Below are 556,400 nucleotides of genomic sequence, written 5' to 3'. Positions count from 1 at the left end.
TAGATGATGCTTTGATTATTGCTCCTCCGATTTCATGTAGAGCTTCCCATGGACCACTAGCATCACACGCTTCATAGTCATGCTGATCATATACAATGCGTTACTATTAGATGAAAACTTCGTAAACCATGTCAGAAATGGGCTCCTCAGCTAAAAAAAAAAAATAAAGCGTGACGTCAGTTTTCTGGGTTGACTTTGGGCCTACTGCATTAGTGTTGAAGTACACAGGGTCATATCTGTTTACGTACATCATCGAAGTCTGCAATTGGAAATCGCAATCGGTCATCTTTTTGTACTTACAACCTCCTTCTTTTATATATCCCCTGTATGTCCTACATGTCTCAAGACAGAATTTTTATTTGATTTGAGGATTTTGAACGTGCCTGCTCTGTTATCTAAAGCTGTGGCTGAAATTAAAACCTCGCGACTCCTCAACAATGCCGATAACAATATGAAAAGTGGAATATTTTAATGAATTAAAACTCAAAACATTTTCCCCAATCTTCGTCGAATTCCATTCGAGTTCATACCTCTCCTTCGCCCTCAACCATACTTTTAATAGTACCTAAATGAAATTTTAAATCGAAATAACTAAACTTACCGCTTCAATGTGGTCAAATATGTCGACAGAATCTGCCCATCAGCTGTATTCGAAGGTCAGAGAATCGATGTAAGGATGAAAGGTTGTGGGAGATCAGGTCAGTGAATGGATTTTCTTTCCTAATCTTGGCCGTATGGTTAGGAGCTAAATCAGTATATCCTATCCGTGATTTGAATTACAGTGGTGGGAAGTACTAAATCAATGTTCACCCTCTTCCTCATCATCTCTCCCGTTCACATTATGACTAAACGTACGCCCAGCCCCCTCCAACTCGGCTGTTACGCCGCTGGTTGGCTGGCCCCAAAATCCTCCCACGTTATTCAATTTTTTTAGTTCGTTACAGAGTGGCGCTGCGAGCCTGTCGCGCGCCCAGTATCGCGTTGCTGTTACATTCATTTCAATGGTGAACCAGCGAAGCTCATCACTTGGAAGATGTGTTATATTGCTAAAAAGCTATTAAATTTGAAGATGGTTCGTGCATCGCGCTTTTGATATGTGTCTAATAATTCTACAAGGTACAGGAAAACCAGGAAGGAATGCTGAGCTGAAAATAAAAGTTTTTTCAAAGCAGTGGTAAGTACTCAAAATGCGGTGGGTTGCCGATGTTAGTTTTATGGCTCTGTTATCGTTAATTTGGTAATTTCTTTGTTGGTTTAGATCTCAGTGACCTCGTTTTTTAGTTGAAAATATGTGTTATTCGCTAAGAATAAATTAGCGGTGCAAATAGATAGCGGAAATACTGCAGTATCTGCAATGGCGGCTTTGTTTACTCTTCTATGCATGCCCTTTCTCTTGTTTTTAAAGAGGATATGCATCCGATATTTATTTGCGGAAATTTTTATTTTTATCTTCGCGGGAAATCAATGGTTCATGTTTTTCACATAATACCGAAATAATATCATGCCATGTTGCCGTGGAGGCATAGTTCCATCAGTTTTTACTAATTGTGTTATTGTACATAATTACAATTGTATAACCTCGGTGGTTTCGTAGCTCGCTTTGCAATTAATAGATGGCTTTAGATATTTAGTGAAGAATTTTGTGTCAGTACAGAAAGAGGAGGAAAAATATCGCTCCACCACGAATTGAAAACTTGTATTATTTCATTCCTATTAGATACAGTTGTGCAGTGAATTTATGTTTTTATGATCATGGTGAAAGTGTTAATGTGCATCCTACTCTAGTTTTAGGACCTAATGACAGTGAAATTATAATGGTAGCTTCTGTTATTTGGTGGGATAAGATTTATGGCGCCCTAGCGATAGTTATGCTTGCATCCATGCTCATTTTATGCAAGTATTGATGTTGTTTAGCGGACAATAATATACACGGACTAACGGTGATCCGCCTGCGGATGTTGAAATATAATTAATTTCATATTTTTTTTACTTCTGTGGATTTGCTGCCATTGCAGTTTAGAAATTGTTGTAGTTGTAAACAAAGTGCAACAACAGTAATGTGGTCAGGATATTTTTTGCCGAAAAGGGGCAGGGGTAACTATCTGTAATAAAAAAGGAAGTCATGAGAATAGAGTAAATGGTGGTAATATTAAGAATTGAAAGGATGAATTTAGCTCTTGATATTTGCAATCGAAAATTTGACCCCACCCTTTCATTATGATATTTTTCTCGTGCCTCAAAGCCTCACATTTTTGGTGTGACATAACCTCGTGTAACACCATTATTAGCCAACTGTGGAGATTTTTCGTGGTAAAAGTACTGTCATTCCACATTTATAACTGATACGACCTAGGATTGCAACTCATTTTTTAAATATATTTTTTTAAATTTTGCCTAATTTAGAAAAATTTCTATTTCTAGGCGGTCATTCATCTCCAGATCTTTTGGTGGAAGTGATACTGCCACAACCGTGGAAAACCCTCAAATCTTCATGAACTTCGAGATTTATTTACATTTTTCACACTTCCAACCTTTGCCCTTATCCTTTAAGCTCGCCTGTACAGTGTTAATGATAGTGCTTGTGCTTTCATGAATAAATGCATTTTAAATTTAACAACAATCACTTCCTTCAACTACCGTTCCCAGACGTCCCCTTTTCCTTTACATTGGTTGCTGTTTCGGTTGATCTTGTGATGTGTATTTCTGTTACTTTCTTGGGTTAAGAATTTAGCAAGGTGTTTTTGTTGTGCCTAAAGTCTTAATTAGGGTTCCCAAACGTACATTCTCCATTTCAGAATAACCATTAAGTCTTAATCTAATCTTAATATGAGTCGTTATTTGAAGCTTTCAGTAATTAATTTTGGGCCAGTTTTTCTCATTGCGGATCTTGTAATTTCTGAATCGGAGATAACCGTATCCTCGTAGCTACCAGTTTAGGATTGCCTGTTTAAGGTGACCTACTGAGAGTTTAAAGGAGATTTCTGCAGCCAAAACTTATTTCCCCATTCAGCATAATTGCGCTGGAGTTCCTTGGAGGAGGAAACGCCGACTCGACTGTCTGTATTGCCAATTTTTTTTTGGGGACCGATACCTTGATAATTATATGTCAGGCAGTATGCCGTTAGCGATAAATATATGATGATCAGGACGCAAATAACTTCTTTTTTACGAAGTAGAGCTAATAAAATACGACTGCAAGCAGACGACAACATCTCATTTTCAATTTCTTCTAAAGGCAATGTTTTTTGTACATGGACTTTCTAACTGGCTGTCAATGAAATTAAAAGGCTATTAAATTGCTTCTTGGTGTTCAATTCAGTTAAAGGCATTTTAAATTCGTTGTTCCAGCGATCAAGTGTTGTATTTGGTTCAATGCAATTTCGTAATGCTGGACGCGCAAACACCCACTAGTACCATCTATCGGCGATTCCCTCGCACGGAGCTTTTGGGGCCACCTAGCGGCCGGGAGTTGGAGGGGGCTGCGTACGCCCATCTCGCTCATTCGCCTTCCTTTGTTTTTTTTCCTTCTCCCTCATCTCCTCCACCGAGCGATTCTCCACGCCCACGCCCTCTTCTCCCACCATTTGCAAAATATTTCCCTCTCCTCCCCGCCATAATTCCTTAAAGACGTTTTTGCTTCTGCTGCCCCTAACCTTCCTCTCTATCCAGACCGATCCTCCTCCCACCCTTTTACCACTTAAAAAGGCCTTTGCGGCGCGGTGTCATGGAAGGCGCTGCTTTGTCTACAAGGACCCCTCAAGTCGAGGATCCAATTTCCAGAAAGGGATAGGTTGAAGAGAGAGGACGGGGTGCAGACGATGAGTGCGAGGGAGGAGTAAAAATCAAAAATAAAAGAAGTAAGAATGGCGAATGCCCTTTTGGATCATCGTCGCCCCTTTGTGGAGTGGGCGTAGGGGCAGAAAGGGTCCGCTTTAGAGATAAAACCGGGCGTAAACAGGCCTACATTTTTTCCAATTACTTTAAAAATTCTCGGCCATAAGGGAGCCTGAGGAGCGTGGGTTGCGGCTTGCTAGTGGGGTAAAGGGACACGAGATGGTGTGGGAGAGGTAGAAGCAGCAGTTTCACAAACAATCTCATGCCGTCTCCCCATCTTTTATAAGGGTCGTTGATGTTCTATGCTCTTTTTTTCGCATTATGTCGCCTTGCTTTGACATAGCGGTCTGGCGTGATAATTAATTGTCTTCTCATCCTCTTGGTGAACGGTCTTCGGACTCATGTCAGTTGAGCAGGAGAGAAGAGGGTACTTTTAATATCATAATGTGATCCATTTCCCTAGTGACCAAGTAAGGTTTTTCGGTTTATTGTGGGGTCGACATGAAGCAGAGATTGTCTAGAATATTCGCGGACTTTAATTTAATGTTGTAGAAATAAATTACTTTCAATTTAAATTGCTTATACTCGAAAAATAGCGTCTACACGCATCCCGCCGTTTAACTACACCAAAAAACTATAAGAGCGAAAGTAAAGGTATCATAGATCAAACCTTAGCTCAGTATGACCAACAGTCAATTATTATTATATATATATAAAACAAATAGAGTGGTTTTCTATTATTTTTTTAATGTCTAAATTGAAATATTATTACTCCTCGAGTACGTATTTCACGCTTGTAGATTTTTAAATCACGATATCTATATTTCGCGATTAAATGAAAAGTGAAAATTTTCAAACGCGCGAAAACGCGACGGGTAAGTATGAATGCCGGGAAAACTCCCGTGTGACGTCGTTCTGGTTCCCGCTGCTGCAAGTGAGGTGACCTTGGGGCGAGGCTCTGAGCGCTGATACGACGCAGGATGCTAGCAGGTAGCAGAGTGTCATGCTAGCTGGTAGCGCTTGGCTTAAATAAGGATGATTATTACCCTATCAAACGAAGGAAACTTTCCGAACTTAGGTAATTTTAATGGGTGATTATTAAGATATGTTTCCTTGAGCTCTGTGCCTCATGCATGCATTGGTAATCTCAGGCGATGTAAAACTCCTATCTACTCGTATAGAAACTAGGTCCCTGTGACGTCACGTGGGGTGGCATCGCATGGGCGCCAATCTGGCATTTTTCAAATGAGGATAAAATTGACCATTGCCATTCGTCTAAACCGGTATGTATTTCTAAAACCAAATAATTTGTATATTATGAATACACTAATGGTGGGTAACGAATCGCAATCAATGCCTTTCGTTTTCTTTGATGAAGGAATCTACCCTATTATGAAGGGAAACTATTGCAAGCGAAGGTATTGCAGATAGATGAGAATTTATAGATGGCCGTGCTATTTGGTATTCTTTTGATCTTATCGATGATAATAATGGTATTGTTTTATTTATGCTAATTCAAAATACAATACCTTGATAGTATTATAATAAATTAGCTTCGACGATTATTATCAATTGATGCATCAATATCCGTCTTTTACCACTACATTTCGATGCGTAGCCTTTTCATAGCAAGAAAACGAGATCCTTCCTTATGGTAGTGTTGTTTTTTTACTTATAGCAGCCTCCACCGACCTTACCAGTTTCTACGCTTTCCTAAAAAAAAAAGGGTTATGGTTCCATCAAATTTTCGAATGCATTATAATTATCACACCAAAACAGTCCAAAAGACCACTGCGGATTTATGCTGCGTTTTTCTGGGAAGAAAATCCCTTTAAGCTCCCAATTCAACCCTCTAGCTAATTTCATTTTGTTGATCTCTGTAATTTAGCTGCATATCTCTTCTAAATTCATTCCACGAAAAAATTATATCAAAAGGAAATAATAAATGACATTTTGCTGCCAAAATTAATTTCATATTCTCCTTCTAACTATATTTTTCTGCTGTTGGAATGAACTTTTGTGTAGTTCTTAGTTTCAGAAATCAATCGTCGTGTCATATAAGGAGTAAAAATCCAAATGACATGGAGGGGACACGTCAGTATTACTCTATATTCCCGCCTTCTTCAGAATCTTATTTAATTTCTCTTGTTAGTCCGACGCAATATCTCCTCATTTTATCCTTGATATCTATTTTTTAGTGCGAAAAATCCACAGAGGAAAAATCATTCGCCTTGACCGGGATTCGAACCCGGATCCCTCGATTTCCGGCCGAGTGCTTTAGCCAGTTAAGCTACCGAGGCGTCATTCTCCCCTGTGGAAATTTGTGGACTATACCGGACAAGGTGGTATGGACTGCTGAGCATATGATGCGACTAGCAGTCCAGGTCGTGCGCATGGCGCCACAGCCGGAGAGCAAAGCCCGAACTTTGAACACTAGAGGTGTTCGCTCTGGACTTATGAAAGTATATGAACGAGAATGACGCCTCGGTAGCTTAACTCGGCCGGAAATCGAGGGATCCGGGTTCGAATCCCGGTCAAGGCGAATGATTTTTCCTCTGTGGATTTTTCGCACTATTTGTGCATTGCGGGTGACTCCGTAAAAAGTTATCACCGTGGCTAGTCCCGGTATACTTTCATCTATTTTTTACTCCAAATTTTTCTCTTACACTGCACGTTTTCCTCTTTCATGGTTTTCTGCATCCATTTGGCACTCATTACACATTCAATTTACATTCACTTTTTCTTATCCAGCTATTTCCTCTCGTCATCCAAAATTTCGACCACTTCCTCTTTTAATCCACTTTTTATCTCCGCCAACACTATCTTCTCCATTCTCCTCCAAACCCTCATCTCAAACAGCTTGAGTCAATTTCTTCTCCATCCTTTACATCCACATTTCTTCTACATACAAGGCCACGCTCTGTATGTAGCACTGACCTTTTATTTGAATCTCGTTGAAATTCCGTTCATCAATCATTTTTCTATTTGAAAAATTTTCCTTGGCCTGTGTTGTTCGTATCCTAATATCCCAAATGTAGAATTTTTTCTTGCGCTTCACTTGCTTCAAAATCATGCCATCATCTTAAAATTTTTAGGATAAATAGAATACAACCTCGTCGAAATTTATACTCATGTCAAATTTAAAGGAAAACGGATACAGCAGTAAGAACATCAGGAAGACAAATGCTTTAGCAAAGGAGGCGTTCATGAACAGGAAGGAGCTTATGAGAGGATCGTTGTGTAAGAGTTTAAAGAAAAGGTTAGTGTAGAGTTTGATTTGGAGTGTAGCTCTCTACGGTGCGGAAACGTGAACACTTAGGAAAAAGGACGAGAGAAGTCTAGAGGCGTGAGGCGAGATGGGGGTGTGACGAAGAATGGAGAAAGTCAAGTGGACGGAAAGGAGGAGGAAATACTAAGTGCTGGAAATGGTGGGTGAGGAGGGGCAACTTGCTGATGACATACGGAGGGGATAGAAGGTATGGATGGATGTAGCGATTACTTATCGGGGAGGGGATGTTGAAAACGTTGTTAGAGGGTAGAATGTTGAGTAAATGTGGGCGAGGAGGGAAGAGAATAGGTTTCATTTAGATAGAGTGAGAGGAAGTAGGCTTATTGTGAATTGAAGAGGGAAGTGCATGCAGGTAGGGGAGGCAGCCATAATACTTCATCGATACTCTATGAAAACCTACCTTAATCGGTAGAATACTGTAATAATCAAATATAAAAATAATATATTAGAGAATGTACTGAATAATATTTTCGTATACGTGGTAAAGTTACATAGAAATTTTCGAGGTGATGACGTAAGATTCAATCAAGTAATACGCCAGGGAATCAGACCGGTCGAGCGCGAGTGAAGCGACCTCTCTATTGCATGTATTTTTGGGAGAATTTTCACTCGGGTATACCAATCCGGGTAAGTGGTGGGAGGGAACGAGATTGGAAGAGGTTGCGATGTATATATGATAGCAGTATATTCGGGTGCAGGATAAGGATTTTGAGACAAAAGATAAGACCGTTGGGAGGCGGATTGGATGGGGTGGAAGACATGCGAGAGGGTGGGTGGAGGTGCGGGTTGAGGGGAGTGGGCTCGATCAAAGGCGCGGTGGGGGTGGGTGGAGGGGAGGGGAGGGCTCTCAAGGTGAGCAAGCCACGTTGCCAGGTGGCGGTGGAGGTGGGGGACGGGAGGGGAAGGTGTATCGCGATTTTTTGGGGCCCGTGAGAGGATAGGCGTATTTATTTACACACATATGTGTGCACACTCACCAGCCTGGGTCTGTTTGTGAGGACGCTTAGATTCTTCAGTCATTTGAGTCACTCTCACCTGCATGGCCGTTCTACGAAACCCATGGTTGTGATGCTACTAATACTCCGTAAAAAGTATAATCGATGATGAGACAAAAATGGATGGATACCTTTGGAATTCCTAATCATTAAATTCAAAGATATGGTCTAGTATTAGTATTAAATGCCTGCAATCAGAAATAATTTTTCCTTTATACTTTTGGCTTATGGTCTACCTTTCTTCATCCATCCGCCATGTCTGTTGTTTTTACTTCCCCATCACAAATTACTCAACCAACCTTTTTAATTGGAATTAATTTTTATGGTATAAAAATTTTGTGGTAAAAGTTATAAAATAATTTCAGCTTGATTCTAAACGTTTTCATTAAACATTTTATCGCGCGTTAATGAAAGGTGATGGAAATGCAACGCTGTGCTTTCACATCGATGAGAGATTTTGACCACTGATCGAAGGCCGTTGATTATTGATGGGCGTGTATTACTGGTAATACATTTCTGAACGTCATTTATAAACTACGATCCAAGTTAGGGTACGATCATGAACGAACGAGGATTCTCGTTAGTCAAAAGCTCTATGCGACACTTCATATTAATATTGAACCCTTTTGCTGGTATTTGTTATCAAGATCACCTCTTCTTGGGTGGTAATATCTTCGTGATTGTCTAAAATAACCCAAATTTTTCATCTAGTCTCCCTGGGAATTAAGTTAACGCACATTTAAATGGCTGACGCTGGCTCAAACATCGCGGTGATTCACAAAATTAGGCTATGATTATTGCGGGGATCAATATTTTAGAACATACTCTTAGTGAATGAGTTTGGAATTTTTTCCTCGTTTTCGGATTGGCGTCAATAAAATTGTAAAAATACCTAAATTTTTCAACTTTCTGTTCAGACGCAGACCAATATACTTGAATTACACTGATATCATCACTTTTGGGTTTGATTAAAAATATTACTTAATCCATGATAATTTTCCGTCTTCCCTGCCCAAAGTCTTTGAATTGACTCATGAAAATTTTTTTAATTCTTAAATTTGGTGCTCTCATTACTGAACAATAATATAACAATACTCCGCGATGCATGTGACTTTTTTTGGAATCTGGGAACATAAATTCACCAAATTCAGTAAATAAAATTAAATATTTTCATTCAAACGGGAACCTATCTCTGTTACAGTGAGATCAGCCATTTTTTATGTCCATTGGTTTAGTGTTTTGTTTTTCAACATTCAGTATTGACAGAGATCGGATTTTTCAGTAATGGTCGTCGGCGTCCAATTGAAAAAATTTCCCCTCGCAAAATCACAACCAAGATCCAATATCGACAAAGCCATTTTTTCCTCTTTTCCATTAGCAAGGCATTTATTAGGCTTAATATTTTACTACCTTTTTCAAGTATAACTATTTCTAAAGAAAACCGTTCGCTTTAACACTAGGCAGATTCTTTCTCCCCGAATACGCAGGTTAATAACCATTTATTTCTCTCGATATCGCTTGCGTCAATGCTCGAAGTTAAGGGGCATAAACTACCCCGTAGTGTAGTTGCATTTTATCCCTTTTCGACCGAAACAGCTGTGTCATCGGCGAAAGGACTGAAAGATTGTTTTTTCGTGGGAGTGGGGGAAGGCTGAAAAACCTTTTCGGGCGAATCTCTTTTTAGCGTCCGCGAGATGGCGTGGACGGAATGAGGCGAAGGTCGTTCGCTTCCACCGGACGACGGCGGGTCCAGCCGCGAAGAGAAGACGGGAAATGGCGAGGTAGGTGGAGGGGAAGGAAGGGTGGGTATTCGGTGGAGGAGATAAGATCGAGAATGGGGGCGGGGCGGTTGTGATGGGGTGGGAAAAAGGGTGGAATTAAAATCGGTTCCGCCGCCAGGGGTAGTATGGTTAATGAGAAGAGAAGATTGGATATACCGGTGTCGTACATCCCCTCTTTCCCTCGAGGCCATTGCGATTACACCCTCTCAAACTCGGCCGAGGAAAAAAAATGAATTACCTTTCTCAGTGTGTACAGGCAAATTCATGTTGCTAGGTACTCGTCGATCATCTGATTGAAAGACTAGTATGTATTAGTAAGGCTAGTACGTAAAGGCTATATGTATTTACATTTTGTTCATTGCACAGAAAATACATATATTCTGTGCATAAAAAAGTAAATAAAAAATTGCGTACATTCTGTAAATAGTACAGATGTACGTTCTTCCCCTTGATAAAATTTGGTTACAAAGATAATCCTATTCCGATACGTGTAACACCTACTTTTCTATACATTAAAGTTTGCAAGGATTAAATGCAACTCGGTACTATATTCCTTGAGTTTAATATCATAGCTAGGAAATTACAAAAAAATATGATGCACATATCGCAATTCTTTAAATAGATTAAAAACGGGAGGAATCAAAATCAATTTTTCCAATAACGATGAATGACTTTAGAATAAGCTAGTGCTATTATTATGATGACATTTTGCTAGGTTATTTACTCAATTTTTCCAATGATATTTTTTACAATATAGGTTAATATTGTATCCAGTCGTATTACCTGCATCTGCGGTTACGCATCTGCAGTCTAACTGTGAGTGATTGCTCCAGACGGAACATTAATTTTCAATGAATGTCTTTATTCATAATGTGCGAGCTCGACCACTATTAAATCATTTTGGGAAGGGTAAGCTTCAGAAAGGGAGGAGGGTTTGGTTATACTACTCTAACCTTCCCATTTATAGCAGACTATGAATAAATCAAATTTCAAATGTAAAAATTTAGAGTTTTTGAAATTATAAGTAATGTCACCACGACCCAGCCTCAGCAGCAAAAAAAAATATTTTTAGTGCTGGTGGCAGATGTTGTGAAGCGGTTGAATGGATTCCATTCCGACCGTTACATTTCTCTTTTCCCCTCTAGTGAGAAAATACTTCATGAAGTTCCTTGGCCGTTCATGCCTTACAAGTTCATTAACTAACAAAGCAAACATTTATTCCCGTCTTGATTTACCTTAAATACCCAATAGCTGACAATTTAATCTCTCTAAATGCGGGTAGAACAACTAAAAAGGGTAAAGAGTTAGAATAAATAATGTTTATTGTGCCATGTGAATGACACATCTGTTTTCTAAGCCTCCCCGTACCACTGAGCCACATTTTTCTTATCATCTCCTCATCCTCTTCACCGCTCTCCCTCGAACACCACCTTTTCTACGGCGCTTATGATTCCCACGACTTTTATCACTACGACGCGAGCATTAATTCCATAAATCCTATCTAATTCCAAGTAAGTGGTAAGAATGACGCCCCTGAAATTCTTTATTCCACAGTATTCCCTTTCCATTAATATAGTGGTCGTAATTAATTGCATTTTTATGGTAGCTCGCTTTGCCTTAGAAATACCGCCGAAATAAATTCGTATTTATCCTCGCAAAAGTTTGTATTTGTATCAACAGTATCATATTTCACTGAAGTTTATTACATGCGTTTGATATTTTTTCTACGAATCATGGCTTTATTTTTCATCTCATTTTCCTCTTTATTAAAAAATAATAATTCGTCTAAGAAAATAACAGGTGTTACTATCAGTTCGTGATGAAACACTTTGAGTTTGAATTAATTGATTTAATTGATTGAATTAATTACGCTTCATTTACTTCATAACTTATTTATAAGGTATATAGATAAATAAAGGGATAATTTAATGAAGTGAAAAAGTAATAAATGATTGAGTAAATTAGGAGCCAAAACTCTAAAAATGAAGTTACTGAGTGCATTTGATAAATCACTGTTCTGGCATGACATTCCGTTATTTTTCCCTTTTTTAAGGAAAATATGAAACGTCATTTTGTGAAAATAATTTATTTGAATAGAAAGATTTTTTGTTTCCCTTATTATACTACCAAATATTTTGCGTTGATAGTTTGCTCAAGGCCTTAGCTTTGAATACCTAAGAGATAATAAAAATGCTAATTTTTCCTTATTTGATTGATTCTTTTTTTAATGAAGTAATTATTACTGTTTCTGACACCTACATTCTATGATTTTCCCATGAAGCTGGCATTGGTTATTGAGGATGGAACGTAAATACCGTCTACAGACCCCGCGGCATTGTGTTGTAGGTGACGTAATATCATGAAGAACTTGTCGTTTACCAGTGGCACTGCCGAAAAAATCTCGTGGGCGCGACGTTAAAGGAGTGATGAAGTGTGAGTAGATTTACCAGAGGATTCGTTTTAACCCGTTGGGAAAGAATAACCCCCTGGAGTTCGCCCTCAAGAACATTAAAAAAAAAAGCACAACGTTAGCGTCCGTGTATCCGGCTCTCTCCGTTATAAAATTCACTTTGAGGAGCTCTCAAAAAGAGGAGTGAAGTCGGTGGAGATCCTCTCCCGACCATTTAGGAGTCGTAATGGAGTTTAAAGCGTTTCCGTGTGGAAGGTAGAATATACGCCCTGGGACAGGATGGGTGGCGCACCTTTTTTTTACTCCGACTCGGTAAATAAACAGTCATTGGGTCCTCAACGGTTGCCTTGGAGTATCCTGGACGTCACCGTTGAAGGCAGACGGCCAAGGGTCACGACCCTGTGGTCAGGCGAGTTTAAAAAAATAAAGGTAGCTTGATGGAAAGGTGGGCTATACCGTCGCCACGAATAGGGGGGTGAATGAAAAAAATTAATTGAGCCTCGATAGCATTTATTTTTAGGATAATTTGCGTAGCTCTTGTCGCAATAAAAAATAAGCATTACTTGAAGTTTTCTGGCGCATCGATTGCAAAACTAACTCTCTTTTTTTTCGACGGTAGCAACAGTGTAAGAGGGCAGAGTGTTAGGATGATAAGGGAGAGGAAGGATGAAAATAGGACTTAAAAATAGAATGAAAGGGAGTACACAATATAAAGTATTTATCGACACACCCCTCAAAAATAAAAAATGCCAAAAATCGCATTGATTGATTTAACTTTTTAACCAATAAAGATTATTTCACTTTGAAATTATGTTTTTTTTTTTTTTGTTAATGTGGGCGTAAAGTGACGTGGAGCATTATGGCCCTCCGGACGATGTGAATTCGATTTTTGACCTTTGCATTTTTTTAAATTGAAGACCCCTGTCTTAGCTGAATAGGTGACTGACGTATGTAAAGGGCATAAATCATAGATCTTTTATACAAAAATCTATATGAAAGATCTATGGCATAAATGGTGCAGGAGGCGCCGCCATAATGAAATATTTTAATTATGTGGAAACCTTATAAAAAAGAGACCAATAACAGGATCATAAGTGTTTTTAGAAGGATAAGAAGTATGTTTTTTATGGTTGTTAACCTATTAATCCATACGATAGAGCGTCAGATGATGAAGGTGAGGACCACCTCAAACCTATGGTAACATTGATCATATGCCAGTGCGAAGATGCTTCAGATTGAAAAGCGTGAAGAGGACATCGAAGTGGCGTGAGGTGACTGGGGTTTTCTTTCCCGTGGGAAATGTCACCAACGTCCAAGACGATATATTCGGTCATCCCGGGCGTCTTCTGCCGGCGACGAGATGTGGCAACACCGCTTTGCGGTGGTCGAGTGTCACTCTTTTGTATCGGCTGTACGACTGCCCGTATATTTTTACAAAACATTATATCTATCCAACGCCTCCAAGGAGTGACTACTGTCATCATACCATTCCTCTTGTTATTCCGTCCCTTCGTCACTCTTCTCACCTTATTCGAGTCGATGGAAAGCCAATGCTAATAAAAATATAAGTATGTCAGTAGAGTCGTAAAAGTGTGTCAGTCAGGATATCAAGTGGTGTTTGGTGATTATTTTTCCTACGCTCTGCCAAGAGACAAAGCATCCTTGAGAAAAAAAGCCTGAGTTGAGGACAAGCCAATTCATTTCCAGGGACATCGGCCGCAAATTTGAGAACTTTTGTGTGATTTCAGTTGTCGTAGGTCGTATTAGAGGTTTCCTATACGATTTAATACGGTTTTTTTGTGGTCAAGATTTGTCAAAAATATTTTGTATTGAACTTAAAGTTTCATATCATGGTTTTAATTTTATCCTAATTGTCCAATTAGAATGGAAGTTTCATAAATTTTTAACCGCAAAAAAACGCCTCACACAATAATAGACGTTTTAAAGCGTGCTACTCCATATTCCATGCCCTGATTTATGCATCATCGCCAATGAATTCCACAATAAAAATATTTTAAAATGATAAATACGCCTTACTTTCACCTTGATTCTACTCAACACTGCAAATCTTTGTAATAAATGGGAAAAAGTGTGGTTATTCTACGAAATAGCAGAGACGGGATGCGCTGTTATTGGTTCATGCAGAGGCGACAATAGGTGGTGAAAGGAAAACTAGGGGGAGATTTCTTGTATTATGGTATGGGTATACTCAGATTGTATAAGACCAATAAAGGATAATGTGCTTTTGCTTGGAATTAGCTTTAGAGAACGAAAAGGAGGCGTAAGAAGAGGATAGTAGTGATGTGGTTGGCATGGTCGTTTTTTTCTTCACATAATTACCTAGGCATGATTTAGAATTAAACATGCCCAATGAAAATTATTTTCAATCAGCCGAAGACAAAAACTGTTCCCTAAAAGTAATTTTCAAAGTTTTTTGTTGACTCATCGTCATTCTGATTTTGTCATTAAAACTCTCCCCTCATCAATGTTTCGAAGATATAATCCATAGAATGAGGTTGAATGTGGTACAATTTTTCGATCATAATCATAGATAAACGGTCGTACTTGAGAATGACGGCTATCCGTTGAAACCTAGTTCGGTGAAAGTTTGACTCAAGTTGAAAAATTACAGAAGTTACTGTGTTCTTATATGATATGTTTCTTGGAGATTTGAATCCGATAACTAACAATCCTTTTAAAAAAATTCTGAGAACGATAAGAACCTACTCGAATGAACTCGTCGATTTCTTTTTTTTTCTGTAATTACCCAATAATGTCACCACGTCAATGAATGTCCTAAAAATGTATTGGCTCGGAAATCAAGTGCTGTTATGATGTATATGCATCTTATTACACTTTAGTCCTCAATGCCAAAATAATTCTACCATAATCGCTATGATTAGGATTGGAACGTGGCAGTCATAGAAATTCTGCGTTTTATCATTTGGCCATCAACGCGCAGGTTAAAATCAAGATTACCCCTTAAAAGAATCATATTGAAATCAATTACGTAAAATGAGAATATTTACAATTTTATTCGGAGCTCAAATGCAGTTTTATTTTATTTTTATGTTGCTGGGGATGCGATTGACAAGACGAGAAAGTGGTCGATCTCAAAGGCTGTAATTTATCTGCTCCTATTCTTCTGGCCAGCCCGACCCCATTGAGCCTCGTTTAATTGCCTCCGTAATTTATGGAGTTTTTCACTCTCTCAAGCTTTCCTCCATGCTCGTGTTTTATAAATTATTCATGATCTGGTTTTCGCTGCCTCCATCGATGGCCGCTCTCCCTAAAACGCCCTTCCGCAAGGTATTATGGAGATGCAAGGCAAGGTTGCCATCTATCTCAGGCTTTGAACTGGGGTCTCCTGAGTTTTAGAACGAATTTTTCATGAGTTAGTGCTGAAAGTGGTGATGTAAAGTATCCAAATAGTTATAGCTTGGGTAAATATATAGTTTTTTGTACTAGAGAATGCAAGGGCGGATTCAGGATTTTTCTGGGGGGGGGGAGGCAAGAGGCTCTTCTCAATTTAAGGTTAAAAAAACATACAACAATTACAGTACGAAATATTCTATATATTTTAGTATGAAAGTTATTAATATTAAATTAAATGATAGAGGCTCTTCAATGCACAAAACCAAACGAACGTAAAGATAGCCGTATTAAAAAACTTGTCTATTTTTTAAGAGTCAGGGGGGGACGCGCCCCGGTTCCCCTTCCCAAAATCCGCCAATGAAAGTATGTATATCTTACACGATAATCACAGCCCTGAATGCATCAACACTATAAATTTACCGGCGAGAGGTCAGGAAATGGGCGCTCCTTTTGTGGAGAGTTTCAAAGGTGCAGAAGACATGTATTTTTTCCAAAATAGTCGACAAAAATCCCTTATAAAGACATTCTATTCTGACTATTTAAAGTTCTTAGGTTATTAATGTATCTCCAGCTCCTTAAATCACCCAACAATTGTGGTAGTGAGGGAATGCAATGGTAAGAATAAGAGCTTTATCCAAGGAGCCATCCATACATAGTTGTTTCCGTTCAGTATAAACCGATATTTGCAATTGAGGAACATGGTGAATGCACGGGGAAATAGAACATAAGCAAACATAATTCACATGTCGCACGGGGTGTTAGGACACCAGCTTTTTACCTATAAAAAGCATTTGCTCAAAAAATAATTACGACTAGCATTTATTGAAGTGCTTCATGTTTCGGGAAAAAAACGATTTCCCTTATCTATCCGTTCGGCAAAATGTCTCTCTGAATTAATCGCTTCTGTCGGACCTGGAAATAAATTGTTGCCCTAAGATGATGTTGCTCAAACTAAAAAATTCATATTAAATACTAAAAACTCTTCACTAGGCCAACCTTTCACTCTTCACTCTCTCACAAAAAAATTACTCCCGAATCCGCTGCAATTTTATAAGGAATTAGACCCACAATTTATTCAGTTTTTCGATCCGCTATTTAAATTCAGCTTTCAGAGGCGCAGTGTTACTGCTGTTAACCCTTTCATTGAGAGGGTCTAGGAACGTTTGTGACGCAGACTTATATGCATATTTGCATTAGCAACATTCACCGACCTTCCCCCTCTACATCCGTTAGCTTCAATGAATTTTCTTTATCTATTGAATTGATCTGGGATGAATGCACCAAATATTTTTTCCCAAGTCACAAAATTAATCCACGAATTAAAATCACAAAATTAATCCACGAATTAAAATCACAAATTCGTGTCGCGTTAAATGGTCTCATCGGTTGGCTCACGCCTAAATTCGGAGGTGGAAACGTGCGTCATTTGTTTCTTTTTGTGTTCCCTTTCGCTGCGCGAGATGGCTGGCATTGAGGAGAGGGTATTCAAGCCGAGGTGCTGTTGTGTTTTGCTCATGGATTGGCATTGCCACTCCGTACTGTGGCTCTCGTCACCGACGAATACATAGTTTGATTGTGAGACGAGAGAGAATTTTCTTTATCCATTTAAGTGATCAGGGATATATGTACCAAATATATTTTCCCAAGTCTCAAAATTAAAATCACAAATACGTCTCACGGTAAATGGCCTCAATGGATGGTTCACGCCTAAATTTGGCGGCGGAAACGGGCGTCATTTGTTTCTCGTTGTTTCCCTTTCGGTGAGCGAGATGGCTGGTGCTGAGGAGAGGGTATTCGAGTCGAGGTGCTGTTGTGTGTGGCCGATGTAAAGGCATTGCTACTCCGTACTGTGGCCCTTCGCCACCGACGAATAGTTCGGTTGTGAGACGAGAGGATGAGGAGCAAGGGGGAGTAGGGGGGAGGAGGGAGAGGACCGCTGTTGAGGAATCCGGTCTCTCATGTGGGTTTGTTTGTGCGGTCTGCGAGAGGTGACTGGAGGGGTGGCGGAGGATGTGAGTGGGGTGGGAGGCATTGGGAGGAGGAGAGGTTTTTGGAGGGAGGTTAGACAGTGGGAAGTCGGGGGCGTGAGATCCACGGAGTGGACAAAGTTGGAGGTTTCGTTGACTCCTTTCTCTTCGATTACATTTCCCTCCGAGCCGGTCATCATCGGTTGATGGCTCATCGTCGTCACCACGTAGGGCATGTTATACATCTGCATGTAACCCTCCAAGGCGCTTCAATAGGCGTGTGGCGGAAGGTGTTCTTTATATTTTTCGAAAATACGAAAATAGTTTGGTGGGCCTTGTGAGAGATTTGAGTGCCTCAGTTCGGCCTAACACTTATTCAAGTAGGTACTCTATTTTCAGGGAGAAAGCAAATTACTATACCTATACGTTATGCAAAATATGTCTCTTATTTTATTGTTTCTGTCGTATCTGGAGCTCCTACGTTAAGCTGAGGATCGAATCCAGGATCTAGTATTGTTTTTCTTGGAAGAAAAGCTGTACCTGCTATCGAGATCAACACCTGCTTCAAGATCCATGGTGGATGAAAAATTGTCCCGATTACATACATAGTGCTGTATGAAAATCCATTAACATATTGGTCATTTTAGTGATTTTGGTTTCCCATTCGTAATATCAATAGTTTAGTAGTCTAAGTTGCCTTATGGGTGTTTTGTAAATCTGTTTATTTTGGATGCGCTTATGGTATACCAACTTCAAATCTTGAGCTAGTCCTTCAATTTAATTTCTAGAGCGGATCAATTGATCCGTAAACGATTGAATAATAAAGCATTGATAACTGTAATTATATCTCGATTGCAATTATTTAACGACTAGCCTACCACCACCGCCATCACAGTACTAAAGGGGCTTGGGTTCAGTCACGTCAAATGCTCTAGCTCTTCTTAGATAGAATATTTTTATTAGATATAGGTCGGTGTTAGACATCCGAGGGACGGAAATATCGGAATCACCAATTTAAAATTCGTACATTAAGAAAAAATGACTTAATATCACTCGATCTGTTTTATCTAATTACCTCAATGTGTTTAAAATTCTCCTCATATTACGTAGGTGAAGTTAGAGGTTTGAATCCCCTTCTGAGGTCATTCCCATGATATTCAACGAAGCCATCTTAGGGAGAGAGGTAGCTTGAATGCAAAAATAGATTCTACATTAAGTGAGGTACCAGTTATTGCTCCTAAAAATATGCGAGGAAACACGTTAGGGGTCGGTATTATTAACCATGTGTATTTTCTTACTGACCGCCGTCGTTGGTAAACGGACAGCTAGCATTTCACTTAAACAACATAAAAATTGGTATTTAAATGTACAATACAACGGTTAAGATACCGGAACAATACTTTATATTGGCCTTCAAATATAGGTCCATACGTAATACCGAGGATGCCCTAATAACACCCTGGTAACACGACAGATGTCTTCAACTTCGAATCAAAAATCTTTTTGTAACTGCCTTGATATGTCCTGCATCATCGTACCAGCAGCATTAGTCTTTAGTGTGGCGTCGCAAGCGACAGTTTCTTATCATTTCCCGACGGATAGTACCATCTCCTTGCGAACTACTGGGGATAGTGACAATAATTGAGGTGTATTATAGGTAAGGTTCGGGTCCAGCATCAAAAATTCTTTTCTCGGATGAAAAACGTTATCAAATGTTAACGATGATGCATCCAAAATGATAATTTGCCTTAGGCGTCCTACACTTGTTTAAAAACGATCCGAAGCCCGAATAACACGATACTTGATCAAGTAGATCACCAACGAGTACCTGACCTAATATATGCATGATTTAAAGGAATGATTCCTGTATGATTGGAGCTAGGGATCCTGATCGATGATCTACTCTTTATGAAGTGGTTTTTAGACTAGAGGCCTGCCAGCGGAAGGAAAATCGCTCCACGCCTAGGGCTGGATTCAGCTCCAAATTGGGGGAGGAAGTCATGACCTAGGTTTGGGGAGTATGAAACACCCTCCGGGAGAGAGGGGCTTTTTTTACAGTGGGAAGCGCTACGCCTTACCATAATTGCAACTCAAACTTCTCTTACGTTTGGGACTTGTAGCCATACATTTGAATAAGCACTCTCTTTACTCCTTTACAAGGATGCATTAACTATTAAACTAATACAAATATTTAAAATAAGTACTGTAATATTTGTGGGGGATCATGACCTCAGCACCCCCCCTAAATCCGGTCCCTTCAACGCTCACGAAGCCGTCCATGTAAAGAGATCGTTTAATTATGAGCCAAAATTAGAATCTTATGATTTCGGTAGATGGATGGGGATTCAGGCTTTAGCTAAAAGATAGAAAGCAGATAGGTAGTTGTTTTTTGTTTGGCGTCAGCAGCCCCCATTGTCTGGTGACGAGAGGTGATCGCCCCAGCCGAGACATAGGAAATTTCCGCCGAACTCTTTCTCAGGTACTTTTGGGTTTTCCTATCTCCTTATCCCACTGTGTATCTGGTCGATGAGCGACCTGCTATAGGCCTCCAACTGATTCAGCTATCCGGTCCCCGACAAACAATTAAATATTCTAGGTATTCCTGGAGAAATGGGTCGACTGTGGACGTTGGTCTCCTTCGCTCTCAGTCAGCGGATGAGACCAACCAATGAGGTATCAGCGTCCCATCGGAATACATAAAGATGGTTCCAATATCCGATGGAAAACATGGGATTGGAACGGAATAACTATGCTGTTGCCTCTCTGAAATTGGTAAGATAGTTATAAAGGAACTTGAACGAGTTGATGAGGAGAGTCGCATATCTTGTCCCCACTGACAGCAGTCCAAAGATTGCAACTTTCACCCCAGTGATTTTTTCGCATGTCAGGAAAGATTGTTAAACTCAACTATGGTTGGATTTTTCCTACGCTGGTATAGCTAAAAGAGTAACTTGCCAATCATGGATACTTTTTGTGGTGGAAACATTGTTGCAGTCAGATCCTTGTGAGAGAAATTATTTCACCGATGTCGTGGTTTGCGTTGATTTGAGGTCATGCTTGCGAAAAATAAATTATTGTTGCCATTCTTCGATTTTAGGAAAGTAAATTCGTGCATATTTCACAAATTGAATCGTTATCAACGACAGCGACTACAGGGCTAAAAAAAATAACTGCCGTTTAAATCGCAGTTATTTCGTTCCATTTTTATTCTTTTATATCTGCGAACATTTAACAATTAAAAGCAACTGCATGTCTATATCCATCGTATTTTTATTAATAATTTTATGAAGTGTAATTTTTTGATTTTGAACTTAAAATCTGAAAAACTATTACCTAATACACTTCAATTCGTTGGGTAACGCATTTGACAGTTTTTGAGCGACTATCTGGGTTTTCAAATACTTACAATTAGATATATTCAAGCACGTTTGGCACGCCACTATGTCAATGATGGTAGAAGCTTCAGGAGGGAACTTTGATCTGAGTCGGCGCGACCAAGATAGCGGAGTGGGAGGAGAGATACGGCAGGAGAGGGCAAGGTCAAACATGCGCATAACAAAGGATTTTATTTCCATGTCGATTTATTGCGTATTTTCTGAGCAGTGGATATAACGGAAGGTTTTTTTCATAGTAACGTAGCCGAATATTAGTGGTGGCTGGGGAAGGGGTGATAAGTGTTTGGGCAAAGAACACACTCCGACCTTCGCGATTCACCTCAGCGCTTTTTCTCGCCGGTCCCATGCACACTATTCTCCAAGTCTTGTCCCTCTTTGGGTCTTGACCAGCATTCGGGCCACGTTATCGCCCAAACTTTGAGTTTTTAAGACTAAGTGAACCCATGGTACATTTTTAATATCTTTTTTTCTACGTGGTCAGCGTCAGTTTGGCAACTGATTATTAAAAAAATGCTAAATGCGCCAACGAGTGCGAGGTATACGTTAAAGATGTCGTGTTATATCTTAAGTTTAAATGGAAATAGCGAAAATTAATCGGAAAAACACTGACTTTTTTGGTGGCCGATAAATGACTTCTCCCAAAAAAACAGAAACCTCTGAACCCTTTCATTTTGACTTAAGTGGAGTCCTACGGCTGCTGAACAGAAATCAGAAAGCTGTCGATCTTGTTCGGGTAAATGAAAATCTATACTAATCTTAATTGTCTGAGTGCAATATGTTTCGCCTAAAGTAGGCAGCGATAGGTTGTACTGGTTGGAAAAAGAATTTTAAAAATGACAACATTGTGCCTCTCATAAGACTGCCCTGATAATAAGAAAAATGCAAATATTACCCTCCGTATGTCACCTACTTCCACCGTTGTCGTTTTTTGGAGAAGACGATCAGATGCTGGGACCATAGCGCCGAATTTTCAACACACCGCGAAAGCTTGCACAAGGATATAAACAAAAATTTTACGGCATATTCATGGACATCATTTTTCTCTTAAAAAATTATTCCAGGAGTAGATAAATAGTAGAAAAAATCTCTTCATCATCGTGGGCAACGACCTCGAAGATGAAATTAAATGTTCCTCGTCATTTCCTAGCCAGATTTATATCTTGGGATACATTTAAAAGCCAGTCCAAGAGCAACTATTCCCCCGCAAGGGGTATCTCTAGTTAAAATTTAGAAATCCTCGTGAATTTCCGAGGATTTCGTGATTGTGATCAAAGCACGGGGAGGCGGCAACTCCCTTTTCAATAAAGGCGGCGACGTGGAAAGAAAAAGGATGGACCAGGTCGAATATTTCTTTTTTCTCCTCGAGAATCACCCTTCGGGTAGTTTTTATCAAAGGGCGCTTATTAAATTTACAGCTGATTCGCAATCAGGGAGAGGGGATGTGGGAACGATGAGTGAATAAAAAAGTTATTTCCCGATTTTGTCTTCGGGGAATGTAAAAGACGGAACGTCTCGTGAGGAGACGTGACTTTTCGCGGCTGTTTGGGTTAATGGCCGAAGTTTTTCACGCTTGTTAGGCTAAATAGACTTTTTCGAGAGCGCCCGAGGGGGTGGGGGGTGCTCCACCTTTTTGAATGAAGTAGCCCTTCCTCACCCACCCCCCTCTTCCTCCCCTCATCGTCGTTGATTGTGGGAGGGTTGGACCTTGTTTCCGAGAAGACGTCCGGAGCTCGCGGGCAAACACCGGAACGAAAGCGTCGAAAAACGATTGATAATAAAAACAGCACGCGATGTGATGGGGAGTAATAAATAGCGGTGCGGGACAGGTTGAGATCATGCCCTCGACATCCTCCGTAACGCACTCGCCAGGGGTGGTATAATGAGGCGACCATTATGGCCAATTTGACCCATGTTGCGCGCGCTTGTAGAATGGGATGGAATGCGTGGGTATGGCTGTCATTTCTGGAGGTGTCCGACCACTAAGGAGGCTATTTGCGCTATTAAGGGGACCCATCCTCCCCGCTGGCTGGGTCAATTGCATTGGCTTTTTTTGTGGACTGCGACTCTTTGAAAACTTTCGTTGTCGCTATGAAAATTTCAGGGTTTGTAGAATTAACTCTTGCCAACATTTATCTGTATCTTAAATGTCAAAATTTTACTTCCGAGAATTATTAGGGTAACATAGTCTCAACCGCCCTACCTACCGATCGCATTGTCATTTTTAGGGACGTATTACTCCTTGAAAACTTACGCTGTCACCTTGGAAATTTCTGGTGACATAAAGTAAACCGTTTACAGTGTAAGTGTGCGGCCCGCCACCTCGAGGTCGTGGGTCGCATGCTTTGAATTGCGTGTGGGTTCTTGCCCTTGGTGTCGGGAAGCGAATAATCACACACAAGTATTTTAAGTTTTTAACCCAAAGTTTATTTCCCTTTAAAATCCCAGTTATCAAATCAATTCCATTAAAATACATAAAGTAATGATGAATTTGCGCGTCCAGAATTGCCAAAAGTTATGATATTACCAATGTCTCGGGAAGGAGAGGAGCTGCTGGTGATGGCACGGGTGGATAGCGAGGCGCTTCGGTAGCACAGGCTATACGGCCCGCGCTTCGACTCCAACTGACGACTACATAATGACTGACCACTGGCGAATCTACTGCGTCAAGTAAGTGAGTGTCTGTCACTGAGTGAGTGCCAATTGCATCTCCACCGTGCCATTATATAGGGAAGTGGAACCAAGATGTTTTCGTCCAAGAGGAAGGGGAAAGGAAGGGGAAGAGGAAGGTTAGGCGTTCTTGAAAGTGAAAAGGTACAAATCCCGAGGCATAGTTTGTCATAGCTGGCTATTCTGAGACGTACACAACAACATATTTATGCATATTTTGGAAATGTATTTTTCTTGAGCTATCTTTTAATTCTTAATTAATCTTTATATTTGAAGTGATCAGCAACTTTTCATTCTTATGTCGCCATTATATGGCCGTTAAAACGTTGTAATGTATTTTTGTTATTGTTTTAATGAACACATAGTTACTGCTGATAACTACATTTCAGCTAGCATCACAGATAATTTCAATATGTACTTCCGGGTTTTCACTCTGCGAATGCATGTCGATTGTAAATTATTATTTATGTAAAAATAGCGTATTCACCGGTTCTTTTCCTTTGTAATAACTGATAATGCTAACACTTTCGATTGTTCTGATGAAAGTAATGATGATAAATCATTACTTGCATAAAGTGCCTTATTCACCAATTCACTTCGCGGGGATCCAGCGCGATCCAGCATCCAATTGGTCGTGTGTTTTAATGCTCAAGTACCGACTGGGATGATCAGACTCTAACATGCTAAAACGTAGGTTCTCGATTGCTAAAAGTAATAACTATATGGTTTATGAATCGTTCGAAGTAACACTTTCTAAACTTTTCTACATATTTCATCCATTTGCACTGCTATAATTTGATAATTATTGTATTGCATATAAATTCTTCGTCAAGTCTCAAAAATTTAAATAAGTGATTATTATATAAATATTTGCAAATTTGTAGTGACTAGAAGGGTGGCATCTGAAAAATAGCAAATTTACGAAATATTTGTACCTTCGAAGTTTTAAATAGGGTGGAAACTTTGACCGTATACATGGGCGTACCCAGCGAGGGGCAGGAGGAGGCAGCAAAATCTCAAATGTCTCAAAGGAAAATAAAATTTTTTCAAACAAATAATTTTAAAAACTAATATAGAGCAGTTGCATTTTCTTAAATTGTTGATTTCATTCACCTTTTCCATGTTTAAATCTTACCTGCAACGTGAACAACCTATGCCCCCCCCCCCCTAGTTTTGATCCTGGGTACGCCCTTGACCGTATAGATTGTGATCAACCATGAATAAGATTCTCTTGGAGAAAATGAACCTCTTAAAAATGCTGCAATTTTAGTCTGAGAATTAACTTTTTCGGAATACAGTTATAACCTTAACTCTTAACAAATTTTCAACCTTGTGACTCCAATTTTATGTTTCTGCGTCTCTACCTTAAAATATCGTCGCAGTGTTTGGTTTTCGGTTCGAACACATTCTATGAAATAAAATTACATTGCTGAACACTTTGTGTTTTCCCCCTGGATATTTCACCCATATGAGACAAGAATGGAAGACAACATTAACTTCGTTTATGTATCTTCGAGGCATCGTCGCTCACATCAGTCGTTCAGCATTTCCTTGCATTCCACTCGGTCCATTCTAGACACTGCTTGTATTTCGTTCCAACGAAGAAATCCACGAAGATCCTCAAAGATACAAACTCCATCGGCTTACTCAGCAGGAGGTGACCTGAGCTGGGGTGTAAGTTATATTGAAAGGCGTTCCTCGTTCATCATGAGAAGAATAGGATTCTCGTTTCAAATTTTTCATCCCTCAGAAGTTTTTTTTTAGTATTGCTGGCTATATTGACAATCAATGAATAACTCTTTTCAAAATATATGCCCACCTAAACCAAAACTCCTATCTTGGAAACTGAGTAGGCTTTTTAACTGCCCTCCAAATAATAAGTACGTTCAGAGCCGAATTGTGGCTCAAAGATAATTAATAATGAAATATGATGTTATTGATTAGCTATGGAGAAACTAATGATGGAGAAAAATGGTAAACGGCAAGGAAATATGAGTTGTTCAATTACTTTTACTATAATTTCTAATAGACCCTTTTCTCTTTTTCGGGGCAGAAGTCAGGCGGTCACTGTGGAATCGTTCGTCCTTGCGTTAAAAGTGAAAATATTCATCTACATCTGCATAGTACCCCGAAAGCCGCCAATATATGCGTGTAGCGTTGGCTGCTGGGATAGCAGTCGTTAGCCTAAAATGGAATCTGAAATCGTTATGCTCCCGTTGCGAGAGGTTTATTGTCTGAGTTCGACCTGGAATTCATAAAATCCGTCCATTATTCGGATTAAAAACGAATTCCCATGCCTATCCGTTCGGAAAATTATCTTATTTCATCGATTCTGTTGGACCTTGACATACAAACCGGTTCTAATTAGGTGTCCTCCGTGTCGCTGCATCCATAGGCGGATTTAGGGGGCACGGGGGCACGTGCTCCCCAGACGCTTAAAAAATAGGCAAGATTTTCAATACGGTTATCATTACGTTCCTTTTATTTTGTGCATTACGGAGCCTCAATCATTAAAGTTAATATTAATAACTTTCATATTAAACAAAGAAAATATTTTATACAGTAATAGTAGTATTTTGTTTTTAATCTAAAATATAAGAACACCTATCAGACCCTTGTGCCCCCCCAGAAAAAAATCTTGAATCCGCTCCTGGCTGTATCTGTTTTATCTTAGATTAGTGCTTCGCCTCCTTATGTATGGTTGGGCTATAAACTGTAAGGCATTAGTGATATACTGAATCGTTTTTTTCATCTCATATCCAGAACCTAGGATAGGGATTAAAATAGGTGGAGGATCACGTGGGTTTGAAGATTTTATTTTTCAGTCTTTGTCGCATGCACAGGAGGCAAAACTTGTCCTTTCCTACCCTTACTCTGAGAGCTATACCACGGCAGTGCGGATTGAGAGTACAGTGTAGTCCATTTTACTTGAAGACTTGAACGCCTGCAAGACAGCCCACCGACAGAGATTTGTATACCCGACACTTTTCCCTTGACGCTACATCTCCACGAGAAGCTCACGGATTCCTCTGGCCAGACAGATATTCCATGGATAATACCCGATTCCTTTCTGCGCCTCTTCCGACATTCCGAATTCAGGGGGGACGGGGAGAGGGCGGTCGAGGATGGGCGCCCGTGAGAGAGGCTGGGTTCATTCCTTTTTACCTGACTCCAGTCGGGATCCAGGCCTTTTTGACTCCCATTCCGAACTCCTCACCTCATACCACAGCCCCCAAAACCACCCCTCTGCCTTCCCCTCAATCTCTGCAAGGATCCCACACTCCTTCCCTACCCATTCCACGGACGCCATGACCAGGTACGCATGCGCACTCCGATCCCGGGTTTAGGGTGTGAGACAGGTGGGGGAGGTAGGGAGAGAGTTCGGGTTGTAATTTTTTTTCCTCTCGTTTCTTTGTCACGGGAAAATACCCAGGGTGGCCAGTCGAAGGCACACGCGCGCCGCCTGGGTGGTACGGTCAGAAGTCAAGCGGTGGAAGCATGTGACACGGCGTTTATCCCCCCTAATAAGATTCCAATTTGTCAATTAAGGACCACCCGGACACCAGTTGGACCGGGTCCGCACGAAGGGCGAAGCTCTCCGCCGCCGCTGCAGCCATCGCCGCCGTCGGCCTTCTCGTCCCTTCCCGCGCGCTTTTCTACCACTCTACGGCTTGGGAGCAGCCGGAGAGGGTGTTCCTGGAGAGAAAAGTGTTTCCCTTCTCATCTGCGTCGTATTTTGCGGTGTCATTGGTTCGAACCCAGAGCAAGCTGCTGTTAGTGTCTTCAAATTTTCGCAGGCAGCAGCAGGGTGAAATTCTTCAGCTCCGTGGTGGGCCTTCCGTGCGGATTTTCTGTGCGTCTTTACCATGCCACGCATGTGATGTGGACTGTTTTGGCCGATTTGGGCTGGAAACTCGTTGTAGATATTGTGATTGTTTCTGAGATGAAATGAAATTCACCTTCCCCATGCTCCTTAACATATATGTTCAATCGACTAAGACATCGAAAATGACAACTGTTGTAGCGGAACTTAAGTTTAGTTAAAAGTAAATTTTGTGGAGCGAGTCCTTATGAGTTGAATTTTATCATAGCGTATGATTGCGCCGTAAAAAGTCTTAAAATTTTATGCTTACTTGTGATTGTTCATTTCTCTCGGTTATCCTGCATTTAGGGAAGAGGGCTACTGCCTAGCTGCGGGGACGGTTGTTCTGTGCCTTTTGTGCCATACCCAGCACTTGGGAACAAAGGAAATATTATATAAGCTATCCTGCTGAAGAAAAGGACGAAGTGGTTTTATGGTTAACCCATACGAACCGGACTCAAGATGCTAGTCATTTTCGTGATGTTTGATAAAGTTTGAAAATGTTCGTGTTTTCTTCTTAATGTTTTTTTTTATTCTAGTGAAAATATACTCTACGTTTTTTTTTCCTGTTACAAAGTCGGAAATGATATTTCTATGCTGTATCACCTCTGGTGTTTTTCCGTTTTCCTTTCTTTCTCGAGTGTTTTGTTTTTTTGTTATTACCACGTGATTCAGAACTCTTTTTCTTTTATCACTTGCTTCTTGCTTCATCAGATCCATTTTCTTACTTAATTTTCCCTTTGCCCCTGTTTATTTCATGCGTAAACCTGGATTAACTGATTGAGCAGAGAGCTACCAAATCAATATCCAACGAATTATCATAGATGGGGATCAATTATGATGACTACTCCTACTATCAACTCCATGCTTGCTTAATTGGTCTTACAATTAGTTTTATTTCAACTTGACATAATCCGTATTTCCCTTGATCCTTCAGGAGTAAGCAGTGTTTTTATTAGATGTTGCCAGGAACCGTCAGATTAGAATGGCGTTCGATATAATGATTCTGTGTTCAGCTCTAATGATTTTACTAAAACTTGCATAATAATTTATCGTAACATATTTATTGCATTTAAAAATTGATTGCAGAAATCCGAAACTAAGGCATTCCCCATCAAAACAAACTCACTTCGGCACACTTGTGGTAAACTATGCGCAGCAAAAACTTAAGCCAGCGTATGAATAAGAAATAGAAAATCGCGTATACACCATTAATTTATTACCGAATAGTGAATAATTTCATTCTATTGCAAAAATATAAACATTCATGATGTATTTTTCACGTTTTTCTGTGTTATTTAATTAATTAGCTCTCGTCAGTGGATTAAAACATGTGAGTTTCATATTACCATGCTGAATATTTAACATCTCACAAAATTTTAAAATATTTCTTGTTATTCCCTAAAATTACAATTTTCAAGTAATATCATAGAATACTCCTTTAGGAAAGGCGAATTCAGCTGGATTTGCAACTTTTTCTCTTTTGACATTTGGCTACATGATGTAAATGAGCATAGACTGCAAAATAGAAGTAAAGCTTGTTGGGGATGGGAAAATAAGGGACCTTTAACTAATTATTTTTTCGAAGGGATAACTGATGAATTCCTTACTTTTTACACTTTTTATTTTGTAACGTAAGTTGCAGCACCAAAGCACATTCAATGTGAGGTATTGGGCTTAGGATGTGGAAATGGGTAGTATTGGCTACTTACTCTGGATTAATCTTCATATGGCCCTGAACATGCCTCGTCTAAATTTTACATCAGGATATAATAAAAGATAGTGTCCTGTATTCAATTCGTTGAGCAAAATAAATGTAGATAAAATATATAATCAAGTTAAACAAGCATGTAGCCTAGTTGAGAATTTGAGGTAAGATACACATTGTATTTAATGAACCATAAAAGATAGGAAAAGACAAGCTGGAAAGTTTTCAGCTGCTCCTGCACATTCAAATACTTTTCATTGCCTTCGCAATAATTTTGAATGCAATGAAAACACATGTACTTCTTGGAAAAATAGTATCCAAATCCTTATTAATGTCCATAAAACTGAGCACATAGAACCATCGTAGGCCTGAGATACATTATATATAGTTTCAAAGAAGAATTTCTAATATTTTTATAGATGAATTTTACGGAATTCATTAAGAAATTTCTAAATTAATTGAGTGACATAGAGGAAGAAATGGTGCAAGAGGAATGCTGAAGTTTGTGAGTGAATTTCAGGCAATGTTAAATTGGTTTATATTGGTCGAAATTACAACAACACGCAATTGTATATTACCAATTCCCCTAATTTTGTGAGGGAATTCATGTATCTAGAGTGTTAACTTAAGGTATATATTTAAACGTTTCGCTATGATTTCATGTACGATGACATATAAGAGCGAAAGATTCTTTCGTCGCAGCGAGAATTATTTACACAGGCCTTTTTGCAGACGACATTGACAGTAGGTGTTTATCTTTAAGATTTATTTGCTGAGAAATTAAATTTTTGAATCTAACTATACGACAACAAATTGTGAATATAATATATTACAATAATACCTATCACCTTTCATAACGACAGAAAATTCAATCATGAAACTGCAGACACTAGATAATATAGAATCCTCTTTTAATTGAACATGAATTTACTTCTTGAAGAACAAGTTTTTACACGAATGTGTCATGGGCTCAGAGAAAGTGGCGTATAAATTAATTTTATTATATATACGAAGTAGATAACACGAAATTCGCTTATTGTTAGTCTCAGTGGTTTTCCCTGTGCAATTTGGAGGAAATAATGTTAAACTATACTGATCGATCAACCAAACTGTTAAAACTAGACAACTCAATCCTTAACCGGTTCAATTATGATAATTAACGAAAAGGAAAACTTCGCTGGTCCAAAGTTGAAAACCTAATATGGTATGAGAATGCCCTCATGTGCTCATACCTGTGGCCCTCATCGCTGGGTTCGCAATTTTGTCTCACTGGAAGTTCGATATGAAGTATGGGAAAAAAGTTCATCATCAGAATTGTATGATATTAGGGTGGGTAGTTGAATTTTGAGCTCCATAATAAAGGTGCGGGAGATAGGATGACGAAGATAGCGTGGAGCATTAACTATTCTAAATTGATGCAATTTAATTAGACCTTCTGAGGCATTGATATCGCAATCATAACAAATTTATGTTTGGACAGTACCAAAAACTCATTCGAGAAGCATTTGGATGAGTAATAATAAAATGAACAATTGCATAATTTTCTATCTAATACTGGCTTGACAATCTGGCTGGATTTTTTAAATTTTAATTTACGGAATAAATGTCATCGCCAGGTGTATGAATGAAGAAATACTATTTGCAGACAACAGGGGGGCGGATTTTTTTATAATTTGAGTTGATTACATCTGCTATTACACACTACCCCGTAAATTGGCGTATTCCGGGGGTTGAAAACCAGTCGTTCGTTTACGAAAATAGAGAAGAAAGTGCACATTGGAGTGATTTGACTTCTGAGTCCACCTATCATTCATTTAAATTCTCAATTTTTGGTGGGAAAAATGAATTCCTATACCTAGCCGTTCGACAAATAATTTATAATATTTTGTCGTTTCTGTCAGACCCCAAAGCATGGCCCATAGCATATAAAAAATGTTTTTCTGAAAGGTATTTTTTTCCAATTGCTCAAACAATATATGCATAGTCCGTAGTCTCTTCAGAAAGTAGTGTTTAGATTAGAAGTGACCAATTCCCAAACTATATTCCAAAGTATTTTTATAGAGAAAAGATCAAGGGTTGGACGCATAAGGATAATTCTTTGGCTGAAAAAAATATGGAAGCTAGACGTTGAAGTAATTGGGTGCTGAAAAGAGGCGGAATTTACGTAGCAGCGCGCCGCGGCGGCAGCATAAACCATCTTATTATCTGAAGCCAACCATACTCCCCATAGGGTAGAACACCAGGTGCGAATTCGAGAGATCCGGGCTCGAATCTCTGCCAAGGCAAAGGATTTTTCCTCTCCGGGATTTTCGTACGGCAACGGCAAATTTATGAAAATGATACGAGACAAAAATGAAAATTTGTTCTAACACAAACAACTAAGATTAATCGAGGAAATTAATGATGTAATGCTAACATGAATATGCAGTTTCGGAGAGAATATTTTGTTACAACAGAATTTTTTAAACTGTCGCCATCTCTAAGCACAGGAGACGGAATACATTTTCCGTCTTCTATGAAAGATATAACGTATCGGCAGAAATGGTTCCCCAGTTTTATCACCTGTTAAACATTGCAACTATGGAATACATGATTGGTTTGAAATCAATTTTTCAAATTGTGATCTAGGAAAAGTTGATTTTAAATTTTCGCTCAGAAATCCCCCCTTGCCACCTTCCCCTATTCCCCCCTCTCCTCAACCTAGAAGCGCTTTGCTGAGTCGCTCTGTGCGAGCGGCTCTGGAGTGTGCTGTTAGCGGTGAGGCAGCTCCACAAAATGAGTCGTTCATGCCATCACTAGTTCAGAGACCGAATGAGACCCTACAGAAGTTGGAAGCTTACATCCCTCGCCTTGTGAGGAGTGCTTACTCAGCGGTAGATGACAGCACGTATGAAATCCTAGCCTTAGACACGTTCCTCAATGGACTGAGAATACCAGAAAAACTCAGCAGGCCATCAAACTTGCAAAATCGAGGACACTTAGTGATGCCTTAGCCCAAGCCTTGGAGTTTGAAGCAGTTAAACAGTCATTCCAAACATTCCAAAGGACATTCCAAAGTACGAGCCATGGAATCTGACACCATTGGATCTCGTTGTATTCAAGAGATAGTGGAGATACTGTTGAAACATTTAAAATCCAAGAAGAGAAACAGCTCTCACTAGGCAGGAGAAACTACTAGTAGGTAATGTCCGAGTAAACACAATGAGTTGCGGAAACGTTGCAAAAGGCTTGCGCGCGTTTGCAGGAGTTTCTAGGATGCAGCTTGGCGTTTGACAACATTTCTGCAACGTCTTACTTACGTCGCTGATACACTCGTTTGGTCTGAAAAATTTTATAACATAATATTTCAGATAGAGGATATACATATTTAAATCCGTTTCATCCTATTCATGAGACCCTGATTGTATGTGATAGCGGAATCTTGACTAGGTTGCAGAAAGGTTGCGACATGTTGCCGGTCGCTTAGCAGAGTGTTATTTGGACATAGCTTTCCCCAAACATATATTCAAATATGGGGTTTTAAAGCGTATTTTAATCTTCTGAAGCAAATTGGCTTCTCACAAGAGATTTTTTCTGCCTTACGACAGAGTTAGTAAAAAGAGGATGAAATAACCTCACCAATGGAGTGCTTGGCATGATGTTCTACATCTTTACCGACGATAAGGGTAGGCTTTCCATATACGCCGGGACCGGCCTGATGAAACTGAAAATGCCTATGGCCACCCTGAAGATGAGTTTTTACTGGTTCTGGACCATAATTCAAAGACCGGCATGAGAAAAAGGCAGTTTAGCCCCACTCTAACCTGTGCCTGCATTTTTGGTGAGTTAATTGCCATTGAATGGGTACTTATTTGGGGAATAATAATTATCACCATCCTGTAATTGATATCGGAAGCCTTCATTTCAGATGCTTTTCGTTTAAAACTAACATTGGCATCTTACAGCCACAAAGATGTTAAGGAGAAGGTAATACATTGGCTGAGACATGCCAATTCAAGGCACTAAAGAAATGAGAAGAAGGGTGAAAAATCTGTTTTTTCATAAATAAATATTTTTTTCTTTAAAGGATGAATAAGGCTTAAATGAAATGAATATTATTTTTAAGGGTTGCATAAATGTTGCAAGTACGTTGCAGGGGTTGCATGAATGTTGCAAGTGCGTTGATGGAGTTTCATGAGTGTTGCAGAGATAGGCGGATCTAGGGGGAGCACGGGGGCACGTGCTCCCCACCAGACCCTTAAAAAATATGCAAGACTTTTAATACGGTGCCATTATCATTGCGTTTGTTTTGTAGTACGAGCTATCCTAATGCCCCCAAGAACAAAATCCTGGGTACAGCCTTGCTTGTGCCCCCCCCCCCAGAATGAAATCCTGGATCCGCCCCTGGTTGCAGATATGTTTCACCAGAGGTTGCAGTTACGTTACCATTACGCCGCAAAAACGTGGTAGAGAGGACTTCTGGCTGGTTTTGCAACGCTGCCATCACGTTGCAGTAACTCCACGTAGATTACAGCCTCACGGTAAGGATGGGGTTGCAGCGCAATGTTTCTGCATTGTTTTCACAACACTTTTGGTTTACAGGGGTACTGTTAGCAGCATTTTAGTGAAAAAAATGTTCTTTCCATGGCCCGCCATGGTTCTTTCTTTCTTTCTTGCTTTATCTTGGAAGTGAAGCTAGTTTTGTTTGCTAGTTGTTTTAGGGAATATGGGGTCATTTGTAAGGGGTTCTCCAAATTACGTGTGGTGCACTACTAGTGTGCTTGGAAAAGGTGCTACTGGCGCTGTGTATCAAGGAGTTGCTAGAATAACGGGAGAACCAGTGGCAGTGAAAACCTTCAATCCATTATCCCAACTCCGTCCTACAGCGGAGCAAGCTCGAGAATTTGAGGTGCTTCGTGAAGTAGACCATGAAAATGTTGTTTGTTTGCTGGCTATCGAAAAGGAAGAAGCAGAACCTATTTCTAAGGCTATTGTAATGGAGTTGTATACTGGAGGCACTAGATGAAACTGAAAATGCCTATGGCCACCCTGAAGATGAGTTTTTACTTGTTCTGGAGCATGTAACCGCTGAAATGAAATACCAAAGGGATCATAATCTAGTACATAGGGATTTGAAACCTGGAAATATAATGAGATTCATAACAGATGAGGGAAAGGCTGTGCATAATTTGACTGACTTTGGAGCTGCCCGGAAATTGGAAGAAGGGCAGCAGGGTTTACCGAGGCGTACTTGCATCCTGACGTGCATGAATGAGCCTTACTGAGGTGGTAGCAGCAAAGAGGGCCTCAAATTCATGGTGTTGTACTAGTCGAGGCCCTCTGAGCTCTTCATCAGCATCTACATCATCATCCCCAAGAAAAGCTTTTGGGGCCACTGTTGATTTATGTTCAATGGGTGCAACCCTTCACCATGTAGCAACGGGACAGCTACCCTTCAGGCCATGGGGTGGACGTCGAAATAGGGAGACCATGCATTACATTACCACACGCAAAGCAACAGGAGAGCTTTGGGGAGCCCAGGCTACTAAAGGTGGGCCCGTTGAGTGGGGTCGTTCCTTGCCATCTCACTGCCCTTGCTGCCGGGGCTTGAGACGCCTCCTTACCCCATTACTGGCTGGTTTGCTTGAGGCTAGTCCTCAGCGTATGTGGTCCTTCGAGAGATATTTTTCACAGGTGAACGCGCTTCTTTCCCACGTTAGAATTAATGTTTTATATGGTAATTGAGCTCAAGAAATGAGACTGTATTTGCGACCTGAATCCACCTTGGCTGACTTACGTGCAGCCGTCACTGCAGAGAATGGTGTTCTTCTCAGCGCCCAACTATTACTTCATAGGAGTTCCAACCGTGGGATGGTGATTCCACTCCAGTTTCTCGTCTTCCACCAACTTCTCCTGATTCATCTCGGGCCCTCAATTTTGATTTCAAAAGAGGACAATGAAGTTGAGCCCGGACGACGAGGCCTATGTAGTGATGGAGGAGAGCTTCCAGTCGGGTAAGGCCTCGAGGAAAGGTTACGCATTCCAACATTCCCGACTGCTGTGGCTGTCGATACGGATGCCTCCACCGCCAAGGCTTGCTGCGTGACAGCTCATGATTGGAGCCGCCCGCGCCGTGTTGAATCTTAGGCGGCTGTGGCAAGAAGTGCAACTTGTGGTACGGACGCCCTTGCATCGGTGGTTGCACTGGCAGTAAGCATGGCGGAGGAAGAAGGGCAATCGGCCATAGATGATGCTACCACAGCTGTGCAGAGAGCAACGGAGTCTGCAGGGTGGGCAGCAGTTTTTTTGCCGAGAAGATCTCCGTGCTGGAAGGGGGGAGGAGAAGGCGAGGGAGCTAGAGCGCAAGATCCGTAGTTTGTGCGCAGCGGCAGCAAACCTCAAGGATAGAGTGGGTTCTAGGGGCATTGGCAGTGTTTTGTCTCATGATTTTTCTGGTGAGAGTGGGGTGGCATTGGCATCACTGGAGGATGGCACCGTTGTTGCAAGGGCCGCATCTTTGGTTGGACGGCTCAATGGCGGATACAGAAAAAATTCAAGGGGGGGGGGCGCAAAAGATATCTTGAGCTACCTTTACTTTTATCGTAATAAAAAATTAATCAAGCCACGTGCGAAGTTGAAGAAAGTTTTATTTAAACTCATTATACACGTATATAAGTCAATATCTTACGATAAAAAAAGTTACAACTGTGATTCTACAATGTTCAGCAATGTGAGCGACCCCGCAAAGGGGGGGGCGCGCGCCCCCTGCGCCCCCCATCTGTATCCGCCTCTGGGACGGCTCAGGGAAGCATGGGCTCAGGTGTTGAGGGATTGTGGTGCCAGAACACTATCCCAAAATGATGAAACATTCCTTTATTTAAAACAGTTAAACGGGCGATATTTTATAAAAACTCATTCACTTACATGTCACGAATCAATATAAACAAACAGCCTGACACCCTGCGACGCCCACATCACACACAGGTACTGCTACAGTATTTTCTCAATCGCCAATGCTAAAGTATTATCTTCAAAAAGTATGACATATGAGTGGTTTGGAAGCCAAGGGGTACAAGTGATTTATTTTTTCTAACGAGGTGTGTTAGAAAAGTAATGAGACTGATTTTTTACTCACTGAAGTTATTGTTTTTTTTTCAAAAAATAATATTATCCTCCTCAAACTAGTTCCCTTAGGCAGCTATATACCGGCGGAGGAGTTATTCCCACTCTTGGTAGAAGCGGCGGCTGGAAGTCTTGAAATGCATGGCTTTTAACTGGTCGCAGCTAAGAATTAAGGCAAGGGGGGGATTAGGCGCAACTAATACTTAGGGGTGTGAAAATATTGCATACCCGCCAGGGTAAGTGAGAGTTGCGGGGGCCCTCCACCAGAAGAATTTTTAAGATTAATGGTTCAAAATGGCGAGTTATACGGCTTTCTAAGGGATATTTGATTAATCCTAACACTACTCTATAAGTAATACTAATCCCTTAAGTAAAATGGATTAAACTTAAAAATTTCTCTAAGCTCTGGGGGGGGGGGTTTACCCCCGCCTCGCTGCGTCACTGATCCTCCCATCCATACCTTCTGTCTCCTCCGTAGAGATGAAAAAATCGGTCTATCACAGGACGATAGACACAACGCTGACAGTTCGCCCTCAGTATTGCCAGTCTCATTACTTTTCTCACACATCTCGTACACTGTTAGGTACAGAAATTAAGTATATAAAACAAACGAGATGAATTAGATATATTTGATATAGTGCATTTGATTTCCACTCGATATCAGCACAGAACTGAGACTCACTCGAATCCCTTGGCAACCAATTTTTGTGTATTTCTTCTAACAATTAACTTTACCTATCTCTGTTGAGAAAAAAAATCACTTGTACCGGATGGCAACAGAAACTAAACGTAAGTCAAAACCACGGTCTGTCAAAACTAGTAAAATTTCAATAGTTCCGTTCCCCGGAGCGAAATGTAGAAACGAAACGAAATAGATCAAAACCCAGGGAGCTAAACTCAGGGTCGGAACGAAATCGGAGTCAAAACTACTTCGGGTCGAGATTCGAGATTTGAAAGTAAAACTCTTGAACGAAACGAAACGCAGATAATTTTTTGCACCGGAGGGACCACGTGCTTCACCTTCGAACGGTTTAGTTTCCACCCACACACCGAGTATAAAATATCGCTGAATGAAGTAGGGGCTCGTCCTACCGCCATTAGATGCACGGGGCACTCATATTTTAACCACTAATGGGAGAACGGTGAACGCAAACTGGCCATTCGATTTATAAGCTCAATGTTTTAACCTCTCCACACGTATGTCAAACTTAATGGGTCGAAATTATTTTCTCTTATCCCCCTCCACTCAACTTTTGGGATCGAAACATAACTATGAGCAGCGGAATTTCGTTTAATTTAGTTTCCCGGGAGTTGCGTCCCGGGTCGAAACTAAACTCCTTGGTTATTTTAATTTCGTGCGGGAATGAAATAAACCTAGGCCTCGCATTTTCGTTTCTCTCAGGGTCGTAACGAAGCATTTCCATTTCGTTTCACTTAACATCCTTACTTGTATACCTTGGCTTCTCACGCCCTCATACATGTTTTTTTCTGCTGCTTAACGGTGTTTATTATCCGTATATTTTTAAGTTTTAAAAATTTCAATGTAACGAGAGAAGGTATTAGAATGCTCAGCTGTTTCAAAATTATGCATTTTCGTACAAATATCAACTCGATAATAGGGTGGTTTCCTATTATTTTTTTATTGCCTAAATCGAAAGATTATTACTCCTGGAGTACGTATTTCACGCTTTTAGAATTTTAAATGACGATACCTATCTATTTTTCGCGATTAAATGAAAAGTGAAAAATTTCAAGCGCGCGAAAACGCGAAGCGTAAGTAGGAATGATGGGAAAAAGTTGGTGCGACGCATTTCTGGTTCCCCCTCCCGCCTTGTGAGGTGACCTTGATCGAGGCTCTGAGCGCTGATAGGACGCAGGATGCTAGCGGGTAGCTGAGTACCTTGCTGGCTGGTAGCGCTTGGCTTAAAAAAGGTTTATTAATACCTTATCAAACGAAGAAAACTTTCCGACCTTAGCCAGTTTTAATAGGTGATTATTAAGACATGTTTCCCTGAGCTCTGTGCCTCATGCATGCATTGGTAACCTCAGACGATGTATAACTCCTATCCTCTCGTGTAGAAACTAGGTCCCTGTGACGTCACGTGGAGTGGAATCGCATGGGCGCCAATCTGGCCTTTTTCAAATGAGGATAAAATTTCACCCTTGCCATTCGTCTAAACCGGTATTTCAAAAACCAAATAATTTGTGTATTATGAATACACTAATGGTGGGTAACGAATCGCAATCAATGCCTTTCGTTTTCTTTGATGAAGGAAACTACCCTATTTTCCCAAAGCATTAACCTTTTCGCCGGTTCTATAATTTGATTTCACTTCTCGGTGTCACTTAATCACATTTACATCTGGAAACCCCGCAAGGATCTGATGGAGGGAGGTGAAGTGTTAGAATATCGACGCCTTTATACGTGACATTTTATTTTATGGTATTTAGGTCCTCCTCTCCTGCCTCGTATTTACGATTCCGTTTCTATCCCCCTCAGTCATTCGCTTCTCGACGCCAGTGATTTACAATGAAAGATAAAGAATAAAATAAAAATATTGAATGTGAATACTCTGATGCAAAACGGGACTCTATCTTTTGACTTTGATCTCAAAACTTTTTATAAACGTGTGTATTTTGATTTCGTTATATTTTGCCTTGGAAGAGATAAATATGTGCCTAGAACATTTTGGGCATTGAATTTAGGTGATTAGGTCAGGTACTCGTGTCAACCCTTTCAGGGCCATTTTTTGGTTTAATAGGTATATTAATTACGAACATACATGGAGATGCTAGTTTACTTCTGTCAAATATATGTTTATCAATTTCGAGTCGTAATCGGTTTCGCGTCCTTAAACGCTATAGTGCACGTATGGTAAATCCTGCTTCAGCAAAATTTCCGCATTCGGGGTTGAATGCATTGTCGATACTAATATCATTTGCGGACGTGAAACTATGTTTTCAATCACATTTTTGTATAGGCTGATCTTCTACATGTTTAGTTGCATATCATGGTTTTTCGCTTAATTATTCCACGGTTTTCTATCCTTATCATGAACACCCAAAGACCAAATTATACAGTAGAATTGCTTTCCTATTTCACACATTACAATGCCTTTTTATGTCTTTCAGTTTTAAAAGAATTCCCTTTCGTCTGATTTTCAAAATTTAATGAAACTCCTGCAAATCATGATCTAACCTACTTTTTGTCTAAAGAAGTTACATTTAACTGAGTTTGAAGAGCGCGGCAAATTTAGGACCTTGAAATTCGGAACGCACCGGGAAGAGTTTTCTTCAGAAAGAATTTTATGGTAGCAATTTAGAGTAATTCTGATGCACAATCCACTTGCCTATGTAAATAAAAAGAGTGGCCCTTGCATTCAATTAACACATGAGAAAATTCATCATTCCGTTGGCTTTTACGCCATCTATATTTTTTGGCTGGAACTTTCTCTCGGTTTGATCTGCCGGCTTATGCAATTATCATTGGTTGGCAGGGTTAGCAGTGATATCTAACTCTCTGCGTTGGTCATGTTTATGGCGTTTGTAAAGGTGGAGGGCAAGGGAAAAGTTAAAAAAGCTTGCTAAGCTGTTTTTTAAGAAATAATTTGTGATATGAAAAGAATATAATGGATAGTGACGACGTTATATATATCGGACTTCTCTTATTGTGCATAGTATTTGGCCATTTTTACCGAACGTTCTTTGAAGACGTTTATCATAGGAAATGGATATCTACGATTTTCGGTCTTGCATTAATACATGCAGTGTCGGGAAACCACATTATTCATCCAATTTTGTGTGTATTAATTAATGCAGTTATCATTACGCGGGTCCATTACAAGTAAGAATGTTGTGAATTGTATGAACTATGTACTTACTGTTGAATCACAATATTCATTTCATTATTTTAAATCATGTAGGTATTGTCACATAGTAAGCTTCGTCGTGTCGTTCTTGTACTTGATTTTTTTCCGCACCACTGTATATTTCGGAATTGAATATCCCCCAGCACATACCAATGCTGTTCAAATGATGCTGACGCTTAAGGTGAAGAAATACGTGCATTCTTCTTGGAAATTATTTCAATTTTTTCGTCTGCTACTCATTTTAATTATTTTGATTTTACTTCAGGTTGTTGGTCTGGCTTTTGAAGTGCATGATGCCCGTGAAGCCATCGATAAGAACAAAGGAAATGAATTAGTTCATGAAAGTCTGAAAAAACCAATTGGTTTTATGGATTTATTTCATTATTCATTCTGCTACATAGGGTGCCTCACAGGTAAACTGCTGGGGTTTTCGAAAATAATGATGGAATACATCATGAATGAGTTCTAATCTATGCTAACGTTTAACTTTTCTATTCATGTTAAGACCAAGTCCTATACATTCGTTCAAGAAAAAGCTATCTTGGACGTTAGATGCCACCAAGTGCAGAATAGCAACCAAAGAATGAAGTATGATACCGATTGCACCTCAGTGAAAGGTGTTTAAGACCTTAGAAAGGTGTTTAAGATCTGTTCTTAGTAAGCTACCATTTATTTCGACCCTTTTGATTTATGTACTCACCCTTAGTACCCTCGATGTTAGGTATGGGGAACTAGTATAAAATATTCTGTTGGATGATATGCATCTTTGCTGGGCCTTGATGCTAATGTTTAACATTAATTCTGGAGATAAAGTCATGTAGCCCTGTGATCTCTGATTTTCATGGGGATGTTGGCTGTGTTATCTCTAAAATTTATGCAGTGAAGAAACTTTTATTAAACCACGTAAATGACACTTGAACACGACCCGGATTTCAACATCTTAGATTCATCATCAGGTGGTTAACCACCCGTATTTATGTGGTTTAGTAAAAGTTTCCTCACTGAATAAATTATGTGACGGAATACCACAAAGTTTCCCAAGATCATGTTTTATTCTGTGTTATCTCCATCATTACTTTTAAAGCTGGTTAAATCTGTAGGCATTCTCCAAATGCCTCTCTGGAAAACATACTCATTTATAGTTATTTTCTTTGTGTAACACCGAAACTTTTTCATTCCCCTCTACCATCAAGTACCTGAAATAAAATTATCAAAGCAAAATTTTTCTCATGTGACTTTTAGGTGTGGATTTCTGCTGTGCTAGAAAATATGGCCCATTTCTGTCTTTACTTTTGCCAACACCAAAAGCCACCATTGGCAATTGGAGACATTCATGTCTCTTATATCATGAACCATTTTGTGCAGTGTTTAGAGATAAAACTGTTTGCCCATTCTATAATCTTGAACTGTGAAAGCAGAAATTGAAGAATTTGACGTTTTCATTGAATAAATCAATAAGAAAATCTTTGCCTTCAAAAACAAAAACCCTGACTTGTTGAGCTAGGTTTATTGAAATTGTTAGTTTAAGCATATCCAAATATCACATACATATATCCATAAATTAGCTGAGAATGCTTTTGCCCCACGTGTTGGTGGTATTGTTTTAATTGGGGAATCACTATTGAAGGGTGAATTCAATATTTTACCTGGTAAATACACTAAGAAATACATTGAATGAGCATGCCCATTTCAAGAAAAATTCTAAACTTTAATACAATTCTGGGTGAAATAAATATTCTGGGCTTATACCAATCTAAGTACCTAAAATTCATGAATTAATCATTTTCATCCATAAAATTTCGTAAATTTATCTTACCTCATAAAATTTTGGTAAACATGATCAGGGGCGGATCCAGGATTTCTTTCTGGGAGGGGCACAAGCAAGGCCGTATCCAGGATTTTGTTCAGGGGGGGGCACAAGGATACTTAGTCATACAAAACGAACGAAATGATAATGGGACCGTATTAAAAATCTAGCATATTTTTAAGGGTCTGGGGGGGGCACGTGCCCCCCCCCTGGATCCGCCTATGAACATGATTTTTGCAGTTAAAAATACCCAGCATTGAATTAGCCACCATAGCAAGAAGGAAAACAATGGAGTTTATGATTGGAGATACTCAGACGTGCAGTATCACATATAGAATTTTTTGCTCAAAAAAGTTGCGACTTAGTGTTTAAAAGAAATCCTTCGTCTGCCTTTTAGTTAGTTATGCTGGGGGGGGGGGGGGGAGTAAATATTCAAGAAAGGGAAATTTTGTTGCATTCATCCATTCTTTAACTTAAATTCACATTTACTTACATTCATAGTAAATATCTAATTTTCTGATTCTGAATCTTTAATATTGATGCAATGCTATTTACTAGCAGAAATGGCTTCATCATTACATCATAATATACTTGGTATCTTATTTTAAAATCCTCGCTACTTTCACCCCTCTCAGTGCCTGAACTGACCGCTGACCTGCTTTAATATCTGTGGAAATTCAATGCCTATTACTTTCTCAGTGAAAATCTTGTAATGTGAGCATCATCTTTAAACCTTTCCTGCAGTACTACTTCCTCTGTCCAATTGAGGGTTGTATGCATCCCATTCCTTAAAAATCTTATTTCCACGAAACAATTTATGTACCAGCTTCGTGCTTCCATGTCCTCGAAAATTTTTAGCTCGCTCAAAATTGAATTGTTCCTTGCTCTTTAAGGGTTTTCTCGTGGGCATTTAGTATCTTGAGTAAATGCAATAAAGGAAGAAATGTGCACAATACATAGGTAATGTAGAGCCAATGCAGGCTGTGTCATCACCAGTGATCAGCAATCCAAAGAATGCTTTGATGCAGGTCTCCACTGTTTCCCATCAGCTCACTCTTCAGTCATTGTTTAATCTTTTATGTCATTCATCACTTTTTCCAATTATAATTAACTCCAGGGCCCTCATTTGATGTTGATTTATATATGATGTCCATTTGTCCTTCCATCTTCCGTCTTTAAACGAAAATCGTGGGAAGTTTTTCCGTCTTCACTTAAAATTTACCATTTTAATACCCACTTTTGTGTTTTAGTTTTCTTTGACTTTTTTTACTATAAATGAAATAATAGTGAGCAAACATGTATTTAATTAGGCAATAGTATTATGATGATTTAATGAAATTAGAGTAAGAGTGCAGACGTTCACAAATCATTTTGTAGCCGATGTAAATCCATGTGTTTAAGCCATAAGAAATTCTGGTGAGACGTTGCGCTTAGTGTTAAATAAAATAAAATTTAATTTAATTTTACGGTCGGATGAATTTTTAAATACTATGAGTGGGTCGTATTTGGAAGTCGAGTTTTATATGTGGGCTTTCTTTCATCTCTCATCATCTTTCAACTTCATGTATTGTTTCGCTTGCATCTTTTTTCTCCTCATCAAACATGACTGCTATGTGGGTCCCATACATAATCTTCAATTGGTAAGTGAGTAACTATCATGATGGACATCAATCTTGGACATTTGTTCACAGTAGTGGATCCATGACAATAGGGGTTAAGTGAGGGGCCTTGGGGGTAACGTCCTAGCAGTAGTGGGGGTCCAAAAGAAATTGCTATTTTATCTAGTGTGAACTGGATACCCGAGGGGTGGGGGGGCTAGGGCCCACAGGCCCTCTGGATCTGGCACTGGTTGGTCTTTCAAACTTCATACCAGGCAGGGGCACAGCAAGGAATTAAGACTAGGGGGGTTTCAGGCACAACTAATGCTGGAGGACCTGGGGGTATGGAATACCCGCCAGGGTAAGTGAGAAGTGCGGGGGCTCTTCCCCAGAAAAATTTTAAGATAACTGTTTCAAAATGGTGAGGTTTACGGCTTTCTGAGGGATATTTTATCTGTCCTTATACTTTTCTGTTGGTAATATTAATTCAATTGAGTAAAATAGATCAAACTTAAAATTTTCTGAGCTCTGGGGGGTGGTTTATCCCCCAAAACCCCCCCTCGCTGCGCCACTGACACTAGGAACCATTTAATGTTACTTTTCACAAAAACACTCATTAGTCATAGTCTTTCTGAGGGTTAATTAGTAATCATTATGTAATTGTAGTAAAAACCTTTTGAACCAAAGGTGATTTAACTATGCATCAGTCCTGATCGAGATGTGCAAAGTCACTTGTTATGTGCAGTTATCTTTAATAAAATAGTGAATATTTAAAGTTATTGAATCAAAACTACTTATTTAATATCTATTCCAAAATCTGTTAAAGACCTCCTACATCACTGTCAGTTTCACTAATCTGTTTTAGACCTCGTATGTACGTACATAAGGCTTGCTCCCTCCCACTTGCCTTGGTAAGCCAGGCAGGTAGAGGTGCACTCAGCTCGAGACTCATTCTTTGAAAGCTTGCAGTGCACCATAAATCTTTAGGAACCCCCTTGGATCTCCCCTCAGTTGTAGAAGTTGAACCAGAGGGGAAATTAGGCATGGAAAAATTGCTTTTTTTACTGGGGAAGTTTGTGCAAAAAACACACATGCATTAATCCATTTATGAAGGGCTCCTGGCAAGATTAAAATGTTATATTTTACTGCAAAATTTTTGCCTTATAGTGTGCCCTCAACCACCCATATATGAAGGACTCCTCGCACTACAGTTGCATCCTAAAAAGAAAATGTAGCCCTAAGAATTCAGACTCAAGGGTGCAGTGCTCTAATATCTAGCTCAATAGTGGCTGCACCTTTATTTGATAGTAGGTGATTGTATTTCATCCTTTTTGCATGCTTACTATGATTATAGTCAATATCTACAGGTTATGAGAGTTTTTTTTACTATTGATAGTCTTGGCAGTTAAGATTGGCCATTGAGTATGCTTAAGTATTTGGTCAATTGGAGCCAATTATTGTTGTGTCATGAGTCTTATGTTTCAGTCGCTAATGGTGAGAGGTCTTTCAAAATGTCCCTGAAATCCAGGGATTACTTTGGTGGCTAATGTAAATGGCATAAAATGTTGTCTTAAATTTGGATGATTGTTTGTGATATGATTATCATGTCATGTTATTTTTATGTCCAAAAACTTAAGTCCAAATGTCTTTATTATGTCCAAAAACTTAAGTCATGTGAATCTGTGTTTGCTTTTGTGTATATTAATTAATGTTAAGTTCATAGGTTGATGAGAGGAGTACACACTAAATTCCACCTTCATGTTCTTCCATGTACGCATTGTAAAGGAAACCCAATGTTTTTGAAGTGCACCATCAAACCAATATGTCTTTCGAGCAAAATTTTGAGATAAATTCTACATTTGCGATTTCATGTAAAAATGTTGACTTTCTTTGACACCTTATGACATTTATGTGATACATGTGGGCGTCACTGGTTTTTGTGGGCTAAGACTTTTCTTTTTGCAGTTTTTTCTCTTTCCTAGTTATAACTTCCCTATTTTTACTAACACCATTGGAGTGTCGTAGTTAGCTTTTAGTGTATGCTATTGTTTTATTAATGGCCTGCTTTCTTTTGTCGACAGGCCCTTATTACAGGTATCGAACCTATTGGGACATGCTTCATTCTCCATTTTCTAAGTATGCTCCTTGTCTCGATGCTACATTCCAAAGAATAAAGTATGTGCCTCTTTATGCCGCCCTGTACCTCATCACATCTCATTTCTTTCCTCTGAAGGTAGACGGTGACATTTTGTTTGTTAGTTGGTTGGGTGTGTCAATGGTTTTATTTACAGATTTTTAAATCTCGCAATTGATATAGTTAATGTTTTTGTGCCTGTCAATGCATGTGGTGTACTTACTTGGAATTTCTGCTTGCCAAAAGTTTGGTTTAATTATCAATCGTATCCTTACATATATGTATTTTCATTTTGTCAGTAATGTAAGCAGCTCTAACACTTTTGCTTCTGGTCTCATCCTCTGGGTGACAATATTTGTTCATGCTATAAAAATTGCTGAACTTTGATGTAATTTTTTTTAGAAAATTTGATACTGCATCATCATGGCCTGATTTACTTTCTTAAGCAGCAAAATTGTTAGACCTCTTTATTATTCTGCTAAAATATGTATGAGAGATTCTTGGTGAATTATTGACATTAATGGATGTTATTTTTCAGTATGCTGAAACAGAAGAGTTTTATGAAGAAAGATCTGTACTCTATCGTACATTTTTCCTGACTCCTTGTCTTTTTAACTTTCGACTGAGGATATACATAGGGTTTGTCCTAGCAGAATGTGTTTGCACCATGGCTGGCCTTGGTGCTTACCCTGTCGCTTCTGATCCAAGATCTGGAAATGGCCCTCTCAAATATGAAGTTGTGGACAAGATGTAAGCATTGTTATCTTAATTAGAGCCTATGCTTTTAAAAAAATAATTCTTGTTTAGTTATCACCAATTTAAAAATCTTTTTTGTTTGATATTGAAATTTTCCATCTAATGCCAAAGTAATGTATATTTTTTTACTCGCCTGTTGTTGGGCCTAATTTTTAAAGTGAACATGTGTTCCTCTCAAACCCTGTTTCTTTGAGAATTCTCATGTGAAAATTCCATTGAGGAAAAATCATTTGCATTTTCTTTGTATAATTTATTTCTGTCAAGTAGAATAATTTTACCTTTGATGTTGATTTACAGTGCTAGTGATGAGGAGAGAATGAAAACTGAGGAGTACAATTTTGAAGCAATACACAATATTGATCCGTATGGATGTGAATTTGTTCGCACTTTTAGAACTGCTATGAAATGCTGGAATATGACTGTTCAGTATTGGCTGGCTGTGAATGTATACAAGAGAGTTACCATCAAACCTCTAAGGTATAGTGTATGCATGTTCTTTGGAGTTGAGGAATTATGGTAATGCTCGATTTGATGTTAATTTTTGGCCATGATTTGGCCTGAGGATTTTTAAGGGAAATCTGCATTCATGATACATTTTTCTGAGCCTCTGTTAGACATTGTAAATGCTGGGCTGTTACTGAATTAGTTGTTCAATTAACACAATGGTGAACTCTTCAAGCATTTTGTAAGCATTTATTTAAGATTCCTTGGTGTTTCCCAGGCATTTTGTGGGTGCTTATTGGTGGTGAAGTTTCCTTAGGCATTGTGGGATACATATTCTCCAAAATGACTTTAGCGTTGGCTTTAGGTTTGACTTTGGCGTTTTCTTAGTAATGCAAATACTTGGAGGAGCCAGGAGGTAGGGGCTTGTATAGCACTCTTAGGGTGTGTCATGCAGGCTTCACTGAAGGTTCCTCTAGCATTTCTTGTCCTTTCGATAAGAATTTATGTAGCCTCATCATTGGGACCATTCCAAGAAACAGTCCATGTAATGCCAAATATGTTACTGGCCCCAGCTAAATGCTGGGAAATTACTGTAAGGCAAGTGAAATTAATACTATCTACTATGCAATATGATCACGCAGGTCCATTACTCCTTGGTAACACATGTAAACTTCGTTGATATTTATTGCTGTTTCCCCTAATCACTGGGTGCAATTCTCTTTCGTGAGTTAACTTGCTTCATGTTCCTTCATGTTGAAAGCTAACAAATAATGAGTAGTGAATAACACCATGTTTCAATATGCAAACAATTTTTTTCTGAGAAGAGAAATGGGCTTAATCTACTCAGCAGCATATACTTGCGAATGATTATTGATAAGTTTGACTTTGACTTCTTTTTGAAATCTTAAATCAGAAGAAAGTGACTATGATGACCAAATATTATAAAAGTGTTGGTTTTCAATTATTTTTTGTGCTACTTGCCATTTCTTGACCAAAGGGGTATTGTGTTATTTCTGATCAAGATTTTGTAAAAATGTATCTACTTGTTCATTTTTATCTTTTGTGAATCGAATCTGCTTCTGTAGAGAAGTTATATTCACAGAAATTATCTCAATTTCAGAACTGGCGTGACTATGTTTGTGTCATCCCTTTGGCATGGCGTCTACGCTGGGTATTACCTTTGTCTTTGCTCCGTACCTTTCCTGCTACCCACAGAAGACCTGTGGGACAAACTTTACAGGCAAGAAGCAACTGGCTGGGTATGTATACAGTTTCATTTGTGACATCAGGCTGAGAATATTTGGAAAATAAACAATGTTGATTTGGTTTCCTCAAATATTTTCATTAAAATCATGAGTCATGTGCTTAATTAGTGTGCCTTATATCTGCTTCATTATTCATTTGGTTATAATTCTTCAACTCTTACTTTCCAGAAAAGAACTGTGATTGACTGCATTTTCCACTTCTTCCGGGTTCAGGCGTTTTCCTACATGGGAATAGCATTCCTTTTGCTTAGAATTGATGCAACTCTCGCCTATTGGAAGTCAATATACTTCATTGGTAATGTTGTCTGTGCTCTCTTCTACGTGGTTGGAATTATCATCTTGAAAAGACGCAAGCGCTTGCGTCCCAAGCAGGAATAATACTCTTAAGGGACTCTCTTAAGTGCCTGCTGTTCTTAGAAAAGCTTACGTATATATTTCAAATTGTTTTTGGTTGTCAAGAAGGTAGATTTAGAAGGTTGCATTGTACCTGACAAGTTCTTTACATCCCTCATGTGTATGACGCCTGTGAATAAGGTGAACTGATTTTAATGGGTTATTTTCAAGATGTGGTAATTTTTAAATGCATAGCTAAATAGGCCATCTTACTGTGACTCACCTCCACTAGCCTGTTCTCTTCTCTTTCATGTTTAGTGAGAATTTTTAGGCCCTTTTATGAGAATGTACTTTTGTTTGTTAAGTGTCTCCTTAGTGTGTTTATAATTATTCCTTATCAGACTGATTTCTGAATCTTGCATTGATGTATGATTATGTATATGAGACGAGTACTTTCATCAATGCCAAAGTGGTTTTTATAACCATGGATATTATGCTGTTTAATTAGATTTTCTATGAGAGTTTATTGTATTGATGTTTATCTTTTAGATAGACATGGAATAAATACTTGTTTAAGTACTTTTGATTTTGTATTTAGTGTGTGAATACAGGGTATCTTCAGTTTCTAGCCTTTCAATATTACGATGAATTGGATGGATGAGGCAGATACTTTGTGGAAATCCATTATGAGATATGAAGTGAAACACTTTGCACTTTCCACATAAAAAATTTATTACACTAAACGCTGGAGAAAAATAAATTATATTGGTAGTGCTTCCCTAAGTGTAGGTAAATTTCTTAATCACCTTGGCATCAAACCAGCCTTCCACAATAGAAAAAACCTAAAATATTTGCTTCCCAGTGTAAAAGACCGTGTGGATATCAGGGACCAAAGTGGAATTTATAGGCTAAAGTGTGGGGATTGTATGGCGTCATATATTGGACAGACGGAGAGAAGTCTGAAGGTCAGAGCAGAAGAGCATAAGAGGGACTTTGAAAACAGGGAAGGAAAATCCCAGTTCGCGGCTCACCTCCTAGAAGATGGACACCGGGCTGACTTCATCCCAGAAATGCTGCAACGGGTTAATAAAGGGAAAAAAATGGATGTTTGGGAACAGTTGTACATCGTTTCTGCCATTAGTAGGAAAGATGTTATTACTAATGACCATGTTTTTCCCTTCCATTCTCCGATCCTTGACCTCCCTCAGCTAATGGGGGAAAAAACCCTCCGAGCACCTGAAAACAGTCACCTTCCCCCCCTCCCCTACCTCACCCCAGACCAACGGTCAGTTTAAAACTCCCGACCCTCCTTTCTACCCCACCTTCCACCCCCATTTCTCAAATGTTGCGAGTGTGCAATTTGTGTATATATATTGGCATGGTTAATTTCTTGGTTTAGTCTTCATAATGCTGCAGTGCAGGGAAACATGTCGACTCTAGTGTAATAAATTTTTTATGTGGAAAGTGCAAAGTGTTTCACTTCATATTTCAATACTACTGTAACCCATAAAAATTTGTGCCACTTTGGACACCCTTTGCTTTTCTCTCTTTCCATCTAACTTCATCCCCCACATCTAAAATCCCTGCTGTTTACCTACCACTGTACCAGGAGCCTGTCAGCCTTTTGAAGCAAATTTGTAGCTACAAGGCTGTGCACCATATGCAAATGCGTCATCAATTCTCCTCATTTACTATATCGATACCTCCACTGCACAAACCCTCATCGATTGCCCACCAAATCAAATCCGCTCATCTAGGAGCCCAACAATACAAATGCACTCAGCTGGCAGTATCCGGAGCATAAATGCTCACCTCCAATTCTCCAAGCTTCGGAGGTGAGTGTTTGTGCTCCGGCTACTACCAGCTGAGTACATTCGTATTGTTGGGCTACTAGATGAGTGCATTACCTCCACCAGGGGCGCAGCCAGGAATTGAGCCTGGGGGGGGGGGTTTAGATGCAACTAATACCGTGGTGTGTGGGGGTATGGAATACCCACCAGGATAAGCAATAGGTGCGAGATTAATAAATTGCGAAATTTTAAGATAAATGGTGAGTTTTACGGCTTTCTGAGGGATAATTTATTAATCCTTACACTATTTTATTAGTAATATCAATCCAATTAAGTAAAATGGATTAAACTCAAAAATTTCTCTGAGCTCTGGAAGGGGTTTTATCCCCCAAAAAATCTCCCCTCGCTGCGCCATTGACCTCCACTGCACAAATGCTCAACAATCGCCCTGCGGATCAAATGTCTTTCAACCCTTTGCTGACACTTTTAGTGTGGACAATGAAATATGCCTCTATTGGCCCTACACCCTGGACCATGACATCCTGATCTTCCCCTCTTCTGACTTAGGGCTCAGTGGCAAAGCCTGAGGGCATCTGCAAGACTGGATATACAGCCAGTGAAACATGAACATATTAGCTTAATTATCCATTTTATTTTTCAAATAAAGCAGAGGAAAATGAAGTTTCACCTAAATTTCTGTGCAAAATATTGCGTTGATGATGCGTTAGTTTGTTGACTTGGGAGCCTAACTTCGTGGGGACTCCAAAATAATCATGGATTTTGGCTTGTAGTAGACTTCTAAATGACCAGATGGGATATGCATGAATGCCCTTTTAGCTGTGCACTTCTTACACCCAACTCAATGCGATTACTGAGCACCATGAGTCTTGTTGAGTACAGTGGAGGATACATATGGGGGTCGTGCACCCCCTTGTATATGTCTATAATCAGTTTAAATAAAAATTTCTTAAACCTTGCATGTGACCTCATTATGTTTCATTACGATAAAAGAAAGGTAGCTCAAGATATCTTTTGCGCCCCCCCTTGAGCCCCAGGCAAAAAACCTTGAGCTTGTGATTAAGGGCAAGGATATAATAACGGCTCATGGAAAGGTATCCCTGATGATTAAATACAAATTAGAATTACATTGTGATTAGGTACATATGTAGTTACTTTTCCAAGGACGCTTTATCAAGAATAAAGTTTAGTTTGGTGAGGCCAATGAGCTGAAATTCATTATTTTGGCATTGCAACTGTTTAGTCTTGTTGCCTCAGTATATCTGAAACACTCTTTGCTAAGACCTAACCAGCTGGAAAGATTCTACTTAAGTCAGCTCCTTCTTTCATTTTGTGCTGCCTGTTTTAATGTAAGAAGGTATATTCCATGGCCTGCTCATGAGTTGACGAATTTTATTGAAGATAGTAAGACTGATTATGGAGAGAGCATTGAGAGGTATGGTGAGCTGATATCAATAATAAAGGATAGTTGTCAAGAATTTAAGCTTGGAGGATGAAATAAAGAGAGGTAGGCAGCAGTGGTAAGGTATCAATTGGAGGACTGGGTGTACTGCATTTGGGGCTCCATAATTTTCAGATGATAGAACCGAGGAGGGCCATGCCATGGCACCGAGGTGATCAATACAAGGGTCAGACCACTCCGTGACGGTAGGACGTATCTATCGCGATTAAGAATTAACTGATGGGCGGCATTCAACATAGAGACAGCAGTTTTGATGGAGTCATGGCTGGTAGATCTAATTAAGTACATGCAGAGCTGATGCTGACATATTTTTATGCCATCGGTGACTACGGAAATATCAATACTACAGCTAAGTTGAAATGTATCACTTTATTAATGCAAATATAGTGAGATGCGTAAGATAGAGCTACAAGCAAAATTTCGGTCTCAGTCCGGCCAAAAACTAATATTTTCTGTAAAGATGTATATTCAATAGCTTTAAAAAGCCTATGCGCTCCCTGATAACACTATCATTAACATAAAATCCTAGAGAATTGGGCACGTTTATCATTTATGATAGCTTTATATAGATAGTATGACTGATTATCCGCAAGTTGGACTGGATCGCGCAATTAGAATTCCCAAGTTATTGTTGGATCAGCTAGTCAATATACTACACGAAATTTTTAATCAATCACTCGTACTAGGTACGATATATAGAGGAGTATCCCCCACATTTTTACCATTAACTAAAATTGCTCCGTCATGGGGATATAATAATTACATGTAAGGTGGTACCGTGGTATTCACTAATGGAAACCATGGAAACAGCAAAACCTCAGCATTGTGAAATTGGACAACACCGCCTCGCAACTCATAACAACACTGAACAACACCGCCATATTGAACAGCTGTTGTGTTGTGGGTGCAGTGGACAAACGTGTTTGCTGTCGGGGAAGTTTATGTAGATAGCTAATCTTTCCCTGTTTTTTTTTATTTTCTCTGGAAAATATACAGCTAAGTGAATTTCATATAATATGATCGGAGAAGAAACCTCATGCATTAAAGAAAAGCCCAGTCTTTTGAAAAAATATGATGTATCAGTCAATGACTTGTCGTATGAATATGTTAAGGATTGTAAAGATGTGAAATGTTTGGAGAAGATCATCAAAATTCTAAGGTATTTCTTACAAGTATTTTCATTTTGAGAACTATGGAATGATCGTGACCAAGCTTACTGCTTAATACCTTTCCCGGTTAGGAGAGTATAGTTTTATAATTTTATGGTAACCACTCATCAGGTCTGGGGAGGAAGGTAATTATCCTGATTTATTGGCATTTGCTGAGAACAAATTGAGGGAATTATGTCCTGGCAACCGTTTAATCATGAAACCTGAGCCCGTGCCATCATTGTCATCTCTGAATGTCAACGATCGGAATAAAATATCATATGAAATGGCTGTAAGTAGATTTTTATGATAACCTGATATTTTCAACGTTTTTCTTTACATTGGTTCAGCGTTTTCATTACTAATGATAGTTAGCTTTTAATGGCTGTCCTCCTTATATTATGTTTGCTATTTTTCGCTTTTCAGTCGTGGTCGGAGGAGATGAAGAAGCATGAAAGCCTTCTCAAAGAATCTAAGGCTAAAAAACCATCTGAAATTCCTCCAGTTAGAAGCTTAGATGAAAATATAAACTCTAATAAAAATTTTGTAAGTGTTTAGGGGTAGAGTTACTCATTTTAATTGGTTGGGCGTGAATGTTACAACAATGCCGTATGCTTTAGTTTTTTGGGTATGAAGTTATGTGAAGGCTGGCGATGAAAAGCAATTTTTTTGCGGCCACGTCCTGTTGATATTTCCTCGGTTTGTGTCTTGGGGAATCACTATCCGAAATTATGTTCATATAAATGTTCCTAAGTAGTTTTAGGGATTGGTGGTACTAATGAACCCTTTGCCAATCAGCAATCCTATGGGAATAATACACTTTTTGCACCTGGGTTTATGATGGTATGCTTTCACCAAAATTACTCTTGTGTGGCTTAGGTTGATGTGGTTAATCCTGAGGGGTCAGTTTTTCTTGTCTGCTCGCGTAGATAGGCTTTAATGAACATTACTTATGGCTCTCTGTTGCCTTACTACAGTTCATAAAGGAATGAACATGAGAATTGATGGGAAGAAGTAGAGAATTGTTTATAACGGTCATCGATTGGTTTATGTTGTAGTCAACGCCGTAAGCTGAAGTATTTTTAAGGAAATGTACCTTTAGGGGAGCTTCTTGGTAGCAATTCACTTGAAACTGTATCCCTAATTTACGAAATGCTTTTACGACATGCCAAGGGTACTACTAGGTGTCCAGGGCTATGTGTATAGTTGCCATGCCATAACACTAATAGGTTTAAGGATCGATTTTGATGCCTTGCCTTTTACAACGCATGGAATGGTCGCCCTGATCGACCCCCCTGTGTATGCTACTCTGCATGAGCATAACCAGTCTAGGAAATTTCTGGTACTGTGTTTTCCTTTATTGTGAATGTCTAAATATTAAAGGGAGTACAGTCAGAATTTTTTTAATGTCTCATTTATTTTGCAATACTTCAGCCTTAGTGAAAGAGGTTTACAGAGTTGCTGTTTTGGTTTTTAATGCATGTATTTGTTGATTTTATGGGAAAAAGTGAAATAATACTTGCATTATAGCATACAGTGTTGGGAGCCTTTGCTGTTTGTCACTGGTGGAAAAGCAGGTTTAGAAGAGTTTGAAACTACCTTATGTAACTGTATCCTGAATAAATTGTCCTCAATATATTTCACATATAAAATAATTTCCGGGCTTAATGGATATTGATACTGCCCATGGTATTTGTAGCACATGTCTTAACAACAACTGTGGATTAATTGCCTTGATGTTTCTACCATAGAACACGAAGAAAAAGTGCTCCATAAAATCACTGGATTATGATGCCTGGGAGAAATATGATCCTGACAAAGAAATTATGAAAATGGAAGTTGAAGAAGAGAGAGAACAGGAGGAGCACATGCACCTCATGGAAAAAAAGAGAATGGAGAGTGAACCAGATGACTTGCCAGACACAGGTTTGTGCTGTGTTTCTATCTTGAAGATTGTGAATAACAATTGTTGGTACAATTTTTTATTTTGGAAGCAATCGCTGGCTAGCCAGTTGCAAAGGTTTACTGATTTAAGTGCAATTGAAATTTATCATCATCAATATTAAGTAACAATGAAGTTTTGTTTATGAGTAGTTAAAAGCAGAGGTGTTCAATGCTTAGGATTACATAAGCTTACGAACCACCTGGTAATTCCTAATAATTGAAGTAGTGCATGGTATTTTGATATGAAAAAATTATTTCTGTAGGCTGAGAATTTATTAAATTTTGTGTGCCAAATCACTGTGTGTTGCCAACTGAATCTCACACTACTATCCTGTTGTGAAATTCTAATTTGGGCAAATTTATTCGAATTAACTACATCTTAGCCAGTGGCAAATGTTTGAATCATCATAAAACTCAGTCGGCATGAAGCTGGAAGTTGAAAATCATAGTTAAACGTGTGGAGTATGGCTGCATTTGAGAGGTGAGATAAGGTTTGTTGTCCTCCTGGCTGTTGGAGTGTATGAGCCAACTATAATGGCAAATTATGTGGAGAAAAGGAAGGTGGGAAAAATAATTTCAAGACTTGGCGCTTCTTACTTCATTTCTGTTTCTACTACTGTACTTTAATTTGTTACACTAGATATCTTCCTGCGTTTCTCTTAAAAATCCCTTTATACTATACAATAAAGTCATGGAAATTTTAATTGAAGTTAAAATAACGGAAAAGTGAGGGATTTTGAAAATGGGGAGTTGCTACCAATCCTGTTCTTCAACGTGAATGTTCAGCTCTAAGCACAGAATTATTATTTATGAATTAGGAGTGAGAGAGTGTGGTAGTAAGTCATCCTGTTACATCACCATTTATGCTCTTTGCAATCAGACCTTCGTGTACAGCTTTGAGTAATCATGCATTTCCCGTTTTATTGGCAGGTCACTTCTCCGATGCGGAGAAGCTGGTCTATTCAACTAAGGAGAAAGACCGAGGAAATGAGTACTTCAAAGCTGGTCAGTTTGAGGAAGCAACACAGTATTATACCAGAAGCATTTCCATACTTCCTAATGTTGATGCCTACAATAATAGAGCAATTGCAAGTAAGTGTGAATCCAGACTGTGTGTTTTTCTTTGAATATTGGTATTAATTAAATTTTTAGACGTGGATATATGACTAATATTTTTGAAACGTGAAATTTTTCCTTTGTTTGAGAAAAAATTGCATTTATTAGCTAATTTACTTCCTACTTATGTTATAATAATGTGGTCTGTTTATTTAAAGTCAATTACCAATTACAAATTTTACCTTACAACCTGAGCTTTCAGGAGGGGAATTTCTCCACGGTTATTGGGTCCTTCTGAAAATTGGGTTTGGGAAGGAGAAAGAGCCTTAAAAAGTAAATTTTCTCCACATTTCTGGGGATGACCCTGCTTTTTACTACAGAAATATTTATTTTTTGCTATTGATGCTACATGTATGCAAATATAACATACTTGAAAGATTCAAATTATGTGATTTTGATGTTTGTATGATATTATTATTAGAAAACTCGATCAACTAAGCAACTTTGGCCGGTAGAAGACAAGCAGCCTGATTTCAAGAAAAAAAACTAGGGTAATCTTTAGCAGATGCATCTTCAAACAGTCTTTTCATGATACTTAACATCATGCTGTGTGATAGTCCTTAAAGAAGTGCATTATCTGTTTCTTCAAAATTTTTAGCATTTGCTAAATCAGTCATCTACTCTTGAGCACTATTATTTTCTTTTGGACTGTATGATCAGCATTTGTACCAGATTTTCATTTGGCTGCCCAATGGTTGTGAGCGAATGACCTGCTTCAATGGTGTCCTTGGGAGCCAAAATATCATTGACTCTTGCTATCACCTTTATTTTTCAAAATTATCTATTTTGGAGCATAATTATGTTTTTTCTGTAAACACGACATCACTAATGGCATCAAAATATGTAGTAGGTGAATACCAATTTACGCTTTACAATGCAATGTCTTTTCAGTGTAGTGCCTTTCTTTTCAGATTTAAAGCTAAAAAAATATGGGGAAGTAATATTGGATTGTAATGAAGTTCTTAAGCGTGATGCGAAGAATGTAAAAGCACTTTTTAGGAGAGGAAATGCTCACGAAAGTAAGGGGTTTTACAATGAGGTATGTGCCTTTTTTCAAAATTTCCTCATATCAAATCTTTGTCTAAATAAAAATACACCTCAGGTGTGAATATTGATTCCTTGCTGATCTTTATTTAATCTTAATATAACAGTTTGATTTAAATTCTATAGAAGTTATAATATATTTCAAGTAAACAGTCTGAAGTTACTTGGTAACATTCTTCAAATGCTTTAGTTACTCTTTTTTCTGATTTTCGGAAAAGGAGTTATTCTATAGAAATTATAAAATAAATATACCACCCAGTTTTGGCTGTCTCTGAAATTTGTGGTGAGAGATATATATGGCTTCTGATTACTATCTTATGAAGAGTCAATAGCTGGTGTGTGTTTATACTGTGTGTGGTTATATATTCCAGGCTATTAGGGACTTCGAGCGTGTTTTAGAAGTTGATCCTAGTAATAAACAGGCAAGAACTCATGTTTCTCACTTAAAAAAGAAGCTGGAAGAATCAAACGAAGGAAAACCAAAGAAAGCAAGGTATGTGAGAAGGTTTCGATTTTGAACAAATCATTTTGATCTGGGAATGTAAAGTGCCTTGGTCAGTGGCATATTTCCAGTTATAAACTTGACTTGCTTGGGAGGTCAATTTCTGGGGATCCTTCTTTGGGGGACAATATTTTTTTTTATTGTCAATCCTTTTATTGTTAGGCTTATTTGTGGATTACTATTAAGGAATGTTGAAGGCAATTTAAGGGTGTTCTATCCTAATTCAAAAATCCAAATTCAACTGTCGCCGGATTTTAGTTGCGAAGTCGGCCGCAACGGCCAGTGGAATGGGAATCTTCCTTGGGCGGAGGGGAGTAGTAGCTGACCGAAGGAAAAAAAAGGAAAAGACGAGGGGTCGAGCTTCGCTCCGACCGAAAAAAACACCCGGCGCTGTATCAAATTTCACTGCGGAGGTGCGATATTGAGAGTGGTCGGGATTCGGAGGTTGATTTTTGCTCTCTGGTGGCATTAGTCCCATCTCAGCCACTCGGTTGACGTTTCTTGGAAGAATCCAAATACGCACGCTCTCGACGAGGCTGGTAAGTACGGCCGGCTTCTATGAAGAAAGGCTATTACTTGCATTGTTCTCTCCTTATTCGACTCCCCCTCGAACGGGAGAGCTGGTCAACGTTCTCATCTCAAAATTGTTAAGTGTTCATCTAAGCATCGTAAAACTCAATTACGCTAACCGAAATGCGCGTACTTCGTGAAACTTTTTTTTAACGTACAACTTTACATTTTTACGTTATTCCTCAGTATGAATGAAATAGTAACCACCCACGTACATTTGAAAATGTGTATTCAATACAGTTACTTTCCGAAACATGTTTATTCAGTAATCATAGCGCTACAGGGAGAACACTAGTGAGAAATATGACAAATAATGAATGAACAAAAACTGATTTTCAATCATCTTTAATATTTATTGATTTATATGGTAAGAACATCATAAATTGCATATTGCATCAGACATCACATACAGCTTTAATAAAGCCAATAACCCTGAATATATCGCATCGGGTAATATTGACTTTTTCTTGGATGTTTTTTTAACAAAATGATGCCGTTCGAACTAGAGTTTTTCTGGTCTCTAATTTCTTGTAATTCTGACTGAAGTAACGTTTAATATTCAAAGTGTTCCCTAGTTTTGCTGCAACCGACGTTTTGACCCGATGCGACCGAAAGTGCTACAATTTATTCTCGCTACCGATCCATCGTGGAGACGATTAAAATTCATTCGCTCGAATTTGGCTTGATGAAATCGCCGATGACTCATCTTCCTGGAATACACCCATGTGCAAAGTGTGTATAATGAATCATCAGCATTTCGCCTCTTTTTGCGCAGAATTATTAGATATAATTGTGAAAATCACAAATCTGTACTTTAATTCTGTTTCTGGAAGTTATGCAAGAGATCGTGATACAAGCAGTTCAGTGAAGATGAATAACTGGCTCTTATTAGTCTCCTTTTTCTCTCAGATGCGTATAAAATTTCCCATGTTGATATTAGGGAGATTTGGAGCAAAGAAGTCTATCAAATTTTTTCCCGTACACTGAACTATCGGATTTTTTTCTACGGTGCATTAGTTTTTGTGACCTCAGCACTAGACTAGAAAGTAAGAAAAGTGACTAGTAAGCTGCAGTTACTGAGTTCATTAATAAAATATCCAACAAATTTGAATTTGCAAATACACCATCAGAGTGCATCACGATCCTTGAGCAACTTATACCATTTCGAGGCCGATGTCCTTGAACGCAGTATCTATCAAAAAGCCAAAGAAGTATGTTATTGAAGTCATTGCTGTGGTGGATGCTAGGAAATTTTACCTAAAAATTGAAATTTAAATGGGCAGGTAGCCAGATGCCCTTTCAAAGAATCCAATTCACCTCATGAAATTGTCAAACGCTTAGCAGAGCACATTGACTGCAGAGGAAGAAATATTACCAGTGACAGTTGGTGTACCAGCATGCCTTTAACAGTAGAACTTTATCAAAAAAAGATTGAATATGGTAAGGACGATGAGTAAGAACAAAGCAGACGTTCCTCCTGAATCTCCCCCAAGAAAAAATAGAACCTTACATCATAGGCGAGGGGCAGGGGGGGGGGGGGCAATTGCACCCCCTCCAGAAGCAAAAATCGCAGAAGTCCTTAAGCAAAATCGGTACTGAATTGAAACGAAAGTATTCAACAAATTTCCTTTAAACCCACGAAAAATGATATGCATTAGTAGGTATAAGATATGTACTTAACTAAAATAAAAATATTTTTTCTATGAAATGATATCAGAAACTAATAATGCGCTGTTATAATTTTCTTAAAATATTTTTTTCATTCACCTTTTCCATGCTAAAATGTCACAACTTGGCTTGCTCCCCCATCTAGACTATGGCTTGCCCCCCCTAGTTATGACCCTGGGTATGCCCTTGTCTTACATCCTTCCCTTTTTGCTTTACTCCCGACATTTCCGCGTTGTAATACCTACGTTTCAATAAAATCCATGTAGTATTTATTTCTGCCATTATCCATGACGCAAGTATTACTGCCTCAAGTGGTAACAAAATGCTTCCTGGCTTTATATCATTTTACAATACTATCAAGGGGGTGTGGATTCAAATGATCAGCTTTGCTTAAATTATCGCTGGACGGCATGAAAATCGGCCCTGACACCATTCCTGCTATTTCGTTTTTAAAATGACCTCCTAAATCCGAATATTAACTCCGTTTTTCTCCATCACCCACCATTTTCGGAAGAGCCTCCAATTTTTACCACTTTTCGGTCATTTGGAGAAATTAAAAGGATTATTTTAGCATTTAAATTTTTTCTAGGGGTTTTGAGGGGTGCAAAATTCTGAAAAAATAATATTAATGGTAAAGATGTAGATTTGAGGGGAATTAGTCTCCGTCAATTGTGTAAAAATGCATTGAAAATGACCAATTTTGCCATTTTTTCGCAAATTTTCACGTATTTAAAAATATTTACAGCTTCTATTTCACATCATCCTCCCCGAAAGATAATAATACAAAGCAGCTAGAAACAGCAGTATTAATAAAAATATTTTGCTGTTTAGCATAGCAGCAATAATTAAAATATGTAGCAATAGCTCGGAAGATTCACTTTACTACTCTGGCTCTCGCAGTGCCTCTCCCGCTCAGGCTTGGACGGCAATTTACTTGATTTCGCAGCTAAAAAAAGAAAAGTAATACTTTCTAGTTCCACGAAGAATGTAAAACTGAGATTTTACAATTTCATTGGATTAAAAAAGTATTCATTCTCCTTAATCATGGAATTCCGCAAAGTATCAGCCTCTAAAATCAATTAGGTATATTGAAGTTGTCATCATCTTCCCTCGGTATACCTCTAGCGATCGCAGAGTCAACTCTTTCGGTGTTCTGGACAAGGATCCTTTTTTTCCAAGTAATTTAAATAGTGCAAAACAGTAAAAAATGTTTTACTCCGGTTTTTTCCAGGTGAATGTCAGTATGTGGGCTTGAGTTGTGAATATTACCGTGATTTAATATGTAATTAAATTACACGTGTGTAAAATCATCGTCATCGCTTCTGCTATGTTTGCGGTGAATTGACTAAAACATCGCAACAATAATCTCTTTCTTTAATTCTTTCTTTAACTGCTTATAAATTTTTCTCTGGCTGCCAAATTGGCGGTCAGGGCTAGAATTAAGCTCCAAGTGTTTGCTGCACCACTTGTTACAGTAATTTGACCAAATACTTGGAGAAACTAATGTAACATATGGTACGAAGTTGCGCCTATATGGATGCCAATCTCTTACAAAAGGGCATAAAAATCTTTTCCACTAGGACAAGAGCGCCAACACTGAAATTAATTTCTACGTAAGATGAAGGCTTGGTTTTTTTACTGTAATTAAATGCATTGTTGATAGAAATTATGATGCCATGTGACCCAGAAAAATGGAGACTTTATGGATTCGTCAAAGACAAGCTTTGAAGTGGTCCTGTTGGCCAATGGGAATGAGTTACCTTCTATCCTATCTGCATACTCTGCTGATATGAAGGAGACGTACCGATATATCAGTTGAATCCTTGAGAATACTAATTATCGTGATTATAATTGGTAAGTTTGCGCTAATCTGAAAGTTGTCGCTCAACTCACGGGACTGCTATCAGGCTTCATGAAATACTGCTGCTCCCTTGAATACAACAGCTGCGCCCGAGAAAACATTACATATTACGGAAATGGCCTCTGCGAGAAAGCTTCACTCATGGTTATGAAAATGTCGCCCATGTTTCCCTGGTTCCGACAGAAAATATTCACTTGCCACCATTGCACATCAAACTAGGACAGATGAAATACTTTGTGAAAGCAATCGACAAGACAGGAGCTGAATTTCAATTTTTAACTAAAATTCCTTGTCTTAGTGAGGCTAAAACCAAGGAAGAAATTCTTTTAGGTTTTTAGAAGACTTATTTTAATTCCCACTTTCTTAGCACTCCTTCATTACTTACTCATTCGATCAATTTTATCTTCATCATTCTTCGGTGGCACCACATTTCGAATGCTTCTGACTTCTCTGCTGCTATCAACGTCCAAACCTCACTTCCCTAGAGAATCACACTCCATATGTAGCGTATGATGAATTGCTTCCTTACTTCTATGCTTGTATTCTCATATGTGAGAAGATTCATCTTTTTGTAGTAAGCCCTCTTCGCCAGCGCTATTCTACTGACTATTTCTTTCTTGCTTCGTCCATCGTTGGTAATTCGGCTTCCCAGGTAAGAAAATCTCTTCTAGCTTTTGATTTCTTACCTTAATGTTTGTCCTAGCCTCCTCTCTTTTACTATATACTAATATCTTAGTCTTCCTTTTGTTGATTTTCAACTGATATCTGGCCATTTTCCTTTCTATATTTGTCAAAGTCTTCTTAAAATTCTTCTCTGTCTCGGCTATGATTGCTATGTCGTCAGCGAATCATAGAATACTATTTTTCTCAGTCAATATTGACACCCAAACCCTTCTCCTTCCAATCACCTAAAATTATAAGGTTTTTTTCACGTCTTACCTGTTTGATTACTGCGGTGATATCTTCATAGACGCCTTAAACTTCTTCATTCTAGTAGTCCGTCGTAGGTATGTTAACATGTACCACTAAGGTATCTACCGGCTTAGTCTCTAGCTTTACCATAATTATCCTTTTATTTTGGGCAGAACCTTTTTCCCTGAATTTCTATCGTATGCTCCTTATCTATTACATAATTAACGGAAGGAGGAAGATTTCTCACAATTTTTCAAAGTAAATTAGTAAAGGCATTAGAAATAATTTATCCCCTACGAAATTAAAGCGGGCCAAATATTGGCAAAGTAGAATCCATTAGTTCGGAATCAGACATAACTTAGTCCCAAGAAGATACATTGAATGAATAACACGCCATTTGTACGTTGAAGATGTTGTTATATCATTGAAATCTAGGTCACTATAACTTTTCTTATAATCGTGGAAAATTGCAAGTGTTTGTTTCAATATGGAAAAATTCCGCTCCATAACGTTTGAATCTTCGGATTTTATTTGTAAGTTGAATTAAGTATATGTTTTTATGTAGAGCGTTTGAAAATCATTAATCATTCTACCAAATAAAGTTGTTAAGCATGGAACGGCAACTAAATATTATCTATCGTACAGTGGTTACAGTTATTTGTGAAAGAGGATACTCCTGCGTCACATGCAAAAGGTTTTGTGCTCTCATCCATACAAAGTACTGCGTCGAAAAAGCAACTTTGTACGCAGTCACGCGTACGAGTGCATAGTTAAATACACTAGTGCATAGTTAAATAAGTATGATAATCGACATGAAAAAATCATTTGACTAACCTGGGATTCGAACCCGGATATCCCCGATGGCCGATCAAATATGCTACCAATTATACCTCGAAGCAACCTTTTTCCTTGAATATGAAATTCTCCTTTTACTTGTGTCTAAGATTCGCCTAGAAAAAAATTACTTGGTAATGTAGCTGACCGGAAATCGGGAGGATCTGGGTTTGAATCGCGGCTAAGCGAAATGTTTTTTTCGTGGCAAATAACAGTCTTGGTATATATGTATTCTCATTCATGTTAAATAATAGTGGAGTATAAGAACTAAAATTCCCTGCGGAATTAATAAAATGGGAAACATATCAAGTAGAAGACCTAACTTCAATGCAGGGTTCCATCCCGGAAGGGTCATACAGTGTACTGAGGGGTAGAGAAAAATTGATCGGGTAATGCTCCTGAGAAATTTTAGTTTCTTCCCAAAGACTACAACCGCGCTGCGGTGATGTTAGTATCATTCTAAACTGAAGCATTTTTAATGAAATTACATTTATTTGTCATAAATTTCTTGACGCATTATTATGCCGAATAATTTCAACAGTTAAATATAATGAGTCTACCTGATCCTGTGCACTAGTATTTTATATGAAGTCTCGTATATTTATATCGCAATGTGGTCGTTTACTCTGACACGAAATCGTAATTTTAGTTAATAATTTGGTCGATGGATGGGCAAAAAAAACTAACTACCTCGTTCAGTCATTCTCACAAAAATTAGAATTGAAAAATCGCGGAAGTTGCCGCCCACTTCCGAGAAATGTTGCATTCATCATCAGAGTTTCGGTTCATTACGACCTGTAGTGAGAACCATTCATTGAGAGAATCAATCGCTCAGAAAAGTGTAAGCAGCACGTGAAACAGGTTGTTGGTGAGAGATATACCGCGAAGTTAGTTTGCATAACTTCACTCGAGCGAAATAAATATCCCACATTCAAGTTTTATCCGTGTGTATTGTTTATTTTCTCATCATTCCTGCTACACAAGTAAAATTCTTGCCCTATACTTGTAAAACTGGTTCACAGGCAGGATCTCGTGTATCTATTTTTTGCATACATCAAGCATATTTACGTAAATAGGAGATAGTTAACGATTAAATTCGGTTATCTTGACGTCATCGCTGTATTACATCGACCAAACATCAACCCCTGCTTAGTGATACGGTGGTTCAAGTTCAAATTCTTTCTTTTGGGTGACTCACGTAATAATTAATAATAGTAATTTTAATGATAAAATAACTTTTCGAAGTTTTCCCCCTCGGTTGCAAGTTATCGAGAAACATATATGTCGGAAATGCAAGACAAATAAACCAGCGTGATACTTTTCATATCGTGTTTTGATGACATAACGGTTACTTTTGAAAATATTTAGACACGAAATGAAGATATGCACGTTATATTACCTACTCGGTGAAATATTTATTCTTGATTATCGTCTGCGAGAACTTAAAAGGCAATGGTGTAACCTAGAATCTAATTGATAATGTGCAGTATATTCTCTATATTCATCTTATTTTCAATACTTGGTTACAAAAAATTAATATATTATAGTCATAGCCAATACATTATTGAGAGGTTCTTACTTAAAAGCAGTTTCTCCTTCTGCAGTGTAAATAACATCTGTTGTTGCAGGTTTGTAATGACTAAAATGGTTAAAATAATTTGATAGTCTATTTATTAGCTGCATCACGTTATTAGAGATTTTACGTGGATGAAAATACGTGTCTAAAGATATACAAACTATTATTAATGAAGCACACTTCAAAAGGATTTATATATTCACCATTATTCCTAGTACTTCTTTTCCACCTTCCCACATAAGATATGCTTCCTCTTTGATTTCCTTTCACTTTCCATGCATAAGAACAGAAAACTTGAAAACTCGCGCTAGCCCCGTTTCAAACATGCCGCTCGCAACACAAGAACACAGGGCTTCGGATAATAACGAAAAGAAAACTGTTGGCCTGCTGGGTCAGACGGGTAGGTCGAGGAAAGCATAGAGGAAAAAAAAACAGATGGAGGGGACTCAAGAGACGATGGAGGGGAGGTAGTGAGAGAGACTGCTGTGGGGTGAGAAGCTCTTTCACCGAGAGTGGGGGGTCATACAGCAGCGCCATGGAAGAAAAGATCGTAGGCGCTTGACGTTGAGAAAACACGCTCGGGAAATTGGGCTATAGCGTGGTTATTACAAAGATCACATTGATGAAACGTATCTTATTTCGAAGAAGAAGGAAGAATGTTCTCATTTCCCAAAAAAAAATTCAAATCGCGCTTTCTACGTGGTAGAATGACATCGAGAAAACAGGCGTTTTATTGTGTTTTTCAGCGCCAATAACTAATTAACAAATGCTTTTCAAATATTTTTTTTTCGCTTGCCGAGAACAATAATCTTAGCTTAAACCATATCCAAAACAAGTTCTCTCCAGAGTGTATAATAAGCGAGCAAATGGCGAACAACCTGAAGTCTGCAGAGCCGTTTTTTTCGCGGAGGTATAGAACACCCTTAATAAGATATTTCGTCTTTGGAGAAAATATCATGAATTTATTTTTATATATCCATGTGCATATTTGTTTACATGATCGAAGTTGAACTAGTTCATGATGAATAAAGTATAGGGATTGCACGAAAAAGAAATTTAATCATTGCAATGTCAATCAATTTAGCAATGTATTTGAAGGAGCGGATATTTCACCCCTCCACTCTTAATTGTTAAATTTGTGGCTTTTAAAGGCTTTTTAAAGTACAGTGGAACTTGGTTAGTACGTTCCTCCTTAGTACGTTTTCCTCCTTAGTACGGCGATTTCCCTCGGTCCCGGTACCATCCGAACAAAATACAGGTAAAAGAATTTTGTTAGTACGTTTGAAAAAATTGCGCTTTCCTGGTTAGTACGCTCAATTGCTTGCCGTGACGCAACCCGCAATTCGTTCTCTAGTGTCTTCTTAAGGGTCGCAAACGTTGAATGCATGATTTAATTTATTATCATTAGTCATTAACATTCTTCCATTCATTCCACATCTCTTTCTTCTACCGTAATTTATCCAAATGCATTTCTGAATTCTTGTGACGTGATGAAAAATAAAATGCGGCCATTTTTCGGGAATGTCTGACTATGAAAAACTACAACCAATAAGAAGCCCCAATTTTCCCCACCCCGAGCTCCTCACCTTCTGTTGCCTTTGGAGCGCTTGGGAGTGCCCACTGCTGCGCACAAAGTTCGTGAGTGGGCAATTGTTGCTATTGCACGAGTTATCATGATGAAGAAATGAATCAGACAATTTCCACATTATCTAAAGCAGTACTGTTCCATAAACTCGACGTCGTGCGTATTTACTTGACTACTGTTGCGGGAGCAGACGATCCTCAGGATCTCCACGCGAAGCTTAGCTTAAAAATAATTGATCTCGGAACGAAAGCAGACGACATTAGACAAATTTTGAAAGTAAATTTCAACTGTTTAATATAAAAATTTCTTGTAATTACGTCGTAATCTAATAATCTTGCGTGTCATCAGTCGATATATCGATCGATTTTACAATCGAAATGGTATCATTCCAGAAGCGAATGTCTACGGCTGTTGCCGTAATTTGAAAGTCAATATAATTTTGCCCAATTTTTATGATGTTTAAAAAACCAGTTGACTTACTCCGGGTTGTTGTTATATTCTCCGAGTACGCTGTGAGAAAGAAAAATGACTTGTCTGAGCTTCACTCGTCCTCGTTCTGTAAATATATATAGGATAAATCACGGGAGATAGACGCCGTAATCATGAAATCGTCTCCGGGATGTCCATGAAAAATTGCGATTTTTATTCACATGGTATTGTTTTTCATGGTAGCGCTCATTTTCTTGATTTTAAATGTGAAAAGAGTTCAGGAAGGCGATCCTATGAGAACTACCGATAGTAATTGTAATTATGACGACTTTTTCACTGATTGCAATAACCCCGACTGCTATTATTTACTTTCCTCGTTAGTACGTTTTCCTGGTTAGTACGTTCATTTTTCGTGGTCCCTTCAGAAACGTACTAACCAAGTTCCACTGTATATATATTTCTTAAATAATCAAACACTCATTGATTAATTACCATTAATATCTCATGTACAACGTCCTGTAACCTTCTTGTGCATTGTAATTTGTCACCCCCCCCCCCCCCTCCTACCCTTTCTACAGTATTTTCTAACCCTCAGGCACTGATGACTATCCACCCTCTCTCCTTCCCACCATCCAATTCCTTCACTACTGATTTACAACTGTGCAGCACCCACTGGTTTAGCTTCTCCCTTCATCTACCACCTTAACATTTTCGCTAATGACGAAAATATGTGGTAGAACGTTTCTTGACCTGGGAGACGAAAGTCGCAAATTTTCGTCGGAGAATTTTCTATGCAGGCAAATGAATGCCAGAAATATACATTTCCTTGCTCTCCCCATTTTATGACAGTCACTGGTTCACGAAGTCTTAGTTTCAGAACCAAACAAAGCAGAACTTAGGGCGTACCCTTGAAAAGAGCAGGTACCCGGACCCTTTGTCTTATATTGCCCCTCTTTGTGGTAAGGGACCGTGGTCATCTCGATTTCAGTATAAACATTTACATGGAAATTTTTGCTGCATTAAATGCATTAATATTGACGGTAGAGCTTTGTTCAACATTTAAAAATTCTTAGAATTAAACAAGGAATTCAATTCGAAGTCTGCACTTTATGTGCAAGCAACCATATAGCTTATTCTTATAAATATAGCATGATTGACCATGAACAAATGCCGCTTGTAGGGTCATAAACCACCAAAGGAGGGAGTCCAACTACCCTCAGGGAGGGAGGCAGGAAGGGTCGAAAAAGGTTGGTGCTGAGAGTGCGTGATTATTAGCGAGACCCTTCTTAACGAATGTCCTGCAAAAATGCTGCGTATAGAGGGGACGGAAGAGTCTCATGGTTCTCAGTCCAGCAGTCATGCTAAGGAGAAAACTCCACCGTCTTGAAAGGGTTAACTTACCCCATTGCCTCCTTCCCTCCTACCCATAAAAATTTGTGCACACAGGACAGTGTATCTGATGTTGCTGTAAATACGTTGAAATATGTGACTACATATATGTGATGAAAATTTTTTAAAACCTTTGAAAATGTTGGTATGGTGGATATTGGCATGTAATTATGTAATTTCGTTACATTTGTCTTAAGTTTTAAACACTGGTACATTAATTGAGTTCTTTTGCATTTGAGGAAATATTTGATGCTTTAGGGTTTTATTGAATAATACTGACAAAGGAAAGCTCAATTCTCTTGCACAGGATTTCACGGTAGAAATCGATATTCAGTCGAGGTGGGAAGAAAGGCTATGTTTCATACCCCTCTACGTCTTAAAAATTTCCTCCCTTGTAAAGGAGAACTTAAATAAATCCATAGGATAGGAAGAATATTGTGTTGCATAGTCATCTAGCAGGAGGGCGTGGGTACATAGAGATCAGTGGAGAAGTGCTCCAAAGAAAGGTAACAGATATTTTCATCATTTTGGACTATGACTCATCTATATCCTTAAGATAAGACTTAAATTTGGAACATTGCAATCTGTGAAAGGTAGCTTGAAATAGTGAGAACTCTGCGTAGTCAAACAGAATTTTTGAAGGTTTCCAATGGTAAAAAGCCGTGCTCCCAAATGTTAGGACAGCTATCAACTCACTCTCAAAACACAGGGTACTTAGGTGAATTTACTTGAAGTATGGGAGTTCAGTCTGAAATACTGCCATCAATCAAAGAAAAGAACATTTAACAACCTTTTTCCACTGAAGGTCTGCTGACAAGGATAATCCATAGGTATCGATCGAGGGTTGTTTTAAAGTTAAACATTTCCTCATGCTGCCAATTCAGTTGGGATCATTCGTTCTTCTTGTGATACCAGATCAGCTAGTAGATGATATTTAAAGTAATAGCGGTTGAATCCAACAAAACATCTGAGCAAAGGCCAAAGTTGAACACTACTACGTCAAACTTACTCTACCTCCTGTAAATCGTAAATAAAGGTCAAGAAAGCTTTGACTGCAAGTAAGAAAATCAAGCAAATAATTGTTTGAGCATGAACTCAGTTACCCCAGTTTAATCAAAGATGGTTTAGTAAGTGTTCAGAAATAATATTGTGTCTTTGATGTTCATAAATGGTTTATTTTTCACAAATTATGTAAATGTTTAAATTATTTTAAGTTCATCTCATTCCAGAATGGTGGTAGAAGACATGAAATCTTTTGAAGAAGAGCTAAAGTCCATCCAAATTTTCGACAAAAAAATTCAACCTAGTATTTGTTCCAAACCGTCTAATCCTTCATGGAAAGAAAGTTACTCAAGTGATCCAATGTCATCTGGGGATAATAATAAATTAAATGAATGGGGTTATTCCCGAGTTTTGTGCAACTGTACATCAATACCCTTAGCTCTTCAAAGGAAGCCAGCTCCTCGAACAAAGGTAAAAGTTAATTCTTTACTTCTCCATAATATGTTTTTTTTATTATGAAATCATGATGTTAAAAATATTGATGAATGTTTTTTAAGATGTCGCAATTATTATTCTCTTTAGAAGATAGAGAATAGGGTGGTTTCCTATTATTTTTTTATTGCCTAAATCGAAAGATTATTACTCCTGGAGTACGTATTTCACGCTTTTAGATTTTTAAATGACGATATCTATTTTTCGCGATTAAATGAAAAGTGAAAATTTTCAAGCGCGCGAAAACGCGACGCTTAAGTATGAATGTCGGGAAGTCTCTCCGCGTGACGTATTTCTGGTTCCCCCTCCCGCCCTGCGAGGTGACCTTGAGGCGAGGCTTAGCGCTGATACGACGCAGGCTGCTAGCGGCTAGCCTAGTACCCTGCTGGCTGGTAGCGCTTGGCTTAAATAAGGATTATTAATAACTTATCAAACGAGGAAAACTTTCCGACCTTAGCCAGTTTTAATAAGTGATTGTTAAGACATGTTTCCCTGAGCTCTGCGCCTCATGCATGCAATGGTAACCTCAGACGACGTATAACTCCTATCTTCTCGTATAGAAACTAGGTCCCTGTGACGTCACGTGGAGTGGCATCGCATGGGCGCCAATCTGGCCCTTTTCAAATGAGGATAAAAATGGACCATTGCCATTCGTCTAACCCGGTATTTCTAAAACCAAATAATTTGTATATTATGAATACACTAGTGGTGGGTAACGAATCGCAATCAATGCCTTTCGTTTTCTTTGATGAAGGAAACTACCCTATTTCTTTATTAATGATGCCCTACTTATAGGAAAACAAAATACTTATCATCAGAAATTATGTTTTCCTTGTCTCAAAATGACTAAAATAGAGTTTAATACTGCTAGGGCAATAGTTAGTTTATGCTGACATTTCTCTGTGCATTAATGAGATTTGGTCCCCCACAGTTAGATCCTCTCCCTAGAGTACTGCATTAGACTCTCGTTAATACGAACAACCTTATTACGAAGTTCTCATTGTTAGGAAGTAAATCGTTTGTCCCGGCAAAAAGGCCTATCCAATCTACAGTAAAAGAAACGTTATTACAAAATTTTCATAATTACGAACATTAGATCCGGTCCCAGGGATTACAAAGTGAACTATATTACGAAGTTCCACGGATAAGCAATGGCATTTCATAGCACACTAACAGCGATTTTATACACTATGCTACATCAAAATCATTGCGCTACGCTTAAGTTTTTCTCGTGCACTGTCCCCAAGAGCATCTATTATGATTCTTTCTTCAGTAGGAGATACTTCATTATCCATGCAACATCATATAATAAGCTTCATTCCTGTGGAATAATGGTGACCCACTCATTACCGCTCGTAAATTGGACATGCAGTTAGTCCTCTTCCTACGCACATTTGATTTACTCACTTTCAGAGGTACAAACATTCAAAAAATTCTAGCATGCCCAAAATTTCAAGTTTGGCACCTTTGGAGTTTGCTAATGCGACACGATGTGGCGTAGAGGAATTCGCACTTTGGGCATAATCTGAACAAAGTATCATTTAATCCAGACTGTAGTCAGGAACTGTTCAGCGTTTTGCCCATTCTTCCTTCCGCTGACAGCAATTTTTTCGGCCCCGGTTACGTTGCAAGCTCAATCAGTTCGTCGCAATTCTGAGTCAATGCACAATTTTGATGTAGTGTTGCATCCTGCAGGATAACCGCACTCCTTGATGCCTTGCATAGGTTTATCAACTTACGAACAAGGCCTCAAGGAATGCTTGTTCGTCGATCGAGCACTTACTGCATTCGGGAAATTATCAACCCTCAATTATGTCATGCCGCATTCTTGTGCTGCGAAAATGGATCAAATTTGTTTGCCTTTACATATTCGCACGTAATTTAATCGTGTGTATCATACACTTTACTCTGACGTGATTTTGCAGTGCAAGGAGATTGAGGAGACGAGAGATTTTGACAAACTTTTTTTTCGACGATTCCTAAAAGAAACATTCATACAAACTTAGTTGTTACGTAACTCCGGTTTTTGGTCCCATGAACTTGGTAGTAACGAGAGTCCACTGTATTGCTCAACACCTACACCCCCTTCCTAACTTTGCCAGTGTCAATGTTCCTGGTATAAAAGATCTGTGAAAGTTAGTGCCTGCTTAAAATAGGTTTATATTAATGTTACGACAATTTCAATCAGTTACCATCAATTCATTTTCACCAAGCCCAATCATGTAAGAAGAACCAAAATAAAGCACACACTCAGTTAACCCTAATTTTCCCCAAAAATCAGCATTTGTCATTTAAAGTGCCGTATGTATGTTAGGGTTCCAGCTATAATGAAAATTAACCTTTAATAATAAATTTCTAGATTGAAGCTATCGCGGCTCATGGTGATTTAAAGAGAGAGACATACGGGTGTATCCCGTGTGACATAGTGGAGATTGCCCCAACGTTTCGTGACCGACTGCTGGTCACTTCTTCAAGGGAATGATGCTGGGATTTGATTTTTTGCTGCCTGAGGACTGAAGGGGGACTGCGAGGACTCACTCCTCACGCCCTCCGCCCACCGCTCCCACCTGAAATAAAAAGGCAGCAAAAAACCAAATCCCAGCATCATACACTTGAAGAAGTGACCAGCAGTCGGTCACGAAACGTCGAGGCAATCTCCACTACGTCACACGGCATTGACCCGTATGTCTCTCTCTTTTAATCTGAAAAAATAAATTTTGAAAGTTCTTTTCCTTCAGCTTTTAATGAAATCTTTACATAGTTTCATACATCTCTCTGTACAATTACTCATCAATTGAAGGCTGAAATTTGCGAGCTGCAGAGTGGTGTCATGGTGCCGGAATGTGGTTCTGGCATTGGTTGACAAAAGACATATTAGTCAAATAACATTTATATGAATTTTGTTGCCTCAAAATTTCTAATGTATACATTTGTAACCTGAACAAAAAAATGAAATTAAATGTAAATCATAACTTGTGATAAAAAAACACACAGAGTAATATTTCACTTCTAAAAAAAGCTAAGGAAAGTGCGTTCCGGCACTGCTAATTTTGCCATGACGTCACTGGGTAAGAATTTTAGAATTTTCACATTATTATTAGCATTACTCATCAGGACTGATTTCCCAAAGGGTAAACCACCGGTATGGACTCGTCCAAAGAATATTATCATTATCTTCAGTCATTCTCCATATTTATTAATTGACACATTCTCAAGCACTTTTTCAAATAACATAATGGTAGCATGGGGCCACAGTAACTCATTCCCCCAAAGCCATTCCACTATCGGTTGCTCTAGGTGTTAACAACAATATGTAGCCCATACACTGGCCTCCACTGAACAGACATAGTGACAGGTTAACAAAGTAAGTATGAACGTCAGTCAGATGCAAGCATCAGCATTGAAAAAATTGAACAAACTACAAAATTTAAGATTGTATCATTTGCACCAGGAGCATTGACATTACTGGTAGAAGGGATGAGGTGGAATGGAACTATCTAACAGTGAAATGAAAATGTGCCGTACCTCTGCGGTGCAGGGTAGCACTCTTGGGATGGCCAATAAGATTGGCTGGGGGACCATGTCTCATTAAGGCTTGGTGATACCTGTGTCAAAATTAACAAAAGTTTAGTCCATAAAGGATTTATGTTCATGGTTTTCATTAGGATAGGGGTTATTCAGCCCAAAAAAAAAAATTTTGGGGCCTCAGTACTTTGAGCCCGTGGAGCACGGGTTCCCATGATTCTAAAGTCACCTTAATTTAACTCATGAGTACAAAATTCATTCTGGTCATTTTGAGGCAAGGAATATATAGCTTTTGAAAAACTCTCAATAATATGGGCTCGGCCTAATATGCAGCCATTTGCCCTTCTGCTATTGAATTAGTTATGTATCAAATCACATTAGATCTTGAATTGGAAAGTGTTGGAATAATTTATCTTATGAAATGACAAATTGTGTGTTTGAGATGCATGTTTGTTTCATTCTTACTGTACTAAGCTCGAAAATATTTATTTTACAGGATCCTGGAAAAAGCTGTGTTCAAGTAGCTAATAAATACTCCTGTAGTCAAGGGAACAAAGCCTCAAATAGGAATAGTACGGATAGTGGCTCCAATGATGGCAGCAGGTTAGTTCATAATGGCTACAAAAGCTTATATCATATAAATCACATTTCTTACTTTCTCATTCTTAATAATGTTTTTAGGTTCCCATATGTAACTAGAATGGATTTGGTTTGCTTAGGGGTCAAAGTGCTTTAATTGAATTGCACACCACAATCCATGAATATAATAGAGTACATACAGTGAGTCCTCGTTTAACGTCACTTACCGTTCCTGAAAAATGTGACGATAAACGAAATGACGTTAATCGAAGCATAATATCCCATAAGAAACAATGTGAGAAGTGAATATCGGCTCCTAGACCTCACAATTCCTACGCAAAAAAAATGTTAGCGTATCATATCTGGGGCATTTTGCACGGTGGGAATGCCAAACTATGGCATAAATGCGAGTTCCTGTCTTCATCGACTACAATAGCAGCAGTGACGTAAATCCTTCTCCATTTTTGTATCTTCCAGCAATTGCTTTTCGGCTTTGCTATGGTGGTCGCCCGGGCGAGCGTCGCCTGGGCATCATCATCGCTAAAACATCGTCGCAGTTACAGGAACCAAAATTATTGTGAAAATGGCGAAAAAAGTGATGACAAAAACTCCGAGTTCTACCGGAAAAAATGCCTTGAAATCACTTTTTAGGTTCCTGAAAACCATTATGTCAAGTAAAACCTTGCGCACCTACGCAAGAATTCATTTTGCAGAAATTTTTGCTAAAACCGTAATCGCAATTAAGAATAAACACACCGTTTTACACTTTGCTTAGACTGACTGCATTACCGCCCACAAAACGAACAACCTGCAACACCCGCCGCTTCGCGTTTTTTCTCGCGCGAAATTTAAAAGCTTTGACGTTATCGCGAAGCGAAGGTGCGATGAACGAATGACGGTCTCAAAATTTTCGTGACGTTATCGCGAAATGACGTTAAACGGGGTGACGTAGAACGAGGACTCACTGTATGTTACTTTATTCTGTTGGGTGAAATTTCCACCATAATTGGACTTTATAAAATGCCACTATACTTGACTTCTTTGCTTTGCTTCTTATTTTTATGAACAGTTGATAATATTCATTGAAAATTGCGACTCGACATTGAATTTAAAGTTGTAATATTTTTTTCATGTTGACTTTAATCATGTGCTATAATTTTTTGCCTAAAAATTTCTTGCTCTCTCTGAATATAATTGCTGTACTTATTTGTAAAGTTTTTAACGTTTCTCAGATCATCAAACTGATTATGGATTGTTACATTCATTGTGTGTCCTCCTTGCCTTTACTAGAAATAATTTCTTGTCTGAAAACGGTAATCCTTAGGTCTTTATTTGCTGTATTTTTAATGTTAAACATAGTCGTGTATCTTTAATTATGCTTATGGATGTTTAGTGTAATTACATATTTTTGCTTGTGAATATGTGATTTTCCATGCAGTCCATCGGTGCAGCAGCCTCTTAGGGATATGCCATTGTTGACTGGTGGTTATTCATCAGCTGTTGCAACCAGTGGTGCAAATATAGATAATGCTGGGGATAATTCTGTAGATTGTGATGTGGAAATGCAGTGCTCAAAAGACCAACCCATGGTAAGAAAGAATTTCTCATTTAATATAAATTCAAGATTCAGCCATTCTTGTCTTTCAGCTTTTATCTCATCCATTGAAATATTTGCATTGTGTATATTTCATTGTGTATATGACACCCGTTGACCCTTCCCATGTTTGTCAATCTGTGGTGGTTTTCCTTTGCATCTTGTGTTGTGTTACCTAAGGACACAATCATAGAGATAGTCTTGTGATATTGATCACTATGTAGGGTGATTATAGAAGAAGAAAGTGTAAAGTTTAAAAATGTACAGTATTTAATGTTTTCATAGGCATGACGATTGGGTGAATATTTTATTTATTTATTTATTTGCCCAGAGATTGATAACAGCATTGTGCATCAATATAAGGCATGTCAATGAATTACACAAAGTGCATGTACAAGATAATATAAAATACATGGTACATACATGGTAAAATACATATTAAAAAATGGTATATATAACTAAAATTAATCACTCATTCCACTCCTTTAAAAATTTGAATCAAAGAATTCTTTTAAAGAGTAAAACATTTTGGAGCGGAAAAAGTTCAATGCCTTTTTCCTAAATACTGCAGTACCTCTCTTAATTTTGAGGTCCTGGGGTAAATGATTGTAAATATTTAACCCCATGGACATTGGTCCATGCTTTGCATTAGTAGTCCTAACAAAATTTGGGTGAAAATCCTTATGCTTTCTGGTATTATAGTTATGAATCCTATCATTTGTCACATAGCCTACTAGATTTTTTTGGACAGACACAAACAGCATACATATAAACACTAGGAATTGGCAGTAACGGAAGTCTCTTAAACAGCAGGAGACATGGTGTATGCACTGGAACGTTGCACATAAGTCTTATTACACGTATTTGTATCTTGAAGATAATGTCTGCATGGGGAGAGGAACCCCAAAACAGGATGCTAAACATCACTTGCGTATAAAATTCACCATGGTAAATGTCTAGCAGTACTTCAGGACTTACTGTCCTCCTTATGCTTCTTATAAGAAAGCATAATGAGTTTAGCTTACTACGAAGTTTGTTTATGTGTTCATCCCAAGAAATGGTATGGGTCAATGTTAGTCCAAGAAATTGTGTAGTGAGGATTTGCGGGATACAGTTACCATCAATGTCCACGGAGATCGGAGCAGGGGCTTTGTTCTTAGTGGTGAAGTGTATTAGACCAGACTTGTTGGCATTCAGTATTAGTTGATTTTGGAGGCACCGAATAAGACCAATGATGCAAAAATGTATTAGATTTTACTCAGTATTTCATCAAGTAGATTAAAAATAAGGAGAAAATTGAAGGATATAGTGAGTGTGTTACTTACAGAGGTCATAAAAAAATCCACCACTCTAAACTTCCTGATATTGACAATCCTGTGTTTAACCCTTTCACTGCTGCTCAATCTCCGAAAACCTACACCTCACATGCGGCTAAAGTGCTGAGCATATGGTAGGGAGGGAGAAAAGGTATGTTCACAGCAGCCTGCCGTGCGAACCAGGTACGTTCACAGCAGTGAAGGGGTTAAGTGGCCCCTAATAAAAAAACTCTAGAATATCCAAAATATCTCTTCAATTCAGCCCACTTCCATTCCCTTCCTTGTGTTGCAACCCCTCCATTCCATGTTTCACTCCCCTCCAGTGGAACCTCGTGCCTTCTTCTCTTCCTCACTTATTTATTTATTTATTTCCACTACCCCATAAGCAGCGCATTTACGGCCTTTACAATGGGGAATTAACGATTAACAATGAAGGATAATCACAAACATCCATGCCCTTGATAAGGGTAACTTACCCAGGCGGGACTCGAACCCGCGACCTTCGGTTTGGCAGGCGAGGACTTTACCCCGCCGCCACCGAGGCCGGCAAATCTTCTTGAAATAGCCAAAATGCAGCTTACCAAAGTGGCTTATTGGTAGCTAGTTTTTGACGGTGATGATAGAAATGTGATGCATGGTTTATGCATAGTTCCCACTCAGCCGTGAAAACCTTAAAAACTTGAATAAGCCGTGAATTTTGTCTGCCATGAAAAAATCTGGAAAAAGCCGTGAATTTCGTCATAAAACTTTAAAAATCTCTCAAACCTGATTGTAGAACTACGATTGACAGAGCAAAAGAAAAATCGATAGGTCGATCACGTTTCAAGGTCAGTCACGCGCAAACACTGTCCACTCATTTATCTCCACACCTATATTCGAAGCGCAATTATTGGTCCGTGTGCCATGACGACACATTGATCTTGAGCCTGTGATTGGAAGACCGGTAAACAAAGTGTTCATTAACTCTGGCGAAAAATCGGGCACTTCTTCACTTCCCTACTACCCTGCCCCCTCCATTTTCCCACTGACAGCCTTCAGCCGGACCTGAATTTTGATATCGATAGGTGACGTCATGAGAGAGAGCACCTCCATTGCTGCATTTGCATTCACGGCATCTGTCGCTTTTGATAAATTTTTAGTTAGCGTGCGGCCTGTGATTGGTATGTCATCAATATCTCTGTCTAAAATGGCTTATCAACAGACCGTGACTTTGACGACATTTAGAGCCTGAAAACCTGGAAGAAACCGTGAATTTTATAATTTAGTGGGAACCCTGTTATATAATAATTGCGCACAAATACTCTAGCAGAAATCTATCCTGTGCACCTTTATTCCTCGTCTCAGACGAGAAGAACTTGCAAACTCCCACCCCTGTCATGCACTGATTAAAACTTACCCCTAAGCAGTGGGACAACTCTAACCATCTCTAAATCAAAGCAGATGTAAATGTTCAATGATCACTTGGTCCTTGCTGATGAGCTAAAGTAGAGAAATATGAAATATTATATAATCCAAAAGTAATACTAAGTGTCACATTCAAGTTTTCAGGGTGGTAAGTCAACCACGGATAATAATTTTGAGGTCCAGAATGTAACAAGCTGAGCTTATGAATATTAAGCAATGGGTATCTTGATTTCTTTCATGAAAGAATCTACTCCATTGTTATTATGGGTACTCTAGCTGTCTTGAAAATATTTATTATGTATTTTAAGTTGATGGTTATTAAAAGAGTATGTTTTTATTACAGGAAATTTCTAAGGATGATGACTGTGAGAAGGAATTAGACATGGACTCTTCTAATTCACCCTACACTTTCCTTAAAATTTGGAATCAAATTTCTGATGACTCTGACTATAGTAAGCATGCCAGGCTTTTGAAAAGGATTAGTCCATCCAATTTATCCAAAGGTATTTTTCTTTTTTCTTTCAAAGGCATTTTTCAACCATATTATTATAACAACCAGTGACGTAGCCAGGAATTTCATTCCGGGGGGGTCCAAACCAGGGGGGAAATTTTTGAAATACAGTACTAAGTAGAGGATTTCTAACTAATTTAAACCCTTTTCATAATCAAAAAAACTTAATTTGTTAAAGAAATATTTTGTAAATTCATGATATTTCAATATTTTGTTTTCTCTTATAAAGAAAAATAATGGCATTTTTATATTTTGGGGGGCCTGAACCCCCCCAAAATATAAAAAACCCTGGCTATGCCACTGATAATAACAAACTCTACCTCTATTTTTAGACAAAGAATTTGCTATAAATATCATAATTCCATTATTTTCCTCTACCAAAATATCATGGCTGAATTTTGTTCTAAGATAGATTTGAAGTTTTTGCTAGTGCACTTTTATTCATCTAATTGCCAGTGAAGAATTTGGGAATTTATTCAGGAGAGGACTTGCTTTTTGACTCCCTTAATTTATCTCTTAATTCTCTATCTACATTTTGTATTGTTTTACCTGTGCAATGCCCACAAAATTCGAATTGTTCTCAATTAATCCATTAATGGTTACTTTGAACTGAGCGGAGAGCATATTTTCAGGACAGAACAGTCATGTACTGTGGAAAAAGTTTGAAATTTGTAGTAAGTTTCACAGGATTATCGATGAAACAAATTTTCATTTGTCAAGCTATGGTCTTTTATGCTTTAAGTTAACCATCATTATGCATAGTGTCAATAAATTATTTTTGTTATTGTCATTCACAATGTTTTCCTTCTTAAGCAATTGGTTTTCAATTCTGAGAAGTCATCTACGTACAGAATGAAGAATTAAGCTTATTTTCTGGGTTTGGGTTTTGAAAATTCGAGATTTGTTCAGTTGAAATATCAACACGTAACAACACGACACGTAACAATGATTTAATTTTTAATCTAAAAATTAAATCATTGTTATTATCGTTGAAATGGTTTTGGACATATTGATGAAAATTTCTATACTTTTAGAGGGTTTACATTAAGCTAAGAATCCAGTATTTCTTTATAAAGTGACATATTCCAAATATAAACACAAAAATGCAATCAACAAATACACACAAGGTGAATTGAAATTTAATATCGCATTACCTTTATATGCGAGTAATCCTCCATTATATTTAGATACGATTAATTATGAGAAATGCCTATTGGAAAATACACACTTCCGAGTGGCATTAGAATTTCTGGAACAAAGTTACCTCATAGAGACTCCAAAATACTGGAGCGGAGCAGCATTATAGCAATTTGCTCGAAATGTGTCTTTACCATAGTAAGATCACTCCACAGAATTTTGATATCCTCTTCCCTAAGCTTCAGCTCAAAGTAGATGATATTGACCGCCTGACCAGACCAAATCCCAATCAAATGTCTTCATCTATCTCTGATTTAAACTTATAAAGTATGGTCACATAAGAAATTAACCCTTGCTCTCCTTAGTCACTCAAATAGTGAGTATGATACAAGAAATTCGCTGTGGTGCACTGTTGTAATGTTGATTCCCTGCTGCAGGAAAGCAGCTGGTGACCTTTCATGTGGCAGTCAAAAGCATCAAAGCTAGGGATGGCTTTGTCACAATTATGCAGCACATATATATATGCTCAATTTACTACAGCTAAAGGCATTTTTTGACTGAATGTTAATCTTATCTGTGATAGTGTCATTATAATTCCATAGATCAGGGCAGTTAGTAGGTAGGGTAAGGGAACTCTGATCTTCTTAGATGCAAACTATTATTGCCGCTTATGTGATATTGGCTGTGTTGAGTTTTAGCTTCTCTATGCATGCCTTATCCCGCTCTTGTAGGCTGGCATTCTTCTTCTGAACAATTCCGTGTATCGCTTTCTCCTTTTTCAACCCCTCCCATAGAGAGCATCTGCTACCTGGTGCTTCAAGCCGTGGACACTATTTGAAATTATGGACTGCATGGGAAAATCTGATAGAAAAGATAAATAGCGTGTGTAACATGAGTGCCTTCCATTTGCAGCTATCTTCATGCACAAGTGCAATCCATTTTTCAAAGTGGCTGACTGTTGACCTCTGCTAGATAATTTCAAACAATCCCTGTCCTTCTAGCATAAAAGAAACCTTATTTTTCATGGTTACTGTTGGTAATTGATCTTGAATGAAGAAAAAGTTGCTAGTTTTCAGACTTGTCAAAATTGTGATCAGTTAAGAAGTGAAGCTATCTAAAACATAACATAATGTGATTTAACTGCATGCAAAGTGACTAAAATGGCATTTGGCTCATTACTCTAAACTTGATCGTACCGACATTCTTTAATTCTACTTGTAGCATTTCCTCAGCTTCAACTTAATGAAAAAGGTTCAAACTGGTCTCATGCCAATTATTTAGGTACCGATTCTTATTGTTGCTGGTTCCAGCTCTCACCTCAAGAAGCTGTGGAACTGAGAACTCAAGAACCAAACTGGCCTATCCCTAATAATAATAATAAATTTTTTATTTGTCCAAGGATCTTATGAATACAACATAGATATAAGACACGTCAAAGTAATCAACATAACACTTAAAAATGTAAAAATGGTCAGAGTTCATTTGTCATTTAAAAATTCATTTACACTGTAGTAGCACTTATTAATTAAAAATTTCTTTAAAGAAGATTTAAATTCCCTATTAGAATTAATCAAATTAATACTTTTGGGAAGGAAATTAAATATTTTTGATCCCATTGCAATAGGACTTTTTGCTGTTATACGTTTTTTATGGAGGGTAACATGGATGTGGCGATGAGACCTAGTTAGGTGCTCATGTACATCATTATTAATTGGTAAATCATTAATATTCTCTTTTATCAGTAAACATAGTTGGTATATATATATACAAGGCACTGTTAACAAATTCAGTTCTTTGAATAAGGGTTTACAAGAATAAGTATAAGGCTTACTCATTATACATCTTATAATCTTTTTTTTGCATCTTGAAAATTGTATCTAATAGCGTTACAGTTGATCCCCAGAATACAATACCATAAGTCACTCTACTTATAAAGTTGCAATGGTAAAAAAACTTTTAATGTGGGCCAAGTGGAGCAGTTTTGTTGACTTTGCCAGGGTTGCTGTCTGATTAACCCATTATTCCCCAAATTGTACGTAGGGCTTTTGACTTCGGTTGTTTCGCATTTTCCTATTTATTTTGGCCTAAATAAGATGAATTTTTGGAATAACAATATTTACATCATTTTAAATGATTTTCATAATGCTGCATATATGCAACGCTGGGAAAACTCCGGTAAATAAATACAAGAAAAGTAATTTCTAAAACTTGTGTTGCATCTTTAATTTTTTATCTCGATTTGCACACTCGACATCTTTGCCGGGAGTTATCAGTATTCCTTCGGAGGAAATTCCCCATTCTGCCTTTTAACGGACATGCTGGGTCATGTCATTTTTCCTGGGGTGTCTCGTATGTGCGCATCGATGTTTATGCCAAACGCCATCAGTCATAAACATACAAATACATAAATGAAAATGTTGGTGGAAATGACAAAATTAGAACTAGAGATATTTAAAAAAGTCAGTAAATCGAATAAAAATGATTCTGAGGTAGAAACTTGTTCTGAGAATTAGGATTCAATAATGTTGCGTTAACGCAATGCTGGGGATTAATGGGTTAAGTGAACAAATATGTTAACAGGAAGGGAGCTGGGCAGTGTAGGAAAAGAAGAATTGGTGAGGAGATTGGAATTTTGAGGGGCTACTGGACTAATGAGGGGACATCCATTAATTACGTGAGGCATTTAGAGGGGGGGTCAAGCTGCTTCTTGCCCAATCACACGCTGGGGAGAGGGGAGGTGTCCTTGAAATTATCACTTAATTTTTTTTCCTCAAGAAACAGTGTAAAATGTGATTCTAGACTACGATCTTAATAATCAAAAATACTTCTGACCTAATCTTATAAACTATAATAATAAAACAATTTTTTTTAATAAATCCTACACAATGAAGCACAGAGTAACCTATTTACACTTAAAATGAACTCATTTCTTACTCATTTTGAACAATCTCACTTGAGATTAGAGGGCCAAACCTCACAGTATCTCACAAAGGGAAAGGGGGGTACAAAATCACCAAAATTACCTCATGTCATGTAATGGATGCTCCCAATCCAGAATCTACAAAAGAATGATTGACCAAGTGTTGGATAATTGGTGCTCTGCCATGCTCTCTTATTAACCAATATGTATATGCTTTAGTTGAATTTGTTTGTCTTTGTGTGCCTTTGTTTTGTTGGTGTGCTTTCTGCTTTGGATGTCTTTGTTTCTTAGTATCATGTATATCCTGTTTCAGTTATTGGTGGGAAGCTGGATGGGGATATGCTCTCAATCATCTTGGAAAGCCTAAATTTACATTTCGTTGATGATGAGAATCTTCTTTTGGAATTCTTGATTGGTATCAGTCAGCTGCCAAGGTTTCAAGCTATTATCCTTTTTCTAAGTCCTTCAGAAAAGGATGGTAAGTCACATATTTAAATGTGTTTTTAATTTAATTGTATTGCTTTCATTGTCTCTTATTACTAGTTATACCTCAAAATAATTCTATAGCATTCTGACGTATTTATTTGAAGTTTTTAATTCAAGTGTATTTCAAAAAATTGGTGGAAATTGCCTTGTGAAATGTATATAATGCATTATATTTAATCAGAGGCAGATACAGAAAAAACTGTAGGGGAGGGGGTGCAATAGATATTTTAAGCTACCTTTTCTTTCATGATAATAAAAAATTATCTAGTCACATGCCAACTTTAAGAAATTTTTATTTGAACTGAATATACATACATACATGACAATGTCATCTTACAGTATAATGAAGTTATATTTGTGGTTCTGCATTGTTCGGCAATGTGAGTAGTCCCGCAAGGGGGGACGCAACCTCCACATGTATATCCCTCTCTGTATTCAACATTGAAAAGTATTTGAACATTGGTAACTCTGTGAATACTCACTATTACCTATATTTTTTTCTGGCAAGGAATGGTTGGTAATAAATGTTATTGCTAACATGGAATATTTGACATGAATTATGCTATTTCGTGGAGGCACTTACGGAATGGAACATAAAAGCATTTGGATCACTGGGAGTATTACGGTAAATTGTCCCAAATGCATTTTGTATGCCCTTAACAATCTTCTCATTTCTTTTAATTTTCAGTTGTTAGAGGCTTATTTGAAAAGATTGAGCAGAGTGGAAAGCATCAAATTCCAGTGGAGCTAAAGGGATTGTACGAACTGTGATTAGTGCCAGAAGGCTAAATGATTTGAATGAGATTTTTAAAAGTGCTTTCCGTGTTAATGTGCATTATTTTCATCCCTGGAACAGCAGTTAATATACCAAGGGCCGACTGGCCTACAAGTGACTCAGTAAGGGTGCTGCCTTGATTTAAATACTATATTGTTATTGCAGCTACATTTTGTTTATATCCCTTTGAAAAGTTAAAATAGTGGTGAAAGTATGGTTATGTTAAATTATCCGAGTTGAAATTGAACCAGTATGTGTATACCAATAGTGTCTTTATTATATTCTAATAAGGAGATCTGATTGCTTGATCTGAAAATCTTATTCAATTCAATCTTTCTTTGAATATTTAAAATATTTAGCAGGTATTGCTTATTTGGATATGCTTGGTATTTTTGCTTCATCACTGCCAGGTATATTTGTTATTTTAGTTAAGTTATTTTCCAATGGCAGAAAAAAATATTTTAATGCTCATCAATATGAAATTTGTCTGCCATTCATTGGAATAATTGCTGTGTTTAACTTAAATTACACATAGTTACACATAGAGATATGTATCATAACTGCCAGTGATGAAATGTTGAATTTCATTTTTTTTTTTAATGTTGAAAGTAGCCCGATCATCACAATGCAACTAACTTGTTCAGAGTGTGCAGTTCTCAGAGTATAACTTTGATAACATATTGCCACTGTGGCATGTAAAAATAAATTTTACTCAAACCTTAGTCTTTTGAAAAACGTCAACAATCGATGCCTTTGTCAACCAATTGCTATCGCATTAAATTGATGATCATAATAGCATTTGCTTGGTATTAATTGTTAGGAATATCAGTTTTCAAGCTGATTCACACTAACAATAAGCAATAAACTTTATTTATAAACCTTTTAGGCTATTGTTTGATACTATTAGTTATTATTAAAAATTGTATTTGTCTGTTAGAAAGTCATTATAAAAGAAAGATAGGCTTACATGAATTCTGTGTTTCTTATGATATGCTTTCTTTATTTGAAAAGAGTCTCATTTATGCAGCTGTGTTTATTACCACAATTTTGTTGTGCAATATATTTACCATTTCAGTTGTGAGTGAGTGTTGTAATAAAATCAGCTTGTTTGAAAACAGCATTTTGTATCATTTCGTATACAATAAAACTGAATGCATGATGATTATCTTTTGAATTAATACTGATGATTAAATCAATGAAGATGTCATTTCTTTTTCATGTGTAGATCAACTGTTTTGTGTACATGATTACTAAGCAGATTCTTCGAATATATGAGGCTGTTGCAGAACAGTTTGTTGTTAACGTCCAGAGTAAATGCTCAGACTCCATATTACCCTCATTGAGCATTGTTGCCTTAATTAAATGATAATTTCTTAATTTTCATCATCTATGGGCATGAAAATTTGTAGCAATGAATTCAATTGTTTCTGACTAGTTTCTGAAACCAAGTATGGCTAGTGTGAAAGAAGTTTCAGTTGTAGCTGTTATTCAGTCTTTTATTTGGTCTGTGGTTCTATCGGAAATATTGAATTGAACCATCAATTGAAAAGTGGCATATTTCAATTGAATTTTTTTTCATTTGAAAAGTGATAAATTTCAATTGAACTGTTCGATCGAATTTTTTCAGTCGAAAATTTTTACGAATATAAAAATTCATCCAATGTGGTAAATTTATTCGGTAAAGCATGCTTAAAATCTAAATTTCACAGATCCCAAATTCTAAACAACTAAAATATGTAAACAGAAATTACAGTTGAAATCTTTTTTGAAGCAGTGTCATAAAAACTTTAATTGTGCTTTTCCACGTCTTCCATCACTTCTAACAATCTTGAATAGTCATCAAAAAGCAAAATCTTTGCCATGATTAACACAACCACAATTTTCACCAGTTCCAACAATCTTGAATAGTCATCGAAAAGCAAAAGTTCTGCGGTGATTAGTGATGACAACTACTCCAACAAATATCTCACATGTACATCATTAGCTAAGAAAGACTACTTAAAATTGCTAATGAATATAATTCTGGTTGTGCATTAAGCCAACATAAAACGTGTGCTTCACTACAGAAACATGTCACTGATGTATATACAAGAACAAGGGGATTTCACTTCACACAAACAAACCTGCCTGATACTCACTACTCCAACTATGCTTGAAGTTTCATGTCAGCGACGTAACGCACACACAATTTTGTTAAATAAATATGCTTACATGTCAAATACAAATATTAGTGATCACTCAAATAACTGAAGACAAATGATAAATTACTAAATGAACACACTAAAACACAAAATTCACATTGAGGCTTTCACTGTATCACTGAAGAGACACACGAATGACCTAACTCAACACTGTGGGCATTTAGCATAGGTTAAATAATACTGATGTTAATAAATGTTTTCTCCACAAGCAAACACTCAACCACAGTTCAGTCAACCACATGCACGTCAGCATGAACAATGGGATAACAGTATCGGCATTGTTGTCGTTGGCTATCTTCCCTAGGCAGGTGTCGGCATTATGCCCACTATCTTTTTGTAGGGGAAGGAAGGATTTAACGTACATAAAAGTCGTGATAGTAGTTTAAATTTGCGTTACAAGCTGTCATAGGTGGTTTGTGATAATCGTGATAAGTAATTCCAGCGGAGACCTTGTGAGTGAATTCAATTGAATATTGAGATTCCAATTTTATATTTGTTGAACGTGGCTTTGACATTTAATATTATTTTCATGGCTCTTTTCGATAACGATGTATGTCAAAGCGACGTTTCTTTCCCAATAATTGTAAGAGGTTGGTTCGTGACTACGTGATCCAAAATAAGTTCTTTTCTCATGTGGAGATTTGTGAATTCAATTGTATATTTGGGAATTCAATTGAATATTTCAAAATTCAATAGCATATTTAGTTCTAATTCAACTGAATTTCCTAATGTACAATTGAATATTTCAAAATTCAATATATGGATATTCAATTGAATCTGGTGATTTTTTTCCAATAGGGTCTGTGAATATTATTAAAATGAACCAAGATGTTCTTTCGATGATAGGTCTCTCTAACTCAGAGAAGAGTATCTGCAAATTTGTTAGTTCACTTTTTCTGCTGGATACATGCTTGCAAGTCTCAGCTAGTATGTAGATCAAGATGCTCAAAATCATACAGCTGTATCCTTGCTCTTGGACTTTCAGTGCATAAACTTGTGAAATCTCTTCCTCTTCCTTGAGTAGGTACGAATCAGATTTTCTAGGAACAGGAGAGAGAGTGCAGCAATGGCCCCTGCCCACAGAAGGGAGAAAGATGACCACAGTTCCTCTAATCCAATACTCACAAACTGTCGTGATGTTGAGTGATGAGAGTTGGTGCAAGATGGTTTTTGTGGCACCCACTGCTTAAAGGTTCTGTCAAGGACTCCCACTTCTCTTAGATGGAGTAACCTGGAAAGAAAATTTAACACACAAAGACTGGACTTTTTTTTAACTTACCCATGTGGCCGGGCATATTTCCCAGTAATCCTGGTTTTTGCAGTCAGTTTTAATTAATTTACCGTATAAGCGTGTGTAAGAGGCGCACTCCTATTTTGAGCATCGAAGCTATGAAGTAAAATTTTTTTCGGCTTTTTTTAATACTATCGCGCGGTGTTGCAGACGTATGCCTGGAATTTCGACAGTTATCTAAATTTCCTCTTTCAATACTGATTGAAAGACGAAATTTTGGTAACTGCGGCGGTAATAGCGGCATAAGAGGGAGTAGAAAAAGTTCCGATCCTCCCTTCGTATACGTCGTTGCTCTACGATGCTTGTCCTATTCACGAACAATTTTGTTTAAATGCTCTCGCAGGACTATTGCAATAGAATTGCAGATGTGGAAAATTTAAGGCAAAACACGAAAGGCACATAGCATGAACCTTCCCAAGAGCTTGGACAACAATCGGGGCAATCTCAGCGCCGTAGGATAATAACCACGTCGTGGATTTAGCGGAGCCACACTCGGCCCTCCATCAGCCAATGCCTCTGCCGTTATTTTCCTTTCCGAGGAAAATAGGAAAATATCAAGTTACAGGGGAACAATGGAAGCGTGTTTCATCCCTACCCCGTCTCACCAACTGACCTTGATCGATCTCCCAGTTTCTGGAGGCCAAATTCTAGGTGAGTTATCTACTGAGCCCGAAGATATCTCGATAGCTTTAAATAATTGTATGACTCGCACGAGGTTCGAAAAAAGAAAGAGATACAACGCGACGCATATATGACAGAATTTAAGTTTTTTAAGCTCTAATTTTTTGACACAATGATTAATAGTTACAAAAAGGCTACTAATATTCAAAATATTCCAAACAGCACAATTTCGGAAGAAACAAGCGTAGCTTAAGCGAATTCAAACAAGACGAGACGGACTGGAAACTTCAGGCAACGCAAACTGCGTGTATCACATTGCTGCGCCTTCGCCCCTTCGCTTTGAAGGCAACGACGTCACATGCAAGATCGGACAAGTCCTTCCCTTGCTCCTTCGCTCATAGCCTCGTTGCTTGAAATACGGAGGGGAGGGAGCGCGCTCCTTCCCCTCGACCTATCCCTCCGCGCTCTTCACTTATAAGCATTTCTGGTTTCTTTTATCCACAATTTAGTCCAACAATGAACACACTCGTTCGACTTTTTAAAGCGCAGGTTTTGACACCAATATAATTTTCACTTGCAATAATCTTCATACTAGCGTCCGAAGATGATTTTTGAAAAATCAGGTCCTCGGCGTAATGGAAATTACTCGGCAAGGCAGATATTGACTATTAACCAGGTATATCCTTCAAAACTACGCGTTTCTCTACGTTTGATAAGCGAATACTGCATGCAGTATATATGCCGCGGGATGCCCACTCGTGGCAGTAAATTTAGCGCGCCCTCCGGAGCGAAAAACCATGCGCGATCACCGCGATGTTCACCTCTGGGGTACCGACGTGACGGCGCGATGCTTACAAAAAATACGTCACTAAGGGAGAAGCTCCCCTGCCTGCCGCTTGTTTTTGACCTAGGGTTTCAGATGACTGACTCACGCTGAAAACCAAGGCCACTCAGTTCCCCTTAGATTTGCGACCGGCGAAGGGGAGGGGGGGAATATAAAAAGTTTGTGTAAGGGGCGCACCCTCATTTTCGGCTGCAATTTCTGGGAAAAAAGGTGCGCCTCTTACACGCGCTTATACGGTAATTACTTGCTAACTATTAAAAACACAAAAGCAATCAAGTTTAATACATTCTCTACTCACGTAATCAGTGCTTAGACAAAGTAGTTATGATGAATCATTACAGGTGGCATATTAAGGCAGAATGTAGAAAATGAGTTAAGTCATGACCCATCCATAACAGATGGTTAGTGAAACATGAGTAAATTCGTGATCCATTCGCAATGTGTTACGAATCAGACATTTTTTCAATTGATGTAAGTGAAACTTTTGACAATTATTAATAATACTATACTTTGATATAGCTGAAGAAGTATTCTCGCAATATAGGTACAATATGAGTGGGGTAAGTTGATGGGGCTTTTTAGAGGGTGGGAAGGGAATAAATCCCCTCCCCAACCCCTGTCTGTCCAACCAACTGTGAAAAATGCAAACCTTTTTCTTAAGATATACGTCCTTTTCTTAGAAGCCTCTTTATTTCCATCACCTTCCCTGGACGCTCTCGAATAGTTCCGATGCCTCTGGACCTTAGCGATACTCTAAGTGGAGAAGGTCTAGGAAAGTGGAATGATTGATTATTATGGGAGCAATCGTGGACATGTCAATAGTGAACTTAAGCGGAGTCGCCTGATGGCTAGGTGACCTAACTGCACCTTTTTCCTGGGCATGTCCAACCTACATTGAAGTCTCAAGTCTGGGATACGGGAGGAATTAGAGTAAAACCTCTCAATTACGGACTTAATCGGTCCTAGAAAATGTGTCCTTAAATGAGAGGTGTCCCTAAGTTGAAGGTGACCCTTACAAAACTTTATTTCACCACGCAAGAAGGAGGACAAGAGATACTGGAGGTATTCGGAATGTGGGTGGGGAGAAGAATGGAGAAGGTGATGTGGACATAGAGGAGGAGGAACGAAGAAGTGCTGGACATGGTGGGTGAGGAGAGGCAGCTTTTAGATGAGATACGGGGGAGACAGAAGGTGTGGATGGAGCGAGTACTTAGAGGGGAGAATGTTAGGTAAACGAGGGAGAGGAAGGAAAATAATAGAATGAAAGGGAGTAGGCCATATTTCGAATTGAAGAAGGCAGTGCTTGAAGGAAAGGGAGGCTCCCAGAGTACTTCTTTAGTACTCCATGAAACCTACCTTAATCGGTAGAATACTATAATAATTATATTATACTGTTATTATTTAAAGACATCCTTTTATTTCAAATATCAATTCTGAATAGTTAAAAATAAATTTGAATTAACAATATGACATAATGGATTTACTGACTGGTGATTGGCTATTTATGAATCATGCGCAGCCGATTTCTCGTGGGCAAGGTCAACTTAGGCGCGTGTTATCGAAGCCTCCTTCGTGGCCGTGTCTCGCTACCCTCGGGCCTGGGGTAGGGTGGAGGACCCCATGAGGTGCTCTTTCGTTAGGGATTAGATTTCCAAGTATGGACACTTCAGTCCCTTCCCCCATAACCGCATAGTTCACTTTTTTGACCATTACCTCATTACATATTTTCCCCAGCGATCCACAAACGCTATTTTTTGAGGAAAAAACTTTCAACTTTAAGGGAAGGGTGAGAAAACCCATGGCGATGGTGTCCGCATAAGAGAAAAATTAGTAGGTACCAAAAATGTGTCGATGCCCGTATTCTACAGGTTTTATCGCTATACTATAATGTGTACATTCTTCTGCCAGGAAAATTTCATAATGTCCTCGTCAGAGGTGTTCGAGTACAGAGGTTTCACTGTAGTCATAATTCCAAAATGCCTTTTGTTTGTCTCAGAATAATTCACCCTTCGTACATGGACGCATATTTTCAAATGGTGAATAGACTGACAGGGGCGCAGCCAGGAATTAAAGCTAGGGGGAGTTTCAGGCGCAACTAATACTGGGGGGCTTAGGGGTATATTTATCATACCCGCCAGGGTAAACGGGAGGTGCGAAGGCCTTCCGCCGGAAAAAATTAAGAAATGTTTCAAAATGGTGATTTTTACGGCCTTCTGAGGGATATTTTATTAATCCTCACTCTATTCTATAAGCAATATTAATCCAATTAAGTAAAATAGATTTAACTTAAAAATTTCTGTGATATCTGGGGGGAGGGGGGATTTTATCCCCCAAAACCCCCCCTCGCTGCCACTGTAGACAAACATGTTTGAGAACGGATCAATATCTTCACTTTCTTGTCGAAATAATTCACATTCATCAACTCACAAGTAAAATTTGCCCTTGCTTTAGTACCTAGCCGCTTAGAGATTACTTCGGGATAAATTTATGTTTAATCACTGAAAATGATTAAATGTATTCGTTGATAGCGTTAATAAATATGATATCCATAAAACTAAATTATTCACATGCCGATTAACTCAGACTCATTGCTCGCCAGGGCGGAGTGGATCAAACACCGTTGGAATGTGAATATTGGGTCACTTCAAGACTTTGACCCCTCTCATTGTGCATTGGAACGAGATAGAGACTCGATACGCAAACGGATGACTAGGGAAATATTTGAACTATGCATGGACGCAATAGTTTTAGCCCTTGAAAATGTTGCTTCTCTCAACGACTTGATACAGCTATAAGCTATCGGTTGCGGATTAAAATTGTTTTAAGACTCATTGCAGTTTAAGAAAAATTCTATTTTCGAAAAATTGAGAAACATAATAAATAAATGATTAAACAAATTAGCATAAAAATAGGATTAAACTTTATAACCTGTATTTTTTAATTTAAGTATTGAAAATATGTTACTATGCGCAAGAGTATTTTGACACTTGCGGGGCCATCCAGATATATCCATTACATTTTTCTCCCGATTGCTACCCCTCGTTTCATCCAACAAATCTCTCTTCTCTAGGGCGAAATTTTTTTTCTGGTGATTTTCGATTCTCATATTATTTTTTTTCGGTGATAACGGAGCTCCGTTTAATTTCCTTCCCTTGATTGACACCCTAAGGTTTTATAGAAGTGTGACGAGTTTCATCGGCAGTATAATCAAATTACGACTGATGGTCCCCGACTTATGGTGTCTAGATAGAAGGCATAGTAAAACGTAATAATCTTGACGAGGGATGGGGATCGCGTGGTGGCTTGAGTGATGGCTTCCTACCCAGTCGGTCCGGGTTCGAATTACGGAGGTGGCCGTGATATTTCAGAGACTGTCCTATCCCAGCTTGAGAGCTTTGTGGAGGACATTTCAACTACAGCACTCCGTGCTTCAAATTGTGGACCTTAAATAGGGTAGTTTCCTTCATCAAAGAAAGCGAAAGGCATTGATTGCGGCTCGTTACCCACCATTAGTGTATTCATAATATACAAATTATTTGGTTTTAGAAATACCAGTTTAGACGAATGGCAAGGGTCAATTTTATCCTCATTTGAAAAAGGCCAGATTGGCGCCCATGCGATGGCACTCCACGTGACGTCACAGGGACCTAGTTTCTATACGAGTAGATAGGAGTTTTACATCGTCTGAGATTACCAATGCATGCACGAGGCACATAGCTCAGGGAAACGTCTCTTAATAATCACCTATTAAAACTGCCTATGGTCGGAAAGTTTCCTTCGTTTGATAAGGTATTAATAATCCTTATTTAAGCCATGCGCTACCCGCTAGTAGGGTACTCTGCTACCTTCTAGCATCCTGCGTCGTATCAGCGCTCAAAGCCTCACCCCAAGGTCACTTCACTTGCGGCATCGGGAACCATAACGACGTCACACGGAGTTTTCCCGGCATTCATACTTAGCCGTCGCGTTTTCGCGCGCTTGAAAATGTTCACTTTTCATTTAATCGCGAAAAATAGATATCGTCATTTAAAAATCTAAAAGCGTGAAATACGTACTCCAGGAGTAATAATCTTTCGATTTATGCAATAAAAAAATTAGTAGGAAACCACCCTATTGTAGCCCACTTGGCGTCTTTCTTTAAGACTAGGCAAATGCCGACGCTGGGTTTCCTTCCACCCTTTCCTGCCGACCATTCCGTTCATCATCATCATCACTGGTCTGCAATCATAGGATTGGTTTGACGCAGCTCTCCACTCGATTCCCCTATCAGCTAATCTTTTCACACCTACGTGCATCCTTCATTACTCGCTCCATACATTTTGTTCGAGGTCTTCCTTTCCATTCTTGCCATCTACTTGTCCCTCGACGATTGTCTTCATCGGGCCATCATGTCTCAAGATATGACTTATAAGGTTGTTCCGTCTTCTTGTCAAGGTTTTCGTGAGCCTTCTCCCCTCTCTTACTCTTCTTAGGACTTCTTCATTACTTTCCCGGTCTCCGCCTTCACACATGTGAAGGAGAGCGGCTGCCCTCTCCCCCGTGTGATGCGAGGCAATTGTTGGCGGCCTCCAGTCGCTACGTCACGGCATCTTCACAGATTCCGGTATCATTTAAATGGTCTTCCTCACCCAAGGATAGACCACTACTTCCTCAGAACGTCGTCGCTTTTTGTTCGACGAGTATACTCGCTTATCTCGGAGCTTACCTATATATCTAGAGGTCGACCCACCATCCGCAACCCGGTGGACGTACTAGGTGGCTTTAAGCTCATTGTCAGCCGTGAGACAATTTCGCTATGGAGAAAAGAATCTCCGCTGTCGGTGGCCACCTCCAAATACTGTAGCATACCAATAATCTTGCTGTTAGAACGTAGGTTTCCGCGGCGATGCGATGGTTTGATCTCTGCATTTCTTCAGGGTTCCCTTCCGCATCAGCTTGTTTGTGGACTGTCCACAAACAAGCTGACGCTGAAGGGAACCCTGAAGAAATGCAGAGATCAATAATCTTGCTGTTCAACATCCGCTACTAGAATTAGCCCTGTGTCACATTCTTGGAACATTTCATCAGCCTTCTCATTCATTCATTATTTTGGCAAAAACATCGACATACATATACAACATATAATTAACGATGCACAACATATAATTAACGAGATAACCTAATCCTAGACACAGGTTTTTGTGAAGTAGTCGGGTCATTTTTCTTCTGCGGTAGCTGTAGCGACAGTACACGTAAAAATGAAACAAGTATTAATTATAAAACTAATTTATTCAAATTAAATTTAGTGTTATTGGCGCATAGAATAATATTTAAATTTCGATTGAAATATAAATTGCGCCTCAAATATAGGAAACACGGTCGTTTTGCAAATAAGGTGATTAACATGCCCATGGCCTGCATACAGAATTAAAGTTTTTGGGAAATAACGGCGTACTAGCCAGTGGACAATGGTTACTAATAGTAATCCCCAAGTAAAGAAAGTGGAATCATAATGTTTTTTTTATTTCAAAATGCCCATGGCCTGCAAACGGAATTGAAGTTTTTGGGAAATAACGGCGGACTAGCCAGTGGGCAATGATTACTAAGAGTAATCCATCCCCAAGTAAAGAAAGTGGAAACACAAAGTTTTTTTAATTTCAACATACTTACTTCTGGGATAGTATCTCCTTGTATGGAGAGTCTCGGGCGATTGGAATTCCCAGTAGAGGTGTGCGGATAAGTTCTACATTTCCCAACCCACATTTCTCTTCTACTGTAAACGTTTCGCTGATGACTTTGTATCCAATAGTGTGTTCCACCTGAAACACGGAACAATTAAATGATGCGTATGAGGTACGATTTTTTCAGCGGTTATTTATCTGAAAAATGTTTTTTGATGCAAATACACTCTGAGTGGAGTTCATAAATTAGAAAAGGTCACTTTTTTCCATTGCGAATGACGTGTCAGCATATTTCCCACACTGAAAAAACACTTTGGATATGAGAATCGTAGGTTTGGGTGTCACACCCAAAGCTGAGGTGAAGGAAAGGACTTGTCCATACATTTGGTTGTGTCACCCAAAGGGAATGGGTGATGAGGAGTTGGATGTTCCAACTACTCCTTTGGTTGCTACATCCAAAGAAGATGGACGAGTACTTTGGGTGTGAGAACCAAAGCGTTGGGTAGCTCGTCAGAACAATGTTTGGATGCCGAATGAAAAGTTTAGATGACCTGCCCAAAGGATTGCGCCCCTACCCCTTCCTCCCTCCTATTCAGCCCCACTACACTTTAATATTGTTCTTTTTCAACCCATTTCTAACAGTGCAACTAAAAAATGAGAAAACCTAGCTCTGTAGTTGTCATAATACATATCTATTATCACATAATTCAACATATTGTAATGTGCGTGGGTGGAAAAATAAATATCCCCATTTGTAGAACCAGTGTTTGGTGTGACATTCTTTGCCTTTGGTTCTCACATCCAAAGAGTTAGTTCTGACGTCGCATGATTCTTGATGGCGCACCCAAACCTCCCCGCCCAAAAGGGTTTAGGGTGTAGCATCCAAACCTGTTCTCTCAGTGCACAAAAATAATTCTCTACCAAATTCTCTACCAAACCGAGTTACAAATTTCCGTGGATTTTCGATGGATGAATTAAGCACTTCAAACCTGAAGACGCCTCCAGCAACGCCGGCGAGCTGACGTCATTGAGATGAATCCACGTGGAGGACAACCCGGAAATCTTGCGGCCCCTAATTTTCAGTAAAAAATTTTTACGTCTTTAATATTTAGCTTATAATTTTATTCTTTGGTGGGCGTCCATAAGTTATAACCCACACAGAAAATAAACATCTATTAGATATCTAATAGATATCTACACATAGATAAATAGTTATCTAATAGACATCTACCGTGGATATCGATTAGATATATTATTGTAAAAAACAGAGGCATGTCTAATAGATATCATTTTGACGTATCTGCCACCGTTTAGCCACAAAATGCCTAATTTGAGTCCGCGTCCGCGAAGAAAATATTCCAACGCCCACGCAGCGTCGCGGATACAAGAGCAGCAAGCCGATCCCGTCCCCTCCACACTCGCTTCTCCCCCTCCCACGCCTCAAATGCAGCAAAATTCATCCCGCGTGTGCTGCTGGGAGGGCGTTCATCTTTGATAATATAAATCGAAATATGTTAGAAGGTAAAAAAGGATGTGTAGTGATACGACTTGTCCGTTATTTGGCGCCTCGTCGGCGTTAAACAAATCGATGTTACCAACTTTTAGAGAGGTGATGAAATATTTTTAGATCCGCGAACGCAGGAAAGGAGCCTACGGTCTATAAAGACGCCTCTCGAGTGGCTATGAAGGTGTGGGAACTTACGCTTCTATTCCGGTATTGTCCGATAGCTGTGACCAAATGGATTTTGGGTGAAGGCCGCCGGCGTCCCCTCCCCGCTCCTCTCTCGAACGCCTCAGATGCACCAAAATTCACACCAAGTGCGTCTTTCTTCGTTAGTCTTACTAATATTTGATGTTATTATAATAGTAACAAAATATTTACGCAGTGTTCGCAGGTTCTCGTTCAGAAGCAATTAATTAGAGCTAACATTTTTTCAGTACTTACCTACATTAATTTTAAAATGTTTTTTTTTATTTTTATACTTAAGAAAAACAATATCGATAAACATTTGGTGGAGAATTCTTGTTTTACCTCATTCAGTACGAAAAATTGCGACTCCATTTCGATACTTGGACGGGGGCTTGCGTTCTATGACAGAGTGTGACGATGCCGCAAATTATCTTGACGGATTTTATTAAGGAGTTGTTGCCGTAACACACTGTGGCGAATATACGGGGGCATTCATTGAAGAAATATGAAAAATTTCAAATGTGGTTGCTACGATCGTAAGCACAATCCAGCCAATGCTAACCTTTTACCTGCTGCTACCTTTTGTTCAAAGGAAAAGACTTCCTGACCCAAATTTTCTACTGCGTAACGATGTTAAGTTATCCTGATTTGCATTATAATTCGTTGAAAATTTTTAAATATTAATCTAAGTATTGCTTATGATAATATTTAGTATAACATTATAAATACTTCTTAAGTAGGGCCATGATTTCGTTTTCAATTTCTCTAATTTATTCCACATAAAATGCAGGCCCGTGCTGGGCCGCCGGGACACTAGAGCGTATCCCGGTGTGCCCTCCAGCCTGGAAATCTTTGGCGCCCTCATGTTCCGAAACTTGTTAGCACACGCAGGAAAAAAACTTTTATTCACAAGAGGTTATAACGTACACTTAGGCCCCTTGCACACACACCGATTTTGGACGGCCGGTGAAATACCGGCCGATATTTTACCGGCGAAGCGATGCTTGCACACACGCCGGATTTTTACCGGTCAAACGATGAGTTGCTATATAAGATTTTACACTTTCCCGGCGAACAACTTTAGAAAAATCTTCTCGGGATACCGCGCGGGTTAGATTATTTAAGAGCGCCGACGTTTCGGGTACCGACTCGCTACCCATTCTCACGGCTACTGATAGAAAATTCGAAAAGACCGTTGAAGCCCAGCGTTAGGAGGAGCCGGATTGGTCGAGATCCGATTGTTGATTGAGATGAGTTGCTATGTTTTAGAGCCAGCGCCGGCGATCCACAGCGACAATGGCCGGCAGCTAACCGGCATTTTGCCGGTGCCGGCGCGTGGTCGGTGTGTGTCTAAGCTCCCATGCCATCCAATGGTTAACTATTGGAATGTGGACGGACGATATTTTGCCGGCCGTCCAAAATCGGTGTGTGTGCAAGGGGCCTACGACAAGAACAAAAGAAAAACAGTTACATCAAACATAAACGCAACTTTGGCAACGCCTTTCCGAACCCCACCCAGGCGCTGCAACCGCATTATACACAAACAAAAAAAGAACTCATTTTGTTAATAGCGTGTACTCCAACAAAACTGACAAATTTTACAGTCAGAATAATTCAGAGAGTCAGAATTGAGCAGTTTACTTGATTTCAATGATGTCTCATTTAACAGCATAATGAACATCGTCTCGAGTAAAGAAAATAATTATTAAAATTGATATAATTCAATATGGTAAGATTGGATTCAATCTCAAGAGGGCAATTATTAAATTTTCAAAATTTATTTATTATATTCCACACCCCCAGACACACATAGTAGTCCTCCCCCTGCATAGTGCTGGCGCCCTCTGGCTATGGCCATCCATCGCCTTAAGAAGGGATCAAGCATGGGCCTGATCAAATGAATAATATCCAATGACAATCATGGTCTAAACAATTTTATACATATGCAATACAACGAGTATCTAGTTACTATCTTTTCCGTTGAAATACCTGAAATGCAAACAGTCCTTTCTGAACACGCTGCATCCCTTCAACTGCGTTGTAGTAAGCTCTTTCATGATATGGTTCAATTTTTGTATGATATAACTCCTTTGCCAGGGAATCAGTGGTTTCCTTAATAGAAAATAATGCATACCATTGAGTTAGCAGCATTAAAGCAATATTATTTTTGCCCTATATACATTTCGTATTTATGTTATATGAATGGCTAAACTTACTCTAAAGTATACTCGGTTGTAAATAACGTCTTGGATTCCTACTTCCATGGGAACTTTTATCAAGTCAGATAAAGACTGGACCAGATGCGATGGTGTCTGCAATAAGGCCACCACATTAGCCGCATATGATGTAAACAGGAAAAGACTTGCCATCCATAGCACCAAGAAAGTAATTCTAGCTGACAGTGATGAAGGAGGTGAATAGAATCCTGAAATGAAAAGAAGCAATGATAGCTAATGATAATAACATTCATGAAAATTTATGCTCATATCTAAAGTGATAGATTATCTTGTAGGTGGAGTATCTCTCAAGAAACCGAGTGTTAAAAAATCTTTTCCATTTTTAGGTATATACACAATATATACACAAATGAAATCAAAGAAAAAGGCATTGGGAGTGGAAATCCGTAGAGAAATAAATAGCATGCTAAGATTTGCCGATGAAATAGCCGTTGTAGCAGAAACTGAGGATTTGAAAAATATATTCTGGTTAATAAGGGTAAATATCGACTGAAAATAAGCACGAAGAAAACCAAGATATTAGTATGCAGCAGAAGAAAAGAAGTCAAGACTAGCATTAAAATAGGGAAGCAAAAACTGCTCGAGGTAGATGAATTCGGTTGTTTGGGAGGCAAGATAACTAGTGACGGGAGAAGCAAGAAAGAAATCTTCAGCAGAATAGCCCACGCGAAGAGACCATTCCACCAAAAGAGAGACTTGCTTACAGCGGGAAACTTAAATATGGAAGTAAAGAAACAACTTATAAGAACCTACATTTGGAGTATGCTCCTATACGGAAGTGAGGCATGGGCAATGACCGAAGCGGAGAAAGCAAGGATAGAGATATGACGTTCAGAATCGTACTGATGGATATAAATATTCGAATCAAAAGTTAGGTGTATATTTATCGATCGGCGGCCACCCCTTTATTTTTTTCGATCCATCTCTGATTGCGACCAAATCACTTTTGCGGTAATTAATGTTCTCTTTGATTCAAATTGTATTCTTCCACTGCCAACGAGGTGACATAACGGCCCTCGCTGGATGCCTAAATGCTGCCATAAGCCGATTACTTAAAATTTAAAAGTAATATAAAAATCTAAATGCATCGAATGAATTGAAGTCTAAAAATAATCGATACCTTGAAATTTGGCAAACATGTTGAAAACAGCCTCGGTTTAATCGCACATTCTTCTCCAAATGAGCTGGAAGCAAAAGGGCTAATTTACTATATACTTTGCTTTAAAATCATCCATGAATTTCACATTCTGTGGTTATAAACTCAATTCAACGGCAAAAAATTTTAATTTCGGGGATTTAAGAATGTTAGGGCTCTTAAGATATCGTTATTTATGGCCTGCAGGTAAACGTCAAATTTCAGGCACTCAAAATTCCTATTTAAGGAGACAATTTACTTCCGATTCGAGGATAGAATGCTTACCTTGTTGGCAAACGGCTCCGATTACCATCATTACAACCTCACCCCAGTCGTTGGGATCTTTCTTCGGTTTCAAGTGCCTCATCTTGCGGCAATTTCCGTCTTTCTGACATTGCCATTCAAGTTTCATTTCGACTGTGAGTGCTACCACTTTTATGGAAAACATAATCAAAGCACACATCCAAACACCACTGCTAAATGGTTGCAGGAAAATGTTTGTAACACTGGCTAATGATGGCTGTCGAAACAAGATGGTAGCTCTGTAAAAAAAAACATTATTTTAATTGGCGCTAAGGTGAATATTTTCTACGATAACTGAATAGCCATGAAAGTGATTAAATACACTTAGCTGAATTGGTTTTTGATCTTGATATTATTGAATTGATTCTCGTTCGAGCCGAATATGGAGACTCTTATTGAAAATCATAATGGGAAATAATATTAATACCCTGTATTTTTCATATTATCTATTTTTAATTAATAAGCTCCTTTAAGAGCGGAGTCCACGAAGTGAACACTAACTGGACTCTCCATTAATTTATCCGTAATTCATGCAAATTTTTGCATGATTCTTATTTTACTGAGCCGTTGAACAACGAAAGCGAATAATTTACCTGAAATGATAAGTTTCTCCTATATAGTCCATTACCATCATTCTGTCTGCCTTGAATAGCATTCCTGTTGCTCCAAGGTCTACCTCCTGTCGCTGCAATGCACCAACCAACCCATCGAAAGACCCATTGGTTTGATATCCCCAGTTGTTATATTGTTGTATATTGAGCCTGAAACATTTATGCCTAGCTTCAGTAAAAATTGTTTTTCCATGTAAGTAAACTAGAGTTTTTATACATAATATGATTTCAAATACACACTATCCATATATGTTACGCGAATAAATTCATTCCCTGGAAAGATACTTTCATCAGCTAATGGTTTACTTACGTAAAATTTAAATCCAAAGACATATCCTCCACGACGAAGTAATTTATTTTAGTCCATGTATCGATATGCCTCTTCTCCATATCATGCATTCCGGTAAACAGTTGGGGTTCCGTAATCTATAACAGTATAATTTTAATTAAAAGCTACTTTACGATCTTTAAAAGTTGAGGTTATAACTTAGAACTGGTTTTTTCATAGGATTTTAGTGATTTTAGATGTGATTTTTCCACAAAATCACATCTTCATAATACTCTCTATAATTTCCTCTTATTGCCGCAAGATGAAATTTCTCAAAAAGAGGGAAATACTATTGATATATTAATATACTAGCAGGCCACCCGGAAATGCTCGGGAAGGATACTACCCAGAGAAATGGGAAAATTGGAACTTTTATTTCATGATCATATTGGATTTTTGTTTTCTCTTTGAGCGTGTCAAGAGGTTTGTCTACCCGGCAGGATATAAAATCTCAGAAGTCATGACGTGACGTAACGAACGTTGATGAGAAAATGACGCATCGGACTCAACCGAAAGAAGCACTATAGGGTTGGGGAATTGGTATGCACATATGTACTAACTTAGGTTGCAATCCATGTAGGAAATGCATAGTGGACAGACCGGTAGAGGTTGTGCCGAATAAAGCTGTGCGGAATAGACAATGCTACGAGAGGTTAATTTATTCATACTTACAACTGATCCTGCAGTTAGTGTGTCCCCTTGAAAATTACTGCGTCGCACGCTAGTAGGTTGCAGATCTCGTGGTGTATTTAGAATGTAACATTTCGTGTCATTCGTCTGGGTAAGGATTCCCTACAAGGATAAGTTTTTGATAATACTTTTGATGCGATATTTTTGATCATAAACACCTAAAATATAATCAGAAGATAATTTTTTTAGTTGTCCATTCCAATTTACCTGTGGCACAAATATTTTTGAGGGACTTTAATCTAGCTGGATCCTAAATTAAAACAAAACACTCCTTTGAAATACTCCATTATTAATTATTTATAAATATTATTCATTCAAGTTAAACCGTTTCAATTATTTTTGACACTTGCTATTAATTTTGTTAATATAAAGACTTATTTTTCCTTGTTAATCGTCCAAAAATGTTATGTAGCACATATTTTTATTACTCGACTAAATGTGGAATCCGTAAACAAGGCAGGATCCAGAATTTTTTCTGGGGGGGCACAAGGCCTGACAGGCAAACGGTCTTCTTGCATTTGAGATTTTAAAAAACATACAACAATTACTATGCGAAATATTTTCTTTATTTTAATATGAAAGTCATTAAAATGAAATGAAATTATTAAGGCTCCGTAAAAAATAAAAACAAAACGAATGTAATGATAACCGTATTGAAAATCTTGTCTATTTTTTTACGGCGTCTCTGGGGGGCACCTGCCCCCATGCCTCTAAACCCGCCTTTGCCCGTAAATCTCATTCATTGCGTATTCACTGCGCAAACGTTCAGGAACTCACGCATTCATCTATACTATGGATTTATTCTAATGATGGAAATGGCGGAGAAATCTGTGATCGAAAATTGCTTTCAAATTGAGCCCTGAACTCAGATGATTGGAATTAAAGCAATTTTCTGGGAGGGGAATTAAAGCGATTTTCAGGGGAGTGTCTGCACCTTAAAAGTCTTTAATATGATGGCGTAAAATTATCGAAGAAATAAAATGTACGGCATAATACGGTCTTGATGTAGCTATTTTATTCGCACAATTAAAAAAATAACTCTGTTGTAGAATCTGAGTTTTTCCCGGCGTATGCTCTGCAGGAATATTTCTCGGGTTTCCCACCGGGTGTCGTATCGGGTTGTAGTTCCCAACGTTTCCATGACTAAGTCCGTCATCGTCATCAGGGGTTAATCTTAATTAAAGACGAAATCATCGATCGTCATCAGGGGTTAATCTTAATTAACCCCTGATGACGATGACGGACTTAGTCATGGAAACGTTGGGAACTACAACCCGATACGACACCCGGTGGGAAACCCGAGAAATATTCCTGCATAACTCTGTTGCTTTGAAATATAAAACTATTTTCTTCTATATAAAAAAATACACCAAGACCCCTTTTTCGCGTTTAACTTTGCGTTATTGGCGATTCATTGTTGGCGAAATATAACGGCAATATTACCGGATGCCGATCTCCCCCATTTCACGTATTTATTAGCCAATGGTGATTCAGCGAACAGCTCGGCCACTCCTCCAATTTATCAACTGTTTATACAAGACCATTGAAGAGAGATGTTTACTTTTTTGGCTTGCGTTTCTACGGAATTCGAACCAAATATCGTAAAACAGATTTTTCTGAAGATTTCCGTTGCATTCCAGTGCTAAAAATTATCCATGCAGACGTACCGATATGTTTGAAAATAAAATGTTTTCAAGCATTGTAATAATCATTAATTTGTAATACTGATCGATGATTTCGTCTTTAATTTACGTTAGATTTGTTTTTTTTATACGTGGTCAAATTTTGATGATGTTGTACATATTTATGCTATTACGCTGTGGAGGAAGGATATATTCTTCACAATTAATTGTCATACCGGAATTTCAAACGCGGATCCACTAATATTTAATGATAATATAATGATTTTAATCCTTAAATTATCTCTTGGAGTCACCTGACCTTTATCCCATACTATTTTTCCACGTGTAATTGCTTGACTTACCGTATTCTCAGCTTCTGTCAACTGCCCAAGGGTTTTCCTGAATGGGCACATAGATATATCCTTATGGATACTGTTTTCATCAGTAGATATGGGTGTGACTATCAGAGGATCGCCTTTACTCACTCGATAAACATCATAAAAGCATCGTAGGTGACCAGTTGTAGAATTTCTGAAAGCATAAATGAATGAGAAATGTTAGTTACATTTATTAAACAAATCCAACGCAATGGACTAAATTGTATTCTAAATAATCATAAGTTTTTCGTTTGATTTCAATGATGGTTGATGATCGAAATAATGTTAACTTTTACTTTAATGACACTTCTTTCTTGTGAGTAGACCATTTTCCTTTGGGATATATGCCTAATTTCTAAGGGTCCCGGGTTTAAATCTGGTTGGGGCCTTGGAAAACCCTCTATTAAATTCCTCGCGATGCAGTAAGGCTGGGGAAGGGAGCTATCCAACCCAGAATTTAGGAATCTCGCACGCCCGTGGCTTAGTCTGTCTGCGGATCATCTCGACCCCCAACTATCAAACCAGCGTCATGGTTGAAATACAATGCGTGCGCTACTATGCGATTGATTAAAATCTATTTTCCTATATAATTTCGTCGCGATTTAAGCACCTCATCGATATTCTATTAAACTTATCGCTCGTATATAGCTTTATTTCTTACGTGATTCTCCTCTAGCTGCCTTCTTCGTAAAATGTGCCCTCCAAAATTTTTCCCTATCGTCTTACGGGTACACAACCATGTCTGTAAGGGACTAAGCCTGGTCTCCGAGTGGCTTTTTTATTTAGTGATGTGTTGATCACGTGTTCATTTGTTATGTTTACGCAGTTTTCTTCCTAGTAGTACTATTTATTTAACCCTTTTACTGCCAGCCCATTTCAGGTGGGATGTACTACAAAGGCTTCGAAGGCTATTTTCCTGAATTAGCAACATTTCAGATTAAAATTTTTTTAGCAACTTAATTTTATTTAATACGTATAGATTATTTTCCCAATTCTTAAGATATATTTCCACCTTATAACCACACCACTTTGATAGATTATGGGGGCTTACATACACCACAGCCTTTGAAAAGGGCGCAATCAAAAAAGTGAAATAGTTCGGGCCGATAAATCGGCCCCGGGCAGTTTCCGCACAACCAGCAAAGGCTGATATATCGGCCCGGTGGCAGTTAAAGTGTTAAACCTGGCGTCACTCCGTTTACGTTTTCCACCTGAGGAGCCCATTCATGACATGGTTTTCAGATAGTTGTTTAGGGTCGCGCATGCACAGCGCAAAGACGTGTGACGCTATTATTTTAGAGTAAGCTCTTCATGACCAGTATTTTGCCCCAGCAACTCTTTACAGGCATCCCCCGAGTTACGTATGCCTCGACTTACGTAAATCCGTACTTACGTAAGTGATAACCGTATTTCAAATGATTACGTTAATTTTCGTATGCGAGCAAGATGAAGTAGATATTCGCTCGTATACCCAATGGTAGAAAATATATCGAATAGTTATCGAGTTTTTTATGTGATAAACAAAGCAAAGTGACCCATTTTTACCATTCCCCGAAGGAATTTTCATTAATTTCTGTAGAAAAATTGATAGTAAACCCCAAGTCACCAATTAATGTGAAAATTTGTTTGCAGTTCTAGCGATGGAAGTGGTTGCGCTCACTCCCGAACTCCGACTTTCAACTATTTAAAAATTGTATCCTTAAGTTTGGACATTTCCATCTGTGGAATTAAAAGAAAATAAAGTTCGAGCAGACATCTTTATAGCGGAAAGTAATTGGTTAGTACCCACGTAAAGGCACTGAAATTTTGAGTGTTGGCAAAGAACGCCGCGAAAAAGTGAAGAAAAAGTTGACACGCGATATTAATTGAGTACATGTTGGCGACTGGGTTTTCGTGTTGTATTCTGCTTATGCCTTGTTTCCACTACGAAGGGTCTACCATAGATCTTTCATAGATCTTTCTGTATAAAAGATCTATGGGGTCTACAGCGGTTAGGGGATGATGGCTAACCTGACCAGCGTTCCAACGGGAAGTTTGTCCGAATAGCCTGCCGGGAACAGAAGTTTGGGGGAGGTAAATAGTTGAGTAACAAAATAGCTTGTGATGATAATGGAGGTTCAAGTAGCTAGATTGTTGCCTTTGATCAACATTTATTTAATGCTGTGGCGAAATTGGATCCGCCTCCGGAACAAATGGAAGAAGAAATGCGACGCAGGAGGAACCTGAGGGCCTATATTATGAATAGGTTACGAAGAAAACCCCGGCATGACATAAGAAGAAGTTGACGGTTTGATAGCAGTCAGGGGTTTTGGGATAGAGATGTTCCCAATTAACCCGATGCTTTTCAAAAAACATATCGTATCCAGCGGGATACATTTCAAATGCTGTGCGATGGAATAGGGACTAGCATCGTTAAAATAAGTACGCGCGCGCGAGAAGCTATTCTCGTCCCTAAAGGATAGCGATTGCACTGTACTACCTCAAGTTTGGGTCAGATCTTGCAGTGGTGGAGGTATTCTGCGATGTCAACATAGACCGCTTTTATACCCGAGCAGGTAAGTCTGCCCACACCTGTTTGTGGCCTTTAAATGTACCCCGAAACCTCCGTTGGATATTTTCCTCTTCATAAATCGAGAGCAAGATCTCCATCTCGTCGTCTAAAAAATTCTTTCTCTCAGGATTGGCCATCCCCGCTCTTATTTAAAAAAATAACTACTCGAACGTTTTTCCTGCCTTCAATAATTGCCTGATCTCATGGTTGTTAGAGAAAATACGTTCGTTAATTGCTCACTAGATCAGGAAACTAGCGTTCCCACTACGATTTCTAACCCGCGTTATCTGCTAACCTGCGTCAGCCAACCCGGGTTACAATTCTGACCGGGGTTGGCGCTAACTGCCGTTTCCACAACGATATGTAACCCGGGTCAGCACTAACCCGCGTAAGAAGAGCGTAGTGGAAACAAGGCATTAGATTTTATTATGCTGCATTTTCTCGTTCTCTCATATTGTGTGCCAATATAAATGAATACTGCGTTATTGAAAGCTTTTCCCCACTAACTTTTTTGCAAGTTAATGACGGAGTTGGCTGAATAAAAGCTCACTTTTAATTACCTTCGTGCATTGGAAATATTCTTCGATGTTTCCTGCGAAGTAAACATTCAAATGATGATATTTTCACGTAATTTTATTGAGATCTGAGAATATGGAAGTATGTTTGCTTACGTGAAAGATTGAGTTTTTGTGCGTGTGAGTGTATTTAAGAATATAGTGATTTACTGGTATTTTTGTGCGTTATTTGCTCATAATCCTCGACACCCCTCCTACGTCTATTAACTGCGACAATGAAACCTCAAGATTCATCAATGAACGTAATATATAAAAGGCAGAAGATATAATGATTAAAGGTAAGAAGACAATGCAAACTATGGGCCCTTAGATCGCAGTGTAACATAATGAATCAATTTAAGTATTCATTTTAGTAATGTAGCGTTGAGATACCGTACTTTTCCGAATCCACGCGATCGGTCAATCGGAAAATGCTCGAAATGCAACTCTCAGACTATATTAATGTTTATTAATTTTTTTATTTATTAACGTAAGGATACGCGAAGTTCATGATTATCGCAGTGAATTGAATGAAACTTCACCGAGAATTTGCCGCGCATTTCTCCGCTGAGAATTCACCCCACCGATCGAAATCTCTGAAGCACTGACGCAGAATGTTCGACTTACGTAAATTTCGACTTACGCAGAGTCTGCCGGAACGCATCCCTTACGTAACTCGGGGGATGCCTGTATATGATCGAACGATATCCCTATACCCTTTCCGACTCGATCAAATTTGCGTATCTTTGACCGCTTGAATCCTCTGAACTTGCTCCAAAGTCAGGTATACACGTTGAAATAGACTGTTATGGAGACGGCTCAAAAACATCTCGCTACAATTATCTACACATAAATGTCTCAAGAGTGCAAATTTGCTTCGTGATGGCAGACGTATAAAAACAAAAGACATGGCTGTTGCGATGGAGAAATATTTTGTTCTCTTCCTCTTTGTGAAAAAATTAAATCAATGTTCAGCTTACCCTTTATCCATAATGAGTAATACATTGAAAAAAGTAATTTGTGATTATATTCTTTTCCTGAGTAGTTGAATCAAAAATGGCCACTTGCGATATATCCATAGCCATCGACTCCGACCACGTTTAACGTAAAACTGCTTCAACTCCGCTTACAGATCGAATTTATGAGCAAATCCATCTTCACAGCCGCTTCCCAATCGTACGAGTTGAGTCCAACGGTCGACTGCTGAAGCAGTCAACTTCGACCAGTACTCCACCCACTCCACCTAATTGATAATAGCACTTCGATTAGAGGAAGGAAACCGGAGGGTTTATTCTACTGTTCAGCGGAGAGGTATGCAATAACATCTTGTCTCCCACTTTAACTATCATATTCTCTTGTACAATTTCATTGCATTTGAGCTCTTCTTTCTCCCATATCGATTTTTTCACCTCTTATTTTTCTGAATACTTCTGGCTCCTCCTCAGTTCTACGTTCTCCGTGTGTGCAAAGCTGAATTTCCCACATTCTTTTGGATACATACTTACTCCAGTTTTACTACTGTGAGCGTGAATGCGGTCATCGTATTGAATGAATCATTCAATTACGCTCCAACGATAGAAAGCCACTTTAACCACAATACTTGCGCCTGGTTGCAGAAGATTCTTTAAAATAAGAAATTTTTAAAATTAATGAAGTTAATTATAAACGTAATACCTCTTAATGACGAATGTCACCTCACTGTCGAGAAGGATCTGGGCGTTGGAAAATGTCTTGTTGATTTCCCGCAGGGTGTATGCGTCTAAGGGACACCCCATTTTCTTGACATTCTTTTCTTTTTCGGGGGCCAGCTCCAAATGATCGTGTAGGACCAGCCAGAAGTGCATACTATCAAACGCCTTGTACTGAAATGCCTAAAAACAAAATTGGTTGAAACTTTTTACGAGTACTGTCAAAACTATATTTACCCTCAGAATTGATGTATTGCGACCAACCACACCTTTGAGTCCACTTTATTTCTACGGTTTTTCAACCAACTCAATGATTGAATCAATTTGACGGGTAAATAAAAACATATATGTGACAAATACGTAATTGCTCCTTGATAATAATCCTTAGGAACGCTGCTTATATTTTAATTATTTTTCTACAAAGCAAAAAGAGCAAAAATACAATAGATATCCGAAAAGGTGCATAGGAATTAGAGCTTGAACGATTTACCAACGGATAACTCTCATCATTATAAACAATTGGCGCATAATTACATTGCAGGGCTAAAAGTAGTCAACAACCATATATTGCCACGTGAGATTTGATAATGAATGACTTCAAATTGTTACTCTCATAAAAGGTAATCAAAATGGTGAATCATGTAAAGAATATTCATTATCACCTTTTATCTATAAGTATAATAATAAAGCTAATGAATAATACGGTTGAACGTGTTGAAGCACATATAGTCGATCGAAAACTTATATTTAAATTATAACCTTTATATTTATAAAATATCATTATGACTATTCTCCAAATTATATTCCTTGCCCTATTAGAATGTGTAAGAATAAAAATCTCTCATGTAGTAAAAGAAATTCAATAACGAGGTGCATATGAAAAGTTAGGTCTCCAATTTTTTAGTCATAGTTGACGAGATTTTTTGCCAATACATATCACATGGTTAGAAATATTGAACATTCAGCAATTTTTCTCTGTAGCCGCCTGTGCGCTCGATGACTTTCCACATCCTTGAGACGAACTTTTCTACTCCCTCCTCAAATCAGCTTCCCGTAGGTAGGCAAGAACCGCTTCTTAAACGTCGTCGACGTTCGCGGATCGCCGCCCTCCCAAATCTTTTTTTAGGGCCGTAAAGAGATTATATTCACAGAGAGCGATATCTGGACTGTGAGGTGGGTGATCAATCACCTTCCATCTAAATTGCTCGATGAGTGACGTTGTTTTATGGGCCATATCCTTGTCCCTTGTGGGCATCACGCCTTGTCGTGGTGCAATCGAACGCCCTTTGTTATCCTGCTGCATCTTTTGTTCTGAATAGCCCTTCAAAGTTTTCTTAGGATCTCATAGTGCCTCGAGTGGTTGATTTTTGTATCCTTGGGAATGAAATCGATCATCAGAACACATTTTCTGTCCCAGAAGACGTTAGCCCACTGATTTTGAGAAGTCTACTGCTCGTCATGAACGTTCAGGCGCAATCATTACAATTTTCTGCGCCACTTCCGTACAGTTTTCAATTCTATGCTCTTCGGACAACATATTTCTTCCGATCGGGGATGAATTTCAATCGAAGCAACCATATTCGCAGGCAGAAACTTAATGGCAGACCCCAGTTCACACTTGGCGGGAGCAGCAATCGGGACGCCCATCGCGAATGGGTGCTGCGCCGGTAATTATCTTGTTAATGAGAGACTTTTTATGCGATGGCAAGGGTAAAGGACCAATAAACACGACAGGGTAGCTAAATTTTGCTTCGAGTTGCGTGCTGCAACGCCTAGGATTTGGAGACCTTAGTTTCCATATACCCCTCGTACATGAGGCTTTTCTCGTAAATATTCACTTTTGGAAAGTGGATTCTATGATTTCCTGACGTACTTACCATTTCAAAGAGAAGCTGAATATTAGGGCATTTCGAATCAATTATCATCCCGAGTGGCCATTTTTCACGAGCATCGCTAAATCTCAACATTGCCCTAAGAACATTGACACGGTCGTGCTGCGCCTCGATGAAATTACTCTGAATTCCTGCATTGGAGAGTCCTTTCATCATTGCTCTAATCTCTCCTAAATTGGAGAAAATAATATCATCTGTAAATTTCTCCACGTGAAAATTAGTTAATAATTGTTAGTATGCACAAGAAAAATATAATAAATTTGGCTCCGTAAAAAAATTATCAATATTGTTTTGAAAAATGATTTTATTCTAGCTTTCGAATATTATTCGAAAGGCACTGAATTAATTCTCAATTTTTATTATGAGCCAGCTATCACAAAGCTTTACTTTAAATTCCTCCACATTAAGTAGGTACGTTCCTTCTCTTTTTCATTAATTTTAACTTTGAAAAAGAATTAAGTTTCACATAGATTCACTAAAAATTGTGATTGAAAAATTTTAATAAGAATAACTAGTAATAATAGTACTTACTTTTCTCCCAGCAGGCAAATCCAGTAACCCTTGAAATACGCTTTGTTGTGAAATAATCTAATATCATCTTGATATCACTTCCAATAGGTTTTTCATGGAAGAGGTTAGCTAAACATGAAGCGATTAATATAAGCATCGCTATAAAAAAATGTGGAACACTGAACAACATATTATCGTCGGAAATAATAGATGTTGCTTGAAGAAACCAAGGCTCCTGTTCAAATTTTACAATCTCAGCAATTAACAGACTCCAGAAAATCGTGGTATATTTTTTATCGGCTCAGGTATTCCAATGTCTTCAGTATCAAGATTATTCAAAATTGGCGAGCATTTTTGATGGAATCACGATAATTTATATGTATACCACTAATTTAAATTTTATCCAGAATTTGTACCTATTAAAAGCAAATTATATTTTTTTAAATCATCAAAAACACACTATTTCATGCAATTTTATGAAATTAAAAAATCAGTGCCAAATACAATTTTTTGAAGAAGAAAACCGTAACGAGGGAATATGGAATATCGAGTTCTTCCCTTGCACTCCGTTCAGCCTTTAACATATGGTTAATCAAGATTCCTCGAAAGTCTTTTGTTCAGCAGTTTTTGGTAGTATCCTTCCCTCATTAAAAGAAGACTGTCCCTACGAGAAAGAAATAATGACGGTTGGATTTCCCACGGACCGGTGTACCCTGGGAAAAGGGTCACATTGATGGGAAGAAGAGCAAAGATTTGGTCACGAACTGTTCACTGAGAACCAATATTTGTTTTGGTAATGCATTTTATGACCATGTCACGAACAGCAAGGGCTAGTGCATACAGGCAGTCGTTTGAATAATGATATACTGCACGATACAATTGAGGAAAGAGGGCATTTTTAATTTTACGCAGAAGATATCGGGAAGGCTACTCTCCTAAGCCAAAAAACTCAGGAATATTGTGCGATATAACTTTTCCACCCATGCTCGTTTGAATAATTATTTAGGAAGATGACAGAAGACACTGAACTTCGCTATATTCAAGAAAAAAATAGAAAAAGAGAGAGATATTATATATAAAATCCTCATCAAACTACCAATGCGACTAATCTCTAAAAACATGGCTAATAGCCATTAGCTATCCTAATCGCGGTCTTCGAGGCCACATTCTGTCAGTGGAGAAATTTTATTTAGGAAAAAACATTGCAGGCACATGTATCCTGAAAATAACTTTACGCAGACGAATTATAAAAATAAGCGGCACCCATATTTTGATTCTTTTTTATTCGGACCTTGAGCGTGTCTTCGGCCCCCAAATGACTGTCCGTAAGTCAACGCGGTCCTGGCTTTGAAAAGTGTAGAGAAAAATACACTAAAATGACCACTGTGGTGATGAATTGTGGGCTAAATTTAAAAAATCGGTGAGGGAAGCTTAATTAATCAAAAACAATTTTACCTAAAAGCTTTAAATTTGAATTACAAAAATTATAACCAGCAATAGCGAGTGTTCATTTTCCCCATTATTTGTGGGATTTTCAGATTTTTTTCTTTTCTTCACTCATTCCGTCCTACATCATTCTTTAGTTATTTTAAAGTACTGAAGTAAAAGGAAAGTCACATTTTTCTCATAAATATTTCTTTGTTTTTATCCAGGTTATATTATATGCATTCCAACACTGCGGATAACTCACTAAATCGATCATACAGCTTGTCGATAGGTTTAGGAATGCTTAGGATAGCAAGTGCAAATGCAAGAAACCTAAAAAAGTATCATTACCATTATGTACCCAATTTAATTATTTTTAGAATTTACAATTAATTACAGATGTCTAACAGATAAATTTTATAATTTAATTTGGAGTTAAATATGCCGAAGTATTTTTGAAATACTTTAAATGATATTTGGTATTTTTTTTATTAAAATGAAAGACTGATGCGGAGTCAGAAACAGTGGGGTGGAGGTTATGACCTGCCCAACTCTCCTGAGATAGCAAAAAGATATAGTATAGAGTGCGGGCATAGAGTCTCCTTTTTAGAGATATATTATTTCATTAAGATTGGTAAGAGAGGTATTCCTACGCGTATAATAAAGTCCATATAACCGCGCACGTGACATATTTGCCCCATTTGAAAATTCAGTGTTTTGTCTATTTCAAAATTTTTTGTACAACGGAACATGGTAAATTTTATTTAATTTTAGATTTTACATCTTTACAAAACGAAAACGGGACGATTGATCTTGCAGTTTAAAAAAAAATAAATAAAAAGGGTATTAGATACACTTAAAACTGCAGATGGGACACTTTTGTTCAATACGGCGATAGTTCAAAAGATTATTTGATATTTTACGCTATTTTTGTTGATTTTTCATCATAAAAGAGTTTTACTATGACGTTTTGTAAAGTTTTTTTGTCATACTAGCTTATTTACTCAACATTTTTTACATGTTACGCAATCAAACTTTTCCCTTGGGCTACAACTTTGATACGGTGGAAAGGCTTGAGCGTTCCTTTGACCCCTACAGATGCACTGGCGGGATTAATTCTAAATTACTCACAGTAAGGCCATCCACGCCAAATAGGTCGAAGAGTAGGATTCAGACGAAAGGTAGTCTACGTGATGGTGTCACGTAAAAAATCTATTTTGAATGGTTGTAGGAAACTGTACCAACTATGTATGAAGTCTTCTCGGGAAATCAGCCGGGTCAGGATGGACATTGCTGCCAACGTTTCAATGGGCTTCTCTGCCATCGTCTTCAGGGCGAATGATGGACCTATGACGACGACGATCCTCAAAATTGACGGGTTTATATACCCAAAGTCCGTCCAGCCTCCGGTGTGTATATATACCACCTCTTCGGCGGCGATGATTTTACGCGAAGTGCGTAAACAGGGGAAAAATGACGATGCAAGTGTATAGGGACCAGTGTTACCTTTCCAGTGTTAGTGAAGGAGAATTAGAAAGACAGGCTTCTAGTGAGCATGTGCAAAAGCACTCTAAAGTTCAGAAGACTACATACTAACGGCGACGGAAGCCGTGAATCGGCCCTGAGTGGCCCAAAAATGACACTTCAAATTTTTAAACAATTATTTTTTTAGTTTTACACAATTTTAAATGATGGACCTGTTTATTGCCGGGGTTATATACACAGTTGGGGCAGTCAAATTGTCTGTGATTGGTCAGTTTTAGGTGCCCTTCCTCCTCTTAGCTTGCTCATTCAGAAGGAGCAACCTAAAAGGAGGAAGGACACCAGAACAAATGAGCCTCGGAAACACATCGAACGGGACCTATCCGCAAAGGGCGAATGTCCTTCACGGAAGCGAATTCGGCAAGGTCCTCGGGGTCGTCAATGTGCGAAATCCTTTCAGGGACTTATCATCAGCAGCAGCAATGAAAAATGAAGAAAAGAAGAACAAGGAGATGGAGAAGAAGGCAAAAATAAATTCAGGGACGTGGAATGTCAGGAAAACGATGAGGGCCGGGAAGCTAGAATATAATATCAAAAGGAAAATGGAGAAAATAAGGATATATATCTTAGGATTATGCGAAGTGATGTGGCAGGATGGTGGGGACTACTGGAGTGATGGTTATGGGGTTATATATATGGTGGTGGGGAGGAAAGTCAACGAGCAATACCTTTAGTATTAAACGGAAAGATGGGTAAGCGAGTGGTAAGTACAGATCAGGTGAGCGATAGGGTTCTGGTGACAGAAATTGAGGCGCGATCCACCAACCTTGTGGTGGTTCAAGTTTACATGCCCCCTGGAAATCATAGGGAGGAAGAAGTAGATGAGGTGTATGAACAGCTCTAGGAAATAATTAGAGAAACCGCGGGAAATAAAATCTAATAGTGATGGGGGACTGGAACGCTTCAGTGGGGAAAGGGAGGGATAGGAACGAAGTAGATGAATTTGGATTAGCAATGAGGAGCTACAGGAGAGATAAAGCAGCAGAATTTTGTAGGAGAAACAAATTATTTATCACAAACACGTGGTTCAATCATCATAAAGGGCGAAGGTACACATGGAAAAGTCCAGGGGATGTGGGAAGATATCAGATAGACTACATCATGGTAAGACAGAGGTTTAGAAATAGTGTGAAAAACTCGCGGAGCTTCCCTGCAGCGGATGCAGATTCAGACCATAACCTAGTGCTCATGATATGCAACGTAAGATTCAAAAGACTTATGAAAGTCAAAAAGGCGAGGAAATGGAATGTAGAAGCGCTGAAGGGGACTATGAGGAGAGAATATAAGGAACTAGTGGACATTAGTAAACGGGAGATTGGAAGTACACAGACTGTAGAGGAAGGGTGGGATAATACCTAAACAGGAATGGTCAAAGCGGCGGAGAAGTCACTTGGCTACGTTGACAGCAGAAGGATAAAGAAGCCGTGGATTACGGAAACAATGGTAAAACAAATGGAAGAGAGGAGGAAGTGGAAGAACGGGGGCACAGATCAGGAAAATAGATTTTATAGGGAAATAAGTAATCGATTACGGCGTGAAACAAAGTGGACAAGGGAGGCTTGGTGGAAAAGAAAGTGTGAGGAAATGGAAAAGTTTAAGAAGGAAGGAGAGGTAGGCGCGTTGTACGCTAAATTTAAGTCGCCATCGGGCAGAAAAGCAGGGCAAGCCATGTCTAAAATTATTTCTAAAGATGGAAGGATGTCAACTGAGCGAGAAGAGGTACAGAGTAGATGGAAGGAATACGTGGAAGATTTGTATGATGAAAGGAACAGGCAGGAGAGATTGACTTTAGAGGAGGAAAGTTCAGTGGAGGAGGATAATCTTTGGCCGGGTATCTTAGATACGGAAATAGAGAGAGCCTTTCGTGAGATGAAAGCTTGGAAAGCAGTGGGCATGGACAATATCCCGTGCGAGCTTCTGAAGAATCTAGGGAAGGATAGTAAGAAAAGGTTTTTCGAACTAGTGCGCAGGATCTATGAGGAGGGATTTTTTGCCGGAGGATTTCGTGAGGACGGTTTTAATTCCGCTTCCGAAAAAGAAGAAAGCTGTGGAATGCGGATATTATAGGAATATTAGCCTAATATCGTACGTATCGAAAGTGTTACCGAGGATATAAAACAGACGAATGGAGGCGAGGGCAAACGAGCAGTCGGGTGAACGTAACACGGCCCTGTTTTTCCCGTCCAGCTTCGGATTTGGTCGATGACGAGTTGTTCGAATAACTTGAAATCGAACAACCACAGTGCAAATATGGGCGACAGTGCAGGAAAGGGGAGGCTAGGAAAATCCACCTGCAGTTGTATGGGAGGTGAAGGGAAAGAAAGGTTTGTCCTGTTCGGTATTCCCTCAGTGACTTACACTCCTTAAAAGTTTCTCGAGTCACGTGTCATCATTGGGAATTACTTCAACCCTTAACTTCATCAATTTCTAAATACATGCCAAAAACGTTTTTCCCTAATAAAGTACACTCAGTAAGGCTTCTTTTTACTACATTGTGTTAACTTTTTCTGCAATTTTTTTAATTGATAAGGAAAATTTGAATATGTATATCATATATGCATATATGTACATTTTTACGTGTAATTCTAATACGTATGCATCAATAAATACGATGAATTCTCAGGTTTTTTCTCAATTTAAGGCTTAGATTTCAATAAAATATTTTTATTACCTTGTTTTTGGAATCAATTCACTAATATCGCTCGGGAAAATCCTCCTACTCGTTTGTCATGCGGAGTGCTGGCTTCCCTCTACATAATGAGAGGAAGACCGCCTATAACATCTACTGATTGTTTCGAGAACCATATAGTAGGTATAACGACGGGGAGTATCATATCTCATACACCATGCGTTAGAGAGGAAGAATTGTGCCTTACAGACACAACCGGCACTGCGTGAAATATATCATATGTAATACATAATACAGTGAAGGGGTGAGTAGGGGAGAGAGAAGGGGGTAGGAAAAGGAAGGAAAAATAAAAGGCACCACCTCCAGCTTCTGACTCGCTCGCTGCTTCGGCTCCCGCGACCTCCGCGATTATTTCCTTGGTAGCCTTACGAAACGATCTCCCACGAAAAAAGCGAATCCTTGTCACAGGAGCACCGACCGGCTATATACACCGGTCGACGCCACTGCCACTCCGCGGCCCGTACGAAATGCACAGAAACAACAGAAAAAGGGACGCCAAAAATATGGCACGAGCATACAAACGTTACATGAAGATCAGTTTGGTTTTAGAAAAGGAAAGTCAAGTCGTAACGCAAACGCAGTAATAAGGTACCTGATGGAGAGGAACCTAGAATATGACCAGAACCTGCGTGCGTGCGTCGTGGATTTTGAAAAAGTATTTGATAGAGTGGATAAAATTAATGGATAATCTCAAGAAAATAGGCGTAGATGGAAGGGATAGGCGACTTATTCGTAATCTGTATATGGCACAGTCTACACAAGTGAGGGTGGCAGATGGATACTATGGGTGGGCAAGCATTGGCCAAGGAGTGAGGCTAGGCTGCCCTCTTTCGCCGCTGCTTTTTAACGTGTACGCTGAGAAGATGGTAAGGGAGGCGCGGGATAAGTTGGAAGCTGACGTAAAAGTGGGAGGAATGACGTTAAAATTAGTGAGCTTCGCGTAATTAGCCAGTCAGCGAGGCGTCTGCAAACCCTAGTACATGCGTTAGAAAAGCGTTGCAATGAGAATTAGTCACAAGAGAGCCAAGGTTATGCCGCCCTCCATCTCTTATATTCTGGATCACATCTTATCACTTGAAAGTGTGAATTGGTGTTTGAAAATCGGTAGCAACCTTTATTTTCAGAACATTTTAGTTACATTACACAGAATTTTGGAGGCGTTTGCTGGAGGTGAATGAGGTAAGATCTAATTAAAAGACAAAATCACTCTTATCTTATTTGGACAAGAGAATGAATAATACTGGTAATACAGAAAGAACGCAATATAAAATTTGAAAAATATATTTTATAGATGATATAACTATACTAATGTCTAAAATATATAAAAGTTCAAATTGTTTAATATCTCCAAAATGATTCCAAATTATGTATTACGTGTATGAAATCTTTCATCCTTGAAGTTATGTAACACCCGTAAATATAATGTGTTGGTATTTGCCTAACCTGAAGGATAAAAGACTGTTGCTACTTATTTTTATACGCAACTAATTCCAACGGGCTAAGCGTCATCTTCATAGCGCTCTTCCGAGTACAAATAAAAAGTAACTTATTGTTCCCACCCTTTTTCCAAACCACCAATGTCATCATCACTTTCTTTCTAAAATTTTGACCTTCCATGTTGGACCTCTGTTGAAGTTATGACGATTTTTTCACCCAAGATTCACAGGCATAATCTAAAGATTACCTCGATAAGTCGAAAAATGATTTCCCAATTCAATATTGGTCGGAGGAAGCCGCGTTTAGAATTTTTTTTAAAATGTCTATTACATAATTGAGCTTTAACCTATATGCATATTATTTATAATAGCACCTGTAGATTGCGTAGACGTCTAAATTATTTGATCAAAAAATAAAAGTAGAAAATTGACAATTTAAACTTTAGGTTTTTCACTTCTGCAGGGCTATTCTACTAAACGGGGCCATACGTATGGCCTGCCGTAAGTTTCTTATGGCCCGACCCGAAATTACGGCCTATACCGATTCCACTCTCGAAGGGCCATATCGTATGGCCCGGCCAAAAGTCTTAACGCCCTTTCTGCAGGCGAGTATGAGAATTGTAATTGGTGCTATAAGTTGGGTTCACTTTTTTTTTTAACTAGTCATTTTTTGAGAAGGAAGTTTGTTCCAACGTGGATAAAAAATTAATTTTATGTTCCTTAACTGAAATGAACTCTTATTAAAGGATAAATCATGGGATAAATTTAGATTTTCTTTCAACTCTGATCTGGCGGCAGACGCTGGAGATCTTTAGAAAAAGTGAAGAACGCAAATCACGGGCGTGAAGAAGCAGAAGAAATTTGTACACGATTAATACCCTACAGTATTAAAATATTCGTGAATTGTACATGTAATGGATGGAGTTAGAACATGACATCCTATTGTAGTTCTAACCCCCTTTCTCTCCTTCCAATGGTGTAACTATTGTCTCATGGCTGCAATAATTTGCCCTCAAAAGCCGTAGAAATCCAGCCAATGCACGAAATCTAAAGATGAAATTGAAACTTTAAGTTTCATTAATTTTATTATCAGAGGCTTATGTTTAGGTAGCTGTATAAAATTAAAACATCAATATGAGACTATCATTCTTTCCTTGATTTATGGATGACATTTGTCCTTTACGCATCGACTTACTGAAGATTGCCTTACTACCAAAAAAATGTGTTGCCCTAATATGTTTCTTAGATATCCTCCCTCATGAACCGTAACGCTACGAGAATCTTAAAATATAAAACATTTAATAGCGGATATTTCTAGCTACCTACAGCTTTTCGAAACAAGTAAGAAATCTGCCAGCAAATGTAGCACAGCAAGCAAATAAAAGCCCGTTCCTCCGTTCACTTTAACATAGCATCCGTTAAAAAAAGTATTTCTAACTTTTTAACTACAAGCGAACTTTTAGTTCATCCACTATATCTATTTACGAATTAAGTAACAACTTCTTTTGACGCGCGGAAATATTTAATGAAAATATTCATCATCGTATGCGAACGGATTGCACGTATCCCATATACTCCTTCTTTCCAGATGAAATCGGCGTTCTTATTTTATATATCGAGCCAATGCCCATTGAATCCGTATATGTGCTCCCCCGCAATATTCATATATTTCTTGAAACAATCGCTATATAATCGACGACACTCCGTAAATTTCTTCTATAACTCCGTAGGCGAGCAATGTTATTTCGTATGGCCCGAGTTATGACCGCCTCCTAGGCAGGCCATAGTATTACGGCCTTTAGGCCATAGCTACCGCCCGACTTATGGCCTTTCGCTCAGAGTAGAATCGCTCGAAGCCATACGTATGTCTCGAGGCCGTAGTTATGATCGATTTCGACTTATGGCCCGGCCATACATAGGCGGATCCAGGGGGGGGGGCACGGGGGCACGTGCCCCCCCCAGACCCATGAAAATATGCTAGATTTTTAAAACGGTACCATTATCATTTCGTTCGTTTTGTATGGCGAGGTATCCTTGTGCCCCCCCCTGAACAAAATCCTGGATACGGCCTTGCTTGTGCCCCTCCCAGAAAGAAATCCTGGATCCGCCCCTGCGGCCATACGATTAGTGGAATAACCCTGCTGGAACTGTTGGCAATTTTATCGTTTTTGAAGTGCACAACTAATTCTTTGCGAAAAGAAAACTAGTCGCAGTATACTTCAATGCATTTATTGAAACCAATCTTGTTTTCATATCCTTGTAACTCCGATGGCGAAACTGTCATTTATGATGCTGATAAAATATTTCATCACAAACAAGATAAAAGCATGTCCTTAAATAAGCGGTGTCATTTGACTCGAGAGAATTGGTGAATTTTATGGATGCCAATAACCATGAGAGGCCGTCCTTGATTCATGGAAACACGAGGTAGAACGGTTTCACTATCACTGATTGGCTTGTCATTAAATCCACCTGGTATCAATGCTAGCTTATATCACAGCAAAATATGACACCAATGATTTGTCTACAAACATTATCGATTTGAATTATCTCTGTCACATGGCAACATAACCTAATGAAATGAAAGGCCCTTCTGGCACCGGAGCAGATATGCATCTGTAATTCATGTCAACGGTTTCTCTTAGCCGAAGAGGATCCTTGTGAACATTAAATTTACGGAAAACTTTACCCTGCACACGATAAAAATATACCTCAGGTCAGCTCAACGCAACACAAGCACCCGTTGCAAGACCATGAAGACAGTTGGATGATAGTCTGAGTTGAGGTAAATATAATAGCATTACATTTTCTATCGGTTAAATTGCAAAAAATTCCGTAGAATTTACCTGGCTCAATTGAATGAGCAACTATATGCCACCCTATGTTACCATGAGCGTTTTCATGAGATTCATTTTTTTAATCACGGAAGTATACAGAGCACGCAATCCCAACAACGTCTCCTAAGTGTTGATAAATTAACCTTGATTCCATTGAGTTTTAGAATCTTGGGAGAAAACTATATTAGTAAGTTTACATGAGAGTGCAAACTTAAATATTAAAATCATAATATCCGATTTTTTGTAATTCATCAGTTCCTGAATAATTTTAATTAGCATTAATTCTTTAAGCTTATTTTATGTCCTTCCATAACAGTGACCTTCCTCCTACAGTTTACATTTAAGATAAGATTATTTTTTTACTTTGATTGAAATTTGAGAAGGTCAAAAAACCAATCAGCCGTTAACGTCATTAAGATATTAATAAAACTATCAATTTGCCCATTTCGCCAATAGCATACTGATAGCATAAAATGAATTAAAAGCGCATTGATTGAGTTACTAACATTTTTTCTTGATTTATAAACTCAAAAGGCATTTTGAAACACAAATTAGGCCAAATGGTTTTTATTAGAGTTAACGCTTGAATGCTTCTTTCCCTATAAATCTGGAAAAAGTGAATTTAAAAAACTTTATTAATTAATAAACTTAGGATTACAATTTCAGGATTTTACTGCCGTATTTAATATTGAAGATTTATTATTGAAGTTCAAAATTAAATGGTGCATTACAAACTTTTTGCAAAAAACTTTTACGCATACATTCAATGCATATATGGGACTGGAATTAAATATTTAATACGTAGAACAGTATAATGGTAATTATAATTTTCTAGACTGGACAAATAATTTTCCTACTTGAGTTCAAAAGGCTGCAAGCCAAGTACTTGCAGAGGTTAATATGAAAAAAATTTAAAATGCATAATACTTCCTCTTTTAATTTATAATTTTCGCTAATTTTAGCATATTGTAATGCAATTAAACAAGATTAAAAAGCATTTCAGTCATGTTAGATTTTATGAATGGCACAAAAATATCATATTAAATATTTCCCTCTACTTTGAACTTACTAAAATAACATTCATATTTCTTTCAGGATTTGTGAATTGCATTAATTATAATTATCAATAACATGCCCTGGTTTGCTGTTCTCATTTACTTTATTGCTTTTGAATGCAGTCATCTGCAAAAAGTGAACATTTCTGAGGAAGAAATAACTTCAAAGTGCAATCCAGATGAATTCGAATTTGGAAACCATTGCTATTTTTTGGAAAAACATCGTATGAATGGTAAAAAATTTATTTTATAAATTCCCAAAAAATGAATCTATTTACCCTAATAAATGCTTGAAAATTAGCTATAACCTTGCCTCATCCCTGCAACACCTAACTGAATGAAGTTGACGTAGAAATTTTTGTTTTATGACGATGAATGTTTTTCTTTAGCTGCAATAATCAACTAAGGATGGAATAAATTACGCACCATGATTGGCCTCAATATATGTACCGTGTAATATGAAAAATTCTTTCCTCAGCTATTTCAGTTAGAATGGGACTCAAATTATATTCACTCAAATTAGAGCTGGAGAGCAAAATACACTGCCCTCAAAATACACTAGATGAATTTCAGAACATATCCTTTACTGAAGAGGAAAATAGTTTCACAAAATGAGTGATTAAGTAAGGATGAGCTTCTCCTGTACTGTGCATGTAATCACATATAAGGGACTTGGTCATTACCCCTCAGGTTATGCACCACACGATTTTTGTGAGTTTAAACTGCAAGTCCTAGGTTAACCACATACTCAAGATTTTTTAATCCTATTCTGACCGTCCCATATTTGATTCTTCTTGTCTATCCATTGCTTTAATGGTGATATGGTACACATAGTACCTTTTATTCAAAAGCAGATGGCATCCACACTCTCTTTTTCAAGGAAAATTGGACAGTGAACATGTCCTCCTCAAAACTATGCCCTAATCCAAAGAGAGAGACATTAGGAAGCAGGAGGATTTAGGATCTTTCTTCATTATTCTATTATCTTTCTTATTTTACCTTAAAATTTCTAAATTTGAATAAAGCTATTTAATGTTCATCTTAAGCCACCAGATTTAAATTCCCAGCCATTGCCCTTCACTGTAGAATCTAATTCTAATTTATCCTTTAATGTCCTTCTAATTGATTTGTCCGCACGGAGCTGTGTATGGAGCTTTTTCCCCAGGCACGAACAGGCACACACAAAAAGGTTTAATCATCTTACTGGTTTCAAATTGAAACAGCATCTCATTTTTTTAGTTCAGGGTACACACTTTAGGAAAATACTGCAAAATGAATGTTTCCTCATTCATAAATTTAATTTCTTTAATTTATCAAAACAGAGGAAGGAGGTGTAAATTATGATGGCAATGTTTGAGAGCAGAAAATTTTGACACTCCGAATGAAAAATTATTACTGAGAGAATTATTGATAGTCATTTTTTTATATAATATATTTCTTTTTAAATCCAAGCTATTTTTTTAAATATTATTAAGTGTACCAAAAAGTGATGTTACATATTATACCCATGTCTCGTATAGCGCAATTTCGATATAGCGCAAATTCTTTCCTCGGGGAAACATCGCAACCCAGTGTAGCCTAATCAAAAAACTTAAACGCTCTAATGATAAAACGTGAACTTGCGCTAAGTACACACGATTTTACGCATATTAATATTATTGCTTGCCTCAAATCTTCTTTTTTTTATATTAATCGAAATCCATTGCTATGCAATGGCCAAAAGTATTACTCGTCATTGGGTCCAGATAGCCGGTCTACCGAAGTAATTTATCTCGTCTCCTTAACAGAATGATAATAGTTAATTTAGATCATTAATTAAGCGTGGGGCTAGTGGATATTAGTTTTTTTTTTAAGCAATACGGTTTCAGACGTAATTTTTGCCGTCATAGGTTATCGGGCTAATGACTTCCAGAGTCTACGCCAAAGCCTTCAAGGTCATCGGTATTCACGGGGGAGAAATGGAGTGGTGGCCGAGTTGCGTATGAATAGAATCAACACATAAAAGGGTCCGCTATAGAGTCTCAAACACAATGGCTTCGTTCCCTCCCAGCAGTCGTAAGCCCTCTGCGTCTCAGGAATACAGTTCAGCAGTAGAAGCTGATTTCGATAGAGCCATATAAAGTAAAAACCAAGAGAATATGGCAAAAAATAGGAATGCGGGTAGAAAAATCAACAATTTATCAAGAAAAGCCATAAACCTAGAAGGGAAATTGAAAGAGGTATATTGCTTTGAAAATGGAGAGCGTCAAAGCGATATTGCTCGGAAGGTTAAAATCACGATGCCTTATTCTGAATAAACATTTTTAAACATAATTAAATAAATATTCTGAAAGTTAAAACATCAGTGACCTCAGTCGCACCAACTTCAACCAAGCGGTCTACACATACGGAAAGTTCATAGTGAATCTAATAGAGGGTGGTAATCGCTCCGAGATATTTAGTGAAAGCTCCGGTTGGTTCCAGAATTTTAAACGGCAAGCAGGTATTTTCAGTGCGGCGATATCAGGTGAATCTGCAAGTGTTGATAGCGCAGTCACCGCAACATTTGATGAGCTCCAAGCTGTGATTAAAAGTGGCTCCTTTCCCCCTCAACTAGTTTTTAGTGCTGACGAGACGATATTGTTTTGGAAAAGAATGCATTCTCGTTCATCCATTTTCTGGGAAGGAAAACCTGGGTCAGGTTTCAAGGCTTTTAAAGACTGTTTCACGTAGCAGCTTATGCCTCGGAGGACTTCAAATTAAAATGATCTATCATTCATAAACTCCGCTAGCTATGAAATGGCATTCAAAGTAGCATTTGCCTGTCATTTCGATGAGGGACAAAAGGGCCTGGGTGACACAATATTTGTTTTTAGACTGGTTTGAAAAATCGTCAACTGCCGGCAATGCATTACGAACCCCTGAGATAGCCTACCTGCACGACAGGAGGGAATTTCAAAAGCACGTACGAATTTTTTTTAACGTGAATAAAAGTCTTTGAATGCGTGCCCACTATCTTTAAAGATACTTTAAACTATAAAATTTATATAAATAAGGTATTTTAATGTTATTTATGGGAATATATATGGTTTAGAGGGTAGTAGATACCCAACACCTATGCTACCGGGAACACACCCCTATCTTCCCAATGTTAAAACGCTCTCGTATAACGCAAATTCGTGTAGTGCAAAGACCCCAAGGAACGCATCCCTTGCGCTATGCGAGACATGGGTGTATGATGAGGTAGTGCAGCCTGAGGACATAACCTGAATGAGTTGGAATTATTTTTAAAATATACTATACATGATGACTCAGGATTTGTAAGAGTAATCATCCAAAACTATAAATATGTTTTTCATGAAAATTTGCCTTCACAGGGAAATGGAATTTCAATGATGCAATGGCTATTTGTCACAATCATAAAATCGAACCACAAAGAAAAATTAAAACTGAAGAATTATGCGATTATACTCCTTCACCAAGAGGAATGGCAGTGGAAACACATGAGGAGCTTAATTTCATAAAAGATAAACTGAAGTCAATAGGTGGAGGTAAAGCATAAAAAGAAAATTAAGTGATTTTATACCCAACAATTAATATCACATAATACATTGACACATATGAATTAATGTGTGAATTCATGGACATAAAAATGGTATAACCACACAACTGATGCAAATAGAAAATAGAACATTTCTCACTTGGTATGCATTAGTACTTGTTCCTTTCCAGTCAGTCATTCCTTTCCAGTTACATTCATGCATTCACACATAACTCGCATGTGCCTGTGTCATTCTACCTGGCCTTCAGAACTGATTTTATTAAACAGATTCTATATTCACTAACAGAAATGAAAATGCAAATAAATTCCTCAACCACACCCTAACAAAGTCATTCCATCAATTTCAAACTACAAAATGTGATATAGAGATCACAATTAAGTTTCTGAATTTCTTTGGAAAATGATATTTAAAACATAATGTTGACATGTGCATATTTGTGAGAAGGAAGTCATTTTCCTACCTGAAAACTCTTCTACTCTGCTCAGGCCAAAATTATCTCCTGAAATACCATGTTTCAGGATCACTTATGGAATTTTGTTGGCAGGGCTAATTATTTACTTTTCCAAAAAACCTTTCATGGCTTTTTTCATTAGATCAATGGAAAGTGCTAACCAGTGGATATTGGGAATGCTGGCCCGACCCAAATATCAACCTTAATAATACTAATTACTGTGGTACATGGTATGAGTGGGGCTCCCCAATTAATAACACAATTTTAGGATTTACAACCTGCAGTCAGTATGGCCTCAGAAACAATTCTGCATATAAAGAAAATGCCATCATGTACTTTACTCTACGGAAGCAACTGGGTGAGTAGTATATTTTAATTCATGTAATTTTCATTAGCAGAGTTAAAAACTAACTTTTGCGAGAATTCCACCTCATAATTTTTTTACAGAGATTTTAGTTATAGGTACATGAACCAAGATCCATTATTAATGAATGCAAACATGGATCATTAACTTAATAAAATATATTACAGTATTATTATTTTATTACTATTAATAAAACTAATGATTCTCAGTGCAATTATTAGAACATTCATTGATTTAGTAGTAAATTTAAATGCAACTAATAACTTCAGGCTTTACTTTGTGAAACCTCTCCATATTGGAAGTAAGGAAATAAAACTTTGTAAGGTTCTTTCGTACCACAGTATGCCTGTGTAATGGGTTAAATCAGGGGTCAGAAGCCATCATTAAATGCTATGTAGCCAATAAACCTGTAAACCATAGTAACTCTTCAGATAATGATATCTTCTCTCTTATACCAGACACTCTGATCATTCCATTCTCCCAATCTCCATTTCATGTTTAGTATTTCTGGATTTCAAGCCTCCATCATTTCTCTGGCATTCCATGCTCACAGATTCATCACTGCTTTTCTATTCTCCATCTTGAAAACCCAAGTGTCACTCCTTAGTGCCAATTACTTTCCACAATGGATCATAAATAAATAAAAATATGTATACGCATACTATTCCACCTCTTTCTCTTTCTAGGTATGATAAATTGGGATCTATGGATACCAATATATACCAAACAAAACTTCTGGAATGTTTCCACAATTGGACTAGACTTTTTTAATCCACCAACCCACATAGTTTGTGAATATGAAATATATGACAGACGCAGTTGCCCCACAGTGAGTATCCCTTCCTTTTAATCCCTTCCATTCTGATCCAGCAAATGCACACCCTCATAGGCACCCTCACCCTCATAATGTGTGCAAGTTATCAAATTAATCACAGTGTATACATTATCTTTGCCTGAGCATTACTTACCTATTCACTTGTGTATCACTTACTGATGAAGGAAACTCTACACAAATAACTATGTAAATAGCCTTGGTGTCTGTCTACGTGGCAAGGTAGCCACCTACATAACCTGTTCAAGGCTGAATAGCTATGTATTTTTCTAAACTTAAACAGGCACTTCCACTTTAATTAATTAATCTAGCTTTAATTATTTTATATCAAGTTTATAGTTTATGAAGAATGAGTAAAGAATGCACATAAATTTCAATTAATTATCCCATTTTTCAAATAAGAGTACTAGCAATACAAAATAATAATGATATCCATAATCCACACCAAATGAAAGTTACCTCAAGGTCTCTACTTGTAGCTGCATATTTCATTATACATCATCAGGGTGCAACAACATCTTTTTGACCCTTTCTCGCCATATATTGACTGTACCAGACATGCATTTTCATAGGCAAAAGACCTAACAAAGCAAAATATGCCAGATGATTACACCATATTAAAATTTCATATGTATACATATTCGTAAATAATTCATAAATTACATAAATTATTACATATAACTTAACAGGAGCTATTTGATTAATATGTAAGGTGTTAGAGGGAGAGGCTCCAAACACTCCAAAACAATTTTTTACGCAAACCAACCTCAAAACCGCAAAAATATGCACAAAATATTAATGTTTTATGTAAAATGGCTGATCGGGTTGAGTGAAAGCACTCACCAGTATGGTAATATCAAACGCACCCTTGGAATCTTGAGTGTAATCTCCAAAGCTAGAGGTTCTAGAGTCAACGTCTCATCAGTGGTACTTGATGATTTAGATGAAAGGAATGAAGAGTATGCAATCGATGAATAGATATTATTTTAAATTTCTTCCAGAATCAGCCAAAAAACATGATGTGGCCGATGTCAACTTTTTATCCAGGGTGAAGCATATATGTTACCGTTCTTAGATGTTATACCATGACCATGTATCCATTAACTGAATTTAACCATAACTTTTCACTCCATTCTTTCCAGAACACCACGAGCAAAGAATCTACCTACACAACTTCGAGGATGAGTAGAGGCACTCTGCATGAGAACCCGACTGCTGATGAAAACTCAGACACAAAAGAGACAGAAAAAGGTAAAAATCATAATAATCTTCTGCATATCTTATTAAGTATTCAAGCACAAAGGTTTGAAATTTGACATCAAAAAAGATATTTTCTACACCTCAGTACATAGAGAATAAACTCTGATAAAAAGAAATTTTTGCACATGCGAGTAAAGCCCAGAAAGTCCAACGGTAGAATTTAAGAAGGGGCGCAATTTTATAATCTTCATTATTATTAGCGAGAAAAAAGGAGGTTAACAAGTTATGCAAAATGGACTTGATAACCTTTCTATATTTTTACAGCAAAACCTGAGACCACAGAGACGACTATTAAAGGTTAGTATTCATATCTTAAGAAAAATGATACAATGAGGAAAGCAACTTTATTACTGAACCCTCTTCCAAACACACAAGGCATCACTAAAATTTAACTGGAAATTCAAGATAATTAAGCTTCCAAAAAAAATTGAAACAATTCCAAAAACTATACCCGGGGACTTTGAGTTGATATACCTTAATTAAAGTCACTGCTAAGTTTCCAAACCAATCTTTAGGTTGAAGCATTGAATTCCTTAATTTCTCTTGCACTCGATAAACATTTCTGCAAATAAAAAGTACTTCCTGGCCAACTCATAATTGCCACTGTGTTGCCTTATACCTATAATGGATGTGTGTATATTTCCTACAACAGAAATGGGTCAAATTTGTGTTTACTTAAAATGTTATCGATGGTGTAAGGAAACTGATTTAATGCCATAGGGACAGTGGAGAATCCACAAGGGGGAGGAGAGGGAGTGAAAAAGGAGTGAAGGGGTTGGATAAAAGCAGTAATTAACCTCGCTTCATTAAAGTAAGTTTAGTCGGACCACGTTTATTTGACTGCGAGCAATAGAGTCTTGTGAGAGTCTCTATGCACTGCCGCTCGTGTCATGCCCTAGGAAGTCCTCTCACTCTCAACTACTGAATTTCAGTGGTGCCATCCTGGTACTAGTTGGCTAGATTTCCCATACCCTGGCAGCCTAGCTAGGGACCTCGGGACCCTAGGACAATTACCTAAGCCACATGGTAGTCCCTGGCAGTGGCACTTCAAACTAGAAGCATCACCACAAAGAAACACCTCTTCCCCAAGATAAAAAATTGCACAACACCAAAAATACTAAACCCTCCATAGTCGAATGGCACATTAGTGGATACATTTTTTCTTTTTGACCCAAAAGTCTGAGGGAGTGAAATTTTAGTACTTCATAGTATAATTGCATACAAAGGAGGTTAACAGGTATCGTAAATTACACTCAGAAACCTTTCTATATTTTTTTCCACAGAATATGAATTAGGAAACACCACAATTAATTACGAAACTACTACTGCTGCTGCTACTACTACTACTGCTGCTACTACTACTACTGCTGCTACTACTACTACTGCTGCTGCTACTACTACTACTGCTGCTGCTACTACTACGACTGAAGGTAAGTACATATACATGTCTTGAGAAAAAAAGACCCAAGGAGAAGCAAATTTATCTCTCAATCTCTTTCAAACACACAATGGAGTTATTAAAATTTGACTTGAATATTAAAAGTCCTATCATCAATGCAATCATGAATTTAAAAAAAAAACAGAAAAAACATCATGTTCAGCAGTAAGGAAAATGCATTTCAATTTTATGTGACATACAATTACTCTTCATAATTGTATTTATTTGAGGTACAAAAATACAACTTTAATTTTTAAATACCTTTTTTAAAATATAAAATACAGTCCTCATTCAAAATTTTTAATGCATGTAAAAGGATAAAATAATGTCCAACTCCTTAAATGGAAAATATTATTCAGACATTGTTATTCCATATGCATTTAATGAACATAAACTAGGTTTTGACGTGGCACCACAAAATTTGATTTATACATTTTTTTAAATTACCATTTCAATGAAAAGAACCAGGTTGAGAGGAGGCATAGCTTGCTGTGGTGGGCCCTTGAGCTGAGGAATTGATCAATGAGTTTTTGATGAAGGAATAAAGAATGTATAGTGAATTTATAGCCGTAGTTATTGAGGCTTGGTCTCCATAAGCATTTTTCAAAATTTTTCAAAGCAAGATTTTTCAAAACTTTTTAAAATTTAGGACTCTGACAACAGTAGTTAAAATTATAAAATCTTGATCAAATTTCAGCTCTAAGATCATAAAATCAGTCCTCTACTTTCAGAAGTTGAAAAAAAGTCCGAGGTTAAGTGCCTCTGGGTTAGTTGCTTCTGAAGAGTATCACAGGTGGGCAGTCTCTATAAATGAAAAAATTTAAGGGAGGCTGAAGCCCCAAAGCTATCCCTCCAATCTCCTGTGCCTGCAACTACCATAGGTTCTTCATGCAGGGCTGCATAAAAGTAAGAGGGGGTACTATTCCATATAGGGATCAAGTTAGTATGGTGACTAGAGTGCTGGCTTCCCACCCAGATCACCTGGGTTTGAATCCCGGCGGTGGCAGAGATTTTTCAGAGGTTGCCTGATCCATGCTTGAGTGCTTTGTGGAAGGCACTTCAAATGCAGCAATCTGTCCGTCAGATAGGACGTTGAGCTATGGTCCCCTTGGTGCCTTTCTTTAGGAGTAGGCTTGTGCCGACACCGGGTTTCTCTATGCCCTTCCCTACCTGCCTAAGCTAGTGCCATCTGTTCTCAATTATTAACAAGGAAAAAGTCAGCTTCATCCTCATGGTGCAAGTGACCTGAGCTGTCAGTCACCTCCTTCAAATACCATACCTATTTCATGTTTTCCATCATTTCATCCCTTCTTACCCACCTAACTTACTTTAACTAATTGTCTTATTTTTCCTACCAATACCAAGCAAAAACTCCATATCTGCTGCATTCTCATACATCTCTTCTACCTGCCCATCTCCAGGGAGATATTTTCTGCAGCAGGAGAATGGGCTCTGCACTGGGCCACTATAGCATCTCTTCTGTTCCTCCACTGGACATCCTACTTCTAGTTTCTAATGGCATACTCATAATTCACAACCTATACCCTTTTTCCTCTTTTTTTCATAGCAGTCTCTGAAGCTCCAAAAACCTCCTTAGTATTCATCGTGATCGTCGGAATTCAGCCCTTAAAAACATGACATTGTCAATATCTTGATACATCTTACCCTTTTCATCTGTTCTCAATTATTAAAAAGGAAGAAGTCAGTCTGCACACACTATGTAAATAGAGCATATTATGAAGCAGAAGAGAAGAAAACTTCCTCAAATTTTAAGTACCTTAGGTTATCAAGCTCATATAAGACAATTTGTAAAAATAAACAGGATACTATCAGCCATTGTTAACAGCAAAATATTTATTGAAGTCTGTTCATAGGAAATCATAAAATTTGAAAATAGCTACAAATTGGACAGCTTAACCCTTTCATTGCGTAACATTTTCTCAGAGTTGTTTCACATTGGCGGAGAATTTTTTTTCACTGCATTCACTTTGTTTTTCGAAAATATGAAAACAATTTCAATAAAAAAGGGATTTTTATATTAATTTGACAATTTATTAAACAATTTGTTAGTGGCATCACAGTGATGCCATACGCACCCATGTGATAAATGCTCCGGATATTTATGCAACCCGTTACACAAACATTAGAAACGACGGGCAACATATTTTTACATAGCAACTAAGAAGCTTGTAATAATTTCTGAAATGATGGCGGAATTGAATTATAAAATAAGATAAATAATTTTTCAGATGTCATCCACTATCCATGCATCAAATTTTGGGTAAATAAAAGTTTTCGAATTTTAATTTTCACATCTAAATTTTTAAATTTGCTAGTAACTTAGATTTGGATGCAAACATATGAAAGTTATTTTATCTTTTTGCCATTTTCTTTTGCGTTAATGCTGAAAATATTAACTAATAATTGTGAAATTCTTTGAAAAAAAGGTTCAAACACAGCCCTGGAACATCTGCACATCATACACCATCAGAGTTATACTGATTCGCCACTTTAGTCGTTCTAAGGACGTGAGGAGGATTATTTCTTCTGTTTGTCCTTAGAGTTTCAGTGATGTGTCTTTTTGAGCAACTCAATAGATATTTGAACAGATTATTATAATTTTTTTTATGATTATAATTTTCCATGTATAAACTCAGTAGAGTAGCCAGGGGAGGGGGGGTTATGGGTAACAACCCCCGTTGAGGTGCCAAAAACGGGTAAAATGGCCCCCGCACCCTCCAGAAGGGCCCTCAAACCTCCGGCAAAAACCCCCCATTTCAAAATCGTGGCTACGCGACTGAATAAACTGTTCCCACTGAGGAGAAATCTATCGATTAATTTTCGCCCGACTTTGTTTGCATGTCCCCTGCCTCCAACATCAGGATCCTTTGCCCCAGTGTAAATTATAGCATCTTGCACGAGGCCATTAGGCTCAGAAAGCATATATAACGTTATACCGCGTTTGTGACGCCAAAGCAACATGTACTAATGAAGCAGAGTTCTTTAAACATGTAATAAATTTCTTTCATTCTTTGAGTGAATAATTTCAAAAGGGGTCGAATTTTATGCAAGGGGTCTCTTGGTATCCGATCATCTACTCCAGAGTTCCTGCCAAACTGCATGCAACGGAAAATTAGTTGAAATCGGTCTCGGGAAAAAGTGCTGTGAAGGAGGGAAAAATCGAAGATATTTTCCTACCTTTTCCAATAATCTGGAATGGATGGCCATCTTACAATACTTCATACAATCATACATTCGGTATATCGGACTAAAAATGTCTCCCATACCCCACGAGTAAGTTTCCTATGCTCGGTTATCCTTGAAGAACTGCATGTTGAGAGGCTTTGGCAATATGGACCAAAGCCTTTCAGACGACAATATTTCCTACAGCTCCACATACTTGCATCCTCAACGTAAACCTCAGTTAAAACCTATAAAATATACTACAATAAAATACATTACACTTACAAAATGCACAAGACTGATGAGGTTGCTCTTTTGCATGTGCTGTGTAAGCGTTAAAGTTTAGAACCGACTTACAAGAAATATCTAAACGTGAATGCTCCAGATAAAACGGCAGCGTATAATAATCCAAAAATAATTGTTTCTTTACGCATAGAAATTTTGCTGACTTTCTTTTCTGACTATAATAGCTCTATTTGGTCGAAGTAAAATATGTAAATTGCTTCAAAGTTAAAAAAAAAAAAAAACCTTCGCGGAGAAGACCCAATGCAGTGTTCCATGCATACACTTGAGTAAATTGTGCCAGAGGTAGTTTTATTGCGAGGAGATATTCTAAGCCTAGTTGACCAAAGGCTGATACATAAACGGTCTTTGGGGTTTGAAAATAGGAATAAAGTTAAAAATGAAGATGTCTCCCATATTCCACGTAAGTGGCTAAATATATGTAAAATACCAAAATGCCCAATGGAAAAAGGCCATACGGTAATATTAGAAAAAAAATCTCTATAGAGGAGTGAAAATGCACGCAATCGAAAGATGTCCGAAGGAGAGACTGTACTAATAACGAGAGTCGAAAAAACTGAGAAGGAAGAGCTGACCTTTTCTACGACATGCACACAACAGAATAGTTGCATGGATTTCTAATAAGAATGGAAAATACTTCTAAAAATAGAGATAACAGGCGACACAGAGCGACTTGTAGTCTATTCCGCGGTGACGGAAAACGACTTTTTTATTTGAGCCCCGAAATTCGATCATTTTTTCCCCAAGGATTTCCCCAATTCTAATTTCTCCTTCAAAATGGAAAAAAAATATAAAAGTTTCCCTACCCAGTGAGAAATGGGTGGTGGAATCCACGTGGAAGCCACGTGGAGATGTTACGTGGATACCACGTGTTTTTGGTCGTGGAATCAACGTGGAACCCACGTGGAAATTTGGTGGAAAAATTAAAACAGCAGTAGGTGCTGTCCTAAAACCATTAAAACCTCAACCACTCTATATCTAAACCTTCTATATATGTGTCTACGATTTTTCATGTGCTCTCATGGCTGCCTTTCCACGAATTATATAAAAATAGAATGTGCGATACATTTTCACATAACTAGCGTGGTTTCAGGATGATAAATGACGCAATGTCACCAGAGAGTTAAGTTCCACAAATTAGAAATTCTGTTTAACATTTTATGCTAATCACCACAAATCCACTTGAAATCAATGTGGATTCCACGTGGGTCTAACCACTCAATATCCACCACCACCATATATCCACGAGTCAACGTGGATTCCACGTGGATTCCACCACCCATTTCTCACTGGGCTAGAACCTTCATTATTTCCCGTGAATAACGAATTGGTGGTCGTAATTATTCCCACCTAGTAACTTTAACAAACTCATACGAAATAAATGAGAAAAAGTCGAAAACTCTATTTCTTCTTCCGTAGCCAATATAATCAGACCCCTTTGAAAGGATTGAAAGGATCGTTCAGAAAATGAGTGGCAAATATATTATGGAAGAATGTTAGGAATTATAACGGCATTATGTAAATATTAAGTTTAAACATTAATAAAAATAGCAACAGATTATTCAACTGTGTTTAGCGTGTGTAGGTATAGTGACCGTAATTTGAAATACGAAAATATTTTTCGTCAATGAGATGAAAGGAAATATTGTTTGAAAAATTTTAATAGGACTAAAAGAAAATAATAACCTTCAAATGTGGCACTTAGTACAAATATTCAGAAAAGTAAAGAAAATATCACATTTAAGTTTTTTTGTAATGGCGAAAAATCTTACAAATAAAAAAGTACTCCATAAATGTAAAAAAAATTTACTCAAAAAATATAAACTATTTTTCAAAAACAGAAGGCATATGCAGGTAGCCTAATCCATTTGTGTGCGGGAAACCATCATGAGAGTAGATAGAACAGAGCGGAGGAGCGTAGGGAGCGATTGAAGGACATAGGCCGGCAAATACATACAAAGACAAATACATACATATATATCAAGAAACACCTAAATGGGAAGATATTGCCAAAAAATGAATCAAAATAACTAAATTTGTAATTCTGCGAGAGAGATAAAATGCTAGCTTTATTCCAATATTCCTTCATTCCTTTATGAGAAAATTTGCATAAATCAATATCTGGAATTTTGTAACTAAGGCACACAAAAGCAGTGGCGGCATGCCCATAAGGACTATCGGACTCCGCCCTCCCAAAGATTTGAAAAAGGAAAAAAATTAAATACCCATTCAATTATAAATTATACATCTAATTAACCAAAATGTTTTTTTTTCAATTGCATACATCGAAAATGCAGGAAAAACACGTAAAAATAGTGCGAGAAACATTTGCAGGCGCTGGTCAGAACGACCCAATCCATTAACATGCAGTTATATGAAGAGTGGTAGTGATGGGGGCTGCTGGTGTTATGACACGTCTAAGCTTGTGCCTTATGGAAGTCTTGGGATGCCGCCCGAGTATGTGCAGAGTGTGAGTGAGATGACATCGCCGCTATGGCTCGTGGCATTATAATCTGGCGTCTACTTGGTGCTGCAGTCTTGCAGAATACCTTATTTTGGTTTAAATTTTATTATTCTAAATATTTACATTGTATTATTTTAAATTAAAGAAATTTAATACCTAGATAGGCTTAAAAACTCACTAAAATACACAAAATATTCAAAACTTTTGACCCCCCCGGTGAAGTGTGCCCCCCTAGCATTTGACTCACAAGCCGCCACTGCACAAAATGGCACCCAAACTAAGTATAAAATCTCTGAAGTTGAGTAAATATTAATAATAAGTATCATATTAGCAAATAATAGCATTTTTATCTAAAAATTTACTCCAATTGTGTCCGAGTGCAGCTCATGAATCTGCGTGATTTCTTAAGAAGACTGAAAACCCTTGTTCCTCGTGAAGTTAATGTTTGACAGCCTCTATCCAAAGAATGGCATATGAAAATGACAATTGAAACCAATTAATTGAGCATCAACCATTTGTTATTGAAAATGCATCATTTTATAATTTTGCCAACCTTTTTACAATATTAGCCCACAGTGCAATGGAAAAATTACCGTCGGTGCCAGTGGCAGTCAACAGAGTTACTATATATTTAATTCAACTGCAAAATTAATAGAATGTATCCAGCCAAATTAATGTCCATGGAGTCAGAGGGGCAGCCACACCTTCGAAATAGCCACTGGTTTAAACTATGTTTTTCATTTTGAATGTATTGGAGAAGACTTTATAATCACAAAATCTTTTCAAATGTATCTAAGTTACAAAATCCAAAACACTTCTAAAAATTGTATTTCTAATACAAATTACAGTAGTATTAAAACTACATAATTCAGATACATACATGTATTTTTAATACTGCCCACCATCGAATACAGAACAGCATAAGATTGACGTAACATAATTCGAGACAGAGATACAAGACACACCTTTCAGGCCAATCTTCAGAATAAAAGTTAATTTAAAAATTTTATATGGCCAGTAAAAACGATTTATAAAAAAATTATCACCTTGTGTCATGAGGAATTAAAAAAAGTGGTCCCAGAAAATCAATTTTTTGGAAAAATTCCTAGAACAAAACAATAATTATAAACACCAAGGATGAGATTTGCCATGAAAAAATCATTTGACTAAGCCGGGATTCAAACCCATATCTCCCAATTGCCGGTCAGGTATGTTACGAATTACATCACCAAGCCTTGCCTAGCCACAAAAATAGTCCAAAGGCGTCTTTAAAAAGAAGTCCAAAATAAAAATAATGTCAAAAAAACTTTATAAATCTGAGCTATTGTGAATAAAGACAAATGTGTACATATTTCACCACATCAGGAGAGGTTTTCAATTATCACCATGACCCACGACTACACTGCATTTTTTATGGTAAGCATGTTTATTTACAGACTCTGATTCTTGCATACCAGACCCAGAGGAAACAACTTCTACTACTGGGGAACCCAGTACAGGTGAGAGAAGTGATTTTAATAAGCACATACTGTCAAAAAAAATATCCCAGCAGACCTTAATTGACATATGTAATTGAAAAAAATTATTCCACATCCTCTCTTATTCCAAGTCATGCTTTTCCACCAATAAAAATTCTTGGATGAATGGCACAATATATTTATGCATGCTGACAATACCAAAACTCTAACCAACAACTCTAGCTCATTTTCTCTCTTCCCCCTTTAGGCCAGGTAATAATAATAATAAATTGTCCACTTCACTCCTACATCCGCTCTCAACACTCTCCTGCACCAGTACTACTGTTACCTACCATTTCTCTTGTAACTAATAACATCTATCCGTATAAGACAGGAAATATGCTTCAAATGTAGACGTCAGCAATCACCCCAGCCTCTTTTCATTCCCACACTGAATTTCCCTCTTCCATTTGCAACAAAGTCTATAACATATTCCTCATTTATCAATGAACGCTGTTTTTCTTCCTCCCATTCCCACTGAGTAACTATGTATATACTCATTTTACTTTCCTTTCCACAGCAGTTTCCTGAGAGTTACGTCACATTTTAATTATCCAATAATTGTTCTTCTGCCTCATTTGAATAGAAATAAATCCTATAGCTTTCCAGTATCCTTTCCGGTGTAATCTTCTACACCACTCAGAATATACCACAGTGCAAAAATGGAAAGAAAACTGGAATTTGAAAACAGCAACTTAACCAAAATCTTTTCCTCAGTCACAGTTTTCAGCCAATACCAAGTCTGAGAGTCCCACAACTCTTCCCTACTCCAAGAGATGAGTGACAGAATCTTACAACCTCAATGAGGCCAAAGACCCTAGGAATACGAGATCAAAGCTGTATGCCACTGTAGGACACATTACCACTTCATTTCATCATAATTATGCTTTTTCATGAAGGATTCATTCCACATTTCATGGCCACTAGTAATTAAATCTTCAACACTAGATGGCCACTCGAATATTATCCTCGAATTCTGTGACTTGTCCAGAATTTCCAGACTGTTCTAACAATGTCTCTGGCTATCTCATAATATGCAACAATTTATAGAATATTCATCTTTTCAGAAGATGAAATTGAGATTCAGTGAATAAAAATAATAATCTTAAATCAAATTCATATATTCAAAATATAAAAATGAATATTTTTACAGCTGTGGAGCCCTCTGAATGTACTTTAAGGAATGTTAAGCTCAAATATTTAAAATATAGCCATGCTCAAGGTGATGAGGAAAATTCAACATCAAGGTGTGGCAGAAAATATGAATTTTCTAGACCATATATGGCCTAGAAAATTCGTATTTATTGCAATTTTCCCTGACATTCTCATTTTCCAGAATTGTGGCCAGCCTGTAATGGCAATTGTTTTATAACAAGACTATTTTTTTCCATTTCCACAGTGTCCTCAACAACACAAAAAAATTGCAAATCATGTGAACAGCTAGATGCATACAACCACCCGTGGGAGGCATGTGCTGGAGAAACAAAAAAATCAAATTGCCCCGGTGATGCGGAAGGAATGTGTTCATGGGAGTGCAGTAAATCTGGATCATTTATCGGCAAAACTCCAGATTACTCTCAGTGTAATAGTGGCTGGATAAATTCCCTGGTAAGTCTTACATTAGATGAATAAAATATTGAAAGTAAATGATTTCAAGGGAATCTCCTGACAAAAATAATACATAAACATATACATATGTATATAATGTAGGTACTGAAGGAATTATTCCACTCAGGATTCAATAAAACAAATATGCAAGAGTATTTCACTTAATAATTTATGGTATATCCTTGAAGTATGAGGTAGCCAAGGGAAAGGACCCTCCCCCCCCCCATTTTGAATATGTGAAATTCAAATGTTTGAGGCAAATGGGGGTGAGCTCGACCCTCAACTATCTAAACTAACCTTTGGGTTGAATCACTGAGTGAGACTTTATGGTAGTTTCTTACATGATCTACAGCCCAAAAATGCATAAAATTTAGCTTTTAATGTCATGCACTGAAAGCATCACATTAATTTTTTTTTCATTCAATTTTTCCACTAATAATTAACATCACACCCTTTTCAACAAAAGTGATTAGAAAATGATAATTTTTAGTCTTTCTGCCCAAATGTTGAAGCTTTGAGGCAAAACCTCAGACAGAACTACATGTATGATCAAATTTGGCCAAAAAAATCATATACGCAATACTGAAGTGAGATGGCCACTTTTACCGACAATTATAATTGAAAAGTGTAAAATGAGACACTCTCATGCACACCTATAAACTATTCTACTACATAGTTATACATGAACCACTTTCCTCGTCATTCCATTCTGTTGCCCCCCTCCCCTTATTGGACTTCCTTCTCCAATTCACCTTAAACCTATTCACAATCATTTTCCCCATGAATTCTATTCTATTCCTCCCCTTTTGTTGCTTAGCAAAAATTTTTCCCTTTAACACCATTATCAGTTCATACTTACAATTAGAACTCATTAAATTTGAACTCTGTCTCCAATGCATCTCCACTTAAAGTCTCCTCTCCGCCCCCACTATGTCTAACACTTCCATTTTCTTTTCCTTTTCCATTCATTTCATCTTCCTCATTCTCCTCCATAACCACACCTTGAATACTCCAGCCCTTAGCCATCCTCTTTTTTCAGCATCTACATTCCTGCAACGTAAAGCACTAATCTCCAAATCAGACTCTGCACTATGTAGTCTTTTAAACTCTTTTTAACTTCTTTAAACTCACACCAATATTCTATTCAGCTCTTTCCATTTCATAAATGCCTCCTTTTCTAATGTTTTATCGTCCTCATATCCTTGCCAATCTGTTTTCCTCTGATGAATTGCCAAAATGGATAAATTGTTCTGCCAGCTCAACTTTATGACCATATGTTCCAAAGTTTAGCCTCAAATTACTTGCTCATAAAGCTTAATAAAACTGAATTATTATGGGAGTCCATTAGCACCCTTAAAAATATTGGTAAAATTTCAAAATTATATCCATAGGACTGTAAGAATCAAGTGTTTTTGTGAAAATTTCTTTGCAGGTGAAACCCACAAGAAGTTTTTCTCTCAGTAAAAATCCTTCTCATTTCTCAGGTAAATAGCCATGACTCAGCCACAGACAAATCAGAGGAGTTTAAGCATAAAACTGGCGATGGCTCTTTTTTTGGCCATGAAATTATCCCCATACTCAATGCTTTAGAAAATGTGACGAGCCAATTCCAACAGGAGATACTATCCAATGGTACTGAAAATTTGGTCCAAGAATGCAAGGATTTCTTGTCTACAATGGGAAGTAGTACAAACAATCTCATAAAAGATACCTACAAGTGGGATCAACTAGATGACGTAAGTAATAAACACCTAAATTCACTGACTATCATTAGTGATATTTCTGCACAAAAATGCATTGACTAATTTATCACAAATTGAATTGAATAGGTGGATCGAGCTGCTGCAGGGAATAAGGTTCAGGAATTTCTGAATGGATTGGGGAAGACATTAGCAAACCTAATGATCCATCAGAGTGAACAATTTCCCATCTTTGAGTTTCCATACAGCTCTTTATATATTGGATTGGATATATCACAGACAAGCTCCAAAACAAAGCTTTCTTTCCCAATGGATGCACTCACAGATAATGGAAGCATCACTGTTTATGGAGAGAGTAATGATGCGGAAAAAATCATCATAATAGGCATGGGAAATATTATCCCAAATAATTATGGAAAGCAAGTCTTTCCAGAAACATATAAAAGGTTTGGCTATTATAATTATGGAAGGTAGATCTACTATAGGGCATATTTATATTTAGGCATTCTGTACCTACGATTTGGGACTTGAAAATAATAAAATAATTCTGAAATATGTAGTCTTTTACCTTGCAGCATTGCATTTAAAGTTTTGAAATTTTAGTTTTTTTTGGGTGTTTTTCGGACATAACTAAGATTGATGTCACTCTCAGATTATTCTATCACTTTTCTGTTTTTTACAATGACTCGTTGGACAGTTGTAGTGAGTCACCTCAAATATCTTTCATTTCTGCCTTTTGGTTCCCGAGATATCGCACCAAGCAGACAACTCCTAAGCAGAGGCTAGGCGATGAACCTAGGCATGATCCATGGATGGGTCGCAGCATGCAGAATGAAATACACCAATGAATGGAGGGTATCACTGCTGTCTGAATTAGGGAAGAAAACTTCAGCTCCGTAACCAATGTCTTGAAATTTTTCAAAAAATCCACAGATAAAAAATTGCTTGCCTTGCTGGGATTCAAACCCGGATCCTCCAATTTCCTGTCGAGTGCTTTATCCTGTTAAGCTACCAGTGGACCATACCGGACAAGGTGATGGTGCGCATACGATGCAATAAGTAGTTCAAATCGTGCACATAGCGCCACAGCCAGGGAGCAAAGCCCGAACTTTGAACACAAAGAGGTGTTCTCTCTTGACTTGACAATGAGTTGAAAATGATTTCCCCCATGGCAGTCTTGCAACAATTTCAGATGAGCTATCATAAAATGTAATTCGAGATCCCTGGTCTGTTCTAGAAGATGCCTGAATAGATACATAAGCACTGCTTTTAGATCACTAAGAAAAAATTTAGCAATGCGGTGAAATAACTACAAAACTTCAACCCAACGCAACAAAATACTCATGGGTAGGGTTATAAAGTTTAGAAAAAAGGTCATTCCTATTTTGCCTTAAGATACTAATTTGATGAAAGGAATACATAATAAAGAGTGACAAAACATGCCTCCATATTAGAATTTTTACTTCCCTTCAGCAAGAAAAAATGAATTCAAATTTAGGTAGATACATAATGGTCTTTTAAAATCGAAACGGACATATGCACTAATCTATGCTACTTAGAGACTTGCTTATCAAATGATGAGAGAGATGCTTATCAAATTTGAAATAAAAAAATTTTAACCATGAGTACAAAAAATATTTCTCCATTGAACAGCTGGAGTTTTGCCAAGACCATACTCAACACTGCAGTCATCAGCTACACTTACAGCACCGGAAAGGAAACTCGAGGAAAACATCACCATGTTCACCGTAATTTTGGAGAAGATACCATCTCTTTAGCTATAAGATCTGTGGAGATAGTACTACCTCATGCAATACCAGCCAGGGGACCAACAAGTGAAACAATCCGAAGACATTTATTTTATAGAGAGGAAAAAACAGCAGTTCTTGGAAGTTCCAAATGCGTTTTTTGGAATAAAGATAAAGGGTAAGCTAATTTCAAACAACATTCCTTCACACTTTATAACTTGGGTTCAGACAGGTCAGGAATTAAGAAGACAGCACTAAGACAGCTTTCTTCACGATGACTTTGCAGTCAACTCCTTAATCTTGATGTTTAAGCTGGCCATCAAAATGATGCCTCCAAAACTCTTTATTCCACATTTTGTTTTTGATTTTGCAGTTCCTATAACACATTTTGGTTTAGAAGTTTTGTTTACCTTCACAAAGTAGGATACTTGCTGCATTTGATCATTAATTCTATTCTAAGAAATAATTGTTCATGAAATTAGACTACATATTCCTTTACAGAAAGTTGACTCTTGTTGTTTACAGTCCTTTAAACCCTTGAGCTGAGTTCAATATTAATATCATTTCCAGTCCCTCCTTAAGACACACTACCACAAGTCCCTCTCTTCTTATTTTGCATTTATGCAAATATATTCCCTGATTTTTAGTTTACTCTCACCAGCAGAACATACCCAGACGGCACAGAAACCTTCGTATCTAATTCGTATGTGCATAGTACCCATTGACTACGGGGATACTATGCCGCTCCGTCGCTTTTCGTCATGGATAATAATTTCCGTTCACGGCCTGTCGACGAAACGCGTACGGAGCATGTGAATGTCCGCTACGAAGTGCTTTCGAAAGGATATGAAGTGCGCAGGAACACAGCGCTTAGGCTAATCTCAATCGTTCAAGTCAAAAATTAGATATATCTAATTTTTTCCGCTCAATTACAATTTTATTACAACTGGGTTATTGCATTTCAGGTTACAAGGTGAATGGGATGATACTGGCTGTAAGGTTGACTCAACAAATGAAACACACACAAAATGCGTGTGCACACACTTATCAAGTTTTGCTGTATTCATGTCACTTCATGAGTATAAGGTAAGAAATTATTTATCCGATTATTTGCAGGATCATATATTCTCTTTTCTTCATACCATGCCAAGACAGAATACCCAGTAATTCAGGGAAATATCTTTTCTAAAAAAAATAGGACAAAGGTTTTACTATGGACCTCCTAACTTGGATATGCAGTGGATCAAGTATTATTAGTTTGACCATCACACTTATAATTTTCCACCTATTCAGGTAAGTGCATCATAAATCATCATCAAATTATGAGGGCTAATTTTCACATGAAGAGTCATGTAGAAATTTTGTAGCATAAAAATTACTTGATAAAATGTTAATAAACATTACATGAATTTTCTGATTCCTTAATTTCATAAAAATATTTCTTTACAGGCAAAAATTATCTGGTGAAAGAGAAACAATATGCAGAAATATAAGTGCCTGCTTGCTGATTACACATATTCTCACATTATCAGTCCTTGATAAAAGTTACTTCAACATGTCAGATGTAAGTAGATTAAAGATTTCAGTACCCTGTCATACAGTAAGAGCTGTTACAATACCTTTAGTTCAAAACGGTAAATTTATGCCAATGAAGGCCTACATTAAATTTTAGCATTATAATTCAAAATATTATGTCTTTTAATCTAAAACTATAAAGAGGCCACTGTATTAAAATGATGAACCTTTTACTAAGACAAGTGTGGTGGTCTAATAGGTTGAGAGCTCTGTAATGGTCTTAGGTATCCCATGTTCAAATCTTAATGAAGACTTCAGAACCCCCAAATAAATTCCAGTATGTGCAAATTTCTGATGCTCAGAGCATAGTACACAACGCAGGAATAAAAACTGGACCCCCTATCCATTATGCGTGACCATTGTACCCACTCAGACCTGTACTTTCTTCCCTCACCCTATGGTTGTAGCCAGAATACTTTTTGGGGGGATTCACGTGGAGGAGGTATAACTTGGGGCACAAATTGGGAGGGGATACACAAAAAGTCATATCTTCTAAACATTTAGGGGGAGTTTGAATGCGTCCACTTGCTATAGCCTTACCTCACCCATCACATCAATCTTTGTGTACCTAAACAGAAGTATTATGATGATCTTGATAATTGGGTAATCTCCTAACACCCTTGTACATTTCAGCCACTATGCTCCTTTATGGGGGCACTCCTGCATTACACCTTGAGTGCTTCAATCATGTGGATGGCTTCCGAGGGCCATTATCTTTATCGCTCCATTCTGCATGTCATGGATGCCACAGGAAAGGACCGTCGAAATTTGTACCGCATTATATCCTATGGTCTACCAGCAGCTTTAGTAGCGGCAACGGCTCTTATTGGACTTGCCCTTGGTGACAATGCATATGGAAACCCAGAAATGTGAGTCACAAACTCTTGGAAGAAGACTAAAATTGAATAGTCAAGGGGTAAGAGTGGTAAAGTGAAAGAATTATCAAAAAGGAAAAGAGGTTAAAATATGCTAAAATTTAATTGCAAGATGCATTTAACAGGACAAAAAGAAGGTTAGAATTGGTGGGTTGAATAAATGAATAACCTAAAGGGCAAAAAAAGTAGACCAGATTGACATAAGCAAAGAAAGTTAAGTGGATGATGATATAATGCAAGAATCCTCAATATTGAAATAGAAAGAGCCCTTTGGCAAGGCAACAAAAGACATGGGAGTAGGCAATGTCGTACTGGAGAGAAAATTATTTCTGTAAGTCTTCAGGGTGAAGAGTGTCTTCGTCTGAGGATTTTAGGAGAAAAGAGCCCATCCCACTTATGGTAAAGAAGAATGAGCTCTTTCTAAAGGACTCCATATTAGCTTAATTTATTAATGTACATGTCCTTTCCTTACTTTTCAGATGCTGGTTATCTCTCCCCAATTACCAGTGGGTATTCATAATTCAAGCTTTAATAATGACAGGGGTAAGGGAATCATTATCAATTAAAAGTGAATTGTCAAATTTGAAATATTGGGATATCAGTATCTAAAAAAGAGATTCACTTAATTTCAGGCTAATACTGTAGTGCTGATACTGGTTCTCAGGGAAACTTGGTCAGCAACAGCCGTAAGGGACAAATCAAGACGGAGAAAACTCTGGTAATACATTTTCCCTTTTTAGTGAACCCTCACATTAGATAAAGAAAAGGAAGATTTGAAAAAAAATTAATTCAGTCAAATGATCCCACTGGAAGGCTTAAATGTTTATTACTACGTGAAAGGACGTACTTGATATGTTCTCATTTAATTGACGTGATGTCCTCAAGTTCCACAGTAATTAGTATTTGTATGAAAACAAACTCAAAATGGGTACATATTATTATCAGTGAATGAATATAATTGAATACCATCATGCCATATTTCAAGAGCATTGTTCTTATTTTTTCAGGATATGGATACGGGGATGGTTTACACTTTCATCACTTTTAGGAGTATCATGGTTCATATGCTTGCTTTCTTTCGATTCGAGCATTTACCTTGAGTACATGTTTGTAGTTTTCAATGGATCCCAGGTAAGTATCAATTAAAACAATAAACTATGTTCATTTAACCATAAAACTTATGAAGTCCCACATTAACACAAAACCACTGGGCAGTGATGCCGTTTGAAAACAAATTTATCAAATGGACAATATTACATATCATGATCACAGCAAGGCACCTACCCAGATATTTTCTTCGAGGATGCTTACATGGTATGGGGGTTGCCTAAATTTGTAAACTATAAGTATATTAATTTATTTATATTCCCATGCCCTGGAAAACCATAAATTTCGTTAAATAAGCTATGATTTTGTTTGGATAGTGGTGATATTTATACTCATGATTGGTTTTAACCTAAATGGCCGTAGTTATCATTGATTTGTCTCTCTAGGTTTTTGTTGTTTCTAAAATTGAGCTGACTTTTCAAAAAATTCTTAACTTTGGGGGACTGCGGATGAAAGTTAGTACTGTCCCATCTTTAGATTATTTTGAATGTGAGACCCTGTTCTCAATCCAAAACTTTTAATAGTCGAGAGGAAGTCAAGGGATATGAGCCCTTGGGTTAGTTGCCTCCTAAATGGAAGCATGAAGGACAGTCACCTCAAGGAAAGGAGGAGGGTGAAGCCTCCAAAGTCTTCCCCTCGCTATATGCCTGGTCACGACCAAAGAATGGAAGTATACTTGTACCATGGGAAGTCATAGTGGTCCTGACATATGAAAAAGGCAGATGGAATTGGAAAGTGGTACCTCTAGGGAGTTCATGCAGGGTAAATCATTGATGTTGCCATGAAGCCGCAGCAACACCACTGTTTACGTGGCAAATTTGAGGCCATATAAGATTTGCAAATGGATAGGAGGTTCTTCAAATACACGTTTGTACTACCATTTATTCACTCTAGAAAGAAAAATTTTCCATCAAAATTAAATACATGCTGATGAAGTTTGGAAGTTGAATACGCATAATGTAAAATAGCCCATTTACTGCTTGTCAGTGATACCTTGGAATGAAACAACCACCAAGAACCACTCACTGAGTGGCTCTTTGTGAACCTAATCTTAGTTGTATACATGGACAATGAATTTGATTACCAAAAAAAATTTTTGTCTGATTATTATCTACCATAACAAATAATTCTTACCTATACCACCACATTTAAATTCCCAGTGTTCAGCCGTCACTGCCATATTTAATGATACTTTTTCTTTAAATGCCCATGAAATTAGAGTGAAATTTCTAAAGCACTCAGTGAAACTTCTTGAATTTTTTTTGTTAAATAAGTACTTTTTTCCAGGGAGTCTTGATTTTCACCACCAGAGTTCTCCGTAATCGGCAAATTAAGAAAATAATATTAACCATGCTTAAAAATCATGAAATTACAAGAGGATTACGATTTAGAACCAACATGGTAAGCTTTTCAACCATAACATTTATTAAAGCAGCATGTGGACAATGAGAAAGATTTTAGAGAAATAACTCAGTGGCACAGTTATAAAAATGTAGAGCCTGTTACATGAGGAAAATATTTCAAAGCCACCTCGAGAATAGCTATTTAACTATTAATAGCCCTACTAGCTCTGAGAGGGTTTTTTTCCTTCAAGATTACTATCAATAAACATTTCAAGATTGACTATCTTAAGATGAGTGCACAAATTAGCTCTTTGGAGAAAATTCAAAAGGAGTATTTGGCCAATAAATGTTGCTACATATTGCAATGATATAATTAATGATCCTATTTTCATACGTAAAAATGTTTTGCCTTATCTCATGGAGCATAATAATAAAGCATTAGTGAATCCCAGCAAGGATAAGATAATGATGCATGTTAACTTTGACACAGGCCACTGGAAATTCGAATAGTGCAGGATCTACAAGCACTACTAAGGCCAGCCAAAGCTTCAGTGACCGAGCACTAAGCTCTGCCAATGAAAGCATTTCCACAATCATGATTCCTGAAGCACCAGGTAGGTGATCCATATGATATTGTCCGATACAAGATTTCACGTTTCTGAATTTAATTGGGCACAAATTGGAAAAGCATTAGGGTCGGTTAATCTCATTTTCTTTTTTCATCAAAGTACTAAACATCATTCTACTGTAGTACCAGTGCTGTAGTTGGGTCGGTACAGCCGCGGCGTACCCCCTAAAATCCAAACTCGTTATAAGTGTACCGGTTAAACTACCTTTTTAAATCTGTAAAAAATAGCCCTACTGTAAACTTTATCCAACGGTTAGATCGATGGATTTTTCTCTTTAATAGGAAAAGCCACCAAAATAGTTGGCACATTAATTGCTGATGTCAGGATTCGCTATTTAGTGGGCCCTTTCCGCTTCTATATAGCGGTGAGGTGTTCACCCTGTCCCTCCCTCCCAACCCTATCCCAGAGGCGTCTTCAGGCTCCTGTTGCAGCGGCACCTCTTTCCTTGTTCCTTCCCATCCAAAACCCTCCCCGGGAGCGCAGGCATGTAAATCTCGGACTTGGTCCGTGGCCCCGGTGCGTTCTATCCCTCAAGAGAACCCACCTAGGTGTCCTGATATCTGTAAATTGTCCAATGGATTTCAGAAAGAAAATTTAGAAATGATTATTTACCAGTTCAGAGTTATCTTGCGGCACACCTTGGAACTAATTGGGCCCATAAGAGTTGGAGTTTGACATTTCTATCGTGGCCGGACGTATAATACATGTTCAGCAGTTGGCAACATTGTGAACTTGGTTTCATTTGGTGGTAAACACTTGCTTGTGTTTTCAGTGCCATGATGTGCTTGGTTATTCTAATTGTGCTGAAGCTAGCAGGCATGGTTTGGGACCACAGCAACGTGTAGGATTAAAACCAGCTTAAGAGTGGTTTGAAGGGGAAATTACTCATTTTGGAAATACTAAAAATTTGGCCACAAGATACTAACATAACTTGTGGAGATAGGAGCATCTCTAATATATGTGAGGTTTTTCGATTTCAAGACAAGAGATAATACATTCAGGGAAAATGTGGACACGAACATGAAACCTAAAGACCTTGAACAAATACTACAAATAATTGATTCAATTCCAATTGCCACATCAGAATGCAAAAGAGCTTTTGGTGCTATGAATGGCATTCTCACTGACAAAAGAAACAGTTTGTTGGTAGAACGAACCGGAAGATTAATTTTCCTCAGAAGTGTTAGGCCGCCATTGAAAAAAGTTAATCCACAAATTTATGTGCAGTCTTGGTTCAGATCAGGAGGATGATCAGCTGAATAAACAGCTTTTCGAAAATTTGACCCACTCAACGAAGTCCACTACGAGTCCATCTGGATACTCCTTAAGTGATTTTTGGTGAGAACCCAACTACAGCACTGTGTAGCATGACATTTTGAATGATTCCATTTTTGACCTTTATGCTGCAGTCAGTGTTCATGTCTCTCCACCAATTTCTTTTGTATAATGTCCTCTTCAGCTAGGCTAATTACAGTTGAGGACCTCAAATCCGGAAAGCTCGGGACCAAAGGGTTTCTGGATTTCTGGTCTTGAGGGCCTTCCCAAAGATATTTCCCATTTTTAATAACTCCTCTTTGATTTAAAGTAGGACAGGTGAATTCTCCATTCCTCGAAGTCATATAATCATGGAGAGTGAAGCTGATGACTTATTTCATCACTCGTATTTTTCCATAGTGAAGGGTGTACACATGTGGTCACCTATGATACCTCTATGTAGATGATTATGTAGCAAAGTAAGCCGTGAGCCATTCTGGATTTCTGGATTCCGTATTTGAGGTCCTCAACTGTACTACATATTTCAGTCTAGCTTTGTTTTGAGGATTGTCAGCATAATAGGTAACAAAACTCTGATTCCCAAATTTAACGCCAGCATTATCATCCTCTCTCTAGCTACATAGTGATATTTTAGTTATCTTTTCATTGATTTGAAGCTAATACTTGGTCACTGTCCTTTTCTCTCACATGGATCCCCGGCTCCCAAAGCCTTTATTTTAAGCCTTTATTTATTTCAGTTCATTCATGGCGCTCTTGACATAAGCATTAGCAGTTAACGATAAAAAAATGCTATAAAGAGATTTTTTTATGTACATGTAAAAACGTAACGGCTGAACTGAAAATCAAAACATATGATTTCTCTTGATCAACTTTAACTTGAGGGGTATAGAAAGGAAGTACCAATCAAAAAGATAGTTATTTGCAGATTTAATGGATTACAAATAACTTTTACACCTCACTGCATTATTAACTTCAATTGAAAAGTGTAGAGAACAGATTGTGGGAGAGGACTCAAGGGAAGCAAGATTCCTTTTAGAATACAATTTAACCACTTACGACAGTAAAACAATCAGAATCTTATTCAAATTTTTGAGATTGTTCCTTAACAAATGCCTACTGAAATTATCCTTTCAGAATTACGAGAAGATGAGTCTAAAAGGAGATTTCACAACTTAGCTGACATTGACCCAAAGAAGAATCCATGCAAAAGCAGTTTTATACCAGATCCACCAAATTTCATGGGCCAACGAAGTTCCTCGCCTGATGAAACAAGAAAAAAAGAAAATGAAAAAGACAACTCAAATCCGATCATTACAGTTGATTCCATGAATATATCCTGCAGCAAGAAACTGGTTCATAATGGAGGTCAGGAACTGGAATTTTTGACAGAACTAAAGGCACACCTGATGAAATACAGAACAAGACTGAGATCAATAGAAGAAAGTGCATCCGCACTGAGGAAAATGAATTAGCATTGCCCATTTAATTCAAGTATGTTTAATAAAAGTAGATAGATAAAATATGATTGACTAGGGAAACTAAAAATGCTTCCTTCCATAAAACTATAAAATCTAAGAGCTCCACACTTTCAATAAAGAAGAGTAAATTGAAATATGTATAACCATTAATAATTGAAGCCATTCATACGATTTCTCAAATTTTTATGCCTTAGTAGATTCTTTACTCAGAGACCACTCTATTCCCTTAAGTCAGTGAAAAAATTCAATTGGGTTAATTTCATCACTGAATAAAAACCAAAAATTTTCAGTATCAACAAGTGCAACAGCCATCATGTATGGAAAAAAATCTTTTCAGAGTTTTCTTTTAGCAACAGGAACAGTTAAGAGGATTGAAAATGTTACAAACAAATGGAAAATTGCCACTCACGGTTGTATATACATTGAAATGCAGGTCCAATCTATTAGGCACCACATAAAGCACATGGGAGGATGGCAGGCCATGAAAAAAGTACCATAGGCTTACATTCTAGCCATCTGCATCCAAATAGTTGGGGAAGCCTTTAATTTTATATATAATTCTGCATATTTTGAGGCATCCTACAGATATAATATTAAAAAATGGTACACCTCGAATAAGGTTCATTTTCTCAAATCATTATGATTAAAATCTACTGATTAAGGTTGGTCTCCATAGAGTCCATTTAACAAGTATTCTGCCAGTCTCCACTCCCTTCAATTCGCAGTATGCCCTACTTCCTTTCATTCTATCTAAAAATCCTATTCTCTTCCATCCTCACCCTCATTTACCCAACATTCTTCCCTTCAACAGTTTTCAACATCCCCTCCCCACTCAGCATTCACTCCATCCACACCTTGTATCCTCCGTATCTCACCAAGACAGGGGCAGATTCAACATCATATTTGGGGGGAGTGAAGATGACCTAGGTCTGGGGAGCACGCGCTCTCCAGCAAACCCAAGAGATTTACCGCATTAACTGTATTCGAGTCTCTCACTGGGTGAGTAACTCCATCTCCTTCGATGTTTTGACTACCAAATTGGAAATCAAGGCATAAACAGGGTGAGTAAATCGGTGGATTTACTCACCCTGAGAAAGACCCAAGAAAAATTCACTCCCTATTCTGTTTGCTCTAAGTTTTCGTATTGAACAGCTTCCCACTGAAAGCAGTTTTGCCTCCAGACTTAATTATAGATGATATCAAGTTAAGGACATTCAAGCAAATGCAAGCAATAAAAGCCTCCAACTCAAACAACCACCGAATAAAAATTGGTAGATATACAACCCGAAAGAGCCACCCATACCAGTAGAAGTCCTACTCACGCAAAGGATGACAAAATATATCTATGACACAAACATTCCAAAGGCACCAATCAACAATGTCCATTTGTTTCTAATACTCATCTTCCTATTTCCTGTCCTAAAGGTTTCCAATCGTCTCCCAATCTAAGTTTCCCCATTCCACATTATTATCCTAAACTATTTTTAATCAACACATATTGCGTTCCTATCTGAGAACTTGGGGTTTCCATACCAATGCATTATGTATTATTTATTCTTCAATTCCTAAATCATAACTCAAATTACTCCAAGGCAATGGTTTAAAACCTAACTAATTCATTGGAATGAAAAAAATCAATTACATTTTCTAATCCAGTTATTTCCATGCAGCACAAGGTTTCTTCATATTTCAAAAGTTCCAGTAAAATGTTGCTCAAGTAAAATATCCAAATCAACAGAGCAAGTCCTTTCATTCCCACTGCTGAGGTCCGCTGAGAAAAGAATTATTACGATTGACCATTCATTACTTCCTTCCAGGCGAAGGAGGTTAAGTTTGGGAACTTAATACAATGGAACCTCGTTAAAGCGAGTACGGGCTATAGCGACACCCCCGCTATTACGAGAGATTGCCGATGCACCGACAATTGACCTTATAATAAGTGTTAAAAAATTCGTTTTTACGAGACCCTTTCGGCGTTGGCTCTCGCCATAGCGAGGGTTTTACCGCCGGAAGACTTTCATCAAGACTCCTTAACCTCTGTAACTGCTAGCGATCTGTTAGAAATGAAGTTAATGGAGTTCTCAGTCTCAAATTTATGTGGTAAACTGTCGTTCGATAACTATAATGATTGACGAAACAATGCTTTGCATGATTTTTATTCAGTGCGGCGCTTATAAATTGTTTGAATAGTTAGTCGTTATTTGAATAAGGAAATTTAGTGATGCAAAAAAAACATCGCCTTTCGTCTGGATTTATGCTTACGTTTATCGGATAGATGTTTATCTGTCGCCGCACCACTCCTGTTCCTGTAAATCTGTTCGCAACAGGTATATTGGCTATTGTTTGCTCCACCTCCGGTAAAGCGACAATTCGCTATAGCGAGTGTTTATTAGTGCACCGTGGGGTGTCGTTATATCGAGGTTGCACTGTAAATACATATCAAAGGAAAGATATCACATCAATGACAATAGGTGTACATAGGAATGTTCTTTATTATAACTAAAATTCAAAATATTGACCACGCGTCCAACAGAAACAAAACGACATCACAAAAATTTACAAAGAAATTTGTCAAGTCAGAGGTATTTCTGGCAATTTACAATATTTATTTAAATAGCATCGTTGAATAAAGGCACAATTACTTCAGTATTTTCTTATACTGCAATATGATTCCTGGAATGCACATCCTTCTCCACAAATGAAATGGAAATGAAAACTGAAATGCAAAGAGCATAAAATGCCTTTGATTGCAGTCTAATGCTCATTGTACTTAGAAGGATGATTTTTCAATGCATGTAGATAATACTACGGAAAAACCTGATGGAAGCACAATAAAATGCTCCATTTATTATACTGCAAAAATTAAGAATATTATGCATCAGTCAGTAATCAAATCACAGCCAAACTTTCATTCCCAAAATTCTTAGTGCATAATTAATTTATACAAAATCACTTTTTTATGACTATAGAACTATTAGGCACAGTTCTTTGCATATAAGAAACCTCTGATTATGAAACATGATCTATTTTCCAAAAATGGTAACAATAGGCAGTGAACATGACTTATAAAGAAAAGAGCAGAGGCACTTATTACCCCATTCACTTACAAAATATGGCATATATCTCAAACATACTCATGGAAATGACTAAAAGGGTAAAGCAGTCTTAATGATGGAATGTTTTGTCACTCATAGTGAAGGTACTCCAAGACATACCCATTTTAAGTACATTAGATTAAATCATTTATCACTAGCAATTTACCAAAACATCTACACATTTCTCTCAGGAAAACTGCATTAACAATAAGATGTATCTATCACAATAAATTAAGCCATGAAGTATTCAAATCACATTTCAGCATGGTCATTTTTAGAGTACATATGTATAATATGAAATAGCCTAAAACTTGGGTGCTTCAAGCCCAGGTGACTATTATGTGCACTTCAAAATATAACAAATGGTAATTTGGTATTTTAACCTCAAATTTCTTGTGATGCTGGAGCAATGCTACAGTGAGCAATCATAATACCAATGACTTCGGGAACAATTTCATCTCCACATAGTCGTCCAATATCTGAAAAAAAAATTCACACATTTTTAATTCTGATAAATCATGAATACTTACTTCCTACAGGGAATACTGTATAACTTCCCAGAATGTGACATCTTATAATATGGATTCCATTTTAGTTTCCTACACAAAAACAAACATCTCACATGCATTGTAAAACTTAGTCATTTCATGATTTTCTCAGGAGTATTATAAAAATTTATGATTAGACAAATTCACAGAGTACCTCTAATAGATGCATTATTTGAAGTAAATAAATTAAACCATACTCAAACAAATATGGAAGCAAGCAATACATATTATTCCTTCTAAAGTAAGGATGTGCGATTGCTCAAAAATTCAAGTCGAGTAGTTGGAACTCAAATCGATTGTTTCAAGTAGCATCTCGAATGTCAAGTCGAGTCGTTTCGGTTACAGAACTGTAGAGGCCAGTAAGTTGAGAAATTTGCCGACTGGAGGCACTATCACGAAACTCATGTAATGATATTGTTTTAAAGTCAATAAGTTGTTCTGTTCAACAACCACATTATCGCTGCTAAAAAGATCGCGAACTGGCAAAGAAAGCTCTCAATGAGTCCGGGAAGTACTCTAAAATAACAGAATAACTGCATAAATAATAATATGTATATTACAAGACATTAACGTGAAATTTCGTGATAACAGTGTTTTCCGATTATTTGTGTGGTCTCTCCCCATCATTAGCCCGGATAATCGGGAGTGTGCTGTACTACGAAATCCCCATGCCCCCTTGAATATAGCCTGGTCCTTGCATTCATTAAAAAGAAAAAAGGGTAAATCTGAGCTTCAGAATGCTTTAACTCTTATTCAACCTGCTTTCTACACATTCTGGAAATGCACGTACCGTACGTGGTGAGGTTGTCACGGAATATGTATCAGGTTAATGACAGATTTTAACAAAAAATTTTGTATCAAAATGTCATTTAGACCGAAATTGATTTTTCTTGTGGCCTCTCAAAAGCCTCGATTTAAATAATTTCCACCAATTTTGTATTGATTCCAGCAGCTATTATCATTCAGGTTAATAATGCAATATCATAGGCTATTAAATCACAAGCACCATTTACCGTAGCTTATTGTCAAGTCACATTAAGGACCATTGTCATTGTCATTATAATTAGGCAATTCACATCTACTTGAACCAAAACAAATAATGCTACACTTAAGCAAATAATGCAAGAGCAACAAAGCACCGCATTGCAGAAATACCAATGCCCAGGCTTAATCGGCAAATAAATATGTAATAGTCAGCACGTAAAACTCATACTGTATGATTACACATGATACTCCAATCCACGTTACTGGAGCCCCTCAAAGAGCATGCATACCCCACAATTTATTTACTTCACTTAGAATATTCTGTTGCCGCATACTTACGCTGATACATTATTATAAAAACGAAAGAAAATGCAGAATCCGGTTAGGCGATAATGTAGTAATCCTAAGTAACTTTAACATTGTACTATCAACTACATAAAATCAGTTAACTTGCTTTTTCTTTAATTTTTTTTCATCTCTTAAAACAACATTGTGGTGGCTGTAGTACTCAATACATACAGCTAGCCACGCCTTCTTCTTCACCTTGCATTGTACGCTGTCTGTTTTCTTGTTTGCTAGGGTATATTTATACTTTTGTACCAAATCACACAAGATTGTCTTCTCTGCTGCTGAAAATGAACCATTTCGCACGGCCATCTCAAGTTATTAGCATATAAACAAGTAAACAAGTGACTAACTATAAACAAATCATTTGCTGCTGCATCTCACAGTTGCCACGCCTATTGGCTCGGGGTCCCCTAACAAGGGGACTCTTAGGAGACGTCTATTAATACCGATGTTGAAGATTCTCCTAGGAGTCCCCTGGGAAGGGATACCCAAGGGGACTCTTAGGGAAGAGACTACTAATACGGCCCTAATAAGTAATATGTTGTTATGATTGAGCAAGTGCTGGGATTACTGACAATCACCTCCATTCTTCTACTGATAAAATCAAGCAAAGGTGCTTATTTTTTATATTTGTGCGTAATTTAATCGTATATATTACACACATGGTTCTAAAGCTATTGCACAGCGTGACTATAAGTGCAGCAGATTTACTTGGCAAAACTAAGTTTATAATGATAAACACAATATACAGTCGAGGACCTCAAATCCGGACAGTTTGAGACAAAAGGGTTTCTGCATTTCTGGTCTTGAGCACACGGAAACAGTGGTACACTTTTTTTTTGAGAATTTTGATGCAATAAAACCATAAACCATGGTCTATCAAACAACCCCAAGAAGAACAATCATCGCATTAGATGGATTCAATTACACTACATTGAAGGAGGCAAAAAACTTGTCAAATAAGTCGTCATATCACAACCATAGCTTCCACAGCATAAACTGTACGTGCTTAATACTGGATGAGAACGAGCAATAAATACATTTTTTTCTTCATGCTCAACAGCTTTCGTTGATAGTGTTCACTAGTAGATGTTGCGATATCTATCGATACCTTCCATAGTTGGACAGTAAATCTGTGCAAAAACTTCTATATTTTGTAAATTAATTAATTTATAAAAGTGTTCAGGTTCTTGTGCTCTGTATTTGAGATCCCTGCACTTCCCTACCTAGGTTGTTAGCATTTATTCATTACGTATTCATAGCTTGTGTAATTTCCAACTCGTCCTAGAACATGGCTCAGAGTGTGGTGTCACGAGGTGGCAAGTCAAAACACTACGCAAAAATTTTCAAACATCTGGATTTCTGGATTCTGGATTTGAGGTCCTGAACTGTATACCCACGAATAGGCCAAAATCTATATGTTAACTGTAATATGCATCTCCATGTCTATGTCCATTACCTCATCAGTGGAGAATTCACTTTTCATCGATGACTTATTGCACTGTTCTTCCACATCCAATTGACTCCTTAAAGCACTCATCTTCATCTGCATGCTTAGCGCCGTAGTTACAGGGAGAAAATATTCCGAGCATGCTACAATCTCAATTTGGTACCATATCCGTAAAAATTCATTATGATAGTGAGCAGATTTGTTATCATAAAGCTGTTCATGTTTGTAGTAATTTTCAATTAAGACAGTCAATGCTACCAATTTCCATGAGGCTGATGAATCGCGAGACATTTTTAAGCCATTGAAGCTGTCAGCAGTAATGTTATGTTTGCCACTCTATGGTGGTTCAAAACAATTCTTTAAATAACTATTTTCTTAAAGTACAATTGTGATGAATTTTTGGAGTAGTTTTCTTCAGACAAAATTGAACTGGATCATGCAATATCTGACCCTGCCAAATAGAATGTAAAATTTTCAATAGTATTTTGCTTCCTAATTTTTAGGGGGAACCCTAACGCTTGTTTCTGTAACCATTCCTTTTCAATGAACAGCTGCAGTATTACAATTTCTATTTGCGTCATTATGCTCTGATTGGCCAAAAGGTGTTATCAGTGACATCGTCAGCAACAGAAAAAACGTTGTGCAGTGTAAGCAAAAAGCAATACATTATACTCTTGTTATTACGAAGTTCACAGGACCGAAAAACCAGAGGTCCATAATAATGAAGTTCGTATAAACGTTTCTTTTAGGAATCATTGAAAGAAAACAGAGCATAATATATACAATTAATCTATGTGTAAATTTAAAAAAAAAACAAGAAAATTCGTTTCAGTTTCTCAATAGAAGAATGTGGCATTATGCAATCGTGGGTTGATATCTGTAACGTCGTGTCCATGATGTTTGGCGTGATTGATTATGCATTGATGTTTGAATTGTATTTTTATTTGTATACGTATTTGTGTTTATATTGGTGTTTTGGAGCTGAGGGCGCTATGGTGATGGGGAGTAAACAGGGGATTGTTAGAGAGAGAGCCATTTTGGATGGAGGGGATGAAATAAAGCTCTAATGATTATAAGTGATAGTATTATTGTCTGAGAAGAAAAAAAGGTTGCGACATCACATATCTTACCGAGTACAGTAAGTCTTTGATATACCAAGTAGTGTACAGGGACACCATGGATAAATTTAACGTGATTAACGGAAATATGTAATGCAGTGTTGCGTTCTGCAGGATAACAACACTTTTCAATGCCTTGCTTAAGTTTTCAACTTACGAACAAGCTCTCGGAACGCATCTTGCTCATATGTCGAAGATTTACTGTATATGTACATGATTCAGTCGTAAGACCAACTTCAGACAAAAGGATTTTCTGACGGTCAGCGTTCATAGTGGGTACATTGCGTTGCAGAGTCGTCTCATCTGTTAGCCGCCTCAATTTCATGTGAACGGCGTCTGTACTTCATGCCATGGCCGGCACTTTGCTGAGCCAGACTGAAATCAGTGCCATGCTGTCAACTGCGTACTTCGACTCCTTTGAAGACATCCACAGAGACTTGTAGGCCTATGGTAAGTTGAATGAACAGTGCCGTGCTGTGGATGGCAATAGGCAAAAAGTCAGCTCATTTAAAAGCAGCCATGGTAATGGAAATGTCACAATCTTGGCAATAGCGACGAACTGACGAACCCTTATATGCACATGTTAGCGAGCAACTCTCAAAAAAAAAAAAAAATATGGACACCATGCAATTGGAAAATTTTTTTCCCACTTTTTGGCCTTGAATACTCTTCAGACCATTTCGGCTTCGGGTGCCAAATTCAAATCCTCTCCACTGTTCCGAGTCGGTTCCTAAGTAAGCGATCAGTTCTCGATACCAGTTCCACAGGCCAAGAACCAGCAGTACCAAGAACCGGGTACCAGAACCAACCCATCCCTAATATTGAATGATTCCCCCATAATTCTAAGATCACTTAAAATCCAATACAAAAATTAACCAACACACTAATTTTGCTGCACAACGCTAGCAACTCACCTCCTTAACAGAATCTTTGTTGATTTTTGGAATATCATGGATGAAGTTAAGCGTAGATACTAATTTGGTCCCATCCAAGCGAAGGTGATGATTTGTCAGCATTTCTCCATCCAGGTATGGTGTCAATGGAGTGTTCTCGATGCCATCATTAGCACAGGCTTCAGCCCAAGGTGCAACATGCTTATCATTGATCTCATCAACAACTGTAGCCAGATCAGTCTAATTTGAACAGAAGGGGAAACACATTATTAGCTTAAAAGTAACTGGAAATTTTCCACTAATACCTCAATTTTACTTCACAACCAGTTTCAGTATATTTTGTATTATCAAACAACTCTCTACATAGGGAGAAACTTAGTAAAGTATTTTTTCAACCAACACAACATATACAGCATCAATCAACATTTTAGGAGTAATGTTTATAAACACAAAAACACTAATGACCCTGCAGCATAATACAAGCAATTAATAATTTTAAAAAATTCATCATTTAAAATTGGTTGAAAATATTTTAATCATTAACTAAATTATAAGGCTAAAAAGATTCATTGCATTTGATTGTAATGCATTTTGGTTGTTTTAGTTAGCTTTATTTACTTCATTAGAAAATGCTGACCTGGTCTAATTTGAACTTGCAGCTTGCCCAACAGAAAAACATATCAACAGACATCAGTTTTCAGGAATTCTATGAAAATGCCCACACCAAGAAAGCTGAATACAAATGGGGTTTGAAAGAAAACCAAAAATTACTCAACACACCCTTAGATGAGAATACTCAAGCCAGAAAGAAGGTTATGCTAAAGAGGGTAAGATGGGTGTAATATCACATTGACTTGATTAATGACTTTGATGCATTTATAATTAATTAAGGGAACAGAAGCCAATCTCTGATGGTGCAATGGTATGGAAAGTTTCTACAAGCCAGAAATTGGTTCTAATAGTATAGAGAGGTTGAGTATGACCTACATAAAAAATCAATTCAAGAGAAATTTTATGCCTTAATGTGACATCATGCATTAATCACAACAAAGTTGAACATTAGGTATGGTACATCAAGAGTTCCTTATTAACACATTCACCATGGCATGACGCACCAGTGGGTCACACCCTACTCTTACACTATTCGGTAAAATGAGGATTTAGAAAGTTGGTGTGTCCATACTACATATGCTGACCAATGTAGTGGGACAGGAAGGGTGACACACCAGTGGGTCACACTCGCCAGAATGTGTGGCACCACGAAAAATGGCAGACCACATGCGACCTAGCTCACCACTTATGATCATAGAAAACCTGTTGGCATGGAAATTTTAATGCAAAGCATACATTGTGTGTATAACATAATGCAACTCCCTGGCATGTCTTCAGAATGATGTTTGACAACTGAAGTTGAAAAAAAAATGGTGATTGATGCTACCAGGAGAGACTGTCTGACACTGGTCTCAATATAACTCCCATGTTGCAAAAGCCCAGAAATGAACAGCACTTGGCCCCAGCAGGGGGTCTATACCGCATTCTTGTGGCACTATACTAGTAGGACCTTCTCTAGCATAGTCCCTATCCAAGTGGGCCCAAATGGAGCTTACGCTGGAAATGAGGCTAGAAGATAACCCTGTGAGTGACCCACTGGTGAGTCGCACCACGTAGAATGACCTAATACCCCCAGGTGTGTCACCCTGCAGTCTGAGTCCAGAAAAGGAAGTGCAAAATTCCACATAAGAAAAATCGTATGCCTTGACCAACATTCCCACCTGGATCCCTCAATTTCTGGCCGAGTGCTTTAGCCAGTTAAGTTGCCACGGTATCAAACTCCTCTGTAAAAATTTGTGGACTGGGAAAGCCAAGGCAACTTGACTCACCAAGGTTTCTGCCTTGTCCGAGTCTGAGTGGGGATATGCTATCTGTGCTTGCAACAAAGCATGAGACAAAGAGTTAGTTTCATTAAGTTGATTTCAAGTCCACAAATTTCCACAAAGGGGTGCCTCGGTAGCTTAACTGGTTAAGGCACTCAGCAGGAAGTCGAGGGATCCAGATTCAAACCCTGATCAAGGTCAATGATTTTCCCAGTGTAGAATTTTGTACATTTGTGCATTGCGGGTGACTCCGTAAAGTTACCACTGTGGTTAGTCCTGGTATAATAGAATCAATAAGGGGTATTAACTCTTTAGTAAATGTGTCAAATCCCAGAGTCTTCTTCGAATCGATGAAACTAACTTGTGCTTTGTTGCAAGCATAGATGGGTGTATCCTCACTCATACTCTAACAAGGCAGAAACTTTGGTGAGTCAAGATGCCGTGGGTCTCCAAGTGAACTGGTTTGCTTTCCTTTACTTTCCTAAAACCAGTAATGTGATAAGGATTCATATCATAAAGACACGGACATCTTAAGTCATCAAAACAGATCAGAGGTCCAGAAGCACTTTTCTCCAATGGGACCACACCTGGATGGCCAGCTCAATATGTAATCTGATGTTAATTTAGGAACTACAGGCAGAAGTACTATCAAAAGGAAAGGAAATTCAAAGGAAAAGATAAGTGGCCTAGGCAAGAAATGTATGAGCACAAGAAAATACAGTGGACTTATGCAAAGATGAAAATGACCAGCAACTACGGACTAGCCCAATTAATAAGTAAGTGGAGCTACTAACTGGCTTTCGTGAGAAAGTCCATCATCCTATTCAGCCAAGAGATTTCTAAATCCAAGAGAGCTAAGGGAAAAGGGTTTTGTGATAATGCATGAATAATATTAGGTTCATACTGCAAAAAATACTCACTTGAGAAGAACTCATCAAACAATAAATAAAATATAACTTAATAAATGAAAGTGATCCAATTTTTAACTATTAATAATTACTTTCACAGAAAAAACTTAGTAATGATACATAGTAATTTTTTACCAAATTTAAATTCAACTTTAACTAATTAACTTTACCTAATACATACTACTTAATTACTTAGACCCATTTGAAGGCAAAATTGCATGATTCTATACCGCCCCACAGACTCAGGCCAGTGAACTAATATGCCAGGGAACCTATCAATGCATTAAAAAATTGGAAACAAGGAAGTTGGAATTCCTCATTAATACCTTCCATCGAAGCATACAAGTCGCTGATTTTTAAGTGCATGTAGAATAATCAAACAGTATAACGGATCATATTTTCTGCGAGTAAAGCACTTACTTTGTAAACTGATGACAGCATGGACCCAACGAAGTCATGATTTATGTTGAAAATTTCCGACACAATGGCACTTATGCAACCCTGAGTGGTGTCACCCATGTCAACTACATTGTAAACTTGACCCCGTGTGGCCCCTCCATCTGCATGACGCTGACAGAGGAGCCACACCGCTCTACACACATCTCTCACATGAACTGTGTTCATTGCCAAATCTTTACTCCATAATAACCGCATCATTTCCCCCAATTGCCGATATACGGCACCGGTGACTAGCCGAGGAACTGGAACAAAAAAATTATGGTAACACGATCATCAACTTGAAAAACCATACATTCATTCAGCCAGTGTTGTGGACTGAGCAACCCACTTGTGCTCAAATTACAATAAATCCGACAGAGAAATCATAATTACCGATGCCATTCTTATCTCCTTTCCCATAAACAATGGCAGGTCGCACCACAACATAATTCAAGTCAGTTACATTTTTCAATTCTTCTTCAACCATTAGCTTGTATTTAGCGACGAAAGTCCACGGTTCCAACTTCGCAGTTTCTTTGTGAGCAACCTGGATATAAATATAAAACTTAGACTAACCGCCACTTCAACAGAATGCAGAGGAGAAAAAATAAAACTTTACCTTATCATTCTGGTAAACGTGACCTGAGGATATTTCTACATATCGTTTCACTTTCAGCTTGGCAGCTAGGTTAGCACAGTTAAGACTTAATTTCAATATGCCCTCGCGGTAAACTGGGTCCGTCTGCCCATACTTAGTTTCCCCAGCACAATTGATAATGAAGTCAATAGGGTCCCCTTCGTCCAAAAAAGCATTTTCACAGGAAGCTGAAAATAAAAATTATTGATTACCCCATCATTGCAACACCACGAACATGCAACCAAATTTCCAAAAAACTTACCGGGTATTATTAAATTTGCGCTCTTAAAAGTGACTTTCTGACTGTCGAAGATTTCTTGGTGTTTACGGTCAAGCCACGCAGTTTGCGGTGGTACCTTATCAACCACAGTAACGGAAGACACAAGGTCGTTATCGACCAGGAACTCAACCAGATTTCTGCCTATAAAACCACACCCTAGAGAAAAAAATTAAGCAGAATAAACACTTTTACGCTAATGCAACGTCAATCACAACAGAGTTGAGTAATAAGGAATGAATAAGCGAAATACGTGATGAATAATCAGAAGCAAGACATAAACGAACAGCAAGATGCACATTCAGCGATACCCTATAAAAACAATGACCACAGATTTTCTGAACTTCGAAGAAAATATAAAACAATTGCAGCAAGCACAATAACAATTTACCTCCCAAAACCATCACACGAGGTTTGACATCCGTCAGTTTCGTCGACGCCATACCGACAATTGACTAACGTTCTCCGCCTGAACCGGCTGATTGTAGCGTGAGGAGCGCCAAAATGAAATTGACGAGAAGCAACTCCTCTTTTGGATGTGAGAAATATGAGGAGAACAAAGGTGTAAGCCCGGCCTATCCATACGGCCCAAAAAATTGAGAGGAGGTCTAGTATACTAAAAAATAAATTTACAAAGAAATTTTATATTCTAACAAGCGAATATATACCGCCAAGTCAACCATTTTGAGGCCGTTGGAATTTGCTTTCATTTTGTTGTTAGCCGTAGCTTTGATCACTTTCTGCCGCTTCTTCTACATAACATAGTTTGAAGCGATAGTATAAATCAGGGGTGCACAAAAATGTATTCACTGCATTTTAATTTTTAATGCGTACCACGCCCACATATTTTAGCAATGGAAGTCCACGCAGCTTCAATATGATTCTTTGTAAGCCACCCAGCTGAATTAAAATTCACATAGACACAGGAAAAAAATACATTGCTTTGGTCTCCTGGTGCACTGTAAGATAAACTGTTTGCTAATTAAGGGTGGGTGATCATAGTGCAGTATTTCTCAAAATTTTAATTCTGATGCCTACTGCACAGGGGTGGATCCAGGATTTTTTTCTAGGGGAGCACTAGGGTCTGACAGATCAACTCTTATTTGAGATTTAAAACGAAATACAATAATTACAGTAGAAAACATTCTCTTTATTTTTATATGAAAGTTATTTATAATAAATTAAATGATTATGAGGCTCCATGATATAGGTAATACACAAAATAAAACAAATGTAATGATAACCATATTAACAATTTTGTCTATTTTTTAAGAGTTTGGGGGGGGGGTGCCCACCTGCCTTCCCCCTAAAGCTGCCTATGATACTGAATCTCCTGCAGTAAAATAAAGCAATATATTTATTAAGAAAACATAGAGTATAAAAATATATTTTCTCAATCTCTTCCACCATAACATCTAGGAATGCCTGCAAAAAATTGATATGGCCACAGAGTGTGGTGTGCAGGGATTTTCCATATCGTACACATCAAATATTTTACTATTACATACAATCACGCCCAGGTAAATACAAATATTTTTTTGACATACCCTTGCTCTTTTGGGTGTAGATGCTGCCGTTGCTGCCTACTTAGAAAGTTTTGGAGAAATACATCAACATACACACCAGTGTTTATAGACATCTTGCCATCCCCCGTCTTTTTTTACCAGATGATGTGCAAAGTAATCAAACCAATGATAAATTCATTGATGTAGCAAAAGATTTACTGCACACATGTTGTACATTTTTATTTCCCACCAACTGGAACTTAAAGGATGCCGATCCAATGCATTACTCTTGATTGATTAAGTTGTGCTGTAACTTTATGTTAAACATTAAATAAATAAGGATTATTGTAAGTTGGCAATATAACTTAACTCAGTGCCAGTCCTGGAATAACTATAGAGAAGAAGTTGTGGAGGCACTTTGGAAATATATGATAAAAGGAAAAGCTGTAGCTCCTGGCAGAGTAGCATTTGAAGCATATATGGAATGCCCGAAAGGAAAAGGTAGAAGATCTTGTATGGGAGCTCTTAGAGGATGAAAAGAAGATCCCCGACTCCTGGAGAGAAAGTCTGCTGGTGCCTTTGTACAAGGAAAAGGGTGATATCCAGAAATGTAATAACTATAGGGGAATGAAAATAATGTCACACACCAGGGGACTTTGGAAGAAAATAATAGAGAAGAGACTGAGGAAAGCAACATATAAGGAAATTAACAGTTTGGTTTCATTACAGGTAAGAGGACTATGGATACTATACTTGCTTTGAGTTAGCTGTTGGAAAAGCACACAGAGAAGACAAAAGAAATGCACCTCATCTCTGGAGATGTGGAAAAGGCATACAAGTCTCCAGGAGAATATTATTTATTTATTTCATCACCAAAAACGGCACAAAGGCTCTTACATTGGCGGTGTGTGATGAAAAAGTGGGTGCCCGTGAATTTTGTGAGGATAGGAAAGTGATGACATGTATGAGACAGCATACACCCAGGTTAGATCAAAGGTGGGGTAACAGAGTATGCTAAGACTCCACCAGTCTCAGTCCTCATCTGTTCGACCAGTTAATGGATGTCCTCACACAGGAGGTGAGGGAGCAAGCCCCATGGTCAATGTTGTTTCCGGACGACATAGTGTTGGTGGGAAAGACCAGAGAGGAAGTCATTGAAAAATGGAGGGCAGCAATTGAAGGTGGAGGGCTCAAGATTAGCAGGATGAAGACATGAATACCAGTGGTTTGGAGGAGAAGGCAATATTGGAGATGTCGAGATAATTCAGAACAGTTTGAATAGAATTAGAGAATTTAAATATCTTGGATCGTATCTATCCGAGGATGGTGGTCTTGAAAGAGAGGTGAACCAAAGAATCCAAACAGAGAGGAGAAACTGGAAAGAAGTATCATGGATGTTGTGTGATCGCAGGGTTGAGAGCAGGATCAAGGGAAGAGCACAAAATTGTTGAGCACCGACATATATGCAAGCGAAACCTGGCCTGCCAAGGAAGCCCATGAAAAGAAAGTGGATGTGGCAGAGATGAAAATCCTGAGAGAGATAATGGGAAAAATAAGAAGAGTTAAGATTAGGAATAAGACAATGAGGGAGATGGCAGGAGTCATTGTTATCTCAAGAAAGGTGCAACAGGGAAGGATGGAATGTTTGGTCATACTTTAAGAGGGGATGAGGAGTATTTGGAGAACAGAATTCTAAATTAGCTAGTGGAAGGGAAGAGAACGAGGGGAAGACCAAAGAGAAGATGAAGGTAGTGTCAATAATGATTTAAGGGAGAAGGTTTTGACAGGAGGGGATGGCCAGGATTGAGTGGCCTGTAGGCGACCAATTAGGAGCAGCAACCTCTTGTGGGAATAGCTGCAGAGAAGATTGTATATTGGCAATATATCAGTTTTATTTTTGTTAATTATGATAGACTGAAAACTTTAAACACTCATAGTTTTCCATTTTTTTGTCCTTTGCCTACATCTTGAGCAATTTGTAGCACAAAATCAGGGGGCATGACGCTTTCGAAAACTGCAAAAATTCAAGTGCCTGAATTTTTCACACACTGTCACAATCGGCAATAATAAAAAGTGAATTGAGCATTGCCAACTTACCATCATTCCTAGTTATTAAATGTCACATATTTGCGTGAATTAGAGTACAAATAGGTCACTCATGAGTAATGCATTGAATCAAAATTCTCACATGAAAAATAAGAATGTGATCCATCCTTTAGATGAAGGACTCTGCCAGAATGAGTTAATGAACTGCAATTCTCATGACACCTAAAAGTGGAAGGCAACTTTTGCATTTCTTTAATAAGTTATCAGTGAATGGCTGATTTTTCCAGAGGAAGATTTGTTTTTCATAGTCATGGAACTTCGCCTTCCATCATCGAAAGAAAACTCTTGAGATTATTCCTCCAATTTCTTTAGAAAGAGTAAATTCAGTTTTGCTATTGATAGTCCACATCACCTGAATGACATTCTCCATCCTTTGCCTCCACCGACTACTTATTATGAAGGCACCTCATCTGTTTTTCATTTACTTTCATCCTTCCTGCTCCTGGTGGTCCAGGAATAAAAGTCTTAAGACTTACAAGAGGTACCAGGAGTGAATCCCCCATAGACCCACCCTATATTTCCGTTACCATTCTCCCTCCATCTACTGAATTCCTCATCAGAGTAGCTACATAATTCATGTCATGAGAGACCCCATCATTGCTTGGTTGAAAGCTAACGGTCCCCAATTTCATAGAGCTAAGGCGTAAGAGGATATGTCTGATGAATGGAACTTGGGAGCGCGAACCTATTCTTTGCCATTTCCATAACTCCGTCTTCACTTCCTTTATCACCATTGACTATTCACACTAATAGAATAGTGCACGTCAAACTAGTATCTGAGCACAGGATTACTTGCGCTAATTCTAGTATGACATCACCCAAAAGGACTAGGCATAAATGAAAATACAACAATTTGTGTGACTTGCTTTTTATTTGACTTATTATATAGAATTCATTCATCGTAAAAGGGTTTGTTCCTCTTATAACAAAAGCCTAAGGGAACATTCTCATATATTACAAACACGTAGTCAGTCAAATGCACATATTCAGAGCCAAGACATATATGCCCAAGCTGGGAAAAGCATTACCATGGAATATGTTCCAACAGTAAAATGAGGAACTTAGAAATTTTGAATTTATTACCAATAGTGACAAAGAACGATGGCTCATTTAACCATCAGAATTTAAGTGACACCATTTGAGTTGATCAAATTCAATCTTCATGTCCAACAGAGTGGCAAAAATAGTGTCGATTGACAGACTACGCTTGTCCCAGTATTTGCTTTTCCTCTTGTAGGGGCCATCCTGTACAAAAATAAGCTTGATCTGAATAATACTTTCTTTGCTGCGATCATGCGAGCACCAGTCTCCCCAGTGCTAACACTTTCATGCTTATTAAAAACTAAACTGCTTCAATGAGGCAGGCAATATAGAATAAAATGAGGTAAACTAATTACAGAGATTCGATGACAACAGTTTCACACCACAAATTTGAAGTGCATACTTAAAAAAATTTCAGAAAACACATAATAACCTTTTCCTGAGTGAATAACAGATTGTGACTTCAAATCTCCATAAAAAATAATAGTGCACCTGACAAAATATAACATTTATAGAAATGGATGTGTATGAACAGGAATACAAAGTCAATTTGCAAAAACTAAACTTCAAGTCAAGTGACAAGAATGCCCTTGAATTAGTTGTTATGTATTGCCTGTCTTGAGGTAGCATTTACGGCGCTGAGACTAACAAAGCCTCAAAACAAAGGATGTGACACAGTGTTGTTGCACCTTAGTTGTTCTCTTTTGTTGCTTTGTGCAAACAATGAGCAAGAGGGACTGAGCATCTGTGACTGTGAAAAATGTGCCCACTGCAGGGCCACTAGCACCGAGTAGAACTCAAGAACTTCGTTGTCATGGAAATGCACAACTGAACGTGTGCTAGATTTCCACCACAGTAAAATTGTTTAAATACAACACTGATTAATAAATAACTGATGAAAGAGATACAAAACATATAAAAATATAAGCTCTAAGGACACAGTATTGTTACAAGGAAAGAAGCACTGCTTATTTTGTGCCCCAACTTCCTCTTTACCAACTGTTGATAACAGTCACTGCTATTTTTTCCTTCAAGTGTTGTGAGAATAAATGTGTTGTCACATGCCCTTGTTCTGAGTTGGAGGAGTTTCTTGTACAAAAAATTCCGTTGGCAACAAAGCAGCTTCACAGATGATGTACCATTTGAAGCACATATGTCAAACATGAGGTGAAAACTCACCCTTCTGAGTAAGCCAAAATAAAAATCACAAAAAATTTCACAAAATTTACAATGTCTTTTGTTTTCAACTATATCTGATAACTTCTCTAATTATTAAAATTGCTTCCTTATATTTCTTTACAGTTTCTCTATATTTTACAAGTGTCAGCATTTTCTTACAAACAGTTTACTGCCTTCAATTCCAACTACATCACTTTCAAGCACGGAAAACTCTGGAAGTATACCTTCAATTTCCCCCTATTCTCTGTGGAGATGTGTAAACAATAATAGCTAAATGAATTTGCTTAAACTCTGCTACATTGACATTTAATGCCGACAGAATGCAACCTTCTGTACAGACCGGTTATGAAAGCCCAAGAAGGGAAAATCCTATCTCTTAACCTTCAAAACCATGTTGGTAATATTTTAGGTACAACCACACTACACGTTTCCTATACTTCTCATATAATCACATTTTCACTTATTTTTAAAATACTCTATAATTCAATTAAAATGGACTCACTGGTTCATAAGAGAAGCAGATATAGTATACTATATAATTTCATTTACACTATGATTAAAGAAATTGTGTATGGATTTTTAACCCTGTGAATTGGGTATAAATATTACTATTATAATATTTTTTCTAGGTGAAAAAAGACCATTTTTTTCGAATGGTTAACTCTAGTGCAGTGACAATGCTTGGAAACTGTATACCTGATACAACCAGTGCCACAACAACCCTTTAGTTTATAATTGCAGCAAGTACAACATCTTGCTATTTACAAGCACAACTTCAGCACACTCACACAAACATACATACACACACACCAACCACCTTAACGTACCTGTAACACTGAAAAAAGTTACCGGACATCTTTTATACACAATTTTCCATGCACACCAGCTCCCTTCGACAGGTCAGGAGAAGCATTTTAGTCAGTTACTTACAAAAGAATAAAACATGCTTAAAAAGACAAAATTGACAAAATGACGAGCAGCTCAGACTTTCACACAAGCCTGACTTTTTTGCAAAATTGAATGGTATTATAAACACTCAAACAATATTCAGGTACTTGAAAAGGTGCTATGGAGTGAGATACCCCACACACCATGCACCATCTTAAAAGATGTAAGGCATTGGAAGGCTTGTTGCAACTGCACCAGACATACATCTCAAAATAAGGTCACCTAATCTGTGTGAACCACTTACTCTTTTACTTTCCTAGCAACCCCGCTGGTAGGCCAATATCAGTCAAAAAAAAGTATAGCATAAAAAATGAAAAACATAAGCTACAGAAACAACAATGAACAGCCTGTTGTTATCACCAAAGTAAATTTTATGGATGTCCACACAATAATTTTTAAATTTCAACAAATTCTGACAATCAATATTTTTAACAAGTTACAATGTGAAAACATAAGTTAATTCTTAATATTCAATTACCCTCCCTTATATGAGATTACAGCATTAACTGAAATAATAAGTGACTCTGTGCCAAAACAACAAATCACCAGGTAGATATCTGATTTGACATTCATAATTACAATTGATTAACAAAGTAACAGCCCATAAGTAATAAAATGAATGCTGGCGTTTACCTACTTATTCTTCTAACACCATTCATTTTTCTCTGTACATAATCCAAATATTACATATATTTCATCGCTCTTTCCATTCCATTACTTTCTGTACATATGTTATGAAAATTTAAATCCAAAAAACAGTTCATTTTCCCAACAAATGGATGGATGTGTACCATTATTCCTTGTTCTTTCAACTGCCTAGCAGTTAGCAAACCTACAATCAATATTTCTCAGATTTGTATATTTTATAGTCACATATATAGATATATGTATATATATAAATTTATTTTATTTATAAATACTTAATATTACCAGCAAAGCAGGTAGCTTCTATCAATTAAAAATGCAGAAAGCATAATATTATCCAAAACATTGGGCACTGCAATGAGTAGATGCTGTTGGAGTGTTACAATGTGAACAGTTGCTGAATATTATTGTGTCATTATGGTATACAGTTGCCAAGCATTAGCTATTTGGAGTGGATAAGGGTAAGGAAAAGGTAAGGTAGAAAAATGGAGTACATGAAAATCTCCCCTGGTGTGCTACTTAAAGTTTAACTCCCTGAGATAACACCAGAGGGTACAAAAGTAGCTGTGAGGTAGTTCATCATTGGAGGCCCATGCCATGAATATAAAAAAGAAATATGAATAATGTGTTGAGTTATGCTGCCATAAGAGGAATGATAAACTGAGTGCCAAGAAAGAACAACCCATTCGGTTAACTATAAAGAATAACCCTTCCCTCTCCCAATGGATGGCAAAGACAATATCTTTGAAGTTAATTTGTGCAGTGTAGTGTGCCAAGTAAACCAAATATGCACTCAATATAATCATAAGAATTATCAACTGCATCATAAAAGAAATGTCAATGCAGATGAACGGCATTTTTTGTGGCAAGACGTTGACAATATGACCGTCAATCACCACACCATAATCAAGTATCATATTCAGGAATGTGCAAATTTTAAATGCTATCATGGGTTTAAATTTAAAATGTAGCACAAAATCAAGCCATATCTACTCTGACATACCCAGCACGCTAGACTCGAGGGTTGTGCACATTCATTTCAGACATCTAAGTACCCCCCCTCCTTCTTTCTGTGAAAAAGCATCTAAAGACATCCTTGACAATGCCTGAGAAAAAACACACCAGTGACCCACCCTATAATTGCTATGGGACAAAGCAATCGGAATTTTGAAATTATGAGTAGTATGATATTAAATGATTCAAAAATACAATGATTTAAGAAACATGGTGGAAGGTAACATCAAGAATATCAAAGTGGAAGAAAGATTAAGAGGCTGAAGGCTTTGATATTATTGATTCAAACAGCAAAAACCCCACATGAGCACCAGATTAAAACGCACCACTGTCTTTAAAAAATGTGCATGCTAAGATAGCCTAATGGCTGCAGCTGGCTCAGCATAGTGGAGAAAGAAAGAGAGGGTGTATTTGCAAGATAAAGGCAGGGACATTCACTCAAATGCACTCAGCTGTCTACCCTTTACATTTACAGCCTTACCATCACGTGGTGAGACAACATACCTTTATTTCTCAATAGAAAAACATACTCGCACGACAATATCAAGTTAAACCCTAAATAACATTAGTGCTCATTTTACATTCACTTCTATATATTTGAGAAATGGTGTTTGCACCTGACCTTTCTGAACACAATGGAACAGTGAAAGACACAACCTAATGAATGATGCATTACTTATGGCCTGCAATTTGACAAATGGATGGTGTTTGCAACCGCAAACAGGAACAGTTATATTTAGCAATCACTTTTCAGTGCTTTGAGACTTAAAAAAAAAACAAAGTTTTATAAAACGTTGTTTGGATGTACCACAAGGCCTCTCGAGGATCAAAAAGGGTATGAATTCATTTGGAGTCAAGTCCATTGAGGCCAAGGGGTATAGAAAGTTGATATTGGATGAACTTATGAAGCCGGAAAAAATAATAGGAGTAAAGGAGATGAATTGATCACAAAGAAAGATCCTCTGACAGCTAACTTACAACTAAAAGCACAATTCAATATATCAAACATATATTTTATGTATATATGTGTGTATATATATAATATATATATATTTATAAAATGAGGTAATCATTTGTCAAAGAATTTGTAAAGAGAAACTGCATACACACGCAAGTACTCCAGTCATCCAAAATGGCTAAAAATAGATGCCTCAGTTTAGCTATGAGCCAGAAAACAAAATAATTTATGGAGAGCCCAAAGTAAAAGACATTTTAACAGCTAAGCAAGGGGGAGATATTGTACTTCATCATTATCATAGGAAATTATAATAAATGCAAAAGCGTTTTTTATTACCCATTTACTACAGAACTGTGTAAATGCTTCAAACAAAAACGAGGTCTTCAGCACTATCTATGCATCACATTCTTACAAGTTTTATTGCAACTATTTCTATGTCTTTTGCTTTGGTCTGCCATTGCCATGGTAACTTGGCTATTTAGACAGAGGGATACAAGGTTATCCATAGAAGGAGGGAGAAATGAGATTAAAAGGCTCTTCCATTTAAATGGCACGAGAAAAAAAGGAGAGAAAATTGGATACAAAAGAGAGAGATGGTGATCAGAGGGTAAAAATAAAAGAAGAGGGGGTAGCAGAGGGGAGAGGAGGGCGATGAATTTCTTCAAAAATGAAACGATTGGTGAGCTGTGAGAGGTGAGGGGGAGGGGAGAGAGTTGAAGAGCATTTGTACATTTGAAGGCACCAAGGATCCAAATTTTCTATACAAATATTTATACATGCATATGAATGAATCTGTGAGTGAGTGAGATGAGTGAGTTTTTTTCCATCAACAGCGGCTTCTGTGCAGCATCAAACAAAAATTAGACATTACATCAACGCGAAAAGCTAATATGTCTCCAGTTAATAATAATAATAATAATAATATATTTATTTGCCCAGCGATTGAGTTACCTTAGCACATTCTCACATATCAATCATTCCTAGGGGACCTCCTGAATAACACGTCATGGTGGAATTCAGTGGTCCAAAAAATCAACTAAGAGATGGATATTGTACTTTTTTCACAGGCAATTCTTAGAAATATGCAAAGGGCAAGCAAATTATGGAAAACAATAATATTTGCTGAAATATTAGTAATGTAAATATTGAAAGAGATGAATTAGTTTCAAAGAACTGTGTGTGTATAGATATGAGCACCTTCACTGGAGATCATTCATAAATAACAACAGTGCATTTTAGCTTTGAACTTTAACAAAATGTGGACTATGGCATGTAATGTATTGGAACTACAAGATTTCAATGGCTGCAAAAATATTAGAAATGATCAAGGTCAACATAAAAGGATCTAGTATATATATGGCATGCAAGTACAAGCACAAATCCTTGAGAATGATAAAATATGCGAGCTCTGATAGACAAAATAAAACAAAGCTTTTTAACTGAAGAAAGTAATCCTTGAGGTGATGACTGATTGATTAGGATAAATTTGTTTCAAATCAATCTGAAGCACATTGACATATATTTTGGTGTTCTTATCCCATGAAAATAGCAAGGAAAACTTGAGAGAAGAACCTTGCAAGGATTAAGTTGAGATGATAACAAATGTTAATATGATCTACATGTACCCTGGAAATAATGACTGGAGTATCAGATGCAAGAGATTTTTTCTTAATTCATAAGCCAAGTTAGGATGTGTACATCTAAAAATGATGATAATCTTATGGATCAAAGACCATTAATACCAGAGGAAAAAACCATTCCAAAAATGTCTCATCAACTATGACCAGTTAGGTACCGTTAAAACAAGGTTTTGAGAGTCATGAAACAACATCGAATTCCATTACATCAAAACTGACCATAATCAAAGATTCAGAATTGGAATAATTTCTTAACCCCTCTTTATCAAATATTTACTCAATCCTGACAACCATGAAGCAACATTTCCTCTTGAGGATTACAATGTTAGACTTCATGAAAACACTTGAAGGCTTCAGGAAATCAATACACGACTTCCATTCATGCCAATAAAGGCTACAAGTAATTCCTATTTCTCATTCAGTCATGATTCCATTTGCAATTCTCAATACTCACTCACCCACATATTTTTGTAATTTTCTCACGACTAACTCAGCTCTACTACCACAATTAATACAAAATTATAAAGGCAAAACAAGTCCTCAACCCCAACACTACTTTGAGGAAAAAAGAGAAAAATTTAAAGTCACTCATAATGCTCCAAAAATCTATCTACATTCTCTATTAGTCCTTTTACCCCTTCCAGTCTTTGTAACAACTAGTAAAGGAAGTAGTACTGATAAAGATTTTTTGTAACTTGGGACAGCTGTAGCAAATACTTCGCAAAAAAGGTAGTTCAATTATAAATATCAAAGTGTATTGTTTAAACGTAAAAGTTTATACCCGCATCCATCCGAAACATTAAGTGAGAGGACCTTGGAGGAGTCCTTCACCCTTTGGGAACCAGCAAGGGGGTCGAGGTGGATGGGGGTTGGCCCAAACTTAAGCCTAGGGAGTGGGGGATGTGCCTCCTCACTCCAGACCTCGACGATGAGCCCTCTACAATGGGCTCATCTTCCCTCAAACCAGAGCCGTGGTCACCACTGCTGTTGTCCGAGAAGAACAACTGCTGCTTATCTTCGTGCCCCAAAGTGAACTCGGGCTGATGCCAAGACATCGGCGCCGCTCTGACGTTTGAAGGCTCCGATTGCCCTGAAGTAGTAACTGAACGACTCGAGTCCTCCTGGTCGACCCCACAAGATGACGACGGAGCCCCACTGTCCCCCACACGGCCACCACCAACACACCCACTCTCGTCCTCGTTCGCATCGTAGCTAAGGCTCGTCAGCTGCGTTGTGTCTGGATCGCCGACGCTTCCGCCACCGCTCACACTGTTGCCTCCTCCACCTCCACGCATCCCCTCCACCACCCCCTCATCTTCCTCGTCCTCATCCTCCGACTCGCCAAGCAGCAAGTTCGAAGCCTTCTCTGTGGAGTTGCAGCCTGGCCAAAGAACTGTGTCTCCTTCACCATCCGTGTGGACTCCGATAGCTGTATATTGGCTGAGATGCTTTGGGAGGGGGATACGTGACACAGTGCCGAGATCATACTATAAAGAGGGAATAGACAATAATGTGTACTTTTCCATTTCAACTCAATATTTCCTTGATGCAAGAAAAAGAGGTGATTGCGAAACACTTTGTGAATGGCTATAAAGTTGACTCATATTTTGCAAGCCACTAGTGAAAAATCAGTCATAAAGTAGCTTGATTTGAAAATTTACGATTTAAATGAGATGGTTAACAACATAAATAATTTTTATGGAAATGACTCATGGCCTTTCATTAAGTCTCTTTTACTTTAGAGACTTACAAAGAATATAAAAAAATTGACAAACTTTTAATAGAAAATTTACAGCTGTAGAGGAAACTTGGAAAAATAAATTCCTAATCTTGAATGTTTAAAATATGGGACAAAATTCAGCAACTAAATTTGAAAGAAGAAAACAGTAACTTTATAACAAGTAGAGTGAGTAAGAACTTCCATTCTTAAAATTCATGAATAAGGATATGAAAAAATGATAGATTTTGAATCCACTATCTTTGGTTTAAGTTCTTCATGACCGTAAATGATGAAGTGTAGGTGTAAAAATGGTTAACTAAATAAAACCCCAGTGAAGCATGTTAAGGATAATAAATAATCCATTTTTATCTAAAAAAACAGTAAATGCAATGGTTTGGTGAGCAATCAAACATGCATAATATATCTTCACAAAATTACCTTTTCAAAGAATAACATAAGAAGATTGCGACTAAGCCACAACTTGGGATAGGAACATCAGTTAAACATTTCCAAATTAAATTAATGGATATTCATAAAAATAAATAAAATGCATCAATTACTCAAACATACCAACTACATGTTTAGAAGTAGACTACAAACATGGTATTTATTATAATTATGGTCACCACCAAAGGTAGCATTTGTATTAATGATTACATTGTGTCCACACATAACACAATCCTTTCTAATGTCACTTCACTTTATTTAAGGTCAGCTCTTTTCAAGATAATTCTAGTAAATGCTATTAGTACCTGATGATGATTGCAAGGCAATCAAAACACTTGTTAAGAGCTGTTGAATAAAATTAGTGGGCAATATAATATCTTTATTTGTCAATCGATATGCCATTCCACCATATCTCTCTGGCAAAATTTGACTTTACTATCCATATACAATTGCAAAAGATCATGGTATATGTCTACTGCTGCGTTTCAAATTCAATGAGAAGAAACGCAGCACTATCTCCAAAAGTATTACTATGCCTAAAAATATTTGCATACATTGCATAGCAAACTACCATACATTATTTAAAAAAAATAATAGTTCTAATGGTACGATTATTATCATTCATTTTTATTTACCACGTTATTTGCATGAACAGATTTCTCCAAATGGAATTATTAAAACTATATTTAAGAAACATCAGGAGTTCCTTACACTTTCCCTTTTCCATTGGTGGGAGATTTAATAATCACCTCGAAAAATAAGTAAGGTACTCAATTCATTGCAATGAAAAAACTGAAGTAACTGTGAACTCGAAAACTTCAATCAAACATTAACCTATGTGATGCTGAATAGTGCTATGAATCATCGCAAAAATACCATAGCACATACATCATTGATTTAATGTCCATTATAATTAAGACATTTCTAATAAACGATTTGTTTCCAGGGGTAATTTACTCATTGGTTGACTTTTTGACTGTTAACTAAGAAACTACTCCCTGCCATTCAAACTTTTCTTATCCTGGAACTGAACATTTGGTTTGGATCTGAACTAATTCCATTAATATATTTGCTTTCCATACGGTAATTTTCATAGTGGTATTATTTAAATGAAATTTATTTAAGTCAGTGAAAATCATACCCACACACAATTTTACATAAGAAAATAATTTTGATATAAATTGAATTTAAACTCAGAACAAAATTTCAACAACATCATAGATAATCACTGACCTGAGGATTTTCTGTGATGTGAACATGGATTCTTGCCACATGACCATTAGGGATTCGACCATTGCTTAATAAAGAATGCTTCAAACCATTTATTTGGCCATTTGGATATCCACCCTAAAATTGAAGAACAAGATGACTTGAGAGTTGTTACACAGACTAATCTCAAAGGTGTGAATAGTTCCAAACCAGAGACTAGGGTAACATTCATAAAAAATGCAAAATGGATGGACGAACATTGACTATATGAAAGGTTCATGATGAAATGACAAATGATGGGAATGAGACAACAGCATCACATGTGCGAGATCACAGATTTACCGACTCTTCAAGACAATGAACTAAGGGTGCTACGCTAAACAATACACATGCAAGAAAGACACAGCTTTCATAGCTTGAATAAAAAGTGATAAGTAGTAGGCAATCCACTACACATGTGCAAGTCACTCAGAGAGGGGAAATGCTTTTTTACAGACCTCGTTGGAGTGCTTCACTGGAACCTCTCTGACACATCTTAATTGCAAAATTAATACTGAAAATAGTGTTTAAAGTACCATTTCCTTTCATCAGTAATCTTAATCCCTAGTTTCATTGTATTTCCCAGTGTGTGGCACCGAAACAGATGACGTGAGAAATTAATGAAGGTATAGTTTTTGGTTTCCTATGCCTATGTTCCCAAAACTAAAGGCGACGTCCCCCAGAAGCAACATTATTTACGAGAAGAAAAGGCTCAAATTTCAGGCTTAAACTTAAAATTTCACAGTGATTTCTTAGTGGATCTGCTGCTATTTATTTTGATGGTTCACAATCCCTTCTGGGAAGTCAGCTTTTTTGCACCTCCTTATTTGTTAAACAGCAGAATAAATATGGATAGGCATAAACTCTCATAAAAAGTGACGCAAATGTAAAATGAATATATAAAACGTCTTACTGCTAATTGCAAGTCTCTAGCCTCAAGAATACCCCAAGAATATGACGACAGGCACTTTTCTGAAATCTTTCGTTGCAAAGGAAAGTTACGGCATGCCAATTTCTAACTCATGGCGGATTGAAGTTATGGAATTATGGTTTTGAAATCATATTTATGAAATCTATATCTAGTCTTAAGGAAAAACAGAGACACTTAAAAAATGGGTGCTTTCCTAGGCAAAACCCAGAGTAAAGCCTGTGCACACGCGGACATGTTGGAGGAACACTTGACATCTGAGCCGTGTAATCTAGGTATTCGCCTGCGGCCAAAAAAATGTTTTTCAACTGTCGACGGAAAAACAAAAAAATTAAATTATGGTACTGCTACAATTAATGTTGGTTTTTCATTGAAAAGCCATTTGGCAGCATACGCTGGTATCTATAATTTAGGTTATGCGACCCAAGATCGAATCCGAGAATTTCTATCAGATTTTAAGATGGGCTCTCATAAATCTTTACTGAAGGAGTTGGGAGGAATATAAACCTCATCTTACATTCAAGCAAATATGGTAAATATCACCAGTTAATGTCTCATTAGCTCCTTCAAGATATTTAACTTTTACCACACATAATGGCTTACTTCAATTTTGAAATGTAATGCATGATAATGTGCAACAAAATGTCACAGTTGGGCGGTGCCAATAATGTAGATGTACGAATCACAAGAGAATAACATGAAAGTGAGAGACCAATTACAAGACCGAAGTAATCAGGTGAATGGAGAGGAGAATGCTTGCTTGGAACAATGACGAAAAAACATATATCATGCTTACGGTCAGAATGGCATTTCAAAACTATGATTCATACAAACCTTGGTGTCGAGGTGAGCATCTGTCTCGGGAGGAACACTCACGAGCATGGGTGTGATGAACTCCATTTCATGAGCCTCGGCAGCAGCCCTGGCACCACCACCAGACAAGGAGGGAACCAAACCACCAGAGCCACCCACCACAAACCCACGTGCCCTGTCTTTACAGAGGCCGTTCCCATTTGCATGCCCTCCGATGCCAGGCACATGGAGGCCATGTTGACCGACACCGTGACTACCACCGCAGCGCCCTGAACTCCCAGGCGGGAGGTCGGGTGATGCTGTCTTTCGACATTGGCGATGACACATGATGGAAGTCACACAGAGTATCATGCAAAACAAAATGGTGAACATGCCAGCCATCATCCCTGCAAATTGAAAGAATCAAAAATAATTACTTGGGAAATTTCTCACCCTTAAGTAAAAACTTTGTAGGGCAAGGATTCAAAGATTCAAGTTCCAGCAATGCATTGGATTGGCTAGAAGTCATCAGTCAACTTGCTATGTTCAGCAGCAAATTACGAGGCAAAAAGACCAGAGCACAGAGTGCTTCTCTCCTGACTATACTATGGGGGTGTAGTGTACCTACATCTTTCAGTCATTTTAGTATCAATCGTAAGCAGGTATCACAGCTTCAGGATACAACTCCTCCCAGTCATTATCATTTTTTATAGAAACATCCCACTTTGAAATAATTTAGTAGAGCCCCAATATTGTGCTAAATAAAAACTTCACAATGCAATATGAAAAAGGGACAAAAGTTGGTTGGTATACATATTCAGTTGGCAATAAAGGGGGTAAATAAAGTCACTAAATAAAACCTTTTCTGCGTACAGATGAAAATTTTAATGATTCAGATGCACTTCCAATGATGGAGAAGTCATAGGAAGAAGAAGTAATATGTGTTGGCCATATCTCTGCAGAGCAGGGTGGTGTTCTGAGGGGGTGATGGATCGGAATGTGGTGGACCTTATCTCACTAACCTTAAGAAGTAGGTCAATCCATCAAAAAGTCAATCCTTTAGGTTATTTACTTCATGTTTGTCACAGCCATTGTACTTTTTTGAGCCAAAAAAATCAATTCCACACCCTTAGTACTTGGGGTTATTGGGCTTCTGGTTCCCAAAACAAATTTTAGATGCTGTGCTTATTTGGAAATCAGGAAAATATCACTCAACCTCTGATTTAAACTGTAGTTTGGTTTGGATTGGTAAGATTGAAGCTCCCCCAGAAAATTATGGAAAAAGTTGTAATGAAAGCCAAAACCCCCAAATGCCAAGTGAAACACACAAATTATGCATAAAATCGTGAAAACTCATATTCTTGAAAATCAAGAAGGTAACCTTTCAGCCATTAGTATCCCTCCCCAGACATAATATGAAAGTTTTTCAGTCTTTAGCAGAGGGCCACATGCAAAATTTGATTTTCACGCAGGCTAGTACATATTGCACACAGAAATTTTAACACCTGCAAATTCTGCAACCTGAATAATTTACACAATATGATAACTGAAGGATTTGATCCATCGTCACCTTCCTCATCAACCCTAGGGTTGGTTTGGCACAGCTCTCCACTCAATTCTTCTCCTGCCCAATCTTTTAACAAATACACCATTCTTCTCCTCCTTTACACCTTTCATAACCTGCTCATTTATCTCATCAGTGGCCAATCTCTGCTGTTCTTCCCTTCCACCTGATCAATGTGCCTGGTAAAACTGTACGGTCTTCTTCCAGATTTCTCTTCTCTCCTACGAAGTTTCTTCTTAGGAGAGAAGAGAAGTGAGCTATGTTCAATGTTCACATGCTCCATCCATATCACCTTCATCATTCTTCTATTATAACGACACATTTCGAAAGCTATTTCACCCATAAAAATATCTGAAGTCTTCCTTGAATAGGTACACCATCAAACCCTCTTGACAGATTCATAATTGAAACTCAAGGTGTCACATTCAGCCATGGGCGACAGCAAAAGTGGATACTGTTCTTACCTAAATGCTGATCTTTCTGTTCATTCCCAGGACCACTATTGGCAGGTGGTTCAGTGATTCCTGATCCTGAAGAGGTTGGAAATGTTCGTGCTGTCAACTGAACAGCCTCTCCTTCACCTGCACCAGTTTCCGCACGAAGGCTAAGATGGTACTGGATATTAGACGAAAGCCCACTAATCTAAAAAAATACAATCATAAAAAAATTAAGCCACTCCTTTTAAGTTAGGTGAATGAAATGCTTCAAGGTACTACTACAAACACAAACTTCTTAAGAATGACATTTAATTTACAACGAAAATTAAAGCAGATTTATTTCAAGAGAATATTATCTTCCTCTAGCAATAAAGGGATATGACTTTATTACTTCCAGTCACTACAACAGGCTTTTTGAAAAAATTATTTATATTACTGAAATATAAAAAAACCTAGGAAGAAAAGCTTTCCAATGGATGGGACTTGGGAGAAGGTGATATAAGACAGAATAATAGAGCTCACATCTCCCAACTTTTTGCACTAAATTCTTTACACGCTGAAGATTTAATTGGCATAGAAATATCATCAATAACATCATACATAAACAATATCACCATGAGGTCCAAGAGCATATTAGAAACTAGTTTTACTTTTATAAAAAGTTTACAATCCATAGAAAGACTTTCATAAAATGTATGATTCAAAGGCAAATAACTTACTTCAGTGGTATAATGATTTCCTAGTACTTTCAGCACGGTCCATTTATCCAAAGGAAGGGTAGGATCATTAGTATATCGGATAACATAATTTTTAACAACACCATTAACTAAAAGAGGTTCTTTCCAACTTAAACGAATACAGGTAGTATTCTTGGCTTTCAACTGTACATCTTGAGGTGCAGTAGGAACTGAAAATCAAATAAATTTAAATAAATATGCCAATCCAGATGAAAATAAATACAGTAGAACTTGTTTAGTACGTTTCTGGAGGGACCACAGAAAATGAATGTACTAACCAGGAAAACGTGCTAATGAGGAAAGTAAATAATAGCAGTTGGGATAATTGCAATCTGTGGAAAAGTCATCATAATTGCAATTACTATCGGTAGTTCTCATAGGATCGCCTTCCTGAACTCTTTTCAGAAAATGAGCTTTACCTTTAAAAAAATACCATGTGTATAAAAATGACAATGTTTCATAGATCTCCCTAAGACAATTACATGAAAACGGAGTCAATCTCCAGTGATTTATATTTATAGAAAGAGGACAAGTGAAGCTAAGTCATTTCTTCTTTCTCACAACGTACTCGGAGAATATAACCCTGAGTAAGACAATTGACTGTTTTTAAACATCATAAAAATTGGGCAAAATTTTATTGACATTCAATTACGGCAAAGCCCATACACATTAGCTTCTGGAATGAAACCATATCGATAGTTATATTGATCGATACATCGATTAATAACACGCAAGATTATTATATTACAGCATCATTACAAGAAGATTTTTATATCGAAATGATTTTATGTCGAAATTTACTTTAAAATTTGTCTAACGTCATCTGCTTTCTATTTCTCTTGCTGAGATCAAGTATTTTTACCTACGCTAAGCTTTGTGTGGAGATCCAGAGCTTCGTCTGCTCCCGCAACAATAGTCAAGTAATGACGCACGTACTCCACAGCCTCGATAGCTTTAGAAAAAGTGGGAATTGGATAAGACTCATTTCCTTCCTCAGCATCATCTTCATCTTCTAACAACTCCTGTTCAAGAATTTCATCAATTGACATGGTTTGGCAAACAGTGAGATCATCATCACAATCACAATACTCGTTAAAATTCATCTCTCCAGCAATCTGACGCCACTCTTCTAGAGGAAAAGGAGTAATTTCTGCTCCTTCTATTGTGTGATCTGCTATTTCACACTCTTCTGCATTGCCTTTTCTTTAATAATGGAACCATCGAACTGCACATTCGAACTTCACGCTTTTTTACACCATTAAAGAAGAACACCTTCCAATTCTGGAAATTTCCCATCACGAACACGCCTTTGCTTCTTGGCACACCGACTTAGGATTTCTTTGCTGTTTCTGACAATCGTGCTTAATGTGGATGCACTTTTGCATGAATGTTTGATCTTCGCACTAATTCCACTCACTTTAAGAGTGGATTTCGGTCCACTTCCTCGAGAATTTCAATCTTTTCTAAAGTTGTAATCTGCATCACAATTCATTCTCTCTCCATTTCAATTGTAATTTAACTGCCCTCGCAATGATAACTCGTGCAATAGCCACAACTGCCCACTAACAAAATTTGTTCGGAGTGTGGCACTCCAAAGGCAACAGAAGGTGAGGAGATCGGGGTGGGGAAAATTGGAGCTTCTCATTGGCTGGAGTTTTGCATAGTCAGACATTCCCGAAAAATGGCCGCATTTCGCGTCACAGCAAGCAATTGAGCATACTAACCACGAAAGTGCAACATTTTCAAATGTACTAACCAAATACTTTTACCTGTATTTTGTTCGGATGGTACCGGAACCGAGAGAAATCGCCCTACTAAGGAACAAAACATACTAAGGAGGAACGTACTAATCAAGTTCCACTGTATCACCAAATACAGCATTTCACATTAGATTTCTGTGTACAATGACGAATAGCTTGAACATACAAGTCAAGTGAAAAAGGGACAAAAAGACTGAGGCAGAGTCCTGTATAACTCTGATTAGAAACTTGAAAAATGTCTTGAATAAAGTAAAACACAAGCTCAGAGCTAACAATTGAATGGAGTAAAATTAGATTCACATCATAGGAGACTAAAATAAGTTCAACTGAGCTCATGACATGCATTAAATCAACTGGTATAGGATCACAGCATGATAAAGAAGATGAACTTTACTAGTGATTCATAGCATAATCTCAAATGAGATCAACCACCTCTTACCATCTTCCAAAGTCTTGCATTCCACTTTGTGTCCATAATGTCCCTGATGATTTTTCTCATCGTGGCTTCTTACTTTGAACTCATAGAGAGTAAAGGGCTTCAAACCACTAATTTCAACAGAATTACTCGTGCTGTACAAAAAATAAGTACAAGAGAAATAAAATCAGTAATTACCAATAACAATAAATACAGTAAACTCTACATTTAACAAAGCAGGATAAAATGAAGTCTTGAAAATGTGAGGCAGAACTGTCCATCCCATTGAAAATCCTAGGCTGAATGCATGATTAGTTTGAACATTCGAAATTTATTGAAATTCCAAATATGTGGTACAATTTTCGGGTGTTCTAGGGTGAGACAATATAAAGCGCAGGTAGTTGATAGCTATCCACAGGTAAGGTATGCCTGATTTCCTATGCTGTTTCACTAGGGATTGAGGGAACACAAAATGAAGAATACATGCAAACAGTAGAACAGATTTCCTCAGTTTCTACAGCAAGATATCTTCAGGTCATTCATTCTTGGCCGGACGAATTTTTGATCCTCTCATTGCTTTTCAACTAAAAAAACTTGCTGACCCCTTCACTTGAAATAATTCCTTAACTTAACAAACCATAATGCCCCCCATGGATCCTCTCTAGCACAGGGAAGTTGATTAGATAGCAGGTTTATGAGCATTGATGGGGCTCTGCTGTGTGGTCACCTCTGGACTAATGAAATTTTTGTTGTCAGGGTGTTAACTTTTTTGAATAGGAGTGAACATTTTTTATGCCTATATGTTTTAGATACCTGACCATGGGTTCTGAAATTTAATTCACTGTATAAAATAGGACAATGTATGTTTTGTTTACAATTTAAAATTACATGGGAATTACAGCAATGTGGATATTGTAGATGTCTTCATGCAAGAAGGACTTCCTATCTTATGATAATTTATACCTTTACAAATAATTAAAAAGGTTTTCTTGAAGAATACTCTCACAGGCAACATCCACAAACGTTTAAAACAATTCCATAAAGACAAGTGACGGTGGAAAAACCAAAATAAAGGTTTTGAGAGACATTTTAAAAATTTGAAATGAAGTAATTTGACATGATGAAGTGCCGGTTTTTTGGTCTAGATGACTTCCTATTATCAAGAATTAACAATACAATTGAAAGAAAAGCTGTAATACAGCATAAGACAATATACAACTAGCATTACTGAATACTTATGATGTTGCCATCACTTTCTTTACAGAAAGCAATTTAACATCATAAAAGAACAACAATAAATATTTTGAAAACTGAATTACTATCCAGGAGACAATTCCATCTTTAATGATATAAAAAAGAAAACCACTGTTAATTCACTGAAGATAAAATAGAGGAGTGAGGACAAAAATGAAGGCACTGGATAGGCAAACAATCTAGATAGTTGAAGCTCTAAATTAATACATGCCATAACATCTATTAAAACCGATACATAACCTAACTTTTAATCAATCTTAACTCAACGTACCTGCTGATGTATTTCACTGTTGAAGAGTTTACAGAGAGGCTGCTTTGGACTGGATTATAGGACACAGTATAGTGCGTGGCTGCAGGTGAAGGAGGGATCCAAGTAAGGTTGATACTCCTTGGAGAGGTAGGTTGTGCTTCAAGACCATACGGTGGCTCAACGTTACCCATCACCCCTGTCCCCCCAGGGTCATCAGGGGACGTGGGTGGGGCAGGTGGTGCCGGCCCGGTTACCCCATTATCCTCACTACCAATGGGTGAGGAGCTTTCAAGAGGTAAAGTGTATATGGCCTTCACACCCATACTGCCATTCCCTTCTTGATTATAGCCTTGTAACATTACCTTATATTGCACCTGAGGCTCTGCAACATAGAAGAATGGTGTAGTTGGTATGGTTTTAAATACATCACAGTAGGCAACACAAAGAAACACACAATTTGGCCGAGAACATCTTCATTTTTAATGCTGTAAGTTTGGTGATATTTCTTCAAATGTTCACATAAGATTCCATTGCTTATAAGCACATAACTACGAATCCCTCATTTGATGGCTCATTGACACAAAATATAATGGACTTAGTAACGTATTGGAGTTTTCAGATTTTTAGAATGTTGTAATATTATGCCAATGAGTAAGGAAAAAATTGAAAATGTTGAAAAAGTGACCTCTTTGAACCTGACAAAAATTTCAACATGTTTAAATGGGAAAAAGAAAACTTTCCTCAGCAAGGCCACATTCTTTTGTTCATAAAAATTAGAAAAAATGAGCAACAATCTTCATACTAGGACTACAACAAGGAAAAATGAAAGTTTATTATTTTATCAGTCTTTTCTCTCACTCTCCATTCCTCAGATTACTCATTTCAGCACGAATTTACGATGATTTTATCATAATTTTCTGAATAGTTGCTAATATAGCTGCCGGTATTGTTAACCGAAAATTAATGGTTTCCTAATTACATCCTAACTTACTCCCTATCCAAAATAGGCAGTAATTATATCAACTTTTTGCATTTGTTAAACTGTGAGTATATGAACTCCATGCCAAATTACATCTTTGCACTCATTATTACTTCCTTGAATATTTCATGCATTTATTGACTCATTTTATTCTCCAATAATAGTTAATGAAATATGAACACACTTTTTTCTAAACCACATTACAACACGAAGAATTTAAAATGAATATTTTATGTGAAAACCCAAGGAAAACTTAAAAAAAAAAAAAAAAAAAATTATAACTTATACTGGTTTCAATGAGAGGACAAAATGGCCCAACACACACCCAGAGGCAAATTAATGATACTTGGACAATTGAATTTATTAGCTTCATTAAAAATAAAGCGCCCAAAATATTAAAGTTACACTTCCCATATCCAATTCGCTATCAGAATATGGAAATAGCTTGACATCAGTTTTTTGAATGGCTCTCAAGATATTTTTTGTGGCTTTCTTATAATTTGGGGTGGAGAATTGTGGCTAGCCATAGTGTGGCTATCCACACTGAAGCCACACTTTGGCCACAGTATGACCGGGGGTTAAAACCATTACAGTGCCATAATGGCTTGCCACAGTATGCCCTAATTGTGGCCACAATTTTTGTGTTGATAGGGATAGTTCAATGCAGGAATTCCAACCATATGATTTTCGAAACAGGTCAGATTTTTTTAATGGGTATTTTTATGAGTGAAGCACAATAAAAAGAGATGATAAAACCAAGAACATACCTAAACCTGTGAGTAGGTATTGAAAAGTATTCCCAGGTAGGTCAATGGGACCCATTTGCTTGCTGTTGAGCTTCAAGTAGTACAGTCTGAAGCCATCAGGGGTAACTTTTTCATCTTTTGGCATGCTCCAAGTCACCTAAACACAAATTTAGCACTCTTTATAATAATACATACAATGAATGAAACTAATTTAAAGCATGCAATGATTAAAAGCAATAAATAATTTAGGAATCCTACCCTGTCACACATTTAACTATAATTCATTCACATTCCTGTGTGCAAACATTAATTAACTTGACAGGAACATCTTACAGAAACTTTTAATAATACAATAAGCACTGATGAGTCTCCATAGCAACACAGGAGCAATTCATATGAAGGGATCTTTCAATTATGTACACATTGGCAACAAATTGGTTGTTAATAGCAACAAAGAACAAATAACTATAGAAAAAAATTCACACTTTGTTTCCTAATTGTTCAGGCTGCCCCTGGTGAGGACCTTTACTATTAGTCATTTAAAATGATATTTATGAGAAAGACATCATGGCATTGGATTCTATACCATAATATTGAGAGAAAGCTGTGTCTGTTACCCCTCTAAGGTCAGGTTGTTCAAATAATTTTAACTTAATTAATCTATTAAACAACGACCTTTAGATCTGGTGAAATACGGCATTAGCTATGTTAGTATCAGAGAGAGGAGTCTCTTTGCCAGCAATCCATAGCATTAATGGTGAAAAAAAATTACATCAACAATTAAATCCTTTTTCACCTCATTTACAACTTCTTTTATGCAACACTAAAAATTTTCCTACTATTGAAGCTCTTATAACTGACAATTACTGAACGAGGGTCAACCCAATAAAGGCTAAATAAACTGAGATGCAAATAACTGCATAATCCCTGATTATTAGGAGGCCATCATTTTGAAGTTATAATTGGTGCTTCTTAAGCATCACTATAAAATGAATTTTGAGAAGCAGAGTTTAACATGTTTCTTTGCATAGTTGATTATGTAGAAGCAGTTTAGTTTTGCTTAGTGATACTTAGCTGCATGTGGATTTTTATGGAATGGCCAAAACTTTTCATCTAAGACCCTAAGTAATTACAGATAACTTTTAATTAGGCAACACTCCTGCATAAGCAGATAACAAAAACCATTACATTAATTGAAATTATTAAGTGATACCAAGCTCAGGCAAGCAATAATTAAAATCAAGTCAAGCAACAATTTAATATAATTATTAGGCCAAGAAATTCAACCTGGTAGATTTCTTATGAAAATTTCAGGAAATTATGTTGCCTGCCTCTAAATATTATTATTATTGATATTATAATTAACTGTTTACAGAACTATAAATCGATAAGCTTCAATATTCTACATTCACACATGTGATGGAAGGAAACGGAGCAAACCGATCGGTTATGAAACATTTCCAAGCAATGGTATTATTTAAAACCATATACATATCCATTTATAACGTGTTTTTGAGAAAACTCTTCACATTGGTTTCACTTTTTGTAGTTAAAATTTTAATGAGCATTGAGAGAAATGAATTGTTCCATGTAAAGAGCACACATTTAATTGACCATTATCCTCAGCTACTTCAGTGAAAAGCAGTTTTCAACTGTCCTTGACGTAATGGTTGCATTAAGTTATGATTAACTCTAAATAGACATTATAAACCTGGTTTTAAATGAAATAAGAGCTCCAAAAATACATAATTAATCATACCAAGAATTATTCACTGCAGCAAAATACTAAAAAAGAAAATGATGAATACCAAATAAAATACATAGACCAGCATGTAAGAAAAGAATTTGAATTCTGAAAATACCTAAGTCAAATGATTTCACAAAAACAAAAGCAGTCAATACATTAAACATACCTTAATGGAAGAAGAATTTACAGCTGTAAGGTGGACATTGGGAGGAGATGGTACATTTTGCTGTCCAAAGCTTGGCATTTCATATTCCTTCCATGGTAGGCTTATATCTGGTACATCTGGCCATCCTTTACTGGTAGCAGCAAGTACACGTACCTCATAAGCTTGACCAGGAATAAGGCCTAGAATAACAAAATTTAATGATCATAATAGCATGAAATTATTTTTACTGGTAAACAAATCTTTTATAGGGTAGTTTCCCATTTCCTTTATTGCCTCATGATTATGATCACTCCTAGAGTATGTTCATATTTCACGCTGTTCGATTTAAAAGTGACTATCACTATTTTTTATCATTACCAATTCAAAATGTGAAACATTTCAAGAACACACAGACACAATCGATAAGTCTGAGGTCACTACAGGGTTCAGCAAGTGCCTGCATTAATACTCTGCTCATATCATTCCTATCACTTAAGCTCATATCATTTGTATCCTATTTTCTCATCCTAATGTTTGATGCACTCAAGTGAGAATTTAACTGAGGTTCTTAAATACCCTTGAAAATAAAACTAAATCACTCGACACTAAAAGAACACAAGTGCAAAAAAATACGACAGAAACATATCAATGAAAAGATATCCAATTTATTTACAAAATTACCTAAATAATTAGATACTGAATTATTTATTTCAATTCTGTTCTCCCTATTCATTTTAGCATATTCAGACAGATGTTAGGAATGGAAACCAAAAAACCCATAGGGTCTTAAATGTCACAGGAAAATCTGAATTCTGAAAAAAATGAAAAAAAAAATCTCTCATGAAAACTTTAAACTCATTTTGATACCTTAAAGAAAGGCAGACAGTTCTAGGTTCCAGGCAATTAGGGTAGATGACAGTATCTGTGAAAAGTATTTTAACCATGAGAAAAATTACTCACCAGTGATAGTGTACTCGTGGACAAGTCCTTTAACTTCTTCCACATGGATTGTAGCATGATCAAGTCTGCGCCACTGAACTTTATGATGAGTTATTTCCCCACGAGCAGCATTTGGTTCGAGGGGTTTCCAAGTAACTCTTAATGTGGTATGACTACTAGCTTCCAAGGATATTGATGGAGCTGCTTGTGGTACTAGTTGAAAAAATGAAAGAATTCTAAGAGCATTATTCATTACTGGCTTCATGGTTAAATATAGGAACTATTCTACAATAAATGTTTAAACATCAACAGGGGATATCGCATAAAAGGTGGATACATACATAACTAATATAAAGGGAATTTCCAGAAATAATAGGTGCATATCCTAGCTTCACAATACTCAACATCGGAGAAAATAACAATAAATGACTGTTTTTACTTCATTCCTATTTTTTAAAAAATGATTACAGCAATTAATCACCGATGAATCATAAGCCTTAGTAGAGAAAGGATTTATTTTTTGGATTTTGCAGGTGGGAAAGAGTAATTCTCTATGTGAATCCACTAAGTATATAGGAAAAAGAATATGAATGCTAAAGCTTACATAGATAAGAAATTGTTTCTTGTCTAAGTAAAGGCAACTTAAATAATACCACAATAATTTAAAGAATATAAGTTAACATGCATGTATAAAATGAACAACATCACAGAAATGGCAGAATACCATACCTGATTCATCAGTGCGGCAGATAACTTTAACCGACATATCACTGGCAGATTTTTCACTGTATGCTCTCACATAAAATGTATAATTTGTGTATGGAATGAGTTTTTGAACAATCAATGTTTTGTTCAAAGCAACAGTTTCCTGTTCAACACCACCGACTGCAAGAATAAAATAGGATTGCATTACTAAGAGCTAAGATTATGAAGAACCTACAACATCATCTTTAGAAGTAATTAAATTACATCCAGGTTAACACCGAAGCTAGGTAAAATTTTCTTCATATTTCTACTTGTGGAGAGCAAAGTCTCCAATTCACATGAAATAAAAAGCTAATAGAAAGTCTTTGGAAAGGTTATTTTCTCTTACCTACACAAATAAAACAAAACTTGTCACTATTGCCATCAAGTACCTTATGGACCAAAAATGTTAGTACGTACACACATAATGAACATGAACCTTAACACGTTGCGTACTGGGGTAAGCTAATGTTTAGAATATAACTTTACCCAATCAAACCTTATGATGCATCAATTCATTATGAATACCTAACAACAACTGAAAACGTACCAACGAATACATATTGTACGCTTTAAAATTGTTTAGGTTGACGAGCCTAAATGACGAGAATCTTCGTCATCCATCCGGAACGTTCATGAAAAAAATGACGAGAATTCTCGCCATCCGTACGCAACGTGTTAAGAAAAGATTGAGACGATGGGTGGAAAGAGAACATGGGGCTGATAGGATTGATATTATGAAAGGATAAACCTTTGCAATGATTTGAGGAGTATCAACCAGTGGTGTAACTACGGTGGGGGGGGGGGGGAAGAGGGGATAGATCCTCCCCAAAGCCTCAGAGAATTTTACAGTATACTCATGTTTTCCTTGCTGCGATGATTTCCCGTGGAATTCAAGAGTTAAACCCAAATTTTAAGTGCCAAAATGATTTAAAATGTATTTCTAGACATGTAATTTTTCAAAAATTTGTCTTTGCCTGGGGGGGACTCCCACTCCCAAAGCACTCCCCATTCCCTGCCAAAGCATACTCCTGTTTGTGCCATATTTTGAAGGGGGTGATAGAGGCAGGAGGAGAGGACACAAACATACAGAAGAAAGAATGAAAAGAGAGTAAGACAGCGAGCTTATTTAAAAGAGATAACACACAACACAAGGAAAAATTTATTTAGCACACGAAATATATGGTAGGATTACTGATACACCTGATAATATTAAATGAGCATAGCAACAATGAAAGGGCAGTGTATCTTAATAAAAATAAGGTAGCACAGTGAATAGAGCATGTGGTGCTAATGAGGGGTACTGCGTTCAAATACCAGGGAAGCCTTCAGAGTAAAGGTAGATCGAGGTAGCTAAGGGAAGAGCTCAGGAAAAGGAACAGGCTGCCCTACCAGGAATGTGTGAAATTCATACACATATAACTTAGTGCAAGATGAGCTCTACCCTTACGTATCCAAAACTACCATACGGTTGAAACACTGACAGAGTATGAAAAATGAAAAGCTTAATATAAAAATTAAAAGTTATGCAATGAGCAAGCTGACATTCACAACTCACCAGTTGGCAAGTAATGCACTGTGTACGCCTTGATGTCACTACCAGCTCCCAACCCTTCTTCTGAGCGCAGGGGAGGGGGAGCTGACCAGTCCAATTGCACTTCAGTGGGTGAATGGGGACGGCAAGAGAGTCCTTGAGGCGGGTCGGGCTGGAAGCGTGACACATTGACCAGCAGACGCGCTGCACTCCACACTTCAATTTCATGGCCATGGCGTTTCCCTACTCTCGCCACACATTGGTAGAGGCCCGAGTCATCGGTGACAGTGTTTGAGAGCACGAGCACAGGGGGACGCTGTTTGACTCGACCGTTTATGTCGAGGAGAGCACCATCCTTGAGCCAGACGACTGGCGGGAGAGGAGGAAAGAGGCTGGAACCAGGGCCAGGAGGTAGGCCTACTTCACACTCAAAGCGAACAGTCTTGGCGGAAGGGAACACCTGGGAATTGGGTGCACGGATGAATATAGGCGGGGCTAACACACCCACCCAAATGGCCTGGAAAGAAAACAAGAGAAGGAAGGTTTTCAAGTTGAACTAACCACTAATCACCACCAATTTCACACGGAGTGAAAAAGCTTCAACAACTTGTTATTCTAATGAAAATATCAGAAGTTTAAATCCAAAGGTTTAATATGGACACTGATGCTTTCACAAATTTAAAAAAACATAGGTCAAGAAGAAGAAAAAAAACTTGTTTATGTCAATATTTACTCAAGATAGCATACCAACTCCTCTGGAACCCAGTAATATAAAATAATGCTTTTAATAAATTCTTAAGAATTTTATGTGAATTCCGACAAGTGTGAAAACTCCTGTAATTATTCAGAAAATACTCAGCAAAAATTCCTCAAAAATAAGATAAGGACAAAAAGAAAGTTGACTAATTTAAGAGTTGAAGCCAGCCTTAAAATCAAATACTTCAACAGCAATAAATTATAATTGAAGTTAAAAGCTCCATGTTGCAATTTACTTGCAAGCTTTTATAAAAAATAATGCAAAATGATGATGAAATAACTTACCTGAGTGATTGAGGTCACTTGATTTTCCAAATTTTTGTTGGTAGCCATACAAAAGTATGCACCACCATCTTGTACCTGGACAGTCTTCAAAGGTAAATTATTTGTACCGGAGGAGGTTGTATTTATCACTTCTCTTGGGATTTCTGTATCATCTGATCGAATAAAACAAAGAAAACCAATATGAATCAACTATACAAAACTCTACACCATGAAATTTGCTATAGCAAACATCAAAATTGCATTGCTTATTTCAAATTTTGAGTCTGAAGTGTCACCACAAACACCAACAATGAAAAGGTCAAAATTTGAATATATTTAAATAAGAAACAATTAAAAACAATACGCCATTGTCCTTTATGGCATAGTGTGCCTATACAAGCAGTGGAAAAAAGGCCCACTTGGGTGTTTGGCATGCCTATGCAGGCATATGAATACCATAGAGTAGGAATTAAATTGGGCAGTGAACTGGGACCACAAATCCAGCAGATAAAGATTAATACATTCACTGCAACAGCTTATATTGTATATTACCAGGTCACCTTGCATTGCTCGGGAAGGATAATACCCAGAGACAGGGGCGGATCCAAGATTTCTTTCTGGGGAGGGCACAAGCAAGGCTGACCGAATATAGGTTTTAGTTCTGGGGGGCACAAGGATACCCAATAATACAAAGCATATGCAATGATATCAGGACCATATTAAAAATCTTGCCTATTTTTTAAAGATCTATTGGGGGGGGGGGGGTTGCGTGCCTCCTACCCCTAAATCTGCCTATACCCAGAGAAGTGGGAAAATTACTTGGAATTCATGGTCACATGGCAGGATATTTAGGTAAAGGAACAAAGCAGGCATTATGATGCTATAACTAATGTAACACCAAACAATGGAACCGCATACCGTGCACAGGATCAGCGTATGCCCCGCTCCACAAAATTGATCATTATGTGTGTCTGTATGTGGATGGACCAAAAACTTCATGTGAATGCACACCCCAGCAAAAAGGTTTGCACAAAGAGGATCAATAGTTAAGTGTAGAATCCTTTGGTTACCTTTTCCCTTTGAGAGTGTCAAAAGGTGTGCCTACCCTTCAGGATGTACAATCACAGAAGTTGTATGACGTGATGGGTTTTGGGAGCATGAGAAGTACCTACATGCTAAATTTGATCGCAATCCATGCAGCCGTATGGAAATGCATAGCAGCAAGACAAACAGACATCCTGTTTAATGCATATAGATGAAAAATCTGATCTGCAATATTTAGAATACGTTTAATACACTTTTTTTTTAGGGATGTAAGAAATAAGTAAATGAAGTCTAATTTGCCAGGTGCTGGAGCAAGCAAGATTCTTTTGAGCATTTATGACGCCTTAGCAGGGTTCCATCACGTACCTTCAATCCCAGGAATAAGAGAAGGCGATCTGCTCCACGTAAGTTTAGGCACAGGCCAGCCACTGGCGGCACACTCCAAAACCAGATCTTGCCCCTGTTGGACCACCACCTCCACAAACTGCATCTCGCTGAGGGAGGGGTGCGAGGAGAGGAGCAGGGAGGTGGCGTGGGATGTTGCCGCAGCAGACGCTGTCTCATTGGTGGCAGGGGGCCACATAAGGAACTGTGGTGGGCGGTACGTCCCAGAAAACTGGGACACCCTCAGGGCGGCCTCAGGGCTCCGCCTCTGTTTCTTTGCTACCGCATTGTTCGCAATGCATCTGGAAAAAAGTGCAATGAGAGATTCAATGAGGAGCTAAGAGAAATAAATTACAGACAACGACAGATGCTTTCCTTGAGATTCCAAATTAATTAGTCTAGTAACGAATGAAATACATTCAATACGCAAAATAGGCACCAAAGATTTTAAAAAATCTGTCATGAAATTGTAAAATTTTTATTGGCTTCTGAATTATTGAGATTAATTACTAAGCAGAATCCAAAAGAATGCTTTCAACTTAAGAATAGGATTTCATTCTTTACAGTATAAATTTTCCAGAACTTCATTTAAATATTCAAATCAAAGGCATAAAAGTAGGATTTTAAGAAAGTTAGCTAAATGAAATTGGGAAGGAATTCCTTAAAAACTAGTAAAGAATTATGCAAAGCGTATATTGTCTTTGCAATTTTTTTTACGTAAGAAAATTTAAAGTAAATAATTTTATTGAAGAAAATTATAAGGAATGGAAAACAAAACATCAGTCAGCTGGAACATGCTGATCTCAAGCTTTGTATTGTTATTCATGAGATAGCTTATTCACATCAGAGTCGAAACCTATTGCCAAATAAATGGTATTCCTCAGTTACTACTACAACTTGATCAAATATCTTTTCCCAAAATTAAAAAGAAATCCTACCTGTAACTACCCGCATCAGATGGCTGGACGCCAACTATTTGTAAAACTCCTGAGGATAAGACGAAATACCTGAAAATCATAAACAGTACATATTACACAAAGAACTTTGATAATCTAAAATAGGATAACACAATATGATGAACAATGGATTAACTTGTAGTTGCTGTTGAGTATCATGGAGATATATATGATACACACTCACATGGAAATATTTCAAGAAGTAACTGACCTCAATGTTGTCACACCAATAAGCCAACATCAATACTCACCTACTATTTTGAGGTAGAGGGGCTCTATTTCTTTCCCAAGAAATTAGAGCAGTTGGAATAGAGTCAATTTGGCACCTGAAGCGAGCAACATCTTTTTCTTCCACGAATTGATCCGCCGGTACTTCTGAGAAATTGTTTGACAACACTGAAAGTAAGAATAGAAGAGTCAATAAGATTTCTTCATCCAAGTTTCACCTGACATTTTCCAGCAAAATTTCATTTACTATTGTGGTTTAGAAATAAATTTACAATAATGTTAAGCTTTATTCGTATCATAAACTAGAAAACAATTAAAATGAAACTTTCAGAATACAGATTCAAGTCTTTTAATGATTACTTTAATCAAATAGCAGTCAATTTTTTTTAAATAATGGGGAATTGAATAGCAAGGTTACAAATATTTTAAGCATTAGACTTCATGAATTAATAGAGAAAGTTGAAAAATATCTTTTAGGGCTTGAGCAGCTGTAAATTTGGCATCAATCACTTTATACATTCTTATCATTCATATTCTTCTCAATTATTTCTGTCAAATTAACAAGACATCATCATACATTGAAATTATGAAAGCAACTTGAAACACTGTAAATGGAGTGTGCGCTGTAAATTTGTCAAAAAACTACAATAAAACGATTGATGAAGAGTTACGGTAAAATTGCAAAAGTACCCCACTAAAATATATTACTCCGATAATTGGTATCTATTAAATAATGATCATCAGGAATACGCACAATTTAAAAGAGAAAAAATCACATGAAAATAGGCCAAAAAGCGCAAAAAAATAATTTGAATCGAAAGATCTTATTTTTTCTCGTCATGTTTCTCATTGTTCTCTCTATAGCTTTCCGTAATTCAAGAGTAAACAAGCTGAAAATTAGATTCCTTAACATGAATTGACCTCCCCGCTGAGTACATCATTTCATGGCCTTTAAAACCAAGATAGGGCAGAGTACCTGAATTGCTACTTTTAAAAATAAAAAATTCGGCGAATATTATTGGCCCAGCGAAGTGGCGACGCTTGTGGTGAGAACGCGAACTACGTCCCAATTGCCTTTCCGTGTTGGCTCTTTCCCGCGGTTCCCGCCTTATCCGCCAATACCGAGGCGGGAAATAGGTTGCAAAATTAGTTAATAATGATATAAATGTGTAGAAAATATATCATGAATAATTTGTTTACGCTTCAATTAAGGGCGAGTGATGAATAACTAACATTAATTGCAGGACCATTTATTAACAAGGCGTTGATCCAATTCTAGTGAATCTCCATCATGGTCGTGTTTTTAACCAGACGTTTGCAGGTGTTGGTCCTTGAAAATATTTCAGACCTCACTGAATGCCATTAAAATATGCATTATGAGACCGACAAATATTAATCCTTTCTAAAAAGACATGGTCATTAAACATAGTGAACCTAAATGTAAGCATCCCTCAACTATGCAAACGAGGTTGATGAGATACATGCGTGGATTGATTGAATCGTTTCAAGGACAAACACGGAACTATTTTCTCCGCTAAAAGTAGTGCTGTTTTTGTCCGATTCCCGGCCTTTAGCGCGCAGACGGCTGATCCAACAAATGCCACTACCCCCTTACCCCTCCCCCGATGCGTCTTTAAGCTAGATCTCGAACCACTTGAGCCCCTTGGATCATTCGGACGGAAAACAAGCCGTAACCACTTAAGTTTTTCGCATAAGCACTTCTCGCGTATTTCCTCATTCAATGTCCTCGACGCGCGCGTCATAGGTCCACTTTTTTACTCCACCAGCCTTTCCGGTGGCGACTTCTCCATTCCACGGCATAAACAAGAGAATGGCGTGAGGCGTTTAAGAAACGGAAACGCAATCGAAAATGATAGGAAAATAATACATCAACTAAAAATAATTGTATGTACAAAGCGATTTTATTACCTAGCGGCCACTATGTTTATCCAGAAGCTGATGTTATCCTAGGGTTTTGTACTAAAGTCTGACAAAAAGCAAAACAACCACGCCCCGACTCGTTTCGTCCATTCATGCTCGGCCGAATACAAACACTTGCCCTCCGTCTAGCGTAAAAATTAAGGATAGGCAGTTCTCGATCGATACATTCCGAAAAGGGAAAATCAAATCCCAGATCGTTCACCTCGTCATAAAAATGGGTCAAACCTCTCCATCCTATCAACGGAATTAAAACACGACTCTCGCTCCGTCCTGCGAGATGTTTTTCTCCGAAATTCTTTCGCGCTCGTACCTGTCCTCGACGAGTTCTGGTCCACCTCATGTGAAAACGATAATGCCCACTCGTTCTTCCAATTACGTCACGACTTGGACCGGCGCATCTCGGCTGGAATCCACAAAATCCAGCCCTCAAGTTCGCTTTTATACGTTTTTATTTTTTTCTTGTTTGAGAATACTCGTTCGACACAACACGGCAGAGGAAGGGCAAGTTCAAGCACGAACTTCATGACATGAAGAGGCTTTTGATAGGAACAAGAATGATTAACGAAAGTTTCTCTATCTTGATAAATATTTTCACTATATTATAGGTTTACCGTCTAATCTATGAGAACTAGCTTGGGAACGGAGGGCCACAGTAAATCTATCTTACGATGAATAGGTTAAATGACCATTGAAAATGACACGCAAATATTAACTCCGGCTGGGAGTTAAGAAAAACAGGTGAATAAGAAATGATGTCCAATAACATCCCAATTCCACAACATTATGGTCCAAGTTTTGCCATCAATACTAAAGTAATTCATTGGTAAAAAAAAGGTTAACGCCCTGGTATGAAGAATACCTCATATAACTGAAAGATGCCTAACAAGATAAAATGTGAATACTTTCAATCTTATTTAGCGAGGCTGACAAGAATTATTTATTTAAGCCAAAAGAGTCCAATCGTTTATAATATAATAAGTTTATATAGCAGAAATTTTGAAAGAAATAAATTCTCGATGATGATATGAAACGAACCGCCATAAACAACCCGCACAACACTCGCTTCATGCAAGGGGCACGGCATAAAAAATAATACTAGAGAATGAATACCAAATTACACTTATAGATGAGCGATTTTCGTCTATAGCGCATGGGATCAAGATGAAAATGGCACATGGTAATTTTTATTGGCTGATTACTACGATAGTATTCCTTTTCACGAAATTGATTTGATCACGGATTGATTGGATCCATTTTATTAAAAAATGCATTTCCAATACAAATTATACCCTCGAAGAAGGATCATTATCACCATAAAAAATCTAACGATAAATACTTTGGTTACCAACATTTTCCACTTCCAATCATAATAATGCTGACGTTGACGTTACAATTTTAACGTCAAATTTAAGATTAAATTCAGTAGTGCGCAACAGCGTAGAGCGATATGGCATGCATTTACTCTAAGAGACATGCACTATAAAATCAGTCGTAGCACAAGACAAGGCCTCCTCTCTAGGGCTGCTGTTTTGCCAACACTTGCCACCCGCACAAACACCCCGCCTCCACCCACCCCTTCGCCAGTATACACCCCCGAAAAACACCCTACGCACGCATGCCTTCCTTTCTCCCCACCACCCTCCCCCTCCTTTTCCCCTCCGCCCGTCGTCCTACGGCGTAATCAATGAGCGGTGAGTGAGAGAGGTTCCGGAGGGGAGGGCGAGAGAGAGAGAGAGAGAGAGAGAGAGAGAGAGAGAGAGAGAGAGAGAGGAGGGGGGGAAGTGGAGAAGTGAGGCTTTTCTCCACGCAGTGCGAGAGAGTGATATGAAGTGAAAGAGGGAGGGACAACAGAGCTTCGCATACTACGCTAGGCGCACAGAGAAGGGTTGTACGACGCGGTATGCTGAGTGGATAGCAACGGTGCACGGAGGAGAAAGGGGGGGAGAGGTCGATTAATGAAAAAAATCACTCCCCGGCGAAAAAAAAATAAATCGAAAAATCGCATCACCTCGTGGCGGCAGCTGAAGTCTCCGAGCGGGAAAAATATATTTACTGGCCATCGGGTATCATCACACACTAACATGCCGAGTTACTACTTCCCTGTGTTTTTTATGCCATGTTCGACGAAATTCATTAGCGCCCCACGGTTTCAATTTTAGTTTCAATTGAATTTGGGATTCAAATTTCGCCTGCCTCCTCGGAAAGAAGCCCATCCGATTTTTTAAGGCCAATTTGGTTTCAGTTTACACAAGATCATCAACACTTTCAAACAAGGAATTCAGGAGACCTGACTTTTAAAGTTAAACTTAAGTATAATATAGACGTTTCCTCTTTTTCTCAGTTATATTTGCATATCGTAGATAAAATACTTGATAAACTTTGGTCTTTTAATTTCGCAAAGGACCCTTTTGTTGAATTAATTCTAAGAACAAAGATCGAATAAATGTTCTTTTGCGTATGTATTTTGTCCGTTTTCTTTCCAAATAATTTAAGCACTATCGGAGAAATAGAGACTATATCTGACACAATTCAAGCACTGATAGTTACGAATTGGGATTTTACCTAATGAAAATTCTTATAACATACACTTGATTCAAGGACCTTCATTACAACGGAACAATTACATTAAAGTTAATACAACGAAATGACGAGGAAAAATAAATTTAGTACGCCAGGCAGATGCATTGCATATAACTACTAAAGGAGTTATTAGGACTGGAAACAGTGTACAGACGGAGGATCTGAATTACAATACCTGAATCATTGAAAAATAAATTATGAGAATGGCTGTTAGACCACCAAAAGAATGATGTGCAACAAATGAATTCATACTATGCCGTCAAAAATAAATATAACAGTATTTTAAATAACTTTCTTACAGCAACGATTTAATTCGAATGACATTTAATAGAATTTTGCTCTTCAATGGTAAATACTCAAGGATCTAATATTAGGTATTAAACTGATTTTTTAAACTTAACACAGTACATTCTGTAGTTGCACATAACAATATAGTCACATAACTCCATACTGAAACCCATGAATCACGTCAATATCCTAATACCGTTGCCATGGGCTTCGGAAAGTATAACGCCCATAAAAGAATCCACCAACATCGAGTCAGAATTTATCATACGTGACACATTTCGATAAAATAACGTATAAAAGCATCAACACCCAAATGGTTATCATTACTGGCAACTCGAATACTTATATTATAGCTGCGAAGTCAATGCCGAAGGAGAAGTGTTCGAAAAACGCGAGATAAACCCTGAACACGGGGATTGATCTGGGGATGAACGGTAATAGGAGGATATTTTTGCCCCCAGAAACCCATGTGTCCCTCAAGTTGGGGATAAACTCGAAATAAATACGACTCGGCACGACCTCACGAGAATTGCTTCACCCTTTTCCTTTACAGGTCGATCACCCCGGCATAAAATATACAAACACGTAATCTCGAGCGGAGTCGGCGTTCTTCCACCCGACGGAGAATTGACCAGAAAATGGTCACGACACCGCCTGGCATCGCACCAATGGCAACGCGGAAAAAACAGCCGCAGAGCGCCGGCCGCATCGCGGCAATGCACGGGCTACATGCAGCTCCGATGCGCCACTCAGACCGGGGATAAATATAGTGGCCGAAAAAGAAGGAAAGTCGACGAGGCCAAGGTTCACATCCAGGCCACTCCAATTGCTGGCCGGACAGCCTCGCGGAGTCGACGTGAGGCAGGTCAGTGACGAGAGAGAGTAAACCAGCCGGCAAAATGAAGGTCCCGGGTTCCTTCGCCGAGTCAAGAGATTTTATTGCATCCCATCACTCGTACACGATATTGATGAAAAAAAGCGTTAAATTACGCTCTACAGCACGGTGAAAACTGCGGAACTTCTGCATAAAAGAATACTACAATAACTTTGTCGGCTTCAAGATACGGTTTTAATCATAGACCATCGAAAGAGCGAATTTCATATGGTTATCATCACATAAAATAAGAAATCAAATTACCATGACTGAAAGACATTTTTCTGTTACCAATCATAACCTCTGCTTAGCTTCATTCCGGCCCCGCATTTCTCTGGCGAATACAAAACGGATCACACAATCGGTGGAAATACGTAATAGAAACTCGCCTTTACACTGGACTTGAAATGCACTAATTTTTTTCTGATTGGATATGGATCCACTTATTTTTTATCTCTCGTATACGATTTCTATCTACTTTCATGCTTTCTTTTAAATATGAAACGCCAGGTATAAGAAGATTTTTGGTTTCAATTTATTGAAATAGGTACATTTAGAGCCAACACATTAGCTTCCCACACAGTGGCTCCACAGGATATCAATGACATACGAAAAAGAGAGGAAAATCAATCAAAGAAAGTAAACAGGACCGAGGAAAGACAATGAAGGAATCTATAACTCACACGAAATTACGTAAATGGAAGCTAACACGACTTGACAGCGATTCAAGATATAAAAGAAGGGGCCGAGGTTCGCGATCCACACACGGTAGGCAAACGACCGCGGCTAATTAGTTCACGCGGGCCGAGGCACGACCGCATACTTTCATTGCGGGGTCGAAGTTCAAGATAAGGCCAATCGTAAACTAGCCTTCAATTCCGCAGCTCGTCAACGTGTGGTCAGCTCGCATTCCGACGCGACCCTGCGGGACGGTCGACGCGCGAGGAAATTCCACTGCATCCAAGAGGGAGGAGGGAGTGTGAGAGAGGAATGCAGAGCGGAGCGAGGATGTCGGCTAATCAGAGGCGAAGAGCGAAACTCCACCTCCTCCACGACGGGCAAACCCCAAGTGCTCTCACGGCGGCACGGACGTAACGCATTCGCCGGTCGCGATCTTAATATTCAACTGGCGACGACGACCTAATGGGATGGCCATGGAGTTGCTTGCTGCAGCCGAGGATTGGGGGGTCGTTCAAGTCTAGGTGCACGAATATTACAAAATAGGATCCTCAAGTCGGCTTCGGCAATGTGTTTTTACCATCGCGCGTTTAATTGGGCTTACAAAAGTCGCCACACGCGTCGATGGCGGACAAATTGATCCGAGTTTCATGGGGAAATGAGGTATAATTAGCGGTTTTAACCGAAATTTACATATGTTGCTGATGTGATCTATCAAATGAATAAAAGCTTAATGCTATCCCTCGAAATTACAAACATTATAATGCAAAATATGAGAAAAGAGTGGATCGCATTGCACTGATCATCACGCTGCGGACATTTTTGAAAGCCGATTTAATTGCGACCAAAGTGGCAAGAGAAATCAGCCTTCTGTGGGATGATTAGGCCTCTTTTATGGAGTCCCCTTGTCTAGGTGATTACACAGAGGACGCCTCACCATGTTCCGTTGAACCTTGGTTACTTTGGGCGCATTTTAGTGTCAGTTTACAAAAATGTCCGCAACGCGGCGATGGGTGAAGATCGATCCATTTCTTCTCAATATTTAAAATCGTGAGGAGTGGCAAAGAAAGTAACGAACTTGGTGATTCAAATCATTAAGAATATAAATTTCGGTAAAGAATCCTAATTATAGCTTACTCCTCTGAGAAATTCGGATCGTTCTGTCAGTCAGTGACGCGTAAATCTGCGACTTCTGTAAATCTATCTGCATGCGCGGTGGAGGACAAGACAACTAGAGGCCGACTGGAGAATCCTCAATTGCATTATCAGGGTATCCAGCCAATCAAAGCAGAAAAATCCATACGTAATTTCCGGATTTCCAGGGAAATTTGATAAAATTCCACGTTAATCTTACGTGATTACCGAGATGGATAAGAATTTTAAATCACGCAAAATTACTTCAATTCTATTAATTAATATTATACATATTTTATGTTAATAATATATAAAAATGATTCATATTTATTCTATGCAAGCCAAGAAGCTGCTTCTACCTCCTAAGTAGAAGTTCTATTCTAGATCTGGCATTCTATTCTTGGTATTTTTTATTCTTGCGAGTAAAGAGTGCTAGATACTTCCGCTTTTATTGTCTTGCCTGACATTCAACGTTTCGATGCGGCTGTGAAAATTCTACTAAGCTGCTGCTGCTGCTGCACTTAAAGTTACGACAGACACATTGTAGGTCAGGAAATGGGTGTTGAGCTAGCAAAATTTTATGTGAAATGAAATATGAAATAAAAGATTTGGAAATTCTAGGTTGGAGCGAAAATTCATTAAAAATTCAGGCATAATTCCAATTCCCGATTTTCCCGGTCACTGGACACCCTGATTAGTCGTGGTTCAAGAACTCCGCACGCACAGTTATGGTGAATTTTGACCCATCCCTCTACATTAGCAAAAATAAGCATTCGCCGAATTCCAAAAATAAGCGAACTCGTTAACATGAAGCGCTTGCGTATCAATAGAACGTCCCACAAGGGAAACTATAATAAAAGGTATTCCACCGGTAAGGGTAGGTTAAAAGGAACATTTCTACCATTCCCAAAATGAAATTGCATCACCACTTCCCGTTAAGGCCAAATACCTTCCATCCTTCGCAACATCTTTCGCAAATTTCAATAGTTTCTTTTTTATTTGAATACCTTTGCCATTCATTGTCATGTGCTATTTTTGTTTGATAGTATTCGTTCATCTTCTTGTTGTTGTATTGTGGCACTATAAATAGGCAAGTATGCTGAATGAGGAAATTTTTACAAATAAAAAAAAATACAAAAACATTCCGTTCTATGCCTCCCTATTCTCCACCTACCGAACATACAAGCCTCTCCCACAAAGAGCACCCAGAGGCCTGAAATGAATGATGAATCGGAGCAGAAAAGGAAACAAAACAGCGAATAAGAGAACTCATCACCCGTTGGAGAGTGGGGAGATAGCGGCCGAGAGGCAGTAAAATCAAGTGAAAGAGCGAGTACGTTAGGTACTCAGTGTCAGGGGAGATTGCGGGGGAAAATAAGAAGGGCGAAAGCCATGGGTGGCGACAGCGACCAGCATAGGCGTACGGCTCGGAATGAGAGAGGGAAGGGTGAAGACGACGAAATGGTCTCAGGCCAGAAAGCGGGGAGAGGAATGCAGCGAGACTGTTTCATTAAAGATATCTGCCTTTGTATCTCAATCAACCGACAAAAACCATAAAACTTATGAGCAATTGTAACTTAAATTAAAAACTATACTTGTCTAAGGTCAATCATTTCCGATCGTTTAATTTGCCCTTATTATTATTATTTTTTTAAAGGATAGCTATCAATTATGCAACAGTATGGCATCAAAAACGTAAAATAGCGTAACAGACCCTTATCAATCATGTGACTTAAATATTATAATAAATCTTTGACAGAGGTGTGGATTTATCAAAGCATCTGAAAGGCTTACGATATCGAGGACAGGATGGAGACAGACATAAATACTATACATTACAAATTACTATTAGAAATAAGCAGAAGACATCAAAACGAATACTTTAGTGTTATTCTGTTTTTATATCTAATCAAATTCTTCCCTCAAGGACCACGTTGAGCCATTGCCATAGGAAGTCAAAAGATTGGTGGCCGATGCGGTTGGATTTGGAGAAAGGATAGGTGAAGAAAAATAAAAATCTACAAACAAAGATGAATCGCAAGGCTCAATAAGAGAGAAACAGTATAAACGGGAACTTCATTAGAGAATCATTACGTTTATTATCAATTTATATCCAATAATTGAGAACTGGGTTTCGATTCCTAATTGCAAAAAGTCACTTCCTAACAGGAAAACTTCAAAATCTACTTCTTCTGCAATGCAGAAGACGAAGCTGAGCTACGAACGATGAGCAAAAGAAGAAGGTGCGAGAAAAATAAGGGAAATGATCTGGGACCCGTGGAGAGGATCTCAGAGTGAGCAGGCGAGGGCCATGGGAAGCGAGGGATAGAACGAGCGAGCCAGTTAAGCAGTTCGTAGTACGTTGTACGCGATAGTAAAGGGGGGAGAAGGTGGGTGGGTGGGTGAGGGGGGAAGCCATCCTCGCAATGGGCAGGCCAGTGTAGTGATGGTGTGTGTCCTCTACGCAACGAGAGAGGTGTAGAGGCCCCGGGGAGGGAGAGAGGGGAGAAAGGGGGAGGGTGAAATGGTCTCGGGGTCCCACTATGAGGGAGTGGGAGGGAGGGAGGCGACGGGGAGGGATGAGGGGAGGGGGGAGAGGAGTCCTGCTCGATCAATTCCTCCAACAACAATTTTAGGCAAGGTCAGTGAACACCACGGAGAGGTGGGTGGGAGGCCAGTGGGGAGGGGGATGAATGGGCGGGAAGGGTGGAGGGGAAAGGGAAGGGGGTGATCATAGGCCAAATGAGGGAAATGGCAAAATACAACCGGAGGGCAGACATTATGATCCCATTGAAAAAAGCATTGAATGAAATATTGAAAAAAAAGGAACTATTAAAAATATTTCGGACACATTGAATAAGTCATTCATGAAATCGATTCCTTCCAAGCACAAAATGATTTATACATCCGGTGCTGATACGAAAAAAAATATAAAATAAAAGTTTAAAAAAATCATAAAAAACCTAAAACATGGCATTTTACCTGAGAGAACCTGACGAATTTCATGTGAAATCAATGCCACTTAGATCATTTCTCAAGTAAACCGGTTAAAAATTACACAAATTTACCACACTGTGCCAATAAATTTAAAATAGATAAATTGTATAAATTTACCATACTGTGCCAATGGCAGGGAATCAAGATTAAATACCAATCCGTCGACGAGACGAGTTAAGAAATGGATGAGTCTTGCATTCTGGTAGGTTTCATGTCATAAATTATACTTTCACCTTATACAATCCTCAGCGAGTATAAAAAATAAAATAAACATGAACGTTATCAATGATCAATTTTTTTAAACTATGACTAATCGAGCGACACAACAACTGCCACCGCATAAATTTCTGCGAAGGTGAACTAGATTGGTTCATCACAGCCTCTCCATGTGGGCACTTTGCACTGAATTTTCCCATGAGCGATTTTTTTGTTTTGGATTAGCGCTAAAGAATCTCTACGTAGGAGAATGGCTTTAATGGAATATTTTCCTGTCCGACTATAGCTACGAACTTTCGTCGAGGGAAAACTATTATAATCCAGTTTACCAGTGGAATAGAACTTTTCCGGCTCTGAATTAGTTAATAAAAAATCTCAAGCCCTGATGATACAAATATGCAATTGCGAATATTAGTTTTATATGCGATTTTGGTTAATTATTAAAAAATATTTATGAAGCTATATTAAAAATTACTGGAAATTTTCCAGTATCAGATATCACTTTAAGATATTACAAAATCTATTGAAACCGCTCGCGAAGGTAAAATTAAAGTATTTGTAGAAAAATGACATTAATATTTTATACTACTTTGATTCCCCCAGATTAAACCTAAAACAACTCTCTACATTGATATTGACTTGTCTATAATAAAATCAAGAATTATATTAATTAAATAAAAACAAGCGGAAACGTTCATCCATTTGAAATACTTTCGTAGAAAATATTTCCATGTAACGCGGAAAATTGACAGTAAAGTTATATTATTTAGTATGATCCCACCAGATTAAACCTGAAACAACTCTCTACATCGATATTGAATTATCTATCACAACGTCAATACATATGTGAATTAAATAAAAAGAGAATCAAGAAATGTTCATCAATTTTATATACTCTTATAGAAAAAACTGCCATACACGTGGAAAATTGATATTAAATTTATATAAACAAATATGATTCCCCCAAATTAAACCTAAAACAACTCTCCATATTGAAACCTCCAATAAAATCAACACATTAATGAAATTAATAAAAGAGTCGAAAAAATGTTCATTCATTTTAAATACTTTCATAGAATATCTTTCCACGCACGAAAACGGCCAGGCCAGAATGCAAATTCACTGAAGAAAAAACGAAATTCCGTTCCCGCACACCATCTCCGCCCGTGAAACGCGTCCCGCCGCTCGGTTGACAACATCCTCTCCGGAAGAAAAATTAAAGAGATGAGAGGGGTGAAAAAATATCTCTCTTCTCTCTCTCTCTCCCTACCGTCGGCAAAAAAATCTTCCCCTCCTCCAACCCCACGTCGCCTGCCCCCCCTCCTCCTACGCCCCCTTCCCCTTATCCCCCCGCGTAATTGGCCCCCGCGTGCCTGACCCGCGCAAAACAAGGCACGTGCTTCGTGTCGTACGAACGTACAACCTCACTCGCCTACCACGCTCCGAGTCGCCCGCCCGCCCGGGGAGACCCAAAATACTTCGCGTGAATACCGCACCTAATTCGCTCACCGATACATATACACACACACACATTCCCCGGGCGGGGGAAGGCTTAAAGATTAAAGAGGGGAAGAGAAATTGAATCTTGTAAGGAAGAGAATTATTGGGACACCCTGCATAAAATTAAGTGACCCTTCACTTGTCAAAATTGCATTCAACATTTGTACCCGAATTCGAAAGTCATTAAAAGAATTCGACACATGGAAGGGAAAGAAAAGTTACGGCGAATTAAGTTTTCCCAATTCCGCCGTTCTCTTGTAAGTTTAGAATAAAACACACAGAAAGTTACCGCTCAATTTGCATGAGTTGGATACATCATTGGAGTTCTGGTTAACTTACTCGTTCAGGGTGAATATTCATCAACGAGGGAAATTTGAGTCCCATTCACAAGGCAGAGGAGTAGCTTATAAGCGGCGTATAGCCCTGAATGAGGAATTTAAGTCATCAACTTATTTGCGAAAGGGTTGATACTGCTTACTTTACGTCGCGAATAGCTCGAGGAGTAGCCGACGAATTAAGAAACGGAGATATACGGGATTCTATTAATTTAAAACTCTATCACAATCAACAATTGAGGCGGTGAGAATCCAAGGGGTACAAGTGCTTTACTTTTTAATCAGAGTTAGGTGCAGAAATTAGAAACAAGAAACAAAACGAGATAAACTTAACTTTGTTTTGAAAGAAAATCACTTGTACCACTTGGCTTCTCACCCTCTCAATTGAAAGACACATCAAATCCTTCTAAGAGCTCATTATCACCATTTTTTAAACGTTTGTACTCTGACTTTATGGCAAACAATACAAACCCCAAGGGAAGAGTTTTCGTGTAGCTTGTATTGCTTAACTTATCACAACAAATCGATCAAGGAAAGATCGAAGAAAATAATGATCGTGAACGGTTTACATTATCACCTTACAATTGATTTATAAATCAAAAGCATCATAACCAGACAACGAAAATCGAATCCAATTTACACCACGAAAATCGAAATCCAATTTACACCAGACATTCATCATATATGAGCAACAACTTGACGCAAAAAACTTAACGATCAAACCTTTATTAAATACACTGAAAGAGAAGCAGAACCACACATCAACGACTGTATTGAATGCTTCCTCAATAAAAACTGTTTCGGCCGTCGGGGCCATGAATTGCGGTACAATATAAAAAGAGAGGTTTTATTTAATTATTGGAATCAAAAAATCTTCGGACGGAGCGACAGTTTCCTTCGTATACGATGACAGCCTCATTAAAGCGACCGGAGTAATGCGCCAAGCAGCGGGACCCCTGTCGAACGCACAAAAAACGGCGTTTCCCAGCACGCCGGTCCTGGCACGAGAGATATTATCCGCTCAACACATGTCTCACGCCTTATTAACGCGAATTATTCTACACATGAGATTGGAGACAAGAACAAATAGCGCCGTGGCGTATGCGAGTGAAGTCTTACTTATTACGTGAGAAATTACCCACCCTACATTAACAAGTGAAAGTTGTCTTGTAGCTATGAACCTCTCGGTATCTTGTTCGCACACAACCTTCGGCTCGTATTTCCCACGAAACGTCATCCTCAGAATACGTGTATTGCTCATATCAAAATCATGGGTGAGTAACGTCTTAAATAACTAATGAAAACTTTACCTATAGTTTATTTCAGAAAAGTGCACCTTCAACTAAAGTGCCCGAAATCTTTATCGTCTAAAACAATCTTTATCATTCAAAACATAATAAAAAAAATTTCCGAAGATTTAAGATTTCCGAAGCAGGAACTTTTTCACTCGATCCTAATTGAGACAACAAGGCTTAATTAGGATAAAAAATACCCAAGATCATAGAAATTCCACGGCCTTGCCGAACCTAGCTTACCGAAAAACTTTCTTCCTTTAATGAGGGATGTTAGAAAGAAAACAAATACCGCATATTCACGTGCACATGAAAAGGCAGATGGTCTACCGCAACAGAACTAATTATGACCGTTAAATAATCTACCGGTAAATACACGTTTACTTGGCGTATCTTTACAGATCTTATGTCGCTCTGATTTCACAGCGTGTGTTTCTGCACCGTAAAGCGCTACGCAAAAAGAGACTCCTTCAAAAATAAAATCGCTTCTATCAGGAGCATCCGAAATCACGACTTTTTTCTCCTACGATCTCTCGTGGAGAAAATTTCCTCTCACCCTCTGACCACTCCCTCATTCTTTCACCATGATTTCGGCCTGCGCCCGAACGTCCCCTCAATCAGTGCCGAAGAGGTCGGGCACAGCTTGGCGCAGTATTTGGTCGGACGTCGGTGGAAATACTGCTGCACTTCCCCAAGTGAAGAGGGGGACGGACGCTCGACCTTGAAACCCCGATAGAGAAGTGCCCTCCACCCGCGCATCTCACCGAGTCAAGGACCCGGCGGCGGCAAATGAGGCTTTCGCGGCCCGACGCCCAACGGATATGAACGCCTCCTCTCACCAGCGCCTCCTACACATCGGGCCCCGCACGATTTAAAAAAAAAATCACGAGTCGCGGAACATTCCTCGCAATTTATGAACATAGGGTCAACGTACAAGTCACGAATATCATCATCGCAGGTCATGTGCGGGTTAAACGGAAGCATCGCTCCCACTCCGTTGCTCGTAATTTCTTTCCTGCGATGTACCACTCACATGAAACACACGCTATTATCGTCAAATTCGCAGGCTGTATAGAGGGAACTCTAGCAAACATTATCTCAAACAGGAACATTTTTAATCTGAGAAAATAGAGATGTAATGTTCAAAATTTGAGATTATTCAGCTACTGCCTTCAACTCTTCACGAGCCCCATCACATTCCAATCCATGTAAGACACCTGTTCTCTTCCTAACCGTCATTTCCCTACGTACCTCTCATCCTTCCCTCTATCTTAGTTTTCAGTACTTGTAGTATTATGTAGATTCATTTACAACCTCAATAAACGACAATGACGTAGGAAATGCAGTAAACAGTAGGAAAACCGGCACGAAGATAAAACTTGGCAATCGAACTAAAAAAAAAGCCTTCCACGAGATTACCTCTAATAATAATAGTAATGTCACATACGTCACTTTAAATCTCATCGCATCTATTTTTGGAAGTCGTAAATTACTCTTTACTGAAAGTGAAAAAGGAAGAGGGCACTCTTAAGACTGCAGCTTTCATAGACACAAGCAACCGAAAGTGATAGGGCCTACAATTACATTATGTGTAGAGCCTTTACTCTTACTCTTTCCCAAACCTGGACACCCTTCCTCTATTACGAACTACAATTTATCTACAGAGCTTGGGACCTATGCTTACCAACCTTTGCAGACTCCTTTTATTACCAAACGGCTTTTTACTGGTAGCTTCCAGCACAACATTATTCCTAAATAAAAAGCATCGAAATAGAGGTATCGGAAATCACACAGTTATGAAGAATTAACCTAGATGGACATCAAAATATCACCGTTTGATACTTCAAGTACGTCATTTTATCTGTGTCCCATTTCAAGAAAAAGAAAAAAAGAAAACATTCTACGATACGAATATTTTGATTGAACTGACCGATATAAATATAACGATTCACCAATTAAATAATAATCGCTTAAAGATCACCCGCAGTCCAGATGCTGAACAGAGGTTACGGTAAACACGGCCAGCTGACAGGAATTCAAACCAAATTCAAGCGGTGTGACCATCACGATACCACAGCTAAAATAGAAAAATCGTCGGCGGTTATAAGGTTATCTTTACGGTAATTGGAGGCACAGTAGAGTGGAAAGGAAAATGTAACGATAAAAAGGACAGCTAAGAGACGGTAAGGGTAGACGTGTATCCAACTAAATACAAGGGAAAATAGAAATTATACGCAATAAAGCAGTGCTGTATAAATGTTTCATAACTTCGTTGGGCAGGCAATAGCGTAAATTATTTTGATAATAAGCTGATAGAACGTACATTTCTAAGACACTACGTTTCAGCCATCCGTTTCTCACGATTTCGTCCTTCTTTTACCCCAGAAATTCTTGACGGTGACATGCGTTCCTTCGTGAAAACCCATTATATACGAAATGAATGTTACTCGTTGGAATTTTCACACATTTTGTTCAGTTTCACAGAAAATCTGTGACACGCCAACAAGTTGTTAATCCCGTTTCATTCATCATTTTGCCTCCCTTCAGTTCTTCTCAGCAGCTTTATTGATCAGCACCGAGCGATTACGCGAGAAAACAAAGAAAGGCCTGAGTCAAAAGCAAAGAAACAACGATCTTGATCCACCCCTTGACAGATGCCAATAATCGTAACTCTCCAGCTTGACTCGGTACGGTGCGGTGCTTCAAAAAAGGGGGCAAAATAAAAACATCGCACTGCGCCACTCTTTCCGTGAGGTGGACGAGAGGGAGGGGGAGGCGAGGGCCTCACTCAACCTCATCGGCAGTGTGCAGCTGCAGCAGCTGTCTCGGCAAACCGCACGCGAAAACTTTTTCGGAGTGGCAGCGTTTTACGGCTCACGATCGCGGACTACTCTTCTCCTCCCCCGCAGGATAAGCATAACGGCAGGCTTGGCGGGAAAAATAGTACATTTTTTTTTAGAAAATAACACATCCGCACCATTGTTCCCGCACGCTGCATTCACGAAGGGAACACGAAAGACGAAGTCGTCGGACTGTAAACAGAATGAATGACTCCACTAGAAGCACCGTCATTTCCCCCCACACAAAAGCTATCCTCACTCCCGTTCACAACTCTTGTTAGGCGGTAAAATATATTTTTAAAAGCAAAATTTACACAAACTTAACTCCTCTCATTATTTTATTAAAACATCAAAAACACTATGAATGATATAAAAAATATACTAGCTTGCTCAATTGGCATAGTCACTCATAAAACCGCAGCTGAAACACGACAGCAGCAATAAGGCATTTTGTCAACACTTGAAGCAATAAAACTCCTCGTTAAAAGGGTAGTTATTGAATTAAACCTAACACGGTGAGCAATTGGTATTTATTTCCCTGACTAACAATTACACAAAACGATTTTTTAGAGTAAGAGCTAGTTCTATTCCGAAAAACTTTACACATACTAAATTTTATAAAAAAGTTTCTTGGCCATGCCTGCCGCTAAAGGCATGCAAACATCTTTCAGATGAGAGTCCTTCACCCTCTGCACGGTCATTTAGTATCCAAAAAGAGCCGGGAGTAAAAATGTCAGCAACGACATGGGTAAGAAATAAACGCGGAGCGAAAGCAATTTTACGAACACACAATGAGACATTTCGACTGAGTTCTCGGTTTGATTGAGTAGCGCCAAGTTAAGACAGTTTCCACACTGGAGCTACAAATTTGAAAAAAATTGAATTTTTTCACAGGAAAATGGGATTAACGTATGATGAGAGCAATGTTAACCATAGATTCCACACAAGGTAAGATAATGGAATCATTTTTAGACAAATCATTAAAATTTTCTTACTCTCGGCAGAGAACTTTATTGAGCAAGGTGATCATGAGAATAAATATTAGACAGCGTACCTACATTTACGGAAAAAGCTCTGAAGAACTCGCATAAGCATGAAATTTCTTAAGCGCATTTTTAAATTTCCAAAAAATTTTATTCCAATCGTCCCTATTTTTATATTTAAGGAACGCATGCCGTAGGTTTCCCCCTAAATCTTCACTCCGTGGATATCACCGGGGAGGAGGGGTTATTGGCGGGGGTACCCCCGTCTTCCCTTGCTCTCCTTCCACGGCCGGACGACATCTACATGCCGCTGCACCTGCTCCGCTACCAAACAGATGCTCCAGTCGCCTTCAGTCAGGAGACCTATTCGCTCCCCACACCGCGATGCACCGCACAGTTGCAGAAGAGCGAGGGGCTTATCCGAGATGCACGGCACCTGTTTCCCACTCACTGCTTAAACCTGAGAGTTGCGTTGTAGAGATGAGGATAGAGCTCACCCCAGACAAACATGGTTAACACCAACTTTCCATTTTCTATTTCCTTGACTTTTCCCTGATTTTCAGGCCAGATTTCTTTTAAATTCGCTGACTTCATATTAACGGTAAATCCGTTGCAGATACAGATGTTATGGAAAAAGTGAAAAAAGATGTATTGTGGAATAAATTCATGGTGAATTGTGAAAAAAAGTCAAGCAGAAATTGTAGTAGCAGCAGAAATACAAATCGACGTACAAATACTAGGTCAAGTAGCCCTAAGACAGCACGCCCATCCAAGTGGACTAAGGAATTCCCTTCTCGCCGCTCTAACACAACAACACTCCTCGTGTTCAACCACTATTTTCACAATATTGATAACTGCAAGAGTAATGTTGTGAAAATGTTGAAAATTCGCCATGAAATAATCCTCGGTAGAAACTAATTAATAATTTCGAGATGATGGCGCGAGTGACACCCTCCATAACAGACAAAATGGCACCTCTAACACCAAGAGCAAAAGAAGAAGACATAAAAGACCAAGAAACCCATGGTGTACCAGGCAACGTTTCTCGTCGCACATCGTCCCGGAGAATATTTTAAGAAGGAGAGATAAAAATTTTCCACGAGCTGAGGAATTCACCACGAAACGCACAAGACCCAAATTTTCGCACATATAAAATATATCGGTCGAAAAAGAAGTTTAAACGGGCTATGCAGACGGCGAAAAGGGGAGATCTGAAAAGGCAAATCGAAAAAAAGGTAGGAGAACAAGAAAGAGAGGGAGAGAAAATAAATGTACGAATTGGAAAGGAGCCAACAATGAAATGAGGTTCGCGGAGATGAGTTTAAGAGCAAAGGGAGGGAGGGATGCTGTGGGAGAAGGCGTAGATAGTCAAGAGTGGCGGCAGGTGAGTAAGGAAAAATAGGTGGTGCCGCGGTCGAAATCCACCCTCGATGCAGCAAGGTAAGAGGGACGACATATAAACTCTAGGAGATCTCCAGACTGGATGGTAGAATTGTATGAAGCGAGAGATATCTCCTGATACGGGAAAAAACAACGGTTCACTTCGCAAGCATTCACGTTCACATCTGACAGGTTTCATGATCAAGTCTTTATATTCATCCATTTATAAAACTGAAATACAAAAAAACACTAGATTTAAACTAACCTCATTGAACTAAAAAAAGACGTTCGTCAAATACCCAAGTATAAATAAAGTTTCCCATTAATTTATTTTCTCCAGGCAATATTTCCCAACTTGAAGATAGGTACCTTCTCATCATTTTTATTACTACCGTATTCTCCAAAAGTTTTCATCTATATCCCTTTGAGCACAGGGAAATATTCAAAACCATTAGTGAACAATTCTAGGAATAATCGCAACATGAGAACAGCAACACTATGGCGCCCAAATGGGAACCAAAGCCACCGACGACGGCGATAAAAAAAAATGAAGACCCTTCCATCATCCCCATAACGTAGGGACGTCACCAGATTTCCGAGAAGCAATGCTGGAGTCAATCGAGTACATGAGCCCATGTTTTCGAGCCGCCGTCGACCCGTGAACGGTGTAAGCGGCCTGATTAATTAATCCCATCTCAGCGCCACCCCCATTCCCCCCCGACAAACACTCCTACCGTCCCAGCAGCGCGCGGGCAATCTTCCCGCGCTGAAAATTAAAAGCTGCCAATTTCTAATCCACTCACTGGGCGCAGGGTGCTTCGGAGGTATGAGGGGGAGGAGGTAGAAGGCAGCTTCCGGGGAGGAGGGAGGAAGCAATCTGAGGGGGGGACTGATCGAAACGATGAGGGCCCCACTCCAGAGCATAGAAAGAGAGAGAGAGAGAAAGATAGAGATGATCTCGCCCCGGATGAGATGGTCCAGACGAGACGCCATCTCCGAAAGCGTTCTAATCGCGGAACCACTCCAATTCCACAGCAAACTCTAGCCACCAAAATTCCTTCTCCATAGACACACATTTAATGGGCGTTCCCGAATAGAGAATGACCATTTTTTTCATTAATCCTCATAGTACGGCCGGCCGATGTATCAGCTTGAATAAAATACATTGTTACAGTTTGATAGAGACTGAAATAATTTATATATTTTTCAGACAATTGAATTATTTTACCATTGTTAATTAGTTCGAATTGATTAATGTAAAAAAACACATACGGACATTAAAAATATACCTAAACTATGTTTTTTCCTGAGGTCCTACATTTTATTTCGTGTATTTTTCTAGTGCCGTAGGATAGCAGTAATCGTAAGATGGTTAAATGTGCATTACAGACCAAATGTAAGATCCACAAAAAAGCATGATAAATAAGGGGTTTACCGTATCAAAAGAGTACACCAAAATGTTTTCGAGAGTTGCGGAGGTTATTATTAGACAATTAACATAAGTCTCGGACACTATAAGTTTACTTAAGGAACCAGAAACAAAAAGTAAGAGCAAATAATGCATGAGCTTTGCGATGGTATTGAGACTAGAGAGTGAGGGAAAACATACGATGACATCAATAACACTAATAATTAGCTCCGGCGGGAAATACCATTATTCCACTAAACACTGCAATCGTAAATAGATGAATTGAAAGGGAACATAAACGTGCTTCTGTATATTCCGAGACTAGGTTATAATGTTTTTACCTTAATATTATTTAACTCCTTCCATGCCAATTTTCCCGGATATAATACCAGCCCACATTATTATCAACTTCTGTCATAGAAAAGCGGCATACCGGGAAAACGAAGACGAACACTGAAATTCCAAATTGTACTGTGTACATTGATTAGTCCACGCATTAGTTATACAGATCTTTCAGAAAAATAATTCAACCTTGTGAATTCTGAAACCTATGTGAAGTTTAAAAACATATATAAATTAACATTACGAGTAGCTGTCATCTCCGTCAAGTCAATTAGGGACCACAGTCGTGTAATTACACCGAAAGAGTCTTTCCCCAGTTTTTCACAAATTTTGCTAATTATGTGCCTTACCAATCACCCATAGGTGACAGGCTATATACGCTACGACCCCAAGGGTGCTTCCCTCCCAGGACAATATATATTATTTTTCTCTATTATATTCTCAGGGGACAAGTGGCTTGCGTACAAACAGAGAAATCATAACGAAATACCACTGCAGGGCACCCCCACCCCAGGCAGCCTTTGCAATCCTCTCCACTGCTTTCACTCTTCTTACACCAACACAGTTTTCTCATCGCGTATCCACTCCAACAGCCCACCATAATCCTCCTCTCCTCTTCGCTCACTTCTACCCTTTTGTTTTTTCCCTCCTTCGCAGCGATCGACCCGAACGAGGGTGCCGACGTCTGCGAGATAAAAGGACGCGGCGTAATTCGAATAATTCTATTCATTTCCGACGGCAAAATGTTGACCGAGGAGTCACGCAGCTCCCCTCCCCGTTATTGCCCGAGTAAATTCCGAGACTCCCGGCACTTGATCCAGCGTGGCGTGTTGAAGCAGGAATTCGTCCCAAACGACCACGACCAAAGTAAACTGAGTGATGACACAATCTCCCAAAAAGATTTATACGAACAGAAAATCTGACGGAATGCTAGGATTAACCGAGGACTACACTAAGGATCACGATCACTCGACTGAATATACTTATTCTAATTATACAATTAATAGAAATGCATCGATTAATTAGCAATAACGTGCTTTGATTTTCTCCCTCATTATTTTCCTGCCACAAAATCAGGACAAAAGTTAAAATATCACATTGCCGGAAAAAATGAGGTAAAGGATGAGAAAATATTTCTATTCGATGTCAGGTTCTTCTGGGAATATCTCTAATTATAAATCCCTATTATATAGATGCTGAGTGGGTATCTTCTATCATGCAGGCGAATTAGTTAATAAAAATGTTCGCCTTGACCTGGACAAGAATCAGGATCCCCCTGACTTGAGTCGTATGGTTTAAACGACTTAATTGTTGTAACAATTGATAACAATTGTAACAAATGTTATCAAGGTAACATTTGTTAACCACGTTAATTGGCTGGTATACTTTACAGACTAAAGCCCTCGGACTGGGGATCTTGAATCAAATCCTGCTGAGGATAAAGATTTTCTCCTGATGAAATATTAGCGCTAACAGTCCAATAGCGAGGCAAAAAGACAAAGAGTTTAAATATGGAGTGAAATTATATAAGGTATGGAATAGCAAGCGCTGAGATAAGAGGACGATAAAACGCTGGAAGCGTTCGAAATGTGGATATGGAGGAGAATTGAGATGGCAACAAATAAGTCAAGGTGGCTGAGGAGAGGGACTTTCTAAGTAAGGTGCAAAGGAGACAGAGGGAAGAGATTGAGCTCGCACTAGCAGGGAAAGGAGGATGAAGAGAAAAGGATTTATAGAGAGATTGAAAGAGAATAAGCCTTACCGGGAATTGAAGAGGGATTTCAACCACGGGAGAGGGAGCATTATTGGGTGATTCGCAAGTAAACCTATCTTAACCGGTTCAATAACAGAGCACTACAGTTACTCCGTAAAGATTCATCGCTACAAGTTCGCGGTGGTTTCCTAAAATTTGTTTCATGTCGTACCATGTTCGTCAGGAAAAACTTTCGACTAAAAATACAAAAATAATCCAAACCCTCCAAACACAAAAAATAATCAGCCTAACCAAGGGCGGATCATTCGAGAGGGGAAAATCACATCTCTAGATCGCCGTTTACTTATTGAACAAGGTGGTTCATATGACACAGGTTTACACCTAATGCGACAGGGGAAACGACATGGAACAACCATGAAGCGGAGATAAATCCTGTTGTCAGGCACTGAGTCCGCTCCGGCATATGCATATTGGACGGCACGTGGTGCGAAAGAAAGAAGAGCCGCAAAGAAATGCAGACACTTGGGGAGACTGGAGCAAGAAGCAATATATAAGTAATTTTTACAAAAATATGATCTTCAAATGGTAATCCATCGATTGACGCCAACAAAAAAATAGGCCATCCGTGCTGTACATACGCAGGCTCTCATGGCAGTGCTTGTCTAGGCATATAGGAAAATATGTAGATTATAGTAAGAGTATATAATTCGTTTGAGAAAAAAAAGTCATTTAACATCGACGGATGACGAATACGATGGGATAACATATTTTTAGTGACACATTCCAAAAGAATTTAATACAGATCGCGCAGTGGTGAACCAACTTCCTTTCGCGCCTCAAATTCGCCTATTGTTGGCGGACATTTACGACGCTTGCTCGGCGAGAGTTGGGACTGCGCGTTGTTGCCGGGACATCAAAGCGAGCGACTGAGGGGAGAAGAGGGCGTCATAAATTACGAGGAGATTAAAATAAAACCGATATACACGGAGAGACAATAACAACGATGCACGGAAATTACAGAAGCCATAAAGAAAATGAACGCGCCCCCACTCATTCGACGGGAATGCAAGCGGGGGAAATGCAGCCGACTCACTTACCAAAGAGGGAGAAAAAATGAGACCAATAATAAATTCATATGAAACGGAATACAAAAAACATTTTAAAAACCGCAGATAGAGGAAGAGACAGAGGAAGGAAAGAAATAGATATCGTGGAAGTGTTTGGTTATTTATTGGGAGTAAAAAACACATCAGGTAAATTAAAAGGTATTAAAACGAAGACTTGAGAAGAATTATCGCGACTTAATATTTTGTGCAGTAAAAAGTCTCCGCAGCATTCGACGATTTGGCCTCGTGTACGAGGCTTCGAATACTAGCTTTACTCAATCTTATGGTAATCTCTTGAGCGAAATTGCACACATCCAGATAGTAAGGTGGAAAAAATGATGACATTGCTTGGCCTGACATACATCGTCATAATTTATGTTGACTCATTCTGTCGCCAATACCCTTCCTCAGTCATTCAACATCGATTTAATTACGCAGGCAATTATTTTCAAGCGGAGGAAATATTTTGTGCAACAGTCAGAGGGCACTCTAAAAACAAAAAAACTACCTATACTAATGTGTACCCTTCACTGTGGTTAATTGAATCGCTCGATCTATGATTGCATGTAGCCATAGTAGAACGAGCGGGAAACAACAAAAAATAAGAAGACGCGTAAAAACACTGTTAATCATAAATCGTGGACTGGGCCGACAGAGGGTACCACTGAGACTGGCGGGGGGGAGGACAAGACATGAGCGGGAGCACTTTCAGACTTCCTCGGGGAGGGAGGGACGAACTAACTACTGGGATGAGAGAAGGAAGGAAGGAAGAGGTTAAGCAGAGAGGAAAATTAGAGAAGAAGAGGATGGGGATGAAAGAGACACCGAGCGAAAGAGAGATCCTTCCTACCCCACGAGCAGATTGCATCCAATTCTCAGTTCAAAGAAGACACCATAACAATCAACTTCTTCGAGGCATTACCACCACCACCCCACTCTGTCGGCGGCGGCACGTACCACTCGGGGGCAAAACTAGAGACAGAAATGGAGGAGGGGGAGTTTGTGGGGTGGAGAGAGAAAAAGAGACTATGGTAGTGAGGGTGGAGGACTGAGTGGGATTGAGACGGAACGACAAAAGGAACAGTGAGCAGAAGATGCTACTCACAGCCTCCTTTAGAAGGAGGACGTACCGCGGGACCAAAAGATCGGTTACGACGGCCGGGATCAAACGCTCTCTCAGAAACAGCTGGTAAGCCTACACAGGGATGCAAATGATTTCACAATAGTCAACAGGCAAATTCTTGAAGCGATTCTAGTTAGACCGATTCCTCTACTCTTCCCCAAATGTAATGCTGATAGAAATGAAACATATCTTGCAAGTTCCACTTAAAAATTTTATTAAGTACACTACGCGTTGCGACGCATTCACATCATTTTCTAGTCTTAAGAAGTGAATTAAGTTTTTAAGAAGAACTTCTCTCTCTCTCATCACCATTTCTTGCCTTAAACAAACAGCTTAATTATTAAAGCTGATACATCCTGAAGATTCAGGACTGATAGTGCGGAACACAATGATGTTGGCCAAACAATGAGATTTTCACCTTTTTTTGCTTTAGTTGAGTTATAGTAATAATCATCACGCGAGTCATTGCATAACGCATGAGGATTTGCGAAGGTACACATGAGGGTAGTAATGATTCAGTTAAACACAATGGAAAATTGTTTGTTTCGTCAATTTCATAAACTATTGACACTAAAAACACGAAACTATATCGCCGCTATCTTTGCGGAGATCATGAATATTAACGTTAAAATATGAAGACTTTGGCAAAATGTGCCCATGTATTACTAATGAAAGTCGAATATGTATAAAGTTTTCCTAAATATAACATTAACAATAACACAGGAATATGGAGAATCATAATCAGGAAAATCAGTCCGACATACACCAAAGTACAACTCAGGTATCATACGCACAGATCCTTGATCAGACAAATATTTCTTTAATAAACCCCTCGTGTCCCCAACATGAGTGGTTGCTTTACAACCTGCATAAACTTTAACAACAATAGGTTTTGAAACTTTAGAATATACACGAAAATTGTCCACCTTTGGAGAATTTGCATCCAAACTTTCATTGGGATTCCCGTTGCAATCTTCCTACTCATAAAAGACATTAACTTAGGAGAAGAATACGGCCCGTCGTCCTCGAGGCAGAAAGAAACTGTGTATAAAAACCTATATCTCAGTTTAATACCGGAATTCAAAATACGAAGAGTGATATCTGTGCATCTTCCACACATTATTTGATACCTACCATTGATTCAGTGAATGAATGCTGACATCCAATCACTGAAGCCATGATCGGCATGAAATATAACGAGGACGCTATACCGATTTACTGCCATTCCTGAAGCCAAGGTTATAGAAATAGGGTCGTGAATCGCTTTCTTGCATGAATGACATCTTTGAGTAATATTTCATTTTCGGGAATTACGCCCGCTTCTTTATCAAAAAATCATACTTATATACAAGCATAAAATAATGCACACATAAGATGGAGAACAAACCCTTCGAAAGGAAATTCAGAATCTCTCTCCAAACTCACCTACAAAATACGAATTAATGACATATGCTTTTCTTCTTTCGACGTAGACAATTTTCTCAATTATTAAACGATATGCTCGACCTTCAATTCATAAAATATCTCTTTGTACGCATAATTTTGAAAATCATAAATAGAAAACAACATGGGTAGCACAGACTTTATTTTCGGTGCCTAACAAATTAAACAGAGGGAGAGTAGTTCTCACCGAAACTCTTAGACTAAAATCGAAAATAAAATAATACGGATGTACTTCCCTTTCTCTCATCTTGCGCGAATTTCAATATCAAAATTACTCCGCATTTTAGCCATTCGATTCTCAACCTTTGCGGTTCAGCGAAGGAGCGGCAAATTACTCCAAACACTACCCCGCCGTCTAAAACAACAAAGCAAGTAATTCACCGCAGGCGTACCAGATTGACGTCAAGTTTATCTTGCCGAACGCAAATTTCATGGAATATTATTGTAGGGTTATACCTAAAAAAGTGGATCGATATCCGTGCGCTAACCCTTAACAAACGTCAAATACTCCCTCGGGTCGCTTTAACTTGATGCCGTCGGGGACTTGTTTCGTCAAACCAATAAGCAGTATTCGCCACGATTGCAATTCCGCGGCTCGTGCGAAATTTCCTGTCATTGATCAAAGCACTGTCATTACAATTAATTGCATGTCGGAAGATAAACAAGCTCCACGATCCCAATATTGACCCGCCCTTTCGAATCAGGCGTCACTCGACATTTTGCCGTGCAAACTTTGACAGGCACCAAGCGTCTGCGCTTCGGCACACGTTGACAACAATTTTATTTCACTCGATTTACACTAGAGACAAGAGGCTAAATCGTGCAACGAAAGCTGCAATGAAAATTTGCAGCAGCCCACACAGGAAGCCATTGTTGATCGGAAGCTTTCCATCCAAAGAAAAAGAAGAACGTAATATATAGCTACAGAAGATGAAATGTTGTAACTTTTGTAAGGGGGGAAAATATTTGACGAAAAAGGTACTAATTGCCGGTAGGTTGCTTTTGAATTTGAACTTATCACGTAACGACGAGATGAGTGACTAAACAATTACGAAATTTACAATGAACCTTTGTACCAGATTATTACCGAAGGGAAACTATAGGCCGAGACTAGAAGAGGAAAAGTGGTTGAACGAAGTAATGAGAGGTGAGGGAATGATTATATCCCTAATGAATAGAGATACCTTGGACAAAAACCGTATAAATGCTAGGATTGAAGGAAACGATGACCGAAAATACGATGCCACTCAAACTAGAAATTAATAGAATGTAGCAAAAAAAACGTAGTAGCAAATAAAATTAAACAATATAGCCAAAATGACCAATCATACCATGAAATAACATTCAATTTTCTCTATTGGGGAAAAAATTAAAGCAGTGAAAAACTTAGCTAATCTACCCTTAGACTGGGATTAATTCTAGAGAAAAAATATAAATAGACAACGGGTTCAATCATTTACACTAGAAGATAACAAGAAAGATGTTCGTATTTAGGTGGGCGTAAAAAGTTTTTAACGTACAAGTTGGCGGAGGGAAGGATGTTTCTTAAGGGAGGGAGACTGAGGGTCGGTAGAGGCTGGGGTTTATGGATTGAATGAGAGGGAGGGCGGACGAAGGGAGAAATCTCGAAAGAGAGACGAGAAGACATGCTTCTTGAGGCAGAAGGAGCTTCATCCATCATCAAATACTACTTTAATTAGTAGCTCAGCGCTAATAAATGACAAAAGGGGGCCCGGACATGTGGATGCGCGGTGGTGGACGTTCTACTTCATAAAATTATAATGAAAAACTAAGCCTTGAAACTAGGTCTCAGGGTGAGAGTCGATAAAAATGATAAAAATTAACCTACTATCACCGGAGACATTAAAAAAAATTTATCCAGCATCCACAGCCTCAGCGTGGTCAAATGCGTAGCATCCAATTGAAATGTCCACATGCGTCACCTTAGAAGTGACCCATCAAGTAGGTAATCATGAATTTTGCGAATTCATATTGCCAGCAGTTTTAGCACGATTTTTTCCGCGCTTGAGAAAAAGGTATTAAGAACTGACTGCATAATGAATAAACAGAAAAAATGATGAAATTACGTGAATTCGCTTTCGCGAGAGTCATGCCCGCTCTCCCCCAGTCATCGATAACCGCATCAGGAGTCGGAATAAAATCTTCAAACATCACACCGCACTCGACCACCGGCGACAATCCTCCCTCCCCCCCACGAACACCGCCACCGTCTCCCAACGCAGACGGACTCCGAGAGACCGATTCCGAATACATACGCACATTTAAGAAGAGGAGGAAGTCGTTTTTCCCACTTCGTGCGAGCGGCGATTCTTGCCGCCCCCGCTAGACGACGACATCTGGGGGGAAACCCTCATAATAGCTGCAGTTGAACGAAATTATCGGTGTAGACGTCTGGGGCGGAATTTCATATGTTTTCCCTCCGGCTGTGTGAAACCCTCACATTTCTTGCCATCCCCACCGACCAGCCGACGGGGAGGAGGGGGGAGGAGAAGGAGGAGGCGTCTGAGGGGGGATAGGGGGTGGGGAGGTGATGAAGAACGCATAGAAGGGGTTGGATTAGCTGTTGGCAGGGAGGGGATGGCGGTGAGCAAAAGCAATTACTTATACGCACGCTGCTCCGGGCTGCGGAAGATACGAAATGCGTTAATTGGCCTGAAGAGGGAGCGAGTCAGTTAGCGGCGATGAACTCGCGGGGCATGGCATAGCGTCGCAAAGAGACTGCCCTCTCAATTCAATCTACTCCCGAAAGAATCTAGCCGGGCTACAAACTGCGACACCTCCTCATTTCCCCAGTACACTCACAGCGGAAGCGTGAATACAGGAGTATCAGGAAATTTTCGTCCCTAGCTTTCTTTCCTTCCGACCAAACTTCTCAGTCTTTCTTTCGGGATAAGAAAAAAATTACACATCTGGTACTTCCACTGCTTTAGATTCGAGTAAAATTAAGAGGAAAATTTTAAATACAATTTTAATTAAAATTTGAAGATATGAAGAATTAGAAATATTAACCACATTAATCCGATATAATAGTGATTACTTAGGAGAAGTTTATGGGATTCCGGAGTACAGGAAAGTTTGTTGGTGGTAATCTATATAACATGAAGCCCCTTAACGACCACTCATTCATTCATTCACGTATACAAATGTTTGGGGTGAACGAGACGAGATACGGCAAAAAGTCTAATGAAGACCCCCTCTAAAATTGTCTGAAACCCCAGGAAAAATTATGAAAACACTAAATTTACAATTATTTATCCGTCTATTCGTATAAAATTGAGTGTATGAGGATTAGTTCAAAAAATGGCCACCAAATTCCAATGGCGGCGCGGCAGTCATACAAACGAACTATCATAGCAACATATTTGTTTATGCAAACAAGAGGAGCTAAATTGGGAAAGAAGATAAGGGAAATGAAACGAAAAACTGATAAATATAAGGTAGGAAATTAAGAAAGTAATAATTGAAGTGTCTATTTCTTTGCGTCTTCTTTCCGCAAGAACAAACATCTGTTTAAATCAAAGCGCATTCAAATCAAAAGCGGAGAAATGTAAGGTAAGAAATTAGTTGTTGTTTTTGGTATATTACATCGAGAGTGTGGTGGTTATTAATTTCAAAGTTAACAAGTGCTCTAAATGCCATATTAGAAATATGATTCGTGCTGTTGACTATAGTTCGTATCTTGTTGGCGATACACGATTGTAGTAGAAAGACTTTTAAACAAGTCTTACATAATATAGGTTGGTAAAAATGATTTTATTATCGTGTTTTGTGATGGTGATAACTTTTTATTTTTGTTTACGTTCTTTTTTCCGTTAATTTCCTTTTTAATGTACAATGTTATCCGTGAGCTGCAGGAGTGAATAGGCAGTGAATAATACAATATGGAAGATAAGTGCAAATAAAGGTATTTCTTATTCAATTATTTGTCTTGCGTTAATCACGTTTCCTTGAGTGACTAAGTTATTCAACTGTGAAAATTATCGAAATCTTGACATTCACAATGTCTTGTACACCAAAGGCTGTGATCCGTTACTCACTCCGTTCTCATCAGAGTTATTGCGCATTGCGTTTTGGATATTAAAGCTGAGATATTTGTGTATCCCGATTCATTAAAACTTTAAATAGAGGCATTTCTGAAGTGAAATCATTCACGATCACGATAAATAATATTTCGATAAAATTCGTTATACTAGCCCCAATTCATGCTAAGGCGCATTTGTTTCTAGATATTGATATTCAGTCCCAACGTAATTCGCTTACGAAGGGGAACAGCTGTTACATCTTATTCGTATATCAAGAATTTGGTTGTTTTGTGGAAAATAATTAATAAACGTGTTTTTCATTGTAATTCGTAAAGCCGTTATGTTATGATATTACGTATGCATTGGGTGTTACAGTGGAACGTGGTCTCAACGTTTTTTGTATTTGAATTGAATAAGTTAGAGAAACTCGTAGAAATTTATTTTACTTTTTTAGCCCCTCAGAAAAACGTTTCTCTTTATAAATATTTACATTCACATTGTAGCCTACGTACCATGCGCTCGTTTTACGTGAAAGTGGAAATATTGCTTATACCTAAGCTAGCCAGCTTAAAAGTAAACGATCCTTAAGTAACAAGTAGCAAACAAAAAGTGTAAGACCTCCCACAGTGAGCATAACAGGCCGAAGGCCTTTTTCGGGGGGGCAGAGCCCCCTCAGCGAGCTAAGCGAGTAGTAATATAAGAACTCGATTACAACAATTAAAATCACCACAAAGTCATGCTATGCTTTACATACATGTTTAATACACATTAAACGATATGCTATATAATTATATGCTTTTTTGCCCACCGAGGAAATATTAACTACGCAAACATATTTATTGCACCAAATCATGATATCCTAAATTCGACACTATTTAGGAAATTATAATTTTGCAATTGAAAACGTAGATGTAAAATAAACAACGCACCGTCTATGCACAAACTCAGCACAGTATCAGCAAAAAATACATTTAAAATTAAATATTTCTAAAGGAAAGTCACATCTGTACTCATCCAAGCGTACTTTGATTGCGTACCAGGATTGACTTTGAATATTATTTGAATAATTATTTCCAAAACAATTTAGTACGCTTAATCGTACCTCAGAATATAAAAATAAACATTAAGTAAAATCGACCCAAATTGAGTTGTCCCATAAGTATCTCCTGTAAGCGTTGCAATAATGATGAATTGCTCTCTAGAAAATTTCGTATAATTGCACACGTCAAATTCGTATCGAAGTCTTGAGCAGTATTTCCGAGAATTAATATTTGTGCCACAGTGAAATTCCGAATGAACCCAGGAAACTCCTCCAAGGGCCGATAAAAACGGTACCTAGGAACCATAGTATCTTAAGCAACGAGTCAGGGTTTGACCTATTTCTGGGATCCGAATCGAACTTCTAGATTGAGACATCGATTTCGGGAGGAGTCACTGCACTGATGTTCGTTCCACGAAATGGCATACCATTAAGTTGAATTTAATGGTCAATCGTAACTGGCTTGTTTTCTCCGAAGAGTTATCTCTCTGGAGCAAACCTATCACTCACTCGTGCGAAAGATCCACAGAGAAAAAAATCATTCGCCTTGACCTTGATATTTTGGGATATCCACAGGGAAGAATGACGCCTCGGTAGCTTAACTGGCTAAAGCACTCGACCGGAAATCGGGGGATCCGGGTTCGAATCCCGGTCAAGGCGAATGATTTTTTCTCTGTGGATCTTTCGCACGATTGTGCAATGCGGGTGACTCCCGTAAAAGTTATCACCGCGGCTAGTCCCGGTATACTTTAAACTATCACTCACTGCTACAACTAAAAAAAGGTCCATCGGAACTAATTATGGCTACCCCAGTTGTATAATGGTAAATTAAAAACAAAATATCACGGTTAATTGTAAAAAAGAAGGGGAAAAACGAATAATCATTACATCTAACCACAATTCCAAAGAGGTATTTTCTCTCTCACGAAAATTTGCTTCATTTAAATTAAATATAAATCGCAGCAAAATGAATTTCAATTTTAATTATTCGCAACCAAATACATATAAGGGTAATAGCCACTTTGCATGCTTCCATTAAAAATCACACTTCAGCAAATTTAACAACCATTAAATGTTTCATTTCCTATAATTGCACCGACTTTAAACGGAGAATCCAGAACAGAATAAAGAAGATATAATAATTAACCCTAAAAAAGGCGTACGAGCCTTAATTACATCCAGTTTATGGAGTGCGCTTAATTATTTCCTTCCGGCAATCAAGTATATATATCGCATGAAATTTTTTCCCAATAAAATTAATTAATACGATATTCCCTAAAAACGAAATTACACTGAAAATGAAGAGTATTCAGCAAAACTCAATGAATTATGTAGGTTGAAATCATCTACCATTTTGTCTTTCCAATAATTTGGCTAAAAAATTAATATATTCTTATTAGGCTCAAAAATCATACTTTTAAAAGCCATTCTTCACTAATATCGATCAAGCGTACCAAAAACACAAAAAATAACTCTCACACTTGCGAAATTCGCGGAAAAATCCAATATTCTTGACCAAGAATCAAATTAAATTTTACAACCTAAATAGCAATAAAGATATGAAACCACAAGCAAATAAGTGTACGCCGCAGCAGGGGTGGACGTCATAAAACGACGACGAGGCACGAAAGTCAAAATCTTTGATCAAAAAGTCGGTTTTAAGGGAGGAGGGAGCGAAGGAGAAAATCACGAGCGAAAATAACATCATGACGATTGATTGTCGACGGAGACAATATTCAGGAGAGAAAAAAAATGAAGGCATGGGGGGGAAAAATCAGGCCGACGAGGATAACCAACAACCTCTCAGCACCCTTCGGGGGAGTATAAACACCACTTGGATCGCTGCGCATGTGGGCGGATGCGAGGGTTAAAGGGGCCGAGGCCGTACCCTTGAGGCACACGCCCCGCGCGCAGCGCCATGGCGGGAACGCGGGCGGTTTCCGTAATAATGACGCCCACGAGTGACGGAGGAGAACGACGACATCCTCAGCAACAGAGAGCAAGGTGGGAGATGCTCTCATAACAAACACTTGACACTTCCCCTCCCCCTTTCTCCCTCCGCCCCTCCACCCCAAAGCACTCAAACAAAACCTCGTCACCATTATTCTTTTCCACGCCAATTCTTTATGCCACTCCACTTATGCGGCGTTATCAACACACTTCAAGCGATTTCGCTCCCTATCGAAGGAGATTCTCGAAAGCAGCACGGCACTCTTATGGAGCTCTCTCCCTCTTCCTTCTCCTGAGCCCCACGACAGGGGTGAGAAGTGGTGACACTCTTCGCGACACTACTCCTCAACCCACCTCCCTACCTTGTAAAAAAGGGTAAACACTAATGTTTTCGTCTTTAATTCGTTCATTCAGCTCCACCCTTCCCAAATCGATAGTAAGGAAAAAGGTCATAACCAAGGACTTACAAAAGAGATTAACCAAGATTAACATATAATTAAGAAACATGATTTTATACATAGAATAAGAAGATGAGATTGATTATACCCCACTTTCAATCAGAAAAAATTGTTACATAAATAATCAGGTCATTCAGTATTCAAGATGAAATACAATATAAATAGAACAATACAAGATATAAGTACAAAACAAGAGCATAAAAAAGAGTGTAAAAATAAGGGCATACAACGTCACAAAAACAATTATGATTACAACACTATAGGAGACACGAACGTATGCAAAAGATAGACTAAAAATTGATCAAAAATGAGAAGCATAATGAGAAAACTATTAAATAGCGACGTAAGTGACCTTGAAATCTAAAAGGGACCTGTTTAGTCATTCCTGTTCTTGTTTCACTCGATGGTATTATGTGAACACAAATCTACATTAATTCAATATTCTTCCAATAAATCCACAACTTCAAAATACGACCAATTTAAAAGAGGAACACGACACGAAATAACCCTTGGAACAAAACCCATAGAGGGTGACTATGGGAGCAAACCCTCAAAATCTGTAGATTCTTTCTTTATTCCAAAGTGATGCTTTTTTTCAACCATATACTTAGGAAATCTTAAATCGATTAGAGACATTACGGACGAAAGGGGGTTTCAAATCGCAACTTTTTCGTCACGAGATTAGTAGAGCGATATGCGACAGACAATCTCGTCCACTTTCTTGGGTGTCTTTAGAGATAAGGAGGGAAAAACGTCGCTCAACTAATTCCCTCAATGACTACCAGAGATCACATCAACTAACAGAGATTTCAAAGAACTCGTGGTTCTTCTAGACATTATCTCACCTGATATTGCATTTCTATAACTCCCAATGCTAACGCTAATATTTTCCTCAACTATGCCTCTCAAAAAATATATTTATACCTATAAATCAAAAACGACCATAGCGTCGCTGAGGCGCCAAGACCGACAGTTAACCTTTATCCGATTTTGAAGATTTCTTACAAAAATATGATAGAAAATCAGGAGAAACCAAGTGATAAAATCGTAATCATATGGCTACCTTACCAATAAATAAAAGTTATTGGATAAATAAAGTTTCGATACATATAAAGTTTCGTTGACTAAAAATTATAACGGCTAAAATAAACGTGAATTACGCGGTAATATGCAATATATTTCAGAGTTTTCGCTTCCCTTTATTTGTGAAAACTATCTCTAACGGATTGCCGGATGAAATCAAGGCACCTGCAGAATATTGTGAGAAAATTCATAATATTCAAATATTTAATTTTTGTACTTTTATCCCTGAATTCAAAGTCATCAATAAAATTTACTTCGCGCATACGTTTCACTCGATCACGCAGGAGTAGAGGTTAATATACACATCTTATGTCCCTCGGCAATTGGATGCACAAACAGAACATCCACGAGTAAAAATCTATTGCTCATCATTCTCAATCTTAACTTTAATAATCAAACTTCGATTTCAAGTAAAATCTCTTTGATACCTATATACACCAATGACAACTGATCATGTAAATATTGAAAACAATAGAGTGGACAATATTGCAGAATCCGTTAGAGGAAATTTTCAGATTTGTCACAAATGCAATGAAATTGAGTGGTCTCGGAGATTTCGTATTTTAAACTCACATTGTAGAATTCATGCGAGGCATTAAAACACTGGATTTCGCCATCACGAACGAAAAAAGAAAAACTTTCTACATTTGCACTTCATCGGGTTCCGTCTGAGCTCTCCACGAAAGCGAGGAAGATGGCACATGCAAGAGACATCTCATACGACGCCACAAGTGCAAATAAAGTGATTATAAACATCAATAAAAAATACAAGAAATCATTGCCTCAAAGAGGAACGTTAAATGATACAGTTACGGCCAATTTTAAAGAGGAGGAAAAATCCAAAACGAAAAAACGAGTTAGAGAGGTAGCTGTGGCAACGACTTTCCGTACCAATGCGTATTATTGCCAGCAGGGGCGAAAATATTTTCCCTTCTAGACCTGATCCAAATCTGACATGAATGTTTGTAATTAGCCTCGAGATCAAATCTATGCCATTAGGAAAAAACGTTGAACTTCTGATCGTCTTCCTAAAAACAAGGGAAAATTCCGAAGCCTGGTTGTTATCGAGTATACTCCCTTTCTCAGGGCTCAGTTGACTCAAAATTTTTAAATTGGTTTAAGTGTAATAGCTGAAGCTTTTAATTAAAGGTTAATCCAAAAGAATTGGACAATAAAGACCCAAGACGTTCCTCCGCTCAACTTTTATAAAAGAGAGAGAAAGCCATTTTTTTTACAAATTACGAGAACGTTTGAAGAAAGAAGACAGCAGTAAAAATAAAAGAAAAGTTAGCTAATGAAATATTTTCCATTACATTTATTAGAATTCTAATACTCGCCCTTTGTCGAATTTGATTCATTGTAGGTAAAATATACAATACAAATAAGCAATATGAAAACAAGCCATATCGTCGAAGTCATCCAATCATATCCACCTTTCGCGTGATGTCGGATTCTGCCATTTCAATCTTGGTCTTATGCGCAGAAGCCGAAATCGCTCCACGTTTACTCCGAGGATTAAGGCGCACATTCACTTACCCATCTCCTTTCAAGAAAATGTCCTCCCCTTTGACTCCACACCTGACATACTCCCTTCTTCCTCTAAAAACGCTCCCACAGCACTCCCTTCGCTTTCCGTCTCAAAAATTCCCTCGTGCCGCAGCGGGCGCCGACCTGCCGCCGCCACCGCGTCGATTCCGTATCGCTTGCGAAACACGCGCCTCGCCACGCCCCGCCCCCACCGCGATCACGCAACTGCGATGACGAGGGTGCAGGGCAGGGGGTGACCGCTTATTGTGTTCAGGGAAAGCTCCTTCTCATGCCTAAAAGAAGGGAATGGGCTACTTTCGATAACTAATGTGATGGATTAATGAGCGAGCGATTAAGTACCAGGACGACAGTCGATTGACAACTAATTTCGACGTTTTCATGTAATTTTTGAGTCTTGGAGGAGACTTGAAACTGAAATATAAAGTTTTTAATGAGACATGAATGAGCCATGGCCACATAAATGAATGAGTAACTTCATCACTTGCATGGTTAATTATTGAAAACTAGTTCAAAATAAAATTAAATCATGTCATACATACATATCATGTATAAAGTCACAGAGAAAAATTGAAAGAAGATAAAATTTCACGAACATTTGCAAATGACATGTAACTGTCGAATTCTACAACTCAAATGCGACCGAATACCCTTTGTAAGCTAGGATCCAATCGATCAAAGGTTCTAGTGTCCTGGTGCAAACTCAGGTTGGTCAGACTCTAGGGCATGTGAAACAACGCAGACAGCTTTGTAGTTCAAGTTCACCTTCGAGCACAGCGTGATAAATTTCATCTTCTTGGTTGTTAGATTCTAGACGAAATACAAGAAAGCAAAAATTTCACGCGCCGCTGAATACTGACCGGAAACTTTAATCAGGCGCAAATAAAAAGAAATTCACGAAACGTTAATTTGAAAAGTGGCGACATCAAAATGCGGGCCGACGTTAGAAACTTTTAACCGGGCAATCGAAGACATTAAAGTGAAAGGTGGAAAGAGCCCAATTCTGGTATCCACGCGGTTTGTTGAGGTTAATTACCCATCTTAACAGCTGCGTAGAAAGCGTCTGATTATCACTATCCACACATAACAAGAAGAGATTCAGTCAGCCGCGACTATCGGGTGGTGAGAATCGCACAACGACAGCTGATGCCATGCTCCCCTCCACTGAACCCAGGGAGGGGCACCTGGTACTACCAGAGAGAGCATTAAGCCAATGCCGCACGCATTGCCCACGCGGAAAACCGTGATTATCAACGAGGCAAATGCTAGGAAGATATAATCGTTACGTCCTCTGCACTCACAAGAATCCCATATCCCAAACGGGGGCGAATTTAAGGGGGAGAGCGACTGCCCACCCCTAATTAACTATGGAACTCCTCAGTGATAAATATAAAGATTGTAAAATTGTGTTACCTTTAAGAAGATTGTTATTTTTATAGTGTTGTTAAGTTATTGCAGTCCTAATAATATTGCTTATTGTTATTTTGTCAGTTATTTTTACTTCTGTTGCTGTCTCAAGAACACTAACCAAATTACATAAATTATATATTACAGTTTGTATGGGGCTATCGAATAATGTTCGAGAACAACAGATAAATTATCAATCTATCTGGTCACCTTCCCTATCGTCCCTTAGAAAATAGAAAAATATTTAACGTTAGAAGGACGCATCATTCTCCCTCAACCGTTTTTTCTCGTGATGAAAGCTAGCTTAATACTTGCTATCACTTTCAAATGTTAAGGGAATGTTGAGAGAACATTATTTAAAATTCGCCTGCATCAAAAATCTGACCTCAGTATGTTATAAAAAGGTAAAGTTTATAAATTGAGAGGCAAGAAAATGTTGGTAAGTTTTTACTTGTTAAACACTGAAATTTTCAATAAGATAAATTGATTTTTAAACGAGAAACACAGAATACAAAAAACAAAATATGACCGGTCGAACGGGAGAGATGCGTACGATTAACTTGGTTCTCCAAGTACTAGTTTCATAGCGCTCTGATTGGCAGCGAATTTGCCCTGGTGCCGGATGCTTTGGACAACGCATGACTTCGAATGCTTCGTCTGCATTGGCCTTCGCCTTTGTCCAGTGTATCTGGCAACAGGGAAAACTCGCGGCCAATCGGAGCGATTGGCTCAAAGTTTCTGCACTTAAAAAAAAGTGCGTTTTCGACTTTAACATCATTAGTACCTTTGGTCCCAACTGGCATCGAGTATCCTGGGTTAAAATTTCGTGATACAAAATATTTCTCCACCCTGTATGTGCCCTGGCTTTTCATATTTTCCAGAGGAGAGGTTAAGGCGAAGATAACAGCGTAATACCCACAATATAGAGAGTAGCACATTATGACCGCGAGAGAGCACCGATATATAATCGAAGGGGCTAGTACGACGCCGTGGCGTTCACGTCTAAGAAAGCGAGCGCCTAGATTTACAAATTCACTGCCCCCTACTTTCCTAACGCCGTCACTCATGGAGAGGAATACCAACGGTTGTGATATCATCGACGACATAAATATTTGATGCGAGTACGCCGTGCACGACTCCTCTCTATCCTGGATCTGATACATGCAAGGGGAGATGCACTACGCCGCGGATTGAAGAATTGTCTCACTTAATAGGGGGCGCCGTGTACTGATTCTGAATTGCTCTTGACAGTAGTAAGGAAGACAATATTTCTCAATTTATAACTCGGAACCTACGCCGTGGAATTAGGGGTGAACGACTCTATGATAGATTCCAATATCGATTGGGTCACCTGTTATCGTAGGAAGGGAGAGGTTTGAGCAATCTGAACAAGTAGAGAGACCATAAAACAGATCCATGACACTCAATAGTTTACAATGATGATACTTTGACAAGAACAAGAGTTAACAATAATGATGTCCACACCGATTACGATAGCGTGAAAGTTGAAATACGGATAGTGTTTGAAGGAGTAATATAAGTAAGAAACGCAATACCAGTTACGATTTCTTGGTCTAATCCCATCCAAGTTTCCCCAACACCATTCATCTCAATGGTATTCATTTCTTGTCGAAACATTTGATAGAGCAGCCACGCATAGAATTACGACTTTAGAACAAGTTGTACTTGCCACAAACTTTATTTTCAATAGTCGAATAAACTTTTAAATAATAACAACACCAAAATTTAATAACATCACGATTTTAATTTTTCCCGACAGTTGCTTCACTCTTTGATGCTGCTTTGAGTCAAGTGAACCGTTACGCAAGAAACTTCTCCACCTCTCAATATGTTGATGGATGATCCACAAGGAAACGAAATAAATATAGTCTTAGATCAAATTTCAAGCGATAACCACCTAATTGTGCACTACAGACAGTCATTCAAAACATTTGGCTAGCTAAATTTTACTTCTAATTGATTTGAAATCAGTAAATTTCAAAGGCGACGTCGTTGTTATTAAAGCCTACGTACTGGTTAAGGAACTATAACAGAGAAAATTATGGAAATCCAACAGCCTGTACCCTCATACCTACATTGAACTTCTACCTTTATTCAAACTTAGATCTATTCCCTATCATTATAAACTATTCTATTACTCATCTTAACTAACCACGAAAACGTCATTAAAAATCAATCGAAACAAGAAAAATAGAGTGGTTTTGATAAAACATCAGTAAAAGACACGTAATACAGCAATGATTGGTCAAATTCATACGTCACCAAAGTGATTTTGGAGTTCCTCAATATTTTTTCTTCCAAAGTTAAGTTTCCTTCAGAATTGTTCGTATTAGAAAATTAACCTTGAAATTCAATGTGAGTAATGATTGATCTAAGACCTGCGGTCTGGCGAGCCCAACGCTTGAGTTTCGATTTCCAGTGCAGGGGAATTATTTCGCCACGTATATTACTATGAACGACCCTTATGGATTGCAGATTACAGTGGGGGTGAGGGAGCAAGAGAGGGGGAGAATGAAGCGGAACGTAAGGAGTAACCCCCTCAACCTCGTGTGGTCCAGCCCGACCAGACGTCCCCAAATAAAAGTCCATCCATCGAGGATGCGAGTCACTCGTGCCGAGCAGACCTCGGGGCCACCCTCGCCATCTAGCTAATCGCCCCGAATTAAAACGGGCGCGCGTCGTAAATCCCCGCTACCCCTACACACAACCCCTTCTCCTCCCGCGCACCCCTTCTCCACCTTGAAGGGGTTCGGAACATGTCACGCCCCCTCGACGGGACCCCTGCCAGACGTGAGACAGACTGCGTGGAAAGTGTCGAGGGAAGAAGAAGAGGGTGGAAGGGGAAGCACCTCACTAAGTATAAACAGAGCGACTTCGCGCGGATGAGGTTAAATTCCGAACCCTCTGAATGGGGTCGTACTCTCAGACACCAAATCACGATTCGTATTAAAAAGTTGGTGGATGGAAGGGAGAGAGAGAGAAGTTACGGCGAAAAAAATCCCTTTTAAGCCATTCTCACTTCAGTGTAAAATGATAAAACGCGAGCCTTACTACCCTATTTTCTTCGATGTTATTTACCGTCTGTAGAAGCAAAAAGCAATGTAAAGAGCAGAGTAAAAAAACTTTCAGGAATATTTCCAGTTCATCACAGCTGACTTGCAGCAAAGAAGCACCACCACTACAGTCCAAATTTCTCGTGTTTCACACCGCGTAATATTTTCCCTTTCTTCTTCCAAAGTTCCCAATCGCCTCGCCAATCCTCAGGGATCCCATAGGACGATGAGTGGGTCGCTCATCGAAAAGTAGGATGGAGATATGGACATATTACCCAGGGTGAAACCGGAGAAATCTTCACTGCCATTGTTCGTCGATAAAAAAGACGGCCAAGATGGATGGCAAAAGGTTAATTTTTACCGTAACTTGGTCCAAATAAGTATTACACATCTATCCGATTCAATTTGCAAGAAAACCTTCCAGGAGACTAATTAATAAAATATATGAGAATCAGTGAGTTTATATTATATACTTATAAAACTTATAATGGTACCAATACGTTTCAGTGGTTATGATAGATGGAATCTCAGAACCCTTCATTACCCTCCCAATCGCCTTCTCAAATAATTGCTTTTCAGTACTCATGGATGCCGGCACTTCAATTCAGCACCACCTACGCCTATCGCAAGCAGACACTCATCGGAAGGGGTCTTCCGGAAGAGTACGGAGAATGGGACGGTGCATCGTGGCACGCGCTGCACGTAAGCGGAAACCCTCGCGCAAGGATGTATGGGGTGGTTCGTTCACGTTATACACCGTACCACTCACTAAGCGCCCTCAACCCTCTTCACCTGAAAAGCCTCCGAAGAGAGACAAAGAGAGAGTGAGAGCTGTCGCCGTGGCTGGGACATAAAATTAAAAGGGAGAGTGGAAGAAGAGGTGCCGAGGGTGTGAATGTGGAATGCGTTGAAAATATGAACTGAAAGGGAGAGGTGTTGGGAACTCTTCACGACCCTACCCCCCCTCACGGTTTCACTACCACTGCGCTCGCACTTTCCCCGTCGCGCACACAATGGTTAAACTAAATATACGCGTGACACGCTCCGAATACACAGAAACGCTCCCACCGCTTCTCGCCTATTCTACTTAATTCTCGCCTCGAAAAATGCGCGACTAAACGAATGACTGACTATTTTCTCGAGAATTTTACAAAGTGTCTCCCTTCATTTTTCCACGTTGTGTTACAATCTACAGGGCGACGCCTTTGAGTATGGAATTAAAGGAGAGGAATGAGACTGTTCCAACAAATTATTTCGCTGATGGGAGTCGTAATGCTTTGGAACATATGTGGGATGGAGTATTGTACTCGAGCTGAGGTGAAGAGTGAATAACTTTACTCGGAAAATTGCCAGACTTCTAGCCTGAAAGTGTTTAAATTCCACTCAATATCATCAGAATTACATAATGCTATGGGATACTTTTCTCGTCGGGTAGCTCGGTTGGATATATTACTGAGGTATTGCGCTCAAATAGGAAAGATACTCGTACGTCGGAACATTATACTTACACTTTCTTCGGTTAAGTCACCCCTCTTTTTTCTTTAGGAAAGCTAATATTTTTCGTCTCCCTACTGTAATTTTTCCTGGCATCTTCCTCGAGGGGTATGTTCAGAGAGCAGAGATGAATGAAATTTGAGAATAACGCCATTACTTTTATTTTTTTTTATAATTAGGCTTATTTATGAAAAGAAGACAAAATGATATTAAAACATTTTTTCGTACAGATGAAATGCGTCGATCATTGGCTTTTGCCCGCACCCAATTTTTCCCCATGTAGCACAACGACCTTCCTTGACATTTCCTTAATTTCCAGGACAGGGTTTCCGGACAATTTCCCTTCTCTCCCACTGGTAGCATCCCTGAATGATTTCCCACATATTGCAGCCACTCACAAGGAAAAAATTGCCGTTACTCAGAGGGGCTATCTTGAACTATTTTAACGGAACATGACGTCTTGAAAGACAGACGTGCGTTGAAATTGTTTCCTTTCATGAAAATTGGGGCTTAATTTTAGTCGTAAAATAGCAAAACGTCCCTTTAAAAGAGTTTAAAACGACCACAGCGGGTATTAAATTTTTTAGTTGTCTTAATGTTTTTTTGTTCATGATGCAGAGTTTCCGCCAGAAAAAAGAAGTTTATTCTAATCATTTCATAATTATGGAGCAATGTACTCGAGATACGAAAAAGGACATACTACCTATATTACTATTAAGCTAATTTTTTTCCCAAGGCCCAAGGAGGTGAATGTTGATACAAAATGAGAGAAGAATTGGCAATAAAATCCAACTAAAATCAGAAAAGATAGGGTATTAAATGACGCATTTCCCGTCACATAACCATCCGCTTCGGTCAAGTGTCCTATTTGCCGTTTTTTCAGAGAAAGAATGCCTTAGTTCTCAGATCAGGAAGTTTGTGTCCTCTTTAATGGGAGAGATTTCATCTTTACCCATTTTTTATTCAAATACGAGCACTAGAAAAAGTTTATCGCAAACAGCCATCATCCATAAAATTAGTTTTGAACCACTATATCGCAAATTATTTGGTTCAAAACGAGGTTTGTTTCCTTATTTGATGCTTGATTATTGGAAATATCAGTTACGCAAAAAGATATTATTTCAAATAAGTCATACCACACAACGTAAGTCGCAGGCTAAAAGTCACCTAGAAATGAAAATGGAGCGCTTTGTCTATTTGATTGGTCCCGACCCTTTTCAAAGATAATTTTGCTAAGAGACAAGCGGAATGCCTTAATTTCAAGATAGTTGCCCCAGGTCTTTTCGTAATCAGCGATACCGATTAACACGAAAAATATTACAACCCCGTGACCATAGGAGCTCGGAGGAAGGGGACACTTTAGTGGTAAAATAGAAAAGCCGATACATCGGATTAAACAATGGTTCCACCTGCGTCCACTTAGCCCGGCCTCTTCCCTTCCTTGCCATTATAACAGCGTCGAGAAAGTCGCTCTCACGGTTAATGGTAAAAGAAAACAGACGGCACCAATCTAGTATTAGGAGAGTGCTCTTTCCGGGCCTTGACGTCACAGCAGCCCACATAAATAAACACGGAGAAAGAAACAAGGGCGCCTGCAAAATAATTCCACGGTAAAAGGACTTAATTTTCCCCATCCAATAACACTTTTTCTGCCCAATTCGGGGAAAAGGGATTAAGAGGGAACATCAATGCAATGAATCGAATTATTTAGACAAAGCTACTAGAAGTTAATGATGTGGACGAATTGGAAAATGCATCATTGGGGAATGGGCTTTGGGGCGAGGAGTCTTTCACAAAGGCTTTTCCATGAAGTCTTGGTTGACGATGGTTATGTCAAAGAAAAACCAAAGTTATTTTTTAAAATAATTGTATATAGCGTAGCTCTTGATTCAATCAAAAATATTTACTATGTCGGAAAATATTTCCAGGGACAAGCTTCATTTGCGGCGCAGTATTTATGAAGTAATACCACAGGGTTAGTGGGTAAAATGGAATATACAACGAGTCGAAGGGGATCAAGTGCGATATTTAAAATGCCCGATGTAAACTTTTCTCAACCGACATATTACCTACTACTATAATTTTTTGACGCCATTATGATATTTAATACAACGGAAATATCGAGCGCATAAGAATTTTAAGCACTAACTAATTTATTCAAAATGAAAGGATCACTTACGGTATTTTATTAAAACGTCAACACTGCGATGCGTTGAGGAAGCGTTAGATCAACTGACTCTTCTTCCTAACATAATAGCATTAGTAAGAATTGTATTACTTTATTTATTTTCAAATTAAATTATCTCTCACTTTTATAAGTGTTAATGTTTTAGCTCTATGATGCTTCCGATTAAATACAGGAACAATTGGCACTTCTTTCGTGCACAATGGCATTGATAAACATAGCATTACACACTTAACTTATTTTTATTATTACTTATAAGTTTTCATTTCATTAAAACATATAGCTCTTATTCTCTGACAAGGCTCTGGATCAAATGACGATTCTTGTCCATAAAGTAGCATTTCTTTTTTAAATAAAGCGACTCGTGTTTCGATGACTAATCATCATCATCAAGCTTCAATTAATATACAGTATCATATCAGAAAATGATTTACGCCTGAAGATGATGATAATTCATTGAACACAGCAATAGCGTAGCGAGGAATATGCTTTAAGAGAAGAGGCAATGAAGAAAAGATGAAGAGGCAAGGGAGGGTACCCCCAGGCAACGCGAGGTCTGGGAAAATTTTTGAAAAATGACATACCGGGAAATACCTTTTACATCATTTTGGCTCTTAAAATTTAACTATAAGCAGATGCAGTAATTATACGTGAAAACTAGGCAATAGTTATAAATAATTTGAATGAGGCTTTGGGGGGTTCCCCCCCCCCCATAGTTACGCCACTGGAACAATGGGTCACTTTATTAAAAAAAGAAGTGGTATGAGTAATAGTTATCTAACGAAGAAACCTTAAATTTTAATCATCATTTAATTTTTTTATTTCAATACAACATGCCCTCCAAATACCGCTGAATCAGCAGTCGCTTCTTGTACAAACTGCATGATGCTTTCAATGGAGTAACGGATCAAGTGATGCTTCTTCCTCAAACATAATTATGGACCAGCGGTAAGTCATTTCATTTCTCTTAATTTTAATCATCACTTATTTTCTTATTATTTCAATACACCATGCTCTCGATGGTGCGCCGGATCAGCAGTCACCTCCTTGCCCACATAACCAATTGACCCACCTTCCTCCTTAAACCCATACGCATAGGAAACGCGGTGATGTGGGGAGGATGAAAACGGGAATGCGCCCCGCAGAGAGAGAGCGGCGGATGGACGCCAGGCGTCCCGCGCGGGCATAAGCTCCAGATCGGGAGGGTTCAGGAGGAAGAGCAGAAGGGGGTTCAGGGTTTCGCATGATGGTGCGGGATGGAAATAAGGGTTTCGCCGGGCGGGGGAGGAAGAGAGGGACCTGTCGACCCCTATAAGTGGGACCCACGGCGCTGCCTGTCCTCGGGAGATTAATATTGATTTCAGGGCGTAGTCGAGAACGCACCCTCTCCCCCCTTATGTTCTCTCCACACCCCCGCCCGCCCTGTATACACTCTCCGCCCTCCAAATCCTATCTTATTATCCCACGGTGCACCCCCACCCACCAAAGCACCCCTTCGTTTATCTCCGTCTCACTGCATCCCGATCCAACCCTCTCCCACCCCCTTCCCCTTTCCGGCCCGACAAATCATCCCGAAAACACAACCGATGGAGCCCACTACACTGCTATCCTTCAGGTCTAGGTTCGAGTTTATACTGTGAGTTTTCACTTATTTATGTTGCCTTTTCTCGTGACGCACTACTCGTGCAAAACTCACTCTAAAATATCACGGCATAAAAAGTAGTCCACGGCTGATATTTTAAAATTTTACCTCAGCACTTAATCCGATAAAAATTTTTAATACTTGCGTTAAAGGAAAATGTTCATAAAAGTATAAATACACTATTCTAAAAAAAATCAGGATGACAACGTAAGTTACAAAAGATCCGTCAGAAAAAATAGGACGGGGTGCTACAGCCAAATACCGAGTATTCGAAGTTCGCCTATAACATAACGAATACGACGACATACTTAACCAGCATTTTAAATCTCTTAATGAAGGCAACAGCGTTAAGAAACTCGTACGGTAAAAATAACTGCTACAGAGAACATGCGAATGCTACAGAGAACATTGGTAGTTATTGTTATGAAGAAACTAACGAGTACGGAATAAAGCAAAGCTGAAGGCAAATATGTATATATTTTCAATAGGCAAGTACACATTTAAACCACCCGCGTAGTACGTGCGTTAAGGTAGTAAAGTGCGGCCGGCCACTGATGGGGATGCGCTTGAGTTGAGTTGGAGCATAGACTAATCCCACAGTCCGCATATGAAATAAAAGAGGGGCAGAGGATGAGACGTTAAATAAATATTAACACTTTCATTGGTCCTGCTGGTCTCATTCCTACACATTTCGTCATGCACATCAAGCCCTTTCGCATAGGCGGCATCCACTATTCGACCAAGATTGTTTTAAAATATGAAAAAAAATCGTTTGGTAACTCCTTAGGCAGTACAGTAAGGTGTAAAAGGCGTTTCCCTGATAATAATTAACTTTCGACTTCGGTTTTGAAGTGACTTATTCCAAACAATTGCTTTCAGACTGTAGGGCAATTTATCGTAGATCTGTGTGACATGGGACGCAATGGTTGGGAATGGGTAGGAACAGGGACTGGACGTGCGCGCGTATGTAGGCGTGTTGCAGAGTGGAGGAGGAGGGACATTCGACGCTTCTGTTTCGCGCCCGTCGTCGCCGAGAGCAATTAAGTCCGTCCTCGAGGACGATTCAGGGCCACAGGAGTCAATCCGAAATTCGCATCTATCGACCGACCGTCGTGGAGGGTCCCTCAACCCGATGATGAAAAAAAAGAGGGAGATTCTGGAAAAAAATAAAGAACTCAAAAAGGGTTACGTGGGAGTAAGGGATTAGTGTTAATGATTTGGTACCGACACGCTCCAAGCTGGAAATGGGGCGTTTGAAACCCTAATATATCGTAAGCAAAATCGTGTAATTTTTTTTAATATTCACAAGCCTGCGGCTATGTTCGGGGTGAGGTCTATTCTCAACTATGACGAAAAAAGCAAGTCGAGCACTTCATGGTCCCTTTCCTGAAGCCTCATACTCGTGCAAACTCAATGACTAAAAGGTATTTTACGACACCATACGTCCGTAACATCAGTTTTTTATGGAAGAGGACACGCAAATACACATTAAACTTTAACCCCATAAGTTTCTGCCTCTAAATTGTATTTCTGTCTTCAGTTCAAAAGTTCGTTCATTACTCTTTCTTCTACCCCAAATTCTGTTCCTTCTATTCCCTGATAACCCGACATCCTAACTCTATCGTAATTTTAACATTCCGATCCTTCATAAACGCTATATGCGCACTCCATATTCTGTCCTTATTTTAATAATATAATCTCCTCAACAAACATGCCGAGCACTTCACCGCTTGTTTCCTAAAACTTAATGACTGGCAAATTCGATGACCAGAAAATAATATTTTAATTCCCGTGATGATATAGACATCCCGGGGGAATCCCTTTCCATAATTGGGCTAGTAGGGCGATCAGAAACAGTTATTACAGAGAGAAATTTTGCTCTAAGTATAGATATACACGCCTATTGAGGCGACTATCGGGGTAATACGTAGATGTATGTGGACATGGATTAGATAAATTCCTCTTCCTTTCCCAGCGAAGAATAAATGTCAAACGACTGCGTAACATTTAGTAGAGGTGAAAATAATCCGACTCCAGAGGAGCTACACGGTGAAAGTAAAAATATTGCGAGAAAGCATGTTCAGTGAAAATAAATTAGATTTCGACTTGGCTAAAATTACAAAATCTATTATACACGTGTTCCTGCATTCACGTAGCCATTATCATGAATAATAACCCATCCACACCCTTGCGGCCGAAAAAGGGTAGAAATAGTTCGTTATAGTAACATTAACTGAAAATTAAAACAATGGCCACTTTCATTCACAAGCGGAGGAGAAAATTTAAAGCGTTAAAAGTGCTAAAAGAATGACATAAAAAGACTTGTGGCGCAAGCATGGAGTTAATTGGGCTTTCACAATCTCCTAGAGCGTAGAAACACATTATAAGAAAAAATGAATCCAACCAAAAACCCGTTTCGGGGAAAATGAGATAAATAAAATCGTTTCAGGCTAAATTTTGTGGAATAATGCTATATCCGTGATTAAAACACAACTGGTAATTTTCACACTCTTTTATTTAACACTTAACGACCGACCATGGATTCGAAAATGACACAAAGTGTCGAAACCATGGTCGGTCGTTAATTGTTACATAAAATAGTGCGGCAATTACCATTTGTTTTTTAATCATGAAATGAGATAAAACATAGGACATCAACCTTTGTTTTTAGCGCAACCTCACTTCTAAAACATTTACAAGCAAAATTATGCCCATATAAGCTCAACGATCGTTATAAAAAGAAATTTCAACTATAGTAGTCATCGAAACATTCCAGAAAAGGATGCTCTCCAGCATCCCTGATGGAAAAGGAAATACCAGAGGGTGTATACCAATGATCCAACCCGGGCCATCACTATTGGAGAGCAGTACTGCAACAACCGCACCTCCCCGTTTCCCCTCCGGAAGTTCCAAGGATGCCTACGAGGAATTCCAACCTGGGCAATGAACGCTCGCGCTGACAGCGGACCCTCCGGCGCCAGTTTTTTTTTTTTAATTCTAGCATACTCGATTTAGTCCTCTTCGCACTTCCTTTCTATAACCCTAAATAATCGTTTTCTTGGCAATCGATCACCTTTCCTAGAAGATGAATTCTATCAACGCTGCTCGACCCTCAAACCAACCCCTATAACGAGTAGGGCACGCTCATAATGACAGTTTCGGAAAACCGCTTCACAAAAGATTCGCCCGAAATCTACTGCAACGAAGGCGGTCAGGTGTTAAGATTCCTTCCGCCGATTGGGGAAGATAGCGGATGGGTATCATAGAGGAAAGCTTTTTGATTCGGACCCGAGTGGTTTTCACACGTGGAGAATTATGGGGAGGGCAAAAAAAGACGCAGGCAAAAGTAACCGATTGGTTCTAGGAAGAATGATATCGTCGCTCAAAAGAAATGAAATCTCGTCAGATTTTCAGATGAATTGTAGGGGTTACAATACGCGTATAGCTTCAACAACGAGTAAGACAACATTTTCTACTAAAAATATCGCAATATGAAATAATTACACTGGTCTACATCCTTGCTACAGCATTGTGAATTAAATAAAAAAAATAGCAATCCCGCAGGAGGACATCAGTCAAACAACTCTCAATATCCCCACCTCTTGACACCCAAACCCCATCCTCCACCATGCCCCCTACCCTTAAAGCACCAAGACATATATAAGGAAGAACTGTTAAGACTTATGTTACACTAGATAATGTTGCTTGTAACAACGAAACGCGTAGTGTCAAAATAAAACTCAATGAAAATATTCCAACGTCCAATTTTACTTATAATAAAGTAAAAATTTTACTAAAAGTTTTTTCTGGTATGGCTGAGGATTATTTCACACCACCACAATCTTCTCTTCGATATCATCCATTTACAAGCCTTCAGGACTTGTCTTCCTACCTGAATACGACAATAGTCTACTTTCTCACATTCCATCACACAAAATACCACGACTTTTCCTCTCCAATAACATCGCTAGCATTACCTCGTCACCCAACGCTTCTACTCCGGTCTTTGACACATGACATCAGTTGCCACGACAAACTTCCGGGAAGGAATAAGTTTAGGTACCTCAGTGCGGCGCAGATTACAGAGATGGAATTTTGCTGATACTCGAATCCCAATAAAGGAGAAATGCCTACACACTTCGCGTGAGATTAATCCGAGTACATCAAGGCCTTTCGCATAGGCGGTCTTCTTAATCAGACGACAGGTCACGGCATCGCAAGCCTCTGAACATTTTCACCTCAAAGATAGCAGCTTCCTCATTCAACCCAAATGCGTGATTTTGTGGTGGTTTTCCTTTTTCCCCCCTCGCTCTCTCTCTCTCTCTCTCGCTCCACGTGGACTCGTGGATATTTTTCCTCCATTTCACAACATTTAGGAGAAGATCCTCCACGTGGGGGCCTTAGGGTGTTGAAGAGAGCACAGGTGCCCCAGGAGGAGCATTCGTAGAAACCGGTTCGGCCAGGCTGCAAGGGACGGATCAAGGAATTTGTGTGATTTGCTTGCAAATGAATTCACAATTTTCTGAACCTCCCATCACTTCTGTTATCTCCGCTGCGCGTGGAAGGGGAAAACGAGAGATTACGGGGGAGCATAGGGGTGGGGAACTATCAAACGCAGGTGAACGCAGACTCGGAAGCTTTACAAATCAATGGCACGCCATACAAGCAGGAGGGAAAGGGGCGCATTTGAATGACAACTAGGGATCAAATTAAAAACACTCCTCCGACGACCTTCACGGCGGGAGAAAGAAATTGCAACACTCACACACGCTACACAGCCTTGCGTGCGGATTGAATCACAAAACACTTCGTGCACAGGTGCTTTAATGACGAGAACCCACCAAACGTTTCGCGAGGATGAGTAGCAACCCCCTACACAAGAAAATGAAAAAATCACTTGAGAGATAATTGGGGAAAAAAGAATTGAATCTTAATTTTTTGTCGAAGATCTGGATGGTGGGATCGAATTTTTGCGAAGAACCTAAGGTACTGCTGTTCATGAGATTTCCAGGGCAGATTATTCAGAGGGAATAGACTCCTCGCAACTTCGCTATTATTTGTAGCTCCAGGTAGCCTTAACACGAAGGTCCATCAGTCTCAACAGTTTTTCACGGGACGAGGGCAACCTTTTTATTTGATGGATTCGACCCACCATTAGACTTAAGGTGATAATTCAAAATTTGCTGCCACAAAAATGAGGAAATACATTTATTACATGATGGAGAGGTGAAATTTCAAAGTGATAGCATACGTTTAAAACGAGAGGTACGTCATTAGAAGAGATCGGTCGAGCGAAAGTTCTGGGCCCTCGTAACGGGCGGGCTCGTTCACCATTTTCTTTTATTGTCGAATGTGATTGAGTTAAAAAAAATAAAGGGAACCGTATTTTTCAGATTTTCGATTCGTCGTCTGCTTCTCGCGATATTGGCGGAGAAAAATCGACGTCCTTGACCCGTTCGCAGATAAGTTAAAGACATCACGAACTCATTCCTAGCGTATCGCCGCAGCTCTGCCACTCCTGAGCCTCATAAATCGACATCGTGTAGTTGAATGAATGAATGAATGAATGAATGCTTTATTGATGCTCTGGGAAACCCATAAGAGCAAAAAACTAAATACAATTAAACATTCTGCTCAAGAATACAATAAATATGAAATAGCACAACATAAACAAAATTAATCAACTCAAAGATTTGTACAACTAAGAACAATACATTTACGGTTTTAAATATTCATACAGTTTACTCTTGAAAGATTCCGGGGTGGAGGAGCGTTTTATTAAGGGGGGTAATGAATTCCAAAACTTAGAGGCAGTGATCTGGAGGGAATTTAGGTATAGGTTGGTACGGGCTTGGGGTATATGGAGAAGGTTAAGGTCTGACCGGGTTCTTCGGAGGGAGACACTAGTCCTGTAGGTGAATAAGTTATACAGGTATTCAGGCGTTTGAGTACGAAATAGGGAGAACAGAAGAGACCCCAGAAAGTACTTCCTTCGGGAGCCAATAGGCAGCCATTTCAACGCAACAAAGTGCTCAGAAACGTGATCGTCTCTGCGAAGGTCAAATATAAATCTAATGCAGCTGTTAATTAGTCGCTGGACACGTATTTCAAGAACATTTGTTAAATCACAATACACTAGTATACAATAATCCATAATAGGAAAAATCAAAGAGGTTACAAGTGCTATTCTCGTGTGGACAGGTAAATTTTTCTTTTGAAGTTTCAATACATAGAGAATTTTATTTCCCTTATTGCACATTTCCAATACATGCTGATCCCAATTTAAAGTAGTGGAAAGAGTGATGCCAAGGTATCGAACAGTTTTTTTGAATTTAACAATGCTCGTGTGAACACGAATAGTTCAGTGTTGTTTACACTCTTGATAGCGATTCCATCCCTTTGTGAAAGTTTTTCCCTCATCGAGTAAATGAGCCACATCTTTTATGACGTCACAAACTCGTGAAAAGTGGGCGGCAACATAGCTGCTTTCTTATTTGTCACTTACTCACAGGTGGCTGAAAGGGGAAGATTGTTCCAACGTCGTTACCTAATTTCTCTTTCATCTACCGCATTCTAGAAAAAAATTTCCGATTTCGGGTTTCAATGAACGACCCCATTGCAGTGAAATAAGAAAACTGAAAGCGTGAAAATAGGACACATTTACACACGGCGACATGGAGGGATAGGTTATGAGCGTAAAACGCGATAATCATCCCTTCGACGGAAGGATATGAGACGAGGGAGATTGGGGAGGGGAAGGAGAGGGAGTGGGCGTTAGGGGCCCCTCTTTCAACCACCCCACTTATGACGAGCGAGGGGAAGGGGTGGAAAAGAGAAAAAGCATATAGGTAATGATAAACGCCGTTAATCGGGACAGGGAAGCATCGTGGGAATGAGGAAGGAATGCGGCAGACGAGACAGAGGGGAGGAGAGAGACGAATGGAAATAATAATGACATAAGGAGAGAAGGAGAAAGCCTCTCCTATTTGACGGGTGGAGGGGCTGTAGAAGGAAGAGGATGGATGGATGGATACAGGAGCAGCGGGAAGAAAGGTCGGCTAAAAGATAACATTTCGATATTGTTTACTACTGATACTGTTTCATTTCAATATCAAGTACCGAGTAGCGCTTATTTTGTACGTTTACTAGTCGCATCCAATCACAAACATAACGCTGTCAGTAATCGTGTTTACTTTGTACTCGATATATTTGTTTTTAAGTATCTAGTTACCTCTGAAAATACGATTACCGATTCCGCGGTAGCGATTACAAATACTTGGACACACCTTATTATTTTGGCAAGAGATTATGTTTCCTAGGAGTAAAATTAAAAAAACATTTCAAGCCCCAAACGACAAAATGTCACTCGGAGTTTGCGTCCGAGCAAACGTATACCAAGTACTCACCATGTTAATTACGATATTTTATACTTCATCGTTGTAATCCATGCAGAGTTCTTACAACCTTCAAAAATGAAATTTCAGATAAAATGTTTTAAATTATACTCATATAGTCCATCTAATAGAGTTTTTCTACATACAACGTCCCGAAACTTAAGTCGCTATTTAACTTTCTCTCCTTATTTCGGAAGCTATTGCACAATACAGAATAGACACACATTAATAATTCTTGGCCATAAGTATTCTATGAACATTAATAATTAACGTAAGCCATGAAAAATGATTTTTGAAAGAAAAAAATTCAGGTTTATTGCCAGGTTTTTCGCGTTCCTATCCAATGTGACCGGTCACACGGATTCATTGCACCTGCATTACGTTCGGTAAAAGTTCTCATTATTCAAAACGGAAGGGATAGAGGAAATGATTTACGAGATTAAGGACAAAGAATAAGTGGTGTAATTTTTCAGACAGCTTAATTGACTTCCCCGTAGCTATTCCAACATATACTATCTAATTTGATGACCCTGCTTCGAGTATGCTCGATAGGAAAGGGGAAGCAATGCGCAACTCGGTCACAAAACATTCCATTGAGTCCATTTAGTTAGCATCGTAAAATCCTACCACCACTCATTCAGCTCTATGGCCAATAACTTGACCTTTGCCGACCTAGCCTGGCGTGCCTAACTCCCACCTCGACTCACGCAAACCATTACAGGCATTTTTGATGACGTCATAAAGTCTCGGTACTAAAAATTTAGATTATAGATGCTAAACTACTTTTACCACGGACATAAGCATCAAGGATCGTTTCCATTAACTTACAGATAAAATTCATGCGAAATATGAACTTATACAAGAAGAAAATGTGATGCCTCAAAAACGACGAAGTAAGGAGCGACAGAGAAAGCTAAACAAGGAGTTGGTGGATCACCTATACAGCCAAAAGGAAATTAAAATGAAGGAGCATATTAAAAATCATAAAACAGATTGCACATTTTCAATGATTTTGGTGAACTAAGGCAAGGACCCCAATAACATTTTCATCTTTCACTAAATTAGCTGCCCAAAATTACACCATTAGCTTCCGCCAAATAATCTCGCTCCGAAAAAAAATACTCATCTTAGCGTGTGAGGTAGCGGATTGATATGGCATTCATTACCCTCACGAGTTACAACAAAACGAGGAAATGTAAGGCAACGATGTTATATTAATGAGTGGGGCTCTTATGGTTCGACTATGAAATCAAATGAACTCAAATAAGATTAAAGTGAAACGTGATAGAACATGGCCAAAGTAATTAAAAGAGAAGGTGAAAATATGAGTAAGAGATGATTTAAGAGCCAATGACTCGGAGACGTCAGCATGAAATATTTTAAGCACAGCCACAGCCTTCCCCACAGGTGTGAAAAGCATGCTGAATAGGTAGACAGGTAGGCGTGGGACATGGGCACTACATATCCACGTCCATATGAGAGAAGGAATAAAATGACTTCACGAATCAGGTGGAATGCGAATCACACCTTCGAAAGCGGAAAACGTGTTCGCTCGCGTCCGGGGGAAAAATGAATGAAAGACATGGTTGACGAGAAAAGTAGTATACTTGGAAGGAGGCGACGAGGAGAATGCTACGAGGTTTCGGAAAACTAAGGAGGATGGCGCGATAAAACGAAGTAAATTTCGTTCTCACGAACATTTATAAATGTTTCATTTTAATAGTAAATTCGAAGTTACTGGCAATTTTCCACAAATATTTCACTATTACATCACGACCAGTTTCAATACATTTTATATGATCTTCAGGTAAAAATAAAGGTAATACAAAATGATACACACAATCTATCTATATATATAAAAGAAAGTCGAAAATCGTGTTAGTTAGAACACTTATAACTCGAGAACGGCTGCACCAATTTTAGTGACATTAGGCTCTTTGGATTCGTCTCAGCCCCGGATAACATATAGGACATTAAAAAATAGGAAAAGTTCACAAAAAAAGTTCAACTTTATCTTACATGTTTTTAGGAGTTGATTGTTAAGACGATCAAAAAAATAAGATTTATTTTCGTTTTTACTAATGTATTGACTGATCTTTTTAACAATATTAAAAAAAAATTAAGTGTTCAAACATGTTAAAAATATGAAAGTAATATTAAAATATTATTCAAATAATTGAATTAGAGGTAAGCTCAGCTCGAATTGAGTTGTCAACAAACACATAACTACCATGTGTGTAAACAAATCTCCAAGCAATTGCTGATTATCAGTAATGTCCGTGTACTCTGCATGAATTCAAATCTTTTAACTTTGTAATAAACGAAGACGAGGTCACCAACTATCTATCTGAATATTTAAAGTCCATGGACGCACCTGGCTTAGCACGGCACGATTTACAGCTAAAGGTAGGCTCTGTGTTCATGATCTTTCGAAACCTAAACCAACCATAACTATCCAACGGAACGTGTTTGGTTATTAAAAAAACGGATAATGAAAGTGATTCACGCCACTATACTCAAAGGAAAATTCAAAGATGAGGAAGTTCTCAATCCGAAGATTCCATGATCCCAACGTATATGCCCTTTTGAGCTTAAACGTATTCAATTTCCAATTCGTGTTGCATTCGTGATAACGATTAGCAAATCGCATGACCAGTCTTTCAGTTTTTGTGATGTTTGTTCTCATGTGTCAGTGAAAACCCATGATTTTCTCATGATAAATAATATATGGTATGTTTACGGGTCGGTAAACCATCCGCTGTATTTCTTCCATCGCTTCAAGGGCGCAGCTAGGATTTAAGGATAGGCTCAGCTAATACTGGCGGGTCTGTAGGGTATAGAAAACTCGCCAAGGTAAGCGAGAGGTGTGGGGGCCCTCCCCAGACATTTTTTAGGATAAAAAGTTCAAAATGGTAGGTTTTGCGGCTGTGTGAACAGTAAAATATTTTGTGACTCATCCGTCCTCCTAATATTAATAACCAAATGCTTTATAAAAAGATTCTCTGAGCTTTTGGGGGGGTTTTAACCCCCAAAAACCCCCCTCGCTGCGTCCCTGCTTCGCTTCGCTATTTTGATTTAGCTTCATTCGCTTTATCTTGCGCCTGATAACAAAACAAAAACTGTTGTTTATCAGAAGGCGCTTGACGCAAGACATTAAACCCGAACGTGTAGGGCACACCGTGGTGCGTTTACGCATGCAGTACGTTTACGCAGTGCATTTTTTCCAAACAGATATAATATAACTGGCGCGCCTAAAGTCATTTGATACGGATGCTGCTTCATAGGGGCTTTTCTTACACTATTTTGAGCATCAGTCAAGCGTCGGTCTAGCGTTGCGTTAACCTGCCCCGTGAACGAGCCAAGTTTACGCTACGGACTTAGACCTAAAAACATTTTTTTACGGTTAATAACACAAATAGCCAACAACTGAATGCGTATAATTTTTATTTCATCAACATTTTCTCATTTAATTTATGATAAATCAAATATGATTAAAACGATACAGCTGCTCTTTATTTATAAATGGTGCAACTAAACTATAAGTTCATTGAATGTTAGGCGGTACGAAGTTCGCCGGGTCAGCTAGTATACAATAAAATACATACCGGAAGTTATAACATGGTGAAATCGGTCGTGAAGTAAAACTTAAGCACGAGTAGAACATTGCCAGTAACAAATAATTTTCTAAAATGCTAGAATCCCGCGAGTTTAATCCTAAAGCAAATCCCTGATTATTCCCTCCGCTTTAAAGATACGGATTATTATGTGCAAAAAGAAGTCCTAGAGTCTATTCAGGCAACTCGCTTTTCCTTTAAGATTTATAGAAAAAAAAATAGCACACCATTTCGTACTACCCCGTAACTGTAAAGAAACTATAGTTGAATGCGAGGTCAATTGATGCAGGGGAAATACAGATCGAAAAGCAACAAAAAATCTATCAGGACTATCAGACCACCAAAAAATTTACTTCTAGCATTCACGACCAATAATTGTGGTTAACCAGTCTCAACTGCATTGATACCGCGACTACCAGGGATGACTAAACTGATCTGTGATTTGTTTTTTTCTTCAATCCGAACATCAATTACCGACCGAAATCAACTGCGACAGACCAAAAATACTTCGTCAAAAATTTGGGCAGCATACACAATTTTTCTTCAACTCTCAAGTTTATTAAGCATGATATATATGGAACGGTTTCAAATAATGCCGATCTCAGGCAAGTGAACCAATAATTTAAAAAAAGTTTCAGAAACCTTTACAATGATTATAAGTTTGATGAACGTGAAAATAAAAATTAAAAACGGTACAAGGTACAAGAAAGCGAGGACATTTTTCTCCTGTGGTGACTGAATCGCGAATTACGTGCTGCCCCGCAAATCTATGCATTTACTTTATACATATTTGCATTAAAGAGTTTTCAGCGGATCAAGCCGATTCCATTTAAAATGTATGACATATTGACGGACATACCATGCTACCGACAGATGGGAAGCACTAAAGCGTGCATGCATGACCCGCAAGAACTTCTGAGAGAACCGAATGTGAATTACATTACGAGACTTTCTCATGCACCACAGATGGGCGAAGGTGGAAGCACCGAGTACAGCTTTACTGTGCCTTTAAAGCAAGCGCAGCAATAAAAGAGCAATAAACGAGATGCAGGGAACGAAATTTTAGTATAAATTGCCGCGACTAGCATTTATGACCTTCTTTCCTCATGTGTCTTACCCTCTGATTCATAAATAAAAAATACAGCAAAGCTATCTCGTTTCATGGTTACCCTGACCGCAATGTAGCCATGGAATAATTCTCAAGGAATATCAAACGTTTTCCTTAAAGAATGATCCGTCACCACACTGATCGATTTACGATTATGGGCATCAGCAACGATCGTATAATAGCACATGTAATCCCATTCACGGTGACAATGAATAACTTAGTATCCGCGGACTAAAATAAAAACGAAAAATAATAATACACCATTGCAATTTATGTCTATTCTCATGGGGTAAAGCACTATAAAAGACACATAAACGTTTGAAAATCTTTTAATGTTGCAAGTTATGTGCACGGAGGCAGAAGTAGTACCCAACTGATAGCATCGTTAATGACAAAAAAGTTGCCACCCACTTGAAGTATAGTAAATGGTGGCTACAATGTGATACGAAGTTAATATCGAAGATAACCTTCAAGTTCAACGAAGGCTGTATTCGGTCCACAAAATTAATTGATCCTAAAGGAGTACGGCCTCCTAAAGGTCGTTTTACACGGGGCACGTAATTGCACTATCAGACGTGCGTGCGAAGGCGCAGTCAAAATTGCGCCGTGTAAAGCGATGAATTGCTAGAACGCATGCGAGAATTCATGGACTTGAGATGGCAAAAAAATCCCCTGAAATAATTTCGTCCGTGCATTCGCGCAACTGCACGCCACAATTAGAAACTAATGCAGTTCTAACCTGCGCAATTACGTGCCCATAGTAAAGCGGCCTAAAGAAATGACGAGAATAAAGCATGAAGATAAAATTAAAAGATAATCTAAAACTTCACTAAGAGCTGAATTCGACAAAATCGAATTCCCTAAACTTATGCGCTGAAGCTAAATTATCTTAAATATAAACCTCGAAGGTATACAATCAGGGGTGCATAGTTTCCAGACCCGATAGTACAGGCGAAGAATTCTTTCCTCACGAGTCCGCACCACACGGCGAAATGGACGTAAATACGGTCCCCGCAAAATAATACACACTCCACGACATACTAAAATACGACGGGGACGAGATGGAGGGAAATAAGGTGGGAGGAGCCAAGGGGATAGGGAGGGGAGCGAAAGAGGCGACGGGACAATGGACCAATCGGGTGCCGCGGGGGGTTAAAAAAAACCAATGAATGGTAGGGGCTTGACCTCCCCGCCATTAAATAAATAGGAAAAAAAACTCAAAAATGCCTTCCTTACACACGGTGCCCATTCCACGCCACAAAAACACACCCGCTGCTGATGCGGATGGGAACGGAGTTGGGGACGAGGGCGGAGGGTGTGAGAGAAGAGCGGGCGCAAAGAACTTGCGCGCATGGTCACGCACGGACGAGAAACGCATGAGAGGAATGTGAAATGGTATACATACACCACCCCATACAAAATGTACTCCAATAAGTAATATGGCCTACATGTGACGTTAGAGTGGCAACTGAACCTGACGACGATGTGCACACCTTGTTCAATTAATGTGACTATAAATACCAAGTGAGATTTAAAGTGCGTGACTTCATGGAACCGATTCATCATCTGAACGCAAATAATGACTTTATTGTTCATCATAAACAACATTATTTTAAACGACAGGGGTTTCGATGTAACACTTCACAGACCGCCTGAAGAAGTGTTACTTCAACACCCGAGTCGCTTAAATATTTTATTTCATGTGGAACTAAAATCTCAGTATTTTCATTTACATGACCAACGAAAGAAATTCGACAAGACAAAAATCATTTGACTGGTTAATACTATAGTTTTACGTCAAAGCGTCACTAAAGGACAACATCTTTGACCGTCGGAAAAAGCTAAAATTCGAAATATCTGTCATCAACGTAAGAAATTAAAATAGAGGCAACGAGACAGTGACCAATATAAAATAGTACCGCTATGGAAACATTACAGATGACACAGATTTTTCTTACGTGTAAGTAAAATTTGAGAGGAGAACATCTCTTTCGTTATTTCATCTGTTTCAGTCATCACAATATAAATGCTTGTCTCTTTATCATAGGATGCTTACGTTTACTCACAGATTTCACCAAATTCTTAACAGAGGAAATTATTTTCCACTACTGAAGGCTCACGGGTTACACTTACCTGAAAATAGAAAGAAAATACTATTAGTCAATGCCTTCAAGACAACAGAATGAGAAGCAAGTGACAAATTATGAATTATACATAATAGTCAAAATACCAAGTAAAGAGCAAAGATAGCAGTAATCACACTATCATTTTAAAAATTTAGTTGCTGTGAAATTTAGATAAATTGCATTAACTCTGCAGCTATTCAAGACAAACTAGAACCTAGAAAATATAAACCAATGATGGAGAGAGTAAAACAATCAATTCCATCTCAATCCACACGACAATTATTATGGTAACAATTATTTCCAACCTTCACAGCATTGTTGATAAAAATTAATGACATAAATTTGACACATAACAATAGTAATTTGATAGCAATCAGTTTGCTCGCTAACTAACTAAAAATATAAATAATTAAAATTTTAAAATCGTTTCTAAACTGCATAAAAAATCTTCGTCATTTGCCCTTTCAAAATGAAACCCAATTACGTCACGCATGACGTGAAGAGGCCCTCGGCATGCGTGCTCACAAAAATCTAAGTTCGCACCACGTCTAAAGACGAAAATCGGCCGTCAGAGAGGGCAAGACTAGGAAAGAGAGGGTAGAGCAGTTGATAGATGAGGAAGGATGCAGGAATAAAGATGGAGATGAAGGAAGACGGAGAGAGGAAAAGGGGTGAAAAAGAGAAAGGTGGGAAGAGAGGGGAGGGAAGGAGAGAGAGAGAAGAGGTCTGACATTGGCCTTCGCATTCCTGAGCTACCCCTCACCCCATTCCGCCGCATACGGCGAGGGGAAGGGAGGGGGGAAGGATGGTCAGGGGGAGGAGGGTGGGGGGGAGGGGAAGGAAGAGAGAATGGAATGGAGGGGGAGGAATTGGGATTATCCGATGGTAACAGTGATGGCCCGATAACTCAAATATGTTATTACACTAACTTATGCCAAAATGAATTTACTATCCGCAGGAATTTACTAGCAAAAAATATTAGACTTCACATGAAGATTAACGGATTACTTAATGGGTTACAGGCAACTCCAGGTATGGTAAGGTATTTTGAGGAGACGATCGACAGCTGAGTAGTTCTGACTCCGATTTCGTTTCAACACCAAGTTAAGCTTCCCGGGTTTAAATCCATTTAGTTTCGTTTCTACATTTCGCTCCCGGGAACGAAATTATTGAAATTTTACTGGTTTTGACTTTCGTTTAGTTTACGTTGCCATCCCTGGTCTACACTGGTGTTTTGTTTTCATTTCGCATACACCGGAAACTATACAATTCATTAAGTCAGCCTCAATATTTCGTTTGACTAGTGCTGAAAGGTAAATTCATCGTTCATACTAATGTAACTATATCGAAAATTGAATGTTCCGCGGATAAGATGTTCCTAGATGGTGGTTTCCTCACAGGATGTTTCGCGGGTGGACGCCACAAGGGAAATAATTTCGGGGAGGGGGCGGGGCGGGAGGGTGCGAAGCCCTCAGCCTACGTGCCTTAGTACAAGAAATAATTTCATTTCGGCCATATTTTGAAACGTACAGTCACGAATTCCTGCACTAAAAGAAGGATAGTAGGCTATCTAACACCGCGCGAAAATTATCGATGCCAATCGTTGACCATAGAATATCGAAGACCATCCAACAACCAGTTACGATCGATGATAAAACGACATTCTTATATCAATGATCATCCACATTCAATGGCTATAGTTGATACTGGACGATCATCGTTCAATTCCTACCATTGAATTTGAATCTCATCATTTATTTTATCAGGCGAATAGGAGCCGGCAGATCAAAAACCGAAAGAATAAGGAATAGGGTGGTTTCCTATTATTTTTTTATTGCCTATATCGGAAGATTATTACTCCTGGAGTACGTATTTCACGCTTTTAGATTTTTAAATGACCATATCTATTTTTCGCGATTAAATGGAAAGTGAAAAATTTCAAGCGCGCGAAAACGCGACGGGTAAGGAAATCTCTCCGTGTGACGTATTTCTGGTTCCCCCTCCCGTCTTGTGAGGTGACCTTGATCGAGGCTCTGAGCGCTGATAGGACGCAGGATGCTAGCGGATAGCTGAGTACCTTGCTGTCTGGTAGCGCTTGGCTTAAAAAAGGTTTATTAATACCTTATCAAACGAATAAAACTTTCCGACCTTAGCCAGTTTTAATAGGTGATTATTAAGACATGTTTCCCTGAGCTCTGCGCCTAATGGATGCATTGGTAATCTCAGACGATGTATAACTCCTATCTTCTCCTATAGAAACTAGGTCCCTGTGACGTCACGTGGAGTGGCATCGCATGGGCGCCAATCTGGCCCTTTTCAAATGAGGATAAAACTGGACCATTGCCATTCGTCTAAACCGGTATTTCTAAAACGAAATAATTTTTTATATAATGAATGCACTAATGGTGGGTAACAAATCGCAATCAATGCCTTTCGGTTTCTTTGATGAAGGAAACTACCCTATTAAAGGATACGTGAAATAATGAATAGTATTCATTAAAACAATAATAATAATAATAATAATAACACAGAAATTGAAGTGTAACGAGCACGTTCAACGAATAGGAAATGAAAGACACCCAAAACAAATGTTATAGTGCAACTCAGAGGGAAGGCGAAAGTGAGGCTCGTCTAGGAAAAGCAGTTTTCATGTGGTACAGAAAGAAATGGCTGAATGAGGATTGGATGAATTTTGGAAGGATAAGGAGACATGGCGATTGGGAATCGGAAAACGCAGAACGCCATAAACCTATACTTTATTTTCATCTTTTACTCTTTTCTATCAAACCTCGATGAAAAAAAATTCGCCAATCGCACAAGCTTACGTGAAAGACGTTGGAGGAAAGTAGGTGGGAGGGAGAGACGGTTTGGAGAAGGGCGATTCCCTACGTCGTATTCTCGATGGAGGCGAGGGATGGGATAACGTCTGCGGAGCTGGGGGTAACACTAAGAACTTAATTAGGGGCGGTGGAGGGAAGCTTATCCTGCATGATTTAGCTTGATCCGGCACATCATTACGGCACTGGGGGCGAATCCCGTTGGAAATAAAGTCGGAGGGCGGAGATGGGATTGTTCTCTCTCACTCGAACAAACGAAGTGCGCCAAATTCCTTTCGACACGACCCCTCCCCCCATCCCGGCTTCCTCACCTCCGGAATTCAAGAAGGCGATCCATCGAGACCGTCACCGGCCAACGATAAGATATTTCCCCACGCGCAAGGATTTCCAGTCATAGCGAAAGCCGAAAGCTTACGGTTTGACGTGTCGTAGAAGACGATTTCGAGACTTGAAACGTCATGTTATCTGAAAGAAAAAACAGTCGTCGCAGGCGGAAGGCACGAAAATTAAAATAGAGGGCATTCCAGTCGGTCACCAGACCCAATATATCGGTCGCTAGACGCACAGGGCGTTGAAAGTCCCACTCGCGTCCCTGACCGCAGCGAGACCCGAACTTCGCCAAGAAATGAACTGTGTTGAGGGCTGTTAACAGAAGTTTATGGTCGCAATGAAATAAAATATCGCTTCCATAGTTTTCCAAAGAGAAAATACTTTACACATTGATTGAAAACACTTTACTTCAAATATCGAGAAACATCGGACTACTCTGCACTCATTGCCACGCAGTGGGCATGTTTGAATACCGATTAAAATGCACTCTGAGTGGCAACATAAATCAAACTAAAATACGGGACGGATAAGAGCTTTCTCCATGTACTCATCAGGTGGAAGGATAGCACCTGTGGGCCCTAATTTACCATTTTTGCTGCGGCGGCGGGAAATTGTCGGTTACATACTCCAACCTCCAATACGATTCAATTTTTCTTTCAGATTTTAAGACTTGGAATGCTACACTTAGACGCTGATTGATCGATAGTCTAGCCTGCGACATTGATCGATTTCCTATCAATTTACTAAGCCTAAATTAAAGTATGTTCAAGAAATCATGTAAGGCCACCCCTAGACAGAGGGTATGAGTGGGATATTTTCACTGCAGAGAAAAAGTTTATTTAGAGACATAGGTGAAAAAACGAACAAATACGCCCTGAGTAGAGGGGAAGGGAAGGAGGGCCAGCTAACAAGGAAAAGTACCCAAGTGACACCACCGAATCGCGTTCTAACTTCGCTGTGCTGGTAGAAATGAGCTTTTAAAAGATAATTATACTTGTTTTTGCTGAAGGCTCCAGTGGACCTTAGTTTACCAGCGATAAAAAATACCGTAATATTTTATCAAAATAGCCCAATTAACAATTACCATTCTTCTCCTTCCAATGCTATGCCAGAGGAAGAGCGCGGAAGGATCTATATTGCCTCAACATTGAAGAATTGTCTTCACATGAACTAAGTATATCTAGGCGTTTAATCACTACTCTATCAATAATATCTCGAAAACTAAGAACTATTGGAAGGTTGAGCAACAAATCTAATCTCTCAAAATTATATTTTCTAACCAAATGCTAAGCTTAAACGCGATCCGGTGGTGATACTCGGACACCTTCCCTCGAAAGTAAAACCCGATAAGAAGAGGGCTTATGAGGGGGAGAGGCAGTTTAAGGCGGAGAGGTCAAGGGTGAGGAGGGTAAACGGGGTGCGTACGTGAAACTGCCGAGACTTGCAGGTGTTGGGAGGGATTAGAGCGAACACTTGAGAAAGGGGAGGGAATGAAAGCAAGCAAGTGGCTGAGGCGGCAAGAATTAGAAGTGTGGGGGGCGTGAAGCACTCGTCTCGAACGAAACACGTCCAGCCAGAGTGCACTCACTTACCCCCGCTCGCAACGGGAAACAATTGCGGTATCGCTAGAATGGTTGCCTTTTTGTTCTTGTGACTACTCATCATAAAAAAGCGCGCACGCAATTAATTCACCTCTTTTGATCTTAAGACATACGTAAATATGCTTTGGCATAAAATTACCTCAGAAAACACAAATACTTACATACTAAAACATATGAATCGGCATGATTCGTAAGCGGGAGCGGATGAGCGGAAGTAAGAGGGTAATTTTACCCTGTTACATCCGCTTGCCTGCCGTTTCGTATGCTTCTTTGTTCAGTGACGTATTATAATTTGTTTTATCTTCACAATTCATAACAGCCTTATATGATTGAGAACTGTATGACAAGAAAAAAGTTCTTTAACAACAACTGTAACTACCTATTCAAGTACCTCATTTTGAGAGCCAATGAAAACTCCTCCCCGGCTCCATCATACACTCATTATGCCTCGAAAGCTCGAAAATACCTGGCCAAAGATTAATTTTCTTTTTTAACACAATTCCAACCATTAAATAGCGCCATAGTCCACAAAAACAGACGGAACGCATTTATTAGACATATTTTTCCGGATTATTGTTCGACGGACTTCATCCAGTTCGGCAAATTTTGAAAATGTTTCGGCCAGAACAAAAACAAAAATCCTAACTTTTATAGCTTTTTTTCTTGCCAATAAAAGAAAAGTCCCACTTCGACGACGAATCAAGTTCGGCCGGCACACCCCGAATCTGGTTATGGGACACGTTTAGGAAATTTCCACGTGTAGGGCGCAAAAGGGAAGGGGGAGGAGGAAAAAACCTTTGGCGACCTTTTGAATGGAAAGGCAAAGGTGTGGCGAAGAGTTCTAGTCCTCAGAGGTCGGGAGGATGAACGATCATCTCATCGCCTCTTTCTAAATTCCGTAAACACATCCGCTCCCGCAAGCATCCCCCAGGAGAAAGCACATGGCAACAAGCGTTGAACGCAGAAGAGGATACCACGAAACGCATGCATGTACAACCGATGCATTGCCGTAGTACTCGAAGTATTGGCCGTCTTCATCTAGTGAATGTCTCCTGTTCATCTCATAACTCTTCCCTCGACGTAAGGGGTGAGGCCCGAAAAGCAATACCAGCGTTTAATCCGCTCTTTGCGCGAAAAAAAAACGATTATTCAATTTATAATACAAATAAATATATATTATAGAATATTACGCATGCGTCAAATTTTCCACTAAGCTCATGAAAACTCAAGCAGAAAATATCGAAAAAAATGTCCGTAATTACTGCTACATACCATCCAACGGTTTCATATTCATACGCGCTGTAATAATAGTTCCATTTCAATTAAAGAGGTAAGATTTGCGCTTAAGAGTCAAGAACTGCATGAGAGCGCGCTGAAAAAAAAACTGAAGATTTTTTCATATTAACACTAAAATGAAGGTTATCTCAAGGCAGCCCAGATTCACCTCAAATATGAAGGAAACGCATCGACGCTTTCTGCCGAAGTACTGAAATCCCGAAACATGTGGGTGGCCAGGCAACAGTTCAAGGGGTTAATTAAAAGTCTTCCGATCTACGACAACAGGATTAATAACAACATAGGTACTATACAAAAAACTTGATTAGAACTAATTTCACACAAAAATTATCAACTTTTAATTTTACCTCGCATTATTCATTATTTCATATAAATTAGCTTCACTTAACTACAATGTTCGCAAGAGAAAAATGTTTTACTTGGTCCATTTTCTGACCACGCAATCCGCACTGACCGATCACAATACGTGAATACTCTCACAATACGAATGAGTAGATACCAACTCACACAAACTGGATTTTGACGTATATTATTTAACTGAACGCATTGATAGAAAAGAAATTTCAATATCAATTTACCAACAAAATCGTTTTAGCTACTTATTTCTCTCAGTCACTGAACAAAGAAAATTCCATCCCTTGACTAAAGGGAAATTCAAGGTGAGCGTGGTCCGGCTGTAGAGGCGCGGCGGATAGGAGGGGTTTCCGGATTAAAAAGATTGAGGAGTAGGCCATCAGCTAAACTGAGTAGGTAAATACAACCAACCATCGCTGAATGAGAACCTTCAAGTGCGAATATCAGTAAGAGGACTGTATAATTATTTTATGAGGTGGAGGGCTTGGAATACTTGGTATCATTCGCCCATCATCTAACATTTGAATAATAATAATAATAATAATGTAATTGAATTAAGGTTAAATTATTTAACCAAACTTCTTGTACCTACAAATATTAACCTCACGTGTGATAAAAGACTCTAAATCGAGTTGGCTACTAAGAACGAGATGGAAAGCAGTTACATGCGTAAAAGGTAAATTAATAATGGACAGATTTAACCACACTAGACGATGAAAAAGAATTTTTGAGGAAAGCGGTAAAATACCTAAGGAGCGGATAATTACGTCTGAAACAACCGGTGAATATAACGGAGGCGAAAAAGGACTCCAACGATTGGAACGGCTCGGAAACTAACAATAAGTAAATTATTACTGGACTTTCGCCGACCAAACACTTTTTCATTAGCTGTTCACAATCCCCATCACAAGAGAGAAGGACACGACGAAGGGGTAAATGCATCTTTCAAAACAGCATTTTCCTAAAACAATTTTTTTCACCGGAATAACACGCCTCATTTCATTTGCAAAGCCATCCATAAAGCTCGCGCGATTTCTTCCCTTTCTCTCTCTCCGCCCACCCAATATCCTCGCCTCAATCACTGCCTTCAGCCCTAACCGCCCACTCCCAACACCATACAGCCTCCCCTCCGCCTACTAATCTCCAGTTTCCTCTCCTCACCCACGACGTCAATCACTCGCCGCATCTCCTCCTTCCATTATCCACCTCAATCACTACTCTCGATCCATACCCATCCTCATTCCTCGGAGACAACGTCTATCGGAGTGTACACAGTGTCTCCACCATCATCACAGTCGCCTGTCACTCTACCTCCACCACCAATACTTAAAAGAACATAACGGAATTTATAAAATACAGGCGCCAACAAACATTAGAGCCTGAAATTCCATCGGATGACTTCAGTTTTCTTGAGGATATGCTAATATCTCGGTAACCACGGCGGCGAAACCGTTTCCGGCGACTAAAATACCATCGGCTGCCTCAATAAGAAAAACAACAACATTTGGAAATGTTCTTCGACAGAGTCGTTATTAACCTTTTAGTAGTGCTCCCTCGTGCATTATTGAAATTTTCAGTGAAAATTATGTACTTCATTGAAGATTAAACTACAAGTACAGCGTACCTATAGTAATTTTGTAATTCACTGCACTATATAAATACAGAACGGTTCCACCCCATCGAAAGAGAAGAAAAATCCCCTTGCTATTCCAATAAATTTCCAAGAGGATAAAGAACCCTGGAGTTAGAGTTGAGCCATAGAACTACGCTTTAGAATTACGCGAGCAACGAGACAATAAAATCTAAATTTCTCGTGCCGATGGCACGGGAATAAAACTTCCATGGTAATTTAAGAGACAGATAAACCGCATTATCACACTCGCATTTTTCTGTGTTTACAAGCCATCCTAAGTGGTAACTCACTGAAAAAAAATAAAGACGAAAAGTTTGGCATCTCTCTCATGACTATTGAGAACAAGGGTGGTCAAAGGAGGCAACATATACCTACGATGCGGATATCCACGGAGTCTCCCATTAGTTTTTGAATCATAGAGTTTCCTACTTCACGTAGGTTAGTTTCCCTTACAATCGAAAGTGTCTCTCCGCTTCACCCAGCAGTTCACTCCAAATTTCACACATAAAAAGGTCTAAGAAAGAATGGAATGATTTAAAAATGAATAATACTAAATTAAATCCGATATGAGTCGAGACATTTTCTGGTGGAAAGAGTCCGCAAGATTCACACGAAAAATTCCCGTCTCGCATGCTAGCTAAATTGGCACCTGAAAATAGATGAGAAGCATTGAGTGAGGGGTGGCTCCCTACGGTGAGTGGCTTTAAGAAATTCGTTTAGGCACATTCCTTACATCTCAAGGGGGGCAAATTGACCCTGCATACAATAATAGCAAATAACAAAAAGCTTCTGACCGAATCGTAGGGAAAAATTAATAACGTTAACGATGTGATAGAATATTTTTCAAAATAGATCAATTAAAACCGGGTCATTCTTCCCCAACAGCCTTTAAATTAAGAGAAATAGTTATGTCTATTATGCACCAGACTGTGCAAGAGACTATCCCGTCGTTTTTCAATTCATAAACATACTTACACTGACAATGAGATATCACAGAGCATTTTTTTCACCACCGACGCATGGGCGAACATCAACGTGGATTTGAGTACGAGCTCTTGCAATGCACGCATTGTACCGCCACCCCGTGGGAACGAAAAGAAACAAAATCGAAAGCAAGAAGAGAAAGAGCCACAACTCTCACCCCTTTCTGACCAAAAAAACTCGGGCCCCGCCCCCTCTCGTCCCGGCAACGACCGCAGCGGTTAAAGAGGTCAAGTTCAGGACCGTTCTCGCGTTCACGTAACGCGAATGAAGAAGAAGGGGGAGGAAGGTTTCCCGCCACCAAGGTCAGGGTTCGATTACCCGGACGGAGAAGCAGTGCGCGGCACGAGAGTGCACCGAGGGAGGGGAGGGAGAATACCTACCCCCTCTGCACGCCCCCACGGAATTTTTTCCGGCGCTGTTACACCCCGCGTGGACCGCGACCCGGAACACGAGAAATTTTAAAATGGAAGCATCATTACCTCTATACTTGTCTATTTCAGTGACGTATTACTTGTTTCGACTTTCATCTTGAACATTATAGGATGAGCAGAATACATCCTAGTCAACGTTTGTCCATACCTCAAATTTGAGAATTTTACTTCAGTATTTTCTGATATATATATATATAATGTTTATGCTTAAGATGCAGGCAAACGTTGGGAACGGATCTATTCTTCCTATCCTGAAAATTTTAATATTAAAGAATAACGTGTAAACGAATAACACGCAACGAAATATACACACCACATTTAATATGCTCAGCGTCTAAAATAAAATGAAACAGTTTAAAATCACTAATATTAAAGTAAACACTATGTGAACGAGCAATGCTCTGGTAGAAAGTTTAAAACCTCAAGTATCACAAGATCATCGTTGATGAATACCGACGCCCAGTAAGTACGCAAAATTGGCTCCTGAATATGAGCAGCAGTGACTGAGAAGAGACTTCCTAAGGCGCGAGTAATAATGAGAATATCGTGTGGACATATTCCTTCTTACAAGTTACAATTGTAGATTTTATAACAAACTTAAACACTAATTTAAACACAAGTGGAGCCAGAGTGTGTGCAAACCTGTGCCGGGTTAACTTATTGTTATGACTTTTTTGTGGTTTCATCAAAATTGAAAATTGCTTAGAAAGTGACCACAAAGGTCGAAATATAAATGCATAACTTTCATGTTTCGGATTGTACGTCTGCTATTGTTTCAAGTAACGCATTGTTTCAGATATCTCCGTATCGACGCATTATGATTACAACCGATAATAATCCAATAGTAACGTTTCGTTCGTACGGCGTGAACGCCGAAATGTCTTCCAGCATACAAGCCTCCATATTCCAACTATTTTTCCCCATTTCGCCTTAAGGCCTAATCCTCATCGTCCCATCCGTAATAAACCGTGATCCCTCCCTTCCCCTTCTTCGCTAACCAAACGTTCCTGCCTCCATCTCTTTCTTCAGCATTCCCTCGCCCCTCAGTGCACGATTCATCCATAACTTCGGCCAACATGGCAGCCATAGTCCTTCCTACACAGCAGTGTCGATCTATTTGCAATTTTCTCATTCTGATTCCTTTCAATCCACCTCCCGTTCCACATATTCTTCCTTTTAGTGCCCACATTTCAAATACCTTAGGGCCTATTCTTATCTTCCTCTACCAAGTAAAAAAATATACCACTAATCTCCAAATAAGAGCGTATTACCACCGAGCCAGCGCCCGATACCAAATCAACGGACACCAATACATAAACCTTTTACCCTTGGCATTCCCCATTACAAACGGTGTGGGAACTCTTACGATCCTGACAGCTTATCCCGCGCTTTCTTCCACCTCCGTAATGACCCAGGAGAATAAGACAAGATCCGGAGGGCATGCGAAGAAAAGGAGGCGAAAAAAATGAAGATCAGAGGCGCAGTATATGACGCCCTTTATGCTCCTGTTCCCTTCTCAAGACCTCGAGGGGATCTTTTCTTTCCGCTACGTGTGCGGAATGGGTGAAGATATGAGAGCTTAATCAGATCAAAGTGACCGCCGCCGCGGCCCGACATCGCGTTGCAAGTCGCGAGGCTAGAAAGTGGTGGGGGGCGACTAAGTCCAATCCCAGTTAAAGACGCCACTCTTCCATCCAACGACGCCACGGCGCGCGGCGTCTTTATTCGGAGGACAATCGAAGCACACAGCGGAGAAGAGGAGGAGGAATAACAATAAACAAAATGGAAGCGCCCATGATCTTCGGTGACCCGTGTCGCCATTGGGTGATTGGAACCTTCTACGACAGGCGCCCTCGATAATGCCAATGATCTAGCGGACAAAACCCCTCGTCTAGGAGTAGAGTGGGAACAGACTCAGCAACCACGACAAAAACTACAAATGGTAATTTACACACTTTAATTCACACCTAGGTCCACCTTGAAAATGAGATAATGTGGTGAAACCATGGTCGGTAGTTGAGTTGTGAATTTCAGTGTGGAAATCACCATTTGTAGTTTTTATCATGGATATATCGAACTTCCACCAAGTTAAGCTTGAAACGATTTCATAGATTAAGCGAAGCCGAGAGTCTGTCAATAATTATTATTGTCATCACTTACTCACCTCCCTTCCCCGCATATGATATTCTAGACATTATTCCTATCGTAAAAATGTCGTTTGGCTATAAATACTATGCAGTTACCAAAAGCACATATTTCTAGTTCCAGAGAAGTACGCATTGGAATAGCGAGGTGTGATTTTCGTGATCATTAATGCAAGTCAGCGGGTAATTACACGCAGATAATTACAATATGTATACACATATCAGTAAGATGAAAAACTTAAGCAACTCGCTAACTCTTTCTCTCATTACAGTGCGACTGCCTCATTCATTTGACATAAAAGAAACTTTTAACTAATATAGACGCTGTACCTACGATTCCATACCTCTTCAAAGGACCCAAAATGAAACATTATCTTCCATCACCCAACACTCTTGCGTTAATTGCATTATTTTGTTTAAGCTTGGATTCATTCGATATTCGAAACATGAAGGTGAACCGAGTAAAATAAAAATGAGGACCAAAGAGGAACCCAATGTGTAAACATAAACCGTAGCAAAGGAACCGAAATTCTCTTGCCATTATCCGCTAAGTTACGACTGCCAAGCACATTCTGGGTTAGAGTAGAACATATAATTTGGTCATTCGGGGCGAAAGAAAAACCGGTCTTCGAAGGTCTTAAAAAACTTCTTGCATTTTAAGCCTCCCTAAGCTTAATGGCTATCATCATCGATAAAACGGATATTATTCGACAATTAAAACAATAGAATTGTTTCTTCTGCGGGAAAAGGAAGCTAATCGACATCTTCGAACCACGGTGAAGTTCTACTTGAAGAGAATTTGAGAAAAGTATGGTGTATAGGTCGAAGTTAACTGCTACAATAGCAGCTCAAAAACGATATTCCACCACTATTATAAACTAAAAAAGTTTCCTTGGAATGTCAATGCATTTCGTGAGGGCAGAAGGGGTAAAAGTCAAAAGAAATGCCGGCGGCAATGAGTGATATTTCATATTAATAAATTTTGTTTTACGAATGCACACTCTTAAGTAGGAAATTGAAAGTTGAACTGCCCCAGATACGCTAAAGCATCGTCCTCAATCGATAAGGAGTACACTGTTCCCAGTCACTGTCAACACGAGCGTAATAGTCGTTGATAGTCGAATACTTTAGCCGTCAACTTCAACCGGAAAATCGGTAAACAGTCAGGAGAGCGATACATTCAAACCATCTTCAATTCTACCGAGTAGAATCATATAATCATACCGAGCATCATAAACAGAAAGTTCATGAAAACTATCAGAGTTGTGTGAACTGTGGAAAGCCATAAAATACTTGCTAGGGACATTTGACGGGGCATTATTCCGGCTTCCCCATAAGGGACTGACCGATGAACAGAACATTTCGTGCCCCCGAGAATCATTCCAATACAACGACGCGCTTCGCAGAAGACAAGAAAATCTTCGCGAAGACACATGAAAAAGTGTTTTCTACAAATAAGAGTGAATAAAATGCAATGACGTGACTTTAGATATAATGTGCCACCATTAATTTCATATGATAAGTGAAATTCATCGACAATTAACCATGTCAAACTGATAAAATTTACGGAGAAAGGACCAGAAAATGAAAAATACTAATGACCTACTGGAATGGAAAAAACAAATTTTGTAATTAACACCTATTACTCTCAAATATTTTTAAGTTACTTCTTTCAAGAAAAAAATGGAGATAGAACACTATATTAACAATTTCACACAAGATCGTTCATCGTTGAACATAACAACATGTACGCGCCACAGTGAAGGAATTTTATAATTTAGCAGATGATTGAGATGATACATTAATGCTTGGAACAAACAGTGAAATAAAAATTATTGGAAAATAATTGGAATTGCATTAGCGAACCAACTTTTTTCGCGTTTACCTAAGGAGTTGGGTACTGACAAATAGGAAGCATTAAAATTACTTTCCCGCCTTGAAAATGAATTCCCGGCATTCTGGTATTTATCTGGTCAAAAATTTCTCAGAGGAAACTTAGTGGAAGGGAGGTATGGTGCCCGAATGGACTCAACCAAAGCATGATGCTCAGTATTAAGGAATGCAACGATAAAGTGAAGAGGCCGAGAATGTTCCGAACTGGAATCAGGAAAATGAAGATGTCGAAGGCCAAGGGATGTAGATACTGCGAAAGCGAGAAAAAAGAGCAACACATAAGGGGTTGAATAAGTCAATGAAAGGGGGAATAAATGGATAAAAAACCCGTGTAAGGGCTTGGCCGAGATCTTAGCCTTCATTGGGTAGCCAGGGATCGAATGACGACAGCCTACTCTTGGCTGAAAGAAGAGGGAGAATGCAAGGGAGGTTGGTCTACAGTATGATGGGGAACTAAAATGGCGAGGAGAAGAAAAGGAAATTGAGGGGAGAGGGGATGGTTTTAATGCGATGGGGGTTGGTGGTGGGGTGGAGATATGAGGGAAGAACAGAGTACGGGTGGGGGGGGCGTGCCTCGCGTTATAAAAAAGCAATAAAAAAACGAGGAAGGGGGAAACGCGAATAGGAATTTCCGGAGCTAACCCGTTTAACGATCGCCGTGGAGAGGGGATGCCGAATGCACGTACCTACCTCTCGCTTCCCACGACCTATCTAATTCGAGGAATCGTATCGGATCATCACACTGCGAGGGTAATGGAGGGGGCGAATCGAAATGTCCGGGCCCAATCGAGAGAGGTGCGATGGGAACGCCTGAAAGGCTCCCCCGACCACGATCGACGCGCTCCAAATGGCATTTTATGAACGGGTGGCGAGCAAATGGTTTTGCGCACGATCGAGAAGGTAATGGAAGGAAACAAATACACATACTAAGCACCTACTGGTGAGTAAGATGCAATTTTCCACTTTTCGCATAATTATTTAGTGTGAATATTAGTTTCAAATACACTATCGTCTTGGGGTCAGCTATGGTTTGATGCAGGGTGTTCCAAAGCGACAGTCTCAATAAATTATCAAATAAAGAGTGGTTATTATATAAAGATTGGAAATCGATTCTCATTCAGCAGTAGATGACGCAGTTACATCATATTGACTTAAATAACTTAACCAATAATCAGTCCACCACCTTGTATGGAGTTTTATTTCATTTCGCGTTACGGAAAAATTGATTAATTTTACTGAGATTCGATACAGACAAATGAAGTACTATTTATACTTAATAACCTTCACGGCTACTCGATGCAACACCTCCACACTACATAAGAATAAACTACGCAGTCTGAATTCCTCTCCCTTTATAGTGTTCCTAGGGGTTGGATGTATTTCACAACAACTCAAACAATGTAGTAAATCGATGTAAGAAAGTCGAAGTTTTCCACTAAAATTTACGCTCAATTTCAAATCCGAGGTAAGTTCAATTCTTTGGCTTTATATACTTAGATTCGATTAATTCGGTGTTGCGGTCCACGTACTCAGAAATCAATGGACACCCTCTCATTACCTCGAAAGACGACAGCCGATACCAGATTGCTACATTTGTGTCTCGGTTGTTACTTTTTCTCTGTTATGATGATATAATTTTACAGTGCAATCACGTCCAATTAAACATTAGTGAAGATAATTTTCCTAGGTGTTCCCACTATTCGAAATTCGAAAGCATACCAGCTTCGTTTTTTTTGTCGTTTGGGAATTATTTCCTGGATATTTTTAGCCACTTAACACCGTATTCACCGGTCGATTACGTTCTCAATTAAGGGAAAGAGGAGGGGCATGTAAGAATGTGCTTTCCAGTGCGTGGGATGATCAACAAGTGTCGCCGCCTGCCTTGTTCCCCATGACGATGGAAACGTTTTGCCGGGCAGATACGCTGGCTTTTTTTGTTTCTTTTTCGCACTTCGTCCGTGGCCGTCCGTAACGTTATAGCGTGCTGCTCCTCGTCCGCTTGGTCGAGAGGGGGGGTGGGGTGGTACAAGAATTCATTTGGGCGAGGGCCGTGTCCGTCGCGCCTTGAAAAACTCTTTTAACTCAGAGCACAGATCCATCAGTCGTTCGAGGGATTCCCTTCGGCCGTAAATAAAACAAAAAACTCTCTTAGGGCTCTTTGTGGTGAGTAATCAAGAAGATTTAAACGGAGAAATGAAGCAAACACCAAAGCTTAAAACAATTTTAAAAAATCACGCACGTCCACGCGTTTTCATATTTTCCGCGATTCACCTGTTGACGGGAAATCATTAATAGGTCGTGCGAGATGTTGCAATTTTAAAACTTTGAAATATCGTTCGCATTATGGTGATAACTTGCAGAAAATGCATATTTAAAATAATAACTACAGAAACAGTAATATCTACAGTATATATACTCCACATAATGATTGGCATCACCCACTAAGGACAACACCAGGTACAATAAATTTTAATCTCTGACACTAAAAACCACCATACACATAAGATATACATGTCCCACGCTACTTCAGCATAAAATGTTTCTTAATGCGGGCGTTCACAATGTTCTATTTGATCAATTGATGGTTCGTGTTTCAATAGCAAGAATCACGTTAAGTCATGAGCAATAATTTTACCGGCATCAAAAAGATTTTTTATTTAAAAACAACAAGTTATTCATTTTAGCAATGCAGGCGAGTACAAAGAATATCAACAAGCAAGAGATACATTTAGATTCAACTCAGGAAAATACCATCATTTGGTTCAATTTCGGCATCGGATTCAATTATTGACTGTATTCCACCAGCTCTAATATTAACACTACTGATAACGCCATTACGGAAAAAATCCCACGGATATACGATTTCATCAATAAAGCTTCGATATGCAATCGCCCGTTAAAGTTGAACAGAGCCAAGAAATTGACATTAGCTCAATGGTCTTCGAAATGAAATGAAAAATGTTTTTGGCAATGCTAATCCTTTTATCCATTATTTCCCCAACACCCAAGCCAACTAATGCAAACACGACTTAAATCAGAATAAGATATTAAGGTCAACTTCTCAGTTTTTTCGGACTCATCCTATGAAAATCGACACACAAAAAGATAAAGAATATTTAAGTAACAAACTAAACATTGAAAGATCATCACACGATAGTTACGAAGATAGTTTAATGGGACGTTGCACAAGTTTTCCTTCTCAGAACTCGAATACAATAAACACCAGCAATGACAGTAAAAACAGCTGACGCCAGATGTTCACCAACGTTCTATTTTGCACGAATTCGACGAGCGAAACCAAGAAATGCAGCAGTGAAAACAAATCAGATTACGTAACAATCAAGACATGTTAGCTGAAAATGGTTAAACTTTATTTTTCGTGGGAGACCAAAATTTTTCGCAAGTTTATTGTAAAAACAATCTCGCTGAAAACGCGAATAGTTCTCATCGGAATAAATACGGAGAAGATAAAGAGAGTCAATTTCAACTCCATTCTAACTAGCCCTACCCTTAAGAGGCTCTCGATTCCTTCCACAAAAAGGAGAAATAACGCACACGATAATCTACGACCTTAAAGAGCTGAAATATTGGCGTTAAAGTATGACGTAATCCTTTAAATGCGAAGAATGAGGTTTGTAATGTAGAAATGACCCACAAATATGAGGCATAAAAAGAAAGAGACCCGAAAAGAAAAATAAAGCAACTAAATGCTCTCTGATAGAGCATCGCGGAAATTCGCATTCATGTTAGGTGGTCGTCACTAAGGAAATATTCGTCATAAATTATTTAAAACCACAAAATATTTCATCGTGACACTCGCTATCATCACGCATTGAGATCAGATCAAATTTTTATTTTATGCACTCCCTTCTCTCTTAGCCTACAGAACTACGACAGTGGATATTGCGAAAAAAAATACATTCCAATGTGACTTTCGGCATCTGCGCTCACGGCCAAGATTGTAATGGAGAATTCCAGATCACGTGACCATCCATCACCGACTTCACCATGACTCAGAAGAGCGCTGATTAATGGGCACTTCGAAACCATTGTTCGACTCGTAGCTGTGAGTTGCTTGCATTCTGATTAATTTAATTGAAAAATTTAACTTCCGTTAAATTTAGAACTCTGGAGTATCGCGATTTGTATAAAGTAGCGGTGAGTTAATTTCAGTACGATAATTTCCATTAAATTTAGAACTCGGGAAGGAAAAGTATCACCATTTGAAGAAAGATTTCGTGCTTTCCCGGCGAATGGACTTGGTAAAGAGTTCTCGGAATCGCCACCGAGTCAGGAACTCCATATCTGCCAACGTTTCGATGTCCGACTCGGTCATCGTCCTCAGGGCTGTGAATGTCGAGTGAGAATTTTGACTTGCTTATATACAGTCACTCTGGTGGTCAGGTGACTGCTGATTGGCTGTCGTCAGCGGCATGCTCTGATTGGTGGTTTTGCCTAGCCTTCTGTATAGTCTTGAGCACAGGTTTCCAGGTGCTGCTCAGAGCATATCCGGAGTCTCTATTGATGGTATTCTTAGACAGTGTAATTTCAATAGACTCTTTAATGAGTCGATCCCAAAAGCCATTGGATCGGCAGAGCATCTTGGTGTCGTCAAACTTAACAGTATTTTTGCATTCCACCCAATGCTCTGCGATGGCTGACTTTTCGGGCTGTCCTAGGCGGAGGTGGCGCTTATGTTCTTTGAGCCGCGTGTCTATAGTGCGGCCCGTCTCACCGATGTATATTTTCCCGCACCCACATGGCACTTGGTAAACGCCAGGTGTCTTCAATCCTACCGGATCTTTTGCTTTGACGAGCATGTTCCGGATCTTTTTTGGTGGTATGTGGATGGCCTGGATGTTGAATCTCTTCAGATTTCTCGCTACTTTCCCCGACACTGAAGAGATGTATGTTAAACACGCCTTCGCAGTTCGATTATCTCTTTCTCCATCTTCTCTCCTTGAGTTGGTCTTGGATATGGACGTTTTTAGGGCCTTGGAAATTTGTCTCTCATCATATCCATTCTGCTGGAAGGTTTTCCGAAGGCGCTTTAGTTCAGGTGCCAGGACCATCGCAGAGCATTGGATGGAATGCAAAAATACTGTTAAGTTTGACGACACCAAGATGCTCTGCCGATCCAATGGCTTTTGGGATCGACTCATTAAAGAGTCTATTGAAATTACACTGTCTAAGAATACCATCAATAGAGACTCCGGATATGCTCTGAGCAGCACCTGGAAACCTGTGCTCAAGACTATACAGAAGGCTAGGCAAAACCACCAATCAGAGCATGCCGCTGACGACAGCCAATCAGCAGTCACCTGACCACCAGAGTGACTGTATATAAGCAAGTCAAAATTCTCACTCGACATTCACAGCCCTGAGGACGATGACCGAGTCGGACATCGAAACGTTGGCAGATATGGAGTTCCTGACCCGGTGGCGATCCCGAGAACTCTTTACCAAATATCACCATTTGAATTAAACCAAAGTTTTAGACTTCAAATTACTGACACTACCCAGTGCCCATGATGAGATCGGAATTATTGAGAAGTTAAGGGTTTCAATGTTGACCCCAGCATTTTGGTCACTCCGCATCCACCTTGAACGCCTTCTCTACAATCACTCGATAGCGCTCTTGAGCGCTCCCGGAATGTAGGAACGACGAGAAATGAAATCGCACAGAATGAAATGTTTTCATTCCGCACATCCTCTGCCTCGACGGAAGGAGGGAAAGGAGGCTTGCGGGTTTTATAAGCGATGAGCATGCGGAATGCGGGGGAAGGAATAGAGGCGAATAGTGGAAGGGAAGGCACCACACACACAGGCGAACATACTTCTTCGGGCAAAACCGTTATCCGCGGGGCGCAGGCGGCCGGCATCTTGCGGAGCACGGCCACCGGCGCGCGCGATCACGGGGGAGAATCACCCATACCGTCCGGTAGATGTCTCTCTCCTCGCGGGGGCTAGAGTGAGAGGGGATCAGAAGCCACGGATAGAGGAAGAGGAGGAACTCGGATTAAATACGAACGAGGGCGGCGATTAAGCGGTGCGAAAGAATGTGGGGAGGGAATGAGGGGGTTGAAGGGGAGAGGTGCTCTCATACGTGATCTACCGGTCACTGCTTGTTCACCACGATCACATCAATATATTCACACCGGCCTCTTTCCCTCATTCGCTGCCGTAATGGTCACCACTCACAATCTTAATTTGATTAAAATTTACCAGAGGTAGATCGTGAGTCAGTCCAGGTGCGGATCTAGGCTTTTTTCTTGGGTGGTGGGGTGCAAGGGTCTGACAGGCTATCGATTTTTTCATACTTGAGATTAAAGACAAGATACAACGACAACTGTGCGAAATATTCTCTTTGTTTCAACATGAAAGTTATTAATATGAAATTAAATGATTGAGGCACCGTGATACACAAAACAATACGAACAAAATAATAACAGTATTAAAAAATTTGTCTATTTTTTGAGCGTCTGGGGGGTTGCACGTGCCCTCATGCCCCCCCTAAAACCGCCAATGAGTCAGTCCAACTCCCCCGCCCGATCAAAATTTCTGGATCCGTCTTTGCCATACGATTTCACCTTCCCTTCCGTTAAACAGTGAATCAATTACTTGAATTGCATCGCAAAACGTTTGCGCTTATTTCCATTTCAGTCAACAGCATCCAACTTTAAACGTTACACAGCTTAAGTAAGCGACTATATTCACGCAATTACTTGATACTTTCCTTAAAGACGAGTTTGAATTCAATAGGCAGGGATTACCTTGGCTCAACCGCCCATTACTAAATAAAAAAACCAAAACATCTAATCCAACCCGTACTTTGGTTTGGATAGGTGGGGGTGGAACTCACTCCTTATATAGTTACAGATATATGGAATTCCCACATTCAGGTTAAGGGGGTCCTTTCCTCTAGGCCACCTCGCACTTCGTGGATTTTAGCTCGGGAGTTCTTCCCAAGTCATCAACCGAGTTTTCAACCCAGTGCCCTCAGATCGGCAGCTCAACCCTCAACCCTTGATAAAAATACAATTGATAAAAAATAATACACACTACGTACAAGCCAATAATGCATGCCTATTCATAATCACTCGACTTGGCTTTGGGTCCAACAAAATATGAAATTATGTATCCTTCACTAGCTTGGAATAATTTTTAACTAGGCTATACGGACGTAAAAGCCTTTTCCTGAACATGATCTTAACGCGACTACCGCTTGACCTGTAAACGAATAATGATAAGAGAGTAGAATAATTCCACAATGAAATGCACCACCTTCAATAGAGTAGGGTCAAGGAATCGAACGACGAACAAAAATGATGGCGAAGAGTGGGAAGAAACTGGTGCAACCATACTTCAAACACAAGAGCTGCTGGAACCAGGGACGTTCTAAGTCAGCACGCGAGAGTTGAACACATTCCCACCACACTGAACACGACCGTTGATGGCCTCCCAATTATTCTAACGAAAAACTCGCGTGAGCACGGAAAAACCCCATAAAACTGAACTTCCGGTCGGATGATTCGACCTCAAGACCTTGAGAACGGAACTAAAGCGGAAATTTTGGAGAAGTTGCGTAGTAGCGGCAGTCGAGCAAACAGCAGATTACGGCAAAACGTAATGAACTCCACTACCCTTGAGCAATATCCAAAAGCACAAAAACAGTCGCAAACAAATCAGGGTAACTATCGCGTGAGGCAATGGGATGGATTGAATGTAGATTTAAAAATACGAGAACGAAATAATTCTCAATTGCGTTTCATCTATATACAAATTGATACGTACAAAGCTAAAAAAATAGATGAATGACATAATATAACAGTATAAATTTTCCAAAAAGCAAGGTAGGAGATATATTTGATAGGAGAAGAAGGGATAAGGACACATTTTAAATGCATTGTAAGAGGTTGCTGTAAGATGAAACACATTATTTCAAGGAGAAAGCAGGTTAACAGGAAATAAATTGTTGATAAAGGGAGAGGCACAATAATTTAACATTGAGGACTTCATTTCCACTCTTTCCACTATTCCAATTCAAATATCAATTCTTTGAATAGGTTGAGCCCAAAAACTACAGCCGTAAACATAAATTAACCGAAAACTATACTCCTCAGTGCCATTAATTTTTCCTTATGGTGACCTATCCAATGTCTGCTTCCGCATTATCACCAACAACCCTCAAAACATCACAATCATCCTTTCCCAAGACTCAGTAACAGCCCTCGCCCAATTCATGAATGTTTATGTATTAAATAGGATATAAAAAAGAATTGTCCATTTTACCTGAAGATACTACTCCAGGGAAAAACCAACAGAGGACATTAACTTAAAGCATGTGTAATTGTAGAAATATTCCGTCCGGTTTTCCTAATACCAAGGGATGCCACCAACTGACGTCCGACGCATTAGTTAAGCTAACAGTATTATAAAATCACAGTCGGCGCTAGATACCGATTCCTCCACGAACTGTAGCCACGGTCGGGCTAACCAACGTACGGTGACTCAAAAGGTAACAAGTCCAAAGACAGACTGATCTCGCTTTATTGTGAAGGGAAAGAGGGCCGCGCTACTTATATAGGAGCCTGGAGGGTAGGCAACACCCTAAACGAAAAGGAGATTCAGAAAATTTTTACGAGAAATCACATGCCAATAAACGGATTATTATTTAACTATTCTCCCGGTAAGTTTACGTGCAGTATTATTCGCATTAACGCGGCCGACACCCCCTCCCACATTTACTGTCCTAATCTATTCACTATCAGGCCTTGATTCTCTTTAAATCCAACCACAAACATTTTCCTCTTCTTCTCCCTTCCCCTCCTACCTGAACACTGATTTTATAATCCTTTCCCCGCTCCATGTTTGTAACATTAAAATATAATTGCACGTTAAATAGTGAAATAAATAATTGTGCCAGAAATGCACAATTTTCATCGAATTTTTCATTTTTCAGGGATAATGGATGGTCTATGGCGTGACTTCATTGAACCTATTCATTATGTGAATAAAAATACTGACTTTGTCGTTGCACAAAAAATATTAAAGCGACACTAGTTTTGAAGTATAACTGATGATGAAGTGATACTTCGAATTCACGGTCGCTCTAACAAATATTTTTATACATAGGCGAAGCAACAAAGCCAGTATTATCATTTAATTTTCTCAGCGATTTCGAGTGTCCCTCCTCCCTGCCATTTCCCCACGCGATCTCACGATCCTCACCTGAAGAAAACATACGACGGACGACCAACTACGAAGATTTAAAAAAATCCTACTCCCCTATCCCAACTGCCGTAACTTTTATCGATGGCGGAGAAGAAAGCCGAGAGAATGAGGAGAGAAAGACACTATTAAGCAGCGGCGGCGGCGCCGAGGCCTGCCAAGCAGTCACCCACGCCACCCACTTCCGCCGCCGCCGCGAGGGGCTTGCGAGTGCATGCGCGCCGAGGCGGCTATATATTGCACCCAGCAGCATTCGCACCATTATCTGCCGGGCGATAATCGCCGCCACTACGGCAATTCCAACTCTCCTCCTTCCCCTCTCTGCCCCGATACCTGCGCAACCATTCATTCATTCGGAGAACAAATTACCGACTGACTTTCACTGCACACTCTTGCCCGAGGCAAAACGGAGGGAGGGGTGTGAGGTCGGTGGTCGAAGGCAACGGTCTTCACGAGGAGAGTGTTTCTGCAGGCGGTCACGCTGCGCTGCCTCCGCGAGGGAAGCTCAACGATACCGCGAATTCCACGCATCGACAAGAAGAAGGCAGGATGAGTTGTGTTCGAAGTTCAAACTTGGAACCGCAAGAGATCATTCCGATCGAGAAGAACTCGATCTAAGGGGTGTATTTAAGAACGCAGCGATGAATGCACGGAAATGGAATGTTAGGACAATGATAAGGGTGGGTGAGCTTGAAAATAATAAAAAGGGATATGGAGAAAGGAAGTATAGATATTTTGGGAAGAGGATGAATAATGGGGACTATTAGAGAGATTGGTAAATGGTGATATGCAGAGGTGGGGAAGAGAGTCAAAGAGTGTACTGGGGCGTTAGAGATTTTTAAGAGGATGCATCACTTCCGATAGACAGGTTCAACTTCGTCCCGCCTAACTTTTTTGAAACTTACGCTCTAGTCTTGGATTCTTCACAATTTACGAAATTAAGCCCTTGCCATCATTTACCTATATATCAAATTTGAAAATTTTACATCACCATTTTATCACATATTAAGTTTCTACTTTCGAGATATAGGCAAATGGTGAAAACAGCCAATCATATATGCTCTGAAATTTTCTAGTTTTAAACGAGAGACACGTCACAAAAAAGACGAAACAGAACAGTCTTTAGGGGTGGCTTCCATTCATTACGAATTATTAGTGCCGAGCAGCTCACTCCAGTGTACACAAATACAGACGAATGGAATGGTGTGCGCAGAAAAGCTCTTGAAACTCCCGATAGAGCTCACGGAGCAATTGAAATAAACAGGAAAATCGAAAAAATAGTGATTTTCGATAAACAGTAACCATTCAAGTGCAGAGTACGTCTGTTGGTATAGGTGAACTCGTTATTTTAGTTAGAATTCAGCATTACATCCCAATCGATATTATATTGAGTTTTAAGGATCATCAGCCTTTCAGAAATCCTAAAATGCTTACGTGAGTATATATTTTGCACCTATGAAATACCCCAAGGCATTTAATTATGTGGGTATACAACAATCAAACGGATTCTTATTGAATAAGTAGACTACATCCCATTTATAACTGGAGCTAATTTATGATAAACGGAGCTTATTTTAACATATCCTTTTATCATTACATATTTAATTTAATATTTCAAACTGACGCTTTCACAATCTCCAAATCCATTTTCTATTTCAAGGAAAGAAGAGCGTTACATCATTTATAAATTCTAAATGAGTGCGGATGAAGAACTACTTTTTGTAGCGAAGAGTAGCGCACTCTTGCTCACTCTACCCTCCAGTTGTTTTGAAGTGCCTTACCTTATCCGAATGTGCGTGGCGAACAGCGCACTAGAAGGGACGAATGGAACGCATCTAAATCTAAGATGATTTGTCCTCTTAAACCCTGTCCAAAAAAGAAATGGATTGCCTCTACATCGATATTCTCTCGCTCAGAATCATCTCGAGCGTAACTATGAATTTAACTATTTTATCGGTCAACATCTAATTATTTATTCCAAGTTATAAATGCTCGAATATTTTGAATCCTAGTAGCAGGATTCCGTGACGTACCCCAGGAGGTCCAAATTTTCCACTGCTGCAACGAGCATGCGATCTCCTACTGTTTTCCCCGTACTTCCGTCGACGTATTTACCGGCGTTTCTCAATCGGGAGCACGCAAACTAAGGAACGGTCTAGAAGAAAGTTAGCCTCGTTGTTTTAGGAGGAAGAGACTGACGACCTATGTCCTTCGGGGCAAAATAAGATGAATGACTGTCGTCTTCATTGCTTTTACCATTTAAAGTTTACTTCACACATATGAAATTATTCAATAATCGAATTATGATAATTAGAAGCATAATTTGAATAGAACAAGCGGGGAAGACCTTTAAAATCCAAATCAAACATAACTTTTAACCACCTAGCACGAGTCTCACAGACCTTAACTATTAAATAATCGTAAAGATTTCGGCGCCCCAGTTTTGTATTGACTTATTCGTGCCTGTACCTATTCCTCTCGCCCCTTTGGCCGCTATACACGGTGAATGATCATGCTGAATTATCACGCTATTATTCACATGATCATGCGAGCAAAATAGAACATGTTCTAATTTTCACTTAATGATCATGCGCATGAAGCTTAATTCGCGAATTGTTCCGTCATACACGGTGAATGATCATGCTCAATGATCATGCGAATGAAATCATTCGCCGAGTATAGCGGCCTTATGAGTCGCGCAACCGCTCGCCGGGGTCGGATGTGCGCGCATTTGTCATGGGTTAGTAAAAACTACTACAGCGGGTCTGAGAGACCTATGCCAGGTAGTTACGTCATTTTTCTTAAATTAATTCTTTATTATTGTTTTAGTGAAAAATGGGTGTAAATGATGGTGGGAGAGCAATAAAAATGGAAAATTAATAACTAATAATCTTCATAACAGATATGGCACGAGAAAAGTAAATGCTTACTTTGTTTAATTGATTACTTTTTTGATCTAAGTAAAAAAATCACTGCCGTGAATAACCAGGATGATAAATATTTGAGCGCCGGCGGCATTTTGTGACGACTACCTATCCTCAACTGCAGATGAGGACAGCCAGCTGTAAGACACGTTAGGAAACTAAGGGCGTGTGATTGAATTGTAGAAATTTGACGGCAAAAATGAATACTCAAAACGCATTAGAAAATAATTTAGAATAATCTAGCTTCTAATAACATTAGATTCCAAAGCATCAATGCGTGATTTTCTTTCTGAAAACGCTGGAGAGGATGTATGTATTTCAGACACTGACACTTCAAACGCTATATCCTGAAAGCCTGCATTGCAGCAACGCATACATGTCAGGATACTTCCGAGAAGGATCATCACTTGGAGGGGGTGAAAGTGAATGTAGTCGAAATGCCCTAACATATTCTCTGGCGCAGTACTTTTTTTTACATCTTCTCGCAAATTGAGAATCAAACAAAATCTACTTACGCCTTGAGGCAACTTTTAAGCAGATGAACCAGAGTCAATCCTTTCACGCAATAATGACAGTCTTAATTTTACAGTAGCCTTCACAAACCACGCTACCAAGTGCTTATATTAATATTTCGTGGCACAAATGAATTGATCCCTCCTAAAATAAGCCCGTCGTCATCACATCGTCAAACCTTTCAAAAAGCCATATAACGACAATTATTCCGGCTAGCTAGGATTTCCACTCCTATCTCACAACGCTGGAGGCATGGGGAATGGGCCACGCATGGCTGACCGAAGAGCAAGCAACCCTCCCCAACCCAAATGTTCGGAACGAAGGAGAGGAGAGGAGTCACCGCAAAGCGTGGGAGGCGGAGGACGGTCTGGAAAGTCCCACACCGCCTCGGATGCGGGAATACCTCCGATTGGAAATTGAAAGAAAGAGGCAAGGGAGAGGTGGCCATCCAAGTGCCTTGAAGTCGGTCAAGGGGCCTCAAAATCTTGATTCCCCTTTGAAAAATTAAAAGAAAGAGACTTTCTTTAACGATTCAAACTAAGCACTGCGATTTAAAATTTAAATGAATGATATTTTCAGGTCTTCCATTTTTTAAGTGAACATGCCCACGATGAAGCTAACTTTTTGTGGAGAGCTGTCGTCGAACATCATATGGAATGGTGAACAAATATATCGTATTGCCCACTAATTTTACTTTAACAGCTTATACGTGTTTCTATTGCTAAACATACCATCAGGTACTTGCCCACAATAGTGTACTTGTCTATATTAGTCTTTCAATGCGTAAAAATTCCTCAATATTTTCTTGCAACGAAGTCCCATACAATCCGGAAATTAGTATATTGGCTTAAAAGAACGCTCCTTCACAAGAGATTCGGATGTACGGGACGGTCTATATTTAAGGGTAACAGTCTTTCAAAGCGTAAAAAAAATCTCAAATTTTTCTTGAGATAAAGTCCTATGCAATCCGGAAATTAGAATCTTGTCTTAAAAGAACGCTTTATCACAAGATGATCGGATGCACGGGACGGTCGGCACAAACGGTACAGGCCCAGTGCTATCGCAGGATAGGGGACCTCTGCGGGGATAACAGACCCCCCACCCCGGCCAGTCAGCCCCTGAGGAGAGGGAGGGAGAAACGTAAAAATTTGCATCGTCACCTACAGTGACTCTTCCCGTCACCGGATCAAAACGGATCGGAAGGAATGGAAATCCCCACGGAGTGAAAAAGACCCCCGAACTATCTCCTCCTCCCCCGACCGAAGTGGATGTGCGCTTTTTTTTCGCACGATGGAGTCCTCACGAAATCCAACGACCGTGCGATCAGAAGGCGATTGTGGGAGCCGTCTTTCTTTTTCCTCTCCAAATCGAGTTCCCCCACGGAGTCGGAAATCGGCGTTCTCTGTGTTCCATCCGTTTGGTTAAACGACCGCAATAATTATTTTACACGGATTTAAACGATCAAATAAGGTGGCCAGTGTGAAAAGTAAGGGGACTGTATAGATGAGGTCCAATTCAATCCCACAGAAGGCTGATTTCTGTTGCCACTTCGATCGGATATTAATCGGCTTTCAATTAATGGCCGGGGCGCGGGGATGAGTGCAATGCGATCCACTTTTTTCCCAATATTTTGCAGTATAATGTTAGTAATTGCGAGGATTAGCACCTAAGAGTTATGAAATTGATAATTAACATAATCGTGAATGTAAATTTCGGTTGGCACCCCTAATTATACCTTATTTCCCCATGAAACTCGGATCTTTTTGTCCGTCAGCGACGCGAGTGGCGAATTCTGTAAACCCATTTAATTGTGCGGTTGGAGACAACACATTATGATGCCAACTTGAGGATCCTCTATTGTAATATTCGCGGTCAAAAGAGTAAATAAACTTGGTGGCTTCAATTAAAAGTATTTATTCCCTTAATAATTAATCCTATTGTGCCTGGATCGTGAATATAAAGTGTTTCTCTGATATATTATGAAATTTACAATTCCGCCATATGGACGACAAAGAAACGCATTAAGGCATACATATAGAAAATAACCTCGAGGTCAAACCCAGATTATAAATTTTTCAAAGGAAAAAAAAAACTGACCGCAAAATAATACCATTCCGATATATACAATCCAATTTTGCTTATGCATCTGTTTCAATCTTGTTCTACGATGAATTTTTAGGATCATTGAAAAATAATGGCTACTGATTGCTGGTTCGAAGGAGACTGAAGAATCGTTGACAAATACGAACGTGATAAAGACAAATGTCATTAGAACAACAAAGGAGTTGCCAGTTCTTACGGCGGCAACCTAAGAGTCAATATAAAAAAGTGTTTAAGACGGCAGCGCAGTAACTAAAAGGTGAGGCCAAATTTAAAACCCCTAACTTCGGTATAACTAATGTAATGGAAAAAGTTAGCAAATTAAATACTTTAAAATGTATTTCAATAAAATTCTGATACTTCTCTTCTTGCGTGACTTTAAATATCAGGAGAGTAAAATTCAATTTAAATAAAATCCAAAAGAAATAACCATCATGTTAACAAACACTGTCGTAAAAATCACACAATTAGCATCCATAATGCGATCTCACAAGATCTAAGATTTTGCCATTTCATTCTTTGTCGCAAAGGTAGGTGCCGAAAAAATTTTTTGTTCATATTTCATCTTGGGCGTCAACCACCACGAAATCATCATCATCGTCATCTCTTCGGAAAACCCCAGAACTCTTTACATCTTATGCTGAAAAAGACAGGATAATATACTTCCGTAGCACGCTAGGAATGACACGAACAATTGGACAACCGGCTGCGTCTTAAAAACGGAAAGAGGTAGAAATACAATACGGTCTGAGATCATCGTGCACTTGAAAAGGCCGTGAGCGATAAAAGTAAACCTTATTTCACAGAGTGCAGCAAAGTCCCGCGAGCACTCGACACTCGCGCATTTCCCAGAAACGCTCTTCGCTCACTGCTACCAGCAAATGCGAGTAAAACGAAGCTCCAGCACTGATAAAACCCTCGGCGTCGGCGTAAATTAAACCTCATTACGGACGCTGAGCAACCAGAAGCGGGACTACAAAAGGAGTCTGAGCAGAGGAAAGTGGAATAACCGTCAACCGAGCTATCCCAAGTAGTCATCGTTCTCAGAAGTTTAAGACCCTTAGGACAAAGGAAAAAAAATAGCCTTTCAGTCCCTTGCGCCGCGATCAATCCAATGCCCGTGGATCAAGATAAATTATGCGCCGGCACCATTACAGCGCGAGGATTTCGAGGGGAATTCAGTCGCAGCGGTAGTCCACTATTGGCAGCATACTTAACGAAATAGGTGTTAATTTTAGGTTGAAAGCAAATGCGTTGTCGCTATATCTGCAGTTTGCGAAAAGGGAAACACTGTCATGCCCAAATAACATTATGACCTTTCAATATTGGCCGTGAGCTCTTGCTTACTTCTCACCCAAAACTTGTGAATACATTTACTCTCGATTTGTCTAGATTGGTATTATATGATATTTGGAGGAGGCGGCTGACGGCTTAGGTCATTTTCGACATGAGGAGATGGCAGGGAAGGATGGTGAAGAGAGACCAAGCGTCACCATTTGCCGGCTCTCAACGAAAGGGGACCACGGCCTATTGCGACGGACGGAGTGCGGTGCTTGCGCCCACCACATAGCACTCAAGCAGCGATCAAGTGCTGTCTCATAAAATATCAGCCACCGCAGGGATTTAAATCCGAACCCACTGGGCGGAAAGTCAGCTCTCAAGTAAACACGCCAACACGATATCCCATCTTGATTGGATATATTACACCACCAAGTACTACCGGATGAGAGAGTACCGTTGAGAATGACCATCAAGAGGACTCCAAAGACACTCTGAAGCCTCAGCGCCGGTCGCCGGAGGACACGCGGCCCGAATGAAATCAAGAGCCGAACTCGGGAAACGATCAGAAGAAAGAGAATGGTAATCTGGAGTTGGGAAGAGGAAGGGGCGATTAATGGAAGTAAGGGAGAGCCTAATTGCGCGCTCCTCTAGGGGGCGTTAATGAGTGGGAACGAACCACTGTGAGAGGGAAAGGGATAGAAGCTGTTGAGAGACAGCAGATATAGATTGCGAGGAGTGACGTCTGCCCGCGAGGGGCGGCCCACAAGGGCCGACACGTGTCCCCCCCGAGAGAGAGAGGGAGAGATTGGGGAGGAACAGACTGGCAATTCACACTCGGGAAGATAAACCACTTACTGCCACGCACTCACTACGGATGAGATTCTATGGGAAAAAATTATTTGACTAGACCGAGCCCCCACCTCATCATTGGCGGTCAGGTTTCCGAATTGGGTATCACAGAATCAGCGATTCAATCCGATATGGAATACTTTCTGGGTAGGGAGGCCTGTTCCATTCCCTGGGACGCCACGCACTTCCAAAGATTTTTGTGAAGGAGTGTCCGAAGGCTATGTCCAGGATTCGAACCTGGGATCCTTAGATCAGAAGCCAAGAGCTGTACCCACTAGGCTACCATGGTCACTTCACCTATTTGGTGCGGTAAAGACAACTTAGAAAAAAAAATCACGACAATTTCAAAGTATTGCACCAAAAGACGTAGGCATTCGTACAATTACAGAAACCACGTTCAGGTAATATCCTTAGCAATGATTCCCAATTCACTACAGTATATATACTTGAGCACTTTGGTAACTTTCCCAACTTTGACGCAGCAAACGAATTTCACATGGAAGCATAAAAAATGTACACAGGGTGGACATACAAGAGGCCAAAAATTCCTCAGACAGAGGGGAAACGAAGAGTGCCACAAAGAAGGAGGGGAAGGGAATAGGATTCAAAATATTCATCTTTCATATAAGCACAAATTTTCATCGGGGAGGGGCGGGGCGGCGTGGTGAAGGGAGACTTGTGGAATGCACCCACTCGCTAATTGCTCTGTCTCTTTCCGCAAGCTTCTCAACAAAGAGGGGAGGGGGCGCCCGGGGGGACATTGGAGCCAGGAATAAAGCCGGGCGAGTGGGCGAGATAACAGGGAGGGAGGAATGAGTCTCCACCCTGTATCCCCTCCAACCACAAAAAAAACTTCAGGAAATTGTAATGATGAGGGAACTTGCGTAGGGACGAAAATGGTAAAAACAACGCGTGGAGATCATTTGGGGATCCATGGGGGAGTCGAAAGAGACTAAATTGTTAAAAAAAGAAGCTATTACTGACCTTTGTTAAGCTAATATCAAGTAGGATAAGCTCGATAGTCCACAGATTACAAGAAATACTTTGGGCGACGGCAAAAGTGAATTTCACGCCACGAGTAGTCACATGAATGAGGGTAAATCATCAAGCATGCCAATGGTCAATGTAAAAACAAACCTATGATAAATCCCAACAGAAAGTTTTTATACATAAATAAAAGAACGCATCTGATGCATTTTAGTTTAATCCGACTAAAAAACAAAATCGGCAAAAGAAAAGTTTTTTGCAAAAGATATCACGACTGAATTAATGAAATTCATTTTATTTTCAACCACGTAACGCAGGAGTCACCTGGTTGCATACGAATGAAATATTTCACCAGTTATTGAACACTAATCCATAGTCCTTAACATCTTACGACTTCTACCATACGCCACACATGAAAAATCCTTGTACACATCACATGTTAGTGACAGTATCTAAGATTTAAACCACAGATTTTGGACAGTTCTTTAGAGCCTCACGGCGCGCTTCTATTAAGTGGCCCTAATATGCATTATGTATACAGGCTAATTTGTAATCGCTATCGGACAAATTTGAGGCGGCCACCTGACCGGATTCATTATCAATAATTGCTTTACCGGCGCCAGGCAGGCCATAAAACCCGAGTGGGCCGAGGGAGGGATGGTCGCCGACGACGCGTGGAGCGTGGGGACGGATTAGATGGAAAAGCAATGGGAATGAGAAAGAATACGTCGTTTAGTAGCGGAGAAAGTGAAGGCGTCCACTTATTGAGAAGAACCAAACAACAACCAAAAACGTGGAGAAGGGAGACTTGTGGAATATAAGTGTAAAGGTATATTACAACCAAAGAGAGTTACATTAAATGCCGAAAATCCTCTTCTCTGTGAGCACCGGTAAAATTTACATAAGAAAAATCCTAAACATCTTAAAAAATACAAATAAACTCCTGCTTGATTCCAAAACGTCCATCGATAAACTTATTTCCATTACTAACAGTAGGATTTTTTTCTTTCTTAAAGGTTTTTATTACCTCCTTTAGTTGAATTTAGCGATGTTTGCTAGGCAGATATGGCAGCCCATACTATCGGCGCAAATGTGAACGTATGCAAACGGAATGAAAAAGTAAATTCGGCTAGAACGCGAAACGAATCAAGGTATACTCTAAATGTTTCTACCATCGTCTATGCGGTAGGATTCCCCATTCCAATACACACATCGTCTACTTTTGAATGCGTGAGGGATAATTCCGCGGTACAGTAAAGAAATGAGAGAATCAGAAAAATTATTTATGATCTTTAAATACATTATGACGTCCTATGTAAGTTTCGAATTGAATCATGAAAATGACGGTATCGTAGTCGAAAATTTGTAGCCGACCAGATTACATAGATAGCAGCTGATTTTCTTCCAATTTGGTACTATATTTGGCGAATGATTGATTGATTGGGGAAATGAAGTCTTCCGTCGGAAACCGTGCCTATAACAACTACTTAATCCACACAAACGCATCCCGAAACAATCAACGTCTTAACACCACCCTCCGTATCTTGAGCCTCGTGTCATTGATAGAAAAAAGCAATGCGATCATCAATTACAGATTTTCTGAAACTCTCATTGAATCAACAATTCATTCAAATTAACAAAAGGTTCACTCTAATGCATTTCCGGCGGAATCTGCTTCGCGGAAAATTGCTCGCACGCTTGCGGAAGGCGGGGTTATGCATCCTAACGCGAAGAAACAACTTTTCACGCGGAAGGGGCAGGAGGAAGTGGGGGGAGGGGTCCCTTCAAGGGTTGTCACCGGTCATGCGCGGTCCGCTGCAGCCGCGTCGAAACCTGAAAGCAATTATCCTCAGCGGAAAGGAGTAGCAATAGGGTAATGCCGAGACAACACCCGCATGCACAACACGTTCAGAACTTAAATGGAGGGTGGAGCACGACGCTGTTCCTGCAGGTAAAATATAAAAAGCTCTCCACGCTTCTCAAAGACGTTTAACACCTGCACGCGGAAGCAGAAACAAGCCCCAGCGACCAAGAAGAATTTTGAAAAAACACCAGAACATGTTTCCGGAGGGTGGGTACTTCAATTTCAAAGGCAAATCCGACCTACTCTGGTAAAACGTTCCAGGAAAATACAGCATAGGTAGAAATCAAAAGAGCAACTTTGTCATGTCCTAAGTAACATAGTGCTAAAGTCTAAAAGAATATTAGGAAAGTGCGACGACAAAGTGAGAGAAATTAGCTACTTTTCCCTCGTTAGACCACATTTGGAATACGCTGCCAGTGTTTGGGACCCTCATGAAAAAGGCTTAATAACAATTAGAACGCGTGCAAAGAAGAGCTGCCAGGTATGTGAAAGGTCGTTACGATAGTCTTGTTAGTGTAACTGACCTCTTAGATAAACTCGGATGGGAATCTCTGTCGGACCGTAGATTGAAAAATAGACTAAACCTTTTAGATAAATTCAAGAGCAGTGTCTTTCCTGACGAAGTTAACCATATCTTGCGGACGCCAACGTACTACGGAAGATCAGATCATATACATAAAATAAGAGAGATAGATTGCAGAACAGACAGATTCCGAATGTCATTTTTTCCTCGATCAATAAGAGATTATAACGGCAGCAATAGACCTCGTAAATAGATTGCATGACTTGTAGTGTAGCCTACTAACCTATGTAAAACTTAAAGCATGTTTCTGAATTTCTATTCTATATTCTATTTCTAACAGCATATAGTAGTATAGTTTTTTATTATACGGGGCGTTTTTTGGACGGTGTGGTGTGCATGTGGGAGTCCAAATGCATGCTGCATGCTGGTGATTGATCACCCCCTGCCAAACACCCTAGAGGTGGCTCGCAGGGTATTATGTAGATGTAGATGTAACCATATTACATTCTTAATGGCGACAAAACTAAAAAAGTATAAAATTCATAAATCACCGAATTTTAAGGGCACATTTTAAAGGAAGCAGCATTAATATGATATACGTATCTTAACAGGGGTTATTCGTTCAAGAGAGAGAGAGAGATGAATAGCCATAGATTTCCAGAGGTTTGATTGACTGAACTACATTAAAAATCTCAAGATTTAAACATTCATCTTTTACTTCAGATTACACTACCAGGGATATCAATAGGTTACTCCGAAATTGGAAAGAAAAGGCTCACTCAAGACGATTTATTCGTACAATCATTGCTGAATACAATAATTTTATAAATCAACAGCACGATTATCTATGTATAGGTATTATTTCGACGTCACACAGAATAAAACGAGGTGCTGAGGTGGTTTGCAGGATACTTCTGAACGCTGAAGTTGAACGTGGGGCAGCATGTTCAACTTATCAAATACGTTTCACTTTCCACTCAATTAAAGCACCGCAAGCTATACAAAACTTATTTCGGCTGCCTTCACGACAGAAAAATATACCAACTCTCCCCTTTAGGTGACATGCAATATCAGATTTTAATAAATTCCGCACACTGCTAACACTAATATTGTATCCCTCCTTGCGACACTGCAAGGCAACCAGCGGCCGTCTGGTAGGCCATAAGCTTAAAATGGCCCTTTTGGGGTGAAGGTCAGGGGCAAATGCAATACCCCCTCAAAATTCGACACTGCAAGTTCCGCGGCTGATGGTGGGAGATTACGAGGCGGCCGGAAGGGTCAGAGGAAGAATAGCGAAGAAGATAAAGCACGGGGGAGGAAGCGGGGACAGCAGCTTAATCTGCAAGAGGCGGGATGCACCTGCCCCCAAATGCGGAGACGGGCGGTCAGTTCGGGAGCTGCAGCGGAAGGCGAAAATGAAAAAAGGAAGCAACGACGGACAGAGGGTGGACACCTCGAAAGAAACAGACATCGGGGTCGTCGAACTTATTTCCAACCCCTACGGAACGAATTTGCCCATAAGACGCCTGGTGTCAACAAATATGCGGCAAAGAAATTCCATACCTCTCCAAGGTTTCGTGATGAAAAGTTATGCATTCCGGACCAAAAAGGCTACTTACTTTATAGATTTATGAGAGGATCAGGGGCTCGCTTTTAACTCCACAAAAGTTCAAAATAGAGACATTCATAGAGCCTGATAAAACTGAAAAATAACAGTGGCCCTCCATATGCAAAGATGCAAATTATTTACTAGTCGATTCCCGACTTGCTCAATGGCTTTTTGAATTTTCCCTAGCACATGCAACAGCTAAAAAATTTAACAAAAAAGATTGAAAAATCCCTAACACAATACGTGGGAAAGATTGGAAAACTACGTACGTAACGCCAACCTTTAAAGGTGGGGATAGAGAAAAGTCTATAAGTTACTGGCCTATATCACTCACTTCCATTTCTTGCAAAATTTTGGAACATAATTTTTCAGCTCGATAATGGATACTCTTGATAGCTAACATATGTTAGCAAAGGAACAACACGGATTTAGAAAGGAGGTCTTGCGAAACCCAGCTAACTCTCTTTTTCATGTTTCTTCGCCGCGGGTGACTGATATGTTCCAGTGGACGCTTTATTTTCTTAGACTTCAGAAAGGCGTTAGATGTGATTCTGCATTCAAAGATGATTCTAAATTAGGAAGCACATGGTACAGATAAGTACGTAATAGGTTGGATCGAGGATTTCTTAAACGGTCGCGAGTAGAGGGTTGTCTTGGATAGAGTTAGCTCCGGTATTATACAAGTTACCTCAGGTGTACCTCAAGGAAGTGTTAAAGGTCCTCTTCTGTTCCTTTATTACATTAACACCATTACATTCCCTTTTTGACGTTCCAACTATAGTCACGAGCAAAATCCGCTTCTTCGCATTATGCAATTGTGTACAGAGAAATTTATGGCCTCTGCGGTGGATTGACATTAGAAAAGGACCTCGCTCCCATAAATGAATGGTGCAGTACTAGAAGTTACAATTAAATCTTAATAAATCCATGGTGATAAATTTTTGGGGAAAAGAAAACTATCTCTTCCAAAAGAATATCCCACAACTTAATACCGTAAAATACTTAGGAATCACCATTACTCGGAATCTCTCGAGGGGAAAAAACAAACGCGAAGTATGCGGGAAAGTCAACCGTAAACTGGGATTTGTAAAAGGATCTAGGTAACTAGCACAGAAAGGTGAAAGACATAAGCTACCTGACTCTAGTAAGGCCTCACTTGGAGTATGCTGCCAGCGAGCGGAACCCTTACGAAGTCGGCCTGATATCTGAAATCAAAAGAGTACAGCGCAGGGCGGCCACATTCGAGGTGAGTAGTTACGATAAAATTGTATCGTTTCCAATATGGTAGACGAAATAGAATGAGAACCTTTACAGGAGCGTGGTGACAAGTATAGGCTGGATTTAATTATTAAATTCGAATTATCAAACGACATGAAAAATATCCTTCGCTTACCGTCGCAAGAACATTAAGGGAAAGAAAATTCTCCAAAACAGTTTTAATATGCCATTCCTTCCCCGCAATATTAAGGATAGCAATGGTGCAAAAACTAATTAAATTAATGGCAACACTCGCAACCGGGACTCATTGCATGCTTTTATTTTTCAATACTTCAAACCTTTCATCGATTTACTATAGGAATTACTAACCGCTAGCAATTTTTGTCTTTGCAGGAATGTGCCCGTATTTTTGTTATTATACGTAATATTATAATGACAGTGCGGTGTGCACGCGGGGATCCTCTTGCACGCTGCATGCTGGTGATAGGCCACCCCCTCCCAAACACCCTAGAGGTGGTTCTCAGGGTATTATGTAGATGTAGAGAGATATAGCTGACATTTATTTCTGAAAATTAATACAATGAGCTATGCCCTATTTTTTAGGATTAAAATTTATAATCTAGAAGAAATACAGCAACCTTACTATTAAAACTGCTCCAGCCGCCAACATAACTATTAAAAGACGGTTTCAATCCACGGTTTTACGCTCATGAAATCAAATACTGAAAAAAAGGGGCGCTGTCGGTGGGAGGGTCCTATTTCAACACGGAGTGCACTGGGGCATCGCGAAACGTGACTGGCATACTGACACACTTGGGAAAGTTCTATGAGCTATAAATTTCCATCTGCGCACCTAGCGATCTATGAAACGGATGCAGAAAAACGGTAGCGATGCCGTAAGCGATGAGGAAAAGGAACATCGTTGAAATGTGAGATGCTTCAAAGAGGCGATTGAAAGAAAATCACCGACGGGTCACGATTCGCCTTTAAAGTTTCAACCCATCCATTACTTTCAAATGAAATTTAACACTCTATGGTGACTACCGCCGACTCGCTTTATAGGTCGATCGTATGGTATGGTATTTCTTTCCCGATCCCTTGGCGCAAGAAACCAACATACGCGACGGATAGTAAATCCGGCCTACATTCCTCTCCAACTACATTTTCGAAATGGTATGGCTGTAAGCAAAAGATGTGGAGAAAAATGTTTCATGGCTATGCCCATGCGAGTGGACTCTATGGTAACGTGCAACTTGCGACGTGCGAAAAAAAACAACACTTCATACTTTTTGAATGACCGAGTGAAAAAAAGTTTCCTTCGATTGATTATCGCGCAAACAAACTACATTGCTCTTGAACATCTTATCTTGATAAGGTTATCATCCAACTGACGAAGACCAACTTCGCGCTCAAAAAATATTTTTTTTACAGAAGTTCAGCTGATAAACGATCTTATCACTCGATTTAGCATTAGTGTTCAAGTGTATCATAATCTTAAGTGTACAAACAAAATTTCACTCTCTCACTACTTAAACTATCTTGTATCTGAAGTGGAAGACTTGGTTGTCACTTCACACTCCCATCTCACCAAATTATGAACTTTTATCTTCGCAAATCAGGCGTCATCCGGCTGGCACGGCGTGAAGGATTGAATGGGCTGACAAAATCTCTGGCTAAAACAACCACATCAAAGTTATGTTCGGATTACAAATTATGAATATTTGAACGAACTCAACCAGGATATAAGGATGTGAAAGGACTGTAAGTATTCCACCTGAATAGAAACATGCTCCACAAAAAATGATATTTCGGAAATCGGGAATAGAACAACAGTAAGTATAGGGGACATGAATTATTTTTTTTTCGAGGAGGTTTAGTCCTCAATGAAGTCAAATAACATACTTAACATATTTATCACATGATAACATGGAATAATTAACACTGAGACACCATTCATCCACACTACAACAGAAATATGAATGGAACAGCATTATAAATTATGGTTTCAAAATGAAGCCAATCCAGATATATATATGATACAATTAATATTATTTCCTTTGGTGTAGTAATTGCTAATTAAGTGGCACATTAAACTCCAATTAAAATTTCCTGTTGTACTAATACATTATTTCTTTCGCAAAGATAATTTCTTTCCATAAGTTTCATTAACGATACTGTAACCATTAACCTGCTTGTTTACTTAGTTTTATTTTAAAAAGAGCATTACTTCATGGTGTATACATCATGCTCGGGATTTTACTTGCACTCTGTTACATCTGTTGCAATAAGTGTACTAAGTAACGGTATCTCTACTATAGGTTCACCTTAAGGGACTAACAATCAGCTTCGTATGATAATTTGTGATGTTTAGTTACGAGGAGAATTAAGCTATTGCTATCACTGTTAGCATTAATTAGGCTTGGACAGGAGCAGTGGACTTCAAACACCATAATATCTATCCCCCGCACAAGGCTCTACAGGACGAGGGTCAACAATACACGATAGACGACAGATCACCACAAATATGCACAATATGAAAGAAGAAGCGACACACTCAACATGCATCGCGAGAGATGCGCAAGGACGGGAGATTTACGATCCGAAGAGGGGTCTAAACGGAGTTGGAGAGGCGGAAGAGGAGGAGGGAGGCGAGAGTGCATTCTTTTAGTAAGGAAGGGGGCGGAGCAGCGTCATCGGTTGGCAGTGAGTGGTAGCAGCATGCAGTGGGGGATAGCTACCGGAGCGGGGGGGCATGGGCCATGGTGGAGTCGGCCGGACGACGGGACGCGACGCGAATACAATACACACATCCGAGGTGCAGCGAGCGCGGAGAGAGGATGCGGACTGGAGGCGAGGAATATTAATACTCGCCCAATCCAACGGGACGGGGAAAATGCACGGGAAAACGTGGGAAGTTTCGGCGAAAGAGAAAAAGAAAAGTAAGAGAGTCGTGCATGCATATTGGAACGTAAATACAATATTATTATTAAAGTATTCCACCGTACGAGCTATGTTTCTAAGAAGCAATCTGGAAGCCTCTCCTTCCTTTAAGTACTTCCCTCATCAATTCATAATAAGGCCTTACCTTTCATTATATCTAAAAATCCTTTTCTCTTTCCTCCTCTCCCTCATTTACCCAACATTTTACAATCTAAACTCATAAGGCACATCGTAATTTTTTTTTTGTTTTCTCGTACAATGGCTAATGTCCCAACACCTAGGTACCGCCTATTAAGGCGGGTTGCGGGTTATTATGTAGATGATTCATGCTTTTCCACGAAAAGGTGTGGCTTGAGGAAATGTTATAGGCAATTACAAAACACTATTCTACACATGAAAAACCTACAGACAAATACTATGCAAAACCAATTTAAGTACGGATAAATTCTAAAAACAAAACAACAGACGTGGGCAGAAACCACAACTCAATAACAGCTCTTTGACGGCTAACTTGAGAGCTCGTCAATTGAAAGTGAAGGATGCAGATACAAATGGGATAGGATGGGATATCAAACACACCCATTGCTCATACATGCATGCATAAAATGCAATTTCTAAACACAGAACGAGGACTCGATTTCACTTTTAAATGTCGCAGGGTCAAAGAGTAACGAGGTGAAGAAGCGTAGGAGTAACTAACGCGAAAGTAAGACGTAGGGGTAATAAAAAGAGAATGGTTTCAAGCGCACCGTGAATCAAAAAGCAGTAAAGGCTTTCGAAGGTGCCCTAAATAACTGTTTTTCAGCATCATTGACACCAATGTGGAGCACGTATCTAGTAGTTACGCACTGCCTTAGGAACTAAGCCCCTACAAAGTCATGACGGGGAAATCACCGCTGCTGATCAGAAGGATAATATGAAAGGATATCCTACGACCAACATTCTCACGCAGATGGCACAGATCGACCCATGACAAATGCCAGATCATGAGCCAAGCATAACGTTTGCTTATTCCCGCACGTGGAACTCAAAGATCTGAGCAGCGTAAAGAATCGTGATTGTAACATTATCTCGTCGTAAGACTATAAAACACCAAAACGATGGACCATTAGTTAACTTTTCTCGGGTACTAAAGAATTTCCCAAAGTATTCTCGCGGAAAATGGGCTCATATTCCACAGTAGGCACGACGATTCATAGTCAAATAGATCAGAAGATGAGTAAAATTTGACACAAAACTTGGCTACACGTAGGATGACATTAAATGACGATTCCAATTTACAAGTATTTTCAAAATTGCCGCAATAAAGTAACTTCTCCCATTGAAAGAGTATAGATTCAAGTACATACGAAATATTTGCGGTGCGTAGCCAAAGACAACAAAAATGAGTGAGGGAAACTAAATTTCCTCGAGGAGCAGAAGTGGCACCACAAACCATGTCCTAAAACTTTTGTAAATGACTGTGGATCTGGGTCTTAATAAGGTTGTAGCGAATGGGAAGCTGAATGCTTGTTAAGAGCTAACCCCCTACTACAAACGCGCACTTATCATTGAGGAAGTACCTACATGAAGCTTAGTGCGTGTTGGAGAGAAATATTCACCACCTGCTGGACAATCTAAAGGTGGCTCGCAGGATATCGCAGGCTCGCGAATTTCCCATACAACCCGCTGCGTTTTCTCTCATTTATTCTGCAAGGGGTGCATGAGACTCAAGTTGAAATCCACATCGAAATTTCATCGGATGCATCCACGAAGAGGAGAATGGAGAGGGGAAGGGGTGGAGGGCAGGGCACGAATGGGGCGTGCAGGGTGGACAGTTGGGAGGCCTAAAGGGATGGAAAAAATGCAACCGGGGGAAAAAGAGGAGTTCTTCATCCTCTCTTCCGAATGTCCCGTTTACACAACGAGGGCTGCGATACGGATTATCTTCCCATAATATTTCACACAACCTCTGCATTACGTGCTTAACTCAGTGCTATCCTCAAATGCTAAGGAAACGCATCACTCCCACTCGAATAATCTTTTTTTTTCGTGACGTTTCTTCTAGTTTAAAACTAACGCTTTCCTCTTGAAATATTCAGAGCATACTTGGCAGATTTATCACAACTTTTAAGTAGCAATATCCCAAGTATAAAAATTAAACTCCGAGAAAATTCCAAGGAAAAAAATATCATTTTTATGACAATGGCAAATATTGACAAGTGATAATTCTGCATACCCTGAAAATTTCAAGACGTTACGCAAATTTTAAACCAGCCACGATACGTCACGATAAAAGACCGGTCAAGTGGGAAATATGCGCACTTAAAATGCATAACGCTGCTTCCGAGAGTTATCTCAACACGGGACGCAGGCAGTGTTCTGAGTTAAAAATATGACATATTAAGCATGACGGTGCTACTGCCGACGTGTTTTTGACCTAATGCCTTTCCCGCTTACTGAGTGAAATTATCACCGTTTGGCTGGTTCGTGAGTTGTCTGAAAAGACGAAGCGACGAGCAAAAAGTCGAGACACAATTATATTTACAAACGTCTATCCGTACAAAATTTACATTGGGAACGCTTGGTGTTCGTGAGAATAACTATTTATTCTCTCTTTCACTTCATCCTCCTAGTTGCAGCGAGTTTCTCAATTAATTTCTGGATTTGGTTTGGCATTTTACGTCGCATATATTACACAACAACGTCGTTACACAACAACTTCAAACAACTGCGTAGCAGCGCCATCTCTGGATCAAACCAACTAATACAACTTAACTTCGACATTATATTTTTCACTTCAAAACGATGGTCTCTACCACGCGATTTTGTCATTAGCAAAATTAAAGAGTTCCAATAAGGAAACTCAGTTCCAAGTGTCCAACTTAGTTCGAATATTTGGTATCCCCATACTAGAATTAAGAATATTAATTGTTCTTCATAAGAGAGAAAACGGACGAGAGAGGGCGCGGACTAGTTTACGGAGTCAGCGGCGTAAATTTCTAGGTGCAATGCACGGATGAGGGTGGGGTATGACCGCGAGACTAAACCAGTCGCCACCGGTATGGTTCACTTCCCACTCCCTCAGTGCTCAATCACCATCCCCCTCCGAACCCACACCCTCAGGAGGACAAAAGGCAGTATTCTGGTGGGCGCGGCAGGGTTCTGGGTTCGTGGGTATCAGCCGCCGAGCGGTGCATATGGCCTGTCTCTGCACAACGGCCCTGCATTATGCCTCGTATGACCGCCCTCATCATCCTCTCCTTCGCCTTCTTCAAAGGAATGGTCCAATTGCGGGGTCCGTTCAAGTACCTCCCCCACACCAGCCAAGCCATCTCTTTCATGCGCCGATATTTCCACACTTTCCACGACGAGGAGCGGCTTGGGTGGCTATCTCCCGACGATATCTATATGCTTAGCTGACGCTCCACCACAAATTCGATCAGAGACAACTCTTTTACCTTAGTGCCAATACCTATTCTCCCCTAAAAAAATTTCTCGCGTAAGAATCTATTTTTAATGCTTCGACTACTGGAAGACCGAGTCGTTAACGATAAACAAAGATGGCATTATTATTATCGGAGATATTTCACCGGTACAGGGTACTATACGATAAAAAAGACACGTCCATTAGATATTCAAGTCTTATTGACTGCAGGTTCTTGGGCAAGTAACTGATAATTTTATCCTAAATTCTCTTAGCGAAACGGACCAATGTTACATAAATACGTAAAAAAGGAAATAAATACCATTACCACCAAGAAAAAAAATTTCCTACACCATTCGAAGAGTTATTATTTTAAAATTACAGTGAATATTTCTGCACAACAACCGCAATTTTTAGTAGGACTAATTTATATATTTATTTACCGCGAAAGCAAGATTTGGATCTTGCCAATAATCTAAGCTGAGGATGAAGGTGAAGTTTCTTAATGACAGTAGACCCACGAAAACCGATGAAAAACACGAAAAGAATAATTTTTTGCCCGCGGCGGTTTCATGGATTTTCTGCCTACCTAGTGTTAATGGCGGTACACCTATCACATACGGTATAATTCCTGAGATTACTCAAAAAGGCGACCACTGACGCCGGGAATTGGCCATTGGTAATTTATTTTGATTATTTTTTGAACATATTCTGCTCCACAACAGCGGCAACAAAACGTGATTAAACTGCACGAGAAGAAAGATCCAATTGCAGAGAAATTCCAAGGATCGCCCAAAATGCAGACGTGTCGCTCTAAGGTCCAAACATTCGGTAATGCGAGCACATCTTGAATCCTGAGCCGAGTGGCAGCCGCCCCATCGGGAAAAATTTTCACGGCCAGCCGTTCCCGGACGGGCATTTAAAATTTCACATTCATATGAGGGGTGGCCACGCTGAGGCGAGGCGAGAGTGCGAACGCATAATACTGCACTCCCGAACACAAGAAAGAATTTCACGTGACCCACCATTCCTGAACGGCATCCCTCATTCGCCGTGAATGTTAAAGGGTCGAGGACACATACGCGGGATCCAAGCAAAGGTGGGGATGGCAAGACGCGTTCAATGTTCTCGATATTCATTTTGTACAGTTTCATTGCCTTCTGTTTCTCACTGAATCACGACATTCACTTTACCCCGCAGCAAACCTTAGTAAATAACTTCGATCGTTGGATTAAAGAACGGATTCCCAAAAAAAATTAATCCAAATTCAACCAAGCTTTAAGATTTAATTTCAGTTGTTGGATAAATAAATGTTTTCTCGAAAAAATAATCTAAATTCATCTAATCATATATAGAATAAAATAAAAGTTTTCGGGTATTCGAAAAGTTTCTAACGTCATCAGTGGCGGATCCAGGATAGGGCTAAGTGGGGGTCGAAAAAATTACCATTCTATCTAGTGTAAATTGGATATCCAAGGGGGCGGCTATAGCCCCCTTAGCCCACCCCCCATAGATCCGCCACTGAACGTCATCAGAGACCCGTATTTACGATTGGACATAATCGAGGGCAATAGGGATGTCCGTTATGGATCTAAAAATAAATTCATAAGCTTAGTAAAAAATTCGCCAATTTTGAGCAAAACTGTATCCACCAGCATTCAGACACTAAAAAAATGGCAGTGTTGCTAACCACTCCATTTGTTCGTAATGTCAACAGGGCCGCGTAGTTTGTTTCATTCGTAATTACGTGGTCGCAAATTCGTCGGAGAACGCCGTTTACAGCAGTGGTGACGTGAATCAAGGATGTATACGTATTTACGGGGTATCTTTTTTTATTTAAAACCGTTTATAGAAACACTGAACGCACAACCCGATTAATTAATATTTATAAAGGGCTAGAATCCCTAAAAATCTAGTATGCACAACTAAAACTGGAACATTAGTTATACTCAGTTTATTTACGCATGTCTATTAAACATTCAAACAGCTGAAGAGCCTGGTATTAACAGTAGAATCAAATTGGAAGTAGTGGATTATAATGATCTACAGTTGCATTCAAGAGAGGCGGACATCCAGGATTTAAGGGTGGACCATTAATAAAATGTCTTAAAGCCGTAAGTACGATGTGATCATCACCCTATTTCACTGGTGCCATCGAGTTCACCCAAAGATTCCGTGAACAGGAGTCGAATACTATAAAAAAATTAGGAAGATGAGGAGTGTGTACTTACCGGCAATTCGAAGCTGTGCCGGACGGGAGACTAGAACGCCCACTGAGTTTCTGGCGATGCAGCGGTATGTCCCCTGGTCAGAGATTCCACCTCCCCGCTTGTGTACCACCTGCAGACGAGGAAATAGAAATAAGAAACTATTACACTTGATATAAGGTACAGCAAGAAGAGAGGCATCATAGAAAGAGTAAGTGGAATAAAAGAGTGTCATGATTATAACGCTCGCCAATATCCTTAGAAATAGGTAGTAGCATACCAAGTATATGTAATAAAGCACTGCTCTAATGTTTTTTTTATTCTCTTCACCGAAAACAGAAATGTAAATAAATTCATCGTATCGGGGACCAAACAAATATTCATAAATAAAAATATAATTGCTTAAATAATAAACTTCCATTTAAAAACATAGACACAATAAACATGCAATTAAATCGATAATAGAAAATAAATGTGTGAAAGAAAGATCGGATAGGAAAACACACTACGCGATGGTACAATAATGTACATATATTTCCGACTACGAGGGAACATTGGATAAAGGAACCAAAAGAATTGGGGATTTTGGCAATTTTTCAAAACTGTCCACCAACTGACGCGGAATTCGGGTTTTAACGAAGGAAGTTTTCCGACAACCAAAGATTTACGAAGATTTTCAAAATGTTCTCTTTCCGTAGCTCCCTCAACTGTATACATTTGAAAATTCGGGCTTCCCTTCCATTTACCTTGCGGGAAAAAACCGATGATAACAATTAGACTACAAATGTAAGTCGATAAAAAATGTGTCGGGTGGTGCGCCAAGTAAAAAAAGTTATGATAAAACTAAAATACAGGTAAATTACTAAGTCTTGTATTATGAAAAAATTGATTAAGTGAATTAAGTCAAAACACGTTCGCTTATTTTAAATTAAGGAACAGGCATAAAAACTTAAACTTTAACAAGAAATACTTAATGGTTCTGTCTTTTTACATTGTGCTATGCTTTATGCAATTGTACAAAAAATATTTATCTACGTAGATACAAATAATTACATAACATTGTTATGAAACCATTGGTCTGATTTCAAACGGCTCTACTCTCTTAAGGCCATATTAGAAGAGTTTATGTAATGAATGAAAGGGACATCGGACATGCATTGACTGCTTAAACTTCGGCTACAAAAATAACCTTGGCTCAAGACGACAAGGTAAATGCAAAAAACTAGATACAAGAGGCCAACTCATCAAATTCTGCCATAGGCATTGAAATTTTTAGCTAACAAGTAAGGATTTAAGACACACGAGGAAATTGATGCTTACAGAACGGAGCATTCGAAAAGAAACAACGGACAGTATTAGACTGATTCTTCGATGAATCTGAATACCACATGAGTCAAAAACAAACATTAAACCCAGCAACTTTAAAAAAAATAATTTTATTTTATTCCATCAAGCTTCCTTAAATATTCGCAGTTCAAATTTTTAAAGGAAAATTCTAAAGTTCACAATTAATGGCACAACATTAATCACCACATTATACGTAAATCAATCTTCGGAGATCATACTTTGCCGGGCTCGGTGGCGACGGAGTTAAGTCCTCGCCTGCCAACATAGGCTCATAGAAACACATAGGTCCAAGAGTTGTAGAAACACGGGCATAAAAGACTTCTATGATACAAAAGTTGAGCAAGTGGAATTCTGACACCATAAAAAAAACCAAGTGGACCACATAAAGGAAGTCCAATTGCGTCCCTTTACAGCTTGAACTTAGTTATTACTTTGGGTGCACTTTGATTGTTATAAAAAAAACTCCGCAACGCGACGATGAGGTATAAAAGATCTTTTCACTCTCTATTTATTATACAATAATTACAATCGCGAGGAACAGCACAGAAAAGTTATGAATTTGATATATACCATCATCACGAAATCAAATTTCGGTTAACAGCCGTAATTATGGCTCATTTCTCCACAAAATTCGGATCGCTCTGCCTGCCAGCGACGCGATCGGCGAAAACAGTAAACTCATTAAAATCCACGGCGGGTGATAACACATGCGAGTGAGGCCGACTAAAGAAAGAAGAATAGCTGGGCTCGGTGGAAACGGGGTTAAATCCTCGCCTGCCAAACCGATGGTCGCGGGTTCGAGTCCCACCTGGGCATGGGTTTTTTTTAATGTGTTGTCGAATATAATTTTAATGATCCTAATTGGGAGAACCTGAGATCGTAACAGGCATTACCATTCACAATCAAACAGCGTTGACACTAACAGTGTACAAAAATCAATGTCCTAAAGTTATAAACACAAACAAGGAAAGGACGGGACCGGACCGAAACTGTCCAAATAAAGCTTGTTTCATGATCTAAATGGGCTTAAAAATGGAAATATATCGTCTCCATCATAACGCGACCCATTTTCAGCACATTTAACAGCTCCAGCGCACATAAATTCATGGCTCCATAGCCCACCCAATGGACAAGCGACAATAATCGAGTCCGCAGCGGCACCCCGAGGACGGACGACACGGAATGAGTTTTGGGAAGAAGGCAGACAGAGGAGGAGGCAGGCGGAGGAAAGACCACCTCTCCGAGGAAGGCGATCGGCTCGGCCTTGAATATATTCTCTCCCCCTCCGAATCTAACCTCCCCCTCCCCGCCCCCTCCTCCTCCCCCTCGTACACCCTCTGATGATTTCGCAGGTGGGCGTTGAAAGCCACGGATCAAAGCAGCGCCAAACACATTCGCGCGGACCAAGGAGAGGAGCCGATCTCCTCAGGAAAGAAGATGGAGGGACCAGCCGTGAAACCCCAGTTAACAGATGTAGACAGAGAGAGGCAAAGCTGAATCGCGCCACGATTTTCCCAGATTACTCACGTAATACGACAAAAAATGACAGCCTCATGTAGTTTACAAAGGGAATCATTGCCATTCATTAATGCGGGCTACACTTAAATTCTTAATTAAAATGAATGTGGTGATGACTTCAGCATACTTAATAAAGGTAAAACCCCTAGTTAAAAGCAGCTAAGGGGGAAGGCTGTTTCAGCTCGAGAGTTTATAGGTTAACCAATGAAGAACAACAACAAATTAACTAATCGAACGAGGTTCTGAGGCAAATGAATAAAAATGGTATGCTATGGCTACACTTAAGGTCATGAACAAAAGTAACAAACACTTTCATCGCGATCATAGCAAAGTTGGGGATAGAATCACTATGATTTCTACTGACTGTTTTTCTGTTGACCTGTTGTTTAATTTAACCATGAAAACACGTACTTCAAGTGGAGGGCTCTTTGATAACATCTCCTATATATATCAGTAAATGATTGATCCCTTAAATGACTTCTTACGCAAGTGCCACTGCTTGCACAAATATACACGGAGAAGGAGGAGGCCGCGATAATCGCTGGGCATTTTATTCACGCGACGGGCGAAAAATAATCCACACTGGGCAGAGGAGACAGGTTGTTGTTCTCTGACCGTCCGACTCGCCTCGACCGCGATCACCTGCGACGGAATGCGAAAAACCGGGGTGACGTACGGCGACACGTGACGGTGACGTAAAGGAGGCGGCGGGAGGCAGACCCGTCGACGGGAGAAACATGGCGTCCAAGCGTTCTGCGGGAGGTCGAGCTATATAGACGTGACGATTCACTTTTGTCGCACACGATTGACCGTGAATGTTCATTATATCCGCTATTCATGCTTACTGAATGCGACGTGGGCACTGTTCGCGAAACGGTGCATTTGAACCAATCATATTTATATAGACTCGAGAAAAGCTGAAATAAAATATGAACATCACTAAGCAGCCGATCCTCTATCGATGTTATAGTCATTCTCATGATTACCTACAGAGAGGGCTGGAGCAACTGCTCCACTCGAAAAAATGAATGAGTCTACGAAACGAGGGCACAATCATTCACGTTGATAATTAATAAAGGGGACCTCATAGGCGATCGAATAATGATGAAAATAAAATGGATCGACCAAGCAAGTAATAAGAGGTGCCAAGAAGAATGGGATAAAAGAAAGGGAGACATGATGGCCTGATGAAGACAAACGTTGATGGACATGTGATCGGAAAGGAAGGCAAAGGACGGCCCCTAATGAGTTACATATGACAAATTATTAAGTACACACGTGTAAAAGAGAAGAAATACGTGAATATGAAATGTTCGCAGATAGCACAGCGGAGTGGAGAGATGCGTAAAACTAATCTTCGGATTGATGACTAATGATGATGACGATGAAGGTATTGAACATTTTTCAACGTATACATCATCCAAAAGTCATGCTACGCATCATGTACCAACATTTTCAAAGCTTTGTTTAACTAGCAGTAGCTTAGCATGGAATCGGAACGATGCTTGGAATCTAATACCTAATTGACTACCAGGATATAAAATTTCCTTGAAAAAAATATGTTATTGTACGAACCGGAGGTGTACATTCGATTTCTCCGAGCATCATACTTGCATGGAGCAAACAACTTTATATAAACCGACCCTTCTACATAATGCCATACCGTGAAATTACAACGAGAATTCAGGATACTGCGCAGCTTGGGTGACTGTTATAATATATAATAGGCACAGAAAATCTTAGAACAGAGCTCGATTCCTGGTACAGATAAATATTTCTTGAAAAAATTCGAGAAAAATTCATTGTTGCTAAAGCAGCACGGAAACTTCTCTTTCGAAGAATGTTGAGGGAGGAATTTTTAACGAGGAAATATATATATTGGGCAAAAATACAACGGATACTTCGGGTAGAAGATATCAGTGTGGACATGGCAATGGTAGGCAAGAAAAGCGTCGTGTACTCTTTGATTGTAAGCCATAATTTAATTACCTTATTCGACGGACAAATAGGATATTTGACTTCAGGAGGAAATAATTCACCTACATCCAGCCTCTCATGTGTACATAAAGAAAAGAATAATTTGGGAAAGTTTCTGCCCAGTGAAAGGCTCGTAACGTCATCAGAGCGGCAATTCAAAACCCATCCCGTCAATCTAAAGGCGTTTGCTGCTTAGCGCCAAAGGTGAACGGAGGAGACCAGATAGCGACGTCAACAGCTTTTCAGGACATTTTCCGACAAAAGGTTCAGAACTAGGATAGATTCTCGATAACTCGAACACGGTGGGTCAATAAAAGGAAGCATTCGGGTTGATTTCCCGACGACCACAATCGGCAATATAACATATTTGATAAAAGAGTCGAAACGAGATAAACGGAAATAAAAAAAAACAAGAACATGCAAGGTATTCGACAGGTCTTGTATAAGAAAATAAAGACGATGAGGGGATTTTGATCGGAAGAGTATGTTGAGGCAGTCGGCAATAAGTGTCCAAAAGAAGAAGAGTGTTAAGAAAGCAATTATGATTAGTGATAACGCAAGGAAGGGCGGAATGGAAATGCTTTCCAGCTGAGAGAGGTTCCTGCCGAGCTAAGGAAATATATCGCAAGCATGAGAACGAAGGTGACTTTCGTTAAAGATACTACACAGATGTAGCCTCATCTGAAAATGAACAACCTACGCCACAGAATTACCCACAATAAAATGAATAAGCTTAGCATTCGCTGGCATGCCTGAAGTTACTCTACCCTGATAGGCCATAAGACCACTATAAAATACGAGAGAGAATGATGGAGATATAAGCCTCGCCCCTTATGCCGGAAAATAAGATATGCCCTCAGTAATAAAGGGAAGAATTACGTAATACGTAGCTTAGCATAAAATAAGGAAGTTAATAAGAAATGAGAGGATATGGAGTAGAGAACTCGGGGAAAAAAGGTATACTGAAAGACCACATTTACAATAGACCATAGTATGTCGGTATTTTAGCATAAAGAGCACGACTGGAAATTTTAAAATGCATATATTCAATAAATAGCAGAAACTAACGTGTTTTGTCCCTAACGTGGCAAATGACATCCAAGATGTTTTATTTAACTTGACACATCCGCGTATTGAAGCTTTTTTTATTTACTTCCCGAGTCCCTTTCACAAAGAGTTACTCAATTGCGCTCGGTACACCATTCTCTCAGAAAATGGAACATTTTCCTTTCATAAAGGAAGGGTAACAAATATCGGAGGGATAGATAACAGTAGAAAGTGAGTGGGAGGCGTACAGTAATTCTTGCACGAAACAACAAGCATTGTCACACTCACTTAATTATAGGAGAGATAGCGAAACAAAAAAAAAAACAGCGATCAGACACGCCGAGAAATGGAAGTTTCATGAAACCACACACTTGGGGGCCAAACGAATGCATACTTGAGCTCGAAAATATTTCCGGCAGAACTTGGAGATGGGCGATAAAACCAGGGAGGGACTGGGCTAACGCATGCATAACATTCCGGGAGAGTACATAAATGCGCGTTCTGAGTCCGTCAAAAATTTCAAATACGAGGCATTACGTCGGACTTCACATGCCTCCTCCCTTGAAAAAAAATAAATGCCGTATCTCCCCCTCTCGCATAACGCACAACCGGTTTAAGTAAAGACGCCGTAACTCAGGACCACAGACGGAAATGCGACAGGTCGCCCTTGCGGCCTGAAAAGTTGGAAAACATGTCCGCTTTCTCTCGTGGAATACATCGATGGTAAGGAGTCACGTTTTATTGACGGAGAAGAATTGAATTTGGTATTCGCGTAGGAGGGGTATAAATGGATACGCGATGCACAAAACCAATGAAATACTACGATAGTTCAATTTATAAATAAATATACTTGATTCATTGGATAATCACAAATGCAAATGGGAACAGAAGATTTGCGTTAAAGAGCCGATGAACAGGAATTTAAAAGACCTGGTTTTTTCACGTGAACGTCGTTCAAGTCTTAAATGCCCCAATAATTATGACTTACACAGAAATCATAACACATGATGGGCCCGTCCGTCCCTTTCAAAAGTACACGCACCAGAGTTGGAAGAAGAGTAATTGATTGGTAGATTACTTGAGAGGATATGTTCACGGGGACATTTTCATTCCTGATATAAACATTAAGTTTACACAATGAAGAGATTTCTCCACTAGAGTACAGCATTTGGTCTATATCTACATCACATTAGCTGGGACGGAGGCAGATAACGGGCGACTGCTCCCCCGTAATTCCTTCAAAAATTGAAAAGAAGCCGATCTATCAGGTGATTTTGAATGAAATATTTTATTTAACCAGCTAAAAAACAAAAGATATTAGAATAAATGATTAATACAGAAAAGCTACTTCTCTTCCAGCCTCCTAAAATTCAAAGCTTAGCGGTATTGCATACTACCAAGGCGCCGCGGAAAGTAAGACCCGTACGCCCCAAAACAACGAACTTAATTCGCTCCTGCAGGGGTAAGCATCTTTCCACAGCAATTTTCATATTTAACTACTTCATCTTGACGTGAATACCGTTTTTATATTAAAAATGGTGCAAATAATCACATTTAAAGGAATAAAATAACATCATCCAGAGGATAAAGAATAACTACGTTGTATCCTTAGAGAGAGTTGGTCACGAAATAATTTTTCCCTTCAGAACAATTCCGTTTAGGTGGATCAATTCACCTCCATCAGGGCTTACTGTATGTCTTTTCATGATAGATTCATTGAATTAATGTTTTTAAAAATCTCACTGTCGTTTCAAATAAAAAAAACTTAATAGCAAACAGAATGACTGAACATAACTGACTTGACTTAAATGACCAACTCACCAATAAGGACAAAACATGGTAGTAAAATAGTGGATGATAATATATATTTATATGATATACATGGGAGCATACTTAAGGAATTCTAGGGAATATGGAAAATAAGATCATACCTTCTTGAAGTAGAGGGAGCCATTGGCCAGGAGGTCTCGCCTGTGCGAGAGCGAGGGCGGGGAGGAGGCGGTCGAAATGACCACGGACTTCTCGTTGACTAGGGGCTCGCCATCGAGGGTCCAGCTGAGTCGGGCGGGCCCGAACTCAGGGTCCGAGAACACGGAGCAGTTGAGGACGGCCGGCTGACCCTTGGCCACCACAACATCGTCCGGCTCCCGGACGAAGCCCAGAGTTAAATCGATCACGCTTGCTCCTATGGAAAAAAAGAATAAAAACTTTAGTAAGCAAGTAATTAAGATCAAATGATTTTTTTCTATTAAAAGGAAGAATTTCAAGACTTTCAGCCACGACCCAGATGGCAGGGTTGGAGTGGTTACCCTGGGGCACTGGCGGCGACGCGACGTGGTCAAAGGGCCCCAAGCAGGCAAAGCCACTCCGCAAAGATAAGGGAGAGAGCACATCCAATTCGACCACATTTTTCTGTTTGTAACAAAGCAGTTCATCTTTCAATTTCCAGTAACAGACTTTTCAAATCTTCTTCAGTCTGAGAAAACATGTCAACAATTTATTTTCTTCAAACTTAAAATCCGCAGGCTTTCAACATTTGGAAAAACTTGTGGCCCCGCAGGAATAGGATCCCCGCTGCCCGCCCTGGTCAGTCCGCCCCAGCCAGCTGGTGATTTCAAATATATTATATAATATATAAATATAATATGAGGATTTCCTTGCAACCAATGTGCTACTATACAACGTCGGGCGTCGAACATGGGAATGAGCGTAAGAGGCTGTTTTAGTCCCGCTCAATCGGTCCGTATTCTGTCTGCCATCGTCATATATAACTTATTTAACAGTGACGCCATCGTCTTGAAATTTTTAAGGTATACAGAATAGACCCTTATCCCGTAAAGAGAAATTGAACAATATGATAAAATACTGTGATAAATTTTTCAAACTAATGTATAGGTAAACGATGACAAGGCTCTACTCTTTACATCCTGAAAAGTTCAATAATAAACGAAAAGTAACGAAAAAACGGGTCCAGCTAGTGTGACAAAAGCCAAATCTAAGGCAAAAAAATCCTCCTCGCTCGTTCCCCCACATCAAGTTTCCGTCTCCCAACCAAAAATCCTTACATGACACATAACGAGACGAATAGAAGGACCTTGGAAATTTAATAAGCAAATGAATGGCACTTCAATTAAGACGAGAATCAATATTGAAATTTGTAAAGAGGACAAAAGACATACCACGATAACTAGCAATGACAGATGACAAGAGATCAGTCGCTACACAAATGTTATCATATGAGGACTACAATTTTACATTTGCCCATGATTCTGCCATTTTATTAGAGGGCACTGACGTCACACGCTGTAATTCACCTCTCTTCAAGCCACCTATCACACCTAAATGAAGGTAATATGATAAAAATTATTGATGGTGGTAAATCTCCTCTCCTCAAAGCAACTTGTGAATTGAAGCGAGTGAACACGATGCATCTCATAAGCCACCATCCGCCAGTTCAAGGCCCTCAGGAAGGGTGTAAAACGGTTCGTATCAGACAAGAAATTAACAGGTAGCACAAGTCTTCCTCTGGATTGAGGGCTCAGAGGGATGATGGCACAATGACTCCCTTCAGAGGAGCTAGTGCCAACTAGATGGCGCCGAGCAGCAGTGATCACGAAACTTTGATAACACCCTACCAATTTGAACGCATGCGAACAAATAAATTAGGACACCTCAAGTCTGAGAGACGCGCCATAGTGAGACGCTAATTAGTCGCTTCCATAGAGTACTCCAGCCTCTAACAAGTCTGATATATGTCAACAATAGATTCCACGATTTTTGTTTGAAGATTTTCACAGCTTCTTTTATCTATCTAGTAAGTTCCACAGACGCACTCAAGCCGCTATATGAACTAAAAGAGCTTCGGTAAGAAAGGTATGCCCCTTAATACCTTACGTAAAAATATGTAGGGCAAAAATTATTTGGAATAGCACCGAAGAGAATTCATTATAAACACATTCGTCCGCGTGCGTTACACTAGGATGTTGGTGATTGGTCACCCCCTGTCAAACACCCTTGACTTGGTGGCTCGCAGGGTATTATGTAGATAAAGATGATTTTTTCGAGAAATAATAACGGTAATTAGATAAGCGGAATGACGTCTCTAATACTTGAAGCGAAAAGCGGCGACGGGTCGGAAGGCGTATGAAATGGGCGTATAAAATAAATTTTTGAGCCAAGGGGTCAGAGTTGACAAGATTGAATGCTAAGCCATAGACCCAGAATAAAAAGTTCCTGATTACAATTTTTGAAAGGAGTAAATATACAGCTCTCAAATATGCTAAACTAAAGCTACGTGCACTTATTATTTGATCCTTAAAACGAGACAAATCCTACAATGTGGTCATTTACTTGCATAATCAACTACATAATAACAATGAGGAAATAATCTTTTGAGTGTATCAGGCAGTGGTGACGCTAAACACCTCTCGACATGACTCATGCCTGATTGGGGGCTGGATTACCCTAGAGGACAGCCCGCGAGTGCAGCCCTTGTTACTGCAACACTGCACGTCTCACCACTTCCGCGGAACGAACTAATACGGCCGATGAGCTGAGGGTCTTTGCGCGATCAGAGGATTTTGATGATCCGACGTGTCTTTGACAGAGCCGGTGACCCCCTCCCTCTCTGCGGAAGGCAGAGGTCGGCGCGCGAGGAAGGAAGGGACCTCGTGAGATAGGCGGCGGTCGATCTGATTAATTAATTGAACCCATCCGCCGACGATACGAGGACAAGGGCTGCTGGCGAGGAGGGCTAAGGGAGTGGCGGATAGAATAAGAGGGGCCGGGTGCAAAGGTAAATGACCCGCACATAGTCAAACGCCCGCACTGAGTCACCACTCCCCAAGATCATATTCCGCAACACGATTGAAGTGCATGGGAAACGGCATGGACTAACCAGAGATACACCTTTAGGGAGTCACCCGCAAGTGCATTCTAAGTGGGGAATTTCAACAAGGGAAAAATCATTTCCCTTCTCCTGGAATAGGACCGAGATTCCTCTAATTCTGATTCGACTCAAACCACTCGCGGTATATGTTTTCTTTCGATAGAAAATGCATTTTTTATTGATTTCCAGTTAATTTAACGATCAACGCAGATTTACTACCAGTGAAATAATATTTTTTGAAAATAGCCAATTTTACATTCTCTGTAACTCGTAATCTACAACTCCTATAGAAAAAAGTAATAACGAAATTTATTTGAGAAAAGTTCATCTAGTTTAACTTCTCTTGTATTCTGAATGATTTATTCACGAAAATAGCTAAAATGCCACATTAAGTCCATCCCCTGAGGAATCAGGAGTCTGTTTTTAATTAGGCTAACCCTTCATTAGTACCAAAATTTTACATCAACACGATTTTTTCCTTAATATCATTGCCAGTAATTCGAATAAATGTTTTTTCACAGGACGAACTCCCAATCAGACTATATTCTGCAAAACGATTGAAATCCTGGGATTGGGTTAGTGCAATAGCGAAAGTTTTAGCTCCTTCAGGGTTCAAAGTTCTGCTGTTAACGCAGACTTCTAGGAGAAAACCCCGAGCACAACTTGTGTGGGGGCAATTCTAGGTCAGAATTGCGACCGTCGTATAGGAAAGGTAGGTTTGCGACAGCGAGATTCAAAACAAAAAGTAATCGCAGATATATTTAAAAAAAATATTTTTCTACTACAGACGACATTTATTGGCGTTGGGATGATAAGTAAGGGTGTAGTGAATGTGGATAATTCAACCCTTATATTTTTTATTTAACTTTTTTTAATAATTTTGAATGAAAAATTGCAACATTTTCGTACAACTAATGCGATACGACTTTGATTACAAAATTTGATTTGTAATGACTTGTACAGTAGTCCGGCGATGAGCCTCTACTTCATTTGTACAATTATTCTTTCGGTGTAACGATCAATCAATCCGTGTTGTGCCTAAGCGACACATATATTCCAGAAGTAATCATTATCTTTACTATAAATAGATAAGTATTGCCACAGTGACCTGCATTAAAATGAAGATTTTCAATCACAATTTCCAGAAAAAATGCAATGAAAATTAAATTATACCTATATCCTGTGGCCGTCAGTCGATGAGGTACAATTAGACTGGCGTATTTTCATGAAAATGAAATGTACCTATTATCTTGGACCAAAATCCTTAAGCCATGATCCCCTGGTGCCCTTCGCTAAGAGAGGGTTAATGTTGACGAGTTCTACTTGATCCCTATCCTCTAGTAGCATATTTACGTAATTGCCGGTCGTATCCTTCAAATACCTCTCCATATCACAATTGGAATATATTTTACGTAAGCCGATATATTTTAAAACAAACTGTCCTGCATGTTCTAAAACGGAACAAATCACATCGCCTCGAACAAAAAATTTTGATACTCAACTATTAATGTATTAATGTAAACTATTAATGTAACTCGTCGGTTTATGGACACCCGAACTGTAAAACCGGCCATACTGTATAACAAAATGATTCGCAAAAAAATCGAGAAAAAAAGAAAATGCATACAATGTGAAAAACGGTCGATTCTCATGACGAGACATCATTATGAATCTGAATTGAATAGGTCGATAAGTTACTGGATGGAGGTATAATTAAGTAAAAATAATAAAACTAAGTAAAATAAATCACGCTGATATTTAAGTAAACTACTCTTACTCGCAAATTAAGACCATACGAATGAATAAAAAAATGACTACAACCATTCGTAATTTGACATACAGTTAAAGCACTTTTTCAAGTTCAGCCAAAAATTAATTTAGCCATAGCGGCGATTCAATAAACGATCCCTCCAAAAAAAAAAGGGATTTAATAAAAAATAACCCATCGATCGAAACCCTGGGACATCAACGACTCTACGAGAAGAATGCCTCGACAATTAGCAACACCTGTCATCCGCGGAAGGAAAATATGGATATCAGTCCATAGCCGAATAAACAGGACGTTTGAATCCAGGAGGGTCGTAAAAAAATCGGCACGAGGCTCATAAGTCAAATAGAGAATCTGCACGCAATAGCGGAGCCCCTGATATCAAAAGCATGTTAATATCGCATTTCTTTCGCGAATTTTGAGTGGAATGACTCCCTTACGGTCGCTTATTACATACCACGTGAGTAATTTTCGGGGAAAACGCATGCTTCCACAGCATTTCACTAAGCATTCGACGGGGTATTCATTTTCTCGTCGTCGAGGTAAAACGAAGTAATTGGCGAGCGAAATAAAGATACAATCGTCCCAAGGAATACCAGCTCCTTCCTTAACCATTGTACGATTGCAGGTGAAGATATCAGCGCACGACGGGATCTCAAATACGCTATCCAAGCCAATTAATACAAGGTTAAATAAAGTATACCCTAGTACTAACCCACGATATCTCGACGCGATTAATTTCTACAATCACCGAGGAATATTATCCTTCTAATCACAAAGACATCAGGCAAAACATAGAGCACAAGATACCATTCATGTTATTTTGCTGATTCTTAACGGAGTGATTTGAGACAATCTAAAGGTGGAATCACACTTGTTTCATGGAAAAGTTCAATTGGATTCACTCCATATCATGCAATAACAAAAACGCTAAGATCAAGGGAAAAAAGGCAACTGCATTTTTTCCCTAGATTAAACTAGGTACTGGTTTAATCTGGAGAAAAATGGTAATACATGTAGATTTCGCAATAGATATGCATTAATCTCACGGCGGAATCATATCTGTTTCACAGCTAGCACATGATATTACGCTCACGCAAATGATAATAACAAAAATATTTCTATATGCACAATACCCAAAGTTTTAGCCAAAACTTCGGATAGAAAAACCGTCGCACGGCATTTTATTTCCCAGATACTTTGAATGCATAAAAAACAAATTGCCACAAAAGTCTAGATCAACTCATTACTGTAACCTAAATAATACAATACATGAACACAGCAATGAGAACGCCTCAAATAAAAGCGCCCGAAATCGTATGAGTAAACAGGTACTCTCTCCGCTGCACCATTAACCAGTGAGGCATCCATCATCATCAACAACTACTCTTGTTGCAATATTTTCAACATGAGGAGCATATTCATGGCGTAATTTAAGATAGTTGTTTAAGGGGACGTATGAAATGCGTGAAACACAAGTAACTCATGTCTGGCTCCTCATGACTTCTCATGAAATTTTTTTAATGCCGGGATCAATATTTTGCTCTCAAAACGTACCTGCTGTTTACAAAACGAAAAAACCAACAAAGAAAGAGCAAACACAGAACAAATGACAGAGGACCGGGCGAAACTTTTTGGCATTCCGTCTAAATGACATGAAGTTATTTCATTGCATAACAGACAACGGTCATAGCAGGTTAGAACATTCAACGGTTTCTATGTAGGAACAAATGCGATAGTTTTAGAGTAAGGATATTCAACCGTATAGAAAAAAACACGGGAGCTGCTGCCTATGACACAGGGCGAAGCTGGTACCTTCACATTTTAGGATGTTTCCCTCGTTTCGTCTCCGTCGCCTCCAACAAACGGCGAATCAAAATTTCGTTTCGAAGCACGTTCAATTTTTCCGTGCCTTCCACACCTTCCCCCCTTCCCCAATCTTCTTCCAGACCCTTCCCCGCCAGGGGTGGCGGTGTTCTGGAAAGGTGCTTGGCCGCCATGTCCATGAGGAGGAGAAATGAAGTGAAGCTCTTTGAACTCCCACGGAACATACTGACGGCGGAAACAGTCGATCAAAGCACACGGGAACATCCGCGGACTGATCCTCACGAGACAACCGTCTCGGTTCAAGAGAAAGCCGACACACACACACACACACACTCCAGGCAGAGAGAGAGAGATACGACCGCTATCAGTTTTTCAATTCGAGGATGGATCACTGCGGTGGCCCCCCGGTCGATCCTCCTTGCTCACGTGTTCTCCTTAGCGCGCGCTGATAGTGCCCGTCTGTTCCAGATTTGACACAAACTAATATATCCCTCATTTGCAAAGTCTTCATTCTTCTCCTTCTCTAACTATGATTACATAGGGAAAACCACATCGAGTCCATCACGTTTTTCTATTGGCGGAGTCTAGGGTGTCGGTTAGGGGGACACCCGCCCTTGCGGGTGATGCCTCCACTTCGGGAAGGACTGTTTCTCTCCCGGATATTCATTTCATTAACATTCACAGAACCCAAACCTAATTTCTGACAACATTTTTGTTTGACACTGAAATATCTGATTATTTCGATTTACCAAATTTTTCTGGAGTAGGGAGCGGGAGTATATTCCGACCGTATACAAAAGTATATTCAGTTTCTTCCGATGTAGATAGGCAATTTTCTTTTCACATTAACATTCCTTACAATGTAAGCCAACAATACCATCTGGGAATGCAATTGACGATTATTCGACTTCGCATTTATCATTTAGGCATCTGGAACAAATTTTTCCAATGACATTAACACACTGATAAATATTCTTCATTCTTCAAAGTTTTAGCCATACAGTGCCATGGATGGCAGATGAGTTTTGCGGGTGTATAACACCAATCACAAGAAACTTGGAACTTTTCGCACATTAAAACAATAGAAAACAACCCATTTTTAAATATCTTAATTGACTACGGGGTCGAAAGCGAATAACCTTAAAACTTCAAAATTTACCAAATTTACATGTGCTTGCTTGATTTTTCTCACAAGTTACCTCCCCGACCACTTTCTTTTCTTTCTCCCGACACTCAAAACGCCTCCGATCCGTGTATGGTCACGCTTCACGCGATTGCTTTCCAGGTACATGGCAAGTGCTGCAGCTACCTGAGAATGTAATCGAGGCGAACCGAGGAGGAGGATGCAATTAATTAAGCCCCCTTTCCGTGCGAGCGTGATTCGGGTGTGGTTAGGTGATCGGTCGAGTTGACAACTTCAGCCGCCCGAGGAGGAAAGGGGGTGGGGGGCAGAGTGTTAAGAATGTGAACGACCTGGCTCTCTCGGTGGCAAAACGACACTCTTCCACTCTTGGAGACAAAGGGAGAAAACAAACGGGAGTGGAGCGGCGTGCGCGAGGAGGAATGGGGTTGAGCAACCTTCAGACGATTCGAAAACGTGACATCGATAGTTCCCTCTGCCTCGCCCATTCTATTCCCTCCCACACGGCAGCCTCTACACTCTCGGGAGGCACATATGCAGCCGAACACACAATCCATCGAAAGACACCATGGCGGGCACCTCATTTCATCTCTTCACGAGCAACAATGAGTACACGGAGGTCTACGTGGAGATTTGCTAGTTTCCCTCAAGCCTCGGGCGAATGCCGGGCCAAAAGTCAACCAAGAAGAAAAATGTTCAAACCCATGCCTGCTAATTGATCCCAAACAACTGTATGAATCGATTGAAACTAATTGACAAGCCCTTAAGGGGAATATTTCCCAAGAAGAGGTCCTTGCTGCGCGAATGTATCACAATACTACCTTACCACGTAAATATTCACGTAAACTTGCAGTATAAGACATAAACGTTTTAAAACTTCTCTGACCACTATCCACTAGGTAAAATTGAGTCTGTATCCCATGTGATTTCATGACGTACATTATGAAATTAACAGTCGTCGGCAAGAACTGGTTGAAAGAAGTCATAATGCCCATAAACAATTGCAGCTTTCCACAGAGTTTATTTCTGTACTTCGCCTTTCAACATATCATTATCAAGTGCACTGATTTACAATGGCTTCTACCTCCATTTCCGGAAGCTCAATATCACTTGAGAAGAATATCACGCGCAGAAATTCGGATTAGAATGTTAAAAATAAAAAGAGGAAATAAAGAACATTTCACTAGCTTCTAAATACATGATAATCTAATAACACATGCAACTAGGCCGGAATGACTCGGAAACCCATTCATAAAAAAAACAACACTAATCCGTTCCTAATCCGGCAGAAGGAAATTATTCATTTTTGATAAGGTCTACAACAAGGTGATACTCGGCATCTAAAACAGTAGCATAAACATAAATTGTAAATTAAAAGGTGATGCAGCTATTCTAAGGCTAATATTTACGTCTACAAACGTGTTACAAAGATGTTACGACAGCTGCTGTTAGGAAAAAAGGAAATTTTCCTACCGAGTTTCAACTAGCATTTATGACGTGCCTTATTTATTCTGGGGTAAAAAAATTCCTACACTTATCCATTGGACAAAATATATCTTAATTCATCATTTTTGTCGGACCTAGAAATACAGTGAGGTTTTTATGATGATGCACTACGAATCTCTCAGAAATATATCTATTTTTAATTGCTCGAGTAATCTAAGCCTATTTAGTTTAAGTTCCGGAGTGTCCATCGTTCCAAAGTGCCACGAATTCGATCAGAAACTCAAGCCTATTTTGGCTGCGGGGGGGGGAGGAGGATTTACTCTCCAAGACCGCCGATAACGACACTGAGTTAACGTAGGAATAACGTGCATACTTCGTCCACGGACGTCGAGACGAAGGGCCGTCACGCTGCGGTATTTTTCCCCCTGAGGGCTTCGAAAGAGGCGGGGTGGTGAACAAAAATGAGGGTGGCGAGAGAAGAAGGAAGATGGAGGGGCGGGGGGGGGGGGGGAGAGGCGCCTTTGCAGGGGTTAACGGATTCGGCGGGGATCTTCCGGAACCAGCGCGGCGGCAGGGAAGACAGCGGGAGAAAGAAAGACGAGGCGAGGAAACGATTTTTTCCACCCTTTCCCCACCCTCGCACTGGGTCCCGATTAATAAAACGAAAGAAGCTAGGCATTTGGAGGAGGCGACCGAAAACTTTTGCGCAGGTAAGGAAGGGAGGAGAGAAACCTGGCGTCAGAATAACTCGTAGCTATTAAAACGAAAGGCGCCAATAGGACTACGACTTAACGTCCAATCCAACGGAGTAGTGAAGGCTGCTCGGGTTCTCCCCAGGGTAATTTACTCTATGACCGCTGAAGTTTCAAGGTTTGAGCCGTACTCGGGGAGGAGTACTACCCGAAACGTCGGAAGCCGAGGAGATTACCTATGAAGCCTTCACTACCAGTATACGCCGGGAAAACATCAAATCTTTTTTCAACGGACGGAGCGCTGTACTTGACGTGTCCACCACAAATATTCAAACAGAGGTCGGGCTTCACATTCAACATCTCCACCACCTCCTGGATGAGAAACTAGCCCTACGTAGAGGCAAGGGCGTACCCAGGATCAAAACTAGAGGGGGGTAAGCCGAGGTCGTTCAGGCTGTAACACAGAAAAGGTTATGGACACCAAAATTTCAAAAAAAAAAAAAAACATAACAGCGCTTGGTTATATTTTATAATTATTTTCTAAGAAAAATATTTTAATTTTAATTACATGCTTTGTATAAATATCATTTATCTTGGATTTAAAGAATAAATTTCAAAAATTTCTTTGAACTGAATTTAATTTTGCTTCTAGGGGGTGTTGCTCCCCCTCCTGCCACCAGCTGGGTGCGCCCATGCGTCGTGGGCAGCCAACATACTAGTCACCACACCAATCCGATCACCAAAACGAAAGAGGAAGAAAACAAGAAAACTGTGATGAAAAATAAAATCGGAGCAGAAAATCCAGGATGCAGCTGTCTCCGCATTTACGTGATTCCGAACGTCACGCGAGAATTTCTACTTGGGTCGCGAACCCCCACTCGACTCGCTCGCCGTCATTTATTCGCGTCCGACGGGGCTTTAAAATGAAATTGCCCGATCGTGTGAGCGCACGGAGAAAAGCGCAAATAATAAAAAAATAAAGGAGGCGCGATGAATGAAGTCGTCGTCTCCGTTACCGCTGAAAAATGCAAACCATCGCCGTCGGAGTACCGCGCGCGCAAGTTTTCAAGCGCTTCCGATTTCGATCGTAAAATTGAGCGTCAGCACTTCAAAAGGCACTTTAATGCAGGTACTCTAAAACAAAAAGAGTATTTTAGCCTCTTTTCGCTAGTAGGCAAATGAAGGTAGTCCTTAATCATAGCAGAATATATAGTGGCACAGCAATGGCGAGTCGGTCGAAAGGTCGTCGTGACGATTCAATGGCTTAAGCAATGAAATAAAATACCCAATAAAAAAAAAGAATCTCGAATTTGAGATGATATTTTATTCACGACCCACTTAATCTCATTCGACCTGTTTCACTGCAGACATCAAATCAACCCCACTGAATACCAAGTCCACTACATCCCTAATAATATGGTTCTTGTTCCCATAAAATGATAGGATCCAAATTCTCTTTAACGAATAGAGAGTTGTTTCAGGCAGAATCAGGTGGAATTTAAGATATTAGTAAATTTAATGTCACCGAAAATTTTCTACGGATAATTTTACTTAACGACCGGATTTAATACATTTTGTATGGTCAAATTGCAAGTAACTTTTAATTAAATTAAGAAAGAAGAACTTTGTACTAATGTGAAAGTACAAAGTTCTTCTTTCTTAATTTAATTATGAATCGCTTTCACCAAGTTACGCCTCAAACAATTAATTTTATCAAGTAACTTTTACTTTAATAGTTCTCTAAAGCCATTAATTTTTATTTTCAACTACTTCCGGACTGAAAAAAACAACAGGAAGAAAAATATTCCCACGAAATAGAAAAAAAGACTTTATTATAGATAACTGAATACACTGATCAAGAAGTGATGGAAGAATTTATTTTTACAACACCTCTCCCCAAACATTTATGAAAACGAACTTAAACTTAAGCAAATGGCCCCATCCCCTTAAAATCGTCAGTCACACGAAACTGCGCACGTGGAGCATGCAATAAGACGACCTGCACAACTAGCACATCTTTGACCCCGAACCGCATCGCGGAAGAGAATGAGTGGAGTGGGGGGAGAGGGGTCGACACGAAGACATTTCAGGGAACAAATGGCCCTTGGTGGGGAGGCGGAGAAGGAAAGGGAAAGAATAAAATAATAGCAGTGGAACGAACACATTTTACGAGGGGAATCTCACGAGAATCACCTGATCTACCACGGTAGGAGAGATAGGGGAGGGGAGTGGATACCGCGCTGCAGTAAGGATTCCTCCGACGAAGCAGCAGAAAGAGGGAAGCCGGGAGGGAAGGGTAGGAAAGAAAGATATATAGATCGAAAGGGTGTTGGCGGGTGGTGGGAGCGCGGTGTAAAACGGTACCCACCAATGGTCGTAAAACTAGCGTAGCCAGAGAACGACTGTAGAACGAAAGGATGTTCATTAAGATTAATCGAAAGAAGATGTTTCATCATGGCCAGTGCAATTCAAGTGTATGAAGTAAAAACTTAAATATTTATATACCTTATACATAACGCTCGAAAAAATGGTATGGCCATTTTTCTAACACCAAGTTTTGATAAGAACCTTAATGAGATTTTGTCAATTATGCTTCGGAGTATTGATAGTAGCATTGATCGGAGGGTAGGTTTACCACTCAAAAACATGCCAATGATAGTGGGTATGAGTTCTCATTCCGTTTAAAGTAAGTTCATCTTCTTTCTATGGCTTCCACTGACTAGGAGTATCAACTTACGCATGTTACTTATTCGTAACTTACATCACTTTCTTTAAAATATTTGGGCAGGAGTAGAATACAATTGCTTAAATCACTAAGAAAATTAAGCACAAAATTTGGAGGCAATATTCACTTGATTTAACAAAAATTGTTTCTAACGAGGCATTATAGGCTTTTTCCCTTAATCCGTAGCACAGTAGTTATACAGTAAATATTTGCATTTACACGGTATAATTACACTATAAGGCTTTTCTAGTCATTTAATTAGAACAATTGTCTCCAGGAATCTTTTCATTGATGCCGTAAGCATTTGCTCGATTAATACCCTAAGCACATGCGGTATTCTTGCTAGTTTAACTACTTACTAATGATGAGGGAGGGTATCCACCACAGAAAAAAATGAGCCAGAAAAAAATTGGTTTCATCGATATATTTGGTACTAGAGTCGATAATAACTTAAACAGAAATCACTTATTCGAGTCTACACGAACCAGTTTTTGAAGATAAATCAACATCCGTCGAACTTACAATAAATCAGTACATTTACGCACTTGATGGTAATTATTAATGGATTGTTTGCATGGAAAACAGGTAGCCTCTCCGTTAGAGCCGATTTGGTTGAACGTTTAAATACAGAATCAAAAAGAATGGATATGAGGCGATTTTTGCTTGAAACATACCATCGAAAACCGGTATATTATTTGTAAAAAGGGGAAATTATTATTTATATTATTAAGGAAAAATCTTACTCCGATACCTATGGGCGTATGTCTTATCCCGCATGTACCGGTACAGAGACCCAACGCACGGGAGAGTGTGATGAGGGATTTGAATGAGGGTGCGCATTCTCGTAGAGGAAGGAGCGGGGACGTCCATGGAGAGCCAGAGATTTTATGCCTCCATCCCATCGTGCTGTCAAATACCCTAGTAAAAACGAGATACCCTACACGAGCCATGCGGGGGAATCCCTACGAAACGTCAGAGCGCACAGTGTGCAGTTCCAGGCAGCCCATGGATTCTAAATTGAGGCGATTTTTCCTAGGGAACGATAACATTTTTCTTTTCGTCCAACACTGTGTCCTCTACCCTAAGTATTCCCTTTAATTATATCAATTTTTGCGCGGTCAAGCAAACAGAAACCAAAACTAAAGATGTGATTGGCCGACAAAAATGAAACTGAATTGGTTGAGATTCGAACCCGCATCTTCCAAATACTGCTCAGGTGCAAGAGCAGTTTAACAGCTACATATTTGTACCTTGCTGTCCGCGTAGAAAGGGTAAGAAACTGGTAACTCAATAGGTCATTTGAAATGAACACTTGTATCAAGGGAAATTTTTTGGTTTGATGACAGCGCGTTTTTATTTAGCTGCCACCCCTTTAATTATTTCCACATCCATTCAAATCTAATTCAAGAAATCAATCAGAGGTTTGTATTAATGAAAATGTGATTATCCAGGGGAGAAGTAGGCAACAGAAGGAGTAGGTAAGTGAATCGGCAACAGGAGAGAAAATAAATCCATGATACCCTTCAACCAATGGCCACGGATATTCAAGGAGTGAAAAGATGCTTTTATGAAGAAAATATGCTTTCTAGCTTCAGTGGATACAAAATAATAACATACGATGCTGCAACAAAACGGGAAAAAGGTGATGAAATCGATACACGTAAAGATGTCAAATTATTCTTACTAAACATTCAGCTTGATAGCACACTTTCATAACCATACCGAAATTTCACATGGAAAATTTCCTTAAGAGATTTGTAAAAGGATCATAGCGAAATGACATCAAATATGTACCATTTTCATAGCTGTGGAAGGATAATTCCTTTCAAAACCCACGCAGAAATCTTACGTGTAAGTATGATCTTAAGACTACGAGTTTAAGAGGGTACAAACAATCTTCAATTTATGATTCTTCCCATTCATGGTCCCTACATGATGGTGCTAATTGTAAACAACCACGACAATCAAGTATTAAGTGATTTGTATCTCAGACCAACCCATGAATAGCAATGTTGTGGAGTAAAAATGAAAGGAAATATAGTTTCGCATTTTACTAATGTAACCGGCGAGTCCTCAACTCGGTGGCGGCGGGGTAACGTTCTCGCCTGCCAAACAAGAGGTCGCGGGTTCGAGTCCCGCCTGGGTAGGTTTCCCCGGTCCAGGGCATGGTCGTTTGTGTACGTTTACTTGTTACATTTGTCGAACACCCCGGTGTAAAATGGCCAATAAGAGCCAAATATGTACCATTATTAAACCATCCGGTGGTTTGAGAATAAAATAAAAAAAATAAAAATATTTAATGACATATCATTCGAGTTTCGATCGAAGTATGTAACATTTTTGACGATGACAAAACTCCATTTCGAATTATAGCATTAATTCGCCAGAAACAATGAAATTAATAAAAATGAATTTATATAACATCAAGGGAAAATCGAGTTTAAATGCATACTTACATTTAAGATGAACTTCGTAGTACGAACGATAGCATTAAAATTTCGTTATTGAGTGCGACTCCTTTTTTGCGTATAAACAACTAAGGATAGTTTTACGCAATCAAGGCACAACATACCAAACACGGCCGACCTAGGTAGCGGAAAGGTAACAAACAACTGCTTGGGTTGGTTTTCAACAATCTAGGGTATGTAAGTGTTTGTCCCACCAGTAAATTGTAAACATCGACTTCCTATTCCTTAATTAGCTAATGAAAATAGATGAAATAATTATTACTGTAAATTGTAATTAAAAAATATGAAACCGATACATTGTCAATCCATGAACCTGGCGTCCGAAAGAAATGGAAAGCATGTGAGAAGAAGCGAAATGCTTGGTTGCGACCGCTTCATTTAACGATTTTCTCGCACACGCTCATTTCCTGCCTTATTAAAAAAATCCAATACTCATCGGCAATATCCGCGTACAAAGAGGATAAAAGGAATGCCCGTGAGTAAAAACGGACGAAAGGGGAGTAGGGATGGGTACAAGACGATGCAGGGACGACAAGGTTTAACCACCAGCAATCACAGCGGAGGGAGGAGGGCGGCAAATGCGAAAAGAAACTCCATCCCGATGCACTCTTGAGAACGTCATTTGGGGTGGAGAAGCCGAGAGCCTTGATTGCCGCGTCACTTAAATCAAATCCTGCGACAAAAAAAAATCCACGCGGGATGCACGCCGCGATATAGATCAATACGACCTAGACGTTCCGAAACCGACCGCACTCCACTTCGCCGCCATCACGGTTAATTGCACATTTGAGCTCTAGAATTCAAAGAGGATTTGCGAAGGTAAAAAATAAAAAAATAAAATGAAACTGGGGGGGGGGAGGGGGGGTACATAATGTACGGCTGGAAAATGATCCTACCAGACCCTTCCCAGGCTTACTTCACCATTGTGCTCAACAAGTCGTGGGCAACCTTCTTTCGAGGCGATAAAGGGCCGATGCGGGAAAAGAGAAGAAGAAATGGCAAGGTGGAGGATATTCGAGCCGATGACGGCCCTTCCGATGATGACGCCGGCCCGTTCGCGGTTTGCCGTCGTCGCATTGGCCGGGGAGAGAGGGGCCGGCCATCCGATGCCCGACCGCCACCGCAGACTGTCCGCGTTAATTACCGCTTTATTGCGGGACAGGTATTTACGACACTCCGCGCTCGCAGCCAATCCACGGCTCGGATACCTACGCGTTCCCCCGGCGCCACGGAGGGCGACGGGAGGAATACGGCGAGGATAAAAGGGTCTTGGGAGAATAAGGAAAGCGTTGTGCGAGCATAATGGCAGAGAAAAAAAAGAGCACCTTCCCTGAGTCATTCATGTGATCTTCACGGATGCATAAGCAATTTTATAGTAGATTGGTTGAAGCTTAAAGGAGAGGAAAATTTTGTCATATATTTTCTAATTTTTATTATATTATAATTTTAACATTCTTGGTACGTTATTAATTCTCTAGGAAAGAGAAAAATGTTTATGGGTGAACTTTTACTATAAATTAGTTATAATTTCATTTTTGACTGAATTAGCTTATAATCTGTTGCTCACAGGTTAGTCCTGACATGTGAGGATATAAAGTAAATTTCAAAAACCGTTGGCTGAAATAATTCTTTTACTAACAAAATGATGAAGAACCTTCAAAAATGGAAATATGAAAGGGAGAAAAGTGATTAAGAAACAGCGAAGTGGCTCCACTTCATTAAGCTCTTCACGCTTTAAGCTAAGAAATATACAAATAATTGAACAGGGAATTAATGAATTTTTCTCATTACTTTCTACATTTACCAGGGATTTATTGCAACTTAGGTTTGCAACTTGCTTACATTTTAAACTTTATTTTTTATCGTGATTTGCAACTTATTGAGCATACTGTTTTGAATTAAGCTCGGAAATTCCTATAATAGACGATCCATTACTTATAACATTAGAACTAGGATATGGGGAAAGATAGTTTAGTTTTTCCGTTTAAAGATAGACTGGTTTAAGTAATTTTACATAAAAGAAATATGAGCAGAAGCTGGATCCACCAGCTGCCAAGCAGTTATGATAAATATTCAAATAACCAACTAAATATCCTTTAACATTATTGGAATACGTCTCGATTACAGATATTGCGTAAAAAATTACCTCACATTAAACATAAAATAATTCCAAAGACAAGCAAAATATAAATAACAATACAAAACCAGGTTGATGTAATGACGATAGTACACACTTTTGGGTTCCGAGGGCAGTTTTCGCAATGTTTTTCGTCGAAGCTTTCGCCTCCACTGATGACCATAAGACACCTACGATTCACTATGATACTGGGACGACCAAGGTTTAGCAACTACATAGGTTGAGAATAATATTTGAAATTTATTCATATTGAAATTTACTTGGCATTTTAATAATAAAATTTAAAAAAAATGGAAACGGAAAATTAACCAGACTTTATACAGTCGACTTACATAGGTTAAGCGGCCATTAATGAACGCATTTTGACAACAACTTCATACTCAACCGCCACAGAAATCTACAGGTAAATATCAAACGATTACTAATCATTTACGCTACCAGTTGGTGATTATGTATCAATTTACTAGTCGCTCTGTACCCTTATCAACATTGAATCTACTTCTTCAGCAGGGCATAAAGCTTATTACTCTGCATTACAACCATTAACCCTGTTCTTTTCTTCCTCCTTCCAAGCTTACTCAACATCCTTCCCTCACCTTACAGCACACACACTCCACCAATACCCACGGCCTTACCCTACACTTCCTTTGACAAGACGCTTAAAAACAACCCTATACATATCAAAGAATTATAACTGATAATAATCCTATCATGATTACAAAAAAAAGAAACATGAAAAATAATTAGGAAAGAAATTTTACCCGAGCTTCAAAATTTCTCGATTATCCCACCCTGACACGAGCGATGCGGAGTAAAGCGGAAGACGTCATAGCGGAGACGCAGTAGGAGATATAAGAGGAAGGGTGTGTGGGGAAACCACGAAGGGAAAGGGGGCGCAGAGCAGGGGTCGCGAGGAGAAAGGCGAGCGATTCAACCAACGAGAGGAGAGAAGGGGAGGAAGGAGGAGGGGGAGGAAATGGTTGGGGGAAGGGAGAGAACACAAGGGCACCGGGGGGGGGGGGGGGAGGTGAATGGGGGGGTTCTCCGAACAGAACCCCCAGTCCGCAATAATTGAAAATGCTTGTTTAATGAAAAGCACACACGATAAATTCGAAATGCGACTCAAGGGGAGGAGGTACAGGGAAGGGAGGAAAAAGGAGAAGGGGGTGGGCTGATCAGGAGAGCTACCAATAGGGGCCCCGGTCACGGATAGGGGGTGGATTAAATCCAGATAGAGAAAGAGAGAGAGAGGGACGATAGGGCATGTATGTATGAGAAAGCAATCCGCCTGCCGACCCTCTCTCGTCAATGCCCCACGCCTGCTTGCCCAGCGTTAACAATGAACGGTAAACTGAGAGAGTGACCAGACCACAAGTCGTCGCACCAATCCCCAACCCCTCCTCCCACGCGCCCAGAAAAAAATATACATAAAGTCGCCCCGGGCGAAAACTGCACTTCGTTTCGCGTTCTCTCGCAAGGGTGGGAGGCGTTCACGGCGCGTGGGCGGAGGTGAGGGGTCAAGCTCTCTGCCCTGACCTCTCGCGTCATTTCAAGTGGAGCGCTCCAAACGTCGATCGGGAGAGTCATCAAACCGCTGCAATCACGCGCGCAGCCGATCAGGTGAAAAGCGTTTTTTTTTTTAAGATGGGGCTAAGAGCGTGCGTGCACTGGGTACAACTATGATTCTCACCACAACCTGAAGGATATAAAGGCGACGAATTACGTAGCCTTTGAGGGATATTAAGGGTTCACAGCGCACGAAAAAAGGGTTCTTGCCAATAAATCAACAAGTATGTATAATATCGTGAGTAGCGCATTGCGTTAATAACAATTGGCTGCCTAATTTGGGCTTCAGATTATTTCTTTCTTCATAAATATACGCCCATACATAGCGATGAGTTTCGGGTCATCATTAGTGGTTGGGATACTCGATGACTATGTCCTCTAACTACGGTAAATATTCAGTGTGTGGGTGATTTTCCAGGGCGTGGATGATATTCAGCAATACCCAACTTCTTTTACTTTTGCGAGGTTCACTAAAAATTACTTTTATTAAAATACTTGAAAGTAACTTTTTACCCATCCTCTCCTAATGTTATTCCTGAATGGAATTCACCAAAGTGAAAATCCACACTAGTTCACAATACGATGTCTCACTTCCTGCCGACAAATCTAAGGGATTTATTCATTACTAACTACGCGTATCGTGTTTATTATTGTCTGGAAACTTAGCAGCACCACTCATCATGAACGGAGAAACGTTAGAAGAACGACGACTTGAGGAAAAAAGCGAAAATTTTCGGTGATCGGGCTCACGAATCCTTTTACCCAAATGTATCAATGCATTTTCTCTTACGCTGTAATATATTTACTCGTAACGGAACAGTATACCAAAATAACCACAATTGTTACCAGCGCCCCATAAAAACAACCCATCACCAATTTCTTACATATTCGAATCCATAAAAATAATATGTTTATGACTTTACCTTCAAGCACCTCAAACAATTAAACTAAATGAAACAGGAGCCCAAAACATATTTAATTCTTGAGCTCCTTCTTCAACACCTCGCTCTTGAATGCAAAGGGTCATTACCACAGACTTATAAATAAATAAAATGAAATTTAATAGGGGACATTTAAAATATCTCACACAAGGAACCTGAACCCGAAAACAACATATTTTTCTATAATATTATTCCAATTTTTTTATCCAAACCCTTTGCTTCATCGTGGTACCCTAAGAACTCACGTCAATTGACGCGACCAAAACCTAATGCCACTCGGTCAGGACCCTCTTTAACGATCACAGCGGCCAAACTACGCGAAACCGATTGTTAGCAGAGCCGGAGAGAATGTGATACACGCAAACAAACACCACTTCATTCCTCACCCACGCAGGACGGGACTATCACGGGAGAACACCCTCTCGCGACCAACAAGGCAGGGGGTGGCGATAACGGGGGAGAAACGCCACGCTAAACACGAGGCGGAGGGAACCTTGCAACCCAACACGTGTAGATCCGAGAGCAATCTTGCGGGGGGGGGGGGGAGGAGGGAGGGCGGACCACCCTATATTTTCGAACCCAACGACCCCGACGCCGCCAATTTCGCGTCGAACGCAGGCGGAACGCAGTGGGGGAGAACGGAGAGCGCGGTGTGATTTCGACCGAAGAAGGTGGAGAGGGAGACCGCATGCAACTCCGAACGGGTCGAATTCGGCCGAGGATCACGGCTCACCTCCCCCCGCCCCCCTCAACCCTCCTCCCCGCGAAACGAGGGATCTTCACGGGGGCGAACGAGGAAGAGAAAGGAGAAAAAGCTTTCCGTGCGTGAGCTCACGCAACGCGGAGGAGATTTGGGAGGGTGGGAATGGCCGCAGAGGTAAATGGTGCTGCTGGATCCAAAAACGAATATCATTTATTATTTTTTGCCCGCGCGGTATTTTGAGAAGACGCTTCCCTCTAAACGCGATCTGTCGAAAAAATAAACTTAGTCATCCGTGCAGGTAAAAAAAATCATTCTACGCTACAGAAAAATTGGATTTAGGCGTTGCTTGGCGAGAGTTTTGAAGACAATGATTCAGGCAGAATAAAACAATTCTCAGTCTGACGACGACTGACAATTCTGATGACTTCAGACGGGATTTTTAAGGTCAATACATCAACAGAACCATGGCAAGAGTCGTGATTTAAAAAAACCGGCACATTAACTGGTTAATATATAAAAATTAAATTTTGTAAATACCTAATGTAAATAGATTTTAAGTCAAAATATAATACCAATATGAAATTCCATTCAAATGACCACAGCAAAATCGCACGAATGCGTGATTTCGGCGTTTCAAAAATCAACGAAAATCACAAATTCCACCGTAAACACTGGTACATTCGTGCTACCAAAACCAAATCCTAGATAGGTCACAAGTTGCGGCTTCGGTTTCGACTTTCACACAGCTCAGCACAACCCTACCTAAGCGATTTATGCGACATCCATCCGCATCAGTGTCAGGAGGTGGAGGAGAGAGAAAGGAGAAGGATTGAAGGGAAAGGGAGATAGAGGCAGAGAGAGAGAGAGAGAGAATATGGAGGGAAGAAAGGGGAGAGGATAATTAAGGGCAATAAATTTTGCATAAGCGAGCGAATCGATGGATGAAGCGGAGACGGCACGCATTCTGAGAGGGAGGGTGGGAGAGAGACTATTCGATGGATAGCGGGGGTGGAATGGGGAGAGCCCACGTCGTCGGTGGAAGAGGGAGCAAGCAGAGGTTCCGACGCGGGAGAAGAGGAGATGTGGCTGCGGAGAGAGGGCCCTTGAAAACCGATACAAGGAGGCAGAGGTGGCTTTTGATGCAGCAGCACGGCCGGAGGATCCGCATATACGAACAAACACGCCCAAGAGGAAAAACACCCTCGGTTGGGGGGTTAAGCCCAGTCCGCAATGACTTAACGGTGTCTCCACCGAAAATAAGCGAATTTCTTTTCTGTGAAAATTTCACAATGCTACTGTCTTAATAAGTCCTTGTCCACAACTTCTGTCCAAAAGTATTTAAGCTTTTACACATAACATTTTCTCGAAATTACACTTTAAAATATCTTTCTAGTACGATTTTTAAATGTCATGCAGGATATAAAAATGAATTTCGTTCATCTTATACTTATTTACGTTATTCACAAAAAGAACACATTTAAAAAAATGAAAAAATGATTTTTTATTTACACAAAATGTAAAATAAAAATTAAATATGAATATCGTTATAGAAAAAACTAAGTCTTGATGTAACTATTACGATAAAAATGGCAAGGCCAAAAAATCGCCTTTGTCAAACATTGGTTTCTGCATAGGAGCCAGTAACATTCAAACAGCTTTGGAAAATGAGTCCATGCAAAATACAACTCTCGTAGAAGATAATAATTAAAATTTTCCATACACCATGAAATTAAGAATCGAAAGCAAGGCTCCTTATACCCAACTGCCATGTAAAAAAGGGATCCAAATACATTTTCCTGTACTCCAAAAAATAGCAATGAATGTAATATTTGATAAGATAAATCAAAGCTATGAAATTGTAAGATACGCGGACATATAAGTACACGAGCAGAGTAACTGGATGCATTTCGAAAGCTTCAGTCATCGACACACGTCAGTCATCATCCCAATAACGTGACAGACATCTCTGCGACGTTACTTGACTCTCTAGATTCCAAAATAACGTCAAGACAATGTATTTGGCCCATCTATAAGACGAACACTTCCTTATATTTCCCGAACCCCATAGGACGTAAAACGTATAAGGCTTTTAAGAGCTGTCATAGCGAATGACAACTTCACTCAAAATCTGACAACGCGTCACGTTGAACTTGTTTGACGATGAGCAACCGAAAAACTCTATCTCCTCTTAAGGATACCACCATAAGGCCGCGATAAGAAAATTGCCATATGAAAAAAATATGAATTGAAAATCATATCATGACGCATTTCCTTCGACTATTAACATGAGCTTGTTACTTATGTTAGCGCAAGTAAATTGAACTGCTGAGGTATTAAATTTTTTTTGGGCGAGCCCAATTACAGCGGGACCGTAACATGAATCACTCACTAATGGACATGCAGACCTCCTCCATCTCCAGCCGTCCGCATTCTTCGCTTAACAAGCGCAAGTGCGCAAGGAATCCATGAAGCAGCATCTTTATGACCCCAAGGATCTTTATAAAGACGAATAAGGCTCTACGACCGAGAAGTTTTCAGGCAATGTACCGACCAATGTTCGTGAACATATTGTCAATCTACGAACGAATAAAGAAAGTTACGCGGATGATCTTTCTCATGCTCATACAAATATCCTCACATATCCTACGAATGAGAAATAGAGGGAGGGTGGGAGAGACAGAGAGGGGGGGGAGAGAGGGAGGTAGAGAGAGAGAGAGAGTGAGAGAGAGAGAGAGGAGGGAGAAAGGTATGAGGAAGTTATTTCGCAAATAGCTCGCACCACAGTAACGCGGGCAATGAGTTTTTTTCACTGCAAAAGGAATTCGAAGAGGTTCTGGTCAACGAATATAAAACATAACTGGTGTTTAAAACTACAATCACTTCCGAAAGAGATGACTACTCAGGACCAAAATATACATGTGGACATGCACTGATCACGAGCAAATATTCCAGCGATTGTGACTCTTCCCAGATGACAGTAAAGATATGTACTAATAAGATAAGATGACAGAACCGAACCATGGGCCTAACGTTAAGAAATGCCTGCCCCCCATGATAACTAATTTCCACGATAAAACGAAGTATTACTAATAACTGTTCAAGATTAACATCTCTAATGTGTCTACAAGGAACTGCAGAAGGATAAATTGTGTAGTCAATGTGACAGTAAAAGCAAAGTTTATTGAAATGACATTTGGCATTATAGGAAAACAAATTCGCCCACCCAATGATACAAGGGACGCATATTCTATTACTTCTCCTAATTATATTTTCATTGTAATTTTTGAACAATCCATAACTTTTAGTCAAAGTAATTGGTCCCAACGTTCTGGAAATAAGAACCAACAATTACTTCATCGATCACTGTTCAATGACTGCCAGTTTTCCCAACGCTCACGAATCATCCCCAGATACCAACGTCGCTTTAGCGCTTAAAACACGTGTAGTCCTTACGTTCGGGATGAAAATATAAGAAAAATAAGTTTCACTTTTCATTACTGAGTAATCTGTTCCACCATAGCCTGACTATCATGGTTGAATGGCGTTTTCGTAACTTATGAATGCAGCCCGGCAATACCTACGGCCGTGAATCGTAATGAAGCGCGGAGTTGTGCGTAAAACGAGGGTTTAAAGGGGTTAGAGGACACCGTATCGACTCGTCTCTTTACTTAATTTTTCATCGTTCACGGTCCAGTCGCGAATTGAGCACGGTGCGCAAATGACTATACCCCTTCGCTCTTAAAAAGTTCTGAATTTTGCAAGGACACTGCTCCGAGCCTGATTGCGTCCACCTTCAGAGGAAGTCATCTTCGAATTAAACACCCGTTTCCAGATGCTCCACGCTGGGACCTTAACGGTGGACTAAAATAACCGATACATACATTACTCCAAATAAAATACAACAGCCTTAGTCTGACACGCATAGGCTGGAATCGAATACCCCAGAAAAAATAAATAAAATCAATACAATTCAATGATATAGATTAGTGTATGAAACCATTCTGAAAGCATTAAAACAAAATTCCATGATTTCTCATTCGGTTACTTACGATTAAAAAATAATAACACAGAGCATTGCTGTACCGCGAAACCAATCCGTAAACGATTAAATTCCCAAACACGCTAAATTAATTAGTAAATACAATAACCACAAAAGAGTACAAAATAATAGTATCAAGGCACAGACATAGGATAAAGGAAGAAATTTTAAAGATAAATAAATGCAGACGAATTAATTTGAAGTAATCGGTCAAGGGCGAGCAAATGATAAATGCTAATGGAGATGAAAAACCTTTTCATGTAATGAAAAATAAAACCTCCCAAAGCTTAGGTCAAAAACACTTAATACAATCAAATGAAACACTTTACTTTTCCTAGATCGCATAAACCTCTTAAAAGGCTCAAATAACGCAGTTTCTTTGCTATATAATCCATGACTGTTACTCTACTGGCTACTAACTACACTTCATTAAAAACTGATTTCTTCGCAATATCTCCGATATCCTAGCTCTTATCAAAATATGAAAAAAATAGCCTCGATTTCCTGCTCGCACAGGATTAGTATACGATAACTTTTTGAGTCGACGAGGATTTTGCAAATGGAAAATGCGATGAGAGGATACGACGCCGCGCCGTCCGAAACTTAAGGCCCGGGAGGATTGCTGGCATGACCCCAGAGAGACGAGAACGTATACCCAGACCCCATGAGCCCGCGATCCGCATCTCAAAAACTTCCGACTAGCCAGATTTCTTTTTAATTCCTGCGATTACGACCCCCTCCCACCATTTGCCCTCGAACTCGGACATAAGGGGCTGCACGCGATGGAGAATGGATTGCGGGAAAATCCCATTTCCATCCCTTCCACGAGAGCCGAACACTTGGAAACGGTGTGCTCGATCAAATTGAAGGTCGAAATGCTTTTGGACCTTAAATGCTTTTCAAATAACTCGGAGGCGGATGGGTATGGGCATAAAGCCGTGTTTTGCCACGCTAACCGTGACGCCGGACTTAACACGGGCGTTTATGAGGCCTGAATCACACGATAATTTTTTCCGTACCTCAGAATGATAGCTCAAGCAATAGGTTTTCAGGAACCAAAAGAGTGATCCCTCGACCCATCATTTTATAAGTAACACTGTTATTTCCACCGTCTGTCCGCAACAGTGGATTGTTTTTTTTCGTATTTGCAAGTGTCATTCAAAAGAAAGTTAAGCGTAGCGTTACAATCGCTGTTAGCGGCCGAGCGTTCTGATTGGCCGAAGACCGGTGCCAGCGATGGTTTCAGCGACGGAAAAAGGGACGTACCGATGATGAAAAACGGACGAGATTTCTATCCCTATCCTTGGAGCCATCGCGGAAAATGATTGCAAAAACGGTAATTTTTTTCCGTCATAATTGGAGGGATAATGGTGGGTGAGGAGAGGGAGCTTTAAGATGAGATACGGAGGAGACAGAAGGTATGGATGGAGCGAATACTTAGCGGGGAGGGGATGTTGAAAACAGCGTTAGAGGGAAGAATGTTAGGTAAACGAGGGAGAGGAAGGAAAAAGATAGGATTTTTTAGATAGAATGAAAGGGAGTAAGCCTTATAGTGAATTGAAGATGGAAGTGGTTGATGGGGAGGGAGGAGCCCACAACTTTTCTCAAGTACTGCGGGGAAATCTACCTTAATCAGTAGAATAATTTAATAATGATAACTGGAGGGATCGCTGGAGGTATCCCTCGAAAGGGATAGAAAAAATAATCGTGTGATTTACGCTTACGTAATTTTTTTAAGATAACGCCGTTTCGTAACGCACGCCCTAGCCTGAACTGCTACGCATGCTACTGCACTGTAAACAATGGAGTGTTGATAGACCCCCTCCCCCAAAGTGACGCTAAGGCTTTGCGCATCTAGCCATCTCAAGAAGGACCTCCTGAGTTGCACTCCATTAATACACATGAGAAATCGCGTAAATTTTTTTTCAGCCCATACATTTAGGATACTGTAGCGACCTGGAAGATAAATTACTATGATCCCAGTCGTAATTTTTTTCGCCTCCAAATACCGCGCAAATATTTCAATCGAATTTCCGCATCTTATCATTCAATGAATTGATAAAATGATATTTAAAAAAAACACGCTCTCTCCAAAAACTGCTGGTTAGGTTTATTAGAAATTGGTATAGGAGAGTCTGATAGGGGAGTAAAGATTGACACCCACCCTTTATTCTCCGATTGATGAAAAGGTTATTTTTAATTACTATTTAGTACATACCGTTTTTGGAAAAAGCGTGTTTTTTACCTTTTTAGTTTTATTCTCTTCTTTTTAGTAAGGATGTACATAAATGTGAATTTTAAATTTTGTATAAAATATATATCATCGACCAATTTTACGCACATAATTATCTACATGTTGTGATTCCAAACCTAGCCGTTTCACGTGAAGGATGACGCATTTGAAAAATAATACATTTAAGTAGCATTAATGGAAACTAAGAATGGAACCTCCCTTGGTGACGATGCGGTTCATCAAAAGAAACTTAATTCACTATTATAGGAGTCAGAGCTCCTGCTCGATTGGACTTATTTGTGTCGTGTAACTTTTCTTAAACTTACAGAATCATGTCGAAATTTGAATGCTAGAAAGAGGATACTTAAGTACAGCGGTTCCCAACCGGTGGTGCGCGTACCCGTTGGGGGTACACGACGACCCACTCGGGGGTTGGCCGAAAAGAAACGGACGTCAGGAACTCTTAATCTCTTAACCAGGAAATATGTATACATATTATGTGGGGGTTTTAATACAAATTTTCTATTTTCACAATTATTAAAAGTTTCACCTACTCGTAGTGAAATTGTGTGATAAAATGTGCACGTTACATTTTTGGGGGTAGAGTATTAGTTACATATACATATATAGATTGGTGCGGGAGGGAAAAATACCTGAAACACGGGTAATATATATAATAAAAAGGACCCACCCCCTTAACAAAGTAACCCTGAAAATACCAAGATTATATCGCAAGTTTTAGACGAATAATAAGTCACGAAATAAGTGAAAATACGACGGGTTGATCGGATGCGTCTTCTTAATGCAGGTAGAGTAGGAGAGGCGGAGCGAAAAGAAAGGAGAGGATAGGCCCCCTATTCCACGCACAGAACCCCTCCACGCGATCCTTGGGATAGCCTGAACCGCATCGCGGGTGCCGAGGAAACAAAAAAATATATATACGGACAAAAGAATGATTCCGAGAGAGAAAGAGAGATGAGGCGGGGAGGGTATGAGGATGAAGCAAAGCAAAACAAAACAATAGAAACGCGGCAAAACCGGTGCGTCTCACTCCTCGAATCTCCTAGAACACTACCACCCGGGAGGTCGGAGAGGGCAAGGAAGAGCGAAGGAAGTCGGGAGGCGGGGCCCTTCCTCTTTTTCCGCACGGAAGCAGCGAGAGTCGGCCCCTACGGGGAGAGGCCACGTAAATATGGAGGTTGCGCCGCGTTGACGCGATTCAAAACAAATACGCACTCCCAAATTTTCGTAACGTTATGACAAATAGTGCCATCACATTTCACAGTCTTCGGGGTTAGAAAACAGACTTGACTGCACAGTACATACATACATAATAATTCAATACATATATCTTTCACTCGAAACACATGTTCTGGCTCTTTCAGACAGCGGTAGAGCAATTTTAATAAAAGCGCATTTAGGCATGTTTTACAGAATTTATTTTTTGATAACTCAAAGAGCAGCAACTTGACGTGCCCAATTTTATTTCACCATCCATTTCATATAATGAGATAATTTTTCAGTTCAAGGTCAAATCCATATTTATACGCAGGCAGTTATCCACATTTTTGCCGCATAACGATAAGCATCCCGTAAGACCCTGATAAAAATAGCAGATTACTAAATATGAGTTCCCTAAATTGAATACGGAGAGCCAAATATTTTATCGGCCTACAATAAAGCACAAATGATCATATTTAAAAATTCATAAGGAAACGAGGCTTAATTCATTTTTCGCTGGTGCTGATGTTACTTGATTTGATGAAGAAAAGAGCTTGCGCCAAATCATCCACTCGAATCCACATCCATTATCGTAACTCTATACACGGTCCCCAACCTTACAAAAGTATAAAATTCACGGTTTTTTCAGGTTTCCACCGTCTAAATTTCGTCAAATCCACGGTCAGTTGATAAGCCATTTTAGGCAGAAATATTGATCACGCAACAATCAGCGGCCGCACGTGAACTAAAAATGTAATAAACGCGACAGACGCCGTGAATGCGAACGCAGCAATGAAAGTGTTACCTCTTACGACGTCACTTATCGTAAGCAAAATACAGGTCCGGCTAAAGGTAGTGAGTGGGAAAATGGAGGGAGCAGAGAGGCAAGGAAGTGAAGAAGTGTCTGAATTTTCGCCAGGGTTAATGAACACATGTTACCGATCTTCCAATCACAGGCTTAAGGTCAATGTGTCGTCATGAAAAACAAACCAATAATTGCGCTTAGAATACACATGTCTAGATAAATGCGTGGACAGTGTCTGCGCGTGCTGACCTTGAAACACGATCGACATATCGATTTTTCTTTTGATCTGTCAATCGTAGTTCCACAATCAAGTTTGTTAGATTTTTAAGGTTTTATGATGAAATTCACGACTTTTTCAAGTTTTTTTTCACGCTACACGAAATTCACGGTTTCAAGGTTTTCACGGTTTAGTGGTAGCCCTGTTTATAATTACTCTCATTATTCACGAAGTTAAATACACAAATGATTCCAGGGTGTGACGTGTACGTAATATGACACCATACCTATGCCGTAAGAAACAAATGGAAGGTAATTTTTACACAATACTTTTCATGAGGCCCGGTGAAATGGAAAGTGTTAGCCTTTAAAAAAAGTTCGATCACTTTAATAAGCATGTTTTCAGAACAGATCTAGATCTCACTTTGAACTCAACTTCCTCTAAAACCTTACCTTGCTTACACGCTGAATATACGAGCACTTGCATGAAGCGAATGAATACTATTACACAAACAACCTAATTACGTTTGAATGGCTTTCCTCTCGACATAGTCAGGTTTACTCACCTGAAAAGAAAAAGGAAAAAAATATTACTGCAGGATTCAATCAAAAGTTACTAATTGTGCATGATTATAATTATTGACACAACTAATCGCATAACCCAGGTTGGGTACATACAGTATAGAGCACAATGAAAGGCACAAAAGACTCGCATAACAAAATTTTCGGTGGCACCACCACCTTCCTCGGAGTTAGGAATAAGTGTCCATTATAATTATTAAAGTATTCTAACGAGAAAGGTAGGTTTTCATGATGTACTTAAGAAGTATTCTGGCAGCCTCCCTTACCATCAAGCACTTCAATTCACAATAAGACCTACTCCCTTTCATTTTATCCATTCCAGCATTTTCCATTCCATTTCAGCAAATTTACTCTCTAAAACCAAACTGATGAGGGCCCGCACTAGGTTTTTATATGCTGCTACTTCTTTTTAATCTGTTTTCAAAAATGTCCGCAGCGAGGCCATGAACGTAGAGGTATCCAGTTATTCCTGATGTTTGTAAAAGTGTATTTGCGCTCGAAAAAGTATTATCATTGGATAGTTGTGATTCCATGGGATATATCATGGCGGATATATAACAGCCCTAAATGCTGCTTCTTTACCCGTGAAATTATGATCGCCTTGCCGTCAGAGTCGCGAGCGGCGATATTTTTAAGCCCATTTAAATGCGCGATGGGTGACAACAAATTTAGTTGCAGACTGGAAAATCCTCCAGGAATATTCGGGCTTCTAAGTAAGACAAAAATACACGAAATGACGTTAAGCGGCAGTGAGTCTAAATGCCACGAAAATAATCCCATCCCCCCCGGAATAGCAATGGCCCTATATAACCAGCCTCCCGCTGGCTACTTCACTAAATCGATCCCCATTCATGCATCGCTTCCGCAACTTTCGCCACTTTTTACTTTTACGGCTGTTTTTAACGAACCAGCCCGCACGCCCCCTAACAAAGGGTGCTTGGCCCGAAAGCGCAGAGACTTTTAAAAGGAAGCCCGTGTTGCCAAGAGAACCATTATCGCGTGATTATGAGGCGCCCCGCGCAAAAAACAGCCAACTTACTTTTTTTATTTCGCTTGGCCCCTTCCCTAACTGCCGCCATCTGGGAGCGGAGAGGAAAAATGGAACAAAGGGATTACGTGTAACCCAAACAGATCAAAAACTTTCATGCTTTCAAAACGGGGGCCTATCCTCTGAGGCGGCTTCGAAGAGATTAGTATGGCGGGTTTAAGAAATCTGTGGAGGCCAAGGGTTCGACTTCCGAAACAACAAGTTCGAAGTTCGAAAAAGAACTCCCTCTCGTAGATGAAAAGAAAATGAAAATAAATTCTACTCGAGATGAATTCCAAAATAAAAGTACATTTTTGCCGAACATTACCGCAAATATTAGCATTGAGTAAGCCTAATATACGACCTTACCCAAAGATGAATGAAAGTAATCTAATTAAACGACAAACTAGGTACAATCAATACAACTTCATTTACCACTTCCTGATTGTTGATAGAATGTATGAACCAGGACGTAGGAGCCGCGATAATGGACAAGAGTGAATAGTTCTGAAACAAAAATTATAATGAGTTCATAATAATTCAGGTAAATAAATGTGTATACGGTAGCATTAAGTGAAGGAAGGCAAAGTTAATAACCTTCGAACCAGGAAAATCAAGAAAAAAAGGTTATTTCTTTTGTTTAATCCGATTTCTCGAGGAAAGGAAGACATGCGAAGAAAAGCAAATGGTAAGGATTCCTGCTTCATACATTCAGCTGCCGTCACTTTTCTATGTCATGTTTGCCTGTCTAGTACGCGAGGATATGAACAAGGAGAGAGCGAATAATTACAACAAATAAGCTTGGTAATGAGATGAATTCTTTCGAGGAACTATAGGAGAATTGCAGAAAAAAATTAAGGCATAGAACTAGACTTGATGGATATACGAAACGATTTCATGATCATCGCGATAATCCTTGGTTTAAAAATTATCATTACTTAGCGTACAACCATAAGCCTCTTATAAGAACATAAATTTACATTTTACTCGTAAAAGCATGCAGAACAGCAATATTTGTATATTAAAAGAAGCTATAATTAGATATTCACGGCTCGGAAGCTACGACATCAACAATGTAAATCCGAATACTTTATTTATTTTTTGAATATTTGAACTTATAATTTATTTCTAATTATAAAAATCATAAGCAACGAAACGAATCATAAAAAAGAATTAAAAACATGCAATATTAGCGTGTTTAATAACTTATTTTCAATAGTATGAGATTGCTAAAATAAACCTACGACGTGAACAACGTTAATGGAAATAATTTATTAAGTGAATATTTGAAATTATAGATTATTTATCATTATAACTATCATTAACATCAACACCATTCATTATAAATAACATAATTAAAACCACGAATAATAATATTATCGTATTTACGAAAGTATTTTCCATCGTATGAGTATCATAGAAAATATACCAACAGCATAAAAAAAACTACGACTGAAAATTAGGTGTCCATATCATGGGAACGACGATTACAACATGGCCGAGAGCGAAGTCCCTAAACAACCGAAACGGGAGCGAGAATATGGCGGGTGGCACTGGGTCAGCGGAATTCGGATCCCACGGGATGGCGACGAGAGAGCAGCGGTAGCATCGCCGGTTGGCCTAGTCCGCGGACCGATTTCCGCATTTCCGGAATCTCCTCCCTGCGTGCGCGCGGAAGATAGGGAGAGGGAATAGGGATAGAGAGGGAGGATAGAGAGAGACTCTATTGGATGCGAGCGGAGCACGTGGAGTAGCGTCGTCCATCACCAGGCCGCAAACTGCGAGAGAGGCTCCGAAATCCGGCGAGAGGGAGATTTATGCATCGGACGAATGACTCTATCCCCTCCTCACGGCGCCACGGGGTTTACGCGGCTCCTCTCGGTTGGTACGCGGGGCTATTGGGCGGGAGGCGATCGGTAACACGACTCTTTCAGAACGAATACTTTTCCTTCCACAATATTCACCCCTACCATATGCCTTTATAATGACTTAATTCCACAAAAAAGTTAATAACACACGAAAGCTCCGCAACTATTTTCATAAATAATTGGCTGCAGCGAACAGTGAATTTCAATGAAAACAATATATAATAAATGGTGTAAATTAGTACTTTTCGTTATTTTTGCACTAATTTCCTCTCACCAACGATGCGAAGTGTAGACATGGAGAATTACTTGCAGCGTAAAACGTTTTCACCTACGGTAATTGAACATATTAACAAATTATGAATGGTTCAGTGGCATAGAAAAATAGAGGTTCTAATACAAAATCATTAATGAACTTAATTTTCATGAATATTTACTATTTTTTTACTACTAAACGAATAATAAAAGATATATTACAGCAATAAATTTCCCAAAAAATGGAATAAATAACAGGCGTCAGGAGCAGAATATATCTGTAGAAAAAAAATTCACAGACCCGAAAAGGCAACTATATTTTAAAAGAGAAAAGTTTTACCAAATTGCAGAAAATAGTCATCTTGTCGTTTTTACACTTATTTTCTTCTATCAGTGTTAATAGAAGAAGTGTAAGCATAGTAAAGTATTGCTTGATGAAATATGTATTGCCTTGTATTATTATACATATTGCTTTGTGATAATGGCAATAAAAACAAGATTGAAATACGACTGAAATCGTGTGCAAAACTTTTATGAATTATTTAATTTTAAAACATTTTTTCGTGAGATACATGTTAAAACATGATAAAAACATTTACATATGGTCGAACATTACGGTTAATATTAATGCTAATTAATTACATTCACCATTAATTACGATATACCGATTTCCAGACTTAATTATGGTTTCCAGTTCTAAAACACTGTTAATGAAACTACGGCATTGCTTTCTTGCAACTATACCACGAATGACATTCCACAAAAAACTTGAAATGACAAACATGCGAAAGCAGCATAACGTTCTTGCATTAACAACTCCCTACACCGAAGGAATAATGTAATTTCTATGAAAAGAATTTACTAAACAGTTTAAATTAGTAATTTTTGTCACTTTTATACAATTTTTTTTCCACCATTGCTGCGATGTAGACTGGTAAACACGGCAAATTAATTTCCGCGCAAAATGTTTCGACCTGCAATTATTCAAAGGCAGCTACTTCACGAATTGCAATACATACTGCAAATTACAATGCATTTACAGTCATTTACTGCGTACTTGAGATCACGGTAAATTTAGAACATTCTGCTTCAGTGGGACACTAATTACTCTTTCCTGAAAAGCTTGCACAATTAACCTGATAATGAAAAAAATGTAGGCGAAATACTATAATTTCAGCCTTGTCTTAAGTCTCGAACCCGAGCGCACGGAATGAAAAGCCGCTGGATGACGCCGTCGGCACGCGGCGGCGGCAGAACCGACGCCAAACTAGGGAGTGAGAGAGAGAGAAAGAGAGAGAAAACGACGCCACAAGGGCTACTCGATTACCGCGCCGCCGAATCATGACGCGGGGGAAGTAGAGGGAGTTCGCGGCGGCGTCTTTTGTTCCCACGCGGAACCAAAATGGCGGAATCGGGCGGGAAGAGAGGATATCGCAAGGCGGGGTGAGGAAAAGGAAAAGCGAAAAAGGAAGGAGGATAGCAGAGAGAGGGAGGTGTTGCGGGGGGGAAGAAGGCCAGGCGATACCATGAGGGGTGAAACAGCGAGACGAAATACGGGGAGGGAGGCACACACAAAATAAGCCAACCAACCCCTCCATCCTCTCACGTTTTACTTCCCGCACCGTAAACCACTCCACGAATAGTTTCCGGGAAATCAAATCTGGAGGGTTGGGGGCTTTTTGAGTCCCTTATCAGGGGGGGGTCTGTATACGATACGGTCGTACAGGTTCATGGTCAAAGATTCGGTATGTTTACATATTGACCGACCCTGGGCGCCACGGAGGGCAGGGAGGGAGTGGTAAAACGTTGAGAGAGGAAAACAATCGATAATTTGACACCGATTCAACATTTGAGAACAACGGAGATAATACAACAGTGGTAGGGGGACCAATCGATTAATGGACATCAATTTAGCATTTTATAGCTATCGGACCACCCTGAATCAGATTTCAAGAAGGAAACGCAGAATGTAAGAAGTAAAATTTGTCATGAATACATAACTAACAGGACAGCATTTATGGCACAATAACAAACTTAATGCGGGGCTAAGTTTAAATTGTCATCGTAACATTTGGAAAACAATGAGGATAAAGACCATGTATACATTGCAATTATCCGATACGAAATACTGCACGAATAAATTCGCATAAACACAAATAATTTGAACTTCATATATATTTTTCCGGGCTTCTCCCCCACGAAATGCTTCCATTATGGCCCAAGTACTGTTAAAGTAATTCTCGAACGTCCTCCATCATGAATATATAAAACCATCCACCGAGGAAAATCATTATATCCCTCATCAACAAGATCACTGTTTACGAATGAATCCCATCCCGGAACCATAGCGAGCGAAATCATTCCCGACAGAATATCCTCCATATAGCGCCCAGCCGAGAGCAAGGGTCCAAAATACGCCCTACCCCACGTCGTGCAATGCAGCATGAGCCAAGTGACGTAGCATGGAGAGAGAGAGAGAGAGAGATAGAAAGAGAGAGAGCGGGCGATGTATACGGGGAAAGATGCGCAGCTGGCGAGAGGGGCGCGCGAGGAAGGGAGCGGTTTCCCGTAGTATATAGTGAAGCGCCCTCTTCCCCTGAAAACCCTTCCATTCCCCCCCTACGACCCTCAAAAACACCGACGTGCACACAGCGCGTTCCCTGCGCCTCAAACCCCCACATCCCCCCGCGGATTCCCGGGGGTTTGATCGATACGGCGCCAATCAATAAAGGCATGAGAGAAAGAGAGGGAGAGAGAGCGAAGCCAGTGACGAAGCAGGGAAAAAGAGGAGCGAAGGGAAGCGAGGAGGAAGAGAAGAGGAACTGGGAAGAGTTGAAACTGCAGGGGAAGAGGGTTTGGAGGCCACGGGGAAAGGGGTACAGGGGAGATAGGGGCGGCTCGGAGAACAAGGAGAAGAGGTTCAGGGTATGAGGGGAGGAATAGGGATACAGGATACAAGGGAATGGACCCACGGTGCAGGAGGGGAAAGGGACAGGGGGAAAGGGAACAGGGGAGAAGGAGTACAGGGAGAAGGGGTACAAGGGGGAAAGGGTACAAGAGGGAAAGGGTGCAAGGAATGGGGTTCACGGAGCTAGCGAGAAATGGGTACAGGGTACAAGGGCGAGGGGTATAGGAAACTAAGAGATGAAACCTAGCGGGGAAAGGGGTACAACGTACGAGGGGGGAAAGGATCCGGGGTGCCAAGAGGCAAGGGGTACAGGATATAGGGAGAAAGGAGAACAGGATACGAGGCGTAAGAGGGGAAGGGTTAGAGGGGCCGAGGGGGGAGAGGGACAACGGGGATCAGGGTACCAGAGGGAAGGGAAGGGTGAAAAGGGGAATAGCGGCCGTAGTAGTACGGAGCACGGCCGCGCGGGTGCGGGTCGGGGCCGCAAACGTATAATCCAGGGGTGTGGTCCACTGGGCGGGAGAAGGCGGAAGGAAGCGTTCCTCTCGTCTCATATTTTTTCCCTCCATTTTCGTGCCTCTTCTGTTTCTTCTTTTGTGCACAATTTTTTTTCTTCATTTCGCCTCTCACTTTTTTCGCTTCGAGGGGGGGGGGGAGGGAAGGGTCGCTCAGGAGAGCGGGTTCGTGTATGTATGTGTGTGGAGAAAGGGGTAAAGGAGGAAGTAAACCCGTGGCCCCCTTTTCCGTGTCACACTCCCAACATACATACTAACACACACCTCCGACGTCAATTTCCCTACCGACGCGGGCGCACTTGCCTTCCCCTCCCCCCCCTCGCCCTCGAGAGTGTTATACGTCCACGATGGTCCTTCAAACGCGTCGACGTCGCCCCAGCCCTTTTTAATTTTTTTTTCGATTCCCTGAAAAGTGCGAAAAAAAATCTTTCCCGCCGCGCGCCGTTTTCCCCGACGAAAATCTTCGTTGCCGCGGACTCTTCAATTTCTCTCCAACTGCGAGGAGAAAAAAAAACACGCACACCTTTCACTTTTTATCCCAAATCCTCCAGCCATCACCTCGTCACAACTCCTTTACCGAAAAGTCCCCATCTTACGATATCGTTCACGCCTTACATTTTTTTTCGTTTTAATTTCTGTTCCTTTTTTTCTCTCCTTGTAATTTTTCCCTAACTCCCAAAAACGCTTCTCCTCGTAAACTTCAAAAAGATAACTGACGCTACCACTCATGCAGTTTTTCTTCCATTTTTTCAGCACTTCTAATATGCTATTCTGTTTTATTTCTGGTTTATGATAACGTTCATCATATTTGAGGATTCCTAAGATAAGATCAGATTCTTTATTTCAAGACTTAAATTCAGCAATGATGATTTACAGAAAATTCAAAGATATTGCTCCTTTTAGTAAGGAACTACGCAAACATATTTAGGCCTGGGTTTACCCACTCGTGCTTTTTTAAGCAGCCAAACCTACTCAATTGGGTCATTCTTAACAGTCATCAAAATTGGCGAAATGACATAGAAAATCACATAATAGACCTAAAAAACAGATAAATAAATAGAACTGGAGACGAAAAGCGGTCATCATCTTCACATGCTTAGAACTTTTATTCCTACACAGCGAGGGGTGTTTTCCATAGAATCCGTTACTTGTGAATGAACATGGAGGAAAACGCTCAAAAATTACATAATACTGAGCAAAGGCCTAAACATAAATCGACATTTCCTCAGTGTCTATCATTTTGGACAGAATATCAAGCTACATCTTTTTCCGCCTTTTAATATTTCAGTACTCTATTTTCACAACTAAGCTCCATAATATACATTACACCGAGGTTCTCTTGGGAGATATAATTGATCCTAGAACTTTTTAAAGTCAATCCTTGTTATCAAATAAAATTTTGAAAAATCATTGTGTTTGACTGTTTATTCTCTATGTGACTGTCTTCTGTGCATCTGTACCAGACGATGACGTGCCACGTCGAAACCTAGGTCGTACATTAAATATTTAGGTGGAATAACAAGTTTTACTTACTTTTCATCATGCCAAGTAGATCCCATAAAGTTACGCCTGACAGAACTAATTATACCTTGTGATCAACCTCTAAATTGCGAATATAGTATGAATTTAAACTTTAAAGTCACACATATTTTTCGGCTTCACGATGTGCATGATAACGGAATGAATTAGGAAGACAAAAAAGTCTCCATACGTTTGTAAGCCATTTATTGATGATCAGTTAAGCTTCAGTTAAGTGTTATCAGGTAAAGACCGATAATTTCGTGTAGAGTATCCAATCGACATAAAAAAATAGAAGAGCCCTTAAAAGTCTCCTTTTTACTCAACTTTCCTCATTGTATGCTCCATTAAAACTTAAACGATTCGTCGCTACACTCCTTAATCTACCAAAAGAGAACAGTGTTATCACCCCTAATTCGAAGGTACGAAGGCACGGAACGGCTTGGCGACCATTTTCCGGTGCTAATTCAGTCGTGAGACGCCGTAAATGTCCCCCGGCGTCCATCCCCATTATGCATCGCGACGAAAAGAAGTGTCTCCCTCCTTTTCGTTCGCGCCCCTACGCTTAAACTGGGCCATAGCGGCAGCGATGAATGTTTCCCGCCGGCGAAGTTCAAAAGGGGATGATATCAGAGCCGAGGAGAATTTTCGTGCAAGCTTGCTGTGCAAAATAAGCGCAAGTAAGGACGCTGGAGAAAATAAAAGAGTACCCTCCAGTTTTTCAAGACGAGCAGCTATTTCCAATTCAATTTATTTCTTTTAAACCCGGGAGCTTATCACTAAGCACCATTATAGCCAGAAACGATACTAGAGTTTTTCTGAAACATTTCCACTGTCATGATCATTGACCTTCCACTGGCGGTAATTTATAAAAAAAGTAAAATATATAAATAGCTAAAATATAAAAACTACATAAAACCGACGCAGGCGAGATGGAGTGGAATAACATTCTGATTTAATGAAAAAGAGAGATATTATTATTACCACAAATTTGTGTTTTTGGAAATTTGTGGAAAATGTGTCATCTCTCTTTTTCATAAAATATATATGATATATAATTAATATTAAACAGTTATAGTACTATTTTCCTATAGTTTAAAACAGACTTAAGATTCCCGAAAAGTAACCTAAGTTAACCCATAATAACTCGATCGTAAACGAATTTTGGCTCTAACGAGCTTTGTAGCCAAAATAAATTCCCTTGATTACTCCACTAACTTATAGACACACCATTTATGAATACAAGCTAAAAGCAAAAAATACAAAAGAGAATTTAAATTCTAGAAAACGGCTCAAATATAACGAGATCCTAAGAAAATAAATTTTAGGAAGCGATATTTCAAATAAAAAGGATATTAACACAACTGAGGCTATATTCATTGTAGAACATTGAAGATACTGACAATTAATCATAGACCAATAATGGTATTGCAATATACACGACTGATGTAGGTTAAAGTAATTCAACAAAACGCATATCAGTAGCAGTACCTTTCTAATACACTTCCTTATCCTTCGAGTAAAATTGCGATTTTATTCAACATCATACAATAACTTTTAAAACTTAATCCACAGAGTGGGGCAGTATGCAAACATCTACCGAAATAAACTCACTTTAGGACGCTGAAAACCCTATTCAATCTTTGTTTTTAAACGCGGAGAGAACCTCCAGAAATCAATCGAGAGGTGCAAAAACCAAAACATTTCATTCCACAAGGCCCCCAAATCATCTCAATCCTGTCCGCTATATTTTCCGCCGCCAAAAATCAGCCGCGGAACGTTTATCCTCGAACAGGTTCTCTTGATTTGGATCCTCAAACGCACGCACACACACACATTTTCCTCACAATCTCCACTCGAGTATCACAATTTTCCTCCTCCGTTAATGATTCACCCGGGATAGTTAAAAAAAAAAGAAAGAGCCAACCCGAAACTAACAATCATTTTCCACCCCTGCTCGTGTCAAACGCTCTTCGCCCGACGACGCTCATTCCAAGTCTTTTTCTGCTCCCCCCTCGTGACTCCCTTCAAGTCTCTTTCCCGCTTCAAACGCTCTGTGAATGCCTTCACTTCCCCCACTCTCTCTCTCTCTCTCGCCCACCCCTCTCACTTTTTTTCCTCACAAAACGAAGAGGTGTCGACGTTAATTTGGCTCAAGGAGTCCCTCTCCCTCCTCCGTTTTCTTCCACCCAAAATATTTTGTTTCCTCATCAGCGCTAAACGATGTTCTCTCTCTCTCTCCCACTAGGGAATGGCCCCCCGACGCTCCACCAACCCCTCCCACGTTTTATTTATTTTCCTTCGCCACGTTACACGGGGCCAAAAGGGAGAAAAAAAAATAATTTTAATAACAACAAACGACGCGGGGTTTAAATTAAGAAAGCAGTTCTTAATTTACTTCTCTCCCCCTTTTCCGGGACAGTTAACACGATCGAGAAGCAAATTGAATACACGCTCCTTCCGTCAAAACTAATCAACGGGGATCACGCAAAAACAGTGACGTTGATGATTTTACTTCAGTTTGTAGCTTTGTTCACGTAGATTACAGTGTTTGGAAGTAAGATTTACGACTGTAACTATATCTGGATGGTTGAGATAAGATTGAGGTTGCAAAGATTCTGCTTTGAAAATATATGCTTTGCTATTATGTAAACATCGTCACAGGATAAAATTTATGCACCACTTCTTAATGGGATCCGAACTCCGATATAGGCAGTCCTTTTTTTTTCATTTTCACAAGAATTTACTACCTATTTACAGAAACGAAGTTACTAATTGTTAATACTATTGATAACTGATACTGCATGACATATTTGCAATGCATCATTGTTTTTTTTAAACATTTATTCGATAATCGCGATCCAAAATCCACTTATATTTACTATTAATTCATTAAAATATAATTTTTTTCCCAATAAACAAGTTCTCTTATTGCTATTGCTGATTCCTGTACGAATGAGGAAAGTTATTATTTAATAAATGCCACTTCCTGAATCTCTATGTTTGCTACAAATTCTTTTTAAGTGAATAAAGACGAGTTTGCAGCTATATTAGACTTGAATTCTTTAATCAATTGAGCTCTCCACCGTTGGCGAATACGAAACACGGGCAGAAAATATCGTACTCATAATATGCTGAAAGAACCAATTAATTTTTACTCCCTTAGCTTAAGTAATTACGTAACTAGATAAAGTGAAAAGGTATGGGTGTGATTTCTATACATACATTGCCTCATGACACAAAAATCACAAAGCCACACGCTCTAAAATGGACCTTTACGAAACAGCCTGAGAATTGCAATCGGTGAAATTAACAAGAATCTAAATAAGGGACGTGAAAAAGACGAATCTCTGCAGGCCTAAGGAACTAGTCAAGCCACTGGTTACCTACACGGTCCTGTGGAACATTTAGCTTTCAAGAGTTTTAGCACCACCGATATCATCTTAAAAAACTAAATATTATAAAAGTCGATGAAAAAGTTAAAACCAAGCCTCAACAAATGATTCTTATAAACGGCTTGTTTTCACAATCCAACACCCCACCTGACTAGATAGTTTTCCACGGCAGGCGAAACCTTGACGCCAGATTAATTGGTAATCTTTGGGGCAGCAAATAGATACGAGCCCTCAATTCCCACAGCTAATCTCGCGATGGCAATTTCCCGCTCAATTTACGGGCACGTCATCCCCACCGCGCGTAGTTTTGACTAGACTGCCCTACTTTCTAGACGCGGTCCTGAAAGCAAGAGACCTCTTCATTGCCAAATGGATTAAACTAAGCTCCTCAGAGATTCCCTGTGTTTTTCTTACTACTCTAGTGCGCTCATGAAAACTCTACACATGTTGGCAAACGTCGGTTGCAGCTATTTGAATGGTTGGTAACACTGTTACAGTAAAACAAAGCTCATTACTGATTAGCCAGACACTCTTTACCTTTGTGAGCGGTAAGATTTAGACTCGGCTCGACAAATCGGTTAACTTTAAGAGCAACGGTTGTACTATCGATCTGAAACACGTTTGTCATCCAAAGGAAATTACTAGTTTCACATCACAAATGTTTACCTTCTTTGTGGCCTCTTGACACGAACTATGATTCTAAAGAGCGTAAAATTTAGTGATTAAAATTTAGACAGTACTCGAATAAAAATTTATTGAGAAAATACTAACAATTATTTTGTAAATCTGATGTGTTAAACCTCACTTAAATATTCTAATTTGTAAACGTGTAGCGTATCTTCTTGATACAACTCAATAAGTTGCACATTTATACATTCGCATAATGTAAAATATAATGCGCCACTCGCCCGAAAATTGATAATCGCAATAAAATTATTACGAAAATAGAGACCGTGTTACCAACGAGGATGAGCCCTTAGGAGGCGCTAACACCCTTACGAATGCGAGTCGCACGTCTAACTTTCTCTTACGAATTACAAGGGGACGGATGTTAGGGTTATGAGCTGATCAAATCAGAATGGTTATCATGAGCTTCACATATATTTGCACTCCACTTTTAGAATTTTCAAAATAGGTGATTGACTATTAACTGAAACTAACTCTGCCGCAAAATACATACATAACAAATAATTAGTCTTCTCCAGCGACAAACCAAATTTCTTTCCTAATATTTCGGATATTCAGCATTTTTTCTCTTTTTATTTGGCGAAAAGTTTCCGCACTCTATATTTCCCTTGCTTTTTAGTCAAGGATATAAGTCTCCCTCAATTTATTATGATATAGCTAATCACTGCATATAAGAGTCAAATCCGCACAACTTGTGTAAAAAGCGTAAAAGCGAAAATTTAAGGAAAATTATCAATACGTGCACATGTACTTCTGCCGGAAACTGCATACATGCGTACATAAAAAACCTTACTTGCGACCACCTACGTACAATATTAAACAACCGTCACCCTAATTTTCCCTCCCGAATACTTAGGAGTGCTCGTGTGCACTCCACGATTGGCGTGACTAGCGACTACTACCACCACCCGCACAACTACATCTCTCCCCTACGAGATTTGACCCATTTCGTCCTATTTCCGCACCCACCCTGAACGCCATCAATACCCTCCGAAGCCTCCGTCTCCTTTAAGCCCGCACACAACCCTACTCCGCCACTCCTCCTCGCCCCTCCCCTAACGTGGGACACGGAACAGCATCGAATTTTTGCGCAGCAGCGGCAGCATCAAGCGTCAGGACGCTCCCAGGGTTTGTCCCAAAAAAAGGAACAACTCTTAGAGGCGGCAGCTAGAAATTAAACGGCTTCTATGATTGAGGGAGTGACCGTCATTCGCCCTATTCATACATAGCGCAACCGGATGGTGTTTTCGTAAACAGAAAGAGGTTTCCTGTAATGATCACAACAGCAAAAAGGAAGCTTATCGATGAAAAATTATGGCATTACAGCATAAATCAAAATTAATAGAACAAGATAGGAAAGGATATAAACTATAATCGCGATATGGAGGGGGTCAGTGGCACACCAACAGAACGACTCTAAAGGATTCTGACACTGACAGACGAATTCTGGAGTGCATAAGCATGTACGAACTGAAACATAAATGGAGATAATAATAAAAGGAACTTATTCATAGTTTTAAGCATAAACACATTAACAAACACAAAGAAAACAAACATATCTCAGTAAAAATTGGAAACATATTTTTTTAAATAACGATTTTCATTAAGAATCTTTACCCAAAAGTCACCAAGCTGCGCTTGTGTTTAGTGCTACCAGATAGTATTAAATATAAAACTGACGAAACACTAGTAAAATGTTCTTAGAGTGAAATGGAAATGCAGATAAATTAAGAGAATGTCAAAGCATAAGCAATATTCTTTTTAAAAAATCTTAGTGCTTAAATATGTTTTTAATTGCGTGAAACTATACACACTGATAAGTAAGCATCGTTAAGTGCAAATGGCATCAAACGGCTTTAAAAATGTTTAGCTTTCTTAGAAAACCTTAGACACTTGGGATATTACAGGAATCACTCCATGATACATGACTATTGTTTAAACTGTAAAACATGACCGGAATTTTCCGAAACTCTATCAACTCAAATTTGTAAGTGCATCAATTACTTCATAATGCATCATGTAGTCATGATGTAGTATGTATATTGGCAGTTGGTTAGCACGATAACTCCAAAATACAATTACACAATATAATGTATGTTGCGGTCAATATTTATACACATATTTCATTATATTAACTACATAAATTCTGCTGAATACCCTCCCACTAATTAGGCCCAATTAACGATGCGAAATCCACAGCACTATATGAAATGTATACAAAACAAGTTTGATCAACAAATCGGTCTTCCTTTTCTCTTTGGATCCCACCGAATTGAAAGTATGTGTTAATTCTGTAATGAAGTTTGAAGTGACACCGGGACCAAGGTCGTAGTCACGAAACAAAAGGGTATAAAGTCAAATACAAGGCACTGTACGTGAAACTCAAAACGCTGAAATGTTTATCTTAATTATGAAGGTACTCGTTAGGAAAAACATGGTGTAAATTAAAATTGCATGAAACAAAGAAAATTAGACGATGAATTTATTATGTAAAGGCAGTCATAACATAGATTATTGTATTCCCGCTGATGTTGCAACGGGCGAAACCCGGATGGATACAAATATATTAGACGTGGCACATACGAAGTATGTAACTCATTTCATTACGAACTGGTTCCACCGAAACAGGCAAAACAGTATATTTTGATAAAGATAACCTTATCACAGCTAAATTAAGCCTAATTAAAACGTAATCGGAAATCAAGACAACTGTAAATAAAAATTGCCTCAGTTCACATAGAACATGGGTCATGAGTCAAAATAATTACTATTGCATATAATACTCCCTATTGATCGGCGAAAAGATAAACAGAAAACGCGATCAGAGCATTGTAGGCAAGAGAAAAAATAGAATAGGAAGTCTCCAATTTTATTGCCCGAACTTGGCGAACAGCAGGAGAGGAAGTGGAGTGCGCGCGCAGTTACCGGGGCCACTTCCGATAGCTGCAGGGGTTCAAGGGATGGCGAGTACGCAAGGTTAGGGATGGATTTGAGCAGACCGAGGCCCGGGCGAACAGAAACTGACGCGCTCGACACCTCCATAACGAAGTGTCCAACCACTCGATTAGATATGGACGGAGAGGGAAACCTTGGGAAGTAACAGGACTGCCTTATGCACCAGCAAAACCACCCGAATTGATTTAACAACTCTTGATGGAGAAATAAACAAAATGATGGCTTAAAAGCTCATTCGAAGCTAGGAAATTCCGTATTTCGGAAAGAATTATATTCAGCGCACGTCCGGGTGCGTGTACGAGCATTCTCTTTCAGTGTGGTTTCGTCATCGAGGATCATTTCCAATGGATCTGAACAAATGATGGTTCCAAAAGGTTTTGGCTGACCATATTAGTCATACATATTAATCCACCTACTGCGCACAATAGTTTCAACAGAAAAAAAATTTTGAACGGAAAAAAATTTAGCAGAATTAACCGCTGAATCGAATAAATATTTCGGTACGACTGAAAACGTCTCATAATGATGCTAATGGAATGTTCTATAAAAGGAATAAAAGACGTAATGTGTGATGACATTTAATATTCCCTTTTTTATTTATTTTTAGTAGGACCCGATAAATTTATTGGAATAACTTAATCGATAATATTCGAAACATCGGATTTTCGATAAATTTAATTATCAACATACACAACGACACATCGACATAACGCCCAGGCTTATCCAGCCTTGCCCTCAGCTCCATCTTCCCACTCTCTCTCCTCCGATCTACACCCCTCCCTCCCTCCGCCCACGCCTCCCCCTCCCACCCCGCCCCCTTGCTGCGCGGTGCTCGAATTCGAGCGTCGCAGTGCAACGAAGAAGCGGAGGGTGGGATTGAGGGAGCGACGCCAAGACATACAAGATGGACGCGGACGATTCAGACACAGTATCGGCGCATCGCGACGGGAGGCATCGAAATGGTAAAACAGAGGAAAATAAAGCCGCTTCTCCACCGAAGAATAAACACTGACTTCGTTAGCTACTTATGCTGGTCCTGAACATTTTTTGAATGTACGCCACGGGATTAAAAATGGGTCCGTTAGCTTTATCGCATGTGTAAGCCGTATTTAAAGTTAATACGTCCGTGCGAAACGCAAGCATGTGTATTTTGACGACATTTTCTTCAAATAGCTAACAGATTGTTTAACCTTGATTATAAACATTGTATTAACTTTAAGAAAATTTTAAACAAGGGCAATCTCACCACCTCAAACATTACAATAAAGAACAGCCTATAGGTGTGCGGCTGCATTGCAATTTCTTGGGTACTACAATCGGCATGTATTTTCCTGACGGCTGGAATATAAGATCCTTAAAAATTAAAATTTCCAAAATTACTCACTTAAATTTCATGGATGAAAGCTTCTCGGGTTTCTAACCGGGTCAGCGTCTGCATGGTGTAGGCCGACGTTTCGTTGGGAAAGTTGGGAAACGAAACGTCGGCCTACACCAAGTAGACCCTGACCCGGTTGGAAACCCAAGAAGTTTTCATCCATGCTATTCACCGGGAAAAGCTCAGATTCTTCCCTTAAATTCCGATTACTGCCAGATAATGTTTAGTTTTAAGGTAAGGGAACATAAAAGAATGGCTAGCGTTGTTAGTCGACTGTTGTGACGTGATTTTATGCATTGCTTCAGCCGGAACAGATCGCCTATAGCGACAGAAAAAATAAAGGCAATAAAAATATGCTTCAAGCAATGCGGTCGCCGGAAGATGTAACTATGTTACGAAACCCGGGTCGTGCCCATATTAATATAACAGTGAACCTTACAAAGTTTTATTCTTTTATTTCCAGTAGTAACTTCTGCTCGTTAGTGATCACTATTGGATCAATACTATCACAACTTAGGTGTCATGAAAGACAACTTCATTACTATGCACTATTTCCGTAAATATTTAAAACTTGTCTGGAAAAGATCAAACTAGATTTATCCATAATTAAAATCACGTTTTGTCAAAACCAAAATACAATGCAATTAAATTTCCAAATATAAAGAAATTCGAACGGTATTCAGGAAGGACCTGATTCATGAACCCACAACATTTTTACGAGATTGGCATCTTAAACACAAAAAATATTTTCCTAATTAACGCAAAAGATTTTAATTTAATTTAGCTTTAATGAATGAATGACGATAATTTTAACATTTATAATTTAAATTTTTTAAACCTTTAACATGGTCGTTATTTTATTTCACGAATTCAAAGGCTTCGCGTAAACATAGGGCTGTGGCTGATTAGTACCACTAGAAATGGGTTCGTGGGTGGTGATTCAAGGAACGGATTCCCTCTTCCGCACCTTGAATGAAGAGTGAATGCCCGGCGCGAAAGTGAGGCATTTGACCTCGACCCGCACCTATCTGAAGCAACCTTTGGGTCGAAGGCAGGAGGTCATTGCACCGACAACAAGCCCGGGTCACACGGAGTCATTCTGCCCAACGTGGACTCGTCCCCTCCCCTATCCCAACATTTAAAACGCAGTTGCGCTCGCAAACGCTAATACTTCTATCGCGTTAATCTCTGATCACATCAGGAAATTCTGACTTAAATATAGACCTGAAAACAAGATTACGACTTTACCTTTCTCCGTAACTATTTCTTTAATGTCACCTCCAAAAATGAATTCAAATGGATATCAGTTCAGCAATTCATTAAATTTCTGGTATATCACCGAAAAAATCGACTTTAGTTTAAAGCAACCGCCAAGTTAAATATTGCAGCTCTCAATATAAGATGGCTTACGATTGATATCAGGACTAGCAACGATTAATGTAAAATAGTGTCACAGTGAGAAATGAATATCGAAATCTAAGATGGTCTTCGCCAAAAGAATACAAAATAAATGCTAATCTACGTGGATGACGAATAGCATTTTACCACAAGTAAGCGTAGTACCACATTTCCATGAACGTTTCATTAAAAGTACGCACCCATTTAATTGACTTCTTCAACACCTGTACAAAAGCATTACCTACGTTACATGTGACCCGATTGTATCCAAAATAATACGGTCTTTAGGGTCTTCGAAAGCAAAATCGAGTAAGGTTTACAAGTGTTTACGAAATAAGACGGAGAAATAATTTAAGAGCAAATGTCAAAAATACAACTGAATCCGTAAAATACATTTAGCACTGAAGGCTATCGATTAAATAAAGACATCAACCTAATTTAAAAAAGGAATATAAGTCACAATCAAGGATACTTTCACAACATGTACAGCATACACGACCAATCTTTTCCCGAAACCCTGAGGAGCTCACGAGCATGGAAAAAATAATTTATTTTCCTCCCCAGCGTAAAGCTACACCATGCTTACTTCAGCCCACTCGAAAAACCACCTCCGCACCATGAAATCGCTGCGAAAGGCCCGTTATATCAACTGTATATATGTGTGTAACATGGATCGACGGATTCCAAATCCCCCGAGGCGATATTACGCTCGCGGATTGGACATCGAAGTCGATACGCGAGGTCCGACGCGGGCAAAGGAGGGGGGGGCGGGAAACGGAAAAGGGTACGGGAGGGGGCGTGAGATGCGCAAGGGTACAGGGATAGGGAGGTTTATAGATGGCGGGGGTGGAGGATCGGTAGAGTTAGATGGGAGGAGATGAGAAGGGAGGCCTTCTCCTTCCTCCAACACGGGCTTCGAGAGGGCCGCGGACGAGAAATGGATAAAAAAAAGGTGAATGATATCCGCAGCAGCCGTTCGCGAGGAGTGAGGGGCGTGGGTGGGGTGGGCGGCCGAAATCACCAGCAGAGGAGGCGGGGATGGGTGGGTGGCGCCATGTTCCGACGCTAACACAACACCGCTCGGCGTGGCTCACGGAATGGGGGCTATTGATGGTTCCGGCACGCGCGGAATCGAACCGCATGGAAACTCAAGTATTCAAGCAGGCTAGAAGGCACGGTAGTACAGTGAAGCGCGTGGGGACGCATTCACATCATGCTGTTTCCAAAATCATGACGACTGGACGTCGAGGAGCTTCAGCTCATGGCGGCAGGACGTCAAGAGTGTAGTAGCTAAAACCACGTAAAAGGTCTGAGCCCAGGAAAGGTGCTCGTTATCAGGACCCTTTCTTGCAGGACTCTTACAGCAAGGAATATATAATTAAAATGCTCCGAAAGCAGTTGCGTAAGAAACACGTCCGTTTGCACCGACCTAGGTTTACTGTCTTGGTTTGCGGGATTGGAACAAGTGACTTAAGGGACCAAATAGAGCCTTTCAATCGGCAAGCCTTGAAATTCACTCACACGTGCACATACACACAAAATAAAAACTGTCTTATACAGGATATGTTATATTGCCGGGGGAATAAGCTCAAACGGAGCATGTCCAGATATAAATTAATACGAGTGAAGAGCGAATAACGCTATTCCGACCTCTAGGATGCCATCATACGAAGTTAAAGATCTTCACAAAAAATACAATTGAATCCTTGGGTAAAGGAAGACATCGCCAGAATAAAACGAGAAAGAACTTTTGGAGCGGACGTAGAAGGTGAGGATGGCGGCCGAGGCGATGGCAGACCGTTGTTAATGTTGATGGCTTACCGCTAAAACAAGAAAGCACAACTGGACTGGGCAGCAACCGAAAACTCCGGGTTACACTGAAACCACGTGAGTTCGAAAAAATGTCGATAATATAATTGAAAAATCGTTACACACGTAAAAAGCTTCAACTCATATACCCACACATTTCTTTGCTACAAAAGCTCTATATAAAATTATAGTAATATGTTCACGAAGAATCCACAGAAGAAGAACCCATAAGTCAAGGACACGTGGGGTTTTGAGTAGGTCACGTGGTTTCTGTTCTTCAGTGAGGTAATACTCACTACTATCCTTGTACTCAACCGAAGGTTAAACTAAGCTATGAAAAGCTAAATTACGATGAAAGAAGCTGGAAAGTTTGCATTTATCAAGCCATTACACTTATAATAACGGAGCCATTTCCAACTAATCTCCTGTTTTTATCTTCATTTTTAAAGCTAATACAAAACGGACTCCGTCCAATACCGCGTTGAGACGATCGCTGTCGAAGATAGGCTTCCGAGGAAAGAAGGCGTGCACTTCGATAGGGCTGTGATTGATAATTTGGCCAAGAGCAGAGCGGGGGTGGTTTACGGGGGTGGTAGAGAGGGGGCGTGGGAGGAACGACTCGAAAAGGGAGGAAGTGAGAGGAGAAAGTACAAGGGCGATTCCCTCTCTCTCTCGAGGAGAGAGTTGACTGCGACGGAAGAACGGCAAGCCGCGTCGAGGACATGGGGGTGTAATACTGGATCATCTTCCAGTTCCCCCTCCATTATCCCAATAACATGGACTAAACTAAATATAGGTCCATTACGCCCCCGGGTCGCATTTCCGAGGATTTTTCTTCGGTGAAACGAAAATACTTCGTTTTTAACAGGGAGGGTACTTCACGTAGATACCATGTTCCGTCCGTGGAAAGTTGAACTACAAAAGGAATAAATATTTAATGACACGAAAACATATACCTGAATTCCCGATTTGGAATAAAACATGAGGGGCATTCAAACAACGTAAAATAAAATATTACATCAATCAACAGTTCTTGCATAAAATACTCAAATTGTTACAGATTACTAGCGTGAGGCACAATGTATGAGTCAATGTGATTGATGTAAACGTAATTATAAAGAAAACGACTAACGTTCTCATGCGAAAGGTTGAATTACATAACGATGTATAATTTTTTCTCCATTTTTATATGACATCATTGACACTTTTATCATGCATTAAATTAATTACTTTCACACTATTTTCTTATTCATTGATTCATTTCATCTTTAGCTTTTCCAATTCGTTGACCCTATTATCATTCAATAAGCTTCAAACCAGATGTAAAATATATGGGCAACGATGGCATGCGACAGTAAATAAATAAATTTCGGCTATTAATTTCACCATTATGGGAAGAATTTCGGTCGAGAGCTGTCGCGAAATTGCTCCAACACACGAAAGTGCTCCCGAGGAATCAAAACCTAACCTGGCCACAGGGACGTCAAAACAGCAGAGACGATAATCGCCCGAAGGGTAAACGATCACGTCGTGTAAGTGCGGCAAACGCGAGAGGAGATAGCTTAATAGAGGAAGCCTGGAAGGCAGTTAGCCGCGGTTTGGCGGGAAGGAGAAGAGCAAAGATGATGGGGTCGTTGGTTAGGGAACGTAATGACAGCGAGGAGAGGAGATAACGCGCAGAAAAACACGTGGAAAGAGGGGGGGGGCTAAGGGAACGGAGGAGGATAGGTGGAGAGATTGGGGGGGGAGATGAAAAGGGAACGATACGAATTACGAAATGAAGGACTGAGGAGGAAGGGTTGGGGTTTGGGGGGTAGGGGGGAGGATTTGAATGGAGACCCTTCGAGAAATGGGAGAGGGATGAAAAGACAGGCGAACAACGCCGTGGATCGGGACATCCATCTTAAGACGCAGTTTTCAACCTCCCCCCCCCCCCCGGTACCCCTATTCCCCTTACCATATCCTTACAAGAGCGAGATCAAAAGACCCCCACCCCTTTCCCCATCCCCTGAGATCATATATAATGGACTGAGGAGTTGTGAAATGAAAGGCAGGTAGTACTGCGCCGTACAATGCCTCGCCCGTGCGTTACGCTTCCCTTCCAACATCTTGCGGTTTCACTTTGTGGAACATATACCCACTCCGGGTGCAATGAAATAAGCCACTCGCATAATCCCCTGCGTGGACTTTTCACGGTCCACACCGCGATTTGGCCACCGCGTGCTTTTGTCGATGGCTATGTAAATTAGAGAGGGGGAGGGAGAGATAAATAAAGCCTTAATATGGTGTTGGCGCTAGGGAACAGGTAGAAAAAATGTGAAAAAACTATATCTCTACATAAAATAAAGTCAAAGACGATACTTCGTAGGTTAATACATCATATTCACACGGCTTCAAAAATTTTTTTTTTCGAGAAATAAAGTTTATACATTAAAAATCACGGCTCAAACATTCAATAGCAATTGCAAAACAAAAATCTAGCCAGTTAACTCTCACAATAGACTTCTGACATTGGCATCGATTCAAAAACAAACCTTTATCCTAACGATGACCTTAAACCTTTATCCTTTTTTTTACGATGCATGCATCCACGAAAGTAGATACGTGGACATAATACCCTCGAAAAAGCTGCGTCTGAATACCTCAAACTTAAGCGAATAGGAGAACAGGTATTCCTGCTCTAATTGCTAAAGCTTTATCGACATTTCGCTTATTCATCCACTGGTAACGAGTATCTCCTCCTACACGCAAAATTTAATAGCGTTGGTAAAGGCCTATACGATACATAAACACGTACTAGTTAATGCCTAAATATATGAACTCCAAAATGCAATTTATAACCACCCAACTTGCCCTAAAGCATGTACAGAAAATAGAACCTGTTCTAACTTGGTTCATTGCCTTCGTACATGTTCCATTCCGGTCCACCAATATCTTTCAAGCAATCAGACATTAATCCGTACGTGTCAATGTATCGTGCAACCAGGCCTTAAGAACGTGCAGGATTAAGCATCATACCAAAACCGATGTAACATTGGCTAAATAAAATAAATGATACTCAAGTAACATTAACATTTCCAAACAAGGAAAAGCAAATGTTGGAAAATAACAACACCCACTCTTTGGAAATTAAAAGAGTTTTACAAGCAAAATCATGAAGGAGCTCATGTCAGTAGCGAATGATTCTTCACGCTCGACTCCAGCGGCTTGGAAATTTCGCTTCGCACGTAGCATACTCCCCAGGATAAAAAAGGCAATTTCAACTTATTGGAATCGGGTGATTTAATTCCATTGCATTTGGCAACATTATCAACATACTAATGTAAAAATTATAAATTAATTTCTTATTGTAATTTTATTTGAAATAATTGAATTAAACCGTTCCAACATTTTTACCTCAGACGTTTGTCCATTACATACTTTACCAATTTAATTTTCGCTTTCTAAATAAGGAATCTCGATTAGAAATAAAGATAAACCAACCAAAATTTAAAAAAATACCAAATTCCATAATACGGAACACATGAACCAATAACAGATAGTGAAAAAAAGAGCGTTTTATTCTAATATTAATCATCAGAGTTATCATAAATTATGTTTCCATTAGCACGTGATATGCATGTCGCAGTTTTATTATTCGATAAATACACATTTCAAAACTAGAATCGTTACATTTTGATGATATACCACAATTTGACTACATTACAACCGTGTCACAGATATTAAACAGAACAATATGGGATAATTATCACGAACGATAACTATTATGCAGAAAAAATAATTAAACCTCAAATAATTCAAAATATAACATACAAAATAAAACAACAACAAAAATTACTATTCAAACCAAGTAGCTTCTTAATTTAAATAAATAAAAACAAAGCATTACAAACATGATTCAATATGTACCTTTCTAACATTATAATAGACCATTTTCAATTAAACCGAATTCTACCGACTCGATAAGATAGAATTGTATTCCCTGGTCTTCCTTCTCCTCGCTTCTCCACCTTCAAACAGAAATTAAAGCGCTTCACGAAGATATCACGTCGGTTTTTAAAGCCACCACATCCCAATCGACAGTTGGAGAATAAAAAAGGAGGAGCAAAAAAAAACCCTTTAAGACTTTAAAACGTCACACACCGAGTACGCGTGGAAAAAATCAGAAATTAAAGGAGTAAAGAGTGAGAGAGTGAGAGAGAGAAACACTACCACGGCCGTGATGACGACATTCGAGAGAGGGGTTGTGGAGAGGTAAGGGATGGAGGGAGGGAAAAAGCAGCACTCTTTCTCTCTCAACGGAAAGAATTTCCCGAGCAGCAGCGGCAGGGGAGAAGGGGGGAGCACACACCGCGGGGCAAAGGCTCCTTTTGAATGGTGAATGCACGGATCGGATTGGCGAAAGCCCTGAGAGGGAGAGAGGGAGGGCGCACAGCTAAAGGGGGGTTCGGTGTACGTATAGTGACGACGGGGAGAGGGGAAGGGAGGGGAAAACGTGGCTGGGAGAGCGAAGGATGAGATGAGGGGGGGGGAGGGACGGAAGCCATAGACTACGAGGCAATAACTATGCATGATAACATCAACAAATCTACGCTTGGTGTACACATACATAGTGAAGTATATCCGAATTAATAAATCAAAATAATGGTACCGGCTCACAATCACACATTAAGTAAAAGGAGTAGTATGGCAATAAATACTCTGGATTGGTGCTTCCAGTTTTTCAACTTTGTACGATAATTCAATTAAAGTTCATTTATTCCCAAGACATTCGGTAGATTCACCAAAAAACTGAAAATTACTTTTTCATTCAAAAACTATCGTTGCAAAACACGGTGTCAAATCGAATAAATTATTTTTTTAACCCGTGCCTATGCATAGGAAAAATTATGTACTGCGACTTCGATATTTCGAAGAAAAGGCGGAAAAAGTACACACTCCCCCGAAATTTTACTTGTTCCCGTGTTTTTGTTTCAGTTTCCCTTAACTTATAAATATTTATTGGACGTCAAATGCAATAATCCAACGAATAATATGTACATTATATTATATAAAATATGAGAATTTAAATATAAAATATACAACACTAAATTACAATATTGTATTTTTAATTGAGAATTAATATTGTAATTTCAATTGAGTATGCTTTAAAACATTACCGTTCACTAGCTGGCGTAAAATCTTACAGACCCACAGGCCAACAAATAAACTTCAATGGAGGTTCCACACTTTGTAGGGTTCTGAGCGTATTAAGAAAGAATAAACTTAATTCATAATAAATAATAGATGAATGCAAATGCTAAGTCACTTATATGAATGACATTAACCACATATAAATTAAAAACGAAACGAAATTCTTTTCATAGATAGAAAAAATTTGTCGTTTTCTGGAATTAATAATATTTAATATCCTAAAACGGGCACTCATTTGAGTGGGTGTAATAAGATTTGTGTATGGAGCAACTTCTGTTTGCAGTAAAAATAATTTTGCGCTTAAATTCGGACCGGGAAACAAAATCAATTAATGTCCACCACCAGAGGTTTTTCTTAATAAAATGCGAAAAAAATCCAAAAACCATTTTGTGGATAGAAAATAGGCAAATTTAACTTGAATGATATCGACTTCAAAAAACTATGCACGCAAAGAAACTTCACATTTAACGTTTTAGGGAAAACGTGAGGACAAATAAGGCAAAATTCTATTTTTCTAGGAATAAATCAATCAATAGGCTTTCGGCCTTGAGAGATACACAGAAGAAAATATGGGTGACCACTTAGCAGTGATTTTATGAGCGGAGATAGATATATAGAGAGACAGAGAAGAGTGCTGAGCGGGAGTGAGTGACTACACGGCTTTGGAGGGGAGGGAGCGCATTTACGAATACCACACCATTCACTCTCTCATTCATTCATTCATCGCTTCCGCTTTTAATCACCTTTTTCATTACGCCCTTCCCACCTCCCACTCATTCACCCACGACTACTCTCTCCTTCTCTCTTCCCTCCCTTCTCTTTCCCACTTCTTCTGCCTCCCCTTCACGCCGCGACTTCTGATCGACCTGTATTCCGCCTCCTTCCATACCCACCTGGCCTTGCTCAACGCGCCGACGGAGAGGGAGAGAGACGGAAAAGTGAACGCAAAAAAAGTGAAAGAAAGATGCACTTAGCGGAAGAGTAGGCTGAGGGGAATATATATATTTTTATTTCGACGCCCTCGAAAAAAATGAGAAAAAAAATTAAAACCCACCCCGACCTTCACCAAAATATCTTCGAAAAAAAATTAAGAGGTAACACGAGAAATATGGAACGAAAATTAATGAGTGATATATAGCGGCTAAGTTAAATTGGGAGGGAGATTTCTGAGTGCACAAACACCACGGTCTGTCTTTCACCTCACTTCCTCCTCTTCCCCTCATAACCACTCTCCGGACCGAGCAAACGCTGAATGAAGCTGTCTGATAAATGAGAGAAGAGGAGAGGGAGAGAGATAAGTACAAGGGGAAAACGCGTGACGAGGAGTAAAAACCTGCGCAAAGTGTGACTGCGCAAGTATGAACGCAAGAGAGAGGAGAAAAAATACACGAAAGGCACGCTACCGAGTCGATGACGAAACGAGAAATGTTTTTTTTTCCCTCTCTTCGTCTCCTTTTTTTTATTTTCCGCCTGCGTTTCTCAAAGAGCCCGCGTATTCACCGTCTCATTAATGGCCGCGCCGCCGCGACTCCTTTCCATTGTTTCCCGATAGCTCGAACGTCTCAAATCCTCCCTAACAATAAGGGAAAAGAATAACTATTCATACTTAAGTTGACCATCCACAGGAGGACCTGTGGCCACATTCAGTGGGGTCTCGAACTCCCACCGGGGCACGAAAATGAATGCGCTGTGACATCAGGACCTTGAAATTCTCATATAGTACCGTTACATAATTTGCGTTTCTTGAAGTTGATAAAGCTCCTGGCTACTTCAAGTCCTCACTGATACGACCTATGATCATCCTCAAGTGCTATCCAGTCACATTGCCACATATTTTACCAAAAAAGTTCCTAGTCTCTTCCCACGGAGGAATACAGTTACAAATATCATATTCTACAATTAAATTACTATTTTCAAAATAATTGCAATTTCAACCATTCGGTTGAACAGCAGAACAAAACTATGGATGAATGAACATAACCCTATTGGTTACTTAATTTTCAAAGCACTTCAAAATTGCCGAAACATTGAATTCCAATCGATGAAAAAAATGCAGAGTAAATTGCGGAAGAAATGGGGTAAAACTTAGACGAAGCCGGTGAGTTTTATTTTCCACTCAATTACCAGCCAAGCAGAGTACCCATTTATTTCGCTAGCCGCGAAAATTCTATCAAGAACCTTCCGAGTTCAATGGCAGTAATTTTGGATGCAAATTTAGCTTAGAGCAAGGGGTAGAATAAAAAACTTCAGGGATACATAAAACTTCACGGATAAGACAGGAGCGAAGAAATATTATGAAGCACGCGATAACGCACGACAATCACCTTACCTCCAAGCATAACATCCAGATTCTTAAGGTTAACGTCCGCTAACAAAGAGGTAGAGATATTTTTATTTATTTTGGAACCAGTAATGAGAGGGTGGAAAGTATGATTTATAATACTTTCCACAGCGATAAAAAAATCTCCGAAAATTTTTAATGTAAAGCATTGAATTCCTCGTATCACACCAATCACGAACATCATAAACTTCCATTAAAATACAAGAAAAACTGAACCCTAGTACACTAAGGAGCCTTGATAAAAAGGCATATAAATGATGAAAAAGAGGAGACGATTAAAAAATACTTCGAAGTACCTGAAAATTAATACGGAAAGATATTTACATTCAATGCATACACATCGAAAAAAAAAACGAACAGGACGCCTAATTCGTAGTAAAATTACGGCCAATAAAATTATCATCACCCAAGATCACGTACGGCATTCGTGGAAGATATTATCTTCCCGGCTTAAAGAATGGCCTCACCTAGCAGCAGCACGCCAAGAGAGTGGAAATACAAAAGTACCGTTGGAGCGAATAAAAATAAACGAATACCCCAATCTAGTCCAACGACACGGATCCTAGCACTAGCAAATCAATAAACCCACACCCGAGCCTCAAACTACCCACGCGCATTTCCCATTGGCGTGCCGCTGCGATATTCGTAGTAAGAGAGACCTATCTCGCTCCCTCACTCACGGCTGCCATTCACAAAAGATACGTGCCCGACTTCGTGAGTTTCCGACGAAACTTTCCGTTACCATTCGTTAAACCGTTCCGGGCTAGCGCTGCAACATGCACTCGAGTACGAACACACACACACACAAACCACAGAAGCATATGCGACGAGTCGTAAAAATGACGGAAAGAGAGAGAGAAGAAATAAAACAAAACACACGCGAGAAGTCGACGCGGAGTAATGCGCGCACGGCACGAGTGTGCGAACGCTCTTGTTTTTGCCGTGACGGTGTACTTCAATCGTCGCGGAACTCCTAAGGGGATAAAATAAAAATAAAAGGAGGGAGAGAATGCTGTGCGGGGTGCCGGATTTCGAGGGGGAATACACATTACCAGTGTGTTGCGCGGACGAATAAAACACAGCGGGTTGGGGCCGCCGGAGGCCAGTCGAGTCCATAATCGTAACCGCAATCCACCGGTAAGGAGTTCAATGGACCCAACCTCGATGGATATCGCATTCACTCACCTCCCTACGTCTTTAGCGACGCATAAATAGGGAGTTTAGCGGGACCTAGCGATTTCCAGAGGACTAGCGTAGCGATATAAGGACTATATAGTGGTTTTCATTAAGATTCCAAAAATGAGAGAAAAAATTTCTGCGTCATGACCCACACAGTTAAAATTTAGTTCATACAAAATATTACATATCCTTACATACTGTTTCCAGTCAGACCAACTCTTTGAGAGCATTGTTGTGATTTTTTTAAATACCTCCCGTAATCTCAACATTTGACACCCCTTTTGGCTCCGAAGACTCCAAAAATTCGAGTACGCAGACTAGTTTCTCAATAATATTTCCGAGTAGTTTGTAAACGATTACGATCAATTTTGATGGAGCGTTTTAACGATACCTCTCTCCACTGAAACGTTTCATTTATGTTCACGTGAGGCTCTTTGATAGTCAAAAATGCAACGTAAAACCAGCCAATATAATTGGAAATGTACACGCCAAATCGATTATAGTGTGTGATTAACTTACATTCCTTGTATTAAATTACCATTTCGACTTTTACAGGTTAACGGACTTTAATTAATATCTTTCTCAATGCCAAACTCATTAAAATATACAAATGTAGCCTATACAAATGTAGTCACAAAAATGGATTAAATTCAATTGAACCTAGTTGGATATATTATGGCTTATACTTCAAATTCATATTCTTCAGGACTACCAGGCAATGAAACTGAGCCCTCAACGTGGTAAGTGTTATCTTTGCCACGTCGCCCATGCCAACCTCTACATGGGACCACAATAGAGCACCTATTGTTCCTGGCAATTGACTGCCATTTTCTCCCATCATATTAAAACAAATTTCTTCAAAAATGGTAATTTTTCAAGCCTTTCGTGCTGAGTATATGCTTTTGTGCTCAGGAGAATTGACGTTTGTATTTTGCACGCACACATCAAGAACGTAAAACTGAAATGCATTTCCATATTATCACAAATGATTAATTTCCACTGGCAAGATTTCCTCTTTCTGCTATTTCTACAAACAGGGAGACAAAAAAACCACATTCCTTAGCAAAGAAAAAGTTTAAAGATGAATACGGAGAGAAATTAACAAAAATAAACATGTCACAAAGAGTTGAAAACGAAAAATGTATAACTTCCTATTGCTTTTCCGTAAGGTGTGTGTTTGCTGGATGGTGAGGTGAAGACCGCGGCGGGGGCAAGCTACATGTGAGAGCCGGCTTCCGTGCTCACACACTCACTCCCATCGCATATGCTCCCATACTGGGGCACGGAAGCGTTTTCCCTTGAATGGCCTCGAGTAAAACGGGCGAGTGATTCATTCAGCGGGAGCCGCCCACGCGACATACCCACGCCACCGTCGTGAATGAAGAGTAAACAGGAAGCGGAATGAAATCGAAGAGTGTGACGTTTCCGCGACTGTCACTTCTTTCGAAAATCCGATGCGAATCATAAAGGAAGACGAAGAGTATCGAATTCTGCCGCAGGAGTGATACATATAAATGAAGTGGTATGAGCCAGCTCAAACATTCCATCTTTATATCCATAGTACGGAAGATAAATATAATATATAAATACCTTATTCTCCAAAAAGGTTATTCATAATAGGTGTTATAACTGCTGACCACCTTCCGTAAAGTTGAGATTTCTCCCTCACGAGAAAGACATGCACATTCATAATTTCTGGACTGCAGAGGGTTACGGTGCGGACCCAGGGACGCCGACTTGCAAAAAATATTGGGGGGGGCCAAACCGGGGACTTGCCCCGGGAAATTTTCTAAGCAGTGAGTTTTAAGTTTTTTAAGCATTTTAGAAGAGTCATATGATCAACATTAGAACCCTTATAACTCGAATCTCGATATCTGGACACTCCGGGGAAAATTGACAAGCCTGGTACATTTTTTCCTCACACCCATAACGTATTTTTGAGGGGGCTCGGGCCCCCTCAAGCCCCATGGAGTCGGCGCCTATGTGCGGACCTTAGGAAGGAGGATGAGAGAAGACTGGACGCGTTCGAGGTACGGGTTTGGTGAAGAATGAAGAAAATGTAGTGGACGGAGTGGAGGAAGAACGAAGAAGTGCTGAATATGGTTGGTGAAGAGAGATGGCTTGTAGATGAGATACGGAGGAGACATGTAAAAAAGGGAATTGAAGGAAGAGAATAAGATATTTAGATAGAATGGACGGGAGAAGGCCTCATTGTGAACTGAAGTGGGAAGTACATCAAGGAAGAGGACTAAGCTAAAATGCTTTTTAAGCATTCCATGGATACCTACCTTAACCGGTAGAATACTTTAACAATAATAAAAGTTATTCATAATTTACGCAGTAGCGGTAACATCTTAAAAAAGAGAAAATTTGTACTAAAATTTCATTTGAAAACATATACCAGTGCGTCATGTTTTCGGGGTAGAAATGTTATTAGAAAGACATCATGGCAATGATTCTTGCACAAAAATTGTAGGATAAACAAATATACTGTTAGAAAAGTGAGTATTTTTAACGATCAAGCACGGGTCAGTAAAATTGAAAATACACAGGCCGTCCATTAATTCATCTCATCCATTAAAGCAGGAAGAGAAGGAAGTGGTAGTTTGGACGTGGAATTCTTACACTAAGCCAACCTTGAAGAACATCAAATTCGTAGAAACGAATGAAACATGTGAGAATGAGAGGAAATACTAGCGTAGCTAGTAGAACTTTCTGTCTCTAAGCAGCAGAACCATCAATTACTGCAGCGGAATCGAATTAGAATAGTACAATGACGTCCTTTAAATAATTCTGTAAATTCGAATTCTGATTGAGATGCCTTCATAAATAAACATTTCTTGATCATTATCAAAAGAGACTAGGAATTTAAATAATCTATTATAAAGCATCTTTTCATAAATTCGCTAAAATATTAATTCAGGTTCCCCACTCCGGCTATATTATAAAATTCACAGTTTTTTCCAGGTGTTAACGGTGCAAATGCCGTCAAAGTCACGGTCTGTTGATAGGCTAGTTTCAAGAGAAACTAGAAAGTACTTCCTCGAAATGAAATGAACATGTAAACTCAGGGGTTAACTATTACCAGTAATAACCCAAGTATCGACGTATTACAACATCATATTGGAAACCCTGGTCGCAGGGAAAAACGAATAATATGGAACTTCAAAAGCAAACAATTCCCGAGACGCCGAAGACAGGTGCTCTGTAAACTTGGATACCACTGCCGATTTCCCGTTAAAAAAAACACATTATTCAGCCACGGATTGGAGTAATAGGGTAAATACAGAGAATAGAATTAGCGTCGACCCAAAATCCAGTTCCAGCCCCAAGTAGAGGGGGGAATTGAGGAGGAGCCCCCATCTGGCCGCGTGCCGACTCGCAAACACCTTTATAGTGTCATCGGACGCCTTTTGGCAACCGCCACAGGGCCCACACCTCAATTTCTATTCCAGCCATTGAAAGGGGGAATGGGAGACGCGGTGCGTGCGTCCGGATAGATAATGGAGAGAGGGTCCGCGATCCGAGGGTCGCGATTGCCACGCCCCTCTCCTGTCGTTTAGTGCGAGTGTGCGTCTTCGGGAGAGAGGAAGGAGGGGGAGAGCGCGTGTGACGACCGGCACGCACGCATTCGCTCTACAGCGGCACGAGTTCGGCGACAAGCATTCAGTCCACCACTGCTTGCTTCCGGATGGATATCATCACACCGAAGCCTGGTTTTAAAAATAATTTAAGGAGGCTTATCAACTGTGACGCAGCGCAATTTTCCACTAATTTAATCGCGCACGACGCGTTTTGTTGTACAATACAACATTCTCAGGAGCACTCGAGGATTTTGCAGGGGACATAGAAATGCGTCATCCGTAAAAAAAATATTGAAAAATTGAGCAAAATCTAATCTTATAAATATTAAGCACTTCATCCACGTCTTGCCGGTGATGGTAAATAAATTTAGGAAGGGGTAATATTCCTCGATAACGATACAGAAATGCCGAGACTAGGAGGAGTTTGATTCTCCATGATTCTGAAGTTAGTTAAGTATTTTGAATATTCCAGTAAAAAAAGAAAACACAATAAACACTAAGGAAATCATCCACATGATATTAGCTAACAAGTGATGGACTAGCACAAAGCAGTACCGAATAGGCGAGTCGACAACCAATGAGGGTTGCATACGTGTATATTCACTGGGGCGGAGGCTATCGAATACTGATATTATTTTTTTTAACCGAAGGACATAGAATTATAAACGCAACCATTAATACATATACAGTAAGACCCTCTCGTGATCAAGGAGTAAGGTGAACTATAAAATACAAGTATTTACCCTCATAAAACCATAAATGCTATATTTTAGACGCTTGCTTTCGACATGAGCGTTGAGTACCTACACAAGCAATAAAAGAAATAGAGTAGTAAGAAAAAGATATTAAATCAGATGACCTATGACGCATTGGAAACCAACACAACAACAGAGATTTCATGGGAAACACAGTGAATGTCCTCCGTGTGCCCCAAAGCTTCGTGAGTTATTCAAATACAATAGAGATATTTATTTTTTTAAGTCTCATAGGAAATGAACAACGATCGATAATAATACTCCGTTTCCAATTTTTTTACCGTCAAATATTACTGCTTAGGTGAGAAAATTCATTATCTGATCCTCACGTTTGGCTGGGAGGACATCCAACAACTACTACTACTGAAATACTATAATTTACTCATAAATTGGCTGTTTTGTCGATTTGAGGATCTTCGAAACTAAGTGGTCGAAACAATGAGCTCTTCTATGAGGAAGTTGTTATCCTTTCCCTAAAAAGGATTCTCGACAGCCTCTCCTAGATTGTTAATAGTTTTCGCCTTAAAGTGGCGTCTTGAATAATAATTCCAATAAGCAGCAGAGCCATGTGAGGAGGTGAAGGTGCTCAATATTTCCAATCAAGAAGCATTAGAGGATTTAAGTTTTGAGTACACTCCTAAAGGACTCATTTTACTTGAAAAGTAAATTTGAAGACGATATAAATTCTATTTAAAGTCCTTTTATAATCAATGCATCGACTAAGTGTACATTAAGCATGCACACATTATGCAAATTAGTGTATGCACTCTCACATAAGACTACGAGTATATACTTGTACTCTTACGTAGGAGTATTAATTTAGGCTTACACATACATTAAGTAAATACTCAACCACAGAGGGCGAGATATATCGGAACAAAAAATGAAGGTTAAATCAACTCCCAATTTTTACTGTTCTCGAAAGAACTACGTACTCAACAATGAATTCCTGGGTTGTTGAATAAAGTGATAAATCCTCATCGACGTCAACACTAAGTAGTTACAGGTAACAATGTCATAAAAACTGAACATTTTCTTTTTGTAATTATCATTTAATATCATACACCTCCGTGCTTCACCTCATAAAATCCGACAAGAAAATATAATGCTCCTTTTAAAAACGCACACCTTTCCCCCACTCCATAAACACTCGCCGATGAGTCGCAAGGGGGCATCGACCAACTTCCGCGCTGCAAACTCGGGCCACCTCTCGACCGACGACGCCCGCCCGCGCCGTGAGCCAGGGAACCCTCCCTAGGGGCCCCTCCGCGTCATGGGAGGGAGAATCCCACCCACCCACTCATTCCTCCCTCACGATGGCCCCCGCAGGCCGAAAACAACCTTCCTCACCCGCGCTCAATAATAATACTCTTTCCCCCTTAACCCTCCTCAACGTCCCATTACTTACGCGCGCTCACAGAGAGCGCCCCCTCTCACAGCTGCTCCCCCGCTCCTCCATCCTTCTCTCTCCCACGCCAATGTACCCACCACAGAAAACCGCGCGCGCCGCCTATTCCACCCACGCCACCAAAACAATCGTCGCCCCCCGAAAACAGCTCGAAGAGACGACTCCCTCGCCACTAATGATCGCAGCATTGGCTTGACATGGTTCTCTCACTTCTATCGTGATCAAAGATGAGGATATACTTCATCTACATCTATATAATACCCCGCAAGCCGCCTAAAAGGCGTGTGGCAGGGGGTGTTAGGACACCAGCCGTTTACAGCTAAAAAAAAATGAAGTACTCTAACGAGGTTGGTACTAGCGTTTATTAAAGTCCTTTATGGTTCGGGGGAAAAACGATTTCCCATATCTATCCGTTCGGCAAAACATCTCTCTTAATGTATCGCTTCTATCGGACCTGGAAATATAGTGTGGCTCTAATATTATGTTCTCTTTGTCTCTCTTAAAGATATCCATTCTCAATTGTTCAAGCAATCTAAGCCTAGCGCGCAGCCTCCGAGTTCCAATGGCTCCCAGCCTAATTCGCTTAACATCTGGGTAACGCTGTCTGTACGCCCGTAGCAGTTTTTGACGAAACGCGCAGCCTTCCTTAGTATTTTATTCCTACTTGGGTGAGGATATACGGATCTTGCTTTAATTTAGATCCACACAACAATCTAACTCTGCTTATATTATGATAGAAAATTCACACTTGTTTTTTTTTGATAGATGATGAGGTTATTCATTAAACTCTTATTTCAAGAAAGATTTTCGTAAGAATTCTTCTTCCCCTGCGTTCTGGTAAAAAACCAATGCCATTTTCATCAAAGGCTTTCGAAGGCAGGTTGAGGAAGGCTTACATGAAACACTTTACAAATGACTCTACCTCATCGGACTTCACTCTTTCATGTGGACCACTCGTTTTCATACTATCAATTCATCCAATGTTCTCTTCCCACTACCCCCGCTAACCTATCGTTCTTCTATCTTCGCCAAATTTCCGTTTCATCCACACTCTGCCTCTCCCACACATCATGTCAAGATCTTAACTCTTCTCACCGTCCCTGGCACAAACTCATTCCTTTTTCTTTTTGTTCAAAACCAAAACAAAAATGTTGTAAAATAAACATATTGGATCTCAAATAATTTTATCCTGTAATTACATGGTAGCACTTTCCATACGCAATACTTAGTTGCTCATAAAGGCGTAACTTTGAAAAATGTGAATCATGGACTTTTAATACACGCAAACCAAGGTCGTACACACCATTCGCCACTGCCACACCTGTTCTACCTCCTAACTCAGCATGCCTACACTTAGGCTATCAGTAATTACGCGCTCTCTATTCCACAGACATTCTTTTCCGATAAATTATCTCCCGGCTGATACTGATCCGTTGTCTTTGTCAATTAAAATTTACTCACCTAGCATCAACATATTTAACGCATAATTGACTGTATATCTGGATGAATGCTTGTTTTTTCGTTTTTTGTTTGATTTAAAATTGTAAGTGTATAATTAATTTTAGTAATTTTAGTTATTATAAGTGCACTATAAATTGGCAGTCTGGCATATGTGTACCATTTTATTAAAAAAAAAGAAATAAATTTTTAAACATCAAACTTCCCCAGGCTATGAACGGATACTTGTGAGTGGCCCGATTCTTAATCTTATGGATGAAAGCATTATTCAGCCAGCATAGCATACAGGATGATAATCCAAATATAAGCAACGCGAAAAACTTGGATCATTGATGAGTTTCTCTCAAAACAACGCAGGTAACCAGGTGCTTTTGTTGTTAAAATTACCCTGGCCAAGCACACTTAAAACTACCCTTTGTAACGCAAGAATTCCTTTACTTTCTTTACATGGTACGAATTCCATGAAAGGGTCTAAAGAGGCCCCAGCCGAACTTCAACCGTTCCGACCCCATTGATTTATGCATTCCAAGACAAAGTGTGTCACCAGTCTGATAACTCCCCAAGGCTTTTTTGAACCGATGCAGTATCAATTTGAGAATAGAAAACAAGTCCCAAGTCAAGATTTACGAGGCGAATTCCATTATCAGCTCACGACGACCCAAGTGCAGGGTGCATTACTGGGCCACAAAAACATTTTTGACGGTCGATAAGAAAACCATGCTGCAGCTTCGAGCTTGATAACAGATCAGAGGGGCACGTGAACTTAAAACGAAAAACTAGTAAAACAAATCTAATTTCCGTCTGTTTCCAATATCCATGAGTGGGCAGCACAAAAATATTTAACACGAAGGCTTTGCTTAATTAGTTCCAACATAAATACTTGGAAATACGAGAATGTTTTACAGCCCTAATATCACCGCCTTACACCGCATAATATTCACATGACAATCGTTAATAGTTTTTTACGTGCCATAACTCTCCTGTCAAGAGCTTGCCATGGAACCAATAATCGAGGGAGAAGTTTCAATCCTGCAATTTCCAGTGGCAGAATAAGATGAATTGACCTAACTTCAAAGTCACTAATGGGTTTCATTTGGATTGATAGTAATAACAACTGGTACTCGCCTAAATCTGTCTCATGAATGCTGATACTAGAAGCCCGTGAAACGCGTGAGTCGTGAAGCGCTATCCGTTAATCACTATAATAACATGATGAAATATTATATGCCTTAATTTCGCCATAATGAAATACACCGCGCCATAAATTTCCAAAGTCAATTTTCAGCGCGAGAAATTGTGAATTCTTCTAAGATTGAAATTTTAACTTTCATGTTTGTTATTCTATTAATATTTTCAAGAAGTGCATGGCGTACTTGAATATTATTCTTCGCAGCAAAAGCGCCTTTTCAGGAATAAAAAACAAGCTTCCGACTCCACATCTTCAAATTTTGAAATTCCACTAGTAAAAAGTTCAGAGACTTCCCCTTGGAGCCCTTTGCTCTACCAGCCGACACTCATAACGCCACGCTAGTCGTTTCAGTGCTTTCACATGACCCAATATACAAGGCGATAGCGATACGCGACTCGTTTTTGAGCGACGACAACGGGGCTAGATGAACTTCGAGACAGCTTGCGACACATTCTCGAAAGACTAGATTCATATTAGCACTGCTTGACCGGAAATTTTTTACACGACGCCATCGGGTTTCATTTGTTTCGACAGAGTATAAAAACTAAATCTGGTAGTCACGACAACACACTCACGGATCATAAATTCATTCAAATGAGGCTGAGAAAGCTGAGCCAACAGTCCTATTAAGATAATATTTACACCGCAATTCCAACTGACAGTGGAAAACAACTACCCTCTCAATTTTATTAGCGTTACTGGTTGTCCTTCCCACTTGAATGCTACGGAATGGCACTTGCATAAAATAATGAGACGAATGAGGTCAAAAGTATGAGTTTAAAATTCCTGGGTTGCTATTCAGCTCTGACGACCACAGATTAGGTAATCAGCAAACATTTAAAGCTGGAATGGAATTTGATATTGCACAAGAAAAAATAACATTATAACGGACATAAATGAATACATAGAAACAAAACTTCGACTAGGAAATTTCTGCATGTAATCAATTAGCATTTCTTGGGCAAAATGTCTTGACACATTGGTTTCTGACAAAATAAAATAACGGTAAAACACGGTAAAAGACAGAAAATCATAAAAATATCTATCGCCAGCTGAAAAAAAGGGAATAATGTCAAGTGAAGAAAAAGTGATAAATTCAAAAGATCACATCAGAAAATATTTCTCACGTCTCTCAAGTCTCACGATTGTTAATGGATCTGGTATACATTTAAAATAATTACATTAAGAAAAGGATTGAAGAAGTTTTCCGAACTCACATCTGAAAATCTGGAGTTAACTTTTTGTCACAATAGACGCTTAAGAAGACATGGCAAAAGACAACGTTTTCACAATCGGCAATTCATAGCAGCCACTTCCATAACTTGGCATGGGGCAAAATGCCAACATTGGACTGCGAGGGCGCGTTTTTTTTTACGCGGTCGAGCTGATACCGCGTCACGAAATACGTATCGAACGCGAGGGATGGGGCAGCGGCGAAATTCCAGGAAAAACACTTAAAAAGCTACGGCGAAGGGGGAGGGGTGAGCAGGGAACACATCGCGGAAGAGGAATATTAATAATCCAGTGCTTCTAGGATATCCATCTCGTAGCGATTGGGGACCGGAAAGGCACGTCGCACTGCGAAAAGCTCGAGAGGGAAACAAATTCTGAAACTTTTTTCAATTTTTCTTTTAAGGATACATTTTTGATCGACAAGAGAGCGCTCGCTTAGCGCAACTCTTCCAACGCCCGCAGTCGGGAAACCAGTCCGTGGTCACATAAATTGAACTGCTATACTATTAGCACGAATTACCAAGAGAAAACTTATTCATTGTTGCTCATACATCACGAGTACAATTGGTGTACGTCCGAATTCCAGCAAATATAAATGTTTTCCAACGTTATTTATTTCCTACTCAGGACTTAAAAGATACGATAAGGGTGAAATGGTTTTGTAAACCGAAAAATCTATACTGGGGAAGAAATTTAAGATTTCTCTCCATTCTTCCTCAGATTGGAAGGACGGCTCTTATCCAACTGGGTTTAGTCGATAATATCCGCAGGCATACTGAGCAATATGAAGTGCTTTGTGATAAGGAGTAGCTTGGTTTATGCCAGAATTAGAAGTTCATCGGAGAACAGTTTCACCCGCATTAGCTGGTGCACCTGGCTACTGAACAATAAACATCAAATAAAAACGATGAATTGGACATCTATACCTAAATCTCATCATAAACGGCGCTAGAAGAAGCACGAGACCGAAAACACCCACAAATATGTTAGCTTTCCCGTATCACGTGACATTCAATCGTCGTACGCTTTAAAAAATCTTGTGGAAAAGCGCTACGATCTTTTATTTATTTAAATACATCTATTATCATACTGGCTAATATGCTAGATTAAGTACCATGCGATAAGGGCTTGCTTACTCGTTATACGCCACAACATTCATGTTTCCCAACCAATGACAGATGCTTTTTTTACTCACACACTGAATTCGCTAACACTTCTATGCAGGATAGTCCCAACTACTACTGTGGACTGATGGCACTTACCTGCAAACAGAAAGAAAATATTATGATAAATACGAAAAAGCGAAGGTGACATACAAAAAGCATGACTGGTACATGACATTAATTGCATGGAATGGATGGAGAAGAGAGAATTCGTCAAATATTTAATTTGAAATAACTAAATATATGTAAAATAACTATTGTTATACTCAAATAGTAATAACTACCAGTCATTAAATAAATCATTGAATAATCAACCTCTGGAATCTTTCATTTTTATAAGAAGGCTGCAGACGATTCTCATATTGGCATAGCTTTAAGGACTGCGGCACCTATAATTTCACTCAATAATATTTTACATAAATATGTTTAGTTTATCGTCATAATCTCTTTACATCTACACTATATAATTAAGATTCATTAAAATAATAAATCAGTAATAGTTGAGCAGGCCGAATGAAAAAGTCCGGCTTCTTGGGTTGCTTGCCCTGGCAGAATATGATTCTCAATGCTAACAATAACAGTAGGTTAGTATTTTAACTCTTTCTACTTGAAAAAGAAAATCACACAACATTGAAAACACAAAACAGCGAACTACGAGCTACTTTTCAGTTCAATGGCAAATGCGTCGCTCGCTGGAAATGATTTATACGTGATGGTCGTTACAATGAATGGACGATCGGATGAGAAAAAGACAAAAAATTATGCAAGAAGTATTCTTGCGAAACAAATGAGGATGTATTAAAATCACAAGAGGGCCTTAGGGCAACCTTTCGGCGCAATGGTTGTAAGACGAACTGGGTGAATGGAGTGAAGTTGGCCATCGCAACGCACACCGTACGCAAATGAACAGTACAGCGGTGATTTAGGAGTCGGCAGACCGTCCACTTGCGATAGGGGCGCTCATAAGTTATGAGGAGGGACGCGTACGCATCCGCATTACGGCGACATAACCAATGTTAAATCGCAATTGAGCGAGCCATTTGGGAGTCCCGCCATCTCATCACCTTCATCGATATAATCATCGTGAGACGTACGGAGAGGACCTCCTGGTGGTCGCTGCCCTTTGAGGTGAGGCCATCGCCAAGCCTATACGCGCGGTGGGAAGCCAAACAAGACGCCCATGCGGGCCACGTGATATTCATAGGAGATTGACCAATATTTCACCGACTGCGGACGGCAGGGCAGGAGCGAAGAAAGATGTGGGGAGGGACGGGAGGGCCAGCCAGCCACTACGACGGAGAGGAGGAAGTTGAACCAGAACGGCGCTGCTCCCGGAGGCGCGACACGATGACGTGAAATGGTGAAGGAGAGAGAGAGAGAGAGAAGTGGTTTGGGGGACTCGGAACGGCGCAGCTGCTCCTAGCCTGGAAAACCCCTACTCTCTCTCTCTCCCTACACCTCTCTCGCGCCATACGCCAACTTGGACGGGGGAGGAGAGAGAGTGAGAGAGACAGGAGGCGGTTCGAGGTATATAGAGAGGAGCGGTAAGAGGGAAGAAGTGGAAGGAATGGCGGAAGGAACCATTTCTTATACCCCTCCCGGGATGGCGGAAGGAATGATAAAAGGCGGGCAAGAGGGAAATTGGGTCCGTTCAGCGAATTCCGACGATACCGGCCAATAAACGAGAGAGAGAGAACCTTCCCCACACCTCCGTTAATTTGTCATATGAGTCGAGTTTTCCGGCGCGGCAATTTTTACGAGCTCGCGAAACGGGGGGCAGAGGGGAGAGAAATAAAGGCGGGATTGCCCGTCTGCCTGGCGAATAACGTCCTCTCTATTGTTTGATTCGCAAGGGGCCTCACACCCGTCGACCAATGAGAAAACCAAAGTGATATTCGCACGAGAAGAAGCATCGCTCGCGCTCGACCGGTCTTTCTTTCTGACGCATTGCTCCTTAAAAACATCCGCTATCACCTCGAAAGTTCCAAGGAACATAGTGTGCACCCCTGCAATTGCTTTGTAGCATCTGTGAGACGTGCATTTATCCTCAGTGATGACTTTTTCCCATGCGTAAGCTTCCGCGGAATGATGTAGAAGAATGCTGTTTTAGGTATTTACACCGCTTGTCTTCATAGCCTCGGACTGCCAATGAAGACGAGCCACGGCGCTTCATCATATTTGTCAAATTTGGGATACAGTTTAAATGTTGACCAGGGTCTACTCTACATATCGTGAAAATTTCATGTTTTTGAACAAATATTACGTCAGAGAAGAAGAGAAAGTAGAGGGCCCATTGAGGAGGCTCCTTCGTGACTGAACTACCCCAAACGAATACTTTTCGCATTTCATGTTACACTTTTTTCTTTCATGGAAGACCTCTGGCGTAAAAAGAAAAGAATAAAATTATCATAATTAAAAATATAACCAACAACACAGTGCAACATACTTTCGAAAATAATCCGTTTTCTAGCTCTTTAAGCCGATCTAAGAGTAATTTTTACACAGAAACTCTAAATCGACTTCAATAGCAGTAATCCTTTGCAATTGACTCAAAAAATAATATTTCGACACGCTCGCTTACATTGTAACTATAGAGGTCCTTATAGTATGTAGAACTTTCCTTTGGTCATTTTTCACGACGTATTATTTCGGTCGTAATCTATATTTATTGTACAGTCAGTATCAACATAAGAGCCTACGTCAAAATTTCGATTTTCATACGCTACTTCCAGAAAATATAGCCACCAAAATTGTATGTTCTTTTGATAGTCTTAATTGAGAGTGGGTAAAAATATTGTGTTTTCCACAACACATGCTTTAGAAATCGCAATTAAAAATTCGAATATTTCACAGTCTCAACAAACAAAAATGACTGCCATGTATTTCTTAAAACAGCTTTCTAGGCGGTGGATGTCCATAAAATAAAATTACGGTTGTGCCCTGAGAAAAAATAACACGATAAAAACTAGATATGAATAATAGTACCATGGCCATTCATGAGTTTAAACTCTGACTACCATTGATTTCCACAAAGAGGACGTCGTCTGTTTCGTGGGGCAAAGGCATTCAGCAGCTATGAACTAAGGGACTTTCGATACTGGAATGTGGGCACCGTTATGTCTACATCGACCAGAGTTGACATTCTCCAACGGAGAAGCACGAGATTCTACACCACTGGACCGCTTCCGCGAAAGAACTAAAACACAATTTTTGTGCTGCTCCAACCCAACAGAATGGTCTCATCGCCTAAGCACTCACAAAAATCTCACAACTGCCAAAAAATTCAAGTTAGGATATTCGAGGGACTATTAAAATAAATCATTTGACGAAAAGAAGTGAAAATGAGCATTAGACCAGATTTACATAGTAGTTTCAGCATAAAAATCTCTACCACATATATGGGACGTTAAGTGGTATCATGGAACTTGAAATGCTATTGTAACAATATTTTTGGACGCCAAAGACCAGCTAGGCAATTGATAACAGCAATGGCACGACTGTGAACAGAGCTAGGACATAATGGCCCTAAGTTTCTATTAAAAAAGCCAGTAGATAAAATTTAAAGAATACCGCACAAATACAGCAACTGAACGATCTGAAAACTCAATTTTACGAACGCTAATGTGATTGAATACAAATTGATTCCATTTACTTGGTAGGAAATTTTCGATGCGATTGAAGAAAAATCACCACGAACATATCCTAATTTCTTTCGTGATAGCGTACAGTTAACCCAGAGGCAGGATTCGTGATTAGATGGAAGAATGGACTTTCAAGTCTCAATCTCACCTGAATTAATGTAACAGCCATCCTTCCTCCAATAATTATGTGGATGAATAACAACAAAAAACACTATTTCATCAATCCTCATAAATGATAGCATGGACTACAGGTATTATTAGGTGTTTTGATTAACGTATTTCACATAGAAAGTTATAAATAGGTTGCTTATAATTATTGATAGGTGTCTGCAAGGAAGTGCACTAGTGGGGTGGGAGCTGAAACGCGTCTCGCGTGACTTTGTCGTGATCATTGTCGCGTGCACCCGCCCCGACGAGAGGCGATGATGGATGGCTTTAGACAAGGGTTTTCGACGGGTGGAAAAGAAAAGGGTCTCTGGAAGATCGAAAACGTCAGCGACCCTTCTCGTTTTGGCGATTTCTAAGCGGCCATTGTGATGGCGGGCTCTGGTGGACTGTGTGTCAAGCCCACCTTGGGGCCCCGGGTTCACATTCCGGATGCTGTGTGGAGGTCACTACAAGTATATCATTCCGCTTTTCGAATCGAAGAAAAAAGCCGTGCCTCCCTTGTTTCCCTTAATTAAGAGCAAGCTATAACAGTAGCTCTCATTAATTCATTTCGATTTGAACACACCATTCGTTTCGAGAGAAAATCTTATGCTTCTATCATACATATTACTCGGGTAAAATATAATATATAAGTAAAATCAGACTCATAAGACACTTCACTGAAAAAGTTATTAAGATTTTTCCAAGAAAATTACACAATGTAAACACTTCCACTAAGTCACGTGGGCTCAACTCCGGTCTCAGATTTCAGTTTCCGTGACACCAATTCATTTCGCTCTAGCTCTGGCTATTAACTACCATTTTTTTAGGGCGATAGCTCGCGTATTTTTGTTCTCTTTACTTCTTCAGCACAACCTTACGGTTTGGAGAAGTTGTCTGAGTTTAAGATTGATTGCAACCAAAATTCCAAACTCAGGCTTAGTCTTCAAATTGAAGAGTTCTTTTTCACTTAAATCCTACAAAACAAGAATTTCCGTGCAATCAATTCAGTGCGCTCAAGTTCATATTAGCTGCGACTTTTCAGTTCTCTAAAAATAATCGATTCCGCTCGCTGAATAAAAAACTGCCTCCGAAGAAAATTTTGGCACTCCTGCGTAGTTCTTGAAGAGGACCCGTGGCCTGCGCCCGTTCTCCAGCTGACTCAGCCCGTCCGCTGTGAGGGATACAAAGTGATTAAATTCCATGGATACGCCATTCGTAAATGCCTCGCACATAATTTCGTCATTCATTTCCGTATCTTATTGCGGGGGTGCGACCGAATGCTCGATGCGCGGTTTGTGTAACGACATAGGAAAATGTGGAGAGCGATTCATAAGCCTCATCACTGCGATCCCGACTATGCTCTCGTTTTGCAGATGGCACGGCTAATGGAAGTCGTCCAGATCGTCCTTGGATATGACAGCAACGGGGACTTGCATTAATCCACTACGTGCTAGAACCTAGAGATTGAGATTGGTTGATTACATCTGATATTAGTTACCTTTTCACAATAGATTAAATCATTCAAGAACCAGTTTATGCTATTAAAAGGACTTTTGGGCGATAACTCGTGTATTTGGGTTCAATTTGTTTCTTCAGAACAACCTTACGGTTTGGAGAAGTCCGAGTTTAAGATTGATTACAATCGGAAATTCAAAATCTGACTTATTATCCAAACTGAAGAGTTATTTTCCACTTAAAACAAGTTTCACTTGAAACAAGCTTACAAAACAAGTTTTTATAGCAATCGTATAAAGCAAGCAAAGGTCAGGAGAACCATGATAATAACTACACGGGGAGGAAGGAATGAAACAATTGCTCAACGCTCTTTCCGGACGATGATCTAGAATTCAAATTTGTCCTATCGTACTTTGATTTTTTTAACATGTGATGACCATGAAAATAGACTATTACAGTTTCTCAACTTCCACCCTCTCAAACTTAATTTCTATAGTGCAGACGTCTCGACAGCTCTTCTAGCCTTCTTGCCATTGGTAAAGCAACCACTTCTCGGTATGAAAGAGAAAAAAAGAGTTGCCAGTGAGAAAAATTAAAACGTAATTTAAATGGACTTGACGATAACTTGTGCTTAATAAGGGTGCATAGTTACACACGATCAGAATTTTAAAGTACCATGCTGGCAGAGAATATATCTACATCATACGGTAAGGGTGTTTTTGAATGAGTTTAGTTACCCAAGACTAACTTGTTTCGTATCATAAAAGCGACGTAGCTATCACCACAGCACACTTTTGCGTCATACGATGAGGATTTTTTTTGGTGAAGTATAGTTGCCCAGGACTTACTTTTCAGTGCATTAAAAGCGGAGTAGCGACCGCCATATCATAAATTTACGCTATCCGGTGCGGAATGCTTTAGAATCACCGATGGGCCGGTGTCAAAAATCCAGCGTCTCTATTCGTGAGCAAAATAAATGCTTCAAGCTGTCGTTAGGAGTCGTTTGTTCCCCAACTTCCCTCTACCCCTCTCTTCCCCCACGTCTTTCCCGCTGGAAAAATGAGAGGAATACATACTTTCTTCTTCCACGTGTCTGCCCCCATCCTTCCTTTCCCCCCACCTACAAAACTCTCTCGCGGCTCGAGAATCTCCTCAACTCCTTCCCACGCCTGTGGAGACTACACCCTTTACTCCCCCCTTCGACGACTCACTTGATTATGATTTAGCCGTGCTTTTTTTTCAGTGCTTCGTTCCACGACAAATGAGACTCCCCCCTCTCCTTCCGCATACGTTGTTCTCGTTACCATCGGCGGTGGAGAGTGAACCGAAAGCTTTGGAAGGAAGGCAGTTAGGCGGGCGGGCTGGGAGAGAAGAAAGGAGGGTGGGTGGTTTGATTTTGAATATTAATTCCTCCTGCCGAAATTCTTGAAAGAAGGCCCCAGGTAGGTAGAGTATCTACCCACCCTTTCACCCTGTTCCTCTCCTTGCGTCATCGATATTTTAAAACCCAAGGGGATGCAATGTTAATCGAGGCCTTTTCTTTTCGCTCGTCGTCGTCGTCGCCGCTGTGGGGTCTCCCCCAGTGTGGTTTACGAGGCGAGCGTGTCCCTTCCTCCTTTGCCCCCTTTCTCCCATCACCCCCCCCTCCAATCTTCTCCTTAACCCCACTCCAGTCTTGCTAAAGGGATGGCTAAGCAGACAAATGGGGGAAGGGGTGGGGGAGGGAGGTTTTCGAAGGAGACAACTCTCATCCGCTCGCTCTCCCTCCGCGCTACGGTCTGGCTCCTTTCATCTTAGCGCCCCACGCGCTTCTCACCAGAACATCGTGTGATTAGCGTCAGTTCCGCTAGAATCTGCGCAGGAATAACACTCCAAATGATACTTAGGACGTATCACGAGCTGGTTAAACAACTTGAGCGAAACACGTCGAGAATACGAAGTCATGCAAACCCATTCAATGTACTATTTTCCGTGGATTTTAACAAATAGTAGCACCGCCAAATTCTGAATTTTAAAGGAATTTAAAGCCTCATGTAAACAGGGGTGGTTAAAAAACCAAATATGAATATGCATAGGGAACCAGGGAGCATCAGGTAAAAAATGTTTCAGCACCACGAATTCGAGCAGAGGCAATGAAATTGAGAATAAGAGCGAACGGCAGCAATGCATTCCTCTCATTGACCATTGATGTATTCCATCACAACGAAAGAGAATGTGCTTTCTTCGTCATAAGCAAGAATATTAAGAGAGTCTATTCGCCAAATGCGAATCGTGCACTTGTATGAATGATGAAGGCTAACTTTCCCCAAGATTCGCAAAAAATAAGCCAAACCTTCCCAATGTTTTTGCGTGCCCAAGAACACCACTAGGCATACATGACGAACGGTTCATTCATATGCTGTTCATGAAAAAGAACAGTTCTAAACATCTGTTGTTGAAGAAAAGTCAGGGAATACCATATTTTCCCTGACTATATAAATCGCGATATATCGCGATAGTGGTTTCAACCTAAGCAGCTCGTGGAAACCTGTGTTGAAGACCATCCGCTTAACCAGAGGTGGCGAGAACCAATCGGAGCGCACGATGACCCGACGCGGCGACGCCGACCAATCACACGGCACCTGACCACCTGGCCGTCCCTATAAATGAAGTTCGAATTTCTGTCTCGACACTCAGTTGCCCTGAGGATGATGCCCCTGATGGACATCGAAACGTCGGCGGAGAAGGATTTTATTACCCGGTGGAAAGCCCGAGAACTTTTCATCCAACACCTACGCCGGGAAAACACCCGATTATATATTTATTACCTATTATCTTTATAATTTCCTCTCCTGCCTAGCCCCCCTCCGGAAGGAACTATAGAGGTTGAAACTATGTTTCACTATGACACCCGGAAAATTAATCTTCCTCCTTTTGTTTTCGTAGTTCGAAGTTCTTCCGCATTCATTGCTCGCAATTTGAAGTCCACTTCCAATCGCTCTAAATAGCATATGCGATTCAAATCCGTGGTTCTTACACATTCCACGATGTTGTTCTTAACGATTCCACAAAAAATTACGTGCTAAAGGTTGCCTTCTCAGAGAGCGCAATTCTCTTTATTCCACTTTATACAAATATGCCATTACGAAGATCTCACTGTGACAGTGTGCGCAACTTAGGCCTCGGAATATAACCGGCACACAACAGTTGATCCTAAAGCTTTGAATTAAACACTAGGCGAACACAAGCTTTCAAATACAGGTAACATGTCAGCGTTGATTAACATGAATTTGATACAATGCATGAATATGGTATTGTATTTACAAAGCATTTTAGATCCCTGATAAGTAATACTGCTGACAGTTTGAGCGTATGAGTGTAAATTACTTCAAGACTACGCACGCTTATAAGGCAATAATGACTAAGCATGCCACATTCGTTTGTACACCGCTGAGGGCACAATAAAACTGTCGAATAAACCGAAAGATATCTCCAGAGAAATTTTAACGTCATTGGAAAAGCGATCGAATCCCCAAAGGCAATGTGGTTTCCAACTTCACCAAGTTTCGGTAATGGCTACGCAGCCTCTCTTGAGAAGCCCACACTTACGTTCGAAGGGAGATGATGGCTTAATCTTTTGGATGAGTACACCGTTTATCGTTTGCATGGCTACGCTGCCGAGCTGGTTACTTAAAAACATATATTATGCATCATTTGTGGATCTATAAGAATAGCCGAGGGAAAGATTGACTTATTTTACGGTGAGAGTACAAAAGAGGAAGAGTGCCGATGGAGAAATTGAAGGGGGCGCTGTAGCCGCCTCTTCTTTAAGGAAACTTTTGAGGACGAAAAATCGTTAAAGGCATGGCTCACGTCACCAGGTAGCGAGAAGCTATTGAAATCCTTCACCTCATAAAACGAAAATGAATATATGTTTCCCGACTCATTGACAGTATGACAGGACATGAGCCAATCGATTGTCTACCGCACGAATATCACCTAGGGTATGCGTATTGCGTCCGCCTTGGAATCGGAGAGTTAGACGGATGGAGTTTAGTTACAAAAGGATCATTAGAGGACGATATAAAATACTTCTGAATTTTTTTATGAGAAAGGAAAAGACTCAGGAGGCAAAATCTAACAATCACAAATTCCTTAAAGTGAGATGTATCGGAATCGGATTGTAGTCAAATGATTTGTTAGATAAGCTCGTAAGTTCACGAAAAAATGTTACTGGAGCTCTGAATTCTCAAACACCAAGGAGGAAGATAGAAGGCTAACTAATGCTATTATTTTAGCTAAAAAATATTAATTCTAAAACAAAAGTGTAAACAATGAGAAAATAGTTCACAAAACAAATAACGTTAACGGTTGGTATTAAGTTGCAAAACAATATTCCTGACAATATTACATGAAATTAGGCACATAATGCAAGAACAAAAAATTTTACTGCTTCACTTTAGAGATGACCTTAACTAAGTCACAATATAATAACGAATCTAATCAAATACTCCATAGGGGTAAAATCCGTCGCCCGCAGGATAAGACTTCGATCGTCACACATATTTCCGTGAGGATCAATCTTCAGAAAATCGTTAAAATTAGAATAGGGTCCCAAACCTAGGTCTCGAATGACAGTAGTTTTCGAGTGACACGTTTTGATCGCATTTAAATACGTGATTTTGTACTGTCTCGTAAGATTGGGCATCGCCCTGGGAGTAAATTTGGCGTACCATTCATCGATGACGACCACATTCAAAGCGTTCAATTAATTAACAACACAAAGAAAAAAATAGTTTCCCTCACGGATTTGGCGAAATTCTCTTACACTATGGATCAGCAACCAATCAAGGTATAGGCTCGATTTTGAAGAACTCCACAATGGGACGCAAGTGAAGGATTAATTTTTGATCGACAATGACAACAAAGTAAGAACCTTTCTTGGGCACGTGGTTGACTCTAGAGCACTTACATTCCATTTAAAATAAACAGAGGAAGGGAAAACAGCCCCCCCCCCCCCCCCGTCCGATATTATTTCCCCTCAAGTGGAGCCAATACGGAGAGGAAAAACTGGCACCTACTTCTCGCCCAGTCACTCCAAGCGAACCCCAAACGACGCGAATGCTTCATCGCCTAAAATTCTCCGCTGAAGAGAGCGCCCATCAGAAAGGTGGAGTAGTTGGAAGAGAAGTGTGGAGTGGGAGAGGAGGGTATTGGTGGGGGGGGTGAAATATCAAGGGAATGAAGGGGAGGTGATGTGAAAAGGAAGGGGAGGGGGGGAACCCCCACCCAAAAACTCACTCACTCACTCTCCACACCTCGCGCGTCCCCCTTCCCCCACCAACAAAACCTCCGCCACTACTCTCGCCGAAAAGAAATAGCAAGTAGATTGAGAGACTCTTCCCACTTCCTTAACGATGCTCCCCCTCCCGTTCCGAAAGCTCTCATCTACCATTCTTCCTTCTACTCCCCTATTCGAGTCGACACACAGCAACCATCCGCCCTAATGTCTCCCAACCTTCATGCTTATAACCCCTCTCTCACTCCCTTCCCCAACAAAATTCCTCTTTCCTTCCTCATGACAAACCAAAACATTCCACCGGAGGATCCAGGTAAAAAGAGACATGTAAAACTAGCAGTGGAGAATGTTAGTTAGGTACGCAACCGGTTCAAAACACAATGACTTACTACCGACGTCCTGTGGGACAGAATCGTAAAAGCTGACCAAAATTAAAATTCGTTGTCTTCGGCGTAACTTCATGGAATCGAGTTAACATATGGGAATGTAAAAAAAACTTTATCACTAATATTATTTATTATAAATAATGAAAAAGATCTTTATGTTTCTTGCAAATTAATGTTTTAACTGACCAAATTAATAAATATATTTTAATTTTCTCAGGAGCTGAAATATACATATTATATCCACGCATGCGACGCCATAAAGCGAGCCATTTCTCGTCAACGAAAACCCTGTTGAAAAAAAATCTGTTTTATTAATTCAGTGACGAGAGATGGACCCTTATATTGACGTCATTCTGCAGTAAAGTCTTAGATAGTTCTCCAAAAACCTCATGGGACATTTCCTCACATCATAAGAGAGTGATCGTGACGTTCAACTCCAGAAAATCAGCGTAATTCAAAGGAGTATTTTCTTAAATTGGCCGAAATATCGCCACTCATCACTGTAGATGATGATGACGTCATGGATGTCTCTCCGTTACAAATTCGTTTTAAACAACATAAAATTTAATACAGCTTATGGTATAAACTTTCGTGGATGGCATGGCAATTATATGTCAATATCATCACAATAAAAACTTTATGGGCTTGGTCGCCGCGTCAGGGCTAGCGTGATCCCAGAGACAGTGCCGAGGCATCATAGCCCAAAACTGTTCATGTACGAGCCTCGTATAACCATTAATAAAGCTCGAAATGAAACTTAAAGCATAATTTCCCAATAAACTTGGTAACTTGGCTCCAACCAATTACTAAAGTAGCAGGACAAAAGAAAAAGGAACAAAAAGGACAGCAGAACGGAGAATTTGAATACGTCGAATCTCTCCTAAGAAAAAAGGAACAATATGCGATGGATATTCCACGAATCAAGAAACGCTTTATTAATTATACAAGTGGATGTTTTTCACATTTTTGCGCGGCTTACATACGCATAAATAATGACTGTAAGCATAGCATTTTGAAGGCATGAAGTACGTGGCGCAGGTCCATCAAGAGAGAATAACGCCGGCCGAAAAAAAAACTTTGACGCCGCAAGAATTTCATTTGTACTCGCTATACACTGAAAACGCCATACTACGCTATGATTCAACGAAAGGTAAAAATACATTACATTTTCTAAAGCAAAAATCTTATTCATAGAGATAAAAGCTAATTCTGAAATGCATTGACGGACGGCTACGATTTGCATCTAACACGTCAATTCCAATCAAACTGCAGATAGAAAATGAACGTGGAAAAAGTAATCAAAGAGGACGACAAGGAAGGCTACTTGTAACGAGGGGTAAAAATTAATTAGTCTAAGGACTAACGATTCATAAGGAAGAATTGCTAATAAAACGTCGCTATCTTTGACAGCCGTCGACTTAATTAATTAGGAAAAGAGATTCTTATACAACTACAACATGAGATTCAACGTAAGTACATCGCAATCGTCCATCTTAGGCCCCACCTGAAGGTAAACACGACCCTCACCCTATCACTATCCATTAATTCTGCCATGACCATTAACACAGCTAGTAAGCGTAGGGCGACAGGTGCGTAATTGGCAGCATCTTTAATCCTTAATTGCGAAAAAGAGAAACGCCAATGACTTCTATATAATACAAATAAGCGACGGTCGGTCTTAGGAAATACTCCACAGTCTAAGGCGTCTCCTCCCGGAAGTTGAATTGACAGAATGGCTCAATTCACACGGTTGACTGCACAAAAGAAGAATGGAACCGAAGTATGTACTGTATAACAAACCGTGAAAGAAGACCGACGATTTTTTTGCGTAGGAACAACTGCTTTCACCGGTGAATGATGTTGATGGACAATTAATTTCCGGAAGCCGCACTTCAGGGTGAGCTATTGAACAAAACGATTTGTAACCCGTAATCGACGATGGATGTGTCTTCGAAACACCGCGACGTCGACGTATCTTTAACCATTGACACCGTCATCCGTCGGGAAACCAGATGAATCTATATTACAGCCACTGCCGGCAACTTTACGACTGTGTTATATAATTTACCCTCCGTATTGCATGCTGCTACCATTAACAAGCCGTTAACATTCAAAGCCGCCAAAAAATAACATAGTTTAAATAGCGTTAAAGTTATTTCAATTGTGAATTAGAACCACGATGTTTTCCTTCGGTCAACCATCAATTTATTAAGTCCTCGATGGGAAACAAATTCAGATTTTAGGATCCAAGAATCTCATTACACGAATTAATGATTTGGCCAATGCATGATTTATTGCAAAACTAAACTTGAAACGGGCTTAAAGAGTATAGCAGATATTTTTTCGCACGGAGACGTAGATTCAGCACACTATGTCCCCTAATTTCGCCGTAGTGTATCGAGGGAGGGGGTTTTCGAGCGTGTTCGTTGCTAGGAAGGTTTGCGAATGGTGGTTTCGTATGAGGTCCAGGTGTCCGGCAACGATGACCCGACGAATAATAGCAATAACACGTGCGTCTCCACGGCAGCACCTCCAATCTCACGAATTCTCCCCACGAAAAAAATGGCAATCATCTCCGAAGCAGGGTTTCTCGGCCATTTGATCAGGCGAACCCAATTTGCAGTGAGCGAAAAACATGAGCGCCCCTCGTAGAATGACTACGTATCCAAATGCCAAGCTTACACTGTAATTGCTTAGAAGTATCGATTATTATCGTTCAAAAATTCCATTCTATTGTTCCACAGAATGAATAGATTTATTCATCCTGTTATCTACCAGCCACACACACACCTTCCCTCGCGCTCTTCGACTACGCAGCCACATGATGTCACTCATACCTTGACGTTCTATCCCCCAATACTGCCGCAACAGTTCTTGATTGCAATACGGGCACTTACGCCCCCACCAGAGTGTGACACATAACATTGCTTTGACAACATGTATTATTCTTTTCCTCGTACCGATATCAAACCACTGTTTACTGTTTCTCAATCAAATAAACTGTTAGTAAACGTTTTCATTAATATTACTATCTACTGAGCTCTACCGAGGCATTTATGTGAAATATTCACAAAAGATGTAAAATTCCAAGGACATTAATAGGACTATTAGCATTATTTATCACTATTACCCACTAAAGATTGACTCCATTGTCTGAGCGTACGAATTACGAGTACGTAGAATCAGCAGAAAGAACGCCACATAGCCGAATACTTACATAACAGTTCTTGATCAGACTCCGGGCACTTACATACAAGGGAAAAATAGACAAACAAGGCGACAAATAACCAAGCGAGGTTATTGATTCGTTTAATAATTCACTGCATTCAAATTCAGAGTGACTGTGCAAAGCTAGGCCGCAGGCTAGCCCACACAAATTACCTTTAAAAATGAGGTAGCAACTTTCAAAGTTTTCTAAGCCTATTTTTAAGGAAACTAATATTTCTCAAGACAATTTACAATACAATAAGACCTGTTTGATTTAAATCGAAACAGAAGCAATTATACAATTTCTCAAGGCAACATATGCATGGGAAATGCTCCGTAACACACTAACTCTGCCTAACTCGAAACAAATAAACAAATGTCATTTTAAACAGATTTTAACGGCATAAACTGTCATCCTTAAAGAATTTTAAATATCGCGACAAAACATAGTAAGCCCTGCAAATAATTCTTAAAAAAAAACTCCACAAATATGACTTCCAAAACTCGAATTAAAGACGAAGATGAAGTTGACACAACGTAATGAGAGCTTGAACGAAAGAAAGCATACCGACTTTTCAAAGATTTATCTCGCAACTACAGTTTAGATTCTGTCACTATAAACTCAGAACACTGATTGGGGTCTTTTGAAGTCCCATCTTCCACCGACACCATTTAAGCTGGCAAGAAGGCTCCAAAATCCCGGAGCATTCCCACTCGAAAATAAAAAAGCTCACTCACTCACTAACTTCTCCACACCTCCGCCATTCGACGCTTCTACTCGTATCTCTTTTATCTCGACGAAAATTTCCGCCACTCTTATCTCCCACAAGCCCAATAACTTTTCCTCTTTTACCGATGACACTCTCTCCTATCCTTAACTGCCGCGCAAGATACGACTTTCCAGTTCTCCACCACCTACGCGCCTCCCGTGTTTAACCCTTTCCCGTCAACACACCTATCCCCGCATTATGTCTTATCTACCCCATTCCCCTTTCACTTCATACCGTCATACTATTCTCAAAAAACCTTTTTCCAACAGCCGCACAAGTGGATGCCATCATATTACGTCAATGTAAATCCACCGCGTTCACAGCAATGGACTTACGATTATTTCCCACGGAAAAGCATTCACCAGGTATGACACTAAAGGACTCGATTGAGAGAATTTTGGCAAATACGTTTCTAAGGAAAATGTTTTATGAATGAACATAATACATGGATATTGATGAAATTCAAACACGAAAATATTCACACAAATAAGAATAGTAGAGTGCTGGGGTGACAACCCTTCCTCGACAATATGATAGTATCTGCGAAATACGACAAAATAATTCTTTCAAGCCCCTGAAAGGACATTGCGGAAAGAGAAGTCCGAAAATTTCCTTGACGGTAGCGTATTTAACATTTACATGAAAATTTTCTTCAAGATGGAGGAAATGAAAACCCTGAAAGCCAAGTGAGAGAATGAGCACCTAACAATTTGTAGGAGAGGCGATTCCATGGCGTAGCTAATAACTCCAGGCAGATGTTCTCCAATGTGACGACCAGCATATTCGCTCGTGCTAACCGGAAATTCCGCGCGAAGCCATCAGTAATTCCAAGAACCCCCAGAACACCTGGGGCTATGATAGACTTTTTCAAAGAATACCACTAATACATGAACCATTCCCATCATAAGCAACTAATTCGATTAGCAGGAAATGGATGATACAAGTATAATTGACCATTTAAGCTAGTTTGTGGGCCAGACATGATTATAACATATGGTGACTGCAATGCATGACCAAAAACATAAGGGAGACTGCGAATATATACGCAACAACGACGGAACCTATTTTTTAAAAACCATTTCGGCTAATTTTTCGGAGCAAAATGGAGACAAAATGGCGGAGAGAATCTAATTCAAACTGGATACTAACATTTTTATCACCGTCAACAAAACGGATGACCAAAAAATCGAAAATAAAAATGGAATTGGAAATCAGACAAAATAAACTAAACATCCCAAAAGCTAAACGCAAAATTTACCCATGTGCCCATTTTGATCCTCAATGGTCGCCATTTATTCCAGCGTCTACCACCATGTTTCCTCCAGCTAGCAAGGTCACGAAACCAGTTACTCTTTTTTGTCCACTCATTACACTCTATTACGTCTACAGGTACGGATATGGCATCGAATGCAATGGTATATCCGTCACATTCCACAGGCAGAAAAAAAACCATCCCGTTCCATGGACCAGTTCCCGAGAGAAACGCAAGTCATCAAGCTATCCAGTCGCCATTGCCCTTGATGTGCAAAAAGTCGAGAAGAACTGAGCGCACGTTACAAGTATATACGGAAACAGTTTCACGCGGTCGACTGCGACTACGTAGACTTAAACCACAGAGCGGCAAGTATAAACAAGGGCAATGGATTCCCAAAATACCCTCTGCAAGCTGAGGACAACATTTAAACTATAGTACTTAAGAATTATATCGATCTCATTGACATAAAAGCAGAGTGGTTATCACTACCAAACGATAGATGAAAAATCAATGGAAATAAAATGCTTACTTGAAATAAATTAACTATATGTACACAACCACTCAACTAAGGGTGTGAATGGGTCATATATGGCGTCCAATTTTCAATATTGGACGAAATCGCACAAGTCAAATACCGCATTCTCTATTTCATACAAAGTGTTACTGTTACTGAAAGTGAATTTCTCAAGCAGTAGACGAAACCTCTTGCTGGTCAGGGCTAGTTTTTTTTCAGTGAAATAATTATGCAAAGTTATTTTACTCTACAACATCACATATGATTATGACCTCAAATGATCAACCTGCTAAGAAATCTTATTCACTGCGGTCACCGAAGATGTGGTTCTACTGCGTCGCACAACAAATAAAGGCATCTATTGCCTATCGTCTCTCTCACCTTCCCACTCCGCATCAGCCGGCCCCCCAACCAAACACCGCCACCCTCCCCTCGCCTCCATTCCTCCTCCCGCTCATTATAATCCCCTCATTCCCCCCTCTCTCTCTCATTCCCAAAAACGCGGGCACAACGCGGGGCCGGCCTCCATTCGAGCCCAACGCTCTCCCATCCATCACTTCTCTTTTTCATCAAATTCCCATTCCCGCCCCGTGCACCAGAAATCCTTTTCACGCGCCTTCCGCCCTTCGTGCTTCTTCGCTCTCTTCCAACCGGCCTCTCATCCACTTATACTCCTAGCACACCTTTCCTCCTTCCCGAGAAGAGGAGCGCCTCTTCCTAGCATACATATACCACTCTCTCCACGTGAAGCGCTCAAAGAAAACTTAGCCTCATTCCATTTATTGAAACTACCATGTACGATTTTGCCACCGTTGATGCGGTGCTAACAACCTATGCCCAAAGGTACCATAATTTTCATGATTTAATCATTTTATGGCTAATGACTGCACATGGAAGTTGTTAAAGGTTTTATTTCGCCTTTCATTCTCAAGTAACCGTCAAAAAAATTAACAAGAATCGGCAAACATCCGTCAAAACTTCTCATAGCCACACACTTCATTTTGATTTGACGAGTCCATAGCCTATTCAAGCGAACATCATCAGCAATCGGCGATTATCAATACCACTGACGACGATAGACAATCGTCAACCACTACTTCAGCATTCCACTTTTCGAAACCCACCATCGATACATAAATTCTTTGATTAATTTAACCCCAATAACAACGGCGATAACAAGAATCACCCATTGATTAACGCTAGGAGGGCTACGAGCAACTTGCCAGTTTGCCATTCGAATAAAACGGGATCTTTATTGCGGGATTGTTATGGACAGAAGTGTCACTATATATAGTGTTAGTCTTTCATAAAATTAATTCATTCTTGAAATGCGCGTTACGGAGAGTATACCATCTTCTAGCACACGTAATACGACATTAACACATTTTTTGTCGACGTATGACGATAAAAAATACGCCCTAATGGATCTACGAAAACAACAATATCGTCTATCACCACTTTCCACAGTTTAACTATTGGAGGCCTACATAACGCAAAGGTAGCTCGGCGTAAACCCAGGGAAGAATCCATGATAACAATTCCCTGAGAAACCCTAATGATCTTCCAAGTGTTAGCATATTATCTCTCTTTTACGCAAGTCCTTAAAATATGCTTGGATTCCCGGAATCGCGAACTAAAAATACACGCTTATTCCCTGAAAGACTACCGAACACTCTTTTTAAACTCGGGGCTATCAACCCCTCCCAGATACCGGCAGCGATCACGCGAAATAATAACAGTCGAATCACGCCTCCCGAGCCAGGAAGCCGAGGATCATTATTCCACCCCCGGCTGCCTTTTCTTCGCCGTTTCTCGTGATGAGGGGGCGATATTCGCAGCCGTAGAAGGGGGGCTCACATGTGCCTCCATTACAGTCTCACACCCCACCCCCCCCTCTTACACATGTCCGTCACACTTCAAATGGCCAACCCCCCTCACCTTCGCCTCTTCCTCCCCACTATCCATCCCACACTGCCCGCTTGCGAGGGCCCCCACGACGGCCAGCGGTATAATTGTCGGCTCGAGCCGAAGCGTGGGGAGGAAAAAAAAATTCATTCCGTTTCTCCCGAGCCTCATTTTCCCGGCTTTCGCCGACTAGTAGTACGATAACGGGCCATGCCTCCGACCTCGCGATTCCGGCACTCATATCGCCTTCTCCACGTGCGTCGGTCGCCGGCAGGACAAACATAATTCGGAGGACCGTTGAGCTTCGGGACTCTTTTTTTTAACAGTACCAGACAGTGCATTTTATTCAAATTGAAACTGATAACGCCGCTTACGCAATGGAGTGAAAGCAGGTGTTTAAGGGAAATAGGTACCAAAAAAAGATACAAACTGAAGAAACACGTCACATCGATTAAACTTAGAAGATTTCGGAGAGAGTGATTTTGCATTTTTCAGCTGCGCCACGTGCTACATTATCCTGAGGTGGAAATAGATCGCGCGCAAGAGTACGAAAGTCCTCGAAAAAAGTCTCAATGGATAAGAGTTGTGACGCAAATAACCCTAAAACGGCCAAACGGAAATAATTATCGCTCTCGCGGCATCTTTAACGTGGTAACGTTTTTTGGACCGTGTGGTATGTATGTGGGAGCCCAACTGCATGCTTCATGCTGGTGATTGATTACCCCCTGCCAAACACCCTAGAAGTGGCTCGCAGGGTATTATGTATTCAAATCCGGCACAACAATGGGTAGCGAAAAAAACATATATAAGCTCGGGACGAGAATAAATTCCTTCCATTCTCTTGATAACGCTCCCAGTAGGAGGAGTGAAACGTCGAGTTAAAATGTTTTCTACACAGCAATACCCGAAAACCACCAACAACATATATTATGTAGATGTTTAACCATTCCACTACCTAAAACTACGCTCGAAAACAATGATAAGTAAATAAACTAAAACTCTTATCAAATAATCCATAAGAAAATAAATGATAAAAAGTTCGAATAAATACTAGCGTGCTAAAAGAAAATAGTTATAAAAAGGTTGCCTACTACACATAACCATGAACACGAGGTGACAACGCACACAAGCCGCTTTTCAAACGAAGAGAAGAGATTTCTCAAGGATTTATTTTCGTTGAATTTTGAAAAAATAAATATTATTTAATGGACACAAATAGGCAGGCATATAAACCTTAACGTACACTTCTGAGAGAAGTTATGAAACTTCAGTTGGGTATTGCAGGGAAAAAATATTAGTGGATACGCTTAGAGTAAAAGTTTTCTTAGCTCAACTTTTTGACAAATTATAATGTGGAGGGCATGGGAGAGGATAGGTATTTGCAACAAAATTGAAATATAATAGTAGGACAAATTAGTCAGGGAAGAATAGAAGTCAATTAGTCATGGGTTCGGAATAAAAACGTGTCCCCCTCTCATTGCATGGCATGACGGTCTCCTAGACTATAATGACGAAAGAGATACCAATTACCAATTGCTAAAGGGACACATGAAAACAGTTGGCTCCGAATCAGAACCCTCCATTGTGTGCTAACTTCGAACCCGATACCTTAGCCAAGGAAGTTAGCACTTGAACAACGAGGTAAATTGAATCATTTTCTCAACTCTTTCCCTGGATCCCCGAGAATGGAACGTCTGGATTTCAATTTTTTCTCAAGAAACTCAGGATCCGAATTTGTTTCAGAAGTCTTGTACTACGATGTGAACGCTACGAAGATTTTGTAGCAGAACAGGGAACAACTTTAGCCGGGAAACTCAGGGAGGGGAAGAGGGAAAAGAACCCATACAAGTAACTACGCAGTGGGTTTCGCGAGTTCCTAACCTCAACCGAATACACTAGATACGAACGACGAGTGACGGAAAATGTTGGAAAAAGCTCGTGAACCTGGAGCAGGAAACGGATCTATCTATGGCAATGCAAGTGAGAGGAGGGAAGCAGGATTACGAGGAGCTTTCACCGTGCCGAACAAGAAACATCTTAACCGATAACCTTATCCCCATGGCAACACGACGCTTCTTTCCTATATTATGACAAAACCCACTTCCCAAGAGAGCAACCTTCCCCCAATATAACCCAAATACAACCCCACCCCCAAAATCACTCTTCCCAAACCCAAGAGGAGAAGAGAGAGAACCCCTTCGCCGTAAGACGTCCTCCACTCCGCTGCTTCTACGCATCTCCTTCAAACCCTCTTCTATATTCTCCACTTCCTTCCCTCGCCGAACCAAGCAATCCCCCCGCCCGACCGAACCCCTCCGCAACGGCCCCGACTTGATTCTTTTCAATACACACTCCAGATTGCCATCTTATTGGCGTCGCTAACCCAAAACTTTCCCCGACTCGATGGGGCGATTTGTGGAGGGATTACATGTCGATCGCGTCGATTATATCGGTCGGTGGAGAGGGTGGGTGGGTTAAAGGAGGCTAGGGGTGGTGCGTGGGCTACGGGGTAGAGAGAGAGAGCCTACTCTCCATTCTCAGTAGATATCGGATATTATTTTCAGAGATATCACGAATTTTGCGAAGGAGTAACGATCAGTGTACAACGGAGGAGTCTAATAATATCACGTCATTCACTGAGAAAATACTACTTGATAATAATAAGAAAAATATTTAGACGGTGATATGAAAATAACTACTCTTGATGTACTGCATTCTTGATGCCATAACCTTGTAGAATTCCATTCTAAGTTAGGAAAATTAACAAACTTTACTTTATACAACTTAACCTTTAATCGTCGACGAGTTTCGATGCATATTATATGACCAAGAACCAAAATGTTTTGTACCACAAGTCTTAAAAATGAAACAATGTGTCGAAAATGCTAAGGCTAAAGTAAAGGCTAAGTTGTAGAAAGATAAGTTTGTTAATTTTCCTAACTTACAACTATTCTCCACGGAAATGTGGTTTCATGCCAAATGCTTCGTACAGAGTGGCAAAAACAATCGAGTTACCCTAAAATCTATTATAAAATGTAAAGTAATAAAAATTGGGTAACCATTAACATTATTAAAATTCCGATAGTTAACCGATTTGCGGTATTTACAGTATTTTAAATTTTATCGTAGGGACCAATAAAGAAAATATCAGTGCTACAGTTAAAAATAAATACTTTAGATAAAATACAGGTCAGAACAACTTACGGACGAAAAAGGTGTGTAATTTACACCTAAAAACCAATTTTCGTTCTACATTTATGACTTGCCGCAAAAAAGCAGCCAGGAATTAGGGAATGACTACGGAAAGTTTACCTGCCACATCATCCTGAATAAATGGGCTTTTTTTAAAAGGTATACTAAACAAATCCTAAGGTCGGGTAGAGCACTTTATAGTAAGCGTCGCCATAGCTGAAAAATATTAATCTATTAATAAATATAATGGTATTTTTTTTAATGGGTGAGGAAATACGCTATAAATATTACGTATCATTACGGAGGTTTGGTCCAGGCCTTCGTTATTATTGAGAGTGGCAGGTAAGAATGTAATAAGTAATGAAATTTCCATTCATTCGGTACAAACTTAAGTAGTATGTACAACGTTTATTTTTAGAAAATTTTGGGTGGTGCTGTTAAGTCTCCATAGGCCCCAACCTGGCTGAGTGCCCGTGACTCACGACAATCGGAAGATCCAACCATCCGATTACGTACACAAGGCGATGCCTCTGGAGACGACGAACGGACAAACTACCGGCGAATCGGTCATTCGCGCGGCATGAGGTGTGCGGGCAATTAAGGGTGCAAGAGTAGGGGCCCGCTCGCTACATACACAAGAGAGGGAGGACACGACTACTAGCGCGCCGAGACGCGTGATTCCCCGAGGTGCAAACAGGGAGATGAGCGTATGCGGCGCTGATTCTCGGAATGGCGGCCACACCTTTTCCATCTTCGGCTCCCTTTTCCCACACAAAGAAAATAAAAAGATACGAGGAAGCAATAAGAGGACGTAGTAATCAATTCTTTCATCTCCTCGAACAGGATTCATAAGAAAAAATCATTCCCTACTGACATTCATCTTGCATGCTGGCTCGATCAACCCGTTAATACTTCCATCGTCTACGTTCAGCCATAGCCACGACAAACTATTTCCACCATTTACGGCTCTGTTCCAAGATGACAAGGGTGCTTACCAATGAGCTCCCATTACTTCGATAATTTTTATTTTAGACCTTTTCCAGACATTTTTGTGAAATTATAACTTAAATAAAGTAAATACAGTTACGCCCAAAAAAAATAAAAAACAATTTTTGTGCCTACCGTTTGCAGGTTATTTGCGTGACAGTATTAAATTCAATATTGTGTCTCTTTCCTTATTGCAAATTGTACTTTTTTAATTTCACATTGGCGATGAATTGTCAATTTTCTGTACCGGTAATCTTACCGCGTGGTGACTAATTTCTAAGCCACAATTTCTAGCAAAAGCAGAACCATTTCTTGTATTCCATTTCTCTAACAGAGAAATCATGAATGCAATGGTTCTTAATTCGTACACCTTTTCAATTATTCGATTTCAATTATTATTATAATTCGTACTCCTTTTAAGGAATCGTGATGGTTTCACATCAAACAAATCTCGAGAGATTAAAAGACAACTATCGACAGAGTAAAATAAATTCGACCCACTGAATCATGGTAGGACGAATCATTACGATCCATAAATGGCAATCTGCCGTGGGTTACGAGGCCCAAAAATATAAAGTTCGTTTCATTTACATTCGCGCCAGGCCTAACTTGAGGCAGAGGATTCACAGGAGACCACATCAACGAAAACAATGCATCAAAATAAAAAATTAAAAAAACAAACAAGAGACTTTAAAAGTACAAGTAAATACTTCCCTTCTATCGAGGTGCGGGTAGAACTGAGGACAAAACGAAGAAATCAGAGGATACGAAATAAACGTAGTATATACATTGCAACACGATGGAAAAGGTCAAGGTGCTATCACACATATATGAGCGCATCGTGATTGAATTTGAGACTTAAATCCAAGTCAATATATTAATGTTATTCAATTCACTGTAAAAAAAATAGAAAATCTGAAACATACTTCGGTCATGATCTTTTATCGTTAATGAGAAAAAAAGAGTTTTTGAAAATTGGCGATGATTCAGATTAAATACAGAATGGTATATCACTGAGGTAAGAGACAATGCAACGGCTTTTGAACCATATTGGTTTCCCACGAATACGCTGCCATCGCGCTACGGGCACGAATCATTGCACAAATACAACTGTGGCTTCACACCGTCTTTTTGGCCATTTTGTAATTCGCCACTCCTTCCCCTCCGTGCCAAAGTCACGCACAGACGCCCAGGGCGGACCCTTAACGCGCCCCCACCCCACTTCCTCGATGCTAAGTCACGCCCGGCCGGCCACCGCCGACCACTCTTTCAAAAATTCTTACCAAAAACGTCCCAACTCCTGAGCGAATTTTACCTCTTCTCCCCTTGAACGGCTGGCGTGAACTTCGTACGAGTAGAAAGAATGACAGGAAAATAAAAGAAACAAAAATAGTACCATAAATTGGTGGCAATAAAAGTCCCATTCCATAGGGACACGCCACAAGCAAAATTTTCCCAAAAGCGACCGTAATTATTACAAGAATAATTACATTGATCCACTTAAGTCAAATTTACTGCGTAAAAACCACTTCAATTCAGAGATGAATGGTTTCCCTAAGGGATTCTTTGCTCGTTACATTTTGGTATGAACAAGATTCTCTTACAACAACAATCAAACAATTACTACAGTAAAGCAGGACTCGCGGAGAATATAACCTATGTCATCCTCCAAAATAACTGAATATTTCATTAAAGGGTGATTTAATTGAAATCACGCAAAAATAATTATATATGGTTCAAGATAAATAAGTAAAGGAATATCGTCGATGAAAATTACTATGAATTAACTTTAAAACCATACCGATACACCGTGAACCCGGCTAAAAAACTATTTTTTGAACAATAATTGGACAAGGAGACGGAGTTATCTCAAGGAGACAAAAGAATCTCTGGCCGGGCTTGATCTCCTAACAACGAATCGGAATGAATACAGGGATACTGTTGATCTAAATTAATACCCTTTTCTTACGTCGGCGGCTGATGAGGTATTTCAGCAAGTAAAAGTTAACAGTGGGACCAAACATACGCCACACCATATAACGATGGCGATAAGGAAAGACATTTTTAAATCTTAAACCCAAAAATAAAAGATAAATAGAAAAAAATGAGCTCATTTGTTTATTTGAGAATTCGAGTAATATCTGACGCACAAAACGAAGGTGACAAATTTGCTTCCGAAGGTGTCACAACATAATTAAAAAACTGTTGTAGCCGGAAATCACACTCGAACAAAAGAATGCTTTGATCGAATAACCATCACTTTTAGTACTAATATTTTGTACTTCAATGAACTGAAAACTAAACTTCAAGTCCTATCACCTGAATACCCTTACCCTGTATGCAAATTTACTGCGCACCTGCTCATGGACCACTAGCAATGAGATATTTCGAGATTGAGTATTTTCGCGAATCCAAGACGGATTTTCGGAAAAAAATATTCCAGTCCTAGGTTCCTAAGAAAACTACATCGACCATTTTTACTGTGAATCAAAATAGACGTACAATTTAATAAACTGAGTATTTAGATATTTCACGACTCACAACCTTCAACGACTCTCACTCAAAACTGCAATTTCTCTCAAGAATAAAAAAATCGGGAGATGATCACAGATTCCAGTTCGTCTTGTATGCGGGCAAATACGGTTGCTGTTCAGCATATTTTAAGAGTGACAAGGACGTCGCAAGAGTTTTTTATAATGCACGAACACCGGAGTAGGGACAGGGTTCATGGACACAATCTCCAGGATCGAGACGGGCCAAGCGTACTTACTGTCAAGGGGTAAAGGCACCGTAACTCGTGACTACGGTTGGATGCCCACCGAGATGGAAACCGTAAAACGGCGAAGTGCACGTCGCCCGCTAGAGCCGGGAGGGTTTAGCCTTTAAAAGTCAGTCAAACGCAAAATTGTTCGTGCACACTGCATATTCAGAGGCTCCCGAATTTATACATTTTCTATGCGATCCAGTTGGATAAGTGCAATTTCAAGTAAGGCGGACATTTTTCGTAATCCCTACAGTGGAATGCGTCACCTACAAACGCCTTGCCGCATATACTTTAATGTATTACCGTGACGAACGTCTAATCCATTACTCGATGAACAAATATAAATAACGTGCCTTAACGTTCAGACCGTTAAAACCAAAGTGAAAGGATCTAGTAGTACCAAAAATTCAAGTTAAAGTACGGATACATAAAAGGAGAAAAATGCGAAAATAATTAGGGTACAAAATCCATAATGCTCATAGGGCATAAATATCTTAATGATTAAATTATGAGAAATTATTTTGGGCCGCCAATCTGTAAGTCTATAAATACAGAACACATGCAACTACTACTAAAGTTACATAACGATAATTACACAATGAAAATCTCAGCGCCTAATGCCCAAGTGGTGACGGGAACCCGACAGTAGCTATGAACCTAGACGAAGGACGCTCGAATCAGGCTGTCGCAAGCTGATTTTTTTTTGAAGGACACATTACAAGGGCAGCGAGAAGCGAAAAATGAAATAAATAGACCGTAAAGCATGTCTTACATAACCCGATTACTTAAAAACTATTCAGTTATACGGACTGATTTATAAAATAATCGGACAACAAATACAATTGGATCTGGATGACATTCGTCATCTGTCCAATCAAGAAGAGACCGAAGAAATTAAGAGCGACAAATGAATAGGAAAGGAAACGTCAAATTGATGCTTTATTAGTACACAATTGGCATAGTTTAACAACGAGAAATGCCACAGAGCGTCCTAGCTCATGTGGAATTTCACGGCCACGCAATTAGGCACAAATTATGAATGGCCATTTCAGTCTAACAAAGCTGTACACGTCCTAATGGATAACATAGCTAATTCAGACGATGAGTCGTATATAACTGAACAACATTTTAAGGGAAGACTGAATGGAGACTGCTTTCTAAGACAGAGAGAGTCACTAAGAACAAATGCGTCAGGCCAACTCCGCACTTCTTCATGCCTCCTGCAAATTCGTCTAATAAAAAAACTTCACCAAATATGACCATTAAAATATATGCATTAGCATAACCAGAACAAGACTACGGGAAAAGGATGAAGAAATAGATGTTCTATCACAATATACTACCAGCAAGGAATCTGATTTACAAAAATATTCTCGATTGAAATGGCTAAAAATAAATAGTCACACCAATCACTATATTTCATGACAGTTAAAAGAAGTACCTCGACATTTCCCACGATCTAACCTCAAAGTGCAATGATCTCGATCGAATGCCCATTGCAGATCTGGCGACAGCTCGTACACTCAAACCCTCCTTCGTTAGACAAACAGAAAAATTGAATACTATTTCCTTCGAATAACTCACTATCTGCAAGGCACAAAAAGAGGAAGTGTTTCGCAAGAATTAACTCGGTTTCCATGGCTGACTTTGTAAAAAAAAGCACCATAAGGAAGGAACCCCAACGCGAATGATATAAATTTACCAACAAAAACACTAGATCGTTAGCAAGGCTTGAGAATGTGGCGATACAAACTCAGGCCAAATTCATGAGCAACGTAAACGGGCACAAATCAAGAATGACCGTAACCTCTTGGTTACGTAGGTCCACACGGATTATCGTACGAGGTGGGGAGATGTCGACTGCTGAATAGCAGGTTATGGTGGGAAGACTTGATACTCTCTCTCTCTCTCTCAAGAATAAAAGAGAGAACGAAATCCTCCACTTACATCAACAAGGTCCCCAAAAACTTCCCCTCCCACCAATTTTTAACCAGTCCAACTCTCCTCCTTACCCCTCAATCATCATCTTCCTCCCCCTCTACCCCAACCCCTGACACTGCCGCCGCCGTGACATTAATCTCAAAAGGGACCCCGCCCCATCTGACCTACCAACTAACTCCCTTTAGAGCCACCCGAAAACGAAGGACTGAAAATTTTCGACCATCTTCCTGTCAACGAGATGCTCCCGTTCCTCACCCCCAGCCTCTCTCAGAGGAGCGCCCTCCGGTGTTCGTGTGTGTTGTCCTCCCGCCGGCGCCACCGTCACCAGACGATCAAATCTTTGCTCCCGCTCCCACCCCTTCCTTCTTCATTTCTTTCCTCTCCGGGCCCCTCCCCTGGACAAGTCCACCACACTGCTTGCTGCCTACGAGGAGGAGTCACGGAGGAGGTGCGGTGGCCTCTCGGAGGACGGGTCCGAAGAGAGAGAGACACGTGCAGGCGGGAGGGAAGGGAGAAGAAGGAAAAGCAGAGATGGATTGCCGGGGTGGAGTAGGTATGTGTACATGCACACGAGAGGAAGCGGGTGGGAGGCGCCCAAGGGATCGATCAAAAATTGGACGAAAAAAAAATATACGAGTGGCCGCTCATTAAGGCGGCCCTACACACATCGGGGGCCGTGGACGCCGCCGCACGAGGAGGCCATCGGCACTCAGTTCACCGCGGTTCCGACAAAAAAATGACGGTCTTCTCCCGAAATGCCCTTTAACGGGTTAATGCAGCATTGGCTCTTTTAGTGACGTAAACAGGCTGGGAACTGAGTTGAAATTGTATGATTAAAAGTATTTCACATCGCCCAAGTCATGCCGGACTTATAAAAAAACCTCAAGTACCAGTGATACGACCCAAAAGATGACTTGGGTGGGTGAGTGAAGACCACAGGCGTGTGAATATTACACATTCGGGGTAGGGAGTTGAGTTCCTGTCCCTGAGCCACCTCGCACTTCAAGGAATTTAACTGAGGCTGCCAGAATGCTTCACCTCGGAAATGAACCCAGGACCCTTCTATCAGCGGCCAAGCGATCTACCCACATAGCTACCAAGATCCCCCACAGTAGACTAGGGGAATTTCATTTAAAAGAGACAACGCCCATAACTTCTATGGATATAATAATGCACAAGCAAAGAACGCATACAAGAAGGTAATTTAAAATTGCGGGGTCCGCATAATGAAGGACTAGAAATACCGTCCGGAAAATATAGACGAGTGCTAAAACGCCTTAAATTAACAAAAAGTCGAACGAAATCTTAAAATAAAATGAGGAGTTCATTTAAAATTTGCACAAGGAATCACTGCTTCCCTCTGAAGAATAGTGACGAGTCACTGAAGATAAAAACAACCAGCTTTGAATATGAAACGACACATAATTTTATGCAATTGGGAATATATAATGCATAAAATAACTTATTGGCCGGAGATGAAAGAAATTAGTTATTAAGAAACATAATAAACCGATTAAAGTATGAAGGGCGGGGTGAAAAGGTTTATACCTAAATAAGAATCAGGCATCCTGCTGAATTGGAAATTTTGGTTCGAGTCCTGGGGTTACGTCTAGATTTGCTTGAGGAACAAAGAAAATACGATGCGTCTTAGCTGTAGATTTTTTAGAGAAGTTGCTGGGAGACGAAAAAAACAAATAGGTCTGGCTAACAGGGTGGTTTCCTATTTTTTTAATGCCTAAATCGAAAGATTATATCTCCTGGAGTAGGTATTTCACGCTTTTAGATTTTTAAATGACGATATCCATTTCTCTAGATTAAATGAAAAGTAAAAAATTTCAAGCGCGCAAAAACGCGACGGCTAAGTATGAATGCTGGGAAAAGAAAAGTGTGACGTCGTTCTGGTTCCCGCTGCCGCCGTGTGCGGCCACCTTGGTCCGAGGCTATGAGCGCCGCTACGATTCAGGCTGCTAGCAGGTAGTGCTTGGCTTAAATAAGGATTATTAATACCCTAACAAAATAAGGAAACTTTCCGACCATAGGCAATTTTAATAGGTGATTATTAAGAAATGTTTCCCTGAGCTCTGTGCCTCATACATGCATTGGTAATCTCAGACGATGTAAAACCCCTTACTACTCGCATAGCATCTGGGCCCCTGTGACGTCACGTGGAGTGGCATCGCATGGGCGACAATCTGTCCTTTTTCAAATGAGGTTAAAATTGACCATTAACATTCGTCTAAACTGGGATTTCGTAAACCAAATAATTTGTACATTATGAATACACTATTGATGGGTAACGATTCGCAATGAATGCCTCTCGTTTTCTTCGATGAAGGAAACAACCCTATTGGCAAACAGTACGAGTTCAGGTTTCAGAATTTCAATCAGATCTAACGGCCCATCGTTTATTAGAAAATGCAGGATGCAATCAATTGGTGGACTCACTGTCACATAATTATCAAATGTTCAGAAGAAACGGATGATGAGTTGATCGTATATTGCCCACATAAACATATCTCCGCTTCCGCTGACTTCGATGCTTGAAAATGTTTTTTTTTATAGAACAATGACATGTGTAACTCGTGGAAATGTGTCGTATGAAATAGATGCATTTATAACCACTGATATGGTAGGAATAATGAAGAACTTACGCGACTGTGACTCAGCCGTTATTAGTATCACGAATCGAGCGAGTGAATGAATCAACGCATAAAAGACATCTCACTCGAAAAAGGGCGACACGAGCTCCACGGAGGAGTTAACTGAGGGATCTGACAGGGCCAGGACAGTGGCGGAGATCGCGGTAGAAGTTAAAAAGAGACGCAGTAAAAGGCCCGATATGCACCATTCCACTCCACCGTTTCCTTCACGCTACAAAATGGTGCAACGCCTCCTTCCAAGACCTTCGCGTGGTGGCGTGAGCCGATGATAGCAGCCATAAAATCGCTCTCTCTCTCTCTCTCCAGGGAGTTCGGCATGATTCATAGATAAAAACTTAATGGAGGCGGGAAGCATGGAAGCGCTTGAATTAAATTCACACGGCCGTATTCTTTTATAGCACCCCCACGAGGCGCTTCGTGACCACCATATTTACGTAGAGCAGTCACCGTTAAATGCACTATAAGTGCACCGACCGGGAGGTAATCTAGAACAAAAAAAAGTAAAACATCCGTGACCTAAGATAACTCTGGTCCGCCTACGACTCGTCACGGAGTAAAGGTAAAGAAATCCCGTAGGCAAGAATGAACTCCGCCAGATAAAATATTTCCACAGAGAAAATACCTCTCGGAAGTCACTCTCTTGTCAGCCATAATCCTCATGGTTCCCTTCCTACACTCGCCACGACGCACAGTGGTCTGAAATCGAAAAAAGCTGGACAAAAGTCCAAAATGACGTTTTTTGAGATAGAGACTTCAAACTTGGCTTAAATGCGTATAAATGATTACCAACTATAGATGTATGTGCCATTTTACATCAATACGATCCGTTACTGAGATACAGTGGCCCAAACATGACCAACTTTTTAAAAACACGCGCGGTCTCGTTTTTCTTCAGAAACCTTTAAATTTAAGCAGGTGGTGTTGCATTGGCATGATTTTTATGGAATAAAAAACGCAATATTCCAATGAATTGATGTTTTTCCTATACTTTCCATGAACTTTGAAGATTTTGGTTCTCATGTGACTGGTTTTACAACGCAAAATGGCGGACCCGTTTTTCACGTGAAATTTGACATAAAGTAGACATTATCTTTCGTTTACGAAATATATAACTCAGGAAATTCACATCACGGTGTAAAGTAGAGATTTCTTAAGAATACTAAGCAGAAATCTTGGAAAAAAATCTGCGACGAAGGTAATGAGAGCGATTTTTCGATCGCGAGTCAAGGCTGAGCTACACGCCGCGGGACCCTGAGGCTCGGTAACCGAGGTCGATGTTTCAAGTTTTTTGAAACTTTATTCTTGAAAATCGTCATTTTAAGCACAGAACCTAGTCATTAATGACCTAAAACACTATATTGATGACATTAGCAAGGATTTTGGATCGACCGAATTGACCATTTAACGCGTTACTCGAGTGGAAATGCTTGGGATTGGATATTTGTCGGAACCATTCCACGTATAAGAAACATGCTTCGGGTATTGAATTTGGGTTAAAAGATTGAGTTTGCATGCTAAAGAGAGAGAAAAACAAAATGTTTTCCCGAAATGCAACTACCGTTACCCTTTTCCATTTCCAACCTCGCCGTGGTGGGTCGCGCGTTTTATGACGACGCAGGTATTTAACAGATTCTTCCTCAAGGGTTTTTCCCTTTTCTCTACAAAAATACGTTTCAATTTGCAGTATCAGTGCGAAGAAGTGCCGTGTTAGTTCTCCTAATGTCGTGTCGTTCAGTAGTACGATAGTCAAGTTCGTTTTGCCTATTGATATGTTTCGGGATTTGCTGATTATCTATCTTTTCACGGAGTTTGACGGCGCAGTGATTTTCCAGCCTGAATTTTGTAAGATGAGTTTTTTATTCCTTCCATTTCAAAGATGAGTTTGTTTTAGTACATTTTCAATGAATCTTTTAATTACTTATGAATTCTTACTATGTTTGCCTCTCAGTAACCATGACAATTATGATGCGTGTTCTCAAACATATATTTCTAATTTTCAATTCACCTCGCAGGGTTTCGAGTGCTTTTTGACGTACTAATGGATTCTAACTATGTTACTCGTTTTGAGTTTCATAAAGAATTATTAGAAACGAAGGGAATGACATCAGGATAAAAAATACACTTGTTGGATTTTTTGTAGCGGAGATTAAATGTTGAGAGCTACGAGTCTGCTCTTGAAGGTGTCCGTGAATTACTTAAGTTGAGATTCTGGTCTTATTACGAAAAAATGTGGAGACAATATTGCTGGAACAGTAAAAGATTTTATTGCTACATATTCGGATCAACAGCTATGGAGATGAATGATTTGAAGGCAATATAGAACCGACTTGTAGGTGTGACAAAATATTCTTTTGGATTATCAACCTCAAATTGCTACATCCGATTTTTGTAATGTGTGCTACACATATAGTACAGGATAATTAAAAAAATTGTTGGTAAGAAAGAATACAACAAAGCTGGAATCCAGTTCAATGATGAAAATGCCTTCTAATTACGGCCAACATTCTTTACATGCCCGAGGATATCTGAAAACACTCCTTATAGAGAGAAAAGTTAGATTTCAGAATGCTTTTAGAGGAAGGATGAGGGTTTATTGTTGATATTCCACTGTCTGTATCAGAGAACACGAATGACGGCAACACCGCAAGGCGTTTCTTCGATTCCCCAGATTTGGCCGCTGATTTGAAGGGATATTGAGTAAATGTAGACTGCAATAGGATATGTACACCATGCACTGTAAAGCAAATGTAACATTCACGCATGTTTGCATATGAAATGGTTAAATACTTCATCTAACTTATATGTTATCATAGGAAAGTGTAATGTACCATCAGAAGAAAATTAATTCTTCATAATTACAGGTATCAATGTTGACCTAATCAAACATTTTTCCATCATTCTGAGGGCAATAGCAAGTGGCATAACTCTAAATTATACAGCTTTCTCGGACTACTGCCAGAGAACTGCGGAGTTATTCAATAAGATGTATCCCTGGTATTATATATACTTACGAGTAAGTACCTATATATACTTACTCTATGGTATTACATAACAACCACGGTACATAAGGTGCTTCCGCATATAAGTAATTTTACATAAGAGTTGACTCTTCCTACGGGACAATTATCTGAAGAGGCATTAGAAGCCCAGAATAAGGACATGCGTAAATTCTGCCCGAGATTCAACAGAAAGCACTCCAGAGAGGCCACGAATGAAGACCTTTTCAAACGACTGTTATTAACGTCTGATTCACTTCTTTACACCATCCGTTGAAACGTATTTTTGTAGAGAAAAGGGAAAACCCTTGAGGAAGAATCTGTTAAATACCTGCGTCGTCATAAAACGCGCGACCCACCACGGCGAGGTTGGAAATGGAAAAGGGTAACGGTAGTTGCATTTCGGGAAAACATTTTGTTTTTCTCTCTCTTTAGCATGCAAACTCAATCTTTTAACCCAAATTCAATACCCGAAGCATGTTTCTTATACGTGGAATGGTTCCGACAAATATCCAATCCCAAGCATTTCCACTCGAGTAACGCGTTAAATGGTCAATTCGGTCGATCCAAAATCCTTGCTAATGTCATCAATATAGTGTTTTAGGTCATTAATGACTAGGTTCTGTGCTTAAAATGACGATTTTCAAGAATAAAGTTTCAAAAAACTTGAAACATCGACCTCGGTTACCGAGCCTCAGGGTCCCGCGGCGTGTAGCTCAGCCTTGACTCGCGATCGAAAAATCGCTCTCATTACCTTCGTCGCAGATTTTTTTCCAAGATTTCTGCTTAGTATTCTTAAGAAATCTCTACTTTACACCGTGATGTGAATTTCCTGAGTTATATATTTCGTAAAAGAAAGATAATGTCTACTTTATGTCAAATTTCACGTGAAAAACGGGTCCGCCATTTTGCGTTGTAAAACCAGTCACATGAGAACCAAAATCTTCAAAGTTCATGGAAAGTATAGGAAAAACATCAATTCATTGGAATATTGCGTTTTTTATTCCATAAAAATCATGCCAATGCAACACCACCTGCTTAAATTTAAAGGTTTCTGAAGAAAAACGAGACCGCGCGTGTTTTTAAAAAGTTGGTCATGTTTGGGCCACTGTATCTCAGTAACGGATCGTATTGATGTAAAATGGCACATACATCTATAGTTGGTAATCATTTATACGTATTTAAGCCAAGTTTGAAGTCTCTATCTCAAAAAACGTCATTTTGGACTTTTGTCCAGCTTTTTTCGATTTCAGACCACTGTGCGACGGTGATAATATCAAAGAGACTATCAAGCCTCCTTAGGTAACTAACTCTTAAAAGGGAGAATAAACTAGTCTAAATGAGTCCATAATATCATCGCAGACCATAAAATCATCCATAAAACACGACGAACCTGGGAATAATTTACCTACGTAAGAGGCTGAACTGTCAACATTCTCTTTCATCACCAGACCTTCGCCGAAATAAATCCAGCTATTATTTCAACACCAATCAACTGTATGAATTAATTCATTCAAAGATTAAAGAATGAGAAATATTTTAGAATACTAATGGGAATGAAGAAAAAAAAGAACGAGACGACACTATCGATGCAGAAGAAAATTACGTGATTTCCACCAAACTCCGATTCCAGATTCGCCGCCTCCGTCTGGTTACTAGGAGAATACGAGGAGAATTTTCATGGTCAGTCTTTTTAAACCAACTTTAGGTAAACTTTGGGTAACGACGGGGGTTTTCCTACACCTCGACATGATGTCATTATGTTTTACCATACATTGATTGGAACTTCATTTGTGTGCGGTTTATCAAACATATATTACTTAACGACCCAGGGAGGTGAATGCAAACGCAGAAAAGATTTGAAAGCGACCGCGCCACCAAGAGAGCGTCAGAGCGAAACACCAACAAGAATATAATCACCCAGAAATATAATTGGAAGGAAAGAAAATCATAAAGGAGCATTAAAGGATGTCCTTTTTATATCATGCAAATAAAAGGCATGTGTTATACTGCCTGAAGTCGGAGGAACGACGCCGAAAGGCAAACACGTGTAACAAGAGGCGAATCGTGATCACCATCAGCGATGTAGGAAACCGAAGAATGCATTAAATAATAATTTCATTCGTTATCCCACAAAGGGAGCAATTTTTTACGGACCGGATAGACACCTCAAGTCTGTTTTCATTTTACTTCGACTTCCAACAGCGTTCAAATTCACCCCCCGTTCCGAGCAACGCTCTATGTTTTAATCTTAGCTAGTTTGAAAAAAATACCAGGAAATATATATTTTTACATAGTTTTATTATGTGCTACTTACTTACGGAATTATACGAGGCGAAACATGACATTTATTTACCGTTTCACGAAAAGAGTTAAGGAGACCTCTAGAGGTTACTCCTTGTGTGATGTCGCAGCCCTTTTTTAATCTCTAACAATAATAGACCTCTATACTCTCTGGAGCTTTATTCTCTCTCCAGCCTCCAATATGGCTCTCTCAATAACAATCAATTATTTACACTCCGATCACCACAGCGCCCTCAACTCCCAAAACAGCAATATAAACATAACCATGCATAAAAACAAAAATACAATTAAAAAATAAATGCATAAAACTCAAAAACAGTAGGATCGTCATCCAACATCAAGGACGCGACGTTACACTTGCTACCGTGAATTCCCCATGGTGCTATAGAGAATTTACTTCTTCTCACCAATTCCCTCACATTAAGTCACACAAGTCTAGCTTTTTAATCTTGCTTGCTTTTTAAGGGGGAGTGGTTGAAAGTTAAAAAAAAATATTTCCGCAGGAAAAATCCTTATTTTTATCTTCGCATTCATGAGTTGTATTGCAAATTCAGGTCAATGGAATAACCGAGCCCACTGAGCTAGATGAGGGGCGAGCCCTACTAAGCAAATGAAGCAAGGAGGAATTGAATCCCACGCAACAAAGAACATCTATGGGGTTGAGCGAGAACTAGAACCCTATAGGCAAAGAGGCAGTAAAAAGCGCGAGACGAAAAGCCCACTCATATCACCCACGCCTTTGCACGATTACACTTCTGAACCTGCAACATATAAAGGTAAATATACCCCGCAAGCGACCACAAGCGTATTTGGTAGGGAGTGAGTACTTAAACCAATGAAATGGAAAACGATATTATATCTGAGGCTCCTAATTGGCACACAAAAATCCTAACTTTATTCTACGGATAATCGCGGGCTCTGATGGGACTTGCCCGAACCGTAAAACAGAAATACGTTAACTATTCTGCAAAGCGTCTTCAATAACCTAAAAATGTAGCTATTAAAAAGGGCTTTCGCTAGCTAAACATTACCACCACATTATTAGCAGCAACACCTACCAAGAGGCGATGAAACAACTATGTCACTAACTCGCTCGTCGCTAGAGGATTTTACAAAAACGAGGACCGCAAAAAAAATACCGCAATATGTGAACAGTGCACATAGACAAATTGGCGACGCAAATACCGCCTTCGACAGGGTTGAATTGTAAATATGGTCATAATATACAGGGAAAGTAATTACACTTGTAAGTAATCTCAATTAATCCACCACTTACCATTAGACTTGCTAATGATACAACTCAGAAATCTAACTAAGTAATATGGTCCATAGTAACAATATTACTCTGAAAACCTACAAAAGTAAGACCTTGAGAAAAATGATGAAAAATTAAGAACTAATGCACGCTTGAGATTAATACTGGGACTCTATCAGATTACAGAATATATATAGTCGTAGGGTATCAAATGACTGCTTATTTAACGCAAAATACACAGGAACTCCCCCATATCACTCATTTTCATAGTGGGTTTGGCAATGACATGACAGCCGTTGACTATCCATGACGTGGGCAAACAATCGAAAATAGCATAGCGTAACCTAGGGACGCCCTGCCTTTATCAAAGAGGAGCCGAAACTCCTCGTTCCATCCTAGACTTGCTCACTTCCTACCGAGATAGCGTACCCCACTTTAAACTCCTCTCCAACTCAAAATCCGTTAGAAATGGGATCCTTGCCTCCCAGTTTGTTTACTCGCGACCGCAAGGCCAATTGGTTCGGGAAACGCTACCGCAGGAAGGGCAAATTCCAGTTTGAACATTAAGGGTGCAGCACTAGCGTCCTCAGGAGAGAAATTGCGCGGCACCGCGTCGACTTCGTTGAACTATCTCACTAACTTAAAGCGACTAGATGCAAGATTAGTAAAGAAAAGACACATCTGGCCAGTCACCCCGGATGTCACAGGAAGTGTAAGAACCTCGCTTCGATTAGTATGGACAGTAAACGTACAATTTCAAGGTTAATAATGTTGAATATTCCACACTGAAGAAGTATGCGAAATTCACTAAAAAAATTTTCACCTAACAATGACAAAATGTTGCCGAAAATCGGGTTAGTTTCTTTCCGCTTCGCTCTGTATGAATTCGACCAGTGAATTCGTAGAAACCTTAATGGGAGATGATATTAATTGCAAATATTCAGGTCTCTTATATCATTAGCTTGAAATTTCAACCTGATGGACTCTTTTACAAGGAAATAAAATTTAAAAAAAACTTCGCCATTTGACCACTAATAACTATAATAAATATTTTTTCAATATCAATCAACTTTGATATTTTTCAAAGAAAAAATAATTGATAGAAATTTCAACAGCGAGGACAAGTGTTCTTACCCTCGTGGGAACTGGGTTCGTACTTCGGTGTAAGCAAATGATTTTTCTCCGAGGAACAATTTTTATTCGGCTGATTCGGATATTAATATTCCGCGATTATTTCACAAAAATGTTGAAGTGCTCGTTACTCCACGAGTTTATTTAAAACACTGTCATGAATACCATGGAAGTATAGCAAAGAGTAAAGTAAGAGAACAAGTAAAATTTCGAGCTAAAACTAATAAATGTGGTAATAATTATTCGATAATCCAAAGAAAACTGCGAGTATTTTCGATGTGTAGACGTAAAGCTCACGAAAATTTAGAGGCTCCACTATGTGAAGTCCTTCGACTCAACACAATGAATCTTTCATCATAGACGTAAACAGATATGCCCGTTTAGAGACTAGTACCATGAGGCAGATGAGCCCAAAATCAACGAGGACCACTGTATTATAACCCGAGGGCCCATTCAAGACAAGTTTTTTGAAATTGTTCCCTCGCAGTGAGATTCATAAGACGTGTTAAGCAAGTGGTCCCGAGCAAACTCCTTCTGACCCTTCATAAAAAAAAGTTTGATGCTCGGTCCAATATTCTACCATAGCAACAAAAGTACTATTTAAATGATCTAAGGAACAAATAGAGGATAAAATACAAGCTCTTCCAGCAATTTCACGCTTCGACACGACGCATGCACCACAATTCGTGAGTGACAGCACGTGATCCTGTCACATCAAAGAGTTCGACTCCATGAACATGAATTCGACGAACACAACGATGCAACCCAACACCTCTCGAGGGGCTAAGTGGGTGGAAAGACCTCTTAATGCGAGGGAACACGCAGCATCCGATCACGAAATCCCTCTCCCGCTCGGATGCAACGCCCACCCTCCGATGCACCACTCCCTCTCGCGTGTGGCACGATGCACCTTGCACACGATATGCCATGCCTCCCACCTCCCTCTAGAGCCGTTTTCATGGGCCTCATTTCGCAAGGTCAAGCACCTCTGGACTACCTACATCCGACGCAAGTCACGCAAATGATAGTCCGTCAACAGTTCGGAGGTCTATACATACATATCAGCGGCATTGATTACTAGAAGAACAGGGCCTTCCCACGTTTTTTTTAGTGACGTCCATATCAAAAATAAATTATGCCCATTGCGCCCCTCAATATTTTTTTCCCAACATCCTTAATATCGGTTTAGCACGAATTAAATACCTAAAAAGCAATCTCACAACCCGTTTTTGGTAAATCTTGGACAACACCGTCATATCATTGATGACATACACAAAGAATAAGGACAGAAAAATAAGCATTTATTTTATAATTTCACACTTAATAATTCAATTACATTTCTTCTATAGTCACCAGTGTAATGAAGAAAAATTATAGCAGCTATGACTTAAGTCCCATTAAATGTTATTCTATACTTCGAAGTTCCATTTTATGTATTTCTATTTCGTCGTATAAAATTATCTCAAAACCAGCCATTGCATGTTGTATGGTAGGTTAATAACATCAAAATATCACCTCGGAAAAATAAATCTCCAAGATAAAAAGACCTTAAACTGACAAAACGACGGAGAAGGGAGAAAACATAAGAACGCATTATAAAGAGCAAGTAATTACGTTTCAAAGAATGAAGCAGAAACTTATCAATAGAATTCGCACGCATCCGCACATATTTGCACCCAACGCTCTCGCTTACACGCCCATCTTTCATATCCCGATTCTCCGTACAGCGGTAACGCCTCATTGCTCGTGGGAAGATGGAAAGGAAAGTCGCTGGAGGTTGGGGAAGTCAGATAGAGAGAGAGATGAAGAGAATGAATAAAAAAGGAGGCGGGAGCTGCTTGCATATACGGTGGCTTTCGAGGAACGCACGGGTGCAAACGCTCCAAGACGTGCGGGAGCCGCACGCACGGGTCGGCGTAACTCTAGACCACGCCGTGAATACGACCGACACATTCGCGAAGACGGATGCACTTTCGTCGGACGCTCACGAAACGAGTTGGGTGCCGGTCGGATGGGTGAGAAGGGGCAGAAAGGAAGGAAAGAGGGGGTTAAGGAGAATATATGGAGGGGATGATGGGGAGATGAAAAGATGCAAGGATGAGGGTCCCATGGGAGAACGGATGCGCACCCTGCAATGGGAGGCTGATACGACGCGCGCAAATTTCACTCGCTCAGGTAAAATTTCCCTCAGAAAAGAAAAGAGCGTGCAAGGAATCTGCGCAGTAACATTTGAGGTAAACATAGAAAACACGTGAGTGAGGACCAAAGTCTGTGAGGACTGCTGTGTTACATCAGGCATTACCGTATTAATTGGTATCTTGTAATATGACTTACATTTTTAAAAACTTATTTATAACTGATAATTAACATGAGATTTTCGCGCGAAATAAAATTACGGATACAATTTAAACACTATAATCGATGGAGTATGTACGTCAGCGGCTTGACTACTCTCGGAAAAATAACTTGAAAAAATAATTTGGCATTAAATTTTTCGAGGGGATGCGCATACAATTTCGATGCCTGTTTCATGCAGCTTAAAATGCCTCATTTAGAAAAATTTGTACTAGAATCGTGGTGAAAATACTGGAAATCAAATTATATTTTCCTCGGGTACGAGCATCTTATTATTTGAGCATTTTGTTTCCATTATATTATTACATTATTCCATTATACATTACATTATATTATATTATTACATTATTCCATTATATTATTTCCAATAATTAAATATGAATTCAAATTCGAAGTTAATCAAGTGAATATTATGAAAACAAAAAATCGAATTTGTCTCATATAGAACGATTCACCTATTACAAGGCTAATTTTCCCCCCAGAGAAATTGGTGGAAATATTAGCCATACAATAAATTCTGAATAGTTCGTTCGCGGAATACCCATCTCTACTGCGCACCAGCCACACTTGGGCAGCCTGGCTGTATCCTGACCGGTCAACTAGATGAGGATCTGCATTTGGAAACAACCTTAACTGCGCAACTAACCGCTCGTAGACGTCATCCCTGAGATAAGAAAAAAGCTGCGCAGTTTCGGGTAGGAAAGGCAAGAGTGCATATGAATGCAGGGGGCAAGGTCCAACTCGCTCCCTTCTCCTCAGTGCTCCCTCCCCTCCCCCTGGCTCCCGTGACTGCACATGCGATCCTTTGCAGCGAGAGAGTGGCCCCGTTCCCCGTGTCAGCAAAACGAGCGTCCCGGGAGGAGAGGACCAGTCCCAGAGCAGCCATGCATCTTTAACACGCCTCTGCGTCCGTGCTAAGTCCTCAGTCAAGTGGTTCAGCCCTATGCCCTCATAAGCTCTTCACACCTAGCATCTATGCTACCAAATCTTCAGAGCCTTCCAATAACTGTAACCAAAACCAATAATATTACATCTATAACCGAAGCTAATCTCAACTCCGCCATCGAACACTGCAATTTCATTAAATATTTTCAGGTCACAACCTCCACTTAATGGCATACCCTTCATAATTTATATTTAAAATTTTGAAAAACAACAAGTACTTCGGGGCTAATATAAAATGAATCGCAATGCCATGCATATAAAATTTTACTATAAGAAGATAACTGTCTCAAAATGTATATTGAAAATAATTTCCCATGCTCTTAGTGTGAGCGTCCTCAGAGATGCCCTCAGAGATACTGTGTGGAGAACAAGGGGTAACTAGCATGAAAATGAGAAAAAGATCCTCAAAATAACTTGTCCTTTCAACTCTCAGGAAAATGGTGAAAATTCGGATACGGTATATTTTAAAAACTTGGCATTTTACCTATGGATAAACTATTTCAATGGTTTTATTACATACAATTACGAGTATTTAAATTATATTTTTAAAAAGGAAAGGAATGATAATCCATATATTCAATTGAGATGTAATTACGTATGAAATCCCTTGAAGTCACACGATTAACGGCAGCAGGCAGTTATAAGTGGTAGTTCCTATACCATTCAACAATCTAAAAAATGAGTTTTAATTTTTGAAAAAAAATAGTTCAGGAAATTTTATTTACGGTTGTTAAATAATAGTTAATAAATAAAGAGTAAAAAAAACTTTAAAATGCTAAAACTGTCACATGACAATAACGACTTAAAGGAACCAAAATGACTGCGACTTTTAATTTAATGGAATAAATCATTAATTATTTTAAAAATAATAAGCTAAATAATTGATAATGGCTTTTCTTACAAATTGTGCGACCTGGGAATTAGAGTAACTGAAATGAGCTTCGAATTATTGCATTTATAATGATATTATAAACTCCCTGATTAAAAAAAATGTGATTTCGTATCCACGTCAAGGCATAACTATTATTTATTGCAGCCACGCAGAATAAATCTCAATTTTACCGATTCATACTGACAAATCTTTCTTTCTTAAAGCCATGTAACCTAACAATGACCTATCCCAACGCAGGCTCGATCGAAGAGAACTCGATTGGAAACGAAAATTTAAAAAAAATGACGAGAAAATTTTCATTCGATTAACAGATTAACCTCGTACTACTTCGGACTAAAAAAGACTTCCGGGTGTGTTCTGGGCGGAGACGATGACTGTGGAAGAGACGAGGACGCGGGGGTGTTGGCGGAAAAGAATCCGACTGGCGAGGGGTGGGGGAGGGGTCGTCAATAACTTCGGGAGGGGGTTAACATGATGTGCACCGTCAGTCAAGTCGAGGGGGGTAAAGGGTGATGGTGTAGGAGGCGCGCAGATCCGGGAGGGGTCGTTGTTCGGGGGAGATGGAAGGTGAGGCACGTGTTGGGCCGCGCGGAGCAAGTGGGAGGCAATGGGCAGGGAGGAGAATCTAACTAACGGGGAGAAGGGGGGAATGCAACAAAAGAAATGAAAGAAGGGGGAGGGGGAGAGTTTCGCTCGTTCGTGGGAAAGGGGGCGACCCCGGAGCGAGGAAAACGTAACGAGCTTCGCGCTGTTGATGAGCCACCCACGCTTAAAACAGAATGTACCAGAGAACGTACAGTAACGACGGCATATGTATTCTAGCCTTTCTAGTAAGTATTATTTTCATAATGAATTTGATTGTACTTTGTACATGTGAAAATGTCCATGAGTTTGTGAACCATGATAATGCCGCTCATTCGCTGTAACCGCGGTTAAAATCTGTGGAATATACAAGGTATTATAAAATTCAACATGAAACTTTTCCACCAAGTGACGCCTGAAGGATTTCATTTCATCATTTCCATAGCATATTTTTCAAGTATACCAAAATTAAAAACACGATACCAAGAAAATAAATTCTTGGATACGAAAAATTATATTAAAATGGCAAACTATGTATATGACTGTTCATATGGATAATAAGGACTAATACTAATAAGAAACTTAATAAATGCTAGGCGTAATTTCGTAAGACCATTGACTTTTTATGAGTAAACGGCTGGTGTCCTTATACCCCCGCCATACGCCTATTTAGGCGACTTGCGGGGTAGTATGGATCAAATACCTCAAATCAAAAGTAAAATGATTCTGCAATGGACTGGAAGCAACTTGCATAATTTGCGACAGTGAAGAAGGAAAATTTCAATTACTCAGATTTTTAAAAGATATTTAGCATCCGCAGAAAAATGGCTCCTTCATACAACCCTACTCTTAGTAATGCTATGACAACTCAAGCCATTGAAACTAAGTTATTATTTATTCCCAACGAGCTCTACGTCAGGTAGTTAAATTAGAAAGCGGGAACCCACTATGCTTCATACGAGGAAGAGAACGAGAACATTCTGCTGGCGGTATTAAATCGTATGAGGTAAACGACACAGCAGAAGAGACAAAAGCTTGTACATCAATATAATAACGAATACATAATCACATCGACAGTGAAAGGAGGAGGAGAGGGAAAGAGATAGAGGAATCTGCGGCCATTAGCAATCATTCTCAGTCATTTACGATGTGTAGTTTATGACTCTAGTTCCCATTAGGGTAGCCATTCTCGTCATTCGAATAATTTCACTAGGCTGTTTAAAGCAACAAAACAAGATTTCGCTCCAATTAATTTCCAAAACAACAACTGTTCTATTCGTCGATTATCATCGTCAAATTTTCCATTCTTTCCCAACGAACTCGCAACATCACGAAACTAAATGAGGATAGATTTTTCAAACCTTTTGGCCACATCGGAGACATCCACGCCACTTCAAAAACGCTTTGCGAAACAAACTTGACTAAACCCAGTGTAAGGTACGCTCATTCATTCAGGTTCGTTCGCCATCTGTCGTTAATAGCCGAAATCCTCGACATGGTTTCGGAGCACCCTTAATGATGATGACAATTATCACCTCAAGCGCAACAACAGAGGGGCCGGTACGCTATGATATTATGTAAATATTTGAGGCATAATTGCTACACATCTGCACGCCGTTTCCTTTCCTAACAACAGAACGACCGCTAATTGAGCTACTTTTCGAAATGAAACGATCCCCACAATCACAAATCTTGATTCACTGTTTTTAATTGTAATCCCGGTTTCACTAATTATACGAACAGACCTAAGAATGGAATTGGCGCTAATTAACAAAGTAAATACGTCTGGGGTAATAATATTGGGTACGTAAATTACCTAACGGAATTGCTAGGCGTTCGCGAGTATGGAGGCGGAAAACTTAGAACAAACTTATGGGAACGCTTGAGTGGAAATTTTAAATTTAGCCTCGATTCCTAGGGAAAGAGGACTTGATGGCAAAAGTAAGAGAAAGTAAATTTATACTCAAGCTAGTCACTAAATTACAATTTTCGTGATCACTCTTCTAATTGCGTACTCAACGATTTTTTATTGCCATTAATTATTACAGAAGATGCTTAAAAGACGTAAAACGGAAAATCAGAAGGAAATATGGGTAAACCTAATGTGCCTCAACACGGTACATGAAAAAGCACCGGAATAACGTACGCAAACAAAATTCTAGTTGGCTTTATGACATTTTGTGATGCTTGGCCATGACTTTCAATCTATACGAAAACTTAGGTCACAATGTTCTGTACCATGAGGCGCAATCCCAATTATTTGGGCAAGAATGGTAAGTAAACCAATAGTCAACGACGAACCGATCCACAGATGAAGTAATGGCTACGGAACCAATTGGATTTTATTCATAAGTGAGGCACAATGAAATTGTAGCCTATGTCATATGTAGCCAATCATATGTCACTGTTACGGACGCGATTAGTAGAATGTTATGATATTCTACGAGAGACGACAGTTACCAATACCGGAGCAAGGCACTTTTTATGTCAATGTATCGAGGGCATACAATTGAAGCTAATAGACAACACTAAAATAAGCCTTCGTGAAAGGAGAAATTTCAATCCATAACGATGTCAAGGAAAATTTCAATGACCAGGGAGACGATAATTCCATCCACGCGGCTGTCGAACCCAATGTATTGGGGAATTCCAGAAGACCTCAAGTCGAAGACACGAAAACCATCGCTATATCCATGGTGTACAATAACAAAACATGTAGCATTAAAAATTAAAAAAAAAACTATTTCGCATACAAAACTTAAATCATTAATAAACTAATACCTATCACAACACCATAAGTTATTATCTCATTAAAGATTGTGTACTCTAAGATCCGTCAAAATATAATAAATTTCAGGTAAATTAACAATTGTAAGGGTAATACTAAAACTGAATATCTATGCTGTGGTTCTCTTAGAATTCAATGAAGGCTTTAAAGCCCAAAAACACCATACGCCATTTCAAAATTATTCTGATCGATACGGTAGTTCGTTTAATGGCTGTTTTTCCATACAGGTTTCATTTTCCATACAGCCAGTATTCTCCTTAACCACATTAAATCGTGCGTTAGACCAGGAGCAACGTAAATGACAAATACGGGCGCGATGATGATCACATGCGGTCCGATTCTAATTGGTCACGGGCACGTAGCGAAGTAACGGAAACCAAAAGGGCGGACGACCTAGCGACGGAGAGAACCTTTGCCCGAGCAGCAGCAGTCAGTCAGACTTCCATCCGAACATCTGTTCCCTATCACCTTCAATCGCCTTCCTTCACGTATCGACGCATCTCGGCGGATGCAGGGCCTTAGAGAGAGAGGGGGGAGGACGACGCGACGGTTAGAAAAGGAAAATTTGTATCATCATTCACTCCTATTCTTCGGTAAAACCAACTGCTTTCTCCACTCTTTTTCTCTGAAACTTGTGAAGAAGACGCATCACTACGGCTCCAAGGGTCGTATTTTGTCTTTTTTCGTGACGTATTAGTAGTTTGAAGCTCATGCTAACATTATGAAATTTTCAGGGTAAATAGTGTGGTCCCTTGTCAAAATTTACGTCTATTTCAAACATTAAAATTTTAAGCAACATAAAATATTGATGCAGGCAAATGTTGAAAGGCGTCTCCTCCATACACCCAGAAATTTTGGAAATGCCGTAAGTTTTCAGCAAGTTATGCGTCCCGAAAAATACATGCGTCCCCGTAAGATGCAAGTGCAAGGTGAGTCTTAATGGAAAGAATTCTCAACAAAAGAACTTTTTTATCGCAGTACTATCCGAGGGAAATAAGCCGTAATGTCGCAAAAATATTCATTCGACCCTTCATCCGTACATCTTAATCTTCTTCCTCCCCTTTAAGAGTCCCCAAATAATACTGACGGATCGCTGCCTATATTAATCTTATCAACACGCTATAAAATGTTTGGCCAAAAATAACCAGCTTCGAGGAAAGATAACAGTAAACAAGTAAGAATATTGGAAATAAATAATGTGACCTCTATTTATACTACTGTCTATTGCTCAATTGGTCTCCAATTATTTTACTTAATTGCCATGATATGTCGCTCGTTTCTCAAATCAGTTGTCAACGGAGAACCACATCCACTTTGGTCATTTTTTACAGCAACAGTGCTAAGCTATTGAAAGCCACATATTAAAGACTAGACGGATTACACTTGAAGAAAAAGATAAACCCGACCAACGTAATTATAGCAACTGAAATGAGTCATTCAGTCTGTAAAAACATTCAATAAAACCATATGGAGATATAATTATTAATTGATTAGGTGACCACAGGCTCGATATTTACCCTGATTTCAGCAGCCAAACAACGGATAACACAACTTATCGACTTAGAGGAAAGCTATTTGTTAAGAGCTCTACTCCGCCAAGGAAAGCTATTTTTTAACATTACGACAGCTAGATAATTAATTACGCATTGAAATGACTCATAAACCGATCACACTCAGCGTGAATGAGGCTCCCAGTACATCCCGTGAGGCATTTCTGCGTAAAATCCCTGATTCCCACAAATAACTGATCACTGTACTTATAAATTGCCTTCACTCAACCTGAAATATTTTTAATTCAAAAAGCAATGATACTTTTTTTAATTCATGCCGAGTATTTAGCCACTCATATCTAATTTATAAACAAAAATTCGCCATGTTACTGCACACCGAAAAAGTTTGTAACGTCATCAGAAAATCGGTCCACAGCCAGGTCGCCCAGCAAAGGGGAATACTGCGTGTGGCCCATATTAACAGGATGAAAGAAACGAGAGAGGCTGATAATTTATATATCACTCCTCTCAAAGGTCAAAAAAAAGTTTCGACGTTTCGCTGCCGATAACTCGAAAAATAGCTATTTACTTATGTAAGGAGTCTTTTTTTATACTTTGGTCTACGTAAGTCCTCAGATATATATATTTGAAAAAAATGAGGATAAATGAACCGTTGAATATTATGATATTTTAGCCAAAAGTAAGAATATCTAGATCGAAACTGCCCCACGATATAGGCAAGTACGACGGGTATTGCAGACATTTCTCAGTAAGTCAGGAAAAAAACGGAAATTAGGAAGGAAATTACTTGAATGTACACGTACAACAACAACTCCACGCGTCACTTGTAATTTTGAAAGTAAAGAAGTCCGAATCAACTTCAATGACATCTCATGAGAATCGGTATACACACCAGGAACTTGAAACCTACAGGCTAACATAATGCGACAAATGGAGCCGCGAGGCGCCCAGATTTCGCTCACGAGTTGAGAAAAGAATTCGCCCAATTTAAAAGCAATCACACACCCACCCCGCGACCATCCCCTCTTTCCAAACGACATCAATAATTCTTAACCCTTTCAAGGGAGGGTCACGACCCAAAAAATCGGACAGTCGACGAAGTCGCCATCTCGAAAGACGTGCGCGGAAAGGACCTCTGGATAGGAGATGCCTTCGAAGTGACCGGGTGGAAAAGGAAAGAGGAGGAAGTCCCAAGAGGAGGCTGGCGACCGCATTATAGAGCACTTCCAGATGTTAAAAGGTTAAGAATCAATGACCCATTTTCTTAAATTGATAGGATTTCGCTATCATCGGCTGACGTGTTCTCGAGTAACGTCACGATGACGTGAGGGTAATTAAGGCGGAGGGAGGAAGGGTCCACAATCGGGCCTTGGACGACAGAGGCATCACAGGAGAATGACGACGACAGCTATTCACACCGCACATCCGCGAATTGTGTCCCAAGCCTCTTACAAACCCTTACAATGACTTCCATTACTGCATGACATTTACCTCGCAGTATTAAGTCCGATAACACATTAAACAAGGGATAATTACGGACAGGTGGAAAGAATGAAGTAGAAGTTGGAGAAAAAATAGCCAACAACGTTCAGTTCTGCGCACAACGAAAATCTTATCGATATCTTCATTGTTATTTCCAAATACTACGACATCTGAGTAACATATCTCTTACCGCAGCTTTGCCAGCATTCCCTGGTCACTTTTTCGCTATCCATTCACATCCACGGTATCATGTTTTCTCCCCTGACACCCATCAATACATCTTAAGTTTGAACCTCCTCGTACCTTTTCTCTCCTTCCACCAAACCTCCTACGAAACTATTATTGAACGCCTCGAGTTAATTCTCATTCTTCTTCACCAAAGCCTTCATTTTCGCAACGCATACATGCAAATTCCAAAACAGACTCAAAAAGTACATTTTTTACAATTCTAAACTAAGCTATGGTGAATTATAAACATTTATATGAATTTTCCTCCCACAAGATAACTAAATAAGGAACAAAAACATAAGAGGAGAGGAGATTAAATAACTCAGTCACAGCAATTAAACCTAGACGACTTCCCTTTTAAAACCCTTTTCGGGAAAAAACCCCAAGCCGAGAACGAATTCTCAAATACATTGCGAAAAATACCACTCTTTTCCAACACAATTGATACGAAGTCAGGAAAAAATCAAAATCCAAATTTAACGACAAAAAAATATTTAAAGCCTAGTTAAGCAGCGGCCACTGAATGCACTATGTTTATGACCTAATGATGGAGGGAGGTTAAAACGACTCTCAAGGTTACTAAACGGGAAAACCTTTTCTTGAAAAGGAAATCCCTCGGTCGACTCCAACCCTTAGTTTTCATAGACTAGCTGCGTCATTTAGAGCTGATACCAAGCCTTTCGTGACTTTTGAATAACGAACGAGCATTACAATTAATCAAACGGGGCATGACGACACAAAAACATTATAAAAACGGAATACGAGATACAATTTATTCAACGAAAGATTGAATTACATTCATGAGTTTACGCATGTAGTTAAACCAATACTAGAAAATTTTCCGCAAATGAGCGTATGAAATAGAACTGTACCATAAAAAAAGCAAATATCGTGCGCCTACAACCTATGCACATGAAGCACGCACATGAATTGCATCTACAGACATATTAAAATTTGGTAAAAGAAAAAGCATGCCTGAAAAAACTAGCAATGAAGAAAAAAGGAATCTGCGTTATGAACAACGCCAATTCGACATACTCCTCAAACGAAGCAACTAAAGAACTGTTTTCCGCCCCCACTAATTCACCAACATTTGCTCTGTACATTTCGCCCTTAATGTTGACTATAGAAATGGGAAACTCGTCACGTAACTAATAAACCTTCACTATCAGAGTACGACACAAAATCTAAGTAAGCTGCATGTAGATGGTTATCATAAGCATGTGAAATTATAATATATGAACATGTTCTTCGAAAGATGAGTAGACGTATTGCGCAACGTTAAAAAAGAGTACATTGCTTGGCTGCGCAGTAACAGAAAGCTCAAGAAACAATTAAACCACGTGACCTAAAAATTTACAGAATTATTGGTGGAAAGCGTTTTAAGTTCTTAACTCTTTCAAGCCGTTTTCAAATCAAAGTTATATGCCTAACTCGTCATCTTTCCAAGTTCCGAAATTCAATGTGAGCGGGTATTGCTCATAGTATTTAAAAAAATCTTTTTCATTTCATTATATATAATATGAAAATAACAAGCTAAACAATTCTACAGTTTTTCCAAATAATACTTTAAGCCAAAGAATTCAATCGGCTGGCTTCCTTGTCACGGAAAGGTCAGGGAGCGGGTATACTATGATAATTTTTCAGTGTGGGATTCATATAAAAATTAATACATTTTTCTAAACTCATTGGGATTAAAGATGAGCGTAGGGAAACGCGTTAGTTACTCCATTGAATCTCCCATAATTTTCGAAGCACCTGAAATTGAGCAAGCCGGACGGCAAGTAAAGCACTAGGCCAGTAAAACGGGCAGATTCAGACAAGGATGCCAGAGGAAGGTCATCAAAAACTTGAAGTTAATAAGGTAATCTCAACGAGTGATATAAAGAAGACTTAAAAAATTTCCCTGGCAAAAACCTTTCTACCGCATCACTCCCACGCATTCACATCTAACTCTTCGCCAAGTCAGGTGACGCCAACCGCATCGCAAAAAAATCTTACATTAGAGATGAAATCGTTAAAAATTTAAATCTGCCATTAATTACTATTTGAAATTTTATCTGCGTTATGCGATGGTGCGGTATGCAAGCAGAAAGAATTTTAAAAGAGAGTCAAGTCATACGAGTTTGAACTCCATCATCTGTAAAAGGAAGAAGGTATCCCGAGAAACAAGAATTTTGATAACTAAAATGCTATTTTTTTTGCCACAAAAGGGAACGTAAAAGGAAGGCTTTGCTGATAGTCCTTGGGTCACTTGACACCTAACTAACTGCCTCCCCTCAACCAACGAGTCACGGTAGGAAGACTGTCAGTAACGATTGCCGGCGAAAACCGGAAAATTCCCGACGGAAGCTAAACGGTACAGAGAAAACGCTGAATAAAAAGAGAGCTTTAGAATGCCATCGATAGTAAGCGTCGAGAGAGAATTCCGAACTAATCATTCAACTCGCAGACAACTTGATGAGCACTGACTAAAAGAGAAGTTGCACGGCTAAAATTCCTCATACATTCAGTGATTCAATTCGAAGGTGGGTTTCCACTGGAGAGGGTAGAGCTCACCCCAGGATAAGCAACGAGCTTTCCATTTCCAATTTCCCTGACTTTTCGCTAATTTCCAGTCCGAATTTCTAAAATTCACTGACTTTATATCATTGGCAAAGAAGCTGAAAATGGGAATTGCATATAAATATTCAGGAAGGTGAAACTGAAGAATTAGAAGAAATAAAGTGAAGTAGTCCCAAGTCAGCACAGAAACGTGCCGCCCAGTGAGGACGACAACAAAAGGCAGCGATATTCCCCGCGTTCATTCGCAATACTCATCTTTTTGCTGCACCTATGGGTTCTCCCTAAATATAACCTAATTTACCTGATTTTTCAAAGACTTTCCGAGTTCCGATTATTAAATCTCTGACATATCTTAGGCTTCACAGAACTGTAATAAATGTTGAGAATCTTTTTTTATATAGTCGATTTCATTTACTAGAAAGGAAACCTCTCCATCCGCATCAATACGTGAATCGGCTGCGTTCCGTGTGCGACCACGCGCCTCAGTGACGGCCCACTGCCTTCGGCACTCACTCATTGCAAGAAAGGAGCCGAGGCACGAGAGAAAGGCAAGTGATTGCGTGGTGCGAGGGGGCGTGCGCACGATAACCCGTGTCGTGTTATTCCCTTCCTCACATTCCCAAGGAATCCATCGATGAAGATCCATCGGGTCCCATTTTCGCTTCTTCCTACACCTACCTCCAACCAAGCGATCACCTAGTGACACCCGGCAGCAGCCAGTAGACTTGGACGATTCAAGCCATTGTGGGTCGCAAAAAAAAAAAAAATTGACACCAAGACAGGATACGGCTTCTTGGCCTGTGGTGGACCGAACGGCAGTCAATGATGGCCATCGAATGAAGCTTTTGAACGACTCTAAATGGTCTTCGATTACGACCCATTATTTTCCATTGCTAGATTTTCGATTTTCGACGGTCAATGGTCGACGAGTGTCGATGGAGAACGATTTTACAAGCTAAAATTTTCAACTACTTTCGACGCGAGCTTTCGATTATTATCGATGGTCGAAATCAAAGATCGATAACCAGGAGACCACGAAGAGCGGTGGACCATTGATAATCTGTTGACCAACTTCCACTTGTTGCCTAGCGACAACGATGATCTCGTTAAATCGAACAAGCCTACCTATAAGCTATCATCTTATGATTCCCGGCAGCCAGCTCGACAAGAAAGAGGAACGTGGAGGAAGAAGAGAAGAGGCCCCTTTCTTTATCCCACTCCCCACAACCCCTCCTTCGTAACCTCACACGCTAGAGGCCCCCCTCACATCCTAAGAAGACCTCCTCTCCCCACTCCTACTCTAGTCCCCTCTCCCCCCTTCTCCGCAGACCGACAAAAGCCCACACGTCCATAAAAGCACGGGGCGAAGAGAGGGGGAGGAGGAGAGGGTGTTCGACAAGAGGAGGAGGGGGAAAAGTGGCAGAGAGAGAGGGAGGAAGGAGGAATAGAGGGAAAGAGACGCCCACACCTGCTAGTGGCAACCCACTAGGGGCACCGCAGATGCCACGGGTGGAAAGGAAGGAGGAGAGAGAGAGATGATGATGGGGCGGAAAGGAGGAATGAAGATAAAGATGGGAGATGAGAGAGGGAGAGATTAAAATAGGAAAGCAGGGAAAGTACACGGAGGGGGAGGAATGAAAATACATGACGAAGAGGAGAGTAAGAAAGTGAAAGGGTGATAATGTGAAATATGAAGGTTGAACCAAGGCCAAGGGTGGGTTAAGTCATAATTCGACCGAGGATAGAAAGAGTAAGCCACATTGGGGGCCAAACATATACTAAAAAAATAAAGAAGCAGAGAGATGATTATACTAATCTTAACGGGCTGATTCACGGAGGGGGAAAATGATTGGAAGATTAAATAAGGAGTTAAAACTTGTAGAAACGTGGTAGTAGTTGTAAGGTGCGGTGAAACAGTAAGCGCTAGGGTATATCATAAGAAACAAAATAGACAGGCTGAAGAGGGTGAGCAAAATTTAATGGATGTTAAAATACGTCATAATTTTAACGGGAGATTCCAGTGGAGATTCCAAGTAGAATACATACATTCGAAATAAGGATTGAAAAACAATGGAGCAAATTTTGAAACTCAAATTAAACCGAAATAAAAACAATACATATAGAAGAGCATTAAGAGAGAAAATTTCATAACATATAAAAGAATATTGTGCCTAAGGAATAATAATCTCAATTTAAAATGGGCAACTTCCATGTGCGATCTAAAAATAAACTGACTAAAAATAAATATCACCCTGAATGAAGGTCTCATGTACACTGGTATGAATGTAATGATTAAATTAAAATGAAAACTTAGGTGTTTTCACAAACATTTCGCAATTATAATTCGGTAGCATTTTCAATTAAACGTAAAAATAATTATATAACTGTCAATTATCAACAGGAAAAAAATGCTTTCGCCGGAAAATAGGAAAGAGAAACTAAATATTATTCGCGTCTGAGTGAAATATAATATTAAAAAACAACAAGTATAAAAGGAAAATATGTGCATTGAAAGATATTTCTATGAATTAGCCGAAAGGAAAGGTCTTTGCGAGAAGGAAAATTAAGACGGGAAGGGTCGTGTAGTGAGAAAGAGAGCGGGGAGAGGGTAGATATAATTATGCAGAAAATATTTACGAGAAATATTTACAGATTGAGAAATATTTACGTTGAATGAGGAGAAAAGGTGCTTAATGGACTGAAAATGGAACAAAAATGGGGTAGATGAAAGAAATGAAACATGCCAATTACATTTATATACTTCAAATTGGCAGTAACAGGGACTGGCAACCCCACTAAGTGTATATACTTCAAAAGTTTAAACCCATGTTCCTTAAACTAAGAACTGTTTAATTTTAGAGAGGCACAACTCCATTGTTTTGATCCAAAATCAGATTGATCGAAATGTAAGAGAGATCACTGGAATCAGTGTGTGTACGAATGCGGAGAACTTCTAAGACGAGGAAATAAAAATACTTAAGAGATCCCCAAAAGAGGATTTTAAAAGATATCCGTTGAGCCATCTTCATGCACTGTCTTCGGAGAAAAAATAAACCACTTAGCAAATTGTTACTAACTTTCCTTCCCCGTAACCCGAATGGGAATTGACATCAGTCCTTTAGTGTAGTCCTCAAGAACGCGACCTCACAAATGAACGCTGATGGATGGAACTGGATGGATGGAAATTTTAAGTTCGCTTGCATACATATATATGCCACACAAAAACGTAATTGCTTCCTCGTCAATCGGATGTAAATATCAACCGTCCACGCTTTCGGTACTGCGAGCCAACTCTACAGACATAGCTGCTGCGTTCGCGGTTAGTGATTTCTTAAGGCCGTTTAACACGGGGCACATCACTGCGCAATCTGACGCATTTACGAAGTCGCAGTAAAAACTGCTTCGAGTCAAGCGGTGAATTGCTAGAGCGAATGCGAGAATAAATCGATTCGAGACGGTAAAATAGCCCCAGTTCTAATTCCGAGCTCGCGTTCTCGCAATTTCAAAACATTTTCCAGTGCTACCCAGCGCAAAGACGTGCCCCGTGTAAAACAGCCTTTGGAAACAGTTAAGCACGACTTTAAACAGAACTCGAAGAATGCCTGAAACCGAAGGAGCGGTAGTAAACGGGCAGAACGACACAAGTTCGGGAGCAGAACGATAGGAATAACAGAGTGGATTGAGATAGACGCGACAGAGGAGTAGGAGGAGGAGGCAGCGACAAGAAAACTAGGAGGAGGCGGAAATGGGAGGCCAGAGGGGAGAAAAGGACGATGATGATGATGATGAAACGGGTGGGAAGAGGACGAAAGAAGGACCGAGAGAGGGAGGAGGGCTGATTCGCGAAAAAGGGCGGGAGGGGAAGTGCGATATAAGGAGGAGGAGTGGGGGAAAGGCAGAGGGGGTCGGAAGTGCCCGAGGTGGCGAGTGGAAACAGCCCAGGGGTGGGGATAGGAGAGAGGGAAGGGGCCCTATCCACGAAGGAACGTGCTGATTCACTCCCAAAGGGGAGGCAAAGGAGAGAGAGAGAGAGAGCTGATCGGGAGAGGAGGATGGGTGCAGAATCAGAAAGAGCAGCAAGGGAGGGAGGATGGCAGATTCAGAAGATTAGAAGAGAAGAGATTTCGGCAACGGGACTGTAGCTAGCTGGATAACAAAATCCCAACAACAATGTCTTCATTCGATTACCAACCAAGGGGAATAAATTTCACTTTAAAAAATAAAATGTCGCTACTTCAAACTTTTTTTTTTCGATTTTTATTCACAGTTTCCGGGTTAATTAATACAGTAAGTCAAAAACCCTAGGGTAGGCTAACTTCAAGCAAACATTTACCAACTGAAACTTACTAATTTACACCTTCTGAAATGAACGAAAGAACCAAAATTTATGCTTGATTTGGTGAACGTTGAAAACGTATTTCGTGCAAAATATTAACTAAATTCCTTCGTAATTTTCAACTCATCTTAAGTGCTAACTCAGTTACAGCACAATCGAGTTCATTGTAATTTAAGAGGTGATTTAATGTAGTATTTTAGCGTAGTAGGCAAGCACGAAACTCGCAAGTCAACAGGGAGAGGCGGGATATCGGAACCGCGTCGGGTGAGCAGGACAAAAATATTCCAAGATGGCAGTCTCAAATTCGAGCGGACATGCATAATGGTGTTAATTTAAACATTCACATTTTACAGGCATTTTTAGTCCAAGGAAGTGAAGGAAAGTTTATTATATAGGTTTTCCTCGAGGAGTGGTCAACTAGGACAAGTGACGGCCTCCAAATATTGTGTACCAATGGATTGGGAATATCAGTAGACTTTTCGTCGGCTTCCAAAAATTTCTTTTTTAAGTCGCTTCCCTCGAAAACCTTACCTCACTCACACAATGAATTCAATCAATTGCATGAAGAGAATGAATATATACTCACACCATTCCCAATGTTCCCTCCAATTATTCACAAATTTTACTCACCTGAAATGAAAAGGAAAAAAAGAATTAACTCATTTAATAATGAGCATGGTACAAACTAACTAATATCCTCAATAAATACTATAAATAAAAGTAGTCATTTTGAGGAACTTTCTGTTACATATTAAATAACGAATGGTTGGGAATAAATTGAAACAATATTTTCTTCAACTTTGTATCCCCTGAAGGGACTAACTTTCCCTAATTATCATCTAAGATTAAATATTGAATAGTTTCACCTATTACCTTACCAATCAACATAGTGCATTAAAGATCCACGTGAAATGTACAAACTCATATATAAAAAATAACCGAAATTCCAAACAATTAAGTGTAGACTGGTACCATAGAGATTAAAAAACAGCAAACTATACAAAAATGGATAAATATTTATTTTCGCAGCATGTTATAAACTTTAGCACCTAAACAAAATTTTAATATATCACAACCAGACTAATAGACTTCCCGACTATAAACATTTCATTCGTGAGGAAAAAGGGTTAACAAGGAGTTCTGAATTTCATGGAAAGGTAAAATCGTTGTATTTTCAATGACAAGCGGCGCGAAATGGAAAAGGATTTTCAGACCACCGAGCAACACACAATAAACCATGGTTCGTAAAAATACGTTTAACGTAGAATAACAATAGGTTTTCAAAAAAGAAGAAACTAAGAAAGAAAAAAATCACCTTTGTATACGTACTCAATATGTCAATTAAGACCTTAGAGTAACGAAGACAGGGAATCATGTAAATACGTTGTAAGTTAATTACAACACTAGCTGAAGCAAAAAGAACGCAAAACTTTGCATGAAATAACTTGTAGTAAAAATATGCTCACACCGAAAATGTCGATAAATTATGCAGCATAATAAAGGTTCTTCGATCGGAATTTTTTTTATTGACAAGGACACCTGATAATGATACCTCTGAAATAGTTTAGAAACCGGAACGGGGTATACTAACGAACTATTTAGAGACTCCTAAGTTAGTGTAATTTCACCGTCTAATATAAACTTTAAAACGCACAATTTAAGGTGGCTAACTAGACAAAAATATTTTCATTATGAACGCGTCTGCGAAGATGAATACCGAGGAAGCCTCAAATTAAATCATGCAATCATTTCGTAAAAAAATAAGCCGCAAATGTGATTTTATACGAAGAGCGATCATAAACTTTAAGAGGAAAACATCTTCAGATCGGACAGGGCCAAGTCTGTTTCTCTGTACAGAGGCGCTTTTTAACGAGACGATGGTGAACTTTTCACACCACGGGCGGTAATGAAAGAGAGAGAAAAAATTTTAGAGGATCAAAGGCACGAATATACCAAAAGAGGATCCTCAACTCAGCCTCTAAATGTGCTGTCACCCACCGCGCATTTAAATGGGTTTACAGAAGTCGCCATACGTGTCGCTGACGGACAAATTGATCTGAGTTTCATTGGAAAATAACGTATAATTAAGTGTGTTAACCTAAATTTATTGGAATGATGATGTGATCTATCAATTTAATTACTTTTCAATGCTATTCCTCGCAATGACCAACATTATTCTGCTAAATATTAGAAAAAAATTGGATCGCATTGCACTCAACACCGCGCCATGGACATTTTTGAAAACCGATTAAAATGCGACCGAAGTTGCAACGGAAATCAGCCTTCTATGGATGGAATTGGCCTCCCTCTATACAGTCCCCCCTTGTTCAAGGGTAAGAAATTAGTGCGCGTGATCTATCTCGGGAATGGAAGGGAGGGGAAAGTGGACGGAGGGGATTGATTCTGGAAGCAGCGCGCTTTTCGGGAGGGAAACACAAGCACAACACGATGCGATAAAAAGTAAGCGGTAGTAGAGGGAGAGACGGACGGTTGCTTCCCCTTACACAGGAAGGTCTGTCACAACGGGTGCCTCTCACGAGGAGAGCAGAGATGAGATAAGGAAACTTACGCGGGGTGGCGGCATGCTGGTGCGATTCCATTACGGCACGCTACCGCCTGGCGATTAAGACCGAAAAATAAGCTTCCTCGCGCCGATTTCAAAGTGATGACGATGAAGCACTTTTTGCCCTTCTATTTTGTAATGATACAATGATAAAATGTCACTATCGAATCAAAATGTTTAGAATAAAATGTCAACGTCTGGATGTGTGTGCATCTTCGTCAGATTCACATAAAGGCTCCAGAAAGAGTCTCACCAATGTCTCCTGCTAACCATACATTCTTAAGTGAATTTCAAAAGACAAAAGGAATAACATTTCTATGCCAAAAAGTGCAAGACTCCATAGTTTAAGAATCTTCCTTGTTGGTCAATAGTCGACCGATGTTACCCACGCGGTGCCAACAAGAAGAGGTAGTACATAATTATTGTTGATAATGCTGTCACGAGCTAAGGTTGTTTCATTGTAAGCTTCATGGCCAAAGGCCTGTAAGTATTTCCTCAGCATAAAACCAGTAGAATCTCAGAAAAAAGCGGCCTCTCAACACGATTCCATCCCGATCGACGATCGACGCACGTCCCAACCATCACATCCATAACTTTATTTTTTTCCCCTTCCCAGCCCACCGAACAACAACCTTCCCTCAATCACGAAATTGAGCATCCCTGGGCCCCACATTACCTTCCCCAATCACCTGCCCTGCCCTAATCTGCCTTATGATCTCCCTCTATTCATCCTCCGACTCGAAAACTTCCATACTCCCAACCAGCTCACTTCTTTTCACTGTTGGCAAGGGCTTGGTAGTGATTGATGAAAAAGTAGCATAAATATATTGATAAACGATTTTAATTTCTCCTGGTAAATAATATTGAGGAATTCTTCTCGGGTTCTCAACCAGGTTAATTCAGACGTATAAGCCGACGTTTCGGAAGACAACTTGTCTTCAATTTTCACGGCGTGTTATTCAATGAAAGTCCAATTTCACACTTTCACAAATTGAAAATTGGTCTTTCATTGAATAACACGCCTTGAAAACGGAAGAAAAGTCATCTTCCGAAACGTCGCCATATACGCCTGAATTTACCTCGTTAAGAACCCGACAAGAATTCCTCAATAAATATATTGCGTTAAAGAAAGTTACATAGTGACCACGCATTTACTACTACTCTATTATTAAACTTTCTTCTGGCAGAGACACAAAAATAGGATCAAAATTCCAAAAACACCGAAGGAACATGAGAAAACTGTACGTACTCCAGGCTACAATAGAAAAGGCCAGACTAACCGCCTATTAGCTTCTTGCACAGCGAAATAGTGCATTTAAATTTCCCAACTAAAAGTTATCCTAATCATGGAGCGTCAAAACACTCACAAATAGTGGGCGATTTTGCTATTATCCCACTTGAGATAACTTTCAAATTAAGTTTTCGGGAAGTTCGAACAAACAATACATAAACCATTCCACAGTTCACATACATGACAAAAAATAGCCAATTGGTGCCAGAACAATAAACACAATATGGATGCATTTTCCTTGAAGCAGATATAGAGTTAAACATTTTCAAATAATTATTACGGAGGCTTCAAATAATGTCAAAATCCACTCCCTACGAACGAGTGTCAGAGTAGAAAATAGACCAAACTGTTATAAATAAGTCACTTCTGCCTATGTTAATAGATGGCATTATATCGCATCGGCAATTACTCGAATGGTGTGGTGATCCTCACCAACAAGATCTCTCGTTAGCCGATTTTTTTTTCGTTTTCAACCAAATGAAAAAAAAAACAGGTTTTCATTCCACTCCTCATCACAATATTTTCTTTACTGATGCTCACATGCACATCTTAACCAGTACATGATAATATTTGGAATTATACTGAAAGTACAACAGAACCCCTCATTTGGTTTAGCACAAAAAAAACTGGAGTAAAAAGTGTTTTTGTCCGAAGGTGAATATTAGAGATGTAATTAACAGGAGAATAATGACTACAACTAATAAAGGACTACCCTGCTCCTTCCAAAAAATGCCTAAGCCATCCAACTAACTCGCCTCAATATATTAAATCAGTCTAGAAGTAACGATCGGAATAGATGTATTGGAACCAGCCCATGGGGGCCCCACGACTCAAAAGAGGCAGCCATGAGCAACGGAAAAACTGACGCATGCCATAACCCGAGAGGAGGAGGAAGGGGTGAGGGGTACCGATATGAGAAGAAGGGAGGAGGGGCTTGAGAAACGAAAGCGAGAGTGGAGGAGGAGGAGAGGGGGTGAGGGGGTAAGATGAAAGAGCTTCACGGGAGGGGAGGGCACGGAACGGGAAGAGGGGAAAAGAAAGGGAGAGATGGGGGGGTATATCTACAGAAACACGAAATCCCACTTCCTGTACTGACCGTGGCGGCATGATTTAAATTTCCCTGACCTTTCTTCATGAATTTACGAGTCGGGTTGCGTCGACAAGTAGGTACGTACGAGCCGCCTACTCCCGAAGACGGAATTAATACCCCTCCTTATGCTTTGTTCGAGCAACACCATTGCTCTCCGCGCGAATGGCATCTTGAAATCGGGAGGGAACCAACAGGCGCGATCGCAGTTACGAGGAGGATGATAAAGCTGCCTGTATAAAAAAAAAATGCTTTATGTGCGTTGACGCTAGTTGGGGTTAGATATTGTCTCTCCCAATCAACGACTACCATGCTTACGTCCAAGTGGATAGAAAGTGGACAGGGTCGGGAAGACAGGAGGGGCATTCAGATAGCAATAAAAACAGGTAATTGACACGAAAGTCCGCGATGTTCACAAGGTATGATCTAGAGGTGACATTGCCACAAGACATAGTCCATTTCAAGTGAGTCGAGATTTCTGTCGGAAGAAAAAGGGAAAAATAAAAGGGAAAAAAGAAAAAAAAAATTAAGTGAGGAGAAGTCCCTACGGCGAAACAAGATGGAGCCTTCTACCCTTTCATTACCGATTTTTAAAACGATTAAACTGGGCAACCACGGGTAAGTTTTGGTCTAAATCCTATACAATCAATGTTACAGGAGCATATAATCGAATCGATCTTATATATTCAAAACTATCGCATTGATATTATTTCCGCAAAATGACACACAAAGGCAATCCAACCACAGAAAAGCTACAACAATTTACGACAAGGACTTGATCATTTTTGACGTCAAAATCAAAATAAATATCGATAATACCGATTAAAAGATTACATTACAAAAGAAAATGACGTCTAACCCTCAATATCACGAACTTCGGGAGCAAAACCTTACAGAATGAGGCCCACAATCCGAACATTCTAACCTCGGATTTAGAAGGCGAGAGATTGATTATTGGCCTTGGATAATTTGGTAAGGATTGAAAGAGAGACGCTTCCCGACTCCAACCCGACCTTTCTGCAACAGGAAAGAACGCCAATTGCGAATCCACTGGTGGTATTTCAAGACAAAGAACGTCGAACTAACAGGTGAAATTTTCATCTGCATCAAATTTAAGACTGACTTTTAAGAGGGGACAAGATTTTTGGATTGAAAATGGTTACACGGTTTCAATTACTCATTCCATTTGAAACAAATTAATGACATAATGATGGTATCACGTGGTTTCCTCGCAGGCCTCAGCTTTTGGCTACTGCGCAGCCTCGTCGAGATATCATGTTTATGTTTATACTCGGAGAGTATCCTAATAAAATGCTTGCCCACACCCATTTAGGCTTCCACCGTATCCCGCGCCATCATCTCGAGGAGCGAGGGAACAAGCGAGTGCCTTTTTCCTCTTCTTTGGATGGCGAGTAACCGTAGATGGAAGGAACCAACGCAGAGAGGCGTGACGCCGTGCTCGCGGCTATGGCGTCTTCGTCGTTATCTCCCGGCCGGCAGAGGGCGTCCGTCCATCCACTGCCGGGCGCGGCGGCGTGCCTCCCGAAAATTCGTAGGCACCCACCCGACCTTGACTGTTTCTATGGGAATCGGCTCAAGGCGAAGGGGAGTGATGGGAGGGGTGCAGGGAGGAACACAGAACACCTTCCCCACCTCGCCCTCCCCCCAATCATCGCCGCCCTCCACCCCCCTCTATCGCCCTGAGAAAATCTCGCAAATTTCTCGCGCTATTCGGGCCCCTCGGGGATTTTTTGGGGAGGGGGGCCCCCAGCTCATCTCGACGGGACCGAAAACTTTATAAGCTCAGCGCGTAGAATCCCGCACCAATGTAATCCATGGTTATAATGAATTGCAAAATTGATATATAAATACTGGATTTTCGAATCCGACCCAGTGGGTGAAGTAAAATCATTCCGCTCAAAATTAGTTACAGTAGTTGTATGCGATGGCGATCACCGAGATAAAAATCCAACAATAAAAATTCTCGACGGAGGGGAACACGATTACATACATGACGGTAGTTAAAGCCGAGGTAGAATTCGCCAATTTTGAGCCTTCATGCACTCTTCGAAGGGATAACGATACCTCGAAGTTAGTCCGAATTCATTGGACATCGAGAGAACGGAAAACTAGTACCCTTTCCGTCAATAGGCGATGCCAAATGAAATCGACAGTTGCTTAACTTCAGGGCCACCGAAATTACTTCCATACTGCGATGTTATTTTAATTCTACAATTCTTCAATTCTACGAATACAATACTGACGAGCGAAGTACAGCTCAAAGACGTAATCAGATACGTTTTCATACCGGTTTCCTTGACTTCGCTATTTCTAAGGCGGAAAAGCAGTTCGCGCTTGGCTGCCCTTTCAGTTAGCGTGGCTCACCACTTTTTTTTAGAAGGAACAAGCTTACCCGCGCAGTAGACAAAGGAGCTGTAGGCTACGCTAACAGGAATTTCTTACAGCTTTTTTATAATAATATACCAATCAGCATGTATTGCTCTGTTATTTACAGATTGTGAGCCTAGTTCCTTCTTATAATAGAATGTACACTAAAGGTGATGCCTCAAGCATAAATTCTGTTCCATTCATGATCAAATTTTCAAAGTAAACCACCCAGGCAGATATCACAAAGCTACGAATTAAGTTATTTAAGCTCAACGTATTTTCTGACAAGTCATTAATAACATAGAATTCTAAAACTATAACTTATTCCTTCAACGCGCACCTAGAACAGTACCAGTCCTTCCCTTTAAGTAACCCACTTCTAACTCACAGCATACTTAATCTGGCTTTCCTGCTTCCTTATTCAAAACTTCCTCTGTATTCGACTTCAACTGTCTTATACCTTTCTGGGCCTTTCGATTCTTCTTCTTTTCTAGTTCTCCTTACTCTTAACCCACGTTCATCTTAGGTCCCAAATTTAAACTTTACAAGCCACTGAGCAGAATTCCGCACTGCAAGTTAACTTCTACGAAAGCATTTGCCGCCGTGCATCAATTGGCTGCGCATCAAAAAATAACCTAATTCATCAAATTCTACACCTACTACAATTGCCATCAAATATATACACCATAAATTCCCCTTAAACAATTGAAAATTGATTGCACCAGAATTGAAATTGGAATTTAATAGGCTTTCTTAAGTACACCCACTATTTCTACTAAGGTCTTTTAGAATTTCCATGCAACGTACCAACATGCTGAACTCAAAAGTTACCAATTTCTCGCGTATACTATATTTTGCTAAGCACTATTGCTTGCATGTTAGATATTGCAGATTATACGACAAGGTGGATCGATTTACCGGCAAATTTCATCAAAAGGGACGAATGCTATCTCGGCTGGTTGCTGCGTGCCACTCGTAAAGTTGTTTGGCGAGCAGTCAAATAATTACGCTACATTAATGAAAAGACAACACAAGCCCCGCCCGGCAGCTGTTATTTTAATTGGATGCTGATGTGTTTATACGGGGTATTCGTGGAATTACATCGTCATCCCATGGAAAAAAAGGCAAAAGAAATTAGCACATTGACTTCCTTGTCGAAAATTAGGGCCTACTGTTATGCTGCACGGCGAAATTTACTATCTATCACCACTCCGGGGGAAACTTTGTCTTTTGACTTATATTGCGAAAAATGGATCACAAGATTTGAATCACGACGTATGGAATAAATAGAATAGCAGAGAGAAAACAACTAGTGAAGTGCCTCATAAGCATGAGGAGCATCCACCTATGTTTCATATACGGGGATGTGAAGTGGAATGGATAACCGAATCGAGAATTTAATGTCAAGTGTGTGCGCGTGCATACAAAAATAGGGCAAAATATAATGAATGGCATTGGCGGAGCAAGTCAAAAAAGAAGGCGGGAATAAGCTCAAATCAGAGAGGACCCTAAGGGCATGATGTCATCAAATGACAAAATGTGAAGACATAAAATGACGTGTTGATTTGGTTGGTTTGCGAGTTGCGTTTAGTCCAACATTGTTTTGAAGTGCTACGCTTCGCCCCTCCGAAGGATAAAATAAATACAAAATTTCATTAATTAAATCAAAACATAGTTACATTGTAAATGTAATAAAATACTATCGTTAACAATACCACTGACATACATTGCAAAACAGTGATAAAAACAAGGATTTCCTACGAAAAATCCTCCGCAAAACTCATTACTAAAACCTTAAAAAAAAAACAAGACTACGGGACCAGATGTAATTGGGGTAGCGCAGATACATACTATTTCGCAAATATGACGAACTGGATCAGGGTAATTGCGATTTTATCTAAAATATTAAATGGAAAAAAATTAGCCACTATAATGACCCCTTTTAAAACATTTTACAAGGTAAGGCTCCATTTCGTTGATTTGATAAATACAGAACTCTGAATTGCGGTTAATTGGCTAATTTTCGGTAATAAATCTTTTTATGACGCTGTGAAAAGAGACTTTCATCACTAAGGTACATCAAGTAAATACGATAAAATGAGAGGGAAGAAGTAGCAAAACGGAAAGTCGGCAGTAAATTCCAATACATATCTTTTATACTGCTCTCAAGTTTTCTCATAAATAACTGAAAAAAAAAAACAATCCTTCAGCGAAGAGTAATCCGCAATATAGTTACCACACAGTCATCCTGGAAAATGAGGCTCTGCTAAAATTTCAAACTGACTTCTTGCAAACGCGTACTTCATTAGGAACTTAATAAAACCGAGAATACAAGGCATCATTATCACGCTTACACGAGTTCATCTCTGGAATTTCTCAGCCAGGAAAGGTAAAAATAAATCATGTTTACAAATGATTAGAACAAACAGCATACTAGTTAACTATTTTAACGCACGATTTAACTAAGTCAAGCAAACATTTTTTGGCATAAAAACAAAATAAAACGAATCTTCCGTTGATAACAAAGACAAAGACTTCCAAAGATAACAAAGATACAGTCTCACTGAGCTGAATACGACTTTTTACCCACTCTTTAGTTAACCTGGGACTGCAGTATCTCTTGATTGACGTCGACTAGCGATATAAAAACTACGAAATACAGATTGCAGCTGTATCTATGATGCATCAAATAATTCAGATAACCTGACAAGTAAGATACAATTTTTCAGTTTCCACGGCACAACTTCACTTAAACAAGAGTGGATTGAAATGAAAATAACTGATGACAGTGAACTGAAAACTTCACATTTTCATCCCCAAAAAGCCTATTGATTAAAACAGATTACATAACATTCTCGTTCACTACGGTGATAAGCAACTGAGGATCCGATTTGATAAGCAGTCAGAGGGATTTTAAATTAATATTTCGAACTGGAACGCGTAGAACAGCGCTCATAGCGTAAAGAAGCGGTGAGTGTCGACAGGTACAATTATGCTGAAAATAAATTTAGGATGTTCTCAAAAATATTTCAAATTCCGGAAAAAGAAGCCAACTATTTTAAATGGATTTATTTGACATTCCGACCTCATTTTTACTTGAATGAAAGCAAAATGCTGATAATTTCAGAAGAAAAGATAGAAAAAAACTGCTATAATCAGGAGCGTCTATGCGTGGTATTTTGCTATAAAAATGTCACCTAACGACGGCCTCAGTCATTTTATCCAATGTTTTGCAGCAATTTGTAATAATTATGTAGCATGCTAAAAATTTACTCCAATTAAAACTTTTACGAAGAGAAATATTCACGACACGTACCATTTTAATGACAAATTAAAATAAGGCGCAAAAATGTGGCGCGGAATTCGAGAGCGACATCATTAAGTCTCTCACAAACATTTTACCTCATGTTTTTACTTTTCCGAATAAAAGAAACCCTAAGTGACGATAAATTTTCTTTGTAATATTCCATAATTCAGTATAGTAGATGAACATACAATAGATTAAGACAACTACAAAGCTCTATTTCCTTCCAAACTCATTTTTGCGCATCCAACACTTTGTGCGTGCACTTCGCAATAGGGTAGTTTCCTTCATCAAAGAAAACGAAAGGCATTGATTGCGATTCGTTACCCACCATTAGTGTATTCATAATACACAAATTATTTGGTTTTTGAAATACCGGTTTTGACGAATGGCAAGGGTCAAATTTTATCCTCTTTGAAAAATGCCAGATTGGCGCCCATGCGATTCCACTCCACGTGACGTCATAGGGACCTAGTTTCTACACGAGAGGATAGGAGTTATACATCGTCTGAGGTTACCAATACATGCATGAGGCACTGAGTTCAGGGAAACATGTCTTAATAATCACCCATTAAAACTGGCTAAGGTCGGAAAGTTTTCTTCGTTTGATAAGGTATTAATTAACCTTTTTTAAGCCAAGCGCTACCAGCCAGCAAGGTACTCAGCTACCCGCTAGCATCCTGCGTCCTATCAGCGCTCAGAGCCTCGATCAAGGTCACCTCACAAGGCGGGAGGGGGAACCAGAAATGCGTCGCACGGACTTTTTCCCATCATTCCTACTTACGCGTCGCGTTTTCGCGCGCTTTGAAATTTTTCACTTTTCATTTAATCGCGAAAAATAGATATCGTCATTTAAAAATCTAAAAGCGTGAAATACGTACTCCAGGAGTAATAATCTTTCGATTTAGGCAATAAAAAAATAATAGGAAACCACCCTATTGTAAACGAGGCATAAGCCACAGTAGTTTTCAATCAATTGCGACATCATCAGAAAGCTGAAACAAGCCAGGAGGACATCCACATCTCCTGAGTTCACTTCCGTTCCGATTTCCTTCGCCGCCGAAGGGTCTTCCCGGGGGGGCGCGTTAGAAATAGGGCGTCCTACGATTTTCGATACGTTGATATACCATACGGACAAAGGCGAAGACAGAAAAACAGAGAGGTCATCGCTTTCGGGTTGCACAAGAAGTTCCACCCTTCCAGCTTCCCCACCCCAAACGACCGACGAAGGCGAATGATTAAGAAAACAAAGGGCTTGTGAAACTTTCGGGGGGGGGGGGGGGAGGTGACCTCCAAAATATCTTCCGAACAGCAAAACATTCCGGCCAGGCGCTTACGCACATCGCACACACACGAACACTCGTCCGTTCGCATATGAGCGAGAAGGGTAGAGGGAAATAATCCCACTTATCTCTCGGGCACAATCGAAACGGCAAAGAGGGAGGCCCGTCCGCCCCCCTTCGCTAAGGGGAACTTTTAAAAAGAGGAGAGGAAAGAATGGAGCATTACACATCAACTGGAAGAGGCAAGGAATCGTTAGTATTTCCAGTAAATAGACAACATCGTTGATATTTTTGGCCATCGAAGACGCGATACTGATTTGATGCCTATGACAAGCCTTTATTGCATTTGAATTTGACGACTGTAGGACGATGAAAGGCAGAAAGCAGATGGCAATATTAATTGAACACCGCGCTCGAATTTCGACAATCAAAGGTCAAAAAATTGATCATCGACATACCTACACAACCAATCACACAACCAACACAATATACAGTAGCAATCAAACGTTAAACAGCGAAAATCAATTACCATCAATCGAAAATCGATATTGAACTTCATCTTCAGCCAACAAAAATTGACAGTCATTCTTAACCATCGACACTCCATACCATTCACTAACTACCGTTCGATTCTCAGTATCGAGATGGTAACTATTGATCAATTATAGGCATCGAGTCCTGACGGCCTATCTTCGCCCTAGGAAAAAGCCGAATTATGCATTATCAAGAGCAGGATGAGGGAGGATTTGGGAGGAGGGTTCGCAACGAGGAGGGGCGATAGCGCGGGAGAAGGATAAGAGCTGGGGGGGGGGGGGGGGGCGGGACAACGGAGGAAACACTGACCCCCACAAGCTCACGGGTGCTGAGCGTGACCGGGCACAGTCCTGGGTAGTATCTTCGTGCCAGAGGCCCCCTTCCTCAAGAACGATTACCGTGGGGCCCCATCCGCAAGAAAGAAAATTGCCGAAACGATTGGAATGCACGCCCACGACCGCAAAAAAAAGAAAGAGCTCTTTTTTTCTCGCGTTCGCGCAAAAGGAAAGACAAAAATTCTGCACCGGACTCACTCCAAAAAGAAGAACGTCAGTCGCACACGCTGTACAGCGCGATTTCTTTCGAAAACCAGGCAGGATCACCTATTTGAGCACGTTCATTGAAGAGGAAAGTATCGAGAGAGAGGGAGAGAATATAGTATATACTATACTACTATAGTATATACTATACTATACTACTCTCTCTCTCTACACTTGTAGAGAGAAAGAGAAGTATTATAGTATTGTATAGACTAGTAGAATATAGTATAGAGTATACTGATCGGGATAATGTCGAGAGGTTGACTCAGAAGTAGTTGTACGAGATATCCGTCTGAAATTTGTTTTGTTTGAAATTCTTCGTTGAGATCAGTCCATACAAATCCCAAAAACTTTCACCAAAAATTATGAAAACGCTGCTTCCCATTCATAGTTCGTAGAGCATAAAAAACCTTCATCTAAGATTTTTTCTTAAGTCTAGGATAAATACCCAGTCATAAAATCCGTACCAACAACGTATATACCAGGGGACTGATTCCACATTAAATTACCAACAAGTGATTAATTCTACAAAGTAGGCACACCCTGAAGTGAACTACATGCCTAATTTTGAGTAAATGAATGCAAGTTTCTAAACCTCGAGGCTACACTTCAGGTTAGCAATCAACAGCGATAAAAAATGCGATAATAGACATAAGACCGTTTTCCTCATACGATGACGGCAGAATCAGCACAAATTACGATCCTCAATTTCGAAAAGAAGAGTCAAATGCGTCCTCTCCCAGCGTCGGAGGGCATAATTCACTCGCCTCCATGTAGGCTTGGTGAACACAGCAACCAGCTTTGATCGCTCGATCAGACTTTTATCAGAAGATGACATCCCACATTTATGCTATTCCTGTTTCTTTTGCGTCACACTTTCCACGCAGTTACTTCAGCAAAAAAGGTTCGACTTCCCTTAATACATAAATTAAGTAAATACCTGATAGTACAGGCACTTCTGGACGTATAGATGTTGATAAAGGACACCATGAAGCATATATTACTCCTTTCACGCAATAGGCAAATGATCCGGTATCATTTCCTCAAAGACTTATCAAAATTGTAAGCTAAGGGACAGTTAATTCAGGACTTTTCGTGACTATTTGACCACAGTTGCCCACACAGAAAAATCGACCGCCTGAAATAAAAACACTGATAGATACTGGATTGATTTACGACTGATAGATACATGGCTACTTTCGCGATAAATATAAACTCAATATGGGAAATCATTGCTCCAAAGCCGGTGCCACATCCAAATATAACGAATTTCGTAACGTCATACCATTTTCATGGAATGCTCGGCGGATTAGTCCACGTCACACTATCTGTTGGCACACGCTCGACACAGATAAAATCAAGGAGTCTTAAATCTATAAATTAGTGTCGTTAACAACTATAAAAAGGTGTGCCAAGTGAAAAAGGTTTTTAAATAGTAGGACAAAAAACTATGATGGAAAATATAATTATCAATAATGTTAGTAATTTGGGCGTAGGAAAGAAAACAAATGCACTCGTTACCACCCTACCGCGCAAGGTGAAATCGTGTAAAAAACCCAATCACTCCAACGAAACTAACAATTGATGTCGATAGACAAGCAGAGCAAGCCAAAGAGTTTCTAGAAACGAATTAGAGATGGTTTTGGTGGTGGTCAAAATGATGAGTGAGCATGACCAATCAAGACGCAGCCACGATTCAAGAAACAAAAACGGCCGTCGCAATGACAATGTCCACCGAAAAATTTGCCTCGACGCGAGGTCCGAGGAAATCCGAGATCTTTCTTTCTTAAACCTACCACAACCCCAAATCCTTTGCTATCCAAAAGGACGCCGACGGACGTGTTTTCCCAAATCTAGGCGACATCGCGGGCAGTATTCAAATGAGAGTCTAATCAGCTTCGGGTAGTCAATTCGACATTTTCAATTCAGATTGTCTCATCGCCAGAAACCTGAATTGCTAACAAAGAAAAAATGGGCCATGGGTCTGCGAAAGGGCCAGAGACAGGCAACGTTCCGTTAACAGATTCCGGCCATCGTCGCGGACCGAGTCGTTATTCCAATTAAGGCATTAACATTTGCATCCCAGTGGGAGGCGCCTCTCTGACCACTGCGAGGAAAATCACGTAACTACGAGCGAAATTACTACCGAGGTCCTAGAATAATTACAGGGGAAAAATTGCGAAGGTAAGTAGAGAGGATTTAACAGACATAAGTATAGCGTACTTCGTTTGTCGGACTGAGAGGAAAAAAATTAAGGGAATAATAAGGTTAAGAGGACGCATGACTTCTTTCCGTCATTCGTATGTTACCTTTTTTCACGACGAATTACACACTTCAACCCTGCACTGTCATCTTGAAATGTTAAGGGAATAAAAAGTATACCTTAGTTAATATTAACCCGAATTAAAAATATAAAAAAACTGCATCTGAGAAAATACCGCGAAAATTTTTCAAATTTGAGTTGCAGACAAATGTTTACTACTTAATACGTTCTGAAAATTCCGAGATGAATGCAAGAAATTTGAACGTGTAGTAAGTCATGAAAGAAGACCGGTCAATTGAAAAATAATGCGTTCCCTTAAATTGAAAAAGAAGTACATAAAGTAATATAAAGAATCAAATACCAAGAAGATTAAGGACGAATATCACATAATGCTCTTCAAGGAAATGTTTATCAGGAGTCCATAAAAGCAAGTGACGCGATTGAATCAATAATTAAAGGTAAAGGCGAGGATTAGGCAAAGACATGTGATTATTACGGAAATTGCTAAAAGACAACATATATCAACGCCTGAGGCCCTTATTTAAGTTCTAATAACCCGATGGGAAGTGGTGTGGTGGGAATGTTTGCAATATAGTTGCTCATCGATTGGGTAAGCATAAAATTAAATCAAAGACTTTTAATGACACTTCTGCTCGTAGGGGTCTTATGTAACCGATTTCAATTGCCATTACTCACAAACACTGAGCTTGTGTCTCCTATATTTGTCTTGACATTGAGCATTTTGTCTTACAATAATATAAATTAATTCGCGCAATAAGAGAAAAATAATAACCAAATAAACAATTGAGAAATATCTAATTCCACCAACACTAAATTCAGCACGTGAGTAGGGCTGTGACATTTTTCAATTAATGAAAACCTGCTAAAAATTCCATTAAATTGCCTAATATCATTTAAGATTTCACTGAGGCCCGATTCAACAACTCTCCAACTCTAACGAAGGTCGACATATATTTTACGCTAGTATGCTTTTAGTTTGGAGTTGCAGTTTCTCGAGAGCAACAAAACACCGTTGGGTTAACGTCCCCATTAACGAAAACAATGAATATCCGCAGTGAGAAGTTGACGAAGAAAAATAGATATGGCAGTGGGTAAATTGTGCCGCCGAGGTCCCAGACCAAAAGTTTGCGTTAGCCGAATTCTGGTCGTAATAGGGAAGTGCACTAGTGTTTCAAATGCACCAAACACATTTTTTAAATTAGAGTTCAGAATAACATAATGTCGTAAAACCACAGTTTAAATCCTAATAGTGAATACTTGATTCGAAATGACCGTCTGAAATATGGAAAAATTCAAAGGCCGCGAAAACGGGTGTCCATGTTGAATATTGGCCGTGACGTCACAAGGCAGTAGCAGAAGGCAGCTTCTACACCGTTTAGTTCTACCACTATTATTGCATAGAAAAATTACAGAATTTGAGGGTATCCGTTTTTTGCTGTCATAAAATATCTTCAGATTATATATGTGGCTGCTTCTTTTTTGAGTAAACGACTTCATCATTGCGTAATATATTAATATTCATTTACGCGTCAACTTCAAGTTTGGAAAGAGTAGTACGAATAGCACATTGAATCTTTAATAAATGCATGATGGCATTTATTTTCCGTTGGGTATATTTTGGCACAATGCCGTTTATCATGCCAAAACTTTTTTTGTAAGAACCGAGTCAAACTAATAAACCTATTTCAGACGTTTGCTGCAAGACTTATTCGTTGCGTATGTATTCACGCCGGCCGGAACGTTCGCCCTTCGCTACTAGAATCATGGGATGTTAGCCTTATTTCCGAGCTGGCTGGTTGTTGCAATGGTTCGCTGTCCAGGATGGGTTCAAGAAAAGATAATCTTGGTTGGGAGAAGGAAAATTCCAACGATTTATAAATGGTGTACCAAACTTTGATGTATTTATGGTTACTGAATTTTTGAATAAGGAGGACAGGTTCAACGCTCCATAGAAATGCGAGACGTTAAAGCTAACAAGGGGAGACCTCGTACCTTGCTGCATCTTTTTCAATTAGGGCGTTAGTTAGGCTGTAATTAATTAATTTTCATGCGTTACTTTTTACAAGTTATATATATAAATTTAAAATATCCAACATTACCTATTAGGTCCGTTGGGGTAGTGGTAGAGTGCACAAGTCAAAGGAAAGATGATACCCGAAGGACCGTGGTTCAAGTCCACGTCATGGCATTATTTTTTGTTGCCTTCATTGTGATCATGCGGCGTCTAGTTTATCATTAATTATAATTGCAGCAATCATTGACATGAGACAATTTTTTTATCGTCATTATGGCGTTTAGGTATTTTAGCAGTGTCATTACAAACGCCGAGATACGATGACTACAAGAGTTGGTGTGAGCTAAAATGTTAATTTTTTCTTTGCTTATACTGACCAACTTCCACATTAAAAATGAAAACCACTCCTGCTAGAGCACATACCATTAAAGGCTCGCGGCAAGCAACAATATGCGTACAGGCATAATTAATAAGAACACAAAGCGAATATATCTCGAACACTTGTAATTCACATTACTCCAAAGGGAGTTTACTTACTCAGTACATACCTCAGTACCTTGTACTCAGTACCTACCAGTTTACCTCAGTAGCAGTGCTAAAAGAACCATTCTGAAATATAATTTCAACTAACAAATAGGATGAAATAAAAGTTGATAACCCTGGACCGGGCGCGCTGGCGTATAAAATACGTCAATCTTTGAAAACCAAGGATTTCGACATTGTACGTACATTCTGGGCTAAAATGGTCTCGTGTATTCTTACAATGTACTTTGACTGCCTATATTGCGAGATTTCAAAGTTCGAGGTATTGTAGCTAATTTTTTAGATCAGCAAGATGAACCCGTAACCAGTGGAGTACAAATTACGCCGCGCGACCTGCCGTGTACCTTTATATCTGTATCACCTATAAATGTACTAATTTCAACAAATAAAGATTAACTTTAACAAAAATCGTTTGTTATCATATATGCACATATCATGGGCAATGTACGCATTTTGCCCGGTCGTGTAAAAAAACAGTCGCGCCATAATCCTTTCACAAAACTACTTTCAGTTTATAAATTACGTAGGTCTACGCGGAAGATGCTATATTTTGACTCAACACACTTTCTGATGTGACTGAGGTACCTATTAAGTAAATTATTATAATATAAATATCAATTTGATCTTACAATACCTTCAAATGATCTTCAAAACAGAATATCATCGATAGGTAAGAGTCAGGAGCAGCCTTGAACCATCCCAGCTAGCACATTATAAGTCATTGAGATAAGGTGAAAGGAAGAAATAAGGAAGCCGCTTCTCAAGTAAGCTTGTTATGGGTTTCTTACGGCCAAGGCGACAAACATCCAGAGTAATGGCAAAATGGATGCCAAACTTTCAGCACTTCCGTAGATGCTGTTATTATCCCATCGTTTCAGAGTGTTAATCAAGGCCTTTATGCATTAAAACAATGTTTTTATTATTGGCGCTTCTATATTATGAGGAGAAATAACATCATACCGCCATAATTTGAAAATCATTCACATTTATGAACTGATAGCTTAACGAAGGTCGTAAGAAAAACACAATTTCACAAGAATACCAACGTAGAATAATATAAAAATGCCGGAAGGAACATCTAATATACGTATTGTAGTCATCGGGTTATCAAACCATAATTTAAAATTCATAAATGTTAAAATGTATGGACCTTGAATAAATTCAGTTTCTCATGCACATGCCAAACAAGTTTTTTTTACATAATTGGATATTTAATTAGTAACTACGCCTTAATTAGCCAACAACTACCGTGGTGTAGTGGTTAGCGTGTTGTACTACGATTCCGATGGTCGCACGTTCGGATCCACCCTAATGTAATTTTTTTTCTTTCCGCCGCATGGATAGGGTACTTGTACTATGCTTTATATCTTCACTAGCCGGTTGCTTCCAGTTATTAATTTTTTTCTATTCACGGGAAAATCTGTTATCAGTTGTTCAGCCCCTATAAAAACTCGCTAAATTTCCCCAATAGCCTTTAAATTCATGTCAAGATGAGCCGCGTAGCATGTGTAGTACGCTGTTCAGCCGCCTTTGGCGCTCCAACAGAAGTGACTTACATTGCCTGAGGATATTTGACGGCATTCCTTACCTAAACGTCCCTAACGTCTTACCCTTGCCTTATATAAGTCCCTTAGCTTACGATAAGCTGCTTATCAATTTTTTCCGTAAGAAAACCATAAGAAACGGTTAACTCACTTACTTTGTGCTATCTGGGTATTTATTCCGTATAGCTTGTGCTTAAGGCACGGGAATGAATATCTTCTCCAGGCTTTTGTTTCGACGTCGATATGAAATTTGGAACAAAAAATCATTTATAATTCTATTTTTAAATTCATGTTTTCGGTACTAGACGACATTTTTAGGAAGCAAACTCCACCGATTCCCGGAAACTCTCGCCGCGCTAAAGAAGGCGACGGAATACAGCGATACTCCACTGGTGACTACTGCCTTGTGACGTCACACCTCAATCAAGATGGAGGCACTGTGTTTCAGCGCAACATGAAATTTTCCGACTTTCAAAACGTTTTAAAGTGCATACTCCAGATGCAGAAAATAAAAGTGACTATACTAATGTTTCTTTTTTAGGCTAAGCTTTCAAATTCAGCAATAAAAAAAAATTAGTGCACTTCCCTATTTCATAAACGAGCCACAACTACCGTTTCCCGCTTTCCTGGAAAAGACTGTACTAGTTCCCGTCTTGGAAGGGTGTTCTGCTGAGGTCCAAGTACCGCTGCAATGGGAGGTTGGTTATTTGACACCGTCGCATTCACGAAAATAAAACTGGACGCCCGTTTCACGAGCGCAAACGCGGAAACTGTCCCTTTGCACCCGCAAGGGTAGTACACCATTCCCTTAATGGAGCAAATTCCCATACTGCATCCAGCGGATGCGAAACACAAAAACAAGCCCACACACGAGAACTTCCTTTTGGATCTAATTCCACGCTCGCGCGGTCCACCTCCGCAAACCCACGGACAAACACATGGACACCCTGACTTGCTTGTGTCATTTTAAGATCCTTTCACGAATAAAGGGGAGCGTAGTAACCTAGTGCCGGGGTCTCCAAACTTTTCTATGCAAGGGCCATATCACATATTTCCCACGTTCATGCGGGCCGAAGGAATAAAAAATAAATACATACAAATAAGTGCCAGTCATATAATTTCCTAAAAAATGTAAGTATAAACACGGAAAAAAATAATAAATATCTTGTTGGAAAAAATCGAACGATACTGCCGTTTTGACTTCAAAATTTCATTTAAATCAGTTTCCAGATTAGATGAGCCAATTGTAACCAACACACAGGGATTTATTTGGCGGACCGGACGTGATTATGTGTCGGGCCTGATGTGGCCCGCGGGCAATAGTTTAGACACCCCTGGCCTCGTGGGTAGAGCGCTAGGCAGATGACTGAAGAGTCCCAAGTTCAAATCCCCGGTGAGGTCTTCGGGCACCCATATAAAAATCTTCGAAGGGCGAGGTTGTCAAGGGAAAGAATCTGCCCCCCCCCCTCACTCCTCCTTTCCTCAATGTGTGAAATTCACATGACTGAGGCTAAGTCTTAGTTGAGCTCTACCATCACCTAAACACACCAAACTTCGGGTTGCATCACAGTGTGAAAGATCTTGAATAACTTTAAACTTTGTATTTTCCACTCAAAATTTATTTCTCTGATATTTATTCCAAGAACTCGACGTCAGGGCGTCATCCTCAGATCTGAGGTCATATCGGAATCATTGCAAATATTTCTGCAAAATTTCGACGGATATATGCTTTGATTTACTTGTAGAAATCTATCCAATCCGTTGGAATGCCTTTAATCATAATCACCAGTTTAAGTGAGTGGCATGATTGTTGGCAAGTTTTTTTCCACTCAAATAGGCAATTAGCGAGCTAATATCTCCGCAACACTTTCATGTCGTGTGGCTTTATACACTCGAGAAAAGACGTCCACCAAGGATTCAACCCTCTACCACCCAGGGCCGCCGCCGTCAGTCGCCCAGAAGTACACCTTCTAAGTAAGGGAAGGGTGGTGACCGGCTGGTTTGCACGCAGCCGTTGAACAAGCTAAGTCCTTTGTGTCGGCGTGCTGGCTGTCTGTTCCATGCCGGTCGACGGACCCCCGTGTTTCGGCGGAGGAGAGTTGCATGGGATGAGGAGGGTGGGTGGTAGGGATGGAGTTTTTTTTAGAGGGCAGGAAGGTGAGAGCTAAAGGGAGAAAGAGATATTCAGAGGGAAGAAGATAACTGGGAGATTATCAGAATCCCGTCTATCGTCAGTGTTGCCATTTCACCACAATCGCAGCTGGATTCGGTCATTTCAGGATAGACCATTGCATACGAGCCACTGTTCTTATTTCCCTTTTATATTCTCGAAGAAAAGGCAAACTACAGGACTGTGAAAAGATGAGCGATTTTAGTTTTCAGTGCATATCCGACGGAATTGGCTCTTCCAAGAGCTCACTGGAAAATCGTCGCTTTACTTATAAAGCAATTTTAAATTTCAATATTTAAAAATGCATTAAAAACTTTCTACTATAATATCTCTATTTACTCTAATTGTCTAAGTGTTCATAATTATTTTACGGATAATTCCCAAAGACTATTTTTTTCTAAGTGTTATAGGTGTTAAGAGGCAATTTATGGCATTGAGAGCCAGCCCCCACAGGATCAACGTACGGTTATTTCATGCGAAAAAAGGCCACATAATAAGCTTCCGTGTTAGTTACTTCAAAAAAGGATACTCCAAAAGGGAACTCTTCAAAATTATCAGAAATTTTATAAAACTCGTCTCTCTGCCTAAATGCCTAACGTATCTGTGAGAGAAGAGTTCTTTTTTGCTTGGAATTGAAGCTTGTTTTTTTAAATTATTTTTTTACAAGGAAATGATTAAGAATTTAAAATAGTAACCAAGTCCAATTACAGCTTTTCACTGTTTACCCATTTGTGTTTTCAATGAAACCTGCGCAAATCGAAATCGTCATTAATATTCTACCTTGACTTCTCACTCATGCTCTAAGCTCATCGAATCAAACAATTTGTCACACCATGATCTCAGTAAAAAAAATAGTTTTCCATTAAGAAATAACATGAAGCTGATGAGCACGAAATAATTTATTTAAATAAATGGCTGACGGTCGAGATCCGTGGAATGAATAAAATTAATTAACTTCCATTTTTGGATAGTTTTCATTACTGAATCACGTAATTGAGATAAGAATTGTTAAAAAAATAATTAAATATCTTTTTTTTAATTTGCATAACTTGCGGCACGATACGGTAGAAATACATAAAACAAGAATTATTCAGCGACAACGAAATGCGTCGTGCGCACATAAATTTTGAGGAAATACTGAGCTGTCTAATTTTGCCAGTATACATTTCTAAAACCCTTGCAATATGGATGTTAGGTTTTTAACTCCTTGCATTCAAGTTTAGTTAGCACCGATGCAAATTCCAAGCTGGCAATACAGTCTCACCGTTAGCACTATCCGTTCACTAGAGAAGGATTGAGCTGGGAAAGCGAGAAAGAGGATGGATGGAGAAGGAAGACGTGCCGATTCGTTCCCCTGGTGACGGAGTGCTTCGCGCGCTCACAGCCCGGCTGCATCGAGACCACCGTCAACCCCTTTCTTCCTCCCATACACGCATAAAAAAACCACTCTCTCTCTCTCCCCCCTCTCCACTTTCCATCTCCACTGCACAACACAATCGCGCGCTCATACACTCATCGCTTTCTTCCTTCATTCCCTCGATATGCACTCACTCCCCTCCCAGCCGCACCCCGATAAGTCCCCGCCTCCCCAGACTGCATGCACATCCTCCACGCTACTCCTCTTCCTCCTCTCAAAGAAGAGAGAGAGAGACAGCACCTCTCTCTCCCCCTCCCTCCAACGCCCATTTTCATTCATCCACCAAACCCGCCCGCCCCACTCCTTATCCTTCCCCGCCTCCGTACTCTCGCGGCACTGCCCGGGTGAGTGCAAGTTACGCCGTAGTGAACTTATATATCGGGAGAGTGAGCGGGGTGTGAGGACGCCTCCCTTCCCTTTTCCTCAACGCACGCCGCAACGAGCGGTCGGCGGCGGCGGCCTCCAGCCCAACTGATGCACCGGGACATCCTGAAGCCGGGATAGGGGAGAGGAGTTCGCGGACGGTCGTGCAGTTCATTTTACTTTATTTATTTCAATTCATTCCAGAATACCTCAACCATTGACATATCTTCTGTATTAGTACCTTTTTTAATATCACGGAAGCAGCAACGGCATTGAGTACTCCGGCAGTTTGTCCTAATTTCCTGATGCTTTGCTATTGTAAACATTATGTAATCTCTTGGGACTATTCGCAGCATACATAATAGACCCATAGTATTGCCTCACTCAGGTTGTATATTAATAGTTGAGGTAGTTATTTATTTACAATGATCTGATCTATATAGCCTAAACATTTCGAGATGATAGCACAAGTTTAAAATAAAAACACGCCAGGATATAATGACATAATAAAATCAGTCATTAACTTTATTAACAAAATTCTTCCAATTATTTGGCGAAAGTTGACTTTTTCTCAAATTTTAAACTAAGGTAAATTAAAAAAAGGAAAGCAATTCATTGTTCATCTTCATTTTGGTGGTTACTAGCGAAAATCTGCGGAGATGGGATTTTTAAAACGAAAAGCATTACAACCTACGCACTTTGTTTAACCACAGGAAAAATTTATTTTACACGACCGTGATACCTTTTTAAGTTTTTGCGATGATCGTGGAATGTAAGTAGAGCTACAGTATAAAATCATTTGGAGAAAATTTGCTCTCTAATGATGGATCCGTTCACGACTGGAAATGGAGTCTTAAAAGATAGTAAATGAAGGCGCTATTTTTAATCCACGTGATCAGAAGCCAGAGTAAAAGAAGTAAGGCGTTAATTGCATAAATTTAGATAAATATATTGCGAAAATAAAACACAGTCAAACTGCCATGGCAAGGGGGAAGTTCACTGCTTGGAAACTGAAAGGGGGGACGGTAAACTGGAGCGTGAATTGAATCGAGATAAATCGGCTGGAGCGCTGTTTGGGACCTCGAGAGGTTACAGAAGACACGCGGTAAAAAATAGCGATGACGGATTGGGAGGGAAAAAAGCGAAGAAGCCATCCACGTGGAAAAAAGTACAGACGACATGGTATAAACATTTTTGGAAAAGATAAGGGGGGAGAGAGTAAAAGAAAAAAGCGAAGGAAAGAATAGGCAAAAACAGAATAGAACGTACAAAATTAAGGAGAAACCGTGAACATGAATGAAAGTATATAAAAAAGAAAGATAAAGACAACAGAACAGTCCATTGACAAACCATACCTCGATTTAAAAAGCAGTATCTTACCTCCAGAACAAACAAAGTCTCCAAGCGCAAGCGTATCCTACATAATACTCAGTTTTCGGACAGCTTTCACCGGCTGAAATTCATGAAAAAAAGGTGTTCGTTGCTTCAGCCACGCTGAAAGAATGGATGAGAGGATATTTTCAACGTTGACGAGAGAAAGATGACTGAAAGGAGAAGACCATGAATACAATACGATAGAGGAGGAGGGAGAGAATTAGAGAGTCAGTAAAAATACGGGAATCAAGTAGGTACGGAAATGCATTACTTGATGGGGAGGTTAAGACGGGATTCGGTGAAACAGAAAACGATGCCTTTGGTAATAGATTTAATTTTGTAATTCTAGCACTGACAACCAATCTGTATATACTAAGGACAACTCAATTAAGTTCGGTTTTCGCTGATCATCTTCTCCCCAATAGTTCTCTCACATGTATTTATACATGAAATTCTATTTGGGAGGAGAAAGATGGGACGTAAAAAGATATGAAGCACCGCCTGATTGAAGTCAGACTTGAACTGGTCAAGATTTCGCACTTAGATTGCATAAGCCATTATCAAAGTAGATACAAGGCGGCTGCAATAGTCAAGGTTAAGACATAGAAGCTTAAACCTAAGTCCATCCAAAATAATAGAGCATATTTCAACAAAGCTAGTTACAGCCATGAATTCACGTGCTTTTCACAAAGTTACGATTTCTCATGACCTAATCCTTTACCATTACAAGGATGAGTTTCCGACGCAACGAACTTCAAACGAAGTAAGGGCAATGAAAGGTGGGATAGCAAAAGAATACGCAACCCTTCTTCGGCCTCGTTGCACCGGCTCAGACCAAGTGGATGGAGGAATCCAAAAAAAGGGAGGCAAAGAGATGAGAATAGAAGGCTCTCAACGCTCGAGGTGCACCAACGGACTCGGCGGGAGGTCCTGCAGCTGAGGGACCATCGTCTGGACCGGCACCGCCACAGGGGCGAATTACATACTATGAGGATACCCGCGAGAGGACTTGAAAAGGTCCCTCATTTTGGGCATTGCGACGAGTTTTTTCTTTCCTTTCAGAAAGACTCTCCCCTCTTCCTCCTGCCCCCACTGAGCTCCTCCACCTAGTTCGTTACCTCATCTTCCCGACAGAGAACAGCCCACACTACCACGCCACACGCGAAAAACCATTCAAAAATCCGCAAGAGACGAACAATTCGCATAATGTACGCCGTTGGCCTTGTGGAAAGTCCCCATTCCCACACCATCCTTCTCGTATCTCCCCACTCCCCTTCCACGCCGGCTTCCCGACCGGTTTTTCTCCTTACACATTTTCCTCCTACTACCATCAGCCCTCTCTCTTCCTTCCTTCCTTCCTCCCTCTCTCTCTCTTAGGGAGTGATTGCGTGTTTTATTATTATCATTATTACTCCTCCTGCTCGTTCGATTTTATTTTCATCCCCAGGGCAACACCGGCCGCAAGTCCCAGTTTCGGCGGTGGTGGTGGTTGTGGCCGCAGAAGAGGAAGCAGTAGTGTAAGGGGAGAGAGATCCTTGGGGGCGTACCCGCCGTACACACACACACGAAAATGCACGGTAACTCAAGACTCATTCCTCCGACTGGATGGATGCAGATTGCTCGGAATGTCCGACGCGGGGAGAGGGCAATTTTCGGGCATCGACTCGCCCTCCCGTTTGTGTTCGGACTTTCGCCGACTAGGGGGAGAGAGGGGCAGGATGGCAAAAAGGGGTGGATTAGGTGGGGGCAGATTACATAAGGGTCCCCGACCTTTCTTCAGCGGGAAGAGGACGAGCCGTTGCGCGCTCTCCCTCGCCACTGCACCGGCCAGCCGGCCGACTTGCTGGCCCGTAAAAATTTCTCGCCAGGGTTGCGAACATACATGCACGCTACTACGCACTCGGTCGCCGCCGGCTGTCGTCAGTCCGGTCTGTCTTTCTGCCTTAGCCCTCGGGGCACTTCTTCCTCCACACCGCCGTGCATCATCCCGTGAGAACGCGGTGGAAGTCGAAGCGGGATACCACGGTTCGCCTGGTCCATTGGATGGATTGGTAGGGCGCGAGACCATGCGATTTACTCGGATAGTTGTTATTAGGCCAGCTTTCCTCGTCTAAGATTATTTGTCGACCGTCTTTTGAATTTTCTACTTACCACTGATCATAAAGCGAACAAATTTAACCACTTAAATATTGTTGGACACTTTTTCCAAAATGGAAATGATCACTTATTAGAGGATTTTCCATTATCGTGGTTCCTTTTTTTAAAAAAAAAGCATAGAACTACACGTCATGGGTTTACATAATTAAAAAAATGCAAAATCTTAAGCTAAAAATTCATTATGCTATGTCCATCAAAATAGACTAAAAAAACGAGAAACGAACATTTTGTAATTATTGCACGTGTCCTTTAAATTGTAAGAACGCGAGAACTGACTGGTTTCATCGTTTAATATATAATTTTCAAGGTTATTGGGTACACTGAAAATATTAAACACATGTGTTAAGTTTTTAAACCTGTTGACATTCGTGCCCATATTAAATGTTGAAAAAGTGTAGTGAAAAAAATCAAAACTTCATTTATCTATACCATTAACGTCATAATTAAAATTTACCAATAAACGGAATTGATCGATTAAAAATGGAAGATTTTTACCAAGTCCTGGAATGTCATCCAGCTAATATTAATTTTCTCATCGTAAAAAAATGTCGTATACCTCCGTTATTATTATACCTCAATTATAATAAATATTAAGTGCTATTGCCTAAAGCAATGTAAAGCCTGAAACGATACTTCACACAAAATACTCGAGAAGAATAAAAACTATATAGACATCACAAATTATAGAAATGAACTTTAACTACAGGGAAAACTATTTAAAATAAAGACGTAAAAAGAAAATAGCTTCATTTCCTTCAAGAAGAAATGAAAAATATTAGTTCATGAAAAAATCTTTGCTTAGGCCGTTGCGAATTTCACTGAAAAGCGATAAAAAGTAAAAAAATCGACATTCACTACCGGCCGGGAGCAAGTCAGTTAGTTTTACATATTTCGTGGACTAACAACAAAAATTTAGCTCCTTAACGACTGCCCATCTCCCCCAGTTGCCTCAACCGTAAAAGGTATCGAGGAATACTTGCAATTTTGCTCATTCATTACACAACTATCATCACAAGCTGGTAAGTAATTATATTGTACATTTATATTTATTATACCAAATATCATACATATATTGTATTATAATGTGACAATTTTTCGCTCATTATGGAAATTAAATTATCCACAAATGCCAGAAATACGTGATTTAAAAAAATCCGATTCCTTTGCTATGATATTTTTCAGTACAATTTTATGAAATGGCTAACATAATTTTATTTCACTACTGGCAAAAGAAACCAGTCAATGCCAATAAATTCAACTGAATTCCAAATATTTCGCAGCCATTGTAATAATCCTAAAGATAACTCAATAATCATTTAATTTTCATTTATTTTAATGACGTAGAGTGAAATCATTTTAATGATTTCACTCTACGTCATTAAAAATGTATATCAAAATCTGGCTAAGAGATTTCTTTGGATGCGCATGTTGTTAAAGATTCAAATCGTAACAGACCACCTTTCTGGAACAAAAACGTCTATTTGACCCACACCCTCAATCATGAAATCTTAAAATACATATCTAATACCTGCTAAGATGATACAACTTGCACGAAACTTCAGCCATATATGGTCGAAACAGCTGGGAAAGGAAGTCCAGTCATGAATAAAGCTGAATAAACAAAAATGCATGAGATGCATTGAAACCATAGTGAATTTCCAGCTTGGCTTGAAAAGGTAATTCCAACACTGTAATGGAATACATAACATACAAAATGGATTTAGAATAATGAACACATTACACGCATAGAGCAAGAAAATACTTCGTTCAAATCTACAAATCTTATCCACGGCTCTAATCTGCGAAAAAGCTTTCATAAGATCGAGAAAGTGTAAAAACAGAAAGAATGTTTGAATTTACACCAAACATCATATTTCCAATTAATATGATTAATTTAACCCACCACCATAAAGTAAATCCAAATAGACCACTTTAATCACATACAAAAACCGCAGCTATAACGGGTAGGAGACAACGATGTCCATTTTAATTTTATTTACATCAAAATTCCACGCTTCTTTTCTAAAGGAAATGAAATAGTGGAGGACCCTAGAAGCCAAAGAGTAGAAATAAATTTTTTTATAACTTTGGAGTTAAGTGCAGATTTGGTTGATGGCGTACACACAATATTTTTGGCGACACAATGTTGGAAAAGGGAAATAAGAGAATAGCTGATAAGCAAAAATAAATAAATGAAGCGATTCAGTTGTATCCCTTTGCTATTTAATAATTGTATACCCCACCAACCATTATCTGTACTTATCTCCAAAATTATAAAAATTGCACTTGCACCCCTCCGCTTCAAGGACCATCAATTGAGCAAAAGCTTAATTTTTACAAGGAAAACCAAATCGGATCGGCGATGAAGGACAAGAAAACAGAACACAAGAGTTCTCGAATTTGGGCCAGAGATTTCTTCAAGTACGACAAATTTAATGATTTACACCTTACGACCGAGGTCCCTGCTTGCAATTCAGCAAGAAAAACAACCACGTACGCAAACAGTCGTAGCGCCGCGCGGCCTGTTGTGGGGATCTCTTAGGAGTGAAAAGAAGGAAGGAAGGAAGGGAACTCGAAGGTCGGGAAGGGATCTGTGAAGGAGAATCCCAAAGGGAGATGGTGCCACGACAGCCTTTTCCCCGCGGCGGCGGCTGCTGCAGCACAGAGGGCGCCCTCTCAGTGGCACACAAGAGTTCTCCTCCGTCTTGTTTACTGCCCTACCTAAGTCCACAAAACCCAACTCACGAGAGAGGCCATGGCAGCGAGTGGGAGACGAGAAGAGGATTGTGAAGTGAGGGAAGAGGAGTGCGTTTCTCAGAACGGAGGGGGCAAAGATGGGAACTAAGTTAGCAAAAGTAACCGAAAGTAATCGTTACCTCGGTAACGGTTATTTTCAAGAGGATGTGTATTCGTGCATTTAAAATTGTAACGATGGTAGTAATAGCCGTAAGACCCATAAATAAACCGTTATTTTCTTAATGCCAATTACTTTGGCATTATTAACACCTTGTACCGAAACCGGTCGTATCTTTAAATAATTGTGGAACCTGATTTTGCCTTCCATTTCTGTACTTTTTTTAAGCAATAAGCATTTAGTCGTTAGAAATTTTCAAGTAGCAAGCGTATAGTCGTTGATATTTAAAAAATAAAGTGTACGGCGAACTTTAATAAAAATAAACAGCCAAAATCCAGAACGACTATTTTATTAAACATCAATACACAATGATACTATCATACTGACCACTAGCTTTAATAAATATCACACGTTACCGTGCAAAAGTTAAATATGATTGCCATTATTTATCTTTAAGATCTGAAATTGGATAATCAACTTATCACAAATTGTTAAAGGTAACAACTAATGAACCCAGTCCAAGTTTTTGGTACACTACCCAGCGAGTGAGTAGGCACGAGAGGGCAGCAGCGAGGGATGGTAGAGAGAGGACGAGGAAGGAATTTTGGGGCGGGAGTCCGCAGGCATCGGTCATGGAGGACGGTGGTAAACAAGGAGGAGAAAAGGAAGCAAACATCCTTCCTCGCTCTCTTTCTAGCTATTTCTCCAGGCAGTGCGCGCGGTGACGACTACGACAAGAAAAAGGAGGAGTGAGAGAGAGAACAGGCCACAGCTGCGGGGGTGACCTCCACACTGCCGTGGAAAATTCGTGTTACACATCCTCCGTCACCACGTGCTCGGAGAGGTGTACTCGTGATAGGGACGGGTTTCAACACACGCGTATCAACGATGGCAGGCCGCGTCAACTTGCTCCCTCAAGCCCGTGTGACACACACGAATATGTTAACCAATAAATCGGAACAAAAAAAAACACAAAATACGGCACAGTGTCGGGTATGGGGATATCTTCCGTGAGACAGAAAATCAAATGGGGACTAAAACAGGCTAGAAATGAATTCTTGAATTTCCTGATAGAGAAAACTACATTAAGGAATAGACTAAAACCACTGCGAATAAGTTAAGAGCTTGAAAAGAAATAAGAGGAAAGCGAAAATATTGTCCACACTTATCAGAATAATATTTTGAATAGCTTTGACGAGCGCAGGTCTAACTACACATTACTGAGCATGCAATTTCAACAATACTTTTGATTTGAGACGATTTTATATTCACATCTTAACAGCATATGAGCCAGCGCTGAGTGGTTTGGCGAGCGTAAGTATTTTTAACCAACACGCAAAAAGCTGCATGTTATTTTAAGTCATTCACACGGATTCCAAATTTTCACGAGCGCAATCGAAAATAAAAACGAACAATTTATACAACTTTAACACTACTCCATTCTGAGCCATCCCGAAGGAAATTGAAAATGGGCTTCACAATGGGACACTTGCAGCAGACCACTTGACAATAACCTAAGAATTTTCTTAAGGATTGATCCTAGCACAAGCTTTACCGAATTGCCAAATAAAGAAGAACTTCATCATCCTGAGCTAAATATATAAAGCTATTAACAGACAAAAAAAATAGTTAAGAAGTGTATCAATAAAAAAATAACTATCGTGAAGCGCAAAAGCACAAGGCAAATAGACCCCTACCAAAATAAATAAGAACGCACGTACAAACCATATTGCACTGTACTAAAGTTCTTGGAAAAACATGACAAACACCTTACTGGCTCGCCAAAAACTCTCACTCATACGAATGTTTTCAACTTGAACACAGGGGTGCTTCTTGGATGGAAACATTTTTCCACTGAGTGCACCGCACGCCCACAGTAAACAACGATGGAGAAAAGCGAACCTTAATCTGTGAGCCACGCCTGTTTCAAAGACAAACAACGCGCTGTGCCATTTGTTTAAATGAAACTTATGTACATTTGATTAACGACATTTTGACATAATCGTAATAAAACCTTCAGGGAACCAGATAAAAATGCTATGGACAGTGATGGAAATTTTATGGCTTGGAGAAAATATAGCCTTCAGAAGTTACTCCACTCAAACCAATTGGATCGAATAATAAAAGTTAAAAAAGAATGCATGTCTATCCATTACATGTTCCCATTCCTGATATTATGTAGAGTCACAGCGATTTCTTGGGAGTCATTCAAAAGTAATGCTTGTCGAGCATTTTTTAACTTAAGGCCAAAGGTGTCTTACAATGGAAAAACAAACAGAATCAGGAATATGAATTTGCCATCGAAAGTTTGATAAACGTAAAACTTAAGCCAATGCCTCTAGGTTATCCAAGAACAGATTTCGCCATTTGGTCCATGCATTGCATATAATTCAAGTTCAATTTTGAAGAATTATGATTGAATTTCATCGATGCCTCTCACAAAAGAAAGAAAAGCACATTTATGCGAGGCTATCATTTAAGATTATTCTTCATCTTCCGATTATTCCTAAAGATGTAAACACAGTAAATTATAGGACTATGTCGCCAGGTAAATGCATTTCAAAAATCGTTTTCGCCGAACAAGGGAACAGCCAAACTAACATTTCACTAAAATTCTCAAAAGTCACATCATTCCATATGGCCCTTAATATATTCAGGAATAATCATGAAAATATACGACAGACTGTGGATGAACTTTTAACCCACTTGGAGGAAAAAGGTCGTAAAACGTACCTCATACATTGCTTCCAAGAATTAGGCCGTTATTTTTCACAAATATATCATACACGTGATTCTGAATATAACTTATGCGTCAGCCAATTTCGGCAAAATAGATTCCAAGAAAAAAATTGAGGGTTCCGTAGAGACGAATTTTCAGGAAGTACGGAAACAGTCCCGCACAAAGAAACAATGTTATTCTTTAAAGCCGTAAAGAGGAATTTTTATCGTCAAATTTCAGATTTTCCAATCATGAATGCCACAAAGTGAGTTTAAAATAACCGCTCTCATCGCTCCTCACCGGATAAATCCCAAATTGAGTACTCAAGGATACATGCTGTCCTATCTCCGACGCATTTTGACCGCCGTGAAACCAAAGAATAACCACACGGAACCCTTTCAAACATTAACGTCAGATGAATGCGATATATGCGCTAGAACAACAGCATCAATATTTCTCTCTGAACCCTTCCTTAGCCAAACAGAACCTAATTAAATTGTACTGTTCCAGCGCGCCCCGGAAATTTTTAAAACCGAAAGGATTTCTTTCATTAAATTTCTAAAACGAGATCATCATTCATGTCAAATAACTTACGTAATACTACAGACATAAACTTTTCACCCACCCACCACAGTGGCCAACTATTTACATAAAAAAGTGCAATACCATAGATGCCGAACGTAGCATCATACCACATCACCTATACTGCCCCAGATTGAAATGATCATTTTAAGATAGCCAAACTTAAAATAAAATGGAAAAATGAAGTACAATTCTGGTACGAATGATAGCTGAACTACTCCGTCCGCTTCTCTCAGGCGCACTCACAGAAATCGACTCACACAAAAACTAATGAAAATAATAGCGGAAAACTCATAAAAACGATGACTTTGGTTGCAAAAAAATTGTTTAAGATACTGGGGGGCAAAAAGATCAAATTCACCCAGTTTTCTTCACCACCATAAAATTTTTAAGAGCGTAGCTAATGAAAGATAAAAACGTTTCTATTCTGTTAACAAAACTCTTTCATAAGGCCACATTTCAAACCTACGTAAGCATAAAAAATGAAGCATATCTCTCCTCCCAAAACTCGTCGCCCGGGAAATGGAGACGCACGATTATTCGGAACGAATTCAAGGGAATGGCGGGAAGAACTCGAAGGAAAGATGGAGGAAGAGAAAAGTGAGAGATGGAGGGGAAGGAAGATGAAGGGGTGTGAGAAACGAGACGACGAGGACGGAACGGGAGGATGGGGAGAACGAGGGCACCCCTTTTTAACGACGCACGCTGACTGACACGAAAGCTTCCCGTTTCATTACATTTTAAACATTTTTTAAGTATTTTCCCTGCGTAAAAAAGTGGCACTGTACATTTTTTTTCTCTCCCCCTCGTTCTTCTCCCCGTGAGTGTATGTGGTGGCGTGAGAGGGAGTGGTGGAAATGGAGGAAGAGAGTCCCCAAGTGAAGCCGCCAACTCCTTCCTTTTGACATTTACGACTGAGTTAGGCGAATGGGCGGGACCGGTGACGCCGCCCGTAGTCTCACGGGCAGGGCAAGGCCCATCCCCCGGGGGTGGACACGCGGGTGTTCGCGCTATTACGAAAACAGCCGGGAAGGAAGAAGACGAAATGGACTCCATAAAGAAGATAGGAGGGATTACCGCAATTTCCTCTCACTCAGTTTCGATGCCCAGAGCATAAACGAACTCCACTCATATCCGATTACTTGCCGACTGAAGGTTCGAGCTATTGTCTCCCAAGAATTTTATACCATTGCAGAGAAAATGATAGCAACTTGAGATTATTCTTTCAAGCTGAATGCTCCACTTTGGCATTTTTTTTACCTTTCCTCGGGTATATTTGAACATAATAACTGAAAAAGGTATCAGTACACAATGTGTACTACACGTCACTTCGATCAAAAATTTGAAAATATTACAGTAACAAAATTGTATTCTCTTCATACGCTGAATGCTTCCCTACCGTGCGATACCTAACCTAATGCACGACCTTTTGGAGCCGTACGATATTCAATGACTGACTAAACGGAACCTGCCAACGAAAAATTTTAGTCAAACAGCACTGATTTTTTTACTAAATACTTTGATCCTCCTTGAATTATTTCCAGAAGTTTATTACTCTTTGCATTGGATGAAATATTATAAGCAGATATTATAATTTATTCATTGTTGTGGTACTTATTGAATAAATTTCGAAATGATTACGCTGTAAATTAATTATGAACCATTATTAAATCCAAAAAAGTAAAGACACGCAACTCAAATTAGTTACACAATTTGAAATGACTTCATACGCTAAGATTCAACCAATTTTATGCAATTATACAATCTGCATCGACTTTCGGTGAAACTGAGGATGCTAATGCTAATAAAAAACGGAGAGAAACCGGATGCTATAAATGCGGAAAAATAATGCTAATGCTAATAAAAAACGGAGAGAAACCGGACAAACCTAAATCAATTTAAGTTTTTCACGTCAATAAAATTGCTGGTTCTATCTTGAACGAAAGCCATTATCACTCGCATTATTTCGTTCCATGACTGATCTCCGAAACTATTTTGCTATGAGCAGTGGCGGATCTATGGGGGCTTAAGATGGCTACAGCCTCCCCCCCCCCTTTGGGTATCAAATTTACACTAGATAGAGATAGAATGGTAATTTTTTCGGACCCTCACTACTGCTGTAATTTTTAACCCCACTTAGCACCCCCCCTTGTCCTTATTCTGGATCCGCCACTGGCTATGAGAATATGTAGGCGCGAAATCGTGAGAAACCTATTTCCACTCTACGCCAAGGCGAATGATAATTCCCTCCAAGGAATGTTCGCACTTCAGTCCTTTTTCTAGAGACTCCTTTAAGTCCACCGCTGGACAGCGAGCAGTCATATCTAAAAAATCTTCGAGAGGGGCTGACATTAAGCAATATTCCTAACAAGGAGGACAACAGTCACCATCGGTGCATCGCTTTTGGAGAGCAACGCAAACACCCACGGGAAGGAGAGATGAGGGGAAGCATCCCAATTCAGCCAGCGCCCTCTCACTCTCAAGAGAAAAATAAGAGACAGGGATGAAACCACAAAGGGAGCAAAGGCGAAAGGGAAAAAGAGAGAGAGAGAAATGAAGAGGGCGGGTGAAAACGCGGGAAGGACCTCCGCTGGGAAGAGGGAGAATAAAACCCAGTTCACAACAACTTAACTTGGCATAATTTGACTTAAATGGACGCATCACCCTCGCCCGACCTAACTTCTTCCGCATATCTCGTTGGAAAATCGTCTTGAAACTTTCAAAGAATATTAAGAAGACCTTTTTCAACTATTCCTCATTTTTTAATTATTTCCTCGGTAATTTCCCAGAAGCATTTTTTCTTCGAACTAAGGGCAATCGCTGACACTGGTTAATTCAACATACTCTGAAAATACGAACATAAGATTTTAACGAGTGATGCATCACAAAAAATAAAATTTCCACAGGGAGTAATGCATCCTCTTATTAATGACGAAGAGCTATCAGTGAAATATTCCACCAACCGCAGCTCTGACCGTGTATCAAACATGGTATCGATTAAATAAAACTTCTGACCAATGAGAATCGATGGAAAAAACTATGGATCGACTATAATTAACTATTATTATGGATGGACTTTCTTAGCTACTTCAAAAGAAATTCCCAATTCGAGTTAAGTCGCTTTGAGTTGTTGAGAATACTATGAAGCTTTTCTCATATTTTTAATTCCATAGTTGCGCCGAATTATGTCAAGTTAAGTTTTTGTGAACGATGCCTAAGAGACGAAAATAGGGTGCCGGCGAAAATAGAAAAAAACGAGGTCCGCCACCGCCTCCACAATTCCTCCGAAACGGAGCGACTCTTGCCTACCCCAAGAGTATTTCCAGGAAGACCCGTGTTTACGTTTGCCCGGGCCACGGGAAGATATGAGCGCGGGGGGACAACCGAAAAGGAAAAGGGGAAGGAAGAGGAGGGGATGGCGGAGACGGGGAGGGAGGGTGGGGTTGAGGAGCTTGCAGGAGGGGGAGAAGATCGAGCGGGGGTGGGAAATGGGTTTCGGGGGTAGCAAGGGAGAGAGAGAAGGTTGCGGAAAAAAACCATAAAAGGTAGGGGGTAGGTTGGGGACGAAAAGGTCTAAGGAAGGGGATGCACAGAGGCGAATTTTCATAAATTCCTGGCCAAAATCCCAAAAATTTAAAGTGTTTAGAAGGTTTTTCAGTTATTGCCACCTGAAAATGGGTAAACTGGGATACTACTAGCATGATTTCCATCTCTCTTCATGGTTTCACTGAATGTAGGCACCAGCCTCTTTCAAAGAGTTCTGACGGAGAAGAGTATATTGAGAAAACAGAAAGTTCAAGTGCTTAATTTAAAAAAATGGAAGAATGGAAAAATGGGGAACAAATGGAAAAAAATCGATATAGACTCAACATAAGGAGGCATCACATTTGGCGGTCACACGTAGTAACGACCATCAACTTATTCAAAGAACCTTAATTATTGCCCGTAAAAACCGTGAAATGATATATTCCCTACAAGCAAACATCCTAAGAAGTTTATGTTACTGCTAACGGTTATGCTTTCGGAGATACTTGATGTAATTGGTAGTCTTTAAGCGATTAAAATCACCAAAATTCTTAATCGACACGAAAAGGAAATTAAGAATTCAATACGAAGGTCTTAACATTGCTATCGCAATATAAGGGAATTAGATAAACTAGTAACCTTCACCATTAAGATGGGAACCACCTTCATGCTTTTTCGACTGGTGGGTCTAAGTCACAACGAGGTATACAAAGTCACACCCAATGACGGTAATGACCTGATATTACAACCACCGGGCAGAGTACGATCCTCAAAGGTCATCAACAGCCGAACCCCCAGGATAATCGAAGACCAAGGAATAAGTATACGATGTTTGCGCTCATTATAGGAATCGGGAGTCAATTGATTAATTATGGTCCATATAAATTAAGAGGAGAAATATGGTCCCTAAAGGCCAACGACTAAGGCAAAGTAAGCAAAACCCCAAGAGAAGAAAGAGAAAGAGCTTACCACTAAGGACTGACGAGGAAGTTCTAAACATACTCTTGAGACCTCGAACCCTTCTTAAACGCACGAGGGAGCTAAACTATCGCCTCATAAAAATTGAAAGAACTCCGGATCATGAGTCGTACACCGAACATAAAACTACACGAGATTCCCACACCATGTTGGATTAATCGATTTTCCCAGGTCAGCCCAGCGGTCAAGGAAGTAGACATTTCTCATTTTTGAACCGAGAATTTCCACCGATTCTATTATGAATGTATTTTTTAAAACTAAATCCCGAAAATGGTATCCATTTCGTAAGTTATTCAATATCAGATTGTTGTGGAAATTGTGTTTGTAAGAAAAGGGACGGAAAGTGTGATGGAAAAAGGGACGGAAATAATGATCGTGAGTTAAAAAAATTATGCCTCGAACGATCACTTTTTCGATCCCGAAAAACGATCACCGGAGTGACGGAAAAATGATCTTTAAATTCACGCTCGAGATCATGAAATTATATTTGAATTATTATTGATTAAGTTATTGAGGGAAGCCATACTTAATTACAACATAATACTACGCGCCTTTCGGATTCTTTAATACGCATGCTAATAACGGAGCACTAGAGACTAAAATGTAGGAATACTTCAATATTATTTACCGAAATTAGGATAATATTTGCACCGCCGGAGAATCAAATACCTTTCAAACCGAACAAGAATCCTTTAACGTGATTATTACAAAGATAATATTTGAAGAAAATACTTGAACGCATCAAAGTGACTTGTGTAATTTTCCTCCAAAATTCCGACGAACCATTCCAATGAATTACTCAGTCTCTCACGCAAATGCTATATTTGAGGACACACTCAAATGTTGTCTTACATTTCATGATATAACTTACGGGTATATATCCTGAGTGAAATTCGAAAGGATAATACTGCCACATTACGAAAAAAAATAGCTTTAAAAGGCCTTGGACAGGTCAGCCATGGTAAGCCACATTATTACTTTCTTTTATCATGGAACAGCTATTTATTCCATAATCTGATCCCAGCCAGTGATACTCAACGGCATTTCCGTAATTTCGGAAACCTAACCGGTCTCAACCACATTGTACATATACCAGAAGCATTTCTAAGGAATCATAAAATAAATGGCTTTGTCTCGAGGAAATCACATCGCTAGTCACCTCAACCATTACGGGCATAATAATAAACAACATAAGAAAGAATAAAAATTGGGGCTTGGGATACGTCTGAAACTAATTTCTGATATTTCTCGTAGCAAATTATTTCAATTCTCTGAATCTAATTAGAACCTCATGAAAGCTCTGTATTACACAGTGCCTAATCAAAGCGCGAACAAAAATAGCTATTTATGTTTACTTTTTGATATTACACCTTTCACAACATTTTAAACTGAAATACCTGCTGTACCTCATATTATATTTCCACCTGCTGATCAGTATTATAATTCACTAAAATGTCTTTAACGAGAAAAAAATCTTCGCTGATAACAAAAGCATAAACACGATATTGTCTAAAAAAACCATTTCAGTCATTTTAAATATTCAACTAAATACAATATTAAAGTCTGAAATCAACATTGTTAAAACTACACGTCATTTCTTACGCAACAATAATCAATACATTTTACGCACACGCTTTCAATTTCTATACCAATTAAAGACTCACTTATTACTCAAGACTATTTTTAACTCACTAGTGCACTGTAAATGAAAAAAAACTAGGAAGATACAAGTATTTTCCATTTCATTTTATTACCTAGTGTTATAATTATAACTCTTCCCAGAATAATCCAGACATTCAAACATTTCTGTCAATTCCGGATCTTTTGTTTTACCAGATGCATTGACGTTGCCTTGATTCTTCAAACTCGAAGAGATTGATAAAAAATTATGGAAATTTGTCAATAATACTGTTTCATAAAACCCAAAGACGGTGAATTTTCAGCTCAAAAATAGGAATGAGTCAAAAGCACTGCATCACAAGGCATTCCTTAAAACCTAAGAAACAAATATCGGCAATTCCTAATTGTAAGTGAAGGTAAATATTACATATTAAAGGAATACCATTTCCTCATAGAGGAAAAAAATTAACACGTAGACAATAGATTTCCCCATAAACGAGCGGAAATTACTCATTGACCTAACTAAAATTCGAGGATTAAATTAATATCAGAGCGCGAGTAATTTGAAAAAAAAAACAAATGAAATGAACCACCAAAACTCTGAGGACTTAACCAGCATATTTTTAACTTGCCATTTTGTGTGACAGGAGATCTCGCTATAAATCCAATGTGCCACAAGATCATGTTTACACAAGTTCGATTAAATGGAAAGATTCCATTAAAAATCAATAAACAAGGGAAGGATGGTGCATTTCCCACCGGGGATCATGCAATGCACAGATCACTCGTTTTACTACGCAGACAGCGAACAGCAGGATTAAAACGCATCAGGAAAAACACCAAGTTGGGAAAAGTTGATCGACTCTGAGAGATCAATACGCAGGAATTCGGTGCATACACAACCAAGATAAGCCTAGCTTCTACAGTGACCAACGACGAACGGAAATGACGAGAGGTCAAGAGTCCAACGCCTCATCTAACAGATTGCAATGCTAATAACTTCTCCCAAGGACGCGTCCAAACACGAAGCCCTTCGGAAAAAAAATAACTTTCTTCCATGACGAAGTGGGCTTACAATCCTTGACCACGCCTTGGATAAGACACCGTACCGGCAACCACAACTATCTCAACGCCACAAATCGAACGGACGAAGAATGAGGGTCAGGGTTGTATTATCTTAACCATGCCAATCACGCAGGAGGGACGGGGAAGGACTGGGGAGGCCTTATGGAAGAATTTCGACCGGTTGAAACAACTTTTTTCCCTGACGCTCAACCGCACGTACCAAATGGGAAGGGGGAATGGAGAAAGAGCAAAATTAAACGGATAATTAATTCCGCTTAATTTAGCAGTTGCGACGGGCCGTGGCCGTCACGGTAGACATTTCTCAAGGGCTAGCGGGAGATGGACCATAGATGAGTATATGGTTGAAATAGACCTGACGTGATTCTGACCAAGGGAAATAAGTGTGGAAAGAGCTCAAACTTTCAAAATGCAAGATTATTCTCACTTTATTTACCAATCAATTACGGTATGCTAACGTAACATGGGCAATCCACGAGTTAAGGAGTGAGTCCTCCTAAAAATTAAACTTATTATCCCAGCGTCTTTCAATTCCCAAAAATTTTCTACTAATAACAACATGATTTTCCTTCATCATTACTTGTGAGGAGGAAGTCGGTTGCACAAGAGAGAATATTTAGGAAATGTTAGGACTTTCTAATCAAGTTCATTGCAAAGAAATACCTCGAGACCAGTATGAAACCATTTCACGACGAAGAAAATTCAAGCGTATCCGTCAAAAAGGAAGAGAAGAAGGACCACGAACACCAAAGTGATTAGTACACACTAGTAATTAAATAGTACGGTTATTAATACTCCTTCACTCAGGAGTATTAATGACCGTACTTCAGGTGCAGGTCCTTCCTCACACTACGCGAAAAAAAAATCATTCACTTTCAACAAACCTCCCCTTTCGAACTCATTCTACAACGCCCCGTGAAAAAAATCGCGCCCCCGCCTCGCATTAGGGACTCGCACAAAGCTTTAGTTCGGGTGAACCTCGCAAGAGCGCCCTATCTCTCGTCTCACCGGCCCACCCGCTATCCCGAGAACTCTTGTTCGCGCTGAATAATTTTATTTTTAATTTATTTATTTTCCACCCTCCGCCAGCCAGCCAGCCAGAGAGCGAGCGAGCAAGCCGGACGGGCGAGCCTTGAGGGTGGGTGAGTCCCCCTCCCTCCCCCCGTGGCCTGCCCGTCTTTCGGGTCGCAGCGAGCGGCGAAGAGAGGAGACCCCCTCTCCTTCCGTGTATTATACGCGTTCGCCTTTGCGAAAGGATCTCCCATCCTCCTCGTATCTTCGGGTAGCCCGGCTCCGTCCCCAACCTCTTAGAATGAGGGATGCCGGGAAGGGAGGAGGAGGTAGTGCGAGATCTGAGTGAGAGGAGAGGGATGGTGGAGATACGTGTTAGAACTCTTTCTCTCCGGAGCAGGAAATCGCGGGTCAAGGCCGTGTAGAGAGAGAGAGAGAGAGAAAGAGGGAGAGAGAGTGGTTCTCAGTGTGTGTGAGAGAGAGAGAGAGGGAAAAGAATGAGGAAAGTTGGGAGCCAGTATGAGGAGGGAGGAGAGGGGCAGGAGGAGCTCCACGGTCGGGTGATGTAGAGAGGAGAGATGGCGCGGTCGGTGGTGGGGAATAGGAAAACTTTTTTTTCATTCTTCATTCTTCGGGGTCGTGTGTTCAGAAGGGAAGGGTTATGGACACGGAGGAGGAAAACGGCGAGTAGAGTTCGAGGAAGAGCGGACGGGATTGCCGGGAAATTAGTATGCTGATTTTTACTGTGATCAGTTCTTTCTTTTTTTTTGGGAGAGATTCAAACATGGGGTCTACATAGGGGAATGATTTCATTATTCTCTGCTGGTCTGGTATGGTATTTGGAATAGGCGACAGGTGAAGCGCGCCATGAGGTAAGCTATAAGGGTTGAGGGAAACCCGGCGCAGGAATCAACCCGCTCTTTAAAGAAAAGCGCCGAAGGGATCATGGCTTCACTTCATATTTCTTCCCAAATTTTCGTCTCTTTTCAATTTATTCACTTGGGGTGAGCTATTTGGGTTCACCGTTACTGATCGAGAGTTACGTGTAAGACCTAGAGTTGGCTCTCCTTCGGAAGACCTGGGCGTTTATTCCGGTTATTCTAATCAGTTGCCGATTCATATTTTTAAGGAATAAGCAAATCTAGTCACGACTGTTCTTATCTTCTTACAGCTAGCGAATGTAAGCTATGCAATGGTTAATAATACAGGGATTGCTGTGTAAACTTCGGATGGATAGCTGGTACTTGCTGTAGCTAACCCTTTTAGTTGGCTAACATTATCTTCCCTATACACACCGCTTGACGGATATGGCGTCTAATTTTGGCCACCTCGAGTACCAACAAAAAGTGCGTGTCAACCGATTGCTAGTTTTCCCTACGTTCTTGCTTTATTCACTCACTTTGCACACCTTCAAAGATTTCTGAGGGTCAGCAATGTTTTTTCACGCTAATAGTAATTATATACAGGTTTTCCACGTAATCTTAAATTTAACTTCAACAAGTTCAAGCAGAAATGGGTAGTTTCGGTCAGAGGAGTTCCCCAGTAGCCTTCACTTACATAAAAAGCCGGAGAACCATAAGGCATTGCTTGTGACATCAAAACTTTCCGTCACACTACACACATTCCAATAGGTCATGCTGCGTCACGCAGTGGTATTCCGTAACTACGTTCTTCAATTTTCAGAATGCATCCTTTGGTTACCAGATATTAGGCCTGCGTAGGAATTCTATTGAGATTTGAAAATTTCATAATAAAATATAGCCATAAATAGCTTGACGCTCCACTCACGAAAAAACTTCGTAGAAATATGGATAACAATAACCAGAGTTTAACCGACAAGTTCTCTCTTACACAATCAATTACCTAAAAAGAAAGATTTCAAATGTATCAAATTCGACCCTAAAAGAACTATCCAGAGTGCACACACACCGATACACGAGAAATTTGGAAAACGAATAATGCCTTAAATGAGTGGCTCCCGTGAACTGAAGTTGTTTCCCTGTTGATCAGATAGCCGAAGAACTGCTATTAAAGAAAGAAACATAGTTAAAGAGAAATTCATTAAACGCATAAGAGAGAAGTCGAGAATTATTTTTGAAAATTGGAAAATTAAGGTGGTGATCTATTTGTACTACGATTCCGTTGCGGTGTTCATCTAAGAGACACTATAATACCATAACTAAATTTTAAATGAAAACCAATTTCAATTCTAAATTATTTTCAATCGACAGTCGTTTAATTGTTTCGTGCGTTTACTTTTATCTGCTAGCGTAATTACACCTGCTTCCGAAAATCCAACTAAAATATAAACAAGAATTACCATGAAATCATTATAATATTGAAATATTAACCGTACGGTTCCACTGATTAATTCCTTTAGATCAGAACGTTTTTAAATACGTTGCAGGCATGCATGGATGGCATTTTTCGCGAACCGGTTTATACTTGACTTCGTGGAATTTAGAAGTAATCTTAACGGCGGAAAACACTAAAGATTCCTCAAATATCTTTCTGAAAAGATCGGCAAAATCCTAAATCTTCAATAAAAGCAGGCATTTTTAAATTTGATCAACACATAAGTAGGCTTTTAATTTAAATTCACCGATGGCAAAGATATAAACGTGAAGTCCAACAGAAAATAGAGCTCATTCAAGCAAAACTCATTTCACCGATTCAGAAATACCAGATGGTAGAATAATTTCACAATAATATTCGATATTTCCGCATCGACTAACGTACTACTTCCTGGCTTCTTTGATTGGATAAAATACCACTACCACCACCTGCAAGTCACATTCCCTTCTCCAAAACGACGGTCAAAAATCACTTCCATGAGGTAAATACCAATGCCTAATAAAAAGGAACACAAAAACCGAACAACCCCGAACCAGTGCCAATTCAGAGGCACAACCTCCTGTCGCAGGCACTCGAGAACAATATTTTTACGTAAATTACATTCCCGAACAACACTGAGTACAACGTACTACAGGTCTAATTAAGGCACTTGCAACAATAATGGAAGAAATGAGAAGCACCAAGAAGCCGTTAACAGTACTTAAAGCAGGTTATCTCAAGTTTACTGATTATATGAAACAAGGAGGATAAACCATATGATATCGGAGAGAGCAAAGTTGATTTGTATTAACGGAATATAATTTGATAAAACTTTCTAACTTCTAAGAGTAAAGTAGACATTTACTTAAACGCAAAACACCAACCAAACATGCCAGACCTTGATATTTTAAACGAAATACTACAATATCATTACACTGTGGAAAGTTTAAATCTGATGCAAACATATTTGTCCTTTCTTTCGAAGGAAGCGTCAAGCCGTCCTGCCATACAAGAATAAAAACAAAATATAAGCAATTATGTAGCATGTGCTGTTACGAATCTATATGACCAAATACCTCTCATATAAATTCGAAACCAATGAAAAAGGGGAATTTAGGCCAAAGAAAATTATTTCCATTTTGTCTCCCACGAGAAATACTCAGATTAGTGTTTAACGCCAAAAAAACAAAATCGAAACTGAAAAAAGAGTACGGCGTATTACTGACAAAAATAAATCGAAACACTGCAATGATGATATAATTAATACATACACAACAATTGTATGAATGAGTAATTATGAAATACCTTTCATTCATTAATTCGAAAAATGAAATTAAAACATAAACTCACACAACTGACACGCAAACCTTATCTCCAGATCGAAAAACAACGAAACGATTACGGTTTCACGAGCGATAGAGCACCATCCTCGCATCTCACGAAACAAAATAAAGGAAGTAACAACAATGTAGCACACCCTTTTCACCACCCTTGTAAAACCACACCCAGCCTTTTTTAACCCTCCTCACTCCTAATGAAAGAAACAACCGGCTGAAAAAAGGGAGAAAACATTCTCCTCACGAGCAATAAACAAAACGAATATATTCTCCATTAAAGCACTCCCCTCCCTTCTCCGAGGGAGTGTGTGTTTCACCCCAATCTTCTTCCCCCTCTCCCTTGTAGCGAAATGGAGCAACACAACACCATGCGCCCCTCTCCGGAGGGCCACTCGATTTCACGAACAATAAATAAATAAATATATGTGGGAACTCATATACGTACGTATTTACCCGCGGGGAAGGAGGGGGTGGGTGAGTGGAAAAGAGGGGTTGAATAATGGAAAACAATCGCTGGAATGAGCGGCGAGGGAACTCTAGGGAGGGTGGGTGGGAAGGAGTTTACTACGCAACTCCACCCCGTCCGAGCAAACCGCTCGCCGCGCGCTCTGACGGCAATAAGGCAAAAAGGGTGGAGAGAAACAAAAGAGACGCGACTCCCGCTACACCGACCAACCCTACTCCCTCCCTCACTCTCTCTCTCTCTAAACCCCTTTTTCTTCACTCTCTCCCCATCGTACTCATTCCCGCCTGCTCGAATTGCCGACAACAACACGACCACACTACTGATGTGAGTGAGGGGGAACGCGCGGGAAGAACTCACAGAGCGCGCGGGCTCTTCCTTAATCGCGCGCGCTCAAACCCCCTTCAGATGATTAAAAAAAAAGAGAAAGAAACGCAGAGCGCACCAACACAAAAACGCACCGAGGGAGAGACACTCTTTGCCACTATTGAGGAAGTAAAAAAGGGAGAGAGGGATGAAAGCAAAAGGAAGACGAAAGAGAGATGCCAGGGCAGGGAGTTAAGGGACTCGAGAAAAAAACTTTACGCTGCCGCCACTTAAATAAAAATAAAGAGAGTAAGGAAGAAAAACAAAAAAGGGTTCTTTCCCTCTCTGTCTTTTTGTGCTACGCCGCTACACCTAAGCACTAAACCCCGGGGGCCGTAAAATTCTTTCGCGTGACGTCCCATCCCCTTTAAAAAGAGGAGACGGCTACGATCTCGCTTTCTTTGGCCATTCTTATACTCGACTAACTCACCCCTTTTTCAACCAGGCGAACACCGCAACGGGAGCGTAAATAGAAATGGCAATTTGAAAGAAGTAGGTGGTGGTATAAAAAAAAACTAGGCGGCGTTTCGCGGTGACGCCACTGACGCCAGCTCGAGGGGAAAGTAAGCCATGGACGTTAAAGGGGTGCTGACTGTTAACCCTCGACCGACTGAGGATGAGGTCGCGCGGGCTACAGGAAAAAACGAGATTTGTCACTTTTCACGCCCTGATGTCAAGTGCAAAACGTGGGAAAGTTTCTATTTACATATATCAACAGGCCACCTACCTGTAAAACTATTCTCATAAGTCGCAAGAGAAAATTTGGGCGACTATGACCGCATGAATGTTGAATAGTGAATAATATTTGCGAGTATTCTACTCTTCTATTTCCAATAATAATGAGAATATTAACTCTCCTATTGAGTGCCATCACCTACGTACTCCTCAAGGTTTTAATCAACAACGCTACTATGTGCCGTCCTGTTGAATGCTAAAAGCTTTAATTCAATCAAGTTTTTCGATCTATGGATATCATGAAATAATTCATTAACCTATTCTTCAGCTGGAAAAAAAGGGAAGAAGAATGATCGGTAACACCAAAGCGATGTTAAAGAATGTTTTCCTCGATTCGTTATCGCGCTTTTCTTAGTTGCTTCCACCTAAATGAGCGATTCTTTCCCTAAACGAGCGATTCTCTCTGAACAAACCTTGGAGCCGAAAATCTAATGATGTCAGTCACTCTTAAAAAAATTGGGCGGCAATCTATGCGTTTTTTTATTCAATTAATTAATGCATATCAGGAAAGAATAAAACTTTGCTAGTTGCTAACTTTAGATGATTTTGTCAACTGTGCCAAAAGATGATACACTAGATCGAAACCTTTGAACTAAAAAACGAGTATATTCCCACTCTCCAAGAGAAACCCCTAATAGTTACTACGACAGCATTGCAGCCGAAGCAAGTGAATATATGTGTGTGGAACTAGCTAAGAGTTTAACTCTTTCCTGATAGTCATGAAGGAGTTCCATTAACAAAAGCCTCAAACTATTACAGCGATTAATTAATTTTAAAATTAAAATTAAGATATTTTACGAAGTAACTCGATTTCAATTTTCCGAATTCTTTTCATGAAAGTGACTTCGGGGCCGAGTGAACGACGCCATTCCACTGCCACGGATGGGATTCAAAAGCTGTGATCCCAGGAGCAACCACACCGACTCGGTACCACGAAGGAGGGGACAGGAGGGCGAGAGAAGACGGTTGGAGAAAGAGAGAGGGAAGGGAGAGGAAAGCAAGAGAGAGAGAGAGAGATACACAAGGCAGCGGGGAGAGGGCGAGAAAGCGAATCAATGAGGGTAATGTATGCGACACAACTGGAGGGGGAGGGACACAGGGGAAAGGGGAGTACATATGCAAGCGCGTGGTGGAGGGGCGAAATAATGAAAAAACAAGAGAAGGGAGGAAAAAGGGTTTGCGCACCCGGGAGGGACCTGAAAAGTAGATGAACGTGGGGGTCGAAGGAGAGCACAAAAAAAGGCAAGGGAGGCTCAGAGGGAAATATTGATATCCCCAACTCCTACTGGCTGCCACACACCCTCATACGTTACCGCCGCCGCATAGATAAATTCGGCATACAACACCAAACGTAAAAAAAGAATTAAAGTTAAAAATTGCTCGTGAGACAAATGTCTAAAGCGATTTAGGCTTGCTTCCTTAAACTACGTAATATAGCCGTACGCAGTGGCGGATCCAGATAGGGGCTACCCCTTGGATATCCAATTTACACTAGAAAAAATGGTAATTTTGTTCAAACCCCCACTACTTCTACGCGATCACTACCCCAACCCCACATTATAAATAGCAAGTATATAGGTAAGTCACCCACCTGCCCCCCCTTGTCCTTATCCTGGATACAGCGCTGGTTGAATGCCGTAGATATTGTTTACCTCGACTTATTTCTCTATGTCACGTTATTTAGGAATATTGAGCCAAAAATATAATTCAAATCGGAACTTAAACAGTGCTTGGACACATCAAATGTCCGTTTCTAACTGGCTGGCTAATTAAAGGTAAAAAAAAATGGAGAAACGAGTATAATCGGCCATTCCGCGTGCCCCTCCCTCACCTCCCAATAGGTGGCAGGGTGTGTTCCACGCAACGCGAGAGCAACCAATGGGACGGGAGCGAAAGAGGAGCGGGAGAGGGGGATGGAGTTTGTTTTGACAATCGAGCGGGCGAAGGGGGCAATATGAGCAGAGGGTAGAGGAGGTCAGAAGAGAGGGGTGGGTAAAGGCGTTGCGGAGGGTCGGGAGGGGGAAATTAGGGGTGAGAAATGGAAGGAGGAGGGGGGGACCGGCAATGGGAGTGCACAAGCAGGGAAGGGGGCGAGATTTAATGCCCCGTTTTCACTGCCAACAGACCGAGCGGCGCTCGCGAAAACTGCCCAGGATTTGTATGCATTTCTGTACCCGTACAACACCAAGTCGGTGACCCGTCAACTTGGCGAATATTCGGCCATCCCGATACCTTTGTATCACTTACCAGAAGTCCACATATCGAATTCACTACATGTTATCACGATCGAAACGGTAAAATATTTTTAAAATTCACTAACTCATTTTTAACTGCGTGGTGTTCTATTTCAGGTTTTTAGGATGGATAATTTAAAAGAATTTGTAAAAAATAGTAAAATTTTAACAAAATTCAATAACTCATTTTTAACTGTGTGATAGTCCGATTTAAGGTTTCTTGGAGGGAGAATTTGAAAGAAATTGATTCATAAAAAAAGATGTTGGATATTGAAAAAGATATACAAGGTTGTATATTTCGATTGAAAATTTTATTTTCTATTTTCCTTAAATTTAACCCATAAGTAGTAGAGAAGTATCAAAGTTCCAATAAAATTAATTTTAATGTATTTCATTCGCTTGCTTTTCCCATATCCCATTGGAATAGCTAAGTTGAATGGGTTTCAATGACAGCGTCAAGTTTCGGCAATAAAGCAGTAATCTTGAGCTCCATTGTTATTAATTAATGAAAACTAGCCGAAAAGTAAAGATAAGAAAGAGTATAAATGGGCTCCTGAGCATGAGGCTAAGATTTTCGCAACACTACGGATTCTCGTAAACTACCCCTGTAAACCATCGCAAGACGCGGAAAAAGTTGATCCACTAATAACATCGACATCACGACCCGATTGAACTAAGGAATTTATTTTAATAGACATTTACCATGCCATAAAACTTAAGATTTTCGCTGAAAACGGTTTGTCGAGATTTGGTTTAAATTGTTTCTCGTGGCTATCCTGACAAGATGAAAATATAGGAATTAATCTGAAGTCGAAACAATGCTGAGCACTGCTCGTCAAAGACGCTAAAAAGTATAAAGATAAGCTTTCACGTAAAAAACAGATACTCCAATTCAGATGCTTTAACGTAGTACCGTATGGTTTCAACAAGGTTGCTATTTGATGACGCTCGCCATTAACTAATTTAACCAATTAATTTGAACGCCATTTCTTTTCTTGCATCCCGATTCCTTAACATCACATTTTTATTAACAATAAATAATGAAAAAATACGAACGAGTACATCCCCAAGCTCCAATAGAAACCCTGAAGTAGATACTACAACAGGATTGCAGTCGACGAAAACTCGCGACATCCATGGACCCGAACAAGATTCTAATGAAACGTTTTCAGTGTTACTTGGGAGCAATATTTTTCGTTATTAAGGCATCAATTCTCCGCATACAAATTTAGGTAAAGCACATAGTTACTTAGTTCGTTAGGCACTCGAGCAATGGGTTTTAATGCAGAGGACGACGAATCACAAGGGTGTTATTGCAGGAAGATAAAAGGGGGGATATAAGAGGGATGAGGGCGTAAAAGTGATCGTAGAGGATGTGTTGAGGGGATGGGGAAGGAGAGCGGGGGACGCGGGTGAGAATGCTCTAGTATTGGAACGGCGGCGGGGGACGCTGGGAAGAGTTGATTCCCCCCTAACGATGTCATCCCTCTCCATTTCATTCTTACTCCTCATGCCCAACGCACGACCTCCCACCCTATAACGCACACACAATGGATCTCGAGAATAAAAAAAAAGGGAGGGAGAAATAATTTTTTTTTGAAAATGAAAAAAAATTGAGGGAAAAATCCCTTGGCGCGTGCAATTCAATCACTCATTAAAGAGAGTTCGAGAATCTGGCCGCCAGATGACTTTCCATTGCCACTTTTTCGCCAGGCATGGGGGCACAAGTGCTCCGGGGAGCGGTCGGAGCGGCAAAAATTACACATTTTTCCCGACCTCTCCACAAATTTTTTCCCTCTACCCTCCTCTTCGGATCCGAAATGTTTTTTTTTTTTGCCCTCAACGCGCAAATTTTACACATAATTGATCCATAATTGCACTCGAGCACATTTCGAGTATCACGGATCTTCACATTGTGCCGATAAAATAACGAATCCAAAATGGCACGCAGCGCCGCCTCGAACAAAAGGGAGCGACGTGCCGTTTGAATGCAGTGCGAAGCCTGTAAGCTTTTCCTCACGACTAATGGTGAATTATACACATAGTACGGTTTCAATAGAGCGTACCGATACATGGGGGGGGGGGAGTATTTTACTCACGTACGCGTTAAAATGGAATATTTAAAAATATTCGCTGCCCCTCGAAACTTTCCTCTTCATCTCCGAATTTTTGTTTTGCACATAATTGATTCATAATTGCACTAACACTTTACAAGTGCCACCGATTTTCACATAGTGCCAATGGGATAAAGACTGAAAAACGTTAAAAGCAGCATTAGCACGGTTAAAGTCAGGAAGTTTTCCGATCACATCAAAAGAGCGTTAGCTGTTCACAAACTCTCGAATGTCAAATGAAAGTCACACTAGAGTTTTTAGGATACCTCGACATTCGATAAAGTTTCACCCATAATAATCATGACTTGATACGAATAAAACATTCTACTAACGGCTTAATTTGGTTGTTATAGCGTGTAATCAATGCATTTTATACGAATTCAAAACATGAGACTGACATGAAACAAAGACTATTTATTTGACAAATTGACGAAGAGTGAAGGATAGCACATTAGCTTTACTATCAAATAGATTGGTTCTCCGACACGAATAATAATTATAAAATAACAATGGATAAGATGCAGTTTTAATACGTTCCAACACGCCAGATTCCTGCTTTATTTAAGATTTTCTGAGTCTATCGAAGCATTTTCGACTCAAAAATAAAGATAACAGTAAAGCAAAAATTGAAGAACGTCGGATATCATAGAACGGAAGTGAATCAATTGCAAAATGGTAGGAGTAATAAAAACACAGTAGGAGTAACTAAAATGATGGCTTTCAAAAATGGTCCGACTTAATCATTTCGACATAAGATAACTCACGGTTCAGTGAAAATGACTGTAACGGTTACGACGAGAATGTCTGAATATATACCTCACAGTCCTTAGACATAGCGACTCAAAACTACCTCACTAAACTGATCACGGAACACGTAATGAAAAATGATGAAGGCTAATGCATTCCCTTTATCCGTAACTTAGAGCCACAAAACTAAGCGATTTCGAAGACAACGCGGACGAACGCGAGAGGAAACTGAGGCTAGATAGGGCTGAAAAACAAAGCAACACGATTTAAAAATGAGAGAGTTTATCTCGAGAGCGATTCCTCGCCCGCTCTAAATAATACGAGCCGGAGAGTCACTTGAGAAATTTGCGCCCTTTAGGGCCCTCGAGGAGACGAACGCAAAGTCGAGGGGAGCGAGGAAAAAATATATGCGGGAGCAGGGAGAGAGGCCAAGGGCTTTCGGGAGAGGAGTGTTTAGCGAGGGATGAAAGAGGAGAGGAGGGCGTTAAAAAAGGGTTGACGCCGCGACTACGCATTCAAAACAAATGCTTTTCGCCTGAAATGTAAAAAAAACAAAGGTAAAATCTCATAGATAGGACAGCCACCGCTGCTAAAAGGACAGGAAGTCAACAAATAGGACAATTATATTTACAAGGAGTGGTCAAAAAAAAAAACACCGGATTGAATTTATAACTTGTTTATTTGACGGATACAGATCAATCGAACTAGATCCCCTCAAATAATCTTTTGTATTTATTTCTTCATTAATACCTAGCTAGTATATTTTAAGGGACCACATAGGTCATTTAATTAACGCTTTTGGACTACTTATACAGAGTTTACTTGCTAAGTACTAAATAAATAAAATGTTTATGTTAGTTAATTTGCTATAATAAAGTCATCATTAACGTGTAATGACGATCCTTACGACAGGATGCAGTAGAAACATTTATGTGTCTAGCTGTAGTCAACAATTCCCCAATAAATTTGTAAATGCAATATTCAGCAAATATAGCTTTATTACTGAAGTAATCTACCCCCATACGCTTCAAGATACATTTTTGCCCATCACCACAGCCGGTACTCCTTTCCGAATTCCTATTTGCAGGTCTACTCGGAGAAAGGCTTCACTGGTAAATATTCCAAACAAACAAAGACAACATTAATAAAATTTCTTAAATGAGAGGACAAGTAGAACATGGATATTTGTTGTTCAACGCTCTTCCCAATGAAATGGAAGAAACTAACGTTCATGAATAAACATTAACAATTAAAACCAAACTTCACTACGATTTTGTGATACGCCGGCCTGGAATCTTAACAAAATACTAATGACACCAAAATCATCCCAAGCCACGAAAGTTCGCCTTAACTCTCGGATTTAAACTACAGGTAAATAATAAACAGCATCCAGGAAACTCGAGTAAGCCACGTAGAGGTACAATAAATGAGTGGCAAGAGGAAATTATCAGCACCATCCAGATGAAAGATGATTCATCACCGACGTTCGACGTATTTGACACGCAAAACAGAAATCATTCGCCATTACTTCGATTCATCCGGAATAAAAAAAGGAACATAAAATAACAGGTAGATAGAAAGAGCGACCCACCATTACGAGACGTGTGTCCACTGTTTCACAATATCCCTGATCATGCGGTAAGCAATTAAAGCAACACATCATAAGATACGGTTCTCATGATAACTTTATCTATATGAAAAAATCAATAAAAAGATAATACATGGTTGGATTAAATTGTTGAATAAACTGTTTATCAACGATGGAAATAGGTTGCGTAATATTCTTAGGCTACGCCACTTTTCTGGGTTGCTACGGGTTGATCTCAAGCAAACCGTATCATAAAAAAGGGGTAACCAACGGTTTATGACAACCATTAGGTACGCCTTCACATTATTGGGATTTGGTCCCAATAATGTGAAGGCGACTACTACTACGCCCGTGGCATTTTTTATGAACTCGAGGGGCACATTTTTGACAGCTTTTTCCACAAAATTTATATTCAATAGACAGTTAGGAGTGCATCATTTACTGATTTTCCTAAAGCCCAATCGTCCATTAAGATTGCCACTCATGTAATTTTCATTGTTTTCGGTACCTACTGAAAATGACAATCATTTATTTAGGTCTTACCAATTCCTATCCATTGAACGTCAATGATATGAAAGATCAAGTGACATCACAGTTGCTGCCACTCTTCTCATGAATAATGTGTGACGTTTGGGACTAATAAATTCTTAGCAACATATTTGCAGTACCCTAGCTTGCAGCATATTTCACTATATTTGCAGGGAAAAAAATTCCTGGACCTGAGAATCAAACCTTTGAGGATGGGGAGCATTTCCGCCAAAGGTACGCGCTTCGGGTCCCGGCCCAATACTTTCCGATAGCATTAATCGTGAATTTAACCGCCGATCGCGCTACAGGATTAAGATATACCACATGGATGACTGAAATCATGAAACAGAAACCCTCATCAATTGAACTCGGGAAAAACACTGATCTGGTTCGCATGAAGCTGGGTCGAAAGCAAACCATAAATTTCGGGTTCCATCCCGATAGGAGGCTTCCGGTCGCCTCCAACAGGAGGCGCAGGGCGGATATGCCCAACGTCCTTGAGAGTTACGTCCGAACCGAAACACACCCAGCGGCGCCTTCCGCAGACTGACATCGACGCCACAGGATAGATCTCCCAGAATCAACTCGATTAATACGCGTTTCCGTACTCACTCACAGAATGGGGAGAGGTGCAAACAACCCAAATGGACAACGCATTAACCACTGACCCCCGCGCTGAAAGCTATAAGAAAACGGAGGGGAGGTCAAAACAATAATCGTAACCGAGGAGTAACCGGTAATCCAAATAAATTTATTCAGAGTTAATCAATACATTTTTTTCAGCCGAGAAGTGAATAGACCCCAACATGTCTGAAATTTTTGAAGACAACTGTCATAACTTATAATACCACATTCCTCAAAATAAATATTCGGAATGTGGTACATTCCAATGTAGCAGCAGTCAGTGAATAGTCCAGGAATGGCTACTATCTGAGGTGAGATTCCCAGTTGAAATGTCTTTTAAAATTTTCTTAGAAGATATCATACAATCATACGTTTCCACACGATCACCATAACAAGATCCACCATCAGGATGGACTGCTAAACGAACCTATAAACAAATAGAGAAATACTCGCACGCCCATATGGGAGACTCGCCTGGAAAACAACGGGTACTGCAACGAACGGATGACCAAAGTGGCTGTCAAAACGTTTTTGACGATCCCAATCAGTGGAATAGCAGTGGAAATTCATAGCCTATTCGGAAAAAAATGGACGGAAAGAGAGTGTCATACACGTTGGGAAGGATTCGGCAGTTCTGCGAATACGAAGCATTTCCGGGGGTGCGTAACCCCATCATTTTTTCTTTAAGGACGACGGATTTGCTCCCGTCGGAGTATTGGCCTGGGGACATAGAAAAGGAACTCAAAACCATGCGAAACAGTATTATTAAAGAAAAAAGACGCGATGATCCGAATGCACGGATTCTATATCGATGGCTCAGGCAATCGATCATTCCAGAGGTTTAGCCTCCCATCCGCTCACCCGGCGGAAAACCCGAGAACATTCCATCGACGACCAAAATCTTCCGTTAAACGAAATTCTTGGGTGGCAGGCCTGGATTGGGAAAAGAGAAGAGGACAACAGGCCAAGCGAGAGGGAAGGAGCAAAGGGGCTCTTCGCTGGACAGAGGAGAGGAATAGGTGTGCTGAGGAGGAGAGAGGGAGGGTGAAGAGGAGTAGGTTTCTATGGAGGCAAGAGAGCGACCCGATGGGCCCCCCTCACACCCCCTGCCACACTCCTTCCGACCCCTCAGACACGCCCCCCACCATGACCTCCTCCCCCTCGCAAACACGGAAGGGTCCCGCCTCAATGCCCTCCCCGATCCTCTTTTGCACATCTCCACCACCACTCCTTTGCAAAATGGGCCTCCCCCTCCCCTTCTGCCGACGTTCCCTCACCCCCAACCACTCCCCCTCCGTCGCCCGAACCATCATGGGACCCCGACCACGGACACCACCCCTCTCCCCCTGACGAACTCCATCCTCTCTCTCTCTCTCTTTTTCTCACTCCATCTTTTCCTCCTCTTGCGAACAAACCAACAACCTCCCGAAACCAGCCACCACCACCTTCGTCCTCAAAAAATCTCTCCTCCTTCGTCTCCTCCTCACTCCGGGGAACAGGTCAACGCGGCCAGACTGCCCAGCAGCCGGACGACGACGACGGGCCCCCAAAAAACCACTACTCACCTCCTCCTATCTTCTGTTGTTGAGGCCGTAAAGAATAAAAGGAGGGGCGGGGTGCGAGAAAGTTTTTGCTATTCGGACCTTCTCGCAATCTCCGCGTGGCCACGGACTAGGTCGGATTGAGTCGTTCGAGAAGTGACGATATCAGGAATCGTTCACGATAAAGACAAGGGATATAAAGGCAATTGGGTTCGAAACTTAATAGGAACACCGATAGCCAAGACAAAGGGCGAAAGTCGCTTATCCTGAAGCGGTATACGTGAAAGATATGCTAATAGAATAAGCATGGTGTGCTTTTCTTACTTAACTGAATTAAGCCGTTAACGATCGTCAAATTAAAAAGACAACTTATTCTATGACGAAGTTTGAAATAAAATAACTAGAAAATTGACATTGGAAAATAAAATTTTTGTGTTATCTCTTTACAAGGAATCCAAGCGAATGTTTCCTATTGGAAAATATCTGGCTCTGCTGAATGCGAAGATGTTTCCAAGCCGTTGCAGCAATATCTTAATAACATAAACAAATAGCCGTGAAAAAAATTATACTGGTAGAAATTTATACTATAGCGATACATGTGCAAGTCTCGCCTTTACGAAAACTTCACTGACATTAGTGCCTCAGTCTTTGACGAATGAAGTCTGAGGGATTGAACTGTGATTACTAACAGATCCCAATCAGAGAGAAAGAAAAAAAATACTGATAGCCGAGACAAAGAGCGAAGAGAGGATCAATGCTGCAGTGAAGGCTTAACTCACAAGAGCACATTCGCTGACATAATGCTGGAGATGTTTGCTCACCACTAACAGGAGTATTATCGGTAAACTTGTTTTAATTTCAAAGTCTGCCCTTAACCTAGTTAAAAGCAATCATTTCTCCTCGGGAGTATTTTGTTTGGTACGTCACATAAATCACATGAGACGCACAAGATAAAAATACGGAGGCTACAATACCTACTGAAAATTATTCCCGATAAAACAACAGATCGATGGAAGCCTAAGACCATGAAAAAGAATTATTTGGTTTTCTCCGCTTTACTCCGAACACAACCGAAATAAATTCCATCTCGTGAGCAAATATGACAGATGGCGAAAATGCCAGTCTTGCTGGTCCTAAGTCCACTGATATTTGGCATTAGAGTGGTAAACAAAACATAATTTCACTATCCCCCTCATTCCACGGCTTGACAAAATTTCGAGAAAATCTGTTCTTTCATCCTTGACCAGGGTCACAATTCTATCAGTATTGGGGAAATCAAGAGAGCGACAGACAGTAGTAACCATATCAAAACAATAGGTTATCGGGGTGGCGTAGTGGCTTGGGGTCTACTTCCTGCCCCAGGATAAAATGCCAACCGTGACTGAGATTTCCTGGTGAAAGATAATTTCCAGATCGATTCCATGTGATCTCCTCAGCCCTCCGCCCGTCGAATGGAAAGTAAAATCATTGTTCCCTAAGCGTCTCTCGCTCATAGTATCTAATCGGCTAATGCCCACGCCGAATTGCCATCCACACATCCTTCGCTCGCGAAACGAATGACCATGGGTCACTTGCTCCAAATAGCACACCACTATGATTCATAACAGGCTTAATTCAGAGTGGGAATTTAAGAAATCTAAATTATCCGAATCCTTGTTTTGTTACCCCACAAATTTTTTTCGCAATTTTAGGTAATATAATAATAACATATTTTATTCCACATTATGGTACATAAAATTTTAACAGCTTAGTTTTTACAAGGTGGAATATAGACACCCCTGGGGTAAGGACCAGGGTTGGGGTCCAGGGACCATGATTGAAAAAAGAGCTCCGTTTTTTAATGTCCCGAACGGTGTATCTTTGGTGACATTTAAGTTCATAGTCGTCTTGTATGAAAGAATGTCCTTTATTCTTCTTTAATAAAATGATAAATCTCCAATATAAAATTCTCAACGTCTAGTAGTAAAACAATTCCGAAAGTTAAGATATCTTCAAACATGAAGTTTAAGGCCACAATAAATGTATAAGAGTACAACGATTACAGTAATTCAACGATATAATACTAAGTTTTAAAAGTGGCGGTATGATCAGTATTGGGTTCTTAAATATATAACTGCGAGCTACCGGAGCAGCGCTTCACCCCTGGCCACATTGCAGGCGTTGGGTCGAGCATAGCTGAGGTTTGTGTTGTTTAAAACTGTTGTAATTATAGTGGAATAATCTATTTATTTCCTGCAAAAATTTATAAATATATCTACCTTTGCTATATACACACCAATAATTTTTGTCAATTTAAGCTATGGAAATACCAAGCGCTCGAAGTTCGGCAACGCAATTGTAAATCAAATTAATAGATGCTTTTAGATTAGAAAAAAAATTAAGAACAAAAAATACAATGGAGAGATGATTTTTTTCGAGTACATAATCCAACATAGACAAAAAAACGGTCTCCCATTGATTTTAATTGCTTTGAAATTGGTTGCTTCGATAGCACAATAAACTAGGGCTCATTAAACTAGGGTTTCTTGATTATTTTTAAGACATTAGTCGGCGTTATTATGTTGACTCCCTTCGTACGCATGTCCGCTAAACAGTTCACAGCACATATCATAGTTTTCACTAGACTTCAGATAGTAAAATTTAAGCACAAGTTTATCTGTGCTTAGCATGTAAAAATCCGTAGAAAATGGGTTTCTGATTGAAGTAAACACCTGATAACACCATTCATAAAGAGTCGCGAAAATTTTCTCTTATATCTTTAATACTCACACGTTTGGCCGTTTTCTCCATGACCAGGAAATTAAGGAACGGAGCAAATACAAAAATCAATGGAATACTGGAGCAAGCCTTATCAAATACAATACATACCAGAACTGTATGTCTGAGCAACAGAAACCACGCGTTCGAAATCTCTAGTCGCCGTCACATTTTTTTGCTGAGATGAATTCATTACTGATTTTATAATTGCATTGCACCAATGCAATATTACAAGCGTGAAAATTAACCAATAACAACATCGGTTTTTCTGGGTTGATAAATATTTTTCAAACTTACCACACTCTACGCATGACAATTAAACATGTCAGAATGCATTCATAATTGATTTGTCGTGCAATATATTCATGATTATAACACGTTTAATAATATTGAACAGCGTGCTTTTTAAGTAAAATTAGATCGAATATGTTCATAAAAAATGATACCCTTAAACATCAGTAATTGCAATTAAAATACATTTTCTTGACTTGTGTTTGAGCATTCATTCATAATTCTGATAGAAAAATAACCCGATTTCCTGCTCTTCCATTTCAGGGATCCTAGTGGATTGACGGCATTATCAAAAACGACAGAACTCCTCGCTACCCGCCGAGCGAGTCGCTAGGCGGGATGGTTCACTGCGGCCATCCCCGTAAGAGCCCTTTAAGACGGAAACTTGTCTCGTGGGTAGCTTAGGTGCTCACTACAAACCACCCCCGAGGCTGCCCACCTGAAGTGCAGCCTCACCCCTGAGGAGACCACAAATGTGACATGTGTCCCCTGGGCTAGCACTCCAATTTCCGATATACGTAACAACATTTAATAATGTCTGCCAACAGCCAAAGATAACTTTCAGCATTATGCAAACGATATATAATGCTGACTTAATTAAATGCATGGTTATCCGATGGGTACGAACGGACAACGAAATATCAGTAGGTATAGGTAGCCCGCATACCTCCCAAGCCCGCCGAACCAAAGTTTTGCGAGGTGCAAGACCCTAGTATACGTAACACTGAAATCATGACACAGTAATAATTAATAAGTAATGATTAGAATGAAACTCGACGACAACATCGCGCCCATCGCACACGTTCATTCGCGGGGACAAACGATGCAGAGGCACTCGCCTATGCCCCATTACCTCACCCCACGTAAACGACGTTCCTCCTGCCCGAGGCAACCTGCGCACTCTCCCTCTCGTTCACCCTCCAAACCTCGCACGACCCCCCCTAACTTGGCGGGGCGGACTCAATCGGACAAGAAAGGGGAGGAGGAGGCCCATTCTCGCGCGCTCGCACCCATAACTCCCAGGGCCTTAACACCCCGCAACGGTTCCGAAGACACGGTCGAGGTGGACTCCTCCCTCCCATCACTCGACCGACACACAATTGCTTTGATTCACTAAGTGAAACCATTGTTAGGCCGCTACTACCAGTTCGCGCGACTCGCTGCAGGGCCGACGAACGAACATGTGCAAACGTGTTCATCCCCGCTTTAACACATGCACTCTCGCGCGAGGAGGAATTAAACAAGAGTCATTCCACGACACGGGCACAGTACCCGAGAGAAGGAATAAGGTCCGAGGTAGAATGTCGTCGGACGATGGGTGCAACGCGATTCTAAAGAGGAAGCGGATGGCCGACACTTGAGAGAGAGAGAGTACGAGGAAATAAATGGCTCATTGAAACTTGGGTACGGTCACACCACGGTGATTCTGAACTCGTCTTCGCTGCGCGCAGAGGGAAGGAATCGCGAAACAGGTTCGATTAACGAGAAATGCGAGCGACGACTACATGCGAAACTGAATATCACATCTGCTTTTCGCCAAGTAGCGTCGGTCGCATAAAAAATGCCTCACGCGGAATTGCAGTGCCGCATTATTCTCCATTTTCGTCGCGTTCAATTCATATTCTGCAAACACACAGAAAAATGTAAATGTTTGCCCGGTCAAACAAAATGAAGTCATGCCGTCACATTTAATTTTAATAACAAGTACTATACCGATCCAATAATGCAGTAATTACATTACATAGGATCATGATAGTTTTACTACCCCTATCACGGAGGAACTAGACAATGAACAGCCAAAATCAACTGAATTAAATATTATATCGATTAAACTCCACTCGTTCAGCGTTCACTCCACAGTGCTCAACTGTACGAAAGTTCGAAAAAATTTTATTTAATTCAGTCACGAAAGAGTTAATGTATTTTTTATTCTCCCATTACATTGAATCAAAATAAAACTCCTGCATAAGTATTTGATACATAGGCATAACAAAAGAACAAATTTAGCCTGAACTAGTCTGAGCATGTATACATATCGAAGAATCGGCCCACGTAGCTGAAAACACTTCATTCTAAAATATAATCATTAATTTTTATGTGAAGAAGATCTTCCTCGTTCAGCCCTTCCCTCGATAGTGTAAAAAACAATACGCGACAGTTTCCGCCCACTTTTCAAGAACAGGTGGCGTCATTAGAGTTGCAGGAGGAGCCTTTCAGAAAAATAAGGGATTACTCAAACGAATGTAGACAATTAAGATTCACTCGCGGACCATTCACAAGGTCGGAGAGCGGCATATGTTCGTTACGTCACCCACTTATCCGAGAAAGGTCAAAGGCAGCAGATTTCTCACCACTAGTAACTGGAGACGTAGGCGGCCGATTGAAAACTGAAAATTCTGGGTCGCTTTACCTTTTAAAATCTATCACATCCGAACTTATAAAAATTAGTGGAGATAGATACCATTAATACCGGACGGTGATATCAGGAATTCTCCCGAGAACCACAATCAAGTACTTCCTAACTCACGAGCCACTAATGCTGACGCTTTCCAGATTTTGGGGCAAATCGGCGGAGAAGAACCGACCGCTACGGTCTCCGCGCACGGTCAACTCCGCCACTACCCCTCTCAACAACAGAGACATTTATCTCGCACAGACCCTCTCGGCGGTGGGCGGTGACGTGGAGGAATTTAAGCGGCGACGGAGAAACTGGACGATGCGAAAGAATCGGGGTGGGGGGAGGTGCGGCACTGGGAGACGCAGGTCGACCCACCTACCGGCGACGCACGGATTCTCATCTGGCGACGCGAGTATAAAAAGTGAAATCGCCACGAGAAGAGATTAGTCTCAGAGTCTATAATATCCACAACACTCGTGCTCATTCATGCTTAAACGGCAGAGTTAAGTACACGCATCACTCACGCTCAACGTAGTTTGCCTTTTTTCGGGAAATATTACTAGTTTCAAGACCAACGCTATCTTTCTGATATTTTCTTGGTATATGTAGCGCACCCTCGTCACCCTAATACAGCGAAACTCCACGATGAACAGCCAGAAACTACTACCTGTTCCAGCTTCAGAAACCTCATCGTCAGCTTCTCAGACAAAAATCTTCGGATACCAAACTTAGCGGACCTTTTTACTAGGGTAAAAGTTTAAAATTAAAAACCCAGGAAAAGGTCAACTCTATATACCATCATAATACAGCTAAGTTCTGAACCCGTAATGTGACGCGAAAAAATACACCTCCAGTGGAGTTTTTTCTAGCATTGAGTAATTACATTTTTTCAGATTACTACATAGGATGTCTGGAGTAGACTACTGAAATATATATTATGTACTGCATTTAGCGCGTAGTGTTTCAGTTGTTGGACCTCATTGTTATCTCATTTTGTTTCGTATGAACACTATTAAAATAGTCTAGTCACGTATGAACACTAGTAGTGTAAATTTACTATTCCTTCAGTATTCCGTTGTAAAAGTTTGAGTAGGTGACTTCAAAGCGGGAGTTGGTTCCATAGAGACTCGTAATTACAGATAATAATTTGTTCAATTTCCATTAAAGTAGTAAGTGATGGAATCTGGGATTAAGTTTTATTATCAATACTAATATACTTCACTCCAAGGTAGATTTTGAAATAAGCATCCAGAAAAAACGACGAATGACACAAATAAATAATACGAATAAAGGATGATGGTAATTAAATTAAACGTAGGTAAAGAGTGAAAATTTGCTAAACATTCCTATGACATCGCTTAACGCAAACATCGCTCGCGGCAAACTTATCTGTCAAGTTAAAACTGGCCAGTTTTGATCAAAGAATGATATTTAGCTAAACCATCAACTATTATCACCATAAACAGCAATTACGAAAGGTTAGTTTCTTTAAAATTGGAATAACGATATCGCCGGCTTACACCAGAGTGTGATCTACAAACATACCGAACAACCAGGGAAAACGTTCATTACGGGGATAGGGCAAGTCACGCTCAGCAACGCAAAAACCAAGAGCGATGATAAAAAAGCTGCTCGCAAAACAGTGAATACGCGCGGCTATAAATTCAGCGCTTCGGAGTCGAGTCGGAGACATTTTGCGCCTTTTCTGCAAATGCAGGCTTAACCCAGGTCACGCCGCCCACAAATAGGGGACCGGAAATGCGCATAAATCATCAAGTTAATTTTAACACTGGGGATGGCCCAAAATAAGCGATTCCGCTTCGCCAATCTATATTGTGGGTTATCAATGAGAAATGGGAAAGTCGGCTCAACTCAAGGAGAACACGACGGTTTGAGATACTTCGGATATCGACAAGCCTGGACACAATCAGTTGTAAGAAAAAATTAATGAACAACGATACAAAAGATCTAACGAACACGTTGATCTCACCTAATACGGAATTGTCCATGATCAAGTGACAAACTAATGATAAAATTACTGCACCATACCGAATTGGCCAAAACCTATTCCCCACACCTTCGAAAAGGTAACTAGCAACTTATCAGTGATAGCTAGAAAAGAGTTGCAGCAATGCCGTAGGATATACAGCGAAGGATAAGATACGAAGTGATGCGTAAGTAAATCTACCAGTCGCCACGAATATGAATTTCAACCATCCACAAATATTGAAGCAATACATGGGAAGATTTTATCAGGAAATTTTTCCTTTACTTACACAGCCAATTTTTATACAATGAAAAACATATTTTTGAATCCCTGAAATTCATTTTCAACCATGAGACTAGGAAATGTATGGACAAAAAAATTAAATTACAACATGGTTGTGAATTTTAGTAGCATTTAGAGAAAAAAAGAAAATGCATCCTAAATGGCGTTCCTCGGTAATTCAAATTACCAGACCTTTCCCAGGCAAAAATCTTCATTTCACCTGATTTTTTCAAACACTCCTTTCGATCACTACACAACACACTTCAAAAGTAAAAGTAATAAATGTCTAGTTAATTATTAAAATATACAACAGGTATTATAATTCTTCAAAAATTCTTATTAACACAATATTCTAACAAATACAAAGACAGTGATTATAAATATAGTTACTTTGAATAGCAAACGCGGTCAATTTTTTGACGAAAGAAAAATTTCGAAGTAAAGTATTGAGCAGATGAATTTCCTTACACAACAAACCCCAAAAAAATATCCAATTAAGAATAAGCAAAGGCTGCGCAATGAGATATAAATTTGCACTTAATTTTCCTAGATTCATTAGTAATACATTTTTATACCGAAGAGATATATTTCAGAGGTAAATTGACCGCACCTCTCCGTGCCAAAGACACAGGCTCTCACCCTGAAAATAGCACGCCGGTTCTTTAGATTCGTGCGTAATGGCATTAAATTTACGTAGACGTTATGAAAGGAATCCAACTATTCCCTGACACATTTCAACCCCCTGTCTTTTTATAACTATAGCACAACCCTGATTCAGGAAGAAATCGAAAGGAAAATAAAAGTTACAAAACGAATTTGACCTGACCGTCTCTAACAGTATTCGCATAATGACCAAATTAATATCACACCAAGAAATGTAACAAACATACTTTGATAATCAAGGCATTCGTTTGACACACAAGCGCTTTAATCCTTCAAAACAGATGAAAAATCGCAAAAAATAATAAGGGTAAAATAAGGACAAAACACAACAGGCCACTCAGCCCAACAGAAAGAAACCATTTTAATGGCGTGTTAAATAATCAAATTATGATCTTTCAGCCACTGAACAAAGAAAATACCACCAAAAACACATCCAATCATAATTCAAGGACTATTGTGCCCTGGTAAGTGGACACTTTCCAATAATTGATTAATATTTAAAAATGTAGCATTAAAATATGAGATGACCGAATAATTCTCATCCCTCCTTAACCACCTCTTTTCGATCTACAGTTTTTATAAATTCAATCGGAATTTTAATGAGGATGAATACAAATGAAACGACCGCAAAAGGACGATTTCAGCCAATATTAATTTAATTTCCACAAAAATATTATGATGAAGATAATGGCGAAATCGTTTTTCCTCAGAAAACAGAATTTACCTACTATTACGTTGAGAATACTAAAAACGGATGGCAGGGAAAGAAAGCTTCATATCGGTAATTTCATTTCATTATGAGTGAGAGAAGGGAAACATTGCGAGGAAAATATAATAAAATGAAAAGAACAGTTTAGTCCGAATTATGGGTGACCTCAGCCGCAAGTTTAGGACAACTGAATTAATTAGGAGTAAACACCGAAATAAATAAACCCGTATTTAAAAATAACATGATCAGATGATAAGGGTTTGCACTTGTAGGATTAGGTAAGGCATCAGGAGTATTTTTCATTCAGCCATCTTATAACGAATACGTATTCGCCTTGGTCAAATTATGGTGGAAAAAATAGAATGAATATCATTAAAAATGGTCCCAAAGCAATTAAAGTCAGCCATTCGTCAAGGATTGAATATAAAAGGTCGATTCATGAAGATAATATAAGTCAACGGGTCGATTTTTAGCAGAGAAACGCAATCATATAAAACAGTTTCCCGTCCTTTAAATGAACTAATGAAATTGAAATGACTGGCATAAACCTTCAAAGCATAATGAGAGCGGCAGGCTTCAATTAAAGCGCACAAATAATGGACTTGCGGAAAGAAAGAAATCTTCGACCTGCGCATGCGCACGAGCGGCACCGCTCAAAGCAATTGCTACCGAGATTACCGGACAAGACATCACTCACGCGGATTAAAAAAAAATTGAACGTCACCCTCACTGAACCAAGAGCCTATTCGCACCATTTCCGGTCGTTTCAGAGGCCATTTCCACCGACGAACGATCTGAAGAAGTTCTTTAGCATCACATCATCCTAGCGCGAATCTCAAAAGACCCACAACGATTGAGAAGACGGAGACTATACGGTCAGGGACAATGTGTCGACTTACGGGTGACATCCGCCCGGACGTCAAAAGAAGAAGCCTATGCGAAAAACGTCGCTCTCGATGAGCGCTACCAGCCGCATGAATCGGGAGAATTCGAAGACATCCCACATTCTGGGCAAGCGTAGGGAGCTTTTGCTATCAGCACCATGTAAACCTTACTTCCATACAAAATTGTTAAGTTAGTTTAAAATTATCAGCGGCCGCAATCATGAAAAAAGCACACCCCAGGATTGCGTGTAATTTTTCGATAGGTTTATTACAACAAATCGAGTCCATCATATGAAAAGAGAGAAAATCATTCTTAGCATATTTTTTTTCTCCAAGATTTTGTAATATCTTATCACTGTTACGGGTTCAATTTGCATGCTTCAAAAATTCGAGTACACTTCTAGATTGAAGGTAAAAGATTGCGTCTGAGGTCACATATAATTAGTAGCAAACAGCTCTCTTCTGATACTGTATTTTTCTTCGTCATTTTTGCATTTCCGTCATTCGTAATGAAATTAAATCTACGAATGCGATACTTTCTTTCCCTTCGATTCGTTTTTAATACTTCTCAGTATAATAGTAGGTAAATTCTGGTGTCAGAGGAAAAATGATTTCGCCATGCTGTTAATCATTATATTTTTGTGGTATTTAAATATATATTTGATGGAATCTTCATTTTGTGGTCTATTAATTTGAATTCATCGTCATTAAAACTAAGCATTTCTAAGCTTAACTCAAACAACATTAAATTTAAGACGAATCAAACGCGTTTTTGACATCACACAAATTGTTTCAAGAAAAATAATTGTAACAACTGCTGCAGGGATCGATTTAAATTATACCAAATACTTCTTCGCGAGCTTGCAAGTGCGTATTATGTATTCACATTTTTTACTTCCCCCTCCGAATACAAGCAAAAGTTTCTCACGAAAATGACACACATTTCTCACGAAAATAACACTCCAATTGCACCTAGAAACAAATTCCTTCAACGTGGCCATCGAAGGAAAATCATAAATCCGATAGTCTGTCAACAATCTTACGGAAGGATCCTAGGAAAATCAACTACCAATGAAATCTGGGTTATTACGACATTTTATGTCGTTGGAGAAAGAATATGAAATGTTAATTACTTCGATAAATGAAAAGGCGGTAGAATATACACACCTTAATAGGACTTTTATTAATACATTAAACATACCAACCCTCGGATTAAATCCCTTAGTCTACAAGCCCCACCTTAACCTCGGTTGAAAAAACGACAATACTGGAACGCAGTCCAGAACAGAGGAACCATAGCACCGACAAACACCAAATGATTGCATCGCCCCCTAGAAATCAATTCGATCGAGATTTAGCGAGCGGGCATCGGTCAAGCCGGACGATAACCGATTATGTCGCCGCAAAACCGGCGCGGTTGTTCCATGGTACGCACATTCCAGGCACACCGTCAGGGTGCGAATCCGCTCCAGTTTTCCTCCATCGGATTCATTGAACTGGAAGGGAACAGGTCCTGATGTATGTACGGCGGATAGCAGAGAGAGAGAGAGAGAATGGACCCGAAGGACGCCTTAACGTGGGTTAAGCAAGTCGGAGGGGAGAATGTGGAACACCCGAAAGAAATACGTACACACTGGCGGCTTGATTCTTCATCAATTGCCTAAGAAATATTCCCTCATCCCGTGTAAGGCGTACAAGTGATGGAATACAAATTTTGATGCTCACACCAAGGACCTCATCACAAAAGTAATTGGCGATATTCCTGTCCACAGTTGCTGTCGCATCAACCCTTAAAAGTTTCGTTTCTCGTCAACAAATGGGGCCAGAAATTGCAAATTTTGCTGCAATAAAATTTATACACCCTACAAAATGCATGGAAAGGTAGTATTCCATTTGGATCACTTTTTAATGGGTGCTTATCACATAACGCCATCGCAACCTACTCAAAATACAATAATTTCGTGAATACATTACTTCAGCACTGATGATTGGGATATGACATACCCTAAGGTTTCACTTACACTTAAAAGTAAAAAAGAACCTGACCAGAACCAGCTCAACGTACAATGAATATAGCCTTATAAACTTTTGGTATAGTTGATCAGAGGGAAACAAAAATATAAAATATCGCACGATAGTATTGTAGCCCTGAGCATATGACGACGGCTATATTGCTAAGATTTTGTGATTAATCGTTCGCAATCAGATGAGCGAATACGTTCCCATGAAAACTGAATGAATAGATCATTGTTACAGACCAATGATCTATCCATGACAGACAAGAAGACAACCAACAAAAAATACTTTTTAAAATTACCATCAATGAGTGATTCGTTTGACATACTCATCCCTTAAACAATCGAAAACCAGATGTGAGTGATTAACACCTCAGATTAAAACATAACAGGTTTTCCTTGTTGAGAAATCATCTCCTAGACAACCAAACAATTTAAAGAGTGGTTTTTGCAACATCATTTGAGTGCTGGAAGGTTTTCCATTTCAGTCCGAGGCAGAAGATGAGATAGAGCAGCTTATAAGATAACTGAAAGACAATATTTTATATACATATATACGTTATACAAGAAGGCGAGAACATCTTCCCTTGAAATATTACGGGCTTCTCTCTGTTGTTGACGATTTGACTATAAAAAATGTTCACGTCCAATTTGTAAGCGAGCTGTCATGGGCGGCGTCAGTAAGTAACTCTTAAATTGATAACCCATTTCAGCAAATACCGTCACGTGCTATTTCGTTATTTAAAACCAAAGTATGAACACTCATATTCAATCTACCGATGAATTTGTTAAAAATTGCCTCGACGCCAAGTCGACTGATTATATATGAACCACGGATAATTGGATCACCTTAGTATGTATTTGAACAAATGGGAACACTAAAGCCAGCTATCCAATATAATTCGAGTTTGTAGGCGACTTTCAAACGGCTTAAATATTGACAGGAAGTATGGCTAACTTTGGATGCATTGATAACTAAAACGAATTTAAAAAATCCCTGGCTGCTCCTGACCATTTGCAAGTATGAGATACCAGTTGATCAATTCCACTGACAGCCTCTTGCGACGGAGTAAATACATATGTATCTCTAGGAACATACTCCAGCAACGAAAACTTAATACCACAACTCAGGTTCTCAAAATTTCTTTTGGCGAGTCATGTGTTGCCTCTCTTCAAAGCAACTTCCAATTAATTTTTATTTCTCGACAATAGTGGTTCACATTTATCATTTTCATTCAAGAATTTCCAAGGATTGGCATGCTTAAGACCGCAGGTGAAAAATATAGTGACATTGATAACATCTGCTCAAAATAAACTTAAAACTCGACACGGTGAAAAAAATGAAAGGCGAATTAAATCTAAAATTACATTTTTATAAATATTCTTTGGAAATCCGCTGTATAATACGCAATATATACGCCTATACGGTAACAATTTAAAGTGTCATGCCCCATTTAAGGGGTTTAAATTGAAATCATTTAGAGGAATTTAATGGTCACAAATCGGTTGAATTAACTAGTCCATATTCAAACAAGTAAATAAAGAGGATATGGTTTTCCCCAATATGGACGTTAATATCACGTGCTCAAAAGACATGTTACAATACAAATGGATACCGAATCACTAGCAACCGCACGACCTTTGCCATGGTAACAAACATAACCCTTGTTCGAATGCCTGCATACAATAAAAATTGCACCACGATTCCTTCTTATCAAGAGGATTCGAGTTACGAATTGGCGGACTACTCCATATCACAGATTTTAAAAAACTTCAATTTCAAATACACGGATCCTCTGTAGACAACGACTTAAAAACTGATAATAAGAAGTTATCGCGTCATATATGGTAACGAGGTATTAACAAGACAAATAACATGGTTACATTAGGCCACTTCAGATATTAATGGTGCATGCGGAAAACGAAAACACCAGAATCTGTTGAAAACAAATGGAATAGTTATCCTGTGTATAAAGTTTCTACTCTAGTATGACAAAGGGTAGGGCAGTTGTACGTACAGCGACATTTTCAATTCCGCATCCACACAATTAAGATAACAAACAATACTTAATGTCATGCTTATCTACGAGATGAAAACACTAATTTCCAGAACATCGCATCAAATTTACGACCTCTTCTTGTTCACGCGCATGTATTATCATGTTTCCCGGATTTAAACTGGAAGAGCGAAATTAAAAATGTCAGCACGAGGAATATAATACATATATAGAGCTAGCTAAATTACAAGACAAGCGATACCTCATAGTTCAAACGAAAACAAATTTTCTATGCTGAGGTGCTACAAGGTGATTATTAGTTCTATTATTATAAATGCCAGAAAACAGTACGTGCCATGGCACAATATGAGGACACGACAAACACCTACAGAGCGAACCACACACCCCAGCCGGTGACTAAAGTACTAAGATATAGTATAGATCGTGAGGGCCTGCATCACCACCATCATATCAGAGTATATCAGTACCATGAGCCGATTAATAACCCTGAAAGTATATTGTACCGCATACTACGTCAAAAAGCCAGTATCATCGACCTCATGTCCAATCTAAACACGTGCGCAACTACCTGCGGTGAAAATGAGCAAACCACACGCAATTTCATAAATTCCGGTATTCCAAAAACGGGATTCATCAAAACACGCAAGCAAAGAAATTCCAACTTAGAAAAAAATTGTCCTTGAACTTAAAGTGACCTAAATTTGATATGATGAGTCCAGTGAAATTGAATTAACGATACGGCCAGCAGTAAAATACAAAAAATGCATTTACAGCTTATAAGAGCCGGCGAAGCCGCATCTTCATTATTATGGAACTAAGAAATAATAAACTGCACGATGAAAAGCTCTTCAAATGATTTCACCGAAATTAAAACATATTTTTATAAGGCCAGTTAGGCTTGACTCGTGACGGTAAGAAAGAATTGTCATTAAATTTAGATATATCTTCACTATAAAAAATTATCAAAAGAACCTGCCCACAACTTCCTCCAATGGAATGTATAGGAAATAAATACAAGGATAATGGCGATGCCGTACGAGCCAACATGATCGGAAAATCGTTTTGGCGACTCGGAGCAAGAGCTTTCCCGCGGTCAATTCCAGTGAAATGACAACGGATGCGAATATTCATTTAAACTATTTACTTCGATAGCCAATAACACTACCTACGAAATGCTGCTGTTCCCCTTATACCATTCACATCATCCTTTAAAAAAAACTCCAAACACGATAGCCTGAATTCTCTATTGTGGCGAACGAGGAAAAGAAATTCGAAGTGGTAATTTAAGAGTAAATCCGTATAATCGAACACGACTCCGAAAGCTCACGTGTAATTTTCAGCGCATAAAAACGGAATTCACTTAACATCACAAGCATCGACATGGAATAGGCATAAACCACTGCCAATATATGCCTAATAGTGCCTACAAGAATTACTACTCTCTAGAGACAAATTTTACGGCAAATATCTCCTATTCCTCAAACACCCAAATAAAAGAAGAAAATACTCTATTACAGACAAAGAACACGTTAGATCCAGACTAAACACAAATTTTACGCCACTGATAAACCGAAAGTATAACAGTATACAAGTGAACACGCGGTATAATGAGTAATTTAACCATACAGTACTTAACAGACCTATTGCGTTCCAATGCCTTAGAATTAATTTCCGAATTCAGCGTGACTTTATCGAAATGAAATTAAATAAGACCTTATCAACTACTACAGAAGTCAACATCGCCCTAATTTCCTGAAATAACGTGATGTAGTCACCGATCGAATTATATTATACAACAATACAATCCAATCATTCATGAGGAACTCACTCCATAATAATCAATCACTTTCATGCGGCAGTACCTCATCTCTCGGAATACGTGATCCGTATCCCGCCAAACAACCACCTTGCACAGCAACACACACAACGTAAACATCATAATTTTTATAATAACCCTCTGTCTTCCAACACTAATATGTAAATGATAATTTTTTATCAAGTTTAGCTATTATGGGTTCGAGTGCGTGAATCGAAGACTAATGACTTTCTTGGTCATGAATGAATAAAAAGAATATCTTAACAAAGGATGTATCTAAACTGCTTCCGCATTCACACTCACAACAGCGGGCAGGGGCGTGGATAAACACACTCTATGACTTGTCTACGAAAATTATCTTTCTTGAATAACACTTCAAAAACATTCACACTAAAACATGGAGGCATTGGTAACAGACTTCGTAAACAACAGAGAAAGTATTTGTCGATTCGAATGATAGGTAAACAGAACGACTACTCTGCGAAATACACACTAAAAATTAACGTGTTATCTGACAAAAGTAAACGGCGACGAGCTCTTCTGCCAGTAAAGCTACCACCAAGAAAGTGTGCTCGACACCATGTGCTTGCAGGTGGCACGAATACCGGCACTAAGTAAACACATTATTAATCAGACATGAACGCTAAAATACGTAGAAAACTCCGTAGTATACTGAAATTCTCGGCACTACCAATACATAACACACAATGACAACGAAAGCTGTCAAGCACACGAGCTACCCGCACCGATGTTTTCGTTTTGACAGCAGTAACTACGAACACTGTAGAGTTGATAACCACACAGGATGAAAGCGGTATACACGACTTTTGATTTCAAAAATCTGTAGGGCTGACTGTTAGCACCAATTTCATAATACAGCACGTTAATTCAGCGTGGGGCATAAACATTCTGCGGCCATATTGGATTGAATGGACGCACTAACACAAGCGACAAACGCATTGTTTATCTTCCGACAGACTCAATAGCAGCAGTAAACAAAGTACTCACCAGCAATGCGGCCCGTTAATATTCCTATTGTAAACACAGTGCAGAGCAGAAACACTCTGGGCGCCATAAATTCACAATCATCGGGACACTTTCACATAAAAACTCGTACGAAATACGCCATGGACTACCGTGCGCAGTGATACACTCACTACTCCCAGCATACTAGAAGTCAGAAGAAACACCTTCCGCAGCTCTTCCATTAATGGGTTTCTCCCCCCTTGAAGTGGATAAAAATCAGAGACGTAATTCCAATTCGAATTTATCACGAAACAAATTTATATACGAATCTTGGATATAAAATAATTCAATTTTTGTCTCTTTTTGTAATTTATAAGTTATCTCTACAAAGAAATGATGTGAAGCAGGACCTCCAACACCCGCGTAAATTCGTTTTCCTCAGAGGAAGAGCGAGGCGAAAATTATGAAGTTTGTGTCTTTAAAGGCTTCACTATATATGTTGGACCAATTTACTTCATATCAAATGACAATAAATAGAATATTACATATTTGGCCAAAGATAACTCCAGGGAAACTTAAAAATTAGCAATACTGTAAGTAATAAAAACAGCAACATTCAACACTAATTGGTATCAATATTCATTGAAACTATATCTATGCGAGGGCATATGTGAATTCCCATGTGAAATGAACAAAATTTTATAAAATGGGATAATTTCACACCAACCAGAAGCATTGAATTAGTGTTAAAACGTTATTCTAAATTTGTTTCATTTTAGTCCACTCAACACAATGAAACACACTCAGCCAGATTTGAAACAGCATAGATGCGCACACTCATTCTATCTTAATCCCTTGAGGCAAATTTTCATTAAATGCAAACTAAAATTATGCATTTATATAGCAATCAAAGAAGCCTAGTACGGAACAAAACATCAATTTATCCTTTATGCTTCTGTTTTCAAGAATTAAAGGAGGGCATGCATGCATAAACATAGACTTATGGACCAAAGGCATGATCATATAAGTTTCCTGAAAAATGATATAGCAACAAAAAGGAATATACTGCTTCAAAAAATGTAATTCAACCAATAAATGGGAAATTATTACTCAACTTACAATATATTACATCAGTAACAAGCAAGGAAATATGCACTCAAAGCTCAATGATTTATTTTCGTTTTCACATATCAACTAGTCAAACTTAAGATTTTAATTCAAGATGAAGAGGTACAAATTGAAGTGAATGACATAACCATGAAGAAGTTTTGGATGAATGTATAGGCTACAAACAATAAGTAGAAACAAATCAATTCAATTTAAAAGCAAGACACACGAAAAGGAATGTTTTTTCACTCAAATTTATAAACACATACTAGCCTTTAGATGCAATATCACACCATCAAAAATAACAAGAGTTATTCACTATGGACAGTTTTGAGCCTTTTAAATAGCCAAATCACTTTGAATACAAATTCATCTCCGCCTTCTCTCATGTTGTCGGCATGGCCTTCCCCTACCTCTTCTTGCACACTCTCTACACCCTGAGGGCCTCCCTCCAGAAGAACTGGACGAGGAACGTGATGATGATGAGGAATGGGGACGTCTCCCATGCCTTCTACGACTGGTGCTTCTCCTACGCTCACCACGATGACCACTTCTGCTCCTACGGCCACGCCGGCTACCACTGTGGCTGCCTCTTCGGCTCCTTTGCCTCCTGCGACTACGACTCCCAGGAGATGATGATGAGCGAGATGAAGAACTGGATGAATGATGACGATCTTTGTTACCATGCTTACGTTCTCGGCTAGTGTCTCTCCTACGGTCTCGCCCACGCTCCCTCCCCCTCTCCCTGTCATGCCTCTCCTTCCCCCTATCATGCTCACGCCTTTCCCTTTCCTTCCTTGAAATATCTTCCTTATCCTTTGGTCTCTCTTTCTCCTTCCTTTCTGGTTCTTTCTTTGTTCGAGCTTTCTCAGATTCACTCTTAATCTTGGTATCCTGCTTCGCCTTAAGTGGACTGTTGTCTCCTTTGCTAATTTCAGCTTTCTCCCTCAGAGTTTCAGCACGATCTTCATCTCGCAACTGGTCTAACCCAACACTGGCAACCTTCTGGCTCTTTTCTTCTTCCTTCTTGTCACCATGACCAGTAGGCATCTTGTTTAACTCATTTATGGCAGATGGCTTGCCAGGAGAAAAGCAGCGACTATCTTCTTTCAAGGGCAATTTGCCTAATTCTAAATTACTCCTATCTCCAGACAAACGTTCCATCTCTACACCAAATACTTCTGAGCTGGCTTCTTTTTCACTTCTCACAAATTCTACGTGTGAAAAGTTGTCTCCCATACCATCATGTTTCATAGCAATATCTTTCATTTTAATACTACCATCCCGGTCTTTTCTTGCATTTCCATCATTGCTATCAGATTGAACTTCATTCCTTTCATGCTCGTCATTATTACTACCTTTAACAGAAGGCACTTTTGAGTGGTGTTCCATGTTATTGCTTGACTTAGTAACACATTCTACAGCTCTCACCGCCTTCTTTTCAGCCTTACCAGTAACAGCGGTTCTAGAGTCTTCGTCATCCCGGTCTGACTGAGCACCATCCATAGTCTCATAATCTAAAGCATTATAATCAACAGGACCAGCAACACTACCCTCATCACATTCACCTTCAGATTTCTCATGTTCTGATCCACCATTGTCAGTAATTTCACCCTGATCCTCACCTACATTTGTTAAATTTTGGATTTCAGGCACAGGTACTGGTTTCGGACTTACTCGTGAGACCACACCAACCACACTTTGTTTAAAAGGATGGCCACGAGAATCAATGCCAATTAGTTCATTGACTTTCTCTGGTACAGACACAGAATCATCATCCCTCATTTCACCTTCCTCTTCTGAAGACTCTGCTTGGACAGGGGGCTTCTCAGAAGCCACTTGGTCTTGTGTTTCCTCGGCCCTGGAGAGGGAATGAAAGACAAAAATCATCAGACTTTGAAATACACACATAGTCCAGCAATTACACTAAAACATTCACCATAATTGGGATGTTTACAAAATAATATGTAAAATGCAGGTTTCTTCGGAGGGAAATTATCATACTTGAGGGAGTATGTAAGAAAATTCTTAGGAGGTTTGAGAATGCAACAAAGTACAGTGCAAACTCAATAAAACGAGAATCCACGGTGCTCAAATAAATACATGATATAGCGAATTGTCGCTTTACCGGAGGTGGTGCAAATAAAAGCCAATATATCTATTTTCAACTGGAACAGGATTGACGTGGCAATAGAGATATTTCTATCTGAGGTACTTAAGCATAAATCCAGTAGAAAGGCAATGTTTTTTTCGGCATCACTAAATTTCCTTAGCTTAATAACGAACTAGCAATTCCATTTATAAGCACCGTACTGAATCAAAATCATGCAAAGCATTGCATTTTCAATAATTATCCCAATGCACAACTGACCAAGCAACTTTTTATGTACTTACTGCATTTATGTAATCATTCTATTATTTTGGAATTTTCAGCTAAAAATTGAAACAATTAATATAAAATTGTACTGCAGTTATTTAATGCCTGGTGTTTGCTAGGTTATCAAAATAAAGGTAGAATTATCCGCACTCTTTGAAAACTAATTTCGGTTTTTAAAATTGAAGGATGTTGGCTGCGATGCCAATACATTTTTAATAACATACATGAAGGAAATAGACCCACCGCCCACCAAGTAATCTTTAACTCATGAACATTGGGTCAAAAATCCTTAATGTTAAAAAGTTAATGAGCAATGGCAATACAAAAATTTTCTCAAATATATTTTGTGGTAGCCAAAACACCAACATAGGGGTGTAATTCAGTAAGAAAATTATTACACTTTCCCATCCTAAATCAAGGATTTCAACTATACTAAATGATACCAGTTGCAACCACAGGTACAAACCATGAAGGCAGACAATGACATAGTATTAAAAATCAGTTAAGTTTAACAAAATGATTGGAAAATGGTAATTATAGAGTGTAAATAGAATTTTCTAAGAATTTTTACCCAAAAATACCCAAATATAATAAAAATTGGGATTTCAAATTATGAAAGGCATCAAATCCGAGGTAGGATGCTGATCTGGAATCTTGTTTTCTCACTAGATCATCTAAAACCTTTGATAAAGTGTGAATAATTTAAGTATACATACTATTAGCGATTACTTAAGGTTTTAAATGGCTTAGTAAATTCACTTAGGGATATCAATAAAACATTTTTATGGAAAACGAAGGGACTATCAAGGGAAAAAATTGAGTAAAATTTGTGAAAAATACATTTTTTGTGGAAAAAGAGCCCACAACCACAGTATTGGCTGAATAAGACAAAATTTCTCAGTTTGGGGTAAAAATACCTTCTAAGCATGTTCAACAAAGAACCATTAAAAAAAACTTTTGACTGGATCACGATAATGATTCAATTGTCAAATATTGAAAACATAGGAGAAATAACTTTTTTTCAAGATTTGTAATTCAGTCAAACATAGGTTTACTGAAATGAAAAAAAACCACGGAAATATTTTTTTTGGCGTGCCTAATTGATGGGTACTTATTTTGGATTTTTATTTGTAGGCCCAAAATTCCTATCTCAATCCACTATACCCTTCAAACCCTTAAAAATATTCTACCGACTTAGGTAGTTTGACATGCAATATTTACAAGGTAGGTCTTTCCCTTCCTCTCCCTCATTTAACCCACACTCTTCCCTCTACCACAATTTTTAAAATCCCCTCACTGCTCAGCACTTGCTCCATTCAAATCTTCTGTCTCCTCCGCATCTCGTCTAGAAGCGACCTCTTGTCAACCATGTCCTCACTCACTCCAATTCCCTCTAATTAACTGCATAAATGCCAGACTTGCTCTACCTCGCTCGCTTTTAGACGAGATGCGGAGGAGACAGAAGATTTGAATGGAGCAAGTGCTGAGCAGTGAGGGGATTTTAAAAATTGTGGTCCTCAATTTTATACGTAAAAGAACAGCACATATCCCTCAAGCTGCTAGTAAACAACGACATTCACAATCATAACACAAGATATAATAAAGACTTTAGAGTGATCTCTCATAACCTCTCTCTATATGCCAAAAGCCCAGTGTATGCTGGTGTGTTGTTTTTTTAATTCTCTACCAAAAGAGATTAAGGAAACTAAATCTTTACTGCATTGATGGAGCCTTTTACACTGTGAATAAGTATTTCAATCGATAGAGTTTTGGATTGTGTGTGTATAATGTGAATATGTACTTGTAAAATAATTGTTTTTTTTTTATCTTTTTATAGTGAGTTTGTGCTGATTGATATTTGCTTAAAATGAATTATTTTACTTCTCCATTCTTCTGTATATGACCTTGATTGTGTGTACATATTGTGAGTTTGTAGTATTTAGTATTCTTGACTTGCCCTATATCCAATTTCTTGGATCAACAGGGCTAATAAAAATTATTATTATTATTACCTACTCAATTTCTAGCTCAACCAGTTTTATATTGAACCTCACATTCCTTCCTATTGATATTTTAAAGAACCACATAAATTTGGTCTCTTGTGATTAATCCTCGCGCATTATTCCTCGAGATACTTATCTAATGCATCCACTAGAGCCTGCAGCTCTCTTGCTGACCGGCTAATCAATGTCTAATCATGCACAAACCTCACTGATTAAAATATCAGTCTCTTAACTTTAATTCCAGCTTCCCGCTCATCCCATGCACAGCTTACCATCTCCTCAGCATACACATTAAAAGGCAATGGTGATAGTGGACAATTATGTTGCACTCCTCGGCCAGTACTTGCCCACCCTGATTCTCCGCCCACTACCCCCACTTGTACACTTTGAGCCTTTTAATGATTTTGAAGCACTTGTCCCTGCAAACTACACCCATCCACTCTAACAAATGCTTTTTTGTATTCAGATTGAGCAAAGAAAGCAAAACTAAAAGAAAATTTTCAACAACATGGAAATTAAGTGCTGATGACAATACATTCTGTCTTATGGGAAGAGGAGGGGAACTGCATGGAACCAATTTTGAGTTATAAACAAAAGTCTAGTGTCGAAAAACATCCAGCAAGTAGAAGTAAAACTTCTCAGCCTTTGTTCTGTATTTTTTAAATCAAAATTCTGCCTAGGAAGATAATGCCAAAGTAGTTTATGTGGGGTAGAACACATAGCACCAATACGGAAGATCAAGGTTCCAATCCTAATCTTAATAAATGATCACCATCAATGTATACTGGCAGGTGAGCCCTTAACATTATGCCACTGGCTAGTCTGCTGTTATTTCCTTGACAGTGAAATGTTTTTCTTAGGAATACCATGAAATACTGCATGCAAACATAATTGATTTTCATTGATAAAGTAGAACTTCTTTAGTACGTTTTTGAAGGGACCACAAAAAATGAACGTGCTATCCAGGAAAATGCTAACCAGGGAAGTAAATAATGGAATGACCCCATATCGATGCTAACCAGGGAAGTAAATAATGGAATGACCCCATATCGATGAATATATAGAATGATACATCGATATTGATATGACAATTAATAAAACATGTAAAGATTATCATAAGCATATTTTTAAATTCTACAGTTGAAATTCTCTCTGAAAATAATAGATATAGGTAAATAATAATGGGGGTAATTGTAATCCGTGGAAGAGTCTTAATAAACACAATTACTGTCTGAAGTTTTGGCAGGATCGCCTTCCTGAACTCTTTTCACATTTAAAATCAAGAAAATTAGCACTAAACTGCCAAAAAAAACCATTTGACCGAAAATCACAACGTTTTCATAGATTTCCCAGAGACAATTAAATAAAAACATCCTCATTCTCCCGTGATTTGTCGTGTATGTTTTAATAGGACAAGTTCAGCTAGGTCATTTCTTATTTCTCAGAGATTACTCGTAGAAAATGACGATAACCCCAAGTACATAAATTGGGTGTTTTAAAAAATCATAAAAATTGTGCTACATTTTCTTTACCATTAATCCCGGCAACAGCCATACACATTTGTGCTCGGAATGACCCCATATCGATGAATATATAGAATGATACATCGATATTGATATGACAATTAATAAAACATGTAAAGATTATCATAAGCATATTTTTAAATTCTAAAGTTGAAATTCTCTTTGAAAAATTGTTCAATGTAGTCTGCTTTCCATTTCTTGTACCGAGATCAAGTATTTTTGCGTTAAGTTTCGCATGGCGATTAAAAGCATCGTCTGTTCCTGCAATACTTGTCAAGTAATGACGCGCGTACTTGTCACATTGAGAAATGCATTTGGATGCATCACGGTCATAGAAAATGAGATGTGGGATGAATGTAAGAAGGTCAGTGGCTAACAATAATTAAGTAACTATTGAATTCAGAGGTTAACACACTCGGAAAATACTATGAAACAACTTAAGGGGTTGCTCAATAGGAAATAATTGAGTGAACTCCCCAGGAAAGCGCCACTATTTCAAGCATACTAACCACATAGTTTTACCTGTAATTCACTCAGATGGTACCGAGACCGGAAGAAATCGTCATGCTAAGGAGGAAAACATGCTAAGGAGGAACATACTAACCAAGTTCCACTGTATCAATAAAAACTTAGGAAAGCTTCAATTTCTTTGCCTTATGCAACAGGGTTCATTTTTTTATTGCAATTACACTCAGGGACTAGAATTAGCCCTCACTCACGTTTTTTGGGAAAAATAAATAATGCTCTATAACTCTGAAGTGCAAATTTTTTACTAAAATTTGCGTCAGTCAATGGTATGCAAAACTTGGAGCATAAGCCAATAGGTGGGCTTACTACAAAGATGGCACTGAATTAACATCTGATATGTTGTTATTAAATTAAAACTGATTTTAGAGTGAAATAACACCACTCCAGACTATAAATTAGCCCCGCCATTTTCATGTTTCTAAACATCAAACATTTTATTTTCAAGAAATAATTTCAAATCGATTCCAAAGAGACTCACTCACGATTAAAAGAAAATCTCTATCATGATAAAAAATATAGTTCAAGGGCTTATATCTGAAAAATGTTGTTTCAGCCTAAACTTATGAGAGAATAGTAGAATGAGGAAGATTTTTTCTTTCATTCAAACAAATACAGTAGAACCTCACTTATGAAACTTTCAGCGGAAAACCAAAAAAAAGTTTCATAAGTGAGGAAGTTTCATATGTGAGGTTTTTCGGTATTTAGCATGAAATCCTTTCCTATAGGGGTCAGTTTGTTTCCAGGATGCAATTACTCATTCGGAGGCAAGAAATTGAAGCCTAATAATCTTATTTACTCACAATCAACACCACAGATGATGTGTTACTTTAAGAGAAACATACTTTTGCATTCCTGAACAACATTACCCATGGTTGAACGTCTAGCATTTCTGGCACTAAGCTGCAAGGCTATCATACTGGATAAATTCCGGAATGATGACACTAAATGTTCACAGAGAAGTAAATTTTTGAAAAAAGTTGACTCATTAAAACCAGTTTTCAGGAAATTCATTTTACCACCTATAGGCAAACCCAAGAGATGGAGATTGAAGAACTGAAATACCTGAGGAAAGTCATCCAAATTAACCCCGTAATTAGGGAGCAAAATTTCACTAATGCATCACGAAGGCTTCACACCCTGTGGACCCGGGGTTCATGTCCTTACTACTTGAACATATTTACAGGCATGCCTTTTTTTTAATTTTCCGGGAATCCCCATTGCCTCGGTGGGGGAGGGGGCAAGGGTGGGTGGGGCTAGCCGTCCCTAGGTATCTCCCAAAGCATATTCCTAGTTACGCCACTGGTACCCAGGATATTCTGTGACTAAGATTTTTCCAGCTTAGATCACTTCTTATAAGTGAGCATTTGAAATAACCACGCAACTGCCCTCAGTGATGAATGAACAAAAATAGATTAAGAGCCCGGAAAAATCTCCCCTCTCAAAAATGTTTATGCACTAAAAAAGAATTTTCCTATCAACCTTCAGCATAAGTAAATTGAATCTAATGAGTATAGCTTCTCTGTCGGCATTCTTCCGCGAATTCAGCACCGGGAACTTCGACTCATAAGCCGTGTGACTCATCTTCACATAATATTTTGCTTCCCCATATCGGAAAACAACACCGGACACTTTTGGAACTTCGATATAACGGTTATAAGTCATTCCCGAGTCGAAATGAACTGCCTTATCTTTCGCATTTTGAATTTGACTTAAATGATTACGTTACTACTGATGACGCGAGTTATTCTCCGAGGGCATTCGTACTAACTCTCGTTCAGTTATAAAATAAACGTATGCCACCAGGCAGACTCAAGCTAATAGCTACTCAAGGTCCAACCATGTTTCATTAAACCCACTGAGATACAAGTTGGGTCAGTTTTGATCTGCGCGCCAGGTAAGCAACTTTCCCCCGGCTCAATTCGTTCCGCAAATGAGGGATTAGCCCGCAGAATGAGACCACGCATGCTGTTTTTACCATCATGTTGAATCACCATCAACTTATGTCCATACTGCAAATACGATAATCTTTCTTGGATGACCTTGGAAGCCAAAATTTTGTCACGCGAGGATTTTTAACGTCTCATTTAGGTGTTTATTTCATTGGGGCGACGGAAAACATAACCATGGAAAATTCTAGACTATCTTCCGTTATAGATAGATGTTCCAGATTAACGATCATCTACTGCAGTTAAAATTAATATCTAATAAACAGTATCACTCATTATTAAAACTTATCATTCTTCATTGACATATCTATGTAATGAGCACGTACTAGCCCCGCTCCTGTGACTAAAATCGGTGCGTACCACAATCTTCTCGTAGAGCAGTTATCTGAAAAGCCGTATAAGTGAGGTATTTTATCTCATTGGACTGGAAAAATGCGTTTCATAGCCGAGGTCGTTGTAAGTGAAAAGTTTCATAACTGAGGTTGGAAATACAGTGGAACCTCGTTAAAGCGAGTACGGGCTATAGCGACACTCCCACTATAATGAGAGATAGCCGATGCACCGTCAATTGACCCTATAATAAGCGTGTTAAAAAATTCGTTTTTACAACACCCTTTTGGTGCTGCCTCTCGCAATAGCGAGGGTTTCACCGCCGGAAGACTTTCATCAAGACTCCTTAACCTCTGTAATTTCTAGCGATCTGTTAGATATGAAGTTAATGGAGTGCTCAGTCTCAAATTTATGTGGTAAACTGTCGTTCGATAAATAAGTAGTTAATTTTGGTGAAAATATTGTGGCATTAGCATTCGCGAATGCTTCATCTTCTTTTGTTCCTCGGACGGCAGAAAGCAGCCGGCAGCATACCCGCACGTCCGTGAGTTGCGTGAATAGAAAGCATTTGATGGCAGTCACCATGGCCAAAAAAACACCAAACACGTCTAAACGAGAAAATAAAAATAAAGGAGTAATATGAGAGTGTCGAAATTAATTTATCTTCCTATTCGCTCTGCAAAATTATAAAAACACAGAAGCGCCCAAGGAATGCAGATGATGAATAGTTATAAGGAGCTTTGTTCAGGTGGTTTTGCCCATTCAAATCTGCGGGAACTTCTGAGAAAGGGGCTACGCCCAAGCCTAAAGCGGAACATTTCAGGGATAGATTGCGAATCGAGAATTTTAAGAGTGCAGAAGGTTGATTATACTAATGCGAAGCACCAAAGCGTTATCTCCCCTCATAATTGCTGGTCATGCCTGCGGTGTAAACCCGAAGTCGTGGAAGAAAGGACTCCGATCGTAAGTGTCTTTAGAAGTATTCCCCGCGTCATATAACATAGACGAAACGGAACTTTTTTACATACAACTCCTCGACAAAACCCTTGCAGTATGAGGTATTTCTTGCAATGATGCCTCTAAAGGTAGGCAGTGCGCCTTAGCGATGATGTAGGATGTACGAAGCAATGATACTCAGCGTGAATTGTCCGGATGGACGTATTTATTCTCCGTTGCGGATTTACAAGGGTGAACTATTCGCGTCAGTGGTCGGAGTCGTACTGGCGCTCTCTTTTGTCACGTGGGTAGCCGAGCATCCCCTGGTGGCCGCTGGAAGAACTCGCAGAACAACTAACTCTCGTTTGCAGTGCCGTGGTAAACTCGGTGTATTACTTCAAATACATCGCGAGCGTAACACTCAAAAAAAAACTTTTTTTCAACAACGGCAATTTTAATCACATCATTTTTCAAGCTTAGCAAACTTTTAACCGTTTTCGCCTGTAGAAACAAATGTAATGTAACAAATGTAATGTAATGTAACAAATGTAACAAAAACTTCACTGCCGCATAACGTACAGAAACAATAAACATACACCAATGGAAACATTTGAGGCATTAAATAACCGCGATACTGTTTTATCAATTAATTTTTGAATTTTCAGTGGAAAATACCAAAATAATAGAATGATCACGTAAATGAACTAACTAAGTGCATAGAAAAATGGCTTCGTCGGTTGTGCATTGGCATAATGATTGACGAAACAATGCTTTCCATGATTTTTATTCAGTGCGGCGCTTATAAATTGTTTGAATAGTTAATCATTGTTTGAGTAAGGAAATTTAGTGATGCAAAAAAACATTGCCTTTCGTCTGGATTTATGCTTACGTTTATCGGATAGATGTTTATCTGTCGCCGCACCACTCCTGTTCCTGTATATCTGTTCGCAACAGGTATATTGGCTATTATTTGCTCCACCTCCGGTACAGCGACAATTCGCTATAGCGAGTGTTTATTAGTACACCGTGGGGTGTCGTTATATCGAGGTTGCACTGTACATGGTTTCATATGGGTTTATTCACCGGACCAAAAAAAATTGGCATATAAGTGAGGTCATCATATAACTGAGGGTCGTATAACCGAAGTTCTACTGTATTTCCCTTCCCTCAGTTGAATTATTTTAAATAGGTAATTGCAACGCAAGATCTGAATAAATGACACCTAAAGACATAAAAACACTGCATTTACCCTTTGTTCACACTCATGGCAGCATTAGGATTTTCTAACATCTCTCGCTCCTGGTGTCTCTTCTTCCTCTCCTCTTCACGGCGTTTTATCTCTTCTTCTCTCTTCTTACGCTCTTTTTCCATTTTCTGAAAATAATACAAGATTATCATTGGATTTCCAGCTGATCTTATCAATACATATGCACAGATCAGAAATATACTCATATATAGGGAGCATTTTATCAGTCCCGATGGTAGATACTGGAATTCAAGAATTAACTACTTGAGTGCTCCACAGCTTTCATTTTACCATCCATTTCTTGAGCTGTAACGCAAAAATCTAATTCAGGAATAGGTTCATTGCTACAGTGGCCTTCCCCAAACTTCATCTCTTTCCCCACCACCTCTTCGTCTCTTTCCTGTCATCTATACATCCAAACAGGTTACTCACCCCTTGAGGCCTCTTCTCATTTATCTTTGGAATTCTCCCGCAAAAATTCTAATGATCTGTGCCATCCCTAACCAAACCTTAATTTTAAGAATACCAAAATACAAAAGTGGCCACACACTATCTCTGGGCCTTCACAATGGCATCTCAAGTCAAAACCATGGTTGGTATGAATAAAGTCTCAAGATTAGAAAGTACAAAGAAGTTATCTTCAGACCATTGTTATTCTTATAGTATTCTACCGCTTAAGGTAGGTTACCATGCAGCTTCTCAGCTGCTTTGACTAAAGAAGTGATTTGGGAGCCTCCCTTTCCTTCCAGCGCTGCCTTCTTCAATTCACTACTCCCTTTCAATCTATCTAAAAATCCTATTCTTTTCCTTCTCCTCCCTAGTTTCCCTTCTAACACCATTTTCAACATCCCCTTCCGACCAAGTATTCGCTCCATCCATACATTGTCTCTTTCGTACCTCATCCAGAAGCTGCCTCTCCTCACCTACCATATCCATCACTCCATCGTTCCTTTTCCTCTCCGTCCATTTCACCTTTTTCATTCCCACATCTCGAATGCCTCCAATCTTCTCTCGTCTTCTTTCCTCAGTGTCCATGTTTCAGCACTGTATAGAGCTCCAGATCAAACTCTTCACTAACATCTTCTTTAAACTCTTACATAATGATCCTCTCAGACCCTCCTACTCATGAACGCCTCCTTTGCTAATGCCATTCTCTTCCTAACCTCCTTACTACTGTATCCGTTCTCCTCCAATGTAATGCCTAAATAGTTGAACCGCTTAACCTGCCCAAGTTTTTCACCACCCACCTTTATTGTAAGTCTCAAATTCCTCGCTCGTGATGCTTTACTCTAAACCGCATAACCTTGGTCTTCTTGCGATTAATCCTCATCACATACTCCTCGCAATGCTCGTATAACGCATCCACTAGAGCCTAAAGCCCCCTCGCTGACTGGCTAATAAACGCCTGATCATCCGTGAATCTCACCGATTTGAACACCATTCCTCCCACTTTTATTCCAGCTTCTAACTCATCCCACGCTTCACTTACCATCTCTTCAGCGTACATGTTAAAGAGCAGCAGCGATAGAGGACAGCCTTGTCTCACTCCTCGGCCGATGCTTGCCCACCCAGATTCTCCATCCACTACCCTCACTTGCGCAGTCTGGGCCATATAAAGATTACAAATCAGTCGCCTATCCCTTCAATCTACACCTATTTTCTTGAGAATATCCATTAAATTTACCCAGTTTACTATATCAAATGCTTTTTCAAAATCCACAAAGCATGCATACATGTCCTGGTCATATTCTAGGTTCCTTTCCACCAGGGACCTCATTATCGCTATTGCGTAGCGAGTTGACGCCCCTTTTCTAAAACCAAACTGATCTTCGCCCAAATATTCGTTTGCCCTCGGCTCCATTGGTCTGTTCAATATCCTCAGTACCACTTTCGCCGTGTGCAATATTAGGCTAATAGTCCTCTAATCGCATTCCACAGCTTTCTTCTTTTTCGGTGGCGGAATAAAAAACAGTCTTCACGAAATGCTCCGGCCAACATCCCTCCTCATAGATCCTGCGTACTAGTTCGAAAAACCTTTTCTTACCTTCGTTCCCTAGATTCTTCAGAAGCTCACACGGGATATTGACCACGCCTACTGCTTTCCTAGCCTTAATATCATAAAGTGCTTTCTCTATTTCCGAATCTTTCCCCGGCACAAGATTATCCTCCTCCACTTCATTTTCATCCTCTAGAGTCAATCTCTCCGGCCTGCTCCTTCCTTCAAAGAGATCTACCACCTATTCCTTCCATCTACTCTGTGCCTCTTCTCGCTCGGTTAGCATCCTTCCATCTTTAGCCTTAATTTTAGGCATGGTTTGCCCTCTTTTGCCTCCCGATAGCGACTTAACTTTGGCATATAATACACCTACCTCTCCTTCCTTCTGAAACTTTTCCATTTCCTTGCACTGTATTCTCCACCAAACCTCCCTTGCTCTCTTAATTTCACGCCGTAATCGATTCTGTGTCCGCGTTCTCCAACTTCCTCCTCTCCTCCATTTCCCTAATAATGTTCGCCGTTATCTACCGCTTCTTTATCCTTCTACTTTCAACGTAACCAATTGACTTCTCAGCCGCTTTGACTTTTCCAGTTTTAATATTATCCCATCTCTCCTCAACAGTCTTCGTACTCTCAATCTCCCATATACTATATAGATGAAGGTTCTATAAATAGTACATAAACATATACTCAATAGATCAAGGTTCCACTGCATACTATTGGAAAATTAAATTTAGGCACAGTAATGATAAATACTTTTAAAAAAAGAGCAACGACTGAGAAACAAGACCAAATTTTTGCTGAGCCTCATCAAATTATATGGCAATTGTATAGTAACAGATAGGTACAAGATTGAAGAACAAGTGGGTAACTAAAGAAATAAAAAAATTGCAATGCCTTTTTTTAAACAAAATCAGAATCAGCAAAATACTTTAAAATAATGAAGTCATTAGAATATTTTTTAAAAAAGCATCTCCCCAAAAGAACTCCCCTAAACCAAAATCAATTATATAGGTATGTTAATATTTTCATTTATACTAGGGACAGTAACTAAAAAATCAAAAAAGAATTCTCTCACCTCATATTCACTGAGTTTAATAGTTCGACTTTGAGCCTGGCGCCAGTGGGGTGGTGTAACACTGCGCGAACGACTGCGAGATGGCGTGCGATATCTCTGTTTGTAGAAAATGATTGAAAAAGCACATAAATATAAGTTCAAAAAAGGAATTGGAATCACTTCATGACACAAACAAGAGAAAGGAGAATAAATTCACCTCCAATTCACTACAAATAGCACAATCGTGAGCTAACCATCAATTCAAGCAGTGTCTAAAAGAGATGATTGGAAAAGACAATTCAGGTATTGGGTTGGGATGGGAAGAAAAAATTACTGACACTTTACGAAAAATCTGTTTCAACAAAGGATTTTTTTAAACAATTTTAACACCAAAAATACTTTTACATTCCCTCATGAGTGAAATGGCATAAAACTTAAAAATACATAACACTGTTATTCCTGCATGCTTATCATTGTGCATATCTCATTGGCAAAAATATTAATTTTTAAGTAAATAACAGGTTCATGCAGAGTAAATGAATTCTTTTCTTACAAGGGGAGACAACGAAACTTGCTCCGCCTTTTTTAATGCCGTATTTTTTATGGCCTTCGGAATGGTGAACACATCCCTGAACTAGTAGTGGTTCCGTTGAATGGGCCTTAGTTTGGCTGTAATTAATTAATTTTCATGCGGTACTTTTCACAAGCCGCACATAGTTCCATGATATCGCACCTCTCAGCAGACAAGTTAGGTGGGGTAGTGGTAGTGTTTACGGCTGCCACCCAGGGGACCACGGTTTGGGGCTTCGTGATGGCTGAATATTTTGTTGTCTTCATTGTTATCATACGGCGTCAACTTTTTCATTAATTTTAATTGAGACAAGCATAGACATGAGACTATTTTTTTATCATGATAATGGCATTTAGTATGTAAGCAGTGTCATTTCAAACACGAAGACACGACAACTACATTAGCAAGGGTTGGTGCGCCAAATTGTTAATTTTTTCATTGCTTATACTGATCAACTACCACATTAAAAATGAAAACCACTCTTGCGAGAGCACTTAAAGGCTCGCCATTAAAGAGAGCCATTATAGGCTCGCGGCGATCAACAACATGCGTACAGACAAAATTAATAAGAACACAAAAAGTTTATAAAATGCCATATTTCTCGAACACTTGTAATTCACTTTACTCCAAAGGGAGTTTACTTTCACAGAACCTATGTGCTAAAAGAACCATTCCAAGATATAATTTCTATTAATAAATAGGATGAAATAAAACTTGATGACCCTGGACCGGGCGTGCTGGCATATGAAATACGTCAATCTTCGAAAACCAAGGATTTCAACATTGTACGTACATTCTAGGCTAGAATGGTCTCGTGTATTCCTACAATGTACTTTGACTGTCTATATTGCGAGTTTTCAAAGTTCGAGGTATTGCAGCTAATTTTTTTAGATCAGCAAGAGCAGGGTTCCCACTCTACCTAAATAATGAAATTCACGGTTTTTTTCAGGTTTTCACAGTCTCAATGTCAAATTCATGGTCCGTTTATATTTCAACAATAGGACAATCACCGGCAGTATATTAACTAAAAATTGACATACGCGACATACGCCGTGAATGTAAATGCAGCAATGAAAACTGATAACTGTTATCACGTCAACGTTTGGAAAATTCAGGGCCAACTAAAGGCCCAACCCAACCGCGCTCTTGCCCGGACGCCAAATACCATGGCCTCCTTTAATATGCGAATGCCCTTAGGACCTTCTTCCGTCTCAACCCCGGAAGTCCTTTTTTAATTCCTCGCCAAGAGATTGTTTTTTGCGCACGTTGTTATTACCACAGTTACCAAATTCCCTTACCCAATCTTTCTGAGATCGCGGAAAATATTTATTAAAAATGTTTATAGAATGTAATAAATCAATTCTATCGTTTTTCAGGGGGATGGGCAAAAAAAACGATGAATGCGGGAAAACGATCAATGTGGGAATGTTTTGGTAGGTTGCCTATGTCCCAGGAAACGCAGGATTTTGGCGCGAAACTATTATATTTGTAAAAGGATTCAAAGAAGATTTTACCCAATTACAGGAATACTAGTACTTTATCGAGACACTTAGGCCATATTGTTGATTCGAATAATATCTCTTTCAAATATCCTAAAGGAACACGCCACCTCACTAAAAATGTTTGCTCACCACTCGGCATTTACCCTGCTATTATGGATTTCTCTCTGATGTAACAATCCATGAAACGCCATTTCCAGTAAACGTATTCAAGAGAGCAACGTGAATGTTATGCATAAAACAACCGCTTTCGCCAGCACAGTGTTTGTTTGTGATATGGATCATAGAGGCCAAAAAAAGTCAATTATTTGTAATGTTCATGTCTAATAAATATATTTTTCATGTAATTTAGGCAAAGTGTAAAGGGTGAACAACGTTGCGATAATCGTCAGCGGCACACCCGCCTGAGCCTCGGCTTCATCCCACTTCTTGTTTTCACTGGTAGCTCGCTCTACCCCCTACCGTCATGTGCTAGCGGACAGCCTGAGGCGTTCTCCAATATTCACGCGATTCTATCCTGGATGCTTTTCTTCATATTCAATTATTTTAAGTCCATCTTTTAAAGTACTCACTTTTTTTCAGAAGGGCGATGGTCCGAAGACGGATGAAAATAAAACTAAAAAAATGAAACCTTACTTTATTAAACCCTCATTGAAAACAGTCGCTAGTTTGAAGTGAACCCACATTGGAAATCACAGAACCATTTGTGCGAGGTGAAGTTCGGAACTGATGCTATCGCGTACGTCTTACGCAGAACATACTGCACAGGGTGAAGCATAAACATATGACTGCGCCATGAAATATTTTGTTCTAAATAGAAGGCAACTTACACATTGTTTTCCAATGATCGTAGCGCCAGATGAGTAGATGAATTCGGATTGTTAGTAGGGAGAAACAAAATATCTTGAGAAGATATCCCTTCCTCAGTAACTCTTACAACTGAGACTTATAGTATAACTCGTAAATTGATATCTGATGATAACCAGATATCCTGTTTTCGGAAAAATGCCACATTAACTGCAGAGAAGTTCAGCTACGAGGATATCGAGTTCTGCCAGAAATCATAATTGTATTTTACTAACTATTTTCTTATTTAAAATGCTTAAATAACGTTAGAAATACCTAGTTTTGGTCTCATTCTTTTTTTAATTACGTGCACTTTACAAATATTTCAATCTAATAAAAGTATAATGCCAATTGCCGAAATTCATTGTTAGACAACTTTTGGGCTAATAGGTGATTCATGCAGCAGTTGACCTCCGGAAACTGGGAACTTTGAAGCAGTTAGGATGAAAAAGGACAGTGGGTGAGAAAAGGGGGGGGGGCACGAAACATGTTTCTATTGTTCTTGTGTAACTTGATATTTTTTTCGAAGCTAAGGTCTTCGTAATACGATCCCTGCGCGAGCTGAGACCTTTTTTTTTTATTATCTTTTACTTATTTATTTTTTACTTACTTATTCGTCAAACGATGGATGCGGGAAAATTATCCGACGGGACCGCGATCTTCAAACGATCAATGAGGGAAAACGATACTTCGGAGAACGATGGATGCAGGAAAAAATTACATTGCCTTTACAGAACTTTATTTGGGACCAGGAATGGCTAACAATGAATGCGGGAACGATAGATCGGCGTTCCACTGTATAATGCCCTTGGTTTTTAATAATTAAAGACAAAAAAAATACCTGCTGAAACACGTTATTTTCACTTTTACTTCATTATTCACATAGATTCAAACGAGGTGAGCGTAGTCTATTGAGAGCTATTGCCATAAATTGAAAGCCTATTTGCCGTAGAAATGTTTCCTAAAGTAAAATTCCAATGGCAAACTCATATTTCGAAGCATATGGCATGTGCCCTACTTTTGTGTGGGAACCGAACCTCGAGTTACGAATCAGATAATTTTCGTAAATGGTTCATTCTGGGTCCATTAGAAATGCAAGTCATTTCATTCGTCCTTTTTCGAATACAAGTCCATCCCAAGCTATCACTGAAATTGAAACGTTTAGACAAAATAGCAGACTTCTGCCATTAAAATGGAAAAGATTGGTCAATGTGTTATCATGTATTACGGACCAATTACTACACTTTGAATATTCGTGTGCAGAGAAACGCGTCGACTAAGAGTCTGCACATGCCTGACCATGAAACGTGATTAACATATCGAATTCGATCGGTCAATCGTAGTATTATTATCAAGATTGAGATATTTTTAAGGTTTCATGGCGAAATTCACCGCTTTTTCCAGGTTTTTTTACGGTAGACGAAATTCACTGCTAATAGGGTAGTTTCCTTCATCAAAGAAAACGAAAGGCATTGATTGCGATTCGTTACCCACCATTAGTGTATTCATAATACACAAATTATTTGGTTTTTGAAATACTGGTTTAGACGAATGGCAAGGGTCAAATTTTATCCTCATTTGAAAAAGGCCAGATTGGCGCCCATGCGATTCCACTCCACGTGATGTCACACGGACCTAGTTTCTACACGAGAGGATAGGAGTTATACATCGTCTGAGGTTACCAATGCATGCATGAAGCACAGAGCTCAGGAAAACATGTCTTAATAATCACCTACTAAAACTGGCTAAGGTCGGAAAGTTTTCTTCGTTTGATAAGGTATTAATAAACCTTTTTTAAGCCAAGCGCTAACTTTCAGCAAGGTACTCAGCTACCCGTTGGCAGCCTGCGACGTATCAGTGATAAGCCTCGCCTCAAGGTCACCTCACCGGGCGGGAGAGGGAACCAGAAATACGACGTACGGAGATATTTCCCAGCATTCATACTTGAGCATCGCGTTTTCGCGCGCTTGAAAATTTTCACTTTTCATTTAATCGCGAAAAATAGATATTGTCATTTAAAAATCTAAAAGCGTGAAATACGTACTCCAGGAGTATTAATCTTTCGATTAAGGCAATAAAAAAATAATAGGAAACCACCCTATTCACGGTTTTAAGGTTTTCACGGTTGAGTGGGAACCCTGAAGAGGAACCTGTCACACGTGGCATATAAATTACGCTGCGCAACCGGCCGTGTATCACCTGTGTCATCTTTATATATACCACCTTTATATCTGAATCACCTATTAATGTACAAGATTTTACTAATTTCTACAAATAAAGATTAATTTTAACAAAAATCGAGTGTTATCATATATTCACATAACATGGGCAAAGTACGCCATTCACCCGGTTGTGTAGAAATAACAGTCCTGCCCGCTAGAGGGTTAAAAACAACAATTACACCAAATGTGTCTTGTGCTCGCCACTCCCAAAATCTTCTGTAGCCCTTCCAATATAATAACAAGAGGCCCACCAACAAATGTCATTTCTTCGAAAAAAAAGCCACTGTTTTAGCCCCCCGTTAATCTTTCGGTATGTTTTTGAGGAGAGTAGAAAGTGGAGCCTTCACTTCTCCGCGTTGGAAATGACACTGCTTAAATACCTAAACACCATTATGAAGATAAAAAAATAGTCTCATGTCTATGCTTGTCGCAATTAAAATTAATGAAAAAGCGGATGCCGTGTGATCACAATGAAGACAATAAAATATTCAGTCATCACGAAGCCCAGAACCCTGGTCCCCCAGGTGGCAGCCGTAAACACTACCACTACCCCACCTAACTTGTCTGCTGAGAGGTGCGATATCATGGAACTATACGAAGCTTGTGATAAGTACCGCATGAAAATTAATTAATTACAGCCAAACTAAGGCCCATTAAACAGAACCACTACTAGTTCAGGGATGTGTTCACCATTCCGAAGGCCATAAAAAATACGGCATTGAAAAAGGCGGAGCAAGTTTCGTGGTCTCCCCTTGTTAGTCAAAAACTTACTACATATATTTCTCTGAATATCATTCCTTCCCTACTGGGCTAAATCACAGAGAGATAAGAAATGGAGTGAATATAGAGCACAAGTGGTATAATGAATAAACAACCACATTCACTCCATTACACCGACTTACAATAAAGATCGGCAACACATTGGATGTGGACTCAGCTTTAAGTGATGTAATCAATAATATTGAGTATGACCACAAAGGAACTTACATAAATTATCCAACTAGATTTCAACTGTTACAAGAAGAAGAATAAGATCTAAACTAAGTCATGTAAAGGCAGATTGCTCCTGGTTATCACCAGGCCACCACCACTTTCTCCAAGAAATAAATACCCCACTAGCAAAAAAAAAAAGGTTGAGGGTATTATTTCCCTACTCCCTACATTATGTACCTCTTTCTTGTGCCATAATCTGCATAAGGTTAACAGTCTAGACACCAGCAATTGTTCATTTATTTTTGAGTAAAAATGACTTAACATCCTTGTTAGAACAACAAGCATAAGCAAAAGTAGTTTTATGAAAAGTGAACCACTTTTGTGTACAGCTTGTAAAAGTAAAACGAAAAAAAATCCCATGAAAATAATATATAAAGAGAAGTTAACTCACAAAGACACCCCTCCCTTTGATGACTCTTCCGCTCTTGGTGACTCCACGGATCTTTGACCTCTTCCTCTTCCCATCACGTCGACCATCCTCCCACCTCGACTCTTCCCTCCCCCTTTCATCTCCCCTGCTGCGTCTTTCCATTCCCTTCCTCTCATCCTTCTTTTTCTTCGGCTCTTCGCGAACTCTCTTCTCATCGCCCTTCTTGGGCTTCTCAGCAGACCTCTTCACACCTTTCTTCTCTTCATCCTTCTTCTCCTCTGAGTCACTACCAACTGCTCTGAGGAGAAACTTGTTCATGGGGATGTCCGGGATCTCATCTGCTTTTATTTTGGTCACCGTGACCAAAGGATGCAGCTCTCCAGGCTCCAAATCCTCACTCTCATTGGCTGATGACATAACATCCTTCTTCCTGATATAGAGAAATGCAAATGATGAGAGACAATTAGGGATCAGCATACAGGAAGGTTTTCAGGGGTCTGATTAGGGGGTGAACCTATTTGTATACTGCATAAAATACATTCTCCAACAGTATTTTAGGGAGACCTGAAAAAATTCAAGGGGGCGCTGTCACTGAAGTGTAAAGAAACTGTACTGGACAAAATTTTATGAAAACTTCCTTACAACAAAACCAAAACTCTAGCCCCTTGCACTTTCCATAAATAATGCATGGAGAAAAAACAACCTAGGGCCTGACAAGTACATAAATTCCTGTTCCAACGAAGTCCACACTCAGTTAGAAGACTAGACTTCTCTATTCGGAAAATTTTTCACTCAAAAATCATCGAGCAAAGAGCAAATATGCAATTTCATTTCTAAATTCCATATTATCCGGACATTTTCCTTGTTTTCACACATTTGTTTGAGTGTTGCCACAAGCTTAGCAACTTATCACAAGCAGGAACATTAGCATGGTCCAAGATTCCTTCTAGTTTACCATCTTTTGACTCATCGTGGATATCAAATGTGAAAGGTTCTAAAAGAGTGTTACATGGCACTTATTCTCTCTTATACTCGATCAATGCTTGATTGCATGAGTGATTTCCAGCAAAAGAGGCTGTCGACTAGAATTCGATAATTTCCCAGGAAGTACACCCAGTGGACATTATTTAAGCAAAATTCCAAATCTGCAGCAGAATCAGGAGTTGTTGACATTTTTTATCCATAGTTTCATTACTCAGGATGTGATGTATAAACCTAAAAAATATTTGGATGGCCCATCAAAGTAAACGTTCGAAGATTTATTTCTCCAGAATCCAAAAGTTAATATTCACTGAAGTGACCTGAAGAAGCCCGCTGCAATGCCGGCGAAACTGTCGTCTACACAAATGGACATGTAAATCCCATAAACTTCACAGAAACAGATAGATGCACGTATTCTACTTTAATGTTGTGGTTAGCCCATGCCACTGCCTTGGCGTGGCCTTGGACATCCTGATGGCTTTCAAAGTTATACATAACTGCCCCACCTGTTTGGCAGCAGACATCAGCCCAAGGGTCAAAGAGGACACTGTGCTTGCCAGCAGGCTTTCATTCGGTATTGTATTGACACTCGATTGGTGCAGTAGTGATAATCCAACTGGCATCCACGGTCTTCACTAATTGACTGACTTTTTAAGAGCCAAATGATCTGTTCTGTTGGTCGGACTATAACATTTTGTGAAAATTTCATCTTTAAACTTTTCTAGGAAGGATTTTAGATTGTGCTTAGACTTATGGAATAATAAATGTACCCCACAGAAACAATAACCCCAATTGTGTTTACCTCCTTAGTCACCCCTAAAATTTTATTCAAGGTGTGATAGCGATAGATTTTATGCCTTAAAAGAATTGTCCAAAACTGGTACTTAAATCTCATGCGGAATCCTATTTCTGACATAGTTGCATCCATCTTTGCCAACATCTCCCTCTAAAAGCTGTTCCGTTGCCTATCCCTACGCAGAGCACCAACAGACAGCGTAAGTTTTCACATACCTGTGCTCCAACTGATGAATTCAATGATAGCTGCTTCCATAAGTCATTTTTATGATGAGCAGAGACATACCAGCCTCTATGCCCATGGTCTCTACATCCTGAAATGGCTACTGAAGATTAAATATTGACTGGTGATGAAAAGCAGTATCAAGATAAAACGTTGTATATTTATCCCTGACAGAGAAATTTTTGGATAATGCGCAATATCATTTTGAGTACATTTGGTGTCAATGTTACTGGTTGAACCAGTTGCAGGTATATAATTTTTTGGTTTTTTCCCGGGCGAACAATTGCAGTGAAGTTTTCTCGGGTTTCACACCGGGTCAGGTCCTCCATTTCTCCTTCCTTTGGGACACCCCCCAGTTTTGTTCCATTTGGTGAGAAAATACATCATGAAAATTAATTCTCCAATCGGATACCGGGACAACGTGCCGCATCGCACTTAAAGTTTTGAAATTTTTGGGTGTTTTTCGGACATAACTGAAGATGATGTCACTCTCAGATTATTCTATCGCTGTAAGCGAAAGAATAGCTTCCCTCTTTCGAACCGTGTGCACCGTTTGTAAAAAGGAGTATTTGAACGTAAGTTATGGCGTGGAAACCTCCCTTTATTTAAATATAATAATAAATGAATTAGAGTATAACAGCTGCCGGCAATCACAAAATGATTCATTTCTCCCCGCAAAACACCTGATAAACAAGCAGCATCCATGTGACTTTGCACTGCACTCCTTTGCAAATTCACATGCATGCCACTAGTTTATCAGGTGTTTTGCAGGGAGAAATGTATCATTTTGTGATTGCCAGCAGCTGTTATACTCTAATTCTTTTATTCAGGTGGTGAAGGTATCTCTTGCCTGTCCGAAGTAGATCATAAATTTGTGCATTTCACTTAGTAAACACCCCATTGGAGGAGGAGGGAATATGTCTGTATTTTTGCACAGTAAATTTCCGCGAGTTGTTCTCGGAGTCAAAATGCATTGTATGGTAAATAAATACTGTGGAAAATGCAAACAGTTTTATTGTTGTAGACCAGTTGCCAACAAATTGATAACGAAAAATAACTCTTCTCTTTCAGCCTTTCTTGAAGAAACTATCCTGTTCTTGATGTCATCTCTCATGATAGTTACATCAAAAAATTACTATGCAAAAAGTTATTCTTTTGATTTCCCAGTTAAATATTATGAGGTGATGGAAACTTAAACTCGGATGCTGTTGTGTCGTACGAAAGCGGATCGTGAACAATCAAAAAGCGTGATGTCATTATTGTTGACACCTTTCATGAAAGTTCTTCTAACTAATTAATAGTTTACATAATGAAAAATTAATCCTGATATTACAGTGCCCTGGTGACATAGCGAGCGCTCATAGAAAAATTAGCATGGAAATCGGATAAATTAAGGGAAAAAAATTACCGGAGATGGATTCTATCTGCTAAACAGCCCTTTTATTTTCTTTTAATTGACTGAATCGTCTAGCACAGTAGCAGACATCCATGGATGAAAAATAGCATGTTTATTATAAAATAAGATCAAATAATATTAATATATATTGTAATAATGTTTTCAGAACAAATTAAAATTTGGGATTATTTGTTAACACTTTCGCACCGGAGCACCAAGGGACTCATAATGCCAGAGCCCCGGCATTATGAGTCCCTTGAAAATCTTTTGTACTTCCCTGCAACGAGCACTCTCGCGTCGAAGGAAAGCAATGGTTCGCAACTGCCCTAAGGTTGGGATGCTGATCCTTTTAATCTGCCTCAGTCCCAGACCTTCGAAGGATTAACCCTTTCGAGACGGCATAGTTTTCGTCTTAGCATGACTGCTGTACTGAGCCCCAAGAGACTCTTCTTTCTCGTGGTACGGAGCATTTTTGGAGGACATTTGTTAAGAAAGGTCTCGCTGAACCTTTTTCGACCCCTACACGCTGGGACTTCGCACTATCTCGGACTCCGAGAGTAGTTGTGCTCCCTCCTCTCCGGGTTTACGACCATACCTGCGGCATTGGTTTGCGGTCAACTTATGTATTGCTTATATGTATTTAGCAAATGGATGATTGTTACTTGCACGTAAATTGCAGACTTTGAAGTGAATTCCTCATTTTTTTCTGAGCATTGTCAACTTTAAACGAAGCTCTAAGGCCAATATTAACGCATTTAATGCAGCAACAATTTCCATGTTGATGTATATACATAACTCGAGATATAAGTTAATTATCATCGTAGAATTTCGTTTAAAAATTGTAAACGCTGCTCAAAAGACAAATATTTCAATTCTTAGTTTATTTTTCTTGAGAAATGAACAAATATTTATTTCAAAACCTGACTAGATAAACAATTGTATGACGAAACGGTTTCGTGCCTTTTCGGACCGGCCACCAAATGTAAAGTTTCGTATAATATCACATCCCTGATCGGGACCAACCATTTTCTTTGTAAAAATGAGAACTTCGTTATATGGTTGCTCGTATTAATGGGAGTCTACTTTAATATCTAATCTGACTAAGTTTGGCTTCATTGGTACCAGTAAAATGTCATAATATTGAAAATCATATACATATATATATACTTCATAGACTTCTAAGAAAAATTTTTGCCGGGGTTACAGAATGCAGTTCAACATTGCAACTTTTGTTATGCATTGGAAGCTTGCTTTAGCGAGTGCTCATAATCTCTTGGTATTCGCTTGCTTTTGAGCACTCTTTATATCCTAAGGTGAAAGATGAAGCCCCTCAATTCCCATATTTACCTCAACTTACAATATTTCTTTTGTTTGTTCCTATTTCACTGTGGAATAATGTTGAATTTGAATAGTTTATTGGTATATTTTGCAAATGAAACATCACAAAATACTTATTGTGCTCTTTTCCAAACAACATAGTGGGTCTATAAGTTCGGGATGAATAACTCTTTTTTCACCAAGTTTCTTATTTAAAACCCAAGCCACTCCTAGTAGACATTCTTCTACACCACTACATATAACCCTGTACACTAGGGTGGGCCGAAAAAAGGTTTTTTTTCGTGATCAAATTTGCCCTATGCGGGAAAGTTGCGAAATGATATAAGGATCTCGCACACAAAATTTTTTTCAAATTGGATAATATTAACCACTGCCGCCCGAGCTCTAAAGTTTAAAATTTTGCAAAAAATCAGGCTGATTTCAGAATCAAACGGCTATGAAGACGAATTTTATGAAAATATGGGATAATGGATAATATCAAAGAGTGGATACATGCTTATAGTTTATGAAAATGAAATTTGGAGTTTATTTGACAAAATCTATGGTTAAAAAAATGTCTATGAATTAACAACAAAATTGGAGTATAGACCACCCGCATAACACAACTCATTTTTGCCTACATTTCTAAAACTCCATTTTGGGGGCTAAATTGCAGGTAAAATAATATTTATTTCGATTGAATTTCATTTCTCATCAAATAAGTCATCATATGGTAGTAAATAATCCCACAAAAAGTAATAATGAGGTAAATTATTTGAAATTAACATCAATCATAATGACGAATAACGTACCTGTGGAGCTATTTTCAACAAGAAATTCAACCAAGGCTGAGAAAAAACAGAACCTGATCACCAAGCATTTCACTAAGTAGTTGTCTGCTAGTTTCGTAAAGAAACTACCCAGAACTCACCACGAGGAAGAGGCTACCATCGAGTTCCACCCGTGTCCCCCCAACCAACCTTCCAAAGGATTACGGGAGGATTGACGCATTGGTTAGAATAGAGGGAAAACGTACCAGGTGTGGAGTCGAGTGCGTGATATTTGTTGCAGCCGAAAATTTCATGGGTAGTGATTTTCCCACATATGAAGAGATGATGAAAATGTTTTTGTACTCTCAGTACATGGAAGAAGAAAGTTAAAATATCATTATTTCTCTGCCGGGAATCGCGGAAACAGTGGCTTATGCCCTTGAAGGCATTTGGCATAGATCCTCTATCCCAGTTGTTGGATATAGGCAAATTGTTTGACGAATTATTCAATATCATGGAAATAATCGCAATATTCTTCGATCTGTCAACAAGAATGCTTTCATTGATCTGAAGCAAGACTTTCTTCGTCACGCACGTCAGCTTTTTGATGTTGCGGCATGTAATTGCTTTAGTGAGACTGATTCTGTTTGTGATATTTTTTCGAAAGTGCCTTGTTTAGAATGTGAATTCCCTAAGGACAGAGAAGTGGCAGGAAAATGAAAATAGGCGCCATCGATGTGCAGGAGACCAAAAATAGGAAGACGAGGCTTTGCAGGTTGGAAAGAAAAAAGGAACACCCGAATGTTCCACCCTATTTTGTCATAAATTTTCTGTTCGGAAGACTCAGGTGATGAAATGACATTGAACGGAGAGTTATGTAATGCAAGTGAAGGAGAGGATTTCATGGAAAAAGGTTAGTGTAAGTAATTTGAAATTGCCAAGATTTGCATCATCCTGTGAATAATTCTGCATATCAAACCATACCTCTGCAGCACTTGCATCTGCGCACCTAATAGATATCGGGTTGGTTACTCAAGGAGTCAATGTATTTTTCGTTGACAAAGTTAGAAGGGAAAGAAAAAGATTGCGCACGTCTCTTCGGAGGAATGTGGGAACTGTTAAATTGCAAGCGCTTTACTTCGACGAGAGGAAAGACTCTGCTTTCGTTTATAGTCAATCAAAGTGAAAAACAATAGGTGAGGAGCATGTAACTCTCGTTCAAGAGCCCGGTTCACACTACTTATGGGATGTCACCCTATGTGTCAGCAAAGCTATTGGCCTCCAAGATTCCATAACGAATTTTCTAGGGGAGAAAATGATCATTATCGATGGACTCCAAGCAATTGTGTGCGATGGAACAGGTTAACACCGGAGGCCATGCCGGAATAATCAGGAGAATGGAAATGGCCCTAAGAAGACCTTTGCATTGGTTAGTTTGCCTGCTTCATTGCAATGAACTATCGTACAGCACCGTCAAAAAAACTGATGACCCTGGCAAAATTTGTTATCGAAGTTTACGCTCCAATGCGGTTTTCAATAAAATTGAGACAGTATTGAACAGAAGGCCCGAAGCATATTATGAACATGATTCTTCTTATGAAATATATAGATAGAGACATCAAATTACGCCGCTACTCTATAATTCAGGGAAATGTAATTTTGCTCACCCAGAGAATATTCTGCTTGCAATGTTAGCCGATGAACGCAGACAAATTCGTGCAATGGCCATCACAAATACATTGAAATCGAGAGAAACTCAGCAGGAGGAATTGAGGAAATTTGAATTTTCCAAAGCTAACCTTCGATGGAGTGAAGAGTTCTCGGGATCGCCACCGGGTCAGGAACTCCATATCTGCCGACGTTTCGATGTCCGACTCGGTCATCGTTCTCAGGGCTGTGAATGACGGCCCTGAGGACGATGACCGAGTCGGACATCAAAACGTCGGCAGATATGGAGTTCCTGACCAGGTGGCGATCCCGAGAACTCTTCACTCAGTCCATTCGCCGGGAAAACACAAAATCTTTCTAAACTTCGATGCTCAAAATTATATTGACTTGGTTGACTGGGAACCAATTGAGGTAAATTAAACACCAATAGTAGCTGGGATGACAAACAAAAACTTGGAAGTTCTTGCTGCGGAAAGATCTGTATTAGAAGTACCTTTTCCCTGCCATGCACAAGCAGTTGAAAGGATGGTACAAATGATAATGTTAGCATCAAAATCTGTGTGCAGTATAGAACGCAGGCATGGATGGGCATTATCGTGCATAAGAGACGGAGAAATTCAGCCGAAATTTGAAAAAATCGCAAAATAATTTTGTCAGAGTAATTGATGTGCTTTCACAATCGTGTCCTTCGGAAGGTTGGCTGGGGGGGACACGGGTGGAACTCAATCGTAGCCTCTTCCTCGTGATGAGTTCTGGGTAGTTTCTTTACGAAACTAGCAGACAACTACTTAGTGAAATGCTTGGTGTTCAGGTTCTGTTTTTTCTCAGCCTTGGTTGAATTTCTTGTTGAAAATAGCTCCACAGGTACGTTATTCGTCATTATGATTGATGTTAATTTCAAATAATTTACCTCATTATTACTTTTTGTGGGATTATTTACTACCATATGATGACTTATTTGATGAGAAATGAAATTCAATCGAAATAAATATTATTTTACCTGCAATTTAGCCCCCAAAATGGAATTTTAGAAATGTAGGCAAAAATGAGTTGTGTTGTGCGGATGGTCTATACTCCAATTTTGTTGTTAATTCATAGACATTGTTTGAACCATAGATTTTGTCAAATAAACTTCAAATTTCATTTTCATAAACTATAAACATGTATCCACTCTTTGGTATTATCCATTATCCCATATTTTCATAAAATTCGTCTTCGTAGCCGTTTGATTCTGAAATCAGCCTGATTTTTCGCAAAATTTTAAACTTTAGAGCTCGGGCGGCAGTGGTTAATATTATCCTATTTGAAAAAAATTTTGTGTGCGAGATCCTTATATCATTTCGCAACTTTCCCGCATAGGGCAAATTTGATCAGGAAAAAAAAACTTTTTTCGGCCCACCCTACTGTACACATCACTTCAGAAGTACCTATTATCTTTCCATCTCACCTCACACAGTCCCAAGATATCTAATTCTGTCTTTCTAAAATTCTCTTTTGATATTCTTTAGCTTATCAACCCTCACCACTGTCCAAACATTGGACATTTCCAAGTGTTCATGGACCGCCTTCATCTTCTTCTTCAGGGCCTTCTTTCTTGACTGCTGCAGCTAATGATAAATCTCCACTAGGATTTCACATGATACCGTCCTTGAGGACCAAGTCGACCTCACTGCCATGAACTACACTTCCCCTTAGTGGACGGGACCCATTCGATGAATTTCCCAGGCTCATTTGCTTGTATTCCACATTTTCATGGAAGAAATAGTTGGTAGGATTCCCCACATCCATTCCAACAGAATTTTTTAAATGAAACCATCATGAAGACTACCTTGTGTCCTGCACCCACCCTTCGCTCTATTTGGCATGGGCACCCCTGGGGTAGTTATTGAGAATAACTCCCACCAGTGCAACTCTAGAGGTGATTGGAATGTGCAACCCTTTCAACAGTGACAAGGTTGTAGCTGATGGGAAAGGCCACATGCCATAGCACTCCCAAGATATTTTTTTTAACTTATCATTAAACAATATATGAGGCAAGGAAGTATTGATCAAAGGAAATCAAACTCCTAGGCTCGACAGCCGTTCCCTCTAAGCAAACACATTTCAATATGATTACTAATTCATAATAAAAATGTTTTCCAAGGAACAAAAATTGAGCTGAATTAGAGAGCTGTCAAACCTTGAACGGTCTTTCTTCTTTTTCTTCTTCTTTTCCTTCGAATCAGACTCTTCCTCACTGCTGGATTCTGATGAACTACTGCTGCTACTGCTGACTTTCTTCTTCTTCTCTATAAGAACACAAATAGAAACCAGGTAATTCCCAAATATTATTTGTTTGCCGCCCGAATTTTCACTAGGCATTCAAAATATTTTTGAAAGGCGACAATGACATGCACAAAACAATTATATTTGACACCAGTGTTCTACACTCAAACCACAGGGATTCAGAGCAGAGGAAAATTTGAATTATACCATGACTTCCCTACAGTATAGCTAGAGGATTATGAAACCTCCTATTTTTATAAATGACGTGAAACTACTGTAGAGCATAGAAAGCAGTAAGGATTTCAATTTAATGGTTAAAAATTACTGATGCCCTGAGACAAAATGAAAAATAATAGCAAATGGCTATTTTTACTTCATACTAGCTAACTTTAACGGAGAATAATGTACTTTTGTTCTCAACTAGACAGCAAGATAAAATATTCTCTGCAGCATTAATACACAAATTTTTAAGGGAGAGGCTAACTTAAATGTAATTCAACAGAAAAAAGGCCTATCGTCCTCAATTAACCCGTCAGCGCCCAAAGATTTTTTTTTTAATTCACACATATTTCACTTTTTTAAATATATGATACATATGAGCTCAACACAATGAACACAATTCAAACTGACTGAATAATAAAGGAAACCTTCTACTAAGTATATGCACGCTAATATTCACATTTAAAAAACATTGTAGGAGTATTGGCTCAGCACTGCACTGGGTGACATATGGCACCCGTGGGCATTGACGGGTTATGATAATAAGTTTTTTTTTATTTACCACCAAAAAAACCAAATCACTTGCCTTAGAAGATATCCCAATTATTACTGGTTAATATTTAACGGCAACAAAGAAATTTTTAATAAGGCTTTAAGAGGTAGTTTTATTTTATCTACAACATTTTCATATAATTCGTGTATGAAGGAGATTTACAATCTTAAGCGTTATTATTACCAGTATCATCCTCAAAGTGATATTGAAATAATTGTATACAGATTTCTGAATCGGTATCACCCCACATAAATCCCACCAAGATCAATGAATATGTTTAAAATTGAACCTTTAGTCTTTACTCGTAGAACAAGTTCTCCACAACTTGACACACGTGCATCTTGGAGTGGGCGGCACATACGGTCAACAGGTAGGGCTTCAATGTGGGACACCACTTCCTTTCCAGACAGCAACTGTCCAAACACCACGTGGATTCTAAAATAATGGGCCATGGTTAAAAGTTAATCTTACAGAAGAAGTCATTTATCCATAGTTAACAGTAATAAAAATAAAGAGCAAACACTTACCCGTCCAAGTGAGGAGCTGGCTGCGTTGTACTACAACAACAAAACATGGATTAAAGTGGGATGAGAGTCCCATACATGAACAGTGGACTCAGGGCCAATGGTGGGGCCAGGTTGTTCACTAGTAAACACTGTCTACACTATACGCAGAAATAAAATGACACATAAATCTTTTCAGTAAATAATGACAATAAATAACAACTTAACCCTGGAAAAATACTTTGGTAATTTTACACACAGCCCGTTTTCCGTTTATAGAACGCGATTTAAAATAAGGTGAATACTTAGGCTAAGCACCTTTGTTAATGAATGGAAAATCGACATAAATAGGCATCACTAAGGTTGTTACTACTTACATGAAAAACTGCGACCCATTTGTGTCCGCTCCTCGATTAGCCATGGATAGAAGAAATGGCTTGTCATGTTTGAGTTCAAAGTTTTCATCTGTACAAATAGAAAACCGTGCAATGATACATGGCAACTAGCTTCGATTGATAAGAACAGTATACAAACATTTTACACTCATAGATTAGGTAAGGTACAACATAATGGACGCTGTTTAATTGAGTAGTCACATCCACGGTTTTAATGAGATGGACAATTTGAAAAATTGACCATCGAGGTTCGGCCAAACGTAAAAATATCACTTACAGATAATAAATGCATGCGATTAAAAACTATTATATGATTTACCATGAAATGTTCCTCCATAGATAGACTCTCCTCCGGTACCATTTCCTACTGAAAAATCTCCACCCTGGATCATAAAATCTTTCACTACGCGATGAAAGATTATGCCTTTATAGTGGAGGGCTTTTGACGTGGTCTTTCCTATTCCTTTTTCACCTGTACATAAGGCTCGAAAATTTTCACAAGTAACAGGACATATATCCGAAAACAATTCAAATACCATTCTCCCCATCGGTAGACCACCAATTTCAATATCGAAGAAACACCGAGGGCGATGAGCCTTGGTCACGGTCATCTTTCTAACCTGCTTGAGTTATAAGCAAAATTAAGATATAAATTCCACTCAAAAATGGGGTGGAATTAAGATAAACACATTAGACCTTCATACCGAGAGGCAAATGTGCAATTTTTACTCACTTCACAGCTACACATGATCTTACCTCTTGAATTAACTTTCGAAGAGAGAATTGATAGCAATGGAACGATCAAACATTAATTGACCTCACAAAACTAGAGGACAAATTAAGTATAACTGGGTGTAGCACACTACTATCCAAAATCCAGACAACTTATTTATATCACGTACGCACTTAAACATCATGGCCGCTGGTTTTCTTATCACTCCGCTGACTCCGCCGCCAAGCGCTAATGACCGATCTTCATTTGTTTATTACAGCGCAATCAAGTTTACAAATCATTCAAATTGTGCAATGATGGGTAAGAGCTAACAGGAAAAAATCATTTCTAGGATTTGAAATTGATGTCTACGTTATGCACTTGCATGAATGATGAGATTTTTCTTTATGGAAGTTCCCAATGTTATTTAACTAATAACTGGCATTAATCTTTCGAGGGAGTGAAAATGCAGTATTCGAAAGTAGAAATTATACTTGGTTAGCTCATATGTGTAATTACATCCACTTTGGCCGAAATGGCATCAACTATAAGTAAATCCCTTAGTAGAGTTACTGTCGCATTGAAATCAGCTGCCAGCGATGGTTTTCCTGTCACTGCCCCTTTTCTGGAGTGTATTGTAAGGTATTTCGAACCTAGAGAACATTTTGTGACGGTGAAGTGCTCTTATCAAGACAATCTTTTGACATTATGTGGTCCAATGACTGACACAGAACACCATGACGATGGATGTAGTGGAACACATGATTCTACTGTTGTTCTCCAAGTTAGTACAATTCAGCTTAAGTGCATTGGCTCCTGTAAATTGCCGAAGTTCTTTTTAACATATCTTGTTTCCTTGACAGCACTCCGAAGAATGCCCATTCGCTAATATATGCGAAAGAGATGCGGCCCTAGTAAGGCAAGATGAAATTGAAAGAGGCGTCGCTGTCGGGGTGTCCGTTGTGCTCGAATCTTCAGACAATAGAATTTTAATGACTAGGAGAGCGAGTCATTTGAGGACCTACCCAAACGCCTGGGTCCCACCCGGCGGCCACATGGACTTGAATGAATCCATTGTTCAGGCTGGGCTGCGTGAACTGGAAGAAGAGACTGGCATACACCTAGAGGAATCATCTACCGCTTTAAAAGTATTATGCCTTTGGGAAGCAGTTTACCCAGTATTATTAGGTTTAGGCCCACCGAAAAGGCATTACGTTGTAGTTTATCTACATGCCATAGTGGACAAGCCATGGCAAGATATTCACCAAAGCATTAAGGTAGGTGCTCAGTTACGAATTCATTATAACCAGGCCTTCTGCTTTTTCCGCAATGTGAAACTAAATAGCAAGCCTATTAGTACTATTTAATAATGTTACATGTTGTTGTATTGGCACATGTTTGCATTGTGGAAATATTTCTTTGCAATTACCTAAGTCATAGATTTGAAATAACACTATTTTCATGCAAAATTGCTAATCCACCCCTCTGGAAATCAATTAATAGTCCTATTGGGGGTCCTATGATATCTTGCAAAAGAACAGGCCATATGCATTAGATCCCTTGGACACAAGCACAAAAAAATGTGTAATTAAATGTCAGATTAGCTATTTTTCTGTATAGGAAAGGATATTTGACAAATCAAATTACCTTGGGCTAATCTTTAATTTGCTAGAAAGAACATTCTTTGCTAACCTCAGGGTATATTGTGAGGTACTTCTCACTGTATCAAAACAGAACGTCTTAATTCAGAAATGATCATTCACCATAGTCATTCCTAGATTAACCATGAATTTCCCTTTAACAGTTACAGCCTGTCACGGCTGTTTGTGAATTCTTATTTGTTCAGAGTTTTATTCCATATTTCACAAAGTAGATTTTTTGATCCAATTAAATTTTTTCAAGACTAATTATTTTTGCTTTTCAGTTGGATCCGGAAGAAGTGAAGGCTTGCACTTGGCTGACGCCTGAAATCGTGAGCCTCCTGCTGATTGGTGACAAGGAAAAACTTGGAACACATCACTCCTTTGTCGTTGGAGATGATAAGTCCCTGCAGCCCTGTCCTTTAGAATTGAAATCGATGTTTTCATATTTACTTTGGAAGGAAGGGAAAGTGTACTCTGGTTCTCAGTTGGCTTTGACCAAATGGATGGAAATCGTGAATAGCAGATCCCCACCTAGTAAAATGTAAATAAATATTTTAACAGAGGAATAAGTACATTTATTAATAATAATTGGAGGAAACTATGGCTAAAATAAAGGGAAAATTCTCTATTTCAATTATTCAATTTAAGTTCAATATACGAAATAAAAAGGACAAAAAGATAATAAGCAAAGTTTTGTTATATTGTGCATCAAACTCACAAATCAAAACGTATCACAATAAATATTAGTCAATTGAACTGACTCTTAACATAATGCTTTAGGTAAATTTTAATGTTAATATACACCACCTGCATTGCCTATGCAAGGGTACCACACATGATGGGTTGCTAGGTTTCCACATTTTAAGTTCTTATAACATAATCATTTCATGTCTCCACAGTTAGTATCTTTAATCAAATTACAACACAACCCAAAAATTCCTTTCTTAAACAGTCATTACGACTTAGCTGCTGCAGCAGATGCAGCTGCTTCTTGAAGTTGCAGCTGTGCCTGGAACTTCATTTCCATAACATCCATCACAGCTGAAAATACAAGATGAGAAGTATGATATTTTAAAAATTCCACACATAAATTACATGATATAAGGATACCCCTAACGTTTCCGTTCAAATACCATGGGCACAAAACAAGGAAATCATCTATATCTACCTGCCACCTCGAAAGCCACTTAAAAAGGCCTGTGGAGAGGGGTATTAAAACACCAGCCATTTACATATAAAATGCAAATGATCAAACAAAATTATGACTAGCATTTATAAAAGTCTTTTATAGTTAGCGGAAAAACAAATTCCCATACCTATCCATTCGGCAAAATATCTCTCTTAATTTATCACTTGTCAGTGGTGGATCCAGGATAGGGACAGGGGTGGCGGGCTAAGTGGGGTTAAAAATTCCAGCAGTAGTGAGGGTTGGAAAAAAATTACCATTCTATCTAGTGTAAATTGGATACTCAAAGGGGGAGGGGGTATAGCCCCCTTAGCCTCTCCCCCATAGATCCGCCACTGCTGGATAAATAGTGTGGTTATAGTATGAAGTTCTCTGCGTTGCTCTTAAAAATATCTATCCTCAATTGCTCAAGCAATCTTCTGTTTTGTGCTAGCCTCCAAGTTTCTAGTGGCTCCCAGAGACCATGATAGCGACACTCATTTCACTTCAGGCAAGGTAACATTTACTTTAACGGCTGCAGTACTGCCATGTGGAAGGCAAAGGGAAACGACCACATTATCATCACGAGGAGTTGCAGCAACTCCAACTTTAAATTATCTGACATGACGGAATTCTCTCAGGTAAAAAATTCCAGAGGAAAACTTTGGATCTCCGGGCGGGGACTACCCGAGAGGGTACATCAGTCAATTGTGATGAAGTTATGAGGATAAGTACATGGACTGTGAGATCACTTAGGACTTGTGGTAAGCTAGAAAACCTTTAAGTGGAAATGGATAGATTGAATATAGGCATGCTAGGAATCAGCGAAATGAAGTGGCCTGAGGAGGGTGACTTTTGGTGTGGAAGCTGTAGGATTATACACACAGGATCCGTAAGTGTGCTGGGGTTTGGATAATGCTCAGAAAGAGCACCAGAATGCATGTGAAAAGCTTCCTACAGTACAATGAAAGGATAGTTATGGTAAAGTTAGAGACTAAGCCGGTAGATACCATAGTGGTGCTGGTGTACATGCCTATGACACACTACGAGGATGAAGAAGTTGAATACATCTACGATGATATCAGGAAAGTAATCAAACAGGTAAGGGGTGAAGAAAATCTCATTGTTTTTAGGTGATTTGAACACTGTCATCGGCAAAGGTTAGGATGGAAGAATGATCGGAAAAGATGGATTAGGAAATCAAAATGAAAGAGGAGAAAGGCTCCTGGAATTCTGCAAAGAACACAAATTAGTGGTTGCCAACACACTACTTAAGAATCACGTGCGAAGAAGATATACATGGAAAATGCCAGGAGACAAAATAAGATTTCAACTTGACTGTATTTTAGTGAAAGAGAGGTTTAGGAACTAAATGAAGGACTCTAAAAGCTATCCGGGGGCAGATATCTACAGTGATCATAATCTAGTGATGATGAAATGCCTTCTGAAATTCAAGAAATCAGCAAAGACCACATGGCAATTAGAGAAACTAAAGGAGCCAAGAAATCAACAGGCCTTTCAAGAAGTAGTGGAGAGCAAGATAGGATTAGATCAGACTGAAAAATCAGTGGAGAATTGCTGAACAAATATCAAGAGTGGGCTTCATGAGGCCTCTAGAAAAGTTCTAGGGAGAAGAAAATATGTTAAGAAAAAGCCAAGGATCACGGATGAAGTCCTAGACCTCATTGAAGAATGGAGAAAGTATAAGAATACAAATGCTGAGGAAGGACAGGCTTGCTACAAGAGAATAAAGAACAAGATTTGCCGCAAAGCGAGGAAAGCCAGAAAAGCGCGAATGAGGAAAATATGCAAGGACATGCACAAAAACCTTGTACAAGGGAAAGTGGAAGCTACCTGAAGAATAGTGAGGAACTGTTTCAAGGAACGAAGCACAGGATGCAAAACCATAAGGGTTAAGAATGGAAATATTCTAATAGAACACGAAGACAAAGCTGAGAGATGGAAGGAATACCTGGAGGAATTATACAGCCGAAGCAAACTTAGCTCAAAAATTGTCAAAGAGGAAAGTTAAGTTGAAAAGGACAACATTGGAGAGAGCATCTTAACACATTGTGTACGGAAGGCGAGAATTCTCGTCATTTTTTTCCCGAACGTTCCGGACGGATGAAGAAAATTCTCGTCATTTAGGCGCGTCAACCTAAACAATTTTAAAGCGTACAAATCGTATTCATTAGTACGTTTTCACTTGTTGTTCGTTATTCATAATGAATTGATGCATCATAACGTTTGATTGGGTAAAGCTATATTCTAAACATTAGCTTTTTAACCATGTTTAAACCAAAGGCATTACGCCCTAATAGGCACATATTTATAATCTCAACACCTCCACCCAGAATTCCTGGGAATTTAAATACCCCGGTACGCAACGTGTTAAGATAGGAATTTGACGCTGCAATAAGAGACCTGTGAAAGAATAAGGCCCCAGGAATAAATGACATTCCAGCTGAGCTAATCAAAAATACAGGAGAAAAGGTCATAACTCCACCGTATAAAACTACCTGCAATATGTACTCAACAGGAGATGTACCTTGTGACTTCAAGAAGAACATCCTCATTCCCATACCCAAAAAGAGGAGAGCAGAAAAGTGCGAAGACTTTAGGACCATAAGCCTGACAACACATGCGTCCAAGATTCTAACAAGAATCATTTACAGGAGAATAGAATGAAGAGCAGAAGAATTCCTGGATGAGTACCAATTTGGATTAAGGAAAAGCAGGGGCACAAGAGAAGCAATTTTGGCTCTTAGGATGCTCATAGAGAAGAGAATGGAGAAAAACAAACCCACTTTCATAGCATTTGTCGATTTAGAGAAGGCATTTGATAACGTGGAATGGAATTCAATGCTGAGAATTCTGAAAGAAATCGTGCTCTACAAAGAACGTAGAACTTTTCATAGTTTGTATAATAACCAAGTGGCTGTGATCAAATGTGGACCCAACGGTGCAGAAGCAAGAATAAGAAAAGGGGTGAGACAAGGGTGTGCACTTTCCCCATAATTTTTTGTGTTTACATTGAGAATGCCATCAATGAAATCAAGGAGAAATCTTTGGGCGTCAATATCCATGGAGAAAAAATTAGTATGCTGCGATTTGCTGACGACATAGCAGTCATAGCCGAGACAGAAGGATTTGAAGAAGACTTTGACAAATATGGAAAGGACAATGGCCACATATCAGCTGAAAATCAACAAAAAGAAGACTAAGATATGAGTTTGCAGCAAAAGAGAGGAGGCTAAGACAAAGATTAACCTAGGAAAGCATAAGCTTGAAGAGGTGAAAGTTTTCTTACCTGGGAAGAAAAATTACCAACGATGGACAAAGCAAGAAAGAAATAGTCAGTAGAATAGCGCAGGCAAAGAGGGCTTTCTACAAAAAGAAGAATCTTATTACAGCTGAGAATACAAGCATAGAAGTAAGGAAACAATTCATCAGATGCTACATGTGGAGTATGTTTCTCTATGGAAGCGAGGCTTGGACGTTGACAGCAGCAGAGAAGTCAAGAGTGAAAGCATTCGAAATGTGGTGCTACCGAAGAATGATGAAGATAAAATGGATTGACCACGTAACTAACGAGGAAGTGCTAAGAAGAGTGGGAGAAAAGAGAAGCCTCCTAAAAACCTTAAGCAGAAGACGGGACAACCTAGTTAGCCACATTTTGAGGCACGATGGCCTGATGAAGACAATCGTTGAAGGACAAGTGGAAGGGTAAAAGGGCAAGGGACGGCCAACCAAACTTGTTAACTAATGATGATGTTCCCCACAATAGGTTTGAAGTTACCGAAACTCCCACACACTACACCTCATCTGTCACCTTCACATGCACACCATCCATACTTAGGGATAGTTGAGCGACCTGCAACAATCTGCAAGAAATGTACTGCTGTGCATTTGCTTAGATTTAATAAGAGTCTGTGATAGGAGGACAGTGGTATGCGACTAGCTTCCCTTTCTTGCCATTTCTTCCCTCCTTTTCTCGAAAGATTGTACAGTCAAATTCAAAAGTATTGGAATGAACTGAATAAGGAATAATTCTTTAGTTCACAGCGACTGTCAGCGTGAAGTCGCAATCATTTGCAGAAGTCATTGAGTCGGGTAATACAAAAGAGGACTAGAAGCAGAAAAATACCTGCCTGAAAATTTTCCATATTCTTCATGTTAAGAGATTTCGAGACTAATACATAACGATTTCTGAGGAAATCAAAATGGATTTTTGCCATTAAATTTTATTACAACAGCAGTGGTTCACATGCATTGATTAGGATAAAAAATTATCTTATTGCCACTTTGTCTTTGAAAAAGATTTATTCCCTCGGAAGGATTTTAACAACCAACTACAGAGGAAAAACAGCTCCTTTACCACTACAACTCCATCGCTGACTCCATCTGTATCTCATTGTGAGTTTTCTTACGTCATTCACAGGAATGAACCAGTCTTCCAGAGTCACTGAATGAAACTGAATGATAACAGCAGAGGCATAATTTGCAGTGCTATTGTGGCAGATCTTAAAATATTTTTCATCCATTATCTCTCATCAAAGGCTACAGTGTAAATTGTAAGTAAATAAACTTCGACGTAATGGGCAATTTAGCCAATCTTCAGTGAAGCTTTCAAGGATATAATGTTGTTTGTAAGCACCCCACATTTTACAGCCATTTCTGGTCACGCTATCTCAAGGAAGAAGGCAGCCGTAAAGTTGAAGTATTAAGTATAGGTTCTTGGAAATAAGTAGTTTGGAAAGCAATACGTGAAGGGATAAGTTATTTTTTTTAAACATTAAGTAGGATTCCATGAGTTCCTTTTGCATTTTCTCATCTCGAACACCTAATGGATCAGTAAGGGTTTGAGGTTTTTCAACTTATGAATATTCTGGTTGTTTGAGGATAAATGCAGGTTCTCGTTATGCATGTGTCACCTGAAGGCACACCATTAAATTTAAACTTTTTCTGTGGCATTGATACGTAAACATAAACCTCATCTAATATTTTACAAAATCATGAGAAAGATCAATACAAGAAAATGCATTCCTTAACATAGTAGCATTGTAACCAAGAAAGGTTTCATTCCTTAGATAGATGGCACAACATATATAAAAGGATATTGAAAAAATCTGATCAATATACTTTTAATTATGAGAAACACCAAACAAAAGAGAAGAAAACAAGATTTCAATAAGCCTGCAAGAGAAGCCTTAGTGTGATTGGATGCTCTACCAAAGCACATTTAGAAGAACACCTATGGGCCCATTCACCTAGCAGCATGCAACCTAGGGCTCCTGATAGACCAAGATAGCTAAGGTAGGATCCCAGAGTGTAAATGATGGGTGAACCCTTCAGACACCTCATACAAAAAAATTCTGGAAGTGTAAAGTTAACTCATGGAAAGAACTTGTCCCCGACCCTCGAGTGTTAAATTCATATGCCTGAGGCTTGGTCTGGTGTGAGCTCTATCCTCACTTATCCAAACTAACTTACAGGTTGAAAAAGTGATTGAGAGAATGTAATCACTATGAATTCGTTTCAGATTTGAAGACCCATAGGGCAATTGAATGAATTAGAAAAAACTAATAAAAAGGTACCTTCAGAATATTTTAATAAAGTATTCAACCAGTTAACATAGGTCTGCATGGAATATTTAAGAATCACTCCAGCCATCTCCAATCTCATCTTCAACTGCCCTCTCCAATGCACATTATGGCCTACTCCCTTTAACTCTGTCATTATTTTTCTCCTCCTCCCCTGCCTACCAAGAATTCTTCACTCCTTAGCATAAATTGGAAGGACAAACAGCTCATTTACATAAAACCTATACATGGCTCACGTGATACATGAGAGAGTAGGAGAAAAAAGATTTATGCTTCGAGGTACATAATTTGATAAGGAGTGAGAGAAGTTGCCTTCTGCCAAACTGACTTTTCTGCTTGCAGAATACACAAAAGCAATGATAAATGCAGCATACAGATCAACTTCCATGAAGGCCGTTTTACACGGGGCACGGAATTACGCAGGTTAAAACTTGGCTTAAATAAGGATTATTAATACCTTATCAAATGAAGAAAACTTTCCGACCTTAGCTAGTTTTAATAAGTGATTATTAAGACATGTTTCCCTGAGCTCTGCGCCTCATGCATGCATTGGTAACCTCAGATGACGTGTAACTCCTATCTTCTCGTATAGAAACTAGGTCCCTGTGACGTCACGTGAAGTGGCATCGCATGGGCGCCAATCTGGCCCTTTTCAAATGAGGATAAAAATGGACCATTGCCATTCGTCTAAACCGGTATTTCTAAAACGAAATGATTTGTATATTATGAATACAGTAATGGTGGGTAACGAATCGCAATCAATGACTTTCGTTTTCTTTGATAAAGGAAACTACCCTATTGTGTCTAAAAATTTTCATGTCCACAATATTTCACTGATATTGTGAGCTATCATGCAGTGACAGAGACCAAAGGAAAGAGGAATTGAAAAAATTGATTAATGATAGCTACAGCAGGGGAAAAATAGTGGAAATTTTCTGGTAATTACAATCAATGCAATGGCAAATAATGAGCATTTCTACGCGTCACTGACTGACCGTTACACCCAGTTTTTGTTCATATATTTCCCCTTTGACTTAATACAAATCAATTTAGGAACTTTCTGGAGGATTCCACCAAAAAAAGTTAGTGAAAGCATACACTGGCTTTGGTACCACCCTGTGACCCCAGTAGAACCGGAGATTTTGAACTTCAAAGTCGTCGTCACTGACTGACAAAAATGAAACTCCGTTTTGTGGCGTTGTCACATTTCTTCGCATTGCTCTGAAATTATGCAAGATAATGAAAATCCACGAAATACGTAAAATAGTTCTAAGTGTTGCCCAAACGTATGCAAAATCGTGACTTTGTGTAAGCAATGGTTTCCTCTCTTTGGCCATAAAAATGGAGCGTCACTGTCTGACGGGAATTGTCACTGACTGACACATGTGATTTGATGTGTGTTAACTTTTCTTTTTCATGGAATGAGCATTGAAAAATATATCTATATTGAACACAGAAATTTATATAAAAGAAACATAACAGTTGCATTGCCAGGGGTATGTCCAGGGAGTCCGGACCCCCCCCCCCCCAAAATATAAAAACACAATTATTTTCCTTCAAAAAAAAGTGTTAAAATTAGTTTGGAACCCTCTCCCTAGTACCCTGTTTTTAAAACATTTTCCCCCTGTGTTATACCCCCCCTGAACGAAATTCCTGGCTACCCCACAGAAACATAAGCACATAGTATGTATTTTATCCACTAATTTTGCTTCGATTTCTATATTCTCGCTTAAAATGGTGAGTACTCCTAGCACTATGATCTATTGTCTAAGGAGACATCTTAATTATATTATTAGCAACTAATTCCACATGGTGAACAAAGAGTGTGTTCCATATGGGTGAAATGCGGTGCCACTGATAGTCCAGCATTTCATTGGAGAGAGAAATGCCGTGTACAGGGATCTCTGCAAAATTTTATTTTCTTGCTGTTTTAATTGCACGCTTGTACTGCATTAATTACAGGAGAACCCAACTTATAAGCTTCCCAGGTCATGCTTCTGCCTTTGCCCCCAACTACATCAACACCACCCTTGCCATGATCTGTTACGATCTCATTGCCGCTCTCTATTCTTCCTTTTTAATTCCTTGCATTCACCGCTTTGCTTTTTCCTCTCACGATGCTCGCGCTGTCTCTCTGCTCCCGTCTTTGCCATCTTAATCAATCCCTACATATGCTACAAGTAACGATTTCAGATCTCAACAATCATTCTACTCCTATGTCCCGCTTTCACAACAAACGCACCGAAGCGACACGACGACAATGAAGGTGACGGTGATACGCGGCATGCCGAAGACAACAATTGGCAAAAAAATAAAATACTCCGCTGTATAAACAAATAATTTACTGAGAACAATAAAATTTATATAACATTATTACTCGAAGAACATATTATGCCACGAATTTAGTGTACCAGCCGGGGCCAATGAAGCGCACGCACCAAAATTTGAAACTTGAGCAATACCACAGGTTAAAATGTCAGTCAGTGACGGCCCTCAGGAACTAAAACGGTGAATGCTGGGGAATTTTTTTAATCTGATCTTTCATCCTTGGGATGGACTTGATTTGGATACGAAACAATTTATCTCACGCATCCCTCGATTTTGGTCAGCGGAAAAAAATGTATGTCAATCGTCACTGACTGACACCAAAACGACGCACTGTTGTGTTACATTCCTCTGCGTGAACATGTGACTTTCAAGTATTGATGAAATGCATTGGTAAGACACACTCATGATTGGGGAGAATGGTTAACTGGAAATTTTCATAGAAAAATCTTATCTTAGTTGCGAAATCTTCAGTAATAGAATGGCTCTGTAAACGGAACCATTTGCTCATATGATACGAGAGCTCAATTCCGCGGCGTTTTCGTAAAAAATGGTTGGAGTATGGGGAGAAACAGGTACGGATTATTAAAATTTGGAATATTTACACCATGCCAGGACTTTGAACGGTCCATTTACCTCAAATTGAATTTTTGAACCCTAGTATGACAGTTACGTAGAAACGCTCTAATGGAGAATAAGGTCAATGACAAGAAGAAAGCATACTTGTAGCATATCAAGGGTGCCACCCACAAAATATTTAGGGTATTACGAAAGCATGCCATCTGACCAATATTCAAGTTTTAGCTATACTATGAACAGTTCTTTTCTTTCATGAAATTATACCCTACACTATAATTTAATTTGGATAGCAAATCCAACAACAACATAGTCACAGCAAAAAAAAATAACAGAAAAACTTTCACGTTTCACATGATATGAATTCCAAAGAGAACAAATGCCAACAAAAAAATAATTTTTCAATACTAAGATGTCCTCACTATTAAAAGCATAACTTAACTTACCATCTCTTATTTTACTCTTTTCCAATCCCAAAGTTTGTATTTTTTCCATCTGTTCAGTAACATAATTAACTTTCCTCTTGAAGTAATCTTTAGCACTATCAATATCCTGAAAAAAATTAATACTTTAACATAAAGAATTAGGTGCATAAATTTATCTCCTTCAAATCCTAAAATGAGCTTTATCAGACCTTTTCTATGAAGTATCCGGTCCCAACATCAACTATTACCGAGTTTGCATCAGCTATCTTTCCCGGAACATACATCTTTTTAATCATTAAGGACCATGATAAATAACAGAATACAAATGTAATTAATTCATGACTATTCCTAACACAATTTATGGTGAAACGCGAACTTGTATTGTGTCACAATATATTCCTAGGAGGAAAAAATAGAATCGGATTCTGACAAGCTCCCATATTGATTTGCGCGATCAATAGCCATGTATTAAAATTTTTAATACTCCATTCCTCAAGTTGATGGAATATCCACATTCTACACACACATTCACACAAGTTGATGGAATAATCCACATTCTGAACACTAAAAGAGTTCAACATATTACCTAAAATCTTATATCTAAGGTAGTCCAAACCTAAACACTAAAGTCCCTACAAAATCAAAATAATCAATCATGGCTACAAACACTTTCATTATTATCTCTCATAATATTTTAAGGATACAGAACCGGTAAGCGGGACCAAAATAGGATTTCCTTCGGCTTTCGGGGTAATTTTCTCAAGGGAATCCCCAGAATCTTGGAACTTTTGCTGTGCAATTTTCAGAGTTTGAAGGGAATCTTGAAATACTGTAAGTTCCTGCAAATGAAAGAGCAAGGCATAATGAGTACTCAATATGGGGAAAAAACATACTAAATACACCCACCATACCAGGCTTCTACAGACAGAAAATTTTCAATATTGGGCAAGATTTTATTTAATTACCAAAAGCTGCACTGCCTCAAAATACACTTCAAAATGAAACAAGGCTTTCAACGAGACATGTGAAGACGAAAACGTGGTAACAACATAACAAAGCAGCTATATTAAAATGACTGCTTCGCACTCTTTTACGAGCAGAGAAAGAAATTACTTACCTGATCTAACTGTTGCTTCAGCTGAGATAACTGAGGTAAACTCAATTTTGTTAAATCAACTTGATGCAGTTGCGGTCCCTCCTGAGAAGCCATGTTTACCTAGCAACCAATGAACGAACAGTTGAATCTCGATATTTACGAAGCCTGAAAAAGAGCGCATTATTTAAAAAAATGTCGTAGGCACCGTACGCGTTTTTTCCTGATATAAGGATAGCGATAAATAAAATCATATTATCAGATTCATAACACTTTAATTGTAAAGAGCAGTATAAAATAGAAGATTCAATAGATTTTTATTCCACAGAATGCTAGGGAATGAGTTTTTATTATTACTTGGTGCTGTTTTCAGCTATTTTTTTACTTAGTTTTACCATGTTTTACTTTTAGCAGAGGCGTAGCGAGGGGAGAGGATAACCCCCCCATAGCTCAGAGAAATTTTAAGTATATTCCATTTTACTTAATTGGATTGATATTACTAATAGAATAGTGTAAGGAATAATATAATATCCCTCAGAAATCCGTAAAACTCACCATTTATCTTAAAATTCCACAATTTATTAATCTCACACCTACCGCTTATCCTGGTGGGTATTCCATACCCCCATACACTCCAGTATTACTTGCATCTAACCCCCCCAGCCTTAAATCCTAGCTGTGCCCCTGAACCTGAGTACCCTCTGCAAGAGCTTATAGCCTCCTTCGTTGACCCTAGCTCGAAGGTCTCTGAACAATATGGTTATATGGAAATTATCAGACTTCTAAGCAGTTATGTCACGCAATTTGTCAATTTATAGTAATATGATTCCGGTCATTCATTCCTCAATCGCTTTCCTCCAACATGAATATATTCATGTATACTGCTTTATATGTCTGATATGAGTTAATAACTGAAGGTGGTCTACCAAACCTTCCGCCTACCTTGAACATATTAATTTCACATGCCCTTCTCAACAATCCGATCAAAACTTGGTGGCCCCTGAATGTGCCAAACTCCAATGGCTGTGGGGAAATTTCCTATGGTACCAACCTACCAACCTTGAAATACAGATAAAATAATTTGTGAAGGATTTGATTTCTTAGAGCTTTGATGGCATATCACTATATAGTAGTGGTCCACTACGTATGTATATAGTAATACCTACAATCTGGCAAGTAGCAGATACATATAGGTGATGCAAGGGGGTGTGCCCCCATTGCGGGTCTGCCCACATTGCTGAACTTTGTGGAACCACAGTCAATGACCGATACAGATGGGGGCGCAGGGGGCGCGCGCCCCCCCTTGTGGGTCCGCTTGTATTGCTGAACATTGCAAAACCACAACTGTAACTTTTTTATATCATAAGATGGCATTGTCTTTTACATGCGTTTATAATCACTTTAAATAAAATTAAAATTTCATATACTTTGCCTCTGACTTGATCATCTTTTATTACGATAAAAGTAAAGACAACTCAAGATTTGTTGCGCCCCCCCCTTGAGTTTTTTCTGTATCCGCCACTGACCACAGTTGTAACTTTTTCATATCATAAGATGGCATTGTCTTGTATACGTGTATAATCAGTTAAAATATAACTTTCTTAAACTTTGCAAGTGACTTGATGAATTTTTATTACGATAAAAATGAAAGTAGCTCGATGTTATTCTCTCTACCCTTGAGTTACTCTATTCCACCACTGAATCTGGCCCAACACAGATAGCTATTTGAGCTCAAGAGCATCATAACAATTGCCATGTGCAATTGGGCTGAACCTGACACCGAATGCAGTCTGGTCAGATCAGTCCAGAACAGCTCATGCAAGAAAAAGTGTTTTGTCTAATTCAACATTCCTGGCAAGTAGTCAAGCTGATCTGTCCTGAGGGAGACATGAGAGGAATTTGCAATGGCAAGGCCAAGTCAAGAGCTAGCTGCCTTATTGCAGGAAGGGCCCTGCAAGCGATGCTGAAAGGAGTTATCCATTAGCTGAGTTGGCAAATAGGAAGTCCAAATTTTACTTTACATTGTGCTTTCTATAGTGGTAGGAAAAATTTTATTTTACAAGCTGCCATTTATCTCCATTTTTAACATTTCAGTGGGTGCACCACCACGCTACATGCAGCACACTTTATATTTCTTGGTTGTCAAAGAAACTAGTTGGGTGAACTTCTTCTAAGTCTGGCTTGCTGTATTTTATATTATGTGTGCCCGACATACAATTTGTTATGAGCCGCATGTTGCATAGCTTGAATTATAAATTTAAGCTGATGGGTTTTCTCACGACCTTTGCAGCAGGCCCATGCTGCCACACTCTTAAGTGGCACTCTTTGTATTTCATCTGAATCTATTCTTATATAAACACAAATGAACTAGTTGTACTCAATAACCTCCTTAATCCATTTTAACAAACTGTTTCCTTCAATTTAAATTCATGTTGAACTGCTGCCTCAGTTACAATGAAGTGACTGGTGTGCAGCCACTCACGTCGTGTCCACAGTAGGATTAATGGAGAAAAAATTAAAACTGACACCTTGGTTAGTAGTAAGTGAAATTTTTTAGAGCCCAGTTTTTGGCGCCTCATAAATTCCATCTCAAAGGATAACCCATCTTCTAACAGAACCAAATATAGTTAAGAATGGTGTCAAGAAAGAAACAAATATGATTTACATTTGAATTTAAGGTAAGGGAAGTAACCTTAATATTTATTTAGCTAACTTGAAAATTAGATACAAAAATAAATTAAGAATGGATATCATTTTGATATATTTCTAACTTGTCACTAAAAAAGTGTTGAAATTCACATTTATTGCTGTGGAAAAAAATTACCCTAAGCTGGGAATAGAACTGCAGATCTTATATTCCTTTTGGTTATAATCTACCACGACCAACTCAATCACAAACAAGGCAATTGCAAACAGTTACACAGAGGTTTTCCATCATTCCGGTGGGAATATAAACAATAGAATGCCTCTCTTAGCTTGGCCCCACAACTTTGATTTGGAGAAACTTAAAGCATCATGCCCCTCTAAAATGAGGACAGCAATTTGTGTGACTGATTTTAATTTCCCAGTTAGAGTAGAGTAGAGAATTTATTTCCATTAAAAATAAAGAAACCAAATGCTTACATGTAATCAAGATACAGCAGACTCCCGATTATCCGGCTGCAGTATATCCGTGCATGATTTTCACTCTGGCTCAATATTTGAAGCGATCTTTATAAAGAAATAAAATCGGATGCAAAATCATCTGAATTACTGCATCAATGCTAGGATATACTGGGCTTATTATTTCTGTCAGAATCCCCTTCGCAAAACGGAAGCGATCGGACCCTAGCAGCACTCACCGGAGCACTATGTTCCTGTTTTCCAAGCCTCGCAGTGCACGACCGCACTCTGTGATTACAGATACACATCCCACAGCAGTTGCAACCCGGGCAACTTGTGCAAGAAGCGACTATGTGGCATGGTGCCTGACAGTGTAGTTTCCAACGTCGAGCAGGGGTTTTGAAGCATTCGAGAAAACCACTTTTCTGTATTCGTGATCACACAGCCACGGATGTGTGGTTCTCGAAACCAGGCTATGGAGCATTAATAATACGAGTACAACCATGTTATGGCATTTAAAAAGATCGTGAAATGGTGAATAAACCTCTCAATGAGTCCGGGAAGCACTCTAAAATATGTAACTAAATAACTGCACAAATAATAATATAGTTTGTTTTACATAAATTATGAACATTACAAAACATTTAAGTGAAAGTTTGTGTTACCCCTGTTTTCCGATTATACAAGCCATCTCTCCCTATCATTAGTCCAGATAATCGCGAGTGTGCTGTATGTCAGTGAAGGTCCTCATCA

The 556,400-nt window shown here is 39.4% G+C and overlaps 9 protein-coding genes and 1 pseudogene across 14 annotated transcripts; 5 read left to right on the top strand and 5 right to left on the bottom strand.

The window, feature by feature from the left end:
* The first annotated feature begins 33,988 nt into the window (after positions 1–33,988).
* Positions 33,989–35,280, top strand: LOC124156109 (annotated as a pseudogene).
* Positions 35,281–39,866: 4,586 nt separating this feature from the next.
* Positions 39,867–49,169, top strand: LOC124165097 (lysophospholipid acyltransferase 7-like). The gene is made up of 8 exons (XM_046542384.1): positions 39,867–40,228; positions 40,308–40,434; positions 40,519–40,666; positions 45,740–45,891; positions 46,331–46,542; positions 46,846–47,025; positions 48,113–48,251; positions 48,426–49,169. The coding sequence occupies exons 1-8, from the start codon at positions 40,014–40,016 to the stop codon at positions 48,633–48,635; spliced, it is 1,383 nt and encodes a 460-aa protein (XP_046398340.1). The 5' UTR covers positions 39,867–40,013; the 3' UTR covers positions 48,636–49,169.
* Positions 49,170–52,513: 3,344 nt separating this feature from the next.
* LOC124165088 (sperm-associated antigen 1) lies at positions 52,514–85,343 on the top strand. 2 transcript variants are annotated; one of them, XM_046542361.1, is made up of 13 exons: positions 52,518–53,019; positions 53,141–53,300; positions 53,435–53,554; positions 54,760–54,934; positions 55,883–56,044; positions 56,980–57,107; positions 57,484–57,605; positions 69,668–69,911; positions 73,954–74,060; positions 75,475–75,625; positions 78,694–78,853; positions 83,232–83,396; positions 84,093–85,343. In XM_046542361.1, exons 1-13 carry the CDS (start codon positions 52,877–52,879, stop codon positions 84,173–84,175), a joined length of 1,920 nt encoding a protein of 639 aa, XP_046398317.1. In that variant the 5' UTR covers positions 52,518–52,876; the 3' UTR covers positions 84,176–85,343. The 2 variants fall into 2 exon arrangements, with proteins under 2 accessions (XP_046398327.1, XP_046398317.1); XM_046542371.1 differs by lacking the exon at positions 53,435–53,554 and having other exon boundaries at positions 52,514–53,019.
* Positions 85,344–85,825: 482 nt separating this feature from the next.
* On the bottom strand, positions 85,826–102,496 carry LOC124156029 (glutamate receptor ionotropic, kainate glr-3-like). The gene is made up of 9 exons (XM_046530358.1): positions 102,491–102,496; positions 101,773–101,892; positions 101,083–101,198; positions 100,755–100,922; positions 100,144–100,400; positions 98,703–98,911; positions 98,476–98,598; positions 94,786–94,934; positions 85,826–87,611 (listed from the first exon to the last, which is right to left on the bottom strand). Exons 1-9 carry the CDS (start codon positions 102,494–102,496, stop codon positions 87,362–87,364), a joined length of 1,398 nt encoding a protein of 465 aa, XP_046386314.1. The 3' UTR covers positions 85,826–87,361.
* A 34,644-nt stretch (positions 102,497–137,140) lies between these two features.
* On the top strand, positions 137,141–150,828 carry LOC124165077 (adhesion G protein-coupled receptor L2-like). 2 transcript variants are annotated; one of them, XM_046542339.1, is made up of 15 exons: positions 137,141–137,304; positions 138,722–138,930; positions 140,415–140,666; positions 140,760–141,076; positions 142,284–142,556; positions 143,344–143,464; positions 143,577–143,671; positions 143,828–143,942; positions 144,587–144,822; positions 145,308–145,371; positions 145,461–145,546; positions 145,836–145,959; positions 147,223–147,336; positions 147,769–147,892; positions 150,317–150,828. In XM_046542339.1, the coding sequence occupies exons 2-15, from the start codon at positions 138,841–138,843 to the stop codon at positions 150,652–150,654; spliced, it is 2,349 nt and encodes a 782-aa protein (XP_046398295.1). In that variant the 5' UTR covers positions 137,141–137,304; positions 138,722–138,840; the 3' UTR covers positions 150,655–150,828. The 2 variants fall into 2 exon arrangements, with proteins under 2 accessions (XP_046398295.1, XP_046398304.1); XM_046542348.1 differs by lacking the exon at positions 137,141–137,304 and having other exon boundaries at positions 138,485–138,930.
* A 2,306-nt stretch (positions 150,829–153,134) lies between these two features.
* LOC124165068 lies at positions 153,135–163,728 on the bottom strand. The gene is made up of 7 exons (XM_046542327.1): positions 163,622–163,728; positions 163,216–163,389; positions 162,936–163,141; positions 162,710–162,863; positions 162,299–162,579; positions 159,118–159,336; positions 153,135–154,234 (listed from the first exon to the last, which is right to left on the bottom strand). The coding sequence occupies exons 1-7, from the start codon at positions 163,671–163,673 to the stop codon at positions 154,181–154,183; spliced, it is 1,140 nt and encodes a 379-aa protein (XP_046398283.1). The 5' UTR covers positions 163,674–163,728; the 3' UTR covers positions 153,135–154,180.
* Positions 163,729–167,693: 3,965 nt separating this feature from the next.
* On the bottom strand, positions 167,694–506,602 carry LOC124165058 (protogenin-like). 2 transcript variants are annotated; one of them, XM_046542305.1, is made up of 19 exons: positions 506,411–506,601; positions 309,593–309,846; positions 301,797–301,905; positions 196,305–196,449; positions 196,036–196,104; positions 195,080–195,399; positions 193,691–193,842; positions 192,674–193,166; positions 191,101–191,256; positions 190,393–190,584; positions 189,454–189,632; positions 187,562–187,697; positions 185,837–186,197; positions 184,336–184,466; positions 182,119–182,306; positions 181,427–181,604; positions 179,441–179,805; positions 177,664–177,777; positions 167,694–175,750 (listed from the first exon to the last, which is right to left on the bottom strand). In XM_046542305.1, exons 1-19 carry the CDS (start codon positions 506,475–506,477, stop codon positions 175,091–175,093), a joined length of 4,269 nt encoding a protein of 1,422 aa, XP_046398261.1. In that variant the 5' UTR covers positions 506,478–506,601; the 3' UTR covers positions 167,694–175,090. The 2 variants fall into 2 exon arrangements, with proteins under 2 accessions (XP_046398261.1, XP_046398270.1); XM_046542314.1 differs by lacking the exon at positions 177,664–177,777 and having other exon boundaries at positions 506,411–506,602.
* A 915-nt stretch (positions 506,603–507,517) lies between these two features.
* Positions 507,518–539,942, bottom strand: LOC124165022 (peptidyl-prolyl cis-trans isomerase G-like). 3 transcript variants are annotated; one of them, XM_046542269.1, is made up of 10 exons: positions 539,760–539,942; positions 539,323–539,626; positions 538,986–539,073; positions 538,633–538,662; positions 538,395–538,540; positions 537,248–537,356; positions 527,940–528,348; positions 521,439–521,534; positions 518,368–518,492; positions 507,518–509,336 (listed from the first exon to the last, which is right to left on the bottom strand). In XM_046542269.1, the coding sequence occupies exons 2-10, from the start codon at positions 539,612–539,614 to the stop codon at positions 507,845–507,847; spliced, it is 2,787 nt and encodes a 928-aa protein (XP_046398225.1). In that variant the 5' UTR covers positions 539,615–539,626; positions 539,760–539,942; the 3' UTR covers positions 507,518–507,844. The 3 variants fall into 3 exon arrangements, with proteins under 3 accessions (XP_046398225.1, XP_046398217.1, XP_046398233.1); XM_046542261.1 differs by having other exon boundaries at positions 539,323–539,623; XM_046542277.1 differs by lacking the exons at positions 539,323–539,626; positions 539,760–539,942 and having other exon boundaries at positions 538,633–538,769.
* A 98-nt stretch (positions 539,943–540,040) lies between these two features.
* On the top strand, positions 540,041–541,921 carry LOC124165044 (nucleoside diphosphate-linked moiety X motif 17-like). The gene is made up of 3 exons (XM_046542283.1): positions 540,041–540,499; positions 540,579–540,992; positions 541,640–541,921. The coding sequence occupies exons 1-3, from the start codon at positions 540,251–540,253 to the stop codon at positions 541,901–541,903; spliced, it is 927 nt and encodes a 308-aa protein (XP_046398239.1). The 5' UTR covers positions 540,041–540,250; the 3' UTR covers positions 541,904–541,921.
* Positions 541,922–542,037: 116 nt separating this feature from the next.
* LOC124165052 (prefoldin subunit 5) lies at positions 542,038–552,710 on the bottom strand. The gene is made up of 5 exons (XM_046542292.1): positions 552,570–552,710; positions 552,157–552,291; positions 551,662–551,736; positions 551,474–551,579; positions 542,038–542,399 (listed from the first exon to the last, which is right to left on the bottom strand). Exons 1-5 carry the CDS (start codon positions 552,660–552,662, stop codon positions 542,314–542,316), a joined length of 495 nt encoding a protein of 164 aa, XP_046398248.1. The 5' UTR covers positions 552,663–552,710; the 3' UTR covers positions 542,038–542,313.
* Positions 552,711–556,400: the final 3,690 nt, after the last annotated feature.

The sequence above is a fragment of the Ischnura elegans genome, chromosome 1 (assembly GCF_921293095.1).
Source record: "Ischnura elegans chromosome 1, ioIscEleg1.1, whole genome shotgun sequence".
In the NCBI taxonomy this organism is placed as follows: domain Eukaryota; kingdom Metazoa; phylum Arthropoda; class Insecta; order Odonata; family Coenagrionidae; genus Ischnura; species Ischnura elegans.
This window is presented reverse-complemented; position numbering and strand designations above follow the sequence as displayed.

Excerpts from the sequence above, each read along its gene's own strand:
- LOC124165097 (XM_046542384.1), top strand. The coding sequence starts at position 40,014 with ATGGATAGTGACGACGTTATATATATCGGACTTCTCTTATTGTGCATA. Across the intron at positions 40,435-40,518 it reads AAATGATGCTGACGCTTAAG|GTTGTTGGTCTGGCTTTTGA; the intron begins GTGAAGAAATAC and ends ATTTTACTTCAG. Across the intron at positions 47,026-48,112 it reads GTTACCATCAAACCTCTAAG|AACTGGCGTGACTATGTTTG; the intron begins GTATAGTGTATG and ends TCTCAATTTCAG.
- LOC124165088 (XM_046542361.1), top strand. The coding sequence starts at position 52,877 with ATGATCGGAGAAGAAACCTCATGCATTAAAGAAAAGCCCAGTCTTTTG. Across the intron at positions 53,020-53,140 it reads AAGATCATCAAAATTCTAAG|GTCTGGGGAGGAAGGTAATT; the intron begins GTATTTCTTACA and ends ACCACTCATCAG. Across the intron at positions 74,061-75,474 it reads GGCTCCAATGATGGCAGCAG|TCCATCGGTGCAGCAGCCTC; the intron begins GTTAGTTCATAA and ends TTTTCCATGCAG.
- LOC124156029 (XM_046530358.1), bottom strand. Across the intron at positions 100,401-100,754 it reads GGAGAAACTTATCATTTCAG|AGCTACCATCTTGTTTCGAC; the intron begins GTAAATTATTCG and ends TTTTTTTTACAG. Across the intron at positions 98,599-98,702 it reads ACAACCGAGTATACTTTAGA|GAAACCACTGATTCCCTGGC; the intron begins GTAAGTTTAGCC and ends TTTTCTATTAAG.
- LOC124165077 (XM_046542339.1), top strand. The coding sequence starts at position 138,841 with ATGTGTTCATGGGAGTGCAGTAAATCTGGATCATTTATCGGCAAAACT. Across the intron at positions 144,823-145,307 it reads GCATATGGAAACCCAGAAAT|ATGCTGGTTATCTCTCCCCA; the intron begins GTGAGTCACAAA and ends CTTACTTTTCAG. Across the intron at positions 147,893-150,316 it reads CATGATTCCTGAAGCACCAG|AATTACGAGAAGATGAGTCT; the intron begins GTAGGTGATCCA and ends TTATCCTTTCAG.
- LOC124165068 (XM_046542327.1), bottom strand. The coding sequence starts at position 163,673 with ATGGCGTCGACGAAACTGACGGATGTCAAACCTCGTGTGATGGTTTTG. Across the intron at positions 163,142-163,215 it reads CGCAAATTTAATAATACCCG|CTTCCTGTGAAAATGCTTTT; the intron begins GTAAGTTTTTTG and ends TTTTATTTTCAG. Across the intron at positions 162,580-162,709 it reads AGGAGATAAGAATGGCATCG|TTCCTCGGCTAGTCACCGGT; the intron begins GTAATTATGATT and ends TTTTTGTTCCAG.
- LOC124165058 (XM_046542305.1), bottom strand. The coding sequence starts at position 506,477 with ATGGCGCCCAGAGTGTTTCTGCTCTGCACTGTGTTTACAATAGGAATA. Across the intron at positions 196,450-301,796 it reads GGCACAGCTTCGAATTGCCG|TGTTGTCAAACAATTTCTCA; the intron begins GTAAGTACACAC and ends TCTTACTTTCAG. Across the intron at positions 175,751-177,663 it reads ACATCACAGAAAATCCTCAG|TATGATCTCGGCACTGTGTC; the intron begins GTCAGTGATTAT and ends CCCTCTTTATAG.
- LOC124165022 (XM_046542269.1), bottom strand. The coding sequence starts at position 539,614 with ATGACCGTGACCAAGGCTCATCGCCCTCGGTGTTTCTTCGATATTGAA. Across the intron at positions 538,663-538,985 it reads AATGGGTCGCAGTTTTTCAT|TACAACGCAGCCAGCTCCTC; the intron begins GTAAGTAGTAAC and ends TTGTTGTTGTAG. Across the intron at positions 521,535-527,939 it reads TCAAAGGGAGGGGTGTCTTT|AGATATCGCACGCCATCTCG; the intron begins GTGAGTTAACTT and ends TTCTACAAACAG.
- LOC124165044 (XM_046542283.1), top strand. The coding sequence starts at position 540,251 with ATGGCATCAACTATAAGTAAATCCCTTAGTAGAGTTACTGTCGCATTG. Across the intron at positions 540,500-540,578 it reads ATTCTACTGTTGTTCTCCAA|CACTCCGAAGAATGCCCATT; the intron begins GTTAGTACAATT and ends TTTCCTTGACAG. Across the intron at positions 540,993-541,639 it reads ATATTCACCAAAGCATTAAG|TTGGATCCGGAAGAAGTGAA; the intron begins GTAGGTGCTCAG and ends TTTGCTTTTCAG.
- LOC124165052 (XM_046542292.1), bottom strand. The coding sequence starts at position 552,662 with ATGGCTTCTCAGGAGGGACCGCAACTGCATCAAGTTGATTTAACAAAA. Across the intron at positions 552,292-552,569 it reads TGAAGCAACAGTTAGATCAG|GAACTTACAGTATTTCAAGA; the intron begins GTAAGTAATTTC and ends TTTCATTTGCAG. Across the intron at positions 551,580-551,661 it reads CCGGATACTTCATAGAAAAG|GATATTGATAGTGCTAAAGA; the intron begins GTCTGATAAAGC and ends AATTTTTTTCAG.